This window comes from Lagopus muta, chromosome 18 (assembly GCF_023343835.1).
Source record: "Lagopus muta isolate bLagMut1 chromosome 18, bLagMut1 primary, whole genome shotgun sequence".
NCBI lineage: Eukaryota > Metazoa > Chordata > Aves > Galliformes > Phasianidae > Lagopus > Lagopus muta.
The window spans coordinates 2,893,827-3,369,465 of record NC_064450.1 but is presented as its reverse complement, the minus strand read 5'-3'; the positions used below and the strand labels follow the sequence as shown (position 1 = coordinate 3,369,465).

The 475,639-nt window shown below is 43.1% G+C and overlaps 6 protein-coding genes and 2 long non-coding RNA genes across 18 annotated transcripts; 5 read left to right on the top strand and 3 right to left on the bottom strand.

The window, feature by feature from the left end:
- Nucleotides 1–5,235: 5,235 nt before the first annotated feature.
- Nucleotides 5,236–12,762, top strand: LOC125702327 (fructosamine 3 kinase related protein). 2 transcript variants are annotated; one of them, XM_048965451.1, is made up of 6 exons: nucleotides 5,236–5,427; nucleotides 7,764–7,915; nucleotides 8,945–9,036; nucleotides 9,536–9,618; nucleotides 9,994–10,116; nucleotides 10,853–12,762. In XM_048965451.1, exons 1-6 carry the CDS (start codon nucleotides 5,254–5,256, stop codon nucleotides 11,189–11,191), a joined length of 963 nt encoding a protein of 320 aa, XP_048821408.1. In that variant the 5' UTR covers nucleotides 5,236–5,253; the 3' UTR covers nucleotides 11,192–12,762. The 2 variants fall into 2 exon arrangements, with proteins under 2 accessions (XP_048821408.1, XP_048821409.1); XM_048965452.1 differs by having other exon boundaries at nucleotides 5,270–5,399.
- A 4,270-nt stretch (nucleotides 12,763–17,032) lies between these two features.
- Nucleotides 17,033–24,065, top strand: FN3K (fructosamine 3 kinase). The gene is made up of 6 exons (XM_048965453.1): nucleotides 17,033–17,502; nucleotides 18,601–18,752; nucleotides 19,539–19,630; nucleotides 20,054–20,136; nucleotides 21,229–21,351; nucleotides 22,132–24,065. Exons 1-6 carry the CDS (start codon nucleotides 17,362–17,364, stop codon nucleotides 22,468–22,470), a joined length of 930 nt encoding a protein of 309 aa, XP_048821410.1. The 5' UTR covers nucleotides 17,033–17,361; the 3' UTR covers nucleotides 22,471–24,065.
- Nucleotides 24,066–24,749: 684 nt separating this feature from the next.
- On the top strand, nucleotides 24,750–133,417 carry TBCD (tubulin folding cofactor D). 2 transcript variants are annotated; one of them, XM_048965436.1, is made up of 39 exons: nucleotides 24,754–25,262; nucleotides 27,254–27,304; nucleotides 27,514–27,611; nucleotides 28,528–28,629; nucleotides 29,783–29,929; nucleotides 30,654–30,709; nucleotides 33,914–34,046; nucleotides 42,132–42,177; nucleotides 44,286–44,418; nucleotides 45,493–45,635; nucleotides 46,327–46,387; nucleotides 46,900–46,974; nucleotides 49,770–49,864; nucleotides 72,641–72,797; nucleotides 80,839–80,896; nucleotides 85,009–85,038; nucleotides 88,469–88,554; nucleotides 91,896–91,976; nucleotides 92,689–92,762; nucleotides 93,655–93,772; nucleotides 94,726–94,786; nucleotides 95,217–95,239; nucleotides 102,031–102,062; nucleotides 103,938–104,000; nucleotides 104,415–104,491; nucleotides 106,297–106,378; nucleotides 109,239–109,357; nucleotides 109,758–109,849; nucleotides 110,738–110,878; nucleotides 113,432–113,515; nucleotides 114,852–115,010; nucleotides 115,708–115,846; nucleotides 120,829–120,950; nucleotides 121,835–121,912; nucleotides 127,071–127,160; nucleotides 128,031–128,118; nucleotides 129,475–129,584; nucleotides 131,695–131,779; nucleotides 133,025–133,417. In XM_048965436.1, exons 1-39 carry the CDS (start codon nucleotides 25,076–25,078, stop codon nucleotides 133,037–133,039), a joined length of 3,591 nt encoding a protein of 1,196 aa, XP_048821393.1. In that variant the 5' UTR covers nucleotides 24,754–25,075; the 3' UTR covers nucleotides 133,040–133,417. The 2 variants fall into 2 exon arrangements, with proteins under 2 accessions (XP_048821394.1, XP_048821393.1); XM_048965437.1 differs by lacking the exons at nucleotides 131,695–131,779; nucleotides 133,025–133,417 and adding an exon at nucleotides 130,814–131,688 and having other exon boundaries at nucleotides 24,750–25,262.
- On the bottom strand, nucleotides 51,451–60,069 carry ZNF750 (zinc finger protein 750). The gene is made up of 3 exons (XM_048965438.1): nucleotides 59,879–60,069; nucleotides 53,784–55,414; nucleotides 51,451–53,344 (listed from the first exon to the last, which is right to left on the bottom strand). Exons 2-3 carry the CDS (start codon nucleotides 55,208–55,210, stop codon nucleotides 52,618–52,620), a joined length of 2,154 nt encoding a protein of 717 aa, XP_048821395.1. The 5' UTR covers nucleotides 55,211–55,414; nucleotides 59,879–60,069; the 3' UTR covers nucleotides 51,451–52,617.
- On the bottom strand, nucleotides 133,027–248,139 carry B3GNTL1 (UDP-GlcNAc:betaGal beta-1,3-N-acetylglucosaminyltransferase like 1). Of its 9 annotated transcripts, none has more exons than XM_048965442.1 (14): nucleotides 247,808–248,137; nucleotides 245,428–245,795; nucleotides 240,885–241,001; nucleotides 240,654–240,753; nucleotides 237,066–237,130; nucleotides 230,091–230,156; nucleotides 212,379–212,474; nucleotides 165,684–165,779; nucleotides 159,548–159,672; nucleotides 150,155–150,290; nucleotides 142,355–142,423; nucleotides 140,243–140,317; nucleotides 139,030–139,145; nucleotides 134,824–134,886 (listed from the first exon to the last, which is right to left on the bottom strand). In XM_048965442.1, the coding sequence occupies exons 2-14, from the start codon at nucleotides 245,476–245,478 to the stop codon at nucleotides 134,880–134,882; spliced, it is 1,119 nt and encodes a 372-aa protein (XP_048821399.1). In that variant the 5' UTR covers nucleotides 245,479–245,795; nucleotides 247,808–248,137; the 3' UTR covers nucleotides 134,824–134,879. The 9 variants fall into 9 exon arrangements, 8 of the variants coding, with proteins under 8 accessions (XP_048821403.1, XP_048821399.1, XP_048821405.1 ...); XM_048965448.1 differs by lacking the exon at nucleotides 134,824–134,886 and adding an exon at nucleotides 244,894–245,223 and having other exon boundaries at nucleotides 137,787–139,145; nucleotides 247,808–248,139; XM_048965446.1 differs by lacking the exons at nucleotides 139,030–139,145; nucleotides 247,808–248,137 and adding an exon at nucleotides 133,027–133,139 and having other exon boundaries at nucleotides 134,798–134,886; nucleotides 245,428–245,696.
- LOC125702329 (uncharacterized) lies at nucleotides 191,529–212,366 on the bottom strand. Its single transcript, XR_007380524.1, has 3 exons — nucleotides 210,644–212,366; nucleotides 193,986–194,085; nucleotides 191,529–192,479 (listed from the first exon to the last, which is right to left on the bottom strand). It is a non-coding gene; the product is annotated as an uncharacterized LOC125702329 (long non-coding RNA).
- A 12,108-nt stretch (nucleotides 248,140–260,247) lies between the features above and the next one.
- METRNL (meteorin like, glial cell differentiation regulator) lies at nucleotides 260,248–281,410 on the top strand. The gene is made up of 4 exons (XM_048965440.1): nucleotides 260,248–260,571; nucleotides 265,827–266,215; nucleotides 279,715–279,774; nucleotides 280,477–281,410. Exons 1-4 carry the CDS (start codon nucleotides 260,459–260,461, stop codon nucleotides 280,791–280,793), a joined length of 879 nt encoding a protein of 292 aa, XP_048821397.1. The 5' UTR covers nucleotides 260,248–260,458; the 3' UTR covers nucleotides 280,794–281,410.
- A 99,151-nt stretch (nucleotides 281,411–380,561) lies between these two features.
- Nucleotides 380,562–473,000, top strand: LOC125702307 (uncharacterized). Its single transcript, XR_007380519.1, has 8 exons — nucleotides 380,562–380,673; nucleotides 430,842–431,011; nucleotides 461,896–461,971; nucleotides 463,043–463,370; nucleotides 464,053–464,494; nucleotides 466,464–466,683; nucleotides 471,681–471,795; nucleotides 472,819–473,000. It is a non-coding gene; the product is annotated as an uncharacterized LOC125702307 (long non-coding RNA).
- The last annotated feature ends 2,639 nt before the right edge of the window (nucleotides 473,001–475,639 follow it).

Genomic DNA, 475,639 nt, shown 5'->3' with positions numbered 1-475,639 from the left:
CACCTCTGCTCACCCCGAGCCTTTGTGACCTTGCCAGCTGCTTGTCTGCCAGCAGACAGAATTTGAAACGTTTCTTTAGAAAAAGAAATGGTTAGTTCTAATAATTCCGAAGTCTAAAGAGAACACTTAGTAGAGTCAAACTGGCAAAAAACATTTGCACAAAGAAACAAACAAATGAGCTGTATCCACAAAGCACTGCTCCACATAGAAACTACAGCTTGACAAAAGGTCTTTTTGTCCCTTTTTGTACTGAAAACACCCACAAATACACACATGCTTTGCCCAAACCACATTTAATTCCAAGGAAGTATTATATACACCATGAATGTTGGACTTTTTCTGCATTACCTACACTCAAACATAAACCTGACACTGAAATATGTCTGTATGTTGTATTTCTGCTCAAAATAAGAGAAAAACACATCCTTCTCTAAGAAAATCTGTTAGCATGGATATGATACAAAGTCAAGTTACTCATCTCTTCAAAAATTCATCATGCGCTCATTTCATAATTGCAAAGAAAGCTGCCAACTCAGACTCACACCACCGTATCTCTCACTGCTATTGCTAATGCTGTGCAACCCAAAAGACCACAAAGCACATTGCAGCCGTGGGCATCAGAACATCACATTCCCACAGTAGGGCAGACAATCCCCTCACTGCTGTACTTCTGCATCCAACAGTTACATATTCTTCATATAAAGTCCAAGTCCAGCTGGAAGTGGGGAAGATAATTTACAACAACAAACAACAGTTTCCCAGGCTCCAGTGCTTTGCTGTCGAAGATGTACATGGAGATGTGCTCTTCTTCCTGATGCGTCATCCGAGCGTACGTCTCAGTTTTCAATGGGCTAAATGCAAGCAGAGCAGACCTTTGTATTCCTGCTATGCAGTACAGCCCTGGGCATCAGGAAACTGTGCTCCAATCCCACTTCCAGCAGAGATTTCCTTTACGAACTCAGCCAGCTCCCTCCAATTTTTTCTGCCTCAGCTTCCCAGAGCGATTTGCCACAGCCAGTACAGACTGTCATGGGATTTAACCCACAACTCTCAGTGGAGTGCTTTCAGATGCTGTAAGAAAAAAAAATTAAGTACAAACTAATCATTATATTTTACTTTACTGAAATTGTGTTTAATTTTTCCCAAAGTTCACTACAGAAGAGGAAAAAAAAAAACAACCAAGCATTTGCATAATCCTAACTTGTAAATTAAACTTCTTTTAATCTGAAGCTTTTCACTCATCAATTGTTACAAATGAAAGAACCAATGCTTTTCAAGGACTTTTTCGATGCCACAGACAGTAGAATTCCGAAATGTTTCCATTTCCCAACTAGTTCCCCTTATCTCATGCTTATATCTAATCACGTTTAGAACCAATCTGTGCCAAGCCCAGGTTTATTCTGAGGGCAGCTCTTGGCTGTACTTTATACAGGAACTGGGAAACTCGAATACGCCCACAAATCTTTAACCCATCACCTGGCTGAATGACAGACAAGAAAATGCATTTTGTAACCCACTTTCAAGCACTAAGACAACCTGATCGGGGCAGCAGCAAGTATGATTTAAATACATAGTGATACATATAGAGTTCTACTGTGCCATATAGAAGTAGGCTAAGCCTGAGTCGCAATTGCAAATAACATCTTTGTCAGGATTAATAAAGAAGCAAAAAAACCAGCACAAACTCTCAAACATCTGAAGTGGCAGCTATATTTACTGAAAACAACAACAAAAAAACAATTGAAACTCTTTTTTTTTTTTTTTTTAACCCTCACAAAGAGCATAAAATCTTCTCATTATTAAAGTTATATATATTAACATTGTTCTTCCTTGGTTCGTTGAAAAGGCAGAAATTTGACAGCAATCTAACACACTGGCAATATGGCAAAGGCTGTATCAAAAACAGAGGGAGACAAAGCCTAAAAACTCATCCCCAGGGAAAAACAGCAACAAAAACAGAACAACAGAAACCTCTCTGATTCCTGTTTCTGCAGCAAGTAAGAACAAGCCCTTTGGCATTTCTCTCACTTTCACTCAGATTCCACCCCAAATCACACCCATGAAATGGCTTCAGAAACTACCGAAAATGAACCCATGGAGGCATTAGCTCTGCAAATAAGCACACGTGGAAACACGGATTTCAGTGTTTCTGCATAATCAGAACGATAGCAAAATTCCGCTTTTTAAGGTCAGTCTTGTTTTGATCATGAAACTTCTCAGTTCATTTCCACTTATTTTCTCACACAGATGACTTGAGGAATTTTATTTCTCTCTCAGGGCAAATTATGTTCAGAGAGAAAGAAGAGCTCTAACAGCAAACGCCAATGACTGTCTTATAAATCATCTCTTTCTCTGATGGAAAGTCGTACATCCTTCCTGATCCACCCCCGCAGCTTATCCATGGATGTGGGAGAGGAAAAAAGACAAAAAGAGCCCACAGCGTATGACTTATATGTTTACAGAAGTAGAGCCTAAAAAGCCCCTCTGTGTATTTGCCACTTGTATATATAAACCACCTAATAAAAGGCTGTACATACCAATTACCTTTTCTTTTCTTGTACATAATGTCAAGCAGTAAACAGCAATTAGCAGCTGCAGTGCTTTTCTATTCATGATGTGTGTATTAACTGGTGACTCACCAAATAATTTGCAGCCCAGCGTGCCAGTTATCTTCTCCTCCACAGAAAGAAATACTATTTTAAACAGAAAGTTAACCGCTACACAGGCACCAGAACAAGGTAAATATTGCTATTGAACCCCAACAGTGCAGAGGAAAGTGGGTGGGTTCAATAGCCTACTGCAAGCTTTTCAAAATACTCCAATAGGAATGAATGATATGGGGGGAGGGGGGGGGAAAAGTGGAGGCAGGCAAGAAAGGATTATTACAAAGTCAACCCACAGTGCTACATGCCTCTTGTGGCATACAGACCTGCACTGCACGAACAATTTCAGTACAGGGTTTCAGCTAAGGGTTGTTTTATAATCCTCGGTAAGTATATCTGCAGCCTGACTCAGTGGTTTATTTCAAATGGTGACAGTAATCTATGGAACAGAGGCCAAAGGCAGCATGCAGCAGGCTGACAAAGAGCTTGAAGTTAGAACATGCACTACAAAGGTTATCTGTGAGGGAACAGCTCCCAAATCCTACTTCTCCAACACCTGCAGGAGTTGGGAGCGAGGGCCTCCTGCAAAGATGCCCCATGGTGCCTTTAGGAATGCTATGTCTTGTGTGTCTTGCTGAGGTTCTTCCAGAATGCTTACTTTCTAATTTGCAAAGCACGCTGCCAGTTCCTCCCCCAGATTACGTCCACCACACAATGAGTTTGACATTACAGTTTTGGCCAAACTTCTGTTACATCCTATCTGATCAGATGCAATCAGAAAGCAGTACAATCCAATTAAATTCCATGGAATTAAGTGCAATTGCTTGCTGTTCCTTATGTTGTCCCTTAGTGACTATTTACTGACAGTTTGGAAAATCTACAACTTAGTGTTTGAACACTGAACCACACATGTTAAATTCTACTTTAATAGAAAACAATTAGAATTTATGATTAACAGATTTAAATGTTTTGTCAAAATAAGAAACCTAAAAAAACCCCAAGAAAAAAAACAACAGGAAATTAAAAAAAAATTGCAATCATGTCATTTATTTACAAAAAAAAAAAACCAAAAAAAAACCCCAACAAACAGTGCTGGTCATGTTAAATCATTCAAAATCTCATAATTTGTTAGAAACTACAGAAGAGCAAGTCTTATTGAAAAACATTACTTTTTTATTCTCTGAATAAGAAGGCTGAAATAAAGCTTGTCGAATCCTCTTCCAAACAGAGAATTAGGTTTCCTTCAGCATCATCTCAGTCATTCTTCAACATCCACAGCAGTTATCTGAACCTGATCTTTGCAATGCAGGTTTAAGGATATTTTTTACAACAACTCAGGAGAGCCAATATACATCAAAAATGAAAATCTAGGAATGAAAATGAATTCGGGAATGCAAAAAGATATTCCATTTCTATTCCTCATGGCACTACATTATCCCTGGTTCTGTTTGACACAGGGCTCCAACCTGTCATTGTCACATCCACAAACAGTGATGCCTTTTACAGCCAACTGTTAAGTGAATTACTGCTCAGCTGCACAAAAAGGCAATTCTACCAGCCTTCTGCAAGCAAAACTTTGCATGTTTTTCACATATCTGGAGTGGCTAAAAGCCCAAGCTGAAGCCATTGTGCATCAATTTGTAATTTTTTCAGACTGACAACAAATATGTACTTCTAAAAAGCACCAATTACAATGCAAACCCGCCACGTGAATAGTCTTGGTACATGCAGTAAATCTGACAAAACGGAGATGTCACATTTCTTGTGCGCAAAACGTGTGGCTCATTTGCTCTTGATGGTATCTTCACACAGTGTGCTTTCCAAGGAAGTAAATACATCAAGCACAGAAACAATTATGGTACAATGAATGTCATAAGATGGTATAGAGCACAAGGTTTGGATTTGGTACAAACGCAGCACACAGCTGATCTCTGCAGGCACTGTAGAAGAAGACAGAAGTGTATCAGCATAGCAAAAACATTCAAGGTAGTTCTGTCTGGACTGCTATAAATCCAGACATCCTGCCAAACTCCAACACATCAGTTTGTCCATAAAGATGGTGCAGCTGAAAAGAAAATGAATAATAAAGACATATGGGAAGGCTTGAAAATGAAAAGTAGGGACATTTCTGGGAAGAAGGAATTTCAGTTCTTCTACTGAAACCAGTCAGACCACATGCATTAAGAAAATAATTTATTAAAATATATAAAACATAATATATAATATAAAAATATGTATATAAAATCAAAATACATATCTCAGACTAACAGAGACCTGAAGAAAAAGGATTAATAGGAACTCTTCCAGCTTCTACACTTGGAAACTTGTATTTTCGATAAAGTTGACTAAATATTTAACGAATTTACCTACAAGGTCACCTCAAAAGTCTAATGGGAAGAAAAGGGATTTTCTGTTTATCTCTGATCGACGCTGACTCACGTCCAACACTAACGGACTGCAGAGAAGCTAACACAAAAACAAAGGCCATCGCCCTCAGAAGTTACAGCTGAGCGCTCGCCTTTAGCCAGCCCGCTCCCGTTAGCTACACCCAGCACCGCCCAGCGCCCTCGCCAGCCATCGCCCCTCACCTCACACGACGCCGCCATCTTGCTGGCCCCGCCCCCCGTCGCACCGCGCAGCCGCTCCGCGCATGCTCAGTTGGGCGCTGGTCGCGGCAGGCGGCATGGAGGAAGCGCTGAGGCGGGAGCTGGGCACCTCGGTGCTCCGCGCTACCGGGCACTCGGGGGGCGGTTGTATCAACCAGGGCCAGAGCTATGAGACGGACGGCGGCCGGGTGTATGTGAAGAGCAACTCTAAGCCGGAGGTGGGGGGGAGGGGTTGAGGGTGGGGTGCGTGTGGCGAGCCTCTGGTTCAGCGCGGGGTTCTGTGAGGGCGGCCGCTCCTTGGAGGCGGGCTGGGCTGGGCTGGGCTGGGCTGAGCCGGGCTGAGCCTCTTTGTGAGGGGGGAGGTGAGGTTGGCCGGCTGGCCTCAGATGGTAGCGGATAAGCAGCTGGAGTCCAGGAGCTGGCCTGCTGCTGAGCTTGGAGATCTGCTTGGTTTGGCAGCTTGTCCCCTGCTGCTGGTTTCTGATATAGGGCAGGAGCAGTGCTGCATTGCTGCAGCTGCATGCGCTGTGGAAGTGTCCAGAGAGCTGTATTGAGTGAGGACATGTGTGTTAATTTGTGCTAACAACCACTCGTTTCCTTCAGTAGGGAGCTTTTCACAATCAATGATGTGTTGCGCAGTTGTCCAAGACTTTCGGCTTTGTTCTTTCAACATCCGTTGCCAGCTGCTGTAGAAAGTAACCGTCTGCCTTTGGCAGATGATACAGCACAGCATTCATATATGGTGTGCTTGTATAAAAAAATCAAGATTGGGTGGAATTTACTTTAAAGGTACTCTGTGCTTGTGGCAGCCAAGTGGACAGTTTCATTGGACTAACCAAAGAACTTCTATTTGCATTTAATAACAAAGAATCATTTTTAAAGTTTGCTTGCACCTATAGATGGTTCTAAATTTGTTGATGCTCCCTGATTGTGTCAGGGAACCAAAGATTGATGCACTGTAGGTGGTAAGGAAGCAAAACACTGGCAGGCTGTGGTGCTCTGTGTGAGGCTGAAACAGCTTTGAATTGAAACTGTTGCTGTTGGAGAGGGTCCAGAGGAGGGCCACTAGGATGATCAGGGGACTGGAGCACCTCCCCTATGAAGACAGGGTGAGGGAGCTGGGCTTGTTCAGCCTGGAGAAAAGAAGGCTGTGGGGTGACCTCATTGCAGCATTTCAATACCTAAAGGGAGCCTACAGAGGGGAGGGGAATCAACTCTTTGAAAGGGTTGATATGTGTAGGATGAGGGGAAATGTTTTTAAGTTGAGGGAGGGGAGATTTAGGTTGGACATCAGGGGGAAATTCTTTACCCAGAGAGTGGTGAGGTGCTGGAACAGCTGCCCAGGGAGGTTGTGGGTGCCCCGTCCCTGGAGGTGTTCAAGGCCAGGTTGGATGTGGCCCTGGGCAGCCTGGTTTAGCATTAAACATGGAGGTTGGTGGCCCTGCATGTGGCAGGGGGGTTGGAGATTCATGATCCTTGAGGTCCCTTCCAACCCTGGCCATTCTGTGATTCTGTGATTCTGTGAAACACAGCCATTCTACTGAGGCTTTTGTTCAGTGTGTTTTTAGGGATTCAGTGCAGTTAATTATGAGATAGGGCCATGGAAAAAGATCTGGAAAGGTTTTCTATTCAGTAATTGTTTGTTTGTTTGTTTTTTTAATATTATAATTATTTTGCTCGTGTCTGTGGATTTCAAATGCTGATTAAAGCAAACTTTGCCAAGCAGTTGTAATGCAGTGCAGTGTATATATCAGCAGTTTCTTTAAAAAAACAAAATCCTCTAGAAAATGCTATTTTTTTTTCCAACTATTAGAGTTAACTCTAACTATTAGAGTCATCATAACAGAGCTACTGTTATGATGATGTAGATAGAATTGCAGAGTTTACAGATTTCCTCCAAACAAAGGCATTGTAGCAATATTTCATTCTTTTATCTTTCGGTTGTGGAATTTTAAGTCGATGTCTGTTGTAAACAATCCTCTCACTGTATTTTGTGTGTTAGTAATGGGGCTTGTATTCTGTTTCTGTTTTATTCATTGTATTTTATTGCTTTTACCCTCAGCAAATATTGCCAATTTCCCATGTGTCTTCTGCAACTCTGTGTAACTCTTCTAGAGCAGTGTTTCTTCATGTGATTAGTGCCTCTGATGTCAGTGGACAAGCTCAAGAGAATAAATGTTACTCAAAGTGGATAATAATTGCAGAAATGTATCTTTCTATTCATTTGCTTCATGGTCAATTAATAAAATATCACTTACATTTTATATACATGAGTTATATTCTTTCTACTGTAAACAGACAAAGTTGGTTTTGTGTTTATAGAGCATGGCAGAAATTAAGTCCCCTTAATGGAATCACATTATGAAGTGAAATCTAATTCTAAACCGGTTGTCGGATGAGGTTGTTTGGGTCTATCTCTGTCTTGTACATGCATTAACCTACTTGTTCTTTGTTTTTATTTCGTGTTTACAGCCTTGATTGGTTTTATGAAATAATTTTCTCTACCTGTGACTGGTGTTAATAGAGATTAATGTTTTCCTTTAATATTTGACAGGCTAGAAGAATGTTTGAGGGAGAAATGGCAAGTCTAGAAGCCATCCTGAAAACAGAGACAGTAAAAGTGCCTAAACCCATCAAAGTTATAGACCTGCCTGGGGTCAGTACTCTGTTTGTGATGGAACATTTGGAAATGAGAGGCTTAAACAGGTAAAACACAGCAGTATCATTGCTTCTTTTGTCAGAAATGTTGACTGCCATGGCAATTAAATATCTTGTAAATATCTTTTTTCTCGGAGGGGGGGGGATTTTTTTTGTGTCATGTCAAGATACTTCTAGGAATTTATGTAGCAGAGAACTATATAAAATACATAAAGTACATCAGAATACTTCAGCTAGTAAGTCAGGTCATACGTCAGTAAGTGTGTGTGTTGTTTAGTTTTATAATACTTAATTATTTTTAAATGGTTGTTTTTTACAGTAAGGACTACAGTAAACTACTTATTTGGTCAGCTGTTTTATATGCTTGTATTTGATATAAGAAGCAGTGTTTATTATTTCTTGTCATGAAAATGGAAAGCTACTTCCGAACATGATTGCATCCAGATTTCATTTTATTTTTTCAATAGTTCTCACATCGATGTTGATGGCTTTAAGCCTTTGGCCCTTCTTTGTTACAAATGCTTGAGTAATTTAAAAAGCGATGAGTATTTCCCTGCAGTTTCATTAGGAGATGGGCATAGCTGATTTCCTGTTTTAGTCTCAGAATTTCTGCAGCCAGCTTAGTTTCTAATTGGTTAAGACAACTCGGTGAGCTCCAACAGGAGGAGCAGAAATTCTGTTGTGTTTTTGCTGACTAAGAAGAAGGGTAGAAATGCATCCCCAACCAACAAATTTCAGGAGATTGCTATGATATGTGTTAATGAGAAGAACATGGAGAAATGACCTTGCCTTACACGACTGCCTTTAGAACTAGGGAGAGAGGTGAGAGACAGGAGAAGTAGCACAGTGTCATTCACATGGGAGGCAATTGGCTGCGAGAGTTGTTTGTAATTACAGCAGGACTTTCCTGAACTGTGTAAAGGGCAAACTGTTATTTAAGAATTAAAAAGAGAAGATACAATGAAGGCCATCATACTCTTTGGTCTCATAGGCCTTTTAGAGAGAAGACGACAGAATGAGTGACAGATAAAAAGAAGAGTCTGAGTTCTTCTTCGCTAAGGATGCTTTTGTTTCTAGGCATTCATCAAAGCTTGGAACTCAACTGGCTGATCTCCACCTTCATAACCAGCAACTTGGAGAGAAGCTGAAGAAAGAAGAGAGCACAGTTGGTACAGTACACAGCTGTGAATGAGTTTAACCTAGTTAATAATTTATGAAACAGTTCAATTAGCTTCTGCTATTTCAGGATATATTTTCTTCTTCCACTAAAGATGGCCTAAGAATATTTGTGGAAGAAACACTCAGGCTCAGTGGGGATGGGTTTGTTGTTTTGCTTCTGTTTGTTCTATTTTGGACTTCTGTAAGCAAAATGATTGTTCAGTTTGGACCCTTGAAATCCTGAACCATGGCTTCTACAAGGACAGGATATTAGAGCAGATCTACTACCTCAAAATCTGGTGATGAATTTATAACGTGGTTAATTTACACTGAGCTCTAAAGTTAACTGACAGCAGCACCCATTGTAACGAGCAGTATAATAACATGCAATTTAAAAATCTCACTAGGAAAAGCTTTCTACCTTTCATTGTGTAGTTTTTAAGGTCCATTTGTAATTTAGATGCTTAGAATCTTGTCATTGGTATTGGATTTTTGTCTTTGGTTTGAAAGGTAAAGGGCAAGGGCAAATGGAAGTCCAGTTTGTGGATCAATTTGGCTTTCATACAGTTACCTGCTGTGGCTATCTTCCACAGGTAGGTTGCACTTCATGAGAGTGATAGAATTTTATTTTATTTTTTTCAAAGGGCCACAAATATTGTAATAGAAATTCATTTATCTCTGACGTTTTAAAAAGAAAAAGCGTTGTTTAGCCTGTGAAAGAAAGTTGTGCCTTGGACACCACTTACAGATGCATTAGACATCCATACCTTTTCTTTTTCTTTGTATTTTATTGCTCAGTATTTTTCCCCTATTTTAACATTTTAAGATACTTTTTATTAAAATCATAACATTTACTATTCGGGGTGTTTTCAGCATAAAGTTGTATATTCCTCCAAAGTTATATTTGAAAAAAGAAAAGCTGTCTATTGTGTGATGCAGAACCAACATCTGCAATCCTCTTCCTTCAGGTGAATGACTGGCAGACTGACTGGGTGACTTTCTTTGCCAGACAAAGAATCCAGCCCCAAATGGATATGATTGAAAAGAATTCAGGAGACAGGGAAGCAAGAGAACTTTGGGCACGACTTCAGGTAAAAGTTCTTTCAGTTGTTTAGATTTTCTTGTCATAAAACAGAGTTCCTCCTTGTTATGCCTCAGTGCTGTTGGTAAGACACTCAAAGACTCCAGCTTTTAGACATTAAAATGCCATTTAGCCTGAGTTTCACTGGCTTTTGCAAGTCAGCCTATACTCTAAAATGAATGTGTGCCAAATGCCATTTGGCCTTACTGTCTGGGAAATTCTAGATCAAGGTCACATTTCTCTTTCCCTCAAAAACATTTGTGATGAGGAATGTATATTTGGAGTGCTGTTCTGGATGCTCTTCTTTGTTTAAGATTTGTGTCTGATTAAGTGACTGCACTATTAGACGTTTGGGTGCTGTTTTGTGGAAATCTTTTCAAGATTGTCAGGAGTATCCTGAGCTTTCTAATAATGATAAAGTGAGTTTGCTTAATATTATTTTTTAAATCTGTTAAATGCTATGTAGCTGAATTTAGTTTTACATTTTGAAATTTGGAATGCTAAAAAAAACACGTGAACAGTTCAGTGACTGGTTTTCATCTGCTTCCTTTTGTGTAAAAATAGAAATTCTTTTAATTAATCTGCATCTCTGTTGATGAGGTCCTCTGGTGTTCCAACTTAATTTTTTTAAACTGATTTTTAAGAAAGTTGAATTCATGCTCAGCAACCTTTGCTTCTATGTGGATAAAACCCTATAATCACTCATGGATTTATTACTGATATGTCTTGCTTTTCTTCCCCTGCAGCTGAAGATACCCAGTTTGTTCTGTGATGTAGAAATTGTTCCTGCTCTCCTGCATGGAGATCTGTGGGGAGGAAATGTTGCAGAGGATGATTCTGGTCCAGTTATCTTTGATCCAGCTTCCTTCTATGGCCATTCAGAGTATGAGCTTGCAATAGCTGGGATGTTTGGTGGTTTCAGCAGTTCTTTTTACTCTGCTTATCACAGTAAAATTCCCAAAGCTCCAGGGTTTGAAAAGCGTCTAAAGCTTTATCAGCTTTTTCACTACATGAACCATTGGAACCATTTTGGTTCAGGATACAGAGGGTCTTCTCTAAACATTATGAGAAATCTGGTGAAGTGACTTCTTCTTGCTCAAGCAGGATGCTGCCTGTGTTGCTTGGATAAGTGTCACTTGGTGATGCAACTACAGGGATGGCAATGTTAAAATAGCTGTTAGATCCTTGACCCCATTGCCCAGCTTAAGACCTAGAATCAATGAGTCCTTGTGAGTACCAGGTATGGCTTATTCATCCCTTTTTAGCTGTTTTAGTTGGAGAGGGAAATGAAGGAGCTTATTTGGTTGTATAAAAGATCCATTGATGTCAAGAAGGCGTTGTGTGCTTGAGACTAGGCAAGTGAATAGACATCAAAGCACTCGAGTGTAAATTATTTGTAAGATTTCTTAGGGACCAGTTGCTCTTAAGAGTAGAGAAATGCCAGGGATTGCATTTGTACTCTAATGGAAAATATTAGAGGAGTGTTTGTGAAATGGAGATCTGCTTTTCTTAATTACTGAGCAGATGGCTAGAAAATTTGCTGCTTGTTTTTTGCTGTTCCTCCTGCCTGTTCCATGGTAGGCCTCTCAGATTCCTTCAAGTCTTAATTTCTGGTTAGGTGCATGGAAACAGTATTAACAAAATATTTGGACAGCCAACAAGACTATTGTGTAATTGAAACTGTAAAAAGAGATTTGGACTTGTTAATCATTTTGTTAATGCAATTTCATTTAATGGAGACTGCTTCTCGTTCTGTTGAAAAGCAGTGTGAAATTTGTATTTTTTGATGCGCGTTTTGATGCCACATGACCTTCCTGTAGGCTGTTCTGTGCTTGCCAGCTGCCAGTTCCCCAGTTCCCACCTAGAGTAATTTTATTTTCACTGAAACTAGCTCTGTTTTCTGAGTTACACTTTTGTCTGATAGCATACACTCTTAAAGCAGTTTTTCTCAAGTAAGACGCTCTACTTGTGGACATCATGTGAAGAGGCACTCTCTCATTATCAGGAAGGTGCACTTCTTGATTGCTGTCATTGCCCACAGGGTAATGCTATCAAATTGTGGCATATTCCTCACATAAGTTATGTAGTTTAGCTTACAGGTGCCGTAAGTTAACTTGTTTTTTTCAGTACCCATTAAGTGCACTTTTTAGCTCTTGGTTGGGATAAGAGACACGGAGCCAAAAGAAGTTAAAATGTAACTTACAGAACAGCAACTCTTCATCACTGCCAGAAATGATTTAATGATAGCTTTGCAGATTAGCTGCTTGTTGCACTTTCAAGATAATACCAAAACTGTAATCCTGCTGTTGTTGGTATAGGCTGGTAATGAAATTGCAGTGCAGGAGTGCCAGGTTGGTGAGATAAGTGCACGACTCCTAACATGAACTTTAAGTGTTTGGGAATGATTTGAATTAAAAATATTTTTTCACTGGATATTCGAAGATGATTGAAAGTTTTCTAGTTGTTGGTTTTGCAGTTATTTGTAAGGATTGGAAGCAATTTTAGAGAAGCCAATCACTTGATATAACTTTGCATAGTTCTACCGCTGTACTCACTGGCTGTTGAACTTCTGCTGCAAAAAGTTGTAAAGCCTTGCTTGGTAGAATAGCTGTTCCTTTTGTCTTGTTTCATAATAAAAAGTTTTCCCTATTGCTTATCATTGTCTCTCTTTTCTGAATTAAAACATTACAGCCTGCTTTCATTCTTGGGGAATGTTAAGTCCTTAGTTTGTTGGACACGGTGGTCAATGAAGACAGCGATGGAAGCCCGGCCATACATCTTAATTTGGAGTACCCTGTCACTGGAAAAAGCGTAACTAGTTATTCACATGCAGATAGGACCTCAACTGCTACAAAGTTTTTAAGCTGTGTGTTTTGTCAGCTATGTGGATACTGTTGATGAACTGCACCCACTGTGCCCGTGTTCTTACACCAATCCTGCAAACTTCACGTTCCATAACACGGCTGATTGAAGAATTGTTGTCAGTACTCAATCTGTTTAGATCTTTTAATAGCTCTTTTTCATATATCTTCCTAAAAAGGCAAAAGTTACTTAACAAAATTGCTGGGTTTGTGAATCTTCAACAAATCTTCACCATCTTTTATGTTGCTAAAATAGTTAAGTACTTTTAACTTCTCACCTCCTAATCATAACAAAAGTGGATTTTCTGTAGCCATAGGCAGGAGTGATGAATGCTAAACCTTCAGAGATGACCTTTTCCCAAAATAGAACAAAAAATATTTTTGTGATTGAAGGAAAATTGCATTGTATGTAGGTTAGGCAAATGAAAACAATTCTGCTTAGAGTTTTAGTTTTCAGCATATTAGGGTTGGTCTTTGTTTTTTTTTGTGTTTTTTTTTTAAGCTGTTTTAAGTACCATTTTAAAATGACAGGGGTATGTAAAGAGGAATAGAAACAGAATGTAACAGAGAACTATAGCATGGATACCATGGGTCTGCATTCTCAAAAACAGCAGTTTAACTAGAGGATGGGGAAGTGGATGAGATATTTTCTGAAAGCAAGCTGCTGGTGAAACCTAAGGAAGAAACTGCTCCAGTTCCATAAGGTAATATTTTTTTTTACATATGAATATTATGTAGTACCACTCTTAATTCTTGTCTTTGATCATTCTGTTCTGTTTTGTGTCCCAATGTGCCGCTATTTATCTCATAGTTTCATGGTGTGTCCTGCTTTTCCTTCCCAACTTGTTCTTCCTCTTAGCTTCTTCCATACATTCTGAATATGGCAGGTGTGTTTCCTTCTACCTATACTCTCATTTAGTATTTCCTTGTTCTATATCATAGCTCTGCTGACTCTGCTTTCCTATGTGAACAAGGAAAAAAGATTTAAAAAAAAAAAAGCAACAACACAAGCTGTTATTTTAAATGCAGTGTAGGACCCTTGTGGAAACTCACTGAGATGTTACTGGTCCTTTCTCAAGGTGGCTCACGCTGCATGTGTAGCACACAGAGATTAAGGCATCTCAAGATGTTATTTTCAGTCCATGTTAATGGCACTTATTTCAGTATTCACGCATCTTACTGTTGATTTTCAATACTTTGAATATCAGGTCTTCTGCATCTTTATCTTAAAACAAACAGCAACCAAACACTTTGAAATTACCTCCATAAGAATTTCTTTAGTGAGGTGGGATTTAATTTGTGCGTAATTTCAATAACATCAGTTTCTAGGAAAGTTTAGGTTGGGTCATCTGGTTCAGCTTGGTTCTTAAGGCAGGCAGAACGATGAGGACAGGCCAAGGTATTCAAGTCTTTATCTGCTCTGATTATGAAGACTTCCAATTGTGGGGGCTGCACAACTGCCCTGGGCAAATCCGTTCCATGGTTTGTCCTAATGAACATGCACCTGCTTTGAGCCTCTGTTTCTGCTGCATTACTTACAGTTCCTATGTGCCCTGTTCTTTGTCATTGCCATCTCTTTGGTTTTGTGTCCTCTCTCCTGCAGGTAGGAATGTTGCTCTCTACTACTGTTTCTCTTCCTGCTTTTCATCTTTGCTATTGTTCCATAATTGATCTGGTGGTTTAACTCGTGTTGGACTGCTGTAGTGGAAATGAAAGTTGGGGAAGTGATACATAGCTTGTTTTGTAGGCACTGTTTGTGCCAGGGTTTAAGGAGAAAGCATCTGATAATTAAAGTACACCAGAAACTAAATAGCTGCTATTTAATTTCATCAAGGACTGGATTAAATCTCAAGAAATTAACTGAAATTTCCCGAGATAATTTATACTGAGCTACAGCCTGTGCTATTCTATTGAAGATAGGATCTGCACTATTAAAGGAGCTCTGAATTGTCCTTGGATAGCTCTTAACTGAGCAACAGTGATGTCTGTCAAAAGAATGGAGGTTTTTCTATGGTGAAAAATCTTTTTCTGTTTTTGACTTAGACTGCATTATGTATCTTTTTTTATTATTATTTTTTTTCTTACGATTCTTCAGATGATTTTCTCCCAAAGGACAAAACCCATCTTTTTCTTGGCATGCACTGGAATATCTGTTTTCTGTATATCCTGAGGTATCTGAAAACAGATGTTAGACATAATAATGAGCAAAACAAGAAGAAAAGAGAAGGGAAACAGAACAATTGCAACCTGCAGTACAGCATAACATGAGGACAAGTCTCAAACCAGGAAGCTGGAGCACTCGTGGGATTTGACTGTGCTGCTGAAGTGACCATGTGTGGAGGTTGCAGTTGGGCACTACTGGGTGTGCTAAAGCATTTCCTTCAGGCACATCTGGGATGCTTATGAATTGTTTCATTTTGTGTTTGGTATTATGCTTCTTGTCTGGATGAACAGAAATGTTAAGAAACTAGAGCATTCACCTGCACATTTCTGGTTAAGTATTGATCGAGACTTGAAGCAAACAGAAGTCTGGCCTGTCTCTTGGCTACTATGTAAGTGATGTGATAGGTTTGGATTAACACAATCCTATTCCTGGTTTAAACAAAAACATTAGAATGCTGGAAGAAGTGTTTTAATAAATAAATATTGACATCTTTGCTGGAAACAGTAGAAGAGAAATCTATGGTATGCTAGATAGCAGAAAATTGAGCTTCAATAGTAACATTGTGGATTAAATCTATTATCTTTTTTTAAATTGTTCCTAACAGGTAAATGGAAGAATGGCATATGATACATATTCCTTTGAAGTAAAAAAGGGTCCCTTGTTCATTGTCTGTTTTGTTGGAAAAAACAAAAAGCAACCAAACAAAGAACTTCACTTCTTTCCCCAGATGCTCAGTTGAAACTTCTGATATGATTCCCTGTTTTCAGCAGTTGGAGATCATAGCTCTAATGGTAGAGTTCTCCTTAGGGCTTCATATACCTGAAATTCAAATGGCTTTATATTTGTGCTGTCTGTGAATCAGTCATATGATCTAATGGCCTCAAAGCGTTTGAAATTCACAACCATGAATCGAGTTGCTTTGAGTGCATGTGCACTGGCTAACTGTAGTTTAATGTCCACACTGAGCTCCTGGCTTTTAGGCTTTCTTTGGTCTCTGTGTAGTTGCTTGCTTCTGCAATCTGTGCCTGCTCTTAGGCACAGGTTCTCCATGAGCATGTGTGGACAAGCTGCATAAGGCTCCTAGAGAAAGTGCTGACTTTACCTTTCCCCAACACCGCTTTCTGTAACTCTATTGATTTATTTTACAGCTAATATATCAGTGCTGTGGTCCTTATAAAATATTACAGCTGGACTTCATAGAAGGATTGCCAGAACATCCACTTGTTACTTCAGGCATATAATGCAAAGGTCCAGCCAGGTTATGGAAGCTTGGATCTGAAACAGGAACTGCCAGATTGTGGTTTCCTGGGTCTCAGTCGTAGCTATATAAATAGGGATACTCTGTTATTTGAGCAAAAAATGTAGAATCTGGGTTCCAGGAATAGTGTACTTTATAACTGAGGTTGTCTGTGCATTCTGAGCATTAAGAGATTAAATTGAGTGGCACCAAGGGCTCTTCTTTCTGCATGTTACAGATTATGAAATAAGATAAAAAAGTGAGATTATTTTCTAAAAAATCACATTAGATCAGGAGAAGCACATAGGAACAGTAACGTCTGAAATTTGTTTTTACTCTAAATTTTCACTTTGTAACATCCAGCCACAAGCACCTCGCTATTTCACTGCATTGAAATTACTTTCAGGCAATAAAAAGCTCTTGTTTCTTGCAAGATTATGTCCTGATATCTCAGCAACGACAGCAGAACTCCAGTCCGTGCAAAGCAGAGACAAAACGAAATACTTTATATGTTTGTGTTGGTTGGCTTACAGTCAGCGGTGTGATTTAACAGCAGACCAACAATTCGTTGCTGGTGTCTTTAAGCACCGCAACAACGCCACAGCCGAGCGCGATTGGTAGCGCTGCATTTAAACCCCCTCTAGTGGATTTGTGTAAGAATTACTCTTCCACCAAAGCAAACAGCTTAAAAAAGAAAAACGGGTTCAAACTACAAATACCAGCAGCTCCCAGCGCTGTTGAGAAAGGACCCAGGACACACCTCTCAATCTGATTCTGCGAATGTTTTTTTCTCCTATGCGAGCTGACGGGAAGCAAGGCGTGTTGGAACGTTATCTCTGGATTCACTTGTTTTTTTTGGGCTGCTATTTTTTTAATTTGGTGGATGGCCCCTCCTGCCTCATAGCAGCGTGACAGTGAAAGAAGGAGCCAAACCTTTAATCTTGTTTTGCACTGGATTTAGCAGGAGACAATTGCAGAAGCCTGGGAATTACCATGGAAAAGATCCTGAAAACAGAATTGAAAACTTCAGTTCTGAAGGCCTTTGGGAGCTCGGGAGGAGGATATATTAGCCAAGGCCAAGCTTATGAAACAGACAGTGGACGAGTATTTGTTAAAATCAACCACAAGCCTCAGGTTAATGCTAGCAGATATTTAACTATCAATGTTATTGTATGTAGAGAGCTTTTCTCTTGTAAGAACAGATGATGGATGATTTAGAGTTCTGCATTTCCAGGCTGACTGATTTCAGCTTTCGTTTCAGTTTTCTTTTAAAAGCTGTGGGCTACTTTACCTCAGGTGTTAACATAGTGAGTTTAGCTAATGGTAAATGAGATGTAATGCATGGTGATTATAACAACAGGAATTGTCATTGTTACATGTAAACAAGGGGCTGAGTACAGAGCTGTTATTGTAGCACTTAGTTTGGAAAAGCCTAAAGCTGAATTTGCATTCACTGCATTCCTTTTCATATTTCTATGGGAAGGGAGGAAAACAGAATGTCAGTGCTAAAATTCATGGGGCTTTTTTTTGCTCGGATGATTTGGTTTGTTTGTTTTAAGCTGTAAAGGTTTCAAACTTCCCCTTGGTTGGATTTTCTACCATAAGATTCTTGCAAATGCTCAGGCCGAGCTCTTGGCTTTTCAGTTACTAAATGAATGCAGTACTCAATTGGTGGTTTTGGTTTTATTTTTTTGCAATACACTGCAGCAGAAAGCTTGCTTTATCAATATCTAAAATATCAATATCTTAAAGCACCTTAAAACTGCTGTGAAAAACAACATCTTCCCTTCAAAACTGCAGAGTACAGGCTTAGACTTTGTACTTTCATTTCATCTGGTGGCCATTGGCCTGTATGGAAATGAGAACCAGCTTAAGGATTCAGTCCTTTATTTCATTTAGTAGTGGCCAACTGTGGTTTTGAAGGAAGATGTCTTGGGTTTTATCCTTAGAGATCCTGTTATGTCTGAGTAGTTTATCTCCATAAACAACTGGGAGTTCAAGGTGGAATATTACATATCCCACTACCCTGGAACTGATTGGCACAGAAAATGAAGAATAATAAACAAAATAAGGTACTGAAGTCTCATTGTATGGATTGAAAGCTACATTCTTTTTACCAAGATAAACTTAATTGCTGTACATCTGTAAATACTTTTTTTTTTTTTTTTTCTCCTGAAGTACTTGCTGCAAACATCTCTATTTCAGCTGATTTTAGCTGTTTTTCCTTGACAGGCTAGAAAAATGTTTGAGGGGGAAATGGCAAGTTTAGAAGCAATTCAGAAAACCAATATTGTGAGAGTGCCTCAGCCTATTAAAGTAATTGACCTTCCTGGGGGAGGAGCAATGTTTGTCATGGAGTACCTTAAGATGAAGCACCTCAACAAGTATGTACATCTGTACCTCTTTTTCTCTTTTTTTTTTGGAATATTTTCTTATATATTACATTTCCTGTCCTCATTGCAGCTGGGAACAAATTAATTTTGTTCCTTGTACCTGCTATGCTGCTGTGTTTTAGATGAGAATACTGTTGATAACGCTGTCGTTGCAGAGCAGTGCTTATATTAAGTCAAGGACTTTGTTGGCTTCTCACACTGCCCTGCAGGGAGGAGGCTGGGGTACACAAGAAATGAAACAGAAACACTGGGGGAGTTGGGCAGGGAATGGGAGGCACTGCTCAGGGTCTGGCTGGGTATCAGCCTGCAGGTGGTGAGCATTACACTGCATACAACGTTTATGTTGTGCATCACTTGTTTTGTACATCCTCTGGCCTTTATCTTGAATATGAGTTTTGTTGCTTTGGTTTTTTTTCTTGATGCTCTCCCCCATCTCTATGGGGAGAATGAGTGAAGGGTGCTTATCTGTCTATTGGGTTAAACCATGGCACTTGGTCAGAGATACAGCAAGTGCTTATCAAGATTGATGTTTCTACATTTATGCACGCAACCTTGTGGGTGTTTTTTTTTTTCCAAGAACATAATTTATCCCTTTTTACTATCACATATAATCAGAGTTTTTGTTTAGCTATTTGCTCCCTATTATGTACTCATGAACTTTATTATTTCTGTCCAGTGCAAAACCTTACACTTGGTCATAGTGAACGGAGAGTTTTTTCCTGTAATGTTTTGTTCATTTGTTTAGTTTCAGTTTTGTTTTGTTCTTTGATCCTCCAGATATTCTTCAAAGCTTGGAGAGCAGATAGCAGATCTTCATCTTTATAACCAGAAACTTGGAGAGAAATTGAGAAAGGAAGGAAATACAATTGGTAGAGTATAGATTTTTGTGTACTGAAACAGAAATAATGCATTCGGCTGTGGTTTAGTAGTGTGTTGTTATACTGGCTACAGTCAGTACTAGGACAATGAGTTGCTAAGCTCTGTCAAGAATACTCATTACTAGCTTGCAGTTTCAGTTTATGCTTGTAGCCATCAACTTCAAAATCATGTGGGTAGCATTGGAACAGCTTAGTCTCTTATTTGCTTTGGTACTTTATTTAAGTCTTTGAATTCTTACATGTTTATTCATGTTCTTTCCATTTTTAGAGGGCATTAAGACAATGAAAAAACTGTAACTTATATTTGCCCATACTTATGTTTATTTTTTTTTATGCCTATCATCTGAAATGTAGTCCTGTGTTTGCAAACCTTGCTATATAAGGATCTCAAGACTGCCTGTGTTTATTTCTTAGGTAAAGGAGCCAGTTACTCTGAATTTCAGTACGTGGATAAGTTTGGATTCCATAAGGCCACTTGCTGTGGCTATATAGCACAGGTACATTGCCCATTTGTGAAAGCTGGCTGTATAATCAATGAATATACAGATGTTATAATTATAAAATAAACAAGAGAGTTTGGCTAAGCAGGTTATTATAGCAAAAAGAGAATAGATAGAGCGCTTACCCTTGTCCTGGGCTCACTGTAAAACTGCAAAGAAGGGATTGCCAGAAAGAGATCCTTCCTCACTGATAGTCAGCTCTTAAATGGGGCTAGGAGAGGTGGATTGCCCTTCCAGCAGCACAGGTGGATTGCCCTCACCTGTGCTCCCAGGGCTGACTCATTGCTTGCCTCAGATGATCAACTGGAGGTTCAGGCTGTGATTCAGCAGTTCCCATACACTGATGTACTCACTTGGCTCTGTAAACTCCTTAGATAAAGGTTTGTTTCATTGGCCTTCAGCTTTTGGATAATAATTCTGCTTTTATATTTTCATTTTGACCCGATGATGAAGGAAATATGATGGCTCTTCAATGTGTGTAGCTTGCTACCATGCATGTAACAAGCAAACAGAGTGGACTGAATAAGAATTTGAAATTATTTGATGGTTCTTTAGCCTTGTGATATTTAATAGAATAAGCATCTCTTCCTCAACCATGTCTTTGTTTTCCTCCTCCTACTGCATAGGTCTTAAATAGTTATATTACTTATAGTTATATTACTTAAATAATTAACTGAATCAGCATACTATTGTTTGAAAGACCTCATTAAGTACAGCTTTATACCCAATTAGAAACACATTGCCTAATAAAAATAAACTAATCCTTTTGCATTTCCAGAAAGGCTTTGGAATATAATGTGGAACAATGAAATGGGCTCACCAGAACCTGTACCTCCATAACATGTTAAGAAAATGTCAATGAATGAAAATAGGGAGAACCTCAACTTACACCTCATGTGAAAGACAGACTCACTTAGGCATGGAAGGAAGCACCACTTCAAACTGAGCAATCAACTGAATCACTAATAGAATTCTAATTAACATGTCTAATGCCAAGGTCGTGTCGGTATCAAGCAACTTGATATGTATTATTAATATTGTCTGTGTGTATCTTGAAATAGTTCTAAGTGTCTGCATCGTGTTTTCTAGGTGAATGAATGGCAGAGTGACTGGCCTTCTTTCTTTATTCGTCACAGACTCCAAGCTCAACTGGATTTGATTGAAAAGGATTATGGAGATAGAGAAGCAAGAGAGCTTTGGTCACAGCTGAAGGTATGAACTGTATCTTAAATGTGTGTGTTTTTTTGAATGTTACAAAATATGTATCAGTAGAATTTTAGATGTATTTTAGAACAGGCTTACGTAGCTTTTCATGAACAACAGTAACTGGTTTAGCTTCGTGGCTGACCCAACAACTCAGTCAACGGAAAGAATTTATGCTACTCTTCCAAATTTTTTGGTTATTTTTTTAATAAGATAGTGAAAATAAATCTGCAAGTCTGCACTGACATGTATGTCTTCAATTATAGCTGATAGTAATATGTTAAATGCTACGAACTTGGTGTTGCAAACTGCATAACATTCTGCTGCCAGACAGAATTTTTAGTTGGTCCAGGATTACAGCTGAGATTGGTTCAGTCATACTCTGCACAGTGATTAGGAAACAACGAGGAAGGTATTGCTCTCTTCCTCAAGCTCATGGCACAAATGTGTTTCTATATATCAACTGTTGCCCTTTTGTCACTGAAACCATTTATTTTATATTTCTTGTGACCAACTGTACTATTGATGTTTAGAGACAATACAATATTGTAGATGTTGATACTAGAATGTGAATTAAATGAGTTGCTAAGCTCTGTCAAGAGTAATCAAAACACTACTGGTTTACAGTTCAGGTTTATGCTTATAGCCATCAACTTCAAAATTGCTCAATGAGGACTGAAAACAGGTGGTATTTCAGCAGCTTGGTCTCTTATTTCTTATTGTACTTTGTTTATTTAATATTTTGTTTTAAGCCCTTTTATTTTTACATGTTTGTTCATATTCTTTTAGGTAAAGATTCCTGAAATGTTTTCTGATGTAGAAATTGTTCCTGCTCTACTGCATGGGGACCTGTGGGCAGGAAATGTGGCTGAGGATGACTCTGGGCCGATCATCTTTGACCCTGCTTCCTTCTATGGCCATTCAGAGTTTGAACTGGCCATTGCTGGAATGTTTGGTGGGTTTAGCAGCTCATTTTTCTCTGCCTATCACAGTAAAATACCCAAAGCTCCAGGATTTGAGAAACGAAATAAATTGTATCAGCTCTTTAATTACATAAACCACTGGAACCATTTTGGGACAGGGTACAGAGGACCTACGATAAATGTAATGAGAAAACTTTTAAAGTAACCAGACAGGGACTAATTTCTCAAACCAAAGTAATTAGCAGCCTCTGCCTATCAGATGTAACACAAGGTAGAAATCAATGTTGATGATAAAACACATGACAAGGCTTAGTATACTTTTGAGCCTCACTAAATGTTAAAAGTGTTTGCCTAATTTTTAACATATAGTAGCTGACTAGCATAGATTCATATGAAGAAAAAAACTGCATTGTTTCTGAAGACTCTGCTGAGTTGGGAGGTAGCACTGCAGTCAGTTTCACCTTATACTGTATGGAGAGTCTTACTTCCGACCTGCTGCATTTCCACAGTTGTTTGCAACTTGCCACTTCTGTTGGTCTCTCATTACCGAGAGTTACTGCTGTGGGACTGTGGTGCTGGAAGTAATTGTTGGTTTCTTAACTCACCCCATTTGTTTTCTTTTGCTTCAGTTTTCTCTTCTGTCTTTGTTTTGGTCCTTTTACCCATTTATGTTTGTCTTTGTTTCTTTTCAATGTAAGGTTATGATCCAAAATTTAAGTCAGATTTTATGAATGGGAAAATAAAAACATTCTCTTTTTGATTTAAAGGTAGGCAGGGTCCTTTAGACTGCAACAGATGCTAGCATTCCTTATATTTATTTTAATGTAATTAAATGTTTTTTTGTGTTTCCCTGAGAAATTCAGTTGAGTAGTTTTTTCTTAACAGTGATGCTGCTGTAGTTCCTTGGTAATTAATTATATGGTCAGAAAATGAATTGTTACCACCAGTTTGATAATAATGCAGTTTTAATAGGTTTTATTATGTGTAATACTCTGATAGTAACATTTAAATAACTGTGAAAACATAGTAAACAGTAGGAGGGATACTTGTTTGCATAACAAGTATCAGTTTTGCTGTGTTGGTTGGTGCCTGATGTATTTTGCTTTTAGACGATAATGCACAGTAGGCAAAGCTAGTCTGCTCTGCCAGTGCTGCTTTATTGAAGGAACGGTGTCAAACTGGATCAATTTATCTTTTTTAGTATTCCTAATGTTCTATTTTTATAGAAAATAGGCGGTGAAGATGTGGGGAGAAAACTGTGCAACAAAGATGCTGGCGTACAGTGTGAGCAAGGGTATGTTAGCGACTTATTCTTTTAAATGAAAGTAGTAAAATAAAAAAGTAAATATGGTCCAACAAATGCTTAAGTGTATTAGGAAATGAGGATGATAGAACTTAGATTGTCAGGGTTCAGATGGTTGTAGTGATTCATACCCTAAATATTATATTCAGAAATATTAAATGACTTCATTTAAGTTTTAAGCGGATGTGCTATAAAGAATTCTTAATTTTTTTTGTAACTTATACTATTGAAAAATGACTTAATTATCTAAATATTTTGTAGGTTTTTTTGTTTTCTTTGATTTTGAGCTACAGTTATTGGTGTTATAACACTCGATACAATTATAACAGTGAAAAAGTGGAAAAACAGAGTGAGAATACAGTTGAAGTTGTATCTGAACAGTGAAGTGCTGAGTCCTAACATTTATTCATATTTGCAATTCAGGTAATGCACTGAAAATACATGTGAGCTTAAGATTTATTGTTGTTCAATAAAACACTTGTGTTGCAGAAATCAGGTGTTCGGTGTACCTGCCTTCTGTGGTTGTGTGTTGTGTTAATGAACGTGATCCTGAAGATGGATATTTGAGTATGGTTGGAGTTGCCAGCTCCTGGGAAAGAGAAACCATCTGTCCTGTGCTGACTGAAGTTTTCCCCTGTATTTCCTTTTGCAGCCGATAGGGAATGAATGAGCACCTCTGGGGATGCTCCACCTCACCCAAGCATCTTTGGGGCCCGCTTCTTGGGATGTGTTCTCTGTCAAGCAAAAGGACAATGTGAGGTGACTTTATTCGGTGTCTGCTTTAGGTTCTGACTTCAAGTGCCAAGAGAAGAGCGGCCACGTCGTGCTGTCGTGTGGCAAAAAGGAGCTGTGGGATGGAAGTGGGTGGAAACGCGGTGGTCTGAGGGGTACATCTTCCTCAGGGACATTCCAGGAACAATGCTGAGCTGAGGACTGGTGACTGCTGGTAGGGGCACACGTGAACCTGCTTGTATCTCTTCCCCTCCCTGGGACGCTGAAAGCTACAGCTATTGCACCTTTGTGATTTAGATCAGAGCCGACCATTACCCTCCGCACCTCGACCATGACGTGATTAAGAAATGGCGGTGCTTGCAGATAACGCTGCACTCCAGCTGCCTTTTGCGTTCTGCAGCCTATGCCCACTGCTTGAAGCCAAATTTCCTCAGGTGTCACAGCCGCGACAATCTCTCCCCGCTCCCTAGCGGAGCACAGCTGCTCCCACCTCCCCGCAGCACAGCGCTGCCCGCTCCCTCAGCCCCCGCCCCGCACAGGGGTGGGGCCGTCCGTGCGTTCTTTGGTCCCTCGCGGCGCTCCGTAGGAGGAGGGCCGGCTCTGAGCAGCGCCGCGCCGGTTGCCTGGGTAAACCGGGGTGCGGCTCGGGGTCCCGGCGCTGTCGCCATCTCGGAGTCGCGTGTGAGGGGCGGGCGCGGCCTGGGCGCGGTAACGCGGCTGTGGTGGCGCTCCAACACGCAGCGCTGTGACGCGGAGCGCCGTGGCGGCCTCGGCGATGGCTGTGGGGGAGACGGATGGAGTCGGCTCGGAGGAAAGCGGGAGCCGGGAGGCGGATGTCATCTCCAGGGGAAACATCCTGGAGAGCTTCACCGAGAGCCAGGAGGTGCGGGCGCTCCTCGGGAACCTGAGAAACGTGTGCGGGGACCCGGTGGCCCAGGAAGTGATCGTGGAGAAATTCATCGGTGAGGCGGTGGTGGTTTTAGTCTTTTTTTTTTTTTTTTTCTTTTTAAATTAATAATTGTGCGCTAATTGTAACCTTGAAACTTTTTTTCAACAGGTAGTTGGGATTTACAGTTTTATTTTTTTCCCGGATATGTGTTTTGCTTCCACCCAGGTCTTGGGTTTAAGGGGCCCTGAGTTTGAGCAGTGTGGAACCTCCTGCTCCATGCACAGAAAGCAACCGAGCTGACATTTGTGTGCTTCTGCCACATAAGGTCATTTTTTGCACTTAACTGCAATCCACCTTGAGCTTGTAAGCTGTAATTCAACGTTTTTAGTTTCGTGTTTCGTGTAAAACATGAAGGGCAGCACACACGTGGTGTTATTTCTGAGGAGGAGCCTCAGGTGTGAGCAGCAGAGCTGTGCTGTGCGATGGGAGCAGTTCAGCAGTTCTGCTCCCAGACCTCTTCCAGCACAGGTGTCTGTAACAGTGCTCACCTGGCCCTGTCTGAGGCAAATGGCTTACAGAGCCCCCACCTTTGTATTTGATGTGATGTCCGACCAGGTAGCAAACTTGCAAAACTCAGTTTTGTGTATCTAAAATCACACGAAATGGATTAAGGCTTTGTATTGCTTTTGGAGAAATGATTAAATTGCTGAAACCTATCCTGCTTCGTTGTCCGTGCTTCTTATGAATCTAGATAGGCCAACAATAAACCAGGAAAGCCCAGATTTGGAAATCTGCCCCAGCAGAAGTTATTCCATTGAATCAGCTGATAGTGGTCCATCAGAAGGAAGTAGTAAGAACACTCATGTTCTGAATATTCAGTCTCACAGGTGAAATGGCAGAGTTTGCTGGGGTAGGAAAGCACATACTTAAAGTCATCGGCTACTGAAAAGCCATCATCTTACCCAGCTGATCGAGCTGCTGTGCCCCACTTGCACATCATTCTCTGTTTATTCAGGCTGTATTTGTGCACTCCCTCTGTGCATTTCTGCTCTATCACACGTGCCTAGGAGAAAAATCTCATTGCTACCCACTGCAAAACTGGCTTCTGCACTTCTTGGGAATGTGTCAGCTGAAGGTGTACCATAGGTATCAGAAGAATGTATCATTGCTTAGAATGAGTGCCTTACAAATTTTGAAGGTTAGGGATTATCTTAATCTATATGCAGACAATGCAGTAATAATCAATTACAGAGGATTTTGATGCAGATCTCCAAAATGTTCATAAAAACACGTGGTGCTTTTTTGTGAACTGTTAAAGCAGAAGTCTAGATTAGGTAATTTGATTTGCAACAACAGTTATGGAGGAAAATTTTAGAAGTCTTTTTTTTTTTTTTTTCATAATAGCATTAGAATATGTATTTTCTGCAGTTCATTCTCTTCAGCATTTTTATTTGGGGTTTCATTTTGTATTACCACACTCTGATCCGGGAAAACAATTTGATGGAATAATGAATAACTGCACAAGTTGGTGCAAGGATGCTGTTGAACTGGCTGCTGTCTTGAAGGTGGTAGTGCAGTGTCATCCAGTGGTCAGCTGCAGCACTGTTGAAGCTGTATTATGTCAAACCTGAGTTTGATGTGAGATGGAGAAAGGGATAGAGAGCAAAATTGTTTGATAGAAACAAATGCAGGAAAATGAAAGATTTCTAATTAAAAAGCAATTTTCTGATCAAATACGTAAAATGACCCAGGCAATATTCATCATTTAATCTCGTTCTGAAGTATAACTTTTAGTTAACAGTAATTTGAGAGACTCCTGGAAGAGAGTTTTTGATTCAGTATGGGTAAATGATGTTACTGCAGAGTGCTTGTATTTTTTTACACTAATTTCTCTGTTGTTTTCTTGCTCCTTGACCTCATTTAAAAGTGTGGCAGCACTTAGCTTGAGGATATTGAAATCTTAAACTAAAGCTGTCAAGAATCCGGGGTGTGTCTCTCATGATTAATGACTTTAAGGGCCTTTAATTTGAATTATTAATCACAGATACCTCTTTTTCTTTTCAGTTATAATGGATAAGTACCAGGAGCAGCCTCACTTGTTGGATCGCCACTTAGGTAGGAATGCCATCTTTTACACAACAATTTTTGTATGTATACTTGAAAATCTCTTAAGCTAGAAAGTTCAAACATGCATTGCAAGATTGCTGTGGTTAATATTAGATATACTGTATGACTGCTACCTCACTCCCAACTACTGGAAGTATGAGAAACTGTCATGAAACTGTATGTGTTCTCACTTGTCTTTTTTCCTCTCCTTTCATTAGAGTGGATGATGAATATGTTGCTGGATATAATACGAGACAGTGGATCTCCTCCTGTGCTTTTTCACTTGGCTTTTAAGTTTCTTTACATCATTACAAAGGTACAAAAACCTCACAACCGAAATTAACCATTCTGTAACTGAAAGTATGTATATATTCCAGTATCTTTCTTTGCTGTTTAAATAACTTGAAAATGTGTTAGTTTAAACATAGGAAAAAAAAAAAAACTAAGTATTGTCTGAGTAATGCACTAAAACCTTTTAAATTGTAGTGTGGAAGATGAGTTGTTTTTCTGGGGGGGGGAGCAGGAGGGTAAAGCAGCATTTCCTTGATGTTTCATCCTATTCATTGATACAGAGTAGTAAAAAGCAAGCTCAGAATGCGTTAAAAATGTGGATTGGAAGTACCATGAGTCGTAATTTAAGAAGAAGAGTGAAGCATGGTGAAGAATTAGGTTGTGGAATTTCCATCTGAAATTCTGAAACAGGCTTTTTTACTGTAAGGACTGAATGCTGGAATTAATGATTAAGGTTGTGGAGTCTCCATCAGTGGAGCTACTCCAAACCCTACTGAATAGATGTGGTCTTGAACAACGTGCTGCAAACATGAGGAAAAGTTTCTTTCCTTTGAGGGTTGCACAGCCCTGGAACAGGCTGCTCAGAGAGTCTGTGGGCTCTCGTCCTGTGGAGGTTTCCAAACCCCTGTGTAACCTACACTAGGGACCTGTTCCTGCATGGGGATCAGACAGGTGATCTCCAAAGTCCCTTCCAACCCCTGTCATTCTGTGACCTTGCTTGAGCAAAGGAGCTAAACTGGGCAGTCTTTGGAGGCTCCTTGTTTTAAAGAAATAGCCTTTCATGAATTCAGTTACTACGTTTGTAAAAACTGCCAGAATCTCAAGGTTGATTCTGTTCTTATTACACAAGGTCTGTATAATAACTCATCAGCAGGTCTTTGCTTTTTCTTCAGCACTTGGTGATGACAGATGGCTTAATGAATTTTGAAACTGTGTTTCAGGTGAGAGGATACAAACTTTTCCTCCGACTGTTTCCTCATGAAGTCACTGATCTACAGCCTGTTTTGGATATGATTGTAGACCAGAATCCAAAAGACTGTGAGGTGAGAATCTGCCATCCTTCTGTCTCCCAAGAAAAAAACCTGAAGAACAGTGGAACGATGTAGAAAATTGTTCTCAAAAAAAACCCAACAGCGTGTAAAGCTGTGGTATGGCCTGAACAGCATTAACTTAACAGCTAGGCTGAATGCAGAAATCAAGATTTCGTCATGTATCCTGCTTGCTTAAAATTCAGTGTAGCTGGGAGTGTTCAAAGTATTGGTTGAAACATTATATAAGCAAATAATTTCTGAAGCATGGGTTGAAGTACTGTAGTTCATATTGTTATGGTTTTTGGGTGAGGAAAGAAATATGACTGCAAACGCTTATAAAAGTTGATTAAATTTGAGTGATCATCATCTATTAAAGATAACAGAAGTTGTGAATATGAAGACTGTAATTGTATTGCTTCTCTAAATTCAAATAGAATAAATTGCTTCTATCAGCATTACTGGTGATGTTGATGTGGTTGTACAGCTTTTATTTCTTAAATAGCAATTGCCACAAAACGAATCTTTTTCATACAACTTTCCATAGTATTGATATATATATGTCTATACATTAATTTTTATTATGAATATTAAAATATTATGAATATTAGAAGCTCTGTAGAAGTTGTTTCTTGTCTACCTATCTCTGCAAACACACCTCAAGTTGTTTCAAGGGGCCTGTGAAAAGAATATGTAGAAAATTAGGAAGAAGGCATTTGTCTCTAAGTTAGGAAGAAGAAAGTATTTCTCTCTAGGTCTCTTTTTCTATTGTGTTTGTGTTAGAACACCCATTTTCTTCCTCCAAATGATGAGTCACTTTCCCTGTTAATTTATGGTGGATTTTTGTTTGTTTGCATTTTGTTTTTTTTCCTGTTTGACAGGACCAAAAACACAAATGGGAGAAAGCAGGAAAATGGGAAAATGCAGTTTCCCTTTGGAAAGAAGTGATGTGTCTAGACTTCAGAGGGAGGGTCCGTTAACATTCCTGGTTTTCCAGCTCGGGATCTCTTGTAATTCTGCCCCAGTTGTTGTTTCAGAACATTCAGGTTCCATGTTTTTGTCTTTGTAGTTGGAAAGTTCCTCAAAAGTTAGTAGATGTTATGCTCCAAGCACCTTGTTGAAATATCATCCAGAAAACCAAATGCGTATTTTGACTATTCTTTTCCAGACCTGGGAAACTCGTTACATGCTTTTATTATGGCTCTCCATGATATGCTTGATTCCTTTTGACCTGGCTCGGTTTGATGGAAATATTCTTTCTGAAGAAGGTCCCACCCGGATGCCAACAATGGATCGCATACTTGAAATAGCTAAAGTAAGTGTAGTGCATCATGTGCAATATGCTCAAATGGGTGGCCTTTCTCTTTGGCTTTTTTTTTTTTTTTTTTTTTTTTTAGTATATAACATGTAACTTGCAGTTTTAGAGTCCTTTATATACATTTCTTTAGTGTCTAGTGAGCGTGAGAATTTTTTTCTCTGAAGAAATATTTTATGGTATCTGATAGGAGTGTTGTGCCTTTGACTATGCTGACAGCTTTTAGATTGAAAAGTATCAGCTAAGTTTCCTGAAAGCCAAGTTTGATTATTTATATAAGAATTTAATGTTTGGTCAGGATGAGTGACATGAAGGAGCTATGAGTGCCTGAAGAATTTTCAGCAGAAGTCATAAAATCATTCTTGACATAAGCTTGAAGTGGTTACTGTGTCATCTCTTGATGATAAAAATGAACAACCCCCTTTTCCAAACACCTGAACAGTTGGTGGTTTTTGACACTTGCAGCACTTAAATGGCTCATTTGGAATTGCAGTAGCACAAATGTGGCTGCAGTGTAGGGTTTCAATAAAGGTAAACTCGCCTTGAAAGAAACTGGATGTGATGCTGTTTGTTAAATGGAAAACTTATTTTTTGCTTTTTGCTCTCGTAAACTCAGGACGATGTTTGTAGATAAATATTACGTACTAATGTATGAAGTTGAGTGGTTGTGTTATTAAATGTACGTGTTTGAATTCTTTTACTATGAGTTTTCTTTTGTCTTTAGTGTTACTTGGTTGTCAGTGATAAGGCTCGAGATGCGGCTGCTGTGCTGGTTTCAAAGTAAGTCCCTCCTGTGCTTGACAGAAAGGGAAAAAGCTAACTCCCTTCTCCTGTGTCATCTTGAGTCTGGGCCAGTAATGATAGCGTTGGGAGGACAGAAAGTTGTCAAATGTGTGTGAGATGCTGAACCTGCTTGAATTGTATCCAATAGTTCATTACTGGAGATGTGCTTTGTGCTAGGAAAACAGCTGTCCATCACAAGTGTTACTTAGAGTTCCTTATGGCTAACAGAATTCTCTTCAGATTGCTACAGAGTTAGAAAATGAAGTTACTCTGTGTTGCTGCTTAGTTTTGTAGCATTGTGCATAGTAAACTGGCAGATGCTGTGTTAAGGGCTGGTTATTTACTAGAGGTACAGAAAAAGAAATGTTAGTGCTAGATTCTTTTCTTAATATCCTTACTGCCTCTTTATTTTCTTCTCTAGAAAAACAGTGCTTCTAGTTTCATAGGTTTGTCATCAATTAATCAAATAAAACCAAGCATAATGAGAATTCCTAAATTCAATTATTTTGCAAGAATTGGTGTTCAGACAACAAACCATTTGTGAGAGAGGTGCAGTTTTTCTATTTCTATTTTTATTTTTTTCATCTCTGCAATCTCTGTATCTCTGCTGTACCTCTGTTTATAAATTTGAAATAATGAAATTCTCTTCTTCTCTGGTTGTGGAGATTGGTTTTATTTGATAGATGTATGGAAATAAATTGCATAGAATGTAAGCTATACCAGTACGTACATATTTTTTTACTATGCATGTCACAGCACATATCTTATTCTAATACATTTTAATGAACAAGACCTTGAGTCAGTGTAGTTTGTCCCTTTTTTCCCCCGTTTTTCTGTATTCTTACTTAACTGAGCAAGGACTGCTGCCTTCATGCTAGCATCTACTCTCATACACGCTAGGGGGCTCTGCCAACATAGGTTTGCCAGGAGCAGAGGCTCTGGGGCTGAACAAAAAGCAATAATTATCCTGGATGATGGTGGTCACTGTGAAAAACAAAATCGGCTTCAGCATTTTTCTCTGCTCTGAAGGATGCACAGCACTTATAAGGCTTAGTTGTATCAAAACAGTTGTTAAATAGAGCTTTTAGTAGAGCAGATTCTTACTGTCTTTTTGGGAAATAGTTGTCCTTATGCTTACTTTATTCTGAATTTATTCTGAGTTTCAATCACAGGACTTAAAATTCTTTCAGAAGTAACATTTGGTGATTGTAACGCTGCAGTTGTGAATCTGCTGACAAAACAGTCACTTTATTTTGTGTTGTGCAGAACATTCCTAACTGACTTGGCCTTAGAATATATCATTCTGGGGACAGCTTTGTACTTCTTTTTACTTATTCTGAAATATTTCAGAGCAGTATTTAGGTGAATGCATGACTCATCAGGGTACTCTTTAATAAATAATCTTGTTTATTACTATGCAGGCATTTCATTAGCAGCTGTCTTGTGCTTTCTCATAACAAATCAGGTGATAAAATACATTAAACAACATTGAAAATATATTTGGTGCCAACCGGATTGAGATGCGTAAGACCATAATGGAAGCAAAATTACTATTTAATGTAGTTATAATTAGTTTATTATGAAAACACCAATTTTAAAATAGCCTGGTGACTAAAGTATTTATCCAGGAATTAGAAGGCCTGGGTCCAGGGCCTTTTGATGCACTGAAATTCACTACTTTCACAACCAGAAACAATTTTCTAATGATCATGGCTCGGGTACTGAGATAACTGCTTCATCATCCTGAAGTTAAACTGTTAGGTAGGCAGGAATGCAGGAGCCCTGGGATGCACGGGGAGATAAGATGTTGGAGTATAGCTCTGTAACCTGCCAAGTAGGAAACTCTCTGTAGAGAGAGGGAAGGAGGAGAATAGGGGAAGTCTGAGTTCTGTTCCTGCTCTAGGATTTATACGTTTCAAGTAAAATTCATAAACATTGAAATCCAAGACTTCCCATTTCTCAGTCATTCCCTTTTCGTAGGGCAGAGGAGCTGGAGTTCATTCTGTGAGTTCTCTCTCCTGTCTGCTCAGTGACCTGGCTGCAGTCGGAGGAGATGAGGCATATCCTGTCCTGCTTCTAGTCTGCAGGTTAGGGGGCTCCTCTGAGCAGTTAAGATTTAAACTCCTTTGGGCTGAGAAAGGGTCTGGGAACCAGTTCATCTGCTTGGCAGGCTCGTTCTGTTACCTCTGCCATTGTTGAAAAGATGGTTTCATCCTCGGTGCTCCATTATAAAACAAAAACTAAACCCCCTCACCTAATGCCTGCAAATCCTCATTGTTGTGCTGAACACTGCAGATGCTGACTTTGAAGACAATTCAAATGATCCTCAGCATTTGTGTTCCTCGTATTCCTGATTTGCTGGCTCTTGATGCAGTTCCCCATTTAATCTGTAGTTGTATATGTCAGCCACGTGCAGGCTCTGTACACATTCCACTTAAACACTAAGAATTCTACTGCGTGGGCTTTCCTTTGTGCCTTTCCTTGGATTTTGTTGTAGGGGAAAGTTTATTAATTTAAGCTGAAACTTTGCTGGACTAGAAACCTTACTTCTAGGTGCACAGAAAGTAAACGTAGTGGCAGAAGTAGATTCCCTAATCATGGCTTGGCTGGCTCTGATTATAATTGAGTTGATAGTTTAGAGGAGGAGCTTAGCCATGATAAACTTCGTTGGTCCTCCATATGCATGCATTTCTTAACCCATTCAGTATGTTAAATTTTAGATGTTTGACCTTATCAAATATCTGAACAAATACAGCACTGAGGATTATTCCTTATGGGCCTGGGATGTGATTTTGCTGATAATGAGTGCTGTGTGGGCCTGCTGCTGTTTTATGTCAGTATTCTGTCTGTCCTTGATGAGAATAGAGGAGAATCCTTACATTCATTTTTAGCTTTTCACCAATTTTTATCTTGAAACTAGAAAGTTTGTTGCTTTGCAAGTAAGATGGGAACTCTTTAAGATTCTAGTTTACAAGTTGATATCGGTGGAAGTTTTGGATCAAAGCCTTGCTCAGGAGCAAAATGACCAAACGTGGTGGTTTGGGAGTTTATTCCCATCAGGAATTTAGGAAAATGTCCATTGGAGAATTGTCTTTAGAAACTGCAACTAGTTTGGACAGTAGGAAGAATAATTTTCATTGGCACGTGTAAAGACAGCAACTGCAGTGGTTTATGTTTTGTTTTTATTTTTTTCCATGACAGATTCATTGTTCGCCCTGATGTCAGGCAGAAAAGAATGGCAGACTTCTTGGACTGGACACTGTCAATGTTATCTAAATCCTCCTTTCAGAGTATGGAGGGGACTGTTGTTATGAATGGCATGCTGCAGGCCCTGGTAAGCACTCTTTTTCTCTTAAAAGATGAATGCTTGTATTTACGTATTACTTTTCGTTGTGATTCTCATCTGGTAGAACTTTTAATAGGAAATGCACAGAGAAGATTTTGTTTATTAAAAAGTGATATGAAGTAGCAGTTGTGAAGCTGTAACTTCTCGTGTGCTGTAACTTCATGTGTTTCTTTATGTAGTCTTTTCATCAACAAGTGAAAGTGAATCTGCTGGAACAGACACCAAGAAATAACTGAAAAATTCCTTTAACTACTGGAGTGTTTATTATTAATCCTCTTGTAATTCAAATTTTATTTGGTTTTCTACCAAACCTGTGGGGGGGAAAAAAATTATCTGAATTATACAAAATGAAAAAGTTGGGCTTCTGGTACAGCAGGAGGTTTTTTGGAATTGTTAGCCAAAATGCAAGTGACTTCTGGAAGTTTTAGCCACTCTTCTTGAATATTTGTTCTCAGTAGTTTTACTAAACATACTGAACTTAATAGGCAGTGTCCTTGGCTAGGCTGGAAAATTACCCTATTCCTTGTATTTGTTAATCTGAAGCTCTTCATTTAATGCTGCATGTTGTGAAGTAATTCTATGGCTCATGGGGGATTGGAGTCAGATGATCTTGAAGGTCCTTTCCAACCCAAGCCATGCTGTGGTTCACAGAGCTGAATTCTTAGTTCAGGTTGTAAAAGTAGTTCATCATAGAATCATAGAACAGCTCAGCTTGGGGAAAAGCTTCTAGTTCCTGAAGCATTACCATATAGAACTCCTGGACATTCTAGGAATATCTTGTTCTAACAGCTGTCCAGTAGTTTTATACTTTTTTGTGTGTGTGTATTTTGCATTACTTGGATAACAGTCCTGATATCTATTTCAGTTGTGAGGTCCAGGTATATTTGAATGGAGTGAGGGATTTTGTGGAGTTTTCTCTTCTTGTTTTTGTTGTTAATTAGCTGAGATAGCAGAAGTGAAGTCAATGAATGGCGTACAGTTGTATGGTCTTAGCACAGATGTAAGGATTTGTTGGCATTTGTATGAGTTTCTGTAATTTGCATAAATTTGCAGCTCTTTTTTGAATAATTGCTATGAGTACTTGGATGCAGTACGTTCCTAAACATCAAAGCAAAGCTGTGGAACAAGTGTGTGTATCTTGTTGGTTTTTTAGTACTTTTTTCTTCTTTAGCAGCTCTTCCAAATCAGAAGATACGAGAAACAGTCTATATTTAGAATAACTTAGGACTTGCTGCTTAAGCAAGAGGAAGCATTACTTGTATGTGTTGCAGTCTGTTTCAAAAGGCAGAATGATGTTTCATCATTTTATTGTCAGATCTGGAAAGGGAGACTGACTGTTTGCCATCCTAGGTGCATGATGAGACCTGTAGGATGTATAATACATTAGTGTTTTGTCATAATTCCCTTGGCTTTGGCTCTATCCACCTGTTCATTAGTGCATACTAAGCGAAACAGGTGAATACTTAACAAGTAGAATCGAAACTAGAATGTGATACAATATACCTGGAAGCTGAAGCCTTCTTTCTTGCATTTGTATGATTCTTTTTCCTCCTCTATGTTGTAGGTTGGGAGAACGTATTTATCAAGCTAGTTTGGTGTCTGATAGCTCATAACTCTTGTTCCAGTTGGTAGGTATGAGCAGACTGAATTGTTAAAGCCTTTTCTTGCATCCAGTCTTGAATTTTTAATTTCAATTACTGCAATGTGAGCCCAAATTACATCATTAGAGAATAAAGGTTTTCAGAAAGATACCTATGTAGGTATGTGTACAGGGGTGTGTTTAACTGGGAGTAGGAAGCATAAGAGTTTAATATAATGACTTAGTAACACATTTATAACAATAACATGTTGTTGAACCAAAAATATTAGCCAAAAGTAAAAGCAGTATTTAAAAGTAAGTAAACCTGTTCCCTATGGTGTTAGCAGGCTGTCCAGAAACTGAACAATAATTGCAAACTGTATAAAGCAAAATGCATCCACGGGGGTGGGGGGGCAACTAAAACTTGGGTCGCCAAGCTTCAGAATTCTTTGCCCTTGGATTCCTCCAGCAACTTGTTGTTTAGGAACAAACTGTAGTTACTGGGGCATTTCATCCTAAAGGAACAGGAGAAAGAAGAATAAGTTTCAATTTCCAGTCCGTGCAGTGAGGCAGGTTTTGGGGATGTGACGATGATGGAGCAGGGTGGGTGGAGAAGTGCTTGCTGCCTCTTTCTCTCTTCCCCCTCTGCCTCCGACACCCCGGATCAGTTCAGAGCTTCCCCTGACAGTGTGGATTTCAGCAGAACCACTGTTTATGGTCTGTGTTCAGGAAATAACTTGTAGTGAGATTGGCATGGCAAAACTGTTCTAAAATCACATGAAACTCTTGCATTTCAATGAACTGAAACTGCAAGTTCGGTACACGGTGAGCAGTTCTGGCTGCTGCACTTTGATCTGCCTCTCCGTGGCCTGAAGTCTCGGTGATTAGCTATGCTACTGTTTAATCTAACTCAGCATTATGTGTAGAACAAGTACTACTGTTTCATGATTCTTGTTGGAACACGCAGCCTGCATTACACATTTTAATTCCACTGATGCTTTTTTCTTTTTTTTCTTTACACCTGTCGTCAGTAATGTATCATTTCACAACAGGTGTGCACTAGCAGGAGTCTCTGCTCACGGTGTTTCAGATTTGGTTTTTAAAACTGACTTCTTTTGTTTGAAGCTAAAATTGCATTGTTGAATTGAGTTCATTTTTGTACTTGGATTCGTTGTATGCAGAGGTAACTTGAAGGATTGTAGATCAATGGGAAGGATTAGATTAATAAGAAACTGCCTTTTTATATATATATATATATATATATATATATATATATTTATATATAATATTTGTTTACTTGAAAGAAATGTCTAACCTGTTTTAAGAATCTGCATTTTAAATTCCCTTGGTCTGGAGGTTTGCTTTTAAACCTGCCATTATATCAAGCAGCTTTTTAGTTATTGCTGCAGGGTGTAGCACTCCCAATTCTTGCGTGACAGAGATGTCATCATGTTGAGGTAGCCTTGGGCATTGAAACTTATTAAACCTTATTTGTTTTATAGGTGATTCAGTATACAAGTGTGAGTAATAATTAAAAAATAAAACGCCCTACGCAGTGATCTGATGAAACTGGAGAGTCTTAAGAACAGGGCATTTCCCTGAGCTGTCTCTAATGCGGAGGTTATTTAGCAATAGCTGTGTGCTTATGTAAATTTTGCTCTGGGGAAGAAAGAACTCTCCAACTCTATTCTTTCAGACCCACAGGCACAAAAATAGACTATTTCCAAATAGAATGTTTCCCAAGTCTCTGTATTTTTGGCATTCTCAAAGAATTACCAGTGCTAGCATTGTCCATTGGCGTTGTTTTTTTTAGAGATGTTATCACCTAATGGTTTGGAGATAAAGGTGTACAAAAAGCAGAGCCTTCAAATCTGTGTTTTGTCAGTCTTGTTCTGATGGAGGCCCCCAGATGTTACTGTAAATTTTTGATTGATAAATAACAAAGATCAGATGAAAACATAACTCTCACCAACTATTTAACCGTGCTCTGTGTTGAAGGCTGTCACATCAGCTACCATTATCAGTACCCTGACAGATGCATGCAGTCTACTGTTTGCATTGAAGAAGTACGAAGAACAAGAGTTGTGATCTATTTTACCATTCGTTGCACATATAAACACGTTAAACACTCTCTACTTTCAAGCAAATTTATTATTTTGACAGCATGTCCTCCCTCACCTTGTTTACTTCCCCACATCTAGCCTGGAGGCAGGAAGGACTGATAGCTTTCCCTCGACCTGGATGCTATGTGACTACTAGGGGGTGCTCCAGAGTAATGAAAGATACCGTTTTCTTCTCATCCCACAGAGGCAGAAATTATCCTCCCAGTCCTCGACTTGCTTGGTTACAACCAGAGGGTAGATCAGACTGGTGTCTCCTGCTCAACAGGAAGACAGATTTGCTAGCAAACAGTCAGGCCACCCTCACTGGTGATTTGTATAGCTTGGGGAACATGTCCCAGAGATGATCCTGGTTGATATATCTCATGGAGCCCAAAGTGGGTTATGCAGACAATTGGAAGGTGTGGTGTGTTTCTTCGGTGATTACTAAGAAACTGGGTTTTGTTTTCCTTGCACCATGCTATTTCTAAAGCAAAACCAGACTTGACAGTCGTCATCGCTTGCACACCACTGATTTTCTCTAATTTGTAGGTGGCTTAATTATTTATAAGAGAGGGAGTCACATACTTTTCGGCAGTTCAACAGGTCGGGTGAGTTGCTGTGTGTCCTCATTAAAGTGGAGAGACCATGGCGTAACTTTGGCTGCCTGGATGCTCCAGTGGGCAGGCTCCTTGCTTTTAGTATCATTAGGTGCTGTGTCTACGGGTGGCAAACCAAGCTGATTAATTATTTTGTTTGTATCAGATGTTTCTGAATCGATGTGCCTTGTTTTTTTGTCCTGCAAGGCAGGAAGTTTAAAATAAATTCTGTTTTTCCTTTTTTGCTCATTTTTCCTGTTCGAGTTGTTGGTTGTCTTTTTTCTCCCCAGTTTCTGTTGGTTTGCAGTGATGCAAAGTGTACTTTGATTTTTAATGTAATGCTGAGACGAGCCAGAGCTGCAGCATTTTTCCTATACAGTGAGTGCTTTATGCACATCCATGTATGTAGCATATGCCAGAAGAAATACATATCTTTTATTCTAGAGGCCAACATCAGAAAAAAATGCTTTTTTATTCCCCCCCTCCCCCCCAAGAATATCTCTAGCATGCTCAAAAATTTGGGAGATTTGAGTTTCTGAGTGTTTCTGCCTTTTTTGACTCACAAAGAAGTCATGAAAAGCTTCTTTTGTTTTTCCTTGATGATTCTACAGTCAGGAAAACAAAGCAACAACTGAATTTCTTGATTTGTTGAACATCTGAAAAGTAGTTCCCACCATTTTGGTTATCCCCTACTTTTATACAAAATGTTTTTTGCTAGAAGTAACCTGTAAACTCTTCTCTGGTAGAGAGAAATACCTGATGTATCACTTGGTAAAGCAGCAATAATCTGGGTTGAAGGCTGTATTCCCACTGCAGTGTACATCAGTCAGTTCAAACACAACTTCTTTCCTTTCATAGATTCCTTTTTCTTCTGTGCTCATTCAAAAACCAATACGTAATATGTTTTTGTTGAACAACAACAGTGCAAACACTACATCCCAGTTCTTTTAAGTTATGAGTTTATAACACTGTAGCTCAGCATTATTTAATTTGTACTTCCCCTAAAAACACACATCAATGAAGTAAAATCCCTTAATCCTCATGCAGCACTAAAGGAGACCACTGGAACCAGGTGCAGCCCTTGTCAGAGAAGGGAATGAACTGCTGTGGTTTCTACAGCTGAACACTTTTCAACACTGGAAATCTGATTGCTTCTTTTATGTGCTTTATGAGATGGGAGATGGAAGGAGAAGGGAGATGAAGAAAGTATATTCTTAATGGGAGTCCACATTGTGCATGACTGATTTTCAAGACATGAAAAGCTCTTCCTTGAGATTTTCTTGCATAGATTGTCAGAGTTACCTAAACCTTGTTTCACCCTGGTTAGATCCTTGCTGTGTCACCGGAGGACAGCAGAGGTGTGGACTGAAGGTCTGAGGCCTCACTTGTTATCTGAGAGAATACATAACCCACGTATTTTTTAGTGTATTCTCAGCTGATTTTAGAGCAGTTGCTGTGATGATTTTGACATTTAAAACTGTGTGGAGTTTTCTTATTTGCTGCTTTTGTGTTGGTGAACTTCTTCCTACTTCTTGCTTAGAGGCCATACCTCCTAGATATGTTATTCCTGAAGAGTCAGAACTGAATTCAAAGTTGGCCTCGAGGACGTGAAAACTCCTGGAGACACTTGTAGGCAGGTGCTGGGATGTAGGAGCTGTGTCAGAATGACAGCACGTAGATGTTTTGAGGGTGCCATTGAGACTTTTCAGGAGCTCCAAGCAGTTTGCTAAGACACATGCAGGTAAATTCCAAAAGAACTTGACCAGGAGCTCCCAAGGCTTCATAAAGAAGCTGTTCTCTTTGTTATCATTACTTTAGGAAATCACACTCAGGGGAAATGTCCCCACGTCGATGCACACTGCCTGGTGTAAGGTCCAGGGATTGGGTTGGAGCAGCAGTGCTGCTGGCACAGGGACAAGCCGATCCTGTTTTGTTTGAATACACTTGAATATGATCTTAATCATTTTGAGGCATTCCTTCAAAACAGTATTTGTTCTTAACTGGGCATCTGTACAGAATGGAGAAGTAATTGTGGGGATGAGGTGCTGCAGAGATGCTGCAGTGTCTCCTGGTATCCACAACAAACTTGCTGCCTTGTGAAGCCTGTCTGTTTTGAGCGCAGGAGCAGAGCTATGAAGAAATGAGCTTATGAGTATTTCAGCAAAGAGGCAGAAAAGAAAGTGAAGCCACTCTAGACTTGTTGGTAACATGGGAGACTTTCAGCTTTTTGCTCACCTTCTCTCTGCTCTCCCTTAGGCTTTCTAGTACAAGCAGTTTTATCGTATGTTAGTGGCACTTTATTTTATTTCGATGTGGCATCTTGATAAAAGTTATTCTGTATTTATGCTGTTTGTGTCAGTGGTGGTTTCAGTTAGCTGCTGTTCTGAGGCTGAAGTAGTTCTGTTGCATTTCTGCTCTGTAAATGTAGTTCTTAAAGGATGTCATACTTATGTGGTTACTTCAGCAAAGCATTACAAATCTTGAATAATAATTATTGTCAAATTCCACTATGTATAGCTTGTAGTAGAAGTGATCAGAAATGCTAATTTAGGATTCTGAAACGTAATTTAGTTACACAACAAAATATAATGGGTACATAGCCTGAGGGTGTTTTTATTGCTTTTGTTGCTCTTAACCACACCTGCAGTGCAGGAGGCATGTGTATTCGGTATGTGTGAGAAAGTACATGTTTTTAAGGTAAGTCTGTTCTTGTTTAACTGCTAGGCATGTTTAGTGAGGAAGATTTTTCTTATGACGAATGACGAAGTTCAAGGGAAGCTAAGGGACTGAGCGTGGTGGTTTTGATACACGCTAAGTGGACCGAGGCCATTTTAATAGTGTAACACAGTTCTGCCTGCTATCTCACTGTGCTCTCACTGTTGGTGCTTCTCACTGGAGTGCTGAGACCTAATGGGATTTTTAACTGTGTGTAAATGATTTGGAAGCTATTTGGAAGACTGAATGCTTGAACTCTCCTTAACATCCCTTGGTGCAGGAATTAAAATATGCCTGATGGAGTTATATTTGCAGTCAGAGTTCCGTAGGTGACTTTGTTTAGTTTAACATGGAGTTCTTGAAAGCTGTTGGAGAAACAGGACAAAATACTCAGCAGTTTAGCCTGTATTGTGCCCTGTCTTGTCTGAGGTTGGGTGTCACTAATGATGGAGCTTGCTCACCAGTGTCCACCTGTCCTGCTTCTCACAGTGACTGAGGCATTGTGCCTCCTAGTGCTGTGCTCTGCCTAAATTACAAGCAAGGCTTGTTTAGTTTGGAGAACTGTTTGATGTCACCAGGTCTCAAACAGAACTCAGAGTTTCCCCTCGTTCATCTGCCTTTATTTGTGTTCTGCAGTGCTCTTCATTCACGTTCCTCACTTTTTAGAGGTTGAAAGCAACGTGAGCTGTTAGATAATAGCTGTTGTGGTTGCACCTGCATTGGACTTGTGTGACCAAGCACTGAGCTGGATGGTTGTGGGAGCTGAGCTGCCTGAAAGAGTGGCTTCTCCCCTCCCCCCCGTTTTCTTGAGTGCGTGTTTTTTGTCCAGCTCAGCTCCCTGAGTGAAGTGCCTGCATGAATATATAAATGGGAGGGGCAGGTTGGGCTACAGTAGCCTTGACATGCATTGACTTAAAAAGAAGTATAACTTCACCCAGAGACTTTCTTTTATGCCATTTGAATTAGTAAACACTACAGGTTATTGCAGGAAGTTGACTGGCTATTGTAGAACTTTATGCCTGATATATTGAGCTGTAAACTCTCTGTTTTATTATATTCATTTTCCCTGTTTTAATTGTAGGCACAGTTGTTTAAACATGGCAAAAGAGAAGATTGTTTACCGTATGGTAAGTTTGTAATATCCTGATTTTGTTTTAAAGCCATTCAAGTTAAAAAGAGAAGGATATGCTGTTAAAGAACAGTGCTGTAAAGAATAAAATCAACAGGGAAGTTTTAAAGAATGCAAAATGAAGAAGAGAGAAAGTGAGGGAGGAGAAGATGCAAATGAAGTATTTATGTTGGAAAATCTCATCAGAGAATTAAAGATTTGGCAGGTGGGTCAGGTTGGATGCTGGGCCTCAGCAGCAGAGCACAGAACATGGAAACTGTGTGATGTGAAGCTTATGTGCACCAAATTTGAGGATAAAACATGTAATACCAGGTTTAAAGAACCTGCTGTGTACGGAATCCGGTTGGAGTCATCTAGTGATACTGCTGAAAAGAAAAAAAGGTTTCAGTGGAAACAGATTACAATGGATAACAATTAGAGTTAGGCAGGTACCTGTAAGGAGAAGACAGAAGTGCCTGAATATTGTATTTATGTGTTGGAATTACATTCTTCTCATGGTGCATCCTGGAATATGTTCAGAACTGTCTGCACAATACTGCTTTGCTGTTTATTGGTAGCAACAAAGAGAGGTATAGAAAGATGGTGGCTAATTACAGAACGCTGCAAAATAGAGAAGGACCACAGAACTGACTGTCAAAGCATGTGGTTTGTGCTGTTCACAAAAATTGAGTACTGATGTGAACCACATTAGAATGCTTCAACTTAATGGAATTGTTTTGACTCCAGATAAGAAACTCAGTAGATGTACAGCTGGAAGCAGTTTAGATTCTCCCAGTAACGAAGTGTAACATGCAGATGCTTCCCTACAAAATGCCTGAGATATGGGTAAAGCTGGAGATAAGATAGTGAAGACAAACAAAATGGAATGACAGAAGTGTTGCAGAGCTGGTCAGGTGCAAATGGAAAATATTGAGGAATGTTATTACTTAGCAGTAGAAAGCTGCAGTATGGAAGCTTAAGGAATAATTAAGAGCATGTCAGGTAACCAGAATTATGAACAGGCTCTATAGATGACCCACAGTAATTGAGGAGTTGGACTTGGAAAAGGCTGATATTTAGATGTTCTTAACTTTCTTTCTATTTCTTTAATCTCTTAAAATGCAGGTTACTTAGGCTTAAGAACTCTAGGAAGTTACTGGAATAATAGTAATTTACCTTACCATGTTTTATGTTACTAATAGTGGAATAAGTGAGGATAAAACAAAAACCTGATCAAAAATTGAGTAGATTTTAAAGTCATATGCCCTCTCAGAATTGGAAACAATTGCTGTGCCCTTGATCTCCTGGTAGTTTTGGAAACTTGATGTGGGCCTGGACTAGAAGATTACAGAACACAATCAATTTGTTTACCCTAAGACTGATTTGTCCTTCAGAGCCTGTAGCTACTTTGTATTAATTACTGATCAGCTATCAGTTCGTTCTTCAATACAGTCATCTTTTCAGACTTCAACTGCAAAGGAACTATTTTATTTGTAACAGGAATGTGTTCTTGTGAAAACTTTGAGTTCTGGAGCTTTACACTCGTTCTCCTTTAATCTGTGGTTGTCATTTTGGTGGACGAATGGCTTTGATATGCTATGGAAATGGAAAGCTTTGTTGCTGATTGTTTACGGATCAGTATTATTTTTTGCATTTAAATGTTCCTGGACATTCATTGCCATAACAATTTCTGTGCAGAGGAGTTCAGTTGGTGCTACCTGAAAAACATAAATGGTGGAAGTGAATGCCAAGTATGCAGATTGGGTACAGAATATCTGACTGAGATTTTCTCAGTCTTGGTTCTGTTAGACTATGGAGGATTTTTAGACACAGATACTTGAGTGTGTTGCTTCTGGTGAGAATTCGAGGCATAAATATTCCTCATGAGCTGGACTCATTGTGATTTCCACAGCTGAAAGTAATCCTTATAACAGTGCTTCCTGTTTGGTAGGTGAAGGATATTACATTTATTTGGCCACTATCAAAACTGCTACAAGTGGGTAGTAAGGCATCTGTGTTTCAGTAATACCTTCAGAAATCTGAATCTGAAGAACTTTGGAGACTTTAAACTTTTTTTTTATACTGAGTTGTTGTTAAGTGTTTTTCTAGCCTGTGTTTGTCTTACAGCTGCTACTGTACTTGAGTGTCTTGATAACTGCAAGCTGTCAGAAAGCAATCAGATGGTTCTTCGCAAGCTGGGGATGAAACTTGTTCAACGACTTGGACTGACGTTTGTGAAACCAAAGGTAGCAAAATGGAGGTTAGTTTCAAGTTGAAATAGTTGTTTTTAAAGAAAAAGAATTCTAAAACAAGTAATCCGCAATCACTTCAGAAACTAAAAAATGCCTAAATCCATTTTTTTTGCCAGTCTTTGTCCTTCCTGCTCTCTCCTACAAGAAAAAGAAATCATCATCATCATGTTATTTAAGACTGAATACATACTTTATGTGAAGTTTTTTGGCCATATACTGTTTCCTGTAATTTTTCCAGTTATGGGATAGCAGAGCAATATTGTGACTTTTACTGCTGTACTTCAGAAAAGGAGAAGCCTGTTTCATATAATGCACAACCTGGTAAAAATGGGAAGACAGCAAGCTTTGGTACTGAAGTTGACGTAGTTCCATGTTGTAAGAGTGAAGTTAACGTTTCCATTACATTGTTCTATCCTGATTCGATAGAAAGTTCACAGGGGAAAAGTGGTTTGCAATCCCACTCCAGTTTTGCATATTAGTCAGGTTTTGGTGTCTGGTTTTCCTTTTTGCCAGAGGGCAACCCATTTTTCAGATTTCTCGCACTGATATTTTAAAATTGCAGGCTCCATTGGTGACTTTTTTTTATTGTATTTCTTTTACTAACTTTTGAGAACGTCCTTAGGCATAGAAAATTCTTTTTAGGTGGAGAGTGTGCCTTGCCCGATGGCAAAAAGTTAGTTTAGCATGAAAATTATCTCTTTTGTAAGGATATGTTTGCACCACAGGCTAGATATGTGAGTACAGGTTGTGCAGAAAACCCTGGGCTAGCTTTACCATTTAAAACCATTTTTTAATGAGTTGATTTTTATTTTTAAAGGTTTTGGAGAGCTTTCTGGGGCAAGGGAATTTTGTCTCTCTTTGTGGTCACAGTGGGAAGTAGTTTAGCTCTTCTCCACATGGAAAAGTGGCAGCTGGGTCAGGAGAAAGGAGAAAGGGATATTTTTCCCTCTCTGTTAACACAAACATTAAATAACTGGAAAACTGTGCACTTGGAGGTATAACTTGACAAGCAGGTTTTGTGACATATGTGCCTATTTCAGCTATTTCAGCCTATAAATGTACTGTCTCTGTTTCTTCTGCAGATACCAGCGTGGCTGTCGATCTCTGGCTGCCAACCTGCAGGCTCAGAGTTCAGTTATGCAGAGCCAAAAGATAACTGTTGCTGCTAATGAAGCTGAGGATGATGAGGAATATGACATTCCAGGAGAGATTGAAAATGTTGTAGGTGTGTTGAAATGGGACAGAATTCGTTGTAAGGTCTGCACATTATATGTACATTAGGAAAGCAGCAGGCTTAGTGCTAAGAAAGTGCTCTGGATATCTGCACTAATTTCAACAATTCAAAAGACTAAAATTTCAACCTGAGCAACTGGTTAAAATATACCATATGTTTCCCAAATAATTTAAATGTTGGCCTCTCAAGCAGAAACTCAAAAGTGTTCTAGTGTTTTTGTGGCATAGAGAGAGGGAGGTATTGGAATACATTTTACTGGTAATGCAGAAGTGATGTTTTGAGCCTTTCATAACTGGAAGATTTGTTAAAGTTTGTAATGAAAAATAAAGTAAATGGTACTGCATTAAAGCTAAAAATTATGCTGGAAATTCTTAAGCTATGGTACTATCAAAGAACATTTTGTATTAGTATGTACTCTTAAGGAAGGCCTTCTGCTAGCTTGCTAATGAATATGCTCTAATTAAAAGTTATAATTTATATCAGAAGGCTTTTATAGCGAAGCGATAAAATGAATTTTTTTATACTTGTCTGGCAGAAACAAGAAATCTGGATACGAATATTTTTGTTTAAATTAGGAAGCAGCAATGTTTGGACGAAAATGAATTTGTAACATTTGAAGTATTTCTGTTGTTTGAATAAACCTGTTCAGTAATCTGTTTTGTTTAAACAAAATTATCTGCAGAGCAACTGCTGGTTGGACTGAAAGACAAAGACACTATTGTCAGGTGGTCTGCAGCAAAAGGGTACGTTTCTTGTTGTTACTCTAAACTTATAAATTAAAGCAAACAGCACAAACACAGCCTTAATGTAACCCATGATTGATGGTTTGTGTGATGTAACATTCTGTTACTTCAAATGGCTTTAGCACAGTTCATGTTGTTAAGCCATATGACTTTTTATGACTGTATATAAAATCAGGCTAGTCTTCGGGAAAATTTCACTTATGTTTGCAAATAGGCATTTTGGGTAGGACTTGAGTTAAAAGTTTTTTTTTCTTCCACTAATATATATTTTATGTATGTGTATACACACACACACACACACATATCTCTCTCTTACCTTTTCTAATTTGTAGCTTTGACTCCAAGCTTGGGATCTGGTGTTTTGGGGTACTGGTGTTCACATAGTGCATTGCTCTCTTGAATTCACTTGTCTTACTCTAAGTTTCCAGTGACTAGGTTTTTTACTTGGATTTACTCATTGAATGACAGAACTAATGAATCACTGTATGCTTTTTTTCTTTTAACTTCTGTAGAATTGGTAGAATTACTGGAAGACTTCCAAAAGAATTAGCAGATGATGTGGTCGGATCTCTGTTGGACTGTTTTAGGTAAAAATCTTGCATCACATTTTGCATGCATCTGAAACGTGTGCTTATGAAATAGGAGGACTACTATTAAGAAAATGGATCTAAGAATTCATAGATCTTTTTGCCTTTCTTCTAGTATCCAATAGGAATAGGAATTCAAGGAAACTGTTCATAATATTTTAAACCAGAAGTGCTGAAGCTCATTAACTTGCTGCCTTAAAAATTCCCTGTGTGCTTATGACTTGAATGTAGTATGCACATAGTAGAACAGAAACTCTATTTGTGAGTTCCAACTCAGGATATTCCATAATGTTCCATGAGAGGCGAGGCTAAAACGTCTAGGAAGATTGATGAATGGAAGGGGTATGGCAGAAATGCACAAGATCATGAGTGACTTGGATTGTTGCCCTCTGGATTTTATATTATCTGAAACAAACGGAAGTAGCAGATGGAAGGTTTGGGTACAGAAAAGGTGGTGGCTATTTGAAGTGCATTTGAACAGTAAAACGTTACAAGTTCTGTACCATGGGATGTTGATCAGTGTATACCTGATCAGAAAATCTTTTTCTTCTCTGCACTCTCGTTGATGATCTTTTGTAGTCTGGAAGTGTTTTGGAGAGCTTTGCAATATACTTGTATTGTTCTGTTACTGCTGCTAGCCCAGGAGTCTACTCTTGGCTATGTGAGACAGAGGCTTGTGGACTTGCTAAACTTTCAGATCTAAAGAATGTAAGATTTCAACCAGTGTTTTGGACTAAGCCAATGACAAAAACAGTAATTTCTTTATTGACAAAAAATGTTGGTAATCTTTAGTTTGCCATTCAAATCTTTTGTTCTTCTCATTGGTGGAGAATACAAGTTGAAAATTTGAGCTCAAAAAATATTGCTTTAAAAAAGAAGATACAGCCTTAGAAACTTGCAATGAAAGTATCTTCTTAGCCAATACTTCCACTGCATTACTGTGATTAATTCAGGAGGTGCAGCTGATCTCAATTATCCCTGGAGCTTCAAAGACATGTACTCACTGCGTTTTCTTTCCTTGTTTTTCAAGTCATAGGGGTGAGTAATGCAGCTAGTAATTGAGTGACCTGCTTTCTTCAGAAACACTTTGGAACAAATGAAGACAGGGAGAAAGGGAATCTCTTCTGTTTGCTTTGCACTAAATACATAGTGAACAAAATAAAAATAACACGTCAATTGCTCATCACTGGCAGTTTAAATTGTATTTCTGAGGATAAGAAGCAAGGATGTCTTATGCACAGACTCAAAGGCAGTTGGCAGGGAAGAAATAATTTTTCACAATGCAGTGAGGTCTTCAGCACAGTCTTGCAAGGATCTGTGCAAGCCTTGTTCTATCCAAAATACTCAAAAGCTATCCTGGAAAGAAGGCGAACAGTGGGGAGATGAAACAGAGTAATGATTTAAATTAGATAATACAGTGAAAGCTAAAGGTGGTAGAAAAGATGATATATCAGCCTTAAATTAAGTAACTAGACCATAAAAGACATATCTAATGCCTAATGAATGCAAACTAATGCACTTAGGGCTGAAAATGGACAGTGAGAAACCAGTTAATATTATTCAGGAAAGAGATCCTGAATTCACTGTGCATAATTTGATGGTTCTGTGACCATGTCAATGGAGCATCTGGAAGGCAAGTGGGGTGTAAGATATTAGGAAAGGAAGAGATGACAAAGCTGAGGTGTTAAATGTGATTTATCTGATGTCTTTTCCATGTGGGAAAGAAAAGGTAGGAGGATATAGAGGAGGTGCATAAAACCATAAATATGAAGAAGAAGGGAAAGCGGGCAATTGTTTACTGTTCACTCTTTCTCATAGTATGAGAACTGAGAAGCATCAGGAAGTCCATTTTCACACAATTAAACTGTGGAAGTCATTGCCACAGGATGTTATGGAAGCCAGAAGTGTTAAGGGAGTTCAGAAAGGGATTATCCAAATTAATGGATGGGAGTCCCATCAGAGGTTATTAAATATGACATTCTGGCTTGGGAAGTCCTGTACTTCTGATTGCCAAAGCCAGGAGGAGGCTAATAGGGAATGATCTTTTGTGCTTTGTCTTTGGCTGAGCATCTGCTATGGGTCCATTTCAGAGGCAGTATGCCTGGGAGAGATGAAGCTTTGATATGACCTAGTTTAGTTGTTTAGTATCATACTCGTAGATTCCTATTCCTAGTTTAATGCAGAATTGACTAATTAACTGTTAATCATGCAGCATACAAAGACTTCCCTTTTCACTCCTTTATCTCCCAGTCCATCAAGAACTGTACACTGATAGTTTTTTTTTTTTCCTGTGTTCACTACAAGTCATTGTTTTGGTTTTGTTTTTTTTTTTTGAGGCATCTGAACACCACTGTTCACTCATTTGAAATGCACGAGCTTGTATAATCTTTTTGTCAGACTGCTTGAACCTTTCCTTCTAGTAAAGGATTGTGTTTGGCATTAAATTAGTGAGTTGTCTTGGCTGTATTCTGTAAACCTGCATCTTTGGCAGTGCCACAGAAAGTTCTTTTCCTTTTCTGCATGAGACCCTTGTATTGTCTTCCACAAAGAAGTTACATTTATATTGATAATTGGTTTTGTTTTACTTTTTTGCTTCTTTGTTCATATTTACAGCAGTGTTTATGTTGCACAAAATGGGGAAGGAAACATGTTCAATTCTTATGTTTTAAAAGTATAACAAGAGTAAAGAGAAGATAAAGGTTTGTGTCTTAAATTGTTAGGAATTCACCATGAAAAAATGTAATCCAGAAAGGCAAAGTTAGCCTTAACAAAGCTTGTTTTCATTCTCAAATTAGTTTCCAGGAAACTGACGATGCGTGGCACGGTGGATGCCTGGCTCTGGCTGAATTAGGCAGAAGAGGATTGTTACTCCCTTCCCGAATTTCAGATGGTGAGTTGTAGTTGCTGAATGTTACTATGTTCCTGAATTAGCAGGTTGTAGTTTCAGAGACTTAATACATGGCAATAGACTGAAATTTGCTGATCTGAGTGTGCTGAATAAGGACTGAGTATTAATTCCGGAGTGAAAAATATGCCTGGGGGAATATTTAAGGTACTTCTGTCTAGAGCATTGTTTTGGATGTGCCTTATTTAATAAATTTTTCTTTCCAAAATGAAATTAGTTTCTTGGGGTTTTATTTCTCCCTCTCCCCCATGTTTCTTTGTGCAGTCGTATAAAAATAATCTATATGCTTCTATACTGTCAATGCCATTATTTGAATAGAATATAGGAAATAATCAGCAGCTAATTTGCCCTTTAAGGCTGGTAGCTTATTCTGTTTGTTTCTGATTAAATTTCAGAAACACAGTTTGGTTTAATTTATACAATGAACTGCTTTAAGTTCATTTGTGTTTTTGTTTTTTTTTTTAATGGGTTCTTGCAATATCAGAATGGAAAGAAATAACAGGGCAAAAGTACGGTGGTATCGATGTGAATGTAGTAGTTCTCTTTTGTGATTTTTGGATAATCTGTTATAGCCTTATAATGACAAAAACTCAATCTAGTAGTACACACAGAATGGGCACTTTCCAAGCAGCGGACTGGGCTCGATGTTTTGGTCTCATTTAGAACTCTTGTGTTCTTGTTTGAACAGAGAGACTGAACACTAATTTTCAGTGATGTTCCAGAACTGTTATTTCTTATTAGTGAGTTTGGTTGCTGCGTCTTTTCTGTTCTGGAGGTCTGTTGACTTCCACGAAAAAAGCATAAAACATGATATTTAATGCATTTCATCATTCTGTCTCCATGAAAAGAGTTTGCATCCCAAATAGTAACAGTTTGGAACATGAGCATTTTTGTGCTGACCATGTTCAGCTGGTTTTCCTTTTCTGATTGCTTTTCCCTCTGTATTGTAAAAATGAAATGATTAAAAAACCAAAACAATTTTAGGATTGGGAAGTGATCCAGTGGTATGTCTTCATTTCTAATTGAACAGAAACTGTAGACCTCTGTCAAGGGATCAGGGCAGCCTAACTGTTATGGTTTGACTGGACTTTTTCTGTCGCCGTATTCCCTTTGTTCAAACTGAAATTGATATTTTTGTCTTTTCACAATCTGAAAAGCTTTTTCTCTATGGAAGATTAAAGAACTATGGTGTTACTCTTCTGTTTCTTTAACAACTCAGAACTTAATCCCTGAAAGTTTCTGTTTAAAATTAACATCTTAGCCAGAACATTCTAAATAGTTCATCTCGGATCTCCATTGCACAAACATTAAGCAGTAAATTCTGGAGGCTGCAGGGTGTTTAATGCAGTTCTGCTTCCTTACCAAGGTTTAGGCTTGCTGCTAGTGATGAAGCAGATGAGTCTCTATTATCTGAATAACGACTCATGTATACCCATATTTTTGAGTGAATAATGGTTAATCTGCAGTTATTTTACTTACACTGATAGCAGATACTATTGAAATGTGGGTGAGGTGTTTATGCAGTGGAACAGGCTCACATAAGTCTTTTGGAGAAGTGCAGGATATGCCAGACAGCAGCTTTATCACAAAGGCTTCTCACATGGAGCTCAAGTGCAGATGTATTATTCTGCTGAATTAATTATTCAGTGAAGGAAGTTCCATTTTTAGAGTTGATACCACATTCTACTTTTTCCCCTTTTTTCCCCCCCGAAATGTGTTGCAGACAGTGCAGTGAATTTGTGTTCATGAATGACTTTTCATACGTTTTAGGTACAGGTTACAGATTTATTTGAAAAATTACAAGTTTATGTACACAGTTGCAGAAGCAGAACTAGCAGTTTTAGGATCTATTCAGAAGCACGCTGAAACTGATAATTAGTGATGCATGTTTTATGAAATAAAACCTTCACCAGGAGAGTTTTCTCAGGTGAAATAAATTATATAAATATCCTTCAAGGTTTGGAGTTTGAAGGTTGCCCAGTGTCTGTCTAAGCTCAGAGGATTAGGCACCTAAATCGTTTAGATCTTCATATTTTCAGTATTGTTTTAATAGAGGTTCAGTTAAAGCTAAACCGTGCTTATTAACTTGGTGCAGGCTGTGTCTGGTTCAGCTGAAGTCTTGTTTTTAGCCAAAACAAGAAAAACTTGCTTGTACAAGGTTTGGGTCAGTCTGTTCAAGCTGGCCTCTGCCTCTGAGTCATTTGGACTTTTGTTTTGCATTATGGTATAATGGCGAAGTGCATTCATCCCCTGACCAGTTTTTACAGTAAACTCTAAGTAGCCAGGTCTAATCTTAAGCTTGTTTTAAACTACTGAACCACGAAATAAAAAGTTGTTCAAAGAAAAAAGACAAAAAACTCTATTAAATAAAATTAATCCAGAAAAATACTGACAGTATGTTATTGAACAGTAATGTTTCTACAGCTTAAACATCTTATAAGAAAAATAAGTTGTTAAAGTTATTTTACAGTAATACAATTGCAAAAAACCTTGGAGATTTGTCTAATGGGCTTTGGCTTTAGTAATGAATGCAAAAATTCACTCATAAAAACCTGAGCTTATAGAAGGGAACGCTCAATTATTTAAAAATACTAATATAAAATTATGAACATTATTTACATAGGGGAGTTTGAATGTATCTTATCATGGACCAGATCTAGTAAGGAATGGTTTGTAGAAAATTTCTGTATAGGTGGCGACTAATTTCTGTGATTAGAAACAAATTGGAAAGTGGAGCATTAAGATACTCTTGTTCTCTTCCTCAAAGTGAAGACTCTGCTGCAGTCATTTGGCCTTACTCTTTTAGTGCTTTGCTGTGATTTTGCTGATTCTTTTTGATTTGTCCTTTTTTGTCCTTTTACTTTTTGATTGCACTGAGTATCCTGAGTATCAGAAGAGTCAGGAGTAGATTCTGTACTCAAAGTATTACAGTCCTGAGGACTTTGCCCTTCATTGTCCATCCTAACTTTGCTGGGGCTGTATGCAGCTAGCTGACAGAGAGCTACAGCCGCTGTTTGTTTCTGTTCATCGCAGCTGTCAATGATGCGTAAGTCTTGAGCTTCGTTACGGTGAGCTGGGAAAGCTTTGTCACAGGCACTGTTAATAGGGTTCTTGGGGTTGCATGCTCCTGAGCTTTCTGCTCCTGAGTTCTCATTTTCTGTCTTTGGAGAAGTAGCAGCACCATTATCATGAGATGGACTGTGGGATGTTGTTTTCGGGCTTACTGTGTTACAGGAATCTTTTACCGAGAGGTTCAGAGGCATATCTTGCAATTCTAGGAAGTTCTGACTCTCCGTTTTGGATGTGGCTTTGTATGCGTGTTCATGAGGAGGTCCTGCATTTGTGTCAGCCTTTTTTGAAAGATTAAGGGGAGCTATTCCAGTGTCGTCTTCTGTGTTGGACAGTGAACCTTCATTGTTGTGGCTTTCACTTGGTGTATATGAATCTTCATCAGTGACATTAATGCTGAAAGACATGAGGAGAGAAGAGAATTCAATATCTGTTGCTTTTTTAAAATTGAGGCTGAGGAACTGGAGAAGAGGGGAAAAAAAAAAAGTCTGGCTTGGTAGTCTTACAGTCATGTTTCTTATCTTTTCCCTCCCCCAGGTCCCTTTCACCATACCTCTCTCTCCAATAGAAGTGTTTTCCTGAAATGCACAGGTACACGCATGGTAACGGTGGTAGAGATACCTGATGCATTCAGATGAATGAGCAGCTGACTCATACAGCAGCTGGGGTTTGTACAGTTGTACATAAAGCTGTTTTGTGGACATATCTTACAGAACAAATCCCGGTGTTATAAATGCAAATGTACTTTAGGGGGATTGCATGAAATATATGCATGCTGTCTATGTGTGCCCCTAAGAATCTGACAAGAATTTGCAAGGTGATGTTATTACTTTACCTGGAAGGTGAATCTTCTCTATCTTGCTGTGTTGGCACGCTTGGAAGTAGTGCTGGTTGATCAGTGCTTTTTCTCACAGGTCTGAAAGCTGTAAAGTTTTCTTCTGGTTGATCATATTTTCCAAGTGATGTGGAGGACGATTTGTTGGAGAGGTCAAATAAGCCCTCACACGCGTGGCTTGTCTGAGTGAAGTTGGTGGGGCTGGGCCTGCCTGGGGAGCCTGTTGCCGCGCTTCCTGCAAGAGGGCTCATTTTAGCATTCTCTCTTTCATTTTGGTCATCTTTGGAATGACTTTTGGCATGCAGTAATGTTATTTCCTTTTCATAGTCTGCTTGTTTTTTGTGCGAACCTAGAGGATATTGTTGGGAAGGACTTAAAGAAGCTGGGTATAACAAAGTAGTTTCTTCCATTAGATGAGAACTTTGATCTCTGTTAATACCAGCTACGTGTGAAAATCGATAAAAAGGAGGATCCGTGGGCCTACAAAATCCATATGGTATTGGAGGAGTGGAATGATACTGCTGGAACAGCCGATAGTGTTCATATGCTGATGGATTTATGTGTTTTGGAAGTGGCCCAGGGTGAGGAAGAAAGTGTCTTTGGTCTTGCGTGCCGTAGACGGACAGAGCAGAGCTTTCACACTCGGAATTACCTGGAAGCAAGTAAGGTGTATAGATGGCCAGCCTGTGCTCATAAAAGTGGGGCGAGTAGTCTGGAATCATCGGTTGCATGTAAGGAGGAATGGAACCAAAGCCTTTTGTGGGAGGAACTTTATGTGGAAATTCTGGGAGGAAAGGAGAACCTGCTTTCCATGGGTGACTCGGTGCATGAAATGCAGATTTAGTGTGAAAAGGTGAACTTTTGTTGGAGAGCGATAGAATTTCAGGTACTTCACTTGTTTCTGGGCCTTTGCTATCTCTGTGTTCTCCTACAGGAACAAAAGCTGAGGGCCTCACGATGCTGTCCATAAGAGGCTGCATGCCGAGGGTGCTTTCTGCTGAGGTACTGGCAGGGGTTACTTCCTTCTGGATTGCAGGTTTCTGACCTTGGACTGCTGTGTTCGTTGCTTGGTTTTGTAATTCAACGTTTTCCTTGGCATCTTCTTTTGGAAAAGCGTATTGAGGCTTTGAATCGAGATTTGACAGTCCGTTTGTGGCTGACTTGGAAGAAGTGGGTTTGACTGTAGGCTCTAGGTGATTGATCTGCTTGGACTCCAAGGAACTAGTCTTTGGGCACTTGATGACACGGTCCTGCTCTGATACTAAAGTAATGGAGTTTTTGCAGAGGCCATACTTCATATGGTTAAAAAGATGGGATTTCTCATTGCAAGTAAAGGGGCACTGAAAGCACTTATACTTAAATGGCTTTCCTGGCGGTCTTGGGATGTAATGAGGCTTCTTTGGTTTACGCTCTTTGAGGAGACTCATCTTTTTTTCTGCTTTAAACAATTAAATGTAATGATTCTTTATAAAAGCTTTCTTGTGGTTAGCTTTCCTTAGTTTAGCCTCTTGATGTTTCCAGTTTATCAGGTTTCTGCAATCCTTCTTCCCAGGTGAAAAGAGGAAGCCAACTCCCAGGGTGTCTCAGGGAAGAGGAGGTGCCGGAAAGCAGCACTTCTCTAACTGGTAGCACTGGAATACAAAGTTCAAAATTAGCTGTACTGAAACATTGGAACTAAACACAAACAGTTCTTTTAAACTGTATTCCCCTTCATTATATCTATAATGCATGTTTTTTTTGGTAAAACAGGACAAATGCTAGCTCCAGATGTAAAACAGACACACGTTAAACTGGAATGTTGTTGAGCACCTAAACATATTAGCAGAAGTGTCCCAGTTTTCAGCAGTGCTGTCACCTGCTGCTGCTGGGGACTTGAAGGAGTTTTCTGTGAAAATTGAAGGAAAATTCATTCAGAGGACGAAAGCAGAAATCTAGGTGGAGCTATTGAGAGAAGTGGAGGTGGGTAGAATGAGAAGAGGCAGGTCCTGGCAGCGGCTGGGTATGGGGCAAGCTTGTCAGGCCGGTTGGGGAAAGAGAGGAGGGAGTTTCCTGCTTGGTGAAATGAGGGTGGAGTGGATTGGCTGCACTCGGGTAGCTGACTTGGCTCTTTCAGAGACTGACCAGCCCCTCTTTTAACTGCATGGCATTTCCTAACAGCCTAATCTTGATGGATACCTCAAGAGTGGCCAATCTCTCGAAGGTTAAAACCACACCAATTTTCTTCCTCTTCCTAATTCAATTAAGAGAAATGAGTACTGGAGTATCTGACTAATAGTATATTCTGCTTGATAAACACATTTCACATTCTTCTGCTGTGGAGCACCTTATGTATCGCTTTGACAGACGCACAAGTAGATTAATTCATGCTTTAAAAAAAAAGCATCTGACAGATTGATTTACAGGGGCATGATCTATCTGCCTTTCTTCAGAAAAAGTAAGGTTGTGGATACTTTGTACAGCCTAATGATTTGCTCAGTAGATAAGTCAGGAGGGCTTGTATCAGCTTGTTCCATTATGTTCGCTGATTCTGAAGGCGTGAGAAACTCTCAGAGTCAAGTTCTCATGATTTTATAGGATGTGTTATGGCAGAGATCTAAAAACTGATGATTTCATCATGAACTATAAGCATCATTATCAAAATGATGACTGTTGCAAAACCACGTACTGTATCTATTGTGTTACCCGAAACTGCAGGAATACTAATTGTAGGAGTGACTAGGATAGCTTCATTTTTTATTTTTTTATTTTTTAAAGCTTTTTACATAGAGGTTTGGATTAGTAGCGTGAAAATATCAAGTTTATGGAAAGAATTGTTAGTAATTACATGCTGTGAGATTTTAGTTGAAGCAGAAATGTTTTGCATTTCTTAAATCAGATAGTTTAATAGAAAATGGCATGCAACACGTTATGAAAACAGAAGGCAAAGCTACAGAATTGCTGCTTGTTTTATCAGGTATAGTAATTCTGGGAAATTGTGTTACGTATTGTTTCTGATGTCATAGAAATATTAATTCGTGTTAGAATGGTAATTGTGAAAGCACTCTGGAAAATGCAGCCTGCTGTATAAATAGAAAAAAAAGATCTTTGGATTAGAATTAACAAATAATTAAATCTGTGGCAGTGTAAGGAAGTAGGAGTGTGCAGAGACGTTGCTTCTTAATTCTCAGCTTTTAACAAAGCTTTTTTGTTGGACTTCATAGGCACTGATATTGTTACAGTACAAAAGAAAACTACTCAAAATGTCCAGCAGCACGTTGAATTCCTGCCACTGCAGTCTGGTTAAAATAGTAGCTCAAACTAATAAAATAAAAATACAAAACAAATGTGCCTTGTAGGATTTAAAAACTAATAGCCTGCATTCCTCTGAAGGTTTAAGAATAATGCTTTTACTTAATAAATACATAAAAATAAAAATGAAGACTTGCAGTGGGAGGTCCAGATAGGTAGCTGGCTGGTTGGTTGGTGGGTTGTTGTTTTTTTTTTTGCCTTAAGTGAATTTACTTTTGACTAATGGTGCATAGCTAACTCAGACAGCTTGTAATGGACGTGATCATGTCAGTTTGTTCTTGTTCTTTATATCTTCTTGGAAGCCCTTGTACTGATAGTTCTTGAAAAGAAGATATTGTTGTCAAAACTCCACTGCATTCTTAGTTTGGCCATTTATGATAAGTCTGAATTTACATTCAGGTGCAGCACTTATAATAAAGAGATGTTAATTAGATTTTCTTGTTCTTCTAGCTTTCCTTTGCTTAATAGTGTAAATTCCTGTGCGTCCTGTTCCCCCCCACCCCGACGTTGTACTTGGTATTTAACTTTGATTCAAGTTATTCCTGTTCTGCAGAATATTAAGTATCATTTCTTAATAAGATAAAATGCTCTGTTGCAGTTTTAATGTTAGAAATTCAGAGCATTGGCAGCTTCTTTGCAACGTGTCTACAGGAGAGAATTAGGAATGCTTTTTGATGGCATGCTCAGCCTGCAGACAGCGCTTCTGGAGCCAGCCATGCTCACCTGAGAGGGTACAGCGAGGAGCTCATTTGGAAAGGGTGTTCACCCTTAGTAAACTAGTGTCAGCCAGATTCATGTTGTGTTTTGCTCTTTTAATGGTTAATCCTTTTCTTTTTCTAATGACTTAAACGTGCCAGTAGTAGAACATTTCTAAACTAAGCCAAAAAGGACACTTTGTCTTTTAATTTCAAAGTAAAACCCAGGAGTATTTGGCAAAAGTACTTATTTCATAACTAAAGAAATTTAAAACTATTTGAACACACGTATAAAACTGGAAGGATTCTAATGGTTTGAAGAAGTTGCAATTTAGACTGTCTGTATATAATTAACATTAGTTACTTGCAGTTGTACAATGCATGTTTTAGATGACTGAAATTAAGATCTAGAATTAGAAAAAAAAAATCAAAATAAGTAGTTCCTTTTTACTTAGTCTGGAATCCCATGACTTGTGATATTATTTAAAAAATGGGGAAAAAAAAATGTTGAATAGCAGGATGATAGCTTTGATAGCTTTCATGCCTTTTTGTTTGTTAACTGAGAGTGTAGCTCCTGAATGCCAGATTTGAGAAGTGTGGATAGTGAAATACAAAATCTTGCTAGTTTTGCAGTGCAGCAGTAGTGTTGATTTATACTTCTATAGGAAACAGGTTACTGAGATCATGGGTTAAACCTGAGGCTCTCAGTTGTTTGCTCTGTCGGCAGCACACGTTCTTACAGCCCTGTCCAGCCGCAGAGCGAGAGCTGCGTGCTTAAACTGGAAGGAAGAAGTCGTGCTGCTGCTGCCTCCTTGCTTTCACAAAGGTTAGCAAGGCCAGAAAATAAGGTTATAATTTAGAATTGTGTGCGTGTATGTGTAAGTGCATAAAAATGTATTTCTATGTATACTTGTGTATGTATACTTATACATATGTATTCATAAGCATACATACACACATGTATATACACTTGTACATATATATATATATATATATATATATATATATATGCATGCTGTTTTTTAGTTTTTAAAGCAGTCTAAATTGTTTAAGATGTCCAGCTGATCAAAGGGGAAATTTCAAAATGTCTTTTATTACAAGCAGGGCTGGTAATTAGGCGTCTTTTTAGGACACTGCTTTAGCAAACTACGTAACAGTTTGTCATGCACACTCCATTATTATTGCAGTATCCTTTGGTGATGTTGATCTCTCTGACCAGGAGCACTCACTGGGGTGGAAACATTTTGAAGGACATGCTATAATTAAAATATTGTGATGTGGCATTATTGCATAACTCAAGGACATGCCATTGTCACCTACCTAGAGTGTTGCAAGAACAAGATTTGTGAGGTTTATTCTGGTTGAGATTTTCCAGTGATTAACTACCACTCCCTTCTAAACTTCCAGTTCCTTTAAACTGAAAGATAAATTTTAACACAACTGTTTGTTAATTAGGAGGAAACATGGGCGAGAGGAGTGGGTTGGCGAGGGCTGGGAAGGAAGTGTGCGTGCAGGGAGTGAGGGCTGTGCTTGTAAGAGAGGCGGCAGGGACCGAGCAGCCTGGTGAGGTGGTGGGGATGGGAATACAAAATCTTCGCAAATATTAACTTAATAACTCCCCATCTTAATGCACTTTAATTGGCGAGAGAAAGGGTAACTCATAACAATCCAGTTTTCTTTGCTACATTCCCACAAGCTGGAAAACTAACAAATCAAAACTGAAACGGAATACGTGGTTCTCACACAGGCTCTTCAGATTAACCCAGTCCTACTGTATAAAGAATAGTTGGCAGAATAAGCAGCAATTCCTATCAATACAGCTTTTCTGTCATTTTCAATATAATACCTTAATTTTCTCTATAGGAAAAAAAATTTTTCACCAGCAAGAGTAAGTTACTGTAAAAACTTAGAGTCCCTTTTTGGCACAGTCTAAAATCTTTCCCTCTCCTGTTGAAACTTTGTGCCGAAAGCTTTAAGTGGTGCAGTAAATGCACCTGCTGGGAGGAACCCAGGCTTCTGAGCCAGCTGAAAAAGGAAAACCTCCGATTTACTTTTCAGCTGTAATATAAACACATTTGTATTTGAAAAAATTCTTTAAAGAAGAGTACTTACCAGAGACATAGGTGCGTGAAACCTTCCAGGTGATCACTGTTGCTACCCTGTAGCTGTCACTGCTGAGAGAGAAGTACCTGTTCGCTGCCGGCTCCCTAAGTGAAACTGCAGGAGGTTGTTTCAGGGGGAGGGACTTAAGAAGTGTAGGAGTTGAGCCCTCAGGGTGTAGAGATGCACCTGATATTACTCCAGCCTGAAGCTACGATTCATTTGTTTGCGTCCACTGCTTTCATTCAGCATTACCTCAGCATCTCGGCTATCGAAGGGAGCTCTTGTTGCTTTTGTGCCCTCCAACAACCAAGTTTTACTCCGAACTCTGGTGTCTGTTCCTCTGAGCAGCACTCTGCAGCGTGGGGTCGGAAATGAGTAGGCATGATAGACTGAGCTTCCAACCTACTTCACTTCACTGGAAATGACTTGTGAGCAGCAGAATCAACAGCACACAGAGGGTAGCAAAGCTTAAAAATAGGAATTTTACATTCTTATTAGAAACTGGCTTTTTTTTATATTAATGCCATTGGAGCCTTAATATTGCTTTTTTTTTTTTCCTCACCCTCTCCATTTTTATTTAAATCTTTTTGTCCTTCATGAGTCTCCTCTCTGAAGGCGGGACTGAACTAACTCTAAGCTTGCCACAGGAACCTGCCAAAGCTTGCCTATAATCAGCAGTCAAATGTACAGATCCTGCAAATGGGAAGGAGTCACCTCAGTGAGGAATTGATTATCACGTCTGAACGTTTGCTCAGGAGTGGTAAAACTGCATGGGGAAAGGAGGAAATCTCATCATCTGCTGATTAGTGCCAGTACTCGCTCTTAGCTGCATTTTAGTTGGAGATCATAAATGACAACTTTATTAGTGTATCTACCAATTATCTAGTGGCTTGGTGAAATAATAACTTCTCACATACTGGCCCTTTAAAAGGAAAATCCTTGGGTACTTCTGTCTAGTTGTCTCTAAAAATCCATTTCTGTTACTGTAAATGAGTCCTAAGTGGTTTCTGGCCACAACTTCTGATGGTTTTTAGCCATTAAATTTTTGAAGCTTTAAAATATGGAGGTGTGAATGTCTTACGGACTTTCACCTAAGTATACAGATAAGTATACAGACTTATCCTACCTAAGTATACAGATTCCCATCCTTCCTGTCACTGTGCCAATGTAGTTTTCTGGACATTTTTTCTAACTACGAGCAGTTGATTTTGTTTGTTTGTTTTTTTGCTTTAATATTCACTTTCCTATAATGCAGCCTAACAGTGTAAAAAGATGTCATACTACTGTCTACTGTAAATTCTTTGGCTCTGTAAAGACCTGCAGGGAGAAGACCTTTGCTTCAGCTGCTGAAGATGTTACTCAGAAGTCCATAATCTCCAGTGCTCTAGTCTTTGTTTTCTGTAGCTTGAGGAAAGTTTCTTTTTTACTTGTATTTTTTGGCACGTGATGGAGTGGAGGTGGGTTTCTTTGAGTAGAATCTGATCACATATTTTGTTTTGAAAGAAAATTGTGTGTTTTGGCAACCAGAAAGAGCTACCTTGCTTTTCACCTTGATGTTTGTGAGCCACTTGTTCATGATTACTAGAGCAAAAAATGGGGATCCTTTAATTTAGGTGACTGAATTGGGTTGGGAGGCAGCACAACCCCCTTCCCTGATCTAGTATGTGCGAGGTGGATGTGATGTCTAATTGCTTCCCTGTTCCAAGGAAAATGTAAAGCTACTTTCTGGAAGGTCACCTAAAGTCAGCTGCAAATGAAGTAAAACTGGAAAAATAGAATAGTATGTGACTGGTTTTCTTGGTGTTGGGATGATATTAAAATTTCAGATCGAGGTGAGAGGATTCATTGATGGACCCCAGAAGAGGAGCACAATAGCTCCTTGTTTGTGCTCCTGGAAGTAATAAATCTTGATTGCAGTGACGTGGTTTCATCACTTTTGTTAACTCATTATACTTGCATCTTGAGTATTTGGTAAACGGAACCCAGTTGCTGTTAGTAACACCCTCCTTAGTTTACTTGAGTACAGCACTCAGATTAATTGAGATGAGCAGCAGAATGGACATAATAACGTGTTTATTAATTTTTTTCTCCATATTTTTCCTTTCCCCAGTTGTGATTGTTTTTATACCTCTGATGGTTTGAAGCTGTACTTTCATTGCTTCTTTATGTAGTTTAACACATACATTTGGGTTCTAAATTCTATGTAAAATTCAGTCTCCTGAACATTATCAAGGATGTGTTGCATAGCTATAGTTGGATTTCATATGTCTAGTAACTGTGCATAAAATGCCATTCTTTAAGTGTTAGTAACTTCATGTTTTTATATGGTCTTTTTCTGACGTTTGGCATGAAACACAAAACAAAATGTTGCTATCAGAAGCCATACATATAAATGGGATAAACTTAACCTGTTCTTGATAAGCTGCTTACCTAATTTTTATTTTAATCCTCTCACTTCAAACTTGAATTCCCTGGATGTGTCAAAGAGTGCTTGGTGTTACCCTGGTCACTTATCAAGCCCTCTGTTAATCAGGTGATTCTCAGCTTTCTGCTCTAAAGCATAGAACAGCCCTGGTGCCTGAGTTGCTCTGATGCCATGGATCAACCAGAGCTGCTGCTGGCTTTCAGAACATGTCCACTGGTTGTCAGTCATCAGCAGGACTGCCAAGTCTATCTCGAGCTGCTTTACAAATGCACGGACTTGTTATTCCAAGAAAGAAGAATGATCAAAGATAAAGTCACTTAGTTGAGCACTGGTGGACGTATAACTCATGAAGCTCAGAGCCTGCCTTGTGGAGGAGCCTTGAAACTGTGTGACTGGCAGCCACTTCTGCCCCTGTCACTTTTGTTATGTGTCTGGATGAGTGGCTTTGAGCTAAATGTTCAAGAAAGCCCTTTTTGTTCTCTGGTTGCTCAAACTGAAGTTATTGACAGATTTTGCTATCTGTATTAACATGTTTGGACTGGGCTGCCTTACAGTCCTGGGGGGGGCAGATGTATTTGAATGTAATTGGTGTAGTTCATGCTGTGCCCCAAAACATTACGTGATTCTTGTACAATATTCTCATAACTATTTTCTTCTATCCCATATGAATAGTCATTAGTCTTAATGCTTTTCAAATAACAGCTTTGAAACGTGCCTTTGTTTCTCATAATGATTTCAGTCCCTGACTTTGGAGATATGTCTGGGCAGATTACCTTGCTGATGTTTGTGAGCCACTTGTTCATGATTACTAGAGCAAATTATTTGTATGGGAAAAGAATAAAAGCTCAGCAGTTAATAGCAACTGCAGATCATATTTTTAGATATTTATTGTGGCCTGCGCTGTGAGTGTTTGGCCTGGAACTGGGATGATCTTCCTTCTAGTTCCCATCCTCACCCTTGGGCAGTGAAACATCTCGGGGGAAGTTGGTAACCTCAGAAACTGAGACTGTAGGCAAAACTGGGAACTGTTTATAAAAAGGAGCTTTGGGTAGTCGTTCTTTTCATTATCAGTCCTTTTAACAGAGATGTAAAATATGCTTTTCTTGAGTTTCTACTTGATGTTTTGGTTATAATTGCCTTTTAAAATTTATTATTCCTGGTGTTTTTCATGCAGAGTGTTTTTGCTTTGATTTCAAGATTTACGCCAGAGATTCTAAGACAGTTTTCTCACTCATTCACTCATGTGAAGTGAAGTTTTTTCTCATGGAATCCAGTAGTAGGATCTGAAATGAATTGTGCCACGTGCAGTTCTAGTTTATATGAAATCAGTCCCACACGTTTTCTTTGAGGCATCGTTGTCTGTCTGCAGCAATGCCAGTCTGATGAAGGAGAGAACATGATGCATGCAGTGAGAACTTCTGGACTTAAAAGGTTTTTAGCTTTCAGTCATCCTTTGAAACGTGTCAAATTTGTAAAGGCTTAGATGACTAATTTGTTGTCTACTACTAAAACTTTAAAAGCAATATAGAAGAACATGTGAAATCTGCTATTTTATTCTTTATTTTTTAAATCCAAAGCTCTTGAACTGCAATTTGTCTGTGTTTTTCAGTTGGAAACTGTGTGTTACCATTTAGCTCAGTCTTTTTAATATGGGTCATGCAGCTGCTTTTGCAATATAGAGAAAACATTGACAAAAAGAAAAGAAAACAATGACAAGTCATTAAAATTTTGTGTTCTGATGTATTTTTGTGAATTTCTGCATTTGGAATTGTAGCACTCTTAAATGAAACATTTCTGACTGTACAGTGTGTGTCAGGGCCAAAAACTTGTATTTTAGTGTGGTTTCTATATGATTTCACATCTTTTGTTTTGCACTGTATTTGTGGTTTTGTAGGCTTTAGACTATTATTTATAGGGGTTTTTATTTAATTGGGTGGGGATAAATACTAAACAAACAAGAGAATCCTAGTTTACTTGAATTTCTGGTTTGCTTGTGAAAGGACGTTATTAAAATTTCTCTTGATGACAGCATAGTATAAACTTTCTAGCTAATAAGGTGTGTCATATATAGGAACATGAAACTTCCTAGGTGTTCTCAATATGTCAGTGGCGAGACTGAAAGTGTTCTCATGCTGAATTCTCCCAAAAACTCACTGGCTGCTCAGAAGTCCCAGCTGTATCTGTTAAATGGCACCCGCAGTGCCATTGTAGAACTGTGAAAACGTGTGTGTAAGGGTGGTAGCACTGGCATCTTGGAAGAGCAAGAAGAGGAAGCCAAGGGCAAGGAGTGTGGAAGAACTCTGCAGTTAAACTTGCAATGCAGTAGTGCTTATTTTGGAAGGATTCCAGCCAGGAAGGCGTTATTTTTGGTCTGCCTACATTCTTATGTGCCCTTACCTATTCACAGTGCATTGACTGAAACAATCCCTCTCCCACTTATTAAACTGTGGAAACAATGAAAGCAGCATTTAAACTCATGATGCTGATGAAGTAGATAAACAATGGCTAATTCAGAGGTGTAACATTGGTGGGTCAGTGCGAGTGAGCCAAATCTTGAATCCATGTGTTACTCTCAAAATAAGCAGAGAAGTTTGGGGAAAAAAAAACCAACTTGTCAAGAACCATCATTTATTTCTTCTATCAATTACCTTCAGAGTAAAGGTAGAAAAATATATTTAAAAAAAAAAAAACCTTTATGTTTGTACTCAAAATTACTTTTAGTGATGTGGAACTGAGATGGGATTTAGGATGCCTTGGAATGGAAAATTTGGTAACTTTAAATTGGAAATTTAGGATGTCACTGTGGAAATTGGAATGATTTTTTTAGCATTTCAGTCAAAGAGGGCAGGCAGTGCTGCTGGCACAGGGAAATATTTTGTGTATTATTTGTGCAGAATGATAAGCATATTGCTTAAATAGGAAATGCTGTTTATTTCAGTGTTGAAAGAATGTCACCGTATGCCCAACTTCCATCATTCCCTCAGCTTCTGTCGTGTATCTCATTAATTTGGTTAGAGGGAGTATGTGCTCTTTGATAGTACCAGGTTATCAGTGGTGTGTCTGGTACAGAACATGCCCATGTGTTGGCTGGTATTGATAAGACAGTAGGTTTGTTTGACAGTATGGAGAATGGTGCTTCCTGGTTGTTATATACCAATGTTAGTGTACTTTAAAAAGAAAAAAAAAAGTCTGAAAAACTCTACATAGAATGGAAAAGGAACATCTTTTGCTTGTCCGGTTCCATCATTCCACTTATCAAGAATTTTAAAAAAAGATTAAATTTAAAACCAATACTGATTTCAAGAGTGTTCTATAATGAAGTTTAAGTTATACGTTTAAGTAGTCTCAGAAAAGTGTATTCTAGAGCATCTTAAACCTTGCATGCTCCATTTTTAATATCTTCTGTGTTTTCATATTCCAGAGTAAGTTATTTGATACTGACTTGCAGCTGCCTCGGTTTTTGGAGGAGGACACATCAGGAAGTCAGGCTCTGAAATGTGCTAATCTATCCTGAAGTGGTAGTTAATTGTGAGGCTTTTGGCAAGCATCCAGGTACTTTTCATCGCAGGTACAGGAAGAAATGAAAAAAGATCTATCTGTCTTAGGTGGACTCCTAGAATCTAGAGAACACCCAAACCTGAAAGGCTGGTTGTGGAAGAATTTCTTTTCTCTAACACCCAGGTGAACTTTAAAAATGATATACGACACTGATACTGAAAATCGTATTTCAAAAAGTTGTAATGGGAATGTCATCATAATGGTTTTCAAATTAGCAAGAAGGTATTAAAAATACTTTTTTCTTCTGGAGAGATTAAATTAAATGGCTGAAGCTACAGCAGGAAAAGTCCCTCCCCCAGTGCAACTGGGAAATGGTACAAATGCTAAGCAGGGAATAAATGACAATGAATTGCTTCTAGCTTTTTCACTGCAGGGTTTATCTCAATATTGCACAACCTTAGCCTAAAGGTTGGGGTTTCTCTGGTGATTTTTCTTTTCTGACATGCAGTGTTATGAATTTGCAAAATTTTTATACTCCTTCAGAGCAAGTAATTCACTCGGTAGGATTCCTTCATAAACCTGTTTCTTCGTGTCCTTAAACTGCAATTTGCTACTGCTGAAGTTAAAGGAAGAGCTGTTAGCTGTAACCTGTATGAAGGTCTCTGTTTAGCTCTCATGTGGCCTTGGGCATGAGCGTGTAGGCTGATCTCTGAAACATTCAGTGCTCTGTGCTTCAGCACTGAAGCAGAGGTTGATCACTGCTGTTGTAGGTCAGCTGTAGTTCTTTCTCTGTAGCCAGGTAGGGGTTCTTACAAATTGTGCGTTTTTATGGCTGCATTACATAATGATGTTGAGATAGACTGGCCAAAATCCAGATCTGTCTGCTTCCACATTGGCCCTCTGCCATCCTCGGAAGCTTGCTCCAATTTTAGGGTTGTAGCACTTCGGCAAACCTGCCATTAGTTTATTGAAGCAGATGCCTGGGAAATGAGCATTAACGTCCATTTCTTTAAATACTGTATTTAAGTAATATGAGTGGTATCAAACAGCGAGTCTTCAGCAGAGATGTAGTTAAAATGCAGTTCTTTAGGGCAACATCCACCTTAACCAACAATCCTTTCTGTTCTGCCTGAGAGCCAGTCTTTGCATTACATACTTTCCACCCTCAGCAGCAAGGCAGACAACAATCTCCTCTACAGCCCAGCTGTGATTCATGGCTAGAGCAGGTCTTTCCTGTGTGCTGACTGAGATAGGTCCATGGAAAAAAATACCACGTGATCATATAATTAAAGACTCTCTTAATTCATTACGTAGTGAGAGACTGAACTGAGATTGCAACCAGACAGACACACTTCTCCATAGTCACGGGTTAGAAAAAGCCCATTTGGTCTGCGGATATGCATATATATAGCCTTATATATGTGGTCAGCATTAAGAATTGTGAGAAACTTATGGCGGCTTAAGATGCTCCAGCTGTTAAATTCAACCATATTGTGTGAGCATGCCTGAATTGTGATACTCTGGCAGACTCCTAACTAGGTCAGACTTGGGTGCAGGGTTGGGAGAAGAGAGGCCACCTGTTGACAGTTCTTAGGCACTTGTCCTACAGGATGCAATGATAGAGTGTTTCCCAGAATGCTTGAGAATCCTCACTGCAGAGCGTACTGAAATGATGAAATAGTTCTTTCAGTGTAAATTCTCAAGTACACAGCTTGTATAGAAAATAAGAGAACAAATTATAGATGTTTGGCAGAGCTTGAAGCAAACATTTATTTCTGATAATGAGCCTAACCTAAAATTACCTATGTTTGTATCAGTTGATAAATTAAATATTAGCATAAGAGCCATAATGAAGTTCTGATTAGGACGCACCCATTGCTAAAAGAGGTTGGAGTGCCACGTGGGAGCGTGTGGTCTTAAATCTGAAATTCTTCATAGTGAAAACTGAGTTCTTTTTTTCTCTTCATCTATTTTTCTTCTTTGGCACATTAATGATAAGTATAGGTATGTAAAACATGGGAAGTTGACATACTGTAGATATGGCTTGCTTACACTTCTCTATGCCTGAGGCTCACAAAGAAGGTGAACCTACAGATGACAGATACTTCTTCAAGGAGTTAGTTTTGCTGAAGAAAAGTCTGAATAAAATTATTACTCAAAACTCATTTTTTTAAAAATTGAAATATTTTTCTTACATTTTATCATTCTGGGGCCCCCAGTACAGGAAGGACGTGGAGCTCTTAGAGTGAGTGCATAGGAGGGCACTAAGATGATCAGAGGGCTGGAGCAGCTCTCCTATGAGGAAAGGTTGACAGAACTGGGATTGTTCAACTTGGAGAGAAAAAAAGGCTCTGAGGAGACCTCATTGTGTTCTTCCAGAACTTGAAGGGAGCATAGAAACAGGAGGGGGAACAGCTGTTTGTGAGGGTGGATGGTGATAGGACAAGGGGGAATGGTTTTAAAGTGAGACAGGAGGTTTAGGTTGGATATTAGGAGGAAGTTGTTCACCCAGAGGGTGGTGATGCATTGGAACAGGTTGCCCAAGGAGGCTGTGGATGCCCCATCCCTGCAGGCATGCAAGGCCAGGCTGGATGTGGCTCTGGGCAGCCTGGGCTGCTGGTTGGTGACCTGCACACAGCAGGGGGTTGGAACTGGATGAGCACTGTGCTCCTTTGCAACCCAGGCCATTCTATGATTTTCCAGTATATCAATTATAGTTTGAAAATGTTTCTCTGAATAAACCATCCATAGCAGTGTAAGCCTTATATCAAAACGGTAACATTGGCTTAATCTGTTTTAAGAGGAACATATTTCTAGTTTTCAACTAAATTTAATCAGTTCTTAACTTGAGATTCAGAGCATGCATCTGTTCTAAGTGAACTGGAGTTGACGTGGAATTTTGTAATTTTCTCGTGTAGACAAGACCTAAGGCTAAAGAACAGGTTTTTGTTGTTGTTTGTTTAATTGCTGTATTTGTATGTTTTATATGATAAACACTGCAATATGTAAAAACCATGACAAGTTAAAGTAATATTCGACTTCTGATGGCATCTGCTATAGCTTAGGTATGTGTATACTTTAATTTAAAGTACTTTTAAGAAGCAATGAGAATGGGTTTAGTTACCTATGACCCTTCATTATCCAGTAACTTCCATGAGTTTTCATCCCTATTTGCTTAGTGTTACTCATGTGAACCTGATAGGTGCTAAGCATCTGATTGTTTAAAATTGGTGTTTAAAAAGCAAAGTATCCGTGCAGCCTGTCTCTAGGATGAGAGAAAATCTGCCTGCAATGCTTTGAAGCCCGGAGTTGTTTCTTTATTTTCATAAGGCTTGAGCAAAGGGCTGTGTTGCAACCTGCAGTTATGTTGTTAGGTAAGGCAGGGTGGAGCGTAACAGGTGCTTATTAATACCTCTAGGCTACAGGTAAAGGTGACTGTATTTTCTTGAGCGTTACAGAACTAAACAGGTGGATATTGTTTTAATAATTGGGTTGAGAGTGGACACTACTTGTTCTCTGTCTTTAATGGCAAACTTTTAATACAGAACCATGAAAGAAATGGTAACTTTCAAAATTAAGTACCTCTTCAGGTCTTGTCCGTGCTCTGTCTCCCAGCACCCTACTTTTAAGTAGCAGCTAAATAGCACATTATTTAATTTCAAAAATGAATTAATCTCTGCCTTTTTAAAGCAACAGCAGTTTCTTCTGGATGTTTTTGGTAAAGATTTTTTTCACGTGTACTTTTTGGTAGAATTGATTTCAGGTGTGAGTTGGGTGTGATTTTTAAATCTGAAGATTTGAAGCAGTGGATAGCAGAAAAGTACAACACTGTGACCACACTGAGGACTGAAGAGGTGGTTATCTGATTAATTGAATTGCACAACAGATACAAAAGGAAGAAGCTGACTGCAGAGCTTTAAAACATCATTGTTGCACAGCGTATCAAGCAAAGCTCTGCAGTAACATGGATGTGAACATTTTAAATCAGAATACCAGCTTAAAATTTGTTTTTCTCTGTGTTAGACTGAAGATGAAAAGTTGTGTGCATGAGACACTGCAGACACAGAACCTACCAAGCTGTGGGTTAGGAACGTCATTTGTAAGATCTTGATTACAGTGAGCTAAACAGTACAGGTGCTTTGCCTCTATGCTCTTCCATGACTGTTCCATGACTGTTTTGGAAGGGGCCCTAAAAACGATCCAGTCCAACCACCTGCCATGGGCAGGGGCACCTTCCTCTAGACCAGGTTTTCCACAGCAGTATTTGTTTTTACTGTTTTTGTAGTATTTGTGTTTACTTAACTGCAAGACACTTCACTTTGGTTTCCTTTTTTTCTCCACCTTCTAAATGTCCGCTTTTGTTTCCTTTCTGTGCACTGTCCGCTCTCCAGACTTCCAGTCACGCTTTCTTTTGCAGCAGCAGTGCTTTGAGTCCCAGCCACAGGAGCAGAACATCAAGTCCCAAGCACTGCTGCAGGATAATGGGGGAGGCCTGAGCTGCTCGCAGTAATAGTGTTCTTCTGCCTTGCATTTCCTTAGTTTCTGTCGTTTGTGTCTCTGCAGCATCACCTCTGTCTTGGAGAATACAGATCCTGCTACTAACTGCTATTTTCCCTACCATTTGGAACACTGATGTCCAAAATTGAAAAGCACATGTTTTTGTTTTCATACAAACAGTGCAGTGCAGTGGGCTGCTTGTGGGCCCTTCTTCCACTTTTTGTTCAGTGTGCAGAGAGATGAGAGCACACAGCTGTCTGAAGCAGCTGCAGCAATCACCTTGTGCTGAAGGAAATTTGCAGCAGCTTTGCAAAATTGCCCTTGGCATCTCTTTTAGAGTTCCTGTAGAACCAGCTAATTCCATTTATTTTGTTTTTTCATCAGTTGATGTAGCATTTTTTCAAAACAAGCTAGTCAACATTTTTAAACTTTTTTATTGTAGTTTCTGTCAGACCTGAGAGGTGCTAAAATGCCCATCCATCTTTGCTCTATCATTGTTCCTGAATGGGAATTTCTTCCTGTTGAGTGCTTGTGGTCCTAATAGTCACATCTTGCCTACACCCCCCGGTTACTGCTTTATTTTCTCTCATTATGTCAAAATGAATTTAAACATTTTAACATTTTCCTACTCCAATTATGACGCATCTTCTTTGATTAAGATAGCTGTCATACAGTGATGTGCTGTACAATGACATTTAATTATTTAGTGATTGTATCTACTCAGGTATGTCCAGGCACAGTTTGCTAATGAAATTCAGTCCTAGTTCAATGGCACTACCTTGAGACAGGCGTTTTCTGGGGAAAAAAGATGCATTTGATAAATTTGATACAAGAAAGAGATTATGAGAGAAATTATTTTTTTCCCCTAAAGGCTGTTGTTTTGTTTGTTTGTTTTTACTGGCATTATTCTCTTAGTAAAGATGTGCCATCTAGAGAGAGATGTATTCAAATTGTATTTCTGGATTTGCAGATAGGGGCCTTGCTTACGTGAGATGTTTGTTATATTGGCAGCGTTGCTAGGGCTGTATAAGGGAACACTTCAAGTCTTTGAAAGCTCTCCTATCTGTAGAAGCAGCTTTCATTGAGTTGTTGACTTACAGCTTTGATGGGTGCATAAACATGGAAGTAGGAGTTTCATTCTATTTGTTTTACCAACCTTATTTTTGTTGCTTAAAATACCAGCACCCCTGCCTGGTATAATAAGATCCTGGGATTTTCATTTGCCTGCTCTTCTGTTTGGCTATTCTGTTTTCTCTATTACCCCACTTAAGGTTTAAAGAAAGCAAAATGTGTCACAAAGATGTTATGTTGATGTGGCTTTTAGGGGTTTTTTTTGGCAAAAAACATGCTCATTCTGAAGTCATTCAGGTTACCCATTAAATCAGGAAACACTGTTGAACACATTCCTTTTTAAAAGCTGTTGCATTCAACTAGCTTAACTTAACAGCCCAGGGTTCAGTTTAGTTTCTGTTAAATTTTGCCATGTGTTACAGAGTCCTACTCTGTCCCCACCTCCCCAAGTAAGCCTGAATGAGAAGCAAAAAGCAGTTAGCTCTTGAATTTCTTTCTACCAGGGCCTTATGAGATGGCATGTGTATATATGGGGATTAGGATTATTCTAAATGCTTCTTGAGGACGTTTTGAAGTGCAGTGTATGATTCTAAATTGTTGTTTCAGATGCATATTTCTTTCCAGCTTCTTTTCTTACAGTCTAATGAAAACTTACGTGTTGGTGAACGTGTTATGATTAACGTGACTGATAGGAAAAGAGTACTTGCAAATTTTATTTTTGGCACTCAGTTTTCCTTCATCAAAGGCTGTTGGCTTTACGTTAAATCATTATTTACTGCCGACAGGCGTGTAGGCTTCACAATTTGGATATGTAAGCAGAAATGTGAGTAAAGCCCCCTGTTTGCATTTCTAGCTGACACTACAGTGTAACACAAACTCTGACTTCATGCTCTGTGCAGTTTGGCAGTGTTGACATCCTTAGCAGAGTATCAAGACTGAAGCACTTGAAGTTTTTCTTCTAAAACTAACTCTGATGGAATTTGTAAATCTTTAACAATATTCTACAGTGCTTTTTCTTACGTAATTCACTTGCCTTAATCCTCATTGAATTTTATGTGAATGGCATAAAAAATAAAATACTAGTTGCGAGGAAATAAGATGTTAAAATAAGAATTATTTCTAATCAATGTGAATGGTAGCATGTATTAAGAGCCATGCTTATCTTTCAGAACACGATTCACTCTGTCTTTTCTTTACTGATCACTGAATACCCTTAAACTTTCCTTCTGGTTCACTCCTTGATCCTAATTGTTGCTTCTGTGCACTTTTGTGTTTCACAGTTGTTCCTGTCATTTTGAAAGCTCTGACATATGATGAGAAGAGGGGGTCGTGCAGTGTGGGTTCCAACGTGAGAGATGCAGCATGCTATCTGTCCTGGGCCTTTGCTCGTGCTTATGATCCCTCAGAACTGATACCATTTATTAACCAGATTTCCAGGTAAGTTGCCACAATGATAAACTGAGCTTCTTCCAGTTAATCGTTGAAATCTGCCTCAGATTTAAGGAGGAAGTAGATGTTAACAGAGTAACCTACCGCTGTATCTTCTAGAGCTTATAATCACAGAGCTAATTCTCTGTCTTTAAGGTATTTAAAATAAGATATTGGCCACCAGTGATAGGAAAAATGTCTTCGTGCTTAAAAAGTTTCTGGTGAATCCCACATAATGTGAATTAAATTCATTCATCTCTAGACATTATTCTCCAAGGAATCGATTTTAGTTTTTAATATCAGCAGCTCAGACACTTTTGTCTCTAATGGAGGAGTTTCAATCAGCAATCATTCAGTATTACTTCAATATTCAAAAATTTGGACAGTACAGTGATTTTTTTTTTAGGTCCTGGGTACCTCCTGCTATTTCTAGATCTTGCTTCCAGATCGCTGACAGAACTGTTTCAATCACATTGGAACTACCTCGTTTGGGGATATGGGACTGCTTACTTAGCTCAGCAGGTGTCCACAGAAAACGAGACTTGTTCTTTCTTCTTTAAAACCTGTTCTGAAAGCTTTCTGGGATGCTCTGTAGGGCCTACAGTATCCATTTTTATTTCTTTATCCTAGTGCACTTTCCCCTTGCTGGTCTCTGCCATACTTCGTCCTTCTGTTCCTGCTTTCCCAAGCTGTCCTTTTCACACAGGGTCACAGGACACTGGTGGCACTTGCCCTTGGCGTTTTTTGAAACTTAGATAAAATCTTTCTGTCTAAGCATCTGCTGTCAATTTCTTGAGGCCAAATGCTGTTTTTCTTTCTTCTTCATTTTTTTTCTTTTTTCTTTTTTTTTCAAGCTGTCATGTCTTTTCTCCAAACTGAAGCAGGAAAAAGTGTCTGATGAAATAGCATTGTGGTATTTTAATGCATTTCATCCACCAAGCTATGTGAGAACATGAGGCCATCCACAGCTTCTCGTTGATTGTCAGAAGTAGAAGTTGGGACTCTAGGAAATACCTGTTCCAGTTAAGCATGCTAGAAATAGCTGTACTTGCCATACTGAGTTATTAAGGAAATAATTATTTTCAAGGCTCAAGCTGATTTCATTGTAAGTTATGTATGAACTTGTTAGCATAAAGGTGTTCTTGCACAATGAAACAGTAGTGATCACATCTTGGTTAGTTTTTAATCTAATCAGCTTTTTTTAAAATCTAACCAGGACAGATGATGGTAGTGATGGAGACATAGTGACAGGAGGAGCAGAATGTTACCACATGTTCTAACAGACTGTTATAAGCTGTGCAGTTATTTACTGCTGTCTTTAAACTGGTAGGGATATATTTGTATTTGGGGATACAAATGTATTTCCATTGGTAGCTGCAAGCTGATTGTTGGAGGAGCGTGGCCCTACCAACAGTAAGCTCTTGTTCAAAGTCTTGTTCTTGTGTTTTTTGTAGGTTTGGTCAACTGCCTCACTGAAGTAAATCCTCTCTTTCCATCCTCTTAGTTGAAAAATTTGAAGTTTCTTTTAAGGTCTGCCAAATTTGCTCCAAGTTCCTTTGAAACATAAGGCCTAAGTGCAAGTTTTTCTATTCTTTATCAGAATTTTTCTTCCATTTGTGATACTTTGAGCAATACATTTCTTTGACTCCATCTGCCCTACTATGGTAGGTCCATATGTTAGGTACAAGCTCACCGTTTTTGTTTCACCTGATTTGTGGCTTTTTGTTTTACTGTCACAAAGTTTTTGGACAACTATGAATACTGTGTTTCTGAAGAAGCTCCTGTCTGTTGTCTTCCAGTCTGTTTGGGAAACAGATTCTTCTCTTTTTTCTAACTATGGTATAATACACACCAACAATGTGGCTTTGCCTTCTCTGCAAGTTGGTGGAGTGGAGAGAAAAACGGGGAGGGGTGCAGAGTGGAAGTTCAGAATTTCTTATTTTCAGTTGTAAGGTTTTGTGATTCACATACATTTAGTTTTATAACAAAGCTGCACAATATTTTATCCAGTATTAATGCTATGGTAAGATTCTGCTTAAAATTCTGCTTTGTAGTTATGGTGCCCATACCTTTTCTAAATACAATCAGGTCCTGAAGGTAGATTTGCCACTCCAAAGAGAAACAGTGGAAAAAAATATTCAAATACAGTATGACACACAGTTTCACCTATTGTGTCAGCAAGCTGATAATTACATACAGCTCTTTTTTTCAATCTAGCCTTAGGTGTGTCACTCTTTTACTTAAAGAGTCATACTTCTAGCCACAAGCAAATTGTTGCTGCCCTTAAAAAATGCAGAACTCAGCATCTTGAAACAAAGTACATGATATCCATTGTGAGCTGAATTACACAGCAAAAACATCTGTCTGTACAAGAATGCAAACTATCAGATTCATAAGGAAAAAAAACCCCACAAAACAATAAATTCTGTACCTTAAAAGAAGGCTTACTACCTCTTTCAAAAGGTGAAATGTGCGACTGAGATCCTGAACTGTTTGCTTTCTCATGGGGATAGAAATTGTGAATAGCTAGTCCCTTGCTCATGGTCTTTAACACTGCTGGAATTGGCTGGAAGAACCCAGGTAATGCTGGGCTTGGAACAGGAGCAGGTGGCTGCTCAGTAGGAGCACCCAGCTCAAAAGGCTGTGGTCGTTGTAGCAGAGTGAGGGCACAGAAAATCTGCTGGTAACCAGAAGGTGTTGAGTGGGTGTGATGGCTGAGCAGTGATCTGATTCATCTTTCGTGTCATGTTAGTGTATCTTGTCAGGAAACTCACTCCACTACTGAAATACTCAAGTCTTGCCCTGTGACCTATTCAGACCATGGAATGGCAGTTATAGAATAAAACACTGGCAATTCTGTGGTGCTTTCTTTTTGTCCTTGTCTTGTCAGCTATAGGATTGTGTAATAGAAAGCCACTGTTTTCTGTAGTCAGGGAAAGTAAATATTCAACTAGAGGAAAAAAAATCAACTTAAAGTGCATAGAAATCCTATTTTTTTTTAACAAAATTGCGATGAGACTTTGAAATAAATATCCTGTTCAGTGATAGGTGTTTCTTCTCTGCTTTCTTATGAATGTTCTGTTCTTAAGTTAGAAATGTAGGCTGCTGCAAATCACAGATCAGCTTTCTTCCTTCCTGACCTTACCACTCATAGGAAAAATACAGAGAGAGGGCGCTTATTAGAAACACTTGCCTGAGAATTTTTATTTTCTGTGTATGTTGCTGTTTATCCACATTTCAACAAGATACACTTTACATCATTATTTTTTTAAGTCCTGTTAAACTGGTTTCTAAAACTTTTCCTGATCTATTGAAACTCCAGGACCACAAGAAGAAAGTTCTTGGCAGAGTAGATGAAATTTCACTTTTTAAGTGAATTGAGGATCAGCTTACTACACTTTGAAATACATGCATGCACTGAAGTTGCTATTCAGGTGTATCTTTATAAAAGCATTGCTTGATTGATATTCTTCTTCTTCTCCCAGTCTGCACACGCATACACTCTTTTTAAGCTTACCTATAAGAAAAATTGAATATAATTTAATAACTTGGAAGTACAGGTAATTTGATTCCTGTCCCTTTGGGTGTGGGAATTACTGTCTGTAAATGGCAGGTGCATGCGAAGTGGAGCTGTTTTGTTTAAAATCTAAACAAGAACTGAAGGGGGAAATGTTTTTGCTCTATTTTATGATTGTAAATTGTTGCCACTGTCATAAGAAAAGGAAAAGTTTTGCTCTCTTCACAATTTTAAATTAAATTGTTGCCACCTGTCATAATTATATGAAACTACTGCATAGTCAGAATGTAGTTTTATTTGACACTCGATGGCTGAGGTGATCAATAAATTGGTCATTACTTAAAAAGCTCTCATTGTTTTCCCCTGCTCAGCAGAATGCGGATCAAAGCGGTGCGTGCAATGCAGGAGTGCAGGCAGCTTTGCCTTCCCTGCGGTGCTGCGTTGTTTTTGAAGAAGGAAAAAAGGAAGGTGTGGCTATGGATAGATGATGTAGCTTGCTTCAGGGCAAGATTGTCCTGCAGAACTGGGGAAATCTGAAGCATTGCTTTGAGCTACATCTTGTATCATGATGAAATATTGAGAATAGCTTTTTCTTTCATGTATTTGAATGTTGCCTTCAGAAGAGAGTTGTGTGCCTACCGTGTCTTGCACTTGTGTAAACTTATTTCCTGCAGGGGCATCAGATGCCTTTTGCTAAACATCATTTTAATGTGCAATTCCTAAGCATTTTCTTTATTGTTTCTTTCTACATCTTTTTATCCTAGAACTTTGGGATTGAAGTCACACACTGAACATGCCAGTATGTTTATCTCTGTGACTGTGTTCAGCAACAGAAATTGATTACTGTATTTGTCCTTCAGCTTCTTTGCCTCTCTAAGCAGGAGGTATTAAACCTGAGACTGGTGTGAAGGGCCTTCTCCCCTGCTAGTCACAGAATCACAGAATGGCTTAGGTTGGAAGGGACTTTAAAGATTACTGAGCTACATCCCTTTGCCATGGGTTAGGTTGCCAACCACTGGGTGAGGCTGAATATGGGACAGATCGCATACGATGCTTTTTTCCTGAGCAAATTCATTTGATAACTGAAATACCTGTCTTGTCCGTGGCACCAATATAGCTCTGCACGTAATACTGGCAGAAGCAGCCACTTCTGCTTCTTTACCTCTGATGCTCCTGCAGTTGAGCTTAGCACAGCTGCAAGGTGATAAAGCAAATGGAATAGCTGCTCTGGTTTTGAAAAACCAAGCAAGCAACTAAACAACATCTAGCACAAGAAGAACTAATTGAGCCTAGATCTGCTTTCATCACTCAGTTCAGCAGATAGCCCCAGCTGGGGTACTGGCACGGTGTGAAGAGGGCTGTCTGCCACAGCAGCTCTCAGCAGGCTCCTTTCCCATTCTGCTCTTGCCTCTTTTTTTTTTTTTTTTTTTAACTGGCTGAGATTGTTCAAAAGCATTTAGCTTGTGATGATTGTTATGCTTTCCCTCCTCTAAATGTCGTAGTTTAAGGAAGGGAGTCAGACTTTTCCCTTTTTTGGGTTCAGGAAGGAAATTTTGTTTTTGTGCCAAGTTGGCAAGAGGTTTGAGAGTTTATTTTTCTTGCTTCCCACAGCTTCAGGGTGGTATGTTTGAATAATAGTGTATTCTCAGAGGTTAGCAGTAGTATAAACTTCTAGCTGCTTGTGATTGAAATAGTGTACCTGCTACAGGTGAGAAAGCAAATTCAGATGGATTTTCTGTTACATCCGGTACTCAGAGCAGAGGGTAACCTGAGATTTGTGTTCTGATGTCCATCTCCTCGCTGGCCTCTGCTCTCTGATTCTTTCTGGCTTGTGGGGAGGAAATGAGATCAGCGCTGTGCTGAGGAAGCGAGTGGTTGTGTGCTCTGAGTGCTGGTCGCTTTCCCTGGAGACAGCGGAGTGCCTGGGGGACTGGGAAGGACCAGGGGAAAAAAGCAAGGATTATCACTAAACTGAGGGAACCGCAACTTGCTTTTAAAAATCCTTTTTGCGTTCTTATTGTACCCTCAGCAGCTGCTTGTTGTGCTTACAGGCTAAATATATCCCAGTGAACTACAAAAGCGTTTCATAGAGACTGCAAGATGCAAAACCATTCTTTGCCCTACCTGTTGGCAGTCAGGTGTGGTGTGCTTCAGACAAGTCGAGACATGACTCTCTCCCTAGCTTAGAAAAAAATCCCACTTTGTTTGACATAAACAGTTTCTTTATGTTAGGAAATCCTGGTGGAGTATCACATAAACTCCCACGACAATGCAGACAGGTGAAGACACCCTTAACATGTTTCATCTTAGCCACGTTGCTCTCCTTGCTAATCCATGTGTTACAGCAGACTGTGGCTGCATTTTAAAATATGATTTAGCTCGAAACAACCATTCATGCAGTTTGATAAGCTTGGTATACTTGGATGCAATGACTGCAGTATGATTTATGATTATAACAGGGCTGGAGAGCTGTGACAAAATTCCTTGTGTTTTTCTTAAACGTGATTTTCAGTTCTAGCACTGAGCAGCTCAGATGGCATCACAGAGTGTCGTTTTGCAGGTTTTACTTACACTGCTTTGTCTTAAGGTAACAGAAGTAGAAGAAACAAATCAAAAAGTACAGATTAATTATGAGCAGAATTATTGGTCAGAAACTCGTGTTGTGTATAATAACCTGAAACTGTTTTCCAGTTTATGTAATGAACCAGATTTTAAGTCTAAATGCGGAATGTAAGGTTCTCCTTTTGGCATTTGTTGTTTGGAAAGACATAACTTGTATAAAATATGTTAATATTTAATACATGTTTCCTTACATTTGCCTCGAAGTGTCTCTTTTGGCCACAATCAGAGACAAAACAATGACTTAGAAGAAATTTGGTATGACCTAGCAAAGCTCTTCTGAAATGCTCTACAACACTTAACTTTATGGTGCCTCTGACACACTGTAGGCAGCACTCTGCAGTCTCATCTTTGTGGCCTGATGAGATTTTCGTGTTTGTTTTCTCAGGAAAGGGCAGCATGGAAACGTTGCACAACAGACAAAATGATGTTTTATCATATAGCCCAAATAATTGGAAACCTCAGACAGAAATTGGCTTCTTTTTGCTTTCCAGGATTATTCCCAATTAGTTCTTTCATTTTGAATGTTCTATAATTAAAAGCATATGCTTCTGAAATGTTCTCTTCTAAAAGATTGTGAAGTTTTCTGTATGCTAGGATAGGAAATCAGCAGACACAAGATGACGTTTGACCCAGCCCTCTTTCAACAGTTAGCCATGCAAGCTTTTTCCTGATGGAACGCGTCATAAACATTTGCTCTTCCAGTCACAGAAAGGCCTCCTTTTGCCTTGTAGTTGCACAATGTCTCTGTGGCAGGAGAGGAGATGCTCACACAGATAGCAGTAGGAAAGCGCTGACTGACTTTAGAATAATTTTTTCACCTCTGTAGTAAAATATTGAATTCATTGGGGTTTGTTTTCAATTTCATTCTTGCTTTCAGTCTCTTGTTTTCCTTAATGGAGATAATCAGTGCTGCCTCTGTACGTTCAGTTCATGCATTTCAGTGAATTTTAACAACACAGCATTCAACACTGTAGGAAACAGATAGCCACTACCCAGGGAAGTGTGATATTATCAGTGTAATTAATATCTTTATGCTAAAGCAAAGCTATTTGGAATTACTTTTCAGCCGGTATTTATTTCCTGTTTTGCCTGAAGACAGTAAGTACTGTAATGAAGAGTTTCAGGGTTTGAAAGGAATAATTTTCTGCTTAAATGATCCTCCTGAAGTGATGTTTATTTGTCACTGGAGTTAATTGAATGCTGGAGGTGGATTTCTAAGGCTGCAGACTTCTTGTCTTGGGATGCATTCTTCTGTTCTGTGGCACCTTTTTAAAAGCAGTTCTGTTGAGGTGAAGGCAATTGAACTGTGAAGGAATATCAGACTTAATGCACAAAGAAATAATTCTGTACAATCACACTTCTATATCTGCAGGTCACCCTTAAACTTTTTTTTTTGCAATTAATTTTGAAGTGTTACTATTTTATTTGCGTATTGTTTTTTGGTACTTAAAGCACGTGGTCATAATTGTACAGATAGACAAAAGTTTCTGTTGCTTAACTTCTAGTTTTGCTTAAGCCTTACATAAGACTTACTGTGTATTTGGATATTGAGAAACTGTATTTCCAAGTTTAAGTTAGAATTGCACTGAGTCTTACATGAGTTGTTAAATATGTCCAACTTCTAAACTGTTGCTATATTTAAAATATAAAACTTCCTATGAAGTATTTCCATACTGCTTAAAAGCTGTTCTGCTTTGGTAGAACACAAACTGGAAAATACACAGCAAGCTGCAGAAACTAGAATGTGCATGGTTATTTCAACCCAAATTATAGCTTAGATGTGCATTTATAAGAAATAAGCTCCACAGCAAAAACTGTGAGTGTTCTGCTTGGAAGGCTAAGTGTTGAGATGATGACATTGCACAACTCTTCTTACATTTTTGTCCTTACAATCGATATTTATTTCCTCAGTGCATTGGTTATTGCTGCAGTGTTTGACCGCGATGTTAATTGCAGAAGAGCTGCTTCTGTAAGTTACCACATTCTAACCTACGTGTTTCTGGTTGGTTGGGATTTTTGTCTGTTCTTTAATTTCATGATCTATAGCTCTGTGTATTCACCTGAGCCTCCAGTTATACATAAAATATATGTGAGCAAAAAAATGCTTTTTAAATCATTAAGAAATATGGTGTGAATTTAGATTTTAAATGAAAAAATCCATGGTTGCATATCTTGATTTAAGGCCACGATTCACAGTCTGCTGTGCTGTGGTCATGTTAGATAAGATAAAGTATCTAAGAGCTACTTGGCATTTTCTAGTCAGCGTGTAAAAGACAAAAGGATTGGTAATATGCAGCTCCTGTATCATAAGGAGGTCACCAAGATGGTAAGCTGTATGAAGACACATTTTTCTGCTTGTTCTCCACATTACTCTAAAGTTGCAGTAAGCTGAAAAATTCTAGAAAATATTTCTCCTTCAAACTCCTTTTGTTGGGCTGGGAGTTTTTCTAAAGAAAGTGATACATCTGTTCGGCAGGGATTGCTGCCTGCTTAATAGGGCTCACACCAAAGTTTATTCTGTGAACTTTTTGTCAAAAGTAGTCAATGCTGTTGAGAATTGACAAAAATATCCATGATTCTTAGGCGAAGGGAATTTGTGAGGGATAGGTTATAAGTTTAGAGGAAGAAAGAAGGAACATCTTATTTTTGAAGATCTCAGTCTGTGTTATACATATTGCATTTGTTTTCTTGTGAATAAAAGTAAAAAGGAAAAAAAGTTGCCTGCTTCAACAGTTAAAGGGAAATTATTGTGCAAAATGAAAAAAAGAACCGTATGACTGTGCTAGCAGCTGTTCCTGTGAAGCAAACACAGGGCCAACAGCGCCTGTCCAAGCACCAGGTGTCTGCAGGAACAAACTTCCCTGTGAATGCCTTAAAAAAATAAATAAACAAAAAAGGAGGGTTTCCCTGGACAGCATCCGTATTTTTGTAGCCACACCTCTGCATGATGGTTTAAGCCATTGAATGAAGCTGCAGCATGGTGAAGTGAGTCAGCTGCTCCACAAAGCACCTTGTCCAAAGAGGCTTAAAGCAGAGAATGGAAGCTAAGGCACTGCGGATTGCTGAGTACTGATATCACATATTCTTTGCATAATGTGTGGGGGACAAATAACTTGAGCTGCTTCTCCCTCAGCCTTTAGCTCCTGCTATAGGAACTGTACAGTTTATCATTTGTTGCTATTTAAGTCAGTTTATTCAAATAAAATCCTTAGACAAAATCAAAAGCAGCTTAACTGAGAGCTTTAGAAACCATTAAGAATGCAGAATAATTGAATCTTCTTCCATATTTCAAGTGAGTACAGAGTACAGCACAAATGTTTTTGTGTCACTTTCTTCTGGTTTAAACCAGGCTATCAAGAACCCTGCTATTTGAGTATTTGCAATCAAAAAGGGTTTTTTGGTTTCTTTTTCATTAGTGCATTCAGATTTAAAGCTAGTCAGAATTTGGAATTGTTTTGATGGATAGTTGTGGAAGTATTGAAGAATGTCAGAAAGTCAGGCAAGGCAGTATGTTGTGTTTTCCAGGCATTGCTACAATTTTGAAGAAAAATACCCAGGAGTGTTAATTGTTCCCAGCACTGCACAGTTAAATACACGTTTAAATTAACATGTTTTACTAGATTTTCCATTTATTACAATATGCAACGTATTGTAACGTGGAGCACCAATAAACAAAACAGCATATAGAGATATTTTGAACCCTGAGGTTAGGGAGAATAAAACAAAACTGCTCTGACTATTCTTTTGAAGCACTGAAAGCACTCTGAGCTGACTTTTGCAACTCTTCTTTATGAATAATCATTTTGAAGAATGATGGCATGAATAAGAGACCTTGGATAAGGCTTCGTTCTGCACTGACATGTTCAAGAAGGGGTTTTCTTTCCTTCTGCTTGGTTGATTCTCTTCAAAATCACGGCTTAGAGGATGTTTTAGTACTTAAAAACGTTTCAAGGTAAACAAGGCACTTCCCTCAAAAGCTACTGAACTGAAATTAATATATATTTATGATAAGGCAGAGCTAACAACTGCCTTTATAAGTAATGGTTAAAGATCTATGTTTTTTAATAGAGAAACTATTAAATTGGGTGTAAATTAATGAGTAAATTAGATGAATTCCACTTCTGCAATGCTTCTGTACTTGGATCTCCACCTTCATGATCATCTTTCTAAATGAATTAGAAAATGAATAGGTGATACAGTGCTGAAATTCTTTAATTCCAGTATTAAGCAAAAAAAAACTTAGTGAAAACATTTTGTACAGCAGCTGCTCTGTTTCTCTGTTGTCTGTAGGCCCCCATACAGCTTTTTCCAATGCCTTTGCCACAGTTTTTTAGTTCTGGGATATATTGCAAGTAGAATAAAACTTTTACTGTCCTGAAACCAGAACTATTTTCTTTTTTGATCTTAACCAAAATAAAGTCTTCATGCAGTTCATGTCAGCAATGCACCTGTCTGTACGTATTTTAAAGAAATTGTAATGAGGCAATTAAACTCTTGGGTATGGTGCATCATCCTTGCTGAAACCTTCCAGTAATGAGTAAAAGGGTCTGTGTAGCTTAAGTGGGGATCTAAAGCATATGCAAAAAGGAGTAAATGATGGAGGATGACTTGAAAGGTTGTCCTTGCAAATCCTGTCTGTGGGCATAAGTTAGTAGAAAGGTAAGGATTTGGGGGGGGGGGGAAGACATCAGAAACTGGGCTAAAGATTAAATAATGAGGAAGTCTGGGGAATTGCTGCAGCTTACGTTCCAGTTCTGGAAGGCTGCCTTACGTACGTTTTGCCCAAGGGTGTATCTACACTGCAGTCGCTGCAGAGGACAGCCCATGCAGTGCTACCTGAGGGAATCCTACAGCAGTAGCTCAGGGCACTGCTGCACAGATAAAGGTGGGCTCCAGAACCCGCCTAGGAGGAGGGGAAGCTGCTGAGAGCTGGCCTGGCTGGCTGTCCTGCAATGGATGTGCTGTGAGCAGCAGCTCAACTAGCCTGGGCAGGTCTGCAGGAACTGCAGTCATTATCCTAAACAGACCTAACCTCAGAAGTACAGTGAGAGACTGGTTTCATGAGGCCTTGCTTCACTGTGTTCTGGGTGCTTGCTCCATATGTAAAATATGATACCTTGGTGAGCTTAACCTTTTGTTTTTACAGGTGGATTACCATGTGTATCATTCTGATGTAGGAAATAGAGAAGCTCTCGTTTGACAAATTTCTTGTGGCATTTTCAGAAAAGATTGGGACTTCAGCATACTCCTGCATATGAAATACATCTGTCAGGTGCAAATGCAGTCCCATCCTGGAGACAGTTTGTAGAGAAAGTGACATTGCAAAAAGAAAAGTGTTCAATAATGATTTCTGCTCTCTGAAAGGAGTTAAAATTGAGATACGTTTTTCTTCAATCTTGTGATTGCATAATCCTTTTGAGGAAAAATGCAGGCTTTTTAAGAGTGCAATTTCATGGTAGGGGTTAATGGAGTATAGAGTAGATTTTATTCTATGTGAGGTACATGTCAAGATATTAACTTGGCAGCCATATTGAAACTGGTGATATTTTGAGTTTCTTCAATGCAAAACACAACAAATGCACAGAAATCTTGCCTTCGGGTTTTGCAACATCAGTGTTTCAACATAATTTCAGACTGTGTTTTTCCAGTAAGTGTTGTGTTCTTAATATTATTTGCCTGAAGTATTGATTGACCAAGAATCACACTTTGCCTACGATAATCCAGTGATGCTGAAGTAGTTGGACAAATGAGAGCCACCTTGATTTCTGTTGTCTTCAGGTATTGACTTTCAGTTCCAGTGCGAAGCCTTGTGTCAGTGCTCAAAAGTACTCTGTGGGTGTGACTGGTTTAATAAACTTGTGTTCTTAAACTGCTGTCGTGCAACATATGACTTCAAGAACACAAGAGCAGAGAGACGCTGAAACAAAAAAGCCCTGTGGGCTTGTTCTACTAACAAAGCGTACTTTATTTGAAAAAGAAAAGCCATGGGTCATTTATATTGTCGTGTGTTTTGAATTCATCATCTGGTGTTTATCAAAAAGCAAACCTGACTCGTTTTGGTGTTTGTTCTCTGTTCCTTAGGCTGCCTTCCAGGAGAATGTTGGGAGACAGGTACGGTAACTTCCCTGCATCTTCATTCGCATTCGTTGGTGTGTCCTGGAGATCACTGTGAATGTGTAGCACCTCAAATCAGAATTGAACCATGGCTTTGGAGAAGTGGAGTAAAAGCACGTTACAAAATATTTGTTTTCTCTGTCAGAAAACAGGCTCTTGTGGAGCGTTCTCCTGAGATGTGGGTTTTATTTTAGCGTTCTGGTTTTGGAAGAAAATGAGTTTTCTGGTTATTAGAACTCACTTGGAAAAGTAAAATCAGCACAAATAGCCATTGTACACCTTGTAAACTGCAGTGCTCTGGAAGCAGGAAAAGCACAAGTTTTGACGATTCTCTTGTTCCGTTGGCTTTCTGTTAGCAGATATGGAATAGATGAGGTGGGCTTCACAATCTTTGCTATGGTTTGGTGGTGTAACAACAAACTACGTTTGAGAGTCTTCAACACAAGGATGTCACAACATCACGAAGTTCTTGAGAAATCTGTTAATTTTGGGAGTACCTAAGATTGCTGAAAAAAGTACTGTGGCATGTTCCTGTGTTACATAGCTGTGTTTGAGTAGCTGAAAGGCACGAACAACTTTGATTTGCAACCTTGCTGGAGTAACAAATAGGATAAGGACTCCAATTTCAGTTTTCTCATTTTTCATCAGGAATTAACGAAGCTGAAAATACAATGTAGAGGGAAATAGGGTCAAAATGGTTCATTTCATGAATTCTTCTGACACAGCAAGGCATGTAGAGTTTAGAGCATGATTCAAGCAATTTTTTTCTTCTGTAAGCCAATTCTGTAAGGGATCTTTGTTGAAATGCTGTGTCTAGCTTTCCCAGATATCATTCCTGAAGATCTCTGTTACGAGCCAGCATATCATTCCTTTAAAGCTATGTTTATTAAGCAGTGTGTCCTGAAGTACTATATGTATTTCTGGATAGAATTAGGTTAATAGCAGAGAAAGGGTGCGAGACCAGCAGGAAGAGGGTGAGTATTTTTGATGACCTGACCCAACTAGGTCTGTGATAAGTAGGAGCCAACTTGCTTCCTCCCTGGAGTCTATAGTTATTCCTCTGGAGAGGTTAGGGTTAGTCATCACAAAGCAACTCCTACTCATTCCCCATCATGAGGCACCGAATGAAGTAAACACCTTACTGTGCTGCAGTTCCAGGTGAGACAGGGCTCCTAGTGCTGTAGGTTTAGAAATGCTTTCATGCAGGAACAGTTTTGTAGAGTTTTTTTTTCTTATTGCTTAGCAGGTGGAGTTCAGTCTAAGTTAGTTTACAACCAGAAATTGGTGACACTGGTTGGTTGAATTACTCGCATTTTTAGTACTGATGGAATATTCAGCAAATCTAGTAAATATTCTGAAATATTGAGGAGTTAGTAGCAGGGTAATAGGTTGCCATGGCATGAAGAGTCAGTCTCCCAGCTGGTTCCTGTAGAAGTTCAAAAGTTTTATTCACTGAACTATTCCCTACTGCCTAGGAAAAGGATTACTTCATCAGTGGATAACACCCTGTATGGTACTTCTGGATGTAATGTGTTGAAAGAGTCACCTTTTCTCTGAACTGGAAGAAGCTAAAACATGTTCTCCATCTGAAGTAACAGTGCTGGTACTAAATAGGTGGAGAAAAAAGTTGACCTCACTTGCTTACTGGTTACTGCCTGCTTCACCTTTGCAATGCCACATATTCTGAATCTGAGAAGTTGCTCTTATGGTCACAGAAAAATAAGCCTTATGAATTACACATTTAATGTGTACACATACATGCATATAATATGTAATTTGATGTAAGGGAGAACTCTGAAAAATTCAGATTTTTCTAGTATAAATCTTGATATGTGCACATGCATCTGATAAGACAAACTTATGTACTGGTGAACTAAGTTTTGAGTATTTTGACAGAGCAGAAGCTGTTGGCTCAGTGCTCTTGAACTCAGTTTTAGGAATTTCACTGCCTCTCTGACATGCACTGTGGCACTTTGACTTGTGGTCAGACAGCACCAAACTGGCACACTTACAGCCCAGTTACAAAGAACACAGTTCAGCTAGCAGCTAGAATGGAAGTTGTTCAGCTGTGCTTTTCCTTATGTGCAACATAACACATAACATCTTTCCTTGTATGGCATTTTTTTGGCTACACATCATACTTTTCATGTGTCCTTTTTTCTCTCTAATCAGCATTTCATTAGTCTTACAGAGAATGCATTCATTTAATCTTGGAGTTACCAGGTCTTTCAGGTGGTGTCTGGAATAAGCCATAAATATTCTGTCTACCCTTGCTTCAGTCAGATTATAGGCCTTGGTTTTTTGGACGGTTGTGGTATGTTTCCCAAAAAAAGACCTCTGCAGTAACTGACAGCTTCCCACTGCTTGCAGTATACGCTTCTTTAATTATTCAAGCTTAGATCTAAAGATATTTTCTACTATTTTTGCATGGCTGCAACCTCATGTGGAAGGGAAGAGTGAACTGTAAACAAACAGAAGTGTATCATATCCAGAACCTGTACTTCCACATAGTCTTATTGCTTAAATATCATATGATTGTCTCTTTTGTAAATGAGCGTAGTTCCTTTCAGTTGGCTGTTTTCCATTTGCATTTAATTATGGCTTGTGGAGGCTGTTCTGCCTTCTCCATCCCAAAGCACAGCCATACTGCGTAATACCGTATTAAATCAGTCATAACCAATCAAAATCCTGAATATCTGACATGTCACCATATTGTTTATATTTTAAAAAGGCAGATTTTGGGTGATGTCAGTTAGAATGATGATTAATTCCCCTACATCAGTTTTTTCAGCAGTGATGTCAGAAGCATCATTCTTCTGTAGGATTCAATATGTTGGGCTTTGCGAGGAACCAAAGTGTTTTTTTGTTTTAAAAACCAATCCATTCCTAGTTCATTAACAAATAACTCATAAAGCATATGCATATTTGTGAGAAACAAAAGTAACTGAACTTCCATTTATTTTTCTTGCAGTGGATATTATTTTTTGGTGCTTACTCTCCATTTATACTCCATAACACTCAGAATTATTGAAGCGTGTTCCCTCACATAATTCAAAAAGGTGTTTGTGTTTATCTAAACTTTAGAGGGATCCTTTTTGTGCACATATACTGCATTCACCAAATAGATGTGGCTTTGAGTTGGAGGCGTTCAGTTGCTATCACACAGTTTGTTACATGCTGCTGTTTGCTTTGCTTATCATTGATTTACAAGGGCAGCAAGACATTCTACTGTTTGATATCCTTTATGTCTTCAGTACAAGTGATTTAAGTGATATCACTATAAATTAAAAATTAAAATGTATTTTCCAGAACTTGGACACTAATAGGAGGTAATTTTCAATGTGCTGCATATTCAGAAATACTTTCCATTTTTTAATATTCTCTTTTTTTTTTTTTTTTTGTCCCCTCTTTCATGCAATGCTTGTAGGGCACTTTTCCACATGGCATAGACATTCTAACTGCAGCTGATTATTTTGCTGTTGGAAACAGAGTTAACTGTTACCTGTCTATAAGGTAAGTTAATGAAATACTTGTCTGACTGCTTGACCTTACTGAGTATTGTATCTGTTATTATTTTTTAATAAATGGAATTTTGATTGTTCTGTGTTCTGCATCAAGCTGCTAATTATGCCTAAGACGTGGTGAAAATGTGACTGTGATGTTTCTCCAACTTGCCTACATGATCTGTTAATAGAGGGAAAATGAAGGAAGCAGAGAAGAGGCAGTATTCATTGACATCACCAAACTGTCTGGGCACATAAAGACTAGGGAAGATCAAGGGATTTTGAAGAATTGCAGCACAATGATGGCTGTTACAATTGCAGATCAGACTCCAGCATGGGTACAACAACAAACTTATGTCCATTTAGGAAAAAAAACCAACTTTGCACAAGTTGTTGAATTTGCTGTCTCTGCATAGAACCTTAATTCAAATATGCTTACATTACTCCTGGGTAGTGCACTGAAACTCTAAGCCATTTTGGAAATCAAACTGCAGTGTGGAGCATGCAAAGAGCACAGTGGGAAGTGCCAGCACTGGTGTGGTGTTGCTATCGATCAGTGGCTTGTTGTGGAATGCTATTCTGGTCAGCTTTCTGCAAATACAGGAAAGCTGTAAAAAGTAAGGGGACTTGGGGTGCAAGTTCTGTGCACAGGATGACTGAATGAACCAAAGATTGCATTTCCTCACTAGAAGATGAAAAAGGCTGAGGGCTGGGTCCTACCTTCAGTTGTCTGCCTTAGACAGACAGTCTAGGCCAGCTGTCTGGACTCTGTGGGCAGTGCAGAGAGGTGGGCACATACAGAAGGTGATTCAGGCTATTCCAAGATAGGTAAGATACATGGCCCTGTGGAGCTGTGTGTTGCTCATAGAAGCCAACAGATTCAAAAGGTTTGATGAGATTTGGTTCTTTGGAAATAGAAATAGCAAAGAAGGATGTGGTGCCTTCTGCTTCCTTTTTAGCTTTGTAGCTTCTAATGAACGCTTTTTTAAAGATAATCGGCACTCATTGCTCTCTGCCTCCTTGACTATTTTTTAATTGATTTTTCCACCTCCATCTTGTCCTTTTTGTGGATAATCACTCTGGTCTGTGCCCATCTTCACCTTTCACCCACTGTCTTTCCTTCCATGCTCCACACCCTCCTCCCACACGCTTCCCAGCTCTCCTGCCTGCTGAGCCGGGCTGGGTGCACGCAGGGCTCAGCGTGTGCTGCTGCCCTGTGCTGTGCCAGTGGGGCTTCTGCAAGTCTGGCTTTCTATACAAGTTAAAAATAAAAAATAAATTGAAAATGTGCAGAATTGGCACACGCTGTTTTTATTTACTCTCTTTTGTAACTTAATTTGAATGTTATGTTGGCCCTACTTCTTCAGAGCATATCTGTTAACTTTTGCCTCGTGCTCCTTCACTGCTCTGTTGTGATTTGGAGGGTTTCTGTAGGAGTGTGCAGTTCATAGCATGGTTCTTTGAGACCACGTCCAGTGTTGTTAATTGAGCTCTTTGTAAATTATTTGCCATCTCATCCATTACATTACTTGCTAAAATCTTCCCCGTGTTGCTTTTCGGACAGGATATAATTGCTTGGGTCAATACTTAATTATTTCCTTATTTTTGTCTGAGTTAACATCAAAGCAAAAGCACGTAAGCAAGTATTTGGCTGCACAGAAAACAAGTATCCTTATGATGTGGTAGGAAAAAATGGACCTTTCTGATCAGTATGCCTTTAGGTGGTGGCATTGTTTATGTAGCTGGAAAAAGCTAGTTGAGATTCATATTCCACATCTAGAATCTTCAGCTGTCTCTCCCTGACCAATATAAAAGCCATTCCTGAGACACAGGATGATGCCACTGTGTGAAAGGAAACCATGCAGCTGTGAAAGTCTATGCTAGTGAATCTACTTGGAGCTATGAAGGCTTGATAAATGCATGCCAGTTTCTACAGTATTTTTTTTATAATAAGTGATAGTATATATCAGACATGTTTTTTTTAGATATATGGACTGTGTGTGTATTGCTTACATCCTTCAAAATATGTGTATTTTTACACAAGTTTTCATGCCAGTTGTCCTTTGGAGACTTTGCCAGATGTTCTTTGGAACCTTCAGCTCAAATCTGTTAATGGGATGAAGGTAGAGGAAACCTACTCCTATTTTGTATGAACAGGGATTAAAGAGGCTGTGATTTCTGGAGTTCTGGGCTGTGTTAAAGTAGAGTTAAGGAATCGTTTGGTTAACATGAAGATTAACCACTGGGATAGGTAAATTCCTAAATAGAAAGGAATACCAAAATCTCAACAGAACAACAAGAGCAATGAATCTTGTCCCTTCTCTGCTGGCAGTGAGCTGGCAGCTTGTGTCTGACCTCCCTCCAGAGGTGGTTCTTCTGTGTTGTGTGGCTCAGGTGGCTGAGGTCTATGCTGTGGATTTAAGGATTACTGTTCTTCTCATGAATTACATAGATATTAGTGCATTAACATGCAACACTATTTAGTTTTTACTTTTCTTTCTAATTGCACACGTATTTCTGAAACGCTGTAGAAGTTGCAAAGTTAATCATGCAAAAAATGGAAAGGTGAAATTAGGGTAATTCACGTGTCCTTAATTTTGTCCTTTTATGCATGCCATCTTGACTCAAACACTTTCTACTGATTGTTTAGCTTTCCAAGACTATTGAAATTACATCAGATGTAATGAGAAAGACAATTCACTTCTGTTGACCTTAGCTTTCAATAGCTGATGCTTCTGAAGATTGCAAAGTTAGTTGGCTGTGAAGCAGATAGTTCCACTGGCTGCCTAGCTAATCCCTTCTGGCATTCCTTCACATCTTAGGTCTTCACTTTGCACCTTTAGTATTTTTTGTCATAATTAACTTTTTGCATCTTTGATCTTTAAAGAGAACAAATTGAAAACCGTTACTCAATTTTAAATCATGGTATTTAGGCAGATAAAGCACATTTCTGTAACTTGATTTTACTGCGTCCTTTGGCTAATGTCTTAGCACACGTTTTTTCCAATCAAATTATTATGGATGTTAATAGACACTTCTGAATTTTCTGACATGTATCAATGGGAACTGTGTATTTATTTTCACTTTTCGTTGCTGTCAGGCTTTCTGTTGGCGTAGTGCTTTTAAAGAGAATGTGAAAAGCTTTTGCAAAAGTGATTTAAATATTTGACCATGCTTGTAAAGCGATTACCATTGTATTATTTCATTTGGCTGCATCACATCTGGGATAAGGCATGATTAAACAATTGTTTTGTTGCCTTAAAACTAGAGGATTTTTTATCTTTGAAGCAGCTTATATTAAAATATGCACATATTGATTCTGTACTCAGTCATATGAACCTTCTTTTTCAGTGTGTATATTGCTGGCTTTCCTGAGTATACACAACCAATGATCGATCATTTAGTTAACATGAAGATTAACCACTGGGATAGGTAAGTTCATAAAGTCTAATTATGCTCACATCCAGGAACTGATCTTTCTGCATATGATGCATGCTGCTTAAAGCATGTTTTGTGTGCTATTTGACTGAAGAAAACTGGACAAGAAATAGTAGATGTCGTCTGAACCTCCTAGCATATTGTCATTTACAGTGTGTTTATGAATTTTGACTTTTTGCCATGACCTCAATCTGCTAATAGATTAATAAAATACATTTATATGGTATATAGTGTATGTGAGGGGTAAACACCATCACCATACAATTATAATAATTAAAGTTGATTTCATGCATGGAGATAGAGCTTAGTCATATTCAATGCTCATGAAGATTAAAACGTGTACATATAACACAAATGAGATTATATCAGTGCTGATAATAGTTTGCATCATGAGAAATAATAATAGTTTACTGCAGTGTCCCTGCCAATGCATAGAATGAGCCCTCAGGTTCTACCATCCAGTATGTTTTTCTTTGTCTCTTTCAGCAGTAAGTTCTATTCATACAGCTAAAAGCTAGCTTTAGGCTGTCTGTTTGGTCTGCTGGGTTGTTTTGTTGACTCTTTTTTTTTTTCAAGAAGGGAAGGGTAAGATTAACAGAGAATACTATATTCTTCGATATTTCTGGGGTCTTTATCTGGTTGTGGACAGGAATCCTTTCCTGAATGGGAATTTTTCTTTGTCTTTTTTCTTCTTTTACATCTGTAGTGTTATTCGAGAACTTTCAACCAAGGCTCTGCATAACCTTACCCCACGGGCTCCTGAGTACATGGCAAATGTGGGTAGGTAATGCATAACATGTTCTGCACAGTGTGTCATATGAAGAGTTCTAGCTCCTGTATCAACAGCAAAAAAAAAAACCCACATTAGAATGACTTAAACAGACACCACAACTTAATAAAATATAAGAGTTTTCCTGCAACTTAATATGGTATATTGACACTAATAACTAATAACCAGCTTTCATTTTTCATGCAAAATGGTGGAAAAACTGCCAGGTGGTTTTAATTCAGAGACTAGTCTTTTGTAGCCTGACTACACAAGACTGCACTGCTGTGAGATGAACAAATGGGTGTAGTTTTATTGCAACAGTTCAGGCCACTAGCCTTCAAATTCCTACCTTTGTTTTGTTGATATGCTGATGTCATAACGATGGAGATGGGAGAACAAATCTGTTTCATCTTGTCTGACATCTTCAGAGGAATTCCTTTTGGTTGCTCTGTATGGAATCAAAGGTTTCTTAGTGCGAATTCAGAATTGCACGGCGCACTTGAGATTCCAGGGATGTACTGGCTGCTCTCTGTTATGTGTGAAAGACAGCTGAAACCCTTACAGATGTTACCTGGACTCCCTAGAGCAGGTTAGGGAAGTGGCAGTGGCAGTTTACATGGAAGTAAAACTATGGAAGTGGCTACAAGCTTCATTTTCTCTATTCGCCAACCCAGTTTGACTCCAAACGTGGTGATAGCTGTGTGACCTCTGTAGGTATAGTTTAGTATGCTTTTTCAGAACTTACTTTTTAAAGCTATTTTTTCAGATAATAATGAGGATCTGTTGGCCAGACTTTCAAGAAATGATTTTCCCACATTATTTCTAGGCCATCATGTTTGCATTTAGAACTGTAATCTGTCAATACGTTTTGTTTAAATAAAGTAATTATTTAATCTCTTTCAGTTTTGCCAAGACTGCTGCCTTTATCAGTGGGCATAGATCTGCACACACGCCACGGGGCAATTCTTGCCTGTGCTGAGATCACCCATGCGTTGTGTAAACTAGCAGAAGAGAATAATAGGTATAAATGCAAGATTATCTTCACTATAAATTTTCCTTCCGTGTCTGATCTATTGAAAGCTTCCTGAGTATAATTATGGAAATTCCATCCTATTGAACATCTCTTCAACTGAATTTTTGTATGATAATGATCAGTCGTGACAAGCTTTCACATTTTATTTGGTGATACTACATGATTAAGTCTAAATCCATTGTTAGGAAAGTGAAATCATTTTTTGCCTTCCTTGGAGAATTCAGAGATACCAGCCATTGATTAACCAGCCCTTCCCAGCAGCCTTTCCCTTACAGTATTTTGTCTTCCTGGTGAGGGCTAGCCTCTCATCTTTAGAGCCAAAGAAACAGACTGTTGAGTTGGATTGATTTAAATATTACTGCTGAATGGGAAGGGGTGTTATGTATACACACAAAAACTCGTACTGCAATTAGGAGATGAACCCAGAATAATTGGTAGAATTATTTGGAGATGTCTTTGCTTTAGTGTTGTGGTTAAAGAAAAGTAATTTACCTTTTTCTTTCTTTCACATGAATCATTTGTGAAAAATGGTTGAAAGTCATTACTGCAATGGAATTTAGGAGCTGCATTAATGGTAGAGTTTCATAATAGTTTGAATGAAGTAGCGATGAGCAGCTGTGTAAGATCAAAGCAGTGGATGATAAAATCCCAAAATGCAGACTTTACTGAAAATACAGTTCTGCAGCAGTCATGGGTGTGTGTATATATATACATACACTGAAGAAACCTGTATTTATAAAAATGACCTTTTTCAGGTAAATGTTGAGTAATTACTCTGATTAACATTTTGTTTTACTTCTGAGCACATTCTGATGCATTTATACAAAGATATCTGAAGTTAATGTTTAAAATCAAGTATTGTGTATTTCTGTTGAGAAAATAACTCTGAGCATGACTTGGGAGCCAGTCTTTTAAAAAAAAAAATGTGTGTATCTTTGCAGACCTATAACGTGCTACTTCAATGGAAAATCTTTGGAGGGACTTAAGCAAATCCACCAAGAGGTTTGTAGCAAGTGTTAATGTATTTTGTAATGTGGTATGTTATATGTATAGAAATATTTGCAATTAAGACAGTTGTTCTCCACCTTCCTCTTCCACTTGCCAAAAGTAAACAATCTTCCATGTTGGAATTTGGACACTTAGGCCACGCTGTTTGATCAGTGTCCGAAATTTCTCTCTTCATCCATAGTTGGCAAATACATTCAATTTTTAGTCAGCACAGTGTATTGCCATTTTTAAAGGGCCGAATGTGAGAAGCAGATGTATTTTAAAAACCAGCAGGAGAAGGTAGGATTTGGAATGAAGAAACAGTGCTTTACGAAAGTGTTAAAAGTGCCATAGTACCTGGTACATGGACATTGTGTGTGAGGAAGAAAAATAAAGCATTTATTCCAAAATAACTTCCTAAATACTGTGTTTTTTTCCTCCCCAGCTTTGCAGTCGACAGTTGTACAGGTAAGAAAATGGACTAAAGCAAAATTAATTTGTGTATTGGAAGGTATCAATCAAACCAATGAAAACAGTGGCATCAGGGATGGGGGGTGGTTTTGCATTTGTTACACCTACCGTAGACTGCCGTGTATCACAGTTCATCAGAATGCAAGCACATGCATTCTTTTGGCTTTGTCTGCCTATTACAGAGACCAGTGCTGTTTTTATAATGTATGGGGAGTTCAGAGTGTTTGACTTACAGGCATGTTAGATTAATGGGAAAGTGGTAAGTACTGGTCTCAACGCTGTGATAGAGATAGTTAAAGAAAGGAAAGAATGTGGAGCAGTATGCACACAGAGCCATGGCTCCAGCAGTGCGTAATGGATTTCTTTCCTCTTATTCAGCTGTAGCACTGTACTTGTATGGTAGAAATGAGCTGTCACTACAAAGCTAGTATAGCTTTTTCTTTTTAAAAGGAGCTTCTAGCTAAATTCTAGAATCCTGTATAATGAGCCGGCCAGAAGTATTACAAAAGGTTCCATTTATTGAAGCTTCCAGGAAGTAAAGGGAACTTGCCTACTTAACTGTTAAATAAATGTGAATTAGAACTGGTATGTGACTTCAGGGTTAATTCATAAATTTAAGGAATACAAAACATAATTAATGACTTGTATTCCCTAATGATTTGACATGCAAATGAGTTGTTTCTTTAACTGACAAATTGTTGGAGTTTTTAGGCATTTATTTAATTCACTTCTTTACACATGATGTACCTGTAAGTAGTAGAGCAGTAGGATCCTAACTGGCTTTTTTTGTGTGTGTAATTTTTATTTATACATCAAATCATTTTTATGTAAGTTTTCACACTCTCAAACTTCCTGAAGAAAAGTAAACGTTTACTTTTTTCAAGGCTGTATGCACGAGTGTGAAACCCCCATTCCAAAGCTAGCTCATACGAGAGCATGGCTTTAATGCTGGTACTGCATATTAGTGTCTCTGTGGGTGGCTGTCTTGGCTCCCATAAATTCTTTAATGTCAGGGTGGAGCTTGAGTGTAATTTGTTTTTGTCATAATGTGCACTTCTTGCACTTAATGGTATTTATAAGATGCCTACAGAAATATTTTCATCCTAGATAAGACTTAAAATTCAACTCCAAGCAAAATTGATTCACTGCTGTTTACTCTCGTGCTTAGGCAGAGACACAGATGTCTGCTATAATCCGTATTTTAAAATATCGGCATGCATATTAAAATTGGACAAGAAAAATAAACTAGGTTATAAAAACAAAACAGCCATTTGAGTATTGCTGGGCAAGCATTTAGTGAAACAAGCCAAACTCGTTTCACGGTGAGTAATTCTTGCACGTAATATTCCAAAGATTTCCATTTGAGAAATTGCTACTGGGAATTTTCAGTGTAATAATGGCTTAGAGGAATGTTGGAAACCTGTGTGTTTTATTTGTGTTTCTAGTTTTTAAACTCCTGTAGCAAAAGGTCTGTTCACATGATGCAATTGATTATGAGATATTTTGCTTTCACTTCTGGCAACAAAACAGCTGTCTTTTGTTGTATGAAGAGGATGTCAATGTGTTGATCAAGCTGTTTTCACAAACTAATTTGGCCTGTGAGGGTGGAAAAAAAAATCAAGCATAAAAATTGTCATTTTTATCAAAACTGTAATTTGTAGATGTGGAGCTGCAAAATAGGCTGTGGTGATGCTGATTGCCCCACTCTTAGGATTCCAATGAATGCCTAAGTAGCTCTTGTCAAAAAAGTCAGTGCTGTAACAGATACCTTCGTTCAGCTGTCCCTCCTACATTGTGCAGCATCTTTTGTAATACCATTAACTTGATTTGGAATAATGTCCATGAATTATCCTTCAGACAGGATGCAGGCAAAGTTTTAAGATGCACTGCACAGTCTCTGAATTTTGGGTACATTTGAAGTTATTCAAATTTTTTAATGCTTATTGAAGACAGTCTTGTCCTCTGCTTTATTAACAACTTTGAAAAATGCCAGTATCTTTCTGTCTTCCTGGATAAGTGTTTTTCTGGACTTACCATAGTGTGCTGAAAGAGGAGAATACAAGTCCAGGCATATCCAGCAAGCACTTCCTTCCATTCGCTCTGTTTCTGACACATTTGAAGCACTGGTTTGTCTTGAGGAGTTGGTTGCTTTAAACATTTGCATATGCACTTCCAGCTGAGTATTGCACACTGGGCCTGGTTTTCCATATTAAATGATCACTAATTATAGCAAGTCAGTGAAGCCATGCAAACTGTGCCTCTCAGAGCATTTGTCTGTTTTGTGCTTTATGGGCTGTATTATATTTATAAAAATAATTAAAATATATATATACATGTTATTTGTTTTAATCATTGCTTTTTTACTTAAAAACTGGAGGCAAGAGCACCTCCCTGCTGGTAGTCAGCCTGCTGTACTGTGTGCTTTTGTTGAACCAGCATGGAACCTTTTCTCGAAGCAGACTCTCTTCTGTAATGCATTTAAGGCCTTTCTGCTTGTTCTCAGTATTGGAGTGTTCTCAACTTTTTTTTTTAAATAATTGAGATTCTTTAAAAATGCATCATCTAAGATAAGATTCTTGACCATCCACCTGCGTCTTGTGTAGAACTCTTTTGTGGCCATTTCTGAGGCTGGCAATATAGCTCTTAATACACAGTTGTTGTAGCAAGATAATTGAGGGATGGAGATGGAAGTGCTGCAGACAGACTGACTGCGCTGCTTGCAGGTAGCTGCATTTCACTTGTGTATTTCAGCAAATGGGCTGTTGGGCCTTCAGGGTTCACATCAGAACTGCCTGTGACAGGAAGCACAGTGTTTATGAGCAACTCCCACACTGGATGATTCAGTTGGTGCAATGTGCTGCATGTGGAGTTTTTCTCTGGCTTATTCTTGTTCCATATGCAGAGGCTGGCTGCATGTGTACGTGTCAGCTATGGCAGTGCTACAGTACATAGTAAAATAAATGGACGGTCATCTGCAGTGTTTCAGCTTTTCCAAAAGAGTAAAGTAGCCTTGCAAGAGCTGGCAAGACCAAGCAAAGGAAAGTTGTTCTCCTTGCAAAGACTTTAAGGCTGCAGCAAATCTTGATGGTTTCAGGGCAGATGTGTTTCTTGGCAGTCATTTATGCAAAAGAGTTTTTTGGACGTATAAACTTAATCAGGAAATAAGTCTGGCCTGGCAACAAAGTTCATCTTAAAAATTCTTCCAAGTTTAAACTACTTTTTGTGTCCAATAACGTGTTGGTTCAAGGAGTTTATGCCATCCTATGTTCTGATGGGATTGTTTGAGGTATCATTGGAAACAGTGCAACTGCTGGATGGTAGTGCTGTGCCTGACATGAGACATTGTGGACAAGGCAAGGAAGAGCATGGAGAAAAGGGCATGATGTAAGATGTTTACTGCTGTTTTCTGCTCAGGTTTTTGTTGTTGCAAAATGCTTTATGCTATATAGTTTCATTCACCTGAAAGAGCTGTAAAGTGTTTTTTTTTATTTTTTTTTGTTACCAGTTGAAGTCATTGGGAAAACTTACTCTGGAGAGCCAGGATTTCGTATAGTTTTCTGGTACTGGAATGCAGTACAAATGTGTACACGCAGCATATGAGTTTACAGTACCATAAAACAGGTGTTTGTCAGCTTAATATTATTCTGTGTCTTTAGAGGATGACTATAGCAGCTTTATTAAATGGATAGTTTTTTATCTGAGCTTAATCCTGCTGCCTCCGTGTTCCTTTTATAAAGCCAGTTTGTAGGCCCTGCACATGGACAGAGTGGACCTTTAAGATACCTCAGTCCTACATGAGACAGGTTGTTCCCAAATGCTTGGTTACTGCTTATGGTGTGAAAACTCTACTTGGCTTTCTGGAAATGGAGTGCTTGCAGTTGAATATTTTGAGATGTAGCTTTTTCCAGTAGCTTTAACTCCAGATTTGGATGGATATGAAAACACAGATGCTATTCATTTGGAACATTTTCAATTAATGTTTTTATAATCATAAAGATGAATTCTGAACTCTTCCCAAAAATTGAGTTTTAAATACCATTTTAGAAATCTACAAAAGCACCTTGAACTTGGACATGAATTGGAAACAGTTCTGATTCATGCCTGTGTAATTTTACAGTATCTACTGGCATGCTTAGATCAGCAATCTTAACCCACTGATTCAAAAGGGATTATGTATTTTGAGTGTTTTCCACAAATCAGTTGTAATTATTTCCAGAATATTTCTAGGAGAGAAACATTTCTGTGGAATTGCACATGGGAAGAAATGTCTGGAGCTAATGGAACCTGGGCACTGCATCAATCAATTTACAGACTGAGCTAATAAATAAATCTTGAAACAGGTACACCTGTGAATGTGATGTAACTTCTAGATGCATCTTTGGAACAAAAAAGAGAAAATACTGACAGTACAGCAAAATTCTAAATCTCTGAAATAGGTAGATCTGTATCTTTTTAATTTAGTGACACACTGCAGGGAAGATAAAGTTAATAGGAAGGTGCACATCTTGTTCGACAAAGTAAACACTGACTGAGAAAAGATCCGGAGTTACAATAGAATTCTCAGTTCCTAAAATTGAAATATGTATGTGTTATGGAAAAGAAAAAAAAAGATAAATTGTCAGACATATGGTGATGTGTAGGCAAGACACAGCATGAAAATTTGTGCAGAGAACACAGAATGACAGTGCTTCTGCAGATAGGATTGATTGTAGTTTGTGCTATGTAGAAATCTTAATGTGCAACTCACTGTCACCATTCATCATGTTCCACAGGGCCAGCAGTCCTCAGTGAAGCTCTAAACTCTGAAATGAAATGAACTTGATGTGATGCCAAAGGAAGGGATAGCTGTCAAGTTATTAACATAAGAGTAGCTTTGAGTGGCCTGACTTCCTTGTTGGCAGTCAGAAGAAGTGGAGAAGAGCAGCCTTTGTGACTCAGTTCTTGCTTTGTAGTTGAAACAAAGTCCATATCTGAATCCTTACATCAGCAGACTTTGTTGCACACCAAACAAATTCACAAGATCATTATTTTATACTCATTTACAGTAAGACAACAGACAAAAGGCAAGGAATGGGTGAGGTACAAAATGAAGGGAAAAGAAACACTGAAGAGGAAGCAACCCTTGCCACATCGTTCTTCTATTTTTGCCACTGTATCAATTCCTTACATCATGTTGTTTTCTAATTGAATTTTTTTAAAAGTTGGAGAGCAGACAGCATAGCAGGAAGGTGGGGCAGGTAATACAAAGAGCTTATCAGTATGGGGATGTGGATTCTCTTCTTGCTTGCTCTGATGATAAACTGAGCCATAGAGCATTGCATAGAGCTTAATGTATTGATTGTTGAAAGCAAAAGTTTTCCAATTAAAGGAAATGCTGATCCAAGGCACATTAAAATAGTGTTGAGTTGGTGCCTCTCCATCACCTGAAAAACCAGTGAGAATGTTGAGTCAGAAACCCAAGTGAATGTAACAGGAGGAACCTACTTGCATGGAATGGAAAAACTCGTTTAAAATGTTTGGGCTTTTGAAGCTCCTGTAAAAGGATGAATTGGAGAACAAAGTTCTTAGAGTTGTTAGGGTTGCTATGGTTTGCCTTGTGAGCACAGCTACTGATTTTATTGTGGGAGGTAGGAGGGAAGAAAAAGTTCTTTTTGGAAAACAAAACAAAAAACACAAACAAACAAACAGAAAGCCTTTGTTGTTCCTCCCCCTTGCTGGGAGTTTCTGCCAGAGCGTAGCCATACAAACAGGTGATTATGGGTTTGGCACACCTCAGGGAGGAAATGTTCCAACAGAAGTGAAGGGAGGCAAGAATAAGGAGCCAAGGGAGGAAATATCCAAAGGAAGGACAGGGGTCAAAGGTTCAAAAAATGTAAAAATGATGCCACAGAGGGTGACACTGAGCAGAACACCCTGAGCAACACTCGTGATGCCTTGGGGTTATCCAAGGAACCAGCAGATGTTGCTCGGTGGTGTGAGGACACAGGTCTCTGCCCAGAGACACGACAGGCTGGGGAATGGAAACAGGCCCTGCAGTTGCACGATGCTTCTCCCTCTCTGCTCTGTGCCTCGCTCAGACTTTCTCCTCCCAGGCCCCAGTGGCCAGGTTAATAAGCCAGGGTAGGTAGGCCTCAGGTCTGAGCAGGTAAGACCATTCTTATGTGATGTACTCTTTTTCAGGATGGTTTGAAATGTCTTAGGACTTTCGTTTCCCTCCCCTTCTGATAAGTTGGAATTTTCACTGCTTTTTTCGTGATGAATGCAAAATCATCTGAGAGGGCTTTTGCAGGGAAAAAGAGGATGAAGGGAAAAGGGTGAGAAACTTTGCTAGGAAAATGAACCAGTTGAAATTTGTGAAAGTGGGAACTGGTAAGCAGCGTTTCCATGTAATGTTCCAGAAATGAAGATTTTGCTGGAACTTTGCATGTAATTGCTTTTCGGCTGTGGAAGTCAAAAGCTGCACGGCTGAGAAGTTGCCAAAGTTTGTAATGCTTCTGAAGCAAGTAAGAAGAAAAGAAGAACAAACTTGGCAATCTTCTATTATACACGTTGAAAATTAGAAAGATAGGGTTTGCATTCTTCAGAAGCAGAAAGCTACACATTCAGGAAGGCTTCGCGTCACAACAAGACAACAGTTAATTTAAAAAGAAGTATGTTTGCATTGATCAGTTAGGAAAGTTGAAGATGTTTTTTGTGATCTGGTTTCTAAAATGTTGTAGAGACCCTTTTTTCCTCGTTGGGCAATGCGTTCAAACTGCTTGTGACAGTGCCTCTCCTTTTCTTTGCAGGGGGTTAGGTGGAGAGCTAATGAGACCAGCTGGTAAGTACCACAGCAGGGGCATGAAATAGAAAATGTGCAATATGTAGTTCTTCTGTTTACTTTTTTCAGTTTGTTTTGCTCATGTTATATTGAATGCATAAATAAAGTATGGATAGTAATTAAAAATATGGGATTTGAAAGAAGTCAGATATGACAGAATATTATTTCCCAGCACAACTGGGAGTAACCCCATTTGTGTAAGAGTTGAAGGCAGTTCTTAGGTTTCTGTCACACACTTCACTTGTAATTTTATTTGGGGTTGAGTTTGATTTCCCTGATATACCCCAGTTCCTCTCGGGAAGAGATCACAGAATCAGAATTGTAGGTGTTGGACCTCCAGAGATCATCGAGTCCAACCCCCTGCCAAAGCAGGTTCCCTACAGCAGGTCGCACAGGTCGGCATCCAGGCAGGTCTGGAACATCTCCAGAGAAGGAGACTCCACCACCTCCCTGGGCAGCCTGTTCCAGTGCTCCGTCACCTCACTGTAAAGAAGTTCTTGCGCACATTTGTGCAGAACTTCCTATGCTGCAGATGTGGTCTGTCCATTAAGACAGATGTGATCATGTAACTAATGATTTTTATCATAATACACATGTATGCAAAGGTGAAGAATAAAGACCGTATAAACAACAGTTTGTGGAAGGGGTTGTATTACATTAATGAGGAGGAGTTCAGTGATAATTATGTACAGAAACAAGGTGAAAAGTAAGGGCATTGCAGGGAGAAGTAGGTGACTTGGGTGGGTAAGGAAATGATGGCAACTTCAGTCTCCTGCTCATTCGTTGAATGAGGGAAATGCTAGATAGCAGATTCTGACTCAGGATGACTTAAATCGCATCTTCAAACTTAGTGGGTAAAGTAAATCAGTATCAATATTGAAAGGCAATCAAATGGGATGAGTGGAAGAGCAAGGGAAACTCTCTGTCTTTGAGTGAGTTTACAGATCTGACATGGTAATGCTGAAGAACGTGTTTACAACTGCTGGTTTTCATCATCTGTTCTAACTGCTCAGCAGCTGAATATTTCATTTATTTGAGAAGTAGAAATAGCAGCATTTTGGCAAGATAGGGCTGCGTAGGTAGAATAAGAGAAGAATTGAAAATGTTCCACAAATTGCATGCATGTCTAATGAAGGTGATGGTCTCAACCACAACAGAGCATACGAGAAGCTTAGAGGACTGAAGAATGACCCTAAGAGACTTGGTTTTAGTTGCATTGTACTTAATCTGTGTGTGAATAAGTATCAGCGAAGAAGCTGCCATACTGTATTGAATGGTGTTTGAGCACAGGGAGCCTGAGTGTGTGACACTGCCATAGTGAGGACTGAACTGAAGAGTAGGTTTAGAGCCCAGGGAGTTGGTCATAAATTAAGATGACGAACTGCGTACAGAGGCTGGAGTAAGATTCAAAGATTAAATTGTGGGAGCAGAGAGAAACAATGCAGTAGCTTGTTCTGTCCTCTGCTGCTCTCCACCAACTCTAAAGCAATGCGATAATGATTCTGCACTGACCTGTGTTTTATTTCATCTGGTCACCAGGAGGTGGAAGGTAATGTATTCCCTGAGTGCTGAGTTTTCATTTGAGCAGTGCGGTCAGTTGGTTCTACAGCAAAATGTTGCAGCGTCTAGTGTGTGAATTTCTATTCCTCAAAACAGCTTTGAAGTCCTAAAAGAATACTATTCCATAAATTTGAAACTCATGTAAGTGCATAAACTTAAAATAACAAAGACTTGACAACTAATGTGCCTTGGACTTTGTGAATTTTCTGCAGTTCAAAATTAATGCTAATGTAACGTGATGTAGCTGTATGCTTAAAGTAGCTGCCAGTTGTATTTCTTATTATTTATCTGGTTGCCAAATTTATTTTCTTACAGTCTGTGCTTTAATTGAAAAGCTGTCACTATCAAAAATGCCGTTTAAAGGAGATCCAATAATTGGTATGTAGTGTTTTAAATAACCTTTCATTTTCAAGTAAATACAGCTTCATTGTCATTGAGCTGTAAAACATCAGAGTGGTGTTTTACAAAGGAACTGTGAGGATCAGCAAATTTGCGTGGGCTAACATAAAATATAATACAAATATAATACAGAATAACACAGAAATCTGCACAGAGGTGTTACAGAAGATTTGTGTTGTTTGCAGTCTTTTTCCCTGTCTAGTTTTCAGTATTATCAGACAGCATTTGCACTGTGTGCTTTGTAAAGTGAGCCAGAATACGCAGCCTTGTTAATTTTGGAAAGGCACAAAGTAACTGAATATGGATGGCTGCCATACTTTTGCTATAAGAGAGAAAATGCTGAAGTTTATAAGGTGAGAAAGGTAATACCACGTACGTTCCTTACTGTTTCAGAGGGCTGGCAGTGGCTAATAAATGACAGTCTCAGAAGTCTTCCTCTTGCTTCACGCACTGCGCGACAGCATGTAAAGGTACAGTAGTGATTCCTTCTTCGTGTCATCATCTGCCATATAGAATTAGAAGCATTTTTGCTTTCCACTGGAGTATTTTCCATAGAATGTGATTACTACTTGTGTGTTTGTTTCTTAGATTGCTGAGAAGGGGAATCTAAAAACAAAGCAAAACACGAATTCTCCTAAATTGCAAGGAGGCTTTCTGTTAAAGGCTTGAATAGTTACTGCAAAGCATGTTCTTGTGTGTGGATTTGAACAAAGTCATTGGCAGTCAGTGGCACTGATGATGGACTAACAGTGAGCAGTCCCTGGTGCTTGAAGCTGCTCAGTTTGCCATCCAAGTACATCAGTGTGACATTTTTCTTCTGCTTTGGTGTGTGGTTTTGGCTTGCTTCGTACATAACTGCAACTATAATTCCTGTTTTTAGTTAGCCACCCAATGCCAATTTTTTATCTTGTTTAATAATAAGGAAATCTACTGTGTTAATGTATATATGTTATATGTGCAAGATATGTTGATTTGGGTTGTTTTTAATGGTTTCAGATAAATTTATTTAGAGAAGTGTCTGTGGACAGTATCCTGGGTCTGATGTACTCAGGGTGGGTTTGTTAACAGAGAGGAAATTGGTCTGAAGCAGCGGGAGTTATTTGGGACACAGTACTTAAATTTTCCATTAATCTGTAGTAAAATCCTTTTACTGTGCTCTCCAACTACACTAATTCTGAGTATTAAATCCATTGATGAGTGCTATTTTCATTTTCTTTGTGCTATTTTATGTACATGGTCTTCATGTCTCCAGCTATTTACTTTAATTTTCCTGAGTAATACCACGGAAGTTTGATCTTGTACTCTTAAATGAGATTCTACCAAATTAAAAAGATAATTTTCGTCTGCCCTGCTAGAGATTATAGCTGTCGCAGACACCATTTGAATAGAAAATACTTCATTCATTTTGTTCATTTCTTAAAATAAGATAAAAAGCCATTGGGAGTAGTTGGTGGCTCATCTTTTAAACGTTTCCTCAGACAACAGAGCAGACTGAAATGTATCCAAATCACTGATGAAAGATGAAATTAAATTCTTGGAACATTCCTTTGGTATTTGCAGTTTATTCAAAGAGTTTGTACATCTTTACTGGAACTTCTAAACCTAGCCAGAGAATTAATTATAGACTGTAGAGAATTTTGACTTGTTTGTTTTAACATTAATTAGCATTGAACTGTGTTTAGTAAATGACAATTCTCACTTGATTTCTACGTATGCTTTAGGGAGAAATAATATCCATGGAACACTGAAAAGTTACCATCTTTGGTGCCAAAGTACACTCTTGTAATAGAATGTGATACCTTTAAAAAGGAAACCGTTCTCTTTAGGAAGTGAGGGATCTGCAGCAATTGGGTAATCCATGTTTTTGTGCTTTCTGTAGGGAAGGAAACTTATTTCTTGTCAGTCTGGAATCTATATATTGCAGATAAAAAATAACTGAAGGATTTGGTAATACTGTGTCATCCTGCAGATACAACAGGAGAGCTGGAAATGCAGCAGTTGCTGTTAGTGTGTTAAATGTTAATTTAGCTTACTGGTACTTTTCAAAGAATAAGAGAAGAATCTGTTTTGTTCTTCCATAGGTTTCCTTTTCAGCTGATCTTAAACCAGAGTAGGGAAGAATTAAAAAGTAAATGGCAATAGCTGTAGGTAATCATTAAAAAAAACAACCTAACGTAAAATCATCTTTCTCTTTAACCTCTGAACTTTAAGTGCAGTTACATTTACTAAGATCGCATTTCATGATATGAAGTTCACAATTTTGCCTTTGTTTCAGGAGTCTGCAGTGTCTGCACTGAGTGCTTTGTGTAATGAATATTACATCAATGAAAATGGAGAAGCTGATCCAGCTTTGCAGGGTAAGCATTCGTATTTACAAGGAGGTAGAGGATACTGGGCTGTACCTTGTGCACACTTTGGAGGAATTGAGTACACTGGGGGCAAGGGGAGCATCACTGATTTTATACTAATTATGTAGATCATAAAGAACAGGTATTTTATTTTCTATAATTCTGTAATTATATAGATTATATAGAATAAGTATTTTAAGGATAACAGCACTTATGTTCTTGTATTCTTAAAGGTTACTTTACAGTTACATTTATTTTACAAAACAATGTTTGGTTGTTGGTTTGTTTTTTTTTGTGTGTGTTTTTTTTGCAATAGCAAACTCATGTATCATTTCTAAATCAGGTAACAAAAGACATCACTGGTGTTTTTGTTGTGGTACTTCCAAGAATGACATAGATACCTGTCACACGCTGTGACATGCATTCTCTGCCCTAAAGAAGTTAGACTGCTTTTTATATATCAGCCATAACTTGATTTTTTGAATCTTTTATATATCACTTAATCTCTATATTTTTGTAAAAATAAATAAAATAATAAAAAGTGTCCCTTTTCTTCATGCAGGCTGGTGCTGCATGCCCAAATAGTTTGTTTTCACAGAATAAATAGATGCAATGTGATATTGAGGCAGATTTAAGAGAAAAAACAACCAACCAACCAATCAACCCAACACTGAGTCAAAGACAACTGTAAGGTTGGACTGTCAAGCTTCTGAAAAAGTTGAGCAGAGAAGTCAGCTATGTTTCAAAATCAAGAGGAGAGGAATATACTGGAAGAGCATTCCATAGGTGGCTGCACTTCTTGTATATCTGTTGTACTGTTACATGCCTATAAATCTTCATTTTTCACTGGATTCTGGATGAGCTTTTTGACTAGCATGGGCCTGAAGGGGTCACACAAGCCATGGTAGTCTGGGGGTATAATTGAAGTAACAGATTTTTAGACAAGTTGTTCATTTTTCATCATGTCTTAAATTTGTTGTATTGCTAAAATTTTGAAAGGAAGGTTGTGGTAGTCCTGCTGTCTAAGATCATCTTGCTGTCTAAGCAAGCACTGCATCTTCCTATGTCCTAAAGTCTTACCTACCAATTGTTTGGAAGATTTTGAATAATAGAAGGGTTCATGTGAAAGTATTGCTAACCTCTGGACAGAGAACTAATTTGCTGATGTGAGGAGCTAGTTGAGGCCTGCTGAATTGTGCAGGGATTTAAAGAAGAAGTCATGAGGTATGTTTAAAGTGCAGTTTCCTATGGTAACTGATGTTTCTTCTTCTGGCAAATATTGCTCAATCGTTTCAATCTTAGATGGCAGTAAGCAGTGGCACAATTATGTAATTTTCATGGAATCTTTGAATTTTTCCTCTTCAAGATTAAAAAGGATATGTTTGGTAAGGTGAGGGAGACTGCCTTTCTCCTTTTTTAGCTGGAGTTGTGTTTATTGCAGCTCTCTTGGTTGTTCCTAGTTTTTTTCTGGAGTTACCTTATTTTCCTCTGCATTTCACAGAGGAGTTGAGTTTACTAGTGAGAAATTGTACGAAGGAAGTATTGTCTGACAGAATCTACAGCAGAAATGTGGATTACTGACTTTTTTTTTACTCCTGCTTGTGTTCTTCTTTATGTCGCTTTACTTCACTGGTGAGCTGCCCTTTCCTGACACAGTTCGGTTTATTTCTTCCATTCCTCTGCACTGCTGTTTGCAGAGCCCTTTCTTGTGTGGTCAAACAGCGATTCAAAGGGCCTGAGCACAGCACCCGCTGTTCTAGATGGCTGCTTCTTTTTAAGCTTTCACCTTTTAAAAGATCCAAGTTTTCTGTTAGTTTTTTTCTGCATAAAAAGTGACACAATCTCATTGGATAGGTATGACCTGTGTGTTTGAATCACCCCAGTCCAGTTAAGACTTTCTGAAGAGAACGGTTGCATAACAGGCCTTGATGGATCCATCCGAGACATCCTCACACAGAGCGTTTGTCTGATGATAGAAAATGATGGCTATAAATATGAAGGATTGCTCCTCTGTCTTTACAGTGAAAATTATGCTTGGACTTAACTCTGCAGATCTTTATAAAATGCTTCATCTTTTAAATTGAGAATTCTATCCATTTTCTGAATGAACTGGAGTCGGTGTGCCTGAAATTCTGGTTTTATGTTTAGAAAGTAAACATGCAACTGTGAATGTCATCAAAAGAGGGGTGGTCAGCCAGGCAAGGGATGTGGTTGTGCCCCTCTGCTCTGCCCTCCTGAGCCACCACCTGCAGTGGCCTGGCCCCATGAAGGATGCAGAGCTGATGGAGCAGGGCCAGGAAAGGACCACAAAGATGCTCAGAGGACTGGAGCACCTCTATGAGCAAGGGCTGAGGGAGCTGAGCTGCTTCGGTGTGGAAAAGAGAAAGCTCTTGGGAGACCTCATGGTAGCCTTACAGTATTTAAAGGGAGATTGTAATCAGGAGGGGGAACAACTTTTTGGTTTGATTGTGACAGGACGTGGTTTTAAAGTAACGGGAGATTTAGGTCAGATGTGAGGAGGAAATTCTGTACCTAGAGGCAGTGAGGCCATGGCTGTGCTGCCCAGTGAAGTGTGGGTGCCCCATCCCTGGAGGTGCCCAAAGCCATGGATGGAGCCAGGGCAGCCAACCCATGGCAAGGGTTGGGACATGGGGGCTCTTTAAGGTCCCCTCCATTCTGTGGTCTTAGAATTTTTTATTTATTTATTTTTCTATAGGAAATGTAAAATACTCTGTATTTTAGATAATGAATAATAAAACTTTCTAGATGCTATATTCGGAGGGTAGTTTTCCTCTTATTTTTTTAGTTAGCCAAATACGTGACGATAATGATGTAAAAGTTGCTTTGCAATTGCTTTTTTCTTTTTTAGATGAGCTGGTGACACAGTACATCTCAGAGCTACACAGCACAGAGCAGATGATTCGCTGTGGCTTTTCACTTGCCCTTGGAGCCCTTCCAAGGTTTCTGCTAAAGGGCAGGCTTCAGCAGGTGAGACGAGAGGGCACAGAGAATCCTGAATGGAAACCTATGATCGTAATGAAATAAATAATAATGATCATAATTAAAGGTCTTTGTGAAACGGTTTGGGATTGTAAGGTACAGTAACACCAGAAAATCATGAATTTAGCTTGCCATAGATTCTGGTAATTAAGTTTAGTCCCTCCTTGGTAGTGGTAATGAAAAAAGCAGGCTGAGTTACCCTTTGGGGTGGAACACTTGTCTGTAGGGAGCACATAGGCATATTGACAGGTCATGGTGAGAAACCCAAAGCTATTGACTGCCTGGTTCTCCTGTATGTAATTCACCTTATTTTCCTACTGTCTCTAAATGTAGGTCACTTATAAATATTATGTTGACTTCAAATATATATTTTATCTTTTCCTTTCAGGTTTTGGAAGGTCTGAGAAAAGTTACCTTAATTACCCCCAGAGATGTCAGCTTTGCCGAGTCCAGAAGAGATGCCTTAATAGCAATTGCAGAGTATGTTTATCATCTTTATTTTTTATGTAATTTTAATTCTTTCTATAGAAGCTTCTACTGTTTGCTCCACTTCCTAATACAAGCTCACTGCATGGATCTTGAAATCACACTATGAAAAAAATTAATCATTTCTAATGTGGAACCATGTGCATCTCCATTATCCATACGCCTTTGATTCACAGGATTATTTCACATCTGAGGATGGCGTACAGCTCTCATGTCCTGTTTTTAAATCAGTGAAAAAAGTAGCTAGAATGCATTTCAAAGTTCACCTTTTACATGGGCTGCAGTTTGGTGAGCTTCAGTGGAAATGAACAGCATTGATTTTTCCACTTAAAAAAAAAAGATTGAATTTGTTTGGAGAAACTTTTTATCTTAAGGAATATTTTCAGTGTTTATGTGCCACAGCATATTTCATGTTAATAGTATCAGAGTATGTATACTCTTAAACTGTTACAATGCAGAAAAATCTTGTTCTCACATTAAGCATATCTTCAGTAGAAAGAAATATCAAATTCAATGCACCTATTATTAGTGCTTTGCTCTATTTGTTTGCTTCACTGTAGTAAGAGTACAGAAAGTGCCAGTTAAGTGAAGAGTTAAGTAAAGACTTTTTTGTAGTATTTCAGAACATGAAAGCATTCTGCTTCTCTGTTGCAATTTTGGTTTAGATGGCATTTTTTAAACCTGAGCACTGATAAGAAATCCTCAAATCTACAATAGTCTCAGAACCATTCTGCATACTGTATGTTTGTTTGTTGGAATTGTTATGGGGTTTAGAATACTGTTATGTCTAGTGAATTTTATTAAGCAACAGAACAAAGCTATGATCTTAATGTTTCCCCTTGCTAAAGTATTTTTTTCCCCTCTGTTTTCTCCTTTTTAAAGGATTTGCCAGACAGTAGGTGTTAAAGGCGAAGGATCCCAGGAAGAGTTTATCTGCAAAGATAATGTTGCTCAGATTTATGCTACGTTGCTCAATTGTGTGACTGACTACACCACAGACAGCCGAGGAGATGTTGGAGGATGGTAAGATGCCTTGCAATGGGAGACTTCAGCTTAGCGTCATCTTTTATGTCCAGTTAAAGAAATATTTTGAAAACCTATTAGAAATAAGATAATTTCAACCTTGTTGTGATCTGAGATTGGAAATGTGCTGATGGAATAAATGTGGAAAGGGAAAGCTGTTCAAGCTGTTTGTCCCTTCACACCAAGATGTGAAACTGCAGTTCAGACTTGTTCTGATATTGAATATTAGGAACGTATTTAGCTGTTAAAAGTACAGTGGTTTGAGTTGGCTTTCCTAGTTCCTTTGAAGTAGTGCATTGACTCCTAGTTATCGAGCTGCTTTTGTGTTCATGCGTTGTTGTTTCTTGCCAGCAGAGGGAGCAGTTGCTTAATTTGTGGGTAACAAATTCTCAATGGTTGCAAACCATGGTTGTACTGTCTTAGGAAGGTTGCAGAGGCCGTGAAGTTAGTGTGCCTTGCAGGCAGCCATGGTTGGGTGCCTTCTTCCTCATCACACTTCTTTCTGTGACCAGAACAGCCTCAGAGATTTGCTCCTTTCTCCTGCTGTGGACAAAACAGACCAGTCCTGCAGCAACCTTTAAGTTTTTCACTACAGTATTTACAAATGTGTTGAAAAAGGGTAGAGGGAAAATAATCTAAGTTACTCCTATCAGCCTAAGTTAATGTTTGTGTGTTTCTAGTTATATTTTTTATGCAATGATGCCTTGAGCCTCAGCCTTTAATAGTGATTGCCATATGGCAGCAAGGTTCTGTGGGGAATGGAACACGTGGTGTGAATGGAAATTCCAAGAAAATCTAGGGAAGAAGGGAAACAACACAGAACAGCAAGTCAGAGAAGTGTAGGTGCATCTGACATCTCAAACTTAAAAGAGGAAACAAGAATGCAAAGTAGTAAGGATCAAGAGCAGGTCATTCCAGTACGCGCAAGGGAGGAAGCATCTTGGCGTTCCTTCTTCTTTGTCAGCTGTCAGACAGCAAGCAGGCGAGTGGATCTGTAGCTTAGAGGATGTAATAGCACTCGAGTGACACAAGAGTAGCTTGAAGAAAATGTAAGAGCAAGCGTGTAGGGTGGTGAGTCAGAGAATGGAAGAGAGACAGAGCTCTCTGCTTTCAAAATTCAGTGAGTTGCTGAAGCCGATAAGGGAGAAACTGGTGAAGTAAATTAGTCACTCAGTGAGCTTCCGCTTGTAGCAGCTCACAGGTTCCCCTACTGATGTCTTTTTGTCTGTCTGAATTTAAACACAGAACAAAATTCTGCAAAGTGGAAATTTTCAAAGAAATCCTAAGGAAATTGAATTGCCATTAAAATTCAAATGTGCTTTGAGCCCCACATTTTTTTTTTTTTAACCTTCTTTCACAACGTTGGCCAAAATCAACAGTCCCAAAACATGTAAATTGAAGGGGGAAGGGAAGGCTTTTCTCATAGCAAACTATAGCCTGCTGAACACTTTTGTGGCCTCTTAGATATATTTTCTCATTCTGTTTCTTTTAAATTGTTGACTAAGATGGAAAGATAAGGAGAGAATTGCCATTCTCTGCAGAGTCCTTTCCTTTGCTGTGTAATTTTTGTCTTTCTTTAATGGAATCGTGGGAAAGTATAACCAACTGTACTTTCCATATGCAAACTTCACATTTATTTTGACAGATAGTTTGCTAGGACTTGTCCAATCTGACTACAGGTGTTAGAAGTGAGTATCTAAGAGTCAGATACTGTATGAAAAGGGGAGAAAAACATCCTTTGATGAAAGATTGCCAAACTTGTATTAAACTGCTTAGGAAAAAATGATGTCATTTACTGGTTTTTTGTTGTTTTTTTTTTTTACCATTATGACAAGTGTCTCACTCAGTTTTAGACTACATAGGGAACTATTTTTTTCAGTTTATTTTGGAAATTTTGCAGTAGACAGGTGTGCCCTTTTGTAAATTTCTCTCTATGTATTTACTTATTACTAAGAAAGGATGAATGTGCTGGCTCTGGTCAGGAAGGTGGGCATCAAGCAGGTGTTAATGTTATTGAAGCTAATCTTTTTGACAGAATTATTGTAGGAGACAGATTTGAGCCATTCTGAGTCACAGTTTTTCCTGATTCTGGAAGTACTAAGCTTGAAAATTTGTGAAAAGTGTGATGCTTTCAGAAGTGGTTTAAATATTTGTCAAAGCGTCGATTAGTCTTTTTAGAAAAAGAGAATTTGAAGACATAAGACTGAGTTTTGAAAGCAGTTTGCACGCTGCATGTGACCAATGGCTATCAGTGTTGGCCTTCTTAATAACCTGACGATAGCTGGCTGGAATGAAAACCAAGATGGTCAGGTTGGGGATCTGCCTGGAAGCGAGGATGGCTCTCAGTGCAAACATGGGCTTTGCTTTATGGGATGGGGATTTATGCAGTCATATGCACTCCTCCTCTTCCCAAAATACAGTAACTGCTCCCACTGTTCAGTGTTTTCAATGTTTTGTACCTGCTGGTATTTTTGCCAGTGTCTGTTTAGCCTAACTGCTGCTGTATTTGTGAAAGTACTGATTAAGGGCTCTAACATCTTTCTGTTTCAACAGGGTACGTGAAGCTGCTATGACAAGTTTAATGAAAGTGACACTTTTGCTGGTTCAGAATGAAGCAGATTTAATTAATGCCAACATGTATGTTACTTGTTCTCTTTTTGTCTTATCTCTTATAATTGCATTCCAGTCCATACAAGGAAGTATTGCTTATATATTGTATGCTTACTCCTCTGTTGAGCATATGGAACCGTTGATAGAAATGCATGGATTTTACGCCATGTTAGATGCTGACAATATTGTATCTGTGTTTCAGAGAGGCTTACCTCAATGAGAGAAAGTGGGTGGCAGTCTCACTTTACAAATACAGTGCATCTGTGAGATTTGGTCTGTACTTGCAGCCTCTGTGCACGCTGCCAGCATTATTCACTTAAATAGAATAGGAATTCACCCACTTACACAGAGCGCTGCATCATTGGTTTGGAATGTGGTGAAATGTGAAAATGAATTTGTTTTCATTTCTGTCATCTGTATGGAATTATTAACAAGGAAATACATTAAAAACAAAATTTACACTGAGATTCAGATTTTTGATTTCATGAGTATTTGTTCGTGTTCCTAATGGTGAATGCGATTTTTAAGTACAGCTTGAGGTGAAGCAAGATAGATGATGGTTCGTGGACAGAGCATGCCCCTGTTGGCTGAACTGCTGCACGATTTCTAGATTTAAAAACAAGTGAATGACTGTTGGTTGGTGATTCAGACACTTGGTGAATCAGGTGGATTCTAGGAATGCAGCACTCAGCCAATGCCCGCTGTCCAGGGGTTTCCTCCTGTTGGACTTACGCAGAAATTATTGCATCAAACTTAAAAGAGAATCCTTCCAGCTTGATTAAAAGAGAGGGATTCACATTTGTTTGGTGTTGTAGGTCTTACTGTAGCTGAGAGAGTTCTAGCTCTTTCTGATGTCTTAGTTTTCCTGTTGAAGGTGTAAAGCACCTTGTAGAACACAGTTTTATAGCGCAGAGTTTAATTATGGATGCAGAGTAATTGGGATTCAGTTAAATAACTAACCAGAGCTGCATCCTCATGTGGGACAGATAATTTGGGAATAGACCTTGTCTACTGGTACGTCTGCAGTTTTGTACTTGAGAATGTGCTTTTGCCAAGGTTCCTGTCCTGTTTCCATCTGAAACGTTCATCCAGTCCATAAAGCACCATTATTCTCAGATGAAAGGTGATATGTGAATATGCTGTGTAACGTTAGAGTCGTGGCATTTTTTGATTGATACATGGGAAATAGATCTCTAAATATTCTGTCACCATTTTGATTTCTTAAATCCTCTGCATATTCATTACAAAGCATTAAACCAGACTTCTTTCATGTTGGTATGATTTTGATATTGTTGCAGTGATTTCAGTACACATTCTACTCATTATATATGATGAATTGTTCTCTCTCTTTCTATTTTTATAGCTGCAAACAGATAATGTGTTGGCTGGCCCAACAATCAGCTGAAAAAATTGATAAGTTTCGAGCTCATGCAGGATCTGTGTTCCTTACTCTGCTACACTTCGACAGTCCTCCAGTTCCACACATACCTCATCGAGAAGAACTAGAGAGGATATTTCCAAGGTAGAAGATTGAAGAAGCTTTCCTGAATCAGTGGAAATCAAATGTTTGTTTTATTGGGGAATATTTGGTGCTGTTTGTCAAAATTTCATTGAAGTGTTCAATGAATACATGTAAGCATCCAAAACAGACCCACAGAAAAGAACTTGTGGCATGAGTGCCTGTGAAAAACATGATTTCATAAGGAGAGAAGGTGTTCATGGTAATGCTGCTGATGTCTTCCTCTGGATCAGCTCCAATAATTTCTGAACCCACTGGCCAGTTTCATGGTAGGTTAGGGATGGTAGGGGTCATGTCTGCAGGGATAGTTTGGTTGTAAGGAACTTTCAGAGATCAAGTCCAACTGTCTGAGCACTTCAGGACTAACCAAACATGAAAGCATGTTGTAAATGGCATTATTCACATGCCTCTTAAGCACTGGACGAAAGAGTAGTTGCTTTTTCAGCATAGAGAAAAGTCCTTTGGAAAAGGAAACTGTGGTTCAAATGCTGTATCTGAAACAGGACGTGGAGTTGAACAGTGCTTTGCTGACTGCAATCTTAGTGTTTATTTTCCTCATACAGCAATGATTGATTTGGGGTTTTTAGGTAACTCAGGCTTTCTTCACTGATGTTGCTTGAGGAACTATCATAGCACTGTATGGAGATGGAAGTGCACACAGACAAAATTATTTATTTTTTTTCCTTTTCCCTTGCCCCAGGTCAGAGGCCAAAACTCTAAACTGGAATGCTGCATCAGAAGCTTTCCCTCGAATCACCCAGCTTTTAGGTTTGCCTGCATACCAATATTACGTGCTTTTGGGTCTCTCGGTGTCTGTTGGTGGATTAACAGAGACAACGGTAAGAAAGTAGAGTGGCTTCCCTGTTTGGTAGGAGGATGTATTTATTTAATGCCTGCTTTTAACTGTTATTAAAAATATCCTGCAAGTATTTAGGATATTAATTATTAGTTGTCAGTATGTGTTTACTGCATGTTTGGAAAATACAGTTTTTGTTTTGATGTGATTTCTTGAAAAGTGCCACTGAGGTATCAAGAAGTACATTATGAAGCACTGCCTATCATTCAAATGTCAAACTGCACCTCTGAGCTTTGCAATCTCTACTTCATTCTTCCGAGTACAAACTTCTTCCTTATCACTGGTTTTGGTAGTCCCTCATGCTGCCACAATCTTCAAGACTTCAATTATCCTTCTGTCCTTCTTCCACAGTTTGTGTTACTTTCAGAATTATTTATTTCAAGGTATTTGACTTGGTTTAGCTGAGCACGTAATGCGTATGAGAACAATATATTGCAGTAAGGGCACAATTCTGTACACACTGCAAAGAAACAACGATCAGCAACAGAATATTTTGGTCTGTCAGTTAAAGCTTTAAATTGCAGAGGTCCTCTAGGAGCTGATGGTGGCCTAAAGCAGCAGTCAGTATGCAGTCAGTGTTTGAGGGTTTCTAAATCAAAGTGCAGTCTGTAAATAAGTACACTGGAAGAGTGGAGGTGGCAGGAAATGCAGTTTTTGTTGAGAGAACAGCTCCTGCTGCTCACAGGAGGGAGGAGGAGGTCATCGTTCTGTTGTCTCCTATGGCTGCCACTTCTCAGGCTTACCAGGACTGTTTGGAGTGCATCCAAGTGATGGGGTTTGCCTGGTGCCATAGGTTTTGAATTTGTGATCCAAAGATTTCCAAATCCCTGGGGGTTTCATGGAACTGAGGATCTGGTGTCTGCAGCATCCTGTATTTAAGGCAATTTTGACAATTCTGATGTTTCTAAATGTCGACTAATTAGATAGAAACGGCTATTTTTGAAAGTTTGAAAACATATGTTTATTGGTTGGTGACAATAATTAGTGGATAGACAATGTAACTCTTAGCAGATTTTTATAATAGCAGATGTGCGCATGGAATTCAGCTTGCAGTCAAACAGCTAATTACTGGAGGCTCCACCAAAACCAAAGTTATTCTTGTAAGCATAAAAGGGGAGGAAAGTGGTGGGGGAGCAGACAGTCTGACTGCTACCAAGGTCAGATGAAAATTCTTATTCAACATTCTATTTTTTTTCTTTAAGTTCAGTTTGTGCTCAGTTTTGTGAAGTGCAAACACTCGGGTGCTGGTAGCAGCCCTGCCTGCTGCCATCCATCAGTGTATTTTAGGGAAACCTCCTGTGCTTCTTTCAAAACTGCAGTTTTGAAACGTTAACTTTCTGTGACCCTGTGCTCATCCTCAGCACTGAGGCCTTGTTCTGGTTCAGATATTCTCAGGGGGTTTGGCCCTGGAAACAAAGTGACCTCATTCTTTTTTTGAGCCAAATAGAAGAGCAGGAGAGGCTGGAAGTGTGTGCTATTTACACTGGGGATTAAGCAGTGTGTGGTGCTTTACATTTAATACTTACAGTGTGATGTATAAATTACAATCGATGACTCTTGTAGTGACTTGTTTGAAACGATTCCATCCACGCCAGTAGTGATCATTGTTGAATGTCCAGGGACTCATTTAAAACATTGACAATTTGAAGAGCTGCTCCTATTAAATCCGTATGAAAGAAGTAAATTTAAAAACCTTAGGTAAAAGGAAAGGATTATTCAGGTATGTGTTCTGCAGTACTGTGTTCTGCAATCACTTCTTTCTTCCCTCTCTCACTTAAGAAAACTGAGTACACAAATGCAGACTTGGATATAAAAGTTAGAAAGTTCAGCTTTCTCGTATGCTGCATGACCACAGGCTTTTAGGCTTGTCTTTACATCTCCTCAGGGTGTTGGTGGAAGATGGCTGTGCTGTAGTTCAGCGGTCACTGGCCTTCCTTCTATAGTTAAAAATTGCCCAGCAGTACATTTAGTGAGAGCAGTTCTTTACATTTGCTGAGATGTGCTGCATGGAGTATCTCAGAGCCATTGTGGTGGCAGCGGTTGCTGAAAGCATTCCAGCATTTTGAGTGAGGAGGAAAAACAGAAGGTGTTGTTCCCTTCGGCATTCGGCAGCACTGCTGTGTGTGCTTCCTGTGTAAAAGCATCCTCCATAGTTGTATGTATGGCCTGCAGTGATGTGTGTTTCTTACAGCTGCATAAATATCCTCCCAGGACACAGGGATATGAACTGAGCAACAGTGTCCTTTCTGCAGGTCGCAACTGCTGTAGTTTCAGGGCTTGGGTGTAACTTCATGATTGTTGAACCACACGGCATGCAGAATTTTGTCTGATGATTCTCCTCCCCCCCATACAAACTGCAGAGTGTTTCTGGTTTGGGATATGGTTTGGAGCAAACATTATTGGACTTTGATCAGATATGTTAGTTGGGACAAATGAAAATATTGGGACATTCGTAGGTACGAAAAGTGAGAACAGCATCCAGTTCTGAAGCACCTGGTTATGGTGAATTGATGCATGTTGCATTTGAATGAACAGCCTGGAATGTCACTTTCCTAAATGACAGCCCTCCAGCAAAATACACTGAGTCATTTCTGGCATCCTTTTTTACAAAGAAAGAAATAGTGCGAGTTGTTATATTCCCACTTTTCTTAAAACATCCCTGACTTCAGCCCTACTTATTGCCCTCCAAAGACTTGGTGAGTTACAAGGAGTGTTCTGGGTAGAATGAAGGAGACACAGTTTTGCTTGTGCTAAAACTTGAATGATGTGCAGTGGTTTTTCTGTTACTGGGAAAACAGAGCACTGCAGTGCTGTACATTTGTCAGGGTTAGAAATGATCCCAAGCCAGTGTTACTGAGCGCTGCCATCGCGCCTTCCAGACGTGTTACAGGAATGTTTGCACTTTCTCTGTAGGTCTTTCTCTGTTTCAGTGCTTCTTTGAAGGCTGAAGCTTTTAGCAGCCACCTGTAGATAAAAACACTGCTTTTGTAGGAGCTCTTCCTGTAGTTTCTCATTTGCTTTCTGTCTGTGCTGAGGTAGGTGCAGAAGGCTGAATGCTTTCCAGTTCTGCTCTTCTCCCCTCTCCCTAGAGCCATACTTGTGGCCTCTGTGCAGATGCTTTTTTCCTTCCTTATGTTCTGGAGTTGCTGTGTATTTCAACTGTTCTACTGGATGCCTGTTAAGATACCAGGGCTTCTAAGGAGACTGGGCTTAGGTGCAAGACCTTTAGGGCATGTGGGTCTCCAGAACATCTTCAGTGCTGTATCATCCTTTCTCAATGTGCCACACAGAGGGCTTTCAAGATAGGAATGCAAGGAATCACAGCCCTTCTGGGGATCAGGCATCTGTAGAGCTGACAGGCAGCTGAGGTTCCAATGTTCAGCTGTAAATCAAATGTCTGAGTCCATTTCCTTTGAACAAATCCACCCCGCCATTGCCTCAGGACTATTTTCAGAAGTATTGTACTTCAGTTTTACAGCAAGCTGATTGGGAAATGTTTTTGTGACAGCTTATTTAGACACTTTATTTATCCTGAGCTGTGTGTGCTTCTCCCCTTGCTGTAGCTGCACTTCTTACTGGCCTCGCTCGTACTTTTCCCCCGGTTCCAGCATTAAAATCCATGGTTTTACCACCAAATAAAGGGCCCTGTGCTTCATTACCTCCTGTTGGCTGAAGCGATGGCAGAGTTGGGCCTTGGCAAACTGCTGTGTTTCCTAAGAACAAGGTTATTGTCCTTGTCCAGGGCTCCTCTGGAGTTCCTACCCAATGCTGTCTGAGCTCCAACCTGTTAACCTCCTGATTTCCTTTCCCACTCCTCATGCAGCCACCCCAGGGAAAGGTGTGCATTTGCCAGAGTGTGAATTCTGTGTTGTGCCAGTGAGGAAAAATTCTGGAGATGTTCTCTGTAAGTCCTTGTGAGCGTTGGGGTGGTGGCTCAGGTGCTCTTTGGAGGCTGTCTGCATTAAAAAGGAAGCATTCATCTGAGGAGGAAATGGGATGTAGAATGTTTGGTCTGGTATTAAATGGGGAGGTTGGTGGCCCTGCAAGTGGCAGGGGGGTTGGAGATTCGTGACCCTTGAGGTCCCTTCCAACCCTGGCCATTCTGTGATCCTGTGAATGTTGATAAAGTGTTACTTTGTTGTGCTAAGGTTCCATTGGTCTGCACTGTCTATTTGAAAAATGGCCTGGTTTAAAATCTGCTGAGCAGTAGTGGTCTGTCCAGTCCACAGCTTTACTTTGGTATGGCTTTATCTTCTTTCTGCAGTTTTTCTGGTTACCCTGCTGTGTCTCAGTTCTGCACAGCCTCCAAATGGTCCACATGTAGGTGTGCCCCTTTTCTTTTATATAGAACAAATAGCTGAAGTAGCATCCAGTGCAACGCTACAGGTGAGGACCCTCAAATTGCCCTGAAGTTTAATTGCAGATAGTCCAAAGGGACTGCACACAGCTGAACCTTAAACACAGCACCGAAACCTCCACCTGCTGCTGCTCTGAACTGGCTGATTCCCATCTGAAATTAAACCAGGTGTCCTTATTTCTGAGGTGGATTTAGTTTTTAACCGAGTTTACTTCTGGCTTGTGTGCCCTGCTGGAAAGCACCGTGCTGTGAGAGCTCACTGCATTTTTCAGTCACGTCAGCTTGTTCAATAAATGCTTACCCCCCAGAGCTCTTGCTTCTAACTGACAGAGCCATAACTCCAGCATTATTTAAAGCACAGCAGGATAATGATAGTGCTATAGGGATGTTTTGAAAGAAAAAAAATGAGGGATCTTTGTGGACTTTTTTGCTACAATGGCAAAAGTTACAAAGGGTTAAAAAAAACCCACTTTGAACAAGGATTAATGAAAGCAAAATATAATCTTCCTGTCAAACGTTGGTACAGAATGCATGCGCTGTCAGAAGAGCAGCACAGGTGCACAGCAGGTCATTCCCTGAGCCTTGTTCTGAGCTTTCTTCTGCTGCAGCTCAGGTACTCTGCACAGAGCCTTTTTGACTACATGAAGAAAATCCAGAACGATTCCAGCGCCATGGAGGGCTTCTGTGAGACACTGCTGAAGGTCTTTGAGGACAACCTGCGGAACGACCGGTAACTTTGCTTGGTTTCTGTATCTTGAACACAACCATCTGAAGTTGGATGCAGAGAGCATCTTCTTCCACTGTGCCTGAAGCACGTAAACCTGCCTTAATATCTTTGTTTGGAACAGCACACCTTCGCTAAAGCTTGTAACAAAGAAGTGTTGGTAGAATGTTCTGCATGTGCTGTAGTTCAATATGAGGCACCATGTTTCAGCATAATGTTTTTCTATAGTGCAGTACTGGGAGTTAACACTGCTGTGTGCTGTGCAGTGCAGTCTGTGCCTCACATACATGTGAGGTATAATCATGATGTGAAGATTCTCCTTTACAGGTGATTCTTCCTGGCAGTTTATTTCTCTAAGCCTGGCGTACCAAACATGTATAATAGATATTCCTTAGGAAGAAGAAAACAAACAACAGGGCTGTCAGCAGAATTTTAGATTGTATTTTTAGTAATTTTGTTCTTTTTGCAACTGCTGAAATACAATCCATGAGTATAGATTTTTCCAACTGGCACATTGTGTGTTGGCTTATTTGATAAGAGGGCTTTGTGGCTTCTGATACATTTGATGGAATATGGTTAGATGCTAGAACATGTATGTATTTTTGCTACTGCTTTTAACTCTGTTTTCAGGACCCTGCCAGTTTAAACCAGGCATTTTGTTAATTAGCTCTTTTCCCTTTTGGCTGCAGCAGCATGTCCCCCTCTCAGCCAAGGAGGATGATTTAGCCAACACACAGAAGTTACCAAGCAACCCTCCTCTGTGCAAATTAGAGTTCTAATTTAAAGATGTAGGTAGATAGGAAGTTTCTTTCTTTGCTTCTAATTAAAAATAGCATATATATGTATGCCAAGAAGTTTATTTACATTGGTAAATTCTTCTCTTTCATCAGGGTGTCTGTGCCCCTACTGACGATGCTGGACCAAATGCTGGCAAACGGCTGTTTTGATATATTTACCATGCAGGGGAAGTAAGTTGCTGCAAGACTTCTTTGTTTGTTTTGCACTGTGCAACGGGGCTCTTAAATCTTAGGCTGCTGCTGAGCGTTGCTGTGGGTGTGAGTGCATGGGAGTCTGTGCAGATATATGGGTGTAATGCTTAAATGGCAGCTGTGATAAATTTTGGACCAGATAGCCTCCAAAGGGTCTTATTAAAATCTTTGACTCTCATACCAGTGTAGAAGTTGGTTATTGGTTCATTGTGTAACGACCAGGACGTTAATCAAATTCACTTTGCTTTTACCTGGCAGGCTCAGGCCAGCATCAGAGCCCTTTTCCAGCATCCTAAATAGCAGTGTTTTGTAGCATGTTCTTCACTGTGTTGGGAGCCTTTAGCAGTGACAGAATCTTGTTGTGGTGCTGCAAAATAGAATGCCTGCTGCCCATTGCTTCCAAGGCCTTACTGCTTTTCTTAATGTAACTCCAAAGAAGTTAACCAAGATTCTAATAGGAAAAATAAGACAACAGTGCCCCAGATTTTCCATGTGGTGTTCTGCTTCTGGAAAGTATTTAGATCAGGAATGGATAAATGTGAGTAACGTACTCCAGTGTGACATTGTGTGATTTTTGCAGATGTTTCAGAAAAGAACGATTTCAATTTCAATAATATTAAAATGTATTCCACAAACTCTCCTGAGCAGCATCTTGGCACATCTGCAGATACATGTGCAGAGCAATACAACGTGTATGCTGCCCTCATATGTAGTGGATTAGGATCTGCCGATTGGAGACTGATTTGAGCAGATGCATTTGAAATTATTTTATCACATAAAAAGTTTTAATTGAATCTACTCTTGTTTTCGAGACTGTATTTAGATAACCTGCCTTAATTCTGGCAGTACCTTTTTGAGTAAGAGTTTACATTTCATCAAATACTCAGAGACAAAATGAGCGTTGCAGTTGGGTTTGGTAATCATGCCATGATCTGAAACGTGCAGCTCCTGGTGTTCTCTGCTGGGTAGGACAGTGGGTTGTGGTGTAAATGCCAGGTACAGACGGCCCCCCAGATGGGTCACAAACAGAAATGTGTGGTAGGATTATTGCTACTCACTGCTGTGTCAGTGAGACTCAGACTCAGCCCCATGATGCTGTTCTCATTCTTAGTTAAAAGGTTTGAAATTAGGTGCAGGAGGATTAGCAAGGCTGGGAGAGGTTTTGAAGTTGATCCAAATGAATTTGATTCCAGTTTGATGGTGAAGCCCAAAAAGAAAAGTGAAAAATTATTTATTACAGCCCAGTGGATCATTCTGATGGAAAGGAAATGAATGTTGGAACGGGGGGCATGAATTGCAGGAAATAATTACCATATAAAAGGCTGCCCCTAAGGAAATTTGGAGATAGTAAGAGTTGGAGAATTTAGTTCCTGCATGTGATGATTTCTTGGTGATAGGTTACCCTGTGGTCAGAGGTGGCAATCATGAACTGCAGTGCTGAGCTTTGCTGTGCACTAAAAGAGCCTCTGTGCAGTGCAGTTCGCCATTCAGCTGGGCCCAGAGTTGTATTGAGTACAATGTCTGCATTTTCTTACTTAGGCGTGTGCCATTTGGCTGCAGTTAAGGGATGGAGAAACGCAGATCCTGGCTCTGAGGCCTGTGTTGCTGGCTGACACCTTCTTCTTCTTGCATAGAGCATGAACAAATGTGACTTCTGGGTCTGGATTCTTGAGTGGGACCAATTACCACTTCTCCCAAGAACCGTGCTGTGAAAGTGCAGAAACAATGCAAAACGAGCCTGACATTTCAGGCACTGCTTCGTGGCATGGAAGGCCTACTGGTGCATTTGGATATGGATGCTTTCACATAATGTCATCCTAGCTCCCATTTCTTCCCTCTTCTGCGTTTTTTACCAGTTGTGCTGAGTGGAGTGCAAGGGAATTCAGGCTGTTGGGCAGCCTGCACCAGCATTATGCTTACACCAGCTGCTTAATAGTTAACTGCCACTTGATGAGAAGTAGTACTTACAGGTGCATTTTGAGGTTTAAAATGGACATTGTGCAGTACAGTGGACATTTTAAATAATAATAATAGTTAAACATTAGCAACCCAAAGCAGGTAATGCTGTACATGGCTGAATTGCACCAGGATTGATGGCTGCTGGCTGGATCCCTTTGCTGCTCCCTGGGAGCTCAGTGCACAGCTGAAGCAAAGTGCCACACGGTGTCAGCCCACCTCACAGAGGGGTTTTCCTGCCCCCTCACACCTCAGTTTATGAAGTCCAGAATGCACAGCTTTACCTTTCTGCCATAGCTCTTAGCTGGACCTCACTGCATTGTGACAGTCTGCGTGCAGCAGGGCAGGTGGGGCCTCTGGGGGGTTTCTCCTCTTCCTGCATTGTGAGGGCCTGTGGTTACATTGACTGGGATCTGTGGTTGTACTGCTGGGCTCCTTTCTGTGCCAGGGCCCTGCTGGACCTTGCAGGGAGTAGAAGTCACAGAAGTCACAGTAAGCCCCTGGCTGGTGGTTGAAAATGGACCAGCTTCAGTGCCCCTCAGTTAATCAGAAGGCCATCAGGAGCAGCTTTGTTGGTGTGCTTGGCTTAGCTCGAAGCTGCACTGAGTTGTTCTGCCTGCTGTTTCTCAGGCTGTTACTTCTCTCTCATCCTGCAGCATTCATTCAGCAGCAGAGGTTCCTCTCCTGCACTTGGCAGCAATATCTGGGGTTGCTTTCAGCACGCAGTAGTCAGTGTTGTGCTCACAAATGGTGCCAAAATGACGAGACTGGTTGTGGATGCCCCGTCCTTGGAGGTGTTCAAGGCCAGCTTGGATGGGGCCCTGGGCAGCCGGGTCTGGAATTACATACGGAGGTTGGTGGTCCTGCATGTGGCAGGGGGTTGGAGCTTGGTGATCCTTGAGGTCCCTTCTAGCCCAAACCATTCTATGGACAGCGAGCTCCCTGCTGGTGGTAGGATGAGGAGTAGGGAGAGGATGTCCCCACTGACTGCACACTGATGATTTCTATGTATCACATGTTTCTGTGGGCTTTACCAGAATAGCTACATTCTTAGTGCCCAGTAAACCATGGTGCAAAGAAGCAGGGCAGCAGCTGTCCTCTGGTTTCACTGGCACCCCAGCTGATGTCCCAGGCCTTCCTGCATTGCCACGTGTGCCCAGCTGCCATTGTGGAAAGGTGCACACACTGATGCCTTTCCCCAGATGCAGACACTGTTTCTGCTGGCACTGTGACCACACAGGAGAAGGAATTTTCTCAATTTCCTTTAAGGAGGCCAAGCTATTGGAGTCATCTGAGATCATACGTGAGTTAGGTGTAGTTATTACAAATGAAATTGGCAAATGACAGCGCATCTGTTCTAAACACAAAATGCTGCACATAAGGTTATGTGTACTAAATTTATTCCAGATGCTCTTGTTCCATTGGTCTCTTTGTTGCTGTACTCTGCTGCGATGTGCACGTTGCTGAACCAATTTAAAATCTCACCTAATTCACTGACACAGCTGTTCTGTGCTGAAAGCCAGGCATGTATTGCAGGTATTGTAGTTAGCTGTCCGCACAATGTCTTTGTGTAATCATGGGGGAGTGGGAGGAAGGGCAATTCCATCAAGGTAAGAAAAAAGCCTGTCTTAAGAAAGCAGATGCTCTTCCCCTCGTCCGCACAGACAAACCAATGTCTGTAGGCACACACAGACCCACGCAGAGCGATGCCTTTCTCGTAAGGTGTCTCACATGCAATTACTTTCGGCACTTTTCTTAGTTCTCAAAATGTAGAAACAGTGCTGATGTGGCCATGGGCAATGGATGGCAAGGAATTTGCCCTTTCAGCATCCTGTGGGAGTATTTTAACTCAGCCTTGCTGAGGCCACATAGTTCTGAAAGCCACTATCAGCTCTAAAAACTTGTGTTGCCTCGGTGCCAACTTAGTAGATGTGTCAGCTTTTCTCTTTGTGTGCTTTTCAGGACAATATTCAATGTTCTTTAGCTTCAAGGATCCATGGTTTGTTGTTCAGTTTTTTAACCAGGTCCATACTTGCCACTGTGTGCCAGAATTTTGCTAAGATATATTTTTTTATTTAAGTAAAAAATACGTTGTTCCTGTCTGTAAAACTACACGTAACAAGGCTCAGTCACTAACATCACTCCTCTAACCATCTTATTTTCTTGTTTTAATTGTAATGTTACTCAACACATTGCATTATACAGCACTTTTGAATAGTTCATATCCACAGTTTTGAATCACAGTAGCAGAAAATAAATGCTAGGTCTGCTGCTTTACCAACACAGTACAGTGAGATTTGCAGGCTGTGCCATCTAGAAGTCACTGTGTTCAGTTGCCAAAGATGAAATAGGATTGTTGGGTTTGGGGTTTTTGTTTTTTTTTTGCATCTATTGCACTTCAGCTTTGAGTGCAGTGAGTAAAAGATTAAATAATTTGTACTGAAATAAAAGCAATTTTCCCTCTTTGCTGTTCTCTAATAGGTCCTTGAAATAGCACTAACAATACTTGTGTTTGTGTGAGTGTCTGGGAAAGAGCTGTGAGAATTGCATTTCCCAGACTGTGTAGAAAAATAAAAAGAATTTGCTCACTCTATTTAAAGATGGCTTCATGACTGGTACACTGAGCAGAACGGGAAGCCCAGTGTTTAATTACGTTGTCTGGAATCGCTGAAGGAATCCGGGCTTAAAGACTGGTGGAGTATTTAAGGACAGTGTTTATCCCCTTTTGTGCAAAGTTTGGTTAAGACTTTAGGGGACCACCAGGGCACCGCAGTGCTACGTGGAGCACTTCCCTTGTTACGGAATGCTGTAATTCCTGGCTCAGTGTTTCTGCTCATAAGGTGCATTGCTGTAAACACAAGTCCGTGTGCACATAACGACGATGAGAAACCTAATTCACTCCTCAGCATGCAGGTAAAGTAATTCATACTGATTTCTTCACTTCCAGTAAGAAATAATAATAGTGATAAGTTGCCTAGTACTGTGGTAGTGGCCAAACTGCTGTGTGTTTAGCCAAAGCCCACCTCAGGCAGGGTGTGCCGCTGTGCAAGGCGCTGCAAACAGCTCTGGGCAGTGTCTTTCTTCTCTTTTGAATGTTAATTTGTCATCTTTACAGTCATTAGATGTATTTGAAATTCTGTGGCAATCCATTTCTCATCCTTTTCTCTTTCCCCTTTTCCAGCCATCCATTTCCAGTAAAGTTGCTTCACCTTTGTAAAGAAGAGATCAAAAGATCCAAAGACATCCGGAAACTTCGCTCCAGCATAGGAGTGTGAGTCACAGTCAGACAAACAGAGCACATCTTTTGTCTGCTCGTGGTGATGGAAACCTAACACAGTAGGCACCAGATGGAATAAGGATGTAAATGAAAAATGCATACAGATACATGGGATAAGTTAAGTGGTTGGTCAAACGCATGAGAAGGATCAGAAAAGCATTAGCTGCTCTTAAAATAGTGTTGTTTTTGAGGATGTGAGTCGTTTCCTTATTGCTCATAGAGCTCAATTCAGGTGCTGCCAATGGAAGGTACCTATGATTGAGTAGATCTCGCAGGTACACGAGAAAAGGATGAAAACACCAGCAAAATTATTACCTGGTTTTAGGGGAAAAAACCACCCAGCTCAAATAGCAGAGATGAAACCAAAACTGGATGAAGGGACAGAAAGACAAAGTGCTGCAAAGCTGAATGAATGTTCAGTGGTAGAATTTACTTCAATTTCATTTCTCTGTTGACAATATTTTAAGACTGCAAGAATGCCAAAAATGAGAAGGAATCCATGTCTTTGTCTTTCACTCTTACCTCCATGATCTTTTGTTTTATGTGAGAGAGTTTGATTCAAGATGTGAGTTTTTGTGCAAAGACTTTGGGGTTGCCTTCAGTAGCTGTGAAATCACAGTTGTATTTGGCATAAATGTGTGGCATCTCAGTAACCCTTAAGAATTTCAGTGCATTCCCTCTCAGTGTTTGCTTTCCCACAGCACTTAGAATATCAGCTGAGATCTCCTGGGGACAGCAATGCTTCATTGTCTCCCCATGTTGTTTCTTTTAATGTACACCTTCATTCTGATCCTCAAAATGTACTTTTACAGTTATAGCATGAACAAATATTGCTCGAGATCCATATTTTCTTATGCTTTTCAGGTTCTGTGGCCTGATTCAATTTCAGGGAGATATGAGAGAGAAAGTTTTGTTTCAGCTACTTCTCCTCCTTTGCCATCCATTTCCTGTGGTAAGTCTTGAAGAAATTGCATAGTATCAATTGTTACTTTAATATATATGAAGTTTAAAAATAAAATTAAGAATGTTGCTTTAATGCTCTTTGAAGAGACAGTGATGTAATACCAGGTTTTATTTCTCAAGGGTCTGTCCTCTGCTGTGCTGCCACCTGAAGCAGATTAAGTAACTGAAACAGGGCTCGAAAAATGAGCTACTGCTTCTGAGGATGTGCAGGAGAGGATTGTATGTGGGACAACATCACAGGCATTAGAGTTGGTTTTTGTGTGGTTGTTTTTTGTCACTGTAAAGTTTCTGGGAGAACATGAGGTCCATTGTACCAGATGTTGTAGCCCAGACTGGTGGCTGCTGTGGCAGCTGAACCCAGTAATGAGCTTCCAATGGCACTGGTGTTCAGGGCTTCATCTGGGAGTGCTGCAGGAGTGCTGTGAGGAGGTGAGGAGAGGCAGCTCCAGCCCTCAGGTGGTGCAGGAGAAGCAGGGGCTGTCAGATACAACTGCAAGGGCACATAAAAATGTGGCACTGCAGGCCCTGGTTTCTGGCCAATACAAACCTACACTGTTTATTTTAGCACTGATTCCATTGGTGTTCAGGGCAAAATAATATGGTGCTCAGCAAAGCTGGATGCTTTGGAGTTTTGGTCCAAACATTTCCATGCTGTGTTCCCTTGCTACAGAAAGAGAACTTTGCAGGAGGAGCAATGTAAGAACTGAAGATAAATCATGTTGTGTTTACATCATGATATATTTATCTTTTAATAGAGCAGTTGATTTAAATTTGCACCACTGCTCAGGAAATATGCCTATAATTTCTTTGCCTCTCTTTAGTTACCATCAGGCTTCCTTGACAAAAAAAAAAAAAGAAAAGAAAAAATCAGCATTTGTTCCTGTTAGAGTTTTGCAGTCTTCCACATAGTGTCTTTCCACGCACTGTTATCTCAGGAACCAGCCTTGCTTGCTTTTTCTTTATGTGCGTCACATTGCAACTAAACAGTGCTCTGGGAAAAAATCTTGGGTAACTGCTGCTGGATGCTGGAGTCTAAAAACTAATGTTACACAGCCTCTGGGGTGAGGAACATAATTTCTTTGTAGTCCTACAGCAGCCAGCATTGGGGCAGACTTTTGCTCAGTGAACATTTCAAGTAAAGAAATGCTCCGTTAGGCTGTTCTTAACATTTGAATTTACTCCTTGTGAGGGACAGGTCTGAGAAGCAAATGTTTTCCAAAAGGCACTTCTGTGACCCTCATCCCTTCTTCCTCTGCCAGCACCAATAGGGGTGGAAATGCCTGCTGGCCTTTTCCCTGCAGCACTCTGGATACTTTACTAAAGCTTCCTCTGCCTCTTCCCGTAGATACGGAAAACAACAGCCAGTCAAGTTTATGAAATGTTGATAACCTACAGTGAAGTGGTTGATCCTGCCATCATAGACGAGGTGATGGCCATCCTCAGCGATAGTAACTGGTGAGTTGGTTCTCAGATAGTAATAGCAGCTGAAATAGATTTTGTACCACTGAAGCTGAAAGAAAGGCATCCACACCTTTAAGGACTGGAGGTCAGGAAGCTGCACTGACCAACAGTCTGCACTGAGTGATAGGTATTTAATTCTGGCAGCATTTTGGAAGAGAAAGGATCGGTGCAAGCTGTAAGCAGCAATTAACTGAAATGTCTTTGCTCAAATTTCATCTGAGCTCCAGCTGCCCCACGCTCCTCACAGAGTAATATAGGAGAAGGTGTTTTGAAGAATATCAAGAACGTATGTCATACATATTATTATATTAGCTGATTTTTTTCTTCAGTGATATTTCTTGGAAATGAAATATCCAACAAACGTGTTTCAACAACAAGCACACCTTAATGCTGCAGTTCGCATGCTTACATAATTGAACTTGTATTTAATTTCCAGCTTGTTTCTGCATTTGAGCTTAAACAACATATTTGGGAAAAGAAATTAATGTCTGCTATTGGCAGGGGCGGCTGCTTCACGTTTCCCTGAGATTTCAGTACAGCAGTCACAAGTTTGGAAGAACTGGTTATTACTGGCCATTCTGCTTTCTTGCTCGACTACACGTTGGTCTGTAATGTTCTGCCTAGGCTGCTTCGGTGCTGGCTTAGGAAATCCAAATTAACAGCAGGCTTTCTCAGCAGTTTAAACTTCGGCTGCTACAGAAGCAGTTGATAAGGGTTAGGTTGCTGCTGCTTACAGTTGTGAGCTTAGAAGAGGGACACACCAAACTGCTACAGGAAAAAAGCAGTTGTGTGGAGCTGCTCACCAAAACAAAGCAGTGAACTTCATACAGAAAGTTCAGAGAAAATACTCTATTTTCACCTTGCCCCTATGAAGCTGTGACTGCCTGCCTGCTTTATTCCCTGTCACAATATATCCCTTGCACTGAGAGATGAAGAACTTAAAACTTGTTTTATCATGTTAATTTGAACTGTTTACAAAGGAAGATAGATGAAGTCATTGCTGAGTATCATAGAGAGCCCTTCTCAGTGCTAAAGCACAGTAATTGCAGCAGTAAAATAAGCACTAACAGCAGGAAGCCAAACTAAATATTTGGGGAAGACAGTAGTGACTGGAATATGCATTCTTGTAACATTTTCTTTGTTAGAATTACAGAGAGCTAATCTTACAATTGTACAATTCCAAGTTTAAACAATTACACTATACATAATAACATTTTCTTTAGCTACAGGAAAGTTTCCAGTGTTAAATGTGACCCATGACACGGTTTACTGATGGTTGTGGTAGCTCACCTTGATGGTTGGACAGGTAATCCTGAAGGTCTTTTCCAACCTTGATGATTCTATAATCCTCAAGTGTCCAAATATATTTTTATACATATTATTCAGGTTACTTTTAATTCACTAACTTGTACTTTTGCTTTTTCTCTGTTTTTGGAATCAGTTTACTTGCTAAGAGTTAATTTTTCCAATCACTCATTTAGGCTTAAAAAAAGCAAACTGTATTTGCTGATTGAGCAGCATTTCAGTTATGATGTAAAAAATGTATCTGTTAAAGAATGTCATGTTTGGATTTTTGGCATTCGGGGCTTTTTGTAACCACTGCTGAGGAAATTATCTTGTAAATGTTTTGTTATTTCTGTAACTTTTAACAAGTTCTGCTAGCATTAGGTCTGGGTTTTCAGTTCAGGAGAATGCCTCCCTGCATGGCAGCACGTTCTCCAAATCCAGTGACACTTACATTCTTGATATGGTGTTTTCTAAATAAAAAGCAGCTATAAATGAATAAATTAATGAACTTTTAATCAGGAAGCTTTTACGAAGAAAATTACTTTCCAAAATAAAAAAAAGTCTAAAAGAATAATCTTAGGAGTTGAACTCCTAACTGCCATCTCTGCAGGAGCTCGCTGGCTATTTATGGTTTATCTGGCTAAAATTGGTGCAAAAAGCTTACAATTTTCTAAAAATGCCATGTAATTTAGTATGTAGTTGGAAATATACTTGAAAGAACAGACATAAGCATAGTGATAAATTAAAAAATGGATACTTACACAGCCAGCATTGGGTTTGTGTTTTTGAAGTGATTGGAACTTGCTTCTTTGTGCAGGGAAGCTGAAGTAGCAGAGCTACGAGAGAAACGCAACCACCTCTGTGAGCTCCTGAAGGTGCCCAAACCACAGCTGGTAACCAAGGTAAGGTACAGCAGTGCTCCTGAGCTTCTGGGAAGAAGCATTGCAATGATCAGTTGTTCCAGGAACTGAGGACATTTGGTAAGTTCTGTGGAACAGATGTAGTCCTTCACAGGTTCATGAATGTAGGAATGTCCTCACAGCTGACTACAGAGTGTATGGAGTTGCTGAAAACTATTCTCTCAAGTCCTTCCAATTTCATTTCTTGAAAGCATTCCAGTGTTGCTGTGTGACATCTTACTCAGTCAAAATGCAAGAATGAAATAATACAGCACAGATGTTTCAAAAACTGTTTGACTGCCCTTTCTAGGGAAGAAAAAAAAAAAGGATGACAGCATCTCACTCCATTTTAACAGCAAAATTATAAGGTGTGCTGTTGGTGCAAATCACAGAACTCTAACACAGAGAATATATTCTGGAAGTTAACACATTGATAACAAGACAATAGAGCAGGTGTAGATTTTTTTTTTCCACTTTACTGCAGACAGTTTGCAATTGCTCATCCACTCAGTATTTCTAGAAAGGCAGAGCTTCCTGCTTTAATATCTGGAAGAGGTCGTTCTGTTCTGCTGGTGAGGCTCAAGTGAGCAAGATAAGTAACAAGCGTAGAAGGAAACTAGTTAGGTCTTAGCACGTTCATCTCAAGCACTAACTTACTGGATAACAACAGGAACTATTCCAGTTGTAGGTGATGAAATTGAGCACAGCAAAGTCCTTTCTTCTTTTTGGAATCAGCAATGGTAGAAGAAGGATTTCTTTAGGAGAAGACACTGCTGTGAAAGAGCATTCCTAGTTGAAAGATTTCAAGGTTTCTTTAGCAGTGCATCAATCTGGCAAGCAAATGCTAGTGGCTCAATACATTAAAAGCACAGAGCTGTTACAGTACTGTGCATAGCCCAGCCAGAGAACTTAGAGTTTGCTCTAAAAGTGACAGTGAACTTGAAAGACTTGCTGCAGCTGTCCTCATGTCCTACCTGCAGCCAGCTGGTTCGCACACAGGAGCTCAAGAACAAACAGCAGCAGAGAATGCCAAGCATTATGAAAAGATGAATTAATTTTATTGAAATAAATAAACAATTATTCCTTTAAAAACCTGTACAAATCAAATTTACTGGTGGGTAGTTAAAAATTTTAACTTCACATTTCTACATTTTCTTCTGTTTAGTTTACTTAATTCCATACACAACTGTGCAGTTGGTAAGACTGCAATATGTGCTGCTCCACCTCTTTTCTCTTTCTCTCTTGCAGAGTTCAGAAAAGTGAAGTTGCAGCACTGGCTTCTGCTTCGTAAATCCAAGCTCTTGGTTCAGGTGCTGCTGTGGCATCTCAACAGGTTGGATTCTCAGCATCTCTGCAAAGTACACTGGTGAACAAAATAAGAGGCAGAAGTTGTCTTCTGGCACCGTGCAGATATGCCGACCCTGGGAGGGCAGCAATTCATGATGTCTTTTTCTTAATTCATTATCTGTAGCCACAAGATGGCAGTTTGTCTTCATAGCTTCATAGCTCTGGCACAGCTGACCTGTTGGGTTTCAGTTGTTTTTTTTTCCCCTGTGTCAATGATTTACACTTCTCCAGTTCTGAATGGAGTCATTCAACCTGCGCTTGCTGTTTACACATTAAATATTAAAACTGACTGCATTACTCTTATCAAAGAATTTTTTTTGCTGGAGGTAAGAATGGCTATACTTACTGGTACTTCATCTTTAGGAGAGTTTATATGTGCAGGCAAGTATGCCATTCGTACATCATATTCAAACAAAAAAACCTAAGTTTCACTTCAGCTAATGCCAAAGTGTTATTCAAGCAAATGTAGTAAACTAGCTTTAGGAACTGAAGTTTCATTTTCATTTTTCCCTCACTACAGAGGGAAATCAGTACTTCAAGCAATTGGCAGGAATTCAGACTATTCCTTATGGACCATAAAACAAAATAATTGCAACATTTATCTTCAGTAACATTACTGTGCTTGTAGGGCAGATGCATAGGTAACCTGATGGTGTCACTACATCTGTTTTTTGATGGTTCTAGTGAATTCAGCTCTCCTCGCTCTTCAGATAGAACAGCAATCAGGGACTATGCTTGGTGTAGTGCAGGTGTTCATTTCCAAAACTACACTTGTGTCACTGCAAGATTTTTTTTTAAGATACTGCAAATGCCATTTTATGTTATTCAAAACTTCTTAACTGAGCTTGCAACCTGGGCTAGCACATGAAGTTCAGTGTAGGTCTATGCATGGTATTCTCTATTGAACAAATGAGTACTCAGTTCAAATACTGAGCTGGCCATGTGGCTCTGTGCAGCACAGTGGCTCTTGCAGGTGTCACCCCTCCTGGTAGGCTGTCATTAAGAGCCTTATATACTGTAGCATAATGTTTCATTTTGCTCTTGCAGAGTTTTACTGCATGAAAAATACAAGTTGTGGTGGCAGGACCTGCTAAGTACGAAAAAATAAGAGAAGGTCCAGTGAGAAATATATGTGCATGCAGTAATCATGTGCCTGCCAACTGCTGTTACACATACACCTGCTTCTAACAGTCCTGAATCAGAGGATGCTGTACTTGCTGTACACCTCAGTACTGGCTGTGTGCAGAGCTTCACCCATGAAGTGCCAGCTGTTGCTCTCAGTAGCAGATGAAGCCAATAGCAGGGACAGGTTGAGGGCCCCAGCTAAGGTTCGACAGAAACCTCTCTTCACACTTGCATGGTTATAGGCTTTCCTTGATGCATTTTTAAGACTTCCCTATGGTAACAGTGCTGTTGTAGTCTTCTGGCCCTTATTTGATGATTACTTCAATTAGAAGTACAATTTAACAAACAAAATGAGCTTGGTAGGTCAATGCTGGGCAATAGTAAAATGAGTAAATACCTCTATAGTGGTGTTCTTAGTACCTCCCTTACAAAGGGCTACTAGGAATAAAGATTAGTAAGACACAAATTACTAAGAATTTCTAACACTGGTCTTCCTGCACGTGCTGATACAGACAGACATAACACACAGCTTTGATGTTGCTGCCTTACCTTTGCCTTTAGTTAAAGTGATAATAATCCATCCCTTCTTTCAAGTTCAGCATGTTCAAGTTCATTTCAAATGCTCCTCCTGTCAAATCCTATGGGGGGGGAACACAAAAGCCAGACAAAAAAAAAACTGGACAAAAGTATTTCAGGTTGTAACAGGCTTTGCTAACTTGGTTCTTTGGGCCACAGGGAAAAAGTCCCATTTGCAGAGTTGAACATAAGTAGAACAAAGCTTAGAAATGTATCTGTTCAAAAATTAGGCATATGTCGAGAAATTAGCATTCAGGTTAGTATGTTTGGGGTTGTGGGAGGATGTCAGACAACTCATCATTCTAATGCACTGAAGTAGAACATGAGGACTACACTGAGAGCTCTGAAGATAAACATCTGCAACTCTGGGTATTTTGTTTTCCAGTGTAGGCATTTGCAGAGAACAGACCAAGGGAAGGAGTTTGATACAACAGTGACTTTGTAGATTTTGAACAATGATTAGCTTGACTGATGAAACAAACCTTTCATCAAGCAACTGAAATACTTTGCTTAGGTGAAGGTGTTTCCTTTTAAGCTGTCGTTACCTTAACAGGAACCTGGTGGGTTTGCTCCATGAGTCATTTTTCAAGGCAGCAATACAGATCCTAACAGCTGTGATGTCATTAAAAGAAAACCTGCCAACAGCAGCATTTTTGACATTTGTGTTGGCCTCACCGAGTTCTACTTCAGGAATATCACAGAAATGAATTAAACCTCACAATACTACAGAAAACTTTATGTTTTTTTGGATGGTCCAGAGTAGCAGTATTGAAGTTGCACAACACCCTGCAGGTGTTTTGGACAGGAAGTTACAAAACTAGAGCCCAAACAAAACTGGAATTGGAGGAGGAGGAATGCTGGACTTAGGCTAGAATAATTGGCTTCAATAGAATTGCTCTGGGACTTTCTATATATCTGAGTTCAGAAATAAAGTTTTCTGACTTACATAGAGGACATTCAGCTTCCAGCTCATCTTGGACCCATCTGCTGAAATGCTTATAAAACTGCTCACACAGCATATAGGTGTTTCTTAGAAGCCCTCCATTCAAGGAACACAAGGCCATCTCCATCAACAGTCCGCCCAACTGCAAAACCACCCAACCTGTCCCCTCCAACCTGCTCCTTAAATTTATACAGGAAACACTGCATATTTCAAAGCATGGCTCAAACCAGCATGCTGTGCTCAGGCTCAAAGATTCCCTCCCTTTTCTCCTATCCCAGTATCTTCTACCTGCAGTGTTTCTCAGTTTTCACTGGCAATGCCAAAGTATACAAAGACAACATTATCTGATCCAGAACTTCAACAAAAACAAATCCACCACAGTCCTAAAGCTACTTGAGCACTGCTGTTTACAAACAATTAAAAGGAACAGTGATAACAGCTAATGCATAACTTGGAGAAGGGCAGAAAAGGTCTGATGGCAGCAGATTTTTAAAGCAAGAGCTCCACTTTACCTATGTAAGCCATTGGTTACCTGAGTGATAAGGGCCTGAGTGTGAAAGATGTTGAGTATGGTTTTGTTCTTTTTTTACCTCTTGATATTAAGAATACTTGACAGCATTTAGTACTTCGAAGGACTGGGTCCTGGTTTTGCAATCCAGTTCAGATCCCAGGCTTCCACTGGTTCAAGTGCAAGACTCAGCACTCACATCAACAGAGAACTCTACTTAGAAATGCAGGTCCTGATCATGACCTTTAGTCTCCTCTAATGATTTCTTAAACCCAAGATTACCCAAATTTGGACTTGGGGTAGGAAATGGTGCTGGAAAAAATAAAAAATAAAAATAATAATAAAAAAATCAACCTGCTCTGAAGAAGGGTTAAAAATGAAAATAAAAGAGCCCAGATGCTAAATTAAGCAGAAGAGTTAAAAACAAACCTTTCATTCCCAGACCGCAAGACTGAGGTGACAGAACAAGGCAGTGTTTCACAATAACTGGTCAACAGTAAATTTCCTGAATACTTCACACAATTGAACTAGTTTAATTACTGAGGCAGAATAGTAGAAAATCCCTTTCATTTCAAGCACTTGGAAGCCATGCCAAAACAGGGTACAGTAAGCGATTTCTAAGCATTTTGCTTTCACCTCAAAGCAAGAGAAAATACACAGTGCAGACCCTTAGGTGAAGTGGTACTGCAGGCTGGTACACAACTGTGATGAGCTGAAGCCATGATGTTATGCTCCTGGGTAAAAGGTTTGAGACATGCACACACACCCAGAGCACAGGATTTCAGCTGCAGCCCTTTGTGAAGCCGTTTTAAAAGCAAACCCAACAAAAATCAAATAGTGTGACTGCTTTTTCAAAGATGATTTTACATGGTAACAGAGTCATACTGCGCTAGGGAGGAGCTGCCAGAGAAAATAAATAAGCAAACAGTGCTTGAAGTACATGGCCATCAGGGTCAACTCCTGCAGACCACCACTTAATAAACATATCTAATCTTCAAAATCACCCTCTTAGAGCTGCTTATAAACATGCAGGTTTTGTCTGTATCACTACTAAAAATAATTCTCGACCATGAAAGGCAGAACAAAAAACAGCAAGGCCCCAGAACACTTCTTCAGAAGGATGTTGGTTAATCTATATTTATAAATAATAAATTCGGAAGTCTGGGATGTTTACAAACTTGTTAATGACTTCTGTTTAAGTAAATCAGTGGAAGGTCTCAGCAGCTAGCTCTGCCTTACATCAACTTCAACAAGTCCACACGACACAGAAGCAGTTCCAGCAGGGGACTCCAGCCAGGCTGCATGGGCTGCATCCACACTGTTTGTTTGGCTGCACAAGAAACGTCCTTACACTCACTGGGAATCTTTCTATGTTAGCAGCATGACCTGAAACACAGAGCTGGGTCAACCTCCTCACCCTTAGTAGTTTAAAAACACGGACACTTCGTAACCTCTCAAACACTCGGATTTTGTTGGTCCCACACAGCACCCTATGGACAGAACTTTGTTTTGTTGTGGTCATGCCTTTCACCTCACCTTGGGACTTAGCTCCTAACATCAACATTTTCTGCAGAGTTCCATTTGATGTATGCAAGCGAATAGAATCAGAGAGGCAGAAATAGCTATCAGAAAGTACAGAACATTTTTCATTTGATGCGGTCTTAACATTTATCTGCGTATGCATCCTACCATATTTCTTTGTTTGAAAAACGCGCTGGAAGGGGAAATGGAGAGAGGTGAATAAAGAAAAGCAGCTGGGAAGGTTTGCTTTTAGCTGTTCCTTCAGATGTGGGCTGCACAGAAAGCAAGGCAAATTCCGTCTATAAATACAGCAAAGGCCAACCCGCGGCATTTTGTGGCCCGCACAATAGCAGCGCAGATGAATGAAAGTTCAACACTCTGCTCTTCTCAGCCCATTTAGAAACCATTTCCTTTAGCGGTCAGACCCAGAAGTTTGAAAGCTGCTGCAGACAGGATACCTGAATATTTTAAACCACAGACATTTATCAGCTTGTTTTGTTTTGGTAGAAGACTACTTTCCATGACAAAACTACTACTGAAAAGCGTGGCCATTTCAATCCCGGCACAACCTCGCAAGTACTAAGAATGGGATTTTGTAGATTCCAACTGCCTCCACGGAGACTCATAACAGTAATTAAATCCAGCAAGTATGACAATGGCTGAAAGAGAGGTTGTAAAACTTCCTGAGGATCAGCTGCAAAACCCTGCGGTAGCAGAAAGGAGGGTCCAGCAGGCTGGGTTTGGGAGTGCGACTCAGAACTCTGCTGGACGACACCCTCCGAGTCCTTTGCTCTCTCCTGGCTTTTACACGTCCTACACTTTGGTACAGATACCTGCGTTGTCTGTCTGTCTCACTGTGTCCGAGGTTTCTCAGGTAATAACAGTATATTCAGCACTACAGACAAATACTTGGTTTCAGCTCTTCATTATAAACGTCTGTGTCCTTCTAACCCGATCCCTTATCTTCATAATATCACACCAATAATATGGCATAATGACAGAGGGGTAGGGTGAGGTTTGTATTATTAACAGGTACATTTAAGACTTACACAGAGGCAAGCTCTGAGGGCTCCCACTACATTATTATGCAAGTTTATTCTCATCATTTTCTTGTCCCTTTGGCCCCTCTCATTCTCCCAGGGTACAACACTGCTGCAACTCCTTGCATACTGACTTTCATTCACCTCTGCACGTTTTTGCCATCAGGTCTTACAGCACCAACGTTAGCAGTACCTGCGTGTCTCAGTCACAAAGTGAGATGGGCAAGGACATAACCTGCCTGCGGTTTGTAGAGGCAGCCCCATCTGAATGGCTGTTGGCCTCATTAAGTTCTCCCAGAAAGTAAGCAGCTCCAAAGACACATTAGAAATAACTTCACAAGCTCTAAAAGTATTTCAAGTAGGTCAAATCCTATTTACAATTTAAAAATACTGCTTGAAAGAGACTATGGCCTGCAGTATTCGTGCATTGGTAAGTAGGAAATGCTCAGTGGCAAATAGCAGACAATACACTGAAATCACTTGTCTTAAGGCAAGATGTTGTACAACAACCTCATTGTAAGGGCTTCACAAATTGGATGTGCTTTGTAGCAGGTTGCACAGATGTTTTGTCTAGGGGCTTCCACCCACCATTATGTGTAGTATGAAAAATTAAATTAGTTGTAATATCACTAGTTGATCCAGCAGTTTATCAACCAGCACTACACAGTAATGCCCTAAGGTACTTTCAGTCTGGCTTTACAACCTAAGTTATGATCTCAGAGTTGGCTGTAAAGTTGGGAGGGCAAAGTTAACAGGGATCTGTATGAGATGTGATTCAGCTCATTTATCTTTAAACAAATCTACAACAGTTTTAAAATATCCATGTTTCTACATAGCTTCAAGTTTTAGTTACTTTCAGAGACTTTTTAATTAACATTTACAATTACAGCATAGTTGCCATTTTGCTTTAATCTTCTGTGTTACCCCACTATGCTGTGCTATTATTTTAAATACAGCAGCACAATTGCTGCTGGTTATCTTCTAGTTATGTTACCACTGTCAGCCACGGAAATGGTGTCAGAATTCACAGTGCCAAACAAAATAGTTTTCAAGGTCTGATTAAAAAAAAAAAATAAAGCCTTTGAAACTCACAGGGCTGCAATATTTTAGGAATAAATTTTAGGAATAAACAAGAGCAGGTGACCAACGATATGCATTTATTTGTGCATACAATGGTGGGCAAGAATATAAAACAGATCCAATCTCCTTTACCCAGGCTGTAATTTTTATCATTCTTAATATTACAATTCTTAATGCTGCTGTTTTAAAACCCTGAAGTACTCTGCACAGTTTGTTAGAAGGGCCCTTCAACTGCATAGTAAAGACTTCTGGGAAAACAATTACATAGAAATTGATGATAATAAGGAGCAATTACTGATTTTGTACATACAGCTAAGGGAGCTCACCTGCTTCACACAGATAATGAAAGGTGGAGTTGCTTCTCTGAAGTGACATATAGGAATTTTTGGTTTTGGTCTCTCCTGCAAGCAGAGCAGTCAAACAGTTAAGAAGCACACATAGGCACTTGTTTTAGTTTTAGGAGCTACTAAGCAGTAAAAGAGGATAAGTGAATTTTAAGACCTAATTTTAAATAGTGCACATGATCACGTCTCCACTCACCATTTCCCCAGTCATTTCAAGAACCCATTACTTTCTTTCCGTAACCTTTCAACATAATTGTTCTTCTTTGAATGAAGTTATGCACTACATTACACAGATCTTAATTAAGAGCTTTCTGCTGTTGAAAGGAGCTGCTCTCATTCCTCTCCTTCAGGTTATCTGCCTTTTAGCCCTTTCCCCAAATGATTTCCTCTTGGATTTAACTACAAGGCAGGTTGCTATAACAGCCTATCACATCATATACTGTATATATTTTTCTGTTTTTCTTTTGAGCTGGTTCTACCCCTTTAGCGAGCTGAATCAACTTAAATGTGCCATCAGAGAAGGAGCAAAGCAGGCACAAGGCAAGCAGCAAATACAAAAGCAGAATCCTTCCCTTTTAGCTAGAGCTGTTAAATGCCTTATGCTCAACTAGACTTCAACAGGGCTCCAAGCTGCAAAATCTTCTAAGGATTCACAACAGTTTGTAGTATAATCTTATTTATGACTGATCTGGGAGAATGGCTGCATGTTAGCAAGACATAAGCACAGATCTGCAGCAGAAATGCCCATAGCATTACTATTAACTAGAGGTGATAAGTCATGTTCCTGGTCAAAATCCTCAATTCTGATTGCAGCTGGAAGCGCTCTCCCAGTACAGAGTCTGATTTTATAATTAGTCTAATCACAAGCTGCATCTGAGGAGATGCTCCCTCACCCCTCCCACAGCAACCTCAGGGTAATTTCATTCACAAGATAACGTGCTGGAAAACTTCTTTTGAGGGTTCCTTCTCTGCCAGATCAGCAAACTGAATTGTCATCCTTTAGCCACAAGACTGCTAGACCCAGTATAAACAAGGCAGTGGGAGTGCGGGGCTGAGGTCAGACCACCCTGCAGCTAAACCAGCTGAGCCACAGCATCAGACTGCACTCCCAAGGACCTGACCCAGTGCCCAGTGAACCTGAGAGCTGTCATGTCACTGACTGTTTGAGGGCCTGAGTCCGGATGAAATTACTCCAGATCTTGGAGCTAATTGCTACCATTAAATTAATAGCGTAATAAAACAACTTTTTCTACGTGATTTGTTTATTGCTATCTAAATATCATTATTCCTTCTCAGTGGAATAAAGTGTTTGTGCCTACAATTCTAGGCTCGAAAGGAGCCTATCAGTTAAAGTCTTATTTAGATACAGTATGACTATAATTAACCTAAATTGTAACCTAAAGTTACAATTCATCACTGAAATTTTCTTCTACTTAGCAGACATTAGACTTTAGTCCATCATTAGCCAAATGCTCTCATCTAAAAGAAAAGCCATCAGAGAAGGCAATACTTTATCCCATCAGAATATAGATGTGTCTTTTTAAGCTGATTTCAGTTAACTGAGGTACTCCTGCCTGTCTGCTTCAACTTGGAAGATGACCCCTTTGGAAGAGGTTTGCTGCCATCACAATTTGTTAACAGTGGAAATACCATCTCACAAATCTTCGTGTTCTTCCTTCTACTTCCCTCTTCATTAGGGCAAGAAGTTTGTGTCTGTAAGTCCTCCCACTCATCCCTCTTTGTTCTTTCTTGTGAGGTCTAGAAGCATCTCTATAAAACCCATTCCTGAAGAATCACACCTTGTGCTGGTTTTGATCTGACCTGAAACAAAACTATTCAGAGACAATTCCTCTGTCACCATTACAGATGAGGTAGTCTCATTCAGACAGGGATTCTGGCTCCATAGTTGGCTCTGTGGTATTGATCTCAGCTCTCTAGCTTCCTACACAGTCACGGCCTCCTTACCTCTAACCACTAGTCATGGTCTCCTACCAAAATGAGCTGCCATATCATATTAAACATTTGTGCTGTATTCTTTCATCACTTTTCTCAGAACATTTTCAGATCACAGCAATGAATGCAAAAGGAACTAACCTCAGATTCTTCATAAGTGTAGAATCCTTTTGCTATTTTCTTCTCATCAACATCGCAAAACGCAGTTACCTGGAGAAAAGGAAGCAGAATGGTTCAATGCCATTCTTTGCTATCAGCAGGTATTTCACTTGGTCACCATGGTCTTCATGGAGATTAAAGCATATTAAATCTCTTCCATGTACATCTTAGTGAGATAGGCAATGTTTGGAGATGGCTATGAGCAGACTGTGTTTTCCTGGTCATGACAACAGATGCTGTGTAAGAAAAAACACATGAGACCATTAACCTCACATCCTCAGTGACACGCCGAGTAAAGACAGAGGCTGGCCTCCTCATTGCAGGACTTCCACCAAACACTTCAGATTTGATCATACATACCTGCCAGTCCAGTCCAAGCACATCACCTACTGCAAGATACAAGACACAGTGCTGCACTATTGCTATGGATGCTCTGGTAATACCAGCTTCAGTTCTCAGCCATAACACCCCAGGTCTGCTGTTTATCTCTAGATTTTATCCCTATTTTTCAACTGAAAACACCAGCAGATTTTGTTGTTTAAATACATTTACTGCTGTGTTTTTGTTATTCTTAATGTAGTTATGGAAGCATTATTTATAGCCCTTGTTGCCAAATATTTCACATTTTTTTAATCTGTATTCCCCACAAATACACAGGCATAGTAAATGCCTGCAATCCAAAATACAGTGGCCTCATTCTGGAACCATTAAACCAAATGTCAGTAACATTTTGTAAGACTTTTAAAAACAAACGTAGCTATGTTTTCCTCTGACTTCCTTTGGATCTATCTGTATCATCTGCACAGAGCTTTTACACTGAAGCAGAACGGTGAAGGTATTTAAGGTCTTGCAGAAATCAATTATTCTGGTGAAAGCTGGGTAGCAGCTTTCCTATCTTTTTAATCGTTGCATTAAAAATTGATTAACAACACTTAACATTGGGAAAATTTGAACAGCCAAACAGCTGTATATTAATTTACTAAGAGAAGCTGCAGAAGGCTGGCTGGCTTTCAGTACCTACCTCCATCCCTTCCATTTTCCTCCTTTGCATAGGATATTTTATTTTACCTAAAATGACCTCCTTCTGTTTGCACAATAGGGGACACTGATGCAACAGCATTAGTGTCCTAATGCTGCACTTTTGCATCCTTTATTGGTTCACCAACAAAGAAAAGAACGTTAAGGAAACATTAAATTTTCACTTTGGAGCTGAAGGAGGAGCTGAATGAAGTTTCAGGCCAGTAGATCCTGACTTCAGCTCTGGGTGCTCCTGATGCAGGGGTCACACTAAGGACACAGCCCACGCTTCAGACTTTACAATGGAACTAGAAAGGGAGTGCAGGGAAGTACTAGGAAGCTAACAGACACTGAACAAAGTCTCTGTGGCTGATGCAGGCTGGGTTAGACAGCCCTAATTGCAAGCAACTCCAAGCACAAAGAACCAGCACCTTCCCTAGGTTCTCTTTTGTCTCTGCGCTTGGACAAATTAATACATCCCCAACTCTCCCAGCCATCATTATAGCTTACTGTAACTGAAAAACAGAAGGTGTGGGCTGTAGATGAGCAAGAATTGAGCATAGCAAACTTCATTCAAGATTTCTGCTGGTAAGTATCTGCACATCTAATTTTCAGTGGATTCAGCCACCTTAAATCTGTTATCTGCAGTATTAGAAAAGAGGCCAGACTCCAATGGGCAAATCTTCTGACAGAATGTACACCACGTGGGTGGCCAAAATGTAAGTCAACAATTTTTCTGCCACACACTATTTTCCAATTAAAGAAAATCTGTCTGGAGACAAATTCAGGACTTGCACACAGTTGTTTATTCAAGAAGGGGGACTCAAGGCATCAGGCTTACTTGAGATATTTACGTTAAGCTGTTAGGCTTACCCATGTTGCCTGTTTCTCTCTTGCACTAACAGGCTCCTATCTTGCATCTCCTATGAAGTTCATCTACCCGTACAGGAGCTTCTGGGGAGGATATTATGAACTATAAAAGCTACAAAACAGTCTCAAAAGTTTTTTTTTCCTTCCCCCCAGCAGAATAACTCATCTGCAATGCAACTGACAACATGGCATCATTGAAGCTTACATTTGTATATTTCCTTAAAACTGATGTATGTGCCTTCAGGCCACACATCAGTTTTAAGGAAATACACAAGTGTTTATGCATTTTTGTTTTGAACAACACACACAAATCTGTGCAGGTACAAAACAAACAAAATATTGCTGTTTTTCTCAACTGAAAATGAGATGACAGCTATCTATGCGTGATTCACAAGCTACATAATTACTATAAGTAATAGTTATAGGTTGTAACACACATTAATAGTGGTATAAAGGCAATGGAGAAAGCTTTTCCCTTCTTAAGAGAATATTTACGTGGCTCTAAAGATCAGTTATGTACTCAAATCTAGGAGAAAAAAATTGGGGAAGGTAAAAGCATGCCTCTGGCTGGTTCCTTTTAATAAGCACAGTGTGAAAGGACAGGCTTGGACTATCAGACCAAGGAATCTTCTCTATTGCATTCTCTCTCTGTCTCCCACTGCTCACATGGTCCTCCATGCATTTTAAACTTCTACTGACCTTCCTGATTCTACTATTTATAATTCTTTCACTCTTACTTGTATAAAGCCTCGGAAGCACGTTAATATACATCTCTGCAAATGTTAAATCAATTTTGGCTATTCATGTCAAAACAAAGCAAAGCAAAGCATTATAATGCAAGTTTAAATAGATACAAGTAATGACAAACAGACCAAGGGGCACGCAGAGGCAGAAACATCTTCAGCATGCCATAAGAGGAACCACAAAGACAACAAGCAATTCTCAGTCACAGTCTGATTGACTTCAGTATCAGGATGTTGCTTTTATTGCACCCAGTTAGCATTATACCACAACAAAAGCTGTGTCTCTCTCTCAATTCCCAATATGCATGTCATGCACCCATTAAAGACACTACTCCATTAAAGACATCATCATCTTCCCTCTTTACACACATACACACCAAACTTGCTGAAAACAACACTCATGCCAGGATCCAACACACAAAATTAGCTTCTAAGTATTGAACGTCCAAAATTCCCCTTATTACATGCAAAATATAGCTGCATTTAGACATAACGCCATGGGAACCACTGCAAGTCTCTTATTTCTCTAGGACACACAAGTAGGAAAGTTCTACCAGGAATTTTTCAGGTATGCATGCCTCACAATCTATACTGACAAAATGGCAGTTCAAAAAAATGCACCTTTGTGTCTGCAAACAGCAGAGAAGCCTCCCTGCAGTATTTCAGCACGAAATACTACCTGTGGTCCAAAATAACAAGTGGTAAAATAGATCCTTCATTTTAGGATGCTTTATACCTGGACTAAACTGAAGGGTTTAAAGTCCATCTGTCTCCCTTTGCTCTGTGAGCTCTCTTACTGGCTTTCTATCTTGTGCTCTGCAGTAAAGGTGGGTGCAATATTCTTCCCTTGATTTCTCTGAGCACTCCCCACTTCATTCTCTCATATTGTCTTTCACATACTACAAAAGTTAAGCATTTCTTGCTTTTGGGAGCATCAAGTACATGGCTGTGGATGGTTTTAAATGGTAAACAAGCTAGGAAAAAGAGCATACAAAATACTTTCTTGAAGCTCTCAGTTTTGCCAGTGGATAGAATACAGAAGTTTCATGGGCTGGATGTGCACAGTACTGTTTCCATGCCACTAATTAGCTGATGCTTATTTTGTCCTTTCCCCCTCCTTTTCTGTTCACTACTTGAACTATTTTCAGCGATCGGAAATGACACAAAATGTTAATGCTCAAGTTCTCTTTTTAGCTAAAGTTTGACAGAGAATAAAAGAGTGGACAAGACAGCTCAGAAACCCTCCAGGCATATGGAGTGTCCCAAAAACATTTGGTTTCCATCTTCAGCTGCAAATTATAGACAAGACGGATGTGTTTTAAACAAAAAAAGGTCTGTTCGACTTCAGTCTTGCAGAAATGCTAATACTAAACCACTGTCAACTGTGTGAATCAAGAAGGGGGCAGACAGGAAACAGAATTTCCCTAAGAATACTGAGATCCTGGTAATTAATTCATAAATAAAACCTGACTGGTTGAATAATTTTTTTCCTTGTGTTACTGTTTAGTAAAAATACTGAACCTTGGATCTTTGCCTGAACACTTTGGAAAAAAGGCATTAATTTACTCTTCACCATGCAGATGTCTAAAGGAAAAGACAGAATATAGCTTAGGTGTTTTTTCTCCTTTGATATAGTCATAATTTAACTGAGACAAACAGACTAAAGTCATAACATGTTATTGAGCACAAATGAAGACTGCTGCTTCCCAGCACAGCCAAAATTTTGTTTTCTGAAAAACAGCTTGGCATGCAGCATTTCTTCCCCACACCCCAAACACTCCACCAACAACAAGTCAGCATTAGAAATAGAATTGCGTTGTTTATGACACTGTAAAAATCCTAGAAATGGATGTTGTTGTTTTTATTTCTTTTAGTGGATGTGCCCCACATTTCATGCAGATATTCCCAATTTGGGAAAAAACCCCACTGTGATTCCACATCCCAACTGAAATCAGTCTCATGACTGCTAATGAGATTCTGAATCTCAATAAAAGGATGCAGCAACCATGAAACAGAGAAAAAGTGAAATTTCCACAAGTTTAAACTGACATATGAAACTAAATTTAGACAGTGGAATTCTACAGCACGCTTTGGCAATTTGACTTGCATTGCAGAGTGTCTTAGAGACCTTTTAGGATCACATTGCTTTATAAAGGTCACATTCAGAACTGGATTTTCAGAGTAGAATGTGGTAACTGTACAATAATAGATTCTATTTGTAGATCATAGAATCACAGCATGGTTTGGGCTGCAAGGAACCTTTAGCCCAGCCAGCCCCAACCCCTGCCACAGACTGGCTGCTCCCCTCCTTGAGCACCTGCAGGGGCACCCTCAGCTTCTTTGAGCAGCAGTGCCAGGGCCTCTGGATAAAGATCTTCTCCCTCACATCTGACTCTCCAATAAAGAGTCATCTAGGGGCTGCAAGGACACCATGAGTTCTCCCTGAAGCCTTCTCTCCTCCAGGTCGAACGCCCCCAGCTCTCAGACTGTCTCCACAGGAGAGGTGCTCCAGCTCTCTGTGCATCCTCATGGGCTCCTCTGTGTCCTTCTTGTGCTGGGGGCCCAGACCTGACTGCAACACTTCAGCTGGGAGTAGAGGCAACAGCCAGGTCTCTTGATTGATAGCTAGATTCTGTATCTCTATTATTCTCATTATTAACAGTGTACCTAAAAGCTTACCTTTTGTTAAAATAACCTTTAAAGAGTGAGACAGGAAAAGTATGCTTCTGGTTCTTAAGAGATAGACAAGATGGAGCAACAACTATTTTCCACCTTTACTTCTATGGGATTTTAGAGTGCAAGAGTGGAGGATTATTCCTAAAAAAATTGAGGTGTTTTGGGACAAGTATAACATGAAGTTTAACTAGCCTCTTTTTACTGTTATTGGTTTAGAATAATAAGTTATGAATTATACTGCAAATTTTATGAATTTGTTTGTTGAAACTGCAGCAGCATAATCCTTTAGATAGAATTTGTACAAGTGAGATGTTTGAACTGCATAGACAGCCTTCTGCCAGTGACTAAGAACCATCAGTATATCTTTTACGCTTTATTTCTAGCTGAGATGGATATTCATTGTTAGAAAAGCTATGAATAAGCCTGAACAACAACATAAAACCAGGTTTTAATCACTACAGATAATAATAATTTCATCACAAGTTAGGTATCTAAAGGCAAGACCCCTAATTTCACTCATGATGACCATAAGCCACTTTCTGAAGCTACTTATTTCAGCTGATCTTTAAGAAAACCTCTGAATGTATCTGTAGGTAACGTGCTGGACTTACTGGTTAAGATTTGATTACTCTATAGAAGGCATTGAGATCAGGCTGCAACTATATTGTAGCAGTACATGCATATTTGGCACATACACCTGCAGCTAGGTGCACAGCCAGTAATTGATGAGTTAATGCTCTATGCAATATTTCAGTATCAAACTGAAGCATACTACAGTATGTGTAACTATAACATCGACAGAAACAAAACAGTGTCACGGCCTGCAACACTGCCAAAGCAAATGTTAAGTGAGGGTCAGCTGGAAAGAATATCAAAATCCAGTTAATTAGAACCACGCTGTCTGTGCCAGCACACCAGAGAATTAAAAGTTGTTCATCAGTGAAGGAGAGGCAAGCTTTGATCCTTCAGCAGCTAAACAGCACAAAACCCAATGTTTTTCTTGTCCTTTTTATCTTCTCTGCATCTTCAAATTATCACTGTGTTTGCTGAACAGGATGTGAAGTTCTGAATGAGTCACCTACAAAATGAGGTGGCAAACGTAGCACAAAGCTAGAGAGCTGTTCTGTCTTAGTGTCAACCTCTATTTAAGCTTGGCATTAAAAAAAAAACCAAACAACCCCAAGACCTAAGATGGTGGAACACTGCTACAACAACATCACAACTCAGTTTCCCCATCACATCTCAAAAATTCCTACTTGCACAGCATTAGCATAGTTTCAGCTACCATCTCTTCCCTTAGAATTTATTTCCTAATTCTTATTATTTGATAGATAATAACTTGCAATGGCTGTTAGTAAATGAGAGAAATTCACTAGTGCTTTGTTAGGTGCACACTGCACTGCATGACCAAGATAGCTGAAAAGATCTAACAGACTGATCTGTCCTCTTTGACTGAGGGCAAATTGGACTGACTGGAGACAGAGCATTTAATATTATTTCATCAGTTCACCCATTACCACATGAAATCAATGACAGCCTATGGTACTGCAACATTAATCTGGAAATTCAGGTTCAATTCTTGGGTTGCACATCTATTGCGTGAGTGCCTCCCACTCCTAATCATTAATTTCAACTGTGGATATACACAGATTCCTTCTTTTATTCCCCCTCCACCCCCCCCATGTGTGGCCTCTGGTCAACTACATTAACCAGGTTTATGTATACATATTTGTCATTTTGTCTTCCCACTTGCATTTTTAATAAAGGAAAACACATTTGGTAATAAAAATCAATGTTCTGTGGCTTTTTATAAGAAACAGTCATTTGACATTAGCCCTAAAGCCTTTATCTAACAAAAAAAATATTCCACAAAACAATATTCTATAAAAGTGAGGGATTTAAACTCCAATAAACCTCCACCCAACTGTAAGTGACCTCCACATTTTCAACTGTAAACTGCACAACATGTACAGCACTACTTGCATGGCCCCCCCACAACCCCCTCTTTTTCAAAAGGAGGTTACAGCCTCACTGCTTATCAAAATACAAACCAGGCTGCTCAGGTTTTGACAGGGACTCACATAGTATCCGACTAGGAACTGGGCAAACGTAACAAATACATGTATGAGTAACCCTAGACAAGGTAGTTCAACATCGTTCCATGCAAAGTGTTACTTGATTCACCTGGCGTACCTGGCTGCTGCAAAGATGAGTTACACATCAGTGCCATAAGCAATGATAGAGTGCCTATGCTACTGCTATGCTTAGTCACCAGCAAGCAGAAACAAGAATGTCTATGCTGAACTGCACACAGTATGCTCTAGATAACGCAATGGAGCATTTCGAAAGTACAAGTTCATTAGAGCATTGAGAATTTTTCCAATTTACACTGGTAATATTTTCATGAGAATGCTACTATAACACGTAGGAAGAAGCAAGTGGTTTTGTACAGGTTTTACCATCCTTAATAATGTACCTTTTCCCGATTAGCTGGTGACAAACTTCTGTAGAGCTTCTTGCCTTGCTTGCCAGCATTCCAAATAGTGAATGACGCCCAGGAGCTCAGGACTCTATCCTCAAGAAACTTGACTCGGTGATTCCAGATGGTTTCCCTAAAGAATTAGAAAGAAATATATTATTTTACATATACACACCCACATAAACCTGATCAAAACAATTCACACAGAATACAAAAATGGTAGCAATTTCCCAGGGCCACATCTAACTGTTGGCAGAAAAAAGGAAATTCTGTGGAAGCCCTTGGACAAAAATCATTAAGATCAGAAGTCATAGCTGTTATTTTCAAGAAGTTTAACATGGTAATCAAATTCAATACCAACAATTCCAGCTGCCCATCAACATGCTGTTTGCCCACTGCCAGACACCAGATGAACTTCCCTATAACCTGCAGTACATACAGGCAAATTATCTCCTAATCCCCATTCTTCATGCTCCACTTGCCTATACATTTATTCTTCTTTGTCAATCCAAGCTTTCAATCTCACAAATTCACTACTCCAGTCTAGCTAAATAGGCAGCCCAATGCTGCATGTAAAGTCCAAACACTGTTGCACTCAGCTCAAGTCTTCAAAAAGTCAGTTTTTAAAGCTCAGGATCAGTAGGCATTGGTACAACAACAAATAATCAATGAACTGCAGAAGTTGCATACAGCAATGGAACTACCAGCCCTTACACACAACTCAGCACTTGCTAATAGCGCACGTTAGACCAAGTGCTTTTATTTTGAAGCCTCCCAAGTATTATTCAGCAACAGTACAAATAACCAGCTATGCTTTCTTTTGAAGATGACCTTTTTAAGAAATAAAGAGCAATAGAATTTATTATCGCTTTTACTTTCGAAGAAAAAGTGCTATGCCTTGTGAGATACCTTAGAATATACTTTAGAAACGACCAAGCTGGCACATGCCTGGGTCAAATTACACTTCAGGTCTTCAGATTTGTAATACATTTCAAAGTATGACTTAAGCCAAGTGGTTGAGGTAAACAGCAGTGAGATGAATATCAAATGATGAACCGTGTGTCTGTACAACGAGTAAGGAGGGAACACGTAATATCCTTAAATGCTGATGGCTGGCTGGGATCTTCAAAAGGTTCAACATACAATCTCAGCAAGAGAGGACAACTTCAAGGCAAGGATTACATTCGTATCCTGTACGTCCTAACTGACTGAATTAATTCAGTCTCACAACTGTGACATTATTCTTTCCTTTTGTGCACACCTCCTATCACTTTCAAACATTTATGCATTAAAAAAAAAAATCTATTCCCACCATATAATGTAATATTTAAGACTACATAATTTACAATGGTTTAAAGAAACCACCTGCTCTCAAGAACATCTGTTTAATGTTCAGAGTTCACATCGTATTCATTAACCAGGAACCTATCTGATACTTACAAACAGTGCTCCAGATACGATACACCGATTTCCTTAATTTATGGTTTGACAGACAAACCTAATGAACATCTCTTGAACAAGACACTGTGTTGAAAAGTAATTCTGCCAGAAATTCCAAAAGGCATCTAGTTTCTTATCCTTGCTGAAAACATTTCTTCAAATGGGTTTTCCACTTGACTATAACGCCAGAACACAATACAGTTTAGAACAATTGTTACCAATCATTCTACAGCTTTAATAGACCTTGTGACTCAAAATGTACGCCGCTTTAAAAAAAGCATTCAGGACTAAATCATGCATTTATGAATAGTCATTCTCTGAATTTAAACACTAACAGAGTTGTCTCCTTGTCTTTGGAAATACATATTTTTCCTACCAATACACCTTCGACACAATTTAAAGCTCCACGATTTTCTGACATTATTAAGTTCATATGGAATTTATGCATTTTCCAAGAATATGTTGTTCCTTTTGCTTTAAATAAAGCTTCTAATTAACAGGTCAGCACAGGTTATCACAGGGCAGCTGCAATAAGTTTCAACCTCAGCTGTCTACCTGGCCAGGCCTGATTCCTGGTTTTAAGAGCAACTTGCCATATAGAAATCAAAAACCACTCACAATTTCCTTGATAGTAAGAATCCAAACTGCGCAGGCCGGCAGTCAGGAAGAGGAGCCGTTCTGAGCCATTCTCATCAATGAATCAGGCTGCTCTCTTCTGACTATCCGCAGTCCTCTATGCATCCATTGTGATTCCCTTACAGAACTCTACACATGCTATACACAGATTTATGATGATCTGGCATTATGTCACATCTTAATTTTATGAAACATTTTCAATTTCTTTTTGTTATGGATTATCAATTCCTACAAAGGCTGCACTGGATACTATTTTGTCGTTCCAAATGACTTTAATGAAGCATACCTCAGAGGCACAAATATACACAAGTATGAAATTTGAGGCTATTAAATTTATTAGGTAACAATTTCTACCAAAAGTTTGTTCGCAAGCTTTTCTTACATCTTAACAATGGGAATTTCGTTTTCATTTGTGCCACTCCTCCGCAGCCCTCATAGCACACAGGCACATGGATTCTTTCTGTGATTATTAGCCAGCTCCTGAGAGCCTGCCTCACTTCTGCAGGAGATCCCAAGCACAGCCAAATCCTTATATGGCTGCTTAGCACTTCATCATTGATTGTGGTGCGATAACTTGGAAAGAACTTCTCACACAAATAAACGTGCCCACGAAGAATTAGCCACTCCATATAAAGTTTTGAAGACTGAGGCCGTGCACCAGCACTTCAACTAACGGAAAAAATATCTTGGATTTGATTGCAAATCTCTTCTAATGCAACCACAAGCTGCATTCCTGCTGCAAAGCTTTTGCTGCTGCTGGCATCCTCTGACACTTCCATTTTTCCATGTTCATTACAGCATATTATATTCCCAGAAGGAAAGTTAAGGGAAAGAACTATGCAGGTCAAGTATTTTTCCAGAATCGTGTTACTGGAAATTCTAGAGCTTCTGTGAGTTTCTCAAAAAGGAAGATTGTGGCTTTACACGTAAATGGAAAGGTTTGAAAACTGATTTCACTTTGAAATGTGACTTCAGAAGAATAACAGTGCATTATTTTCCAGAGGTACTTCAGAATATGTCCTACTGACTTGAGCAGCACAGTCAAGTTTCTTTCCTTCTCGAGTTTTAACAAAGTCAAGGAAGGGGAGGAAAAAATAGGCAGCCTTCCAAGGGTGAAAGAGGAATTATTAGCAAAGCTAATGGACCAAGCCTCCTGAAGATAGAGCTGATATGGAGAAGCTAGTCAGGGCACAGGATCACCAGCAGTAGAGCCAGGGTCAGAAGGAATCCAGCAAGGCTTTCAATCTACTCACTGCTAGATGGCTAAAAGCTAGGAAAAATAACTGAAATTAATTCACTTAAAAAATAAAAAAGATTAGGCGTCATTGACCAAGAAGAGACTAACAACTGCATTTTCAGAGGCTCTACAGCAAGCAGCAAGAATGGCAGAGTTGTTGGGGAGAAGCCTAGAATTAGATATTTCTGTGCACTGACTCTCAGCAACTCCTCACATTCCAGCTAACGAGCACTCAAAAATCATCAGGCTGAAGCAGACCTGCTGACCCTATCTTGTATATGAGCATTACACTGAGTAACGCAAGAGAGGGGAGTAAGCAAACTGCACTAAGAATGTGAAACTCAACATCAACTAGACTTCTGTTTGAACACAACAGTATTGTTAGACAGCTTTATTTAAACCCCAACAAATGTTTTTCTTGAATGAGAATTTTGGACTTCGTAAGAGAAGCCAATATATACAGCAATTATGAATTTCTTCTAGCATCACTATGAGACAATCTTATGATGAACTACTACATTTACTGTAAGCTCAAAGTGAAAATTTCACTTTGTTGTTGTTTTTAAATTGATTCCCATATCGTATGCACCCTTTTTAATGAAAAAGTTAAGATATATCAACACTTAGCAATCTGGAGTTACAACCCTGAAAATCATTCAGCAGTGTGAGCCCAGATGGTCATACAGATATGGAGTCAAGGGGAGGCATTTGTTTTTGAGCTTTAATTACAGCAACAACTACAGACTTAATCTTTGTGAAAACATGCTCTTTATGAACAATATCTCTCACGTGTTGAAGCAAAAAGTAGCTCCTGGTGTGTCAAAAGGGAGAGTTTCAGTTACACCCTTTTGGTTTCTGGTTCACCTAATTTGCCACATTTTTGGATGCTTCCAGAATAGATAACTGGGATTCCTGCCTTGAGGGATAAGGGAATGCCATTTTCCCATCATTTAAGAGCCGGTGCAGGTGCAACAGACGGGAACTGTAGCAACGTGCAAAGCATGCTTAAAGAAAATGCCTGAAACAATCTAGAAGTTGTACAAACCGCTTCTCACAGATGGTTCTCACAGCTACTTTCAGATTTCATGTTATTACATATTCAAATAGCCATAAGCAAAACCTAGAAGCTATCATTATTCTACATCATCCCAAAACACAACAAAGCTGCTTTCACCTACCACCTCAGATAGGATTAAAGGCAAACACTTTGGTAGTAGCCTTTAGTATCATTTCCCAGCCTCTTCTCAATCAACAGCATTCTCCTCAGTCAGAAGGTGGGACACAAACTCTTCTGATTACAGAAGCTGGCACCCATTGTAACACACCTCTTTAATCAAAATCCTTGAAGTACACAATTTTTTCCTCATTTCTTTCATTTTCCTGCCATTCACAAATGTGAGACATACATTTTTTAACTTGGAAAATCGTTCTCATTTGGTATGCCCACTCAATCCTCCTAAGCTATGCAGTCTGGAAAGAAGAAGAGGAGCCAAAATTCTGAAGGATCGACATGAGGGTATTCATTCAACGGGTGAGAAGCGTGCTCCTCAGTCCCCTGCAATTATTGCCATCCCATCCACCCTAGTAATGTAACAATGGAGCTCTGTTAAAGTGTGTGCTGACCTACTGACTGAATACAGGAGTCAAGAAACATCTGCTCCATTCCTATTTTGAAATGAAAGATAATGTGACAATAAAAGCTATATGATTTAATGTCTGAGCTCTGTTAAACCTCACCATAACGTTTGACTCCCTCTCCCCTCCTTCCCCCCAGTGAGGTTACATAAGTGAATCAACAGAGCAAAGACAGATGTACAAGTACTTGTGAAATGTAAAAATACAAGCCCAGTATCCTAAAGCAGTATTGAAACTGTAGGCATTGATTATCATCCACAGTAACACAATAAATCTGACCTTCCCTCTACATGAGGTCCCACATGCTACTCAGGTGACACCAGACAGGAAGAACAGCTATTCAAGTGAATAGCCTCTGCCAGTGTTTTTTTTTATTCATGGCAGGATAATAGAATTTTATATGAGGTGAATCTCACCTGATAGATAATCCAGAGATGGAAGAACAGAGAACTTTTTAATCACAGCGAGAGCTGGAAGAACAGACTCCCTCCAGCTAGCTTTTTTACATTCTAGCATGCAGAATTCACAGCCCTTGCAATCCACAGGAAATTCAGAAATGAATCCTATTTGAACCCTGACCATACTGGTGAATAAACTGATTTTTTTGGTCGCCGTTGTTCTGTTGAACTTTATCTGAACTTATTAATTGCTGCACTATATCGTACTACTGAGTTATTACATTTACACTGTTAATAGGTTCTATTAATGTCTGAGTTCATTTTCAGGTCGTGGGTCATTAACTGAGGCATGGTTTGCATTGTGGCCTATTTTTCATGAAAGGCTTATTAAGAAAGACAGAGACTATCAATGTTAATGCCATTCGCTTTTCAAGAATCTAATGAGGTCATTAGTTTTCATGTTTAATTGAAGTGCCAAATGCAGACAGACGATAAAAATGCAGTTGACCTCATCTTTACTACCGTCGTGCAGAAAACGTTACGACTGTATCCGCTCCTGCTTATTTCTGGATACATGTTTTTGCAAGAAATTAAGCAGCCATTCCAATGCTCATCAGCGATATGAGACCATGCCTCAAGTACCTCTAAAAGAACTGAAAGCGTGTTCAAACTAAGGGCCTGTTCTTTTGCTTAGATGACACTGGAAGCTTCTAGTGCCTGACACCAATGGTTTTAGTAGATTACGTAATACGGGATATTTCTGCAGAATAAGCCTGTACAGTGTTACATTTGTTCTGAGCACACAGCACGTGAAATTAGTACAAGTTATTTAAGCATGCTTCAAATTTTCTGTATAAAAGAGAATCTCCCAAATCTCAGTGGGAATCCAACCCTGTTTTCTGCATATCTTAAATTTCTCTTGACCAAAAATTTGTAAATTGCTACAAAGATTTCCTACCTGCCCCAACTGTCTGTCTTCACGTGCAACACCACTTAAAGACAAGTACAGTGTTTTATTGCTCATATTTTACCATACTGACTTCTGTCTTGCAATGCAGTACATTGTTTAATATACAGTTCATTTTTCTCCTCTTTAGCAAGATAAAGATCTATGAATTTTATGATGTTTTTATTACACACCAAACTTACTGTAGTGCTTCTCACTATAATGCCAACTCTGATATTCTGTCAGATCAGTGCAACAGAGCCCTGTAGCACAAAATACACACACCCCTAGGATACAAGCTGTAAACTGAGATAAATATGATTTAGATCCAAGAGATACAGTGTGGGATTTTTTTGTAGTAGTAGTAGGCTGAAGTTTCCCAAATCTTGGATCATTCATCCACATTCAGCAGGTATTTGCCATATACTTTAGATGAGATTTCAATGAAAGAGCTTATATTTTTGTATGCATCTAATGAAATCTAAATACAGCCTGCACTTGGTTCAGATTCTGTCACACACACAGCATTTAATATTTTAGTCTGATACCTCCAGGGAGAATGCAAATAAGTTTTTCTTCCTGCTTCACAGATACCTTCACCTTTAGAAATCTGTTCCAGAAAGATCCCAATCATAGCAAAGGACTTAAAGAGCATTGTTTACCATTATGCATACTAAACTAAACAAAATTTTGCTTGCCAGAATAGCTTTATATATATACACTTTAACAAGTTTGAATATGTGGGATCATGCATTTTCACTGAATAGTAATGAAAGACATTTGTATAAACTGAAATCAGTTCACAATAGGATGCGAATGCCTGCTGTCTTTGCTGAAGGACTGTATGAGCACCTTTGCATAAACAAACTCTATTAACTAGCTCCCAACTCTGAAACCAGACATAAACCATTAAAACTCTCAACTTTCCTGTAAGTGCCACTTTTCTCTCAATATATTAATCTGTTTCCTGGTTTATCACTCCCATATCCAGGCTTAGGTTAAAGCTGAGAGTGCAACGGCCAATGACAAAGGCAAAGTGTCAGAAAACTGCTCAAGTTAAACACCCCAACAAGACAAAGGCTGCGGGAAAAGGCTGAACATGTGTTACAAATTGAAAGTGTAAAAAGGGCAAATTAGGGAAGACCCAATTTCAATGCTAAACCTTTGTGGCGAGTCCCACAGCAACGCGCACTGTAGCATTCAGGAACAAATGCTGGCTAGTCCTTTACAACTTAGGCAATAAGCAGGGGAGCGTGCCAGTATGAAGAGATCTTACACAAGTTCATATTTGTAAGTTTGCACAAAATACTGTTAACAATACTACCAACAAAAAGCCAGCAGGAAGAATGGCTAGCCCGCCTTCTGAGAATGAGACAAGCGAGGCGCCAATTTGGACATGCAAGCTGCACATCTGAAACAGCTTACAGTGTTTCCACATTCTCACAGTGTGTTGTAATTCAGGGTGCTTGTGCCACACAACCTTGTAGATCTGAATAAGCAACAGCTTGCAGTAAATTCAGAACAAACTCATTTCCAAGAATAAGATGCTTTCCCACAGATAGAAGCAATAGTCTTCCAAGAGTCCCAACATCCCACGATGCATGGCTGAAAAGTTTGTAACTAGCTGCCAAAGCCATCATGCACACAAAAGGAAAAACCAAATGCCAATTAAAAAAAAAAAAAACCTTGTGTTTGTTTACAAAATCCAGAGTATCTTCCATTTGTTTGGAATGACTCTTTGAGTATTTACAGTAATAATATTGTGATATACAACTAAAATGCATACAAATGTTTTACTAGTCAGTGCTACAAAGCCATAAACAGGACTGACTGAAGAGTGTAAGTCATTCATCAGTAAGAAAACAGTTTATGTAATTACCACTGTAGTTTGGTTGTGAGACTCTTAAAGGATAACAAAACTCAAACATTTCACCAGTGTCAAAATGTAAGAGAAACACTTCTTTTGTCATGACTTTGGCTCAACTTGCATTACTTCTGATCAGAAAGAGCACTTTTGATAGATAAAGCACTTCAAAGAATCAGCAATCGACAGTTTAGCTTCATCTTGAAGGGTAGAACAGCACTGTAAAAGCAGCAGACAGCTTACAAGAAAGCACCTGAGAAAATTACTCCTACACATCCTCAGAAGTATTTTTCAAACCTTGTTATCTGATTTAGAAGTTTTAGACTTTTTAAAATATGAAAATAGTTTTCCTAAGTGCTGCAAGTTCTCAGATCAAAGATCTGGTTTTTATTCACTTTCCTAAGGAAGATTTTTGTTAGTATTACAATAGGTTTCTGTATACTTCCTTAAAACCAAGACAGTTCTTTTTGAAATTAAGCTTTAAAATAATATATATATATATATATATATATGTGTGTGTGTGTGTGTGTGTGTCTTACATTACAGCTCATACGGTAGAAGTATAAAAAGAAAAATCTTATTAGTAATTTTAGTGTAATGCAATTTTTATTTTTTATATATATAATTTTTTTTGCAATAATCTGCAAAGTACTGAAGAAGTTATGGCTTCACTGCCATGTTCAGTAGATGAGAAACACGATCACATTCAGTATTTCCAATTGCCTTAAGGGCAAAAAATGTAAATACTTGAAATAAGCAGAGAGGTTATTCGGGCAACTTGCAGAATCTGAAGTGATAAAATACTGAACTGCCTCAGTGGAGTGGATGGGAACTGGAAGCTGAGAAAGCACTGCTGTAATGCAGTCACCAAAACTCCTGATTGCTCTCACTGTACCTGTTGTGAAATTATTTCAAGAATAGTTGCAAAGACTGAACTATTTCTTGGAATATTTGTCCAATGTTAAAATGCCTTCACTCCATGGGCATCAGCATCAGCACCAAAGATTTCTATTCGTAATTTCAATGCCAGCATTATATTATGTTCCTCAAAAACAGGCTATAACAATACAAAACAGGAAAACTATCCTTCCATTGGTAAATACAGGATGTTATCAGCATATTAAGATTTCATTGCTCCTCGGCTTTCTTGTTTGTTTTTTAATAAAGCATTTGTACTGCTAATCATCCAACATGAAGCTGATTTTTAAGTTCTACAAAACAAGCCTCAACTTACTCAAGGACAGAATGAGTTGCAGCCTGTGGATGGTAACGGTACAGCAGAAGGCAATGGTTCACTCGAAGGACTTCACCTCCCTTCTGGAGATGTTTATAAAAAAACAACAAGTCTTCTGGAACACCCTGAAAGAGAAGCAGCTCTTTCATACCACCAAGTGACTAGTTGCATCTAAGTATATATTTTATATATTTCTGATAAATGAAATTATTTCTGTATATCTCCAGGAACTTACTGAATGCTTCACTAAGAAAGCATATCTGTACAAAAGACAAAGCTACTAAAAAGCAAGCAGCGCTGTTTGAAAATGAAATATATCTGACCATAAGGACATAAATAGAAAAATAAATGGTCTCATTTTGACAGGGAAAAGCTTGATGCAGATCAGTCCCAAAAAGAGAGAACCCAGCTGCTTAACAGTTCACAAAGCCTCAAAAGTGCCAAGCAACCAAGTAATTTATTGAAAGGGAGCAGTGACTTCAGAAGAGTGGGTTGTTGCTTTTTTTCCATTTTAATAGAATTAATCTTCTTTCTTTGGTTGCCAAACACTGGTCTCTACTTAGGAAAGGTGAATCAGGCTCCATAAAAACAGACATGAACTTTCAATAAAAATAAAAACGGTTGGAATGAAGCAGCATTTGAAAAGTAAAGCATCTTTTCTTGCAACTTATTGCCACGTCATGTTCTTCATAAGGAACCGCAAGCAACAGTGCTGAAACTGCAGGGAAGAATCCTCCTAGAACTCTGCAGCCCTCAGGCTCCCGAAAGAATAGAAATGCCATAATCATATGCAGCATTTTTCACCCAAAATCACAAAATCTTCATGCCAGAGACAGTGTCAGAAGAACAATCATATGGCACGTAGTACTTAAGTGTGTCTCACATACCAAAGCATAAACCCACCTTTAGTGACACAGCCCTGCAGTGAATGTGAAAAAGCATCCATCTACATTTTGCAGTGAAGCAACTTCTTGAAAATTTGAAGTTTGGCTAGAGCATCATTTTTCCTATGTTTAAATACAGTTTTTTCTTTCCTCCAGTGGAGTGTTTAAACATTCCCATACCTTTACCAGGCTCAAAATCTCTGATAGAATTATTTTGCCAATTAAGTGTAGAGTCAATAAAAAGCTGAAAAGCAACACAACAATGTGAAGACTATAGAGAAGGAATAAGAGACAGAAATAGATTTGTTTCTGTAGGAATAATGAGGGGGTCAAAATCCTTAAATGTAGATATTTTATTTCAACACACATAAAAAAATAATGAAAATCCAAGGGGAAAAAAAATGAATTGAATTTTTTTTTTTCGCCCATTACCACAGCTTCTGAGTTTCTTCCATAATTAAGAAAATGAGATTCTCCAAATTAAAGCTCTGGATACAAAATGCCTATGTGGTTTCTTCTGGCCCTCTAGTTACAACAGTAACACAGTTCAGTGTCTGTTTTTCATACCCACCACACTGAGTGCTGGTGTCAGACAGGGTCTGGACAAAGCAGTCAAGGGGGGAGGAGAGGGGATAAGGCAGAATGGCTTTAAACCCAGAAAACAAATCCAAAACACTCAGTTGAACACATGTGTCTTGCAAGAAATCATAACTAATTCAAGCTTTGTACTTCACAGCTCCAGACCTCACTGTATAATAGATTGATTTAAGGCACTGAATTGGACCCTGCTCCCAGATCCACAAATAAAATTGGTTCCATTCTGTCCGATTGCTTGGCAAGGGCAGCTTGTCAGTAAAAGTTCATGTTTCTCTTTGTGAATATTCATTTAATTTCTAGCTTAAGAGCTCAGATACAGATGAAAATGTTTAGAGAACTTCATATAATTTATGATTTATACGAACTGAGTTGAAAGTCACAAAAGTAATCTGAGGGAGACCAGAGCAACAAACAGCAATCATGGCATCAGAGAAAAGCAAACTCATACTCTTTCCATTTATCTTACAGGACTTACTAACAGTTTCTTATTCTGAACTTTAATGGAATTACTGAGAATTAGCAGCAAAGTTTTAAAATTATTCTTTGAAGTATTTCTTTGCAGTCAGGCAACAGACTGAGACTGACAAGGCACATCTCTGCTCTTTTTGCTTTTGGATATGGTTTACATCATTCAACTTAATATTAATAGGTACATTAAAGAAGAGAATTACTGAAGAAGCAAAAGGATCTTTCACAACGCTGTTTGGTTCTGGACAGCTCTTTTGCTTTAACTAGCAGAAATACTATGAAATAAAGTATGCTCACTGCCAGGAACAAGCAGGTGCCTTGTATTGCTCAGCAGTGGCCTCTCACATTACAAAGGAGCAGCACTGACGTACATCTTTCAGGGGAGGAAAGATGTTGACCGTGTTACAGATCCTGCAGGGATGGGACTTCCTACAGCTCTTGAGCATGTAAAGTTTGGTGCAGTACAAGAGTTTCTTCCCAGTTGAGAGGCATTATTGGATCCAGATGGCATTTTAAACACCAGGAACCTTTGTCAAACAACGCAACTTTCAAAGAAAAGGCTGCTTTAACTGCTAAAGGGATACTTCAGCATATTTTTGGAAAATTAATACCCATAGCTAAAAGTATCAATCTAGGATATCAGCAATAACCTACCACATAAATAGTTTTCAGCATTAATATAATTATATTGCACAGTTTATATGTTACTGGAGTACAAATGGAATTTTCCACATTATAGGCAAAATCCAACCATACGTGCTGTTGCACTAAGGGATGGCCTCAGCCTATCAGCTGCAGATTAAGATTCCTAGGAGGAAAAGCAGTTTGCACCTGCTCTGTTCTAACCACCACACACCAGCCACATTCAGATTAACAGTTCACTTTAATATTTTGCCTCTAAGCAAGTGAAAGATGTGTATTTACCCAGTATTTTGGACAGGTTTCACTTGACTGTGCTAACAACTTGGCTGGATGCATGCAGGGACTAATTTTGTACAGGATGTCAAGCAGACCCAAACCTGAACTAAAGCAACTCCTTGTTCGGGGACAACACTAAATATTCCATGATTCATCTCTTGCCTCCTCCCTCGCCTTGCATTTCCCACTCCTGTGCACAGAACTGTGCATTAAGGGCAACATCCTCAACACACGTACTTCATAGGGAGCTGCAAGCCAGCTATCAAGACAACAAGAAATTCTGGCTTCGAATGTTGCAGCTCCACCATCAGTAGGCAGTATCTTAGGCCCAGCTTACAGTACTAACAAAAAGAGAATGGGAATCTGGAAGATGAAGGTACTTATCTATGAATTCTGAAGGACTTTTAATTAAAAAGCTGCCCTGTGTGCAGTACTGCTCCTCAGCTCCTGTAACTGCTAACACCTGGTGAGAAATCCGCAGCAGCTGGTGTTGGTCACTACAGATCTACAGACTGAGAAAAGTTGGTTTTTCAGTCAGAGGGCACCGATAACCACAGAAAAACAGCAGGGCAGCGTTGGGTAGAAGAAGTCAAAATTTCTTTCATTTCTCAGAGGAGCCTGAAGTTACTGTATGGAACATATCACAAAGAAAGCAATTCTTGTTTCCATACTAACCTGCTTCTTATGGGATCTTGGTGAGAGTTTGTTTCATCATCATTTAACTAAGTTCCTTCCCACTACAAACTGTAGGACATTAGATAAAGAAGAAAAATCATGCTACTGTTACAATGGAGTTGCCTGGAAAACAGGTCAAATGGTGCATATTACAACACCTAAGGTTAAGCAGGAAAAAAGCATTAAACTCAAAGTTGTTCAGCACCAAAACAGAGACGTCAAGTGAAAATTGAAGTACTTATGGCAACAGCTGCTCCACAGTATTTCCTCAGTCTTGAACGAACTGTTGGACTTACGGAAGGAACACAGAGAAGAGTGGTAGCATGAAGGTGAATTCAGAACATGGCCTCTGGTGAAGGAAATCCTCTTCCCTCAGAACCAAATGCTCTTCTGCCAGGTGCCATCATCTAGCAATATCTGCTGTTCAAGGAGTACTGACTGGGAAAACTACTGAGCTGTTGGAAGTGAAGACTAAGAAACTGCAGCTATTCTCCATTTTAAATGTGGAAGTAGAGAAAAAACAACTGAAGTAATTTATGAAGAATTCTCTCTGGGGATATTCATGAAGACAATTTCTGTATTAAATTACTATCATATTTTGATTTTGTAGGGAACTTCTCACTGAAATTACTTCTCTCAAAGAGAAATCACCACAGTTGAAAACATTCCTTGAGCTTCCATTAGAGCAGTCACCAGAAGTATGCAAGCAGAGCAATCACAAGCTATGTTAAATAGCTGTGAATACCTTCTCCTCAGGATTATCCTGTATACTCTCAAGTCTCTCTCTGTAAAACTGTCATACCATCTTTTGGCTCCTATCCAAATCATGGCTTTAAATCATTTTCCTTAGTTTTAAGACCTGGAGCCTCTAATGTGAAATTTACTTAATGGTTTGGAAAATAGCAGGTTAGAAGAAATTCTTTCATCCAAATAAATTCAGATAAATTTGGTTAAAGATGATAGGAACATCACACAAAAGGGATGTGATAAATTCTAAATGGTATTTAATGATAGGCTAACCAAAAATGTTATTAGGCATGGGGAATGGAATGAATTTTCAAATAGTTTTACAGACTCATTTATCATTGGCTCCACCACTTTCATTCTTTTTCAGATCAAATACTGATCTCTGTCCAGCCTAAACAATACCAAGCAAGAAAACATCAGCATCTGTGCTTTCTCAGACTCTTACCCAGATAATGTCAGATTTTAATTTTTTAAGATTACATATAGTTTTATCTTTATATTCTGTCAATCTACCCATACTATTAACATAAACATCAAATCACAATTTCCTCCATGGAAGAATTATATTCCATTTGTACTAAGCACTGAAACATGAAGAACAGGTGTTTGGATTTAAATCCAAATGAGAAATGCAGCTTTTTGGCATGCAAATAGTTTAGCAGATGGAGAAGGCTGAAACGTGGACGTTTGTTGGCCTCTCTCTGTGTTTATTTGCAGCAATATGACACTTAGAGGTCACACTGTTAAATAGTAACTTAAAAATGGAGATGGAAGAGATCAAGTTAACACAGTGAGATGATGGGTCAGGTCAGAACATACAGACATATAGGTAAGATCACTAGGAGTCCTTACTAGTTTATGAAGGCACCAGTTCATAACAGGTCTATAAACAACAGAAAATCTTTGCCTCACATTCTTTTCAAATGGAAGAGTCATATAAATACTTAGAGTGCTAAGTGCTAAATGATTTTGTATCCTCTGACCTCACTGTTTATGACCAGTTGCACTTCTTGTTAGTAATCTGTTTAATGCCCTCTGTACTAGACAGAGTTAATTTTGATGTCAGGTCACAATAAGGACAAAAAGTTGAACTTGTCATGATAATTTTTAGGGCTACAGTGCTGCTGCAAAATCATTAGGACTAAAATTTTCAACATATTATATCTGAGTAATACACAACTACACATATAAAGCTAGACAAAATTTCTAAAAAGGCATAAAAACACAAAAGAAAACCAAACAAAGAAAGAAAACCAAATATAAAAGCAAAGCAGACTAATGATCTGTTTAACTTAACCTCTTGAACTTAGGCTTGGAGTTCTACTGCTCTTGTGTTTTAGCTTGCTTTCTTTTTTGGGCATACTAAGAATGCTCAGAAAGTTATGTCAAACATTCTTCAGGGAATGAAAATGTAATTATAAGGAATGATACTAAAGAAGAAACAAAGAGCATAGGTCACTGAACGTAGATTGGACTGGAGAACAGGCTCCAGTTCTGCCACTCACCTGCCCCAAAATTGAGGGCAAATCTTTTCAGCATTCTAAACACTTCTCCGCCAGTGCTTAAACTTTTACTGGCAGAACAAAGAATAACACTTGTATATCCTCATACACACACATAATGTATGTGTATGTACACAAACACAGTGCATAGCTGCATTTAGAGGATACAGTGAGAATAAGAAGCTGTAGTTTAAATACTAAAATAGGAAATAGCTTCAGCAAATCTTTTTAATGCACAATTAAAGGAATACTTTCCAAAATCTCACCAAAACCACTGGAACCAGAACTCCTAAGGTCTGAAACACAGAATAGGTCCACATGAATCTGAATAAGAGTTTCACTCACCTTTCCACCCTCATCAAATTTTCCTACGTGATAAAACCATTCTCGAGAACAGAACCAGGTTGGCATGATGACAGTAGGCCCATGGGAGGTGAACACCTACAGAAAAGGTGGGGAAAAAATAATCTTAAGAGAATGTCAAAAACATTATGTGCTGGAGAACAAAGTGAAGTTCACACGTTCATCTGAATTTCTGCAAATACTTCCTTATATACTTAATCTTCAGCAATTTTAAGAACTAATTCAATTGCCTAAAACTTAGCATATGCTCTGTGCCTAAAATGAAGTTCATCACAATATCGCAGCCAAATGAATCTAACTTCCTGCTTCCTATTTCTTTACAGTCCATTCCACCATATGTTGCAACATACGCAGAGTACCTTGAACTACATTTCAGTTTTTGAGAAATGCACTGAAAGCGACAGTTCTATTAAATGCCCACTGTTGATACTGAAGGAAATTAAGAATGATCTTAAAAAGTTAAAGCTCTTACACTCTAGAATTGTAGGTTGATTTTGTTTTATATTCCTTGTGAATATATTAAGAAATTTCATCTATTCATTCAATCATTCATCTATTATTTTTGCCAAAGGCTTTTAAAGCTTAATCAAGATTGAGCAAGTATTTTAAACACTACCAGAGCACTACAGATTTGCTACCCAGTGCTACCTACCTTAAAAGGTTGTTGGATAGAAAATGCTTTAGGGACTGAAAAGGGAGTGGTTATTAATTTCATCCTCTTGAATAGTGACAGCCAAAAACTATACAAATCAGTCTTCGCAGCTTTAAACAAACCTGTTTTATTTCATGGTTGTGTTTACAACAAAATCTGGATTTACAGAAGGTAAACTGATTCTTTCTTTTAATACAAGATGAAATATCTGGCCAAACAAGACTGAACTTGTCAAACAGTACACGCAAAGTTAAGGCAGGATACTATGCCTGCTTCCAAGAACTGCAGGAAGTAAGAAGTACAGCCTCATTTACAAAGGCAGAAGGAAAGAACGATTACTGACAGTCTTCAAAATGCTGACCTCATGAGCAGATGATTTCTTAGCTTGCTGTAGTGGCAATATGAATATTCCCATATAGTTTAAGGTTTTAAGAAGCAGTGCATGAATGTAAATTTTGTCACATGCACTTAAGCCATTACATTTTAAAGGTACTCCTCCTGACTTCAACCTGAGAGTTCCTCAAGCTCTGTTTATATCTGTCAATTTCTACTTCCTCTGATGTACCTGAACATAAATCCCAAAGGCAGTTCTGCACAGACACATCAGGTCTTCAAGAAAATTGGAGAAGTCTAATGAAAGTCCATAGGTAATCTCCTCCCACTTTTCCTATGGCACGAATCATCTGACCAATTGCAGACATCCCCTTTCAAATGAAAGACGCTACATTCTTACTCCACAACATAATGGTACAACTTCATTGTCTAGGAAGAGATCCTAGGGTGGCCCATTTGAATAAGGATTCTTACATTATAGACACTCAGGTTTAGTCAGAATAATCCTATCATTCAATGGCTACGACACTAACAGCTTGTTCATTACTGAAATATACTGGCTGCAGATGTGCTAAATGTCAAGAACTCCCCACAAAAGGCAGTTGGAGCTGAAAGAGTCAAAACACTCCCAGAAAATCAGAGCAGAGATGATTAGCTGGTACACGGTTATTAGCTTCACACTAATTACAAGGGCAATTGAATATGGCCCAAACTGAACAATGACCAAACAGTAATCCTAAAAGAAAACAACAGTAGGGAGAAAAGCTAGGCTAGAATGCATTGCATTGAATCTAATTTCTGAATGAAAGAAAATCTTCAAAGAAAGCCTTGAGCCTATTGGAACACAAGATGTGTTTGGAGAGACTAGAATGCCATTTCCTCAGCACAGCCAGGATCATCAGAGAACACAACTGTGCTTAATCTTAAAGAGGTGGCTCAGTGTAATTAGTCATGCTCACATGCGAAGAGCACACATCCCAAATATCTTGGTCTCTGTTCCACCGAGGTATCTGCTGAAACGAAACTCAACAGAACAAATTCGAAACACATGCTGCTAACACCAATGTCTTTCCTAAATCTAGGCTTCACTCACTGTCCATCTCAAGAAGGATACCACAGTGTTTGGAATCTTACTAAGAGAACTCAGACTGATGATGAGGTGGCTGCACCACTACAGGTCACATGAAGGCTTTTAGCCTTTTAGCCTTCGAACCTGGAACAGCACACCAGATAAGAATCAACAAAAAGGCAAAGAAAGTTGCTTCTATGTCAGCATTTACAACGTGATGTGAAAATAGGGAAATGCAGATCCTCTGCCACAATGGACACATACATGCTAGCTTGTCCTCTGCTCAATTAAAATACCATTCTTGAAGCTGAGGTTCTTTTTGCTCTCTGAAGGCTAACTTGAAGAGCTTCTGAAAGTTCATCTGCAAGAGGAGAAAACAGTGACTTCAACCTTCTGCATTTTGGAAATTCTAGATATCAGTTTGGCTTGTCATTAACTACTGGATGCTGTAGAAATGAATGAGATTGAATTTTGGAATTAATTCAGTATATTGGAAACCAATTTGGACCGAAGAATCTCTCACACATGGCTCTGTGAGTAAATGAACCCTCAATAGTAGCTGTTAACTTACTGTACAATGTATGCTGTGAGGATTACCTAAGAGAATCTAATGAAGCCACGTTGTCAAAAACAACTATAGGGCTTTTAGATGAAGGTATAACTCCATTCAGATTTAGAATTCCTGAAGAACATGGTGTTGTCACAATCAGATTGGAATTCCCCCTTCATCGGTTTTCAAGGTCACACAGGCTGCTATTTCAGCACTATATTTATTAAATTATCAGAACTTTTATTGTCATCTGGTTTTATTCCAAGGATCAAGAAAGAGCAAGTATTTGAAACTGATTTATTCTGGTTTGTCCTTGCCAACTGCTCAGCTATCAAATTCCATTCAACAATTAGAGAGATCCTCTGGACAAAAAAAAAAAAATATCTGAAGAACACAGAGTTGATAAAGTGGGTTTCATTTGCTTTGTTTCAAAGCTGTCAGCAGCACATGTGATTCTGGTTCCCACTGATGTTCACTTCAGATCATGTCAGCATTCAGTAAGAAATCTAAGCTCCAGTACAGAGAGAGGCATTCATGTGTTTACAGTAACTCTTCACAGCAAAGTCCTATTTTCCAAATCAGCAAATCAAAATCTACTAGCAATGTGCTAAAAGAATACATGCAGATGGCGAAATAACCTTATTGCATGATGTTCTGGAGAATACAGTGAGGAAGCTAGCAGTTCTCATATTTAATCAAGAACCCAAATTGCTTTTCAATGTCGGAAGCTAATTCCTCCAAATAAACCTTCATATTTAATTCTACTTGTGCTATAATATTCATGAAAGTTACAACAATACAGATCAGGATCAGAAACAATCTCCTGTGTGATAAGTGAAGCTTTCCAATACCCTGAGTCATTCATTAACACACTGGAGAAGCCAAAACAACGCAGCAAAACAAAAATGAGGTGGCTGAGGGACACAAGCACTTTCTGAGCTACAGGAGATGATAGGCTGAAGATTCATCACTTCAGATGTTAAGATACCATTTCTACCATTAATTTCATAGTGAGTGTACCAGGACTTCATGACTGCAGATTACTTGGTTTACAGTCACTCGTGTGTGTTGGTGTGACTGAAGAGGAACAGCAGCAAGGAAGAAAATACCTTTGTCCTACGTCAGGAAAGTTTCTGGCAAATAAGTTTTTTCAAAAAAAAAAAAAGAATTACAATGAATTTACTAAACTTTAAAGAGTCCAAACAACCAATCTGGTATGGATTACATTAAGTGAATTTAGATTATATTGAACTTTTTTTTTTTTTTTTTACCCTTTCCCATGCTTATACAAATAATTGACTGTATCACCTAATCATTGCATGCTTCAATATTAGCTGAAAATCTGCTCTAAAGAAGCCAAGAGCTGGCAGAGCAAAAGAAATTAAAAAAAAAAGAGATCAGAAATAAAACATGCTGTAACTCCACACTGAATGTTTGACATACACATAGTAATTCTGGTACAGGATTTAAATAATATAAAAAAACATTTTGCATTCAAAGTAGGACAGAATCCTAACTATACAGGCTAAACAGTAACACCTGGAAGTGCTTGCTTCCAGAGGTAATATATTAACTATGGCTTTATAGGCTAATAAATTTGTATTGAATTGTGTTCTTGCTTCATGCGAGCTGCCTACGCCAGTCTCATAATGCTGGATAAGCTGACAGTACTCTGAATATCTCTTTATCTTAGTTGAATGCTCCCAGTAAAATGCAAGAGCAAATGCCATTCTTCTAGTCTCTTATTTACTAATGACAATAAATTATCCTTCTACTGAAATCTACAGCATGGAGGCATGCAAAGGGAATAGCCTGGATGATTCTAGCTTGTCCTACATCTTTTTTCTTGTCTGTAAGCTGCTAAAGGTGGTCTTTGTAACATCCCTGCCTTAACAAGTCTCTAATTCTTGGAAAGTTCCCAGTATTTAAAGAGTCAAGTATTTACAATGGAAGAATTACTCCATTTAATAAAATGAAGCACTCTCTACCAAGAGCTTGTTTACTTCTCTTGTTATTTATGCTGAGCTCACACCACAGAAGGGAGAAAACAATCTGCTTGAAAGTTGTATTGAGTACACTGCAATTAAAACAAACAAGCAATCTGCTAGAGAAGCAGCACTGACCAGTGTTCATGTCATACCTTAAAATGACCTTCCCATCCGACATGAGGACGTGCCACTTGGTAAGGTTGTAAAGTGAAGATGGAAAAGGTCTTTGAGATTTGGAAATAGTTCCAGGACAGAACAGTTCCACTCACAGAAAGACTTACAAATCTTCAGTGCTCAGGTGACTTGAAAGCAGTTGTTATTCATTTCCCACCCATAAAAACATCAGCTATGTCTGTAACTTGTTATTTAATATTTTATATACCAAAAATCATATTACAGTATGAAGATAATCATGCTAGTCCTGTCTAGCCCCCACAACACCTGTCAAAGTCTGGAGGAGCTGTAATATCCAAGGAACGTCTTCAGCTCTGCTAACAAGGAGTGCCCACAATGAACAGAGCAGTCAGTTGTTTGCTTCTCTGAAGCATACTGGTAAAGATGAAAGCAAATTCACACAAAAAGCAACACGTGAAAGGTTTCCACACACCACCTTCGAAAATTAATGTTTCATTGATACTTGTGTAAGTTTCCTGGCAAATCTTAACTGTCATAAACTTTAAGACAGAGGTATTTTGAAAGAAAAACAGTATATAGTTTAAATATTTTCGAGCATGCAGATTTATCCACAAGCCTAACATATCTTACCTACTAACGCTCACCAATTTTCCTTTTCAAATCAGTGTAAATGTAATTTAGAAGTGGAGGAAGACAGGAACTTCAAGCATCTTCTGAACATTCCGTTAGGAAACACTGCTTTTCTGAAAGAGCAGTCAGGCACTGGAATGGGCTGCCAGGGAGGCGGTCAGGGAGCATTCAGACGTTGTGTTAAGGGACATGCTCTAGTGAGAGCTATTGGTGACAGGTGGAAGGTTGGACTGGATGATCTTGTAGGTCTTTTCCAACCTTGGTGATTCTATAATTCCATAGATGTGCACAGAATCCTAGGTAAGAAGATCACTTTTGGGGTTTGTAGTTTAGCTGTGCTAATCCACTCACAGAAGATCCATAAGAGAAATACTAGATATCCATGCAGATTTGCTGTATTTATTTCAATATAAATGGAATTTCTTTTGTGTTTGTCATGTTGACCCCTGCCATAGGCTTTTAACATTTAGAAGAGGTAAAGAGGAAAAAAAAAAGATTAGATCTGAGACTACATTATGAGTATTTGATTAACAACTGCAATAGTAGAATGTTTTTTTTAGGAAATCAAAGCTAATGTTACCCTAAATCCCTCCCTCATGTCTTCCATCATAACACAAGTCTTTGGGGAGTATCAAAGTACTGAATGCATTCCAGTGTCCCAAGACTATTTGATTTGTATTCCGTATCACTTCAAAATTGTGAACAGGAGAACAACAACAATGGCAAAGTAAAAATCAGTTAATTATATTAGAGTATTTAGAAGTACATTTAACTGCTGGGAGAAAAGAACAAAGAGTATATTGCACAAGGGGGAAAATGAACCCATTATCACAGTTTTATTTTACAGAAATGGCCTAATATTAACGTTCTGCACGTTGTTTCAGATTCGTAATCCCATAAATACTTTTTCATAATGATATATACTTATCGGGCAAAAAAAGAACAGTACTTTCATGGAAGTTCTTACATGCACATACATTTTTGATAATGAAAAGGACCTTCTGCATGTCAAGAGCTCAGTGTCCCGTCAGAACATTTTGGATTTTAGCAGTGAAGAAGAAAAAACTGGGGAGACGTTAACAAACTCTGAGAATACGCAGAAATAAAAATTAAGGGCCCATTAATTTGTAAAAGCCTGAGAAAAAACAGAACTGAGAGCACTACAAAGTTTTCCCTCCTACCCACATTCTCTTGTTTCAGCCTCCCTAATTACTTGTTGATAGGTTTATATGTGGGATTTGGTTTTGTAGGTTCTCTCACTGCCTCCCAGCCAACAACCTGATTAACGTTTCCTTTTATTTGGGATTTCTTTCTCCATACCCACAACTCTCACAGCGTAGGCAGTCTGGAGGCCGTATCATATCTCTGAAATTGGCTTCTAATGGTGCATCACTCCTGACATTTATCCCTAACTTGAAGTTCTACCTGAAGTTAGCATGCCCTGTTACTGTTTTGAATTAGTTATTATTTGATCAGTCAGTCATTCTATCGAAGCAGCATCTTAGAATATTTTAAAAGGAGCCCTCAGGAACTCAATGATAAGAAAGAAAGTCATAATTAATGTGAGATCTTGCTAATGGAGGTTAGTATGAACCGGGCTCAGACTACCTGTGCTCCAATTAGAAATCAGCAATAAGGAGCAGGGACTGGGGGGCCACACTCACCCCACCTGGATCAGAGATGTGTAAGCAACTGCCCAGACTACACAGGCCCTCTCTGTCACAAAGAATTTCTGATGTGAGATAAAACTCTTTCCAGATCCCTGCTGCATCTGCAGTGAATGCAATGGGGCTCCTTGACTGGAGCTCCTAAATTCTAGTGCAAGTAAACACCTTTCAGTGGATATCTGTCCTAGCCTTGTGTACCCACACATTTATATTATTAGACTATTATAACTATCCTCCAACTGGCCAAAAGAATTTCTGTAGCAAGAAGCCAGCTCTCATATCAAGCTATGTGAAGCTGTTAAGCTCAGCTAGCAATGGTCAAGGAAGACAAAGCCACATTTGCACATATGTAGAAGATTTTTTACATTGTTATTTAATGCCTCAGTCTTATCTTGTCCTGCAGAAACATCTACACCTCTAAGAGCAAATAAGGATCACCTGGCTCTAGTAGCATTAATAAATAGGAATGGCATCATAGCAACACAACAGCAAGAATGTTCTTACTCTGTAATTACAAATAAAAACACAACTATATAAAAGAACCTAACAATCAGAATAAATAACGTTTTGGCCAAAAAGCCAAAAACCAGCAGAAGAAACATATGCTAGAATTGTACTTAACAATTTCAAGTTTGAGATCAGCAGTCTCGGCTATACTAAAAATCACCAGCACCAGCTGGGAAAGATCTGCTAAGAAGCTCTAGGGACACCTTTGAAAGTTTCATGGGTCACTCAACAAAAACACCTTGGTTTGTCACACACATCCTGCTAAAAATGATTCAGATTTAAATGAGATAGTGTAAGAAAAACAAAAGCAGAACAACAAGATAAACCAGCAATCCAAGAAGAATTTCAGCAATGCTTTCTCTGTATTTTTTTCTAATGGTGGCTGATGGAAATTATTATAAGGGTAGGTCCAATCTTTTCTGTAGTAAGGAAATACATCATTTGCACTTCCCTAGGGGGAAAAGCAAATCTCTCTGCCAGCATGGATGGAGCTTCCAGTGTTACAAACTAAGAAATTAGGAGTTGCACTGCAACAAACAGCTGTAATTCAGGGTTCAACACCAGCATAAGAAAAAATTAAAGAGAGCAAGAGCATTAATCAGATCCTCAGATGAGCTGATCTAATTTAACCTTATGTTAAGCACAATCAATATATTAACAATATTTACTTGTATTTCTTATAAAATAATTACTATCCCCCATAGTTGCTGCATTAAGAGATCATGATTTCAAAGCAGTATATTGAATCTAGCCATCCACTGAAATCCATGAGAAGTTAAGCTTCTAATCAACAACATATATATGATTTCCAAACCTGAAGCTCAGATTCCCTGTGCAATTCCAAAACAAGAATGTTTCTAGACTTAAGTCACCTCTGCCCTGTAGTATCCCCAAACACATTTGCTTCAAGTTCCTCTTGGCCAGTACAGACAATATTGGCTGTTCTGAATCCAGTTCAGGAACATCTGCATCCTTCCCTGCATTGCACGGGGATCACAGCAAATCTAACACTCTGGGAATTAGACTCCAGTGTTTGGTTTAATAATACCCAACCTAAGCAGTGTAACTTCTTTTTGGAAGTGGGAACCTCTGCACCACTTCACAGGGAAATCCTACATAAAAATAAATGATAGAACCAGAAGGACTCACGTACTGCAGTAACAGAGCCTAAGCTTCAAAGCCAGCACAACCTCAGAATTAACATGTTAAATCCTGAATCAGGAAGCCATTGCTCTAAAAGCATGTACCTAGGCAAACTGTGCATGTTTAAATATTTAGTTAGGTTGAGACACTTAAGGGGGCTGCTTGCCTACACATCTCTGATCCAAACAACAATTTTTCCATGTACACACGTTATTCCACTTCAAAGTTCTTCGGAAACTGGAAGGAGAAAAAAGGCAGCCTGAGGAACAGAAAATGCATTTCCAAAAATACACCAATTCATCTATAAAAGCCAGATTTTTCTCAATATTCACTTGCACCTTCCCTGTGAACAACAAGTTTTCTTTATTAATTTGAATTCACAGAGACAATAGCAAGTTGCGATCTTCCAGCTAAAGCATTTTAGCCATGCCACCCAGTTCCACAATAATGAATACGTTCTTCCCCATAAAAATCCCTTCAAATACAGCCACAATGACCATGAAGTTGATGAGGTGTAATACCTTCAGGACTTATTATTCTGGCACGCTTCAAGCAACACTCCATGAATAAAAAAAAAAAAAGCCAGCCAGTGGTGGCTCTATGAAATACAGCTGGTGTTCGGGTAGAAAGCTGTCACTGAGGTACCAGCCAGAAAGGAAGTCTCAAACAGCACTTCTCTGGACTCAAACCTTGAAACTCACCAACATCATTTCTAAGTAGACAAAAAATACCAGCTGGAAATCTTTCACCTTCTCATGAAAACGAATAGAAGACATCAGCTCTTTAAAGCTTGTGGAACGTTGAAAGGTGTCCTATTCAGTCAAAAACTCAATTGATTTTTCTACTGCACTGAAAGGTGTGAAAATTTAATTCTAAGAAATAGAGAACATGGGTCTGTATGGTCGTGCTGCTTTTTGTACTGTATGGCTGCCATGGAAGGTGAGGAAAGAAAGTATCCTTCCAGCTGAAAACCAAACCAAAACACCCTTTAACAGAAGTACCAGAGGAAACCAGAGAAATACTTAACTTCAGTCCATACACACGCTGTAGCTGCTTCCCCTCACCAGGTGTGCCAGCTTTTTAGCACCAAAGCAAGTCAGACACTTCAGGCACTTTAATTTGAATTAGGTTGTTTCTAATAACCTCTTCCCTTCATTTCCAAGGGGAACTTCTCACATATTTCATCCTATACACTGATACTGTATGTTTATACCAACTGCCACTTAGAAAAGATATAAACCAGGTTTATGTATGGTATCTGCAAAATGTAAAGTGAAAAAAGTACAGCAAGTTGCCGTACGGTGTTTTAAGTTAAATGGTAGATGTTTCTGTTTCCACTTACATCAGTAAAAATATAGGCTACCTTCACTGACTTCAGTAGAATTACTGCACCCAGAGCATAACTGGATGTAAATTTGCATCTTCTGCTCTGTAACACATTCCTGACCCGTCCCTGAGATCCTTCCCAACACCAGGAGCTCTCTGGAGCAGAGATGCTGCTTCCCTTCAGATCAATGAGTCAGCAAAACAAATTCACCGCTGCCTGACCTGAGATGCAAGTCAGCAGTGTTCAGAGGAGTGCAGCGACATGCCCTAACAGAAAGCATTTCCACTGACTAGGGAGGCCTCCAAAAAGGCCTCACAACAACAGGTCTTTTGCAGACATTGTGGGTAGACCTGAAGCTTCACGAGGAAGTATAACTATTCTAAAGCAATTTTTTAAAAAATCCAATTTTCACACAGAAATAACAGACACTTCTATCATCACCAAAGGATGATCAGACAAGTTTTGCTCAACCTCATCATTCCGCTTCTAACATTTCTGTGACAGGCTGGCTTCATCCTTCATTGCCAGGTTGTAAAGTTTGCAGCTCCCACTGCGATGAAGCCCTGCAGCTCCCGTCCCTTGGCACCAGCCCTGCTAACCCCAGCTGCCCCCACACAGCCCCACAGCAGCTCACCTTCTCTGGCACCCCCACTTTCAGTGCTCCTTGCCATGCTTGAAGCATTCATTACACACAGGAAAGGTGTGCCTTCCAGCTTTACTTCAGGGAACTCAAAACAAATAAGCTGTTCTTTGATGTGAAAGGATAGGAAGAGAGCAAGGTCTTCAAGAAAAAATATTAAATAAAAATAAAGAGAAAACTTGAAACTTCCTACGCTGTCACAGCTGTTCTGGTCCTTGCATTCTGTTTAAATATTTTTCAGCCTCACAGTCAAACAGTTCAAAGTAACATAATACGTATGCTCTGTAATAACAACTATCAGAGCTGGTTTACTTCATTTCTGACACAGCATAAGACCTGCAAGTTTCTGTCACCTCATCACCTGTCCTGAAATAAATACATAAAGGAGAACACTTTTAAGATCAATGTTATGACCAACGATCCGTATCCCATCCCTTGTTTTGCTAAATCTTAGAAAGCTAATTATATCTTTTGAAAACAAAACGTTCATTGATCACAATGAACATTTAAGTATTTATGATCTAAGTATTTCTGGCAGAAATATACCAATACAAGCTGTAATTCTATGGAATTAGTTTAAATTTTTTATCTCAAAAAGATTGAGTGACTGTTGTGTCTGCTGAGGGATTATTATGTCTACTGAACAACACAACATCACTGCAGCTATCTGTGATTGAAATCAAATTATCGAAGTTACAAACAACGCTTTCTTTCTATAAAATACACGTTCCAGTGAAATAATTTCCTTTACACAAATTGCAAATTACTTCATCTTAAATAGTCACTTACTAGCAGTGAATCTCAATATTTGCTGTGCTCGACTACCTACATATTCTAAGTCAAAATCATCATGAGTGAAGAATGGCTGTAGAGAAACCCATTTCTCAATGACTGCCATGTTTTAACAGGCGTTACTTTCACAGGGTGCCAACTTTTAAAAGTTCAAATGAAGCTTTGTTGAGTGATAAACACTGATGGGAAAAGCTTTCTTTTTCATACATCTCAAGCATTTCATTCCTACTCTGTATGAAAAAAAGTTGGGGTCAGTGTTCTTTTTGTTTAAACCACCCCACAAATAACATTGACAGAATCTCAAAGTTTCACTGACTTTTTCAGTCTTATCACCCGTTGCCACCATAGTCTTGCCATTCTAAGTAGTTCTCTTAGTAGTAGTTATTCTTGACTTACTAACAATAATAAGTAATTAGAATTCTTCATTTCAATGTAATTTCTCATTAGTCAACTGAAATCAGTAAACATCTTTAGACTGTAGATGACAGCCTTCAGTGAAGTAAATAGCTTCCCCCAAAATGCAGTGAAAGGCAAAACGTGGTGCTTAGATCTCAAATAAGTAACTCAGAACCTGATGACAGATCACAAGTTTCAATCCTGTAAGGAGAAAATACTTTATTTAAAAGGCTTTTGGAACTGCAGATGATTTATGTCACCCTTGGGCATTCCTCTCTCAGTCTTGAAATAAAAAAGAAATTGTTAACATGAACTTCTGATCAAAGAGTATCTTTAGGAAACAGAAAGTAAATTTTTCTTTTTGTGTTTGAAAAGGTAAAACATCAGTGCTCTCTGGAAAAATATAATCATAACAAGCAGAGTTATAAGATTCAAAGATAAAGATTAAAACACAGCATTGCTGTGAGATTTGCCTTCAGATGTTCCGCACTAAAAATGCCCCAGTACCGCTCAGCTCAGATGAGTGAAGCCTCTCCCAAAATGAGAATTACCATCGCTGGCCTCCACGCAGGAAAAGCATAAACTGCCACAAGTTTCAATATGGAATAGGTAACTAAAGCAACAGGAAGAGAGACAGGGAGAGAAATGGAGCAGGGCAAGGTGATGGGAATAAAAGCACTCTGCTGAAGAACTTTCAGCAGAAAGAAAAGCTGCAGGTAGTTTACAAGAGCCTGTAGGAAAACTTACAAGGCTCGAATCAGTAAGCAGAGATTAGTTACTCCTGTTTCCTTCACACTTTATTCAGGAGGGGTAGAAATATTTTTTTTCCATACAATTCTCGATGAAGACACTAGACTATAACAAGAAAGATTTGCTTCTTGTTTTTACTGTATCACAACAACTCACAAGACCCCAAAGTCTGCCTACCTACTCAGCTTAGGAGAGGTGATGCTGTGTATTAGGCTAACACCTTTCAACATGCTCCAACACATCTCGTAACTCTGCAGTTGATCCCAATTCACATGAAGTCATCTTAAAGAAAAACAGAAGTAACATGATATATTCATTTATTTTATAAACGTCTGCTTTCACAGACTGAGACGTGGATTTGATTTTGATCTACAGAGCTTTATTAATGAACTTCCTAAATCCATCCTAAAACACCCCGCATCAAATAAGTTAGTGTAAATTAACTTTAATACATTTTCCTCACTCTTGGCTAATCTGTGAATTGGAACATACCATAAAATCCTTTATACTGATTTTATATGATACTTTGAACATAAATAATTTAAACATTTTTCAAAACTTCATTTCTCACCATTAACTTTTACTTTTTTCTCTGAAAGTTTATGACCATGCCAAGTGCTCTAAATCTGCACGATTTACTGTATTTATAATACAGTAGTTCTCTGATTCACTACAAATGGCCTGAAGTATGATCTGCTGTATCTTTAGTTCGTTGGGATGAAATGCAGTCACTGCTTCAGAGCTTCTTTCTCTTCCAACAAAATTCTACATCTTTACTTTTCCTTTCCCATTTTTCACTAACATTTCTTCCTTTCACACGTACTTCATTTGTACACACCTATTTTTAGACTACATGTCCCTTCAGATTTACCCTTTTTCCATTCCCACTCCTACACACCAATTTCACCTTTTTCTCCCAAGCTTTATGGTATTTGTCTTTTCCTTGCCTCATCCTGTGTTTCTCCCTAAACTGCACGATTATTTTCCTGTCACCCACTATTTTTTCCTGCAGGTTTTCCTCATGTTTCTCCTTTAATATACTACTCTTTTCCTATCTAGTTTCCCATAAACGTTCTCCTTTCATCCTCTTACCAAATGATTCAAGTCACTGCAGTCTGTGGCCCTTGACTCTAAGTCACAACACGTTAATAGAACGCAGCAGTAGATGCTTCCTATTGCAGTTCTTACAGTTGCCTTCTTACACCTCTTATTTGCCAGCAGATTTCTTAATGCTCACTGTTTAAATACATGATCACTACCTCCACATTTATTGAAAAAAACATCACCAGGATTACATTTATGTTAGAAAACACGTTTTAGTTTAGTAAATTTGATTAATGTAAAATTACATTTTGCATTAGATTTTACTGTAGCACTGAAAGTCTTCTGCTTACCCTGCGAAGTTAAAGGCAGTTACTTTGGGAGTTTTTCCCAGAAGCACTGTATATATAATTGTCTTATCAGAGAGCACGTGTATTCCGGCTGAATTAACTGAAAATAATTACATCACATGGATGTGTTACCAACTCCAAACACCTCAGTTTTATTTTGGGAAAGGAACAATGGTTGATTATTAGATCTTAAATAATTGGCTAGTAGCTTTAGAAAGAGCTTGAAACAATAGCCAGGCTGAGGTGTCAGTAAGCCAGTTTCATCAGATTTGTCTGAATAGAATTGAAGGGTGGAGCAGCTGCACACTCAGAACGGTTGTGAAAATAAGCCAGATATTGGAATGACAGGGCATGTGGGGAAGCACTGCAAAACCCAATGAAGAGGACAGAGCAGCAGTGAATGGGGACAGAAGTGCCACGGCAGCATACATGCTGCTGTTTTATCAGCAGAATCTCTCAAGATGAAAGATGAATAACTACCAACTGCCTAACAGGACACAGATGAAACTCTTCAAAGAGAACCCAGCTGTGCTGCCACTCATAACAACGGCAATAGCTACCAGTACTCCAAGCTGCAAGCCCCAAATTGCCAGAGTCAATACTGATAAAAGCTCTGGCTGCCAAAGGCACTGCATCTAACTCCAGAGATCTAAAGCCCACTGTTAGGAGTCCCTAAGTGTCCCAGCCAGGTTTGGTACTAACACAAAATCTTAATGAAATAATGGTCAAGATACACCAAAGGAATAATGGCTATCCTAGAATATCCCTTACTTTTCTTTGTCCTCACTCAGTCGCACAATCACCCGGCAAAGGACAATTATTTTTGGGCATCAGTCAGCAGTACCCAGCAGCTGGCCAGAACTGTTTTGTGCCCACTAAATAGGATTTGTCTTCTGCCAACTCTTGCATGCAACCAGCCTTCAAAGCCAACCCTAGCTTCTGATCCAGGTTTGTTCTACACAGAACAGAAAGTTCCCCATATTTGACTGTTAAGGAGCCCCCTACCATCCTGTAAACCAACACTGCCTGGAAGAGCACTGCATCTCAACACAAACCACCTTCCCATGGCTGCACCACTTGTCTTACTTAATGAAACAAGGACAATCGTAATCTGGCTATCCAGCCTGGTAACCAAAACACAAAACTGATCCTAGATCTCCTTCATAAACATGTAGCCCCCAAATTAGTATGGCTAACTATTCTGGAAAAAACCAGAAATGCTACACAAACCCATCAACAAGGATCAAACATTCTTAAGCTGAGTTAGAAAGATAATGAATGCATAGAGATGGCTTTCCAGAAGAGCATATCACACAGCAGCTTTTAATAGAATTCCTTCCAGAACTGAGACCCAAAACATGGAAAGCAGAAGGGATGTGAGTAAGGAAAGCAGTTTTTGCCTTTCCATAAATATTGCCTCTTAATGGAACCTGCTTGAATCTTAAGGTTTGGCCCACTACACAACACAGTAAGAGGAACTGGGATACTCTCTGCTGAAAGGGTCCCAGTAGTAACTTGCTAAGAGAACTCAGGCAGTGTGCTTGCAGAGAACATATACTTGGCATATAGCAAAATAAATCCACTCCAACATAAAACTTGTTCGCAGTTACGCCTCATTTCAAATTTGAATATGGACCACATGTTTGAGGATTAAACTGGTGAAGCCAATCTGTCTCTTCCAGGAAACATTAATGCAACAATTGGGCTATAGAACTGTCAATTATTTCATATAGACCAGCTGTGCATGAAGCATTTTGTGCTCCCCAAATACAAGAAGATGATCTTCTGTAACAAGAGTCTTACACTTGAAACATAGACTCACATAATTGAGCCAACTGAGTCTTTCTGAGGATAAGGAAAAATTCCACACACGTTAATACTGCAAAGAGGACACACAGCATTTCTGAGTTCTCTCAGCCTGAGGTGGGCTTCAAACACCCCTTTTTTCTGTTACTACAATTTGTACTGTGAGCTGGTGGGTTTTTTTTAGTCATTTTGTGCAAGAAAGAAACTAAAAAAGGGAAATTGCATTTGTACGTTCTTCAGCTCCTTTGCTTTTATTGCTGCACAACAAATGATGTTTCACCAGACAGCCAGCAGACTTGTGTGGAGAACAGAGGCTGCCAAACTCTAGAATTACAGGTTAAAGAGAGACGAGCCAAATGAGCAGCCCAGGATCCATAAATCGCAAGCAACTCTAGATTGCACTGAAGCTTATCTTTTTCTTTTGATCCCATTAAGCAGGCTAACCAGGCTTTTCCAGCTATCAGCATTGAATAATTTGAGAAAAGACACATGGAAAAGCTGACAGCTTTTATAATTAATTTTCAGTGTTTAGCTTGTGACTTCAGAGAGGTACAGAAGAGAAAGAGTTGTGAGAAAGAGTTGTGCTGGGGAAGAAGCATCTATTGCTTCTGGACTTGCACTTCTTGGAAAGTAAATGTTAGTGTTATTAGTTACATTAATTACTTCTGATAATCACAGAATCATAGAATCACAAGGTTGGAAACGACCTATAAGATCATCTAGTCCAACCGTCTCCTCATCACCATTGCCACCACCAGCACTAAACCACATCACGCAGCTCCTCATCCAGACGCCTGTTGAACACTGCCAGGGACGGCGACTCCACCATCTCCCTGGGCAGCCATTGCAGTGCCTGACCACTCTCTGAGAGAAACAGTTCTTCATTATGTCCAACCTAAACCTCCTCTGGTACAACTTGCAGCCATTACCCCCTGTCCTGCTCGTTGCCTGGGAGAAGAAGCCAAATCCCTCCTCACCACAACCTCCCTTCAGGAAGTTGTACAGTGCAGTGAGGTCTGCCCTGAGCCTCCTCTTCTCCACACTGAACAATCCCAGCTCCCTCAGCCGCTCCTCATAAGACTTGTGCTCCAGACCCCTCACCATTTCGTTGCCTTTCTCTGCACATGCTCCAGGACCTCAACATCTTTCCTGTAGTGAGGAGCCCAAAACTGAACACAGCACTCGAGATGCGGCCTCACCAGAGCTGAGTACAGGGGATGCTCACCTCCCTGCTTCTGCTGGCCACACCATTCCCAATGCAGGCCAGGATGCTGTTGGCCCTCTTGGCCACCTGGGCACACTGTGGGCTCATGTTCAGCCGAGCACCAACCAACACCCCCAGGTCCTTCTCTTCCTTCACAGTCATCCAGCCACTCGTCCCCAAGCCTGTAGCGCTGCATGGGGTTGTTGTGCCCAAAGTGCAGCATCCGACACTTGGCCTTGTTGAACCTCATCCTATTCACCTCAGCCCAGGATCCAGCTTACCTAAATCCCTCTGAAGGGCCTCCCTACCCTCAGGCAGATCAACACCACTTCCCAGCTTGGTGTCATCTGCAAACTTATGAGGGTGCACTCAATCCCCTCATCTAGGTCATATAAGTCATGTCTAATTGCCTATGTTTTGTAAAAAGCTTCCAGGCAACAACAAGTGAAGCAAGAGCCATACTCTCACTTACCTGGGTACCTCTTTATCCTTTAGAAGGCAAACTTAGAGACAAAGTCAATTAGTTGAGAATCAGAATGAAGTGAAAAATATAACCACAGGTACAGCTCAGACAGAACAGCCTCACACAGAACACAACCCACATACAATTAGTCAAAAATGTCTCTTTTAAACCATCAAAAGCATTTCAGTTTCGGATACACACTGGTTTTCATTATTCGAAGAGTCCCCCCATAAAATCCTCACTTATGTGATCACATTACAGCAATAGCGTGCAGTTCCTACCACTCATTATTAAAAATTGCACAAGAAAAGTCTTCTGCACAAGAATTCAATTTTGTCCTTCAAACCACTCAACCAACTTATTAAATAAACATGTTTGTAATATAAGAGTAAGGCCTAAAAAGAGACTGAATACTTTCATGTGGCATCACATCAAGGAACAAGGTAAATATTTCTCTTCTTTACAAAACACTGACACAAACAGCTCAAATTCCACCCAATTCCATGCTGGCCAGTGGTGGGGCTTCACTCAGCATCAGCACAGCTGGGACTGCAGGCTGCAGCAAGCACAATCTGAACACTGATCAGCACTCAGTATTGAGACAGAAAGAGATGGTTAGAAATGAAAACCTTGTTCAAAGTTGATACTTATGCCAGACCCACCAAGTTGCTTAGAAAAAGCTCTGTGCAGAGAGTTCAAGCTGCTCTGTCAGGCAGCCTTAGAAATATTTTGAGCTATGGGAATTCCCCCCGGTTCTCTCTCCCTCCCTGTTTTAAATACAAACTTGTACGAACCAGCATTCAGCTGCAAACTTCACACAGGGGCATTGGGTCACCTATATTACAATGCCTAATTCACCATGTATTTATACCATAAATTATGTTTCATTTCATAAGAAAAATAATTTCCTGTCAAAATGAAAACGCTCAATTGAAATGCCAGACCAAGCAGCAGGCCCCAACCCAAAAGACTCATTAACCTAATTTTATCTAATGCATACCTAGGTGGAGGCAAAAAGAACAATTACAAATCCATAATTTTATTATCTGGATCAGAAGATTTTAGAATGTGGAGAGCTGTAAGTACAAACACTGCACTGTCTGCATCTGTATCGATTCCACCGTGTTTCTGTTAACTTCAATATGAACTTCAATATGAAACTTCCAATACGAAATTTAGACTACTTACTGAAGTGCTTGAGTATTTGTACTCAAGTATTCAAAGTATTTGAGCTTCCAGTGATGTCTCTTTCTCTTAGAGACTTTGTCTTACAGAGAAATACTGAATAATTTGTATTGCAAGTAACAGATTTCAGGTGCCCTGCACTTACCTCTGCGAAGAAGAAAAAACCCATAAGGTATGAATAAAGCAAGCTACCTTTGTTAAATAGCTGTGAATTTCAGCTCTGAAAATGCCACTCAACAAGTGTCTAAAGGACACTCCTCCAGAAACCCCAGCTCAGAGCACAGTCTGCTGAACAGGCCTTCAGCACTGCATCCAGCAAGAGAGGAGCACAGCCCCACATTCACTGCCCTCCTAGCAGCCCACAGCCCTCCCACACCAGAGCACCCTCACCATGCCTTTGCTCACACCTACACGTTATGTTCCACACTAACAAGCAGGAGCTGAAGGCCAGATGAATAGCAGCATTTTTAGCATGCATTGAATGCAAATCCATACATATTCAGAACTCAAAGAAACACCATCAACAAAACCCAAGCGTTGCCCTTTCTCACAGGAATGGTATATTTAAGAATGTAAGTACATCAGATATGTATATTTAAGGTATATTTAAGATAGGTATATTTAAGAATGTCAGTACATCCTCTGGGTGAAACTCCAAACTTATCTATGATAAAAATGTCACCCTAACAGTTCTTTCCCTATTGTTTCAAAAAGCACTGCCAATGTAAAAACTAACAAGAATTGGAAATAACAGAAGTATGAACCCATACAATGAGACATTCACTGAAGACAAACTGCAAAAAAGAATGGCAACCGCACATTGATACTGATCAAAATCTCCATCCTGAAAATACAGAAAAGTAGCTCCCTAACAGAGGGCCTCAGCCCAAAGCTCAAATAAATCACTTCAGTGGCTTTTTCCTCCCCTCTTTGACAAGAGATGCTTGCAAGTGCTGGGACACTGAAAGGATTGCAGTGGCAAAGATTTAAAAGAAAGTAAACAGTAGGACAGAATTTAAATAATAAGCCAAAAAGAAGAAAATAAATTGTTTTATCATCAGATTGAAGGTCTTCCAAATGCTAGAGAGAAAAAGACAAAGAGGACACTTGAACCACTAACAGCAAAAGCAATGCAGGAAAAAAAAAGGTTACTGATTAGAAGAGAAAAATGAGTAAATATAAAAGAGGAGAAAAAGTATGAAATTAAAGTGATCGGTGGATAGGTTATCGCCGGGACTTCATTATTATTATTTAGAAGCTAATTCTGTCACTTTGGGGGCACAGACAATGCCGTTTATCTACGTGGAGCACTTGAAAATGGATCTAGCTAATGATTAGTCTGCTCTGTGAAGAGCATGGAACATTGTCATGACATCCAAGACACTTTCTAAACCATATCTTTAATGCACTTAGTCACACTGGAGGGACCAAGGCTCCTCATTTCTTAAAAATACATTGATAAAGTTCCAATTGCCTTTTCCATGAGATTTTCCTGCAGCTAATTGTAGAAAACCCCACAAGAGAATAAAAATTAAATGAAACATCCATAACCTGCAACAAAGATTGGTGCTGTCTTGTAATGACTGTGTGGGAATTAGAAAACAGCAAAGACAACCTCCTCAATTTTAATACTCTGTGTAATAAAGACATACACATCAGTGCTGCCCATTTCATTCAGTATCTATGGAACTCAAAGGACTTTGAAGAAATGCTCTTTTCCAAATGCAAATTATTTCTTTGCATAAGAGCTTATGTAATTCTACAATCTAACCTCTCTAAGCAGCACCTGAATTTGGGACATGAACGGCTACACTTCACTGTCATCTTTTTTTCCTGTCAGTGAGGCCTTGGCTTGAACCTTCAGCTAGGAAAGCTGGTCTGTTTGCAGTTGCTGAGAAGGGCCCAGTTTACAACCCTCTGTTTTTCCAAAGCGCCACTTGAAAATTAAAAATAAGACACGTAGACATCTTCCCTTCCATGTAACTGTAAATGACGGATGGACTACATGATCTTAATGGTCTTTTCCAACCATTGCACAATTCTATGAAATCAACTAATAATTACAGATGCAAATCCACAAAGCACAGCATTAGAGCAAGGCCCAGCATTTCAGCGTAACACCACATCCAAGAGTCACAAACAAGTCTCTGTCTCAGCCAGACTTGCACTATTCCACATTAATGCCCCTGGAATAATACATCTGCACTGATACAATAATATATCATTAATGCCGAGCACATCATAAAAAGCAGACCTTGGTTGAAACAAAGATTAGTATCACCAGATTTTCACTTCTTTAGAAGAATATTCGTAGACTTCTGAGGACTTTGGCTTTAGATACAAACAATAGAGCTTCAGAATACCAGCAATTCCAAATAGCTTGAAATACAAGTGTCATTGACAGATTTCATTCAATGAAAATGACATTAACTGTCAACAAACCAAATACTATGAATGAATTAGAATTCCTTTTCTTCATTAAACCTTCCTAATCACACAATTACTGCTTGTTGGAACAAGTTCCCTACACAGTCCTTCTGTCAACAACAAATAATCAGGTTCACCCACCTGAAAATCTGGATAAACTATTTGAAGTAATAATGGGTTGCCTGCATAAGCCCACTCTTTGTCTGCATTCAGGCCATGTTCAAGCAAACAAAAAGCAAATACCCAGAGCAGACACAACAACAGCGCACTCATCGGCTCAGTTATGATTCTAAGCAGCAGGTATTTGGGATCCAGCTATACAAAACATCACCAGCTCAAAACGTGATCCGTTTGCATACAACCACCCTTCAAACTTGTTGCAGAAATGCTGGCATTGTTACGTCAGTTTAATCGCTAGGAAAAGACACGACCTCTGGTCATGACCACTCTTGTTATTAGGTAACGTCCTTTGACCTAGGATTCACATGAGAGAATCCTCACATTTCTCACCTGGAATTTGGAGCCATGGGTCTTGCCTTAATTCACCTTCATTTTCTCTGCTGTTCCACCAAAAAAAGGAAACCTAAAATGTTCTGTTCTATTTCTGTCACAGTTTACAGGAAGAAAATCAGATTTGGCTTCATTCTCTTACCAAACAAGAAAATGAAAAATTCAGCTCCAATTAAACATTTCATGCAAATAGCAAAGTAATGCATTTTCAGGAAGTTATCAGTGTTTTTAATACAGGATTACTGACCATAGCATTGCAAACTGTGATTGTAAGGACAAACTCCCTAGACTAAAGGATATAAACATTTTATATTTACAAGATGAACTACTATTTCAGAATCCACACAGAACTTCCCTGTGGCACCCAATGAAAGGCAATGCAGCCATCCACGCCAGCAAACCAGTTAAGCAACATCATATTAATGGCTACACCTTACAGACAGCAAACCAAGAGACGTCTTCTCTTATGGGTGCAAAACATTTTACACAGCTACAATCACAGAAACAACAACTTTTGGCATAAGTAAAATCAAGCTAAAAATAAATTTACTGCAACAATCCAGAGTTTCTCTTGCAGAATAAGCGTAGCTGGTAATTTTGATACTCTGTCTGAAACTGCACGAAATAATCAGAAGGATGTAATGCTCTTAGGCAGTGAAGAAGAACCATGTATGAGCACACTCATTTTTGTCCGCTGCTCTAAACACACAGCGCATACTCACATACGTATACACATGTATACATACACATATATATTTACAAGCAAAGATGTGCAAAGTACCCACAGCCTGCAGGTATAAAATTGCACCTGCTGCAGCTGGTTTTGGGATTGGATTTTTTTTGTCTATTATCTAAGCCTCAACACCAAGCTCAGAACTGTCCTGGATACAAATAGCAACGTAATTTAGTTTTCATTTTTGAAGAGCTTTAGGAAAATCAGATGCACGCCTCTGGATGAATTTAAGTGGCTACATCTAACTTTTGCTAGAGGTTTTGAAGCTTACAGCAACATTTAATCCATACATTTCCAATCAGTCCAGTAATTCAGAGGTTAAAGGGGAAAAACTGGAGGGAGAAGAAAAGCTTCAGAAACACCTTGTCACTACTGAATGGTAAATAAAGGTTTCAGCTACTAAAAAAAAAAACAAAAAAAACCCATCTTTTGTGAAGATTTCGTAAAGTCTTCACAGATAGCAGTTAGTTTCATTCAGGGCCCACAGGTGCCTAAAATTCTTTAGATGCCCTGGTGATTTTAAATGTATGTTTCTATAACACCCGTTATGCTTGCTAAACAAGCACATTGCAATTCCATAGAACAGGAAAGCAAGGATTTATATTTTTTTTTTAAATTAATCAGAGTTTGATCCTAATTTCCATTTTCTGATGACACATTTAGTTGGGTAAGACTACGTTAATATTGAATGAAATACTTTCCTTCATTTCTCTAAATATTACCCTGTATTAGCTTTACAAGATCTCCCAGAAGCTATTTTTATCAAAGAATGCTAAACAAACTGACAGCACTTTGAACACATGATGTCCCACACTTCTTAACAAAACTGAAGCTGAATTGCCACCTATTTTCCTAAGGGAAAAATGACAGTAATTGCTTGAATTTGCAGGCATTACTACTGGTTCCCTTAGAAAGAGCAGTTTAAACCTACCATATCAAATAAACATGTCAGCAAATAAAGAGCACAGACTGAAACTAATTGTATAAGAGAATGCATCCAGATACCCTCTGTACAAACCAGTGAAAACAGACAACATCCAGCAGAATTTGGTAATGTGCTCATAATACATTTATGTTCCGCAAGAAGATGAATACTTCACTGCATCAGCAATGACCTTTGCTACAAATGAAGAGATTCAGCTACCTATCATTTCAGAAGTGCAGTGCCAGTTAAAGCTTGCCAGTACAAGATGAACAGAGCCAGAAACAAAACCCGAGAGAAAACTACTGAGTTACAGCTAACATCAACCTGGGATCAGCTCAGACTAAAAGAGGGGAAAACATTTCTCCAGCTAGTTGCTTTGAACTTTTGCAAGAGACAAGTGTCATACAGCTTCAGCTTATAGCTTGAGAACGCTCTAAACTCAGAAGCATTACAACCGCCAGCAGAATTTGCCCCAGCTACATCTGAAGAAGGGCTGCTATCAACACACCATTGTTGGAAAGTTTTATTAAATGTCTACTTCAGCTACCACAAGGCCTCAGTTATGAAAAAGCCTCACATCCTCCTGCCACTAACATGCAAATAGTCATCTGCCTGGTGAGGATTTTGTGCATACGTTGCACACACTGCTTCTCTTGTTAGTGCATTATGAAAGCAATGTTCACACCTTTTTGGTCGTAACAACCCTAGGCAACACTGCAGGCTTGGGGAAGGAGGGGCTGTAAAGCTGTCTGACCAGAAAGGGACCTTGGTGGGCTTGGAGAATATGGCCTATGAGGAGACACTGAAGGAACTGGGGAAGAGGAGGCTGAGAGGAGTCCCTATTGCTCTCTTCAAATACCTGAAAGGTGATTGCAGTGAGAGCGGGGTTGGTCTCTTCTCACTACTGACAGGATGAAGGGAAACGGCCTTAAGTTGCTCCAAGGGAGGTTTAGGGTGGATGTCAGGAAGAACTTCTTTACAGAAAGGGTTGCTAAGCACTGCAATAGGCTGCCCAGGGAGGTGGTTGAGTCACCATCCCTGGATGTGTTTAAAAACCAGTTTGATGTGGTGCTCAGGGACGTGATTTAGCAGAGGGCTGCTGGTTAGGGTAGCATGGTTAGGTCATGGTTGAACTCTGTGATCTTTAAGGTCTTTTCCAACCTGAGTGATTCTATGATTCCTACAATGCATTTTAGAAATGTGATAATGAAAGTTTAAAACAAAAAAAAAAAAACAAAAACACAGCTGCCATTGCCTAAACATCTCTTATCAAAGAGCCTCAGCTAAGACTTTTTAACAGTACAGGCTTTGATCACCTCCAAACTACCTGCAATATTTTAAAAAGACACTGGAAAATATTATCAGTTTGTGTTTACACAAGGCTGGCTACAGAAGGCATTCTCGTGTGTTCATCTGAAATACATGAACAATAACCAGCAATGCTGTTCCTCAGCTGAATTTTTTTTTTTTTTTCAGATTTGCTAGACCCTTTTTAAGCAGAAGTTGAAAGACAAAGGTTACGAGTTTTGTTTTGTTTTTTAAATCTGGATTTCATATTGGTTTAAACTTTTTTTTTCTTTATAAAAATGACTTCCTACTCTTCATCTGAAAGTACTTCAGATGCAGAGATTCTCCTTCACTCGCCTGCTTCAACCCCATACCAGCCACAATGTTAGAAGCTGAACTTAACATACACTACATCTATGAATCAGATACCTCATTTTGTTAGTTATTTTTGCTTTAAATACTGAATAGAGATGATATAAAATGCAGGAATCAAATGGAATTGTAAGAGTAAACACTGTTCATTTTATCTGTTGATGTACATCTACAGCAAGTGCAACTTCTGAAAAACCACATTAGAGATAGAAGGGCAAGGAATGGTGTCACTAGAGCAGAAGGCAATGTATTGAGGGAACGAAGAGGTGCTAAAACAGTTCCATTAGTCATCAAGAGAAAGGGATTTTAAAATAAAATTTGATCATATTCAGATTATTTCCCAATCATTTGATTGAAAGTGCAGCACCATGAGTTCAGCTGCAATGGCCCACAGCCCAGAAGCAGAAGAGCCCAATCTTCCCATGCCCTCCATCCCTTCCATTCCTCCCTCATGTGGTTTCTGGCAATCGCTCAGAGCTGTGCTGAGGTGATTCAGCTCACTAAACTGGTAAAAAAGGAGAGCACCAAATAAGAGAAAAAGGAAGCCTGAGCCATGAGATCAAATCAGCCCAGCTGCATTCTGTACCTGCCCCAGGACTGTGAGGCTCTGCACTGCCAGCTGTGCTAACCTAACTGCTCTCACAGTGATTACAAAGAGGAGTTGCTGCCCTTCCTTCCTGGTCACACATTTCCCACTACTTCCCTTGCTGTTTGAATCCTTGGCAAGCCAATTCCGCTTGCTAACCAAGCAAGAAGAGATTTATTTTTCTCTCCTTACTACCTATCCAACAAGCAAGCTAAATTGGCTCCTTGAGAAGCAGACAGGCACCCAAAATGGCTCAAAAAGCTGCCCTACTAGCAGCTAGGGGCTTGGGGTAACAAGGCCCTCTTAGATAAACTCAGCAGCTCCTAAGGCACCCTAGGCTGCAGCCCTCACACCCCAGTAACGCTGTGCCTCTGCCTCTCCCACCATTGTGCAGACACAGGTGCTCCTCCACAATTTGATAAAGTGGCTCGGGATATTAAACTTTTTTTTTTCCACCTTGTAAAGAGCTGAATGGTCTCACAAAGAGGTCAGTTAAACTCTTGTGCCAGCAAGGAAGTGGGTGGGATTGTGAAGAAATGGGAGACGGAGGGGAGGACTTCAGTAAACTCAAGTGATCAAAGAACCGCAGCTTAAAAATGACTACGAAGGGTGTTCATACACAGGATTGAGCATTTTAATTAAGTCTGAACTAGGCATTTACTGGAAGACATACACATATTTAGTAATGCTTCATTAAGAACAAAAACGTCACTGCTGATTTTTTTTTAGACTAACAAAAGAAAAATCAACACCACTTCACAGGTATCTGGCAGCTAAGTAAGATGATCAATCTGGTTTCATAATCCCACAAGTAAGATCAACTAATTCTAATCCAAATTCTCCTTTTGCTGTAGATTTCATCATCCTATTCCTTTCTCCTGAGACAGACTGCTCTGCATCATGAGAAACATCTGCAGGAATGCAGCTTCTTTTGCAGATGGGGGAAGGCGATGAAAGGACACCACCTCTCCTATTCAGCACTACCAAGAAGATCCCCAGGGAGCACAGAGCAGTCTGGGCATCCTTAAAAGCTGAAAGATCTGTTCCTCATCCACACTCTTTCCCTCAAGGTGAAGTCTTTCAGAAGCTTGCATTTATTCCATGGAAAGCCTGAAAGCAGAGCTGCTGGACTCACTATCAAATAGGACACACGCTCAGCTGCAAAGACTCCTTTACCAGACCTCCCTGGAGTACTTGCACAATAGATGACTTTGAAGCTGACAAGGTTAGAATCCACTGATCCAGTTTAGTCAGTGTTTGTCCCACAGTTAGGCTGGCTTTAGTTTCTTGTCTGAACATGAAGCTAGAACCTATGACACATGCAAAATTCAAGTGCATCAGCAGAGCTCCTCACTTTGCCATTCACCAGAAATTACAGGCATCAGGAATGTAAACCTGAGTGTAGAATATGATGCCCAGATTGCTGGTTAAAAATAGAAGGCATTCAGAAAAGTCATCAAAACAGACAAGGAACAACTTTACAGCTGAAAAAATCAAACAGCGGGTTGTTCTGACTGCAAGAGCTGGGTGAGCTGTTATGGCAACAAACTCAATCATATGGAAGTTGCAAAGCAGCTACAGCTCACCTCTGTATTTGTTTGGTGACAATACAAGAAATAAAGTCCTGACTTGTTTCTTAGTTGGTACTGCAGCCAATACTCACCACTGAGGACAATGCTCATATACTCCTTCTTACTCTTATTCGTGAAAGGCTAGTAGAATTGCACTGACTTTATGAGAAGGAAAAATCCTGAGAGAGAACCACTTTGCTGTGGTGTTAAAATCCACATCTTTAGTCTGTCTGAAGTTTAGGCAGCTGGCAGAATTAAGGATAAACATGAGTATATGCAAAATGCTGACAAACCCTAAGCCACAGAGCTGCTGATCTCAAGTGCTGCACAACAGTGAATTCCCTGATGGAGTTTTCAACTTGGAAAACCCTTATGTGCCCTCTACTTTAGGTTCCTTTCAACTGTTAATAACTAAAGGTAAATTTGCGAGGTAGATTTATTTGGGGAAATGCCCTGAAAGCACAGACTGTACTTGTCCTATCTACAGTAGCTTACTGAAGATTTATCACATACATTTCTCACTAAGAGATTACATTTCATTATTTCCAGAACGGAACATATCACATTTATCAATTTAGCGTTTCTTTTATTTTTTAAAATTATTATTATTATTATTATTTTACTAACAACAAGGATTTCTTGTGACTCTTCTCTCCTGAGCAGACCAATTATATATATACCTTGTAATTATGGGCTTTAGGCCTAATCATTTTATCCTTGTTTTTAACTGTTTTGTGTTTATTTATTGTGACTGCAGAAGCTGAAAGAAGCATTTGGAAAGATCTCACAAGGGAATTTCTTGCTGTCTTCTCCCAGCACAAGTGTCCAGCCAGCTTCTGTACAATCACACAAGAGCTAGGGAATTACAGAGCGTGGTTTTTAATTTACTGCAAGATTTTTTTTCCTGGCAACATGGATCTCCAGTCTGAGAACTACCACTGAGTTCTGTCTTAAATTCATTCTTCACTTTGGCCACGATATGAAATATAAATCAGCCATACAATGGAATACAACGGATGTGTGCTAACATTTCCTTGACACTGAAACACAGAGATGCTACATGAGAAAGCTAAGGAACAAGAATATAAAATCGTGTGAGTATTTATATCGCTATTAAATTATAAGCATTTCTCTTCTCATTTTGCTGACAGGTCTCCACCCCCTAAGCTCAACTACAACAGTCAAATGGAAGGAAAAAGTGTCATGTTTTAGCAAGTTAGGAATGTAGGTTATGCTTTCACTTACGCATGAAAGAATATAGTTCCAGAGGATGTGTAACTTGACCAAGTACTTCTAGGAAAAAATACACCCTGCCTTGCCAAAACGTTCTATTCCAGGCTGTCTTCTGAAAGGATAAAAAACAAAGGCAAGCTTTACTCAAAGTAGCTGGAAGGTGTCTTAAGTTTTACACATACATGCAATAAGAGATGTGGATCTGTTCTGTACACAGGAAAGTCCATTTAATTCCTGCCCCACGACCTCAAGAAAACATTGAGCCTGAGGTTTAAAGAACAGAAACACAAAGCAATGGCTTGAAAGGTATGCAGTGCACCAACACTGCTGTCCTGCATGGGCATCTTAGAAATTCTGATGATGTTATGAGAAAATTGGCTCCTAATTACCACCACCTGTGAAATCTACACAGACTTTTGCATCAGTGTTTTACTGATCAGAAAGATACAAGCAGCAGAAATAAAAACACATCCATCATCACTTCATTGCTTGAAATTCTTGAAAATTGTCGAGGTAGAAGAGTAACAGCAACAAAAGAAGCATTTTAAAGAGTTGAACCAAGCATCCAAGATATGAAATAAAAAGATGAACAATATTGAAAACACTGACAAGAACAAACATAATGAAAATGGGAGAACTATGAGCAGGTGGAAAAAGGCAACGTCACACATTTAGAGGAGTGAAAAAAAATAAGTTCTGGAAAAAAGGGCACAGGACTGCATATTTAGTTCTACTCTTGTTTAATGGTATCTTCATGGGGTGGAAACTGAGTGCTTCAACACAACCTGTTTCTGCTCTCAGAGCTCACAAGGCTGTTATATGACAGACACCTGTGGCACCAGGCATCAAACCATATCATTCTGGAAACGTTTCAACTCATAACATCACACAGTGATATGCTGTCATTTTTAGAAGCTGAAAGCTATAGAAATGAAATACAGCTTTTACATACGAGATTTTACACCTTCTCCAATACTTCTGTTTCTCTAAATAATAAACCAAAAGCCATTTATCATTTTACATTTGATGTCCATAGCAAGTTATGCAGGAGAAATATAAATCATCTGTGCAATCTTTCATAGCACAGAACTTCCCCTTCAGGCATAGAGTCTCTTTTCTTGCTAATCTTGCAATCTGATTTACCTCAATTATTATTGCACAGACATATTTAGTCATATTTACCCTCATTTTTATATTTCTCCTCTGCAATTAAGTTGATTTTAATTAGGATTTCTGTGCTATCATCTGATTACAGACAATTACTCCAATCTTTTATTTCCTTTTTCTATGAGAAAATTAAAGAAAAATAAAACCAAAATAAAGGAAAAGAATGAGAAAGTGCCAGACCTCTCAAAATGCTGTGATAGCTGATCTCACACAAAAAAAAAACAACTTAAATAAAATGACCAGAAATTACGCATTTTAAACCAAACTTGAAGAGCCATAGGTAACACGCACAGTACCAACTGCAATGCACTCGTATTGCTCCAGTCTGAAAAAATGCAGAGAAATGCAAACATTCTAACTTTGCCATCATTACTTAAGGACAACAGATGTGACAAATCAGCCTGGTGACAGAAAAGGAGAAATGTTTGCCTGGGATTACCTTGTCTCTTGCACACTGCCTCTCACTCTTGCACCCAGTTCTCCCAGAAATACACACTGTGCTGGTTTATAAACATCATTTTCATTTCCTTATGAGGGAGCTGTCTATTAACAGCCATTATTACAGTGCCCTAACTCTGTCAGCGCCACATAAAAGTTCTATCCAAACATTCCTCAGCTCCTCTCTCAAAGGGTTACAAGGAAACAGACGGAAACACAATGTAAAAGCACTGGAGCATACGCCTATACACCTCCACTACCAAAACAGAGAAAGCACTGACCCAGAAATACCCTGAGCTGTGTCAGTGTCTAAAAACCAAATACCACAAGCATCCAACTGAACGCATCTCAGCTCTCAACAAATCGTAATAAATTGTTTTTTTTGTTTAAAAAAAAAAAAGAAAAAAAAGGAAACTTTAAACAGAATTCCTGTAACCTCTCAAGGCATGAGATGTCTGTGATGACAAGGCTTGAAGAACTGGTGTATCCCAGAGACTGTGGACACTGACTTAAGTGAAACTAGAACACTAACCCAAGAGAAAAACAAAGCATTGGCTTAAGGAAATTTCTTAATGGAAAACTTTGTAAACCCTCTGCTAAGCGTGGCACCCAACTGAGTGCAGTGGAACAAGACTTTCTCTCGCGAGCACAGCATGGTGTGTTCTCATTGCAGGTGGAAGGAAACAGATTCTGTAGCAGTAGTAGATCATGGGACTACTTGGCTTCCCTGGCAAAGCAGGGAGCTTTATAAAGTTTTATTTCGTTCTCTGCTGTGTGTTGAATGCATCGGACACTTATTTGTGCAGCATGCACTTACAACACAACCTCAAGGACTGTTTTTCTCCATCTACTTAAACAATACTAGATTCCTCTGGTAGACTTTCAGGATCTCACCACATTAAGCAAGTCAAAAAGTATTTCATTAATTACTTTATAGCGATACAAAGAGGGAAACAAGCATTGCTGTCATGTCACGACCACCTTAAATTGTGGGATGCCTTCACTGAAATTCTCTTGAATAATTGACAGAACCACACAGCATTAGGCATTTTCCCTGATTTTGATAGACAAAAAGATCTGCTTTATAGTCAGTCCTGTAATGGACCTAAAAGATGCAATAAGCATCCTTCTTTTCATCTATTTATCTTGAAGATTTTACAGCTTGTTTAAATTAAGACTGAATTAGCAAGCAATAAGACTGCATTTCCTAATATGTCTAACAGACAAAATACAACCATGTTGCTAAAACTGCCCTGTCAGCAAAGAAAAATGTCAAAATCTAAAACTACTGGCTTCCAGTTTAACAGATAAAGCAGCATAATAACATTAAGCATCTTGTGAAAATACGCTGCACGCTGAAATGGATGCTTTAAAACACAGACCAAAAGAGTTCTTACACAGCATCAGACCGATTCTGCAGTGAGGACAGAGACGAGACTGATTTGTAACTTACAGGCAGGAAAGCCTAGCAAGTAGGCAAAACAGAAGAACCATGAATATTTATCTTTCCATGTTTGCATTCACTAAAAATGATATCACAACTCACAAAGCTTTGGTTCAGATTAAGGAGAAAATAAATCCTCTGTCTAAAGCCAGTGAGAAATTAATAATAACATCGCCATGTACAGAATTCCAAGCCTCCTTCATCCCCAAACTGCTCTAGGGACAGTAAGTCATTCATACACCCGTCCCTTTGATCCAACATGTAAGGAGCTCATCTCCAAACACACACATTGAATCGTCATGCTTCAATGCACAAAGGACACAACAGCACTTTCAGTATCAGAGTTGTTAAGCAAGAACAGGAAGACAATAGATAATACAGAAATAGTCACAGTGTTATTTTGTTCCAATAAAACTTGGCTTTTTTGATCAATTAATTTTTTGCATTGCATACGAGTTTTAAATGTTAACAGAGCACTTGCAATACTTCACCAAATTCTCACTAAGCCATGGCAAACAAACACCCAAGAGATTGGAAAAGATTTGGCAACTTCAGTTTCCAACGCAGACAAAGCAATATTGTTAGCAGTGCCTTCTCATCTCAGACCTTTGTGTATAAATTGCTTTTCTTGAACTCCCATCTCAGATTGTTTCCTCCCACAGCTCTCAAGACAAGGTTCAAGATTATAACTCTCAGCAAGCTTCCCAAAGCTTTCCTTTCTGCTGATCCTCCAAGAAGAACACACAGCATTTCTTACCCTGTTCCTGGCACCTAGCAGTCTTGCTGTCCAGTGGACACAGCAAACCATTAAATGTGAGATGCTCTGTGGGTTTCAGAGCAGGCATCTAAAAACGCCCTGTGTGCCTGTGGGAAACACTCGTGCATTAGATTTGCAACCACTGAGTTCTGCAAAGAATTGCCAGACCTTGCAACTACATAAAAAAAAAGCCATCAGGGTGAAGAAGGCAGAGCCACTCGTATATGATGAGAAAGGTAGAAGTATTTAGGTTTAAAACTATCCTGTTCTGATTGAAAATAATCAAAGGCTCAGGAAAATGAGACGTTTTATTGTTCAACAGCATTCTAAATGGCACCTTTACTGATAGAGCACAGAACTGTGGCAGGGAGTATGGCCATAAAGAGAAAAAAACAACAACAAAAAGCAACCACAAGTCTTAGAGAGACAGGCAGCAGCAGAGGCCTGGATGTCAATAAAATGAAGGGCACTGAACAGTGCCAGATACCTCTGGGTACCACAGGTCCACAAGTGCCAATGGCACATCACCTGCAAAACAGTGCACATTAGTAAGCTGTTTCCACTTGCATGCATGAAGGTCAGTTGTGCATGGACCCTTCACATCAAGTGACACTAACAGGTACAAAACAGGAGACTACAATACAACTAACACTGCTTTTACTGACTTCTAAACAGATATCATCTGAAGGACTGTATAGTCAACGAATATACGGGTGTTTTAATTAAGAAATACACAAGGAAGTTAGGCTAAGCAGGTTATCACACTGAAGAATGGATGGAAATCTTACCCCTGACAAGACTCCAAGGGAAGCGATCTCCAGCAGAGATCCTTCCCCAGTGGCAGTCAGCTGTTCAATGGGGTCTAGGAGAGGTGCAGCCAGGCTCCCCTCCTTCCAGCATCACAGGTGGATTGCCCTCACCTGTGCTCCCAGGGCTGCCTCAGGTGGTCAATCAGAGGTTCAGGCCGTGATTCAGCAGTTCCCATACAAGGGCTTAACGAGGGACTGGCAGCCTAAAGAATTATTTACTAACCTAAGGATAACAAGCTAGACAAATGCAATCAGGAGTGGAGGGAAAGGGTTACAAAAATCAGTTCCATGCTAAGACAAACAAATAAACACAATCTTTTCTCAGTTCAGGCTTAAAGGTTCTCACTTCTTCCATAACACAACACAGATGATTCGCAGCTGTTTGGCATCTGGTGCACTTCTACCTTATAAATACATTCTCTTTTTGTCATTAGATATCTCCAAACACATCAGAGTACTTGTATCCAGTTCATCGGAGCACGAGCATCCTAAACATTTCTGAGTTTTCCTTAAACATTTCTGGCAGTGGAAATCAAGAATTCGAATTCTACCAGAATAGCAAAACAAAAGCAGAATCAGCTTCCCAATGCTTAATTAGTGGTACTCAGTGAAAAGGAATGTTAATTTGTGAACCCTTCGATTCCAAGTAAGATTTTTTTAGTACGTACATTGTTAGTAACTAAAAAAAATTACATGTTATTAGGAAGACAGAAAAGTACTGGTACTTGTGATTTATGATCAGGGGAGTCTCATGCTTACTGGGTGATTCACAAAACTTAGTTTTTAGCTGCAGTATTTTGTAAGATGAGCCAAACTTTTGATTGTTTTGTTTTGACAAGCAGAAGCTTTTGACTATATGACACCAATTTTATGTATGCCACTAATTCTAAATAGAAACAACATTTATGTATTACTTTTGGCATCAAATTATTATATAGTATCACATGGATAAAATGTCTCAGCTGAAACAGCTGTGCAAAGTACTCAAGCTAGCTGGCTTTCTTCCTCTTTGATAAACTTCTAGTCTGCTTGGAAATTCCAATTTTTTCCAGATTTCAGCTTAGTGGGCTTATTTGGCAATCCTTCATCTCCCACAGACACACTCTCTCTCATTCTCTAGCAGCTGCAGACATACAAATTTCCATTAAAATCTACACGTATCCGGTTAACAGATACGATTCAGAAGCTTCAAGACTGCAAAAGCAGAAAGAATAAGAGCAATGCACAAGTAGCAGTGCTTGAGATTCATTACAGAAATAACATTCAAAAGTGGATTTACCAATTTTCTCTTCCATACTGAAAAAAACACTGTGTTTCAATAACATAACATGCGTAGCTATCAAGATTGTATTTTGATGTGTTAGCCCTGTAAGAGTGCTCAAAAACATTAATCAACACGTTTGCTAATTGAATGGTCAGCAAGGAAAATAAACTGATCATAAAACCACAGAATGGGTTTGTGCTGGGAGGTACCTTAAACTTCCAGTCAAAAGTTCCACAAATATAAAACACGCCATTTCATATGCATGTAAAAAACATCACATCCACATGGCGTAGGTCCTGCACACAAAGGACATGTGTGTATATATATATTTATATATGTGTGTGTACATACATGGAACCCAGAGCTGTCATCATTCATACATTTCTGACATTTGGGTGCCCTGAAATAAATCTTTAATGCTGTATAGTAGCAATATACATTTGCTCATCACAGCATGAGGTAATTCTATGGTTAAAGATGATTATAGCTATGCTGTAACGAATTTATTCTTAGCAGAAGTGGAAGAGTTCTTTTCAAACAGTGTCAGAATGATTCCCCATCCTCCTGCCACAACACACTTTCACTGAGGCAGCTTGTGCCTTGATAGGTGGATGGTTGGACTGGATGATCTTGTAGGTCTTTTCCAACCTTGGTGATTCTGTGAAATAATGACTCGATATTCTTCAGTCACATTTTCAGACTTGTCTGTACAGTTCTTAAATCTCAAATTCCAATCAAATTACATTGTTCTATTTCTTAAATAACTAATACCTGCAGCACCTGTCTTGTTAATATTCTAATTTTCCCAGATGATAAAGACTACAGCTTATCAGATGAGTGGCTCAATTCCTCGATGCAAACACCTGGAATTCACACAGACCTCATGAAGATGCATTTTGGAATTATTAAAGTGATTCTGATTAAGGTAGATGACTACTTTCCTTCTAAGGCGGCACAAATAAAGCTAATTAACTCCTAACTTTTAATACTCTTAAATGCACCAACTGTACTAGAAATAAAGGTAGCAATACTGGCACTTTGTTTTCCAAGCTGTATTATCATTTTCCTTAATTTTAAATCAAATTGCTTTCCATGTCTTGCAACTGGAATCCTACTACAGTAGGAGACTTTGAACATCACCTACCTTCAATATGGAACTTGAAACTAAAGCATTAGAGGAAACAGGCTTGCTCCTGAAGCATGTAATTTCTTCCTTCCTCTTTATTCTAAAATTATTCGTGTTACCTAGCTGATGAAAAAGCCCAAGCAGCCTAGGATTTGAGTCACACACAGAATATGGCAGATGCTTATCACAGGCACTCTTCCTGCCTAACATGGAAAAGCGTGCTGCTCTCTGTACAGCAGAGGATACATTATTTCTTGCTTCTGAGTAACAAAACACATTTGCTGCAGATACTATTTAAGCCATAAGAACTATTTCTGTGTTTTGTTTTCACCTATTTATCAATTTATTCCTGCTTGTGTTCAGAAGCATTCTCTATTGCACAAACAGCCAGGGGACAGTCCTGTTTATTAGGATTTGACATTGGTGCGCTGACGTTTTATGGCAAGGATATTATTATAAAAGCCATAAAAGAATGAATTCAAAACAACAACAGGACACCAGAAAATTGCTTCCATTTCCAGCTGTCATTCTGAGCCTGAATTAATGCAACGTCTACCAGGCATCTTCTTCCTCAACTAAGTTGTAGTTTTGCTCATTGCTCTCTCTTCCCTATGCAAGGGATGCTTCCTACAACTTTACATAAACTTGTTAAACTTGGAGATCAAAATGATTTGAGGAAGACGTTTTTATTAACTTTTCTCCGGTGATACACACTGATTTATACCGAGCAAGAAGAAAACGGGAATTAACTGGACATTGCATTGGCATTACCATTACCCCACAAACCCATTCTATCTGAGACAAAATGAGCTACAGTAAAAATTCTCTTAGCTACCAGGAGACGCCTGTTTGTATCAGCATGCCCCAGACAACCTGCAGCCACAACAACTTCAAAGACAATTCTGCTCTGAAAGCAGAAGGATGTCACCTCATCACTTTATATCTGCAGGAACTAGCTATCATTGAAGTTCCTGAACAGAAAGACAATAACATTTGGGGTGGAAATCATGCTTTAAATATGGTTTAAGCAAAAAACAATTAAAAGGACAAATTTATTGTGATTACTGCACTAAATGAAAGAATCAGCTGTCCCACACTTCCTAAGAGAATGAGGCAAGCATCCAGCAAAGCAATACAAAAATCCATGAGGCTTGTAATTCGCAATTTGTGCCACCAGGCAGACCTCACCAAACAGAGCCGTGAGCCTTCCAGGGCCACTGTGCTCTCAGCAGAGGCAGAAGCAAGGCCTCACAAAAGTGACTTTGTGTGATGTAACTGGGTGATAGCCCACAAAGCTGCTATCGCTGACGCCCAGCGTGCTGACAGGAAATAGTTGCTGCCTTGAGCCTTGATCTACCCACGTGAAATGGAGCTTGCTGGCTGACCACAGACCGGCCTCTGTTCTCTTTGTAATTGTCAACATCTGCTCTGCAGATCTATGAATAATTTTATGACACCAAAAAATTTCTCTCCTACTGACTCCAAAGGTTTTTTTGTTGGTGGTCTTTGTTTTTTTGCTTTTTTTTTTTTTTAACATATGTGTAATGTGACACTGAGACTAAGAGAGAGCCTGTTTTGTTCACAGGTTAACATTTACATTTTTCTGAAAGATGCCATTGAAATGAAATTCCGAGTAGGTAGGGAAATCTAACACTGCTGACTGCTGGCTTTTAAAATCAGGTGGCCAGATAAGTGTTGGCAGTTGACATCACACATCGTTCTCAAATGCTGGCTGTTAACTGGAGCAACATCCACTGCAGTGGGTTCCACAATAGCTACTACAGGAGAAGCAGCTGATTACCTAAACAATTAATGCTGACCACAACAAACCTTAACTCAAGTACATTACTTCCGAAGAAGTAAGGATTTAGATGTACCATTGGAGACTTCACCAGTTTGAGTCTCAATTAAAAGAGAAAAAAATACATCCAAGGGCAGCTTAACAGCAGTGCCATAGGAACACCAAGTGTTTGCAGCTTACATTTTCAATTTTATTTTCACTTCATTAAAACAGGTTTTTATTTCTGTATTTTAGGAAAGACATGGATAAAGCTCAGGTCGCACCCTGCCTAGACAAAAAGGAAGAGAAATGAAGAAAAACAGGGACGTATAGATGCACTGCCATTGGATTGCATTGAGTACTGCTTGTCTTCATAATCAGTAAAAGTGGAAGAGTGGAAAAAACATTTAAAAAAAAAAAAACAACAATCACAAGGAGAATACTTGCACCTGCTAATATAATTCTCAGTTTTCCAGGATTGGAAAATAATGTGATAAGTTTTCTCACCTCCTATGCACAACACAGGCAGGCTGTTGGCTGCATGTGGGACAAAACCAGAAAAAAACCCACACCTACATCAGCTGAAATACCCAGAAAATACTCAGAGCAAGAGCAGCGAGAAGCACGAATCTACATACGACCTTACAGTGTCCTGTTGAAGCAAGCACTGTATTCACGTGCACTGCAATTAATTCTTTATCTCCCTTTCTTGTTTCTATTATAGACTGAGAATTCCCCTGCATTACCAGGATGTAAATGCTGTGACAGGGAGATCATTTCTTGGTAGCCTGAGTTTGGTTATCACCTTTCCAGCCTGGCAGCACCGTAACAAGCACAGAGCATCCAGGCAGATTTCAGTTCAGTGCTTCTTAGCACAGATGTCCACTGCATGAGAAGTCTGGTAGAGCCCAATTTCTCTCAGGAGCAATAAAATCCTAACTGAGTCCAATTCCCACCTTGATGACCAATTTACTTGAGATTCTGACATACTTATGGAAGCTCAATAAATTGAGAAATAGATGAACACAGTATTATTTTCTCCTGAATACAAAGATGATAATTAAATCTTTCCTTCCTTGCACTCATGGGTGGTTTATTTATGATTTATTTATTAGAAACTGCTCAGCTATTTGTTCCTTGCAAAATGAATGGGCAATTAAGAGTGTGGTGAACTTGTGGCTCTTCTGTACAGCAGCAGGGAAAGACAGAATCCTTTGAGGGAAGAGATGAAACTGAGAACAAAGTGGGACAGTGAAAGCAGCTGAATGCTGTCACAGCCATAACAACCAATTCCAAAAGTTTGTAGTGGAAAACAGTGAAAGCTTTAGAACACACAAAAGGAAACATACAATATGAGACCCAGACAAGCAGCCTAAAAGCCCCCCCAAAATAGAGAAATTCATCTGCTTGTGACTAATCAACTGCCATGCGTCTGAAGTAAAGCTCAATGTAAAAATGTCAGCTTTTAAATTAACTAGGATATTTCCTACTGCTCACCTAGTAAATCTAAGGCAGGAAAGCAGTGGGCATCACTGTTACATGCTAACGTCATGAACTCAGATCCTGCTTTAACAGCTTTTAATATAGAACAAGGAGACAGCTTTTGCTGTGGAGAATTTGGAGTTCACGTTAGGCACCAACCTACATTAGGAATACATTAAAACAAGAATTTAAAGCTCTTGTATTACAGCATGAATCACAACTATACTCACATAACAAACGCTCTGCTACAGAGACTACTTACACCTACTTCATATAATCACAGCAGAGCAGTTCCCAGTAGAGATTTGGTTATATTTGTGCATAGGTAACTTTTCACACGAGTTGTAGGTGATCAAGGTGCAACTATGAGCTATGCTGACACAAATTACTTTCATACAAGTGAGCTCACATAATGGTTTTTAGAACCACATTCTGGTATCAAATCCTATTTATGCAGATAGACCATTGAAAATTACAAGGTTATTAGCTCAAGAAGCTGAATTATAGACAGCACACTTATTTTGTCTTTAGTTGCAGAAAAAGCTCTCCAAAATAATTAAATAAAATGTAGATCAATATTTACAGCAAAGGTTTGTCTTCATTTGATTTCAACCACGTATAAGATGATCATAATCCTGAAATCTGTATGTTCATCACTATATTTATTTAATTCTGTCGTCATTAGTGTACATTTATGCACAGGATTATCCAAAATAAATACAGCCCCCCAGCCTGCTAAGAAGTTACACTCCTGGAAATAATAATTCCTTTTATTGCACAAACTTCCTGAACATGTATAATTTATGTTGGCAGATATACTCAATACATGCTTATCCTTATCAAGGATAATTTCAGAGCAGAAATGCATGGAAAGCGCTTCAAATTTGTTGGATTAAAAACTAGTCTGGTAAGATTTTGCTTTTTCTGGGTAACTCTGAAAAACACTATGATTTGCACCAACTACTAATAGGTCACAGCTTGTCTAGCTGCAGCATCAGAATTTCCAATTTCATAAGGCTCTCTGCTATTAAAACATAAGGTATAAAGGTGCCAGGTATACACTTCTCCCCACTGCCTTTTTCTGCACCGTGTGAGCAGTCACTGCAAGCAATACAAAATGTTAAATCCACCCACGTCACAGAAACCAGCGCATCCAGAGAGGTGGCAAAGTCCCAGCAGTTACAGCAGAAGGCAGACAAGGCCATTTCCTTCCTTGCTATACAGCCCATGCACTGCAACCGCCCCGATTTCCATCCGGGCCAGGGCTCCCCTGTCCTTCTGCTAACCACAAAGCACACGCCTGCCCCACCTCCTCCACATGTAATCATTCTACTTCTCAAAATGTGAGCTGCATACACAACTGGCCCACTTCCAGAGGAACTAGATGTATGCTAATCATCTTAAGATCATGTAATTGGAATAAATGAATAGACAAGTATCTACTCTGTATGAAAAAGGACATAACGTTCACAGTTACGGTTGATCTAAGCTAACACCCTGAAAAGCTCTCTATTATTTCTTTATTTGCATAACTTCAAGCTCAAGAACTTCTAATCACAGCCCATTTGGCCACAGCTTTGTAGACAGAACAAAAATCCCTTGTCCTTGTTTTGGTCCATTTTTGTCATGCTTGTGCTAACAAAAAAAATAAACAAAAATTGAACAAATCATTAAATCTGGTCCCTTATATTCCAAACCTGCCACACTGAACCAAGTTCTGTTTCCTTGTTGACGCAGAAAGGAAAAGATCTCAAGCATCCCACCGCAGCATACATCATTGATACAAGGGGATAGGATGGATTTTGTTTCTTTTGTAATTCAGCTTCCTAAATCAGCTCCACTCCAAAAAAGCAAGAACTACTAAAACAGAGTGAGATCAGTATGAAAAGCATCACTAAACAAATTCATGGAAGGTCAAACCGGCCTTCCGACCTACAGCCCCGCTTGGGAAGTGACGCTTTCACACTCGCACTCCCACTACAGATAATTCAAAAACTGCTGAGCTCTCCCAAAAATCCAGCCCAATTATTTTAGCACTGAAAGCTGAGACCAAGAAAGCAAGTTATTTTCCAGCAATACTTAAAGCTCACTTCACTTGTGCTCAAACATATTTTGAAAGGTGAAAAATTATTCTGTGCTTGACTGCAATAGAAGAATTCTTTTTCCCCCATATATAAGGTACAGGAGGGAGCTGCACTACAATAACAATGTATGCTTAGAATCAATGGCTTTTATTGCTCTAAAAGCCACAGCAGAAGTGTTCCTCCTTTTTGTGGAATCAGCACATTGAATTTTAAACTTGAAGAAACAAAATTACAGGAAGTTTGGGGAGTATCTGCTCCGTGCTCTTGCAAACAGAAGATTTACTGACAAATAAACACCATTAAATTAGCTGGATAACATTTGTATTTGGAGTGCACTTTGTTTTGAAATTATAAGTTACAGTCATTTCAATATTTCAGCTACAATTTTAATACAAAACCTGTTTTTCATCCTTCATCTGTTAGACAAACACAGATCCCTTAAGCTATGCAAGGTATGGCAGCACCAAGCGAAGCCTGAAGGCTGTTTTGTTTGTAAACTACAATGCCAACAGGATAAATATGGAAGATCAAAGAAGAACAAACAGAGCATTCAGAAGCTGTCAGCTATGGCTTCCATTCACATCCCTATGTGCCGACTTACAACATTAATGGAACTTTTTGCACTACTTTTCTAAGTTATTTGCAGAATAGCGGAGGAGGCATTGGCACCAATAAGAGTTTGGAGAATAAATTATGCATTTCTAAAAATGCAATCCTTGGCAGTTTTGCATTTGCAATTACTTGTCCATCTCCTACATCAAGTGTCCAAATAAAACTTATTTAGGACGGAAACATTACCTCTCATATTGGTATAATTACTTAAGATACAAGGAAAGGTCATCACTGGGAACAAATCATGGTTCAAATCAGAGGCTTAATCTGGATGCCCATCACAATCTTGTCATGTATTTTCTGCCATACATGTATCCTTCATACTGCAGGACTGTATGCCAAGTTGCTTATATAATATGCCTAAAGTATTTAAATATTGCCATGTGTTGCCAACCACATCATGCATGCAAATCATCAAACAAAATATAATAAGAAAAATCTAAGTTATTTAACACTCTCTCCTTTACAGCATGCCTTTAAACTCATGCAAAATCACTAACACACAAAATCTGTATACGGTTTTGAACTACTGCAAATCTATTTGTGAAAGTTCAAAAACATTTGACCCTGAGATGCCTTCACATAAAGCCTCGCTAGGAAGTTCTAACGATGCTTTCAGTGCACAGATGTGGGTAAGGCACTTCTTACTAAACTTTCTAGAACTCCACGAACGCCTTTGACACGCGTTTCCAAACACCAACAAAAACACTGAGTAGCTTGTGCAACCTTGTTTCATTCTCATCCAGAGAGGAAAAGGGATCAACCACAAAAGGAAGAGGCCAACTTTTTTTTTTTTCCTTGTATGCTATATCCTTAATCCCATGCAAACCAACACAGCCCGCAGTATTTAACTGTTTTATAACTCTGGTCGTATCACTCAGAAAGTCATTGGGACTTCGCTGTTCACACATTTTTTGGTAACACAGGTGAAGGCAGAGGAAAATGTGACAAGGAAAAAAAAAGCCCAAGAAAGCATTGAGTGTCTTTTGATCAAAAGACTAAAAAAATGCAAGTGATCTAAAAATAAATGCTGGAGCAGAGATGGGGAGGGAAATCAATCAGCCTTTTCATGCTTTTATTCATTCTTAAGAAAGTCTTACCCCTCGTCCAGCTTCACCCTTAAGTAATGTAACTGGAAAAGATGCACATAGCCACTTGGATTGCTATCTCAATCATTATTTCAGTTCTGGTGTACTGACAACCAAGCCTAGCACTTGCAAAGTCAGAATTTCTGGTCTACAGGTGAAGATAACAAACACTCCAAGCCAGAGATACTCAACTTATGGCCCACCTGGAAAATGCATCCCTCCTCCAATCCTCTCTTACCAGTTCTGCCTGCCTCTGGGACTGCGCAGCAGACCAACAGAGCTGGTCCAGCAGTGCCAGCTTCCGTTAGGCTGCAGAACTTCTTCAGGTAGTGCAGCTCCTTCCCTCCACATTGGGCTTTCTGTAAGCAGATTACAGAGCACACCTCCACACCTGCCTGCCTCCCAAGAAAGGTAGGAAGCACCTAACTCTTCTTCCTGGTCTGCCTTTAAGAAAGGGAGCCAGTAGGAGCCATAAGGTGCATGAGCTTCTTCTGCCCTCCTCAGCCCACCTGACTGCCCTCTCTCCTTGCAAACAGGAAGAAGTTGCCTATAAGGATGCACCAAGACAATGCAATATTGAATTTATATTATTGGGAAAAACTTCTTACACGATCCACGCAGACAGAATGCTGGATCTATTTCCAAAACAAGTATCTATAGTAAATTCTGATTCGTAGTGTGAAACTTGACCTCACATTCCCTAAAATACTAGAATGGGAACACAACCTATTCAGAGAAGCCAGCATTTAAACCTATTAGCTAAAAGTGGCAGCTCTAACAGCAGAGAAAAAAAGAATGTTAAGGGACTCTCACATGTTAAATGCTGTTCTTTGGTCAGGTAGCAAAGAGATTAGAGGTAAGAAGTCACCTGTGAAAGCTTCCAGATCTGTCCTACACAAAGAGCTCTAAGATAAGCTGCAAAGTACCCCACCTATCCGGGAGCAGCACAGACACATTATGGGGGGCAACAGGCACACAGGATCACAGTGTTCTGTTTAGATGGTTATTTCTCTAAATTATGGTGTCCTCTCTCACCAAGCAGAGCCCACTCCTATTGACAAGCACCTCCACACACACCCCTCTGATTTCACAGGCTGCTTTCTAAACGGACAATGATCTGAAAGCAGAGAGGCTCATTGTCTTGAGGATAAAAAATGGCAGGTCAGATGGAATGGCACTTCAGGCTGAATGCAATACTTCACAGACTGCCTGTGAGATTAAACTAAACTAAACAGTGATCTAACAGACATGGATGTGAACTCGGCTATGTTACTTACAGCCCACAACAACCCTTAAGAACTACTTGTATAAATGCTTGTGTAATTAATCCAACCTTTAAAACCATTTAGGAATTTTCACTTATCCAGTACAGCAAAATTTCCAGCTTAAAAAGAGCTGCATGATAAAACTTCAATCACAGTTCAAGCACAACTCAAACTCTGACATCCTTTCAGATTAGTTTTAATCTGCATTTTGTCCACTCATCCCAACATCAGAACAGTCAGGTATCCATATTTATTTGCTTATTTTCTTTCTGTACCTGTCACCATGCTCACACATGACAAGCTTAAATCTTTCTGGGGGGTGTATTTTAATGCTTACATTACTACACGTGCAAAGCAATGTTTTATCACTCAATCTATAAAGAAGATAACCTTAAACAAAGCTCTTTTAAAAAGTAGTCTTCACATCAGTATGCTCTCTTTGTATCCTTTCACTCCCCCTCAATCTCTGGGGTATATATTCTGAAATTTCACGCATACCATAGAGTATCTTTGGAATGTTACAGTATAATTGTTTAGAGAAACATTTAATGGATGAGCAAGCATCAAGAGGCCATGGTTAAGGGAAGGGAAAAGTTAAAATGCTAGAAGCATTTTGTATTGAATGATCTCAGCATGAAGACAGGGTATGGACATTCGATCCAAAAATCTGGTATTGACTCAGGCAATATAAAACCAGCAGAGCACTGAGGCTCATGAAGCAATCCAACCACCTAACAAAACATCTGCTGCCACCCACCTCTTTCAAACTGCGCTTTAGTAAACAGCAACTGAAGTCATCAAATGCTATAGAACGTTATTTGATTAATACCAAATATTAGGAGAGCAGATTATGCAACATTGTCAACTTTTTTTTTATTGGTCACTCACTGTCCCAGTTCACAGCATAAATAACGAGCACGTGTGTGATACAGAAAAGTATCAGTACAGAAAAGAAAGTGGGGGAAAAGCTGAGGACTGAGTACAGAGACAGTAGAAAAAGCTGAACATTCTTTCACTACAGGAAACTGCTGGAGACAGCATGCTGCAAATTAAAGCCAATTTTCCCGAATTCCCTGAAGGACTGCTCCTCCCCTGTATTGGACAAATCTCTTAGCAGAGGCCTATCATTACAGCTTTCTTAGGACTTATCTCCTGAAAAAAATAAGAAAGTTTTTAGAAGTACACCCAAAACAAAACACATCAGTATATCAGGAGGACAAAGGAGACAACCCCCTCACAGGCCTAACCTTATATAGCTCACTCGCATCACAACTAATAGAGAACAGCTGAAAGAGTTTTGTCTCATATCTATACTTTGTTAAATCAAGAAAAAACAAAATAATTGCCTCCCTACCTGAACTTCTGATCAGAAAAATGGTTACTGAGGCAGGAGAAGTGATGCATACCAAAATGCACCGCTCTCAAATCAATCCATTCTTCTCACAGCAGAGCTACAAAAGCCGGGCTTCATACAGACTTGTCTCCCAGTTGATCATGGGTTGCAGCTGAAGCTTGTCTCATGATTGGGCACTCAAATCTCTGCCCAAGTGGATTCTGTTGTTCTTAATGACATACGATTTGCAGCTGGTGCAGTACAGTGCCTTCTAGCTTTACACTTCCACAGATTTTTCAGAAACTTGATATGTTTGAGGAACTACTATTTCTGAGTTACTTTTTGTATAGAACAGGTAACGTCTTTAAACCCAAAAGAGGAACACAAATAGTGCAACTGCACAAATCTCATCTTGTTTAGAAACCCATCAAAAGGAAGCACAAGCTTTATTATGCAGACTTCTAGATCCAGTCCCAATATGTTTTCCAGTACTCCTTATCAAGCTGTAAAATGTGTGAATTTAAATCGTATGTAAAAACAATGGATTGCTACTTGATTAAGGCTGGAAGATATATTTATAGACACATAAGATTGCATGGGATTACCCAGGTCACTGTGTTTGCATCCTACTGTCAGGAAAATAACACTGCATAAGCTCTTCTGGAAAATTTGCAGCCCTGTCTTAAAATGAGTGTTCATTTTTCACCCCCCTCCTCAGTTCTTCAGACCCAAAGCAATCTCAAAATTAGGATATTTCCTTTGCTTTCCAGTTTAATTCATGAAAAGCTCCATCGAGTGACCACTTCAAGACAGACAAAAAACAGCAGATGATGTAGGACAAACTTTTACACTGCATCCTCAAGCTTTCCTTTGTCTTTCCTTTAACAACGTAGTTGTGTGCTATTACTGCACATCCAGATATCACTGTCAGATAAACTCATGGTTTTAAAACTGTAATTTTTTCTAATGTCATACTCAAAGGAGAATCCAAATATTCATCCCACTGGGTAATGTTCCCTATAACTGCTTTCATTTGGTAAATTACAGAGAACCATAACACTACTGCTGGTTTTAAAATAAGTCTACAGATGAATTTCTTGTGTTACAGTGACCATCCCAGAGCCTGTAAGTATATTTTTGGGGGTTATGGTAATGGGAAATGCAGCAATGAAGTCTAACAAACATGGGTATGTTAGTATTTTCAAGCACTTAAATCCAAGAAAATCAAAAGCAAATGTCTTCCTACCATAGCATCACAAAACCCAATCATAAATACTTGAATCATAATGTCTGCTGAGATGCTTTCTGCTAACTCTCATTAGATTTCTTATAATAATACTCAGCACACACATTCCTCCACAGGCTGGATTGATTTCTTCCACAATTCAACTTGTTTTTGCCAAAGTCTCTTCTAGTTCAGCACTGGCTGCCTGCCTAACAAAACAACCTATCTTCATGCCAGAACTGTCATCTTCAGTCCTGTAAACGTATCTTACTTAAAAACATGTGTAATGAACAGTATTTTAAAATGATCTCCAGCAAAATTTAAACAGATAAAGAAGCAGTCAGTATCATAGCTCAGTGCAAAGGTATCATTACATAATGATCACACGCACCACAAACTTCTGTTATTTGTTATAAAATCCTGATGACCTGGGGAAGTTATCATGTATTGCCACTGAATGAAAAGCTAACTAAATAAACCTTGCACTATATTTTTCAGTCATCATTTCAGTCACACCTGAATAAAGAATACCTGTGTAAGAAGTTGCTCTTCAGTCAGACTATTGATCCAACGTGTGTACCGTTCAGTAGACTCTGGTGGCTCTCTTCTGACTTGGCAACCAATAATCTAAGGCAAAATGAGACAAATAGTGCTGTTAATTGCTGTACACCCACATGGCAACAACTAAACAAAATCCACAAAATTGACATTGAAAACATCCGAATCCAAGAACTAAGATTGTCTGCACACATTTTCTTAGAGCCCTTCTATGTTCATAATATCACACAGTACAACATGGCACAGCTGCTCTGCTCAAATAAGATAGTTACAGACCTTCAGAAACTCTAGATTCTAGGAAACTCTTAACATGAAGAAGCGTCTTTGTAATATCCTCATTCTTGGAAATACTTGAACCACTTCAGCTGTAATTATACAGAGACAATAATCCAAAGGCTTATTATATCTAGAATTCAAGATTTCACCCAGAATAGTTTGGCTGAAGCCAGAAAATTTGGGAAGTGAAAAATTAGAACTTGGATAACATTAGGAAAATAGTGCCATCACCTATAATATCATATGCTACTTACAGTTCATTCAAAATAAGTTAAGAAATCTGTATTCTGATTTGTTTCATTCATGGTAGAACGATCTAGACTCTTTGCATATGCCTTATACTCCAACAATATGCTTTAAGTTGGTTAGCTCTGAAGTGATCAGGCAGTTGGATTCGAAGATCTTTGTTGGTCCCTTCTAACTGAACTACACCATTCAATTTCATTTTGATAATAACTGCTCATTCAAGCATTATATTCCCTTTATTACAATTTTTACTGTCTAATACTGTTCTGTAGCTGTACAGATTAAATATGAATTTTAATATTCTGAACAGTTATTACTGTAATAAACAGCTCCCAGTACGCATCAAACACGAGAGAGATTTCAACCTCAGCTGTGTGGCTATGTAGAACTCTGCTGCTTGCTACCCCAGACAGCAAGCCGTGTAGCAGACTGTGGATGGTCCACAGCCTACCCTAAATCTTCACAGGACTTCATTATATATACGCAAAGTAAGCTGGCAAAGCTTCCCACCAAGTCCTATCATACTACAACTATATTTTGCTTGCAGATTTTGATGGGCAGCTCCTGTTGAGAATGTGTTTATTCACTAAGAATTAACATTAATGCATACATATCAGCATTTCTCAACAGTAATACGGGACAATCAAGTTCTGTACAACAACAGCATAGAAAACTTGCTCATTTTCCATCATAAGCGTGCATAAGGGATACATACACACACGTGTGTGTATACATTGACACAGAAGCTAAAGTTATTCTTTCAGGTATGTCTATTTACAGAGCTTTAAGCCCCATGCTGATGGAAATATTCAGGCTAGAGTTCTGGGCACATGGTTAGGAATATATTTGATGTGGGAATAAAACCACTACCAACCATCCTTGCAGGGGGACTGCTGGCAGTGAAACAGCACAATTTAGCTTAATATTCAATGCATTCAAAATAAAAACCTTGGGTAAAAGAAAAGGAAATTATGACTGGCTTATCCCACAAGGATAAAACATCTCTCAAATACAATTTTTCCCCCTCAGTGAGGACTACGAATTACCATGGATAACTTCACATTTAATTTTCTCTCGACTTACAACTGATCTTCATTTTCTCCTGATTTGCAGCTCAGTGAGTAACACTGAGGCCGTTCCAGATGGTTCATCCAGAATCCCTTTTAAAGACAGTATCAGTTACAGTGTTCACAGATGCATTTCTGAAGGGGGCATTGCAGAGGTAAAACAAACAAACAAACAAAACCAAGAACTTCACAGAAGTTGATCAGATGAATATATCCTGTTCTGTAAGGGTTCTTTTTTGTTTAAGAAAACAACGTACAGAATTCTAGCATTCATTATGCTTATATCAAACCAGCACTCATTAGCCAAGTCAATCGTCTTTTCCATATGCTAGGTTTTTATAACTTACAAAGAGATTTTATAAAACTAAGTAAGAAAATCAGAAAGGAAAAATTGCAAAGCATGTTTTTCTTAATAGAAATTCTATAACAACACCAAATGGAAGCTTCATATTTTTTGTTCAACTAGGCACAGCCTAAAATCAACAAGCACAAAACCAAAAACAGATTTCACAAGGTAAGAGTTAAAAAGGACAATCTCAAACTCGTTTTTCTGAGAACCCGTGTTGCAATCAGAGCCAAGTAAGAAGTGCAGCCACCTCTTTCTATCCAACTTGAAATTTAAATGAGAAGCAGAGGATGGAGTTTTGTATTTAATTCATTTCTGCCTATCTAACCAATTTAAGAAGTGCTGTTAATAGTTTAAGCAATCTTATTGAATCCAGGCGCTCCAGAAGACAGCAATTCCCTCCACTCCAAAGAACAATTGGTTCAAATCTCAGCTCCTTATATTTCCAGAGAAAACTGAATGACTGTGATCAATTATCTCCACGTTCGAGGAAAGAAGACAGACAGAATAGCTGTTAGTAAATTAGATCCTGTCAGCTCCTTCCTGAAAATTTCAGAGTTTAACTATGGTTCTCAGTCGAAATTTGCTCCTCCTTTCATACAGCAATACAGAGGATTCCATTGCTTGCTTCTATTTACTTGTCTGAATGTAGCTTCTAACAATGATTCTTACTTACTGCGTATAGGTCTTAAAATACTTCGAGAATTTTTGAACTCAAAACACCATGATGAGGATAAAATTACTACATTCATCCAGTAAACAAATTATTTAGGAATTATGCTTATTGCAGTGATGTAAATCCACAACAGAAAAGCCAATGGGTTACACTGAGTTTCACCATGATTTGTGGCAGACATGCCTAACAGAAACAGAGTCAGTGGATTATAATCTGGAGACTTACATGCAAGCACACTAATGAAATCAAATAGTAGGTTAAAAAAAAAAGTTGATTGATAGCAATTTTATTTTCTACAGCAAACCTCAATCTAACATTTAGAAAGACAATAAAACCAGTATAAGTTACTAATCTAGAAAAAATTATAAAGAAATAAGGCAGAAAGTAACAAGAATTGCCTCTGACCTTTAAGAATCAGATGTTATAAATCAGTGCTATAAGGACAAGTTATTTTTTTAAGTAGCCCAATGAAAACTCAGAATAATCATTAGATTATTACCCTTCTACTGTAGTGACACAAAGTCCCTATGAGTTCAGCAGTATTTTAAGTGTCAAAGGTTCATGGCTTTTGTCCAGAATTGGTGGCAAAGGGTCAGACAGCTTTATCTCCAGAGCAACAGACTTCGCTTCCACAACTGAACAGGACACAGGTGATGACTCTTAGTTCTTGAATTTTCAAAATAAGACCCTGAAAAATCTCACTTTTGTAATCACCAGCAACACAAAAGCTAGAAGCAATTGGTATGATGGTCTAACCCAGCATGAAGCCCAAAAATGAATAACAGAAAGGTCAGCATCAAGAATTAATGTGAGAAAGCTGTTTGATAGAAAAGATAAAGACAATTCAAAAGGTAATCCAAAACCCCAAATTTATGAGTCTGTACATACTTTAATGTCTTTATTACTCTGCTTCTTTAGCATATCATACCACACCACCTCCATCCCTCATCCCTTTCACTTTTCTTACTCTTTTGTAGTTGAAGCTCCAAAAGGCAGACACAGATGAATTAAGCACCTCAAAATAATTTCCTACTAAGATGAAGCTAAGATTTCACTCTAATTTCTTCTCCCTTACACACTGGATAGGACCATTATCTATATAATAGCATCGCATTACATATTTAGCAGTCCTGTACTTGATTCATGTGTGGAATTAGAGGAACACAGTGATGGACTGACATGTCTAAGACTTTAGTAAAGTGTTCGGAGCAGTGGCTTTAACTTCACTTTTTCCCTTTCAACTTTTTACCTAAACATGCTGTCTACACACACAGAAGTTTTTATTTCCAGAAGGCTTTCTAATTACTTTTAAACCACGTACATTCACCAACAAATGAGTTGTTGTCTACAATTCCCTTCCTCTAAAGAAAACAAATGACAACTTCTTTCTTTAAAAGCAAAGGAATAAAACACCCATAGCTCGTGCTCCTATTGGACTTCTGTAAGACTTCCATGGATGTAGCAAACCCACGAGCAGGGCACATAGAAGCAGAAGACAATATTGTAGAACATCACTTATCCACATTTTTCCATTGCAATGACATCAGAGCAAAATAGACGTAACAGTGTAAATGGCCGTTATTGAGAACAGCTGCATTTTGGTCTCACAACACAGCAGGAAAACAATTACAAGTGCATAACAAAGTCAGAGTTTTGTAAGAAATGAAATGTTCAAACTTCCCCCTACCCCAGTGTAACACTGAAATGCTTTGCACAGCACAAAGACTTCCTGATTTCTTTTCATTTTCAGAACGAACATCACTCAAGACTGCTTTGAGGATCATCTTCAGAGATGTTTTACAGACTGATCTTAAAGTTGTCACTATGCAATCAGATGTATTCCTTGATCGTTAGTCAAAAAAATTCCAGACTTCTTCAGTTGTACCATTTCTCTCTCAGTGGGATTCTGACTTTTCATTGGAATGGCTGACTTCTACAGCTGCAAGATAAATATTAACAACACAGACTAACACATCCTGAGCCTTTGATGGAGCTCCTGTAAAGCATGGCTCATTTAAGCAGCTTCTTTCATCCAATCAAAGCCAGGTTTATTTAGAGTACAAACGGCTTCCTTTAGTTCCCCTGTGTAAGGTGTGGCATCAGAAACAACTGCACAGTTTCCCATTTCCTCCATGTCTCTCAGAGCTCCTTTATCTTTTCTGAATACCTCCTTATAGCTTCTAAACTCATGTGAAAGGTTTTTCACTATTGATTCTTTCCTAAGTTTGAAATCACTTCGACAAAACTCCTCCTGGCCTATTTTACATCCACCCAAACTTTCAGAAAGAAAAAGAAATTCTCCATATCAGAAACATCCTTCACAATATTGTGAGTACCCATTTCTACACTAAAATTGAGTTCATCCGATATTCAACCTTTTTTTACCTGATAGACAAGACTATTAATATTGTTACACATGCCAGGCATACACGGGCACATACCTGTACCTAGAATTGAACTGTTAGAGAAGAAAAGCAGTACATACCATGCTCTGAGTGGAAACAAGTTGAAATGCAACATTAACACAACTTGTATATGAAAGAACAGCATGAAGTGTACAAAGTATATATATGTACTTGTTTTTTTTTTTAACTCACAGCAATGGACCAAGGCTGTTTATGAAACAACAGAGTTCTAATTGAGCCAGAAAACCACGACAATCTTTTCTGCTGTATCAGATGAGGTAATTAATTTTCTAGACAGACAACTACTTTAGCAAAATAAAGCTAACTCACAGATATTCAGCTGTTTACCCAAATAAGCACTGACCTCTCTGCAGGAAAGTACCAAACAATTTATAATCCAGTGCAGCAACAAACTGTGATAGATAAGAAATATTAAAATCATAAAACGGTCATCTGATTTTACCTGAGTTACTGTATGGGAACTGTTGAGTCATGACCTGAACCACTGATGGAGCACCAAGGGAAAAGACCTGGTCAGCCCTGGGAGCACAAGTGAAGGCAATTCACATGTGAGACACGTGAATGAGGAAGAGGTGGGGCCTGGCTTTAACCTCTTGGACCTCATTTAAGGGCTGACCCCCCACTGGGGAAGGCTTTCTTTTCTGGACAGCCATCCTTGGTGAATCTCTCCCCTACAAGCCTAGAATCTTCTGATACAGGTAAGTAACCTTCTTCTCTTCCTGTATAGCACCTTTCTATGGTGGTGGTTCTTCTGTCATCACATCTCTGTTATAATGCCTTTTCCATTGCGCTCATCTGCCCAATTGCTACAGCTACCAACAAATCCACGCTCTGAAAAGCCACACAAGTAAATGTTTAAAAATACAAATACCATAAAGTGAGCTTTGAGGGAAAGAGTGGCCAAATGAAAGCATATAACACCCTATGACCCTCCCCAGCTGCAGCTACTACTTCACAGAAAGACCAGACCTGCAGTGCCTGCCAGTCCTGCCTGGATGGTCTCAGATGTCCTATGATGATGTTCTATATAACGATAGCATTGTATGTCCAGGTTTAGCATCTGAATCTCTTTTCTCTAATAACTCTACCACCTCAGATGATTAGGCAAGAACTTAATGAAGCATGTCTAACTAAGAAAATCAGAATTAGTCACAGATGTGTATTTTATGCCATTAAATTTGAACAGTTTTTAGGACTTAGAGCACTACAGAACTAACAAAACCAGTAAAAAAAAAAACCCCAGCAATTAAAACAGGGGCTTCACTATGCAACAGACTCTCTGAATTGGTCACAGTACACAGGGTTAGCCATAGCATACAAATCTAATGAGCATACCCAGCCACTTGTTGATCAGTACAAGATTCGGGGCTTTAATAGCATTCAGAGGAATGAACAAGGTAGAGTTATTGCATGGGTTACAAAATTGTGCTATGAGTGCGTGTACTCACTGTTCTGTGAGTTACAAAACTGTTCCACTGAAATGCAAGAGTATTTCTGGCATATCTGATATGTATAAATGTCAGTGTTCCATACGTAGCAGCAACGGCAGACATTACATGCCATAACTTGTCCCAACTTTTCACTAGTATTTGTTTTTAAATACAATATCCAGATAGAGAGGTTTCATATTTTCATCATTTTAGTGCTTTGTTTTCCCTTGCACATGTAAATGGAAAAAGAAGTGGGTGAGAGGAAGTAGAGATTAAATGAGTTGACAGTAATTTAAAACAACACATTTTCTGCAGATGTAGCTTTTCTTTTTTTAAATAGCTACAACTTCCTATAGCACAAAGAATCTTTTTTATTTAGCATAGAATCTACAGATTAGAAGGCTGCTGTTGTACCATAGAGGACATGAGGATGCAAAATCAGTCACTTGCCAATTTTAACCATCCATTTTTTCCATTCTAGTGTTATAATAAAGGGGAACTGTACAAAGAGACACAGACACATAAATTACAAGGTATTATGTACCCAGTGTTTACTATATTAATGCATATATGTGCAAGTGTTTGTGTGTGTATACATACACACAATATGCAAACTGACAATCACAGGAGTTAATGTTCATTCATTGTAAAATCTGAAGAGCAATTTGGAGATGCCCATTTTGTTCATACATTCATACATACATTCATACTAGAATGGCTAGGCTCCTAATTGAGTGAATCCAGGTCTTCTAGCAGTCATAGCAGCATAGCAAGGGATCACACACCAGCACCATATGACTTGTAAAACCACATTCTGGGCTAGCAGCCTGTAATGCTATAATGGGATGATAATAGCAAGGAGGCAAAGTCTTTGGCTACAGCAAATGAGAATGGCCCCAAATGCAGCAGCCACAGATGTGGAAATGAAGGAACACTGCTGCTTACCTCTTACCTCCAGTGAGAGATACCTTCACCTCCACTGCTGACCCTTACATGAAGTCTGGGGAGGGGTGGATCCTGGCTTCACCCTCTCCGGTCACTCAGCTGCATTGCACATACCCGAGCTCCCCTGAGTTGGCCCTGCCTTCCCACCAGGTGCTCAGTCACTGTTTTAGGCCTTAACACTTCTGTTACACAGCCTAACCATCATCCTGTTCCTTACAACTTTCAAGTTCTGAAGCCCAAGAATCCTACTGGAATGATTTAATAAGTTCTTCTCTGCATCTTAGTTTTGTCATCCTGCACAGCTCACTGAATCATCTACGAGACTAAAAAAGGAAGAATTAAAAGTCAGACAATATTAGGAATTATGTGCTTAAATCTATTTCTGTTTCTGGAGCAGAGAAGCATGACTGTCTTGAAACAGTTTATCAGCTCCATTTCCAGTTCTGCTTTTTACTGTTCTTACTTAGAACAAGTAATTAAAGCTCTAAATCTAATAAATCTAAAATGCATATTTAAAAAAACTCATTGGGATGTATATATTTAGGATATTGCTGGATGGTATTTCCATCAAATTGTGATAGAGCCATGTAGGAATCTGTCCATAAAATAACAATTGCAAGAGAAGTGAAACAGCATCAATAACACTCACTAATGCTTAGGCTTGATTTGACTGCCATTTAACCAAGTTTCTCTTATGACAACTGTATTTCATGTCAAGTTACATTAGCTACAAGAATTCACAATTTTTCTTTTAAACTTGAGAAAAATTGTATTTGGATATTGAGACAAAACAATAATTAGTCTAAAAAAATCCCATGCTACTCAAAAGATGAAGGACTTACAAAACAAACCTATTTACTGAGCAGACTTGGCATTGAGTTCCCAAACAAGTACATGGTCATCACAACAACTAAACTATCTGCTTCACTGTAAAAGAATTTAATGTGGCACAGGGAAAGTTCAATATTTATAGAACCATCAGCATTTCTGCATTTTGATCTTACTAGGAGCAAGACTTAAAGCTGATATTGTTACAAGCAATAAAAGATTTTATTTAACTTACAGTGAATTTGTCTTTTGACCTTTTGATTTTAATGCAGTAGAATGATGCAATGTTTGAAGATACTAGTGGCTTTAAGAAGGATCTTGTGACCATTATGTAGCATAATCAAAATGAAAAATAAATGAAAAGAATGCTTTTATGTGGTTAAAATCTTTCCAATATGGAATACACAGGAAAGAAGGTGGTTAAAATATATTTCCTTTGTTTTCTTCCTCTCCATTTCCAACAGAGGAAGCAATGTTCTTCAACACACATGAAATCTGTGAGGTGGTTTGCATTAGGTATCAAAATACAAAAAGTGAATTTAAAGTAATTTCAAAAATGATGAGGTATGTTGACAGTGCTGACTCCCCAGTGACGTTCCTTAGGCCAGATGAATATCAGTTTATTCATGTTCTTGCAGCAGCCCCTTTTAAAAACTCTGGCACCAGTTCATGTTTAAGGTCCACAACAGGATGCTACAAGTTTTTTTTCCAACACTTTAAAAAAAAAAAAAAAAAAAAAAAAAGGCAATTAAAAACCACGAAAGTGTGAATTTACTTTAATGAATTTGTATAAAACCCAAGAAATCAATGCACTGCAATCAGAATGAGTACAGGCAAGCATTGCATCGCATGTTTAAAAAGAATGTTGTCATGCGTGCAGATTCCTGAAGTACGAACACCACATCTTGGAAAAACTTCAGTATCACTGAAGGAATACGAGTCTGAACAGGGAAGCATGAAACTTCAGACTTCATTAAATTTATCTCAGAATGCAAATTAAAGCAGCTCCCAAAGTCCTTTTTGAAGGTGAATGAGTAAGCCCCAATATTTCTGATGACTAGCTTAGGCAGGAAACAATACCAGGTCTCAGAAGTGCTCATTCAAAATCTGCCACGCAGGGATAAACAAGACCTAAGGGCTCAGCCTCTCTACTATGGCTACTGTGCATGTAATCTGGGTTTGATGCAAGTTAAGTAAACACTTCGGGTCCTGACAAAGCATTTATACAACCAGCTCTGTGCTTAGGAACAGTCATAAAGAGCAATATGTTTGCACAATTTCAATTTTGAAACCAATTTGTACATGTAGCTCCACAAAGTGTGACTGGATTAATAACAGTTATTACCACAGTTAAATATCTAACATGGGGAGTAGGGGATTTTACTTTTCAAATGTTTCACACTTCAAGTCAGTTTTAAAAATGAAACATGCTGAAAGTCTACACAGCAGTCAGACCTTCATTAATATTAAACTCCAGGAACAACATCCATTTGATGGGTTTATTGACGTGTGGAGGCCAGACTAAGAGTAAATTTAACTGCAAAGTGGTACAACTGGGATGTTTCTCATTTGGAGTATTTGATAAAATGTAGAACAAACTTAAAGTGACACCGTGACTTTGCAAATGTGCTGAGTTGTTTTTTCTTCTGGAATAAAAAATAAAAAAAAATCCTTAAGGAAGCTGCCTAATAAAAAGCAAAGACACGGCTGAACTCCAGCAATCTTGGTGATAGATGTGGAAAGGCCCAATTAATGAAAACCACCCTAAAAATAATACTCTCATTGTCAAAGAAAGAATTTTCATCTTCTTCAGCACAAAATAAATGCTATTTTCTCTTCTTAAATACACTCCACTGCCACCACTACAGAAGAAAATCCTCAAACTGTTGCTCTAGTCTTCCACCCTTCATAACAGAAAACATTACTGAAATACTATAGATAACCTTTAAAAACCTCCATTAACGTTTTGCCAAAGTCATAGATATAATTTTATCTGTATGCATTTTTAAGTATTGATACTGGATAGTTTTATTTGGAGTTAAATTTTCCACAAGCTGATCAAAAAAGTTACAGGCAGTGCAAAACACTGGAACTCTATGCAGTAATAAAGTTCTAACAAACACATTTCTTACACTGGTTCATGAAAATATTTTTTTCTGTACATTTTTTTCCTCTGGATAAAAAATGAACTGATTTTAGACAACTGTGGTTAATCAGCTCAGGAGTACAGTTTCACTTCCCCCTCTGTTCACACCAAAGAGGAACCAGACTCCACAAATCTACTTAAGCCCATTTAGAGGGGCAAATTCCTACTAAGAGGGTTAAGCAAACAAATTCGATCCATTCGCCAATGCATTGAGACATGCCAATTCTCAATCCATTTCTCTCTGATAGCTCTTGCACGAACTAAAGCTTATATTAAAGCTAAACTCTATATGCGCTGCTTGCTGGGACATGTCTGGGCAGTACAGACTGATCTGTCTCAAATCTGCTGAGTAAGAGAGACAGAAGAGCTGATGCAAATTAACCAAGGGAAAACAAAGATTACTCATGCTCTGCGCGATTAAGATCTTAATCATGTTTATGTCCAAAATAAAAGCACTTATCAAAGAATAATCTGCTAAGCTACCTGCAACTAGTGGAAGATGAAACAATTAAAAGGAGATTGGTAAAGCTGGACTTCAATAGAAGACATGAGACAATGAGAGATTACCAACAGCCATTAACTTGTTGCGCACAGGAAGGATGGAGTTTAAATGCAGGGGCTTTTCTATCATACCAGAGAGGCAGTATTTCAACATTATGTAATTATGTTTAATGACAGTTTAGTGAAGCTTCGCATATGCTAATTCTTTTCACACCTGCAAAATTACATACAAGATCCTACTTACCTCTTTTTATAGCTGTGACTAAAACACTAATTTAAGTAGAGAAAAGGTAATAATCTCTCAGGAATAAAAAGGTTCAGACTACAGAACGGAGTAGATGAGGAATGGTGAGGCCACTCCAGAGACAAATCTGCTGCTGCTTCTTCCTGACTGAAGTCCCTGTCCACTCCATCACACTCCTTCAGTTAAACAACACCAAGCCCAAAGCTCCTTAGAATAAGTCTGTAAGATCTATTATAGACTAAAAAAAAGTCTGCCAACATTCCAGGCTGACTAGAATTTGTGAAGCCACTGTGAGCAGATCTAGGCAGTGCCAGTACTGCTGTAATGTTGGAAATATTAGCTCATGTTCTGCACTGCTCTAGGCATGGCTGTGAGCCATGGAGCTCTTATCTGAGGAGAGCTTCACTGTGTTAAACTTGCTCCACAAAGATTTCCCATTAATACAGCACGAATTTTCACTGTGCAGTGTCATACTCTGATCCAAATAAACTGAACAGTCCATAAGCACATTTAGACTTCAGGATGCTTCCTACCAAGTTTACTAAAGTCTTCACGGTTTCTGGTATAGGGGAAAAAATTAATACAATATGCAATTATATGAAAATCCATACAAGATTTAGAGTATCTCAATTGCAATTGGCTCTTGGTGACAGAAGACTGTTTTAAGAATAAAACATATAGGGTGTACAGAATACATGTACTATCTCAATTATCCCAGCTGTAGCAACACAAACAAGGCTACCTTTTCTATTGGAGTAAATCCTTGTGTAAGTGCAAAGTAATTATCAGATGCATATTAATCATTTTGACTTCTTCAAGAGAAAGTACCAATGAGGCACAGCATGTAGTCTGAAGGCTATCTGTTATTTTCAGGATTACTCCAACAGAAGACTAACAAGAAGACAGAGCAAACAAAAGGCTTACAGAAGTGACCAACTTTGTTGGCATCTGAACGTAATCACTACACACTGAGGATTGCCATCACTCCCAAAGTGCTGTTGCTGACTGCCAGTGGATAAGGTGATCTCCCTCTTTATTTTTTTTCCCGTTTTTATTTCTTATCTCACCCTCTCCTTTTATCACAAAGCAGCCTCGCCTGGAACAAAATAAATAAAACAATTTCCTGCTTTTATTCCAGGTTTCTGATCATAAGCAGGAACAAAAAGCCATGTTAATTTAATATATTATGGCATAGCTGCTCAATCAAATGCATCAGTGAAAAATTCTGCTGAACCAGGCAGCATTCTAAGGAGCGATGCTGTACTAAACTCCATCATAGGAGTTTCTACATGTGCAGTTATACCTGACATGAGATAGATGAGAACATGTTCAAGGAGTGCTTGAATTTTGTGTTGAGGGACATGATTTAGTGAGACCTATTGGTGACAGTTGGATGGTTGGACTGGATGATCTTGCAGGTCTTTTCCAACCTCGGTGATTCTGTGATTCTATGTCTTAACTATTCTGCAAAGCAAAGCCACTTAGGACACAGTATTCACATACAGTGTTCCTTCTGTGTACTGAACAACCAGAGCACACTCTGACTGACAGAGCTGCTCTGATAAGGGAGAATGTGTGTGGATAGCATGCCAAATGACCTAGAAGTGCCACCCTCCTTCCAAGGAGCCACATCTAAAATACTGGACTCTCTGACAGATTATATAAGAATGCCTTTTAATCTTGATGCAATCAGAACAAAACAACCCTCAATATCTTTTAAGCCATTCCCAGTGCCCTCATGGATTAACATATAAAAACCCTGCCTCTTACTAGTGCAAAAATAGTTGAAACATTGTAATCCTTTAGGTATTTTGAAAAAGAATCAGACCTCATTATTATGACAACCATAAAAACAAACAGAATGCTGATGTTAAAAGTTCTCTTTCACATTATTATCTACCACTAAAACTATTCAATTATACTTAAAAGTCATGATCTTCTCGTTTGATTGTACACTTCTCTGCTCCTGAGAAAGTCTTGCGATCTCAGATATCAGTTCAAATGAAAAATGTGGAAGCTAAAAGGACTGATATAATCAATGAAAGCAGATCCTTTTAGGCACAAAAGAAAACGAAGTGATTGTTTTTATCTGCTGCAAGAACATTCAAGTTAGTGATGTCTAACCAGATGCACAGGGCTGAATAAGGATTAGATAAAGAAAGTGGAGAAAGGGAAAAAAAGTCTTTCTAACATGTAATAGAAATGTGCAACAGGCCTAGGCGAGTAGATTATACAACAACTACAAAACTCTTATCTGCTAGAATATAACTTTCAATATCAGGAAAGGTATGTGTCAGACCAAAGGAAAAAAGTGGGGAAAAAATTAAAAAAGGAGCAAAAAGACTTCATTTCTAAGTTGAGTTAATTTCTGACATTCAAAGAGGATGGGGAAAGAAGACGTGATGCTGTGGCCAGGAGTTGTGCCTAAAAAAGAGGACCAAGGTACCTCGTTCACTTGTTCAGTACTCTGATTCTTTCACTGACTGTGCAACGTTTCTTTACCCAGAGGCAGATGAGCAGGTCTGTGAGCTAGTAGTGTGTCAGAAATTGTCCCAGTTCACTCGGTCCAATCCACCACCTTCAGGTCACGTTAACCAAAGATACTTAGAATTTAGTCAGTTGTTTAACAGATTCAGATAATGCTGTAAGTGAAAATTGCCGCAGGCATTACAGGTATTGACCTCAATCCAAGTTACAGCATATGCCAAATACCTGCCTTAGAAATGCAAAGCAGTGAGGGCTTCTCGTTGAGAAGATACAAACGGTATACTCAATTTGCTCTCACGTGCCTAAGTATCCTACATGTTTGAGAAAGAGGCTAGCAATCTTTTTAAAACAAGAAAGGTTTTCACTTTAACACAGGTACAGATTCACTGCTAGTGAAAAGAGAAGGAAATAACTATGTCCTCTGTCTATGTTGTAATGCCAGCTATTGAGAAGACATAGGAGGCGCTCAGGAAGAGCACAGATGTACTGTGGGGGTACACATATACTCAAAAGAACAACGGTGAGAGGAGTAAGATAAACACCTCACCATGCTAAGAAGAAAATCCACTGCTTGAAAAACATCTAGTATGGCTCTAAGGCAGATGAGAAGGTCAGTGGATTTTGAGTACAAACAGCATATCTGATTTTAGCATGTCTTTACTCCTTCCAATATACAGAATCCTTAGGAAAATCAGAACACTGGAAGAGTTCTCCAAGTGGCACAATAGCACAGTAGCCTGGCAAAGCACTGCCAGGTACCTATGCATCTCATGGATGAGGAATTTCCTAGCAAAGCTTTCCGATGCTATTTGAGCTCCTTGAGATTTTATTCAAATCGCATCCATTCATGTCACCTCAGCACGCCCAGAGCAGGTCGAGATCCCAGCACTCTGCAACGAAACAGCCTGGGAGCAGATTCAGATAATGATCTCCTCTGTCGTGGAAACAAAAAGCCCTGGGAATTCTTAAAGGATACTTCTCTGCCTATATTCAATAGCAGAATAAGTGTGCGTCCTAAGTGTGACAGACTGCATCCTTTATATCTGTATACATGTGTGTGTGGTTTGGGCAAGCATATTGGAAGAGCACATGGCGTGAGCTTCTCCAAACTGAAAAGCTTTAAGGGAACACTAGAATGTACACAAAGTTGGACTTTCTCCAGAAGCACACTAAGTAAAATAAGGCATCACGGCTTGAATTTCTCAGAACTAAAGAAAACACAATTTGAATCTTCTCACTCACTAGTGAGCATATATGATCTGTGACAGCAATCCTGGGTAAATGGAATAATGTCAATAAATGGAATAGATACTGTTTCTAGGGATAAACAAACACTTGTGCAAGATTTCATAGGTGATTTGAAGGCACACGCTGCATACTTAAATGCATAGGTGGTGCCATAAGTTGGTAGCTATATTAACAATAGCCAGCTGCCAAACTGCAAAAGGTAGGTATTTGTACTGAGACAGAGGTTAAGACTTGTAGAAATATGCAGAGTCTCAAAAACTTCCATCCTCTGAGAGTCTTCTGTTTATAGAAACTGTCAACAGAACTTTGCCATAATATAATATATTCATATATTCACCAGGTCAGGATGATAGTAATTCTAGAAAGCTGCATTTAATAAAACCGTAACGTATCAGTAATTTGCTTTTTAGATCCAAAATCCTACAATGTAAACGTTTCCAACAACAGGACATCTCTGTCATAGAGGATTTTTTTTTTTTAGTTCTGAAGATAACAATAGCTTAAGAGAGTAGAGAGGAATTATTGTTCTGTCTTTTTAGAAGCATGATTAAGTAGTCCTCAGTACAGGAAACTGGATGATAAAGCTAGGGGATGCTGCAGCATTACTCTGCTACCTGATCCTGGGGGCAAGCTGAGAGACACCACTTTCTTTGAACAACAGTTGGCTGGGAAATCATTGCAAAGGCATCTAATATTTTGGGTGCCACTGTTTCTTGACCAGACTTCAAGTCAGGGTAAAGCAGTCTGTACTCGTGGTCAGAACATCTGTGGATAGAATGTTCTCAAATCTTTTCTCATGGTAGCTGAAGCTACAATAGAACTGTCAGGGGTCCTTGGACCACACTGATGTGCTCAGCAGAAAGAGCTGGAAATGTTCTCTTTGTTCCAAGTCTTTGAACTAGAATTCTGGACAGCACAGTATTAATGCAGAAGGTATTCTTCACATAACTATTACAAACATTTTCTATACCTGTAACACAGAAAATATCTACCATGCCATTCAAACATGTATTTGTTTTTGCCTTCTTAGGGTTCAAGAACACAAAACAGGAAAATCTTTACATTTAATTATTATGTAAGGTAGGAAATAACAAAAAAAACACAACAGAATTTTAAAGAAAAGAAGAAAGAAGGTCATTGCCTACAAAGCTGCATGGAAATCCTCTGATTCAGTAAAAGGTTGAGAGAGAAATGCATAAGGAAGGCTGCTGTACAAGGAACACATATTTCTTATCCATTTCATCAAGGTTTAAGTTTACCATTTTAGTAAGCTTTGGAAATAGAGAGATAATTCCATCCCAAAACAGGACCATAACTTTAGCTGGGAGCATGCAAAGAACAAGTCTGTGTTAAAACATATCACGAAGACATACTCTCCACTCTGTTCATACACTCATTTACTATGTACTTGATTCCCATTTAACAGCTCACACTGAATGTTGTTAGGTACTAACCTATAACAATATAAACAAAACAGTTGAAGTGTTTTCTAAATAGACCACAAATTGTCTGGTTGAAATTAGCCTAATTAAAAAAGTCTCAGTAGATGCACACAGAAGTCATACAAGCAAGAAATAGGATAGCTCTTAACACCAGTTTCCACAACTGGATCAACTTGTCTCTCCAGTCTTTTGGCATTTCATTACAGAAGCAAATTAACTGATTCATATCAGAACAAAAACAACCTTCCATGTATTTTTTTATTATGTTCATAGTATGAACAAGGTTAACTGCTTCTCAGGTGCTACTAAAACTATAATTTCATAAATTACATCGTAAGGATTATCAGATTTCATAAGAGACCTAACGCAGGTGTTCCAGTGAGCAGGTACACATCCCACCGCTAACCAGCAGGTTGTTGGCAGGCATTTCTCAGCTGAAACAACCGCAGTAATCTCTACTTTGGAGTAAGTGTCTCTGGGAGATGTTTAATGTTCACTTAAAGATGTTTAATTCCCAGGCAGTAAGAACATGAAAATTGCCTGTTCTGTTAGGAGAGCTGCAGAAAATGCCTTTCTGACAAAAGTCAAGTGACCTTTCTTTACCAGAAATGTCCTGCACACTGCTTTCATATCTGACATTTTCTCATGAAATTTGCTTCACTTATGCCAGTTTTTGCCAAACGTTGCTGACAGGAACACAAACTCAGACTTCAAGTTTACAAGGGAATTTACGTCAGTAGCGTCAACAAACGAAGTAATTGGCACTGAAATTCATTTTTATTATTCTCAGGTAAGGAGAGCAAAATACACAAATTCTCTCCGAAGGTCCTTATCACAGAAATTGATTTGATATCAAATCCACACAGATCATAAGCCAGTTAACTCACGGATCATTTCTGAGTGTTCATTTCACAAGAATAAAATGGCATTCTACCTAACATTTTCTTTTGCAGTCAGTCATAGGGAAAAACATCAATTTAACTGTAGGCTGGCTTATTAAGGATAACAACCCATACATTCTTCATAGTTTCTTAAACATTTAAAATAGTTAAACCGTATCTGTAGCCAATACTTTGGTAACATCTCACATTACCTACTTGGGTCATACAAAAAAAAGCCATTCTCCTTTCTTAAAGTTACACACGCTAGGGAAACTATCTGAAAAAGAATATCACTGCCATAATGACATTTGATTTTCTAAACAACAGAAGCAGAAGAAGTTCAAAGTTACGATTCAGTGCAAGGATTAAAAATTAAGGAATACACTGGGTGTTGCTTTGCCTCCACCAGCCCTACCGCAGAATTCTCACATCCTTTTAAAGATACGCCCAGCATTCTGTAACAGAAAAGCACAAAAATTCACAAGAAAGTACTCACACTGTTTGGGTGTTGAATGGCAGCTTCATACTGCAGTCTAACCCGCTGTGGCATCATCACATCGTCCTGAAATAAACAGCACGCTGTTACTGAATATAAAAAGGGTCACAGTGCAGCATTCAGACACACATTAGAATATGCTGTTAAATTAACATCATTTTACTGGCTTGTACTCAGACATACAAATGGAACAAATATGAAAGTCACTGTGACCATTGCTTGGTTTCTTTCAAGCACAGAAATAACGCATTTGCATCTAACTTCATCAGTGCCCACGAGCAAGTGGAACTAAAAATGAGAAAGAACATTTTAAAAAGGCATTCTGATTTTCATCTGCTACTTTGCTTCAATCTCAATAGATTAAAATACACAGAGAACCATTCCCCTGAATTTTCTCTAAGCAATCTTTCAGTGCCTTCTTTAAAATATATAAAAAGAAATGCATGTGGGAAAGAAGGCCAACAGAGGAGCGTACGGCAGAACAACAGTCATTAACAAGAAGTAAACAACTGTAAAGTGCACACACCAATAAGAGATGCAGCTGATAACATCCTCAACTCAAAAAGTTCTTCACATTCTTTCTTCAGAGGCATTCTTTGCAGTCTGAGCTGTATGAATTCTGTTGCTAAGTACAGGCCCTCTGCCTCTCGATCTTCCAGTACAACATGTTTTATAAGCACAAAAAGCAGTATTTGAGAGTTCATGAAATTCTAAGCAAAAGCAATAGAACCCCAAGATACACAGAAAACACATCAGTGTTGACTTGGCTTTGAAACACTACTTAGATGTGAGTTTGAGGTTTATGCTTTTTTCACTTGTAGCATGAAGGTCTGCTTTATTTACACATGACAAGAGGGGTTGCCTTGAAAGAACTTGAACTTCCTGTCCTTCTTTGATCAGACAGGAGAAATCTCTTTAAAATTATATATTTTCTGCACTATGGCTTTAGTCTGTTAAAACAACCAATTCTAGCACAGATTTTCCTCCCTAAGTTTAATCTCCTGAGTACTACACCTGTATTCTTTTCCATTTTGGTTTCATATTTCTTTCATCAGAGTATGAACTCCAGCTTTCTTATATGGTGGTTAAAAGTAACAGAAGTAACAGAATTAGATCCAGCTATTGAACACAAATCAAGGCTAAAGATAAAACAACATAATATTGAAACTGATTCTTGCAGCACGCAAGTTCGTAAGAGCAGGAAGAGATTTACTGTCAAAAGCATTAGTCTGCATGCTGCATTTAAGGTAAGTTTAATAATAAATATGAGAGATGTTAACCATTCTCAAAGGCAACACAGTGGAAAAGAAAAATCTGATTTTTCAACCTTTGTGATAAAGGGAGAAGAAAGCTCCCCACATCAGTTACTTTGACTACAGGGCTTGTCTTCTAATCTACTGTACCAAGGAGTCATCAAGTACGCGTTACAGCAAAACACTTGTCCTATCCCCTCAAAGGGCAACAACAACTTTCTTTGTCAACTAATTGTACAGCTATTTTTGAAATTGAAATGTGGTTTTCATGCACAATACAGAGTTATATTTTGACTGAACTTTGTTTACTACCTTAAGAATTAATTATAACTCTTAGATGTCACATTGTTTAATCCCTACAAAGCAATAATACAAAATCCATCAATAAGAAAGGAATGAAAATGCTCAGAATGAGGTCACTTTTGTCTCTTACAATATACAACATAGGCTCTCATGCTAAAATACTCCAACATACACGATCCAGCACAGCAGATAAATTTCAACAACTCATGCGTACACAAGGATGAACAATAACTTGACTTAAATCATCCAAACCAAATTCAAATGTTCTATTCAATGTTATGCTTTTTTGAGCAGACAACTTGACAGCAAAGGTTCCCCTGCCAGAACACCGCGGCATTCGAACTCTAGTGGCAAAACAGAACTACAGAACTGGGTCTTAGGCTGCCATCGAGACCATCGCTATTCTGTAACATCCTTAAGAAGGAACACTATGACCATTAAAAATGGAAAATGCCCTTTAAAAAAACAAAACAAACAAACAAAACAAATACATTTTTATTCTTTAATGCTTGAAAATGATGAACTCTTACCCAGAATGACCATTAACCTTAAAAGAAAAATGCAGACATTCATTATTTTTTATTTATTCACCTACAGTTTTACACATACAATGCACTGAAGTTTAGTTTTGCTATGCCTGAGTTCATGGAAAGAGAGGGAAAACAATTTGTTCAACGACTTTAATATTAGACAACTAAATGTTCAATTATTTTATCCAGTTGCACATTATATAATCACAAATGATTATAATAATTAAACCAACGTTTTTCAGGATATTTTTCACTAATGTCATGTCAGACAAAAAACAGTAAAAAAAAATATTTGAATCTAACTGCAAAAGCATATTTAATTTGTTTAGAAAAATGGACTACATTCAGAGAAAACAAAGTATAGTCAGTCTGTTTCTGTCTCCTAGGTGTGTGTGAGTAGGGAAGATAACTTTGAATAAGTATATATATAAGTCACAAAATCTGTCCTGGTAATAGAATAGGAAAACAAAAAATAATTAGTAAATAAAGCTTTCAAAGTGACTCTCCACCAAACTTTGTAGAAGAATGTAGAAAAATTAGGTAACACCTGGATTTAGTTTCAGCTAAATAGGTACATAGGTGCATACAGTGCAAACAATGCCAAGCAGGTACAGAAATACAGCAACACAAACAGAAGGCAACATCAGGCACTGGAAATAACCCAGAATTTGTACAAATGTTGTTGATTACAAACACGTTTCCTGTTCTGCAGTGTCCGTTCTGAATAGGGAAACAATTTGCTGAAGGATGGGAGAATGAAAAGAACTTTATTTCACATGAAAAGCCAGCAGGGATTTCTAAACAAGCCCAGATGTGTTTCTGTCAGTGGGAGGCTGTGATCTCCATCACCTTTCAGTCCGACAGGCGCTCGACTGCTCGCATTCCTACCAAACCTGTCCCTTCTGTAGAACATTGGCTCACTCCTGTTGAGTTCTGTACAGCTTGCAGATGCTGCAGGATCAGCAAAGCTCATTATACAGCTATCAGCCGGGCTGTTTTCCTTCCATCCAGAGGCACGCACAACTACAATTATAAACACGCACAATTTACACTGAGCTAGTTGCTTTGTTTTACTTCATTCATATGTTTAGTTGAAGCAAAGGAAATTAAGTCAATAATCCGAGCTAAAGGATATTATTCAAAGCTGTTGCTGCTTCAAGTATGTCTTTCTTTAGTCATTCTGAGTAAATTCAAACAATAAACATTCACTGGCTTCTTCAACCAGGCAGGCTGCCTAGACCACACGGAAATCCACAGTGATAACTTGATAATTTTCCATTGAAAGTTTTTTAATTCCGCTGCAGGAAGTGAAATAAAACATACAACTCAATGCACAACACAAATTTCCTTTTTAAAACCAAGGACAAGCTCACATTAAATGATGCACTAATTGAAGCTCGGTACTGTCCTGTCTGAATCTCACATCATAGACCTCATTATATACTTTTCTAATTCCTTCATTTGGCTGTTCAAAAAAAGCCACAAACAACAGAAAAAGAACCCAGCTGACACACTGCATCCTGACAGCAATGGCACCTTGTGCACTGCAGATACTGCAGGTGAAATGCAGCTTGTTGCAACATCAGGTGGAAGGCTTGATTCCATGACAAACAATACGGCATCTCCAAAGTCTTTCACTGCGCCCACTGGATGTTCATCTATCCTGGACCTGCTCGGACTGTAATGAAAGTCTTCCTTTGCCATTGTTCAGTGTAACTCCCTGAACTGGGGAAGCAGAAGGCCTGTGACCTCCAAAAACCGCTCTGTCAACAGGAGCATCAGTGCAAAAAAACACTCATCAGGCAATTTTCCAGAGGCAAGTTTTAAAATTAGCCCCACTCTATTAAAAACATTAACACTGTGCATTTGAATGGCTGTTGTGCAGACACCTGAGCAGAGCACATCTCAACTACCTGTCAGTACTTGCAAGATTATGGGGGGGAAACAACTTTTCTGCCTCTGAATTAAATTGAGGGAAAAAAAGCAACAACAAAGGAAACACAAGTCTAAGAAGCTGAATTTATGGTGCTCTCCTTTTCTCTGGATCATGGCAACTTAAAAGCCTATAAGGGAGGACATATTTGGTGACCTTGGGCACCTGACTGACGAGCACATTGCATCAGTATAAAATTAATTAAAATCTTCCTATGAGGACTCAAATGGCTAGAAATACTGCAGGTCAAATAAAAAGACACGCTCAAATTTCTTCTTAAACAGTCAAGAATCCTCCAACAGTGAATAAACCTGAAATATTGGGAAGATTGAACATTTCTTAGGATCCAATGTGTGTTCTTTTTAAATAAACAGGTTTTTATAGGCAATGTTTGAGTGTCAACGAACACAGAGATTCAAATCAAGGAATTTTTAGTATAACCCTCCTGCTATGCTAAAACAGACTGAATGTTTATAGCAAAGATGGCAACCACTACAGAGAGCTGACAAACTAATATCATGATAAAACGCAACTGGTAGATAAAGTAGCCACAGATAATTTGAAGAGGAGAAAAAGTAACTGTGAAACATGTTAGCATAATTAGTGAATTCTATTGTCATCATGACCAAGATTTTCTGAGGCTACAATAAGAACAGTTTAAGTATCTTCACATTTTCTAATTCACTGGTGGGAAAAAGGCCTCAGTAGTTTAGAAGTGAAATCTGTAACAACAGCTACAGCAACGAAACTCCATAATAGCTATTAGTCAAACAGCTGCCACTTCATACTAGAATAGGCTGATCAAATTCTGACAGTTCTGAGCTCTGTAACCTTTTTTTCCCCCACATTTCTTCCCAATTTGTTGTCCTCACAGATCTGTGTTGAGAGACATAACACAAGCAGCTTGACTCCAGCTGGAATGGCAAGCGAGACCGTCTCCCTGGAGCCAGAACTCTCAAAGATGCATAAGTGAAATGAATGCACAAGGAGACACAGTATTTTAATTCACCTATATGAAATGCACGCAGACTATTGATACAGCCCATTTCTTTCCACATCCACCTACAGCAAGCCTGCAATTATTGCTGCATCTGAAGGTCAATTCTTTGGCATCACTGCAGTGCGTTCCACACGGCTGATGTCAGCATTCCTTCCTATGGAGCCTGACGCTGGGTTGGTAACTGAAATGAAGAAGGTAGGTGGCGTGTGGAAGCAGAGCTATCAAACAGCTGGCAACATCTGTGTTTGGGCTATGATCACAACATTTTCTGACTATGGTCAAAATGTTGAGCAATTTTCAGACTCGTAGCAGTTTCCACATGAATTTTATTTCCTCTGACCTGTTTTCAGCAAACAATGGTCGCCACAAGGAAAGACAGTACGAAAAACACTGAAGTCACTTGTTTACTATTTCTTTGTACCAAAATCGGGGTTCTGGTTGTTCAGAATGTCTTTTATTTTGAGGCCTCTAGCTCAAAGCAGTTACAGAAATGTGTAACACAAAGGCTTGGTGCCTTCCTCCAAGCTTATCCATACTGGAATTCATAAAATTCTCAATCAAATCACTTTGACGAAGTCCTAATTATCAGAAACATACTAATAATAATCTTGCAGAAACTCGAAACCATTGCTGATTGGATTTCACAATAGATGTAATAGATCCTTGTCTGCACAGCTAGTCAGCAAGTAGAAAAATACACAGCAGCACGAAGGTGAGTGCTGCATAAACATCTCTTTGATGCACATGAGCCTGACCTATCCAACACCCACGGATTTCTGTAGGTAATTTTGAGTTCCACATGTTCAAGAAACGTTCAGTTTTTGTTTTCTGACATACCAATATGTATCAGTTACAGCATTTCAAAGCTTAATTCATCATAAACTTGCATACGAACATTAAATACGCCCTGTAAAAAACTACTAATGAGAAGCCAGGATACATTCAAATGAACACTTTCAAAAAAGAAAACTGAGCAGATAAACCTAGTAATAGTTTAAGAAAAGAAAAAATACAGGTGAGAAAAGCCAACAGCAAAGCTTAATTTCTTAGAAAACAAGACAAGAAACTTCTGCCACATTGTCTTGATTCAAAAGAAATGCACCAGTGATTAGCCATATCTTGCAGCGATTAATTCACAGAATTGCAACTATCAAAAAAGCCTTTCTACCCAGCTGGTACGACAAACAGAGCCCATAAACTGAAAGAGTACCCAAATTAAAACCTGTGTGGTTATAAGGCTGTAGAATTTGTATCCCTGCTCTCATGAAAAAGATCATGACACTTTCTAACAGGCAAAGCCAATCATAATGTTAACTTGTAGTCTATCTGAAAACCTACACTTCCAGCAATCATTTCCTCCTAAGCCAGTCAATTCAGAGGAAAGAATTAATCTTCAGGTGAAATTACATGAGATCAGTGAGCCTTAAAGGTCTTGCTCTTCTTGCCTGATCCTAGCCACGTGGCACCATTCCTCAGATCAGCTATGCATATTGGTGAAACCCTTCACTGCATATCATACTGCATAAAGTCAGATAGTTATCTGCAGGTGAGTGAGCTGAATGGGTTCACTGAAGGAGCCCAACAAAGGACGGGAAAAATAATATATTCAAGAAGGGAGGCAAGGCATCTCCAATTTTGCATCAAAACGCAGCAGATTAGCTCTTAGTTTCTCATCTATACCACTTTCTAAAGCACGTGGGAAAGCAAAAATCCTAAAAACACCTGAACAACTTTGCACAATTCTGCTCACAACTTCTTGTGAAATCCCATAGAATCAAACAGTGATACAAGGTTGTGGGCCTTCTGCAGTCTGGAAGACAACTGTAGGTCTAGAAATATTTTTAAACACCCAAACACCTTTAAAGAGCTTGTATTTATGGCAAATCAGCCACCACACTAAAAAGAACAAAAGAATCTTACTGACAAAATGGAATTTAATAAAATGCATTAACTTACTGAATCCAGAAAGCAGAGATAGGTTCCTGAGCTCTGCATTATTGCTTGATTTTTAGCAAATCCAACTGTTGAGAAAATAAATATAAAATTATGTGGTAGGTTTTGAATTATTTTTTTTTTAATTACTGCAGCTCAGAACAGATTAAATAGACAAAAAAAAATCAGTATTAGGAAAAATATGATTTTTTTTCCATATTAAAACCAGGTAACTTTTAAACAGCTACATACACACTCATTTCAGTATTGCTCTCTGTGTGGTTATCAACTGTATGTGTTAGAATTCTACCACTAAGCAGAATTAGACTTTTACCACCCGTCCCAAAATACACAATACATAATATTTATCTTGATGAGTCCAGCTGCCCAGATCTCATACCCAGCACTTCAGATGCTGAAAAAGATGCCTAGATATACATGTATTCAAATCTGATCACAACAAATAGAAGACAAAGTTCTGTTCCATGTTGCAAATACAAAACCTTGAGGACACGTAATACTGCTGAGGATGTGGGGGTTTTTAATTCTTTAATGGGAAAACTAGAAAGATAAAGCTAGGAAGTCTCACCATTACTCAGAGTGGGGTAATTTTAAGCATTATCATATCTAAAATGCCCAATTTTGCATGTGAAAAAGAATCAATCTTCTGTAAATTAGATGATACAGCTTCAAATTTGCTCAGGGAACAAATTTAGCTGGGCTCAAAGGTTCAATTATTTTAATTCACAAGCTCCTTGGCTATTTTGCTGAGTTACCCGAGAAAAAGACTTATTACTGCATTGCTTACTGCTTGAAAGGAGCATTCTATCAACTGCCAGCACAGCCGTAGCGATAAAGGCTCTTCCTTGTAATTGTTTGATTCTGAAGTACTTTGATTAGTGGAGAGCCTATGAGTCACTTTAAGTTCTCCACAGGTTTCTCGCATTATCTTACAGTGTACTTAGAATCGACTTTCTATACATGTATGAATACTTCACACTCATCTACAGTTACTCTCATTCTCTTTTCTTTTGGCAGTAAGAAAAGGCAGCTGGCAAAGTCAGCACCTAGCACAACACAGAGCTGAGCCTGGCACCAGCAGTTTTAGCAGGAAACAGTTTTAGCAGGCCTGAACATGCCAAGCAAGAGAAAGCCCACTGCTGCATAGGACCTTATAAAGAAAAAGTACAGGATATAACTAAATTTGCTCGATGTCAGTCAATGCTCAGATATACCATTACCAGCTGTAAAACAGCCTGTATTTACATTTCTATCTGCATTTCAAAATGCCCCAATATTTCAGCTGTCTTCAGGATAAACTAATGAATTGCTGTGAATCAGTAATGAAACAAGTGAAGCAGACTCAAAGACAACTACAAGATGACAACTGTATTACTGTGAGAACTTTTGAAATACCTCACATCTTGTTTTCAAATAACATAATGAAATATTAGATATACTTTATGAGAAAAAAAGTTGAAAAATATTTATTAAGAAGAAGACAGAAGTCACCCTAAAGCTTTTCTTATGCTGGACAGTAACTTTGTAACTTTGAAGGGAGGGAAAGAAAAACATGCATATTTTAAAAATTCTTGAAACGAGCAGCATAGCTCCCTGTAGAAGAAACTAGATATTAAAAAGTTTCCTCCACAATGAACCCTATGTTTGGCACGAGTGAAAGAATTTCCTTAATATTACTCTACTGAAGAAAATCAAATGTTTGTGCCAGGTCTCTGAGTTTTGTAAGGCCTGCTTACTTGGTGAAAAGAGCCTGTTACCATGGTTACAACCGTAAAAACTTAAGCCTCAGTGAGATATTAACATTCCTTACTCTTGGAAAGAAAAAGGTCTCCTTTTTTTAGGCAAGTGACCCTTTCTTTTTCCCTAGGTCCCCCCTTTTCTTTTACATGTTCGAAAAGAATCAGAAATAAATCCTAATCTTGTGTAAATAGTTGAAGATGTGAAGCCTGACTAGTACATTGTTTCTGTAGTAAAGCATCTTCTATTAAAGGAAAGACTCCTTACAGTTGTAACTAGTCCTTAACATAATAAAAGTAAATCACTGAAAGCAAACAAATACTATGGATTTCAAGTAACCTGCTCCTAAAATGTAACAACCAAGAAGAAAAGATGTCCTCATTCTCATGGTGACCTGAGGTTGACTTCCACATGAATAAGCTTGGCTGTTTTCTCTCTCTTTTTTTTTTTAAAGAAAAAAAAAGCATTTCATACTATTATTTAAAACAATGCTCACAGCTGTGCCCTGCCCCCACCCAACCATTTCTTATAGATTTGGTCAGGTTTTGGCTGTGCTAACACTGGCAAATACATGTTAAAATGACAATTAATCTGACATCTCTGTTTAGTGGCACGAGATAATCATTGTAGTTCACAGCTCCAGCTTAGTTTCAGTTCTCTAGAGTGCAAAGGTGAACTGACTTCAGAGTATTACCATAAATTATTGTCAAAATATCATGCCCTGCAAACTGAAAACTAGTTTACACACATTAGTAATAAAACAGTTCATTTGGAACAAGACTATATATAGGAAATGCTTTGTTGAAATTGAAAATATATAACAAAATATATATATAATATTTTTCATATATATAAAAAGCACTGCTAGCAGCTTTCCAAAGTACCGTAATTAACAGCCTTCTGTATTATTCTTTGACTTTCCTGCTGAAAAAAATCACAGCCTACTTAGCTTTCTATCTCACCAGCCACCCTCTGCCTCTTCAATTAAAGCAACTGCTGCCTTATCTTCCAATTCTAGCAAAAAGAGCGAGATTTAAAATCAGAAATACAGAAGTTTTACAGTTCATATCCCACCATCTGTACATTCATCCTACAGCAAAGTACTTTATAATTCAACTTGATGGTTATTTACAGGCTGACCGCAGAACTCCACAATTGGCTTGAATTTAACCCGGTTTTAAATCAGCAGTTTTGCAATGGTAACTGTAAGAAACCTGCAATCTTCACGTTAGGTAACATAGCAGCCATGAATAAAGGAAAGAAATCTATAACTTGTAATTAAATTGCCTTGCTTGTAATGATGGGTGTAGAACTTAGAAAAGGGGAAAATTGTTCAAGCTCAGGAATCAGAATTGAGATTCAAAAAGAAAAGAATCTTTTCACACAGTTTTGCCCTTAGGGTCCTTTATTTCACATTTTTAGGGTCAGTTCTACAATCCTTAAAAATATTTACTTTTTAAATGGTTATTTAAGAAATCTTGTCTGTCTTTTTTTCCTTAAAACACATCCTTTGAAGATAAATCAGATATCAGAAGGCCACAGTAAAACTGCAAGCATTAACAACATTGTGTACACTACAATTAAACAAAATTCTTCTGCTGAGTAGAGCACAAGTATCAAGCCAAGTTCTTCTTTCCTGGACATATAAACAAAGCCTACAAAGCCAAAAACAATGGGGCCAAATTCTAAATTAGAATGAGCTTTTGAACATGGAAATTTGGAAAGAAATGTGGTGGGTTTTTCCCCCATCACAATGCAAGTGTGCTACTAAGATACTTTTCAAAGTAAAAACCAGATGTCTACCATAACTATTAAAAAAAAATCATTAAAAAAACCCACTGCTATATTACATACCTCCTCGAGGCTGAGCTGAATCATTACTACCAACGACTACTGGAATACCAGCATCTTCCAACTTAACCTTCCATTTAGCGATGATTTCAGCTGAACCATCCTATAAAAAAAAAGATGACACAGATGCAGCTATTCTAACACGTGTGGTAACCCAACCACAATCCAAAGTAAAAATCCCTATCACAAACAGCGCTGATTTGGTCAGTATTTTCAATAGGGTCTGAGACATACCTTACTGGCATCATTAAAAATTGACAGCTCCATGGTTTGTTTAAAATCCTGCTCCCAAACTGATTTTAAGCATTCATCTAGCCAACACTGGCTGTTGTGAACAGGCACGATGACTGACTACAAAAAAGATAACACAGAATGTTAGTAAGAACTACTTTTTTCATCTACTTACAGCACAAGAACATTCATTAAAAAAAGGGGAAGTGCCAGATCTCTGTAAAACTAAGTGCATCTTAAGAATGAAGAAGTAGGCTAGGTACCTTTGTTTTCATTATAAATGAATGTTCTACTTTCATGTCTACCAAACTTCACATTTGAGTTCTACAAGACAGCTTTAGTAAATCTCCAAAGAAGCAATAGAGACCACTCAACCAAAAATGGTGTATGGGAACTGCTGAGTCACGGCCTGAACCTCTGATTGATCACCTGAGGTGAGCCATGAGTCAGCCAGAGGAGCACAGGTGAAGGCAATTCACCTGTGCTGCTCCTAGACCTATTTAAGAGCTGGCTACCAGAGGGGAAGGATCTCTTCTGGAGATCCCCTCTTTTGGTATCTTCTGGTGAGCTCAACCCAAGGGTAAGCTCTTCCACTTATTCTCTTTTTGTGATCGTTGTCTGCTTTGCCTTACTCTCTTGATTATATTGCAATTATAACATCTTGATATCTATTGATTATACACAATTATATTGTGATTATAACATCTTGGTTATACAAATGCTAACAAAACACCTATAACACCACACTAGTTTGTTTCTAGCCTCCTTGTATTTCATAAAACACTCTTTAGTTCCCATGAATATACTTTACTCACCAATTTTTTGTTATGCTTACTGCCCAATTGGTGATGCTTACACATGCAGCCTGTATTCTTGGGCTCTAGCCAAGGTCTTTTAAATGACTCTATCTAAAACTGTTATCAAACACACCAGAAGATGACTTATGACCTACTTCCTGAGTTACCATTTCACCCACAGCTTTTTCTCTTACAGCCTCTGTTGTTTCACCCACATACTCACAAGATGTGAAAACCTACCTGAAATACTTTAAAATTGGTTAGCAATCATAGATGAGGATTCCTCATCCTGTCATGGTACCCATCATTATTCTTACCCTAAACCTCAAAAGTGTTTCTGTACTTCAAAATACAATATCTTACATTCACAGCATGCAAGTCCTAAGAAATTAATCTCAGCATTAATACACCAGCTATGTTTGTAAAGGGAGAGTCCAAACCAGTACCTGTGGAGGCAGCTTATAATAGATGGGGAACTTAGGGCACAGGGCATAAGTACCTTGTAAGAAGTCTCATAGGACATTTTGAGAAGTTCCTAGAAACAGAACTCAAACCCCTTATCATGCGGTGCATAACCATAATGCAAAGCTGGAAGGAAGAGAGGATTAGCTCCTATTGGAGCACATGAGTATCTCAATAAAGAAAACTGCAAGAGTACCTAAATGGACACTTGTGAAAGATTTCCCCTACACACAGATACACGTACACTGTGACAACACATGCACATGTATCACTAGGCAGATACATTTCGTGCAAGTGTTGTTTCATTGGGTTTTTGTTCCTTTGTATTCACAGGTTAGGATGCAGGTACATTCAGGTATCCATATATTCCCTAGTACAACAATTAACGAAAAAAAACCATAAAACTTCACAGCAAAATGAAGTAAACCTGTAGCAGTTTAAAGCCTGATTTTGGCAGGATGCTATAACAGGAAAAAGGGGGTTTAAGTAGAGGGAAAGCTACCTTAAGTGTTTAAGCAAACAAATTCTTTGACTTCTGTTGTAAAGAGATAAACAAGTAAAAGAAGTTAAAGAAATAAGTAAAATGGAATACAGAACAATGACAACATCTGGAGAAAAAAAATCATTTCAGAACTGTCTGAGATTATTATATCAAGACTTCAAAAAATAAACAGGTCTGAGGTTCTAAACCAAGATATTTGAAGTACTCAGGATTTCAATATTCCTTATATCTAGATGGCAATTAGAATAAGTCCCTAAATGTTAATGTTAATCATCCTACCTTATTCATTCAGAAAGAAAAGCATTCCCCCTTTTTTTTTCCAATGCAGTTTTGGACATCAAGAATAATTAGTTTTGTTTTTTTTTTTCCTAATTAACTCAGTAAAAATGTGAGCATGCCATCACAATTAGATTGATGTTGGCCCGAACACAGTAAAAATGCAACTTATTTATAAGCTTTTGTTCATGGTGAGCTCCTGGTTTTACTCAGGGGAAATCAGCAGTTAGATTTAGCAGTGGATTTATCATGTTAGGAGTTTTCTGCCTAGCTTGAACTGACCCGATTCACCAAGATGCTCTGATCTCAGCACAGCACCTCAGAACATTCTAGCACGTTCCTGAGCACATCACTGTGAGCCAGTTCTACTTTCACAACTGCCATTACAAGAAGCCAGATGCTTGTCAAAGCTGGGTGCAGAGCTGATCTGCTGCTGATTCCTCCACGTAAAATGTGAAAAAAAAACTAATAACTGTACACAGCAATATGCTTCAATTACCAGAGAACTGCTAACACTGCACATCAAAGCGATTCCTTGGGTTCTATCATTTATTATCAGTACATTGCTTCTCTGCATTTATGCTCTTTTGTTGGTTTTAAGTCAAAGAAAAACTGAGAACACCACAGACAAACCTTCATTTCTCTCCAGTTTACTTCTACACTTGCAGCCTGCTTTAAAAGTTGCAGCTGGCACCAACTCTGAGCTGAGTATCCATAAGCTGGCCTCTACCACTGCGTGGCCAGAACACACCAATCTCGTTGGCTTATTTAAAGAGGAATAAACCTCAACTAAGACACTACGTTTCACTGACAAGTGCAGAGTAGTACAAAAAAGGCAGCTGATAGTAACCTCGTGAGATCCTGTCTAGTTGCTCTGTCCCAAGATGAGGTCAACCCCAGCTCTGCTGCTCTTGATGTATCACAGTCTGCAGTGCCTGCCATTGCCTTGCTGAGCCAATCTCTGGCAGCTGGCATCATGGAGATCTGGAGCAGTTTCCCTAACCTCTTAACTCCTATGCTGCAGTTTTCTTTAACTACTATTTCCCACTCACAGCCCAAGTTATTACTCAAGTTCTCTTTGCAGCAGCCATTTCTATATTTGAAAACTACCATGACAGAGAACTAGAAATACACATAATGCACTTCCAAGTAATTTTAAGCCAACACAAGGACATAACTTGCAAATAACTTGTGTACATAACAAGATCAGCTATCATTCTATCAGCATAACAAGATCTCGTAACAAGATCAGCTGAGCCAGAATTTTCCTTTGCATTACCTGAGACTGATTTATAGCAAAATCCAACAGAGAAGCCTTTCATGGCCTATAGATTCTGGACATTAGGAAGTATTACTTTTCGGAAAGGGTGGTCAGGCATTGCAATGGATGCCCAGGAAGGTGGTGGAGTCACCGAGCCTGGGGGTGCAGAAAAACAATACCTCAACTGCAAGACTGAAGTGGAGAAATGTGTGTTTAAAATAATAAGTGTCAGATATCAAGCAATGGAATGTTTTATGCCCCAGAAATCTCTTATTTCTGGCATTACCACCATCCTTTTCTAGTGAGGACAATAAATAACACCAAAGTGACATGCTATTTTCAGTTTCAACAAATCCCAGATCACGCTGGCTCCAACCTTCTGTATCTGAATGAGAAAATAAATTCAAATAATCATTTAAACGCCACTGAAGATTCTACAGAAGTCAGAAACTGCTATCCTTAAACAAAGCTTGTGAATCAATCATTGTTCTGAACCATCTAGGAACTTGAAATTGCTGGCAGAAACGTGCCAGTTCTGTTACATCTCATCAGTTGTACTGAACCCAGGAAGATTTCCAGAACACCTGCCACAGGACCTGAGTTTCTATGAAGCTCCCCAGTTCCACCTAACAACCTGTGCTGTTTTACTTTGCAGTACAAGAATGTTTGCTTCACTAAATACAAATGTAAATATAAACTGCTGCCAAACCATACCAGTGGTACATAAATTTGGGCATGGGTAGAGAGTATAAAGGGTTTGTTCAGCCTGGAGAAAGCTCAGCAGCCTTCCAATATGCGGTGGAAGCCTGTAAGAAGGAATGAATCAACTTTTTACAGAATGGACAGCCATAGGACAAGGGGGAATGGCTTTAAAGTACGAAAGGGGAGATTTAGGTCAGATGTGAGGAGGACATCCTTAATCCGGAGGTGGTGGTGCCCCATCCCTGCAGGTGCCTGAGGACACGGATGGGCTGTGGGCAGCCCGTGGCAGGAGGTGGAACCGGATGGTCTTTAAGGTTCCATCCAAGCAGAGCAGTTCTATGACTTGTAGAAAAGAAAAAAAAACCAAAACGAATAAATTAAAAAAAAAAAAAAGTTCAAAGTCCACACAACCAAATGGAAAGAAAAAAAAAATACAAAAGACTGCCCACGCAGCACCCCCAGAACAACCCGGCACGCCGCTCCTCAGCACTCCGCTCCCGCCCAGAGCCCGCCCCGCCCCCCTCAAACACACACACACGCACGTACCACCTGCACGGAGCCGAGGGGGCTCCCAGCGGCCCTCTCCGCCTCCGCCATGGCCGCCTCCGCCCCTCAGGCGGCCCTTTTCTCTTCAGGAACCGCCTCGGAGCGCCGCCGCCCGCCTCAGGACGGCGCATCCGGCCCGCCCCGCTCCATCGCGCCCTTCCCGCCCGCAGCAGTGGCGCGTGCTCCCCCTTCCTCTCCCGCCGCCTCCTCCTTCGTGGCGCGCGCGCGGAGAGGCGGTTGCGCAGAGGCCGGAAGCGCCGTGGCGGGGCGGTGCAGCGGGCGCTCTGTCGTTCGGGAGCCTCACATGGTTGCTGCCCGCCGGTTGTGCTCGGTTCCGGCCCTCTTGTTCGGGATTCTTCGGCCCAGCCCTGCAGAGGCACCTATAAATAAGCGTGCCCACAGTTTCCCCACGCGTTCCCTCGTATTTGTTCCAATTAGCACATCCCATGCTTTTAGACGCCCCTGCTCAGCGCTATCCTTGTTATTATTTCCTAACCGCCTTAAAATAGATGCGTTTTCACTGGCAGTGATGTTATTATCAATCATTTGCTTAGTGGAGCTGTCGTTGTGCAACCACTCGCTTCCTTGAAAGCACTCACAACTAAAAGGGATTGCAGGACGAGGCCCTGCACAACAACCTATTCAGAATTATTAAAAATTCACACAAAGCAATCCTTGTCAAGCAAAATCCCGAGATTATCCATGTTTATCTGGAGCGCCTGTTACACAGCCAGACAATTCAAGAAGCAAACGGAGCAGAGTTATCTTAAAATGTTTGCTGGCACACCAGGCTGAGAGCTGAGGAGGTGAGGAAGGCAGCCAAGCGGTAATTCACCCCAGGAATCAATTTCGAATTATCTGCACAGCTTCTCTCCATCCAGCCTGGGTTTAATCTCTCTGCGAACAGCATCGCTAAATGCAATCGTTTCTTTTTCTGGCGACGAGAACCGCCAGCACATCCGTGTCGCCTGCGTGCTTTGCTTTATCTAAGAAAGTTAGTAGAGTATTGCTTTACCGACACTGAACCACACAGAAGTTCCAGTCAGACCAATGCCTCATTATATGAAACAGCCTACAAGGCACAGAGAACCCCTCGCTTCCTTCCCCCAAGGAAAGAGAACCAATTGAAACCACCAGAAGCGGTTTCTAAGTTATGTTCTGTAACTGACCACAGAAGGTAACTAAATATTTATTTCAAATGTGATTTTCATTTTGGACAAAGTTTTAAGGGTCCACAAACACGCAAAAACCATTCAATGGGACTTCACTCCAACCTAGGCATCCAACTTCACTGTGCAAGCCTTTATCTACTGGATTTTAAATGGAATTTTTGTACTCTCACTAAAAACCATTTTCAAAACAGCAGTCCATTGTTCCGGTGTCTATTCCTTTTTCATCTGAGTCAGAATGAAAACTGCTCTCCTAGAGCTGCCATGACAAACTTGCTTGGAAGCAAGCACAGATGCTTTGAGCTTAGTTGTACTTTCAATTGCTTTGCTTTCAGGATTTTCACAGTAGTGGAGAACAGCACACAAGCAATTATTACAGCTAGAAGCATTACAGAATCAAAGGCATTTCTCATCAGACTACCTTTCAGCTTTTATTTCTGAAAGCCTCGTTAGGATCATTACTAGAAGTTCACAGTTCTGGACAACTTAGCTGGCAAATAAGTTTTTTTCCTTGTCTTGGTGGAAAGGCATAATATCTAGAAAGTTATTTTGTTCTCTCTACATTCAGCTCTCATCTCAAGAGGACACAGACTAACAACAGTATGGACAGTTTAGACGTACCACATTGTAAGCACAAATCTCACTTGACTTTACTCCCCAAAAGATCAAGCTAACTCAGGGTTTAAAATAATATCTTTACAAATCAATCCATTTGACATTGCTGAGCACGTGGGCAGCTTGGTTTCACTGCATCTTCATTACAAAGACAAGAACGAATGAGTACAGAGCTTTTGTCACATTTGTATCTGATTTAACAAGATTCAATGCTGATATTGCCAGAACACACCATGTTGAAAGCACCATTCAATGAAGCAGGTAAAATGATCAGCTTAAAGATAGTTCTGAAATCACTTCTATTCAAAGAATGCTTTGAGCTTCCAAAAACGCTCAGTTTTTTTCATAGAGCATCACAACCAAATGGCAAGGAAGGAGATGCAGTATTCTTGTTTAGAGTGCTGTGGAGCAGAGCAGGGACTTCAGAAGCTGATTGTGGTATTACTGCTGTCCTGAGATGAGATCACCTTTGTCATTGCTGACTGATGCTATCCTGTTCTCAAAGGTCTCACTCCAATAACAGAGATCCCTCAACATCTTCAGACAACATCCTCCAGTCCTTACTACCTTCACCCTTTGAGTTTCTTAATATTTACCTTAGGTCTTGCTGTGATATTTAAGTCCCCTACAGCCGTGGGGGTTAACAGCTTTTCCACCTAGCACAGATCCTGGCACCTGTTGCTCTCAGATTTAGATTTTATTACCTAATAATTTCCCTTTTATAGTACACAACTTCTTGCTGACCAACCCTGTCCCCTGAATAAAGACCACAATTCCTACACTGTTCCTCTGTTTAAGCCCGCTATTAGTAGCTGGAACTTAACTGTTTTTTCCTTTAAAAAAAAAAAAAATAAATAAAATCCTTCATTTCTCCTTCCTTAATGGATTCAGCACTTCAACCACATTTTAGACCAGATGCAAAAACAATGTAAAAAAAATTTTTTTTTTGCTTGTTTTAAGTAAAACCCTTAGCACCCTACCCTACCTTTTTGAAGGCCTGAAAAGTATACCTAATGCCTAACCAAACACATGCAACCAACACAAACAAGGAGACCAGTAACCTGCCAGAGCTAGAATGCCTTAAACCAACTTAGCGCTAAGACACAGCCAAACATCCCCCAGAATCTGCCCCTCGTCTCCTAAGAAGGACTAGCAACCCCCTCCCTCCTTAAGGGTCTTCTGATAGCCCTCTCCTGAGTGTTTTTATCCCCTGCAGCTGTGTGCCTTCTCAGCTGCTCTCACTAATGCCTCTGTTAACCCCTCCTTTGCCTGCTAGGGCTTGCAAACTCCATCCCAAACCGACTGCTCTTCCTCTAACCCACACGCAGGAAACAAGCGTGTCTGCAGCCACACTTTTCGTGTTTGCAAATCAGTTACATTCCCCCGTCTTCTGCAGGTTACATGCATCTGATTCCTTCAGGCTTTCTTCGCTGGTGGTGTTTTAGCTCTGTTCATTCTCATCTCTCTTCTGGACTCTGGGCACTTCACATCTCAGCAGAGGACACCCAGAGCTCCTGCTGGGCTGCGGCAGTGCTGAGCAGAGCAGGATTACCGCACGTCTTGCAGCCATACTCCTGTTTGCACAGCTTAGTGCAGTGTTTGCCTTTTTCACAATGGCTTGACACTGTTGACTCCTAATCAGCTTGTGATCCATTATATCCCCTAGATCTTTTTCTGCATGAAGGAAACAGTGTTTTAGCAGTTTTATTCCAGGCAGCCACATGAGAAGAAAATGACTTGAAGTAGCGTGAGTGAGATTATCTGCTTTGTGCTTCAATGCCAGAATTGTTTACTGGTTTCCAATTAGTTACATGTGTACACTGTGTTAAGGGAGTTGCACAAGAGTTACTAATGCCTTCCTTTGGCCTTCACCTCCTTTATTACTGGTGGGGACTGGTACCTAAGAGTTGTTTGGGCCAATTTCCCTGTGTACTCAAGATTTCAAATGCTCTTCTGGAATTGCAAGGTTAATTGCTTGAAAGAAACAGTCTTCTAATTTGGATGTATTGAATTTGAATTACCTCTCTGAAAAGTGCTGTTGCTGTCAGGAGAAGAACTGTTCTGTGATACATTTCTCTCTCTGAAACATTTGCTGTCGTTACAGAGGATATTGCTATTGATTGTTTCTTTTTTTCAAATGAGTCAACCTGAAGAAGCCCGTGGTTGTTTTTGTGAGTTGGCAAATGTCACAAATATTCTGTTAATGTCACAAATATTCTGTTAACATGAGTCCTGGACTTAGATACCTTAATGGGGAACTGGAAGGATCCCATTCATTTCAGAACCAGTCCACACCTCCAAACATGTGCTCTTTTCGACCACATCCACTCCCTGTGCACTTTCATTTCCTATCCTCTCATCCCTATGGAGGACCACACTGTAACTTTGGGAAGGTTTTCTTTGCTCTGTTGGAGCCCTTACTCAGCTGCTGTAGTGGTTTATACCTTTTTGGTGGATGTGGAATCATGGCATTGAGGCTCAAATTGCTTTACCTCCTTTGCAGACAGATGAGGATCAGGGATGGAATGGTTTTTTGCCTTGTGCTTCAATTACTGGGCAGATTTATGCAAAGTTAGAATTGTTTCCGCTGTCTTTTCTGAAAGGAATGCTTTTATACAATGCTGCATTTAAAAAATACATTAGAAGGAACATCTTTACATTTAACTGGTGAAACTTGCTGTTTGACAGAGCCCAGTGACTGTGGTATAACCACCTCGGTTAATACGGTTTGGTTTTGTTATTAAGTAACCAATGTGAAACCCAGCAAAGTAATAATGATATTTCCTTACTTACCGAAAAAGTTTTATAAGTAAGTTGTTTGGGGGAAAATGTTATTTACAAAAGATAGCAAGATTTAGATAATGAAAATGGGCACAAGTTAGCTTTGAAATCCCATTTTCCTAATCTTGACAAGTTCCTGCGTACCACAAGTGATAACCCTCGAGAATCAAAGCTTCCACTTGAAGAAGACTAAACCATTAGAAGGTTCAGTTTAGGTTCTTTGCTTTTCAAAGCCATACCTCTCTTTGATCTTCTTGCTGACTGAAGTGTGAAGCACTTATGAAATATAGTTATGCCAGAGAGCCGAGGATAGTAGGTGGAATTGTATATTTCCCAAGCATTCACTGCTTAATTCATATTGTCCACACTGAGAATTCTGCTGAACTTCAATACCTTTGGGAGGTTAAACTTCTTTATATATAAGTACAGGAAGCATCTGACATTTTAAGATGGGAAAATGCTTAAAGAAATAAATCAGACCCTACAAAGGAATGTATACATAGCAGGAACTGAGACGTGTGTAATATGCAGAGATCCACAAGACAATGATTGGATGCACATCTTTGTATGACATACAGACAGGAAGGGAAAAGAATAATGTTTTGAATGATGGATTGGCCAAAGGCCTCTGAAGAAAAGCTTATTGAATTGTGCAGCTCTAGAGAACATGGCAACATTAACTTGGTACTTCTTCATCAAGAACAGATTTCAGTAGGTTTTCTAAATCTTTATACTGCCCTATAAATTACATATCTTATTATATCATATTATATCATACCTTATAACTTATATTAATCTTACTGTGCTAATCTGCTCTGAAAAATTGGTCTTAAAATACAGTTTATTGTCACTAATTCCATGCTAGCTTTGTTTAATTTTCAAGCAAAGAATATTTTTTCCTGTAAATGTTCCTGTAAATGCCAATTCTTCAGACTCACCCTGTGTTATGAAATTCAGAGTGCTTTGACATCCACGCATCTTCAGTAAAACAAATGTTACGGCTTTACTGGAGTTAATAATTCAGCTGATGATACAAAGGCTACTTTAGTGAGCAGCTCACGCCTTACAGCTGTATTGGCTCTGCGTTGTAAAGGAATAGTAAAGATGTAATTCTTGTCAGAAAATTGGCCAGATGTGAGCAGAACAAAGACAGGAAACTCTTCTCTTTCACTGAAAAGCTGTTACCCCATTTCTGTGTGCTTTCTATTCTGAATATAACTGGTCTCAAGGCCAGGGAGGCCTTTGAGCAGTCTGATAAATGTGCTGCTAACCTGGGGGACACCCTGCTCTGTAAGGCAAGAGGCCAACAAGCTGTGCAAGGGGTGTCCGTGATGCCTTCTTCCTATCTTTTCCAACAGTGCACTGCTGCTGGGCTGTGGGAGGGCTGGAGGCACGGCCTGGGGTGCAGTCAGTGCGAGGCTCATGGCAGCGATGCTCCTCTTGGGCCACTGAGCCCAGTGGAAGGAAGTGTGGGAGTGGGACAGCCCCAGCTCTCATGGCTTTTCCTGGGCTTCACAGTGTTGGGAAGAAGCTGTGGCCCCGTGCAGCACTGGGGAGTGTGGGAGCTGCCAGCACTGCGAGGTGTGAGATAGGAGAGAAAGGTCAGCAGTCCTTTAGGCTTCAGCAGATCTGGCTGTATAATAATCCTTTTAAAGGACATTGTCAATTCACAATGATTTTGTGTGAATAAACTGAAAATCGTTTCAAGAATTAATTTTTTTCAGATAAGGTTATGACATCTTCTGTGACAGAGCTACAAATGGAATTTGGCTATCAAAACTGTTTTAGGATAGGCCTATGGGGACCACATTGTTGTGCTAACAGGATATAAGAGATGACAGTAAATTATTTCATTGTGTGGAGGCTCCTTGGTAACATCATCCTGATGCCATTAGGGCCTGCAATAAACCACCATACACAAAGACTCTGCTTCTCCCTCTCTGTGGCAAAATACTTACTCATCTACTTCTGCTGAATACTTATTCCTTCCATAATCAACCCAGCTTCTTAACTTCTATTTAACTTTCCCTTCCTAAGTAAGATACTTCTTTTTTTTTTTTTTCTCTACTGCTAGAGAGAGAAATTTTATTTCACCATCTGAGAAGCCAAGATCCTCATTCTGGCTTCTAATGAAATAGACTAAAAATAACATTTTGCTAGCATTGCTTCTTGTGCTACATCCAATGCTCTGCCTATGGAGACAGGGCTTCAGGGTGTACAGGTGTTTGAACCCAGGATAAGCATCCTGCAGATATTCAAATATTGGGGCATCTGTATATGCACACAAACAGTTTAATTTTGTTTTAAAACCTGCAACTGTGTAAAATTGTATTTGGTAGTAGCTTCATCTTGGCTTCTTGCATTATTAGGCAGCCATTGGTTATTATGCATGTCAACTTGAACTTTGACATTTCATACTGTTGCAGAACCTTGGTATGTGCATTCCTTTATCTTCCTTCCATCCCTGCAGTTGCTCTTCATTATTGTCAATGCTTACTAGTTAGAAAATGGCATTCCAATTTGTTTGGGCCAATTAGCTGTTGGAGGGAGCAGGGATCCCTGCTCACTGTGTACCACCAGCCACCATCTACTGATTCACTAACTAAACCTGCTCCCTGATGCACTGCTTAAAGAAACAAATCCTCATTTCTCAGTTGACCAACTTGCAAAAACTCCTCAGATTTTTGTGTCTTCCACTCTCATAGGACAATTAAAGGGGAAAAGACATTGTGTAACCAGTTAAATGAGAACTACTGTGTGAATTATAGCTGTAATTGCTTCATGTGTATTTTCATGCATTTAGGATGCTGCCTTCCTAAATGTGAGGGAAGAAGAATACCAGCAGAGGAAACAGTCCTTGTGTTGCTTCAATATTGTGGCTTGCAGCCTGTCTGAAAGCATAACAAAGACTTGATTGTGCAAGTACCCAGCTGATCCAACAAGCAATGAATAAGTGAGCAATGGTCAACAGTGAAGGAGTGGATACCACAGAGGCAATTCAAAAAGGTTATGGTGCTGTGAAGTGAGGGAGGCATGAAATGAAATAGAACTACAGATACAAAGATCATCGGCCATTTGGGTTAGCTCTATTTTTTTTAATTTCCTCTTGAAATTGTTCATCCTTTTTGGATAAAATTGTGAAGAAAAAGATGTCTGTTAACTGGCAGGAGATAAAACTCACAATATAGAGGGAAGTAATCTCTTTCTTGTAGCCTGAAAGAGGGAAATTTAAAAATAGCAGCTGATCTGAGTGATGAATGAGATCTCCAGTTCTGCTTAGAAGACTTGTTGGCTAGAGATAGGTCACTGCAGGGAAAAGAGATACAGACTGTTAGATCTGTGTGTGTTTGGGTGCCCATAAGGCCCAACCTGGTCTTGTGAGCATGAGGTTAAGAAAGATTTGTACCTAACAGGAGATTTCCTGCAGCTCTTCCTGGGCTCATGAGATCAGCAGTTTCCTTTTCCTTCAAAACCCTGCATGAGTCTTTTTGTTCCTGAATAGATTTGATCATATTTCCAGCCAGAATCCTGTCTAAGAAAGCAGCAGATATAGAGACGTGTTTCCTCTCTGCTGTCTTAATGTACTTTGAGTGCTTCCATCCAAAATCACCAAGCTAGGAACTTCAGAATTCCTTCCAAAAGCATTGAAAGAAGGAAAATGTGCTTGACCACAGCATAGTCTAAAAGTAAGAAGATTTATTCTGGCATCACAGTGTTTCTGAGTGCAGGTACCTTCTCATTTCCCAGCCACTACATGTCAGTTTTCATTAGAGGTGATAGCTTGCCCCTGTCCTTGGGCCATTCCAAATTAAGACCTTTTAGCCTCAACAAAGCCTGGTACCACACCTTCAGGCTTTCACGTTGTTTTGTCTTTGCCACTCTTACAAAAACAAATTACCCTGGAGCCATGAATTTGTGCCGGTTGACTTTCAGAACTCCCCATCAGCTACATTCAGAATACAGATAGATGACTTTCAGAGGGCCATGGAAGCAGCTGGGTACAGAGTTTGACAGAGAACTGAACTCGCCTCATCCTCAGCCTCCTGCTTATCACTGGGATAACTCTGTGGTCAGCTTTGCAGGCACCCGAATAACACCGTAATCTGACCTAATAAAGCTGCGGCAGCCAAAACATGCTTTGAACCAAGGAAAGGCCACCCCCACCCCTCAAAGGAACTGCAGCATCTCTTTCAGCAATACAGCGCTCGTTATCTGGAAACTCTGCAAAATATGAATGTTCTCCTCTCAGCTTCAGGCCTCTGGAGGAGGCTCCTGGCTCCTGGGCTGGGTGGTGTGAAAGGAACACGCAGGGCTGCACGGCCCTTTGCCCCCTCCTTCTGATGCCTCTGCCCTGCAAACACTGCCACAAAGGAGCCGACTTTGTGAAGCAGCGCAGACACGATGTTGTGATCTGAGCCATTGTTTTTCCTTAAGCAAATATGTAATAATGTTGGAATTTATGGATTACTCAGACAATCCCTGATCTGCTTTAGTCAAAGTTAGTGGTATTTCTCCCAGAATGTCACTGATAGGAGCATTACACAGATTCTATACATACAGAGAGATCTTTCAGCTTTTTTTCTCTGCTAATGCTACAGAATTTACTAAGAAGTCACTCATTTAGTGAGTGATTGAGTTTAAAAAGAAGTGAAAATACGTGTGCTGTTAATAACAACAGTGCAAAGCTTGCTACCTTTTTTTTTCTTTTTTTCTAGAAAAGCTGCTGATTTATTTGGGGAGAAGTTTGTCATATTAAAACTACCCCATAGGCCACATGTGGCTCAGGGAGAGTGCTCTAAACATTGCTCTTCTCGGATCTGAGGTGGAGCTGGGCTCGAAAAAAGCCTGCTGCTCAAAATGAAGTGTGACATTTGCAAATGATGAAGTTGAATTATTTACCTTGCTAGTTCATCATGTCTGCAAAAATATTCTCTTCCCTTCCGGTAACCCAGCAACGAATAAACAGTGCACAATTATTTTTTCACAATTTGTAGGGGAGTTGCATTAAAATGCATGTCAGTGTCTTGATTTCATGGCAGGCACGCAGCAAACAGCACCACGAATGTCTGTTCATCCTGGCAAGCACCGGATTTGTTTGGTATCACTTGCATCAGTTTGGTCTGAGCTCTGAAGCTGAAGGGAAAACATATTTTTGTTTTCAGACCACTGTTACAAATATTCTCTTTAGCTTGGTTTCTGTCAGAAGGACTCCTATCAGATTCTCTTGCTGTGCTTTGGAAACCCCGGAACGCACTTGAGGCTGAGCCTGCAGGTTGCAGAGCACACAGGCAGGGAAAAGGAGAAAATGAAAAGCAAGAGCCAGCCAAGAGGAGATGCATCGAGATAAATATCAGCTCCACCAGTGGCATAAATTGCATTTTCTAAAGCAGGAAATTAATGTTCATTAGACGGTCGAAATAAACCATCGTTCCTCTTGAAAAAGCGCTCAGATGAAACGCGGAATTTCGGAGGCCTTTTTGGCAAGCTTTCTGAATACCTGGGTTATTGTGAAATGAAAAGAAAACACTAATTCTTGCGGATGAAGTGCGCAGGGCTATCCCCAAAACAACAGTATGCTGAGGCCTCTTTAGAGGTTTTTGTTTTTGACTTCAGCTTTATCCGGTCTCAGGCATGCGAGCATGAGTTAATGCCGCAGCCCCGAGGAGTCTCCGGGCTTAGGCACTAAATCCTCCGCCTGGGTCCCCGGGTCCTGAGACAGCGTTGCTGTGTGGGATGGCGAATGATCTCCGTTTCTTTGCCTTCTTTTGTGCTTTGTGTCACCTTTTTGATCCTCTCAATAGGCTGCGATTCCCTTGGTTGCTTTTCAGTTTGATGTGCAAAGAGCAAATTCCTGTCTGCCTGGGCTGCTTTTGCTTAACAGTTCAAGGTGTTTGGAGAGTGGAAAACCGGGGAGAAAAGGACAGGAATCACTGCCACCCTGGCCTGAGGAAAGCGCTGCTTTGGGAAATGTCCCTTTGCAGAAGGACCCCCTGGCCTGGCTCTGCCTCAGCTCTCAGATTCAAACCTCAAACCCTGCAGTGATGTGAGTGTCTCTGCTTTCCCTGCTCCATACCCTTGAGATGAACATAAGGACCATGGGGAGAAAGGAACATTCATCTGCCAGCAACTGGAAATGTAGAAATTAAAAAAAAAAAAAGAAATATACACTCATACATATTGGCCAAACTACAGATTTGTCCTGAATGTCTTTAAGAGTTCCAGCTAAATGAACTCTGCTGCCTGCAGGGGTAGCATCACTGCTTTCACATTCTCGGGTGCACTGAGAGCCAGTAGGTGTAACTGTGGGTACATCTACTGCTTTGGCCACATCACAAGTCCGGGCATCTCCACTTCCTTCTTTATTTTGATGTTCTGTCTTGTAATTACCATATCCAAATACATGCACTTTTTCCGGAGGTTTTCTGTTTATCAGACAATTAGGCACTGAAAGCACTGAGGTCTCACTTCCGTGCCTACAGCAACACCCATTGATTTGGGTGGGAGCTACCTGTGCTGCCGATGCAGACATCCAGGGGTCTGGCAGCTGCAGAGCTGCCAAGGAAGAGGGGCTGCCTTGTTCCCTGCCCCCTCCTCCAATGCTTCTGCACTGCTGCCTTGCTCCACAGCGACACTTTTCCATCAGAAATCCCATTGTCCTATGGCTTATTTCAGGCATGCGGCTAACAAGTTCTTCACAGACAGAGTGGTGAGGTGCTGGAACAGCTGCCCAGAGAGGCTGTGGATGCTCTGTCCTTGGAGGTGTTCAAGGCCTGGTTGGACGGGGAACTGGGCAGCCTGGTCTGGTATTAAATGTGGAGGTTGGTGGCCCTGCATGTGGCAGGATCATGGAGATTCATGATCCTTGAGGTCTCTTCTAACCTGAGCCATTCTGTGATTCTGTGATTGGCTTCTTCTAATTTTTCTTGAATTTTTCTTTGTTTTCTGTTATACTCCAAAATTTTCCATTAAAAGCAAACAAGCTTTTAATCTAGCAGATCAAAACTAAGAGAAGATGTGAGCAGCAGTGATTTAGAAGCAGCAGGAACTATGCTCAGCTGTGAGTAGCAACAGAGGTAAGCAGGAATAAGGAGGGTGCAATTATGGATGAGTACTTCCATTACTAATTTTAATTTCATGAGAGCAATAACTCTGTCCCCCTCACTGCACACAAAGGCTTCCCACTGCCTATTCTGCTGCTGAACCCCTCTCTCTTTCATTATTCTACTTACTCCTCTCTGTCCACTGGATTCACCTTACAAATGGTATTTATTTAATATTGCTCCTGTATTAATTGTCTCTCATCCTCTCTGTGACTCGTTTGAATCCTTCTCCAGTTTTCCTGCCTTCTGCTTTGCCATGCGTGCTGTTCAGCTCTGGTTTTGCCTTTCCAGAGATCATCCTCCTTCTTCCCCTCCTCCTTTAGAGGCTCAGATTTCCCTTCCTGTGGCCAGCAAGGGGCTGTGGGGTTGCACAGGACCTCATCCACCTCCCACAAGCTGAGGAACATGAAAATAAATCAGCTGCCTGGGAGCAACAGAATGTGGGGATGCACATCAGGACCCACACGGAGCTGGGTAAGGACCAGTGAGGCTCTCCAGGAACCTCTGTGAATTCGGGACAGTGATGCAGAGTGAGACTTTAGCAGATTAGGTCTCCCCAACTGTTTAAACCAGCACTGCACGTTTATCTGAGATGTGCTTAACCCCAAATGCCGCATCTGAAAGCGCCTTCAGCTGGTTCCTGACTTGGCAGGAGAGCTCTGGCCCTAACACTCAAGGTCTAAACACAGTTGTGCTTGGAGGAAGATGTAAATCCAGACCTGAGCTTGAGCCCATCTCTAATCACTGCTCGATTTTTTGTTCTCCACACGTGCACATTTGAGTATAAAGCAAAGCAGTCTCTCTCCATGAGCAGGTTCTCCTGTTCCTTGAGTCCTTTAAAATCTCCTCCAGCTTTGCCTGGATTTGTGACAAGAAAATGCTCAAAGAGAACTTGGAGGTGAATGCCCTCAGTGGCTGTGCAGATCCTCATCTTTTGAGCTGCTCCTTGAGGAGGTGATGGAGTTTGAGTGGGGTTTGAGTGCATGGAGCTGCTTCCAGAACCTGTGCCTCCAGTTCTGCCACCTTAGAACTTTAGGCCAGCCTAATAACTCAGCAACTTCTGCTTTTGGGCAGCGTGAAGCCTTCATTGCAGAGGATTTATGTTTCCTTCTGATATTATACAGTATTTTTCTCCCAGATTTCACTGAAGTTTTGCTCTTTCTGAATTGTAAATGCAAAAAAAAAAAAAAAAAAAAAAATTACTGTTCAGAATGTTCTCTCTTGAAAAGATGTTTGCTTTTCACAGCTCAAACAGAAAACAGCTCAGTGCATCCAAAAGCTGCCTCACCCTTTGAGCGTGTTCCCAGATCTCAGCCAAGAGCACTACTATGGAATAGCTGTGAGTAGCCGGAAGAGCATTGTGGGGATTGAGATGCAAATGAGCGAACCGAGCAGCCCCTTCTGCAGAGGTTCCCTATCTCCTTCTGCCCCTCACTTCGGAACTGGGGAGGCTTAACCTGGGCGCCGCACTCCGCAGCCGCAGCCTCTGCTGTGCTCATTTTTAAGTCTCCTCAGCGTCGGTCTGATGTCAGCATCACCAGGGCCCAGAGACAACAATGCTTGCAAAGCCCCCGCCTTGTCATTGCTGCCCTGAGCACCCAGTACTGAGGCCGCTGCCTTAAATCAGCTGAAACGAGGGGCGAAGGGAAGCCAAAGGCGCCGCAGAATAGCACTCTCTATTCCAACGCCTGAAAAGTTCCCAGTTTTTGGGCAGTTTCAAAAGTTCCAGTGTAATGTGAGCGGCTGCCCAGGCACTTGTTTGTTTTACCAAACGCAGAGAGTTGGAGCGCTGCGGAGGGAATCGGATCCGGGGGGCTGGGGGGCATTCAGAGGGTTGTACACATAAACACACTGAGGAATAAAGCAATATGGTGTTTGCTCTGTATGCTTTTCTTTCCAGTGGCGGGGCAGGAAGGAAAACATTCTAACAAAACCTCCTTCTAAAGAAATAACCGAGGCTCAGAGCCCTGAAGCTGTGCGGCCGCACATGAGAAGGAGAACGGGGCGTTTTGCACCATTGCGCATTGCCATCGCGTCCCTGCGTGCTGATTGCATCTTCACATGCACTGCATCATTTGACATAATTGCTGCAATTATGTTAATACCTCATAAGCAACAGGACACTACCTGTGATTTGCAAAACAATAACAACAACCAAAAAAAACCTGACTCGAAAAGCTGAGCCTGCAAATGGGAAGGGATGCAGTGCTGAGGATGCCCTCCTGTTCCTGCAGCAGGCAGCTCCGAGCTGCATCATCCCTCTACGTGTTATAAAAGGCGCCAAGGAGGGTAACACCAAACTGTGAGCCTGCTGTATGTGTTTAATGCTCCTCCGTGAACTCTCACCCAGAAAAAGCCCCACAGTGCCCTGCCCTGAGCAGTGACAGACACTTGAAAGAACAACGGGACACTGAGAAACGCAGTGATCTGGAAGTGCGTTAACCCCTCTTCTATCTGTGGCTGTAGGATTGTATTATATCAACCTCGCTCCCCTTGAAAAGAGCACTCAGGGCTGAGTGCTGTCTGTGTGCTGCGGGATCTTCCCCACACTTCCCCACATTCAGTTGTCCACCCCCCCCCCCCCCCCCCGCCCCGTTTTGTGGCTTTGGGGCTCTCCCACCTTGGAAAGCATTTCTATGCTGCTGGTGTCCTGCAGGAGGGGATTTAAGTATCCCAAGTCAACTGTGGATTAAACAGGGGCATTAAACAAGACACGGTGGTATCCAGAGCGGTCATTAAGGAGAGTTCACAAATAAGATCGACTCCTAAGTGCTTCCTGTTAAGTGGCAACACAAGAAGGTTCCAGCAAAGCGATCAGCTCACATCCTCGAGGAAAGCTGGAGAGTTGCTGGGGGCCGAGGTGCGGGATGCACTCCTGGCACCCGGGGAATGTCACGGAGGGAGGGAGCGAAGCCCCTCTGCCAGCGGGTCCTGCGGGGTCAGCCGAGGCCGGAGCTCACGAGGAGGGGCGGCCGGGCGCGGGGCAGTGCCGGGCACCTGTGCTGCGCCGTAACGTACCCGAGGCGCAGCGGCAGCTCCCGATCCGGCGCCGCGTTTTGCTCGAGCTGCAAGTGCCGGCCCCGCCGAAGAAGGAGGGAGGGAGGCAGCGGGGGAAGGAGGAGCTCAGGCTCCTCGGGGAGGCCGGCCCGCTCCCGCCCCTCAGCTGGGAGCCCGCAGCCGAGCTGCCGCAAACTTCAGAGCCGAGCCGAAGCGGCGCAGCGCGGAGTCGGGCATGGGGTAACCGCTCCGTTCCGCTCCGCCCTGCGCTGCCCGCCATGTAGGCGAGCCCACGGGGGCTGCGCGCATCGCTCCGCACCGCTCCCGCGCAGCGTTCGGCCCTGGGCCGGGGGTCGCGGCGGGGGGACCATGCGGAGCGCCCCGACCGCCGGGCTCCTGCCGCTGCTCCTGGGGCTGCGGCTGCTGCTGGGCGGCGGCGCCGAGGCGCAGTACTCCAGCGACCTGTGCAACTGGAAGGGGAGGTGAGGCCAGGGGGAGAAAGCAGGGGCTGCCCCGCGTCCCCTCATCTCGGGGAGAAACCGGGGGCGATAACAAAAGGGCGAAAGAGGGATGCCCGGCCGGGTGCGGGGAGGGGGCGGCATGAGGCGGGAGCGGGAGCGGGGCGGCTCTGCTCCGCTCCGCTCTGCTCCGCTTTCCCGTCCCTGCGAGGCAGCACTGGAACGGCCGGGACAGGGCAGGGCTGGAGCGACCGGGGCAGGCTCCCTTCTGCCCAGCGGCGCCGTGGGCTGAGGACGATGAGGAGGAGGAGGAGGGCGGTGCCACGTTCCCGAGGAGAGATTTATCCCCTCGACCGTCTTCCCGGGGCTGTCCCGCTTTCCCCAGGGATGCGATCGGCGCTGAGATGCGCGGTTCCTCGGGATGCGCTGCACCTGCGGGCTGCTCCGCCGCTCAGCGCGCTGCTCACCGCCCCGCACCGCCGCCGCTCCCGGCCCCGCAGTAGCGCCGTCCCGGCGGGTCCTGGAAGCTGCCCGCTCCGTCCCGAGAGCGCTGGGCTGCCGCAGCCCGCTCCGATCTGTTCTAATTGCCCTGAATAAGGAACGACGTCGGTTCTCAAACGTTTATCTCCCGAATTATCTCTCCTTTAATTGCTCGTAATAAGTTCAGCGTGTGCGGTTGGGTCTGTTCATGGTTTTAAAAAGCTCCTCTGCTAAAAGGCGAGCACTGCTGGATCTGGCTTTGTGTCGGCTTGAAGAGAATTGCTTGGGGAGTCAGAAATGTTGGCTCGCTGCTCTGCTGAGATCTGAATTTCTGTAAAATAAAAGTTGGGCCAGCTCGTGTCAGGAAGGTATTTTGGAGTAGGGAGAATTCAAAGTGGGGAAACAGCTGGGCTGACTCGCAGCGTAACAACTTCCTATCTGTGGCTGTCTGGAGGCTGATGCCGCTATTTACTTCTTTTCTAAACTTTTTTGGACTCCTGACAACTGATGTGTCGTGAATCCCTGTGAAGCCACTTGAAGGCGAGTCCGTTCGATATGGGCCAAACCTATGAGTCCTCTGGCAAATAATGATTGCATTATTTTCCTTTTCCGGCCTCCCTGCTCTGAAAGCTGTACCTGTTTTCATCCCTAAGCATTCCAGCTGTGTGCATCTTCTGGGTGGGCAGCTGTCCCCACAGAGCCCATGGGGAGGGGATGGAGCAGGCCTGGCTGTCTCTGGCCTCACTGGTAGCATGCAGGTGTCACCAGAAATGCTGCTGGTCCTAAGGTGTTAACTGGCACCTGATTTGTCCTAAAGGACTAGCAGTTAGGAAGGATGAAGGTACTCTGATGTGCCAATAAGTACTCTCTAATTAAGTATTTCAGTGTGGATACTTAATAGCTACGTAGGTCAGAAAGGATTTTCTATTGTGGAATGTAGTGTTTTGAAGTCATTGGGTGGTTTGTGTTATATTTTGGCCATAACTTTGAAAAGCCTATGAACTTGGATGCCAAAATTGAGTCTTTCTTCTTGCTGAGAAGTTCTAGGTTGGCTTGTGTGGGCAGACTGAGAGCCTAGTGATCTTCTACAGTAAACCTGAAGGCTTTTTCTCACCTTTATATACATCTATATTAGAAATGATGAAAATATTTGGTATGATTTTTTTCCCCACCAGTTTGTGAAGCGACCAGCCCATATCCCTGAGTACTGTGAGGAGCTGTGCTAGGATTCCTATGCATATCCCTCATGCTTCCAGGGGAATGTGATGCAATGCACAGTGTGACACCTGCAATTTAAGTACACTCAGTAGGCCACAGCAGCATCCTAATAAAGAGCTTAGTACAGAGCTTCCAGGAGAGCACTGTCCAGAAAGCAAGCAGAAACTTTGCTGTGGTGTGTGCCTGGTTATTACTCTTGCTGTAGCTTCAGGTTTTCTTGCTGCAGTGACTTCACAATGTTTTGGGCAAAACCACCCCACTGACATGCTGAGAATATGCTGCTCTGACCTTATTGATGCAGTCTGGAAGAGTGAGAATTCAGCTGTGATGTGGCAGATTACACCCATTGGTCTTACCCTCTGCATCAGGGAAGTCTTGATGTTGTCATCCTTAATTATCTAATTATCCCCTAAATTAGGATCTGAAGTTCTCTGCGTTCACTGAAGGGTGCTGAGAGGATGTTGGTACTTTGAGTAACTCTTCAGAGCATCTGAAATAGAAGTAGATAGTGCCAGTCCTGTCATCGCTTTTTTCTTCTGAATGGCACCTGTTGCATATTGCAGCATAATTGCTTACTGCACCATAGATCTTTCAAGGCAGACACGGGGCAGGGCTGAAACCAGAAAGGGAGTGAGGAGACCAGTGCAGTGATTCAGGATGTTCTCATGGATTGGTATGAGGAAGCAGTGATTGTTGCAGATGGAAGTCCCAATAAACTGCAGAGATCTGAAGGAGATGATGGATGGCTCATCCGTCACTGTAACCGTGAGTCTGCTCCCATATCTGCCTGCTGTGAATTTAAAAGCAACAAAAACATGATGAACTCGGGGGGGGGGGGGGGGGGGAAATAGAAAAGATAGACCTGTTTTATTGTATGGTATGGACCTTTATTTCAGGGTATAAGTGGCCAGCGAGAGCTAAGCGTGGCATTAAACAGGCTTGATGTGGTGACATGTCATTTTGACTGCAAGCAAAGTGACAGGTCTGACTGGATGATGGTGGTTGCTGTTAAGTAACACTGGCGTGTATTTTGAAATCTGCTTAACTTCTGAGTCACCCTTTATTACAGGGCTTAATGTGTACAGGTACTTGTGCTTGATGTGTCTGTCCAATGGCATCACTCTTGCCTGTGGGATATAATTGGCTTTCAGAAGATAATTTCAGAGTCCGCCCTGTTTTGTTTTATTTTGTTTGAGCAGCATGATTGTTTGAATGTTGAGGCTTTTTTTTTCCTCTGGCAGAAATTCAGTGCCTCAGTGCTGGTAGGATCACTTGCAGCAGCAGTTTCAGTGCATGAGTTCAGAGTTTTGCCCCATGCACCTTCCCTCTGTTTAAACACTGAGGTTTAGGAGTGGAACTTGCCAGTATAAGGCCTACAGATCCTATGTAGCTTGTTTTGATGTCCCAAGAAGGAACAAATGATGCATGAGGGCTCTTCTGTTTTGTTTTTTTTTTTTTTGTTTTTTTTTGCAGTGGAATAAACTTCACACTATTTAGTTTTACTTATTCACTGCTTGCAAGAAAACAGACTTCTGTGTTTTCTGTTGAGTGGCATCACGCTCGTGCTGTGGTGAAAGCTGATTTTTGTGGACCAGATGTGGATTTACAGTCAACTTGAAATGTCCCACTGAAAGTTAAGTTTCCTGAATGTGTCAAGCACTACCGAAATTGGAGGGCAAGAGACCAGAGGTCAAAAACTGGTCCCTCGATTCTCCTGCTCTGTGTTCTTGATGTGGCTTTCAAGATCATTCAGAAGCACATGTTTGCAGGCATATTATTATTAAATATGACTTTTTGTCCTGAGCTTCCTCGTGTAACCTCTATCAAGTGGGTCACACTGACACTCACAATAATGAGTCACATCAACAGTAAATGCAAACCATATGTTGGTTTGCATGTGTGTTTTTCACCCCCCCCTTCCATCCTTCCCCCCCATTTTACAAACAGTTTCTTGTTACTTTCTAAATGCTTGAATTTTAACCCCGTTCAGCACGTGAATGTATCTTTGGGGTGAAGAGCTGTCAATTCGGAGGTTTCTGTTGAGAAACCAGAGATTGATGTCATTACTTGCACTATTTTAAAACACATTCTGTCTTTGCCACAGATTTCCTGTGTACCCTTAGACTAGTTGTTTCATCCTTTTTACGTATTTTCCTTTCTTGGTTAATCTGGTAAACAGGAGTTTCTCCAAAGTGCTGAGCAGCAGATCGGGGAGCTGCATTCAGGGCCTCATTGTGGGTGGTGCTTTATGGGCGCAGAATGAAAGATGCTTATATTTGGGAGCTGGGTTGGAGCGGACCCTAAGGCCCCCAGCCCCACTCCTGCCATGGGCTGCTTGTCCCCCAGCTCGGGCTGCCTGGGGCCCATCCATATCCTGTGGTACCTCCAGGCTTGGGCACCACAGCTCCATGTGCACAGCAGCGCCGGGGCCTCGCTGCCCTCTGAGTGAAGAATATCATCTCAAAATCTCATCTAAATTCACCTCTTTTTGTTGAAAGCTGTTCCTCTTTTCCTATCAGCACACTCCCTAATACAGAGCCCTCGCCAGCTTTCCTTTAGGCCTTCAAGTACCAGAGCCCCTCTTTAAGTACTGGTAAATATTAGTGCTTGAAGTCTGGGTAAAGAACGTGTGCAGGGTTGGCCCAGTAGCAGCGACGTGCAGCAAGAGCTGCTCAGAGCCATTCCTGCTTCAGGCCATGGGCAAGCAGGCTGTAGGATTTACTACAGGTTTCCCTTCAGCCTGGGCATCCCGCAGGCCTGGGATCCCTGTGGTGCTCCGGTCCCGTCTCTGTGATTACTGCCCTCAAAATGACTGCTGGGGTGTTTGTTTTCTTGCCCCGGTGCTGGGCAAGGAGTGGTGATGTCCCACTGTCCCAGCAGCACTAACTGGCCCCTTTGAGCACCCATAGCTCAGAGCTTTTGGAGTTAAGCAGTGAAAGGTTTAACCTCATGTTGAGGGAAGTAGGGGAGCTTACTTCTGTGCTTCCTAGCTATGAATGAGGAGTGGGGGGAGGTCTTTTTTCCCCACCTCCTATTTTGGAGACTGGGGTGGGAGTATCAGCAGCACCAGAGCATCCCTTTGCTCCAGCTCGCGGGGCGAGCTTGGCTTCCCTCCCAGTTTCAGATCCATTGGGAATACAGACTTGGAAGAGGAACAAAGTACTCATAGAAAGGTGGGGTCAGATCTGTGAGGCTGGAGACTGTGCTGGTGTGAGCCACCGGGAAGGGAGCTGCAGTGTACGTGTTTCACTGGTGTGCGCCCAGTCATTTGCCACAGCTCAGCTGATGGGCAGCAGTCGAGGCTGTAGTAATTTAGCTGTGTTTGATCATGTGCTTATATCCTACTTAATGTTGAAGTCGATTATTAGTGGTTTGACTTTTTCTTTTGGAAGACGATTTGAAAATTGTCCTTTAATATTAAGATGAATGCTTCTGGCAGCTGCCGAGCTGGCTGGGCTAACACTCAGCCCTACAGTAGATTTCCTGTGCTTGTTGATGTGGCTCTTTGAAGGTTTGAGGTTATGACATTTGCTTTACTAGCTCTGTCATTTGTCTAACTTTCTCTTTCTTTCCTCCCTCAGTGGCTTAACTCACGAGTCTCACAAGAAGGATGTTGAACAGGTCTACCTCCGCTGTTCCGAGGGCTCCATAGAGTGGATGTATCCCACGGGAGCTCTCATAGTCAACCTGCGACCCAACACTTCACCCGCCTCCTACAAACATTTGACTGTTTGCATAAAGCCCTTCAAGGACTCTGCAGGAGCAAATATTTATTTGGAAAAAACTGGAGAATTGAAACTCTTGGTCCGAGATGGAGAGCGCAGCCCCAGCAAGGTGTACTGCTTTGGCTATGAGCAGGGGGGGCTGTTTGTCGAGGCCACCCCCCAGCAGGACATTAGCAGGAAGATTACAGGCTTCCAGTACGAATTGATGAGCAGGGGGATTGCATCTGATTTGCACACAGTTTCTGGTGAGTTCTGGGATATCGGTCGTGTTTTCACGTATTGTATTGGATGCAGAACAGATGGTAGAGAGAGTGAGTGGGAAAGTGGTTGGCTCTGAATTTCATGTGCTTTTAAGGGCATGTTTTATAAATGGGCTATTGCGGAAGAATAGATATATATATATTTTTAATTCCTTGTTGTTGTTTTTTGGAAGCTGGTAGCACAGGCTGAACTCCAAATTATTTGTTAAGGGCTACATTGTGAACGGTTCTCCCCTTACAGGCCTGGGGTGAATCACAGGAACTGGCTTTACCCTGCAATGAACTCCAGTGTGAACTGGGCTTCCGAGCCTTGCTGCAGCAGTTGGCTAACCGCTTTTTTTAATCAGTTTTTAAAACCCCACTGCATGTTTTGAATAACAAACATTTAAACGAGGAGGAACTCCTTTTCTGTCTTTTTTTTTTTTTTTTTTTTTTCCTCTACAACTACTGCTCCTTGCTGACCCAATTATTTTTTTCGTCTCTGGTGTGCTCCTTCCTCAGCTCTTCTAGTTCACTCTCTGGAGCATTGCTGTGCAGCCTCCAGCAGGCTGATGCTGTGTGCACGGTGCCAATGCTGTCCTCTCTCTCACCCACTCTGCAAATCAGGTTCTGCAGGGAGGAGTTTTATACCAACAAAAGTTTGTAGGAAGGGGGAATGCACGAAAGAATTTATGAGCCTTAAAAGTCCGATACCCCAGAGACATTCAAGGCCAGGTTGGATGGGATCTGGTGGTTGGCAACCAGCACATGGCAGATGGACATGGATGTCCTCTCCAACCTGAGCCATTCTGTGATTGCACTTGAGAACAAAAGCTGTAGGTGTAACCTAATTGTGCTAATCAAGTAGGCAGTTTGAGAAGAAGAATAATTGGTGGAGGATGATGGGGAAGGGGAATTCTTTTCAGCTAGGTGGTGTCTGATTCTCTTCCATGCAGAATTGCCTCTAGGTTTTATCCCTGATTCCTGGAAGGGGAGAAGCCCAGTGCAACCTGAGCAGCAGCAGATGGAGGACAGTGTGTCCCAAAAGTCAGCCCAAGGAGCAGAGCGTAGGCTGCTGAGGGTGGGCAGCACAATGCCTTGTGCTGTGGCTGAGATGCCACTTGATACACAGCGGTGTGGTTGATGAGGCTGTTGCTGTATTTCCAGGCCGTGTGTCTCCCATCCTGTTCTGGGTAGATGACTGAACAGCTTGAGTCCCATTCTCTTCCACAAGAGGACCCTGGGTTAGTGCATTCGTGCATTCTTGTTGCTCTGCTGCCATGCAGATGTTGGCTGCTCAGATCTTTTCCACAGATCTTCTTCCGATGCTGAAAACAGTTCCTAACAGCCAGATAGCAGCGGGCTGAGGGCTAATGCAGTAACCCTGATAGCTGACAGATGGCGTGTTTGCCATGAAAACAAAAAAACGCAAATATTCACATATTTAAACTGCTTTCTTTGCTCCTGCTCTGTGTGCAACTCGCAGGGCAGTATTGAGGGCTGTGCGTTGCAAGGAGACTTCACCACTTCTGCACTTTACAAGAGCTGCAAAGAGGTCTGGCACCAACTGCAGAGCTGCTTTCCCTGTAAGATCATTTCTTCAAAGATGAATATGCTGTGCAGAATGCTAGCTATGTAGTAAAATTCCATCGCAGAAGACATTAAAGACATTGTTTGATCAGTTATTTGGAGAATGTTCCCAGAGTCAGTGCTCCTTTCTTTGTGAGGACGCAGATGCAGGCAGGCCAGCAAGAAGCAAGTCACACTTTACCAAGAAAAGTCAAGATATGATTTTTTTTTCCCAAAGAAAAGTTGAAATTGTTTTTGCATGTGCATAAAAATAGTACAAGAGAAAGAGTGCTCATCCCCTCCCTTAATTTGCACGTGGATATGATTTCTTCTGAGCTTTGTACAGTTGCGTGTGCTCGCCATCCCAGAACAAACCGCACTGTTCTCAGAATTCAGTGCTCTTCACTCCACGTAAAATCTTGGGTATTTTTCTTCAGAGACTTTCAGCAGTCAGACTGAGGGCTGAATCTGACTACAGCCTTCCTCTCTGATAGGCACATTAAACTGCTTTTTCTAGGACTGCTGTTTTCAGCTCTGACAGACACTGGTTGACTTCTCAGCACTGTTATAAAACAATGCGGGAGGCTTATCTGCTTCACACTCCAAGTGTCCTGTTTGGACAGAAGAAGTGTTTTAATAGTTCATCAGCAGAGCCTTCAAGGCAAACGAGGGACCTCTATTGTATTTTAAATGATTTCTTCTGCTTGTTTTTGGATTCTATTGCTAGGGAGGGGTGATGGGGGGTGAAAACACGATGGAAATGCCATACATGACTCTTTCCACTACTCAGTCAGATGAGCACTTTTATTCTCCTATAAATATCTATATGTCTGGGGAAACTGCCAAATAGCTTGCGAGGCTTCTATGGAGCAATGCATTCGGGACCCCTTGCAGCCTGTGGACCTTCTTTCTTCTGTAGCTGCTTCTGCTTTTAGTGTGAAAACTCCAAATAAATGCTCTTTGCCGATCAGTCTGTTTGGGGAGGAAGTCTGCTGCAGTCAGCAGTGGTCTCTTCATGGTTGGGTGCCTGAAGCTTTGGTGCTTGTGCTTTGGTCATAAAAGACCCAGGTGTGGGGCTTGGTGATCCAGCCCTTTCCTTGTGCAATAGCTATTCCAGCAATCACTCACAATTTCTCTCGACTTTCCCTCAACGGTGTGTTTGTTTCCTGGTGATAATTATTGTACTCTGCCCTTGAGTTTACTCTCTCTTCCTAACTTGGCATCCCGGCTCTGATTAAAGAGTGTAAGTCATCTGTTTAATACTTTAATGACCTGTTGTGTCCTCAGAGTCCTGACATTGCAGGGCGCATCAACAAATCAGCGATGCTTGGCAGGGTGCCTGTGGTTTAATTAGAAAACCTCAAGTTTTATTAGTTTGCAGCCATTCTTTCCCACTTAATCAGAGCCTTGCAAATAATTCAGCAGAAAACACACACAGGTTCTGAATAAGCCTTTCCCTTTTCTTGGGAAGGTTGAAAGACACAGCAAATTGCTACGATTTTCCAAATTTGGGGAGCTTGGCTCTGAGTTTGCCTTACCACATTCTCTAAAGGTTTCCCTAATTGGGGGAAATACGTATTGTACACTGATATGCTTTAATCCAGATTTCTGAAATCTGGCACAGGATGGTTTTTAGTCCGGTGGTGACCAGCGAAAAAATGCATTTCACGTCACTGGGAATTAGCAGTCCCATGGAAGGGTCAGCTTCACCATTCGGGCATCCTGATGGCCGTGTTCTCCCTGATACCCAAGGCCATGGGTGGTTGAAATGGTTTCCTTTTCAGATTAGGTTTTGGGTTGGACCCCCCAATGTAATTCGCACCCGTGCAGATGGGTGCAGATGGGCCATTGACTTCAGCCAGTGCTTTCAGTGGCTCTGGAGCCCAACGGAGGAACTGAGGCAGAGCGACATTTTGGCTCAAGGCCATCGAGAAGCTGCAGAACTCGTTTAGGTTGTTGAGTTCTGTCGATTCTCATCTCTTCTGCTGGGTTGAAATACTCCGCGGCTGTGATACTGGCAGGTAGATGGAGTTTTTGCCAGGAGTGTTGTTCAGCTCCCAGCAGTGTTCTGAGAACGGTGATCCACCCAAACTGCCTGGTCTGGGTCTGCGGGGATCAAATTCCTATGGAAAGGGCGAAGGTCTCTTGAGAGTCATTTGCTTTTCCTGTTCTTCAGCTGCTCCTCTACCGACCTGAAACAGGGCTCTGTACGTTTGGCCAAGCGCTGGAGGACCAAAGGACCTTTATTTCCTCCCTGAGTTCAGTATTTCAGGAATATGGCATCCAAGCTCTGGATCCATCTTTACACAAGCATAATTTGCCTTTCCCATTATGCGCTCGTGGGGTTATCTATAATTTGATTGTTAGGGCTCAGGAGGTAAATTGAAAGCACTTTCATTACCCACCCACTTTTGTGTAGTAAAGAAGTCAAACTTTAACAAAAATGGCCCTTTATCTTGATGGCATCTCCCCACTTAGAGCAGGTTCTAGTAACTGTTTGATATGTTTTCCTTATTAATGCTGGGTACCTGGCTGAGAATATTAATAGATAGGAGGTCCTGTGCTGAAATGGGTATCTGAAAAACAAAAGCAGAACTGGATAAATCCAGTTAACTAATGAAGGACAGTATTCAGCTATTTCCTGTAAGCTATTAATTCACTGGCCTGAGAAAACAGACTGGAAATTAAGAACGCTTATTGGTATCTGGGCTATGATTAAGAGCTTAAGAGCAAAGCTTTTTGGGTTTCTTCCTGGGTGAAATGATTTTGAAGCACAGTTCTGATCCACGGGCAGCACATGTGCTCCACTCAAACCCTCTTACGCTGAGCAGGGCTGATGCTTTCAGGAGTCAGTGGGCCTCAATAAGGCGAAACTGTTGAACTGAGAAGTCTTCAACCACCAATAAAATCAAACGGGAGGGATGCCCTAATTTAATCTCTCCTTCCCCAAGCAAATGGGTTTGACAGCAGTCTCCTGTGGCCCCGCTTGCCCTTTGATGTTGCCAGGGCAGGAGCTGGTTCTGCAGTGGGCAGACGAGGTGACAATGGAGCAGCAATGATAAATACACAGCTGCAGGGGACAGGCTGTAAGAAAATAGCTTATTTTTGCTAGACTGGCCACGAATGCCGTTAGCTTATTTCCCAACTCAGTGGGCAGTCAAAACCAATAAGCAGTCAGGTGAATTGTGCGGGCAGCTGGGGCTCTGCTTTGCGCTGACCTTTATGTATTGCAGGAGATGGTCCCCACCACCAGGTCTGCAATCCAGCCGAGTTGCTTGGCAGTCTTTAATAATGCTCTGTGCTTGCTCGGCGAAAGTGTTTAGCTTGCTAATTCCTGAGGCTGTAGTTATAGAGGGGATGGGGGAGCTGCATTCCTCCTCCTGTCCCTCCACCTTCCTGGAGGAGTAAGAAACTTAGGTCAGAATTTGCCTGCGCTGGGGGCTCGATTTGCAGGGTGGAAAATCTCTTTAGCTGTAATCTGTTGTAGAAGCCAGAAAGCATTCACTGCATTACCCACTGTAATGTTACGTGGGTACCTGGAAGCCGCCCTGGGCCCAAAGCTGTGACTTGTTAAATATGCATGGGGAGCCTGGCTGGGTTTTCCAGTGCTTTAACCCATCCCCAGGATCGTCTATGTGTGCAGAATGGAGCTCTGCCCCAGTGGGGCTGTCAGGAGATTTACACCAATGTAGTCAAGGTCTAAGTGGAAGTGAGAAATGGAAGGCAAAGAAAAGGAAAAATTCTGTGTAGGATAGGTCAGTGATCTGAGGATGACAAGAAAAGAGGGGAAAAAAAAAGAAAAAGAATGCATATATCTTAAAGCTTTTCCTGTTATAAATATAGAACCTGAAGTAAGTTTTTGTGGGGCTCACAGAGCAGTGGTATCACATCCATCACCTCCCTGCGTGGGGCTGAGCCCGCTATGAGAATGTGCTGACCCAGTAAACCTGGGTTTAAAACGACGCTCACTGTGTTCCTTCAGAGCTCTCCTGTGTACCAGAAAGAATCCGCTTTCTAGAAACAGGCAGAAGGCCGGTGTGGATGTGAATGCAAAAGTGCTTTTTTTTTAAAGAATCACTTAATCTTTGATCTGCCATTACCCCGTCTCAGGGTTTAACTTTAACCAGCCACTCGTTACTTAATTCTATCCTGCTCCCCATAGGAGGCATTAATGGCCAGGAGAGGCGGGGATGGGGAGAGGGCTGCATTGTGCTGCTGGCACAGCTCAGCCCATGGGTGCTGACTGCAGTGCTCTGGCAGGGAAATGGGAGACAACGCCGTGTAACTTCTCATCTCCTGCCCTTGCACGCTGTCTGAACGGAGTGTTTTGTTAGCTGTCTGTCACAGACCAAACCAAACAAGACATCAGAACTTCCCTTCTAACTTTGTTTTCCTCAATCTGATGAGCGCGTGCTTTTACAAGGCTCTGGAACGGCATTTTCTTTAGAAGAAAAAAATATTTTCGCAGTGAATTTCAGGAGGGGATGATGAGCCAAGCCATAAATCTTTGTTGTTTTTCAGTCAGGAGAAATATTTGCTCTGTCTTGTGCTGCTGGGGGGTGCCAGGGCCGCATGGAAGTGCAGTGCTGCAGCTGTGGGGCAGGAGCAGAACCCAGAACCCAGGTCCTGCAACCCTCGGGGGATCTCTGACCCACAGCATCTCAGCCCCATCCTTGTGCCTGCCCAGAGCTTCCCATTCCTGGTCCTTGGTGGAGCAGCAGGGGTTCGAGGAAGGAGAAAGGAATCCTCTCGGGGACAAACAAATTGATTTTATTTTTTAATGGCTTTATGTTGGTGTCTTGTGGGCATACAGCAGAAGTTCCCAGCAGTCACTTGCTGTCTGCTTTTCTATTTAATTGCAGGGAGAGAGAGAGAAAGCAAAGAAATGGCAGGTGGTTACTGAGGCTGCTCACACAGGAGCACGTGAGAGTGTAATTGCTTCTTGTTTGCTGGGCTCTATTTGCTGGTGCAATTTGAACAGGGGGAATTAAACCAAAGATGTGGTTTACTCAGTACAGCTATTTGGATGTGATACACTGCGGGCTTGACTGTAACTGAGGGGTTTTGTAGGACTGGTGATGCAAGGGGTAAGTGCAGGAGCTCAGCTAGGTGCTGACCTCGCTACTGCTGCACTAATGTTGTCCCAGTGAGGCTCTGCCATGAGTTTTTCTCCATCAGCACCAAGCCTGCAGCCCAGCTCCACACTGGGAACAAGTGGGGAGAGACCAGAAGGCAGCAATGGAGGCTGAGCAATGGTTGCATGTGGCAGGAGGGGCAACAGAGATGGGAGAAGGTGTTGGGGACACGCAGTAGGCAGCCCAGAGGAGATGGGGCAGCAAGAAGCATTGTGAAGTTATGACACTTCTTGGGATTTCTCCTGGGTTGGAGCCACTTGTGCTGGGAGGTGGAGTTTAATAGCGTCTGGTGATGCTTGAATAAAATCTGCTGTGCAGTTTCTTTTGTTTCTTTCCTTTTTTTTTTTTTTCCCCTTTCAACAAATGGCTGTTTGTGTTTCTAGCTGACCTTTCAGCTCATTTGTCAGAATGGGTGCTGCATCTTGGAATAGCAGAAAAGCATTGACTCTGCAGTGCAACCCCAGAGAACCCTTACATGCTCCAGAGATGCTGAGCCAAGTTTCATTTTGAAAGCTGTTGCAAATGCAGCTTGCCTGGTACCAAATCTCTCCCTCAAACTGTTTACATAAATAGTCTTCGTTGGTACTTAGGACTTTAATACCTTCTTGGAAGACATTTCTGTGAAAAGATAAATTTCTGGTTTATGGGCTCTTGTCTTGACATTTCTCAGAATGTGAAGGTCATCACATCTCTACTGGTGAGGTTTACAGTGTGCTTTTTTTATTCTGTGCAGGAAGGATGTGGTATTAACTCAATTCTCTTGGCACGGTCCGTGCCACAGCATGTGAAAGTCTGCATTTCATTAAACTTATTTGCAGGTTTAAATAGTTCTTGGCCAGTGGTTTCTATTTTCCAAGTTACTTCTGGAAACCTGTACGTATGTGCACATTGAACCTAATGTTGGAAATGAGGTAAAGCAAGGGGCTGGAGGAGGAGATTTTCTTCTGAAGATATAAAGTAACCAAGATCCCTGCTTCAGACACAGAAATTAGAGGTGGCTCTCCACTGCAGCATCATTGCTTTGGATCAGCTGTTGAATCACCATCTTGTTCTGTGCCAAATATTGGCTGAATTGTGGTGGTAGAGGGAGGGAGACACTTGAGGTTTTTTCGCTTAGCACAGAGCTCAGATTAACTTAAAACAGATATGGTTAATAATGGAGATGGTTCTTTCTGCCTTCAGGAAAGCACTGAACTGGTTCTGTGCATTATTCATAGCATCAACCTTTTGGTTTAAGGAGCACAATCCTTCCTCACCCCATATGATGGCCATAGAGCCGAGGGGCTGGGATCAGCACAAGCCCAAATGTTGGGTTTGCTCCCCAGCTTGGCATTTTCCTACTGACACGCTAGGAAAAGTGCAGTGCTTGCAGAAAAGCATGTAATCCTATCCCATGCGAAGAACAGGAAAGCCTTGTAAAACAAAAGAGTGATGAGAGAGCTCCTCTGTGTGTTGTGACTGGGTGTCCGTGACTTCCAGCCCAGCTGCTCGGTGTCATCCGGCCGCGTTTTCCCCTTGTGTGTGGCTGCAGGTATTGTGTTAAGCACAGGTGTGCTGGATGTAGCTCTGCTGGTTTGAGCTCCATTTTATATTTAAGAAGAGGCATTGACATGCAGATGTGTTGATGTAGCTTGGAGTGGTGTTTCACTGTGGGGGTTGTTTGGAGGATGAAAGTTATTCTGGCTTTCTCTGGAAGAGCTTTGTGAGGGGGTAGGAAAGCTGGAGGTACACTTAGGAAGATGATTAGTCAGGGCTGGGTGAACCAGCGGTTGCCAAATAAATTTTGTGACAGGAAAGCTGTCCTTTCAAAAAGCCTAGGCAAACTTGAAAAGTAAGAATTAAAAGAATTTATTCAGCTTTTTAATTAGTGGAAGTAGGATCCGGGCAAGATCTTTTCTTTCTTTTTTTTTTGTGCTCATATGATGTTTTGCCCTTAAGCCCTTGCGCCCAGGCTGCATGCAGGAGTTGGTTGAGCCATAGTCATTTCTGCTGAGGGCTCAGAAATAGGACTGAGAAATGCAGCATCACTGGAGAAACCACATTTCTATTTTTACCATCTGCTCCCGGAAGCCAGCGCTCTGCGTTTCCAGGAAGGACACTCATCCTATGATGCCCTTTCCAGTATGGCTGCAATTACAGAGCTGCCAGCAAGAGTTTGAAGGGTGTGGGTGGGTACTTTTTGTTCAGCCTGAACCAGTGCTGATGTCGGGCTGGCAGCTTTCATCTCGGAGGCTGAGGTGCTGCAATGCTGGCTGGCTTGGTTTAAAGCAGCCTGGACTGCAACAAAACCCCCAAACCGCTTTGAATGCCTTCTGCTAAGCTTACCAACAAGAGGAAGGGATGCCTGTTTTAATCAACTGATTCAAACCTAGGGCTAACAAAGTGCTTCAGCCCTACTTGGGCCTCCTCAGGAGCTTCTGGGATGTCTGATTGCTCTTCAAAGAGTCATTCAGAAATACGAATGCATGGCACGAGAAACTGAAGTGCTGATGAAGCAGCTGTGTGCCTCCCTCCTCCACACCTCCACCACACCGCACGCGTGTACGAGCTGAATGAAACCGAAGGGTATTCCTCAGTAAGGTGGTTTTCTGCAATTACTTTGCAGTCAATATTTTCACTTCTGCTTGAAGGTTGTCTCTCTTCCTGTGTCTGCTGTCAGAGCGATGATGATGTTCAGCAGAGCCCAGCTGGAGCCGTGGGGTGGATGGGGAAGGGTTGATGGAGGTGAGGAAATAGAGCTCTGGGATGGGGTGTGAGGACCTGCAGAGAGGTTCATCCATTCTTCTTGATGGCATGTTAAGGAAATGTAGGACAGGCTGAGAACTCCTCTTCCTCATTGGAAGCCGGTTTTGGGTAAGCTGAGGTTGGTCAGGCCCTTGTGTGGCTGCTGAAACAAATGTTTCAAGGGAAGATCAGACCTATCTGTGTGATTTCTATGATGTCTGCATCATGGGTCACAACGGATGGGTCCTGCAGGGAACTGTTGTCCTAAACCACAGTGATGTCCCTTTGAATAACCCTCACCTCCCTCTTCCAAAGGATAGAAGAGATTTATTGGTGCCCCAAACCAAAAGGGATGTGTGCCCTTGGAAAGGCCACCACTTACCCACAGCCCTTGAAGCGGTGAGGAGACCCAAGCTAAACTGCAGCACTAAAGGTGCCCCGAAATCCATCCCCAGGGTAGGAAGCGGCTGTCTTCAGCCATCTCAGCTCTTTGGCACTGGCCTCGCTGGGGACCACCTGGAGTTCTATGCCCTCCTTTGGGCCACGTCTGCCCCATTCGGAGCGTTTCAGCCTCCCTGTAGAGCAGATCAGCAGCGTGCTCAACAAAGCTGTTGGCCAACAAGTGCAGTCTATTGTTAGCATCGCTGCGTCCTCCTCGGTAACATCAGGTTCAGAGGGCAAATCGCTCAAAGCAGCTGGGACATGACTGCTGGCTCGTGAGGAATGATGTAATTACATCTCCCTCTGCGGGGAGGTGAATAGAGAGGCCTTTGGAGGCACCGGGCCGCGGGGTGGAGGGAGAGGGCTGCCTCAGGTTACTTCAGGTCAGGATACTGTCAAAATCCATCAAAGGCATTCCCAGGAGAGTCGGCAGCCGACGTGCACAATGCAGGCTTTATGCCACAAGCGGTGCGGTTGAGTTATAGGCATCTGGGCTTTAGAGGGCTTCAATAAAACGTTGCTTTTCTCTCTTTTTTTTTTTTTTCTTTTTTTTTTCCTACTTCCCCTGCTGCTGTGTGAATCGAGGCTCTTTGGCTTATTGAGTCTCAAGGAATTAGTGCAGCTGACGGTGGTGGTGTTGCTGTAATTTCGGAGCTGTGCTTTGGGACATGAGAACCTGGGCAGACCTCGAGCTGTCCCCAGGGAGTCGGGCACTGGGGAAACACAGCCTCTTGTTTGGCAACTGGGCCCTTTGCTCGGAAAATGAACATCTTCACCTGCTGTGCATGTGTGAAATGTTGGTTTTCCCTTTTCTTTTTTTTTTTTCCCCTTCAGTTTTGATACAAGTAAGGGTGCTTCCTCTTTCAGCCTGGAAGTGTACGCATGGTTCTGACCTACTGATAGAGGAAAACACCTGCTGCCCAGGGCAGATTGGTGCTGAAGGGCACTCCAAATGACAAAGCTGTGGCATAAACACGTGGATTCTTTCATGGCTGTAATCCAAAAGAAAGCATAAGCACTGTCTCCTTCTTAAGATTTTATTTATGGGACTGCACAGGAATGAAGCTTTAGTTGTAGCTAGTGCATGTTATTTGCTTTTTAATGGTCCATTTACCTCGGCAATAATCCTTCACAACTCACTTTCCATCTGTGCTTGGATAGCCAGTTTTTGCCACTTGCAGGATGTATTTGATACTCTGTGAATGCAGATGTGGGAGCTGTTCCACAGAAGAGGATTTCTGTTCTTCATCTGTCTGGTATTGCAGCGATGGGTGGTGGTAAATGGTTGTTAAATGAGCTTGCATGCCACCAAGCTGCTGTGAGTCAGCATGGATCTGAAGCAGGCTGTAAGTAATGATCTAGTGTGAGCAATACTGAGCGCTTTTAATTTCCTTCTGCATTTAAAAAGGATGCAGGATTTTGCCTTGAGTCTGCAATTAAAATGATTTTGTTCCACGTATATGCGTACACTTGCTCATTTGACATATTACAGTGTCAGACTATTTAAATTGATGGAACCACTTATTTTCTTTTTCATCTTTAATGCAGTTGCTTGCATTGCACTCATTTGGAGAACAAAAATGGCTTAGTCATTCGGTTTTTTTCGATTTTCTGGCTTGGACAAACTACAGAGATGTCTGGTCTAAAGAAGACTGTTTTCACTCAGAGAAGCCCAGGATGCCTTTTCGTTATTAGATCTTTGCAGAGCAAAATATCTGAAATCTGGCATTAAAAATCCAGCTGTGTTTTTTGTGGATGTCCATCAGTTACGTTTTTAGAACTTCTGTTCGTGTCAAAATGCTGTAGGATTCCCAGAGCTTTTCAGGTCACCTCCGTTTGGGGGATGTAAGCCAGGACCTGATGTGGGCAGAGGGAGGCTGGGGAATGGGGTGGGATGGGTTTGTTGGGTGCCACTGTGGGACGTGATGTGATTTAGGGTTTTCTGTCAGATGCAACTTGGATGTTTGGTTTAGCCACTAATCAAAGTCTCTTGAGTCTAAAAGTTAGCATAGTTTTAGACTGACATTATTGTAGTGTTCCAGTTGTGTCCAGGCTTTGGCTGCCTTTGTATTTCTCATGATATTAAACAGTTTCCAAAGTTTTTTGAAAAAGAGATGCAGTGGTATGTGGGAGCGTGGGGGAAAGAAGGCCAGCGAGGGCTGGATTGTTTCTAAAAGGCCCGAAGGCATCCAGGTTCTAATCAATAGAAATACTCAGATGATCCAGATGCTTTAACAAAACTATTTTGCCTATTCCTAGCCTCTTCTTTTAGAGCTTCTTAACCTTTCTGAATAATTCCTTCAAATATCTCCGCACAGAAATGTGCGCTTTCTATTCTCTTTAATCCTATTAAACAGCATGTTACACTGTGTATTAATCATCTGACTGGAGTAAATCTGGTGGATTGGATTCAATAATCCTTCTTTCTGGATCACCGCCTTTCCGGGACCTTGGAAAGAATCCGAGCTTTGCCCTGTCTTACGCCACAGATCGCCTTGTGCTGCGTGCTGGGGAAGGCTGATGGCTGAGCGCTGCTTAGGAGAGTTTCGAGGTACTTTGTGCAATGGATGAACTCCTCCAGCAGGCCGACAGCACTGAGAGGAAGGGTGTGACAGCTGGAGGATCCGGCAGCCAAGTGCTTTCAGATGTCGAGGTTCAAGCTCACATTTTTTGGGGAGGTGTGTAGGAGAGGTGAAGCTTCAGCTTTGGGTTTGGTTTGATGTAGTTTCAGTGCTTTGCCCCGTCTGCAGCTGCTCTCCTGCAGCTTCCCACCTGTGTGGATCAGGGCAGAGCAGCTCAATGGGTGTTCATTTTTCTGGCCTTCAGAACGACTTCGAGTGGGCTCGGATCCCTGAGCCTCCAGTGGAAAGACTTAATTAGCATCCCTAGGCAGGGCAGACCCTGATAGTAAGCAAATTCCTGAACTCAGTGGGGCATTATGGAAACATCTGTACTGCAACTACAGCACCTTCTCCTCAGAAATAGCTGGCTGAGTACAAAGAGGAGCCACATTCTTGCATTGATTAGATTAGTGCAGATATCCAAATGTTTCCAGCAGTACAGGAAATGGTCTTTGTACTGCTTGAGCTCTACCAGATACAGGCTCAAGTTTCCGCTTTGCCTTGACGCCCTCAAACACATGCGCTGGTTTTTCTCTCCCTTCTTTGCCTCCCCCACTCTGTAACCTCCTGGAACTTTGATGTGGTGATAGACTAAATGGCTTGTGAAATAGCCCAACAACACTTGATAGAAATTGTAAGAAAGAAGCTTTGCCATCAGCCTTTAAAAGGCACATGATCTTCAAAGCGCTTTCAAGAGCTTTGAATTCGCAGCAGATCTCTCTGCAAATGCACCCGGTATCAAAACACATTTTGCATAAGAGCAGCGAGTGTGTGGGGTGTTTGCTGGATAACACATCCCAGCAGGAGTGTTAAAGAGATCCATATTCCTACTTAATTACAAAAATCTCTTGGGGGTGGGGTTGGCCTGCATTTCTCTCAGCGTTGTTGATGCCTGTCAGATCTTTGGATCTGACAAAGATCCCTTGCTCCCCCCAAGCAGATTTTGGTTCATTTCAAACCAGCTATTTATTTCCAATCCTGTGGTCCTGTGCTAACTCTGCCCCTTTCTCTCCAGCTCCATGCCGACCATGCAGTGACACAGAGGTCCTCTTGGCCGTCTGCACTAGTGATTTTGGTGAGTTATTGTTTCCCTCCACCTTTGTTGTCCCTCTTGATCATGGCATCCGTCACCAAACCTCCATGAAAAGTGACAAACACCCACTCAAATTTGGCAAACCCCACTTGTGATAAGTGCTGTAAATCCAAAGGGGTGGGGTGCACGTGAGGATGACCTCAAAATGCTCACCTACTTCCCCAGGGTGGGCAGAGCATGGTGGAAGCAGAAGTTTGAAGACCTTCTGGGTACCTCTACTTGCTGCTCTAAAATGGGCTGCTGACAAAAGACCAAAAGTTTCAATAATTCTCTGCTTCCCTTTTAAAAGAGGAAATCAGTACTAGCTGGTATCAGTACTAGCTGGTATCTGTGATGGCTGCAGAACAGAAAGTACATTGTCAGAGCTCTAAGCATGTAACTTGCTGTTATAAATCTTTGTTGCATTCTGTACTGTTTTTCTGATACAGTTATTTTTGTGTTTGAATTTAATATGTGGGTGCCTTTCCCAGATAGGTTGCAAACATGACTTATAACAAACACAAATGTGTGCTGGAGGTTACTAACACAAACTCAACTCTAGAAATAGCAAGGAACCAAACCCAGGGCTGCTGTAGTGAGATCACTCACCTTTGAGCTGCCTGGTTACTGGGGGATGAGTTTGGACCCCATTATTCCAATGGGGGTTTGGAGAAACCTTTCCTCACATCCTTTTTGTGTTCCCAGTGATCAGAGGCTCCATTCAAGATGTAACGAACGAGGCAGAAGAGCAAGAATCCGTGATTCACGTCGGCATCAACAAACTGTACAGGCAGAAGAGCAAAGTCTTTCAACTCACGGGGGAGAGTGGGAACTGGCGAGGACAAATAAAGACCCTGCTGGAGTGTGGGGTGAGACCAGGAGATGGAGACTTTCTCTTCACAGGACGCATGCACTTTGGGGAAGCCAGGTTAGGCTGTGCCCCTCGATTTAAAGACTTCCAAAGGATGTACAAAGAAGCAAAAGACAAAGGGCTAAATCCATGTGAAATTGGCCCAGATTGAAACCCCCTGTTTGGCTGAAGGTCGCTTTTAGCTTTGGGCAGGGAATATTTCCTGGCCTCGGTGAATACTCTGAACAGTAACTGAGAGCATGGCCAGATCTGGAGTGCAGGCTGAGACCTTGCAGGACACATCTGCAGCCTGCGATGCTGTTAGACTCATGGAAGCAACAGAGGTACGAGCTCAGAAGGCTGCCAAGCAAGCAAGGCTGGATTTTTAACCAATCTTGTCCTTATGAATTAAGTTATTATATTTTTTTAGTGACTTCCGTAGGAAAACAAACCAAGAAAACTTCCATGTCTTAATAAAAACCCAAATGAAAACCAACATGCCTTTGTACCTTTTTAATACTAATTTTTGACAATGTCTTAAGCTGATGTAGCATTTGGTATGGTGTATTCTGTATAAATGGCCGAGAATGTGATAGAGCACAGTAAACCATCTTAACGTGGCTGCTTTGTAAAAAGCTTGGTGTACAATTCAAAGTTGTTTCTTATGACAGAAATTTATGGAGCCAAACTCGTGTGTGTGTTCTTTTTTTATTTGAAAGAATGTACAATCGCCGCCTGCAATTTTTCGGCCAGGCTGGCAAATTCTTTCCATTCCAGAGAAATAAAGGTCCCTGGATTTGACACGTGCTGTTTAAAATCTTTATTTTTCCTTCTCCGTAAAGCTGATCTCGGCGACTCCAGATGTGCTCGTAGATCAGTTTCTGGGCTGCTCGCTTATTTTGTGGCTTCTCTGAGCAGAAGCAGAGTTCCTGTGAGGCATCGGGAACCGCAGTGTTTTTCAAAGGGGAAGCAGGACCTATTTTGGGAGAATTTTAGACACGTGGCCAGGCAGGACTCTTAAATGTGCTCTCTGCTGCCTATGGGGTTATTTTGGGAACACCTCTAAGAGCCAGGCTGGCCCTTGGTGCTCGCTTGATGCTTCTGGTTGCGCTAGCAGTTCAGTGTGGATGCTCATGCGATCCCCAGGGCTGGACCTCCTCCTAAAAACCATTCTCACCATGTTACCTAGAATCATAGAATCATTAAGGTTGAAAAAGACTACAGAGAGCATCCAGACCAACCACAGCACTGCCCACTAACCATCTCCCTAAGTACTACCTCCATGCATTTCTTGAACATCACTTATGTAAGCAGCGCCCAGGGGAGGGACAGTGGCTGTCGCCCACCATTCAGTCCCATCATTCCCCATAACCTGCAATACAGCCCTTTAAGAAAGCCTTTTTAACCTCTTGCTTGTGTTTCTGCTTCAGCACTTTCTATCACTTCAATTTGTAGGCCACCAGCTTCTCCGTATAAAAAAAAATCTCCTCTCGGTGAGTCGAAAAGCCTTACCCCTCCAATCCCCTCCATGTAGTTGCTGTTCCTGAGGCTTAAGGAGGACTGTGTGACTTGAGGACGGCCTTCCCAAGTGTGGCTGCAGGAAGATCTCAGATGGTTGGGACAGGGATGTCCTACAAGACTTCCCAGGTGGTTAAAAACAAGGTTGTTCCGAAATACAGGCCCAAAGTGGGACAGAAATCCCACTGAAACCATGTGTGGGCCTTCACCCAGCAAGACTCATCTGAGGGCTTGCAGGGCAAGGGAAATTCCTCTTGGCCATGCTGAGAAGATTCTAGAAGACTCCAGGAAATCGTGGCTGCTTCTGCAAAGGCTTCTAACCCTGTCACCAGCAAACACCAGCACCCAACTCAGTCCAGGATTCTCTCATCCTGTTTTCAGTTTTAAGAGGGCCGGTGGAGAGGGAAATGACCCTTCTTTGCTTTCAGCCTGCCCCAGTCCCTCTCCTGTGAGGTTGCTTTCTCTGGGTGGGATTCTTCTGTGCTTGGGCTCTCCCACTTCAGGGATTTAAGCCACCCTGTTTTAGGGTGGAAATGATTCTGCCAGCGTTGAGCTGGCTGCTGAGTGCATCTAAGGGGGCATTTCAGAAGCTTTGTACCTAACCTCTCCTGTTGGATTTTTTTCCAGCATGCAGTGGCTGCTGGCAGGACGAGGAGGGGGAGAACAACATGTTCCTGGAATTGTCTCCAGGCTGCCCACTCTCCTCTTCCTATCTGAGGCTGTGGGAGCGAGGGGAAGAGGCAAAATTAAATGTTCAGCCAGTATTTGTGAGAGGACAGCGCTAGCAAAACACAAACAGGCAGCAAGGCTTTGCCCCCGGAGCTCCAGCTTTGGCTGCAGTTTGATTTTTTTTTTTTTTTTAATGGCAGTTTAAATTGTAGGCTCTTTTGAAAATACCCTTTGAACAAAGCTTGGAGCCAAGTGCTGGAGTGGAGCTTTCCTTTGCTCTGGTGGCTTGTTTGGCTGCAAGGAGGAATGGGGCCGTGCCGTCCACACTTCTAGAGGCACTGGCCTTGCTCTCTGCATTCCCCCGGGGAGCTGCCATGTCCCGTGAGCTCATTGGAAATCCTTGGCAGAGGAGGGAATATTGTGCTCCTTTCCTATGCTGTGCCCCAGCTCCACAATACACTGCTGGGATGGAGCGTCAGAGCACTCAGCACGCTGCCCATCACACTGCTGACACTTGCACAAATACAATTACAGAGTGCTGGAGGTGTGGCTGGATGAGCCATCACCCAGCCCAGAGCCCTGTTCTTTAATCAAAGCAGCATTAAAGTCTTGCTCTGCAGCATTTTTTCCCCCTCTGCCCTCGTCCCTGGCCTGGGCTCTGGGTGCTACAGCATTACAGCTGATGTGCATCATCCCCAGCAAAGCACCAGGAATTGCAGGTGTCCCTCCCTGCTGTGGGTGCCACATCCCAACAGCTGGGCGTGTGTGCTTTGTGCACTGTGAGGGTAATGCTGGGATTCCTCCCACTGCCCTTAAATCTGCTTCCAAAGTGCTCACTTTGCAGCATGATTACTGCTTGATCTGTAAGGCAGTGGAATGGTATGTGGTATGTGATGAATTAAAAATTACCATCTCTGCTCACATGTGATGAACCTGCTCTGTAACGAGCAGCAAATGGCATATTGATGTAGCATTAGGTGAGGATGTGCTCCCTGCTATGCAGTGAAGTGGCTGAAGGCAACCCAGAAGCAGATGCACAGCATTGCTTGTTTTGCTGCTGCAGCTCTCTAAAGATGAAGGGCTTCCTCTTCATACCTAACATAATTGAATTCCTCTTAAGAGCAACAGGCTGTTTTATCTGCTCCTAAGAAAGCAGAACTCATGAACTTGAATTGCCTTTGTTAGAGTCCCCTTTGGTTGGGCAATACTACCCTTAAATAGGCACACGGCATCTGCTGTGTTTTTGCATCTAACTCTGGTGAGTGTGTGGTTTGCGTTGTTAGTGAAAACACTTTCCATGGTAACCCTCTACTTCTCAATTTGTCCGTGAAGTATCAGTAATGTGCCCACTGGTGAACAGTGTCACCTCCAAGATAAGAGCTATTCCAAACCTACTACCATGGCAAATAAGTAGGTTGAGAAACTTGTGTGGGTGTCTACACCGGTCTGTTTGAGGTCTATCAGACCCCATGTGCCTGGGGGAGAGTTTGTCCTTTCATCCTGTGGAAGGACTGGATCATCTCTTCTCAAAGCACTATGACCTCAGTGCCCAGCCTGGAGGTGAGGAGATCCCTGTGCGTGGTTTGCCTATGGCAAGACTTGGGGATCTTAACTAAAGCACCTGTTTGCTTCCCTTCAAGAGGAGGAGGCCATTTTCCAAGCTATGCTGATAGGCTTTGCCTCTTGCATGTGAGCCCTGGCTAGCTGTGGGGCACTCACCTTCCTGCAGCAGGGCCAGCTGATGGCTTCATCCCATGCTCAGGTCATCTGACTGGAAAGATCAGAGAAATTTGCAAGCAGCTCTTCAGCAAGCTCTTCTCTGCTACTAAGCCTTCTCCCAGCATCCAGGAGCACTCCCTTTAAGTTTGGATATTAGGAAAGCTTCTTCTCTGAAAGAGTGGTAGTGTGTTGGCACAGGCTGCCCATGGAGGTGGTGGGATCCCCAGAGGTGTTCCAGAACCACAGCGATGTGGCACTGAGGGATGTGGTCAGTGGACAATATTGGGGGTAGGTGGATGACTGGACTGGATGATCCTAGAAGCCTTTTCCAACCTTCATGGTTCCATGATTTTGTGATTCCCCATGCCAGGGAGGAGGGTGCGTTCCTAAGGACATGCATTGCAGCAGATGTGTCTGTGCCTCTTGCCTTTGAAGTGCAACAGGACTTGTATGAGCTCTGAGCATGGTGCAATACCTCCAGGGGAAATAGTTCTCCTTTTCCTTGTCATGAGCTTAATTAGAAGACGTTTCTGGAACCAGAAGGTCTCTTAGTGATGCTTGTCAGAGATGCTGGTTGTATGGTAAATGATGGTAGCAAAGTTAGGAGCAGCTGTTCCAGGAGACATCAGATTGAAAGCCAAGCTGGTTATGAAGTAAAACAGGAAAACATCAGGAGGGAGACCTGCAAGTCTCTGACAGGGGCTGGAAGCAATGTGGAACCAAAACAATGTGCAACAATATCTTGACGTCAGTAAGATTTAGGTATGGAAGGGTGGAGCTGCTGGAGTGAAAGAGGAAAAATCAAATTTCTCCTTTCCATCTTAACAGAAGTAACTCTTTCACCATCAGTCTTCACCTCAGAGCTTCAGCAAGAGCCAGCAAGGGCTAGACCCTATGAGTAACCTCTTCCCCTGCTCTTTGCCCACCTACAGCGAGATGCTTAGTGGCAGCATAACCACAACAGCCCCATGAAGTTCATTTTGGAGCATCACATCTGCCTGTCCTAGCACAACCCACATGCCTTGCCACGTGCTGGAGCTGAATGTGGGAGGCAGGGTTGCCTTGGGCAGGCTGGGAGCCGCCAGCCCTCTTTGGCAGTTGGACGTGATCGGTGCTGTGGTTTAGGTTTGGTGCTGTGGTTTAGGTTTGGTGCTGACAGCTCTCTGTGACTGTGCTGAGGCTGAGCAGCAGTGCCTGCACAACAACACTTCTTTGGGCCCTCTGGGATCAAGGTATCTCCATGGTGGAGGATGTGATGGGATATGATATCCCACTATGGAGACATCCAGCTAGATCTAACTGAGAGCAGTGGGGGAGACAAAACAAAGAGTAATTTTTGATAGTCACTTCACCTAGTTTAAATAAATACGTATCGCATTTTGTTCCTTTCCCTGCTCCCTGCAGGGGAGGAGATGCAGAACTTCCAAATATAATAACTGGGAGGAAGCTGTGGCAAGCAGCCTTTGCATGTGTGAGCATTTGCAAAGCCCCAAAAGGGCCCGGCTCATAAGGAGGCCCTGAAAAGACAGACAGGCAGCTCCTAGGATGGATGGCTGAGTCTCTGCTCATTTGTGGCCACGAACATCTCTGGCTGTGTAGGGTGATGCAGTGCTCTCAGTGCTGAAGTAAGGCTGCCAGGAGTGCTGATGGGGAGAGGTGTGTTGAGCTGCGCTGGCTCCAGCTGCAGCAGGGCTGACTCAGGACTTCCTCCCCACAGCTGGGAGCTGACTCAGCTGCTTTACCTTCTGTTGGCTCTGCTGAAGGCTAGGGGCATCTCTTGGGGCTGGAGGCTGCAGTGTTACAACAGGAGCGAGTGGAGAGTCATTGCTGGGAGAGTCACAGCTGAGACGTTTTGGAACAAGGGCCAAAAAAATTCAGTAAAAGCTTCAAGATTTCTCCTCAGTGTGTTTTACAGTGTTCCTGCTGAGCATGGGCTAATCACTAGGGCAAACGCATGTTGCAGCAGAGCTGCTCTTGCTGCTGTGTCCCCCGTGGGGGGTGATGGTGAGTCAGGGTGTGAAGGCAAGAGCCTCGCTGGAGTGTTTTTTGTGGTATTACTCATGCATGTGTCATAGCAAAACTTTTATGGCAGAGGCTGGGTGAGTGCTGAGCAGCTTCTGAATTAAAAAGCACCATGGAGGTGTTCTGCTGGGAACGGGGCATGCTCAGAACCTGGGCACCCAGTGGGCTTCTTGCACCCAGGATGCTGAGCTTCGGCTCTGCCCTTTGCAACCCACGGCCATGCAGTTTTAAGCTCTGAGCTGGGGAACGTCTCGTGTGCCTAATTAGGACCCATTTGTACACCTCATTTTGTTGGGTGACAGCAGAGTGTGGGTTCTGGTTGAGGCCCCATCTCATTACCCTGGGTGTCACCTCCAGGCCCTACAGCAGCATGTGACCACATGGGTTGTTGCCCCGTGCCCCCCATGCGCTGGCCACCCCATTGCTGGGGTACAGCAGTGGGGATCCCTTGGGGCTGCCAGCCCTGCTTAAGGAGCGCAGTGATCTCCTCGCCTGGAGCCTGGGATGTGTGGCTGCCCCTATAGCCTGAGGGGTGCTGACCTCTCTCCTCCCCCCCAGGTCCTTCCTGGCAGCCTCACCATCACCGCTCTGGGGATGCTGTGCCCCTGGGGGCTGTGCAGGGTGGGGGGCTGCCTCATATCAACTGGTTTCTCCAGTTCCTTTGTGCCAAATCCAGTCGGAGTCAGACCGGTTTTGTGCCTGTTTATTTGCCTGAAGAGGGGAAAAGAATAATAATGATAACAGTCAGGTTGGCCTCCTGAACCTAGGGCTGCCTGTCAAGGGACCACGGGTGCCCAGGCCCTGAGATGGGCACTGCACGCTGCTGTGGTGCTCCGGCCACGCTGAGCCCAGCCTGCACTGTGGGCTTAGGGAGGGCAAATGGGGCCAAAATGTGAACAAACCCAACTTACACAGCCCATGGGCCAGGCCAGCCACCTCTGCCACCTTCACAGCCCTGCTCTGGCTCTGTCTGCCATATCCCTTGTGACACCACGTGCCCTGTGCTTCCCCTTGTGACACAGCGACGCTGTTAAGCAACTCCTGTGTGCGTAGCTTGGTTTTGGGGAACTGCTGCTGAGGCAGCAGAAGTGAAGCTGGGTGGAAAAACCCCTCTGTGCTCATTGCTGAACTTCCAAAAACAACGTGGCCTTAGCTTTGCATCCAAAATTAAACTGCTGTTTCCGTCAAAGCCGTGGTTATCAGAATATGTGACATTTGGAGATATCGGGGGACAGATTTTAGCAGCCGTGACGTTGACCTCTATTTACTGGCTATGGAGGTGGTTGGTGACTGCCATGAGCTGCAGAGCTGATGGACACCACTGAGCAGGGCAGCATTCCCTGTTGGCTCTTGCCTTGGTGTTTCCTTCTCTCCACATCTGCAGGTTGGGGTCAGTCTGAGGGCCCCTACAGGCACACCTGGGGATGCAGCTTCCTTATGGCCTTTTGGGACTGCCTTTGTCTCTTTTCCCCTGGTTTGTGGGGTGACATGGCCATTCTTGGAAGATGGGCTGGGAGACACGAGGGTGAGCACTACGCAGGTGTTTCACGTTTGCTTATGGCACCACTGGGTCAGGTAACCTAATCCTAGAGCACCGTGTGAGATCAGCTCAGGGGCTCTGCCTTGTTGCACTGTGGGCATCCTTTGCGATGGGCATCCTCCTTGTCCCCATGGGAACTGCAGCTACCCTGGCTGGACCCTTCTGAATGTGACATAGGAAGCTCATGGAAATCAGGAGAAATAGAAAAAAAAAACAGAGGGGAAAAAAAAAAGACAGGTTCCACTATGTGGGTCAACATAGACTGACGTGGGTGCTTAGCCACAAAATGGAGCCTGGGCCCCTGGGTGGCCCCTGAGCCAGAGGGCTGCCCTGCTCACGTCCCCATGCAACATCTGAGTAAATCATGTGCACTGCAAACTGCTGCTGTTGTGTAGATGGATGTGAGATAGTTCAGCCTGGAGCTGAGTTCAGCTCTGTAAGTTTAATGCATACAAATGCTGCTGAAGAGTTAATGGGAAACAGTGAAGGAAAATAAAGAAAGACCTTTTGAGGTCTCAGCTGCTGAGAGTAATATTTGGGTTTGGTGACTCTCCGTATCTTAGAGATGGGAATGCAGCAAAGCTCTTTGAGTCCAGAGTATACATGGAGCCCGACAAGATTGTGGGCTAATATCAACAAACCTTTTGGAAAAGCAGATCCTGTCTGCTCCAGCAAAGCCACAGTGTTATTTTTCTTTCAACAAATGTATTGAGACAATAATAATGCTGTGCAGATTGGTTGTCCCTGGCCTACATGATTTATTAGGAAACAGAAACAATTGCAGTCGCTGAAAAAAGCTTTGGACACAGATTTTTTTTTCTTCCTTTTATTTTTCCCCCCCCTCCCGAATTCCTCTTGAACTAAGAAAGGCCACCTACTCTGGGCCCTGGGGAGGTGTTCCCTCCCTGCTTGCATTTCTCATCAGACCACCAACCCTGGGCTTGTTGCTTATATGCTTTAGTGCTGGGGCCTGGCGGGGGTGGGAAGAGGTGACAGCTGAGGACAGCACTGTAAGGCAGAGAAGCAGAGCAAGTCTGGAGGACAGACCTGCAAACTGTTGGTGACTCGGGGACACATTGCTTCCTCTCCCTAAGCCTCCCTTCCTCTCTATTTATCCTGTTCATGTAGTGCAAAAGCTATTGAGAGTGGGACTGCATGCTGAGCACTGTGGGTCCTGAGCCCTGCTCAGATCTGCAGGTGCAGGGGCTGTGAGCAGAGGACCAAGCTTCCAGCCTGATGTTCGAAGAATGGGAAGAGTTTCATGGTTTATAGGGATGGTGGAGGAGAGGCTGAACTCAGGGGCTGGCTCTGCTTCAGCTCAGAAGCTGCAAAAACTGAAAGCTATTTGGTTTAGTGAGTGGAGCATCACGCTGTTGTTGTTGGGTGCCCCAAACACCCACCCAGGCTGGCTGGGTCTAGTCAGAATTACAGCACTGGGCCATTTCTCCATCAGGCCTTCCCAGTGTACTGTATCTTTGTCAGCTTTTCTAAAAAGAAACCCCTTATTTTGGGTAACAAAGTGAGGGTGCTGCCTTACAGCTCAGCAAGGCATCTCTGATCACTTTGCTACTGGGGCAGTGGAACCAGGTGCTCTGGCAGTGAAACCCTGTGAGAAAGTGATACCATCACGGTTTGCTTGGCTTTCAGAAATGACTGAACAAATTTTCTCTGGTTTCCAGCTGACCCCGTGGCTCAGTGTTGATGATGGAAGCAGATTGCATGGGTTTGAGTTAATAAAGCCCTGGCCAGCTCTGGGTCAACTTCAAAAACTAGAGATGGATGGCAGCAGGTAAAGGGGGGGCAGAGCAGAGAAAGTTGCATTGACCTTCATTATGAAATGAAGGATGTCTGGGAATCACCTGATTCATTCTCCAGATGAATCACATGCATTCTGCATTTGCTTGAAAGGATTAAGGTTTTAAAGCTACTGCCCTCCTGGCTGGTTCTTTTTCCTGCAAGGGGCTTGTTAGCCTCAACTCCCATATTAAAGAAAAAAGAAAAAAAGAAAAAAAAGGAGATGTTGGGAGTGGCTTTGCTTTGTGATCTTTCTGTTCCATGCCTACAGTAAGCACAAAAAGGCTGCTTTGAGTTGGTGCAAATTAGCTCTTTTTGGTTATTTTGGGGGCTGTAGGAGACCTGGGTTATTGCTGCATTTGCTTCCTTTTCTTCTGGGGTTTACTGACATTTCAGATAGTAAATGAACAATTCCTTTTTCCTACAGATGTTCTCTGTTGGTCTTGGTTGAAGAATCCTTGGATGCTAAATCCATATGCTTTGCTTGTGTTTTTTCCAGGCTCATTTATATCGATGCGGGGCACAGGGGGATGCTGTGGCAGCACAGATTTCTTCTCTGCTCAAAGGGAGATGAGGGAGGAGAAAGAGCCTGAATCTGTGTGACCCCCACAACATCCCATGGCCACGGGGTGCTGTGTCCCTGCCCTCCTCACCCTGGTTCCTGCTGCAGCTGCTGAGCACGGGGCACTGGGGATCCCTCTTGGGAGCATCCAGCTCATTTTTCACCTCTAGCACTGATGCAGGCATGGGGACACATCAGTGGAGTGGAAATGCTTGCAGGTGCAGCCATTTGCCAGTGGTGGGGAAGGACGGATGGGTGCTGAAGGGAGCAGGGCTGCACAGCTCCTCCAGGACTTTCTGCTTTGTCTGCAAGCATCAAATCTGCACATTTTCTATTGAGACCTTCGGACTTACTTCACCTCCTGGGTTGATGTGGTATCAGACATCGGCCAGTCCTGGGCTCCAGAGCAAGGTAGGGAAAATCCAGCTTCTCTGCTGCCTCTAAGTAGTTTCCCTCTTAATCCAGGCATGCACATAAATGTCTGTTCACATGCTCACAAAAAAACAGTGCTTGCCTGTGGCTGCATGTACATAGTGTGACAGGTTTTTTAGGCCTCAAGCAATGCTATCTGGAAGTGTGAAGTGAACCAGATCAAGCCCTCTGATGTAGAGGCGAAGCAGCTTCGCATAACCATGGTGTTTCAATGGTGAAGTGTCTGGATTCCAGCACCAGAGTATGAAAGACAAGAATCCACAAGACCTAAAAGCCCAGATGTCACTGTATAACCTCTGAATGGTGAAGGCTCAATCTGCCTTGTCATTGGACAGCACGAATGGAGAGTAGCTGTGAGGCTGGTGCAATGAGTTGGTGGTTTGCAGCCCAGGCACAGAAGCCTTGTGTTGGCTGGCGTGCCCAGATCCACTCATGCATAATGCAAAGGCAGTAAACTGCAGAAGCACCGCTTGGCTCCTGGGGTTATGAGTCCTGCAGAGTTCTTAGACCTGCAGCCAGACCTATGGAGCCCTATTCCCAAACTGGTCAGTGGGGACATAATAAGCTTTTGAAGTTCCCCAGCCTGTCCAAGTTGTGGAGCAGGGTTGTGAACCTTGTCGTTCTCTGTGAGAATGTTGCTTTTACAATTAAAACCCACGCAAACCCTCAGCCCTCGCTACTGCTTGTGTTACCCCAGTGAGATATCTGACATTTGAGACAGAATGGGAAGTCAAAGAATGCAAGGAATTCAGTGACTCAACATGGCTTTTATTATACCATCCTACCGTTTAATCCTATGCAATGTAAGATTGTTTTGCAGCATGTGGCACAGTTCTGTGGGTTAATTTGTAAGCAAACAGTTATTCAAATAGGAACTTTTTTCTGTGCCTACATAAACTTGTTATCTGTTTGGCAGCAGGGGATGCTGCAGAGAAATGCACATTTACATTTTTGCATTGATGTTATTTGCTTTTCCTGGAACAACTCAATGGTGCATTGACTCTGGGACCCTACTACTGAACTTGACCTGGCAGTGGCGTGGAGATAAGCCAAACTTTAAAAGTAAAGGAGCCCTTTGTGTGGAGATGCCAATATATTAGGTCTCACTTTTAGGTCACAAACTTGTTAGGGGTTCTTTCAAAGTGATGGATTCTGCTGCTAAAATTTCATGATGTCTGTTAAATCATAGGGTCGTGAACCAGTGCATGTGCTGAAAATGGTTTGCCAAGGGACCATGAAGACAAGGCCTTGTGTCAGGAGATTTCCAAAGCAAATTGGATTTTCCACACAGCAATGGCTGTGTTTGAAGGTCTGTCAGTGGCCTGTAAAATTCTCCACCAGTGATAACAAGACAGAATTGCCAAGCACTGAAGCAGTGTCACAAGCATTGCAGAATAAATTGCTCCCACTCAGTACATAATAGCTTTTTGACCATCAGTCACAGGGAGAATTATTCCAACCAGCAACCAGACTGGAGGAGGCTGCTCCCTCTCCATCAGGAGATTATCTGAGAGCTCCTGAGCTCTGGTCACTGCAGAGAGCCCAATGGCTACTGGGAGAATGGGGCCGAGCGGTTGGGTAGGTGGGCTTATAGGTTGGATGCATAGAGAAGGGAACAGCACAATGGTTGGGTTTCTGGGAGTTCCTCTGGGGTTATCTGCTCAAGCTTGAGACCAATGCCAGGACAAGCAATATCCACAAAGTCATCCTGTTTCCCAAAAGGTCTGGGTGAAGAGGCTTGGCCTGCTTGCTCTATCACAACAAGAGTTGTGGAGGCTTTCCTTCCCTAGTTTGTTTTCTACATCCGTTCTCTGTCTGGATGTGAGTTGTACATCATCTACTGGGTGGGAAATTCAGCAGCTGGTATGCAGATCCATGAACAGATTTTCTACCTTCTGTATTCAGACCTATGAAGACAGAACTCTTCAATCACAATATTCTTCCACCTTTATCACATGTATTGATATAAGGATCACATCTGAGAGCATTTCCAACAGGCTACTAGAGTCACTGAAGCAGAATAACCTTTAGCCCAGCTCCATTGACAGTGCTGGTGATGCAGGAAGGATGATTTGGTTCATTACATAGCATCCTTAACTGCAATGGCTTGCTAAGCATCTCAGCATGGAGCCAAGAGGTCAGGTGTTGAACTCGAACTTACACCCAGTGCTAACAGAGGGGGAAAGAGCCAGTTGTCATGGCAGTATGTTTTAATGATGAAGTCATTTACAGTGTCTGTTAAGATGACTGCTGTCACAAGCATGAGACAATAAAGTAGAAGCTAAAAGCCCCAAGGAAGACCTCTCAGAAAATAGTCTCAGTCCCAGTGGTTTGGCCAGCTCTCTGGCTGTTTTCATTAAGGACTCTTATATGACGGAGGAGGTATGAAATTAAAGTGCTGTATTTTCAGAGCAGATAACACCATCAGTCTTATCAGAGATATGAGACTTGGGTCTTGAAAGGCTTAGATTTAAAATCATGTTTACTTTCATTACTGAACACTTGGTTTCTGTTAAAACATGATGTAGAAGTACTTTTTGACCTCTACAAAGACTGATGTTATCTTGAAATGAGGGTGCCCTAGCTTTTCTCTTGCGGTTCCTGAGAAGCAGGAGGAGTATCCAGGGGACACAGGATGTCATCTCTACCTGCCCTGCCATCTTCTGCGACAGCAGGCCAGCTCTTAAACCTTTCTTTATTCCCCTGTACAGTGGTGTAACGATGCCTCATGATGAGGAAGGCAATGTGAGTGTTGAGAATAATTGCGATAGTGGTTTGCTTGTTTGGGTTTCCTAATGACCCATATACATCTGGGGGCTGACATTCTTGTTCCTTTCATTCCACCATCTGTGCTGAGCATTTCTTTGTAAAAACAGAAAGTATGTTTTTTCATTTGTCAAATGCTCTTTCCAAAATAGTAAAGCCAGTTTTCTGTATTTCTATTACTGTGTTCAGACACCTGGGAAGTTACTTTTCTGACTGCCTCCCATTCCTGTGAATTTTAATTGATTTTTACAGGTAATCAGGCTACAACAGTGGGTGAAGCTGTTGGAGGTACAGTCTGAATGGTTCATTCTGGATCGACTTGTAATCTGCCCAGACTGCTGCTGCAGTATCCAAAACATTTTTGATACAAACAAATATCAGAACATTCTGCAGCACTTTGCTTGCACTAGGTACAGGAAGCCAGCAGCTCCTTCCTGAGCACCGCGTGGGTGCTGCTGGCCTCGGGCTGATGCTGGATGGGAGAGCACATCGGTCATGCATACAATGACCATGGGCTTCTCCAGCCTGGCCTTGAATGGAGAAGACAGTTGTGGTTCCACCCAGTCTCTGAAGGATTGGAGATATATCTTACTGCCAAAAGAAAAATGCATAAATCATCTCTGAGTGCAGAGCTGTCTGGCTTCCTTGAAGGGAAAGTGCACTTAGGGTGGAGCAAGAGGACACAAGGGTGCAACGCGGCTTGTAGGCTGGTGTGGTGCAAAAATCCCCTCCGAGCTGCCCTCAGCCCAGCAAAGCTCAGGAGGTGGGTGGCCCCGTCCGTGCCGAATGAGTTCTTGGAAGAAAGGGTGCCTGGAGACCTATGCTGGGGTGCTGCTGTGCAGAGCCCGGCGTGACCTACAGAGCTATCCTGTTTTCCTTGCAATGTGTGTGCCTGTTTATGAAATCCATCACCCTGGGTGATGTCATGACATGATGAGAAACTGGGTTGTAAATTAAAGGAAGAAGGGGAAAAAAAAGACCCCACTGCGGGTCAGATGCTGGCAATAAATTCAGATAACAGCTCATCAGTGCCTCTTCCCTTGTTCTCGTGTATGTATGCGTTTTTTTCCAGTTGGGAGAAGAGTTGGTGAAAAGCAGCTGTTTTTTATTTGTTCTCCATCCACATCTGATTAGATAGCCCTGCTTCTGCCCACTGAGACGTGCTCGGGAACTCTCCCAGCCTCTCTGCTCACTCATTTTCTTGGGCATTTAGGAGCCTGGGACTGTTGGAGCTTTGTTTCACAAGCTGACGGCATTTCAGAGGTACAAAGGACTCCTTCATGATCCCAGGGCTCAGGTCCCACCGGGCCAGAGGGCATTACCAGATCCCGCAGAGGGGCTGTCTCTGAGGCTCTATGGCTTTGGGCCTGGGAAGGCAGTAGTGGCGATGGTTAATCCATTATTTTTTTAATTTTCAGACAATTTTGAGGCTCTGCAGCCCAGGATGGGGGTTGTTTCCCTCCAGGCTCTGGGAATGTGCCCAACAGTAAGAGCGGTGGAGAGGGAACTGTGCTGCAAAGAGGAAAATGTATTGTGGCTGTGTACCAGCAGTTGGGTGGGCAGCGTGCAGGATCTGGGGTGAGGGCAGGTTCCTGAATAACCCTACAAACATTGCTTATTAAGGCTAAAGTAGGAAAGTGATGAGATTCTAACTTGTTGAATCCAGTGCAAAAGGTTCCATCATCTCCACTGCACTTTGCAGGCCAGACCCATGAGTCGTCTCCATACTGTGCTACTGGAAGGCTCTTCCACCAAAGCAGATGTCATCTTTCAGAGGACACGGATGAGCACTATGCTCATCCCTTCTGGTCCTGCCTCTGCTGTTCCTTCCCCTGTTACGTGACTAATTGACAAGATGAACAGTTCTGGGCCTTCTCACTGCTGCTGCGGCTTCCATTTGCTTCCATCTGGATTCTTAGAGCAGAATAACCCATTTGCAAGGGTGGATAGCCAGGGCTTGTTACTTCAACGAGGAGAGAAGGGCAGATAAGCTTATCTGAGCCTGAGAACTTTTAATTTTTTTATTTCATTTTTTATTTTTTGCTCTTTGGGATGGGGATCTCCCATGACAAGTCTGAAGCTGTGAGGCTGAGCTCCTGGTGCTGTGTTGGGACAAGCCCTGACCGCGCTCCCACATCACGTACTGAGAGTGAGCTTCGACTCACGTAACCCTCATCTGTTCCTCACTGAGGGCTCTGTGCCTTTGCCTCGGTTTCCCAGGTGAATTTCTGGGAGTTCTGGGTTAAGTCCAGTGTGGGAAGCTGCAGGGCTTCCAGAAGAAGAGCTGGAGCGATGCACCTCTCAGTCCATCATGGAAATAACAAGGTGGGACACATTGCGTGCACTTATCTTGGAGACAAGTCTTCTCTGGGCCAGCTGAAATTTCTGGCCAAAACTTGCAGCTGATTTGTTCCAGACTTGTCTCTCCATTCCCATTCTATCTACGCAGCTTCAGCTAAAAGCAGCAGCTGCCCTGCCTGCAGTGACCGTGATGGTGCAAAGCCTTCGTCTGACTCTGCACTGACAAGTTCAGTTTCAAAAAAGAAGGATAACTTGTTTTATTTTACCAGGGCTTTGTGAGAGACTGAAGCTTCCGGATAGGATCTGCAATGCTCAGGTTCAGGTATCAGTTGCATAATTTCCTGTTATTTCAACACTCCTGTTTTTTTTTCTTCCTTTTCTTTCTTTCTCTCTGTCTCTCTCTCTCTTTTTAATGAGCTTCTTTGCATACTGGCGAAGTCTTATATAAGCATATGTTGGGTTGGAAAAAAAATTTGTTTTTTAGTATTTTTTTTGGCAGACATCTCCTGGCACATGATACAGCACTCAGAGCCATCAACCGTAGCTGTGATACAGATGTTCATTGCCTGTATAATCTTTCTCATATCAAGCAATTACCCTGAGCCAATTCCTTTATTTTAAGCACCTTGTTGTGGGAACAGAGCTGTAAATGCAGGAGCTGCGGAGTTCCCTTACAAGTTTTACAACTGACAAACAGAAAATTCAGCAAAGGTTCTCAGTGCAAACCAAACAGGCAGAGCGCTTTAGATAAGGAACGAGAGCCACTAGCAGATAGCATTAAGAAAAAAAGAGTTTCTCTCGAAAGAGATACACTGGAGGAGTGCCAATAGCACATAGCTGTGCGGAGACTAAATAAAACCAGGTGAGTTTCCTGCCATTGTGGAATATCAAATGTGATTTCCATTTGTGATGGACGTGCTGTTTCTGCCAAGATCATCTGGAGGTTTTCATTTTAGGACGTTTTGTTTTTGTTGGCCCAATACAGAGCTACAGCCCAGAGCTAAAAGGGAGTGTTGCAGCACCGATGCTCATGGCAGATGAGGAGAAATGCCTTAATCTGAGTGAGAAGCTCTTCCTGGGAGAAGGCTTTTCTGCAATCAGTGATACAGGGCACAGGACTGCTCCTATTGCAAAACACGTGGGAAAACCCTGTGGAAAGAAATAATGTATGGGCATTGATCCTTACTCCAGAGCTACCAGGTAACATCCTTCCAAATTAAGAACTGGGCTTGGTCCCAAAACATCATTCAAATACTAGGTGTGAACCTGAGATCCAGATTAGGCTGTTTTGAACTTCTAAAATGATACAGAAAGGCTGGCAAGCTGCCCTAATAATAATGATAAAAAAACAGTCAGAGGTTTCTCTCCCCCAAGTGCTGTGCAGGGGTGGAGCAGGGCTGGCACGGCCCTCCTGCAGCCCTGCATGTTGGGACGGGGCACCTGCTCCAAGCCGAGCCCTTGGCCTTGGTTGGTGTGTGTGATCACAGCGATGCTCAGCTCCTTTCTGCTGCATTGCTTCCCATTGGGTTCTTCTCCAGCTCAGGAGCCTCAGCAAGCTGGTGTCGTTGGGTTTTGGGTCTGCCTGGTGACTTGGGATTGGGATGATCACTGATCCCCTGGTGGAGTAAAGGTCAGCAAGCATTGCGTGCAGGGGACTGGGGATCAGCCCTTTGTGGTGGTTGGGAGTGCTCTGAGTGCACTTGAGTGAATGCTCAGGGGATAGCCTGGAGCAAGGCCCAGAGGGGGATCCGCTTACAGGAATAACATGAATATGAAGTAAGAATAGTTAATGCTAATGATGTTCTGAAAGGGATATTAAATGTGCTGCTTTGGGGCTCTGGCCGGAGTTAAACCTTATGTGCTGGAAAACATGTCCAAATCTGCTACTGGGTCAGGCAGTGGACGCTGTGAGGTACTGGAATAACACACTGAGCATTTTTCAGGCTTTTGTGCATGGACATGAGCTGATTTTTGAGCAGCCACTGTTTGCTCATACAAACGCCATGTGACTGAATGCCATCTTTTCCTGTAAAATATATTTTAAAACTGGGCTTGTAGTCATGATGGACTCTGAGCAAAATCCATACCAAGTTTCAAAGACTCTTGCTCTTGTTCTGTGCCTCCTTCAGGAGGTAAGAATCTCTCTCTATAGAGATAAGAATCTCTAGAAAGAGGTAGGTCCAGTGGATGCTCAGTGGGCACATTAGCACTGGAGTTGGACAGGATTCATTGATGGAATGGTTGCAGAGGGGACTGCAACTGTGCTTTCCACCTGCCCTCTGTGCATCTGGGTTCCTGGCATCCTCCCTCTGGTTTGATGCTGGGCCCAAGATCAAGAGAGATTATTCAGATATTTTCTTGGTATTCTGATGTTTTTCAATTATTTCTGGAACACAGGAGTTGGAGATGGGATTCTGTAGAGGTTTTGCAAGAGCCTCCGTAATGGACAGAAGTTTTTTACTCCTCAGAAATTCTCCAGACCCAGTGGTCTCAGGAAGGTCCATCTGTCAGCAATTGTTGACTGTGGTGGTTAGCACCAGCCCTTCCCTTTGACAGATCGTGCTGCTCTCTTCCAGGACTTTCATTTATATGAGACTTCTGGCAGCCTGCTGCTTCCTAGATAGAAAAGCCAACAGTCTGTTCCTTCTCCTCACTAGATTCATAATGTCATTCCTTTAGAGACAAGATCTCATCTATTGCTCAACCTTGGTGAAAGTTTGCTAATTTTTCACCACCTCAGCACCAAATCATTCTAGTTCTGCACGTATTACTGAGTGATGTGTAAAGACTCACCGTGCACTTTTCCTAAAAATATGGTAGGGAATAGGTGTGTATGGAAACGTGGGTCTGATTTTGTTTGTATTTTTTCCATTTCTCCCAAAGAAGAGAACTATGAAGCTGGCTCAAAGCAAGCTGGGCTTGCTGGAAACCAAAGGTAAAACATCCGCAGTCCTCCTGCAGAGTGCACAAACCGTGTTTGTGGTTACGCCGTAGCAGCAGGAACAACTCTTCTGTGTCTCAGAGAGCTTAGTGCTGTTCTGCCATCTTTGCTCTTTGAAATGTGAGAGCAAAATTAATTTCAGGAGAAGAATAAATGGATTTAGAGCAGGGATGAATTTGGCTTCCAGTGCCACAGGAATGCAAGAAATCACCCAGCGAGGGAAAGAAGGCTAAACAATGCAAACCTCTCATAAATCTGGGGAGAAATTTTAATCCAAAGTGCTCGCTGACCTTCACTGATGCTCTCCTTCATCTCACCAGTGTTTTATTCTTCTTAAATCCAGCCCCACCACTGGCAGACCATCAGAGAAGTCAGTTCTTGCACAAACAGGAAGGCAGACTCCCTTCCCATTAATTGAGGTGGTGCTTCCAGTCCTCGGCCAGAGGACACAGGGGCAGGGAGGTGTTTGCTTCCAGGACCAGGACTGGAGCTGGTCTGGGAGAAATACGTTTCCTGGGTGGGCAGATCTGGCCCCTGCTGGTCATCAGGTTCACAGCCAGCTCAGGGACAAACTCTGCGCTGTCATCTGACCATCCTGGGAGGAACTGATTTCTATGCTGAGTACTTCGTGCCGTGTAACCAGGAGTGTTGGACCCCTCCAGATGCCCTATGAATGCATTTCTCGAAGACTGCCTGGGAGGAAACTCAATCACATTTCAGTTTAATGAAGTGATACACTAAGTGATGATGCCTAGAACCGACCTTGCTGGATCTTCTTCCTGCTATGACTGCCATAACTCCCGCAGCAGCAGCTGAGATTGCTCAGACATCTGCAGCTCCACGTGGAGCCTCACTTCTGGATTTGGTCTTGTGTTACCCAGCTGAGATGTGATCCCAGCAGGTCTGGGTAGGGGCTGCCTCATGCCATGCTGGGCACAATAGCAGTGTTCCTGTTGGCAGCTCAATGGAAACCAACAGTGGAATTACAGCAGAAAATACATGATGGACCACAAAAGGCTTTGAAAGTTTTTTTCCGTGGAAGGTCAGTCCAATCCCACTATAATCCACAGTACATCTGCAATGCGCAGGACTTGCCGGTAACGTGGATATGCATTATTCCTTTAATAAAAGCAAATGATGGCAAGGAATGTGGCTCTTTTAACCTTCTGCTTGTGTAACCTGCAAAAAGGGAAAGCAATCAGCTGGCCTTCCAGCTCAGGAGGTTTCTCCACGTGGGTCTGGCGCACGCACTCAGCCCGCTCCTGACACGCTTCCAAGAATCCCCGCCTGTGTCCCAGTAAAAAAAACCCCAACCACTCCGTGTTGAGAGAGGCCCATTCAAGCCCCAGCACACGCAGCCTGTGCTGCTCAAATTTCCAGATCCTGAATCATTTCCTCCATCCACGCGGCCGTCTCTCTCTGTCTGGGGTTGGAAATGTCCAGCTCTCTGCTATCGCTGCTCCCTTTGAGTGCTGCCCTGGCTGGGCTGCTGTGTGTGGAGATGTGTCCTTTAACGCAGCAGCAACATCCCTTGGCACTGCTGGGTTATTTGTTATGGGGAATATCATCTGCCGTATCTATTGGGGCAGGTTGGGTGCCACGTCTCCCCATGCACAGCCCCAGCTCTGGATTCATCCCATGGTGATCCCTCCATTTGGGGTACCCCTGTTTGGTGAGACTGATGCAGCACTGGGTTTTGTGGTCTCAGTGGGAGGGATGGGGAAAGGCAGGGAGTGCCCCCAGTGAGGGGGGTCAGCCTGGCAGCATGCTGGCTGCCTGAAATGAGCTAGGAGGAACAGGGCTTCCCCTTTATCTGCTTCCTCTTGAGTCCTTTCCTCTGCTCACAGCCTTCCCTCCCATATACAGCCAGCCCAGTTGTTGGGGAAAAAGGGAAAGATTAGAAGAAATCTTAATTAGATCCGGTGTATTGCTCAGAGTCCTTACAATAAGGAGAAAGTAGTTGGGGGTTGTAGTGTATGAAGTGCAGGAACGTTCAGATGGAGAGCTGCAAGGGCAATGCATGGTAATGCGCTGGGGACCCAAAATTCTCTGTCTGATACTGAGAAGAGCTGCCTTCTACAATGGACTTGCTGCCAGAAATCCTCTCCAGCTGTATCAATCTCTGTGTTGCCCAGAGCTATTGCAGCTGGGTCTCTACTGGGCAGAAATAATCAGGGCTTTGGCTTTTCCTTTGATAACTGAAGTGTCTGAGGAGCCAACCTGCACTCTCTCAACAATCATAGAATCATAAAGGTTGGAAAAGACCTCTAAGATCCCTAAGTCCAATTCCAACCCATTGCCCACTGACCATGTCACTCAATGCCACATCTTCACAGTTCTTGAACACCTCCAGGGATGGTGACTACACCACCTCCCTTAGCAGCCTTGGCCAGCACCTCACCACTCTTTCTGAGAAGGAACTTTTCCTTATATCCAAACTGAAACTCACCTGGCACAACTTGAGGCCATCACCTCTCATCCTATCACCATTACCAGGCAGCAGAGGCCAATCCCCACCTCACCACAGCCAGGGAGGGATAAAGAGCGGTCTCCTTTGAGCCTCCTCTTCTCCAGACTGACCCATCCCAGTTCCCTTAGTCACCTCGCGTAAGTTTTGTGCTCCAAACCCTGCACAACTTTGTTGCCCATCCCTGGACATGTTCCAGGGCCTCAATGCCTTTCTTATAGTGAGGGGAGAAGCAAATGTTTTCACAAAAAGAAATGAAAATGAGGAAAACTGAGAAATCACTGACCCTCAGGGGAGTCTGTCATTAAAACCCCTACATCACGCTGCAGTCATTAACAGCACTGCACAACGCCGTGGATGATGGCTGCCCTGAGAAGTGTGGGTGCTCCATTCCTGGAGGTGCCCACAGCCATGCTGGATGGGGGCACTGGGCAGCCTGACTTGGTGGGGGTTAAACTGGATGATTTTTAAGGCCCTCCAACCTGTGTTAGTCTATGATTCTGTGATAGGCTCTGCTGTGTTAGAAGTGAAAAATAATGTGGAACCTGAATGCCACTCACTTCTGAGGGCAGGGACGTGGGGACATTATGCCCTGGCGCCATTTGGGCAGCAGTCCCAGCTTTCCTGTTGCTGGCCAAGTGCTTTGTTGGCCTAGCCAAGCCAAATGGCAGCTTCCCCTCTCCCTGCAAGCCTTAAAACACAGCTTGTGACGCGACAGAAATTGTCCACGGCGGTGATGAATGGTTATGAAATACAATTTACCAGAAATATCTCTGGATTCTGCAATTTAACTGCAAATGACAGGACTCCAGCACAGCCTCAGAGGGAGGAGGAGGACAGCCATGCGCCGCGCCGGGCTGGCACCTTTGTCCTTCATCTGCCTCGACTGCCACCGTCCTCCTTCCACGTGTCCATCCCAGCTCCATCTGCTCCTGCTCCGGCAGCAGGGCCGGATCCCCGCCTGGGCTGAAGGCACAGAGCTCTGACAGTTCCCATCTGCCGAGTCCTGGCCCCGCGCCGCTGCGCTGCTATTTCGGGATGAGCAAAATGGAGTGGTTGGAAATTGTGGGTCCTCTCAGCAGCCTTGGCTATCGCACTGGATGGCGCTGAAGTAGGCATAGCAACAGGAAAGGAATGTTCCCTGTAAAAAGATAACCGTGCTTCGCCGGGGACGTGGAACAGTAAAGTTTGTTAAAGCAATCAGTATGTGTCATAATGTTTATTTAACTGAGAGCAGGGACGATGGAAAAGCATTGCAGCTGTGGAGAAGCCCCAGAGTGCTAAGGAGAGGGAAGGGGAGTGGAATGGAGATTTAGTAGCTGTCTTCCCTTGAAAAAGAAAACAAGCTGTGCTATCGAGCCATCGATGGGGCAGATAGTGGGAGAGTACACAAGGTAGCTGCCGACTGGCGAGGGCGAGGTTAGAGTTTTATTATCTGAAGTTCACATTCAGGTTAACAGCTCTGAGGATGTGGTTGCAGCTCTAAAGGGAACAAAATTTAATTCTTCTCTAAACACAAGCTATTTCTGTTTGAAGGCAGATAACCTTTTTGGCTGCGCTATTTGCCAGAAAGATTGGAGCGGTGGAGTGATGCTTGAATTCCTCCAGCAAATAAAAGGGGAAAACTTGACACTGCCGAGCCAATGTGGGGCCAAACCCTGCTTTAGCTCATTTCCTGGGGAGCCCAAGCAAAGAGCAGCTTCTTCTGCAGGAGGCCAAGCGAGGCAGGAGCCGACAATTCCTGCAGATGAAATCAAATCCTCATCCCTGTACTGGCACCAGGATATGTGAGGCTGCGGAGCAGTGCCAAGGGATGTGGGAAACGCTCGGGGTCTGCTGCTAGAAAACGGCTTTTTCCATGCAGAACTCCAAAAATTAACCCCGCAACAAATTCTACTCTCTCTAATTTTGCTCCTTCTTTTTCTTTTCTTTCTTTTTTTTTTTTTTAACTGAAGTTAAAGCTGGAAACAAAATGAGGTCGGGGCTTTTGTCTTCCTTGCAGAAAACCAAATCTGTTTGGGGGGAACACAAGCCTTTCCTTTGCTCTGAAAATTAGATTTCAGTTGAAGGCGATGTTTTCTATCAATAAGGGGAAAATATTGCCTCAGCTGAACTGGGGCCATCTGACAGAGGCAGCCAAAGCTCCTGTGATGTGCTGAGTATGGAGCAGGGCTGCACTGGCTTTGAGGACTCCTCTCCTGTCCCCCTCTCGGGGTATGAATGAGCCCCTGCAGAGCTCCCCGTGCTGCCTGCTGCTCTGCTCTGCTGCCCTGCCCTGAGCAGCTCCATGCAGCCCTGTGCTCCCTCCTGCCCATCCCGTTGCTACCTCCCTAACAAAATCCACCCGTGCTTCCTGCTTGCCTTGTAGAAAAAAACCATAAAGCCTATTTCAGAGCCCAAATAGCCTGTAATTTACATGCCTCTCCTCACTTTGAAACGCAAGACGGCTGATGATAACATCTCGAGTGACAGAAGTGGTATCTGTTGCTAATTACAAGCTGACATTATGGTCAAGCAGAGCCATGGGGCCCATAAAAAGCTTATTCAAAGTTGCTCCTCTCCCACTTCAAACAGGGGCTGGACACAATGCCAAGCATTTTCCACCTTGGGATGGAGTGCCGGCAGTTCCTTGGGCAGGAGGAAAGCTCCTCGAGGAAGAGGTGACAGCAGCCTGCTGTTTGCATGGTCCAAATGGAGCATTCAGTGATGAAGTTCCAAGCTTCCCTCCCCCTCCCAGGCTCACCCTTCCCACGAGCACCTGGGAAGAATTACCAGGACACTTTGATGGGAAAACTGAGGCATGAGGAGAGCTGTACAATGGGCATCTACTGCCCCAGCAAGATGGAAGCAGGGAGCTGTGGTCCTCCTGTGCCCTATCGGGCCTCCTGCAAATCCCATTAGATCAACCATTAAACTTCCATTAAATCTTCCCACTGTGCTTTCTGGGCTTTGCCACAGCGCAAACTGAATTCCTTCTTTCATCCCAAGGACAAACACGCAATTGTCCCACCAAGCTCTGTGTCACTCATGCCTCCAATTTTATCCTGCAGGCTTTGGTCTGGGCTGGATGCTGCTGTGTAAGCATGAAAATGGATCCAGACCACAATTTGCTATTGACATTATGTGGTGCACCCCTTTCTGGGACCTTTCTCCATTGTCTACTGTGGTAAAAGCATCTTCATCCCCAGCATATGGAAAGAGAGTCCAAGAATAAGGCTTAGGAGGCACAATTTGGTCTCAATGATCCTTGTGGGTCCCTTTCAACTTGAGATATTCTATGATTCTAATTCCAACATGTGCACAAAGCACAGAGGCCTCTGCACTCTGCTTGCTGTAGAGTAAACAAGACTCCTTGGCTGAGGTTTAACGCACTCATTGTGTTTCTGAGGTTCCTGAAGAACAAGCTCCATGCACAGCAGTCCCAGGGTGGTGCCCCTGCAGGGGATGACCCCCAGCACTGCACATTGCATTGCCTCTGTTGCTTCCATGAGTCTAATTGCACTGCAAATGTGTCCTGCAGGGTCTCAGCCTGCACTCCAAATCAGGCCATGCTCTCAATTACCATATTCCTTTGATGGCATTTGGAGGCTGCTAGTGCTCAGCATCAGCTAGAGCAGAGAGGGCAACAAGAGAGGCACGAGCTCCCTTTCCTTCAGGGGTGTCTCCAGGAATGGTTGCGCAGAACAAGTGTGTTCAACTTGTGCCTGAAGTTGTTGTGTTGTTGAGTTGGTACAAACGACTAAGAGTTGAAATGCTCTGGGTAAAGTGCTACAGAAGACTACCAGTAGTATTTTTTTTAGTTTGCTGAATAGGTATGAATTGTAGGTAGGTAGGTAGGGTGTGCAAGCTTTTTTTCAGCCTAAGTCTAAGGCAACAGCTGCGCTGCATTAACTTTGCTCTGTAGGCACCTGTGAGCTGCTGGGAGGTGCTGTGAAGCTGTGCCACTGCCTTAAAGGTGCAAGAAAGGTAGGCTTTATGGTGTGAGTCTGTTTCTCTTCTCCAGGTTTGTAGTGTGAGGTGAGATGTCCTATCTGCAAGTTCCCCTCAGGTAAGTGCCTAAGGAACTGTGTGCTCAGCAGTGCTGCGCAGTTTGGGGTGGGAGGTCTGATTTTTAGAATGGGAGTAATACAGCAGAGATGTAGTAGGAGTAATCAAGACTGCCTGGCTTGAGGCTGCTGAAGCCCCTTTCTGGAGGGGTTTTCAGAGGTTTGAGATGTGGCAGGGCTGCATCTGTAGGGAGAGGTGGAGCAATGCGAGGAGTGAAACCTCACCCCAGGGCTGTGCTGAGGATAATAGGAAGAGGCAGGATGTCCCAGGTTGGAGCCCAGGTTGTTCATCCTCTGGGGCTTCCACTGTCCCAGGCTCTTTGTGCTCACTTGGCTCTGCCTTGGTTTCATGGAGATGCTCTGGTGCATGTCTCTGCATGCTGTTACCACAGCGAAAGCACTTCTCAGCACCTCCCCTCAAGGCAAGCAGAGCTGATGCCTGCACGTGTGTGCACACATTGCCCTGGAGAAGCAGTTGCAGCTCCCAGTTGGTGGCTGCCCTGCTCAGCGGGGGTTGGCCCAGGGCTGAGCTCGTTCTGTGACAGGGCAGGACTGCAGCACCCTTAGCGAGGCGAGAAGTGTCGAAGTGTGAAAGCTCAGGGCTGCATGACCGCAGGCTTGCAGGAGGAGCTGCTCTGCCAGGCAGCTTGCTCTCGTGGTGCAGCCAAGTTCAGGCAGCTGAGAAAAGCTCTTCTCAGCTCTGGTTTTGGTGGCTGGGCCCCGGTTGGCTGTTGCTGGATTAATGGAGCTGCCCCACAACCAAAAGGCTTTGTCAGCCCCTTCCTTGCAGCCTGCAAAGCCTCTGGCTCAGGGCACTGTGTTGTGTGGCTGCTGTAGTTCCAGCCCAGGTGACCTGAATGGCTCTGCTTCTTGTCCTGAAATGTCTCTGTGGCTGTGGTTTATCCCCTCCCTGCTGTAACCCAGCCTGCTGGGCTGGGGATTGTGTTCTGTGAATGTCTCTGGATGTCTGAGAAAGCCGAAATATCACACTGACCTTTTGAGGTTTTTCATTTCTTGAGGAAGAAGGTTTCTATACAATCCATGCCATGAATCAATCCGAAGGGATGCATTTTTCTGCACCAGCTAAATAAAAGATCATTAAACCTAACAAATGTTTCCCAGCTTGCCTGCACTTTCACACCGTGTTCAGCTATAAATATGATCTGTGCTTATAACAACATAAACAACGTGCTACTCAAAAGTGGGAGACTCCATATACCTCCTTTCTTTTTATTTTTTAAGCTGCCCAGGAACTATATACACACATTCCTAATATGTTTACTTAAGCAGGAAGCAGACGAATAGTTTGAGATAATGTTTCAGCCTATTGTGAGTTATATGCTCTGTAAAGACTGTTTCCTTTTTGCAGTGATTTTTCAAATGGAAAGAAAAAGCTGAAAAATCTGTGTCAATTCCTTAATTGTAGGAAGGATTTTTCAGGGATTTCCACAACATTTCTCTCTCAGAAAAGTGACACTTGTGCCCACTGATAAGGGGAGAGGGACATTAGCTAGTCTTAATACTTCTTGTGTATAATGGAGACTGATTCTTGCTGCTCTTGGCCAGCTGGTGTGACTTCCCCTGCTCACAGGGAGATCTGAGGGGTGATGTGGGGCCATTGCTGAGGAAGAAGGGAGAGGGAGGTGCCTTAATTTGTAGGCAAAGCTTAGACTGCATTTGGTCGCACCCTAAGCTTATGCTGGGCTTTTCTTCTATTTACCTCCCTCCCCCCTCAAATATCTTCTGACTGACATCACCACTGAGATGGGACATCAGAGCAGACTTTAATGACACAGTGCTTGCATGCTGGCAGCTGATGAAGCTTTCACTCTGCCTGAGTGACTATTGGTCCACAGAGCACTGTGCTGGGAGGTCAACAGCCTTCCCATGCCCTGGGAGAAGGGCTGATAGGGCTCCTCCATCTGTTGAACCCCCTCACGTTGGCAAAGGTCCTATTCTCTCTCCTCCTGCAAGGGAGGGAGTGACTTGGAGCTGTCCCATAAGTCAGCATCCCTGGAGGTGTCCAGAGCCAGGTTTGATGGGACCTTAGGTGGTTTAATCTGGTGATTGACAGCTCTGCCCACGGCAGGAGCATTGGATCTAGATTATCTTTGAGGTCCCTTCCAACCCAAGCCTTTCTGTGATTCGTTGTGCCTCTCCCTGCGTTGGGAATCCATCTCCATGTCCTTTTTACTTATGGAGAACAGCTCTCCTTGCACCACCCAGTTCCTTTATGGAGTGCCAATGTTAGCTGCTCCCTGGGGATGCAGCAGCTTTCTGAGCAGCTTGCTGCACTCCAGCCCCAGGGGTGCATTCCCCAGCCTGCAGCGAGGGCTTCATGCCAAAAATTGCAAAACGCAAACTGGTTGATGGGCAGCTCCTTGGAGCCAGATTCTGCCCTTGGCAATGCTTGAACCCCCATGGTGAATTCTGTTTTGGTCTCCAGGAGGTCAGCTGTGACAATTATTGACCTTTTTGTTTGTACTGTGTGCTGTCCTGATGGGTCAGGAGCCCTCAAGCTTGTTGGGAGCAGCAGGAAGAAAGAATGTGTTTAACTTGCAAGGTGTTTAGAAGGGCTGCAAATAGCTGCCCACTGTCACACGATGCATGTCTTGCCTGGTGCCACGGGAACCCTGGTGACCACTGTCTGTGCCCATGACAGCAGCTTTTGGTGTCGCTGCTGCAGGGTGTCGCAGAGCCTGGGGGCTGTGATGGAGGTGGAGCTGAGCAGCCTGAGACTTCTGGTGTTGGGGAAATCAAAGCTGGGTGAGGGATGAGGGTCTGATGGTGGTTTCCCCAACCTGGGATCCTGTCCTGAGTCAATGGGGATGCTCAAAGCCTGAGGAGGAGCTTTGTAGAGCATCCTAAATCTGATGGACAGCTCTCTGGTGGGCAAATAAAAGGCAAGGATGTATAAGGAAATAATTGTGGTGGGACTGGAGCCTAATTAAAATGAGGGGATGTTCATTAAAAGTGAAGATTCCTGCCTGAGAAAAGGCAGGAGCAAACAGATGGGGCAAACTGTGACCCTCCTTTTGGGTATCATTACTGCAATGTGGATGGGGATACAGGAGCTGCTCCAGGTGACTGTGGGTTTGCTTGCTGGGTGCCTTGGTGATTGAGTCCTGTTGAGTTGCTGCTCCTCCCAAAGCTTCCTTAGGCCACATCTACCCTCATCATAGGGACATCCTAATTGTTCTTGCAAGGACTGACTCCAGTGTGAGGTGCCTCTTTGCCCATCCATATACCAGCCCAGTTTAGTCTTGGCTTGTTGGGGCTGTTTGGTTTCTGCAGTGAATTGTGTGCTGTGCTGAAAGCTGATACCACAGACACAAACCAGTTTCCCCCCCTCCCCACACCACGGCCATGAAGGGGAGCATGTGTTTGCTTTAAAGAGAGAAGGGTGGCTTGGTGAACTAATAAAGGAGCTGTTAAATTAGCAAAACAACCCCTGCACCCAAACAGTGGGACTAAATAAAGGATTGATTCCTTTGATCACGTTTTGTGCAGCCTGCAGTAAGGGATGTGTCCCTGCTATGGCCACAGTGATGGGGATGAGGTGTGCAGGGCACTGACTTGGGCAGGTTGCCTATATTGCCTGTTCACCACCCTGTGACCCCCTGGAAGTGACACTGGATGGGCAGCAAGGCTTGGAGATGTAGTTTAGATAATGCCTATATTTCTTGATCCTTATGGGAATGACAGAACTGGCAAAGCTGAGGTCCCTTCCAACCCAAGACTCTGTAATTTTATTGCAAGCTGAAATGACTTTATTGAGCTGTGCTTTTTAGGGATAGGTGTGTCAGCACCTGGCTCAGTCAGGCAGGGCAGTATACAGATTCATATTTCTATTTTTGCACTAGTTCTCATTGCCGACTTGCACCTGGATCCTTAGCTTAGTGCACTGTGTAGTGAGCTGTGTGGTGAGTCAATGACAACAGTTGGTGAGCCTAAGCATTTGCCCTCTGTTCTTATTTTGGTGTTGTCTAATTTACCCTCAAAGGCCATTCTGGCAGAACTTTCCCCTCATGCCCTCCCTGCCCTGCTGAAGGCTGACGCCAGCCCTATCTTGAAAGGGAACTGGAGCTGGTGCTGTGATAAACGAGCCCTTGTTTGCTCAGTGTGTGACACTCAGTTCCTAGTCCTGTTGTTCTTGGCTGAAAACCTTCTTGCCATTTTCTGACTTGAACCCAAGCCCTGGTTTCTAGACTGCCACCGCAGGTTGCCAGGCAAGACTGGTGTAGTTTGGGGCTTGAACTGCTGGAAACCACTCTGCTTAGAGGAGACAGGGGTTTGTTGGGGGGCAGGTTAGTGGATGGGATTTTGAGCTCTGCAGAGTGGTTGACCCAAACACATCCATAGGCTGACCCAACCATCACCTAACTCGTGGTGGTGATTGGGCCTGGGTTCTACAGAGAGTTTCTTCAGAGAGCATGCTGCTCTTCTATGCTTGAGCTGCAAGGTGAGGATGATCTGCAGGGGTTGAATCTCAGCAATGCTAGAACCATCTTATTTTCCATTATTTTTCCAAAACTTTTCATTTTCTAAGTGCACAGAGAGAACACTTAAACTCTCTGCAGCTCTCAAAACAAGCCATAAATTTCCATCTGATGCAAAATCAATAATTCAGTCTCGTCAGCTGGATTTTAAAGACATTTTGAAATCCAATGAATGAACAAATTGGAGTAAAAATGTGCTGAGTTCAGCAGGCAGCACCTGTCAGGCCCAGGCATGGTTCAGCATGTGCAGGGGCTCAAGTACAGGAAATGACTGGGTTCTCACCCTTGGCATCTGAGTGATGTCCTTGGCACAGTTCTGCTACCAACCTGTACACGTGTAGGACTGGAGAGCCTAAGTGAGAGAGAATGGGAAACTTCTACCTGGATCGACTTAAGCAAGAGCAGAATCTGGGGATAAAGGTGGATGGAGGGACTGTGATGCTGTCTGATCTCCAGCCTGGAGGAGGACTGAAGGGTGATTCTGGCACCTGATTGTTGAAACTTGGGACTTTCCATGGAAATTATTACTGCTGCCTGTCCCATTCACAGTTTTGCTCATTCATTAGTGTTTCAGGGGTAGCCAGGTTTTCCATAGCAGCTGGCCAGACTGGATTTCCAAAGGCTGGTCCAGGTGATTTGGTGAGAAGGAAACTGGATTTTGCCCAAGTGAAAGCAAAGTGTTATGTGTTGATGGAACAAACCTGCAGAAATGATGAGGACTGCAGTCACAGCCAGATTCGTTAAAGCACTTCTTGGAAAAACTCTCAAAATTACTGGGAATTCAAAGGTGCTCAGATGTTAAGTTTATGTTGGATGCAGAACAATTCTATGTCTGGAAATTAAATTTAACTTCCACTGCAGGGTTGAGAAGTCATGGGGTGCAGGTCAGCCATGACTTTCAATATATATATATTTTTAGATTTTCTTTTTAATTTTGAAGAGTTATTTGTTTCAGTTTTTGAAGTGTTCTTGTCCTGCAAAGCCCTGGAGTGAATGTGCATGCTCTGACATCTATTGATCTAAGTGGATCAATTTAGTGCTAAGATATATAGGGATGGGGCAGAAGGGGAAATGTAGGTCATTTTTATAGGACCCCTATAAATCAACATTCTGCATTCAACATTCTTGAGCTTCTGCAGCCGCTGCTAACGAGCAAAGCCTGCTCCCAAGCTACGCTGATGTCACCAGTGTTGAATATAGGGATATATGTAAGATGTGCATTGGGAATGAGTTGTGCCCTAGAACACTGAGAGCAGTGCCTGCCAGCCATGGGGAGGAGGTCACAGCAGAAATTTTACCTTGACTTTTGCATAGAAGCAACGAGAGTAAAATTTATAATTCCCCTTTGCAGCTGGATACAGACAGAATAAGCTGTTAAATTAGGTTCTGTTTCAGTGGAGCCTATGCAAGCCCTGCAGACAGCTCTGTTGCTCATTAGGGGTACGTATGTGGCAGGCTGCAGAGGTTCTGGCCCGAGCTCACCTGTACTCCCTGGGGTACCCATGCTCTGTGCAGTGTGATGGAGAGGTTTCTTGGATGCTCTGAAGCTCTGCCATCCATGCTGGGGCTTATTAACCATAAATAAAAGTCATTCCGTGAGCACTGAAACTGCTCGAGCTCAGCTTACAATTGAGTGGTGTCTGGTGGCTTGTTCAAGTTTTATTAGTTGTATTAAAACTGCACCATGAGCGTTTTCCTCCTTAGGCACTAGAAAATCCGGACGAGCAAGAAGTGTTGCCTGGGTAGGTTCTTTGGTGCATGACAATCATGAGCAAAGCTTCTTACTTCCCTTCGTGGGGGCATCACTAACCTCTTACCCCTGCCCCAAGGGGTTTTCTAGTGTGTGAAGGATTTTTTTTATTATTATTTTTAAAATGCTTCTGCTTTTCTTTCACTGGGAACGTTAATTGAACCCTTTCCCTTCTACCCACTGTCGTTTTTCTGCCAAGCTTGATGTAAGTTAATATCTCTGATCTCCACTCCCTGTCAAAAGTGGATAACAGGCTCAAGTGCTGGATACGATGAAACATGCACGTGCATACAGCATGACTCCATAAACCTTGTTTCGTTTGGAAAGCAGGATAAAAGTCCTTGGTAACAAATCACAATCCTTGTGATTAATGAGCAGAGCCAAAGAGCCTTCATTGTGCTCACAGCTATACTGCAGGCAAAGCCTGTCTGCATTTGACAGTTACATTATTTGCTGCTGTTTATTCCTTTCATTTCTAATACAGGAGGCTTCATAGCTTTTTCCATAGATATCAGGACCAAAAATGACTTTAAATCATCTGAGCTGTGACCTTTTGTATGGCACAGGCCAGAGAATTCCATCCCTTATTGAACCCAATAACTTGCCTTTGACAAAAGCATCTCTTCCCAAAACCCATCCAACCTTGATTTAGAGGCAAGAGATGGTAGCTGTCTTGGCAACATCTGGAAAAGTAAAGCTTCTGCTGCAGCTGTCCCAGTGTTCAAATATTACTTGGAGGAGGGAGCGTAAACTAACAACCCCAATTGGCTTTAAAGACCCTGGCAGCTCTGGTTTATGACCCTGTGCTGTTGGTGGTACCACCCAACACTGAGCAGCGTTTCCCTGACCAGCCCTCGTTCTGGGTGTTTGTCATTCTGGGCACTTGAACGTTTTGGCAGTTGCCAGGCAGGTAAAAATCCGGTGTGCTGGGATGGGTTCAGTAAAGGTCTGACTTTTTTTTTGTCCCATGTGGGTGCCACAAGAGCTGCATAAGCAGCACTGTCCTGTGACATTCACATCTCTACCAGGTCTGTGCGTTCCCCAACTTGGTTCCCTTGTTCTGCAGGAAATGTCAAGGCAATGCCTTGCTCCCTGTCCTCTTATCTGCTTGGATCTGAGCTGGGGCTGTGACTTCTTCTAGGGAGGTTCTCCAAACAACTGCCAGATGGCAATCACATCCAGTTCCTCCAATCAGGCTGATTTTTGAATCACTGACAACAGGGTAATAACTGCATATTCCTATTCTTTAACCAGCCAAATCCTGTGCTGGGCTTTCTTCCTTCCTTGTCCAAATGTTTGAATAAGTGAAGCCAAGTTTTCTGTTTTTGTGAAATAATATTGCCTTGATTCATGCAGATGTTAAATAAACATGTAAAATAAACGGACTGTGAAGTAGGATTGAATGTGAAGCTGAATTCCCATGGTCCCTGGCTTGGAGGATCTGGTGCCCTGACCTCCTCCATGGCAGGGCAGGATGCCTTTGGTTCCCCATGCTTTTCAGACATGGACAGACTGCTGTCGCTTTTCCATTTTGATTTTTACAGGGAATTTATTTAAGACAAGCAAGACTGGAAGAGACTTCTAGAGACCATTTACCTCCTCCTGGCACCCAAACATCCCATGTCATTGACTCAGACGTCCAGGCCACGCCATGCTTGCGATGGAAATGCTTTTATTATGATCCACCCTCAATCTCCCTTGTGGCAGCCTTTCCACTTACTGTTTGTCCTTTCTGGAATAAGTCCTTGAGCTCTGTTATGTTTGAGCACTGTTTTATTGTTTCCTCTTAGCTTTCTTTGTCTCAAAGGACAGAGAATCCAGGGAGTTGTGAATTCCTTTTGGTGGAGTCGTCATCCCTGGAGGTGTTCAAGAGCCATGGAGATGTGGTACTTAGGGGCATGGTTTAGAGGGCAATATTGGTGTGAGGTGGATGGTTGGAATAGATGATCTTAGAGGTCTTTTCCAAGCTTAATAATTCTATGATTCTAAATGAGATGCTATATGGACAGAGATTTGGAAGGCCCCTCTTGCCTCTGCCCCAAACCTGCCACATGACTGTGGGCAAGTTCTTTCGTCTTGGTTTAGCTCTTTCATTTTTGTCTTCTTCTCAGTGGTCACGTTTTCTGGGATTCCCTCTCTGTGCTGGACTCTGCTTTTCAAGCAGGACATTTTCTGAGATGTGATCTTATTTTTTTTATTTTTGGCACTACCTCAATCTCTCCTTGGATTCATAAGCCAACTGCCCAGAGATTAAAGAGCTATGGCACCTTCCAGTGCTGGACTGTGCTCACTTCTTCTTCCAGTGCCTCTGCACTTAGTTGGGGTTGCATGTTGTGCTCTCTTCCTTGCCCTTGGAGTATGGTTCATGTCTCCATGTGCTTCCCTCAGGCTGTGAAGATGCTTTAGAAACAAATCATTCTATCTCCCAGTTGTAGTGTTTAATTACTCTTTTTTTGATGGAGATGTCTGAAACATAAACAGGAGGGATTCCAGCAGTTCTCCCAGTGTCCAAGTGTTTGAACCACGTTGTGTGCTTCATGCTGCACTCCTTTAACACCTTTCCAACATCTGCCTGTCTCTCTTTTCCAGCACAGCATTGCTCTATGCTAAATGCTCCATTCTGATGATGGTTAGCTCTGCTGAATGTTTCTGACCAGAGAAGGATGCTGCAGAGTGTGGGAGGAAGCTGCTCACGCCGAGTGCTCTGGTTTTGGATAAACAAGATGGAGCAATAGACACAATGGCTTCTCTCAATGAATAGAGTTTTCAACATATCAGATATGAATAAACTTAAGGATGTGAATGGCCCAAGTGTATTTTAGGCCTGATTAATGAGCTGAATGAAACATGTGTCTTCGTACCTTCACCTGTGCTGCCCCATGTGTTGTGTTCTCTTGCAGCTGACTCTGCTGCAGGGGATGGGCAAGAGTAGGCATGTTGAATTTCATGACCTCACACAAACCAATTACCCAATTTACAAGCAGTATTATGGTGTGCTGAGTCAAAAGCCAGTTTTACAGCATTTTGACAAGAGGAGTTAATGTTTCTTTATTTTCCTTTTAAGAAAGGAGCTGTCACTCACTCTTTACTTTCTTTAAACCTGCTAGATAAATCAGCTCTGATTTTCCTGCTGTGTGTTGGTGAACTCCCCTGCAGGTTTAGGCTGGTACATGCTGAGAGAATTGAGGTCACCTTTCTTTCCCATCAGTTTAGTAACTGTGTGTGGTTGGTTGGGTTTTTTTTTTTGTTTTTTTTTTTTTTGCTTGCTGTTTAATCTTAATAAATAATGCTGGGCTGCAGTTATGGGGCTGCAGAGGTGTCACATCCTTGTACTATTCCTGGAGCACACGATTCTGAGACACCTTTTGAAGTCCCAGGCACTGTATTTGACTCCCTGAAGCACTTGAAAGTTCAGAGGATTATCCAGAGTTTATCCAAGCTCATTAGAAGCTTTTTGCCTGGATTGAGACTTGGAAAATTCACAAAATTGGAGGCAACTTGTATGAGGTTTCTGCTACTCCTTGGTTTTGCCGGAGCGGAGGCATAAAGAGATCAACTTCTCTCGTGGTATCATGGCTCCAGGCGGGTGCCAAAGCCAACAAAATGCTGAGATGTGCAAAAATGCTGAAATAAAACATGGTGAAAAACCATTAACCTGATGTTTTCAAACCTCAGCAAAGGGTTGGCAGGAGCTGGGCTGGCTCAGCTCTGGGTTGGTTGTTCCATCTGCGGAACACAAACTCTGTTCATGGCTGTGAGAGCAGTGGTGGGGCCTCTGAGCTCAAGCACTGTGTGTTTTCCTTCAAGGGAGCAGCAGGAGGTTGCCTAAACTTTGTCCAAGTCACCAGATCAGTCCTAAGCTTGAGGTTTTTGTTTGGGTGTTTCTGCTTCCAACTTCTATCTGTGGCAGAGGTGGGGTTGGCTTCCTCCTTGCAGCAGATGAAGAAGTTGTCCTTTGGCCCTGCAAGGATATTTCAGTCCACCTCTGTGCTGACACTTGCTTTGGCTGAGAGGGGTGGCTGCCAGGGTGACCTTGGCTTTCTGAAAGCCTCAGCTGTTTCTGTGACTGAGCAATGTGTGCTGATGAGAACTTGATCTAACTATCATCTGTTGGCTATGGGCTGTCATTGCAGCGTTCCAGCTCCTGTGTTCTGCTCTGTGTGATGGTGGAAGCGTCTCTTTGGCACTGTGGAAACCACAGTTTCTATGCTGGGCCAAGGAAAGCTTTGCCTCCTCTCTGTGTGCCATATTGGAGGTAGCTTCTTAATCCCTGAGCTTGAGTGGGTAGCTGCAGAGCTGTCATTTTCTCCCTTCCCCTGTAAGATGAGAAATTCACATGGAGTTAAGCATGCATGGCTGAGAGCACACCATTTGCTGGAGGTGGGGACTGGGCTGGGATCTTTGCTAACTGGGAAGCTATTTTTGACTCTGTCCTGCAATTTGATTCTCTTTCTTATTTCATGGTGGAAGGGGTTTAGTGGTTATGGAGCTTCTTTTTGGGGTAGTGGTGAGGTGTTCCCAGTCTGGAAGAAACCAAGGATCCATCTGAGCAAACTGCTGGGAGAAGCAGAGCAAGGACACCATCACTTTAGATTCATCACCTTCTAAATTCAACTCTCTGTTTTCCTCTAGCTTTCCCTTTGCTCATTCCAAAAGAAGATTTTCCCACTCACACACGGTGTGTCTGAAAGAATCTCAAAGAGAGGAGCTGATGCACAGGAAGGTGATACAGCTCTGAATGCGCTCCTTGTGGGTGATGTGGTGGCAAGGGCTTGCTGCCTTCAGGAAGGCAAAGAACCTATCCAAGCAAGTAGGAAACTTGTTTGGGTGTGGGACTGCTGGCTTTGTCCCTGTACGTAATGACATTGTTGGTTTTGTGATTTAAAACATGAGCCCTCTTCAGAAATTAAAACTTTCTTAGAGCAAACTCCCTCTCCCCCTTTTCTCCATCTCTTCAACTGCAGTGAATAGCTCAGGGCTCCCTGGGCTACCCTCCCTGCTGGGGCACAGCACAGCTCCCTGTCAGCATCACATTGTTCTCATTGACTTTTGTTATTCCATGAGCTAAATTACCATGTGCTTTGATCTCCTGTCAGACTCTCTGCTTAGAAAGAGGGGGGGAAAGTTGACTTTTTTTTGTATGTGCCTCACTCAGGCAGAAAGGTCAGGTTATGGAAGGAGATAACATGCCAGGGAGAGACTAAGAGGTTCTGGAAGTCTTTGGTAGATAAAACGCTATGTCAAGGTGAAGTATCAGGGAAACAATAGTTGCTGAGTAGCTTTTATCAGCCCCATGCCACAGTCCAACCTGTGCCTTTGAATGAGGTGTCAGACTTGGTGCTGGCATGAGTGCTGTCAGTGCTTAGCAGAAAAGGCTTGGGAAGAAGGCTTGCAAAGGTTGAAAGCTATTAAGTGTTTTTTATTTTCTTGGGGGGGAGGGGGAGGGGGACCCAATAACACCAGGGTGAGGCTCACCCTTCTTCTGGACTTGAGATGTTGAATTTTTCACCTACCTTTGTATCTGGTGAAGGTTATTCATGGTTCTTGCTATCTGAGGTTCTCGGTAGGCAAGTGCATCTCCTCCCAAGGGTGGTGGTGCTGGTGAATATTCCAGCATCAGCCTTGCTGTTGTGAGCTTTGTGCAAGAAGGTACAGAGGGGAGACTTTGCTAAGGTGGGGGTGATCTCACTGTTTTGCATACGGACACTAGCTCTAAACCTAGGAAGTATTCTTGCCTGCTGATCTATCTTAACAGTGGAGGAACAGGCCAGGGCAGAATTAGGGCAGGAGAAGCTCCTCATTTTCACACTCCTCTAATGCACAAGTCATTAGATTCATGTTGCCCATGGGTATTAACCTGCGTGGAACAACTAAGCCTCTGGGGTCATGTAAATCGGAGTGTGCTTTCAGACAGGAGTTGACAGAGAATGTGAAAGGATGTTAAAGTGGTCTGTGTTTATGGATAGTGAGTGCTGGTCTTGGGGCTGGTAAAATTCACACTCGGTGTGTATTGCCAAGGACTCTGCTAAGATCGCTCCAAAAATGCAGTCCTTGCATTGCTACTGCAATTCCAAATCGATTGAGATGGTGGGCAGCATAACTGGGAGGGGAAGTTGCTCAGAGCATCAGATGAATGGCTTTGGGTTCACCTGACAGCCCCAAGGTGTCCTGGGAGAAAGGAGAGGAAAGATGCATCTCGAGGGAAGTATTTCTGTGATCACAGCAACCTCCCTTGACCCTCGTGTGCTCATCAGCAGGCAAGGATGGTTTGAGCCAGTGCAAATAACTCCAGTACTGCACGTGATGTTAATGGCCCCTCAAGAGGCTCAGCACCACTCAACACCCTTTTAATCTCCTGGCGAATATACAGGAACAGAAGAGCTTGGAGAAAGCATGGACATTATCACATTGTAGAGTAGCTCCTCAAAACCAGGTTCCGAAAAGCACTTAAGCCTTCCATGTGCTGTTCCAAAAGAGGTTTTTTTGTTTTTTTTTTAACCTCAAGTTAACTAGTAGTTCAGAACAGTAATGTGCGCTTCAGTAAGCTGGAGGTGTCCTGTTACTGCCCTAGGTTTTATTTTGGAGCAGTGCACACACTTGAGTTATATAAAAATTCAAAGTTATTTCTTTCATGCTGAGCTTAGCTTGACACAGAAGGGATAGCGAGATAAAAGGACACAGCATTTTAAATCTGATTTGCATTCCCTTATTTTTGGATGGAACCCAAGGAAAATATGGCAGTCAAACCTTGCAATCAATCCCACCACGACAGACCCTCATCTGTGGTAAACAAGCCAGTTTTTGTATTATAAAAGACTTTGTAGGCATTGTGGGTTCTGTTTGCAGGCTGATGACCACTGGAAGAACTAAATCATCTTCATGAAACCTGGGTATGCTTGCCCTGCAGATGCATTGTCCTGTTCATCCTACAGACCTCTCAGCAGAGCCTGGAGGTGTATTCACACAAGTTGTCTCTGTGCAAAATTCTGCTGAGAAGCCAGGGGACATCCTGGTTGTAGAGGCAGGAATTGCTGTACAAGATCACTCCAGAGCAAGGCCAGCTGGAGGGTTAACTGAGGTCTCCCTGGCTCTTTTCATCTGTCCAGCAAAGTACCTGTACTGGAGATGTAAGAGACACCTGGAAAACCAGAAGACACAGATAGGCACCTGTTATTTGTAGAAATACCTTCAGTAGTGATGCCCTGGTCTTGTTATGCTCTGGATATTGACAGTCCTATTGGCTCGCTTCCCCCCCAGTGTCTGGATTGCCTTCCTTGTGTATCTGCTCTGCAGATATTACTTCCTAACACCCACGTGAATGCTGTAAGCCCTGGTGAGTGTGGATGGCTGCTGGCTTATTGTTATTTGCAGACTGAGCTCCACCAAGGCCTTCCAGTTGGACTATGGGCTTGCTGGGCTTTCATATTCTAGGAAGTGTAGTCATATTTGTTCAGGCTTGCAGGCTGGTGCCTTAGTTTTGCAAACTAGAAACTGGACAATGGTGATGCCCTGCTGAAATCAGTGAAATTTCCTGTTCTTCGAAGGATGTCTCGAGCACAAGTGTACCTTGAAGCACACCTTTACTGCATAGGGATGTGAAGAAATCAGACTTTCAATGAATATTTAGCTACAATCCAAATTACTCTAAAATTACTCTGTGCAGTCAGATAGTGCTTGTAAAATTGCAAGAGCCCTGCTGTCTGCATGAGGCAACAGCCGCTTCTCTTGTGCCTGAGTGTAGGAATAGATCACAGCTTTGTGCGTGGAGCTTATGCCACTGCCACAATACCTTCCTGTGTTCCAGTCCTTAAAGCACACTCAGTGGAAAGCTGGCTTTTGTAGGTGCTCATCTGGTTATCTTGTTTCTTCTGGCTTTCATTCTCTTATGTGAATCACTCACTGACGTTCCTGGAGTTGAGCTGTTGAGGTGTTGGACAAAAGAAAGGATACTGATGCCCACGTTCACCCTCCTAAAAATAGCTGAGGTGGAATGCTGCACCCAAGAGCAACTCTCAACCCAGTTTAGTGCAGCCTGATTGCAAGGAGAAGAAACATAATTATTATAAAAAGAAATAAAAGGATGTTTTTCTGAACTTTGAAAGCTTTGGCCTCAGAGAAGAATGCTCTATTTATAACAGCAGGGCTGTATATTTTTAAAAGCCTACAGACACACGTGTGTTGAGGAGTCAGAAATGCTCTTTGACTCCAGTGTCTTTTTCGACCTCTGCTAGATTAGTGAAGATATAATTTGCAACATGACCCCGAGAATCAAAAGTCTCTTTTTATTAAAAACTTCGGAAATGACCTCACTAGGGAGCTTGAACTGATGAATGCATAGATAAGAAATCCTCCACTGAAGCTCCTTTTGAGAATTAATGCACAGAACAGATGAGAATGTGGACTTATTTGGGATAAAACTCATTCATGAAGCCATGCAACCAGAGAGCTAGAAAGAAATGGGTAATAGATGAAGACTTTAGAAATGTGAATAGCATTAGTCCAATATCTGCCTAAATTAGAACAAATGAGCAAATTGTTTCAGCACATGCTTAAGTGAATTCTTAAGCATTTTTATGGTTTTACCAAATGCAGGTCCAGAAGTTCCCATTCCAGTCATGCAATTATAGTTCCTCCTGATGTTTGCCAGAGACCTTGACCTCCTGGTTCTGGCTTCTCCTGTTTAACTATCTAATGTATACTGGTGAAACCCAGCTTTGGGTGCTGGGGATCTCACTGTTGATTATTTTCACGCTTTGTGCCATTGGGGTCAAACCAACTAAAAGTCAATACTAAAAATGATCGCTCTGAGTTTTTACTCCCTTCCTCCCCCCCCCCCCCCCCCCCCACTTTGCTGCTCTGTGCTTTGTTTGGTGGCATAGGGGAGTTGCTGATTCATTGGTTTTCTTCTGCAGCTGTACCTGACTTAATTAAAGCAACCAGGTGGACAAACCTCAGCTCAGAGGAGGGACGATGTTTTCCTTGGCCCCATTGAAACCACGTGTTTGTTACCACTGACAGATTTAGCTGTGACCTGTTGTGCCCATGGCACCGTGGTTTGCTGGAAGAAAACCTTTAAGTGCCACAGGAGAAGGGCTGGGTGATGTTTGCACAACGCCGGTGTCTGCAAAAGCAAATAGAAGTCTGTGACCATTTATTTGAATAAAAAGAGTGAGCCGCTGTGGTGAAAGACCAAATGTTTTTAGAATCAAGTGTTGTTCTTTTGAAGTTCCTCAGTTTTTGGAGGGAGCCAGGGCTGTGGTTCTCAGTGCTAAGAAATGAAATCCAGCACTGAGCAGCTTGGGTAACTTCTAAAGCTTTGGACATTGCGTCTGACAGGGAACAAGGAGCACAAATGTAAGAACAGTTTTAAATAGGTCGTATTTTTGCTTTTCCACTAAGAAAAGCTGTCAAATCCAGACTTTCTCAGCATCAGCAACTTTGAGTCTAAACAATCATTTGGGTCAAGCTTCCAGGCATTTAGGAACAAGCGAGCAGGTTAGCTAGGACCCAGACCAGCAATACCCAAATAAGCTGCATCAGCACAGGGCTGTTTTTCCATGACACCGTGCTACCTGGGGAGCAGGGTGCTGAGCTGGGGTTGGTGAGCAGCTCCTGTGGGTGTCTGCCATGCATTTTTAGGCAAACAGCTGCATATATATGTATAAAAAGTGCTGGAATGGCTCTTTCCAACATGAAAACTTGGCAGTAGGGCCTGCCACCCACTTTGAGTGCCGGATGTGCAGCATTTAGAGTCCTCTGAAGCTGTTCAGTGAAGGCTGGGATGGAAGTGCTCTGCCAGCCTGTGCTGAACCTATTTGAGATGAGAGTTTCACCGAAACCAACGGGAGAGAGCTTGGCTGTGCCCTGGCTTCCTATCAGGATGGGCTTTTAACCCTTAACTACCTATGGTGTTGTGGAACAGCAAGTAATCCAGCAGGGAAACCTGGGCTTTATAAACCAAGGGCATGGTGCGCAGCGGTTGCCAAGAGTGTAATCTGTGCTTATTATCTCCTTAATATACATCATCTGATTCACTGCCAGTGCTTGCTTCCGCCTTTCTGCTGTGCTACACCCCCCCCACCCCCCTTCCTGCTCACACAGAGATAAAATGTGTTGTTATAACTGCAAATGGGGCCCGTGGGACCGTTCCCAAAGCCTTGGCAGTAAATCGCCCCTCGTCTCTGCAGATTGCCTTTGACATCTTTGGAGTTTAAAATGTAAAATAAATATTTACACATATATATGCATACATAAAATAAATGTATAAAATGTATGCAAAATAATGTAACAGTCGCCTTGCCTTGCAAGTCAGGGACAAAAAGAAAATATCAACCATTTTATGCAGGACATATGGCATGGTGACAAAGCATTAGGGTTTCCTGTGCAGAGTTTCTGCTATTTCCTCTGCACACTTGCTGCAGTCTCTGGAAGCTTGCATGAGTAGAGGTTGATCTTTTGGGTTAATGTCAGTTGCCCCTGATTTTTGTTTCCGGTATGGGTTGTATTGACAGGAATAATGAATTTGTGTTGTATTTTCCATCTTCCTGCATAGCATCCAGTACAGCTGGCTGGGAGCCCTTGGGTACACTTTGTTGCAGCAGTTTCTGGTCTTTGAGGTCATGATGGTGCCAGTAGGTGACAAGTAAATTTCTGGTTGTGATGTTTCGTATGATGTTGGAGGACAGATCATGTTTCTCTGGGAGATGTTGTCATGTCCCACCCATATGGGGACAGAAAGTCAGAAGGTGTTTTTGTTGCTCCTTTACAGATGTGAGAAGCAACAGTGAGTTCTGAGATCCCATCAGTGTTTGGTGATGGTTGGTAAACTAAAGCTGTTAACAGCTCTGATGCTGGGGCTTGTGGGCATCCATACTGGTGAAAACCCAGTGAGAAAGTAGAGTGCTTGTAATCCAGGCTTCTTTAGCACCCTTGGGGATGTTCCCCAGCATCCAGACTGCAGAAGTGCTGGGTGCCTCGTGCCATCAGCTTGTGGGAGCTTCATCCTCCATCCATCCATTTTTCTTTCCATCCATTCCAATGCAACCACTCTGCAATTTCTGCACTACTCTTGCAATGAGAACAGCAGGGCATGGCATGTGCTCCTTCTGCTTTGCTCTGTGGGGTCCTTCCTGTTTCTAGCAGCCTTGAGAAAGTACAGAGAGGTGCAGGAACAGAGAGTATAGCAGTATTATTTAAAAGCTCCAGCCCTGTTCCTGGTGGGTAGATGTAGGAGTGACTGCTCTGCATTAATTTAGGGGTCAGCCCAGATCTAAGTGGTCCCTTTTGGCTTTGACACTTACAGCTCTATGAACGCCTCACAGCATGCACTGCAGGGCCTGTCTGTACTCGATAACATGGCTGTATGAAAGAGTCGTAAATCAAATCTGAAATCTGGCAGGTTTAATAATAAATCCCCTCCTTGTGCCAGGTCTGTGAACTTTTCAGCGTAGCTGAGGTGCTCTCGGAGTGAACCTGAGAAGATTGATGGTTGCAGGAGGAAAACAGGCAGAACTTGTCAGTTTTGACCCCAAATCAAGGAAAACGTTGTGGTTTTGGCAAAGTAGGGTTTTGTGGTTTTTGTTAACCTGAGGCTCCAAGCAAATGAGTGTTTGTGAGAGGGAGGGAAAAAAAAAAAAGAGCACAAATTTAAATGGGAATGCTTTTGTGTCATGTTTCTCACTGCTCTCTCTTGGAAAACGCTAATGCAAGGAAGCAGTGGTTTATTTCTGTATGGGGGAGTAAATAATGCAATGGAAATCCCTATTCTGTTACCATATGGTTCTCGTGCCCAGATCCCAAAGCCCAGTGATCCAAACGATGGATCCTTTCTGCTTCCCTGTCCTGGAGTCCCCCAGCGCTGCATCTCTGCTAAGCAGCAGCAACGAATTCCCTGAGCTCAGAGGGGGTGAGTGAGGAGCCCAAAATTCACCCTGCAATCCTTGCAGCATCCCTGCACAATGAGGAAAAAGTTGTTCCTATGTCATCTCTGACAGTATCACAGCTGTGCTAAAAAGCAACACGTGGGTTCTGCCCTTGTTTGTAGCAAGAGACAGTTTAAGGAGAGAAAGCTTCTCTTATGGAGAACCCAAAGCTTTCAGCAGTTTTAGCATGGAGATGTGGTTGCTGTTGCCTTTCTGCTTGTCATGCTCCTTGGGTTTCCCAGGTCTTGCATGCACTGTGGTGAGCTGCAGAGACAGAATGCTGCCTGCTGCTTTGCTCCATGGGATACTGTGCTCTGATTTTGCCTTGGAGATGTCAAGAAGCTGATCCTGGCCAAGTCTTAGAGTTACTGAGAGCACAAGTTATTGAAGATGTAGAATCATAAAATGGTCTGGGTTGAAAAGGACCACAGTGATCATCTCATTTCAACCCCCTGCTATGTGCGGGGTCACCAACCAGCAGCCCAGGCTGCCCAGAGCCACATCCAGCCTGGCCCTGAATGCCTGCAGGGATGGGGCATCCACAGCCTCCTTGGGCAACCTGTGCCAGTGCCTCACCACCCTGTGTGAAAAACTTCCTCCTAATATCCAACCTAAACCTCCCGTGTCTCAGTTTAAAACCCTTCCCCTTGTTCTATCACCATCCACTCTCATAAACAGTTGTTCCCCCTCTGTTAATACGCTCCAATGTAGGCCCCTGCATGAGGCTTCAATTCAGGTGCTCAGTGGTAGTTGTGAGAGCTCCAAGACACCCCACTTAGTTATATTTCAATGAATTATAAGGTGCTTCTGTTGGAAATTGTGCTTGGCATCTCTCTCTGCATCTCTTAGACCTTATGTAACTTTAAGAGCTATTGACTTTATTGCTTGTTAGCTTTTCTTGTTGCTCCTGCTCGTAGGACACAGCTGCTGGTGTAAGTAAATGCAAAAGCACAGGCACAAATGAAATGTGCAGGGAAGTCCTTGGAATATGGGTCAGGGCAGAGGTGGCTAAAGGCTGAGGAGGAAACTTCCTGCAACGGGGACAATGGTGTGATTGATGCACCCAAAGAGCTGATTTAATCCACTTGAATTATTTCATCATGAGGCACAGAACCGCGATAAAGAGGCTTCCTCCTCACTGGATGGATGCAGGGAGGCAGCCAGATAACAGGATTAATGGTCTGAGTCTGCGGTTCAGATTTCATCCCCGCTCACAGGATGAATCCGATGCGACCCTGCTGGCTTGGTTGCAGTTATTGCAGAAGGGCAAGGGTTTAATGAAAGGTGGAACTGAGCCTCCTGATCCCTCGCAGACTGGCGTTCTGGGCATGAATAATTTTTCAAAGTCAAACAGACCTTTTGGGCCAGTGAACAAGCAGGGCTGGTAGGGATCTGTTGGGAGGAGGAGACTTCCCAGCTCCAGGCTGGACCCCTCGGGTGCTGCTGGTCCCGAACGAGGATGTCATCTGTAGGTGATGAGATGTTCATTGCGTGTGAGCTGCGTTCGACCTGCTGCTTTCAGGCAGGGAGCATCAGTTGGTTTTGGAGCTGCACAATCTGGGCTGCATCCTTCACATTTTGTTTTTCTGGAAGGATCCAAGAGGTGCAGAACAGCCATTCCCAGAGGCTGGAAGGGAGCTGTGGGAGCGGGGCTCGGTCCTGAAGGACTCATGTGAACATGGTTGTGAGCACCTCCAGCGTGGGCTCTTGGAGCCACAGCTCTGGCCTTGGCCTTCTTTCCCAACGATCAGAAAGGAGTGGAAAATATTTATACTAACAGATTGTGAGCAGCTGCTTTAATGATGCATTTATGTACTAGGCAAACTTTAAATTGCCCCAAAACGGGACACATGTGTTTTATAAATACACCATTATGAAGAATCAGGGAGTAAGAGATTTCTGGTTCCAGAAGGCGAATCCTCCTACACTTATTTATTTTAATAAAGAGTTTATATGTTGGAAAGCAGTGGTGTAGAAAATGAGTGTGGGGCTTTCCAGAATGCAACCATGCTTCAAAACTGAAGCACAGGAGAATTAACCTCTCTGGATCCAGCGTGTTTCACCTTTTGATATTGCATGCCAGCCTATTTAAAATGCTTCCAGCCCACTTTGAGCAAGAACATACCGATCAGGTATGGAACATTTTCCCTGTGAAGATGACATTTAGAGGATGGATTTGTTGTGGTTTTGGGTCGAATTCCAAGCTTTGAAATATTTTCTGTTCTTTGCTTTCCTAGCAGATGATTAAAACCAAGGAGCCTGATGAATGAAGTCCTGTCGTGTGCCAAATCTTAAAGTGCATTTCTTAGGGAAAGCCATCAATTGCTTGATGTTGGGTTTTGGGGCTGGTATTCTCTTTATCTGCGTGTGCATCAGCCTTGTGATTGGCAGGGGTTCAGAGTGCCATTTTGGAAAGATTTCTTGTCACTAATGCCACCACCGTCTCCAGATGTTAGGAATCTTTAATTCATTAAAAAATACTGCTAGAAGTGTGGATAAAAGATGAGCAAACGCACACATGCGCTCAGTCTGTTAATTAAAAGTTGAGGAAAACTTTGCTTTACTTATTCAAACAGCATGTGGCCCTGCTGGTCTGGGGAGGTTGTCATGGTTATCCTGCATCAGCTGATGTCATCTCCTTTTCTGTAGAAATAAGTGCTTTTCAGCTGACCAGTTCAGGGTAAAGCTGTTTAAAATGCTAAGGCAGCCAGAGCAGCTTGCTGGGCTCTCTGCTATCGGGAAAGGTATAAAGGCTGTGAATCAGATGGCACTGCTAAACTGTGGAGGAATTGATGGGGAAACTGGTACAGACATGCTTGGATGGGGCAAGCCCAAAGGTATTGTGGGTGCACAATGGTGGCAGTGAGAGGAGGGCAGAGATTGGGATCGCTGGGGAGGCCAATTGAAGCAGTTGAATAGGAGGAAGGAGAAAGGCAGTCAGAAATGTACAAAAGCACAGAAAAATGAACCACTAAGTTGTTTGCCTTGTGACTTGGGGATTTTAAAGGAGGATAAGGGTGCTGAGTGATGAATGGCTTTGGGATGCTAACTGTCAGGTCTGAGGGTCTGTGGCTGGCATCTGCATGTCTGGTGCTTAAGCCTTGCGTGAATAATGGCATTCTGCTGGTGAGGAAGAGCCCTGTTCACACACAGACCCTGGGACCAGCTCTCTGCTGAGCAGTGCTGATGGCTGTGGGCAGGGCAATGGGATCGGCCCACCCCTGGGGCAGGCAGTGCCACGGGTGTGCAAAACACCCCAGGGACCAACTCCAGGAAAAGGTGTGAGCAGGAGTTGGAAGATCCTGCCTTTGGGAATAGGAAGGAAGGGGTCAGGGATAGAAACTTCTTAAATTAGTCAAAGATGCTGCACTAAAAGGCACATTTCAGGGTGTTCTTGCAGCGGTCTGGGCAGGAAAAGCAGATGGGACTGTTTGGACATTCTGTGCCAGAAACTGGATCTGGTGGTCCCTAGGTTAGTTTGATAACCTCGTTTTCCACGCTATCTCTGTGCAGGCATGGACGTGCATGAAGAAGAATTTCAGAGCTGGAGCTGCCTGCTTGAGTAGTGTGAGATCTGCTGAAGGCTCAGTCCTTGCTGCAGTTTGGAATGTTGGAGAGGCTCTGGAAGCTGCCAAGCTGGTGGTGCCCCAGCATCCTGAGGTCCTTTCCTTTAGCAAATGTGTCTGCAGTGGACCAGGAGGTTCAGGAGCTCCGTGGGAGGGGTGGTGGAGAGGAAGGGGCGAACAAACAGTGCTGCTGTGAGTGACTCACGTTCTTGGGAATCCTGGCTGTAAAAAATAACGAACCTACTCATCGTTTTACAAATGCTTTTACGAGCACTTAAACGTGGGATGTGAATGTGAAGTGTTGACCAAAATGCTCTGAGCTTCATGAGTCTGGATAAAAACATGTACGATGATAAAGTAATCTGGCCTGCAGTCACAGTGCTGTAAGCTGACCATTGGTTTTGCACCAGTGTAAATACAAGAATATGCTTTTTCCCTTCCCTTCTCCTTTCCCTTTCCTTTCTCTTTCCCTTCCCTTTCCATCCCTCCTCTTCCCTTCTGGGTTTTTAATTTTTTTTTCCCCTTCTTTTTTTTCCCTGTTGTTGCTTGGGGGTTAGTGCAAACTTACTTCTTCAGGCTGAGATATTTGTTCTGCTGAGGAGAAGCCCTGAGCTCCAGCCCCTGGAGGAAACCTGATCAGAGACAGGCTGACTTGTGCACGCAGCCCAGGTCCATTGATCTCCCCTGTCGCCTCTGCCCTCCCTGTCTGTGGGTTATGGAAACAATGTCTGTCAGCAGCAGCCCTGCTTTCTGGGCTGCTTATTAAGCTCTCTGGCAGAAGGGAGTCTGCTCGCCCTTTATGGGGTCTCAAGACCCACAACGAACTTTGCAAACCAGAGGGAATTCCTGCAGGAACTCCCCATTTGTATGCAAGGCCCCGTGCTTTCTTTAAAAAAGAATTAGGACTCTCTAGCTGTGCAAGGGTTGAACAAATCTAATGAGAAATGCAGCAGATGTCCATGTAAGTTCGGAGCTTGGGCGTATATCAAATGTATTTTCTCAGAAGCTCAGAGTGTGACCTGCTGCCTGACACCCTTAGTTTTATGGCTTCACACAGGAGAAAAGAATCATAATTTCAGCTACCGGGCAGGCAAAAAGTGAGAAATCTTTATCCTACTGTGACAAATCCTGCAGGAAGCTGAACTCTGCCTTTCTTTGCCCCCCAAATTCAAGATTGCTTTAGCACTGCCCCAAGGCTCTTCCACCAGAATCCCATCCCTGTGCCAGCCGTGCTGGTAGGAAATCATGCCAGTTGCATTCAGGTTCTCTGAGCTCTGATGGGAGCACCATCCTGGGGATTTTGAATCATGGAAAAACAAGCTTTCGTTCTCTGTGAATATAAACTATTGGACATCTCTGCTGTGACTTCTTGCATTGAACTGGGCTGTATCCAAGGGGCTGTCAGGGTCCTCTCCAGGACAACGATCTGTCACACTTGTGCCTTGAAATAGAACGTTATATTTTTGTTTATTTGCTGACAGCTCATCCTGCCCCTTGAATTCACACGCTTCTGCTGTGTTTTAATATCTTGCTCTTGATCTTAGATTAGTTAAAGCGATGGTATAACTTTCAAAGTTTTGAGAGTCTTATTTCAGGAATGTAGTTGAGTCCTGCAAAACAATATATCATATCAGACTGGGCTGAATCTATGATGGCCTTTGGAGAAGTTCAGCATATCCCTTGAGTATTGTAACATGCTGTTTGTTTTGATTCTCTGCATCACCAAGATGCTTCAGAAAAATGTACTCTCTTCACTCATGAATTCTTGCTCTGTTTGGGTCCTTTGTGCATGTGAATATTGTGTTTGCAGAGGCAGTGTGTTTGCTCCTGGGGTTTATTTGCCTTGCCAGAGTTCAGCAGAGAGCTGCAGTCATTGGGACCTAGCTTATCTCTGCTTTCATCCCTGTCCTCAAGTTGTTTCCCTACTTGTTTTGCAGCATCATAGCATAGTTTGAATTGAGAGGGACCTTAAGTATTACCCAATCTAACCCCTTGCCATGGACAGAAGCATGTCTTGATGGGTTAGGTTGCTCAAAGTCTTGTCCAAGCCAACTTTTAACACCTGAACGCTTTCAGGTAGAACACATCAAGGAGACATCACCAGAAAAGACCATGCAGCCCTCAGTTCTGTGGTACTTCCCTGCAACACTGTGCTGGGCGGGGAATGGAGTGAGGTTGATGAGGCCAACAACGTGCTGCTAAAAGCCATGAGCCATTTCCATCACCTGGCTGGTGCTCAAGTTTGAGTTTCATACAGATTCCCTGGCTGCTGCCTTAAAGGCTGCAAATTCTCAAAGCAAATCTGGAATCAGTTTGGTGCAGGCCATTTGGTTTCAGACAGAAACCAGGCACAACTGTAAGCTGTTGCCCAAACTTTTCTGTTTTTTTTTTTTTTTTTATCCCACCCAAACGAGTGGGAGCTGAGAAAATGTTGAAAATTTTGCAAGCCTAAACCTGAGTACGGCTTGTGCCTTCCTTGGGTTTGGCTTCTGACAACAAAACTGGCGTGTTTCCATGGCAAGTCAAGTGATGACTTCATGTTGTAACCAGGGATTCAGCCCCATCTCCAAGTTTTGCACGGCATTAAATGGAACTTGGACTGGGGGCACTGGGAAGGTGGAGTAGTCTCTGGGTTTGTACTGAGACCCTTAAAGTCTGGCTCCCACTGCCAAAAAGCTGGATCTAATATATAATTTTGTCTGGCTCTCCATTTGGAAAAGTGCTTTTGGCTGTCTTTGCCTTGCTACCCCTTCAGACAAAATACACACTATTCTCCCCTCTCGCTGTATATGTCAGTGTTCCCGCTAGCATTTCTGCTTTCATTTGCCTGAAATATCCCAATTAGATACAACCAACGACTTGGCAGGACGTGGCTTTTTGAAACTCTACTCCTTCTGCCTAGGCTGCTCTTCACAGTGTTTCCTAATTGGTGTGAAATGTCCCTCCTTGCCCTGCAGCGTGTGTCAAAGTCGCTCTCCTATAAATTGCTGGGCTGTGTCCACAGAGTTTGCAATGAGCTGTGGGGCAGGGGCTGCCTTCATCCCTTTGGGGGCTCCCTTGAACTTGTAAGGCATCTCCTGTTTCAGCGTCTGCCTTTCCTCTGGGGTGGCGTGTGCCTGTCCTCCTGACCTGCTGCCTTGTTAAGCCGAGCACTCATTAACCTGTAATAAGTGCTTTTGGTGCAGATTGCTGCCACTTGATTCTTGTAACCAGTGAAGAAATTCAGACTATAGTATCTGCTAATCCCTCCTGTTCTTCCTATGTCAGAGCAAATCCAATGACTGTAAGTAGTTCCATAATTTGTTGTGCAAATGCTCTTCCTGCATGGGAGACCCCAGGCCCATAGTGGGGCTGGATGTGGAGCACTGGAAGTTGTTTTCCTCCAGAAAGACTTTTGCCTGCAGAGCTTCAGACATCAAAGATGAGGCCTTGAGGCATGACTACAATCTCAGCAAATAAACAGCCACAGAAATGATTTGGGTACACAGTGTGCTGCTGTAGAGCAGTTGCAGTGTATTTATGCTGCCAGTGAACGGGAGCAGAACTGAAAGTGTTTGTGTGTGTGTGTATATATATATATATTTTTTTTTGTTAAGCAGTTGGCTCCTCTAAGCCAGGCACACACAATCCCATGGCCATTGGTCACCATGCACAGTGGCTGGCTGGGCATTGCTCAGGAAGGAAGAGAATCATAGAATATCCCGGGCTGGAAAGGACCCTCAAGGATCATTGAGTCCAACTCTGGAGTCCGCACTGACCACCTAAAAATCAAACCAGTCTTCTCCTCCCCCTCTGTAGCCCTCCTTTGGATATTCCCTAATAGTTCTATGTCCTTTTTATACTGCAGTGCCTCAAACTACACACATTACCTGAGTACTTCAGTGCGTTATAACACAGCAAGCACAGAGTAACAATTAAGAGAAAGATTTTTCTTTATCCCTTGAAGGGTGGCTTGAAGTTTGAAGGTTGAAGACTTACTAATCCTGACAAACCTGGGGTAACCTTATGTGCTGCTGGCTTGACAACTACAAAATCCCTTTCTGATTTCTGATAGGCAGTGGATCTTGTGAAAGTCATGAGCCACTGAGTAAGCCAGATCTCCTGGTTGTTGTGTAAGGAGCAGCATAAGGTGCAGTGGCAGCAAGCAGGACGCTGTGTGGATGCTAAGTGGTGTTTAGGACTTGTTTGCTGACAGAAGTGAAGATCACCGTCAGATAGGCAGTGTTGCAACAGCACATGGGGTTGTTTGTCCCCATAAACACCGCTCCCACTGCACACATCTGGAGTCGGGGATGTGGGCTCTGCTGGAGCTGCTGAAGTGTTCTGTGCAAACTGCTTCAGGGAAGGAGAAAGGGCACCCTTCCTGTGAGCTGAGCATTACAGAGCGTGCTGGACTGGGGCTCAGTGCAACACAAGTAATAATTTAGTGCTGGTTGCGTTAGGGCAGAGATTGGTGCTGCGAGTTAAATATGACTCATTAGTCATAAAGTGTGCTGGAGATTAAAAAGCCTTGAGAGATAGGGACTCTATAATTAATATTTTGCCTAGTCTCCTGTGCTACCGAGGCAGCTGGTGCTTGGAAAGTGGCTTTGGTGCCCCAAGGACACACTCTGCATCTCTCGAGAGCAGCAGTGATGTCCAGACCTGGGCAGTGTTGGGCTGTGGTCCAACGAGAAGAACTCTTTGGGGGAGCAAGGGCAGTGCTGGGCAGTGAGTGTTCACAGGACAGTAGTACCCTAAATAAAACCTCAGGACTGTTCCTGCCCTTGGTTCTTGCCCTCACCTTCTGCTGTAGATCCCTACGTATTGAATTGATGTATTGAAGTTTTTTTGAGAGTCAGAGACTTATGGGAGAATCCTTGTTGTTCTCCCCTCTGTTTTAGGCAACACTGAGCTTAATCACAAGTGGAAAAGGGCCAATTGTTTAGTAAACAAACAGTTTTGGACAGGAACTGGAGAGTGCTGCTGCTGTAAGTATTCACCCTTTTATTTATAACATGCATCCTCTGAGGAGATTCAAGAGAACTGGTGAACTTTAGTGGGGTCACTGAAGGTGTCAGGCTCCAGCACAGAGAAAGAAGATCGCTTTTGGCTCAGAGGAGCTGTTTGCACGGCTGGTTTAGCAGCCTTCTATAACCTGCAGAGCAAATGTATTTGCTTTGGCTGCTGAACAATCTAAACACTCCACCGAGAGCCCCAGCTCTGCGCACGGTGGATTTATCTGCATTTGTTTCAAAGCTGTGTCAGAGTCACAGCCAGCAGCTCCTCTGGCATAACCTCAGCTCCATCTGTCCTCGCAGGCAGCCAAACACACCTTGGTCTGGAGGGTCCCTTTGAGGTTTGGAACATCTCTGCATCTCATCTGGGCCATCACTGCGGCCCAACCTTGCATACATGTCTCACCCACTCTTTGTGCTTTAGTTGCTCTTGTCAGCACCTATAAAAGTTTTGAGGTAGGATTGAGATGCTCCAGCCTGCTTGTGTGCTCGGTGTCCAGTGCTGAATCCTTCTGGAGCTGCAGTGTTGCAGCTGCCATGCCCAGGAGCCTCTTGTTGTGATGACATTGAATGTGCTGGGAAGGACTCACTTGGTAAATGAAGAGCTCCTGCACCTGCCTCAGCTGTGGGGCTGGAGATCATAGAATTGGAATCATTAAGGTTGGAAAAGAGCAATAAGATCATCTCGTCCATCATCTAGTCCATCTAGAGATGTCCACCCTTCCCCATGGGAACCTCTCCAACCCCACCATCCCATGGCAGGAGTTTCATCCACCTCACACTGTAGCATTTTTTCTTTCTTTTAAAACAAATCTGTGTGTTTTAAAACAAAACCATGTTAGTGGGTGCAGAAGGCATGAGGCTTCCAAAGAGGGGCTGGGTGCTGGGCTTCTGCCTGCTGCTGGGGTGGAAGCAGGATGAGGAGTGGTCTGTGCCGAGGCATGCTCCCAGTTGGGCTCATGCAGCATTCCAAGACGAACATAAGCCTGAATCCCCCTGCTTGTTCCTTATCCCCAGACATTTTCAGCACGTGGCTCAGAGCAGGGTAGCAGAGACCAAAGGCGAGCACCAAATCCATTACTGAGCTTTGTCAGCGTGGTGAAAAAGCCTGAAGCTGGTAGGAGGTGGTGTTTTCAGAGAGAAAGCCTTGAAGAAATAAAACAAAGCTGCCTCCCCTCCCACTCCAGGGGCTCACACTGGGGTCAGTGCTGCTGGCTTATGCAGTGCTGACATCTTGGGGTGCCTGAGGAGAGCTTTGCCCCCATTTTCTCTGTAGGACAGATCCTGTAGCACCTTATTCTTTTGGGTATGGGCCTGCAGTGTGTTGCTTTGTGTTGAAGTCGCATGCTTCTTGTCTAGCACATAATTTGGCCCTGTGCCTTTCTCCTGTCCTTTTTCTGTACCACAGGAAGCAGCATTTATAAAATCCCTAATGATCCCGTCAGCTTTTATACATTTCCCGTCTTGGTTTTTTAAATGAAAAAGGAAAACATAACACTTCTGACCTGGATTACTTTGGGCTGCATTGGCTGGGCATTACTCACTGCTCTGCTTTGCTTCTCCCAGCCGTGATGCCCGGATGGCTGTGTCTGTTCCGTGCCCTTATCACAGTTCTGGCAGCTGTAGTGGTCACTGCAGCACCCGCTCTTCCCCCCCCAGTTCAGGGTTCTGGTTTAAAAACTTAGAGGAGAAAATGGTTTTACCTTTTGGTGCGACAGGGAAAACCTGGAAATGGAGTCTTTCTCTCCCTGCAGATTGAATATCAGAAGGAAAATAAACTCGATTTTTAAGCTAAGTCAGTGGTTTATTTACAGATGTCTTGATACTAAGGTGTGAGGTTCATGTCCTGCCCCATGTAGGTACAGAATTACCCCTCTGTGACCTTTCTGAAAGAGAGGGTCTGGTTTGATGTGTCGTTACAGCACTGCTGAGGCCAGGGGTTGAGTTATTGGAGGATGCAAGAAGCCAGGAGCTCTAACCATGTATCTGACAGTAGGTTTGAATCCCACACTGATGCTGTCTCTGTTGTTGGCAGTAATTCAAGTGACCAACCCTAAATTTCCCCTGCCAATACCCAAAGCTTTTGGGGCCTGCTGGGCATATGGAGCTGCAGCTCTGAGCCCAGGGATGCAACGCTTTGCTCTTGATGGGTGTTGTGGTGCAAGAGCAATCCCTGCTCAGCAGTGCGACCACCTCACCCCACTGCTCACAGCTCCTTTAGCAGGGCTCACAGCAAGAGAGGGGCTTTTCTCCTAGGGCACCTCTTTGCATGTGGATATGCAGCAAATTCGGATCAGTTTCAGCCAAAAGGTGGGGAGCACTGCACTTGTATCCTCATTACCTTGAACATTCCCGACGTTATTTCCTGTACTGGTGGAAAATGTGAAAAGCCAGCCATCAGCTGCTGAGCTGAAAGATGTGTTTATTCCATGCTTTCCATTTGCCTTTTTTCTTCTCACTGAATACTGTTCCTGTCCATAACTTTGCAAAATGTGGAAGCCAAATGCCTGGAAATGATATAACTTGCTGTCTCGGGCCAGCTTCTGAGCCGACTTGCACATAGCATTGTGAATAAAAGTAATTGCTGGAGTCATTGGAGCTTAATCAGAGTAGGAAACCAGCCTAAGTGAGCAGAAAATGCTGCTCTGACTGCCTCAAAGAGGCGTTACTCTGCAGCACTTATGGAATCACAATGCTGTAACCAGGTGTCTTGAGCAAGGGAAAAAAAGGCTTGAGTGGTGCATAAAAAACTTCCAGGCTCTTTTTCTTGACCTAAAATAGAGAAAATGACTGAGGACGTGGACAGTTGAACAGGCTATGAAAGCAATTTCAGGGGGAGCTGGATGCAGTTTTGTAAGGGGAAGAAATCATGAGGAGCAGCTGCAAGTGAGATATTTTGTAGTTGAGATGAAGTAATACAGTGAAGTATGTGCCTCTGCAAGTGAAGTTGGTTAGTTATTCCCTTTAAAGTCTTTCCTACATCTACATAGTCTTGGGTTTATTTCTGCATTCAGCATGATTTGGCAGAGGCTGGGATTGTTGTCGTGCTGTGGGTACAGCTGGGGTATGGGAGGAGCAGCCTGACCTGCAGCCCTCCTGTGCCAGAGATGGAGGGCTATAAGAAGGGAGGATGCCCCATCCCTGAAGACACTCAGCATCAGGCTGGACAGGGCTCTGAGCACCTGATCGAGCTGTGGGTGTCCAAGTTCACCGCAGGGAGTTGGACCAGATGACTATTAAAATTCCCTTCCTCACCTCAGATGATCCAGTGATTAGCACCCAGTGCTGTGCTGTGTTTGACACCCACGAGGGCTGGGAGGCGCCAGGCTGTTTCTGAGTTGAGCGATGGCTCTGCTGTAACTCATCCCTCTGACTCCCAGTGCTGTGCCACTCACCCTCGTGTGGCTGTGCCATCCTTCCCATGGGCTACATCACCTGCACTGGGGCTGGGCTCTGTCACCTGTCCCCGTTACTCCAAGAATGGGTGTGAAAGTGTCGGAATTGGCCCTGTCTCTGTCTCCAGCAAAGCTCTGAAGCAGAGCAAAAGCAGCAGCTGTGGTTGTGCCCATCACCACTGTGCCCTGGCAGGTCAGCCAGGCTGGCTCTGAGTTTCCATTTGCACAGCGGGGAATTAAAGATGGAACAAGCTGTGCTCCTGTGACTCTGTGTGCTCTCTGTCATTGGGAACAGTGCTGGAGAATACCCTTTTTGGAGCCTTTCAGCAAATTTCAGACTTCAGTAAGATGAAAGGAGGCTTCCGAGAAGGGCAGCCAAAAAAAAGGAGGGGACAAAAAAAAAATAAAAAGGCGAGAGAAACATTTGCTTTGAGATTCTGCTCTGAGAGATGTGGGGTTATCTGGGTTTGGAGCAATTTAAATTAAGGGAGAAGTCAGGGAAACAGAAGATGTCATCAGCAAATTTAATGCGAGGCAATTTCTTAACGTGCACCAATCTCTCCTGGCTTTGGGAGATCTACCCGTGCTTAATGCTGAATTGGAAAAACCAGCAGCATGCTCAGGTTTCTTGCTGGGGTTTGGTTTGCAGCCCCTGATTTGGCAGGAGCTGCATCCCACTGGTCTTACACAGCCCGACCTTCCCCATGCCTCTGCTGAGTTCTGCATTCACACCCAGCCCTGCATGCAGGGATCTGTAGCTCAGGCCCGTTTTCTGCTTTTTCTGGGTTCTTTGAGGCTTTTTCCTTCAATGCTTTTTGCAGGAGCTTGTTCACACAGGGTGCTGCATGGTGTCCCTTGTCACCCGTGTGCTGGCACCGCTGGAACAAGGCGCAGTGCCCTGCAAGGAGAGGGACAGCAGAAATCGTGATGGAGTTCTGTTTTCCTTTCTTGTTTTGACAACCTCTGGCAAGAATCTGGATGAAAACAGAGGGGCCGCAGGAATGATTAAGGAGGGATTTTTCTTTCTTTTTTTTATTTTTTTTTAGCTTGGATTTGCCAGGAAAACCACCCACCTGTTCAGACAAGGCCTCCATTGTGGCAGACAGAGGTGAACAACTGAGGATCTGTGTTCTCCCTCCGAGAGCCACAATTCTTGGGTTATTTTTAGCAGATTTGCACACCTCTGTTTATTTGCTCTCCCCGGTGTGCATTCCTCAGCCCTCACGATTTCCTTCTGACTGAGGCCAGGGCTTTCTGTGAGCACTGACAGCACAAGGCTGAGATGCTGAGATCCAGCCCAGCTCCCATCCAAAATAAATTACAGCCACGGGCTTTGCCCTGGGGCTCTCAGAGCCATCCCCTTTCACAGAGGCGGTGCCCCCACTGCCTCCCCTCATGTTTTTGGAGCTTGTAGGGGCTGTGTCTTCATCTGCTTTTCATTTCCTCTGATGCTGCTTGGGTTATCAACTTGTTTTGTTCTCGATGGCAAACTGTTGCTCCTCACCGTCTCCGAGTCCAGGGAGGTGTTTAGTCTGCTGTGGGTTTTGTCTGTGCTCGTAAAAATAAGGGAGAGAGGAGCTGGTGTCGTGTCTAGAGGGAGGCGGCTTATCAGTGCAGAAAATCAGGCTGAAATGAAAGGATGTCCTTAGATGTGGATGAGGCCTTAAGTGGCAAAAATAATCATAGGTCACTGTGCTGATGGACTTGGAGCCGGGCTGCCTTTCCTGGCAGCTCAGGGATGCTCCATTCCTGGGTGCCGCACTTTCATCTCCTTCCCTTTACCACTGTCAGTGCTGAACTGCTCTTTGGGTGGGTCTCTGTTCTTCATCTCTGTGCTTGGGACACCACTTGCCCATTTGTGGAGGTAGGAAGGCTGTTGCACATCTCTTTCCATTCATCCTGGTGTTTGTCTCTGGGTTTTTGTTAGCCCTTGATCTAATGCATTTTCAATGCAAGCCTGCATTCCTTACTCCTGATGTCGGGAGCTCTGGTCTTTGCAGCATGACCACTTGGGAAGGTTTAGTGGTTTGAGGGTCAGCTTTGAAATATTTGGATTCGAAAACTGTGGCAGAAGTGGCTCAGCCTTTCTGGGCTTCCCCAGAGCCAGCTCCACGCTCAGCCCCAGGAATGCAACACGTGGGCTGAGGCTGCCCTGCCTGAAAGCTGTGTGGCTTCTGTGGGGGAGCTGCTTGGTGGCCTGAGAACTGTCATAGCTCCACTGCCATCAGACTGCTTCTTGGAGACATGTCTCAGCTCCACACAGCTTGATGTGGGCTGGTGGGCTTAGAAACTGACACCATAGAATCATTAAAGTTGGACAAGTCCGACCATCAGCCCATCCCCATCATGTCCACTGACCATGTCTCTCTGTGCCACATCTCCATGGTTTTTGAACACCTCCAAGAATGGTGACTCCACCACCTCCCTGGGCAGCCTGTGCCGCATCGCTGCTCTTTCTGACCCTAACCCATCTTTTGGCTATCTGGAACTACTGGTGTGCAATGGATTCAAGGCCCCGTGTCAGTGTCTAAACATGAAATGATGGCAGTGATTCTGCCGGCACTGGGACCAGCAGCATCTCCTCTCCTTGTGAAGAGGGCTTTGCCACCTATCACGTGCAGTCACACAGCTAGAAACAATATTGGCCAGTTCTGCATACCGCCTTAATATGGTTTGGCCATGAAAGTACGTACACTCTAACCAGCTTGCTGTATGTTAAACAAACAGGGGGACTCCTTGTTGTAGTGAAAGCAGAACCATTAATAACGTTGTTTATAATGTGCTTATTTGCTGATGTGGGGGTCAAGCATGTTTGACATTCCTGCTGCTCAAAGGGGCTTGCTTAGCAAGGACCTCTGCTTTACATTGGACACATCTCCTTTTTTGCAAACCGCATTTACATTTTCCTGAGAAATGTTTACAGTTTGGAGGTTGCTGACATAATTTTAAACATCTGCTGGGCTCAGAAAGGGAAGGATTGTAATTGTTTTCACCATGGCCCTCTTAAGCCTCAGTTATTTCTTTCACGCACCATGATTCATGTGCCACGCTCTTGCTTACTTCAAGCATCGTGAAATACACAAACAACAATTGCTTTAGAGCCAGCAAAAGCAAGCAGTGCAGCACCTGCCTCTTGTATGCTGTCTCTGTGACTTGAAAGTGTAATCCTGAAATAAATTTTTTTTGTGTGCACGGGAAGGCCAGCCTTGGTGGGGCAGGGGAAGGAGGCTTCACCCTCAGCTTTTAGCACTGAGCAGGTGGAAGGGCAGGTATGGGCACACTGCCTTGCACCATCCCAGCTTCAGAAGGAGCAGCTGGGAGGCTGGAGAGCTGATCCTTCGGTTGTTGAGAATGCTGGGCATTGGTGCTACAGAGGTTTTACCAGTAATGGAGACATTTTTCAATAGCTGGAGCACAGTCATGGCGAGGGCACTGGTCTGTGCCAGTGGTTGGAGTGCTGGTGCGTGTCTGTGTGGTGAGGTTCTGGGTGTCTGGGATCTTGCCCTCACTGTGATCAATAGCAAGAGATGGTAGCAGTTAAAGCTTTATCTCCCTTTCTTGTATCACTCCAGGTGCTGACAGCTGACGTGTCCTCTGAAAACTGATGGAGCTGGAAGTGTTAAAAATATGCTTTTCTCTAATGTTTGCGTATCGTCCTCGATAATCCTTCACTTCTCTCTGTGGTAAATGGGACTGTCTTGACATCCAAAGCCTGAAATGGAGGTAGTTTGATGTGATGATCTCTGGAAAATGGCTGATGACAACAACACGATGAGAGATTTATAGAAGTACTTTCTATTTTTTGAAACCTCAACCTGTTTCTCTGTGTAGCACGCCATCAGGCAAACAAGGCAAAATGCACTATCAATCCATGAAACAAGCTGGGCTGCTTTTCAAATATGAAAGAGATACCCAGGGTGTTGCCAAAATGCATTTTGGTGAGGAAAGCAAAATGAGAAGAGGTTTTTACTGAAGAGAGAACAGGCTGGGATAGAGTTGTGGGTCCTCCACTTCTACACACAGCACAGCAGTCTGTGTCACAACATTCTGTAATCAGAGGATCACAGAATCATTAAGGTTGGAAAAAACCATTAAGATCACAAAGTCCAACCCCAGCTCACCCCTACCATACCCCCTAACACGTCCCTCAGTACCACAACTCCATGGATATTGAACACCTCCAGGGACAGTGATTCTGCCACCTCCCTGGGCAGCCTATGCCAGTGCTTCACCATTCTTTTGGAGAATAAATTTTCCTAATATCCAACTGGAACTTTCCCCTGGAGCAACTTGAAGCCATTGCCTCTTGTCCTATGAACAAGTGTGCCTCAAAAGAAGGAAGAAATCCCTGTGGGATTACACCAAAGCCCACGTGTTGGGTTCTGTGTCCTTTGAAAATTGCCCCTCTTGTGGATCCTGACCCCTTAAATGCCAGCTATGACATCTTCCTTTGGAAGGGTGTTTGTAGAACTGGGCATGGAGTCTCTGGTGACCAGCAGGGCCAGGTGACCAGCCTTAGAAACATGGAATTGTAAAATCATTTAAGATGGAGGGGACCCTTAAAGGCCATTTAGTCCAATTCCCCTGCAGCTCCCTTGTCTGCCTTCCTAGCAGTGCCAGGGTCTCTCTGCCCTTTGTTCAGATGCTTGTTTTCACAAAACCCACTGTGACTGTCTGGGAGAGTTCCACCCATGGCTGGCAGCAGCCATCTGCATCCCGACATCTTTGGGATATGGGGACTGCAGACAGTGTGATAACACAAGGCTTGATTCTTCACAAAACTTAGCTAAAAATAGGAAATGATGTAGTTTGATCTTGGCAAAATTCCTGGCCCTAAATAGAACTTTAATTTTATTTTAGTCCCAATTCCCTAAGGAGTAAAAGGATGATGTGCTCATGTGGGGGTGTGTGTATATGCATCTGTGTTTGTTTATCCATCCATTCACCTCTCGTTGTTGAACCACTGGGGCAATTTCAGCAAAATCTGACATCTTAGTAGCGACCTCAACTACTTTAAATCTCTAAAATTTTGTTGAAGTAAACCGTTCAAAAGAGAAAAGTATTTTAATACTTTTGCTGCAGCGTGGAGAAGGATGACATCAACCCTTGGTAGACAGCGGAGAATCTACATAGGGGGATGCTGTAAATGCTCCAACCACAGAAGGAGTTTCAATCACAGCACATCCTTTATTGTGCACCAGAGAATCCAACCACAATGCAGAAATCCCCAGGAAACTACCCTGTGTTATTTCTGCTGCTCACAGAAAAGCTCATCTGGTCTGTTTGTTTGTTTATTTGTGTTTTGCTGTTGTTGGCTTTTTATGTGATGGAGAAGCCATGGGCCACGACATCTCAAATTAGGATTATATTGCTATAGGAAATTGTGAGAAAGGTCATGGAAATATCCCCTGCTTGGCAATGGAAGACCTTTAAAACCGCGTCCAGGCTGTGCTCTGCTGAGCGGGGTGTTGAAGATGTGCTGAAACCAGGCGTGGGAAATCAGAGCAGGACGGCTGTCACAGGAGGATCTGGGAGGTCATTGTGGCCGCCAGCATCCCAGCCCCAGCATTGCATTCAGACACTCCCTTGGGGCTGCTGTGCTGTAGGCAAACAAAAGCTATAAGAGCACAGAATCCAAAAAAGGGACATTTTTTGTATGCTATCAATGGTGGGGTTCATCACACTCAACTATAGCTATCTAGAGGAGCTGGGGCAAGCACCTCGTGATGAGGCCTGTTCTGAGGATGCTCGTGTCCTTTGGCTCAGTAAGGGAGAATTTCAAGTGTGCTTGATGTTGGCTAACTGGTACCTGTGAAAATTTTACTGCTCCCTCCAGAGTGGTGGCAGAGAGCAGAAATTATAGATGTTGGAATCGCTAACTGGCAAGGGTATCTCTGCTTATGTTAACAAATAATGATGTACTTCTATTTTCTCTTAGCTCTCTGTTTGCTGGCGTGCTCAGCGCGATGAGCAAGCAGCTATACGGCTGCTGCTAATCAAGCCCAGCTGATTTTTTGCAAGGAAAGTGTCTGCTGAGACATATAATAATTATTTTCTTGTGATATATTAAAGAACATGGCAGCCTCTAATTGTCCTTTTGCCATTTCTAACTGCAGCTGTATATCCAAACATGGGGGTGTGACCATATATACACTTGCTTTTTTATGGGTACTCTTCTTCAGTCATATTTTCACTCTTTCTATTATTTCTGTGCACTGTAAAAGTTATGAAACTGGAAGCAAGAAGCCAGCAATGCGGCCTGTCCTAAGTAAAGATGTTATTTCTATCCGGGACTGGAAAGAGTGAATCTTCATACTTGTTTTTTGTCATAAAACTGCTTTTGCTAACTTCAGAATAGCTTAGTAATGCCTCCACACGATCCTTCATGGTTCCAAACACCCTTTTGCTGTTCTCTCTGCAGTTGTTTGTTTTATGGTGTCGACTACTTTGTATTGTTAGGACATCATTGCAGGCCAATATTTTCCTTGGCAAAATCTCTGAGTCACAAGCTCACTCTCTCAAAATTTCCCACTGTGAGCGCTCAGCAAAACCAAAGCGTGCTCTTACATCTGCAAAGGACTTATGGGTAAAAGGAGGGATCAGCAAAGAGGTGATCTCAGCCGCTTGCGCTCCGCATGCGACGTGCAGGGTAATGTAACAACCCCAACTTAACGTGCTGCGAGGTGATGCTTGTGACTCCTCCCCACTGCCTCCAGCTGTGAAGTGCTGAAGCACGCCGCTCTGCTTTATGGGAGCCTGGAGACCAAAACCGGGCGGAAAACTGAAATTAAAGCTTATCCCTTGCCTAATTTGTTTGTCATCCCTGAAAGTGTGAATGCTCACCCATGTACACGCACGTGGAGGCTTACAAACACCAATTGATTATTTTAGAGGTAAAGATGGCCAGAGCCAGATATCCTGTTGGTGGATTTGGTCTTGTGAAGTTTCTGTTAATGTGATGGGTCTGGGTCTCTGGGCAGGCAGGGGAATGCACAATGCAAATTGGGAGAGGGGATCTGCTGAGTGGCTTGGCCTGGGTGGCTCATGGCGATGCCTTCCGTTAGAGCTTGGTGTTGGAGCAATACTTGCTCTATTCCATTGAAGCTTTGGGATACATATTTTTATACTGTCAGCCCATTGCAGCTATTTGCTCTGGAAGAGCTCAGTACCTATTGCTTTGGAGAGAAGCTGCTATGTCCTGGTGCAGAGCTCTATTATGGTGAGTTCTGAGGCCTGAGCACAGTGCAGCTTGATAGCCTAACCCCTACCAACCCCAGTGGGCTGTGCACCCCATAATATTCCTGCTTGTAAACAAACCTCCATAAGATCTTCTTCCTCAGCAAATGGCTTTTTCTGGCTACCCCAACCAGCTCACCGGTCGTTTTGGTGCTGGAATGAGGTGCTGCTGCACCTCGTTCTGTATGGATGTAGAGCCAGAAGTTGGGTCTGTTGATCCCTATTGGGTCCCTTCCAACTTGAGATGGTCTTTGATTCGATGATTCTGTGGTCTCCTGAACACATGGTTCCCACCAGGCACCTTGTCCTGGCTGCTGAGCTTGATGGCTGGAGGAGACTAAGCCCATCACCAGCAGATGAAGCCTAATGAGAGAGGAAAGAGCCATCACAGCTCATGGTTTTTGTTAGGCAGGAGAATCCAAGCCTGGGTTGCCAGAGCAGGGGAGGATGGGTTGTGTTTCATCCCAAGGGGATTCAGGGGGTTATTTTGGCGGAGCACAATGGAAAAAGCATGGACTGTGGTTGCCTTTGCAACTCTTGGCTGTGTGGATGACAAAGTTTGCTCTTGGCCTGCCAGGCCTTCTTGCCCTCATTAGCACAAGCTTATTTTGAAGACTTTTTTTTCCAGTTTCCTTCTGGCTGGTCTTTGTCCCTCAAGCCCACACTGATGGGAGCATCCAGAAGATAAGAAAGTGGTGCAAATTACGTTTTATATCATGTATGGTTGGAATTCCTGTGCTGCAGGGTCAGCTTTAAATTATCCCTGGAGGGCTGGTTGTGTTTTATAAGCTGGATGGCTTGGCTCACAGCCGTTTGATTTTTCCAAATAGTATAAATCTATAGACATTTGCCTTTGGCGCAAAAATCTCCCCACTTCGAAGTCAAGAATAATTATTTTCCCAGAGCCAAGGTCAGCAGCTGGAGTCAAATAATGGGATGAAAAAACCCACTCTTGTTACTTTTCACATGACTTTAAAAAAACCAACAAAAACTAAAAGTAATTTCAGTGAATTAACATCTGCCTCTTGCTCCCATGGCAGCCCAGCCAGCTTCCCTTAACCCAAGTAGGGTGCCCAGTATCCAGCAGGTCAGTGCTTTGCTCAAAGGATGAGTTTCTCCCCAGCAGTCACTTGTGTAACAGCCTGGAAAACCATCCCCGCCTTCTTCTCCAGCTTCATGAACTAACCTCTGGAAAACCTGAGTTGAATTAGTCATAAATAAGGTTATATTGAGACAAAAGGTCAGCACGTTTGTCAATACTAGCCATGCCGTTGCCAGAATGGATGTTTTGCAACACTTGCTAGTTTTTCACCTTAGCTCCAAGTTGTAGCAATAGAAAAGGGGAAGAGAGAAAATGAGGAATTGTTTGCAAATTGCCATCATGCACGCCCTGAATTCTGCCATCGCATGACTTGCATCTACCCATGGGAGAGCTCAAAATCTGCTCCCAGCTCATCAGGAACTGTTTTGGTTTTGGTTTTTTTTTAATGTGATGAACTGGAAAAAAATGTAGTTCACTTCAACTGAAATCTTTCACTGAGGTTCCTACTTTTTCAGAAGATTCAGGAGATTCTCTTAGCAAGTGTCTTGAACTAAAACTGCCAATTTCAACTTTAAAAAATGTTAAGTGGGAAAATCTAGGAATGCCACAATTCCTTCCTAGGGGTTTGAGGAGGAGCAACCGGAGCTCCCTTGTTGGTTGCAGTGCTGCTGTGCCATGCATGGGGCTCACAGCCCCTCCTGCATCCTCTGCAGGCTTTGAGGTGCACACCTGGACAAGCCCTTCTGCCTGGCTCCATGGAGAGGGCTTGGGGTACAGGAGGAAAGTCTCTGATGTGTGGTTTGGAGGAGAAAAGTGCGTGCTGCATCTGTCCAGTGCATTATTAGTTGTATCCAGGATTATTTTCCTTCTCAAGGCTGTTGGATTTATTAAAGATTATTATTTCAGGCATCCTTTTCCTCCGCTACTGAAAGCTCATTAAAATAGAAAGCAAGCCCTGCTCTCTGAGCATATGGATTATTTTGGTCTGGATCAGCTTTTGTCAGTGTGACATGACCCAAAAAAGCCAGTAGGAGCCATTTGACTGATAGTCCACTGCCAGAAATATTGAAGGTTAAAATAATTCTTGGCAGGGTCTCCCTCCTCTGTTGATCCCAGGTGTGGGACATGCTCATTGCAGCCCTCTGCTGCTTTGGCCTCTTCCGTGGTTGTGAAGCAATCCATGGCAGAGCAGCAAGGAGATGAGCTGGGTGGGGGCCACGCACGTCTGCAGCTCCATGGGCTCTTGCCTCACTCTTCTATTACCTGAAGGTGTTATTGGCCATCTTTTCTATACGATTAATTTATTTCCCCTTCAGCTTCCCCGGTGCTGGTTGTATTCCTCGGGTAAACACTGCGTTGTGTTTCGCTCTCACCCAGCTAAGAACCGACCTCCGAGGTTGGTTTGGCCATTAGTCAACAGGACAGATTGAAGGGAAGGTAACAGCTGGGCAGGACAGTGCCACTGGAGACCTCAGCAAAGAGCTGTGCTTCCACATCAGCATTTAGTGTAACCTTTGGTAGTTCACTTCTTTCCTTGCCTCACTTTCAAAGCTGCTAAATAACAAAAATAATGATTCTTCCCTTGCGATGGAGGTTAACAGGAGCGATCAGCCCCATGAAGTATTTTAGTGGAATGAGCCCTGCTTAACGAAGCAACTGGATTGCTGGCTGCTGTAAATAGGTTGGTTTTGTCCCACAGCTGTTTTGTCCCATCTCATATTGCAGCTTTATGCTTGGGCAGGTTGTTTTATAAAGTATGAATACAATTGAATACAATTTTCAAATGAATCGAGTCACTTTCTATAGAGAGCTTTCAGACCAATGGATACATCACCCTTATTACCTGCATTTTGCACAGCAGCAAACCAACACTGGGGCTAAGGATGGGATTTTGGAAAGCTGTCTCTAAACTTGGGGAGCCCAATTGGGAGACACTCATTTTTTCCACACTGGACATTGTCCTTCAGGGTGCTCAGTGTAATTCCCGATATTGGATGAGCAACCATTGCCCAAGGGAAGGCAGCCCACTGTTCACCAGCCTGTTTCTCCACTACTCTGCACCTGGTGTTGTCATTCCCTCCTGTCCCTGAGTGGGTGTGGGGTGGTTCCCCTTGCATTTCACGTGTGCACCAGGCAGGTAAACAAGGTGAGGGCTGGGGAGGTCTGACCTGGAAAGCATAGACGAGCATATCTTTCTGAACAGCTTATATCAATCACTTGTGCTTTGTGTTGGACACAAAGCCCAACACCTGTGGGTGTGAGTGATGTGCTCAAGCCAAGCAGAAAAGACCCCAGCAAACACCTGGTAAATAGCAGCTCTCCTTTGCTGTCCCTGCAGCACAGTGAGGCAGGGTTGGTTTGTGAGGCTGTATTTTACATAAATGCTTGCAAGGGTGTTGATGAGGTTTGTTGGCTTCAGGCTGCCCAAGGGGCTCATTGGCAGGTATGAGCCCATCCAAAGCAAGCAGGACCCCAACATCCTTTGTTCTGGAGCATACTTGGTGTAACTTGTCCCTCCCTCGGAACCTCATGGGTTGGTGAGGCTTCTTGGAAAACAAAGTTTGCACCAAGTCTGGCTGCTTTGGAAAGTCGCTTCTGATTTTGGCTTTGCCCCGTGTTGTGCTAACAGAAGTTAAAATGGGAGCAGCTATGGTTTCACTGGGCTGCATCTTCAGAGGGCTTTTGAAGAGAGACTTCTGCAGTGTCTGCACAAAACCTAAACCTGCTGAGCCTTCTTGGCATTGCGTGGTGCCACAGAGGTTGGTGGCTTAAGTCTGGAGTACATTTTTCAGCAGGCAGATGGAGGTGTGTGGGGAAATCCATGCGGATGGAAGAGAAAATAGGGCTTTGGGGACCTGGGCTGCATCAGCAAACCATGGTGGGAGTACAAACCTTATGTCAAAATGACAAAAATCAGCACTAGCTGTAGGAAGAGGATGTGGGTTACTAAAAGATACCTTGGCAAAGAGATGTTGGGCCCAGAAAGAGAGTAAATCAGATAGGCCTTTGATTGTTCAAGACATGGATGAAGTATAGGACATGAGACTTGGCATGTGGGAGGTTTCAAATTAGAGCTGTTGGTCTTTTGTGCTTGTGAAGGTGCCAGAATTGCTTCTATGGAGTTAGCAGGAAATAGCAGTTTTCTGAGCAGCAGTTAAATATTTGCTCAGTGTTAGATCTGAGACCAGCATCTCTTTGAAACAGAATGTGATTGTTTTATTATTTTTTCCCTCTGCTGCCAGTGCTGAAACTCACTGGAGTTGCAGAGTTTTTCTGCCCACTCTTAGGAGATTCACCTTAGGGTACAACTTGACTCTGCTTGTGGAATCATGCTTTCCACCCTTAAATACTAAAATATACCAATACTAATACTGAAATAATTTTTCCTGCAATGGAAGAGACCTAGGAGCTGTGTTAGAGGCAGACACTGGACAGGAAGGGCAGGAAGAAATGGTGCCATTGAGAAATTAAGTCCGACAACTTCAGCGGCAACTTTGACCCTATTCAAACAAGTTGCAAAATCTGCATCGGCTTCAGCTGGGCTGAGATAAGCTGTAATCTATCACAGATCATTACTCTTTGCTGCTTATATTGTGAGTAGGATGAATATGGGTTTCTAGGCTTCAGGCAAGTCTGATCACGGGATGGTTCATAGTTGTCTTGTTGAAGTCAATTGCAAAAGCCTTTCTGACTTCAGTGAGACCAGGTTTGAGCCCTGAGGCAACCCTCGTCTTTTAGCTAGCCGAGATCAAGTGTTGCATGAATTCAATACCTGATGAATCATCTCTTGGGACATAATTTTTTCCCATTGCAGGGAAAGGGGTGTATATGACAACCCGATATGATCCTTCCTTCTTTGAACTTCTAAGAAACTAATCCAACTCAATCTGCTGGCAGCAGACATCTGAAAACTGCTGGAAATCGTCATGCCATGAACGTGGCAGTATGCTGTAAAAATAGCTTTACGTTGAAATGCTCTTTTATTGCAGGAGTTGCTCTAGTTTCTGGTTCTGGCAGCGCTTCCCTCCCAGTAAACCCTGACTGCTAAGAGGGTGTTGCACATCAGCTGTTGTGATTCACATCAGGCTGAAACTTGGCATCAAGGCGCCGTACGTTAAACTCATCCCCTTCAGGTCTTCTGAGCTTTCTTGAAGCACGTGTGCCTGGCTTGTGCACAAGAGGAACATCAGCCCAGATGCACTGGCTGCCCTGAAAGGCTCCTTTCAGCATTATGGATGGCAAAGCCTTGATGCAAGGCAGGAGCAGACGTGGAGCAAACAGGGGCAGGAAGGAGTCAGTGCAGGGGCAGCCATGTGAGCTGGAATACCCCCAGGAAGGTCAGCTGCTTCGTTACCTTCCCCCTTTGCTCTGTGTATTACATTTCTCTCCTGCCAAGGTGACAAGGTAGAAAATGATAAAACCCATATGTGTTCCTGGATCTGCATGCGTCTGCATGACTTCCCTCTATCTTGATCAGTGAGATGTGGAAGGAGTGCCTTCACCAGGCAGCTCTCTGCTTGAGCTGTGCAGGGCATGGCAACAGGAAAAAGGAGCATGCAGGGAAATCCCCCCCTGCCACTTCACATCACTGGAGAGAAGTTGAGCACAGAGCACTGCTGTATCTTCCACTGCCTCCTGCAGAAGGCAGATGTTCTCCTGGGGCTCATTCTCCAGGAGGACTGGAGGATGAGGTGTGAACAAGGTGGCCAAGTCTTTCATTTCCTGAAAACGGTTTTGCAGGCATTTTTTGTTAGCTCAAAGCAAGTTGTGTTTTTTTCCAGTTAGCATGAAGCAAACCAGTGCTGGAAATATCCCACCTGGAGTTTGGTGCATTCTGTTAGGGTGGAGCAGTCACTGTGAGGTGTAAGGCAGACCAGACCTGAAGGTGAATGTGGTGTCTGGGGTCAGCATGAGCAGAGCTGAGCAGGCATTGCAGTTGTATGAATCACCACCCTTGCTGTTAACCTTTGTTCCATGGGCTTATCTTGTACCCAGTGCCAGGCTCTGTGCTGTGGGTGATGGAGGAAACAGGGCCATGGTGCTGTAGGTGAGGCCATTCAGAGCCTGCACAGCCAGCAAAGCCTCTCACAGTCACCCAGATTGGACCTCAGCTACAGGCAGAGCTGTGCCATGAAGGTGATGCAGTGGTTGCTGGTCACAGGATGACGGCCCTGCCACAGGCAGCTCGCACAGCAGGTTGCTGTTTGAAGTTAAGGCAAAGGCTGGATGCTTTTATTCATTTTCCTTCTCTTCTTTCTTGACTTCTTGCCTTGCTGAGACAAATGCACTCCTGTTGTTTCAGAGCCAGCTGTGCTTTATGCAAACCAGATGCCAGCACGAGGGCTCCCAGGTGCTACTGGCTGCTCATGCCATGGCCACAAGGTATGAGAGGTGATACAGTATGGGCAGCTGAGCCTCTGCTTTGGTCCCCTGATCTTTCCACGGCACTGCTGGTAGAGATAATGTGGGACCTACATCCCTGAAGCATCCCCAGATCTCCCCAGTATGAGACCCATCTGAGCCTGGCGCATCAGCTGCATGGGAAGGATGCTCCCAGGGAACAGACAATAAGGAACAGTTATCAGGAGAGGTGGGAGTTGGCTGTGGAGAGCATGGCCTCACACTCATCCCTGCACAGCCCCAGGCAGGAGGGGGAGGATGTATTTTCCTCTCCTTCCTAGGCCAGTGTTTACAGCAAACCCTGGTCCTCGCCACTAGCCCTGTTCCTTGTGGCTTTCTGTGTGCAGCAGTTGCATTTTGAGGACATCTGGATTCAATAACCCTGCTGATACAGCCCATAAAATTAGAAACCGAACACTGCAGAAGGCAGAGGTCAGTGAGTGATTCATCCCCATATAATGTGCCGGGGCCGGGGTGCTGCGTGACGTGGATGGGGCTCAGTGGGGCAGCCCCCCGCCCGCAGCCCAGAGGAGAGGTGGGAAAGCTGGGGGAGGTGGTGGTCCTCTGGCACTGCCTGGCCCTGGGGGGAACTGAGGTCCAGCTGGGTCTGTTTGGGCTCCTGGCACCTCTGAGCATCCCCATGGCTCATGAGGGAAGCATTGTCCATCCCATTGCTGGGAGGCTAATCGAGGACTTGGATAACAGGCTTGTTTCCTCTCCACAAGCAACAGCCTGATCCTACAGCGAGATCCCAGCTTCCCACTGTGGCTGTGAGTCCACAGCCCAATGTTTTTGGGTGTAGAGGTCTTCATGTGTGCAGTGACTCAGGCAGAGGGGCTGACTGCAGCCTCCCAGCGTGCCCCTCCTCCTGCATTGTCCACTGAGTGCTGCTGCCACCGCTCTACTGTGAGTGGGGCACAGGAGAGCTGCACTGTCCCCGTGTCCCCATGCTGGCAACGGTTCTACCAGAGCTGGGTCTAACACTGCCAGCTGGCACTGGTGTGGGTGCTGCCACCGCCCCATCCTGGTGGCCCTGTGCCACCACTCCTAGGCCGAGTCTGGGGAATTGACAGATCTGGTCTCCTTCTTGCAGTGCCCCATTGCTCCTCTCCCATTGCTCCTGATGCTTTGCTTAGCTGGGGCAGGGACCAAAGGGATGGGTCTGGGCTAGCTGGCACCTGGATCCTGGAGCTCCTGCTTGGCTTTGTGGCTAGCAGCATCATCCTGGGCTATTGAAATAGGGAAGGAAAGAGCAAAGAAGGGAATGGGAAGGAGAGGAGAGCAGAGCATGGGATCAGTCTGTATTGCTCCACCATGCAAACTCAAAAGAGCCCGGATCCCTTTGTGCCTGCAAGCACAGAGTGTGGGTGCAAGCAAGTGTGGCTGCAAGCATGAAGTGTGGCTGCAAGCACAAAGTGTGGCTGCAAGCACGAAGCGTGGCTGCAAGCGTGCTCATCGCCTTGCGTTACCACCCCGTCTCTGAGCCACCCGGGTGCTTGCTCACTGCACGCTCTCTCTGCAGCCAAGAGTGAGAAACTCGCATATTTGCAGGGTGACAGCATGCAGCCCGCTGTCTCTGGAGCACAAAGGCGATCGCCAGAGAGATGAAGGATTGTTTTCATCATTGTACGTGCGGGTACTGACTCACAGAGAGGTGATGGGGGAGGGATTGCACAGTGCAAGGAGAGCCCAAGCCTGAGTTCTGCCCTACCTGCAGGGCTGCAAAGACTTTCAGACTGTGCTTGCTAGAGCAGGGTGTCCCTTGTGATGTCTGGAAGCTGATCAGACTGGGATGTGCCCTGGTCAGGCTGGAGGACTTGGTCCTGCTGCTTTGGTCCTCATTGAACACTGCATGAATTGTGTTTCATTTTGGTTAGAGAGGTTTAGGCTACCCCACCCAGGACCTCAGTCTAGATGAGATTCTATCATAAATATCATAAATTCTTTTGTCTCAATGGTTCTTCCATCTCCTCACCCTACTTGACCTCCATGGAGGCATTGTGGGACCACTGGTCCTCTTGGCATGAAATCAAGTGTTCCCACTGCCCTGTAGCCAAGACAACAATCTCTGGAGTGACATGCTAGGTAATATTTTGGGTGGATGACATTTGCCCAAGCATTTCTATCTGTGAGCACACGAAGTTCTGAGCATTGCTCCCTTCCAAGCCCTGATGGTTTGGGTGCTGCCATACCGAGAGGTCTGGAGCACATGGGTTGGCTGCCCTCAGTGCTGTCCTCGCAGTGCTGCAGACATTCCTTGTGCTTCATGGTGGCAGCTATTGGTCTCCTCTCAGTGCCGATTTTGCCCCTTAAAGTGGATTTTCATCCCATCTGACTTTTTGCTGAAGGCAAACTGATATTCCCTGAGGAGTCCTGGGCAGGATCAAAGACCAGCAGGATCTTTTTGCTGGCAGATTTGGCTTGATTAGGCAAGGCTTTTATAAATATGCAGATGGAGTACACGACCCGCATTTCATTTCAAGGATATTTTATTAACTTTACTTTTTCTGACTTGTTGTAGCTTGAGTGTGGCTTGGCTGAATGTTTCCACGCTTGTAATAGCACTGGCCTCGCTGTGAGCTTGCACTGTTAACTAATTTGCAAAGGGTTTCTTTAATTACAAATGGTCTTGCTTTCCTCATTGCTGCAGTCTGCACTGCAGATCCACCTCCAGAAACCACGTGCATTGGCCACGAGGCATTGCAGGACTGGGGCTGAGCTGAGAGCACGGGCATGGCCACAGCAATGGGTGTCTGCAGACAGGGAGCTGCATGGGGATGGTAGAGGGCAAAGTGGCACATGGGGCTCTCAAAGTGGAGGTGGTGCAAAATAGTGCAGCCATTGCTGTTGGTTGTAGGTGGAAAATGCTTGATGGTCTCCACAGCAGTTCGTGCTGCAGGATGGGGCTGCAGATGTCCTGGAGTGGTGGTACAGGAGGGAGTGCTCAGTCAAGGGAGGAAAAGCAAATTAAACAGGAGCTCCTTCTGTGTTTCTGATTAGTGGTATTTTGAAAAAAAAAGAAATACCACAAAGAAAAAAAACCTCAAAGGAGTTTGCGGTGGGACAGGAGCTGTGCTTTGCAGTGCCGTGCATTGTAGCATGGGCTGGTGGTAATGGTGCTGCTGTATTTGTGGGGACAACTGGAGCAAATCAGGGTGTGCTCTGCCAAGAGCCACGCAGGTGCTGAAGAACCAGGCTTGCGCCGGGCCATACCTCAGTGCAGGCAGGAGCCACAGAGGGGAGATAAATCCACCAGATGGGATAAAGCACGCTACGGGGCGTGCTGATGGCTGGGCACAGCACATGGTAGTGGCTCCAATGGACTCAGCTTTGGAACAAAAAAGCCCCCAGTGTGGGTGTGGGTCTGTCCTGCTGCGTTTTGCGGTGTGCTTGTACCCAGCCCCACGTCCTGGGTGGGGTGCAGGCAGCTGCCGGCCCCTGAATCATAGGCTGGCTGCAGCCAAACCACGCACTCAGGGCTGAAAAACAAAAAGCTCTTCCCTCCCCACCCCCCTCCTTTCCCTCACCCCCAGCTCCGCAAGCAACAGGAGAGTTCAGGAGTTTCACACAGCATCCAGTTTCAGGCAAATGTTTTTTGTAAAGCTAATTGCAACTGTTCCCCCGCGCTGCTTCCACTCGCACGAAGCGTTACGGGGTTGGGGCTCTGCACGTTCCCTTGCATTGTGGGGATGGGATCAGCCGCCCCCGTACAGCCCACAGCCATGGGGAACAGCAAGGGGTGGGGGCAGCTGTGAGCTGCTGTCAGACCCTTGTGAGCTCACGATGCTTTCTGGCAAACACTGAGCCCCAGGGACCAGGCATCCCCAAGGATTTATGGTGCAAACGTTCATCCCAGGCTTTGCAGAGATTACGTGTGCAATGGCACAAATCATTGAGATTTACACAACCCAAGCAGCTTGGGATGTGTGCGGACATCTCCATCTGTTGCATGCATACCTTGCTTGGCCAAGCCCTGTGGGTGCTTAAGGCAGAGGTGTCCCCACGATGTCCTCGTTGGATCCATCACAGGGTGGCCATGGCTGATGTCTGCAGGGCCCTGCCCGCACCCTGCTCCAGCTGGGAGCTCCCTCTGGGCTGGGCTGGGTGCTGGGCACTGACTTCTGGTGAATTACCTTCATATTGCTAATTCCTTGCTCACCGCTGGTGTCACAACAACAGAGCCTGGAAGGACGCCCGAGCACACCAGAAAAGAATCTAATTTCTTTTCGAGGGAGTTGCTGCAGAAAAACATTTGAGTTATTTGCTAAGCTCTAATAATGATACTTTGCATTTGCATTGCAGCTTCCACCTAAGGGCATCTTGGCACAGGCGGTAATTAAACCTCCGAGTCCTCGCGAGGCAGACAAAGCCCTTTTCTAACATTTGACAGACAGCTAAACTCTGGGCCAGGGTCAGGCTGAGCGCCTTGCTCGGCGATGTACATTGAGTGTGCAGCAAATCCCAACTCAAACAAGAGCCCGCTCAGCCCAAGGATGTGTTTGGGATTCTGGTCTCTCCGCTCTGCTCGGCTCTTTGTCGGCTGATGGCAGCTCAGAGACATCCCTGCTCGGTGTGAAATGCAGGAATGTCGGACTTGGGGATAAGGAGGGCTAATTGCAAATTTAATTTGGGTTTAGAAAACCCACATTCGATTAGCAGCCGCGGAGCTATCTGCTAGAGCTTTGCACCAGTGCTATATTCATTTTGGGTCTGTTTGCTTTAGAGCTTTATGGTCAGTAATTAATGGTATAATTACACACGGACACAATGGAGGCTCCTCCTTTGGGGCAGGGTGCTGCTCTGCCTTCATTCCATTGCGTTCCTTTGGAGGATGAAGGCAAATAAATAGGCCCAGGGCTGCTTGGGGCTGGCTGCCCAGCTGCATGTGCTGCTCTGGGAGGCACCAGTGCCCCACTGACACCAAAGGTGCCCATGCTCTGTGAGGAGCCCTCTTCTTCCATCCAGTATGGAATGTTCTGCTGGGAATCTACCTGGTGGTGTCCTGTGATGGGAGGAGAGCACAGCAATGCTGTTAGAGCTGCAACTCTGAGCTGTTTTTGGGTTTTCCAAGCGGCTTCTCCTTCACTCAGCCTCTTGGTTGGACATGAGTAGATTTGGAAGTACAGTTTGTGTGTGCCTGGAAGGCTACAGCACACATGCATAGGCAGTAGGGGCACAAAGTGTGCTTTGGAGGCTCATTGTGCAGAAAGAGACCATGTTGCTTTCTCTGAGTAGGGATGTTTTGGCAGGATGAAGTCCCAGAACCACCCTCCAGGTCCCCTGACTCCCCATAGGGCACATGTGGGGTGAGTAGGGATGTCCTGCCCTGGACAAATAGAGAAATGGGGGACCTGCAGAGCCCAGCTAGAACTGTCACAGGATTTATCACCCACACCTGCTGCCCTGGGGATGTGGATGTGAGTGCACAGCCCAACCCACGAGTTGCTTGCCCAGGCGCTGCCACCTGAGCCCTGGAGCCATTGGAGCTGCCAGTCCAGAAGCCCCTGGTGCCCCCAGGTCGGACCTTGGGTGCTCTTCCATCCCCATCTGCTGGCCAGCCTGGAAAAGATCTTTTTTGGGAAATCTCATGAAGCTTCAGCGTGAGTTGAATGGGACCACTGGAGTCTCATAGGCTCTGTGATCCTCTGGTCAGCAGTGGGTCTGGCTGCAGGGAACAGTCCCTGCTGGGATAAATCATGGTGTCCACTCTGGTTTTTGGGGGGACTTCAGCAAAACCCCGAGGCACCCACGCACAGAGAGGAAAACTGCTTTATGCTCAGCTCACATTACTGCCAGGCCTGTTAGATCTCCTCACTCCTTCCTGTGCTGGCTCTGGGAGCAGAAAGTGGGGCTGGGAATGGGGCAGCAGCTCCTCTGCATCTCTGCTCCTTCCCAGCTCTAGTGTTACTTTTGGGGACTGCAGTCATTGGGTGTTAAGGGTTCGTGGGGCTGGAGGACTCCGCTCCCTGCAGCAGGGTGCTGACCTCTGCTTGAAATTGATTTTTCAGTTTTGTTGATCTCTCCATCTCAACTCCTAGGGAGAGAAAACCACAAGGGGGGAAGCCCTGTGCAGGCAGGAGGCCTGGCCCATGCCAAAAGCAATCAAGCACAAGAAGAGGATAAAATGGAGAAGACAGTAAGGTCTTGGAAAGCCCGCAAGAAGGTTTGCTCTGCCTTCTCAGCAGCTTCACAGCTGTGTTGTCTGCTCAGCCTGCAACTCACTCAGACCACCCTGAGATTCCAATGGCGGCACCCAGAACTGGGTATCATTGCTACTCTCCTCCCAGGGCAGGTGGTCATATCTTCACCCCACACAGATGCTGCAGTTTCTTGTTCAAGCCCTCATCCTGTCCTTGAGGTGCTGGTGGGAGAAATGGGGAGTTGGATGTGGATGGGTTTCCCTGCACGCAGGGTGCTGGATGTGCTCACCTTGCAGTCTTGAGATGTCAGCTTGTCAGGAATCAGTAGCAGAGTCTTCCTAGAGCTGCAGCTGGAGCTCGGATGCTGTAGGCTCTGGGGATGGGTGGTGGGGCAGTGGATGCTGCAGGGCTTCATGGGTTCATGAGCTGTCCTTACAGGGTGATGTGCAGCTGCAGGGTGTGCTGTCTATGTCATACATACATTTGCCACTGCCAGAAAAGTCATGCTGGCAGCTAAAAACAGTGTCTGCTGCTCCTCAGGTGGGCAGCTGAGCCTGGGCTTTGCTTGATAGCTGATAGCCATGGCTCGAGCATCGCACACCCTCCTGAGCCTGGAGCACATAGAACAATGCAGTGAAAAGCAGACTGCAAATCCAGCAGCAGGTCTGAGAACATGCATAGTAAAGCACTGGGAGCACATGTGAGATTTGGTACACGTTCCAGTGGTTTTGCTGAGATTGGATGGACATGAGTCTGACCGCCAGCAGCACCTTACAGCCCAAGTCTTGGAGAGAACGTGCTCATGTTGTGGTGGTGGTAGCCATCACAACGTGTCTATGGGATGGATACACCTCACTTGGTGTGTGCTGGGTGCAAACAGACCGTGCTGGTTGGGGGGCAGTGGAGGAGAGCATCCCTAACACAGCTCACTGGATCCAGCTCCTTTGGTGCAAGAAGGGCCATGGCGTGGGAAGCTCACTCTGTTTCTCTTGCCATCTGCTGCCAATTAGAAATCTGGCCACTGGCTTTCTTGCAAGGAAAAAAACACGTCCCTTCTAGCACCAGTGGGAGACTGAAGGATACTGGATCCTCGAAACCACGTTCGTTAATGAAAGTTGCCAAAACCCAGTGCCAGAGCTCCAGGCAGCAGAAGCTGTGCAATAGGGCAAAGCAAATATTTTCTGCAGAATTTTGTGTACGTAAAAAAGTGCTCAAATTCCCAAGCTCTCACCTCCCAGGCCCATCTGGAAGGCATTTCTGCCTCTGACAAGTTTAGCGACAGTTTACCAACAAGCACTGAGATCTGTTTCAGCGGGGGTGGTGGGAGCCGGATGATGCATCTGGTGCTTATTTTAGCAGGTTTGGATGGAGTGTGGAAATCCTTTGTACTGGTGGAAGGAAACATGAGAAAGGTGGGCGAGGAGCAGAGCAGTGCTGTGCTTGCCTGAGCAGGACGAGTCTCTTCTGACCCCATCAGCTGTCCCACCTATGGGTTGCTTTCCTTTGAGGAGACTTTTTTTCTTCCATTTCCAACACTGTGCTGCTCTCCTAAGGTGGTCAAGAACCCAAATTTTCCAAATCTGCCTTCAGAGCATCAGCTGGGAAAGCAGCAGCCTCACTCCTCCATCACAACACGAGGATTTTTATGAGCTCCCCCAGATTGGCCTGAAGCAGGTGCTGAGGGCTTAATGAAAGGTGTCACCTAATACAACTTCCAAGCATTTTCACTACCATGAAAGTGCCGGGAGAAATTGGCTTAATCAAAGCCAGCTGTGGCAATCAGGGCTGCAGGATGTGGGTCGCAGACAAAAGGATGCCCGCTTTTTCCTGCTGAAGCCAACAAACTGTGCCTAAACCACAGAGCCTGGCACCAGAAGAGCACTGCAGTGAAGCACCGGGCTGTGCTGTACCTGTGTGCACTCAGCAGTGCTGGGGAACTACCAGAACCAGCCCTGAGCTGCATGATGCTGTGAATCCCAGCACGGTCGCTGCTATCTCCCCTTCATCTCTTCTAAACACACTCTGCCAACTCTGCAAGGAGCCTATCTTGCCAATTATCTGTGATCTTCAGCGATAGGAGACACTTAATCAGTGCCTCCTGACTTCTTGTCAGATTAATTACTGTCAGAAAATATGTTTTCTGCTGCTTGCAGGGGAATCGGTCATGGGAAAGTGAAGGAGTACATTGCATCTTTCAGCAGCCCCTCTGCGGGCCCATCCTGCTGCCCTGGTGCTGTGACATCTGCAGGAGCACTGCTCAGCTCCTTCCCTGCACAGGCGGTGGTGCCAACACAGGTCATGCAATGGGAGGGATGGGTGCAGAGCGCTGTAGAGTCACCCACACTGGGAAAGACCTTCATGATTGACAAATCCAAAGGCTTTTCTGTTGAAGAGGGGGAAGGGAAAGGGATAAAGGCTTCCTGGGGGTATCCCTGGTTCTTCAGGTTCAGTTCGTGGACAAAAATAATAGTGTGGGCTGCTCTCGCGTGCACTTGCTCTCTCATGGTTTCTAAGCCAAGCCCTCCCAGGAATGGTGCATCTCCCTGCATGCATTCTGGGGGTGGCTGCCCACTGTTCTCTGCAACCCAGTGTGACACGGGCAGTGCATTCCTCCCATGCTGGGGTGAATGGGGACTGCCAGCAAGTGCTGCTCTGCACACAGGTGCCTGTTAGGGACTCTGGTGTGCAAATGAGTGGCAGAAATGGTACAAAGCTGAGGTGGGGCAGTGCCAAGCCCTGCTTCTCCAGGTGTCCCCATCAGGACCCCAGCATGCTCAGAATGGAGGCTCTGCTCCATGGCTGTCCTGTGGCTGAGGTCCCCCAGAGAGATGCACTTCCCCATGGCGTTTTATGGGGGCTGTTTGCTTTCATCATCATGCCTCAGCCAGGAGGGGCTCAGGGGGATAAACTGCAGCTCCCAAATAAACCTTAATTCGTTGCTTTCCTAAAAGCTGGTGTCTCCCTTGCACGTCCCCTAGAGGCACAGGGACAGCAGCTCTCAGTTTGGAGCTCAGGAAAAGCAGGGAGCTGCTGTCCCATTCAGCCAGCGTGGGTGGAGAGGTCACCGTGGTTCTGCTCTTTTCCAAACCCCAGATGCAATTGGAGAAGTTTTCCCAGCAATCTCCCTATCTCCCTGACAGAGACCACAGAGCAGATACGCATTCAGAGCCCGTTGGGCTTTTCCCATGGAGCACTTGTTAAAATATTTGACATCGGTGTGCTTTATTACCTGCCATAAAATGCCTCTGCTAATCTTTAACATGCGGCATGTGAGGGGAAAAGGATTGCATTAAAAACCTGTTTATGGGAGGGAGCATTACTGAAACTTGCAAAAAAGGAGCAGAAGTGAATGATGGCTGCGGAAAGCCCGCTGCTGGGGCAGCAAAGTGGACAGAAGGGGCTTGGTCTGGACCTGAACATGTGCTGGGCTGGCACCTGGCTTTTTCCCCTTTGATTTGCAGCTATTTTCACACCTACAGCTTTTTATCACCCCAATGTTCACTTTGGACTTCTTCAGAGAGTCTGGGAACGTGGCCATGCTTTGCAGCTTGGGTGTGTGGTTGGAGAGTGGGACTGCACCGTCCTGGTGGCACTGCAGCTCAAACAGACCAACAGAAACCACTCATAACTGGGTTTCAGATTTGTTCAAGACAAGGTTTGGGAGTGTCTGAGCTGTAATCGCACCGACATGCCTGTTCCCAGAACTTGGCTGTTAGATTTCAGACAATGGAGAGGAACAGCATCAGGTGTCAAATATTTTTTGCCACTTCCACTCCACAATCTATTTTTAATATCGTTTTTTATTGCATTCAAGATAAACAGTTGAGTTCCCATGGGAATCAGAGTCCATGCACCACTCGTGTCGGTTTAGCTGAGGGGAAAGTACAGTCATGTGCAAGTCCACAAAGCTTCTGGTGTGAGATTCCGCCACTTTTTATGATTTCATTGTATTTACCAACGCTCATTCATGCAAAGCTGGGGAGCCCTTTCTCTGCAGACATCCAAGGTCAGGTCTGAGCACTGGTGGGGCTGTGTGTGTTGCTGTTTGCTGCAGAGAGTTGGACCATATGGTCTTTATATGTCCCTTCCAACTCCAACCATTCTATGTTTCTTTGCTTCTGTGACTTTGGCTTGTGAGGTATGCTGTGGCTCTGTGTCCCACCAGAAATATCTCCAGTGCTTTGAATAGTCCTCATCTAGGAGGGAAATAGTTGGCTCTGCTGATGGAATCCTTAGGCAGAAGCCTGGCTGGTCTGGGCATGACTTTGGCACCTGTTGTTGAAGATGGCAGGTCAGTCAGTCTGCAGACGCTGAGGATATCACTGGGATGCCACAAGGCCTTGGTGGATATGCTCTGCTGAAGGGCAGGGGTTGTGGGATGCTGGGACAGGGACCCAAAGGAAACATTCACCCATGTAGGATGGGGAAGAAGTTATGCCAAATGCAGCAAGTGGGAAGGAGAAGTGAGAAAGAGCTGATGGATGCAAAAGAGAAATGTGGAGCATCTCCTGCATGCAACTGCAGTCAAGAAAATGTCTGGTGTGTTCAGGAGGTGGGAGTGGTGCCATGCGGAGAGATGGAGCCAGAGGGGACATCTGCCCCCAAGAGCTGGATCTGGAAGAACTCCTTGCTTTTATGTTGGAAGCTGAGGCCTCAGAGCAAGGACCCCTCCAGATGAGGCCTGGAGAACAAAATTCTTTTTTGCGGTTACATTTTCGGGAAGCCAAGCGTCAGAGTGAGCTTCTTCAAAGGCAGCCCTGATGGCCCTGCTCTGCAGATGGGGCTCATGGCACCAGCCCCCATCCATCCCGCTTTCATTAGAGCAAACTAGGCCTGAATTGCTCAGATCCCCCATGCTTCATGTAAATCACATGCAAAACAGCTGGAGGAGATCAATAGGTGAAGGACTAGAAGTGGAGTTGGGGTCTGTTGGCAAGGGGTTAATGAGGCAGTTAGCACAGCCGTGGAGGCTGAAGCTTTGGTTTGGAGAGCCCAGGACCTGGTACTGTGTTTGTGTCTCCTGCATGGGGTGGTGGAGGTGACATATCTCCTGGCCTTTGGAAAATGAGAGGTTCATCCCTGGGGCACCTCTTAATGGGAAGCCATTGCTCAAGGCATGGTGTGGACAGGGATGCTCTGCCTCATACCCTCTGGCCCTTCCTCCAGGTGCCCAGTGTGCCACTGCCATGCAACCCAGCAATGAAAGACTGGCCTGTCCCATCCCTGGGTGCTGCCCAGCTTGGTCCCACACCCAGCTCATTAATGCCCCACAGACCAGCATGGCCACGAACCTGCTGAACAGGAAACGCATCTGCATCTATCTCAGCAATCTGCTCCCACCCCTTGGCTTGGGGCTGGGGTTGGGCTGGAGGAGATTGATACACAGCATGGATGGCACAAGGAGGGATGGGGTAGTCATTACAGGCTGGAGGAAAAGGTTCTGCACCAGAGAGTGTTTGGCATGGAACAAGATGCCCAAGGCAGTGGTCGTGGCCCTGAGGACTGTTTAGTCAATGCCCTTAGACCTAGAGTTTGGATTTGAGTGGTCCTGTGTGGGGACAGGGTTGGACTCAGTGATCTTTGTGGGTCCCTTGCAATTGGTGGTATTCAGTGATTCTAGGATCCCAATGGAAAGGCAGGGTTTGCAGCCCAAGTTGCACATCCCAGCCTAACCCAACCTGGCTGCTGGTTGCTGTCCTCCTGTGGGGCCTCCAGGCATCTGCTGGGCTCTGGGAGGTGAATGCCTCCTTTGACACCAAGAACCAGACCGAAACTATGTCAACGGGGAGAGCGGGGCTGCTTTTCCTGTTTTTCCTGTTGAAAGCTTTGAACTGTGTCCTGCTGGGTCAGTGTGCAGGGAGACAACTTGGGCTCTGATGGGGAGGGTCTGAAACCCTAGAGCCTGGGAAAGGGGAGATGGGGCGCCTGGAGGGGAATCGATGGGAGAGCCCATCTGTCCCTGGGGGATTAGGTGAGAGGAGAAGAGATTTGGGACTGAGCAGGGCCAGTGTCTTCTGGAGCGGTTGAAGGAGGAGAGGAAGGTTGGTGTTAGGCTGCTTTGTCTTTGAGAAGCTAATTCCAGCCAAAATGCCAGGCCGGTTTTGTTGGAAATGTGGTCTTGAAAGAAAACCAGGAAGTCCTCAAAGTATTTGGAACCCAAAAGCACGAGTGCAAATGCACAGCCAGGGTTGCTGGCTGCATCCCACCTCTGGGTTTGGAAGCCCCACAATGATGCTGCAGAGTTTGCTGTAGGCTATTTGCTGGCTGGACAGAAGAGAAGAGAAGCTTTGCTCTGAATGTGGAGGGTGTAAGGGCAGATTTGGGTGCAGGTGTTTTCTCAGAACTTAGTGATCCATTCTCCTGCTTTTGTACAAAGAAGTGGGCATGGGGCCCAAACCTCATTCCAAGAAGTTGGAAATAGCTGCAGGGTGGCATCAGCCTGGAGGGGAAGCACAGCCTGAGTCCATTCATTCTGCAGATCAATGCCCTCTGCTGCACGGGCTGCAGCCTGGTTTTATTGCTACAGCAGTAAAGATTGAAAGCTGATAGCACAGGTTTGTTTCTCCCAGAGCACAGAAAGGTGCGTTACGCTGTGAAGTTTGTTCTGCAGGTGGAGCAGGGCAGGCTGTACCCACAGACCAGGTGCGCACTGCATAAGCTCTGAGTTTCATGTGCCAGCAGGAGCAGCCAAGCAGCTTTCATGAGTGCTATCAGAGGAGCTGGGCCAGGAACATGGATTACTGCCCCAAAATAAACCCACCAGTGCACACGCAAAGCGAATGCCATTTTGCTGGGTTGTGTCTGAGTGTTTTCCCCCTGCTGTGCTCTGATGGATGTCTCTGCCACCTCAAAAACTGGACTCTGCCCATCCGGTTATCGCTGCAGCAAGTGGGTTTATTGGTGGCAGTTTTTACAGGTTGTGAATTTTAGTGGCACAGTAGAAATGGCAATCAGATTCACGCTGGTGCACAAGGAGCCTCTGCGTCATTTTTATTGTTCTACTGACATCTAGTGTATGAAAACCTTCAATACAGGGTGGGTTGGAAGATTTGAATAGGAGAATGCTTCTTGCTCTGTTTGTGTCCCACTGGGCATCAGCATCTTCCCCACAGAGCCCTGGGGCTGGAGCACCATCCCGCACCCAGTGTGGAGACCCGTCCCCTCCTGGGCATGATAGAGCATCCAGGGTTTGTCAGGGCAGGGAGACCCATGGGCTTTCATCTTTGCAGCAGTGAGTCTGGAAAAGCACAGTTCCTTCAGGCTTATCAGCAGAGAAAAATAACATTGGGGTTGGATTTGGAGAAGCAGCATTCCCACCATAAGCACAGCATGAAAGCAGAGCTGCTGTGGGCAGTGTGACCTGGTTGCTGGGAGGTAACCGCCAGCATGAAGTGCCTTGCAGGATGCTGTGATGGATATTTTCAGGCAGAGCTGCTGGAAATGAATCTAATCTGGAGCAGGGGAATGAATTTGGAGTATTATGCTGCTTCAGGCCCAGGGCACCCTGTTTTGATGGGCACCAACAGTGCCAGTGACAACATGGGGCTGCTGTGCCAATGTAGAGATGTGTTCCCACCTCTGGAGCTCCATCCCTGTTAAAATAACCTGGTTTTAATGTCTGCTGGTGAGTGAATACTTATTAATGTCACAGGATATCCTGCACATGGGATGTCTGGTGGCTTCAGCAGAGATGGCTGAGTGTCCCTGTGTCCCTCTGTGCAAAATGTGCTTTAAGGTAAAAAAAAAAAATAGTGTGGTGGGAAATTTCATGCCGAACCATTTACACCTCTGTTCACACGACTGCGTTTTGTGAAAGCCCTCTCAAATCTTGCCAGAAGTCAAGGTTTATTTCCCCTTCCCGAGGGCATTTAATCCTGGTCTCATTAACTTTCATTTTAATGTACAATTGCCAAGGAGAGAAAATAACTGAAACATTTTGTCTCAAGGAAAAGATCAGATGAAACTTTATCCCGAAGCCATCAGAGATGCTTATCAGCCTCTTTGCTTTCTTCCTCAGCTGTGTGAGCTTGCAGAAGAACCAGTTCTGCTCAGCTTTGGCTTTTGAAGAGAAGAAACGATTGCTGGAGAAGCTCTGCTGGGCAGCAGGCTGCTGCATTGGGCTGCTGCACTGGGCACGGTGTAGGAAATGAAACACACCGCTGTGTGGGATCGCTGCCCTGGGCGATGGGAGAACTTGGCTTTAAAAAAAAGCAGAGATTTCTTTTCCCCCATCCATTTGTGCAGAAAAAACCTCTGAGCGGGGCGTGATTTCCTCCCTTGGCTGAGATCACCTCCCTCTGGCTACCACCAGCCCAGGTGTCCAAAATAAGATGTGAGCACTCATTGTGGTTGTTGGGTAAAGCTTGCTCTTCCTCCAACCAGCCCAGGAGCACATTGGGATGTGGTGCTGAGGGTTGCCCTGTAACATGTGGGTGTTTTGGGCTGGAGGGCTGGGAGCAGCCTGTGAGATGGGAAGGAGCACACAGCCATGGATGACCACAATGGGACTGAAGTCCTCCCAGACCCTGCATTGAGGAGCCTGAGCTCAAGCTGGAGAAAAGGCAGCTCTCACCTGCAGATGCCTCTTCTGAAAAGTAGGGTGCCCCAAGAGCAGGGCCTAAAATGGGGGAATGTGCCACTAACCTGTTCATTCCCCAGAGGTATCAGAAAGAAGCAGCCAGGATTTTGTTTTCTTTCAAACTCCACTGGGGTTTGTGTGTAGCCCCACTAAGTTAATGAACACAGATGGGTACCAATAGGAGTTTATTTTGTTGCTAAGGATTTAGGAATAGCTCTAGAGCAGACACTCCTCCCACCGTTTGCACTGAATCATAGACTCTTAGAGCCATTAAGGTTGGAAAAGACTTCTAAGATCAACCAGTTCAACCCAGCCCACCCCCACCATCCCCACTGACCACATCCCTCAGTGCCACATCTCCACAAGGACGGTGACCCCACCACCTCCCTGGGCAGCAGTGCCACTGCATCACTGCTCTTTCTGAGAAGTGTTTCCTCATTGCCAGGCTGAACGCTGACCTGCCTGGAGTCACATCTTCAGCAGCTCTCTTACTGCAGCTTCTTTTTGTAATGAGAAACTATGGGATTTGCAAGGGAAGATGAGACTATCTTCCATCCGAGCAACATATTGTAGCAAATCTGTGGTAGCTCAATGCTCACCAAGTGGGAGCACCAGGGCTCCCAAGCACGAGGATGGAGCTCACTACATCAAGCACAGCAAGCCAGGAGCTTCTTGAATTACTTCTACTGAGACTGGAATGTTTTGGAGGTATGTCCTGGTGCTGATAAAACCTCCCTGAAGATCGTGTTTCAAATCTAGTAAATGTTTTGCTGTCAGAGCTGGAGAGATGAGAAGCAGCCAGATATCAGGGCATGAACTCAGAGTTCAGCAGCAGAGCCCCCTATCCCCGATCCCACACTCAGCAGCCACCAGGCTCACCCCGGCCAGGAGCTGCCTCTGGTTTATCTTGGGTGAAAAATGTCAGGTCTCATCCTGACAGGGAGGGGGAAATGTCAGTGAGCACGAGGTGTTGCCTGAGCTGCTTCTGCCTGGCTGTAATGATGAGGTGTCTGCAGGTTGTGGGGTGATCAAAAACAGAGGGAGAGCTTTTCTGGGGCAGGAGCGGTGCTGGCTCACACTGCAATGCCACTGTAGAGCAGAGGGCAGAAAAGACCTTTCTGCTGCCCCCAGACAAAAAGCTTTGCTTTGCTCTGCCTTCCAGATGATGAATGGTTGCAGTCAGCAGATAGTGATGGAGCATGTGGGAAGCCTGAGCATTATCAGGGTCCCCGTCCCAGCTCCTTTTAAGTCCAGGGTAGGAATCTCACAAACAGTCAGATACAAACTGGCTGACTTTGCAGCCACATGAGGTGATGTGGCTCAGCCTCATAAATCCCTCAGTCTCACAGATATCAGCCCAGGAAGAACTAACCTATGCCACCAGCGCACTGTGGTGAAGGGAAGGGCTGGTGCAGCTGTGGTCAACCCCACAGCACTTCCCACCCCAAATGCCAGCAGAGACAGGGCTCAAGCACCAGCCCTGCAGCATGTTCAGAATGCTGAGCCTCTCTCCTGTTTTCAGGCAGGAATAATTCCTCTGACAGATGCACAGAAGTGGCCCAGCAAGAATGCCTGGGTGCCTGTATGCAGCATGTGTGCATATGGGATCACAGCCCAGCACACAGCCCCACTGTTTGCCTGGCTCCATGTAAACTGCAGCCAGAGCTTGGCCAGGGACTCCTTTCTGGTCTCCATCACTCTATTGGGGTCACTGACAGCATGAGTGGTGTGCAGGGCAGCCCTGTTCACATTGTGCCCTAAAGTATGGAGAAGGTCATTCAATGCTGCCCAATCTGAATCTAGAATTGAGCATTGCTTGTGATATGTGCTGGAGTGCAGCTGTGGCACTGACTGGTTCTGAGCCATAGAATCATACAATGTTTTAAGTTGGAAGGGACCCTAAAGATCATCACGTTCCAAGCTCTGCCATGAGCCCTGCCTCTTGAAGTTTCCTCTAATGTAGGTCCTGGGTTCAGTGGGTTTGCTGCTGCCATGCCCTGAAGGAGGAGGTTGGTAAGAGATTTCAGAGATGGAGTGAAATTCATCTCCCCTGCTGTAACAAGCCTGTCCTCGTCCTCTGACAACATGGAGAGCTTATGGTTTAGACTTACAAGGAACCTAGGAAAGAAAATCCAAATTAAATAAGGGTTTATGGATTAAACCCCTGATAGGAAACTCTTACAGGGAATTCAGTTTGCTTTCATTAATTTAGGGAGATCTAGACTCAGTCATGGTCATTTAAATTCTGCTAAAAATGGTACAAAGAAGTTTAAGGTGGCTTATCTTAATCCACTTGAAAAATCAATTCAGGCTAATTTGCTTGAGTGTCTTGCATAGTTTGTCTTTAATTTTTTCACACATTAATTAGTTTTATTGTGCGTGGCTGAAACCTAGCATGACCATAGCTTCCATCAGTCACAGAAACTGCTCCTGTGGTTGTGCACAGACTTTAAATACAGAGCTCATGTGTTGGGAATGAGGATGGGGAATGCTCCTGTTGGCCATTTCACAGAGCCCCTGCAGGGACCTCTGGGGGTCAGCTGGGGCAGGTGCACTGGGTTCTGAGTATCTCCCAGGATGGAGACTAAAACCAGTAGGTGAGGACAGGGTTCTACTCAAACTATGCCAGTAAGACCTTGTCTTTTTCCAGGCTCACCTGTGCTGACATGACCTTGTGTAGCAGAAATGCTAAGTCACAGCTTGAAGCAGTGACTGAGCACCTGGTGGGAAGGCAGGGCCAACCCAGAGGAGCTCAGCTGTATGCAGTGCATCTGAGTGACTGGAATGAGTAAAGCCAGGATCCACCCATTCCCAGACCTCATTTAAGGGTTGGCAGTGGAGGCAAAGGTATCTTGCTGGAGATTCCTGTGTACCTGAGGCTTTCTGAAGGTAAGCAGCTTCTTGTGCTTATTTCTATGCCCATGACTGCTGTATTTGAGCAAGTCTTCGCTTGCTGTAGCCTAGGATGTTGCTACTCTGCTGTCATTGCTGTGCTATTACATTACAGTGTTACACCCTCGTATACCAGGTTGAATGTGAATTGCCTGAGTCCCTCTAACCCATCTGTGGGGTTTCAAATACAAAGTTCCCATCTCCCTGTCTCTGTGCTCCCTGGAGAGCACCTGAGCCAGAAGAAGTGTCCAGAGCATAGGTTGTGGTGTGATGCCAGTGCTGTTATTGCAGGTGGCTGAGGAAAGAGGGAGAGAAGTTTAATTAAGTCTTGTAATCAAATTTGGTTCTGAGCATCTCCTATTTTAGAGGTGGATAAGGCTTGACAGTATGCACAATTGCTTGTCCAGGGATCAGAGCAGATTATTCGCAGCAGTATATCCCTTAATATTCTGTTTGGAATGACCCTGAGAACACCCCATACAGACCTTCCTTCTGCAGAGCTGAGTGCAGGGAGGGAGGGAAACACTGGAGGTGAGGAAACACCAACTGCTAAACTGGAAATAGGATAGGAGTGCTAAGCTGGGAGAGAAAGAGAGCAGCAGAGGAGCTCGCACCCACACGAGGGTGCTCTTGGCTCACGGCTCAACGCCCGGGGAAGAAAGGAGCTTGGGCAGGGGCTGCTGCTCACCCTCCTCTTCCTCCTTGCCTTCATCCTCCAAGAGGAGAGACGTTCCCTAAGTGCTGAACCCGACATACGTACTGGTGTCCTTCCCTGTCCTCCAGCCCCGCCACGGTCCCCTTGCTTGCCAGCTCCATGCCTGTGATGGGTGATCGAGGGGGGCTCTCGCTGAGTGATGCCTTACCTATCCCAGCACCCTGAATGTGATCCCAGCACTCACCTGGCAGAGACATGCAGGAAGGTCTCAGGGTGCCCGGTGAGCACGGGGCCAGGAGTCGTGTTAGGTTAGCAACCTTTAGGCCAGGTGCTTTCAGCCTTGGGGTTGGAGTGGATAAATGTGTTTATTGCGCAAAGCAGAAACAGAAGTGGAAAGGTGGGATTGAAGGAAAGACATCAGGGCATGGGAATCAGTGAATGGCTCTTCTGCTGTTCACCACACAATCACAGAATCGTTAAGGTTGGAAAAGATCTCATCTAGTCCAACTGTCCACCTACCACCAACGTTGCCCACTAAGCCTGCCTCTAAGTACTCAATTACATTTCTTGAGCACCTCCAGGGACAGTGACCCCAACCACCTCCCTGGGCAGCTGTGCCAGCTATCATCACTCTTTTGGAGAAGTTTTTCTTAATATCCACCAAAGATTTTGCTGGAAGTCAGGCTTTAATATCTGAATATTTTCATGGGGAGAAATAGACAAAAGGCTAAATCAAAGCTTGGTGGAATCCAAATTCAGTTTGCTCTCAGTTGTCCTCTATAAAAATATGTGAAAGGAAAAGAAAAAAGAAAATCCACCTTTTTACAACCCAATATGTTAAGAATTATTATTTCCTAAAATGATCGAAGAAGATCCAGGGTCTTGAAGATGCTGCTGGGCAGTGGGGCTTGGCAGAAGATGCCCATTTCCCACAGTGAGGATGCAAACAGCCATGTCCCTCTCACAAGTCGAAAGGGCTGTGAGTGGGTGGCTGTGTATCCGAAGCGTTGCTCTGGTGATGGGTATGTAACAGCTGGTGCTCAGGGAGGCTCTTTGGTCTGTGTTATGAGAAATGTCAAATTAGACAATTAAATCAGTCCCTGTTGGTTTTAAGCCTTATGGATCTGTAGCCCTGGGGGTGCACTGACAGATTTACTGCTGTTCCACTGGTACTCGTTACAAGAGCGTTTTGCTCCAAGACACTAACTAGAGCAAAGGGGCTGTAAATCACAGCCATACATCAGCCTGGCAGGGGGTGATCTGATGCTGAAGAGGGTCTGAAGGGGACAGTGTGGTCAAAGCAGAAGCTTTCCACTGCTGTTTGGGGGCCTTGAAATGAGGATGTGGGCTTCCAGCTCACACTAACATGGGCAGAGAGAAGGAACAGCCACAAATCTGCTCACCTAAAGCAATCACAGAGGTGGAACTGACCCTGAGCCCAACTCCTGTATCCAGGCTCAGTTCTGCACCCCATTCATCCTGGGCACAGACCCTCCAAAACCCGTCTCCCAACACCAGGTGGTGCAGACAGGTACATGACCCCACACAGCCTTGTGTCCCTGCACTTGAGCTCCAGAACCTCTCCCCAAAGCCTGCCCTGCTCAGCTTCCACCTCAGCTTTGCAACCCATGCCTGGGAGGTACATATTTCATCCCCTGAATGCCAGGCTGCTCCATCCACAGGCTGTGTTCAGGCATTGGCATGCAAATAAGCCTGTTGCTGCCTCAGACTGTGATAATTAAAAGTGAAGTTGTAAAACAAGCAGCATCAATTCTGGTGCACATCCCCAGCAACACATGGTGATTGGACTGAGTTAGAGGCATTTCCAGCTACGCAGCAAACTCTAAATAGCCTGGAGAGAATATATGGGAATTTAGCTTGTGCAGCAATTTCAGATGTCAAAACAAGTTTCCTTGTTAATACGAAACTCTTTGGACTTTGCATTTTTAATTAAAGCTTTTAATTATCCAACTGTATTTTATTAGCTTTTATGAAGACAGCTGCTTTAAATGCTATAAGCCAAATCTGTGCTCTGAAGCACTACTTGTCCGAGTCAGGATTTCGGTTGTGAACAGCCTTCACTGTGAGTAAATGGGGATGTTTAATTTAGACTGGAATTACTGTGCTAGCTTGATTGAGCATCTTTATGGCGGAGACAACAAACAGCCCCATGGGAGCGTTGGTGCACCCGTAGCGGGGAGGGATGTGTGCCTGCAGGATGTGCCTGCAGTCCTTTCCTGCTTTGCAGCATGCCAGGAGCTTAACAGCTTGTAGGAGCCTCTGCACCTTGCCCATGCAGGAGAAGAGGCAAAGAAGAGACTGAGCACAAGAGCGTGGTAAGAGCTGAGAAGCAGAGCAGGTTTCTGGCTGGAGCGCAGCCCTGTGCTGAGCTCAGCGCCGTGCTCATGGGCAGCTCTCCGGTTCGAGACCTTGCTCTTCATCACTGTCAAATATTCAGCGGAACGTACTACATCATCTGTAATTTGGTGAGAAGAAAGGCAGAGAGGGTGACTTTTAAGCAGTGATGCAGGTCAGCTCGCAGCTAGTGAGACAGGGTGATAGGATGAAGCAGTGCAGGCAGCTCAGGAGCCTGTGTGCACGTTGCTGCAGTGCAAGGCAGATCACATTGCTTAGACTGATGTCTCAGACCTGCAGGTAGCTGCTGGTGGTGGACTTTCTTCTGTCCTCTTTTATGTTGCAGGGGAGTTTAAGGTGGGCATGTTGTTCAAAGGAGACAGCACTGCTCAGCAGGGCAGGTCAAAAGGACAACGGTGCTGTTACTGAGTGTGTCTATGGGCTGAAAGAGCAGGAAATTGAACATCATCTAGCTTGTCTCAGACAGATGCCCATGCTGATGACATGTAGCTGTGGAGCCTTGCGCTGCAGATGGGAGTTGGATTTCTCCAACAAATGCATTGTCCCACTTATCTAACCCCACTGAAAGCTGCTGTTTGCATAAGGGCTGTCCTGTACTTGGGGATGTTTTTGCTCCAGCGCTGGGTTCCATGTCCATCAGTGAACTGAGGAGGGCACTGACACTCAGGACCACGTCCCAGGACACTTCCAAGTGCTGGTGATGGGGATTGTGCCTCGATGATAACACTCAGAGTCCCAGAACCCAGGGAATATGCTGGGCTGGGAGTAAGGCAGAGAGAGGCTCTCAGACCTTACTGACTGGTCAAAGTCAGGTTGTCTGCTCACAGGCAGAAACTTGATGGCTTTTTGAATCATCCTCATTCCTGAAGATGGTGAGTTCCTCTTCTTTACACTCTTGTTGGGGTGGATGTGAATCCCATCCTGCCCAGTCCAGCAAGAGCAGCAACATGGTGGGGATGAGCACCAACACCATGAAGGAGCACTGATATCTTTGTCCACAAGTATAACTATCCAAGACTAAAAAGTGCTGTTAGTATCTTTGTGTCTAATACCAAGAAGTGGTTTTTCATGCAGAGATTTTTCTCCTTTGCCCCCTTTTTATTTTTTGTGCTTCTTTTTTTTTTTTTTTAATTTCTCCTTGGGATTTTTAAGGGGAATTTTCCAGGAAAAAAAAAATGTGGTATTTTGTGTCAGGATCTGGGCCTTGCTGCAGCCGGGAGCTTGTAATGATGAAGATTTAATGCAAATCAAATGGATTTTTCATCTTAGCAGAGAAGTATTTACAGCCCATTAAGTAGATGGGAAAACTGGTCGTTTTTTTTGGAGGGGAGCAGAGAAAAAAAAAAGTGCTGTGTAAAAGAAGTGGCCGCAAAAGGCTCTTAGCTTGAGAAATTTAGCCTGAGAAATTTATCAGCTTTGGGGATGGAAAACTCATCATTTATATATAAAAATATATCACTTTTAATTACACAGCCAACTTCAGCATTACTCATTAGCTACTTGCACTGCTCTGCCAAGTTACACAGTGGTGAGCTGGCTGGGCTATTTTATATGGCATTTTACCCTGGATCAGAAAAGCCAGCATATGGCCTCATCAGCCTCTGCTGTCTTAGTTGGAAGGCAGGGAAATGGGTGCAAAAAGTAGGGAAGATGGGATGAAGAGAGGAAGATGCACCAATGCATCCTGGGCAGGTTGGCTCCCAATGGCCCTTTCTGGTCACTGGCTCTGGCCTGTCTTCTCCACCTGGTCTCGTCCCTCTCTCTTCCTTGCTTTTGCCTGTGGCATCTTTAAATACCTCTGATATTGCCCTGCCTCGTTGCTGGGATGGCCCATTTCTGCACCTAATCACTCTAGTTTTTAAGACAGTTTTTCTTCATGTCTTGCCTGAAATATTTCCATTTGTAGCTCCAGGCCGCAGCGCTCCTTGTTTTACCATTTCCAGATCATTTAAATAATCCCCTTTTCTCCTTTGATGGCATTTTCCCCTGAAGTATTTATAGTGTTATCATGCTCCCATTTAATCTCCTTTCTTACAGACTGTATAAAATTAAACTTGCTCATCTCCCCTCCTTTGCTTTGTGTGTTTGTGGCAGCTGGTTCTGAGCTCTCTCCATCTGTGGGGGGGGCCCTGGACCATGATGCTGCCTTGTGCAATGCCTGCGTCCCTGCACTGTCCCTTGCAGAGGGTTGCAAAAGACCCAATAGTTTAGAGCATCTGTTGACATTTTCCCAGGCCAGGAGAGCTTTGCTGGAGCCCACTGTGGTTTCAGCAGCAGGTCTGTGTTGTTTGGCATGAGCAGTGGTAAGATGACTGAAGTGAGCCACCAGAAGTGGGGACATTTGGGGAGGATCTACTCTGAGCTTCGGGGCATGAGCTGCTCTGAGCACTGGGGACACTGCAAGGGCACCCAGCATTTTGTAGTTTTGTAGCTACAAAACCAAATGCAGCCAAACAAATATTCTGCGCTGGAAAAGGTCAAAAGAAACCACTAACAGCAGAGCACAGATTGCTTTGGAGAAGACCCATTTTTGGGCTCCTGCCATCTCCTTCTCCCATCGCATCTTGTCCCTGGGCAGAGGGGCTCAGCCTACTCTCACCATCACTCCTGTGTCCTGCAGATGGGGAGCAGAGGCAGCACCAGTGCGCAGTTTAAAACTGGGTAGTTTAAAATTGAAGCTCTTTTTTGGGGGTAAAGCATGGTACTGGAAACAAAAGTCTTGCAGAAAACATCTGCTTTTCTTTCTTTTTTTTTTTTTTTTTTTTTTTTCCCCTCCATCAGAAACTGAAATGAACAGAAACTTTTGCGTTCTGGAAGAAAAAATGTCCAGTTTAGATAGAAAATAGCTAATGCTTTAGAACTTCTCCCAAAGGAGGCAGATGTTCCCCTTCTTTTTTTACTTTACCTATGATCTCTCAGGCCAGCCTGCAGAATTGCACAGAACTGCTAGAAGTCTCCAGTCCCAGGGCCAGAAATACATTTTCTATCTCTGTGAAATGCCAGCTGCAGGTGTTTTGTTTCTTCTTGGTCTTGTCCTGGCTGCCTTTATGTCCACGGAGTTGGTCTGAAGGGAATAGCACAGAGTGGGGCTGCAGTCACATACAGCTCCTTTGCAATTCGGGGCAGCAGAGGGAGATAAGGAGGATCATAGAATCATGGAACTGTTTGAGTTGGGGGGGATCCTTAAAGCAAAACAACTCAGTTCCTGCTGAAACTAAGTCATCTGGTGCAGCTCCCCTGCAATGAATGAACAGGGACGTCTACGGGTAGATCAGGTTGCTCAGATACTTGGTGGAAAATGTCTGTGCTGAGATGGATGTAATCCCCCTGAATGTGTGGAACCAGATTATTGGGGAAAGGGAAAACAAACCTTTTACGTGCTTGTATCTCATTGGTAACTCAGAAGATATAACTGTGTCAGCTCTATGCTGAGTGACAGGAGGCTTTGAAACCTGAGCTGCAGAACACTGGCCGATGATTTTTCTCCTTGAATGTGAAACGTTTCTTCAACTACAAAAAATTGTTTCCCATCCCCGCTTGCAGGCAAAGGAATTGGGGATGGGAACGTGTGGATAGGCTCCAATTAAGCTGTGCAAACTGAAGAGTTCCTGCTGAATGTGGAAATGGCAAATTTGTCTCCCATGGCTGAGTTTTGGTGGTAGCTTCCTGGTTTGGTAGCAGGCATTCTCCTTGCTGTGGCCTGATTTTTCCCTTGTAGGAAAGAGCCCTCGCTGTGCACACTGTACAGTGTTGGCATGGTACCAGGGGCTGCAGGATGGGGCTGTGAGTTCTGCCTCCTGCTCCTTTCTGGCTCATAGCACCCACACCTTGTGTCACCCAGCAAGCTGGAGTTAATGGGCAAAGTTCACAGTAGCATCATTGTTTTGCGTGTGTGGGATATTGAAGGCAGCTCTCCCTTCTTGCAGTTACCTAACTGGCAAGAAATCAAGGGACGCTCAGAGCAAAATAAAATAAAAAATCCTACCCCTCCAGTCTTCTGTCAAACCATAAGTCATACGATGGAGCAGTAAATAATGGATCTGGTGACCTAGACCTGAAAATATTTACATTCCCTTGGCTTGGCTGATAGCAGGGGTTCGTCTTACCATGTCTCACCTAATTAGCAGAGGGCTACAAGAATCCAGTGGTGGGTTCTGGTTTCTTTTCCACCTCATTTGTAATGCATGCAGTGCTCTCCCTTGCCATGCAGTTTGCACACTGGTACATGTCAGCAGCAACATATGGGCAAGGTGTGCTGTTACGCCCGGGGACTGGCAGCACTCAGATGCATCAGCAGCTCAGAGGCCAAGAATGAGCTCCTGCAGCCACCCAAGAAGGTGCTGGCCTCGATTCTCCTTCAGTCTCAATTGCAAAACTTGTCCAAGGGCTGCCAGAGATATGAAGTCCACTGTGAGCTCTCTTTGCCCAGGACTCAGCTGTGCTGCTGATAAAGCTGTGCCTGTGCTGCTTCTGGCCCATGCTCTGCTCTGATCCATGCCCAGACTTGGTTAGGGAGGGTGCTGGTGGGCACGGGCAGACCTGTGGTGAGGAATGTCGAAAGAAATCCAACTCTATAGATTGTGAGCTCACATTCAGTCCTGTGCCCTGGCTCTGTTTAGTTTGCATCTATATGGGATCTTACTGGGGGTAGGATAGTTTTGTGCAGGTGTGGTGTGAAGCACGCACAGTTTAGATAAGCAAAATATAAGAAAAAAGGAAGGAAAAAAGAGCTAAATGTTTTTTTTTCCATCTTTTTGGGCATTTCAAGTTAAAACACTCATTCAGATGTAAGTCTGACTCTATTCCTTTCCCTTATTTTAATTCTTTGTGCTGAAGCATGGATAGAAGGGGATCACAATGAAGCAATGCCATCTTCCAGAAAATCAAATAAACAAAAGCAGCTTTTCGAACAAATGGTTCTGAAACAGTTGAGTGATGACACAGTTAAAATGGCAGACACTGATAGTTTGTGTAAAGATGAAGTCTTGTATTAATGGCAAACGTTCTGACAATGCAAGCTTTCCAGGCCTGAGGATGGAAATGCCATAGGAGGGAAGAGGAATTTCTTTTGTTTTGTTTTGTTTTCCATGGCATGGCTTTATTCCTCCTTCACTCACATCCATGCCCCAGGCAGGGCCCCAGAAATTCTCAGTTTTTTTTTTTTTAAGGATCACGTAAGTCTGAAGAAACAAAAGTTTCAAAAAAAAAAACACCACACATAACTCTGATGGCTTGGAGACAGGGTGATAAAGTACTTAACACTTTAGTAAATATGTTCCCATTGTTCTATTAAACCATAATTTACTCTTTATAATGTCAAGCTTCTTAATTGGGAACAGAAAGTAACTAGGAGCAGGCCCTTCCTTTCCACAGAACAGAAGAGGAAGTGTGTGGTTTGGTGGCTGTGTGCTCACGGGCCATCTGAAGTTCATGGACCAGCAGTGGGTGCAGTGCACAGCTGAGCAGTGCCACAAGCCCACGTGCTGGGGGTAACTCTCACTGCTGTGCAGGAGTCCATCTGGCTCCTGAAAAGTGATGTGGGGAATGTTGGACCTGTGAGGAGTTGTCTTCCTTGCCTGCTCTCAGCTCCTATAGGGCACATCAGAGCACGTGTGTGCCTTTAGGGCAACCTGGAAAATCCTCCCAGTGGCTGTGGGCTGTAGGTGGAAGGCTTTGGCCTCTCATATTGCACATAGAGGGGGACTCAGGAGCCCTCAAACAGAGTCTGGGTTAAGTGAACTCTGATAGTTGGAGAGCCGGTACTTTCCCTCTACTCATGATGTGCTTTAAATCTGCAGAAGCTGTTTAAAATGACCTTAGACCATTTCACCCAGCTGATACGCAGCTCCGGCTTTGCTGACAGCTACACTGGTGGAGATTGAACTTTTGTAGCCCAGCTCCCACTGAATAATCAATCAAATCTGTCTCATTTCCATCAGTAGGTCACTTCACCTCCAGAAACGATGCCTAAGGAGAGCAGGAAGCATGCAGTATCTCTTGGAGTATGCAGACACACAAGCTGTCCTTTCCCAACTGCAGCTGTGCTGGGATGAGCTGTGCCTCTTCATCATTCCCTTTTTGCTACCGGTGAGCTGCTCTCATGCCTGTTCCCTGACAGTGACAGACTGAGAGCCTCGTTTGGCTGTTCTGGCTGGAAAGGAGTGGCTGGGGTCTGCCAGCAGACTAGTACAGCCCTGCAAAGGGATGCAGGTTGGGGTGTGCAGGTAGCAGGGACAACAACCTGCCACAGTGGTTATGTGATAGGTGAAGCCTGGGCACTGTGTGCAAAGGCTTCTCCAAGCTGTAGCATCTGCTCTGCCTATCATGGGCATTTCAGCAGCTCAAAGTCTAAATAAAACTTTAAGTGAAAGAAGAACAGCTCTTGAATGCAGTGCTGTGTGGTGTACCAGCCTTGCTCAGAGGAGATCTGCTGCATAAGGATGGCCTTATTTTGCTTCCTCTTGATCCCGGGGTGCAGTGGTGCAAGGCTTCTTTGAATTATTATTAAGCTGGTGATAAGAACATCATGCTCAATTTGCTGGCGTTCCGCTAAAATGTCACATACATGATTTATATGGAGGAAGGGATGAAAAGAGGGACACAATTATGAGGTTGACCCCACATAAATTAAGAACAACCCCATCCCCCTTCCCCCACCTCCCCCCCCCCAAAAAAAAAAAAAAAGCCAAGTGATTTTTGTTGAGGTGGATTGGGTTACCAGAACAACACTGTACATAGAAATGCAAAGGGAAGGGAAATGGGGACTGGATGTCAAAATGCAGGCTAGGGGTGATGGGGTGGCAGCAGGAGCTGATGGACTGGGATGGGGAGGAAAGAAAAAAAGGGAGGGAGTCCATGCAGTTACTCTTAGGGACTTGTACCAGGGAAAAACAGCCCCTGCACTGCACTGTGTGTACTGTGGCTGGGTTTTTATTTACCAGTGTATTAAGCAGAACGTTGACCTCTGAATGTGTGCACTGAAATGTGTCAGCAGAAGAAGGGAAAAGCAACTTACAGCTCCTCTGCTTAATGTGAGTTACAAGCAGAACAACTGCTATTTGATGTAGGCTCTGTGTCAAAACTGGAATAAACCCAAATGCATTTCTGTCTTCACTGGCCTTCTCTCCACATGGTGCTTGATACTAAGGAAAGAGCAGGTAAATAGGAGCTGCTGAGGATGCTGATTGCCAGCCTGGAGAAAGCTGTGGAGGTGAACATATGCGATGCAGCAAAATCTGGGCCCTGCATGGTGCACTGTGAAGCAGCAGATGCAATGGGGTACAGCAGAGATGTTGAAGCACAAGACATTGTGTGGCTAGCTAAAGCTTGAGAGAAGGTTTAGCTGTTTTCCCTGCCACATGCATCACGTAGTTTCTTTTGGTTGCATCTCCGTGAGATGTGCTTGTTGTCTCTGTGAGGCTGATGGGGGTCTTAGTCCTGCTCCCAAAGGTGAGTTTGATGGTGACATTCTGTGCAGCCTGAAAAGAGCTGCGTTTCCCCACAGGCAGCCTCAAGAATAAGCACAGAATAGTGACCTGCTGGGCCTTTGGCTACTGTGTGCTGGACCCCACACAGCCTCTGAATGACTCTTTATCTCCCTGTGCCATGCGCCCTGCTTGGCTAGGCTGGGGGCCTTGCATCATTCTTACAACACTTCTTAGCCTGACCTGTAATGCCCCTGGTTGTACAAATAGTCACATGAGTGAATGTTATTCATGTCTCATACAGAGCTTGCACTATGTCTTGGGCAGTGCATTACAAACTTTTAAAAAGAAAAGCGACGGAGTAAAACCCACTCAGCTTTACTCCAGGGCCAGCATCCTCACTTCTTGTGCTGTGGCCAAGGAGGCTCCGATGGGGCTGCAATTTGTTGCTCACGATGCTCTCTGTGGTTGACAGAGACAGAGAAAGCTTCCTTCATCCAGCAGTGCCACAGCCGCAGTGCTGGCGGTACAGACAAGCATGTCCAGGAGGCTGCAGCCACCTCTGGGCAGGAGAATGCATCCTAGCACTCAGCTCTCCAGGGATCTTTGGGCTCTGTAGCCACTACCAGCAGCCAGGGATAGGAGAGATCCAAACTGTTCATCTTTAGCAGTTCAGCCTAGCCGAAAGCAAACTAAATGAGAGAAAACAGCAAGCACGTGCATGTTAGCTCATTAAAATCTTAGCTGCAATTGAAACTCTTCTTCCCAAATTTGCATACTCTTGTTTATGTCTTTTAATATTAAGTAAAGCAGGCTTGATGCTAACTCAGACTAGCTTGGTGATAAATGGTGTGTGGAGAGACGTTTTATGGTGCCATCATAGGGTGCTTTATCCGTTGCCACTTGCAAGCTGCCAATTCCTTCCTTATTTATTTTCAGAATTAATGTTTACTGACTCCTTCCGTTCCCATTTCCCCAGCCAAACTGGGGAAGAAGAAATAGAAGCAGGTACAGGTGGTGGGGATGGATGGGACTTGGGCCTCCTTCCCCATGGGCTCTGGCTGGGGGTGGGTCTGCCAGCCAGTCCTGGAAGCTGATGAGTGAAAATAATGCTAAATAACGCTGAATAAGGGTGATAAATAAGGTGAGGGGAATGAAGGGTGTTCCAGTGTGCCTTTCTGTCCTGACAGAGTGAAGGGATATGGAGGGCTGCAGCTCTAAGAGGGGGAGATGTAGGAGAGCTCTGGGGGGTCAAGACAGCCCTGAGGGGCTGGGAGAGTCATGAAAGGAAGGAGTGCTGTGGGGCTGGGGAGCCATGGCGGGGCTGTGTTGGGGTTTGGTGATGTGTGGGCTGGGGCAGTCCAGAAGGCAAGGCCTGGGGAGCTTCATTTCCCCAAGCTGGGGACATGCAGGCACGCTGCACTGTGGGCCTGAGTGCCACAGGGCTGATGGGAGGGCTGTGGCAGAGCTGAGCTGTTGTGTTTGTGGGGCAGCAGGGTTACCTGCAAAGCCTCCCTCTGTGTTGGGACGAAGCCCTATCCCACAGAGCCCTGCCCTCAAACGCTTGGGCCCTGGCTGTGGCTGGCTGCTCAGCAGCTCTGTTTCCTTATGCTCACTCAGAAACCTCGCAACAGCAGCTGCTGTCTTGTCTGAAGGTGTTCGCAGAGCCTGCTGACTAGGGGAGGCTGGTGCCTGGGACAGCTCATGCCACCTCCTCCTCGTGCACTGCCACCCTCTGCAAAATTGATGGGAATGCACAGGACAAATTGCTGCAATTAACCTCTGATGCACTGACTAATCGGCTGGCATAGCATCCAGACACAGCTCCTCTGAGCCTGGTGAGCAAAACTGGGGGGTAGTGGGCACTTGAGAGTACTGAATGTCCCCTTCTCTCCCCTCCCCATGGGCACACACTTGGGTTGGAGGGCCTGAGTGCTTTTATTCTGCTAAACCACTTTGAAGTGGAAATCAAATGGCACGTCTCCCTCTTCCCTCCAGCTCCCCTAAGCCCTCCTGGTTTTAATTAGCTCCATCTGATGTTTAGAGCTTTCCAAGAAATAAATATGCTCTTAAACAAGTGGAAAAAAAAATGGTGGCAGAGCATGGGGAGCTGTCTCACCAATGTGCAGGCTGACAAGGGACACGTGGTGAGTGCAGCTCCCCAGGCTCAATTGCCCCCTTTGGCTGAGGAGCCAGCCCTGCTGTGTACGTGCCCAACGTGCATCAGCTGCAGTTTGCAGCCAGGTACCTATGGGTGGTGTGAGATGGGAGAAAGAAGCATTGGCACGATGCTGTGCTTGCTAAACAGGCTTCCGTGTTCTTTCTTCTGCTCTTCCATCCCTCTGTGCTTTCTGTCTCTAAATCAGTTTCTCAGTCTCGGTTGAAAGAAGTAGTATTGCAATAGCATATCATAGGCATTTCTGGCTGTACACAAACCTTTGCTGCGAAAGACCTGCAGAACATGTGTCCGTACCTGTTGGATGTTAAAATATTAAGTCCCAACTCAGTGCTGACAAGGGATAAGAAGAAAAGGATGCCACAGTCTTGTAGAAATAGTGACAACCAGAGTCCCTTGGTTCTCAACACACACTTCATTGCTTCTGTTCTCCTCTCTCTGTACCCCTCCCGTTCCTATGCCACATACTGTCCTCAAGTCAGGGTCCCAGGAGGATTTCAATCCACATAGGTTAACTTTTTCTTTGGTTTCCCTTGTTCTCCAGTTAAACAAAGCTAAGTAGTCTTAGCAGTGTTTGCTCTTTTGCATCGGGAAATGGTGAATTGGTGTAGATCCCTCTTGTCTTCTAATTAATCTGCTGCTATCTTCAGCCCTAGTTGCCAGGTATTATGTTGCAGCATGGCTGTGAACGTGGATTAGGTCAGTGAGTTTGTTGCAGCTGCACCTCCTGCTCCTGTCTGTGCTGCAATGAAATTGCAGACTGTCTGACCATGGCCTGGGCTTACCTTGCAAGGGAGAGAACAGCAGCCTTCCTCCTCTGCCATGCAGGGACAGGACCACGTACAACCAATACTAGCCTCAGTTCTTGGGAGAACTCAGCTCAAACCCCCAACGTGAAGCAGGCAGAACCTCTGAATTTTGGTTATACCAGCCAGGACCGTACCCCAAAAAGTGCAGTCATGAAGAATCCACCTTTATGTGCCTTGGAAGCCTCCCTGACTGAGAAGGCAGGGCTGCCAAGCAGCCAGGAAGGGGTTAAGGGGCAACTGGACCCGGGGCTTTGCAAGCTTAAAAGGAAGGGGCGGGAGGGGTCCTTTCTTCCCGTGGTGGAGGGAAGACCGGAAGGTGCCTGCGGCTCTGTAGAGCTGGAGGTCAGCGTGGCTTTTTGCATGCCGAAGTTCCAGCAACCTGCTGGCAAGACTGCTGTGAGCCATGGTCTGAGTCTCAGGTACTGCTGCGCTTCTGTTCTCCTTTTGTGAACGACTAAGCTTGCAAAAAGCCCAATTTTCTCTGTTGCTTTGTCTGTCCCTGAGAGGCTGGTTCCAAGTAAATACAGTGGTTTTATCTGGAGTAAATATGTACGCTGTGTGCAAACTGCACGTTTTGCTGGAGGGCCCAGGGGAGCTGCAGCATTGAAGAAATCCCAATTTCAGGTGTTATCTTTGTTTGTTCTAATTGGCTGGTACTGTATGTAAGTGTGAGCCAACGTGCCTCCTGGTGAAAGAGGTATAAATCTCCTTAAGAGATTGTCCAGTAACTCCCCTTAGACTAGCAGCAAATTGGGCCTTTCAAGACTTGCTATCTCCCTTTCAGCTTTATACCTTTATGCATTTCGTATATTTTGTGTTGACATTCTCTCTGTTAGTCCTGGGTGGGAGCCTTTGCTTTTTTTTCTCTTTACCTTGCCAAGCGCAAAACCCCTCAGATGCCAGAAGTCTGCTGGAGCCCCGCTCAATTATCACCCTGAAGTGATTTCCTCCTCCAGAGAACTCTTCTGCTCTCAAGTATGATGATGTGGTGTCACATCAGTGAGAGTTCTGCAGCTGTGACTCCAGCTGCTCTTTCCTGGACAGTGACCTGTCTGAGTGATTAAAAAAATACATGGAGCAACAACTGTATTTACGGACACAGTCTGTGTTTTAACCACATCCGACAGATTGGGAGGAGGAGACGAGGCTCTAAGAGCAGTATTGCAGAGCATGTTTCGTGGATCTGTGGGAAAGATGAATGTGAATTATGTTCATGCAGTGCCATAAAATGTATATTAGTTTAATATGCAAAACCAAGGAAACGAATGAACTCTCAGAATGTTTCATGTTTTTATGGTGACACATTGCCATTTTACTCCCAGGTCTGGTTCAAGGCCTGGACTTTCCTCTCTGAAGCCTTGAGAGTCAAGGTGGGTTTGTGAAGGGGATAGGTTTTTCTCTCAATTTGTGCTTGTGCTGACAGCTTGCAAATAATGACTCTGTGCATTCACGGTTAATTAAGGCAACCTGTGCTGGTATTGAAAACGCAGCCAGCTAATGAGGAAATAGGAAAAACTCCTGTTTAACAACTTAGGGATTACTATACTTCTTTTTATTTTGCACTTCTTCCTCCACCTTGAACTTTGATGTTAAGAAAGAGCAGTGTTTCAAGCAGTTTTGACTCAGATCTTTAGATTTGAAAGTAGACAGCATAGTCTGGACACAGTGATACATGATACAGTGTCTTTGGGCTGTCAGAGGATGCAGGCTCCCACCTGTCTCAGTGTTTGGCATACGAGTGAAGAGAGGAATAGAGGGTGGTGGACTGCTGCACCAGCAGAATGAATTGAAAACTTGGAGGAGTGTCCAGTGGATGTCAGCATTTACAATGCAGCAGTCTGCTTGTTCCTTATACAGATATGCTTGGGTGTTTCATGGCCCTTTGAGAGCTTCTTGCAGCTTCCTATAGTTCTTTTCCCACAGGTGTTGCAGCACAGACCACAGAATGAGGGCCAGGTGTCTGAAGTCTGTTCTCCCTTGAGGTTGCCCTTCCACCAGAACGGACTGACTCTGAGATATTCCCCTGATGTTATTCTCCTTGTGAACATTTATAATTGTATCTAAATACCTGTGTTAAAACAGGTTGCTGAAAGGTCTGAAGAAGCTGTGTTGTATTTTCTGGGGGGGTATTGCTTAAAACTAGACAGGCTGAGTCTGTCAGAATCAGGTGCACCCAGGTTTTGAAAGAGCTGTGTGTAGTTTTAAAAGGTGCAAGAGAATAGGGAGGCACTGTAAAGCTCAGCTGGAGGCTGCTGACCTAAAATCTGTGCTGGTGAGAAGACTTACTGACATTGGTGAAAAAAGTGCAAGGAGAACGGAGCCACTGGGGGGCTTTGAAACGTTATTTTTCCTGCAGAAGACTGGATTAGTGAGCTGCATCTTGAAACATCTCCACTGCGTGCTTTGTGCTTTGTCCTGGCTGTGGCTTCAGGCTTCCTCCAGTTGCTGGTTGTTCACTGTGCTGCTGTGCATTTTGTTTCTACAGTGCTGCAGTTAGTGCTTTTGTCCTAGAGCACTGCTTAGGGCAATGATGGTCTTTGCAAATACCTTTACGGTGCTTTTGTTGTAAGCTTTTAGTTGTTTGGATGTTGCCTTTGTGGGTGTGCAGTGCTGTTGATTGCAGAGCAGCCAGAGAGATGCTGTGTACCGTTGTTTCTTCATCAGCTTTGGCAGGTCTTGGCATCTCACTAAGGTTGAACCCACGGTGACTAGCACTAGCCATTGAAAATGAAACGTATGTGATGATGCTCGTGCTTTGATCAGCCCCTGGTGCTGCTCGAGTGTACTGGCTCCAGGTATGAGGTCTCAGGAATTTTTCCATGACCTGCTGGTCTTAGCACTGTGCCTCCATCTCCACCCTCCTGGCCTTGTATGTGTTTTGAACATGCTTCCCTCTCCTCCCTCTCTTTTTCCTTGTTCCTCCCTCCATGCAGATTCTCTTTGCTTTCTTCCTGTTAAACATCTTCTGAATGATACAACCTCCCCAGTATCTTGCAGCTATCGGGGCAATTTGGGTAGAAATTGCAAAGCTTTTGATAAAAGATGACTCAACAGAATTGGACTGTTTCAGGCATCAATTAGCTGAATTTGTTAATGAAAAGTTACCTATGCAACTGCAGTTTTGTCAGAATACTGTATTCAAGTGTTGATTTCAGCTGCTTTGATGGTGAAAATGTTGGCGAGATAATTCAGAGTATTCAAAGTAGAACAGAGCCAAGTTTAGAAATCTGTTTCACTGAAGATGATATTTATTTCTCCATCAGCTGTATGATCCATTCAAGCTTTTGCCGAATTTCATTTTTTGGATGAAGTGAGATGCTCTAGTAAATGCAGACTTCTGTAGGATGTAGCATTCAAAATCACAAGCTTTGTTACACTTAATTTAAGGTGAAGTCTTAAGATTCAGGCAAATTAAAGAGAAAGAGTTGAAATAGTATTCACACTCTGTATGCCACTGCCAATTCCCTGCATGTTTGTGGTCACGATTTCTTAAATATTTTCTCCTTGGAAGAGGCATGCAATCTATTGATTAGGGAAGTTGGAATTCCCTCATTCTCTAATAGATTATCGTGGCATGCTGTTCTGTATTTCTGATTCCTTTCAATTGCAGTAGTAATTTAACATTTTTCTCTGACTGCTGGGCAAATATCTGTAGATGTGCATGCTTGCTGTGGTGGTCGATGTCTCTAATCCTAAACAAAGCTCTTAAGACTCAGGGTTTTGGATTTTCATGGAAGTTACTTGTTCATTGTGTTTTATTTAGCTGTAATTTAAGAGCACGCCCTGTGAATCCGAGCTCAGGAAGTCGATGCTCTATCCTTTAGCAAGGAAGTACACGATTGCTGTGACAGAGCATCCTGTGTGTAATTAAGCACCAGAGCTGCGCTGTGCTCTGCGTTCCCCAGGTATAACCTTGTAAGGCAGAGCTCTTAAGCACGTGCTTAACTTTAAACACACGAGTGGTTACACTGAATTAAACGCTCCGACTATGGGCTTGAAGTAAAGCACTTACTTAAGTGCTTGGTGGGACGGAGCTTAGAAGATTTCCATAAATCAGAAATGATTGCATTCCACCTTTTGGCCCTGCAGAAATCCATTTTAAGTCCTCGAGCGTATGCATTTTCCTACATCGTCTGTGCCACTGAGCTGTCCTGAAGGCAGGAGCACAGAGGGTGTCTCATAAGCAGCCTCAGCAGAGCGTGGGGATGCTGAAGAAGTTCAGATTTAAACCGGGCATCTATTCTGCTGCTTCTGCATGCAGTTGTCACGAGTCCTCAGTGAGGACTGACTCTCAGGGAAGAAAGGAACTCTTCTGCAAAGCCCTTCTCTGGGAAAGACGTGTCCTCCTGCCTCAAAGCAGCGTTGCGCTGTACTGTTTCAGAAGTGTTTATAGAAACATCTTTCACATATTCCTGCAGGCTGCGCTGGGAGATGTGAAATCCTTTTCCTTTCATGAAAAGAAGCGGTGCAGGGGGAGCAGGAGGTGACTGGTTAGCTTTGCAGCTCAGCTGGTAGACTGCCTGGAAATGAGCCAGGAGGCCTGGGTTCAGTCCTCCGATAAGTCATCAATTTCTTTCTCACCAAAAACATCTGGTTTTGGATGCTGAGTTATGAGCTAATATTAAATACAAAAGTTTATAGCATCACATATATAATATTGTTGATTAGAAGCATCAAGTAAAGTAATTGACCAGAGGGGACTTGGTGTGAGCAGCTGGTAGAGCATCTGGAGGGGAGCCAAGGGGCCTGGGTTTAATTCTCAGGTCATCTATTTCTTTCTCACCAGAAACATCTGGATTTGGATGCAGCAAAGCTACAGGCCATTGTCTTGTGCAAATGTTTTTGGGTTCACATGGAAATGTGATTCCAGGAACGTTTCCATTAAGTGTTTACACCCAGAGAATCCTGTAGGAGTGACGAGGAAAAGGTTCTGTGTCCTGTGCAAATCAAAAGCAAATCTCGCTTCTATGGAGCTGTGACTTTTGTCTGTGTTATATACAGAGCCCATTTTGAGTAGCCTGAAGCACACATTAGGTGAACCTGGAAAACTGACACAGCTCTAAAATGCAGTGAATGAAGGTGACTTGTTTGCCTGTGTCACTGGGTGCCTGTGGCTGCCAGGGTGCTGTGCAGGGGATGTGGGGTTGGAGGTGTCCCAGGTAGATGTGATTTGAGACTGGTGTTGCTCAGCTCAGCTCTGTGGGCACTAGGTGTCAGAAGAGGCTCACACTTGTGCTGGCTGAAGCCTGGTTTGCTCTGTTGCAGGGGGTGGATGGAGACCCTGGCCTCTCTGGGTAAACCCAACCTGAAGGCATAGGAGGCCAGTGCCTAACAGTGGCCTTTTAGTTGTACTGCAGAGTCCTGACCCAATCTCCCAGACAGTGGTCACTGTTAGAAAATGGTGGCTTGCAGCTCACCTGTGGCATGCTAGATTCCATCTGCTGGCTGCTCTGAGTACGTCAGTCAGGCCAGATTTCCAGTCTGTACTCTAAATTAATTCAAGCAGTTATTAATTATTTAGCAACGAGTGTGATTTGCAGGTGATCATGGCACCACATGCAGCTTAAAAACTTGAGTTATCTGCCATTCTGCTGTCTGCCTACCCCTGGAGATAATTTTCGGTGACTGTGTGCCTATCTGAGCTCCCAAGCTCTCTGTGCAGCAGTCTTTCCAGCCATCCAGAGATGGAGGGGCTGTGACTGTGAATCTTTCTAGCTTATTCTGGAGTTCAAATTGTCTTGTTTAGCTACCCTTTTTTAGCTGCTGAGCACTGCTAAAGTGAGAAGACACCAAGGACCAGACGTGCTTCAGTCCTTTGGCATTATTGCCTTTAATTCTTTGCGGAAGAGGTGCAGCCATCGCTCTATAATTATTTTGCCAGAATTCTCACAAGGATCTCATCTCAGCTTTGTTTGAAGGAGTGAGTGGCCAAATGGAAATAAAACAGCAGCCTATCGGAGTTTACCAGCTGAAATGGTTTAGAACATCATTACAAGGCTAATTCCACCATTCCTGCCCCTTCCCCCGAATAAAAATACTTTATAAAAAGCAAACAAACAAACAAAAAAACCAAAACCCAACACCCCAAAACAGAATAGAACATTTCCAGAGGAATATTATATTTCACAAGTATGGATTTTAACAGCCAATCTCAACTAAACAATGTGCTATATAGTGCCAGAAATAATAAATCAGCACAGCCCTCAGGACTGAAATAGAGAATTCCCTCACCCCTTGTAGATCCTTGGAACTTTAATCTGAAATGTGCCATGAATCAAAGGCTGGCTTATTGGTACATAGGAATTCCCATGCTTGGTCAAACCTGATTTCCACAGAGCCCAGCACTTTGTTGCTAGCAGTGGCCAGAACCAGATGCTTTAGGGAGAAGACCAAGAAGGCTCATTAGTAGGGGAGTGTTTGCAGTGCATGTCAGCAGAGAACACTTAATTTTGTTAGCTTCTTTCGTTTAGGAATGATTTCAGTGCGCCTGATCTCAGCCATGTAGAAAGTACCATCAGGTCCTGTAGATGTTGTTTGTGGAGAGAGAGACAGGAATCACTGTGAGGTAATTCAGTAAGATTTATTGTGACCTGTTGCTGCTCTGTTGGAGAGCCCTTAAGGCGGCATCAAGACTGTGTGCCTGAGCTGAGGCAAAATGAGCTGAGAGGGGCTGTCGTGATATGGCCAGTTCATTTATAATGGCCTGGCTGTGGTGGGACATTCACCTCCAAATGATTTTATCTTCCTGTGATGGCTTCAAGGCACAGAGGGAGGTGATCAGTGTGTTGCCCAGGACTGCCAGCGTTTGTGCTCTGGTTCTTATGCAACAGATTCCTTCTATAACTTGGGGCGAGTCTGGCAGCTCAGATGCGTGAGGCAGTTGGGAACTTGCCTCCCATTCCTTGCAAGGAGGTGATGAAAGTAGTTACAAATGAGGCAATTATTTGTTAGGAAGATTCTGCCAGGTGGGAAATACCCTCTTCCTTCATTCCATCTGCCTGCCAGCAGCAGGATGTTCTCAGGGTTCTTTCCCCTATGCTTTACGTGGCATCCTCCTGTCCTGGCTGTGCTTTTGAGGATGGGCAGACTGCTGGTGAATTTGGTCTCAGGGCTGTTCTTCCTGGTGTGCCGTGCTTCAGTTCCTCTAAGAGGCCCATGCTTGACGTGGTGGGAGCATTCAGATAGGATGGTGGGCTTTACCATAGCCATGCACTGTTCTGTGTACTGCCTTTAACCCTTTTCTTTTTTAATAACTGTTGGATCTTGAAAGGCAAAAGGAAACATTCTTGTTCTGAACTTCCCTTGTGTGATGGTCCAACCAGAACTGAATTCATTTGTACTATTAGACAGGAAAAATTTCTCAATTTTTGTCTGTTCCCTTTTTGCTTTGGCTGAAATACTGCAGCAAGGCAGGCTGTATGGGAGCACATCGTATGACTTTGTGCTGCTCTCTTGGATTTCATGGTATTTGTGTTCAGTTGTCTGATTTTGTTTATTTATTTACTTTTACCTCTGGGCAGTGGTTCCTAGAGCTTCCCACAATGAATGCAAGGTTTTCTGTCGCATGTAATTCAATCAGGACTTGTTTACCTGCCCATTTTTTTTCCACCGAGATGCATTTGTCAGGGTGAGATTTGTTCTTTGTGAAAGGAGGAGGTAGTTTTTTTCCTAAACTCACCTTCCTGTGCAATTCTCTGTGCCCCAGGCTATGTCAGATCTCTGTATTACTGTTATTAATAGCACTCCCCCATCCCGAGCTTGTTCATTTGCAGGAACTTCCCAGCGTATGCGAGCAAGGCCAACCGCAGAGTCAACAGGAGGACTCTATTATACATGTGCTTAAGCATTTGCAGGCACTGAAGCTTAGATTTTCACAAGCAATTAGTGATGTTGTGTGCCTCAGCTTTGATGCCTCATTCAACGCTTTTGAGAGGAGGCTGTTTATTGCAAAGCTCTGAGCTGTTGCCCTCTGAATATTGGGCCCCTTTCAGGTGTCTGGCCGGGCAATCAGAACAGGAGGAGTTTGCTGGTCATTCAGTTCTTGTATTAAGAGCTCCAGCAGGCAGCATGTCAAATGCTGTAGATGGATTGAATGCCAAGTGAATTACTGTGTGCTTACTGTACTCATCCTCAGCTCTTCTCTGCCCTATTGCAGATCTGTTATGTGATCACATTTGCTGCCGTGGGAAATAGTTCTCATTTAACATATGTTGTGCTGTGCTAACCTATTTCTGTCTATACAATACATGTCTGTAGGATATCTATCCCTATTTAAAAGAATATGTATTTTAAGAGCAGTCATGTGGAAATCAAGCATGGAGTTTATTCTTTTCGGTTATAGCATAAAAGTACCACCTAATCTAACCTCACAGAATGCTGCTTGCTCGTTGGCCTGGGGAGAACAACTAGACAAATGGATAAAATACCTTTTCTTTCAGTGTATATCCTGCAGATATGTCTTAGCAGAGGAATTTTTATGATGGCGTTGCCAGGTTTGTCTAAGATCATGTTCAGGGCAAGGAGCCTGAACGGTTTTGCAAAAGGCAACTTGTTCAATTAGAATGAGTTTTATACTTTATTTTTTTAAGTGCAGCCTAAGGTTAAGCTTAGCGTTGGAGAATGAAATGACTTTTGAAGATGGGAGTGTTGGCTGTCTGCTGGAAAAGGCAGTGTAAAAGCAGGACCTGGGCTTGAGTTGTGTTTTGATGGAGAGCCAATTTCAGGTGCTGGTGAAATAGGATTTGAAAATGTGGCTCATGCAGTTGATTGCAACGTCCATACAATTTAAGCTGAAATCAAGTCTGGAATCATGAAAGTATTTCAGAGGGAGCTGGAAACCTGAGCTGTGGGTAGGAGTTGGGGCTGTCATGTAGTCCAAATGGAGGGAGCCCATCAGGGAGCTCTATTAGAAATGCACAAGGCTTTGTTTTGAGTCTAGATTAACTTTGGCTGGCAGTTCGCACGCGAGGTATTGTGGTGAAGGTGAATTCCATTTTTCTCCTGTCCCTTTCCTTAAGGCAGATCTCAACAAAAAGTTAATTCTTCATGTTAGCTGTGCTCTCTGGAAGAGCTAACGGCCTGTGGTTCAGATGCAACTTTCCCATCAGTGCCCAACAGATGTGTTTTGAAGTGCTTGTGAAATACGTAGGAGTGCTGCTGTTTTGAACCCCTGCAAACAGTCAACAGATTCACATGGGAAATTAAATGAGTGTAATTTTGTGGAGAGATACTGAATGCGGCTGCTAAATGAGTACCATGAAAATAAAACAAAACCAACAAGGGGTGTTTGCTGGAGCAGCTGGGAAGGGGCATAAATGACAACTGAAAGATGTGATGACTTGTAAATTGGCTCCTCTGATTGTGAAAAGCTTGTCTTCATTTTACAGAAGCCTCGGTGTTTAATGGGAGCCTGCAGGGATGCCTTTGGGGATGTGGAGTTATGGGGAGAAAACCCCGCAGAGAGACTATGTAAAGGACTGAGGAAGGAGTAGCATGGGCCAGGGAGATGTGAAGGGAATGTCAGTGAGGAGGAGCAGAGGTGGGGGAGTGAGTGCTGGAGCATGCTGAGGAGAGGGACTGGGACTGTGTGTGTAATTGAATGTGATATTCAGAGATGCAGCTGTTGGTGCATGGCTATGTCTCTAGGTCATGGCATCTGTTAGGGCCCCATCCAGCATATGTTTATATCCAACCATGTCCTTCACTGCTTCATGCAGTGGGAACCGTTTGGCTTCCGTCCACAGCGAGAACTTGTTGGCATTGTTCTGGAATCTTGGGAAGCACAGGCAGTTTCTGTGGCACTGACCTCTGCCTCTGCTTGGTCCTTAGCCTTGCATTCATCTGCAATGCCCAATTCACAGTGTCAGGGGTTGGAAGGGGTGCCTGGAGGTCATCGTGTCCAACCCCCCTACTAAAGCAGGTTCCTTACAGCAAGCAAATGCTCTGAATTTGGGGAGGGGGAGCTTTCAAGCTGTAGGGAAACAGCTTTTTATGAAAATGAAAAACTTGGCAAATGCGTTTTCATCTTCAGCATGTGTTTAAAACTTAAGAAAAGCTGCATCTGAACCACCTAACCAGTACTGGGAGTGACAGCTCACCTGCTGTAACCAATACATCAGTTGGTATGATCCTCTTAATCCTAGAATCATTGGGTTGGAAGGGACCTTAAAGATCATCTAGTTCCAGCCCCCTTGCTGTATGCAGGGACACCTCCCTCTAGACCAGGTAATATTTGTCATTAATTAATATTTGTCACATCTTTAAAAAAATATAATAATGAAAGTTGAGAACTTCTGAGGAAAGATGTGAAATGGCATAAATTATGGTGTACTGACATGAAAAAAGCACTTTGGAGGGCAATTTGGATTTTGGTTTTGACTTCTCCTGGTCCTTCCATCCTTGCAAGAAAAAGTCAGTGTTAGGCGTAGGGCTCCTAAGGTTGATTATATTTCTGATGCTGCAGTCTTCATCTGTTCTTCCCCTGGGTGACTGTGAACACAACCACACATCTCCACGGCTTTCACGACAGCTCCTCCCTGCTTCTCTCTGAATGCAGAAGACAGACACAAGCCTGTGTGATACGGGCTCCTTTTCATTCACACCACATGCAGTTGTGTTCTCTTCCTTGCTAGGATATCCGCTCGACCGCCTGGTTTGTGTTTGCTTCCCTCCTGCCAACAGAGAGCGCTTCAGATGGGCAGTGTTGCTGGCAGGGTGTTGCAGCCCTGCACCTTCTGTAAGCAAAACCCATTCAGCAAGGTGCTGATGGCACTTCCTGCTAACCTTGCATGGCCTCTTTTGGCCAAGCAACGTGGCACCTACAGCTCGGGGCTGCAGGCTGTGCTGGCTGACATCTGCTGGTTGCATGGGCTGTGTTGTAACAAGGAGCGCTTTAATCATGTAATGAAAGCCACGTTCCTGTAATTGTGTAATATATGGACAGAGCTTTGTAACATCACTTGTCTGAATGCAAGACAAATTGGATGCAGAAGCTTAGCCTCTTTGGGAACAGCTTATTTGAGGTTTATTATTTTTTATTTATGGTATAATTTCAGCTGACCCTCCTCCTCGCTTTATACCAGTGTGTTTTACCTTGACATTGCCTTGGGTATTAACCCCTCAAAGTTGTGCCCAGTTACACCCTGCCTTTTCCCAGCTGACTGCTCAGCTAATGGGCTGGCTCAGAAATGCTCACGACTGGGTCTGTAACACACGTTGTCACCGACTGCAGTAACAAATGGCTCAAAATCCTCATTCTTCAGAGCATGATGCAGCCACTGGTTCATAGGGATTGAAAAACGGTGTTAGTGCAGGCCTTCTTGTAACTCTTCCAGAAATAAATGCTGGTGATCGGAAAGAATAAAACAGAGCAGTGCAGCTGGGCAGGGGACCTGCAGGGATGCCTCCTGGTGCCGAAGACACTCCTGCTCCCTGAAAAGCAGAGGCTCAGCTCTGCTGCTTTGCCTTCACCTGTCTGCCAGATCAGCAGCTCTCAGATGTGCTTTGCTCCAGGAGAAAAACAGCCTGTCCTGCCATGGCAAGGCCCAGCTGACCACAGAAATCCTCATCCAAACCAAACAGCCGCTTTCCTTCCTAGCATTGTCATGGAGCAAAATCGGATAGAAATCTTTATATAGCAGCTGATGCTTAGGCTCCAGTGTTTTGATGTTGAATTGCTTTGAAGCTCTCTTTTAGGATGAAGGGTTTGGTTTCAAACCAATCCTTTCTTTACCTTCTCTGAGATGTCTTTCCTTGCTTCAAGCTTAATCCAAACAGGATGAAATGAGGCAGGTCTGCCATGAGCTTTTAGTTTTCATGCTGTGATGAGCTTCAACTGAACAAAGATTCATGTTTGAGGAGAAAAGTGGGGGATGCTTGATTGCAGCAAGAGTAGATTTCCTCTGTTTGCATTCCTGGCTATTTTTCTGTCCCCTGATGGCTGCAGGTATTGTTTCTGGCTTAACTGGGAATTTTCCCACTCAATAGTGAAGCACAGTGAAAGCTGTACAACTTTTTCCTCTTGCTTAATCACCATCAGGCTTTTTCCAAGGTATTTTGGCTGCCTTCTCCTTGCATCATCGTCTCATCAGAAGTGTAAGAGAACATTAGTGTTGTGAACCATAGTGAGGTGTCTGCTTGAGTTTCCTATTGTGTGGCTGAAGCCCTTGCATCACACGGGCCCCACCATTGAGTTCAGTTACTTGTAGCTTTGAGCAGTTCTTAAGTTCACACCAAAGACGTCAGAAATGCAAAGCTTCAACTTCAGCATCGTTTGCTTGTTCTGGTAGTGGTACCGAGGCAGCCTTTCCTTGGAGTTCTTCAAAACTAAGCAAATGGTGAAGAATCTGTTTCGCAGACATTATTCTGGGACACTGAGGGATACTTTGCAAAGGATTGTGAGGCCAGAGTGTGAGTCCCATAATAGGCAATAGGTTTTGCAGGTTCTAATTCTCTACCCGCTGTGCTGTGGTGCTCAGCTTCCTGCAATCCTGGTGTGCTGGGGGCTGTGAGTCGTTTTGATCATGCTTGTCCAAATGTGCCTCTGGTCAACCTGCTGAAGCTGGTAAATCTCTGCTGGATTGAAACTGCCTGAAGTGAGGAAAGATCTGTGGAGAAACCTTACAGAAAGTCTGTGACCCCCGTGGGTCTGAACTCTTTGATAGCATCTTAAACTAGGCTTCAGCAGCCATGCAGCTGGGAGGATGCTGGCTAAAGGACCTTGGGAAACTTGTTTCATCATCTTGGTTTCTGGAGGTATTGAAGTGAAAGCCCGTTTGAAGAAACAGAAATGATGGGCAAGTGCTCAAAATGAACGTCGTGTGTTAGAGATCGTTGGAGAAAATGCCAGAAAGCCTTCTCTGAGGGTGGCCCAAAGAAGAGGGAGGGCTCAGCTGACCACCTTTTGGGGCAGGCTGTATGCTGGAAGCAGGAGGTGGGTCTGGAACACCTTTATAATGTAGCTGGATGGATACGTGCTTGTCTGTCTGTCCACATACACCTGTCAGAGCACACAGATGCATACCCAGACTTGTAGATGCAAAACTGCTTCTTTAGAGCTGTTGTCTTTTTTTTTTCTTTTTTTTCTTTTTTTTTTCTCCAGGGAACAAATAGTGGTACAGGAGAGAAGGAACGTGCTGAGGAACGTAGACGTGGTAAGAGTCAGAATGCGTAGGAGAGGCAAGTGGGCTGAATAGGAAATTTCACCCTTCAGGAGAGCGCTGGACAGATGGGAAGCAGGCTTGCCATTGGGAACGCTTCCAGTGCAGATCCTTTTGAAGTCAGCTGGCTCAGGAGCCACTGACCACAGTGTCCATCTATACAGCATGTTCCTCAAGGGCTGCAGGACCACCCTGCAAGCCAGATGCGTTTACCTCTGCAGTCTCCCTAGCTCAATGAGAGCAGCATCTGCTGGGAGTCCCGAGCACAGCTGTGTCTGACACGGTATGGTCAGATAAGGTATGGTGTTGGGGCGCTGCTCACTTTCCTGTGCCCAGCTGGGAGCTGTAGCAGGCGTATTTTGTAGCTGACAGACTCAAGAGGGCAAAAAGCTTTTTGGGGTGTATTAGCAGGAGACCTCTTTCCACCAGCTGGCTGTCTTTAGCATTGGTGTGGCCTCTCCTTGGACACTGCGTGCAGTTCTGGGCTTTGCAGTATGAAAAGGGTGTTAGAATTCTTGGAAGCATCCAGAGGAGGGCAGTCCTTCCTGGAGCAGAGCACTTTGCTTTTCTTGTGTGCCATAAGGGAGGTGAGCATGTCTAGGTCAAGCCAGCCACACAAACAGGACAGTGCCTTTGTAAGTGAGTGGATGAGGATATGGTATGACATGAAAAAAAAAATCAGATTTAACATGTTGGTCATGGCGCCAGAACATGGGGAAAACCTGCTTTGTTTTGGTACAATCTCTTGTGGTTTTCTGTCCTATTTTTTCTTTTAAAAAAAAAAAAAAAGAAAAAGCAAAACTAAAGAAACAGTAAATATTCCTGCGGAAACACTTAAACCAGTGTTTAAACCACAGAGTTTAAAAACACATTAAAAAGAAAAAAGTTCTCCTGAAATTTTAGCGTAGCTCAACTGTGGGGCACCTGTTCCTCATCTAGAATTGAGCTGCTCAAAATTGAACTTCAGGATTTTCCCTTGATGAAAGCATTAGATGCATTTGACCTGGACTTGTGAAGGGTGTAAATCAACCAGAAACACCACACTGTTCGTATGCAGGATTTCATCCCTAGCTAATGTGTGATTGCTTGCTTGGTTGCTGTAGCAGCTTGTCCTGTGATGTAGCAAAAGGTCTGAATCTGGACCATGAGTCAGTTTTCTTTTTTTTCTTTTTTTTTCTTTTTAAGGTAAATACCTGATTTTTTTTCCCCAGGGAGATCCCCTATTCTGTATCATTCTCCCAGTCCTTCAGGATGCTGTCTAGAAGGATTCATGCTGTTCCTGGCCAGCCCTTCGATGGTGCTCCCAGCTTACCCAGAGACACTGGTGAAAAAGTGGCACAGCCTCTATGCAAAGCACGGCTTTTGAGGAACTGCAAATAATCCCAGATAGTATTGGAGATCTGTATCTTATCCTTCAGCCCCCGAGGGGGTGGTAAATCTCAGCCTAAATTTACTCTTTTGCTCCTGAAAGAATTTGTAATCATTGCTGTCTTGGAAAGACGAAAGGGAGGAGGGGGACGGGGGGGAGTCCATTTGCAAACACTTGTGGAGATGGAAACAACGTGGATTTATATTCTAATGGGGGAAATTTGGCTGTGGGATGTCTGAATGAATACAATCTGATGAGTTTCATTAAGGCTGCACCTCATTCTTTTAATTAACTTCTTGTTCTTGTCCTTGGTGAAGTAGTAATTATTTTTTAATTAGCCCAACACTGCATTGCCGAGCTAGCCAACCCTAGCCTCATCTCACTGAGAGGTGTCATAAGAATTAAGTTAATTAGCTTGTCACCATCCCTGTAAAATATGGCCGTGTTCAGCAAAAAGAGGGGGGGGAAAAAAGCCCCCTTTGCTGTTCCAAGGTTAATTAAAAAACACGGTGCACAAGGGTGTCAGATTGTCTGGAGGGAGTCAGATCCTGGTCTCTGGTTGGCACTGCAGTTTGCATTGGCTGTGGACCCAGGAGCAGAAAGCCCCATCCTGTGGCATTGCTTGCTGCTCTGAGCAGTCCCTGTGTGCCAGCCCCACGGCTGGGAGCAGCATTTGGAGGTGGGAGGGAGGCTGAGCCTGTCCCACAACTCTTTTCTGGGTCAGTTCTGCACTTCTCACCGCTGTACAAATGCTCTCTGACATTCACATCTCGCAGAGTTTGAGTTTTGGATCAGTTGGGAAGAAAACCACTTGAGAACTTGTAGCTGCTACAACCCATTTGGTTGTTTTGATTAAACTGAGGGAAAAAGAATAAAATCTGCGAATAGGAACTTCAAGGGTGGAACGCTTTGGTTCAGAAAGCTATTTCCTCTGTCAGAATCCATCCCAGTGAGAGATTTGCCAGCAGTGAGCCCTGGGCACTGCGCACTGCAGCTCAGCCCTGTGTATCTATGGGTTGCAGTCCAGGAGCTGTGCTGGGGCACTGTGGCACTTCCTAATCCTTGCACAGAGATCCAGAGACACCAGGCTTTCTCTCCAAGCCTCCTCACGTGTTTATTTGACAGTTCAGCATTAATTTTTTTAAAAGAAGGCAATTTCTGGCTCTCGTGATTGAAGAGATGAACTTGAATATATGAGCCCTGTGGGATTTAGAGCTGTCTCCTAAATCTCCCCAGATGATGATGATGGCTCCGCTCTCTTTGCTTGCAGGGATTCTTTTTCTTTTTTATTTTTTTTTCCTGGCTGTGTTGCCAGTTGCTGCCTCTCCTGGATGGATTCAGATTGTGTGTTCATGTCTCCCTGGGCAGAATCTCAGGGCAGGAGGGACGGTCCTGACCCCTGCTCCTCCTTAGAAGCGATGGGCCAGGAGTTAAATCTGTGTAGCTGGTTGTTGGAGGCACTTCATTTATCTGTGTTATGCTTTTACAGTGGGGAAGAGACTTGCACAGCTGAAGGAACAGGGGTGGATGGACTGCGTGGGCTGGTGTTGGTTTGGGATTAGTGTGTCAGTGATATGGTTAATGTTACAAGAGCTGCTTGTGATTTAGGATCCTGGGGTCGTTAAGGTTGGAAAGTCCACTGAGATGGTCTAGTCCAACAGTCAACCCATCACCACCATACCACTGAGCCACGTCTCCCAGTGCCACATCTGCCCTTTTCCTAATGACCTCCAGGGACACTGACCCCACCACCTCCCCTGGCAGCCTGTGCCAGTGCCACTCTTTCTAAGAAGTGATTATTCCTGATAGCCAACCTGATACTTTCACATCAGTATAAACAATACCAGGTATTTGACCCAGTTTGAGTCTAAATCTGACGTGACAGTAGTTGCATGTGAAGAGAGGGAAGGAAAGGCAGGAAGCTGCTGAGGAGTCCATGGCTCTTAAGTGCTCAGCAGTGCTGGTCATAGGATTATGTCTTTGAGTGACTTTGAGTCAGTTTGGAAAAAGACCAATAATACCCAAAGCCTGATTCTTTGGTATATTGTGACCATGGATTTATTACAGGGTTTAGAAGGAGCTTTCATGGAGAAAATTGTACCATAACTTTCGGCCATTCTTGAAGATTTCTCCAGATAAGAAAAAGCTGAAGATATTTCTGGAATATTTTATAAACTGGGGTTATTTTAATGAAACATTCTGGTGAATAGGAGCATAATTTCAGCTGATCCCCGGTTCTGACATCTCACTGACACCAGCTGTCTGTGGTCGGGAAGTGGAGAGCTTTGTCTCTCAAATACGAAATCATCCAGAGCTCTCTTTGCTCTGAAATCACTGCTTTCTATAGGAAGCCAGCTTCCTTTTTGGTGAAGAATGCTATGGACTGAAAAAACCCCATAAAATCTATCAGTGAAATTTTGACAGAAAGCTTACGAGCAGCGCTACTCCATAGCAGCTGGCCACCATCAAAGACAGGATACCGAGTAGACAGAATCTCCTGTGATCCAGCACAGTGATTTTTATATTCCAAAGTAAATAATAGTGTAAGAGTTAACTGTTTGGGGGTCCCTCAAGCTTTCAGCTGGGGGTCTGTGTTTCTAACTCAGCAGATAAGGCTGTCAGTAAAGAAAAAACTAAAGGGGGAAAAAGTAATTCCAACAACCCCAATGGCCTCCTTCAGTGAGTAAGGATATTAACTTCGGCTTTAATAAAAACATAATGTTAACTAATCTGCTGTGAAGAGCTTCAGCTGCAAACTGTAGCAATTTACCAGTGAAAAACTGGAAGGGGACTGAGAGTTGGAGGGAGCCTGCAATCATTAGCTGCAGATTAAGCATGAATTAAATTATTTCTGATTGTGTCGTCGTGAGGGTTGTGCCTTTCCAGCATTCCTCTGTTGAAGGGATGAAGAGGAAACTTTTGGCTGCATTTGATGCCTTGCTGTGATGGAGATGGTGTGAGAAGATGGGATGTGGGCTAATCGTTGGGTGCACAGGGATGCTGCAGTGTGTGGTGAGAGGCCAAGGCTGCAAGTGATCTGCTGCTGCCCTGCTAATACTGCTTGTCAGTGTGACACTGCTGCTCTCAGATCCCATTGTGGCTGTACGTCTATGGGACATGTAAAGGTGGGAAAGGCCTTCAGCAGTAAGGTGGGATAATGCTGTGTCCCCTGGCTGGGAGCAGCAGCATCTGTTCCAGAATAAGATGGAAGTCAATGGAGTAACTGCGCTGGGTTCAGCTCTGCTCAAGGCTTCTGATTTGGCGTATGTTCCCATGTCTTTGCACGTCCAGTCTGAGTCATGTGGATACTTCAGGTGTCAAACAATGGCTGTGGGTTGCTCAAGTCTGCTCACATAGGAGCCACAGCCCCCTGAAAAAGACCCATTCTTCTAACATCTCATAAAGTGCACGCATTTTATTGGGTACAACTGGTTGTATTTATTAACCATGCAGCTCCTGTTGCAGTGCAGATCAGCACTCCATCAGAAGCAACAAGAGAGACTAAATCAAAAGTCTGTGTCCCAGTTTTGAGGGCATCTCGGCTCTGTGAAAGGGCTTTGTCTGGAATTGTGTTGCAGTAATAGGAAACCTCATTCTGATTTTTTCCCTGCTTAAACCAGGGGAAATTTGGATTCAGCATCCATATCCCACTCAGATCTAAGGCTTTCCTTCTCCCTCCAGGGTTTTTACTCCTAGTCGTGTAGTCTTACCTGAAGATACAGAAAAACATCAGCAACCTGCAAATATCCAAAAGACCATTCCAAATTGTGTGAACAATATGCAGAAATGAAATCCTAGCTGCATGGCATACGGCTCATCCCTAGGAACCTGTGCGCTCAAAGAGCTGGGGTAGCAACTATTCAGACAAAGTGGGGAACATGTTAAGGCGATGCCTGTCAGAGCTATCGAGCCTCCTTGCTTGTGAGAAACATATAATCCCTTTTAATCTCATTCCTTGCATTCCATGTAGCTGTGAGGCGGGGTTTCAGTAAAAATGATTTTTGTGTTGGTGAGCAGAGTTGTAAAGGAGCTCTGGAGATTCTCGCTGTAGGGCACAGCAGCTTTGTTGCTGCTAGTGGCTGTTGTGTGAATGGGGAAGAGAAGAGAGCAAGGCTGCAGCCCACGGCCAAACTGCTGATGTGCCTTCAGTGGGCTGGAATGGTTGAATCCAGCCTTCCCTTGTTAAATAACTGGATTTGGAGCTATAGGTTTTTAAAGTAATTTTAAGTAATGAATGCTGTCTTTGCCATGGGGGGTAAGACCAAGGAGCCACTTATATGTGGCCTGGTGAAATGGGTGGTGTTTGCTTGACTACACCCTCAGCTTTCTTAAAATCCTCCAGCAGGTTTACTAATGCTCCCTGTTGTTCCTGTAGTTTTTGGACTGGACAGTGTTCTGCTGGAGGCGCGTGTGATACGGAGGTACAGGGCTTATATGAGAATTGTGTTACAGTGTGGTGAGGCGTCAGGCTTTTACTCTGGGAACTGAAAACAAGAAATTGAAATCTTCCTTAATCTGAAAGCATTCAGTTCTTGAGGTCTGTAGGAAGTGGAGAGGGAGCTGCTGTTGGAAGTGTTGGGCTTTTGATTGAGAGGGCCAACAAGGGTAGTGAGGGGGAGAAAGAAAAATTAATTAGTAAAGCACTCTAAAAGGTACATCGTACACACACAAATATACAGGAATGAGCAGCATGGGATGTGCTGTGAGGCTGTTGTGTTGCTGGATTAGCCTAGGCTTGGCTGGGGAATAGGTTAAATCTTTCTGCATCACTGTTAACATCCAGGTTTCTTTTCAGTTAGGAGGGGTGCTGAGGCTGCATTGCAAATCTGCCCCAGTGAGCAGAACCAGCTTCCAAGGGATGCTTTGAATAAGACCTGCTGAGGTGTGGCATGTCGAAGCAGACTGATGCCCTCCATCCAGATGTGAGAATGCTTCAAAGACAGCAGTTGTAGTAACTACTTGCTGAAACTTCATCTTGTTCTGTCCCAAGGGGCAGAAGCCGAGGGTTTGGCCAGGTGTGAGCTGGGCTGTGCTATGGGGGGCTGCAGCCATTGGCAGGAGTCTTCTGGCTCTGTCCCAGTCGTTAGCCGTGCTTTGGTCTGCAGGTCTCTGTAAAAGAGACCACCTGTTTCCAGCTTTAGTGAAGATGGTGTGTTTTGTTGTTTTGCCTTGGGCAGCGGATTGCAACAAAGAGCAGAGGCTGGAGGAGCAGACAGTGACCTCTGCTTGGGGGGAGCAGCGGAGCCAGGTGAGCAATTTCCTCTCAGAGAAGCAAATGGAGTTGGATCTCCGATGGGGCTAATCCTACTGATTTCACCCCGGGATCTGGCTCTGCAGTGGCTGTCGTACCTTTAGATGGAATCTGGGAAGTGTAAATCACAGCCGTGGAATATTGTTTTAACAAGTCCCCTGCTCTGTTTTCAGGGGCGTGTAAAGAAGGGAGCATTCCCCCCTCGTCATAAGGTACTGCAACACATGTCACTGGCAGGCTGGGTAGGGAGAACGGTGGGAAGATACTGACGCTTCTCTCCCCCATCAGCACCTCCCTCCTTTTCTTTTTTCTCTTCCCTCTTTGTCTCATGTTTCTGAGTTAAGAGGATTTTTTAGGCACAGTAACGAGCTCTCGCTTTGAACTTGGGATATGTATGCTGCAAAGAAAGCCCCTGGACCGTTCTTACTTAATATGCCCAAATATGATTAGTGTCAGGCTGTGAAATATCGCTTCCTTATCTCTGGGAGCCAGCAGACAGGAACATTTCTAGGGATCAGGGGCTTTTTATTTTTTTGGCAAAACACAGACTTTGAGAAGGAGATGGCTTGTGTGTACAGACTGTGCTGGCGTGATTCTCGTAAGCCTCTGGAGAATCTCCTCTTTTCCTCTCTCCCTTCCTTCTCTTTCTCTCTCTCTCCTTCTTTGCTCTTTCACTCATTCATTCTTTGCTTCATCCTTCCTCGTTTGCCTTGATGTTAATTCATGATCAAAGGACGTCACTTTCAAAACGGCGGATGACTTCAAGTTTTGTTCTCAACTGCGCCTCTGCATGCCTACAGCTGCTGCCTTGCTTCCCATTCAAGTTAGACTTCAAGAAGTGCTTCAAAAGGATGCCCTGGTTGCAGGAATTATTTGGGCCATCTCACAGGCTATATTGTTGCTGTTTCTGTTGAGCAATATTGCTTTGGCAGGAAAAAAATGCCCGCCCCAATTTATTTACATATTAAAGGTCTTGCATGTCAACAACTGGAAAGTGTGGATAAAGGATTTGCATCTCGTGTAATTTCATGGACCTGTTCAGTGGTTCTGTTGAGCAGACAGGGAAAGGAGGAAAGGAAATTAGTATTAAAATTTGTTTCCATCCTCACTTCTTAAATGGCTGCCAGAATCTTCCTCCCTCCTTCTGAAGAGTCCCAATTGTATGGAATAATAGGAGAAAACTCATTACGAATGTATCACTTCAGTGCCTTGGAATGCTTTTGTTTCCAGTTCTCTTTGATCTTCTGATAGACTAAAGATAAGGTCTGAGGTTGTTACATCTTCAGTCCAGATCTGGAGCTCGTGATCCGAGCAGAGAAACTGTGCTGGAATCAGACCCTGGATTTTTGAGCTGATTTAAGTAAGCATATTTGAATTGGAGGCTTTGATTGTGATCTATTTCTGCTTGCAGCTTGGAAATGTTTAGGATTTAATGTATATTGAGTTTAATGCTCTTACATGCACCATTGGCCTCTAGTGGTAAGGATTAGAGCTCCTCAGCTCTAAGTCCTAAACCTTAATACTCCTCTGAAAGAGACTTCCATTTAAGTAACAGTGCACAGCCCTGTGTTTAAGCTGCAGGAATGCTGATCGTGCTGCCACTGTGCAGTCCCAGCCCTGGCTGGGTTTTTGCTGACCAAAGCTTTATGTAATCATGAGACGTTTGAGTCGCATCGGAAACATCCCTGCTAACAGAGCCATCTTCTCTGAGTCAGTTCTAAGAGTGGATGTCCTTGGCACAGCCAGAACTGAAGGTGAAGAGGCCGAGATACTTCTGAGAGGGGTCATGCAGAGACTTTAGCTCAAATATTGATCCGAACCCTGGAAATGAGAGCAATGCTGGTGGAGGGAGTTCACTGAAATCACCTGACATGGAATACAGAAACATTCAAGCAAGGGTTGATGGTCAAGACTTCAGGAAAGATCTGGTCCTATGGTAGAGTCTGCAGGTGGGCTCTTAGACCTGAGAGAACGTGACTTAGAAAAGAAATCTTCCTAATGTAGAGATGAGAAGATGGAGAGGAGGAGGTAGAACAGACGTAGTGAGTGCAGAAGTTACTGTGAAGAGGGTTAGGATGATTCTCAGTTGTCATCCTGGGATTGGTCATCCTATGGGCAGCCAATGGTCATCCTATGGGCAGCCGCACCTGTTAGCAGAGCTGTGAGCATCTGATGGAGGAAAGCTCTGCAGAGGTTGGACTGGATGAGGTGTGGGATACCAGAAGGCATTTGCCAGTTACTTGGGGCATGTCTGGCAAGGAGGGTTGATGCTGCATTGGGGTACAGGGTTGAGACCGATAGCCTTATGCTGTCCTCTTCATCCCTGTTCTTCTGCAGATATTCACGAATATTGCATTAATTCTTCATTATTTTTGCGGTTACCGTAAACCATCCCAAACCCATCGTAACAAATCGCCGCAGGCTGTGGGGAACGTTACAATATTTTTTTTCTTTTGGGATCATTTACCATCGCCTGTTCTTCTCATAATGGGTCTCTTGTTTGACATATTCATTGATAACCAAAGTGCTGTTTTCTTGGCTGGGAAATATTGACTTTGAGGTTAGGGTCTTCAAATATGTTCAGCATTTGCCAGCCCTTCTGTTGAAGCCTGTGGCAATAATCCTATTGATCGCAGTGGGAGTGGAATTCATGGGAAGAGAAAATAAAGGGAAGGCTTGGAAATCCTGCTCTGAGCATTTTATGACTCAGATGTCAGAGGAAACATGATGTAATCCAGTGTCAAAGGCGCTCCAAAACCTTTCATGAAGAGTTTTTTTTAAAGTAAATTGACCTTTTAAATAGATTAACATTTATTGAAGCAAAAGATCTATTAGTGTGAAGTTATGGGGGATTGAATCACTCCTCCCAAGGTGCTGGAACAAACCCCAGAATGTTGAATTTACTTGCTGGGGGGCAAAACTTTGCCCAAGTGGATGCACTTTGAAATGTGGAATCGGGTTCTTTGTTAGCTTTGTTACCATCTCCCCTGGAATGTGGTGGCCCAGGGCTCATCTCTTTGTATTGGAACATCTGCATCAGGAAGACGTGTTTATGGAGGGGACATCACCAAGGCAAATGTCCATTCATCTTACTGTGAGATCTTACTCTTTTAATTGTGAAGCTGAAAGATGTTCTTCTTGTGGGGAAAAAAGGAGATTTTCTTGCTCTCTGCATGAAGAGTCCTTGAAACTCTTCTGTAGTTCTTCATCCCTCTGGGTTTGTGGGCCTACTTCAGTGTTTCCCCCACAACCTCTGCAGGATGGCTAGCTGGGTGAAATAATGAAAACTGAAAGATCCCTGCTGTTCTTTGAGTCAGCATGTATGCACAAAGTTTAATTCTTGCTCAAAATTTGCTCTGTATTTTTTTTTTTGAACTCTATAGTAAAATTTTCTATGGAAGTCTTCAAAGATTTTATTTTTCCCTGCTTGATCTGTGAACACAAAAAAAGCTACTTAGAAATTCAAATGCTTGGATTTGTGGCTGCAATTAATTCTGGTATGCATACTTTGCTCTTCGTAGATTTTTGGCTCGCAAAACACCAACTGGAATAATATCCCCAGCATGGTTTCTATAATCTTCCATTTGTGTTTATAGGCAGAAATCTCTCCTGGATGTATCGATGCTACTGCCTGTCAGTGTGCTTGGAGCAGAAAGGCAGCAGCCCTGTCCTGTGCTTTTAATTCTGCAGTGCAGCTTTCACCTCCAGCCTGAGTTTTGCTAGGGCAGGTTGGCACTGCTGTACCTTGGGGGTCGTGATTCTGTGCTTGGCTGCACAGCAGCCTCCAGTGCTGCCCGAGGGCTGAAATCAGACTGTATAAGACAATAAGCTGTGCTGAGCCATGGATGGTTTTTTTTTCTCCTTCTTATACAAAGGGCTGCATGCAGGGACTGTTCATGTTTTTCTTTGACTGCTGTCTGGAACAGGAGGAATTAATATCAAGCAGGGTCAGTGCTTCTGGTCCCCAGGCTGGGATGGAGAATCCTGTGGTTAATGGATCTTGTGTAGTGTTTCCAGCCCAGAGCTGCCTTTAGCAAATGGATGCTCCTGATTGCTCTCTGCCTCCCCTTGGATTCACCCTTGCCTTTCTGCCACACTGGAGCATGTTTCCTTTTATGCCCCGCATCTGCAATCTGCAGAGATTTATTCTATCCATTCCTTCACCTGAGGGAACCCGAGCTCATCTCTTTCACAGACAGGGTGAACCCTGGTGCCACAGTTTAAGCGACTGCATTGGATCCGGGTTCTTCAGAAAACTTGGAAAGTCCTATTTGCATTTTCTTACGTTTAGATTTGTGCTAAAGAAAGAGAGGTATGCATCCAGGAATGTAGGCAGGTGTCCCTGCAGTAATTTGCACCAAAAATGTGCAGTGCTCTGCAAGTGCTAAGTAGATGTTCGTATCTCCTGGTTAGAATTGCTGTGGCCGTGCCAAGTCTAAAAACAAAGAAAAGCTTACTTGGGATCTGAGAAATGTTTTTCTCCTGAAGGCAGATGGGTGTGAGGTATGAATCCTTCATGGGATCCAAAGACAGAGCAGCAAAGGGGAAGTTGTCCATGCAGGCAGGTGGGAAGAGCCAAAATCCTGTTGCTTACTAAAAATCGAATATAGAATTGGTTGCTTTGCTGGTGGATGGATCCCATGTAGGCAATGATTAGGATTTTATATGCAGGAAATATAATGAGAGACTGTACTTGGGCTGTGTTCTGACAGCAGAAACAATTAAAAGCTGTGACACGCGGCATGCTTTCCATCTCCAGCTGTCTTGCTGCACTAACTGCTCCCTTCCTACCCCGCTAAATTCATGCCTCAGCTTCAAGCAAATTTGCCAGTGTGTCCAAGGAGACAAAAGAGCAAGTGGAACTGTGAGCATCGTTTGAGGCTCAATCCAAAACTGCTTTCACAAAAGCCAAATGTCAGGATAAAGGCGATGGTTTATAGGAAAGCCTCCTCCTTCCCCTAGAAACAGGTGAGCAAAGAAAATAATAAGCACACAGCTCCTTGTACGTGTGAGTGCAGTTATAAAGCCTCACGCAGCACTGTATTTTTGCTTCAGCTTCAGGGCATGTGGCCTGTGCTGCACTGATCGATGCCCATTTGCCCTGGGCAGTGGTGATGTGAGGCTGCTGCTCAGGCCTCCTGCAGAGAATTGGTAGCTTTATGTGGAGTTATTACCTGGGTTTACCCAGTTTCTAGTCAAAATGATGTGGTGTTAACGTGGGCTGTGTGTGATTCCTGTGGTGTTCTTCAGCTGTCGTGTAAATAACTTGTGTTGCTGGGTAATAGCTGTGGTGGGGTTTGCTCGGTGCTGGAATCGTGCTCTGGGTGTAATCTGTGCTGGGGACTCCTCCTGGCTGTCATCTGATGGGAGCAGCAAGGAATTTTAATCCTCTGCAGTCTGGGGACAGATTGGTTTTGTTTGGTGTATTTCTGGGCTCTCCTGTTTTCACGACGAAGGTTTAGATGCAGTCAGTGCTGTGGTTCTCACCTCATGTGGCTGAACAGCCCCAGAGTGCAGCTGCTGCTGGTACTGATGGAAACAAACAGGTTTGCCTTTTCCTCATCAACTTCCTCGCGAGATTGGAGCTGCCTGGCTGACAGCAGCTGAACAGGGAAGGGAGCAAGTTGTCTGTGCTGGCTTTGCACTGACTGCTGATGTCACTGTGGCCGCCTCAGTCAGACCCTTTGTCATCCTGGTTTAGTATAGAGCAAGCTAAGATTCTTGGGCTAAGTAGAATTTACATTGGGACAGTGGATTTTGATAAGTGAGTTTTAGATGCCAAGTGAATTATGTTCTCTTTAAAACCAAGAAAATGAATCTAAATCATTAATTTTAGGAGCCTTTTCCAGCCCTCCCAAACACTGTGAGTTTTTAGGTTTGGGTAGATACTTTGCTGCCAATACATTTTCTAATTGGAAACCCTCTGTGCTGGATTTCTGGGCTACCTGGGTGCTGGTGGGATGGATAGTGCACCTCATTGTGGCCCAGTGGAGGTGGTCATGAGTAACCCTGCATGTCAGCTGAGATGGCTGCAGGGTGGTGGAGGATGGGTGCATAACAGCAGGAGCAGACTGCAGGGCCACTGCAGAGGCTTTATGCCAAAACCTGTTTGAAGGACCATGTGTATCGCTTACTGTTTCTAATCTATCTTCTCTTTCCCTGCTTGTTAATTCAGAAATACCAAACTGAAAGCCCTTTTATAACTGTAGGGCAGGTGGCTAGCTTAACTCTACCTCATTACTTTTAATGGATAAGATTTTTTTTTACTTTTGTGGACAGGTGGCCAGTATGGGACTGTGCCGCCTTGCTTCAAGGCCAGGAACACGCTCTGGCCGTGTGTCAAACCAGCAGCCCTTGTGTGCCAAAAGTTTCTAAAGTCACTGTTGTGACGCTTCCACAGCTGAAGAAAGCAAAGCCACGGGTGATGAGAAAGTGGGTTGTACATGACAGACAGTGTTGAGCATCATAACCGCTAGTAATTAGCACAAAGCACCTAGCATGAGTTATCCTATTTCTGCTATCTAGCTTGTTAGAGGCGTGCTGAATAAATACATGACATGCAGGGGTGGTTGTGGGCGGGTAGTGGAAGAAATTCTTCAGTTGGGTACTGTTGTACGTTGTTCCAGTGAACTTGAATGCTGTGTGCACCCTGAAGGAAGGACTTGGAGAACCTGTAGGATGTTCTCTTGCTTCTTGACCCAGTAACAAGGTATCAGGATCTACTGGATAGGCCAGAGGATGGTTTGCTATTAGGTGGAATTGCACTTAAGAGAGGGCTTCTTTTTATTACTGTGAAAGCTGACTTGTATGAGTCCAGAGCAAGACAGAGCTGAAGCATGGTGTGAACTTGAATTCAGCCTTTTACGATGTTCGAAAACTGCTGTTAGCTCTACTCTTTCATTGCTTTTGGCCTTCCTGGCTTTGACCATACTGGAAATTGAAATGCCGAGTAGCAGCAATAAAACTAAGCTCTCTTGTGATACTTCCAAGCAGAACAGGAACTTCCAGAAATCTCCCGAGGAGGGTTGAACTGCTGAGGTCTGCGGTCCCATTTGGCCCAAATGGAGGAGTTTGGGGAAGGTTCAGAGCAACGCCCAACCTTTCGAGCACTTCATCACACTGAGCCCTGGTGGTTCATCCATGACTGACGTCGGGCTGTGGCTGCTCCACACGTGGGCAGTGCTCAGCCCTCCTCCTCTGTGCTCTCTTCTCCGAGTCCTGTTTCTTTCTAATTCACTCCAAAGAAAAGTTACTTGCTGACATAATTTTCTCTTGGAATGATATTACAGCTCCTAAACCAGACCTGGGTCAGCAGTATCACATGGATAAGAGACTCTTTCCCCCTCATGTGATACCGTTTTAGTAGAAGATTAAGCTTTTAACCCTGAAATAAAAGCAGCTTTCCCTCCTTTCCCTCCCTTTCTCGTTATCGCTCCTGCTCTCCTTTTTTTTTCTTTCCTTAGGCCCCATCATCTAGATACAACATCAATTCTGGCTGCTGGTCTGGTGAGCAATCCATCCTGAGACTTGATCCAGGGACTTAATTAAGTGTGAAATTGAAGGGAGAATTGGCACAAGAAATGGACGGGGTCCTGTGAGGCAGAAATTTTTATAAGCCACTGGAAAGCGAAGTGCAGATGGATATTCTCCAAGATGCCAGGAAGTTATTGACTGTTATTGCTCAACACCATGATGAAGGAAGATAGTTAGGTACCTAGACAGCGTTGTCAGGCACTAGAAATTTTGCTATGGGACTCGTGCATTTAACTGAATGCTGCTGATGGCATTGGACACAGGCACCTACCTGCGGCCTCTGCTGTCTTGTTTCTCTTGTATATGAGGCTTCACAAGGCAAGAATGAATGCAGTGCTTGGTTTGATCTAATGCTCTTAGCTGTGCAGAGACAATCCTTTTGTGCTAGGAGGGCTGGCTGCTTGCTGCTGGGAAGTCACTTGTGCTGCTTTGTGCTATGGTTGTGCTGAGTCCCCAGGCTTTCAGCTCTGCTCTGTGTTGTTGTACAGCCTCCCTCGTGTTTTGGGATACGGCAGTGTGTGTCCTAGCTCTGGGGCTGTGCACGGATGCTGGAGGTGCTGAAAGTAATGCTGCCTTGTGGTGCAGTGAGGTTTCCTGTCAAGGCTGCCAGGCCAGCATTGCTGTGGCAGAGAGCATGCGTCCGTGGTGGCTTCGGTTTTCATTCACCTTGCTTTCTTCTTCCATCACCCTCTCCTGATGCCGTGCAGTGTAAAGATTTGGAGAGGGCTCAAGTGTGCAGATGCTGGGATGCCTGAATGCTGAGGCTGCCTGTTGGAGCTGAGATGATGCAGGTCCTTCCCAGGGGAAAAGTCTTCCTCCTCTCTGCCTATAGGGAGAAAGGCACCTGTGGGGTAATGGCCGCAGTCAAGGCAGCTGGCAGGGCTTTAACCTTGGCCTCTGCTCAAGCCTAATATTTGAGTGAGGTCCTCAGCAGAGCATGGAGCACAAAGTGACAATAGCACTGAATCAGCAAATCCTGGCTGGTTGTTGGGAGCACAATGGGCCTCTGTGTTCCTTGTGTATGCAGTCTGGAGGAGCCCAGAGCCCACGGGAAGCTGTCAGTTTTTCTCTGGGAGAGTTCCAGCCGTGCTGCAGGGTGTTTGGTGCTGCACCCGCAGGGCTCTGCCTTACATCACATGCAGTGCGATGCTCCTGCATGCTCTGGCATTGTGCTGGGGTGCTGAAGTGTTTTTAAGGTGAAAATCTCCCAGAACAGGCCGTTCTGGAGATGCAAATGGAGTTTGTGAGAGCAGGTCAGAGCCCTGCAGCCATGCCTTGGGCATAATTTCCTTTGTGTTGATTGAAAACTGGCTGAAGAGCGATAAAAACAGTCTGTGAGATCGCTGTTGCTGTGGTATTTTACATCGCTTGAGGATCTGGCCTCAGGCACTGATGATAATTGCCTGCTGGGATGACACAGCAGTAAATACTAAGCCTCAATTTAATGTTGTATTTATGCACAATAGAAGCTGACAAAGCTTCACTTCAATAAATTGCTTTTCTTATAAGCTCTCTGGAAACCTGGTGGTCTATCTACACTCCTCAGCAAAGATTTAGTAACAGATGCTATAGCCATGTCTAATGTTAGCAAGATTTCATTAGCTATATATAGCATGCTCCTCTCATTTCGGTGCACCATGGTGGTTGCTCAGAGAGAGCTATTTGAAATTCAAAAGGAGAGTATTTTGTGATGCATTTATTTGTAGTTCCTACTCATTTTAGTCTGAAATAGTCGATGCGGTTTCCTCGCCCTTAGCATGAATTAGTGAGGTTCTGTTGTATTAATCTCCTCTGGGCTCCGTTCCAGTTCTCTTATTTGCACCAGCAAGGGTCTGACTCCAAATGTGGCTTGCACAGGACCATTTGCAGATTAAGATATTGTTCCACATAAGTGTACCATAATCCAGCTTTAATTGTGTTTTTATAGTGACTGTAACAAAAGACTTAGTGGTAATGGGTAACTACAGACCTTTCAGTTTGACCTGAATAGCAGGAAAAGCTCTGCTATGAATCCTGGAGGAAGCATCATTAATGGCATAAGAGTAGGGAAGGTGAGACGGGATGTAGCTATGATTTAGGTGTATTGGATTGGTGACAAATGATTATTTTGTAAGCTGTGTGTGTTTGAGACAAGGAATATAGTGTTAATGCACCGCAGGAAATTATTAATTTAGCTGCAGACAGTAGGAATGAAGACTAGATATTTAGGTTGGTTACATACCGTGTGGTCAGTTTTCTTGATAGAAGAGCCCTCAGCTCATGAGATATTGGAGTCCTATGAAGTCTCCTTATGGCTGCTGTTATCAAATATTCCCATCAGTGAATACTGCTATCTGTGCAGAGTAGGCACGTGCTGATGCTGTGCTGCTGGGCAGCCTCAACAGGAGGAGAAGTGGAACAAAAAAAGTGACCTGATGTTTCAATGCAAGATGATGAATTTATGGGTTCAGATGAGGTATTTTTGCTATAAATTGGAGGCTTGCTACCTGTCAGTACCTAGTGAACAAACTGCCCATGAAAATCAATCGGGTGCCTTCAAGACATGAACGTAATCTGAAAGGTCTCATGTAGGCTGTCACCAGCAGATAGAAGGAGGCACTACTGGCAAAGTATGCCATGGCAATCCAGTCTGGGAATCCCATGTGCTGTTCTCCTTGCAAACTTCCCCAGAACAAAAATGCAGGTGGGGCAGGCGAATGGATGGTGGGTGAGGTTAGAAGCAGGGTTGTTGTATGTGCATGGCAAGGAGTTGTGTGCTTTCATGCCACAGGTTTTCTTGTGATTTGACCCCAAGTTTGCATCATGCCTGGACTGGTTTGAGGTACTGTAAATGTCCAGCTCTACCTCTTCCCTGCTGTTTTGGGCTGAGGGCTATGTATTGCAAATTACATTTGTATTTGAGGCTGAAAGGGGAAATATTACAACACGATAACAGGCAGAGAAGGGTGGACGCATTTTAAACTTGCTAACTGTCTCCAGCAGACTTTCTGCAGCTTCCACTGAAGCATCTGGATGTGGTTATAGCAGGGCTGACGGGACATGGCAGGCTGCTGATTTATCTGGTTGCCTCTTCTTGTGTTCAATGCATTGGGTGATCAAAAGGAAATCTGAAATACAGAACAGAAATAAGGAAAGGAGGTGGAAACTAGAAAAAGGCACCAAACACCTTTGCAAAATGATAGTCCTAGGTGTGTATGCCAGATGAATGAGCTTAATTTGGCAGGGCTGAGAGAGAAAGTTTCAAGCAAGGATAGGAACCTGCAAAGCACTGAGCAGTGGTGGGCTTTGTGATTTTTTTGTTTTTATTTTATTTTATTTTTTTTTATTTTAGCAGGAAAACAGTGCGTTCTTGGTTTGTCCCTGTGTGCAGCGTGCCACAGAACAAGCAAGTAACAATTTCTTTCAGTGTAGGAGCGTGAAGGGAGCATTGATTGGCAGCTCCTTGCTTCTGAAACATGCCACTGTTGGGTACAGCAGCAAAGGTGAAATTGTGATGATCAGGAGGGCTGGTCTTGCAGAAAGAGGAGCTCCTTTGGCCTTTGTGATGGCTATAGGAGCTCCTTGAGGCAGGAGGAAAATGATTTGGTTGGGTAACCTGCGGGCAAGGGGGGCACTTTGGGCTGGGAGCAGGGCACAAGTAGACCTCAAAGCCATCTGATCAGCTTTAGACGTGCTGTTAATAAACCTCATAAAGTGTAGATGAGGATGAGGTGCTGTGCTGGGGAAAGATGCCTGTCTCCTGCCTGCTCAGGTGTGCTGCAGTCTGCCATGCAGGGGCAGCAGTAACAGCTGAGGCTTTTATAGGACAAGCAGAGCTGGAGGGGCCTGCAAGAGCTGTCCCAGAAGTTGCTTTTATGCACAGTTCTTTGAACGTGGTGGTTTTGCTGCTGAATACGTGGGAGGAAGCACTGAGCTCCTGGTGTCTCTTTCACCTCAGTTTTCGTCATCTTTGTACCAGGCTAACAAATCCCTCCTAGTTTTCTTGGAAGTGTGACAATATCGCACCTCATCCTCCATTCCTCCAGCTTGGACCCGTTCTGTATGAGCAAACAGTTGTGCTCCCCACTGGGCCAAAATAAATGTGGAAGGAAACCAGAGAAGAAAGTCTGATCTGCAAGATCCTCAGGAGTTGCACGTGCTCTCACTCAGCTCCCAGGCTGTGCTGCAGGCGCTCTGATCACAGCTTCAGTGTCTGTGTGATGTGCTTGGCGATAAAGAAATACAGTGGAGTTCTGTGGGGCTTGTCTTGGGCTCAAGATGAGTTCATGGAGCGGACTCTATAGTGCAAAGGTGATGCCTCTGTGAAAAGTGCCCTATGGGGCCAGTTGTTCACTTCCTACAGCTCTTGGTAGTCACCAGATTAGCCTCAAATGGCTTTTGAGGCTTAAAGGCTCTCCTCAGCTTGCTTTGCGTGTGTGGCAGTGGCTGCAGTGAGGAATTTGTGCACCCTTGGGATCTGTATGCTGCTCTGCAGATGCAGGTACATCACCGTGATCCTCTGCTTGGTGTGGGTCTGTTCTGCTGCAGTTAGGAGGGGAAAAGCCAGAGTAGTGATGGCAACCAGAGAACATTTAAAAGAGTTTGAAAGAGAGGATCCCACCTTCTGTGAGTAGTGTCTGCTTCTCCCTGAGGCGCTGCAGAGTTCTCAGCACGTCATCCTGACTATTTCTTGTAAAAATAAGTGGGTTTTGATCAAAAACATATAACATGTTTCAACATTAGGGATTTTAATTGCCAATCCAAGAGAAGGAGGTAAGTCCCACCAAGGTGTGAGAGTGATGACTCTAGCCAAGGCAGCAAAAGCCTCGCTGTTCAAAGAGCCAAGTTAAACAAGACACAATTAGGACTGACGTGCCCCCCCACAGCTCCCAGAGGCTGCTTTATGGATCCTGAGGGGGCCAGAATTGGATCTTGCTTGGTGTCTTGTTTGCCTTGGCTATGTAACATAGCAAACCCATGTGCCTCTTGCTTGGCGTCCCAGGCACAGCTCACACCTGCAGGAGGCTCGTGCACCAAGTCTTCCTTTTCCTTTCTCCTCCTTTCTGGCCAAGTTGTTTAGTTCTGACAAAGTGCAACGTGAAACTGATGGCATAGTGCTGGGGTTTAAGAGGAGGTGGGCTGTGTGGCTGTCACTCAAGCAGCTCTTTTCCTTAGGGTGCCTGTGTTTTGAGTATCTTCCATGGTTGGCACTTTCCTTGGCTCTGATTAGAAACTGAGAGGTGCAGCTCGCTGGTGCGTAAATGGCCAAAATGCTGCTTTCACACGCTTGATCTTGGTGAATGCTGGAGTGGATCAGCAAGCTTCCCCCACAGTGACTGTTCCTCTGATACAGAAATGCATTTTTAACCTGTTTGGTACTATGTATCCCATTCTCCTGAGCTCAAGGGAATTGTTTAGTCCATTATGGTCTTTCTGAGAAGTTATTGTCTAAACTCTACTACTCATGTGTTTAAAGTCTTGAACCTTTTTGTTTGAATCAGGACACTGTCTGAGAAGTGTGCTCCTGTAGGTTTTTCAAGGCTCGTTAAGGTGCATATCATGTGCAGGCTTGTTTGGGGGGTTTGGCTGTGGAATTATTGAGGTTGGAAAAGACCAGTAAGATCATCCAGTCCAACTGTTTACCCATCACCACCATACCACTAAGCCAGATTGCTCAATACAACATCTCCCCTTTTCTTTAAAACCCCTAGGGGTGGCGTCTCCACCTGGGCAGCCTGTTCCAGTGCCTCACCAAGTCTAGCATCTCTTTTCTTTGAAACCCCTTCCTTCTGAATGAGCACCACCATATGCCGATACGCTTCTCCAGCCGCTGGAAGATAAGGATAGAAGATAGAGGTTGGCAGGAAGAAGCCTCCTGGCTTGCTGGTCAGGTTGGGCTCAGGCTGGAAATGCAGGTTACACTCAGTTTTTTGAGTTGGCATTGAAGGAGAATGCAGCTAAGCTCTCATACATGCACACCCTCCTGCAGAGCTACTGCATGCCTTGCTTCTGTCACTAGGCCATATGGCTGCAGCCTCACTGCCTTCCATCCTCATAGAGCCAGTGACACGTGGTTTGCAGAGGTCACTGCATCAAGCTGTTGAAGTAAGATTAGTCCTAGGGAGAGCTTGGAGGTGCCAGGGAGCCTTTGGCCTCAGTGCTGAGCCTGCAGGCAGCAATCAGAGCTGCTGAGGCTATCCTCAGGTTGGAAGGTCTGTGTGTACATCCTGTTGGCTCATTTGTTCTCCAGCTTCTTGTTAAGCTTTGGTACTGTGTTGGCAGTCTGCCTGGGGTCTCCTCAGGGGTGTGTTATCTTCTATGGAGTGTGGGTCATGTGAGGAGCTGGGGTTTGGGGTATGGTGCTCGTGTAGCTGAACTGAGGCACTGCAGTGGGAACCAGCAGCCAGCTCCTCCTTGGCCATTCAAAGTAGCAGCAAGAGGCGTTTAGTGGCTCCCAAGTGAGGGAGGGGGCATTTTCTCAGCTTTCACCATCATTTTCATGTGTGCTGCTGTCTCCAGGAGATGTGTCCTGGGTGCCCACGTCTTGAAGATACAAACAGGAGCTGCTGGGAGAGACGTCGTCACACATAACAGCCCCTTTGGAGGCAGTTGTGTGTTTCTCACACTTCCACACTGAGCATGGTTTCCCATAGTCTTGAATGAAGGAGCAGTGCTGAAGTTGCAAAGTGTTTTTTGGTGTCACTTTGTGCCATTCCCGGCTTGTCTGAGGTTATGCAGGGCTGCAGGATACAGGGAAAGGCAGTGGGGTACAAGGAGGGCATTGGTGCCCTGGGGAGGCTCAGCTCAGAGGTGATGGAGGCTCACCTGACTCCTGGGAGTGAATGCATTCATTGTGGTTTCACTGCTTTCAATCAAAAAAAGAAAAAGTTGTGAATCTTAATTAAAAGCACAATTGTCTGCATTTATGATGACATTGTTTTGGACTACTTCTTTAGCTGTTAACAGGTTGTAAAATGCTTTCAAGAGTGTTTTCTGGGGGGGGGGGGGGGGGGAGGTGTTACTGGTTAGGCTGTTCAAAAAGAAAAAGAGCTTTATCAGAAGAAAAAAAGAAAAAAAGAAAAAGCAATTGAGATTTAGTGGTTGCAGTTGCAAGAACTTGAACAGACTGGAGCATGACTGGAGAAGGGGACAAAGTGGAGTTTTCATGCAGCAGCTCTGACCGCTGGTGGGGCTCATGGTGCCCTGGATTCTGCACCCACCCTGGACTGGTCTTTCTGCAGGCCCCTGCCAGCACATCCTAGTGTCATCTTGCACTGCGTGCACATGTCTGGGTCCTACTAAGGGTTGAGGACAAACGCCTGCTGCTTTCCTGCTCTTCCAGCCCTGGGCATGCTGTAGGAGGAGATGCTGCTGAGCCCTGGGGCAGGATACCCCTTGTGGTGCAGTTCCCCAGTGGCTGCTGTTCAGGGTTCCTTCCACCTCTGGCACCTGCAAAGCAGATGGCTGCAGTCTTTTAGGGTTATGAAAGTAGGACTTGTAAATACACACAGAGCAGAAGTGCTGCTTATGGGATGGCCTGGTTCTAATTTTTCCCCATATTGATTTTCCCATGTCGAATCACTTCCTTACCTGCGGGGCAAGGAGGTTTGGCATGTAGACCTTATGTGAGGAGTTCTTCCCAGTGCTCTGAGGTCTGTAAAGGCAGCAGGCTGCAGAGCTCAGTGGTTTGTGAGCATCACTCCTCTGCTGTAACATCTATGTGGATAAAATACACTTTCTGGATTCCTTTCTCCAGACAGGAGCCTTCTGTCAGCCTTGAGCTGTGTTCCCTGCGTCTTGTTAGGTTGTGTGTGAGCAAATCAATGAAGACAAGCTTTATCTTCTTTACACGTTAATATATAATGCAATTTTTTTTCCAATTGTCTATTGAAAATCCTTCTTCCCTACTGACAGTGGACAACGCAGTTCTGCTGCTTGTGTTTCTCCATTGGAAACGTGACATTTCTTCATGTGAATGGATACGAAACAAGCGCCCGCTTTCATTGAAGGCTGTTTTTATCTGTTGCAAAAATATTTTGATAGGCTTCTCTCCCCCCTCCTGTTACAGTATCATTGGCCACAATGAACAAAACCCTGTTGTTGTGTGCAGGTTTCCTGCGGAATGACCTTGCTCAAGTCTGCAGCCTGAATGTGTTACAGCAAAGCAGCACAACGATATGATCTTATAACAACTGAATGTTCGCTCAGGGTGAAATTTCATGGCAGGTGATATTTCCCCCACAACAATACCATCTGCAATTATTTCCCTACATCCAGTGTCACTGAAAGGTCTGTCCCAGGGAAAGGCTCTGAGTGCTCTGTTTTCACTTTCAACACTCAAACTTTCACTTGGAGGTGAAAGTTCGCCCGAACCACGGCTTGGTGAAATACCATAATATCCAATTCCACAGCAGGTTCAGAGAGTGTTTCATAACGTTTTTGAACCAGATGTCAAGCTGATCTAAGAAGGAAAATGTGGGCATCTTTAATGTGTCACCGTGCTTTATCTTAGAACAAATAAACCTTCTAATTTGGCGAGGGGAGGTCGTGGCGAGGAAAGCAACCCAAGCCCTTGTTTTAGTGTGCCAATGACATCAGTCTGCCAGGGAAGTCAAAACAGCTGGAGCCCAACTCTGGGGCTGTTACTTAGGCAAAAATCCACGTCATCTTGGGGTACTGTGCCTGACAACCATTGGTGGGATGGATCCAGGATTGGGCTTCTGTATTTCTGCAAAGGACCTTGCGAAAGGGTCAACATTTAGAAATAGAAAGGATGTGTTGCTTTTGCTTGTGATGTGGGTGATGGTTGGGGGAGTGCCAGCCCTCCTGTCTGGTGGCAGCACCTGTGGAAGTGCCATTCCTAGCTCTGTAGGGACTGAGTTCAAGTCCATGGGCTTGGTGCTCGACTGTTTGAGTGTGCTGGGGGCACAGCAGTCATGCTCTCTGCTTTCATCTTCTGCTTTTTTTTCTTTTCTTTCTTTTTTTTTTTTTTTTGTCTCCATATGAAGCAAAGGTGATGTAGTTGTGTATCTGCAAGCCTCCTGTCTGTTCACAGCTCTCTAAAATGGCCTTTAAACTGCAAGCTGATTGCAATGAGATCTGACAGAGGGAGGGAGGTCCCAGAGCTGCTTGGCTTGCGGCACTTTGACCAAAGCAGGTGATGGGGCAACAGGCAGAGATGGCTGCAGGGAAGAGATGCAGTGTGTGTTGACTGTATCAGTAGGCATCAGAGAACATACGGGGCACACAGGTCTGTAGCAGGCTAGGAGTGGGTCTGAAGCAGCTGGTCAGGCACACCTGGCAGCAAGATGCTCAGCACTGTGCCTTAGGGCATCTCTGCTCAGGGGGCAGGGGCTGGTGCCTCTGCTCTCACTGCCAGGTGCTGGGTTTCTCTGAGGTGCAGCCATGCATGCTGCTGTCCTGTTTTCCTCCATCCCTCCAACAAGTGTTCTTTAGAGCTGAGGGCATCCTCACTGCTGCTTGTCCTGTCTGTTCCTAGATTTCCCCTCCTCCTACTGCCCCAATGCTATGGGTGTACTCTCCAGTCCTGCATAGGCATCTGGATAGACTGGATTGATGGCTGAGACCAATGAGGTGGGGTTCAGTGAGGCTGAGTGCTGTGTCCTGCAGGTGACAGCGATAGGATGAGGGCTGATGGCTTTAAATTGCAACACGGGAGGTTCAGGTTGGTTATCAGCGAATTCTTTTTACTCCAGAAGGGTGGTGATTCACTGGCACAGGCTGCCCAGGGAGGTGCTGGAGTCACTGTCCCTGGAGATATTGTAGAAGCGTGGAGTTGTGGCACTTGGGGACGTGTTTTATGGTGATGAGATGATGGTTGGACTGGTGGATCTTAGAGGTCTTTTCTAACCTTAATGTTTTTGTGATTCTATGATGCCATGCTCTGGCTAATTAACCCCCATTTTCTCCCCTTTGCTACCCCCAGACTGTAGTTGTTTCATCTGTGATTAAGATAAAACTGGCAGCAATAAGGCAAATACTTAATGCTTCGGGATTGGGGTTGTGGTGGTCAGCTTCGATCGAAGGCCTGTGGAGGTGATGGGGGCTTTTTCACTCCTGAATGTCAGTTTAAAGCCATTTCTCCTAATCCGATTAGCAGCTAATTTAGTGCCAGTCTGCATTAAGGTGGCCTGGTTTGGAGGGGCCGGCGCTTACCCTTCAAGCTTGGGGTCCTTGTCCTTTGGAGGGGGTTGGCTGCAGGGAGCCAGCAGCAGCTTTGTGCCCGTGTGTGTGGGATTAGAAATGGCAATAATAAGGCTCAGAGTGCTTGGGGGTGGCGGGTGGGGGCTTGGAGCTCTCAGCTCCTTTCTGACAGCAGAAGGCAAGCTCAGGGGTTGCTTTGCTTTGGCTGGGGGTGGGTTGTGGCTGAGCGAATGCCTTTTGGTTGTTGCCCTTTGGAGACAGTTTACGTGAATGAATTTGCCCTCTTTTTAACCCTTGTTTGAGGCCTGGTCTTCTTTTTGAAATGGCCTTGCTTGGTTTTCCATGTTGTTTGCTTGTAAGGAGAATGCTGGGCTGCCCTGGCTGGGCCAGAGGCTTCAGCACTGACTTTCTTCTCTTTTCTTCCCTTCTTTTTAAGTAGGGCATTGGGGAAAGACTGCAGAATGCTACAGGCAGAGCTTGAATCTTTCTTAGTGAGATAACTGTTCACACCTGGCAGTAAAGGCATGCAAACCCTAGCGAGCGCTGGGCACCGTGCCTGCTTTACCCTTCTGAAACGAAGCTTAGGTTTGCTAGAAATGCTGTGTTGATTCCACTTTGTGCTGTTTCCTCTGATTGCTTCCATTGGCTCTTGTGTTAGCTGTCACAGGCATCTTTTTCCCACTGGGGATGGGATCCCTGGCTCTGCCCCTCACCTGGTGCTCCAGAAACTGTCTGCAAATGTTTCCTGAACTACCTGGCACAGGGACAGATCTCATCACAGTCTGACCCCCTGGGACACGATGCACAGATATTGTTTTGGGGCTGGGTGAAGTGTCCCTGCCCAGCTGTTTAGATGAGTGTAGACTGCAGGAATTGTTATAACAGCAAGATTTACTGATGAAAGTTGTGATTTATGGGTCATATCGATTCCTGCGTATATTGCTGGAACCCTGGAGCTGCTTCTTAGAAGCCAGTGGCATAATAAAGGAGATTGGGCTTACTACCTTGGATCTGATGGCGGTGTGTTGTGTCTTTTTGAGTCTTCACATGTATTTGTAGCAACAGAATTTAGGGAATAGAATATTAGGGGTCTTAAGTAATTTAAACAAACCAAAGGACAAACCAAATTAGCTGTTTACGTGTTTTCGTTTCTCTTAATGGTGTAACAAATGTTCATTGGTTTGAGATGAAGTGGAAAGGATAGGGCCAGGAAGCTCAGCACAGTTAATTTGATGACCTTTAGATGTCAGTATAATCAAAGAATAACAGAAAGCGTGGGGCAGATTTGGAAATCTTCCTGTATGGTGGAATTTGGGTAGAATCCCTAACATAAAGGTGTTGGACTATAATTCCTTGGAAGCTTGTGGTTCTGATTCATGCATTTGTCCAACATGATGCCTACAGGAAGGTTGGACATGTTTGCAGCTGAGTGACACAAGACCCTGTGGAATTTCTCCATGACAGACTGCTGCTGGGGGTTTGGAGGTCTGCTGTTCCATGGAGCAGCACAGCTTCTGCTCTGTCATATGGGGGGGAGGGAAACAACTCCATTGCCATTTTGTTCTCTGCCAAACGCTTGTAATGACATGGATCTATCAAAATGAATGTTTGCAGTAAGAATCAGTGTAAATACTTGCAGAGAAACAAATCGTGTGATTCTGTATTTCTCCTCCATTGCTGGTGCTTTTTAAAGCACTTGGATGCTGATCAGCATTCGGTTCTTTGGGGATTATTTGGTTTGGTGAGCTGCTGCGTTGCTGCTGATGTGATGAGCATGCTGCTCTGCTGCTGTAGGCGTGCACTGCAGGGTTGAACTGTGTGTGCAAAAGGTGCATGTAAACATCCATGTCCTTGCTTATTGGTGCTGTGGTATGTGTGCACTCCAAGTGGTTCTGCTCTTGAGTCCTGGTGGCAGTACGTATGGGTTACTCGTGAGGTGGCATCTGCATGTGAAACTTCTATTTTCACTTACTTTATTTTCTGTTTTAAAAACAAGCCTATAAAAAAAAAAACAGCAACAAACAGGCAACCAACCAGTGACCACTTCAAAAATCTCCTGTACCCGCTTCAGTGTCTGTCCTGTTGTTTTGAAACACTTTGATTGTAGTTCTCTGTGGCAGCGTTTCAAGGGGCTGGAAGGATCCATTAATGCAAATTTGACCCCTAAATAATGTTCTATTACACACACACACACAATCCACCCCTCCCCAACTTCTACAAAACCAAAAACCTACAGAATGTTTCCATTAAAAGCAAATCCAGATGGAAACAGCTTTTAAATCTCTCAAATATATATTCCTTTTCTTTATTTGCCTGTCAGAGTTTGTATGTGCATGGAGGCCAGACAATGAATTGACTTGAAACATATTATTACCTAAAATGATATTGACATCAGCAATGCAAAAGTACCAGTGAAATAAGGTGACCAGAGCTGGAGAATTCAGCTCCGGGCTTGGGTCCAGACTTTGAAAACCTTCTGCCTCCATTTTGGGTCAGGAGTTGGGGATGCAGGGCTCGCATATGAGCTTGGGTTGGGCCATAAACAGTGATGAGATTTCCGTGTTTAATAGACTCACGGGTGCATCTGATCTGCCAGGACAGGGCTTCTGGCCCTGAGCCCATCCCCAGCCATGTACAGGCAAATAGCGGCCTGTATGAGTAGTGTTGGCTGCCCAAAACCAGTTCCAGCTACCTTTCCTATAGGCATCATCCCTTTTTCTCATCATCAGGCTAGATGGGGGCTGGCTTGCGGAGTGGAGTTGGTGGGGAAGGGAGAGCTGCTCAGCTCTGAAGGGAAGGGCTCCTGAAATACAGTGCTGTGGGTAGGGGGGTGGGTGGAATGCTGGGCGAGTGGCTGGGGTCAAGGAGTTGATCGTTGGTGGTGTAAAAATAGTGGCAGAGATAATAACTTCAGCTCAAGGAAGCAAGGCAGCGGGGTCTCTAGGCCATGACATTGCCATCTTCAAAGGTTCTAAGGCCCTGCTTGGGCTTGGACCGGGTACCGCCAGGGGTCTCATTGTGCTCACATTACTCTTTGCTTTGCTAATTGCAAGAGCTGGCCTATTTGTTAGAAGTAGATGTGCAGTAGCAAACACGTGGGACCTGAGTTTTGGCTTGGGTTTGCAGCAGCGGGAACCACGGTGTCATTAGAGTTGGAAACCTTGTGCAGTACTCAGTGTGGAATGGGTGGGGGGACCGATGGGTTAGTCAGCATGGAGCTGAGGCAGCGACAGATTTACTGCTCATTACACTTCCATACGACTCAGGGAGAGGAAGCCTTGCCCAGCGTGAAGGTATCCATCGAGGGTTACAAGGTCAGCATTCAAGATGTTGGGTTGTGTTGAGTGCGCATTCCTCTTGTCCCAGTTCCCTCAGCAGAGCAGTGGGGATAACAGCTCTTACCTGTCTCCAGGGGTTGTTGATGGTGTTGATATATGAAAGGTTACAAGCTGCCCAGAAATTCAGAGTGAGAACCACCTAATCCATATGGATCCATGTCCTCATGAGGTCCTCCCCCCCCTTTTTCTTTCTTTTTTGAGGCTTTCTGAAATGTCTGATTTATTCTCCCTTGAACACAGTGAGCACACTGTCTGCCAGGCAGTGCGGATGTTCTTGTTTATAACTATAATATCCCTTACTCGAATTCCTGAGAATGTATTCCAGAAACACATGTAATTTGCCAGGTGAGGATCTATAAAGATGGGATGGGTGAAAGGATACAGATGGGAGAGCAGCACTTCCACCTCCCTGAAGAGTCCTTGAGGAAACCTAAGTGCAAAAAAAAAAAGTTTCTTCTTCCCATTATTTCTTCTTTAATTTCAAGTCCCAGGCCAAAAGTGAAATGATGAGTGACATGGCCCATTGTCATCAGAATATATCATCATGATCTCGTGCTATTTCTGATTGGTGCAGAAGCAGGAAATTCCAGCAATCTCCTAAGCAAGCCCTCTCCTTTGGGATTCTGTCTGTGCTGGCATCCCTGTCAGCTTTGGATCAGTTTTCATTTAAAAAATGATTATACTCTTAATTGTTCCTCTACCAGAGGCTTTCTACTGTAGATCAGTGCACAGCTGTCCCACCAACCAGCCCTGCTGGGATCTCACAACAGTGAGGGGTGATGAAGTCATCTGGCACGGGGCTGGGGACTGCAGGCAGCACTGAGACACCTCTGGGCTGCTGTATGGTGTGGGTGCATCTGCTCAGTCTGTTTTTTAAGCAGATATGGATCATTTTTTGCATCTCTGCTGGTCAGTGCTGTGGCAAGAGGTGCTGCTTGCTGTGGCTGCAGGAGATGGGAGTGATGGGGCTCTACAGGGCTGGGATGGGGGGAGCTGAACAGACAGCTTTGGGCATGAAGTCCTCCTGCCCCTCTGTCCCTGTTTGGGACAGTGATGTTTGGCTGTGTTGCAAAAGCAGTAAGGGGAAAAGAAGTAAATCTGTCTGTGAGCAGCAGAATGCTGCTTTTTTTTGCACAGCCACAGTTGGGAGTATTCAAAGTGTTTTTGTTTTGCATTTCTGGGTGCCTGTTAAAGGTTAGGCTGATACAGTCCTTGTGTGGGATATCTCAGCACCTATCTTTGTGTATGGGGTGCTTCTTGAAAGCTCTGTGCCGTGTTGAATCTGGGTGCTGCAGGCTGCTGGGCTGTGTGGCACAGGCAGACCTTGGTCCTGCAGCAAGGTCTGAGCTATGTGAGCAAGGTTATTTGCAGTGCTCAGGTGAATACAGGCCAAGGATGCCCTGTAGTAATTGCACTCCATGCACTGGCATTCTCCCTTTGGCTGTGTCACTTCAGAAGCATTTTCAAGTGTTATCTTGAAAGATACTGCAAGTAAGAATGAGCGTAGCACTGAAATTGGCGTGCATTTTCTGTTCACAATCCTTGACAGCATCCCTTTAAAATATAAGCATGCTTCTGGTAACAGTTCTTTTTCCAATGGCCTCTGCAGAGGCAGCAAAAAATTTGGAGGAAACCAATAGCACAGCAGTAATTTTCAGCGATTCCAGCAGCAGTTGTACAGATTTTTCTTTTTCTGATTTACAGTAACCTCCTTCCCCTTATCAAAAGGTTTTCCCACTCCGAACATCACTGTCTGACACGATCCTTGCACCCTGAAAATCACATCCCCGTTGAAGGAAATCTGGTTGAATTAAACTGTGTGTATGTCAGAGCAGAGGCTGGGGGCTCAAAGGTTGCTCACAGAGTACCAAATGTAAGGGTCTGCATGCAGAGCTCTTTCGGTCCGGGAGCTGCACCACATTTCTCCCATCTGGATCGATCTGTCGGTTGCTACAGGAAAGCTTTATATCCTCATTGCTGTTATATCCAAGCCTCGTGCTCTGAAGAGGAGCTTAAGACAGTTAAGCCCTCTAAACCAGCTCCTAACTCTTAATATACTGCTTGTGGCTAACACAGGCTTTGAGCTGGGGTTGGCTCTCCACTGGCGTCTTATTGATGAAATTAAATAGGCAGGTTTGGGCCTCAGGAATGGGGTGTCCACTCTTAGAGTCCCTGAAGCAGGAGGAATCTCTGATGAACAATGCAGCGGAATAACTTTTGAAATCTTTTTTTGTTCTTAGGGGATGGACGTAGTCAGGGTATTGATGAAGATCTGTCTGTGAGATGTTGAGTGCGTATCTAAATACAGCTGGAAATTACAGGGTAATGAGCAGATCAATTCAGCTGGTCAAAAAGCAGGGTTTCAATGTCTTTGACTGTGTAGTCATTAAAAGTGAATGTCATCTCTTGCACTGTCATTAACCTACATGATGAAAGTTGGAATTTTTTTCTAGCAGGCTTCTGGGAATGATTATTCAGTGGGGAAAAATATATAATTCCTTGATAATCTAGAGCTGTTGGAGCTTTCAGTGAAATCTCTGAAGTATTGGCACAATGATGAATGGCCTCTTCTGGGATACAGAAATGTATGAGACATGAAATAAATCCTTCATGCATTGCAGGGTTTTGCTGTAGTGCTGCTTATCGTGAGGGTATTATGCAAATCTGGTGCCTATTTAAATCTTGACTCTCTCATCTGGAGCAGGTGTATTAGAGACTCGCTTTTCTCTGAGAAGGTTCATTTGTCAAATATTGACTCCTGGTTTCATCTCAAATGACTCATCGTTCCCATGAGTTACAGTCCAGATCCTGGCCCAGGTTCCTTGCAGCTCTGCTGTAGGTCCCTTGGGTTGGTATTTTAACGTCGAGTTTCAAATCATGAGTGCTTCTAGGTGGGAATGGGCAATGCAGCCTTTTCTACCTAAAAGCTCATAAAGGTGAAACTTCCAAGGACAGAAAATGCCATTGGTGACAAATGAGTTCCAGGGGCTGTAGAAATCCTTGCAATGGGGTGAGCCCAAAGGATGCTTTTCGGGTTGTAAAAGGTTACAAAAGCTGGCCCTGTGTAGGTTTGGTTAAGCATGCTGGCTAATGGTTGAATCTTGGATGATAACCTGATGTTAATGGTGATGTAAGCTGCTTTTGTGAGGCATTCTTATGTCAGTCACTGCCCCGTGGATGGCAATGATTCCTGCCAGTGCTGGGGTGAGCAGCTTTGAGTAATGAAGTCATAGAGTGGCTCTCAGAAACTCATGGAGTGGTTCACAGATGAAGATTGAAGCCACAGACTGCTATTTGCATTTAATTGTTTGACGAATCTAGGGGATAAAGTGAGAGATGGTGCTGGGGGTTTTTGTGCTTTTCCATTGGTTCTGATGAAGAAGGAAAGTCAATTTCATTCAACTGCTGCTCTTAAAATATGTTGTGTCTGATATTGCAAGTGGTTGGATAGGGTGAACTGAGCAGTGTCCATTAAAACTCCTTCTCAGTTCTTAGTTTCTCCTTACTCATTTCACTTTCATCCACGCTTTCCCAAGAGTCCCTTCTTCCCATCCTGCCTCTAAGATCTTCCAATGAATTAGATGTGAAAATGATGCTCCTTCTGGCTCAGCCCCATCCAGTTTTGAGGTGGGTATCCCCCAGCCCTCAAGCCAGAGAAGTCATTTCTCATGCAGATGGCCTTAGTGGTGTAGGAGGCTCGGAGCACTCCCTGGGGCTGGATCCCAGCTGTTCTTTTGGAGTCTGGAACACCAGAGAGCTCAGCCCCTCTTTTATTTTGCCTTTCCTAAGCAGTGCATTTCTGCCTGGGGAGTTGGTTGGGATCTTTAAGACACAAAAACAAGCCTCGAGTTGCCAAGATGACCCAGCGTAACCCACAGCCCAGGACCTCAGCTGTCTCAGACCCAGGTTTGGTGCAGCACAGCTGCGTGACCTTGGCTGGGATTTGCTGAGAACATTGCTTGTGAGCTGTGAGAAAGTCCATCGAATAATGCGTGCAAGATAGGAAAAGGAAAGACAAAGGGTGATTGTTGGGATAATGGCTGGAGGAAAAAAAAAATAAGAGGCAGCATCAAAATGGAGAAGCTGCCTGTTCCAGGAAGGCCAATGCATTCCAGCATGGCTGATGGTCAGTAGTGAGCAGAGGCTCGCTGGCTGTCTGACTGGGTGTGCTAATGCTAAATCTAGTAGTAAATAACCCTCAGAAACCTTCTGAGCTTATTAACCGATAAATAATTATCCTGTACTGGGAACTACTGATATCATGCTTGCAGAGCTCTTTAAAGGAGGTGGAAGGTGTCTGAGCAGAAATGGCTCTGGGGCAGTTGCTCCAGCCGTGTGTTAATGGAGCACGTGTGAGAAAGTACAATTGTCTTTTTTTTTTAAGGACATCAAGGATTTCCTCAGGCCCTGAGAAGGTCCTCAATGAGGGGATTTCAGCTGTCTTCCAGAATGGCTGTTCTCACTCTCAGCCTGCCATTTCTGGTTATTAAGGAGCAGCTGAACTGCTTCTTCGAGGTGATGAGTAGGGACATCTTTGTGCAGAAAGTATGCTAGGAATTTGTAGCCATCCTTAAATTGACAATGTCTTTACTGTATGTAACCTAGACTAGTGGTTTATACTTACAAAAATGCCAAGGATGTTGCAAACGGAGACACCAATGAACAACCAAATTTTATAGTAAAGGGTCTCTAAAATAGAAGACAACAGTGAAGTTATGGTTAGAATTCTGTTTGGGATGCTTAACCAGTCAGACAGATGACAGTAGCTAGTAAGAAATTATTTAACCCTGATAACTGATGCCTAGTCCTGTGTTACTAGCTCTGGCCATGCTGTCAATCTCTTCTTGGCCCTTCTTTAGCTGGCAGGGGGGGGAGTGGAAATGTGCATATCCCAAACATGGCAGTATTATGGGGCTGAGAAGGCTGGGAGTGGAGCTGAGCCAACAAATGAAAACAGAAGGAAAATCAACTATGAAAAAAATAAGATGAAAAGAAAATGATGCAGGTGACAAGGTGCGCTCCATCCAGACTGTGTGCTCTTTCTCCTTATGAGCCAGTGTGTAAAATCCTGCATCCGCTGAGCCGTGCCTGTGGGAGCAGATGATGTGGATGAAGGTGAAGGAGCCCATGTGGTTACCATTGCTCCACTTCATCAAAGATCTGTCTTATGAGGGGAAGTGAGCTCAGCAAGCTGGGAGAGTGTTGTACCAGGGGCTGGGGGGACGGGTGGAGGGTGAGAGGAGAGACATTACACAGCCCAGCTGGCACATGGGTGTGCTCAGTGACATCATTCTGAAAGATAGCTGGATCCTGCAATGTCTGGGTATGCTCCAACCCGTGTCGAGGCCTCCAGCATCCTAATAAAGACTTGAGAGCTGCTATTTCTCCTTTTTTGCCTCTCCCTATGAATCACTCTTTTGTAGTCTTACGTGGTTTTTATAGTTAATGTGAACCAAGTGGCTCATGTAGAAGGGGAAAGGCTTTGCCAACCCGCTGCTTCCATCAGAGGTGGAGATGTGGAGGCTGATTCAGGCACACAGGAAGTCAGGCTTTCTGTTCATGTCGATGGTCTCAATTTGCCAAGTGCCTGAGGAACTCAGGGATACCACCTCCTGTAATCCAACCATTATGAACTATGCCCTATGCACCCGCTTCTGGGCAGTGGCAAGTTGGCTTTGACTTCAGGGAAATTACAGTGATTTGTACCAGTGAGGTATTTAACCACACTTCTTTGGAACGAACACAGCTGCTGGCAGCATCTGGATTTTTCCCCTCCAAGTAATGTTATCCACTTTCTGGAGATAGGGGAGAGGTGCTAGAAAGCCATGTGGGATGTGTGTGAAGCTTTTGTCCCTTTTCACCCTTGGCCTTCTCTTGCTAATCAATCCACTGAAGCCTTCATGGCTGTGATGGCAGGTTGGTCTGGGATCGCTCTGGTAGGGTTGTGGTGGCTGATGCAAGACTGTGGAATGGAAGAGGTGCTCCTCTGTCTGGGTCTTGTCCCTTGGATGCCCAGTGACTGAAATCAGCTGGAGCTGTGAAAACCAGTCTGAGATTAAGTATTTGAGAGGCACAAAGGAATATGTGGTAGAAAAGTCTTGTGTGCATAGCCCCGCTCGCCCCTGGCACTCTGCAGTTAAGGTATTACTCTTAATGAAGTTGTATCCCCAGCTGATATTTGAAGCAAAATTTACCACGAGGCTTCACCTCCTTGGGGTTTTAAAGAAAGGGTAGAAAACAGGGACTTCTTAGATGTTATTTAAGCTTAATGAAAAACCTCAAGGCTTTACTGATATGCTAAAAGCTAAGAGGTCAGCTTCATATTCAGAATTTATTTACCCTAGAGGTCTGGGTGATTTCATAGATCATAAAAACACAACTTCCAAAGCCATATTTCATTTCACAGCGGTGGTCTCTGCTGTAAGGTAAGGTCAGGTCAGGAATCTATTCCTGGGAGAGCCAACAGCCCTGGAAGATCTGCTTTCAGATCTGCAGGGGAATGCGCTGATGTTCCCTAAACATTCTCTGCAAAGAAAGAAGCAGGAGCAACCATGCTGGAGAATGAGTCTGCCTCATACTCAGCTCCCATGGGGATGGAGAAACTTGGCTGCTGCTGCCTCTGGAGATGCATAAATGCATCTTCAGCATTTCTTGTTTGTCCGGACTGCAGGAACGTGGGGCTGTTGTCAAAGGTGATGGGAGGGTTGCAAGGATGCTCATCAGTGTTGGAAAGCTATGGAGGTGAGGTATTTGATAATATTGGGAAGTGTGGCAAAGCTGATTGCTCTAATACCCTGAAGAAAAGTTCTGCAATGCCACTCTGGTCACTTCTGGCCCCTAGCCTTTATCCAGCAGATAAAGGCTACTGCAAGTACTCTTACTGTGAGAGATTCATGCATCCATCAGCCACATCATCAGTGTGATGAGACGTGAGCAGTGTCTGAACGTAGCTCAGGGCTGACCTCAGTGCAGGAAGCTAGAAAAGTAGAATAGAAGAAGCATCAGACAGGGAGCTTCAGCTTACTGAAACTGGGTGTGCCAGGGTTTGGTGCAGGAGAAAACTTAATTCAGTGCATGACCAGAGGTCCTATTGCTGTCTGGCCCAGGGCTGCTCTATAAGTTTCCTGTTCTATGAGTTATATAGTTTTAGAATATAATCTGTAGGGAAAAAAACCCTTCATAAGACTTGAGGATTGTATCTACCTTGTTACCTATTCTGTATCAGTGCTGTTGAACGCTGCTGTACCAACCTGCCTTACACCCCCAAGCTTCTAAGTTCAGTAATGGACACACATGGTGGCAGCATGCCCTTGTTGTGGAGCTCTTGGTCTGCTGCAAGCACTTGGAGGGTTCCTTCTTCTCCCATCTAGGCTGCCAGGGTCTCCCCAAGTGTGTTGGTGATGGTGGGAGTGAGGATGGGCTTAGAAAGGAGCGATTGTTCCAACCTGCTGGACGTGGAGGAAGTGGGAACTGATGGGTAATTAACTTAGCACTCAGCACGGCTGCTGTCCCGTGAAAACAGCAACAAGTGTGATGGATCCCTACAGAATTGGCTCTGGTCTGGAAATGAGAAGAAATTGACTGTGAGGGAAAAGGTAAATGACAAGGAAAAAGTATTTCTGTAAGGAAAAAACATGTTGGGGGGAAAAGGGAAGGAAAGAAGGACCAATTGTTGCTATTGTTTCATGGATTTCAGTCATTTCCTTCTATAGGTAACTCTGTTCTGGGCTGGGGAGTTTCTTGACCCTCCCCATATGGGACCTCAGGATCAGCCTTCTTGCCTTTCACTGCACCTTTTGCAATTGCCTGATATCTCTTTTAAGGTGAGGGAATGTCTCCTTGCAGCGATCAGGATGCAGGGGAAGCAGAGACTTACTGTGATGTAATGATGTTCTCTGGTTTGTTCTTTCCTCGTAATAACTTCTTATGATGGATTTTTGTTAATTGCTGCTGTGTGATGAGCTCATGTTTCACAGGTCCATCTGTCACAACCCCAAGGTATTGCTCCTGTGTGGTAACGGTCAGCCCATCTTTTTCTATAGGAAGTTTAGATTTTTTTTCCTCCCTTTGTGAATCCGTTTACATTTCTCTGCATCAAACTTCATCTGCTCTTCGATGACCTGTCACTGTATCATAAAGTTGTTTTGCAGTTCATCCTGGTGCTCTCAAAATTAGCATCGTCGGCAGACTTCCTCACCTGGCTGCTTGTGCCCTTTTCCAGGTCATTTGTGAGCATCCATTTTTAATGACACACATCTCTCCAGGGCTCCCGTGCTGACCTCGCTCCCTTGCAAGAACTGACCATTTATTCCCAGTTTCCTAGCTCTTGACTGGGATATATCCTTGCAAGGACTTTACTTCTCCTGTGTTGGCTTAGTTTCCTAAATAACCTGAGTCAGTGTTTTCTGAAATAGATTTCAAGAAGTTGTTTTTGGCTGAAATTTGCATCTTGCCTGAAAACAAGGTAAAAAGAAGATAAAAAAACACAGACAAATCCTATTTTTTATTCATCCATTGAGGCTTCCCCTCTCCTTCCTATGTTTCACCACCTAAAGATTTTTGAGAGTAAATACATTTGGTTCAGTGTGGGGAATCTCGAAAACTCTTCTGGGAAGGGAAAATTGTTTCCTGGCTGCTCTCCTCCTGCTGAACAAATGCACTCAAATTGAGCTGTGCTTCCTCTCTTGCTTTCCAATGCTTGTTTGGTTATGTCTGACTGATACTCGATATGGCCACACTGGATAAAACCAAGATGTTCTGAACCAATGTGACTGTGTGCACATTCAGAATTGCCTTGGCATGAGCATAACAGTATGAAGGTTTGCACTGGTACAGCTCAGCTTCCCCGTGTGGCGATAACTCTTCCAGTATAAAACACCAAACAATAAACATGTATAACTGAATTCACAGCAGGAGGTTCAAGGACGTGCAATTAAGTTAATTTTGTACTGCTTCCTAATTGGGGGTCAGGAGCTGAAAGTCCCTTTTGAGCTTGTGTGCAGTTGAAGGTCATTCATGGCGTTCTGCAGCCACTGTGGGAACCCTGCTGAAGCCTCTGGGCCTAAAACACATGGGGTTTGCACGTATTTTCTTCAAAATTTTCCAAAAACTGTTCTCCAGAGCTCCTCTGAAACGTCAGTGCCAAGTTTTGGCAAGAAGGGAGCGCTTTTATTGCCATTATAAACCCAGAAAATATGTTTTATATAAAGCAAGTGCCCCAGACCTTTGGGTCCAGCTGCGCTAACAGCCCTACCTGATTTCCAGGGCACGTCTCAATGAGAGACTCCCAAACAGCAAAAAGAAAACAATGGAGAATTTACAGTGTAAAACCAGCCCCGTAATTGTATTAACAGTCCCTTCCACGCAGAATCGGGCTCCCAGCTGTAGCTGGAAGCCATAAAAAGCATGCCATTAATTTTATGAAGAGAAGTAGCCATTCTAGGCCTCTGGAAGCTCTGGAGTCTGTAAAGATAAGGAGATGGACTTCTTCCAGCTGCAGGAGCTCTGTCTGGAGAATGGGTCTGCGCACACGGTGGCTGTGGGGCACGCTGTGCGATGCTGTGCTCCCTATGCAGCCCTCCATGCTCTGCTGCCGTGGGCAGCACCAGAAAGGCCCCAAATGGGATAAAATCTGAACCTAACTTCACAATGCCCCGCTCTTGACTTGTCTTTGCTAGCTGACTGTCTAGATTTCATAAACACTACTAATTTGCTGTTCAATTAGCCATTTATACGATGCTGGATGATTTGTTAGGCCTTATTGAGCAGCAACTTTTTTTTTTTCCTTTTTTCTCAGAGATGACTTTTCACACCATCAAGGCCACTTTCTCAGCTTATTGACAGCTTTATGAGCGCTGTTGGAAAAGCCCCAGCTTCCTTCGTTCCTCGGCTCCAGCTTTCCGTCGGGCGAGAGGCAGGTTTTTAATTAGGGCCTGAGAGCCTTTGCTTTGCTTCAGCGTTCCCCAGGTACGAAGCCATACACTGGCCTTTCTATAGTTAATCACTTTTCCAGACTTCGGCCCACTGAAATTAGGTGGGCTTTTGGGTCAAATGTTTACCTGGCTGGGGGCCATCTGAAGAACTTTGGGCTGACACATCTGCGTTTGGCATGTGTCTGCATTCTGGCTTTGCTCACCAATTAATGTATGCAAAAAAAAAGAAAAAGAAAAAAAGTAAAACCAATCTTGCACCACTTATAAAAATGTCTTATTTTCAAGCTAATTCCTGCACACATAAAAAAAAACCCCACAAGTCTTTGCTGATTTTCCCCCTTCCCTTTTGCCCAGGTTTATGGCTGTGTCTTTCTTATTGCTTTGTACTGGAGTAGCTCACATTCACACCAGTTCCTCTGGCTCACTTTCAAATCTGTTTATGAGAGTTTTAAAGTTTTATGTTTGTGGTTACGTTTAAACTCCTCATCATCGTTACAGTCCTAGGAAGCCAATGCCTTCCTCCTCTGAAGGGATGATTGCAGTTTCATTTTGCACAAGGTGGAAGTGGAGCCATGATGGAATGGTTGCTGCTGGTCCCTGTGCAGAGCAGAGCAGCGTTATTGCTGGCTGATATGATGCTGTCATCATGTCCCTGACCTTATGAAAGTGTCCCTAATGCAAACCAGAGGGCATTTGTAAAGCTGGGGATTTGCCCTCAGGCTGAAGCTGTTGTGGCTGTAGGGGTTATTTCTCCCAACTCTTTGTCCACCCTTCCCATGTCCTCCAGCAAAGCTGCTCTGACCTGTCCCTGTGCAGGAAGGAGTTTGTGCTGGTAGTATGGTGCGGTCAGAGAGGCAGTGCTGATGGGCAGCTGGAGATGGTGAGGAAGTGAGGATGCAGCAGGAGGATGGAAATGGGTGCAGTCACCAGCCAGGGTGGTCCTGTCCTTGTTGTTGCTTCCGTGGAGGGGCACTCTGGTTTGTCCCATAGGGCTCCATAGAGTGATAGGAATTGCCTAGCTGAATCTATATCTGTAAGTACAACTGTATGCTTCAAAGGATGCTGTGATGGAAAGAGATGGAGTTGCAGATGCTCTTTGTGCAGAAGCATTGCATGAAGCCTACAAAAATGTGATTTTAGATCCTTTCCAATCTTTTTTTTTTTTTTTTTTTTTTTTTTTTTTACAAGTATTTATTGCTGTGAATATTATCTTGTTCACCTGGAGCCTGGAGAAGACCTACCACAGCGATGGGCAAAAGGATGAGCATCTGCAGAGCTCATCTTGCCCTCAGGGTGTGGAGCATCAGTCAGGTGGTAGCAGGTTCTGGGTGTGCTGGAGGTGGGCCACCCGTCCAACGCCTCGTGTTGGTGAGCTGAGCTCCTACCCACAGCGTTATCTGATCCTGGTAACCCAAAAAAGAGCTGGTCAGGAATGTCTGGGAAATGCAAGTCTCAAGAAATCCAGGTTTTTAAATGGCGATTAGTGAGGGAGAGAGCGTTATAATCTCAGTTCCAGGAATGCACTTTTTCAAAGAGATGCTGCATTGCTTTGAAATTATCAGTTATTCACATTAAAACAAAGTGTGTAAAGCTGTCTCCCCGTTTAACAGAAAATGATTTGGTTTTAGATGAAACGAATACTGACATCTGCTCCATTCCTTCAGCGTTGGCTCAGGCAATATTGCTGATTTCTTTTTTCATTTTTAAGCTAGAAGGAGAAATATTTTCTGTTGAAGAGCATCGGGAGCCGGGGAATGTCCAACCCAGCTGTCATTCACTTTCTCCCTTTGGTTCCTTATCCTCTTGCTCTGAAAGTGAAGAGCTGCTGCTCTCTGATGTGTGCCGATTGTTAGTGAGAAGAGCAGGATGGGCAAACTGGGATAAAGGAGAAAAAGGCTGCAGAAGGGGGAGATGAAGGAGAGAGAACTGAGTTGCTGTGAGATTATTTGCACTGATTCTTCAAAACTAATTGCAGATGTTGGCCTGTAAAGACTTCCAAACTATTTCCCTGAAGTCAACTCACTGCTTTCCTCCTGTTCCCAGGGAACAATGATAAAGTAGAGGGTTTTTTTTTTTCCCCCCCTCCACTGAAGGCAAATTGTGAGTGCAAAGTGATCACAGGAGCTCAGCTCTCTGAAACCCAGCCTGCGCTCTGCATGCAGCAGCATGAGAGTGATACGTCTTGATAATGCCAGTGAGTGTTTAATGGCATTAAACGTGTTTGTTTAGGGATTAGAGCAAAAATCCCTTCATCTTCCAATAGGGGGAAAAGAGCTCTCTCTTTTTTTTTCTTTTCCTTCAGAGATTGCTTTGTGCCTGGTAGGCTGCAGCAGAGTGAATAAGCCACAGTTACTGACAGCTGAACTCCACCTCTCCAGGGAAAACCAGCACGCTGCATTATCTTTGTTCCAGATCAGGATACAGCAAACCATGCATGGATATCCTCTGCTCCATCCCCTGGTGCTGGCAGAAACCCCTCTTTTTCCAGTGCTCTTCTCTCAGCCCTTGCCCCCCTGTGTTGTTTGCTGCTGAACCAGTTCCCACTGATGGTTCATTCCCAGCTTTTCATGTTGCTCCCTTGGGCTGGGGGTGATGGGGAAGCTCCCTCATGGACCGATCCTCCAGGATTAGGCCCAAGAGGAATTGTGTTCACCACCAGTGACTTAGAGCAGCTCTGCTGATCATCCCTGCTCAGATCAGAGGAGATCTTTGCACCCAAATGTAGCTGAAAAATACCTATCTAAAGTGCAGTGCTCTGCTCTGGGTCTTCCAGCAGGGTTTAACCTGCCTTAAAAGCAGGAAGCCTTTTCCTTCCTTTGGCAGCAACAGAGAGAGGTCAACTTAGTGGATAGAGTCCATGAGTTTAGCAAGGAAATGGGGCTCTTTTTTTTCTCTCCCCTAAGATCTCCAGTCTGTGATGTGCAGAAAAGCTCTCCTTCTTGGGTCAGATGTGATGAAAGAATCCTGGGCGCAGGGAGCTGTGCGAGAAGCGGCTCCTTTCTGCACAACAAGTGTTAGTGGCTCTTAGAGGTGATCAGTTCTGTCAGCAGAGCTGGCGCTCCCTTTCCCAAATGGGAGATCCTCAGAAGGCCATTGGGGTTGCTATGGTTGAGTTGGAAGGTTGCACGTTCTTCTGTAAAAAAGAAGTACAAAAAAAAATAGCTTCTGTATTTTTCTTTTTGGTGCTGTCAAGAAAAGGCTTTCCCACCAAAATTAATCTTTTGACATAAAAATAGCTGTTACTCTTTCCTTAGTAGTGATCCTTGCTCGTGTTCTGTCCATCACCCACATGCAGGGCTGTGACTGCAGAGCTCTTACTGAGGATATTTGTGCTCCTGTTGGTTTCTCTCTAGCCTGTTATATTTCTTCTCAGGTTTAGATTGTGCCTTTGGAAGTTTTGCTGAGGATTGAGTACGTTTTGGGATATGTACATGCTGCTGTGTGATGGAGATCAGGATCAGCAGTTTGTAGTAAGGACTCTGCTATTGATTTGCTGCTGCAACTAAAGAGCTGGGACCTGCTTTGATAAATCTGACTGGAGGCAACAGGCACTTATTTGTGTCCTTCTAGAAGCACCTAGCAGACAAATGGCCGCACTTACTCCAAAGCTCCTGGCTTGAGTAGGGCTGGTTAAGTGGAGTTGACCCTAAATCATGGCTATCTCTGCTCAGAGGGGGTGCAGCAGTGGGGTGAGATCTGCCTTTTCCTGGATTATTGCAGCATAATCCTCCTGCTGGGAGGAGAGGAGGAGCGAGAGTAGAAATGTGACCTCTCAGATCTGGATGATGCTCCTGTCAAACCCAATGAGAGCAAAAGCTCCGTCCCAGTGTGAACCCAGGGCTGTCCAAACCCTCACCCTGCTGTGGGGCCGAATGCTTCCAGCTCTCTGGAAGTGCCAGTCCAACTCTAATCTGGGGTGTCCAGCCCCATTTTCCTATTAGTTCATGGGATGAAATGAGATGCTTGGCTCCATAGCCATGGCAGACAACAACTGGCAAAACATCCTGAGCTTCTGCGAGCTGATTAGTGGCAGTTCCCCAATGCAGGGCCTAATTCTGTAGTTACAATTCAACCTCTGCGGTAATCATTATGTGCAGGAAAAAGAGACCTCTCATTTTATTCTGAGCTCACTATTAACGGGAAGGGGATTTTCTGTTGTGTTTTGTCTTGCCAGCATTGCTAATGAATGTGTAAACACCTCCTGGCATAGATTTACCAGTTTACCGAGGTTGGAGTTCGCACTGCTAACACTCCTCCCTGTACGGAGCACTCTGTTCGTTAACCTTGGGCAGCCACTAATTAGTGGGTCACTTGCAGGTCAGAGGTGTGCTTGTGCTGTGCTTCTTGGCTGGCTGTTGTGTTATTACTGCAACTGGAAGTGCCACATGTGGCAGGCTTGCAGAGTGTGTTTGGAAGGCTGGCTGTGCAATTAGAGTGCGTTCTCCCAAAGCAGAGGATGCCAGCTGACGTTCAAGAGGCAATAAAAGCAGTGATATCTTTCCTGCTTCCTTTGCAACAAATAGAGTGCTGCTGAGGTTCAGTGGTTCAAAACATTCAGCTGTTACTGGTTTTAGCAGACTGGGGATGTTTCCTCTTGGAAAAAGAGCTGAACAGCCCCACGTCCATCCAACCCAGCAGCACATCGTGCCCTCAGATTGGCCACAACTGCACAGTGTATGTAGCTAAGCAGCATTGCTTATGGCGGAGACTCAGAGGACATGAGTTGGGTATGAAAGCATAAGCATGACTTTATTTGAATAATGAGTTGTTAAAATATTTTGCTTTCCTTTCATTTGCCCTCAGTTTTCCTGGCGTTTGCTGTCTTCATTTCCAAGCTTCTTCCTTCTCCAGTCCTTTGCAGAGAGTTCTATGGAGGTGTTTCTGCTTGGCTGAAGTTCTGAAGAGCAGCATTCTTTCTCACACCATTGCGTGACTCCTCCTGGGGCCCTCGTTGGTCATTAAACATGTTGAGAGCTCTGCCTTAGCTCTTGACACAGCGTTAAGAATGTGATGAAACTGCATGGAAACAAATAGATTGTAAATAAGCTTGTTCAGTAAATATGCACAAACTGGTCTGGCTACATCCAGATGTTCTGGCTTTGTTTCTTCTGCAATGCAGGGCTGGGAGGTCCCTGAGTTATCGCACCTGGGTGTGTGTTACCTGCTGCTTCTCTACCCTTGAGATGTATGATCACATCAGGACAACTGGTCAGGATATGCTACAGAGCAGCATTTTTGATCTCCCTGACTTAGCAGAAAGTGGGTATAAATAAAACATACTCCTAGTGACATTTTAGTTTGCTTTTCAGCAGTGGAAATGACTGCAAAAACCCGTGTAGCTATGGAGAATCGGGCTCTTCATGTTTTATCTGCAGCCTCAATGTGCCTATAAAAAAAAAAATAAAAAATCCCCCTTAAACGCAGGGAAGAACTGGGGATAGGAAGATGAGACGTTCTGGAGGAAGAATGCATAAAATGCAGACAGAAAGAAGGCTGAAATATGAACATGTGAGACACTCCAGAGGGTCCCCAAGGCAGCTCAGGAAAGCTACAGATCCCGTTCAGTTTGTGAAATGAGTTAGAAGAGGAATGAAATTTATTCTGTGCTCTTGCCGTGTTGTTCTGTACTTAGGAAGAAATCAAACACAAATACACAAAGAAAAGACCTGAAAAGCCAAAATTTCCCCATTCCAGTTGGCTTCATGCCTCAGCAAAGAAGTTACAGCTTGCCCTGCTCCCGTAGGGCCCTGTGTGCTCGAGTGCGGGAGGGAGCGATGGAACTTACTGCCCTGAAACTGGGGACGAAGGAGTGAATTAAAAGGACAGGAAGAAAAAGGCACCTCACAGCATGGGGACACTTGCTGCGACTCTCCTGTCTGTAGTTGATGTGTTGAGGAACAGAAGCAGCCGAACAATGAGGAACAGACTGTTCCCATGTCGGACGGGAAGTGCATGAAATCCCATGAGCGAGTCTGTGCTTTCTAATGATTTCCAGATGGCATCCTAGCCCCAAAGCGTTGTGGTTGTCTGGATACACGTTCACACGTTGCAAGGCTTCTACAGAAAATCGGAGGATCTCCTTTAAAGTCGTACCTTGGCCTGAACCAGGAGTGTTGGATGTAAAGATCCATGTGGTAGGTTTGGCTTTCCCTCCACCGAGGGACATTAGTGCTCAACCTACGGAAAAATGTACTTGAGATGATTGTACAGAATTTGCATTTTTGGCCATTTTCCACCAGGATCTCTATCCAAACTGTGGAGTGTACGTGGATTTCCAGAAAGCTTTTGTCAAGTTTTCACATCAAAGGCTCTGGCTGTAAGTTATGGCAGGAGGTGAAGGCGGTCCTTGTAGTTGGCTAAGGGGTAGGAATCACAGAATCACAGCATGGAATACATGGCAAGCTCTCCTGGTGGAAAAAGGTTGTAGCAGAATCCCCCATGGATGAAGCAGATGAAGCGACGTGTTTTGCAGATGATAGAAGGGTGCAGGGTAGTCAACATTAATGCCTCTTGGAACAAGTTGTAGGAGGATACAATGGTAAGGAAGAAGGGTGCCTGCCTCCACCCAAAAAGATGAGGCACACAGCAGCGTGCTGCCATCAGGAGAGGTGAGGAGCCTTCTCCATGTTGCATTAAACCACAAACCATTAAACTGCATTTTGTGCAGGTAGAACTTTGAATCATGGGGAGGAGGGACCACAAGGTGGAGTGCACTGAAGTGCTGCCTGTTGGCCATCCCTGCAGCTGCCATGCTGTAAGATGGAAACTGTAAAAGGCCAACTGCAAATCTTAGAGTCCTAATGTGTCAGTTATCTTTCTGATGGTTGCATGTGGATTTCATTAGCTAGCTAAATGGTACCTATTACAGAATCTCACCAGCTGCAGGGATTTCCAGTAGGAAACGTGAGATGGGAAATGCTGACAAATCTCCAGTTCCCAGAGGCTCTCTGGAATTCATGCAGATGAAGTACAATAAGGGCAGCCCTGGGCATCTCACCCTGGCTCCGTGCAGTCGCATCTCTTTGGAGCCAGGAGGGGTGAACTGTGCCCGTGGCAGTCAATGCATACCTGGTATCCTGCAGCTAATGTGGAATAGGAGGAGAGAGTGGATCAGGACATTATTCTAGGGCAATCCAGCGATGTTTGCCATCTCTGAAGAGCCTAGCACCGTTTTTTCCTGTAGTTTCAGCATTATACAGTGCAACTCGAGCTTGTAGGTAATGGGGTAATCCCTGCAAGGACCTTATTTGAGTGAGTGCTGCTCCAGATGGTGAAAACGCCCAGGATGGATTTGATTTTTTTTTTTCCTGTTTTTTCTGCCATGCAAGCTTCTCACAGTGTCTCCTTCAGTGCAAATGTTTACTGCTTTCTTCATCTTTGACCTCGCTCTTTTGAGGGACTCATCAAGTTGGAATGGTGAAAGAAAGGAAGGGGGGCTAATGAGCTGGAGAAGGCTCGTGATGACTCCTGTGATGCTCTTTTGCCATCTAACCTTGTCCTGTTGAGCTCAATTGGATGCTCAGTGACTTCCTGGAATGACCCCACAACCTCAGAGGCTGAATTCATAGCTTGCATGCCGCTGTATCAGGATGCACACCATCTAGCTCCCTTGCCCAGCAGTACAGAGAGGTGTATTGCCCACTGGTGTGGTTGGGTCCTGCAGGAGCATGGTGGGCACTCTCTGCATAGCTCTTTGGGTGCTCTGCACTGGTTTTCCAGCTGCCTCTTGGAAGCAAGGCTCTTCCAGATGGCTGCTGAGCTCCAGCCAGCGCACTCTAGATACCAGTGCCTTAAGCAAGCTTAGGGTGGGGGCTTGCAGATAAGAATGGGCAGAGAGGATTTCTGCAGGAATGCCTGGTAGGCAGTCTGCCCCAGGGCTTGCAGCTTTCCTCAGCCCTGAAAAATTGCAGTGGGGAGCGGGCAGGGTGTGTGTGGGTGTTTTCAAGATGATCGATATGATTTGAGGGCAAAGATCTGCCTCACACAGTGCGCTTTAGTTGCAAAGCAACTTCTTGTGTTAGGCATCTCTTCAGGGCATCATAGGTTGTACTATCCAGTCTTGTAAGGCTCAGAGCGTGTATGCTGTCTTTAAGAGGTGATTGTAGAAGAGCCCAGGCCCCCCTTTTCCACTGTGACTGTGTTCCCCTTCCTTTGACTGTGTTCCCCTTCCCCACAAAATGTTCTGTGGTTTCTGTGCTTGTGGAGTTTCTCCAGCATGTTGAGTAATGCCTGTGAGTTAAGCCAGAGTAATGCCAGAGTTATCCTCTGGCCAACATGTCATGGGGACTAATTAAAAATACATACACACCTTCCTTCCTGGTCAGTCTTCAAATACAGCTTTACCTGGGGTGCTTCCTGTGCAATGAGAGAAGTGAAAGTAACAGGGATCCCAACTCTGAGTGCTGAACCACAGTTAACACAAGTTAAAGAAATAAAGAAGTAAATTAAGGAAAATGTGGCCATGCAACTGAGTGGCCATCCCTTTAAATGAGAAGTGTTTGCCATTTGGCAGCAATAAATGCAGGCAGCTCTACGGATCTGATTCTGGTTTTATACATGGCTGTGGATGCACCAGTCTCCATCACATCTCTGTGGGGCATCTCCTCCATCCCAGGGGTCAGGTATCTCAGTGTTAATTGTCTGGAAAATCCAATTAAAAGCTGCCTTTGATGACTTGATGATCCTTGTAGGTTCCTTCCAACTCCGAATGTTCTACAATTCCATGATTCCAGTGACAGCTGGCAGGATGGAGCTTTCCCTGCTCAGAAGAAGGCAATCAGCAAAACCTCAGGGCAGCTCCAAGGGACATGAGAATCTTGCTTTACACGTGTGCAAAGCAGCCCTGGAAGGAGTGAAATGAAGAACTGGCAAGGAAAGTTGAAGGTGTTGTGCTGTCCCAAGCATGCAGGCATAGTGAGTGTCTTCAAACAGATCTTGAAGCTATAATTTAACATCCTATAACAAGAACTTAGGCATGTAAAATTCCCACTGAAGCCTCATGTACACAGCATGCACCTTTGGGGTTATGCTTACAGAGAGAGAGGATGTCCAGTGGGCATATCTGGGAGGTGGTTTCCTAACAATTAGCAATTCTTGTGCTGAAATCAATGAGAATGGAGCTGTGAAATGGTGAGTGTAGGTAGTGTCACCCCTGCTGTATTTAAGAGGGAAGATGTGGAGACTCAGCAGAGTGCAAAATGGAAAAACAGAGCAAATTGCATTGGGGTTTTGAAATATAGATAATCTTGCATGTAGCTGCCTGGTAGTATGTACCTGTTGTGTGGCACAGTGTAATTGCTGTGTTGGTATTTTGTATATAGATGTTAATGTAACAGATCTAGGGCTATAGATCTAGAAGACACATCTGATCTTACATCAGTGACATTGCTGCTGTATCTCTGTCTGCCATCCCACACCACATATGCAGGAGCAGTCGCCATGGACAGCTCAGCAATCTGGAAGCTGATTTATCACATTGCTTTGATCCCCTCCCTGGACCAGTGCTCGCCAAGACCTTCCTACAGGCACTGCTTGTGTTGACCCAGACCTGCCCACAGCTTCAGCCAGCTGCCGTTTCGACAGTCAAACTGCCTGGGGAATCCTGCTTCCACCGTGGCTCCAAAGAAAAATATCTTCTCTGCATTACATTGATTTAAACAGCACATGCAGCGTTTGGCTTTGGTTCAATGGCAGACTAAAGGTCCTCTACATTATAAACTATCAGGGCTAGAAAGATTTGCTCTATAAATGGCTCCGTATGCGTACACGCTGTATATATATTATGGATCTGCTTATGTCATGGAGCACTTCAAATATCCCTTAATAAAATAATAGACCCCTAGGTAGCTGTATATACTGGCAGAAAGTTGTTCAGCCTTTTGGAGCCATGGAAAATGTTAGTGCTCCTAAACAGTTCTTCTTTTCCTCAGCGTGGGTAATTAAAACCTTGGGACATCCTGGATCCCATTGCAGGCTGTGATGCACCGTGGTGGGAGCACTTTGTGGCAGAAATGGCAGCTGTTTAAAGAGAATGAAATGGGCTTGCTTGTCTCCTGGCTGGACCTGGAGGCTGATGAGCAGAGAGGAATTGGTTCTTAGCTCTGCATACAGGGGCTGGGACACAGGATGTCATTGGTGGTTTCACACTTTTCAGTGTTCAGCTGTTGTTGCAGTTGGAGTTGTGGTGAGGTCGACCCCCGGGGCAGTGCTGGTGGCTCTGTGTTACACCATGCTGGGAAATGGGTCTGGTCCTGTCTGTGTGAATGGACCTGCGAGGATAAAGCTTTGCCTTGTGGTTAAGTGACACCGTCCTGTCCTCAAGATGGTTTTGTGGATGGGGGCCCTTTAGGATCCATAAGGATGGCTTCCCAACCATTCCCTACTCCTCCAACCTTTTGTCTCTGCTGCCTAAATCCAGGCAGCAAACACTGGGCTGCTTTTGTCACAACAAGAGAAAGCAAAGATTGATGGCCAAGCTCTGAGCACCTCTCTGCCCTGAATTTAGCTTTCCGTTTGCCTTTAATTTATTATTTGCAGTTAATTTAATCCATATTGAGCTGCCTCAAAGAGAAAAAAGCTCTAGATTTGGTGAAAAATAATCTATTTTTAATTATTTCTGATGTAGAACACTAGCCCATAAATAAATTCCACTGCTACCCAGTGGTTTTTTTGTCGTCAGAACTGTCTTGCTGGAATCAATAAACAGTTGATTAAAAACCTTGTTATTTAATATATTCAGTAACCCTAATCTATTCATTAGAAACTTAATCACTTTCATGTCACCAGCTGCTGTGATGGAGAAAAGAGCTGTAGCTAATTATTAGCAATTTTACAAAGCTAATATTGAATTTCTAATGGGTCCTCTGTGGCCTCTATTTCAAGCAGTCTGTGTATCCCACAAACATGTGTTCTGGCTCCGGGCAGGGCCAAGCAGCTCAGCCTGATGGATAAACTCGAGACCAGGAACCCAATGTCCCATCCTGCGGGCTTCTTGGGGAAGGGACATGTTGCTGCTGTCCCTGTGCTGCCTGTGGTGCCAGCCCCTCTGCCAGGAGCTTGTGTGATTCCTCTTTGGTTAGATTTGTGCTTTGAGCTGCTGGTTTAGCTTGGGTGCTTCCTGTTGTATCTCTTATGGGGTGGTATCTCTTAAGGGGTGCAAAGCTGGACAGGGTGTGTGTGCTTCTGTGCACCAATGAAAGAGCTGCAGCAGGACTCGTGCTGCTGAGCATTGGTGGTTGTTAAAAAATAGAATAAATACACATGAAATGTTTGTTAAACCATCCAATGCTTCCTATGGATGATATAAAAGAGAACATCCTTGGCTGGGGTTGTGTAGAGGATGAGCATCGCTGTGCTCAGTGCTGTGGAAATGTCAGAGCAAGTGATGGGCTCAGACAGGGAGCATCATTCCCACCAAGGATGAATGCTTCCCACCTTCTCTTGGGGCTCCTTACTGTCTGTGCTGTTGATGCCCATCACTGCAGCTGGCACACAGGCTGGATGGAGCCCTGGCTGTCTGTCTGGCAGCTCCTGGTGCAGCTGTCCTGGGTGCCTCCTGTGCCTTTCCAGGTTTCTGGTCTTTGCAGCGCTTTGTGTCAGGACATAATTTAAGACTCTCTAAGGTTACAGTTTGAGAGATGCCATAAGCTGAAGGCCTTCGCTTTCCTATTCCTGCTGTGTTTTGCCATGGGATGACTGAAGCTCGTGGTGCAGTTTGACACACAAAGCACAGCACTGTGAGTGTCTCGAGCTCGGAACACCTGCAGGTAAGAACACCCCTGGCACAGCTGGCCTCAGGCTTTTCTATGGAATCCCCACCCCATGAGGCATCTGACTGAGGTGCTCAGTGTAGGAAGGTTCCCGTGCGTAGCTGTATCTGTGGGTCTGGATCTGGTGGGGTTACCTTCCCTCTGTGGAGTTCTTTTCTGCAACCCCAAGGGGTTCAGTGCTGGGTTTTAGCATCATGAAAACCTGCAGAGCTGCATGTGTGGGCTGCTGGGAGCAGCCAGCCCTGGGGCTTGCAGCCAGCAGGGAGCTCGGGGTTCTGCTTTCCTCTGAGTGCCATCAAAAGCAATAGCATCTCCTCTAATTGCCTCTGCAGTTAGAAGTGGTACATGAATGAGCTCCATCCAAGGGGGCTGCCAGCAGCCCTGCTCTGAGAGGGTGTTGCTGGGAGATGACTGAATGCAAAAACTTCTTCCCTTGGGCTTCAGCTCTCTGCCTTGGGAGTGAGTTTGCCAGATGGGAGGAAACAAATGCTCAAACATAGATGTAAACTCCTCCAAAATGGCTTCACGTTCTCGTTTTCAGAAATATGTGATTGAGCTTGTTTTATGGGCTTGGCGAACTTCTGGTGGCATCTGGCTGAGCTAAATATTATACTTAATAGCCCAAGACAGCCGTGATTGCAGAGAGCTGTCTGCATTTCATGTGTGTTTACAAATGTGCCGTAGTAATTCCGTAGAAATTAGCATAGAACATTAAAAACAAAACGGGATGGAGAACAAAGGGAGACATCTCTGTCTTCTGGTTGTGTGTGTATGGGTCTGTGTGCCATCGTGTCCTCGTGCACAGCACCATCCTTCTGCGAGTCCATCCATTATCAGTGGTTTTTCCATCCCAGCCTCCCTAGATGGCTTTTTCTTATGTATCAGATATTGGCCAGAAGCAGTGTTGGCAAAGAGGTTGTACCTGGTTTCTTTTAAGTTAGTCTGAAGCATGAGGTTTTTTTACCCTACTGTTGACATTGATCTATGAAGCTGCTTAGTAGTAGCGCTTAAAAAACATTTAGGGGATGGAATTTGCAGGTTTGCCAAAGAGTGTGTGCAGTGGGGATGTTTCTGATTTTACAGGTTTGGAGGGCTCTCCTGGAGGTCCTTGGCACAGTGTCTCTAATGAGGAGTTGGGACATTAGGACTGCGGCAGCAGCCCAGGGCAGCTCTCCCAGGCTGCATCCCTGTCCTCTTAGGGGATTTCAAGCACCTGATATTTTTGCCTTGAATCTGAGTGAAAAAAGGAAAAGGAGCACTGAACCCTCCCCCAAAACAGAAATGCGTTCTTTCAGACAGCTCTAGAATGGGTCAGCCCGTGACCGTGGGTTCTTCATGATGCATAGTGTCATTGAGCATGGAATAGCAAAGATCCAGCTATGGGAATAGCGGAGCAAGCCATGTTTTTCCATCTGAGGCTTTCTGCAAAGTCATTTTGGTGCTATCTGGAAACGCCTTGCGCTGTGACAGATTCTTCACTGCGTCTTGTGATGCAGAGGACATGGCAGCGTCACCAGCTGATGTTATCCTCAGCAACTGGCTGTGCCTTGGGCAGCGGGGTTGGAGGAGCTGGATGGCGCTGGCAGCTCAAGCAGGGCTGGCTCCTGCCTTGGCTGCCCAGTGGCAATGGATGGTGCTGGAGCATGGATGCTGCTTGCTCTGTGCTGGAAGCCACCCCAGGCTGCAGTTAGCCCACAGCTGGGGAGGAGCTCCCAGAGTTATTTAGGTGTGCGCCCACACCCCACGAGCAATTAAATGCACCTGGCCTAGATCATCAGTTCGTGTTTAGTAGGCAAAGCTCCATACCAATCTTCTGAGTCTTCGCATCTGCAGATGATGTATTATTGAATTATGCTTGATTAGCTGTTTTTCTGTTGCTTAACAGAAAGCAAATCTCAGCATAAATGAGATTAGTATGTGCCCTCAGTGAACGCCAACTCTTGCTCCCAAGAATTTAACATTCTTAATAGAATGATTTTTTTTAAAGGAAGAGGGGAAAAAAAGCGTCTTTGAGGCTCCTATTTCATTTGTCAGATTATCCGAACATTAAATTAAGCAAGTATGGAAATTCAAAATTTAGCTGTTCTACAACATGTGCTGACACTGGCATAACAATATCAGTAATCCCCCTTGACAGCCATTACAGCTTAATGCTCTAAGAAAATGAACTACTTATTTTCTTTACCCCACATACACGGTGTCTCAAAATCTCTCCCTGTCTCCCAGCCAAGATGACTCTTGGAATTAATCTCCTCCAGGTACCAGCTGTGTTTGTCTCGTCCCGCTGAGCAGCACCGACTGCTTTGAGGCTGTGTCACCTTGACAGCTCAGAAAATCCCCAGCTGCTCTTGAGGACTTCATTGCGCCGTGTTTCTGTCATGCGATGGAGGTTCTTCGACATCCAGAATTTGGGTTCACAGTAAGGGTACCCGTCACGTCTCGTAGGCCTTGCCCCACTGCCTCCTCCTGCTCACCTCAGTGCAGCTGGAGGAGATGTGCAGCCGTGCTCATAAAGCTTGTAGGTATTTGAAGCCTAGCTGTGCTCCCCTTCTGCCCCCAGGGAAGTTTCACCCTTCAGGAAACCCCAGGGTTTGGGTTTGCAGTGGTGGTGGAAGCCTTCTGTTGAGCTGAGCGTTGAAAGCAGTGTTGGGAAGGGTTGGGGAGAAGACAAGTTGTGTTTATTGGAGGGGCAGTGGAAACCCATTGCTTGTGCTGGAGTTTGTATCCTTGTCCTTTCTTCTAAGAAAGGGCAGAAAGTTCTTTAGTCAAGTGCCTGGTTGTCCCTGGTGCCTTTGGGAAGGATCCAGAGGACTTGCTTATGTGGCCACTCTTGGGATTATGAGGACAGCTTATTGTAATACAGCTGTTTCTTGGCCAGGTCTCTGGGACTCAGTGGGTCTTCGGCTCTCCAGAATAGGGTGGGTGTGGGAGAGCTTGGCAATGAGCAGGCCAAAGAGGGCTCACTTGGGAGCCTTAAGGGATTCTAGGGATCAGTGCTTGTGAATGCAGGCATTTTCAGGAGTGCTTTCATGAAAGGAGGTGCTTACATTCCACTGAAGTCTGATTTTTTGATGATTTTTTTCCAGCATACAACACTGGGTTCTGGTTTTACCAGGATACTTAGGCTCTGAAAAGCCTGATGGGCACCAGGTGGGGTTCCTGAGAGCATCTTGGACTCCAGAGATGGCCAAGGGCTCTTGGAGCAGCCTGTGGGCACTAGAAGACCCAACTTTGAGACTCTAAAAGGACCTCAATAATAGTCTATTATATCAAAGTTTTATCAAATAGTATAATTTCTCAGCAAAAGACCATCTATAGGAGTTGATGGATGCAAGTCAGCTTTAATGGGCCTGATCTCAGCTAGTGTAAACTAATTTCCCTCCTTTGCATATACCAGAGCCTCAGTGATGTTCACGAGGACTTTCCTCTTTATCATCAGGTTCATTTTACAGCTAATTCATAATGAGAAGAGAATTTCCACTGTCAGATCATTGTACCGCTGAGCAAAATTGGAGCAGCTGCCTTGTAAAATGTGAAATGGCATCAATATACTACGCTGCGTTTCGGAGCATGTGACTGAGAAGGTGATTGCGCTCGTTAATAATGAGCCACTAAATTGGATGCAATTGCAATAGCTCATCATTGGTATAGAAATATTATGCTTTATAGGTACATTACTGGGCTGTATTTTATAAGGCTGTTAAGCTTACACACTTTCCCTTGCAGTAAATGTCAGCAAGGTTACAATAAAATTTAATACAATATTATTAAAGCTGAAGTGCATCAGTATGGAATGATCATGTACACACACTAAAAATTCTTTATTATTGCTTCCTTAACCTTCTTAAGGAACTGCTTGTTTTAAAATACAGCAATGAAAGGGATCAAAGCTTTGGAGGTCTCTCTGTCCATCCAAAGGTTCATTAGTATGGGAATTCTGTGACCCATTAGTTCAAGTAAATTAAACATTAAAATTTCAGCTCTGCCAGGAAAATTTCAATACAGCTGTGTATTATAATACAGGTGGTGAGGTCTCCCCACGTTCACCTTCTCTTTCATGGGGTGGAACCGATGGGCACTTGTTGGTCTCTGCGGGACTTGTGGTGCCAAGGGGTGGCATGGCCACAAGCTGTGGGCTCTTGGGTCTGCCATTACCATGATAATGGGAGTCAATGGGCTGTGGGGCTCTGAAAACAATTTCCTCGACCCCCCCCTGTGTTGCCAAAAGCAAGGTCAAGCAGCAAAGATCAAAGGCCCCATGGAAGGAGCATCCCCTCCTTGACCTGCTGGCTGGGGAGGGGGATCAGCGTTACCCCAAATTACTGTCTTCATTTAAGAAGCTGCTATTTGCACACACTCTGGCTGGAGGAAATCAGAATTAATCCCAACAAAGTCAGAGGCATTGTGTCCGAGCTGTTTGAGTTTTGTGCTGTGTTTTGGAGTGATTTGCATGGAGAAAAGCAGCAAGGAGGCGAGCAACAGCATAGGCAGCACGACAGCCTCGGAGGTCTGAGAAAGCAGCAGTGATTAAAGCTCTTCTTTTGGTGCACGCAAAGCTAATCCTTGGGTGTTTGGAGAGAGCAACACAGACCTCAGCTACATGAATTTAACTGTCAGCTTCTTCAAACCCGTCTGGTACAAGTAGCTGATGTAAGAAATGTGCTGTCAGATATCTGATATCAGATATGTGCTGTTATCTGCCATCTTCTGCTTCACAGCAGTGGATCCCAGGAGCTCCAGTGATGAGCAGAGCTGTGTTGGTTCTGTGCTGGAGCAGGCTGGGCTGTGCACCTAATGAGGCACTCTTAGCCTTCAATTGCTCCTTAATTTCCTTTGTCATGAAGTGTGTTTGGGTTGTTGTCAAACTCTATTTGCACTTCCTGGATGCTCAGAAGGATGGACTGTTCAGAAGTTTATTAGCAAGGCTCTGGCTAAGGTGGATGGGAAGTGTTCAGTGCTGCGTTGTGTTGGAATAAGGTAGTCTTTAAGGTCCCTTACATCCCATACCATTCTGTGTTTCTATGATTCTTACTGTGACACCTCTGTCGGGTTGCCAAGGGAAAGTGGCACCTGTGTCCCCAGGGGCAGTTCTGTGTCTGCCGTGAAACCATGGGCTGCTGCCCTGCTGTTTCAAAGGAAAAGTGGTGATTTTTGGTGCTTGAGTGCTCCCAGATAGGGTGGTTTTCAGGACAGCAGGTTTGTGTTGCTTCTTGGATGTCACCCTCAGAGAGGTCTGGGTTCATGGGTTCCCATTCCTTTCCCAGCAGCAGCTCCCACCTCTCACAGCGTTCTGCTGGATTGAATCAGGGCCCCATCTCTGCCATTTCTGCTTTGGCCATGCTTTTAAATAATAGCTTGGGAGCTTGTGTTGGAGATGCCATCCCCAGATACCCATGATATACCATGAGATACCCAGGGGCTCTCGAATCCCTACTGTGGAGCTCGGTATGGTACAACAGCGGGGCCATGCCATGTTGCATGGCCACACACAGGGACAGCAGCACTGTGTGGCTGGAGGGCGGTGGGGATGGCTTCAACATGAAGCTTATGGGTCCCTTCCAACTCAGGATATCCTATGATTCTGTGAGCAGTGCTTATGCTGGGGGCTGCAGGCATGGGAGGCACACAGGTGGCATCACCTTGGGGCAGCGTCACCATGTGTGTGCAGCTTGGGTGTCTGCCTATGTAAGGATGGAGACGTGCATACAAACACGTGTATAAAATTTGTTCCCTCTGGCAGTGATATTTCACAGGAAAACTTGTGTTAAGCGTCTGCTTTTCAGCCTTTGGAGTGCAAACCTCAGGTGGGCTGAGTGGGGGTGTTGTTGCTGTGCTTCCCAGCAGGGTGTAAGGCCAGCCCCTCTCTGTGCATCCTGCAGTCTGTCTGTCCCTCATCCATGCATGTGGCATCTCTCAAAGCACTGTGACATGAAGCCCAGGCTCTCTGGCTGTGCAGTGGCACTGACATGCAGTGGCTGTGAGCTGCAGCACCCCGAGCTGCTTGCCTGCTCCTGCTTCCCTCCTGTAAATTACTTTCCTGAGGTTTATTTTCATCTCGGTGCGGGATGTGACCAACGTACATAAGTCTGTAGCTATTGATTTCTGACAGCAGAGTCTGCTTGTTCTCCACTAATATTTCCAGCATCAGCATTCATCTTCCCTTCCATCTAAAAGATATGTCAGTACCACATCACTGAGGCTTCAGCTTTTTCTCCCTGTCAGCAGCATTCTTTCCCTGTGATTCATATCCATAAGTTGCTATGGGGAAAAATTAAGCTTTTCATCAAACCCTTAAACATTCGGAGATGCCGCAGTTCTGCTCTTCCAAGAGGAAGGACACAGCCACAGGGCCCATTCCCAGCGATCACTGTGTGTTGTGGATAGCACCTCTGTCTTCATTGTGCAGTGTTCTCATCCTCGGATCTTTCAATGTATTGACAGCTCGCATCCATGGTGTGTTTTCTCTGTGCTTAAAGGCAGCCCAGACTCACTGAGAGCCTTGTGTTTATTTTTTAATGCTGACTTTCTGGTGGTTGTAGCAGTGATCTGCATGTCTGTTGCTGTCAGGTCTCGTGGAGGTTCTCAGTGTCTATCAGTGTGGCTGCCAGCTGCTTCCACTCCAGCTGGGTTCATAGAATCGTAGAATGGCTTGGGTTGGAAGGGATTTCAAGGATCACCAAGTTCCACCCCCCCGCTGCATGCAGGGCCACCAACCTCCCCATTTAATACTAGACCAGGCTGCCCAGGGCCCCATCCAACCTGGCCTTGAACACCTCTAGGGATGGACGGGGCATCCACAGCCTCTCTGGGCAGCTGTTCCAGCACCTCACCGCTCTCTCTATGAAGAACTTCCCCCTGATATCCAACCAAATCTTCCCTCCTTCAACTTAAAACCATTTCCCCTTATTCTGTCATCATGTACCCTTGTAAAGAGTTGACTCCCTTCCGTTGCTGGAGGGCAACGCTGACTGGTGCTTGGGCACGTGTCACTTCTCCCCACTGCTCAGCTGCTTGTTCCCTGCTGCTGTGAATGAATATCCAGTGAGCTGGTGAGATGCACTGGAATCCCTTTATCTGCCAGCAGACAGGGATGTGCCAGGTATTTTGAGCAGCCTCTGAAATGCACAACCAGAGACTGCCGAGCTTTTTCCAGTGACATGAAGGATGTGTTTCATTTCCCCATAGGTGCTGTTTCCATCTCACAGACCAGCTGATGGTGGCATTAGTTCTGCTTCTCTCATTTTCTTAGTGTGCTGTGAATTACACTGTGACACGCTTGACCATCAAGGCTGCACTGCTTCCCATGTCCTGCTTGGACAGATTGCTTTTGTGGGTTTGCCTGCCTTGGTTCCTGTTTTTAGAATCTTGTACCATGTTCAGTTGGAGGAGCATATTTGCAGTAGGAGATGCAATAGGTGTGAAAACCTCTGCTAAAACTGAGCAGATGGACAGCAGTGGGAAACCCCCAATGTTCCCCCTTTGAGGAGGGCTACAGCAGAGCATAGGTGGAAACTATCCATGTAATGCACTTTGCAGTGGGCTTTTGGGTAACAGAGTGCAGAGGTGTGCAGGTGCTGCCGGGTAAGAAGAGCACAGGCGTGTTTTGGTGGTGCTGGATTGAATTTTGGAGGGATTACAGTGCACGGTGGGGAAGGCAAATAGGATGTGAAGCTTTGTGAGGAGGTGTAGGAGCTGGCATTGGGGCAGTGAAGAGGAAGGGATGCTGCTCCCTGTGCCATTGCTTCCCATTGCTGTGTGAGCTCTGAACCCTGCACGTGGATGGGAAAGCTTTGGGGTGAGCTACAGGTGGTTAGTTCCCCCTGTAATGCCCCATGGGTGAGGGGGGATGGGGAGCCTGGGCAGGGCTGCTAGGGACATGGTCAGTGGGCAACATTGGTAGGCGGGCAATTGGACGAGATGATCTTAGAGAGCTTCTCCAGCCTTAACGACTCCGTGACTTTGTGGGGTCTGATCCATCTGCCTGCAGACTTCAGGAGTCTTACGGACCTGAAATAAAGTCACAGAAAGTCATTTGTTGAAGAAAGGCCTGAAGAACCCGAGCCGATGTGCCACGCTGCGGCCCGAGGCTCTGTGCAGGACGCTGGGGAACCACCCATCACTTCTTACAGCCTGCAACAAGCGTCTTATTTTGGGTGTTGTGTGCATGAGGTTGACTTAACGTCTCCAGTCATTCTGCCTGATTCATAAATCACAACAGCAGATAGAATGAAATGAATTAGGTGATCATTAGAGTGCTGTGCATGGGATATATTTTTTCTTTCCCATTTCGGTCTGAGGGCTCATTAAAAGCTCACTTGCTTCTTGAAGTAGCCTGACTCTGAAGATGATGATGAATAGAGCTACAAAGAGTGTTAATAACTTGAAATACGTTGTCAGAATCACACGGTGATGCGGTGGGAGCGTGTTACAGTGGAGTTATTTGTGTTTGCTTTATTCAGTTACCCTCTAATCGACTGAGATTGGAAACAGAGCATTAAACTGAGCGAGTATTTATTTGCTTTCTTGAAGGACATTTTAATTAAAAATAAGCTATTACGAAAGAAGCCCAGGCAGGTGAAAATTACTGGGATGACAGCATCATGGCTGAGTTCACCAAACCATGCCTCATTTCAGTCCCTTGCCCGAGTGTCTTTCGCTTCCCATGCTGTGTTGTTGGCTGGGGATGGTTCTGAACATGCTGAAACTTAAACGTGTGCTTTGCTGAAGCAGTCCCTGTGCAGCTGTGGCCATCTGCTTGTCCTTAGTGTGAGGATGGCAGGCTGGGACCTGTGCTCCTGCATCACAGCTGGCTGCACTCCTGTGGCAGGGAGCGAATACTGCTGGGAGGAGCATCTGCTGCTGCTGGAGGGGATTTCTGCAGTGGGTTGAGTGGAGCTGAGCCCGTTGCAGAGGCATTTTTAAAGGAGTCAGTGCAGCAAGCTGTGGAGAAGCTTCATCTCCTCCACTTTGTTCCACCTGATGCTCATCCTAATGGAGCTGTTTGATGTGCAAGGGCTGCTCACAAAGCAGTGCCTCCTCTTTTATTCTTTTGGCCCTCAGTGTCAGAGGTGGATGTTGGTGGGATGGCAGCTTGAGGTTGAACCTTCCCAACAATATTCCATTATGTGCTGTTGCCCTGTGACAGAGGGCAGAGGAGGTGCAGTGTGACAAATGCTGTCTGAGAGCAGTGCGGGTGAAGAGCAAGGGTGGAACTGAATTCCTCCAGGTGGAAAAAATGGCACCCATTGACATTCATCAGCACTTGTGAATGTTTGTGGAGACTAAACATTGGATGTGAGCACAGTGGAAGTTGGACTGCATGGGCAGCATGTTCCTAGCAGTGATGCTGTCATAGCAGCTGTGAAGCAGTGGGTCACCTCCACTGGTACAGACTTATAAGCATGGCATGCAGGCTCGTGTTCATCATGACAAAAAGGCTCAGCTAATGGTGGTGGCTGTTGAAGAAGACTGTTTTGTAGCTGAGGATTTGCTCTCTTCGATAGTGTTATTGTGCTTTTTGTATTTGTCTTTGTTTCCATGGAAATAAATAAGAGGCTTTATTTTCAGAGCAGCCTACATATTTAAGAGGGCTCATTCTGCAGAGAAGCTGTACCTGCATCCCTACCTGGAGGCTCAGCCTTGGTACCCTAAAAGTAGCCTGGGATATTGTCCCTTGCTCAGGTATCTTACTGATGATGGGAACCACGTGCCTAAATCCCCACTGCTTTTATTTCTGAGGGAATCTGGGGACCTGGCGAGGCAGCCCTGCTGCCCTTCATGTGCTTTTCCTCTCCCTTTCAGCCCTGCAGCAGGGAGGTGTTGGCTTCTTCCCCAGCCGCATCTTTAGTGCCAGCCCAGCTCTTCATTTTCCTCCGTCCACTTGATGCTCTCAGATAGAGCATCCTGTAAATCATATTTAAAAGTACATTAGCGTAATGTTTCTGGAGTTGATATTAAGTGAGCTTCGGGGCCCCTGCTGGCTCCAAATTCCCCTGCCTCAGACTAATTTACAGTATATTTCACCAGGACAGGCATTTCCATACCCACAGACCCGCCCCGATCCTTTTCTCTCTCTCCCTTTCTCTTTTTGTTCTATTATTCAGCTGTTTTTAGAGGGTGATTGATGGCTTCTGATGTTGATGAAAGATTGCTCTTCTGTGTTCCCACCTACCACTGTAAAAGAGGAGGGAAAGAATAGAAGGGAAATGCATTGTATGGGATGGGCAAAAGCACCAGCTGATCCCGCTCTGTGCTGGTTCCCTTGAGGACATGCTTATCCCAGTGGGACACAGTGTTCAGCAGGTGCAGCACTTGGGGTTTGGTGCTTTGTTTGTTGCAGTGCGGTGCTGAATTTAGTGGGAACTGGCTGTGCCCCAGCGTCAGGAGCTGGGGAAGGCCAGGGGCTGCAGGGCATGTGTACCAGTTGCCTAGGTGGTGTTGCTGGGCATTGCCTGCATCCATAGGAAAGCTGTTTCAGCAAAAAAACTCACAGCAATTTGGCTAGGGAGACAAGAATTCCCCCTCTGACGTGTGTGTGTGTGAGGATTCAGCAGCCCGAGTCTGGCTGGAAATGCCGCAAGTTTAGGAAAGGTAATAAAATAACACTACTTAGCATTTCTGTAGCTTCCATAGAATGGTTTCAAAGCACTTTGCAAACTGTGCTGCCATGAGCCTTGCAATTCCTTGTGGGATGGGATGGAAATTCATCAGGACTCAGTGCTGCTGTGAGCAGCCTGCAGCAGCATGGGGATGGAGCTGCGATCCCCTTTTCCAAATGAAGGTTCTGCTCTCCTGTGAAGCAGAGAGCAGTTTTGCTTTTGAAAATAGAGGCTGATCTTCACCAGTAAGTATCAATTGCTCTGTCAGATGCTCAGATCACACATCTGGGCAGTGCAATTAAAGGCATCTCTTTAAAGCAAATGAGGTATTGGTGTATGGTCCCAGGACCAACATCTTGTGTTTGCAGAATGTACTTGTAACTTGGTGACAGTAATTGGCTCTGAGGGTAAAGAGATTTTAGGCACTAATGGTGGTTCCTGTCTCTCATCCTTTCCTCCTTCTTGCCTATGCATTATTTAGGGAAAATACTTCCTTTAATATACGTGAAAATTACGGTCAGTTTGATTTCTTCATGGTTTTCCTGACTACTCTTCCATAAGATGTTTTTTGCTTTTTGGGTGAAGGGCAAATGGAGCACATCTTTGGCTTGCTAATGGTGGAAGACCACAACCCATGGCAGAGGTCCTTTGGGCAGGGATGTTTCAGAGCATGGTGTGCCTGGACAAGCAGACCTTGCTAGGACCTCTCATGCTTCTTCCCGACCTCATCTCACTTCTCCTGCCCTGCTGAACTGGAATTAGTTCCAAAACACTGCAAGAAATTGTATGTTGCTGCAGTCTGATGAGGGGGCTGGCAGGAGAAGGCCTGCCATTCAAGAGACTGTCTGGAGACAGGAAGCTGCTCAAAGAGCCTTGTTCCCTCCTGGAGATTGAGAGGGACCCAAAGGCCTCTGCTTTTCCTTGGTCTCCACTGGAAGTGATTGACTTTGAGTGAGCAATTGCTGCAGAGCCTGCGACTGGATCCTGGAGTATGTGAGTAACCTTGAGATAGGGGTAACTCCTCACCTCTACCCGACCCTGGCTGTGCATCTCGAGTGCACAGGAGCCTTTTGTTTGAGGTTTTTGGAGTCAGGGCGGTGTGTTTAGCCTCCAGTCATGAGCTGACAATAAACATACGTGCCTGGAAGGCAGCTCCTTCAGTTCATCTATGGATAAGTATTGATGGATGGAAGCAGAAATGTGTAATGTATCAAATTGTTCTGTTGAACTGGTACCAAACCGTCAGCAGGTTGGCTTGGCCTTCTTTGTTAAAGTAAAAGAGTTGTTTGAGGGAAAAGGGTCTGTGGGTGAGTGATGAACTGAGCAAAATCAAGCGTGTTCATGTATTGTGAAACTGTCAACAGATGCACAGTTGGTTTGGCATGTTTTGGACTTCTGAAACACCACGGAGATGAGGAATGCTGCATCATGGACGTTATATATGGTCAGGCTGTGGCAGGTAAGGATGTGCTGTCAGGGATAAGAGGGGATATCAGCTGTGTGTTAGGAGGTTAACGAGGTACTGCAGCACGTGTCTCCTGGATGGCCATAGGATCACCCTCTGATCCCTCAACCATTCTTCACAGCAGCGGTGCTCCAGCCCTCTGAGCATCCTCATGTCCTCCTCTGGATCCCCTCCAGCACCTCCACACCTTCCTTGTATAGCCAGCCGGCTTCTGTGGGAGGAGTGTTGATGGAGTTTCTTGAAATGTTTGGTTTCAGTCCATAGTTAAGAAACCACCTCCTTTTTTTTCATGACATTTTAAATTGCAGTCAATTTAGGTCTCATAACACCTATTGGTTTTGGTCCCTGAGCTCTCAGACTGGAGGGCTGGTGGGTAAAAACAGATTATTGAGGGACTGTCTGCATGCGTTCCACATGTTGATGATTTTAATCCTTTGCGTCAGCTAACAGAATAAGAAAAAAGGGGGGAAGAAAAACAATTTACATGAGCGAATAGTGGAACTATATCCGATCCCATTATTTTAAAACATCTCTCGGGAATACAGTGCCTTCTGTAAGAGGCAGGGTGTCTGGCTTCATAAACCCTGCTAAATTACAGCTTCACAACAGCCTCCAGCAGCTGTCCTGGTTCCTTAATTTTATTTTATTTTATTTACGCTGAGAATTAACAAAATACAAAAGGCCCACTTGGAAGGCAGAGCTCTCAGTGAATCCCACCCCACGGGGATGGGCATCTTACTATGCCTGGGGAAGGGCTGACAGCAGCCAGCCCTACAGAGCAATGGGATCAGGGAAGGATTTGTGAGAGCAGCTTTAACTTGGGGAACATGCACAGATGTGCGTTTGCATCCAGTGGAAACCAGGGGTGATGATGCTAATGATCAAAAGAAAGCTAGGTTTAGAAATAGTGTAATGCTGTCTGCATAGGAGAAATGCAGAAGGGGGATGAATGCAGAAGAAGGGAAATGGTCATGCAAAGCGCCTCTCTTCTGCCAGCAGGATTCTGCATTCCCTCAGCACTTACTGAGTTTTGTCTGGGGAAAAAAGGCGTAGCCTCTTCTCAAGGGAAGGAGTAATGATGGGCCAGCACCAGGAGGCTTGCAATGTGTGTTCCAGTTCAATAAGTACCAGGGCTGGCTCGTGTCTTCATTTGGGATGAGAGGCAGAAGAGCTGTACAAGACATGCAGGCGTCTTCAGCTACTTTTCAGCAATCTGTAAAAGCTAAGCCTTTAAAAGATGCATCTTGTCTGCATGGTGATATGAAGTCATTTGGAAACATTAGGAGATTTCTAGCACATCTCTAGCACTGCTTCACTTCGTAGTTAGGCTTTTACCTGTGTCTTTATCTGGAGGTTTCACCCCACCTGCCCATGTGCTAAGGGTCCACAGACCACTGAGGTTGGGAAAGACCTCTCAGATCCCTAAGTCCAAGCCCAGCCCACCCCCCCTGTGCCCACTAAAAGTGTCCCTCTGTGCCCCGTGGTTCCAGAACATCTCCAGGCATGGTGACTCCCCACCTCCCTGGGCAGCTGTGCCAGTGCTAAGGGAGACTTCAGCCTTCCCAGCTGCTGATGTTGGTTGCTTTTAATCCAACATAGAAGTTCATCATGTTGAATAGAGGGGTGAATTTGTCAGGAAGAACATGACTGATTGTCCAAGAAAGAGAAAAGCTTGGTCTCTTCTGAATGCTGTATTAAATTGTGAGTTCAAACTTCCCACAAGGTCTGTGTGCTCTGTCCTGCTTTGCCTGTCATTAACAGTATAATTAACTTGTTCAGAGGCTTAAATTTTCCCTGTGTGCTCACTGCCCATAGTCCTCATATGCATTCTATTGTATTTAGAACCAGAGTTTTTCAGCAAATCACCGATGTTGGAAAACACATCCTAAGAGCAGCTCCAGTAACTGCCTGTGAGCAGTAATTGATTGCTGTGGGTCTCTGATGCTCGTAAGCATTTAGTCACTCACACTGTGCTTCTTGAATCAATATCCTCCTTTGGTCTGCAGCCTAATAGAATTGCTTAATGGATGAAATTTTGTTTGTATTTCATCCAATTTGGTTTTTTTTTCCCTTCTCTTCTGATAGATTTCCTCCATCGAAATAACTACTTTCATGCACTTGTCATGTACCTCTGACAATGCACACTGTTGTATTTTCCCAGGTGTTTTAGGGTGTTTGTGTCCATTATTATGACCTGATCTGGGATAAATATGAGATAAACATGCATAAAGGCAGAATCAGGTGGAAGCCAGCGGCTGCTGCTGGGGCTGTGGGGCAGGTGGATGTGGGGTGCAGAGCAACTGCTGGGTTACCTCTGCTCACAGTGTCTGTATGGGATCCAAACCGTGCTGTTATGGGGTGTGATGGGCTTTGGGCAGCCCTACATGACAGGCTGTTCTTCATCACAGGTACTTTACAGCAGAGCCCCATAGCCCTGCAGAGCACTGAGAGCGTCTAGCTTATGGGGCAGGTAACGTTGTTTGCATAGGTGCTGGAGGAGAAGGGCAGATGTGATGCTCAGCAAGCTGAGTTTGGAGGAAACGAGAAAAAGAAAAGTGTTAAGGCCTTGTAAATGGCTGTGTTTGGTGAAAAGGAGCCCAAAGGCTGGATTCTGCTGACGTGGGGCTCGGATACCTGTGCACAAATGTGGATGTTCAGGCACGAAGAGGTTAACCTGCCTGCTCTTGTTCTGCCCTGCCTCCCCTTCAGAAGGAGAATTGCCTATAAAGTTATTTTTAGATGCCTTGTGAGCAAGCTCTGTGGGAAGACAAGCAGCCAGCAGCCCCCGGCGAGCTGCTAAGCCCACCCCTCTCAGCTTACAGCACGCAATTAGCAGATAATCAGACCAAAATCACAGACTCCAACAGGCTAATTTTATCACATGTGCTGACATCGGTAAGCTTGTTGAGAGTAAGTTGTGGGTTGTTGGCTAAATGTGTTTCCTCACTTGTTTATGAGCTCGTGTCCCTGCACTTACTGTGTAAAAGCAAGATCAGATGCAGGTGCTGTCATTTAGCAGCCTCTGGTGTTTTGATCAGGTCGGATATGCCCAGCATTAAAACTGAGTTTTATTAAGATGTGGTCGCTGCTAATGGGAATTCTGATAACTCAGCTGTGTTTTGCTGCAGGGCAGGCATGGGGAGTGTTGGAGTTTTGATTCAGCAATATATTCAAGCACGTGCTTTGAGGTGTGTGTGTTCAGATAACGTGTAATCATATAGTTACAAATGTAGATATAAAAGACTGTAAGTGCCTGCTGGAATTAGACTGTAATTTACCATAATCTTCACGGGACTTAAGCATGTACTCTCAAGCTTCATTTACACTTGTGAGCTTTGCTAATTTAGGGCCTTAGTAACTCCAGCAGTTCTCCTCAGGAAAGAAAAATATTGTGTGTCTGATGGTTGGGCTGAACAGACCTCAGGACCCGCATACCTCTTTCTTATTGATGTGATAAAATAAAGATACCTCTTAATAGAAAACACAGCCCAGAGTCATCCATCTGGGTACAATAAATCTGAGACAGGTAGATACGATAAAAACAATCTCTGTTTCCTTCTGATATAGGAGGATTAAGTCGGCCAAGGTTATGGGGTCAGAAATAGGCTCAGTAGCAGAACTCTTGGGGAAGGATGACCTGAGGAACGCGAGGAGTGAAGCTGACCTGCTGGAGCCTGGTTTCTTACCCAGGGCTGCTGTTGGGTTGGAAAAGGGCTTTGCTTTGGGCACAGACCAGCCAGGATCCCTTGGGTCACAGGGCTGCCCTTCAGTGGGTTTTTCTATTTGATGGTATTTCAAGCAGCTGTGGGTTTGGCAACAGTCCTGTGGTGGCCAGAAGAAAGGTGAGGGGACCTGGGAGGTCTTTGCCATTGACATCTATGTCTGAGTTTGCATCAGAATTCTTAGTGAACAGCATCATCCATGAAAAAGCTGTCAGCTCCTGCCCAGACCTCCTCCCTGTGACCTTTTCGACCTGGCTTTATAGAAGCAGACATCGTGAGGGTGAATTGGACTTCCTCAGATTTGAGTATAGCACAGAAAAGAACTTTGATGATGCTTTTCACTTTAGGTGACAAAAAGTGTTTGTCAGTGAACTGGACAGACCTTGAGAATTTGCTCAAATTTGCATGGCTCTTGGCTGTAGGGCCTTGCATGTAAAGTCATCTGTGAATCCAGATCGTTGTGGTTGTGTCTTTTGGGCTTTATAGGAAAGCAATGAGAGAAGTAACAGTTTGAGCTGAAGCCATGAAAACCCAAAGTGACCCTTTGCTGGTAGGCCTGCAAATCAATGTTTGTCTCAGAGATAAACTTGATTCCCTTCTTCCCTCAGCATAATGGAGGCTGCATGCATAGAGGAAACAGTGAAAGCAAGACAAAGCTGCTGGGCCCCAGGCATATTCAAGTAGCTTGTGTGCCTGTCATATGGCAAACCAATTCGATGGCAGAATGTGGCACCAGTGCCTCAAGCAGGGAAGCGCTGGTTGTCCTTCGAGCTTGCATCAGTGCAGTGACATCCTGCGTGTGGAGGATCCCGCTTGCCCACTCATCCTTCTGAAGTTCACCTGAAAGCAGTCGGTGGCTGCTGCGCCATTCACTCAGGCAGTTTGGATTCATGAGTCTTGTCCAAGTCAGACCTCAGTCTTGTTTCATAGGAGCTGTTTGTTGCTCTTTGGAGAGAGAAAAAGCCCCGTGAGTGGAAGTGTCACCAGATCTGCATTTGAGCAGATGCTGACCAGTGGGATAGTTACTGGGCAGGGGGGTTGTCCCATAGCGTTGTGCATGGCACCTCATGCTGCTTAGTCAAACATACAGCCTTTTGTTTTGCTTGTCAACAAATGAATTTCTTCCATGGAAGAAGGAAGGAGATGGCAGGAGAGAGGCTCTCCCAGCCCGACCTGAGAGAAGTTTGTTTCCGTAGTGGTTTAGGGAGCAGCACATCCATCCCAGTTGGGTGCTTGTTTGGGTTGCAACCCAACCTGCATAGCATGGTGCAAGGAATTCACTGCCATGTTTTGATGCTCAGAAGGTTCCCAATGAAAGAACCAGACTTGTTAGCATTTTTCCATCCAGATCTCTTTCTTGCCCAGCTTTTTAAATAATCGCTAATTAGTAAAAATTAATTCACCCTTTTGGCTTGGTTTCTAAGACCTGAAAGCAGACAGAAATGTTACTGTTGGTCATTCAGATCCTGTTGAAAACCTCATGAGAAGCAGCTACTGAGCTTTCTGTGCTTAAGCACTGATGGAAATGGGATCTGATGCCTTAGCTTTAATTGAGCACTCAAAGGCATGACAAGGTCCAATGGCTGGAAACTGAAGCCAGAAAAATTCAGATTGGAAATAAGGTACAAATTTTTAACAGGGAGAGTAATTAACCTCTGGAACAGTTTAGTGGGGTATGCGATGGATTCTCCATGGTTTGATCACTCCAAATCAAGAATGCGTGTCCTCCTTGGAACACCCTGTAGCTCAAACAGAAGTTAAAGGCCTTGAAACAGACTGTTCTGATTGCAGTTGTCTGACCTGAGCTATGCAGGAGGTCAGAGTGTTACATCTGAAGAGATAAGACTCTGTGAATCTGAATGCAGACATGATCTCTCAATTCCAAATTCTGCATTTAAACTTAATCTGGACCTAAATTCCCCTTCCTTTGTTCTGCTCCCAGAATGGAGTGAGTTTTCTATGTAGTAATTTGGGCAGTTGAATGCAATCCCTTCTTCTCAACCCAGGGCTGTCCATGGGCATTGTAGTGGAGACGGGGCAGAGCCTGAGGGTCAGGCAGCACAGAGTGACTCTTCCTCAGCCCAGATCTCAGGGCTGGGCTCCACTGTGGGGCTCTGCAGCTTCCCCAGGTGCTCCTCTCCATGTCCTCCTGGCTTCAGGAACATCCTTCTCCCCTGTTTGTAATCATGGGGCTTTCTGCATCCTTAGAGGTAAATTTATCTGTGCTATGCGGCCCCTTTGCTCTCTGGACTTAATTAGCAGTGTCACGAGGGCTGAGACATGAAGTGCATCGTTAAGAAGGTTAGAAAAAAGTACAGCATCTCCTCCTTGCTGAGGTCACACGTGCTGTTTCCCTGATTTTGCTGCTTAATGACACGCTGTAGGGACCAGTGTCTCAGCTGTGGGGACTGGAGGCTGTTGCCAAGAAAAACTGGCAAGAGAGGAGGTGGGAGAGGTCCATTAATTGGCTCCAAGTACCAGTTCCTCTAGAGGGGCTTCTCTTAACAGAGAGGAACTGTTCAGCACTGCAGGGGCAAAGCATACCTGCAGAGCAAATGGCTTTTCTGAGTCTGAAGACATCTACAGACTGTGGTAATAACGCAGTAGAAATATCAGGGCTTGATTTTAAGGGACACCTGAGAATGCAAAGGAATTGCTCTTTATTAAAAAGCCCAGACCAGAGCCTCTCTTGGTGCATATTGAATGCAGATTCTTTGTCAAGGATCCTTTGCTGGGGTGGGGAGGAGGGAGAAGAAGAGGAGGAGGAGATGAGGAGGGCATTAACCCTTAAGGACCTTTCCTGCAAAGCTCTGCTCTGAAGAACAGTCCTGACCAGAGGAGCTGCTCCTCCACAACACTCAAGTGCTGCGTCTGTGCCTCTGCAGAGGGCTGTTTGTCTCTCTGTTTCACCCCATTAGAGTGGAGCATTCTGTGTATTGTGGCTTAGAAGAATATACAAGGAGGTCTTGGCGTGAGCTCTCTGGCTCAGCCTGACTGTGCAGTCAGCCTGTGCCCCATCTGCCTACTGCTGCATGCAGAGATACTCTTTTTTTTTTGGGATGCTGACCCTGTAGGATGAGCCTTTAGGTTTGGTTGAGGCACTGTCTGCACTGCTGTGAGATGGCACCGTGGAGCAGCCACCCCAAAACCTTTCCTCCAGACCCTATGGGCACAGTGCTGGGGATGCACTGAATGCAGACATGGGCTTGGGCTTTGACCTCCAGGTGTTCTGGTTTGAGTGCAAACCCAGGGATGGTTCCAGCACAGGTCCTGCAGGCGTTGTCCATTGCAACGTGTTTTCTGCTTATGGATCTCAATCTTTGACCCTTACGGAGATGAAGAGCCTTCCTTTTCTATTTCCACAGGGTCATAAAATCATTAAGGTTGGAAAGGCCACCAAGATCATTTAGTCCAACCACCAACCCATCAATCATCCCCAAGGTATTTATTCTCCTTCAATCCATACATGACACCCCTTACCACTCTGGTACCATTCCTAGCTGCTGTTTTATACTCACTGCCATTCACGTTTCATGTCTTCCACAGGGAAGAGCTTCCCATCTATCTGGCTTGGCTTTCTCTTGCCCTGCACACGTGGCTGCCTTCAGCTGCAGCCTGCAGGATTTTGGTTCTTCTGTGAGCCAGCAAATGGTCTTGAGCAGTTCCCAATTATCATTCACAAATTCCTGCTCAAATTCTTTCCCCCAATTGTTTTGCTTTGTAATTATTTTCAGCTTTGTTAAGCTGGCGCTTTAAATCATCAAGTAGATACATTACTCGTTTGGGTTTTATTCTATTTGCACATAACAAATGTAATCAAATCAGTCCCTTGTACCTAAGCTGCTACTATATTTTTACATCCTGTCATCAGTTCCCCTTGATCTGTAAAAATGAGGCCCGATATAGAATTTCTTCTACGTTAGATGCGATTGTTTCTGTGTCTGGATATTTTCAAGTGTAATTTTAGGAATTCCGAGCACATTTTTAGTATTTGCAGTACAAGGCTCCAACATATGGCTTTCAAAATGAAATCCCCATAGAAATGCAGTTCTCTTTCTCGAATGATATAATTAAGTTTACAATAGATCAGTGCTACATGAAAACGATCGCGCTGGTAATATTGTACAGCATCCTGAAGAGTTCAACAAATATTTCTGTTTCTTAGGGGAAGAGGCAAGATTTTGTGAGTAGGTCTTATAACAAGAAAGGACCCTTTATACCGAAAGAGTATTATATAGTAGCTCTTAATTAGAGATAATGAATACCAGCAGGTTACGCCTGTGTGGAAGAAGTTTACTTTAGTGCTATTATTTTTTAAGGGATAAACAAGGTGGCTCAAATAACTACAGATTTTTCTGCCTGACATTAATCCTAGACAAAATAATGGAATTGCTGATAGTACATGTAATTAGTAAAGAATTAGAAGGATTAACGTAAGTAGTGTCAGTCAACATGGGCTTATAGAATATGGTGCTTGTCTAATTAGTTTTTTTTTTCTTTTTTTCTTTCCAGGAAGATTACAAGTAGTGTTGATAAATGTAATAATAGTGAGGTCATCGGCTTCCATGAGCCATGGGTATGGTGGACCAGCCTGGGGCTGAGCTCTGAGCAGCAGGGCGGCTGGGTGACCTTGCTGCAGCCCAGATTACTCTGAGCTCCCATGAAAGTGTTGTCTTGGCTCCAAGTAACTTTTTATGTAAAACGCAAATGATAGAAAACCAATTAGGCACTTCTGGAATGGGTAAAAAACTGCTGTCATCTCCGATTTTAAATGGGAATTCATCAGTGGGCAGACATGTTTCTAATTGAGCCCAGGAGTTATCGCTGATCCATCTTCGAGGTGAGGTCAAAATATGAAGAAGAGATAAATAAATTAGAGGACAGATCACCAGCGCAGAGTGATTTACATTCCATTAGTAACCTGGATGAAAACAAGCAGTGTGCTCTCATAGAGCCCACGTAGAGCTGGGCCGTGTCTGGGGGTCGGTGACTGGAGATTTGTGAGAACCCTGAGCCGAGGAGCAGCCCTGCATGGGAGAGTGGCAAAAAAGAGAGAGAAATGTTTTCTTTGGCCGCACGAAAGGGAGGAATATTGGAGACAAGGAGGAAGGTGCTCCTCCTGCAGTTTCCAGTTGGGACTTTGGTAGTTTGAGGGAGATGTTGATAAATTGGAGAGAACTGAGAGGGGGGTTTTAGGGATTATTAAGTTACGGGAAAGCACATCTTCCTCTGGAGGCGGAAGGTTTGGGCTGTCTGGTGAGGGAAGGTGGCGGTGAGAGCTGAACGCTGCTGCAGGGGGGCATGGAAACAAAGTGAAGGCAGACTTCAGCTCAGCAGACGAACGTAATAGGATCCAACAGAGGGGTGCTGAAGGTGGGGACGTTCAGACTAGAAATAAAACACGTTTTCGGCGGTGGGAGCAGCAGGGCCACTTAACAGCGCACTGAGAAACGTGAAGCTTCCCCTTTGCTGGAAATTTTTACGTGTTTTTCTTTCCCTAAAAATATCCACTCTCCTTTTAGGAAGAATTGTTTCTGGGAAGTCTTAAGGTTTGGGTTATCCTGGAGATCAGAAGTGGAAATCACAGCGATCTCTTCTGGTTTTTGTAATGGATTCATCCAACAAGCCCTGACACCAGGAGCTCAAACCAACACCAGAGGCTGTCCCACAAAACCAGGCTGATCCAGAAGTGCCTTAGGAGCTGCAATCATTTCTTACCAGCTTTGGTGAAGGCTTCTGAAAGCAACAACGAAGCAGGGACTGAGTTTTCTGCAGGCCTTGTTATTTATTAAAGCGTTCTAGATCCAGATTAATTCACTTAGCTTCGTATTGATTCCTTCACCTGCTTGGAAATGAGAAGTGCAAACACAGCTGCATGCTGGTGGCTGCCTCTCCTGGGAGCCCTACAGAAGAGATCCCCGATGGTTTGGGAAGCCGCTTAACTCAGTTTGGGGACTTACAGAGGTAAACTGACACAAATCCCACCAGTGTGGACGTTTCCAAATCGAGTTACATGTTTTAAATCACTTGAGGCTTTATCCTTTTGCAGCCCGGCTGGTTGCAGCGGCGTGCTGGGGCAGCAGGGGCTCCCACAGCACATCTGCCTGCACAGCTAAGCTGGATTATTTATTTATTACATGGGGAGTTTATATGTTTATTACACGTGGAGATTTTTCATTTATTGTATAACTGGATTTGTCCCCTGTCCGCTCACAGTGCTGTCTGGAGATGGGGATGCTCTCTACCAACTAAGGGGACACCTGAACCCAGGTGCACTGCTCAGAAGGTGAAGCCAGGAGGGATGCAGCCCTGCTCAGATGTGTGCTGTGTGCCACCTCTGTGTGGCTGTTAATTTAGGTCTTGATTTGGATCTGCAAGTCCCAATGTATTTCTAGGCTCCTGAATGTGTTGAAGGACTCATGTAGACACTTAGAAACAGTAGGGAGAAAACCAGGAGTGTGTGAGTGAATGGGATTAACAGGTCGTGGCTGTTCACAGATCCTTCTCTTAAATATAATGAGTTCATTACAATATACCCATGGTACAGAAGTTCTATAAACAAGCATTAAAGCCTGTCTACTCAGACTCCTTAAAGTCCAGATCTTGGAGAGGAAAAAAGATTTGGGACAGAAAAAAATAGCAATTAGAGCTAAATGGCAAAACGGGGAGTTCATTTGTAGTGAGAAAAAACTCGTTTTAAAAAAGTTTTTTTTTTTCTATTAACTTTTGTAAGAAAACACTTTTCCATACTTGTCAGGCTTGACAGTTAAAGTTAATGGTGTTAAAAAACAGAGTACCGAAAAATGTTCCCTTCAGCGTAAAAGATTTATTCCATGAGAATTTGCCTGAAAAATTATTTTGTCCAACAGGGCTGGCTGTGCCCAGTGCTTGGAACAAAGATCTTTGCTGTGTTATGGTCATGAGGACGGCCTCAAATTCATGATTTTCCAATTAAGATGCCATGACCTATTTTCTTCTATCGATGACCTGCTGTTGACCCCCTTTTAAAAGCAATGCCACCCTTCCAAATGATTTTTTTTGTCAGCTTCAGGAAAAGCACGCTGACCTCCCTTCTGCCGGGAGTGAAGCTTGGTGTGCGTGGGGATGCTCAGAGACAGCATTTGTGAGCTAAGCTGCACAGAGTGGCACAACGTGGAAGGATGGGGCTTTTCACAAACACAGGGTGGTGATGCATTGGAACAGGTTGCCCAAGGAGGCTGTGGATGCCCCATCCCTGCAGGCATTCGAGGCCAGGCTGGATGTGGCTCTGGGCAGCCTGGGCTGCTGGTTGGCAACCTGCACACAGCAGGGGGTTGGAACTGGATGAGCATCGTGGTGCTTTTCAACCCAGGCCATTCTATGATTCATGGCTGCCCACCTAACCAAGAGGCACGAAGCTTCCTGAGCTGCCAGCCTCCTTATTCACCTCAGGACTTAAATACTGAAGTAGATATCACCTCACTGCATGGCTTCCTGAAGTTAGGCTGCAGGGCTGTGCCTGTGGGTTTTGTCCTGGCTGTGGCCCATATCCAAAAGCTGAGGCCTGTGAAATGTCAGCCTGTTACCCCTTTATTCACCCTGCTGATTTAGTGCTGCTTTTTATAATCTGGAGAGATTTAGTGTGCATTAAACACTTTGACCTCTCCAAATCTCTAAATTCTACCCATTGAAAGTAGATGTAAATACTTGTAAATACAAAGTTAGTATAGATTGGCAGGGCTCCACTGGCCTCCAATCTGGTTGGCACCGTTTGGGAACCCAGCCTGGTGCTTCGAATAAATCCATCAGGACTTACTCTAGAGAGGTAGAGATTTAAAGCCAGCAGTGTTAAAGAGCTGGTTTGGAGCTCACCCATGTCAGAAATCGTATATGTCTCAGCTGAAACCAAGACACTGCTACCATGGAGTAAGCTTTCACTGTGTGTCTTTTTCAGAAGAATGGCAAAGGCATCCTGAAGCCTTCGTGCTCCCTGGGAACACACAAGCACAGCTGCTCTCTGTCACCATCAGTTCTGGGATTGCTGCTCCCTCCCATTTTTCCCGTGGTGGATTCTGGTCTGACCAGGAACTGGAGATCTTGTTCTGGTTATTGGTTGCTAAGTGTTCTGAGGAGGGCTCCTTGCTGCAGGATGGTCCTCGCTGCCCAGTGTGCAGGTAGGGGATGCTGCCAAACACGTGCTACTCTTTTGCCCAGGTCTATTTGCTCTTTTCCCAGCTGTGCCCTGGCTCCTGTTGCATCCTTCTGTTGCCAGGGCAATGGCACTGATGTGGCTGCAGACTGCCCTTAGGAAAGGGGTGCAAACAGAGCAGATCACGCTGTTCCTGCAGAACATCTGGGAATGCAGTGTGTGCTTGGCTTGAAAGCTTCCCAGTGATGTTTGGTAATCCTTCAGTAAATCAAGTCCTAGGATACCCCTATACCACTAGTCCCCAGTGCTATTGAGGGGAAGCAATATCTGGCAGCTTCGGGAGCTGTAGAGCTTAAGAATGGGCGTTTGCCTCCAAGTGGAGCAGAGCTGGGGCCTTCATCCTTCCTATGCCTCTTTGGAGATGCTGTAATGGTGCTGCTGGGATGGATTCTGGGATCTGCACCAGAGCCACAGCAGATTAGACCAAGGGAAGAATGGTGATTATATCTGCCTTCTTCACCTCTGTCCAAAAGAGGCTTTGCTAATGTTACAGCTGAGTCACATTTCCCTGACCTGGGAGATGAGTTTGTTTTTCCTGGAGAAAATTCAGCATTCCTCACATTGTGAGTTCTGAGGAGCCACACTTACCAATGTGAGAGCCTGGGGAGAGTGAGGAGCAGTGAGATCTGTGTGGATAAAGCCATTCCATCGTCCCATTGACACGTGCTTCCTGGAGGGGGGTGGAAGATTAGCAGATGGACGGAGGATTTGAGCAAAACTGCTCTCGGTGTGGCTCCACAACGGTTCCTAAATCCACCTTTAGATCCTGTATGAAGGAAGCCCGATTTCTCTTGGCACTGAAAACTGCATCTTTGGATTGCAAGTGCTTCTGATGCAGAGTGCTTGAGTGCCCAGAGATGGAGTTAGAGCCCAACTTTGTGCTGCTATAACTCAAAACCAGCCACCAGATGATCGTTTGCTGCAAGCTACTTTGCGCGTGGATGTTTTTGCTGGGATGAAGCCGTTCTAGCAAGATTGATTTCAAGCTCCCCTCCTACTTCTCATCTGCGCCAGTAGCCCTTAGGACAAATAAAACAAACCCCAAAATGAACTAAATTCCTTGCCTGCACAGAGCTTTCAATTCAGTTCAATTTACAATTATGGATTTTGACTGATGGTTATTGTGCCTGACTGGGTACGGAGCCATCTGCCCTGGGCTGGGTTCCCACGTGCTGCCTTCAGATGGCTGTGCTGGCAAGGGGAGACCCAGTTCTTGGTCACACAGGAATACCAAATAATGTTTTAAATGAGAGGAAGCATTGCTGTGATGCCATTTGTGAAAAGGAAGAAGATGCCCAGTGTGTTTGTCTTCTTTTTATGACCTATTGTCTCATGCTGAAAGTAGAGGTGGTCTCAAAGGAGTGCAAACTGCGGGGAATTCAGCTTTTTTTTCTTCCCTCTCCTAGAAATATGTTTGCTTTTAATGACATATTCATCTATAAAAGTTAAAAATAACACGCCTCATTAAGTTCAAAGCACTCTGGGACACCGTTTGCACTTTTTGGCTGAAAAGTTGAAATTTCCCTCCAGAGAGGATCGTGTTGGGCTTTGGGCTCGGTGTTCTGTCTGTCCCAGTTGTACACGACTGTGAAAGAGGCAGGGAAGCTTAGCAGCACTGTTCCCAAGTGCTGGGTCTTATGGAAGCTGAATTCATGTTTCTAGCTGTAGAGAAGTTGTTTGTGTCTGCTGTGCTTGCTAGGAGGGGAGTGAGCAATGCATGGCTGATAGGAACCAATCAGCTGGTCTGTACCTGGACTTTGCCAGCTGTTCATTTCATGAGAAGATGCTTCTACCTCATTCACAGAATCCTAAAATCATTAAGCTTGAAAAAGGCCGCTAAGATCATCTCATATGCTGTATGCCTGCTGCCAATATTGGCCAGTAGTACATGTCCCTAAGTCACACATCTCCACGGTTCTTGAATACCTCCCCCTCATCTCCCTGGGCAGCCTGTGCCAAATGCATCACCACTCTTTAGAAGAAGTTTTTCCTAATCCAGACAGAACCTCCCTGCTACATCTTGAGGCCATTTCCTCATCCTGTTGCTGTTACCTGGGAGAAGTGACTGACTCCTGCCACGCCACAACCTTGTCCTCTTTGTATTGCAGACATGAAGAGAAAACCCCCTCCTCTTGTTTTGCTTTGGGAAGGGAGGGAATGGTTCCAAATATGGCTTTATAGAAATAATAGCTTTATCAAATGTCTGTGGCACTTCACAGCATAATGCTGCCATTTTGGTCCTCAGAACAGGCAGAAAGTGCCATTTCCTCTCTATGTGATCTCATCCAGATTGTTGTTAGAACTGTATCTGAGTAGGAAAAGGGATACAGTGCAGCCCAGTGTGTTACAGCTTGTAAATGGTGAGGCTGAACAAACGGCGTTGGATGTGCATGGTGCAGAAGTGGGGATGCCAGCAGCAACATGTGAGGTGGGATGCCTGGGTGTCAGGCAGGGGGAAGATGATTAATGGAGCCAGTGTGGTTCCTACTGAGCAGCAAAGGCTGAGCTGCTGGGCTGCGGAAAAGGCTCGGGTTGCAGAGTGTGAGGTTGGAGATGGAAGGAGGTGAGGTTTTGTTTTCACAGTGGATGGGGAGGTCAGCAGTGAAGGAGAGGCATTGACCTGCTGCCACCTCCTGTCCAGGAAAGGCTGAAAATGTAGAGCAAGCAATGACATCTGAGAATGGGAAAGTCTGAATGATGCTGGTAACAAATTGTGCTATGGCATCACATGTAATGTATCCAAGCAGGAGGTGGGACCCGTTGTGTTTAGTGTATGTTCAGCTAGCAAGAGACATCTGTCCTGAAAAGCACGCTTTGTTCAGATTGCAAACACTCCTGAATGCTCAGGATTTAGATCAGCATTTAGATCCATTGCAGCCATCTTTACTCTTGGGATCCAGGCTCTGATGTCCTGCTACACCACGCAGATCTTCCAGGTAAGAGCTGCTGCTTTTGTTGAGTTAGCATGGGGAAGACAGCACCTGGTCTGTTGAAAATGTGGGACATGGAGTCAGGACAAGACCCCAAAGGTTGTCTTCATCCAGCTCCAGGTTGCTTTGTGCACAGCAGGTTGCTCCCAATAGTTCTTAGTTCATTGGCAGTTTCTGGGGAATATATTTTAAGGAGCTGCAACAGCCAACAGATTTGGTGTGTGCATGCCTTATTTTGAATGCTCTTGTGTGGTTCAGTCCCATGGACTTTGAAAATGGAGCATAGAAAAATGGGAATAGAAAGAGCCTCACTGGTTGACTGCTCCAAACTGATGATACTAGGGAATCATACCTGCAGTACTGGGGCCTGAGGATATTCTGTGTGTATGTCTTATTGCAGTGTGAAGCTGCAGTAAGGGTAGGACTTGTTGGAAAATGTCGCATTCACTTACAAAGAAGGGCAGTGCTGAGCTAACCACATCAATTTAAATCCGTCCTGTAGTTGCTGTCAGGAGTCTTTGCTGTGTACAGCTGGGCTCAAACTGGTCCAGGTGCTCTCACACTTACTGGGATACAATTGCATCCGTTGTCCAGTCTCCTGGTGATTGCTTTAAGAGAACCTCAGATGCAGTTCAGTGCGCGTTACTGCATGTGCTGGACTGCAGGAAGAGGAACTGTGCACAGTGCTGTGCCAGCAGAGGTTCAGACTGGGCACTGGGAAAAAGTTTTTTACCTTCTGGGTGGTCAGTCACTGAAACAGGCATCCTAGGGAGGTGATCCATTCCCTAACCCTGGCTGTGTTCTCCTCCTCACCATTGGCTGCCCATGAACAAGACACTGAAGTCTGTGAGGATCCTCTGGTGAGTTCACTCTATGGCTGAGGAGGAAAACACGTGGAGCCATACAAAGCCCTGGCTGTTCCCCGTGCCATGGGGTCCTCCCCAACCGCTCTGCGTGGCATCAGATGACTTCCACAGCCTTTTGCCAGATGGCAGGAACTGAGGAAGGAAACCCCCCTTCCAGGCTGCTTCCTTCCAACCTGCACGTGCATTCTCACCCCAGCAACTCTTTAAATCAAAATGCTTGTTGCATGTTCAACCCGTGGTTTGCTTTACCTTCTTGCTCAGCCAAACTCCAACGTGCTGCTGGTAAGCCATGCACAAGGGCTTGCAATCCTCTTGGTCTTGATGGGGCTGTTTTGGATGGGGATATGAAAAAGCTGAGATTGGAGACCCTGTGAGAGTGGGGAGCAGCGTGATGGGAGAGGAGAAACACCACGTGGGTGTTGGGCATCCAGCTTCGTGCTGTCCAGGAAGGCAGGTTAGGTGAGTCAGGCTCCTTTTATGTGCCATGTCCAGGCCTTCAGTGGTTCCAGGGGATTTTTACCCCATTCAGAGCGAGTGTTGTTCAGTCTGAAGGTAAGTGGACACAAGTGTGTTTGGTGCTGGGTGTGGGTTTGATTGCTGAGCTGGACCTCATTCTTCATTTCTCTCTCAGTGTAGGTAGTTTGAGCTTTTTCCAGTTCAAACTGTCTTTGCTGCTGGTGGGATGGTGTGTGATCTAATTCCATCCTGTTCAGCCCTTACAGAATTCAAGGGTATTGAAGCTTCCTGCTGAAATGCAAGCTGCCTTTTTCCCTCCCATCTCCTTTATCCCATGAATTTGCCTTTCTCTCCATCTTTCATTCAAATCCAGACAAAAATTTCAGCCGTATGAACATCACTCCACATTTTCATTTCCACTTGCCTTTGCTTTTCTCCAGTCCAGCTGGGAGCTGAGATTTCATAGAACCTGAGGAAAGACTTTTCTTGTGGTTTTTCTACATGCCAGAGTGAAAGAAGCATGGAATATTTTTTAAGGACCTGGCTTCTGGGGGCATTTTCAGTCTTGTTCTCCAGCGTTGGCCAAATTATCCAAATGTAGGTTCTAAAATTAGCCAACTTCTGGAAGCTTCCTTTCACAAATAACACATTTGGGCATCAAGCTTGGGACTGCTCGTGTTCTTCTTTTGAAGCTTATTTTTCTGTTACAGGTGCTTGTAGAACCACAGGCTGTGAGCCTGGTATTAGCAAGCGTGTGGAGCCTTTGTGTCATCTCCAGGGGAGAGCTGAGTCCCATTGAAGGCTGAGGACAGATGTCATTCAGAGGTGAGGAGAAGTCAGTCCTGGGCACATTCAGAGCTCCTAACACAGCTGGGGTTGAAACTTTTCTTCCAAAATGTTATTTTCATTTAAAACAACAACAATAATAATAGTAGATTTAATGCGATACAAATTTCTCTGGAATGTATCTGCTGGTTTCTAAAACCATCCATGCTCTATCAGTAACTCAAAGCCAGAACATCATGGCTGAACAAAACTATTTACATGTGAGAGCTTTTCAGTTGAAAAGATGTATGTCTTGGAATTGAAAATCCTTTTTTATGGCTTTCATTTTTTATGGGAACACTGGAAAATTTCTGACTGGTAAGCTTTTTATTCTCAAAAACCAAGCACTTTTCTTCTGAAACAGACGTTTCCATGTTTTTTTTCTCATATATTTTTTCCTCCCTTTTGCTGCTCAGAGCATTTCCCTCCGCTTGCTGAACTCCTGCTTAAAAACCAAATGTGAGATATGAGCGTTGTGTTGGGCCTGCTGAGCAGTCAGCCAGGCTGACTGATTGCAGCCACAAAAATGGAAGCTATTTAGAATCATGGAATGATTAAGGTTGGAGAAGACCTCTAAGGTCATCTAGTCCAACCATTCACCTATATGTAAGTGTATATATACAATGGGCACCAATACTGCCCACTGACCATGTCCCTTGGAGGGGTTTGCCGTAGGGTTGGTTGGTGATGCTTCCTGGCTCAGTTCTCTTGACCATAGTGGTGTTGCACTCAGTCTGATGCAAGTGGGAAGGTGTGGCTTGAAATGTGTTATTTTGATGTCTTCGACACAACAGAATGTGCTCACCTTGCACAGCACAGCAATTTAGACTAATTCCAGTGAAGAAAAGGTGCAAGCTGGTGCAAGCTGGCTGCCTGCAAGTGGAAAATGGGCTCTGGAATCATAGAATCATACAGTCATTAAGGTTGGAAAGACCACTAAGGTCCAACCATCAGTCTCTCATCACCGTGCAGCTAAACCATGTCACTCAATGCAACATTTACTCTTTTCTTGTACACCTCCAGGGACGGTGACTCCACACCTCCCCAGGCAGCCTGTGCCAGTGCATCACCACTCTTCTTGAGAAGAAATTGTTCCTCATATCCAACCTGACCATCACCTGGTGCAGCTCGAGGCCATCACCTCTCATCCTATCACTGTTACCTGGAAGCAGAGGCCGACCCCCACCTCACCACCACCTCCTGTCACGGAGTTGTAGAGGGCAGTGAGCTCTTTCCTGAGCCTCCTTCTCTCCAAACTGATCCATCCCATCCCTCAGCTTCTCCCCATAAGACTTGTGCTCCAGTCCCTGCACAGCTCCGTTGCCCTTTTGTTGACTTCTGGGGTCACAAAAGGTGTCAAACACAGCTGGAAAGTAGTGTGTGATGATGAGGTGGCACGGCTGGTTCCTTACATCTCAATGCTCGATGTTTGAAGCTTAATAATAGTATTCTAATGTACATTTTATGTGGAAAAAATATGTCATTTGCTTATCTACCTCACAGCTTAAAGTTTAGTACGGGAAATGTATTTCTTCTCTCTACCTCTGGGTATTTAATAATAATAGTTCAATAATAATAGTTAGCATTAAAAGTTCATAACATTTTATCTTTAATAGCAAGCGTTTTACCTTTTACCTTGAATTTGTTGGTAAAATTGCACATTTCATACCTGAGTACAATGCTGATGATGTTAGAAAATGCTAGCTTGTCTTGAACCAAATTATACACTTCCCTCCAAACCTTTAATTCGTTTCCTCTGCATCAGAGATGGCAAAAAGTAATATAAATGCAGGAGAAAGAGAAGAAAGAACAGGCAGAGATGTTGGAAGCAGCATGCAGTATGTACATTTGTGTGAAGTGTATTTCAGTTAGAGCAGATGAATGCATGTCAATTCTGCTGCTACGTTATCCTGGTAACTTGTTAGCATTATTCAAATCAGTCCTGTTTTGCTTATGGAAACGTGGGTACAAAAGGTGTCCCTGTGGGGAAGAGGAGCTCAGTGGGTAGGGGTGATCTCCCTTGCATGGAGTCCTCAGTAGGGCAGTGCTGAGCAGACAATGCAAAGAAAGCTTGACAAATGTCATTTGTTAGAGCAGAAACAGCAGAAAATTGAGGCCATGGAAAATATAAGCTTCATGCCAATTCTTTATGCTTGGCAGGGATTTCCTGATGGGGTATTTCAGGAGCCCTGCCACTGAGCCCTGGGGCCTGAGGTGGGATGGAAGGCTGAGGATGGGTTTGTTTAAAAGGTAAAATGTTTTGTCTAAATAGTGAAAAGTGGTGAAGGACAGCATAGAATCTGTGCTGTCCCTGTTGAGTCTCCATCCATCCTGAGTTGCCTCCTTCATGACAGTGCTTGCACAGACAGCTGTGTGCGATGCTCCAGGATCCTCCCCAGCGGTCATGGAAGGTACATTACCACCATCTGTGTGAGAACCAGCAGCCACTGTCTCTACATGGCAGGAGAGAAGTGTGTTTTAAAGAGCAATATTAATAATAGCAACATTAAAGTGTGAGGAAGGATTACAAAGGTAATTCCGAGATCTCGCTCACTAATGTAGGCTATTAACAAAAGATAATCACCTTTAAGTTAGTCACCTTTAGCCTCGGAGTAAAATAGAGGTACAGTTACTCAATTCAGTGCAAAAGGCATTTAAATAGAGATGGATGGACCTCCGGCTCTCTGTTCTTGCTTGGGAAACCAGCCAGGGCCAGGTTGTAAGGGGAGGAAAATGCGATGTAAAAAGGGCTGCAATAAGCGAATAACTCCCAGTGTCCTTCTCCCCCTTTTCTCACCCCAGCCAAATGCATTCATTTGGAGCTGAGGAGAAAGGGGAAAAATAGGAGAAATGCGCTGCAAAGCAGTTCTTCATGTTGCTTTTATGAGTAGCACATGGAGGCTGTGATGCTCCAGGCTGCCATAAGTTGAGGTCTGTGCCCTACGTCACAGCACGTGTTTGTGCTGTTGGAAAGCACACAGCCAAATGGTGTCAGCGCTGCTGTCATGTCCCCATCACCTGGTGTTGGTGGCGGAGGAGCAGCCTCTAAGGGATGGAGTGTGGAAATGGTGATGCATCAACAGAGGGAGGAGGGCTCAGGAGTGAAGGAAATTTTTATCAGACGTGGCCTCAGGGCTTATTTTTGTGCCAAGGGAACCTTTTGCTGCTGGAAACAGAAGCCTCTTTCTTTGCAGCAGCTGCTTCGTAATCCCCTCCCTTGTGTTTGCAGCCTGCGTTCTTCCCTCAAAGTGGCCTGTGGTTGCTGGGGTGCAAGGGCTTATTTCTGTACTGTTTCTTCTGTGCGCTACCTTGCTGCTTAAAAGAGTCATTGGAGTTTTACACCGAGAAGAAGGAGAGGACAGGGACTCTGGAAACTTGTGTGAGATGCCAGAAATGACTTTGAAAGGTTCTTAGAGCAGCACAGATGAGCGGTTGTTGCCCTTAGTAGTGCCACGCTGATTTACCAGCTCAGTACAGCATGTCTCTAAAATGCCTGTTGCTTTTTGTTCCCATAGGCAGAAGCTCTGCAGCCGAGACACCCAAGCCCTGCTCATTGCCTGGGCTTTGCTGCAGCAGGTAGCCAGGCAGCCAGCTGTGTGAGCCTACGGCACGTGGCTCAGCACAACCTGTGCTCCAGAGGACGTCCAGGAGAGATTAGCAGGTATGAGAAATTACAAACAGTATCAAGTTTTTGGAAATGAAATGGAGAGCTGTTGTGACAGGCATTGTTAGAGGCTGCTAATCCATGAGCAGAGAGTGGAGAAGCCCCAGTCCAGCCCAGTATAGGGTGGAATAAATTCCCTGTCTCTGTTTTATGTCCTGTCTGTGCAAGCGAGGGGCCTTG

What these genes read in the sequence shown, in the direction of transcription:
- LOC125702327 (XM_048965451.1), top strand. Translation starts at nt 5,254, where the DNA reads ATGCTCAGTTGGGCGCTGGTCGCGGCAGGCGGCATGGAGGAAGCGCTG. An exon ending in AGAGCAACTCTAAGCCGGAG is followed by an intron (nt 5,428 to 7,763) that starts GTGGGGGGGAGG and finishes AATATTTGACAG; the next exon opens with GCTAGAAGAATGTTTGAGGG. An exon ending in GAAATGAGAGGCTTAAACAG is followed by an intron (nt 7,916 to 8,944) that starts GTAAAACACAGC and finishes TTTTGTTTCTAG; the next exon opens with GCATTCATCAAAGCTTGGAA.
- FN3K (XM_048965453.1), top strand. Translation starts at nt 17,362, where the DNA reads ATGGAAAAGATCCTGAAAACAGAATTGAAAACTTCAGTTCTGAAGGCC. An exon ending in GCTGTGGCTATATAGCACAG is followed by an intron (nt 20,137 to 21,228) that starts GTACATTGCCCA and finishes CGTGTTTTCTAG; the next exon opens with GTGAATGAATGGCAGAGTGA. An exon ending in AGCTTTGGTCACAGCTGAAG is followed by an intron (nt 21,352 to 22,131) that starts GTATGAACTGTA and finishes ATATTCTTTTAG; the next exon opens with GTAAAGATTCCTGAAATGTT.
- TBCD (XM_048965436.1), top strand. Translation starts at nt 25,076, where the DNA reads ATGGCTGTGGGGGAGACGGATGGAGTCGGCTCGGAGGAAAGCGGGAGC. An exon ending in GATTTAATTAATGCCAACAT is followed by an intron (nt 113,516 to 114,851) that starts GTATGTTACTTG and finishes CTATTTTTATAG; the next exon opens with CTGCAAACAGATAATGTGTT. An exon ending in ATCCTCAGCGATAGTAACTG is followed by an intron (nt 129,585 to 131,694) that starts GTGAGTTGGTTC and finishes TTCTTTGTGCAG; the next exon opens with GGAAGCTGAAGTAGCAGAGC.
- ZNF750 (XM_048965438.1), bottom strand. Translation starts at nt 55,210, where the DNA reads ATGAGTCTCCTCAAAGAGCGTAAACCAAAGAAGCCTCATTACATCCCA. An exon ending in AGAGAAGATTCACCTTCCAG is followed by an intron (nt 53,345 to 53,783) that starts GTAAAGTAATAA and finishes CATGTCTTTCAG; the next exon opens with CATTAATGTCACTGATGAAG.
- B3GNTL1 (XM_048965441.1), bottom strand. Translation starts at nt 245,478, where the DNA reads ATGGCGGAGGCGGAGAGGGCCGCTGGGAGCCCCCTCGGCTCCGTGCAG. An exon ending in AATTTGATGAGGGTGGAAAG is followed by an intron (nt 159,673 to 165,683) that starts GTGAGTGAAACT and finishes CTTCTCTTTCAG; the next exon opens with GGTGTTCCAGAAGACTTGTT. An exon ending in GCAACTCATTCTGTCCTTGA is followed by an intron (nt 150,291 to 159,547) that starts GTAAGTTGAGGC and finishes CTAATTCTTTAG; the next exon opens with GGAAACCATCTGGAATCACC.
- METRNL (XM_048965440.1), top strand. Translation starts at nt 260,459, where the DNA reads ATGCGGAGCGCCCCGACCGCCGGGCTCCTGCCGCTGCTCCTGGGGCTG. An exon ending in TGATTTGCACACAGTTTCTG is followed by an intron (nt 266,216 to 279,714) that starts GTGAGTTCTGGG and finishes CTTTCTCTCCAG; the next exon opens with CTCCATGCCGACCATGCAGT. An exon ending in CGTCTGCACTAGTGATTTTG is followed by an intron (nt 279,775 to 280,476) that starts GTGAGTTATTGT and finishes TTGTGTTCCCAG; the next exon opens with TGATCAGAGGCTCCATTCAA.